This window comes from Solea solea, chromosome 6 (genome assembly GCF_958295425.1).
Source record: "Solea solea chromosome 6, fSolSol10.1, whole genome shotgun sequence".
Taxonomy (NCBI): Eukaryota; Metazoa; Chordata; class Actinopteri; order Pleuronectiformes; family Soleidae; genus Solea; species Solea solea.
In genome coordinates, this window is record NC_081139.1 from 24,267,776 (window position 1) to 24,776,970 (window position 509,195).

A 509,195-nucleotide genomic window follows, 5' to 3' on the forward strand; every position below is an offset into this window, starting at 1 on the left:
GGGTCCACCTCATGCTCACAGGTCTTGGTCCGGCTGGGAACAAAACCAGCGCCGTGGTCCTCCTCTCTGTCTGCCAGCCACCCCTCTCCCCCACTTCCACCCAACACTCCCACAGCACTATTATCCACCCAGAGTTTCTCACACCACCTCCTGAAGGAAGGATGACCTGTTGCTCCATTAGCCTTTTCTTATCCTCATTAAACAAACTCTCAAGATGCATTGGGTCACTACACAAGAGGATGAATGATATTCTAACCAACCCTTCTTGGTCAATATTCTAGTATAGTAAACTCCCTTTCTATATGGTGTACAACAAATCAGTCATTTGCCCACGCGGTCTACAACGTTAGAATGATCAGTGCTGACAGTTAAAGAACAGTTAATTAGTGCTAAACTGTTTTGCTTGGTGCCATCTAATAAATGTGTAATCTGTGATGATAAGCGAAACTGAAACTTCTGCCCAACACCAGACACTAAACCCACAAGTAAAATATACAGAATGACACTAATAAGTGCAAATTATATTTCGTGCATCGGCACAGTTGAAAGGTTCAGCCCAATGCACATTTATACTCCTGCCCATATTCGCGAGGATGAGCGCCGCATCGAGCGACAACAAACGCATCCTTGTGTACAGAAAATGTCAGTGTTGGAATGAATGGGCTTTAAATGTTATATCCTGCTGCAACAGTAGCACGAGCACAAGTGGAGAAGGAACTTTGAAGACATGCAGCAGTTTGTGTTATTTGTCCATTATTAATTATATTACATTACGCGTCATTTAGCAGACACTTTTATCCAGAGCAACTTACAATAAGTGCATTTCAACATTTGGGTAAAAACAAGAGGTAGAAGAAGGTAAGTGCTTCAAGTAAGCCAAACTATAAAGTGCTCGTCATAAGTGCGATTTAGTTAATTAGTTATAGTTAAGACCTTTACACGTTAACAGTGAGACCAAGTGCAAATTCAGATACAGTATGACGATGACTGGAGGATTTTTACAAAACACATCAACTCAGTGGACAATAACAAAGTTGGACAGGTGCATGTCAAACAACAAACGATGCAGTCCTTAATGATGTCGTGTGCCTGAAAAGGGGGGGTCGACACAGACCAGCCCATTCGCTCTGATTCCCACCATCTACTTGATAAATTAGGTGGATCTCAAACCGTGCACCGCCAAGCAGAAAGAGACATTTTCTCTAACTGCTGTCATGTGACAGCCGCGTGTGACCTCATCGATACGCCATGGGATGTCAACACACCACGAGAGGCGTCCACTGGTGACATCCCTGAGGCCTCAAAAACCTTGTTTTGTCTTTTGTTGGAGATAATTAGTCGGCATGTTTCCATAGATTTTATTTGAAGAACATTTTTGGTATTAAAACTACTGAAGACCAAAGACAGCTGCACTTTTAAAATGCAGGACAGCAGTCAAATCTCTTTGACTTGTCAGGGGGTCATAAAATGATGTGATTTGGTATTTAGAAGTAAATGGAACAACAAATGTGATTAGCGTTCTTGCGGAAAACAAAAAAAGGAAAGAGGTTTTTAATGTCCCCCCCCCCCCCACATTTGTCCTACTCTTTTGAAAATCAATAGTTTTCTAAATGACATAGGTATTACAGGATCAATACCTTTGATATTGATCTGTTTGTCACCACCTGCAAGCTCTCGCGCAAGCAGTTTGTGAGCTGTTTCTCGACCGCTTCAAAAGGGCAGGAGACAAAGTCAACACAATACTGAAGAAAGTAGAACATTTAGAAGTAAATATAGTGAGCAACTTTATTCATCACATATACATGTGCTGTCTGTGGATGTTAAAGATGAAGTGAGTCCATTTTAAATACAAATAAATGTCTTTTACATTTAAATAGGGAAGCACCGATCCGATATTTGTATCGGTCCCGATATTGAAGAAAATTCTAGATCGGGTATCAGTGACAATGATCAATTATCTGGAACTTTTTCACACGACCTCAGACAACTATATATATATATGTAGCTATTTTATAAATCATTTTTGTACTAAACTAAACCATTAGAAAGAACTGACTATGTTGAATGTCTATCAAGCTTGTGAAGCTATTGGTTTATTTAAGATTGCTGTACTGGTGCACAGTTATTAAATAAGTAATTTAGTATATTTATATCTGTTTATATGTTTTTAAAAATAGGAAATAAATGTTAAAGTCAAGTCTGAATGATCCCAGTCTTTTTCACACAATGGGAAATGCAGTTTGTTACCAAAATTGCGCGCTGTTTTTCTGTATCGGTATGGGATCGGGATCGGCCGATTCGAAACCTTTAGATATCAGTATCGGTATCGGAGGTGAAAAAAGCGGATTGGTGCATCCCTACATTTAAACCATTGTCAAATGAGTTCACACAAAGCTGATTAAAGATCCATGTTTTTCTGTTTTCATTTCTGTGATGTCACAGCAGAGTAAGAGCGGCAGGAGAAGCACAAGTAAAGCAAATTCCAATCATGTCTTCTAGCTAATGTGATATTGGAAATGCTGCTGTTATCTTCACCATGCAGCTCCAATTGAGTTTACTGGATGCAGCCAGGTTAAAGGTTAAAAGACAGATAAATAACCACCATATAACTCAGCAGAAGCAGAAAACTCCACCATTCCTTTCTCTTCTCTCTCTCTCTCTCACTTACTTACTTGTGTGAGAGAGATGGTGATAGTGGCATGGGAGAGAAAGCCAGGTCATTCACTGCATGGTCTCATGGCACTTTTCCACTATACAGTTCCAGCACGGCTCGACATGGGCGGAGTCATTGTAGCACGGCTTCAAAACACAACACACGCAAACTACTGACTACTTGGTGTACTGAATCATTACAATCAGTTCATTAAAAATAAAGGGCCCCATATCAAAATTAGCTTAGGGTCCCATGAAGGCTTGGGCCGGCCCTGATCATGGCACATGAGTTTGTTCATCCACTGCTGCCTCGATCAGTAAATTCAAATACATCATGACACAAACTTACCAAAACGAGGCGGCAGTGGATGAACAGCTGCCCCACAAGCTAAAAACAGGGATTAACTCTGTGGACTTGGTGCAGGAAAGTGAGCGATTTACAAACTACAGCTTCCTGCCAGAAAAAGACCTAATGTCTAATGATGAAGTAAATCAGGGAAGAGTATTCTTAAGATATTGTAGACTTGGTGTTAGTTCTATCACTTTTTTCTCTGCTGGCGGCCATGTTATCAGTGAAATAGTGTCATATCACAAAATGTCCTTTTAAATATATCATTTGCTGTGTTGTGTGGTCTAAAAATCATTAAAAATTCTGATTTCCAAACACATTCCAAAAATCCTTGCCCTGCATTTTGATTGCACGAGTGTGAAAAGGCCTCGCAGGAACTGTGACAGAGAGCCACAAACCATAAAAGGAACCATAAAAGGCAGAAAAGCTGCATTGAGCAGTGGGCCACAACAGTGTATGTCTCCTGGGTTACCCCTTCTTTGAGGAAATCAGAAGGGCCGCAGGGCAGGAAAAACAGGTCAATATCACAGTGTTTTTTTCAGGAAAGAATATTGTTGTATGTGTGTTTGAGTAACATCCTGAGGGGAATTATTGATCAACACTGCAGCATGGGAGAGAAAGGTCCCTCAATGGCTTCAAATTGTTCCTAAATTGCTGTCAAATGAATGCAACTCACACTGGGTTCGAGGCATTTTCAGGGAGAAAGGTTGGGCCTTGCATAAAAAAAAGAAAAATGTTTTCCAATTTTCAGAGTGCAGGCAAGTTTCAAACTATTAAATATTAAATCAAATGTTTTTCTTTTAACTACTTTCTACAATTCAATGTAAAGCCACGGAGAGCTGCTACCAAATACTGATGTTTAATCACAGTTAAGATTATAGCTCCTGACAAAAATAAAATAGTCCATTATTGTCTTGTTAGCCAGAAAATGTGCTTCTTTTTTTAATAAATATGACTCATATTTGTCATCATTACAATGAAAGGTGTCAACAGCGGCTCGATCTCATCTGCTCCCTGCAAGAAAAAATAACAAAGTAAAACACGGCTGTGATCACTCAAATTGAAGTTCAGAAGTAGCTTCACCCTGACACACACACACACACACAGGAGAAAGCAGACAGAGGGAAATTAGATCCTGTAAGTCGGATTCTTTTTCAGTGCACAGCCCCTAAATTAGAAATTTGGTCTATCATCCTTTCCTCATTAATATTTATTGGTACTTTTACTTTGTGGGAAAACGTTAAAAGTAGCACCATGACCCAGTTTGGCTCTGATTCATAGTTTAAGAATGCATTCCAGTAGGACAAAACTTATTTTATAAGCAATAAAAGCAATTAAGCAATAAAACTGTAGGAGGTGGTGATAAAATCTCTTGTAGTGGACACAAAAAGCAAAATATGGATATCAGAGAAGCAGAGTCTGATGATGGAAGAGGTTTTATCAAACTTGCCAGAAGGGGAATCAACTCTGCAGTCTCTTCCCATATGTTACTAAGGTGATGTTCCATGACATCCATCCTGACTCAGACGCCTGCCAGCCGGAGGTTCTAGCACTGTTCCCCTGCACATCCATCTGGACCAGCTGTAGCACCACAGCTGGAAAACAGGACAGAAAGATGAGCTCAAAAATAATAATAATAAAGGCTGCCAAATATGAAAAGAATAGCCTGTGCTGGGTAGGTAATTTTCCCTTTGAGAGCTCAAACGCTGTGATAATGCTATCATATAAGTTGCTACGTGGTTGTTCATCCACAGTGTTCTTCCTGCAATGAGGTTTAATGTGGTATTCATTTATCTCCGTTGGAATAGAGTGTTTGGCTGTACTCTAAGCAGCTTCCCTGTCTGTTAAAGGTAATTCAGCAGCCAACACAGGAGAGAAATAACGGTGGAAAAAGTGGGGAGAAAGAGAAAAGCCATTTTGTCCCTGTCGCCCTATTAATTTGAGGAGAACTAGGAAATGCCAGCAGGATTAAATGTGTTACTCCCACGGGTTTTTTCCTCCCTTCTTATTCTTTCTCTCTCCAAGTTCAAATTAAAGGATGGGGGGGGTGGTGGGTGGGGCAAGGAGGTGGGTGGAAAAAGAGAAGAAAGGTGTTAATTGCTTGCCAATCGATAATTCTATAATTACTTTGTGACAAATGGCTGGCTTGCAGTGCTAGGGTAGGTTCATAGGCGGGTGGGGAGGAGGGCGGTCAGTGGGTGGGGATGTTAAAAGGGATTGGCCATGATCAGGAACGGAAATATTTGCTTTTGTGCCTACAAGCCTGGCCACCCCGGGGGATTTGTGACAGGGAATTTATGTCGGGTTTAAATGTGAAGCCGTGCCTCACTGGGGAGGGAGAGCATGCACACACATGCATATAATGACACTCGTATTACAGAAAGTAGTTTTTTTTTTTTTTTTGCCTTACCATATCAAGCTTTACCTTATATTTCTTCTGAGGTTGAATGAGTTACAAAAGCTCTTCATTCTCCAGGACACGAGACAATAGCCACCCAGAAAATGAAAGCATATTAAAGGTGAGCTGGCAGATTATCCTTTTTTGCACCATTAAATTGTCAGGCCACATCAAGAGAAGAGTGGGCTGTAAAAGGAAACCTAGAGTGAGAGGTTTGAATTTGGCAAGAAGATTTTGAGTCTACTACTGCCTGTCACAGTCCACTTCTTCACATCTTCCAATCACAGTTTCATTATGCCAGCCAAGCGAGAAGTGATGGGAGTCTCTTCTTATCGGAGGGGGAGCTTTAGTCCGACAGCAGGTGGGCTTTCTGCAGACCTGTACAGGTCAGGGCACCATGACACCTGGTGCCCCCTAGATGCTTATGGCTGGGCGGAGGAGGGTCAGAGGGGCCCGACGGGGAGATTGATGGCCCACCCTCACTCATGTCAAATCACCTGTCAGCGCGCCCCTGGCACTGAATCCATTTTGTTTCAAGCCACCATTAACCTTGGACCACTTGGATATATTTCCCCCCCTCTCCATGGACCAGGCCCCCGCAACCTCTGTCTACTCCAGCTGCCAAACTAGTTGTGGCCCTCAACTTTTTTCATGATCACTGAGTGTCTGTCCATCAGCATGGTCTTCAAGTTTTAAACTTGAAATAGTAAGACACACGCTATTAGCAAGTGATCTCTTAAACCATTTTAGACTTGATTGATGTGGTTTTGCCCTGTGATGGACTGGTGACCTGTCCAGGGTGAACCACACCTCTGGCCCTATGTCAGCTGGGATTGGCTCCAGCCCACCCTCCACACTGCTCATGTGGGAGATAATGGAGGATAAAGGAAGTGCAATGGATAAGAAATGAATGATCCATTGCATTGTAATGCATGGTTGCTGTGTAGTTAAAAGTCTAAATTAAAATCAGATTTTAAAAAACATAATAATAAAGCCTAGAAGAGCCTAGGTCTCCAAAAAAAAAGGTTTAAAGACTTAAAATGTAACCTTCTAAAAGCCCCCATCAGTTTGTGTGATCACAGAGCCATGGCTCAGTTGTAGCCTTTGGGACTTTCAACCATGAGGACATGAACGGGCTTCTGATTTGACTCACAATTGTCACCTTTTGGCAAATACAACAGACTCCTCTGTTAAATGTTGAGATTTTAGACATTTCTGGAGATTAACGCATGTTTCAGGATTTTTAAGTTATTTTAAATGATCTATAGTATTGTTCTGATCTACTGCAGACGTCACATTTTAGTATCGGCTCGGCTCACTTGGAACCTCGCTAGAGCAGGTACTAAAAGAGCAGCAGGTACCAGGTTATCTCCAATGGAACAGCAAAAAAAATTGTGTTAAGTCGAGTAGTGCGAGAACTGTATAATGAAAAAGCACCATGTGATGCCGTCACCTTGCTTCACAGCACTGGCCTCTCATGTCCAATGACCACAGGAGACTCACACCTTTCCTGGGCAATAGCATCCCACTATCACCGAGGGTGCTGTTTTTTTGGCACTCTCTGGCTCTCATGTGTCGGTGGCATTTCCATGAGTACCACTGCTGCTGCTGTGCACTCTGTTTGCTCCTGGTCGTATGGTGCATCACGCCCCCTGTGACCACAGCCTCTGGCACCTCATATCACCTCACCTTACCTCATATCACGATCCACGTTCTCGTGGAGTCTTTTCTACGTTTCATCTCGTCTTCTGTGGCGGTAAACTCGCGCTTTGACTGAAGCCGACACAAAGTTAACACGCTGAATCAGCCATAAAGCCATCGATAGAGCTCCTGTTGACGCTGGCGACATGTGACGGAGCTGCTGTGCTGTGGACGGTCATTGACTGCCTGACAGCAGACCGTTCTGGGGGCGGTGTGTCCTGTGTGGTGGCCGATGCAGGATTTGATATTGCACATGTGATCTATCTATGGACGAAGCATGGTTATGAGCAGATGTTTGATCATTTCACAGGTCTATAAAAGGGCGATTGGGCTGCCAGTGGCCGCTGTAATATTGATGGATGGCGGGCAGGTGGGGGCAACGATGCTGCCCTCAGACAGACTTTGTTTATTTACAGAGTCTGCCGTCTGCCCACCATACTCACCACAGGGCTGCTGTGGTAATGGTACACTGCATTTACAGTCGGGAGAGAAATGCCACGTAGCTATCAGGAGAAATACTTTCAATTCAAACTTTCCCACAGTCATATTAGTTATATCTGGCTGCATCCTGTGCTTGTTCAACACCAATTTGGTGAATTCAGTATATGAGCTTACAACAGTACCAATCCATTATTTGCTGTACTCTGTCCCTCGGGGCAAACCTAAATTGGATCCAATAATGAGAGGCAGTAATGATTGTCTTTGCATATTCAGTCTTGATTTTCAATTATATATCGTTGATATTATTGTTGTAGATGCTGTACGCTGTGGTATTAAATTGAACGTCTCCAAAGAAATGGACTCTGTGTCTTATCGAACAAGCCATAGAGGCATTGTTTTATTATGGCCAGCCATCCGCTAGGCTTATTCAAATCAGGAGTCTGTGTAAGTGCAGCACACACACATTTGCATTGTTTACAAGGCACCTTTTCTTCAGCTGCTCTCCTTGGTCTGACACTGAACATCGCCGTAATATCGCGATGAAATCTAAAGTCACAAAGTCCGTAATATAAGGATCAGTGCATATATCTCACTGCAGTGGCGTAGGGTACAGAAAAGCGAGTGACAGAGAAATAGCTCTCTCCACACCATTAAGGATGCTGAATAGTGAAGTCCGCGTTCCATTCCAATTTTCTAAGCTTTGAAGAAGTCAGTGGTTGGATGTGAGCTGCCTCACGGAGCGTGTCCTCTGTTCCACTGAGCACACAGTAGCTTAGGGATCAGCCTCTGTCCCTGACAGGAATGTGTGCCACCGAGCGTTGGCCTGTCCACTGAACAGAGCTGCAAGCCTCAGATCAGTGGCATTGGCTGGCCCACGGGTTGTTCTTTATGGCTGTGTCGCTGAGTGGCTGGCTCTCCGCTGTGCACACGGCAGCCCTCCAGATGGATGCTGGGACAACGGAGGCCACGGGGCTGAAAATCCCATCAAGCAGCAGTTCCAGGCCCTTGCACTGAGAAGATGAAGCGCACCGGCACGCCAGGGGACACGGGCCAAACCCTTCTGCACCTCCATCATTCCCCAACCCCAATCCCTTCATGCCCCTCTTTCCTTCCTCCCTTCATCCCTTTCCTTCCCCCTTTCTTCCCCCTCCCTTTAACAGGGGGAAGACTACAAACCCAACCAGCCAGAATATGGAGTGTGGCCCTCAGGGTCCGTGGCCCTCGCTTGTTAAATAAAGGCGCTGACTGGCTGATTGATAGACCCTCAGCAGTCCCTGCACCTCACATGTTTCCCGGTTCACTGCCTCATATACGAAATCCTTTGTTGGCCAGGCCTGCCTTAGCGTTTGTTAAATGCAGTGTTTGATGGATGGCACCAATTTTCCTCTAAAACCCAGATGAGCCACCTAAGCACCTTTAACGCCCCCCTCCCCTGATTTTTTTTCCCAGGTAAACCCCATGAGCACGAGGGGACAGGAGTGCTCTAAAATGGTATCAATCAAACAAGCCGGTGCACGGCTGTAGCAGCAACGCAATGTTTCAATTATGCATCTGTTCCTCGGAGCCTGACATTTGGTTCAACAGCGTAGCCTCACTGAGGCCCAGAGGAAGAGCCCTGTGTGTTATTGTCACCTTAATTTGACTACTTATTTATTTTTTGCATAATCTGTTGCCATTTTGCTGAACTTTATAAAACTTGAAATATGTGTAACTAAATAACCCAAACCCTAAACGCTCATGACTATTTCAATTCAAATAACTTTATCAATCTGTCGTGTAAAAGCATCAGTACACATCATAAACCTCACATAACCTAACATATGGGATACAGTAATCCAGTCACATATCATTTTCACTAAGTATTCACTGTTCTTCATCTGTTACAGTGTTAAACAGAGTAATAAATGGTCCTAAAAAAGTAATTAGGATGTATATCAACCATTAATGTCAACCATTTGTTCAGTGTCAGATAGTAAATATTACCCATTTAAATTTTCCGTCCAGTCACAACATTTCATCACAGCTGATTTAAAATTACTTTAACTATTAACAGATTACCATAACAATAATAACTTCATTAACTGTGTAACCTTTTCAATAGCACATAAAATACTAATTAAAGAAATACTGGAGGTCAGTGTATGCATACATAAAAAAAAAAGATAAAACTGAACAATTATTTTAAAAGTCATAACATATATATATATATATATATATATATATATATATATATATATATACACATATATATTGTTATAGAAACACATATTTATGAGCACGTACTCACTGTCGTATTCTGTGACGCACAGTTTCAAAGTTACCAAACGTGAACAGTGACCATGTCTGTCCCTGTAATGCCAGAGGCATGCTCGGAAATCCACAAAGGCTGCAGAGGAGTGTCAGCCTGATGCAGTGCAGCCAGCAGACAGGTGAAAAAGATAAACAGATGTGAGACCAGTCTCTGGGGTGTTGGGTTCATTTGTTACCCAGCGAGGACAGACATATTCCTGTCAGACAAGCCGCGGCAGCACCAGATGTGAGGTCATTCTAGTTACGGAGTGAAAATCTTGGGTTAAGGACAAAGAGTCTCGCTTCACACAGGAGACGACCATGGGGTTTAATTTCCCCTGTGGTCATCTTCCCCAAAATGGTCATTTCATATTTAGTGGCAAAAGGCTGAAAATGTTGTTTTGGGTTTAGTTTTGTTTTGGGTTTTTTTCACTAAAGCAGAAGCTTAGTCATCGTTGTTTATCTCCTGCTGTGTGAGCAAACAGGTCACTGCTGATGAATTCATTTATTTTAATGTTTATCTATAATTATCTCAGACTGCCGGTCATTCTGGATGATACCATCTATCTATCTATCTATCTATCTATCTATATCTCCTCTCTTTCTCTCTCCATTTCTCTATATATCTATCTACTTCTCTCATCTCTCTTTATCTCTTTCTGTCTCTCTATATTTCCTTCTATCTTTCTGTATCTCCTTCTCTCTATCTATCTATATCTCTTTCTATATCTCCTCTTTCTTTATCTCTTTCTATCGTTCAATATCTCCATCTCTCTCTATATATATATCTCCTCTCTTTCTTTATCTCTTTCTATCTTTCAATATCTCCATCTCTCTCTATATATATATATCTCCTCTCTTTCTTTATCTCTTTCTATCTTTCTATATCTCCTCTCTATCTTTCTATATATCTTTCTGTCTTTCTTTATATCTTTCTATATTTCCTCTCTATCTTTCTTTATCTCTTTCTATATCTCCTCTCTATCTTTCTATATCTCCTCTCTATCTTTCTATATCTCCTTCCCTATCTAGGATGTATTGTTTTCCATCATTTTCTTTCCCTCTTTAATCCACAGTGTTTTTATGGGTGCTCTTCTCTCCGTCGTATATACTGAACGTGCCTTTCTGGGAAGGACAGAGAGCAGACAGACTCGTGGAAGGAGGATATGAGAAGGTACTTGAGACACGCTGGCTCCTAACCAGAACAACTGGTGTCTCTTTTTCTGCAGATGGACACACAGGTGGGCTCACAGGTGGGGAAGGAAGGGGGGGAGGAGGAGTGTCTCTGCCAGTTTTTATCCTGCTCGGCGCGCGTGTGTGTGTGTGTGCACATGTAACATCTGGAACGTGGTCCACTGACATGTCACTGGAGAGATTCATCAATGAAGCTACACTGCACCCTCCTGGACGCCGGCAGAACAACACGGCCCAAACGCCTATAGATTTTAAATATCTCATTATGTATTGGTCAATATCTGTGACCGTTTTAGTGTCAGCTGTTTGACAAATGCATGTGTGAGTCTTTTACTCTTGCATGTTTTAATAAAAACATGTCTCACAGTATCATTGTCATCTCAGTTCTTGCTGCTTTTACCAATGAGTAAATAGGAATTTTATTCTTTAAATAATAAAATAAATAACAGTACAGAGTTTTCTTTCACTCGCTGGAATATAATGAATTACATATTATTTTGATATAAAACGTTTTAACCCTCGTCCTAGAAATCGGCCCGAATAATTCCCCCCAACAGCTACGACATAAATTATTGGCCCAGTCTATGAAAAGATGTGCAGAACCAAACAATATGATTGCAGAAAGGCAAAGCAACAAATAATATTGATCCGAGCAACACAGAGACAGCTAATCAACGAATGTATGTCCACCCCACACAGGCTGCAAGTCCAGATCAATTCTGAAGAAAGATGAGGTATTGGCCAATAAATTGAACTAGTTCTGAAGCATATGCCGTTATTTGGAAAGCGAATTAATTCCCCAAACATATAAAAGATGGACTGCAGCTGTGAGAAATGGTCCAGCGACGGTTGTATGAAATGAGAGAAGTCATGTTTAATTCTGCTGTGTTCTCACAAATATTGTTGCTATTGTCTTTCTTAATCTCTGTGCCTGGTCATACACGTTTTATATCAGTTGCTCTCTGGCCTCACATCATGAACCACCAGATGATTTATTGATCCGTACACAGCCTCCAAATAACCTGCATCATCGTTTCATCAGCTTGTCATTATTGGCCCATGATGAGCCAGGCATCACAAAGTTAGAAAAGTCCTCCAAGGGCGCTTCTTTCAAAATGGCATTGATGGCCACATTAGTTTTCATGTATTGCAGACTCATATGAGGTTACAGGTTGCTATTGGCTACACTGATTGCACGGTCATCGCACTGACCTGAATTCATGTCCAGATTTTTGATTGGGTTTTATTTGTTTGCCAGTGCAAAAAAAATTAAATAGTTGGCCGCATATTGATCAACTTTACATCAAAGTTTTGCCATTTCAAAATGCAGTTCACACGTTACACTGCTCATTCACGTTCCTCTCAAAGCACATGTTCCCATATCCCATTTTCACATCATGAAAGTTTCGGGATAACATGATCCACTGACACCAGTTCACTACTGAGAGGCTTATATTCTCCATGTCTGAATTAATGTTCTGGACAAGACTCTGTAGTCGGTTGGTGTAGTGGTTAGCACTCTTGCCTTTACAGCAAGGACCTATCTGCATGGAGTTTGCATGTTCTGCCCGTGTGTGCTTGGGTTTTCTCCGGCTTCCACCCACAATCCAAAAACATGCAATAATGGGATTAGGTAAATTGGACACTCTAAATCAGGGGTGGGCACATGAGAAACAAAAAATATTGTTGAAGGCCAGGCCAAATTTTAATTAATTTTAATTTAATTGTATCCCTTTTATCTAAAAAAAAAAAAAAGCAGTAAATTGTATTGTTTTGGTGTAAATTGGGCAGCATACAAACACACAATAAACACAATTACTAACCAACACTATTGAAAATATCAAATTACTACACTATATAATGAATACTATTACACTATACTACTGTGGTGTAGTGCAGTGTCTAACAGCCCCGCGCCCCGCACAGAGCGCACCTGCACGCTTACACACACACACACACACACTAATGCTGCAATCACACCGGATGAGTTTACATACGTGTGACGGTGCTTCGCTGGTTAGATAATAAGATAATAAACATGGAGGGAGATAATGATAACTCCTGAACTTAAACCGAGACACTTGTAGAAGAAAAGTACCACGGACCTCGTTCTTAACGTTGTCTTCTTCTCCTTTGCGCGCTCTTCATCAGATAACTTCTTGTATTTCTCTTCGTGTTTGGTCACGTAGTAGCGATTCAGATTGTAATCTTATAATCTATGTAATTATAAACACAGCGACTTGTGGACCACAAACTAAGCACACGGCTTTACCGTTGACGTCTGTAAATAAATATTTAGCAGTCCATGTCTTGGTGAAAATGAGCCTTTCGGAATTAACTTTTCTTTTTTTAACGTGAGCCGACATTTTTAGGGGGACGCAGATACGTGCGTCCATACGTCAGGCTTTTCAAAATAAAAGCAACACAGTTGTATTGCATGCGCAGCATAAACACTTGTTCATCTGTGTTTATGACTGACATACCGGACAGGGATGCCGTATGTGGCCCGCGGGCCGTAAAATGCCCAGGTCTGCTCTAAATTGACCGTGAGAGTGAATGGTGAATCATATGTGGCCCTGTGATGGACTGGCGAACCGTCCAGGGTGTGACCCCGTCTATCGCCTACGTCAGCTGGGATTGGCACAGCGACCCCTCTGGTGGAGGATAAAGCAGCAGAAAATGGATGGATGGAGATTCTGTGGCCAAAATGTGCATGGCAGGGTTGATATAAATTAGTGAGAACTGTCACCCTTTGTTTTGCTATCTGAGAGGTGAGAAACTGGACATTTTTTTTCAAACTGGATGTTTTTGTTCTTACAGTATGTAATTGGTAATTGACTTCATGCACTGTCCCTTCCTAGTTCCTAGACAATGATGCAAAGATGTTCTACAGTCGGTGTCTGCAGAAGTAACCAAGAGTATTTAGCCCTTCACCTCACTGAAGATTTTTGATCGATATTGGAAATTTGAATTTCCAAATTTGCCTTAAATAGTTTCACCTTAACCACAACTGACTGGATGTAAAGCAGCGGGACACCTGGCTTCTAATTCTAGCTGATTATATATGATTCCAGTTCATTTACAGGATTTTATTTCTACACGTTGATTCCCTGTAGTACAAAATGAAACATGTATCACATACTCTGCACTACAACATCTAATAGTATTAACTAAACAGTGGAAATATTGGTATCTTATGGGTGAAAGATTTAAAGTAATGTACCTGTGAGCATAAGATTTCTTTAAATTCTTATATGAATGCAAATTGTAATGTTTGGAACACAGTCTGTGTTTATTTTTTGTATATTTGAGTTTTGGAAAATGACATCAAACTGTAAACAAACAACAAGCAGGACAAAATACAACACTAAAGTCAAACTTGAATGATTTTAATACATTCATGGGACATCCAAAAAACACTCTTTAAATATTAATGCTGCCCTTCTGTCACAGAACCTAAAGCAGGCAGGACACACTGGGTCAAAACAGCCACCAGCAAAAAATATTCAGTCCGAACCAGGCTCTCAGTCTTGTTGTTAAGTCACAGACAGATATAGCTACAGAGAGTGGCTTGACCAGATGCTGAGTGAGAACTGCTATAAATAGTTGGTGTTGTTATGATGACACTACGTCAAATAGCACAAACAAAATGGCATGGTTGCCCCATGTCCAAGCACTGAGGGAGCATGACTCTACATAAAGGTTGAAAGGCAGGGAGCATTAGAACAATACAAATATCTCAAAAACGTGAAAATTGCACCATATGAGGGAATGAGGACATTTCCTTTTGCTTATTTAAAAAAAACCAAACACACATTTTTTAGCTTAAAAACTCATCAGAATGAATCTCAACAAACGTGACAATTAGACATTATATACAGCACAATACTTTCCATTTAATTCTGGGATTAATAATCACAGTTTCAAATATCATTTAATGAGAGGATCATCAGTTTTGTATCTTCATGTAGCCATCTTCAAAAAAGAAAAGTTTAGGCAGTACAGCTCTGTGGTTTACTGTTGATTTCCATATGGGGACCCACTTTTTAAAGCTAATTATCATGATCCAAATGCCAATATTAATCATGACAAAAACGATCATTTCCAAGAGATGTTTAGTAAATGAACTGAAACATCTTTTTATGCAGGTTATTTAAAACGGTTAGGAAAAATTCTGCCAATTCTTTGGGGGGGGCCCCTAAAAAAGGTCTCAAATGGTCTCCTCCCACGACTCATCTGGCCGTCCAAACCGAGTCTCTGGGAATCACTGAACTAACCAATATACTAATAACTAAGAGAATATTACACAAAAAGTACAACATTTTACAATGCAATAATAAATGTTTAAGCAAACACAAATCACAGGTTAAGGCAGTCATTTTTAAACACATGACATTAAAGACCTCACTGCAATTACAAAATATTCACATTTTTAAAAACACGCTGAACCTTACAATTTGATAACACAATGTTGCTTAAATTCATTACAAAGTTGGACGCCAAGTCTAAAGAAACCAAACCATTTACAAGTCGTTGGGTTTCATGACAAAAACACTTGCTTGTTATCTTAAGTCATAGTATTACTATTAGTATTAGCATTACTAATCTGCATGCAGTGTAAACAAAGCATATTGAAGACGGTTGGCAGACACTTCAAACACACAACAGCCTGAGAAATCTGTTACCTGAGGAAGAGCATAAAATGTTTAGTGCCTAATAAACTGCTATGTCTTCTTCTGGGCAAGGAGAAGTTACATGACACTGTCTTGCACATGCAATTTGTAATGATTAACGTTCGAGCATTCATCTCCACAAGTGAAGCATGAGCGCTAACTTTGTGAGCGGTATCGTATCGTGCTACGAGAGTGGAAAAACCACTGGTTAAATGTTTAGTCAAACTGCCTTATTGCAATAATGGCTTCTCCTATGTCAAATGTTCTGTTTGGCTTACATTTCCTAAAAAGTCTCCATCTGTCTGTCTGTAAATGTGGTGCTAAAGACACAAGCAAGTGCAGAACAGACTGAAGTTTAAAATGGAGAACCTCTATTTTGATTTTCTCCCGTGCTTAAAAAATATATAAAATAAAATAAATAAAAAATAAACAGTTTTAGGGTCAATCACAGCAATTGCAACTTCCTCAAGTCACAGTTGCAGTTTTCACAAATATTTCCTATACATGGCTCATAAAGCCTTAAAATGAGACTTTTGAAAGATCATTTACACATTCGCCTTTAAATTTGACCTGACGTACAATGTGGTTTATCACTTTTACTTTTTTTTATTTATTTTGACATGGCCACTAGCTTATTGTGGCTGAAGAGATATTGAATGTATATCATTGAGCCTGTACATTAAAAAAAAATCATATAATCTCAGTTTATCTTTCTATTAAACAAAATGGACGTAAAAGAAAAAAGATATAAAAGAAAAACATATTGCATTCATTCAGTTTTGAGGGAAAGATAAAAAAAATTAAGCTAAGGAGGGCTTGCATAATTTGAGTGTGCGCATTAAAATTTTCATGTGATGTTAAACATTTAATTTATTCTAAAAAGTCTTTATATTTCCTCATGAAAGCATGAAACATAAAAAACAACTAGTGGCTCAAACATAAAAGCTAAATTCAACAAGCTTGTTTCACAAGCAAATGGGAGCATGGACAAATCATTCCGTTTTACATTCCCTCATTTTCCTACACCCAAACAAAGTAAGCAATTTCGTCCAGGTCCACAGGATAATCTGTGAGGTGCAGTGGCTCCTTGATATCAAATCTTTCCCCCTTGTAACTTTTCCAACGGCCAGCTGGAAGATAAATGTCCCGCTCTTGCTTTCCAGGCTCTAAAACCGGAGCAACCATGAGGTCATCTCCAATCAGGAACTGGGAGTCGATTTTATAGGCCGTCTCATCACCTGTGGCAATCCACCACAGTGGCCGTATGATTGGGTCTCCGGTGTCCAGCACCTCGCCGGCCAGCTCCAGGACCCGCGGTGCCACAATGCTCTCATGGAGAGCTGCGTATTTCAGGGCAATTTCAACCACCTCGTTGTCATATTCCCACGGTGGAACAGAAAACTGCATGGAGGGCATGAAGGCTGACAGCTCCAGCCAACGGATATAGAGTTCACGATTGGGTAATGCACGATCACCATCTGTGCGGTTCAGATAGGCATTCCCTCCGATCATGTCTGGGAGGATGAACTGGTAGCCAAGAATGCTAATGGTGAGCACAGTGGGGATAAGAGATTTGAGGCCCAACTCATAGCCCCACACCGAGTCTCTATCAATTGGTCTGAAGAAGCAGGATATGTTCTGGGACTGGTAGCCACTTCGCAACTCCGCTCTGTCATTGTAGGGAATCGCCATTTCCGTGTACCGCCTCGTGAAGAAACTTGGATCGCGAATGGGAGTTCTTGTGCTGAATTTCCACGGTAAGTAGTTTGTCTCCCCTGCATCGAATTTAAAAGATGCCACCCCATACCTTGAGCGTAGTGAACGTAGCTGCGAGGAAAACCAATCGCGTGCCTCTGGATTTGTAAAATCCAAAATGCCGCCAATGCCGTTCCACCAGCGCACCATTGCCGGTAGCCGTCCTGTAGGCTCCCTGACAAACAGACCCCTCTCTACACAAGTGTGGAAGTTTTCCGAATCATAGTTAACAAAAGGGTGAATCCAGAGTGAAACCAGAAACCCATCTGATTTCAGTTTTTGAAACATGGCTGACGCATTGGGGAACTTTTTGGTGTCAAACTCAAATTCGCCATAGCGACTGGTGTAGCGGTCGTCTAGTTCCAGGTGGCTGCAGTTGAAGTTATACTTGCGAATGTTGTCAGCATACGCCAAGAGTTTCTCTTGATCAATCTTAGTCTTATGTAACGCCCAGGTCGACCAAATTGGATGGCGAAACATGGCTTTTGCCGGCACTTTGTTTGGTTTGTTAAAGTATCTACGAACCATGTACTTGTGTATGGATGTCACGTCTAAGGCCACACAGACTCTGTAGCTTAGTTCGGCACATGGAGCTTCCCCTGGGTTTGGTTTGAAGGGACTGTCATTGTATCTGGCCTGGAAATACATGGTCTTCTCTGTGTCATTCCAGCCCAGGTGGAAGGGCACTGAATTATTGATCTTGATCGCTGTAGCATTAGACGAAAGCCAATAACTCTCCAATATTCCACCAAATTCATTACGGTTTGAGTAGATATCACCAGTGACAAAGGGTTTGGGAGCTTGTTGGCCAGAAATAGAAATAGGCCAGTGCTGAATAGCTGACACTGCACCACCATACCAATGTGCAAACTTGTACGTCATGGCATGTTCAACAGGAATGTCAGGAACCAGTTCCTCCCAGCGCACACGGTAGCATTGCACTGTGTCCTTAGGCCGCACTGTCTCGATGAAGAAGTTAAGTTTGCGATCAGTGGTTCGTCCACAGCTAAGAAACTCCCCCACCTTGGAGCAAGAATCCAAATCCAGAGTCCCTGACCTGCCAAGGTTTAAATAAGTGTTACATTCACATGTAATATGTATGTATGTATGTGAGTAAAAAAAATGTCTATACATTTTATTCATACATTAAAAAATGTACCATCGACATGCACAGTATACATATCGCAGAAGATATACACACACAAAAAATGCTTACACTGTAATCCTCCTGCTGGTAGGTACTTAGTTGGATTTAAATGTTCTAACTTATTTCAATAACAGTAGAAGTAGTAGTACAGAATGTTTTTTAGAGTAGTAGAGTGTGAAAATATTCATATTTTTTATCAATAAAATCATGTTAGGATGGAAATAATGTGTCCAGTGTCTGCGTAGGTTACTGACTGTCTGGGTCTATGTTTTGCTATTGCAATATTTAGCAAAGTTATCACATATCACATTTCATGGTATCGTACATGGTACCCACAATTTTAAACAATTTCCTGATATATTTGAATTATGTACATTATGACACTGCTTCAATACACCAACCTGAAATCCATTCTGAAAACAATGGCGCCTCCCTGGTTGCGGATAATGTAGCCATCTTTATTCAAATCCAGCAGCTGAGTCTTGAGCAGCTCAGCTTTGCGCAGAGAAGCTATGTAATAACACCACGCTGTCACTGCTGCAATTACCAGCACCAGGCCGATTACGCCAGCTCCGACTAAGGGTCGAGTGTCCTTACTGAGTTTCTGCTTGGGGATAACATCTGTAATTGTGCCCCCAGCTCCTCCTGGTACCACTTGGTACATGACTTGAGATGTTCAGTTGGCAAATCCGAGAGCTAATTTTCATGTAAATGTTTTCCAGGGAGCCTCGTCGGTTGCACTCTGGCCCCGCTGTTATGTCTGTAAGAGAGAGATAAAAAGATTATAAGAAGCCAGTGCTGGGGTGTAATCTATTATTATCTCCTCTCGCATCAAATATCGTGTTTATGTTGGAAAATGCGTTGAATATATAGTGATTACAAAAAGGCAGCATGTTCCTGTAGCCTGTGGTAACACTAATCCTTTTTTTTTATTAAAGATCCAGTATGCAACTTCTGTCAACAAAACACTGCTAGCTTGGTCCGAGGCTTGAAACTGCAACTTCCACACTTTTTAGAGCCACTCGTAGGGGGGCGGGACCTAATTTCCAGAATGTAAACAGTGTCCGCCATCTTTGCTAAGAGTTACACTAACAGGACCATGTGTAACTGGTGGGCACGTAACAAAGAAAAGAATGAAGATATTTCTGAAACTGAGGATTGGGAAACACAATTCTTAGGGATGTCCCGATACAACTTCTTTAGTTTTTATTTATCCTTGTAGGATTTTAACAGATTTAACAGAAGTGAAATAAAATAAAAACCTCGAAACGAGCATATAAACAACTTCCAGGTAGCCTAACCACAGGAGCCCAATGGGAGCAATGGAAGTGGAAGTTAAAAAAAAAAACAAATTTCATCACCAAAAATCCTTTTTAACTACAAATGCAAATTAATCCATAAAATGGATTTGTCGCCCAGTGACAGTACACCGTCTGTCTTGTATTAAAAATGTGTTGTTGTTTTTGTCGATTTCTGTACAGCACCTTCAATCTGCATTTGTGAATGGAGAGTGTCTTGCCTTGTGTTCTTACCAGTTGTGAAAACTCTGAATATATTGAATTAACAACAAGACACGTCCAGAAAGACAGACCCAGCTCGATCCACAACCATCCAACATGTCAACCTGTTTCTCAGTCTGTCTTGTTTCCCTGTCAGTTCAAAGCCCCCATGACATTTCTGCCGTTGTCTTACACATGCTGCGTTGCTGTATAGCACTTAGAGGTATTAACCTGTCAGAATATGAACTTCAAAGTTGTGTTTGAGATTTAACAAAACAAACTACTACTGCCAGTTACAGATAAAGTGTGCGTCCTCAGCAGTAATTCTAACATATGAGCCCTGAAAAGAGACTCATTTGTATGTAAGGAAGTGAGGAGGCAGAAAAGGGGATTTGGACTAAAAGTTCTGCCAATTGTGAGGAGAAGAGGAAAGCATACTAATGGCCCTGTTCCACTATGGTCCCGGCTCGCCTCGCCTCGCCTCACCTCGGCACGGTTAAGGTTGCAACTCCACTACAAAAAAGTACCTACTCAACGTGGGCGGAGTCATCACTGCACGGCTGCATTAATGCGACACACACAAACGAGTGACTAGTGACTTGTAAAGCAGTTGTTTTCAGTGTAACTGAATCATTAGAATCAGTTCATTAAAACTATTTGTTCAGTACTTCCTCCACGACCGGAGCACAGACTCTGTCTGACACAGTCACTGGACTGAAATACAGCGGCAGGGTTTGTGATGCTGCTCACGATCAGCAGTGCTGTCGCTAAATACTCCTCTGTTAAATATTGAGATTTTAGACATTTCCCTGGTAGTTGTTGGAGATTAACCCACGTTTTTAGGATTGTTAAGTCTTTTTAACTGATCTACAGTTCAGCATTGTTCAGCTTGATTCTTGTGCGACATCTCTTCCTGTGACGACACTATGACCAATCAGTGCATCTAATCCACGCAATTGGAACTTGGCCAGAGCAGGTACTAAAAGGTACTTTTAACCCAAAACTAAAACTTTTGAAAGAAAAGAGACAGGACAAGTGAAAAATCTGATCATTTTTAAATTGAAGGAAAAAAAACAATTTAATTTCCCTCAACATTGCAGGGGTAATTCTTACGGGTAATTACCTTGTTGATGTTTGTTATCGTGGCTTGAACTAATCAGAATAGATTAAATCAGAATGCAATGCAGACCGAGGGGACTCCCGTCCTCTGCAGCTTGGTTCTAGTCCTAACTGCAATTGACCTTCATGCTCCTCTCTGGCAGCAAGGGTCGATAATAAAAAATGTTTGCTATTAATGAGCAATCTAATTGACTAATTCTGTGTTCAACCAGCCCTTGTATGGATTTCCCCCAACAACAGGAGCGATAACATAAGCCCATCATTAATTAACAGAGAACTAACTGTTGGTTCTGCAGAGATCCACTGAGGCTGCTGGACTCTGGTAACTGGAAACTGACCAGACGTGTCAGCAGAGGATTAACTGTGTATCAGGCCTGTTGTATAAAAACTGTAGCTGAAATTCTCGATAACGGTGAGTGCAAGAGCGGAATAGGTAACCTATAACCACCAGCATCTCATCACTTTGTCTTTGTGCTATAACCTACATCCCCAGGAAAATCTCAGACCAAATCAGTCTTTAACTTTTGAGTTCAAAACAGACAGATGGACAAACTGACAAACGGCAGCAAACACATGACAACTGCTTTACTTTGTTTGTAGACAACTGAGATTTGGCAGGTCGTTACTCAATCGAGAAAATAGTCGACAGATTAATCAGTAATGACAATAATCACAAGCATAATTATTGTCATAAGAGTGTTATTTGTTAATTGTCAACACATCATTTTAGCAAAAAAAAAACACATGTAGATTTTTTAAAAACATATTTAGGTTTGCTCTTCACACGTGTGATGTCTTATCATCTTGTCATGTTCTCATCACTGAAAAAATCTGAAGAGGCAGATATTTTTTCCCCCAGAGTCAGACATTTCTTTGTTTATGGTGTTTGTTTGTGTGTGTGTGTGTGTGTGTGTGTGTGTGAGATCAGGGAGGTTTCATATCTGCTCTTTCAGGCAATTTGTTATCTATTCTGCCATGGAGGAGAATCAACACAGAAGTGCTGATAAGCATTTGAGAAGGTCTCACTATCTCATGTGACTGTTTGCATGCATGTGTGCGTGCGTGCGTGTGTGTTGGGGCTGAAATACATTATTTTTTTACATCAATTTATTGCTATAATTGCTAGAATTAATTTGTTATTACATCGATAAAATGTGGACAATAATAACAATCTCAAAATAACCATGTCCTTAAATGTGTGTTTGTTTGTTTGTCCACAAACCAAAGATATTATGTTTGCTGTCACAGAGCAACAAAGAACAAAGATAACAAGTATAATTTAAGATGCTAAAATCAGAGTTTTCTTTATTATTTGATCAAAAACACACTCAAACCATTTAATTACTGGTGGCTCATTTAGTGAATCTAATAATCGTTGAAGCCCGTGTATGTGTGTGCATTAAATATTGCAGACCACTTTGAACGCAACACCAACTAGCTCGACTAGCTTTAACAGCCAGTTTTACAGTTAAACTTTCTACTTTTAGTATTTATTTTTTTCGTGAATTAAATACATGCAACACACACACAACGCAATGGAATATATTTCCTAGACGATACATGAACAGACGTTAAGGCCTTTTTCTGTTGGTTGGTTTGTTTTTCTTCTTTTTCTTCAGCTTCGTGTACAGTAAGAACACAAAGTCCAATGTATAGAAAGCCGTTGTTGTGCGCCTCGGAGGGTTGGTGCAAGAAAGTTAACAGGGGGAAAATAGCACGGGATATAACCTGACATCAAACTATCTGTTACTTTTACTGCGTTTTCTTTTCAGCTGTTTATTAATAAGAGTTAGTTTACGTACCGTTCGGCAGCCGCGGCGCACGTAGCTGCTCCGCGCACAACTTGTTTGCTACAGTTCCCAGAAAAGGACCGAGAGAGAAAACCAGGCATGTTGTTGCGTATCCGCCTCGTCCGCGCCCGCTGCATCATGGGAAATGTAGTTCGGGTTAGAGTCAAGGATCCATTCTGAGCAGAGAAGCGCGACTCCTGCATTAACGGAACACAGGCTTGCAAGTGTTCTTTTATGACGTCATTGAGGACATTTTGACCGGGAAAATGTACGTTTGCAAAGAAAAATCTTGTGTTGTGTGACGTTTATTTTGTTGTTAACGCAAGTGCAACATTAGTTTTGTTTAATATTTTCACTGCCCAACATTTTGTATTTATTAAAGTTTTTTATGAAGTACTTGACTTGACGTTTGTACGTTTAAATTGGTTTCAGAAAAGGAAATAAAAGTGTTGCGGGTACTTATGAGTCCATTGTCCTTTGAAGAATTTGAAGCTGTTCAAACATCTTTTTTTGGCTTTAAGTAGCACATAAGGGGTTAAGACCCACACCCCGAGTTAAATGTTGTATATATGAAACTGCCCTTGGTAAAGTGTTATTGTTTGTTGCACTCTTTCTCTTTTGAGCCTGCATATAAAGAAAGTCATCTCACTATTAGCAGAATACAACTTTAATATCATATGCATATACACATTAGAGCCAAAGTCAAGCCCCTTATGCCAAGATCTCTGCTGATTAAGTACACAACTGCAAACACATCCACAAAGGGATAATAGCAGAGGGGGTGCATTCTATACACTTACATTATTCATTCTTACTCGCCGTCTCACTGGGTTAATTAGCGAGGAATTAAACAATTATGAAGTTAATGATTCTTCATTTAGGTGTGGAAGCCATCTCAAGGACCTCTCCACCCCCGCTGTAAGTGTCCCACTTTGTAAGCCGGTGGTGTAGTAGTCCTAAGGAAGGCATTCAGACACAAACTCAGGGTGGATGATGAAGTGTCCGGCTTGAAAGGGCTTCACCACATGGAAGCAGCTGTAGCACCTGCTACTAAAAGAAGAACAGGAGCATGGATTAGACCTCAATGGTTATGAGTTCACTGACTGTAGAGACAGGCATATTCCTGTTCAGTGAATGACGCTTTGTGTTATTAAATGCGAGTGAATATGCACCTATGATCCAGGGGGCTATTAGAGTGAGTCGTGTCATATTGTGCTCGTGGAAATTGGTGCTGAGTTCCTGAAGGATTGCTGGTTTGAGGTCTTGTCCGATGCTGAGCACCTGCACGTTGCCTGCCAGACAAATAAGCTAGCCTTAGATTTTCGAACGAAAATGACTAAAGTCTTCGCATTTTATTTAAGTTCTGTCAAAACATTTTGTTGGTACGTATCATTGTGCAAGTGGTTATAGGAAAATCCTGGCCCTTTTGTAGTGGGTACATGGCGTATACTTGCGTTTCACAAAGACTACACTACTAGATGCAGCACAGATATTGTTACAGAGGCACGATGACTAAGTAACATGTTACAGAATCAGGTCATATTCACTAGTCAAACTTAAATTAATATTTTACTCTGGTATCCCATGGGAATGGTGCCAAAAAATGAAAGGGTTTTGTTACTTTTCCTAATGGAAATGTAAAAAAAACATGTACCAAACTGCTCCAACCACTGGAAACTACTCTGCTTCCCAGGTGCACAAAGCATTTATCTCATCAAAGTGCTGAAAGTCCAGGGCTATTTGTAGCAGAAGAATCCACTTTCACTTGTGAATCTCTTCATGGAAGCTTCTTCACATTGTCAGCCAAACTCCAACTGTTTGCAGCCGTCTGGCTTCACTTGTGCTCGATTGCTGTTGTGCTTCTGCCTCACCTCTTTCAGTCCTCACATAAAACAAACCACTTCCTGTGCACAGCAGGCTAATGTTGCGCTCATTCAAAACACCACCAAACTGAGAAACAAAGTCACACTCGACAGCATGAAATCACACTGACGTGATACAATCCTGACTCTGTTCTCACACTGCAGTGTTCTCAGGGTTCAAAGTCTACAAGGAGACATCTTCTTACCTGAGTCGCTGTGCTGCTGAGAGTGGCTGCACATTTCTCAGATAGTCTGTTCTCCTGTAAAGAAAATCAGTATCTTAGTCAGTATTTGAGGTCAGTGGGACTTTTGCCTTATACTGCAGATGGAAAAGATCCATTGTAACCTTTGTGGCTCCTGCAGAGCTGAATGGAAGTGAACTCCAGTGGCAGCAGGAGGCTCGGTGAGCTGCAGTTTCTGCAGTTTGTCAGCAGAGGGCAGAGCTGCGTTGACAGGAGGCATGTGCTGGGGTTTTCCTGCCTCTGCACTTCTCAGATAGTTGCCAGGGCCAGCTGTAACTGGACTGTGAAATGAGAAATGTGTGACAGGAGGGAAGAGAGGACGGTCAAAGTCCACGGGAGGCGAGGGGTGTGGAAGCGAGCGTGTTGACTTGCAGCTGGGCTGTAGGCTCCTGGGAAACAGAAAGTCCTTCAGGGGAAACAGAGAGGGAATTAAAAGAACAGATTTTTGTGGGGAGAAACGTCAGAAGAAAAGGAATGTTTTTGTATTTGTCCGTGACACAGTATCTGGAATCAACCTCATTCATCTCCACAAGTCAAGCACTTTATTGTCAAAGTGGAGCACAAATTGACTTTCTGACAACAAAAGAGGAACATTAAAAACCCTAAAGGCACAATACAAACAAGTAATAAGAGTTTGAATCGTTAACAATACAACAAATAAATATAAAAATAACAACTCGAAACAGAATAATCACATAGAATATGTTAAAAAGATGAGTCTTCATAAAACTTATACAGATAATTATTGGATGTTCTGTCTTCCCTTTTCTCCTAATGAACTGAACATGTTTACTCCAAAGGGAAAGGCTAGTTGTCTTTTTTTCTTTTTTATTGTGATGATATTTTTGTTTTTCTTATTTTTAAATACATTTTATTGATTTTCAATTGAATTCTAGTTTTCTTTAATCCACTGAGGCTTGCTGAACACATCTTTTTAAAAAAAGCCTTGTATTAACATAAGCACACGGTCTTATTGCAAGCGTGATTTAATTGTTGTTATTATTTCATTGTACTCTTTTACATATGATTTGTATTTTAATTGCCGTGTAGAGCGCTTTGTAACTTTGTTTTGACAAGTGCTCTACAAATAAAGTTTGTGATTATTATTATTGAATATATTTGCTTGTGCAGTCGGTTTTTATTTAGAGTAGAGTGACTGCACCCTCCTATAAGTTCTGTTTACTCCATGTCTGGATAAATAAATAGACATGGAGGAAGTACTGAATAATAGATGAGCCACAGCTTTTACCAAGCACAGGGAAATGTAAACAAGCATCGACCAATTACTGTAAAGCACTGTAATATGCACGGTCAAATGAAAAACTATAGAGTGTCACTGATAAGTAATCCATTAGGAACCATAAATGCATTACTAGAAAATGTTGATTTATTTAAAAGTTGAATTATTTTTCAATCATTTCTCTGCACAGGTTTTTAATATTTACTTTAAACCTCACACGTCCACCACATGTGTGGCATCTTACCGGCCGAGGCTGAGGGTTGTTCCTACGGTGGGCAGAGGTGGGTCGCAGTGGTGCTCTCTTCGCTCCATGTGGGGAGCCGAACTGCTCTTTGTACGCACTGATGTAGAGCTGAGGAGCCATAGTCACTCACTGTCTTACTGATTTCCCCCAGCTTTACCCCCTATAGTCTGCCTGAAAGTCATGAACATCTCCTCCCCTGTCACCTGCTGGCTCCTCCCTTTCCCCTTCATACCTGTGTTTCTCTCCTTCTGCAGTATTTCTTCTGATAATGTCTGCAGGATTTTTATTTTGTTTTTAATAGTTGCTGCTGAGCTGTGTGTGCATCCTATTTTGCTGCTTTTTGTGTTTCAATCAATCAGTCATTGCATAGGTCTTTACAACACCCATAAGGTACCCAGAGTGCTTTACATAAAAGTATAATACAATACAAATGCAGAAATAAAACACAATATACAACATATTAAAAACAATAAAAGTAAAGTGTTACTGTGCTCCTAGGTTTTAAAAGTCAATTTAAATGAATACATTTTAAGTTTGGCTGTGGAAATTGTCAGATAAGTGATGGTGTGCAAATAAGGGGGTAACCTGTTCCAAAGCTTTGAGCCAGCAACAGCAAAGAAAGGGTCACCCCACTGTTTGTGTCACGCATCTGTGGCTGTAAATCTTACATGGATCTAAATCTCTGACCAAACACATGGTGAAAAGAATTTTGCCTAAACGTTGTCCAGTTGGGTAGAGTTTCCCCTTCCCCCTTCCTCTTCAGCAGAGAGCTGGTCAAAGCAGACAAGTGGCTTGAGATTGTAATTGTGTTTCTTGTAACTTGATGCTACAGTATTTAACCACATTTCCATTCATAGCAAAGTCTTTACTCAATAGTTGATGAGTTTTGTAACGGCACTGTGCAGCTCCTGCGATAAATACTGGAAGGTGAGGCAGGTTAAGAGCCTCCTTGCTGAACCACAACAACTCTTTTGTGCTACCTGAGCCACTAATCCCTCTAAGCCCCAGGCCCCCTGCTGAGACATACATACCTGGGGTCACTGTCCATGACCTACTTCCCTCCCAGGGTCGATCACAAACCTGCCACCACTGATCTCAGCTCAGCCTCCGGCGGTTTAACTGCAGGTTGTTAGAACCGACTCCATTTTATAGAAAGGGGACAAACTAGTGGAGGAGGAGGAGCAGGAGTGGGTTTTTTAAAGATTCTCCAACCAACATCCAGGGTCCCCCTCCACTTACTGTCAGCATGTCACATGAGCATCAATAATTCACCAAGTGCTGAAGGGGGGCCTTTGTGAGTCCATTGGTCTCACAGAGTTATCTGTGACAGGTACTGCCTGTCCATCTCGCCACAGTGGCTGGGCCTTGTTTGACAGCCATGTTAAGCTCACTCAAATCTATGCAAACAGATGCAGAGCAGAGGACATGAACAATCATGTTAATTATGTGGCAGGGACATGGACGTCAATGCAGAGTCCAATTAACCTCTGCATGTTTTGGGACTGTGGAAGGAAACCGGAGAACCTGGAGAAAACCCATGCACATACAGGGACAACATGCAAACACCACACTCCTTGTTGATGGATGATGTGGATGTCCTGCAGAGGAAGTTAAATCAGACCCGAGCTGTTCTGTGTGATACCTACCTCAGTAAAATGTAAGGTACGAAAAAGATTTCCATTCCTTTGTTTTTCATTTATTTTATTTTATTCTCTTCACATTCCTATAAAAATGATGCTCGTTGTTGTGGATTTATGTGCAACAAAGGGTATAAATAAAAATCTTTAAAACAATAAATATTTTAAAGCAAATGTACATTTCACACTTGTGCTGCATACATATGCATGTGATCAGTCCGAGGCTTGTCTTGCATTGTTTTTCTGACTGGAAGTGATGGGGGGAAATTCCAACATGTGCAGTGCGGACGTCAGAAAGCAGTTGTTATTCCCAGGATTCTTATTCTCAGCGGATTCACTGGTGCTTGGTTTTCACTGCAGCCTTCAGTTTTGTGTAGACCCATCCAAAATTCTGTAAGCCAGAGGAGACAGATCATCGAGCGGTGTCTAACAAAGTGATGCACGCCTGAGCTGTTTACAAGAAGTAAATGCTGCGTTATAATAAGAATCGACATCATAAACAAACCTGGATCGCATAGTAAACAATCCCCAAATAAGCGGCAATGCAGCCACCGAGGAAGAGATCAAAGGCTGCAGGTTTCACTCTGAGAGAAAACAAGAAAGTCATTACCCAAGTCATAAAGTAGCACATGCAAATAAACAGTAATAGCATGCATATTTTACCTGTACATCACTACCGGTTGCTCCATTTGGTCAAAAAAGGTTATATCAGGGTCCCTGCATGAAAATGATTAAATATAGTTAACCATTTATTGCAATTAGTGCAAATTGCAATAAATTAATACTTAAGTGGTTACATAATACCGTCTGTCCTGGCGGAAATCGTGTCTGTGGACTTGCTGTAGGTAGCGTTTAAATTCGTGCTCCAGTGAACTGACCAGCAGGATGTGACCGGGCTCCCTATCCAACAGCTGGGTTGCTCGGGGGACTGACATTAGGAAGGACATCAGGCTTGACATACGACTGTCCTGAAAGTCCTGCATTGAGGATTCGGATGTATAGTTATTAGGAAATTGGATTTAAATGATTTGCATGGTTATTGTATTTCAGAAACTGCTTTTCACAAACGGAGAAAGGTCAGAGAAAGAGAAAATGTCCATTCCCAACCCAATCCCAGCCCCATAAGGGAAATATCTGGGCTGACAATGTGGGTCCCAGGCCGTTTTTCTGCGGTTTTCGTGGTAGCCCCAGTCCTCTTGAGACCATTCAGTGGTTTTATTTGAAGTTCCTAATGTTTTAAAATCAAAGGACTCAAGCTGTTGCATGAGTCTGGGCCTGGGAAGGCACAAACACTTACACTTGTTATGCCTAAAAACAAACACCAGAGGTCAGTAGATCCCTTTGCGTAATAATGAGAAGTACAGTATCCAGGAACTTACCATCTGTCCCTTAAAAACCTGCACATCTTTTGGTGAACCCTGTCGGAAAAGAAGTAGATATCATCCACACATAAATATGTTATTAAAAAAATACTATAAATACTCGATAATGTATTCAAGTACTCATGATTGTGCCCACTTTGTCAGAGAGATTGTAGATAAACTGTGCCAGTGCTTCTGCTATGATGATGCCATTGCGCTTCATTTTCCTGAAATCCACTTGTGACCTGTGAGAAGATATTCCCGTGCTCAGTTAAGCGCTAACATCATATGTGTCTCAATGACATCTAGAGAGAAACGAGGCCTCTGAACTCAAATTGATCAGAAACGGAACACAGAACCTACACCGTGTCGAGTATCGACCCTCGCAGCTCAGATTTGGGGTCCTCCAGGTGAGAAAGAGTGAAACCCGGGATCCTGCGCAGACTGTAGCGCTCGTGCTCCCACGCTACCGTGGACTCCACAAGATTGATCTTTTTATGGACCAAACCCACCTTCACCCAGGGAAATCTGGAAGAAACTACCTGGAGGAGAAACCAGAGATGCTCATTAAGGTTGCTGACACGTGTCTGTATTTTGCAGCCAGCAGCAAAATATGTTACCTCCTCCAAATGTTGGATGAAAGAATGCATGGGGGTTGCATTTTTAGGAGGCCGGGACACATGCATATACAACTCATCAGCGTTGGCCAGTGTATCCAAACACACAACAAACGCCACATTGTCATGAAGCAGACTGGACTCTGCAGGGAACATGATTGGACGGAATGAATAAAATGGATCGCTTTATAGTGACATGACACGGTCCACATGGTCACAAAGCCACAAACTCACCTGCATGGTCCAGATTCTCCTCAATCCATCTCTTTGTGCCAAGAAAGTTGTATTTTCCACTTCCAGTCAAGGAGAACATTAAATTATACCTAAAACACCAGAAACAAATATGATAATACAAGCCAGAGATGTATAGTAACAAAGTAGAACTACTTCACTACTGTACTTAAGTACTAAAATGCTGTATCTTTACTTTAGTGGAGTTTTGTTTTTTTTAGTTCCTGTTGTTGAGGAAGGAGACCACCCCTGGCCCTAATTAGAGTCTGTGTTTTCATTTGTGGGCATAAAACACCATTCATATCGAATGAAATGTCTACTCTGCCTCCCTAAAGATTGTGGAATAATGGCCTTCAAAAATTCACCTTTGAATTTGAAGAAACATATCAAGGTAAGTTACAAATATAATACACAAATGACAACAAGCTACCAGAAAGTGCTAGCTAAGTAGCTAGCTACCCGCGGTTCCTAACATGCTGTTGTGTTTACTTATATCAGCTAGCTAACGTTAACTAGCTGGCTATAACACAACACTTCTACTTTTCTTTTTCTAGTAGTACATTTTAAAATAAACTACTTGCAATACTTAAGTACAAAAAAGTGTGGTGCTTAAAGAACACTTCAACGTCTACTGAAGTCACTACTTTTACTTTCACTCAAGTCGTGGTCTCTAGTACACTTTGAGGTAGGAAGGAGGAAGGTAAGTTAGCTTAAAGTATAAAAATTTAAAAGATATATATTAATAACAGATCAATGCATTATTTGTTATGTAATTATACTTAAATACCTATAAAGAAATGACTCACAAAAAAGTGCTCATTATGTAGTTGTAAACGTATTATTATTGTTTTGTAATGTTCATAAAGTTGCAATACTAATGTAAATGTACATCGTTACAGTGTACTACTGCATGTATTGACCAAACTGCGTCATGGTTTTGTGATGTTACCATGGTAACTTACTGTGGTCTGGTCCTGGGACTACTGTAAAGCTTCTGGAAGAGGCGCATCAACTCCAGCAGGATGGTAACTCCACTGCCATTAGAGTCGGCTCCGTACGATAACCACTGTGATGAGAAGAGCCGTCATCGTGAAGCATGAACACATTACTACACTGTAACTACATGAGTCTTCATAATGAAGTGTTTTATCATGAATATAAAACTCACTGGTGTCAGCCCATAGGAATCATAGTGGGCAGTGATGAGAATAGTGGGCACATCTTCTCCTGCTCCTGGAAGCACTCCCTGTAATACACATCCCCTCTTTACACAGTGGAGAACTGAGGACCAATCACAAACTGCATTCACCAGGTTACTTACTCACCTCCAGAGTGACTATAGAGATGTCAGTCGTGGCCTTGATTGGGGCGTTGTTGCTCACTAAGATCTGAAAAGCTGTCGCTGTGATCATACTTCGAAGAACTGCCGAAGAACGGTAAAACAAATAAAAAATAAAATAAAAACAATTTTGATTTAAAAAAAACAATGACTGCGATTGCGACTATGCACGCATTTCTGAAACCTTGAAGCTCACGTAAACTGTCTGTATTTAAAGAAGGAAGGAATATGTAACATGGTCCCATGAAGCCCAAACATACATGTGATGAATGTATCACATCAGTGTTTTTTTCATGCTCTATGCACACAAGAATATACATGCTGTATGTATTTTTTTTTTATTTGGTGGACAGAGTCAGTTTTAAATAGTGTTTCACCCACTCATCCACTTACACACTCACTCACTCACTCGTCCTCTACTGCTTTCTCCTCCACATGAGGGTCACGGGGGCACTGGTGCCAATCCCAGTTGACATAGGGTGAAAGGCGAGACATCACAACAGTCCAACACAAACAACCATCACACTCACACCTACAGTCAATTTAGAGGGTGATCCCAAATCTGCATGTTTTTGGACTGTGGGGGGAACCGGAGAACTTTGAATCTCAGTACATCTATATACTGTCTTGCACCGCTGTACCTCGGATGAATATAGATGAGGTTCGGGAGGCTGCAGCCTGCTTGACCTCCTCATACATGTAAAGCAGCTGCTCATCTTCAGGTACGACATACACAGGCATGAGCGTCTCCGTCTGCAGAGTCTCCCTCTCACTCACCATGAAGGACTGAGAGAGAGAAAAAAGCAGGGAGAAAAATGTCTGGTTTTCCTATTGCAAAATGTGTAACTTTCCATAAAAGCACCACTGAAAGCTGTATCATATGATCATATTCACAAGTTATAACCTCTTATTTTCTGCATTTGTTGCAGCACAAATAATGTTTAGGACCATGTTACCTGCACAGAGACCAGTGGGATACTGGAAGTATTTTTAGGCACCAGAATCAGGATAGCCGCTGCATTTTGCTTCTGGGCCTCCAGATATTTTTCGGTAGTGAAGTCCGGCACCTTCATGATGACACAACGGCGGGTCAGCACTGGTTCATCGGCCGACCGTGCCTCCGCCACCACGATGGCTCCATGGCAACCTGAGTGCACAAAAAGTGAGGAGAAAATTAAAATGAATATCAACTATTCCACCACAAAGAGAAAACTTTGATTTTAGCACTCAGTATACAAGTTTTAAATTTTAAAGTAAATCCTCTAGGGCACTGGTGTCAAACTCAAATGACCTGGGGGCCAATGAGCATCTAGTCTGGTCAAGCGGGGGTCGACATAGAGGGAAAAAAGTGGAAAAAAAAAACTATTTAGTAGCCGGTGGGCAATATAAGATATTCATTAAGATATTAGACAGAATTGCAAAGTAAAAGTGCTTGTTTTGATATAAAATGATTCACAATAAAAACATATTTATGATGCACAAAAACGGAGAATTAGATTGAAAATTTAGCAAATAATGACGAGGATAATTGTGATTAAAACAGCTTAAATATATGTTATTTCATGTTGAGTGTAATACATTTAATAAAGCAATGATTACAACCAAATGTCTTATTACTATTATAAAAATAATGCCGGCAATTACATTTAGTCTTATATTCTGTCTCTATTCCATCACCTCGCACAGTGGTGGGTGGGCCGCATGTAATCGATTGGAGGGCCACAGTTTGACACATGTGCTCTAGGGTATAAGAACAAGATACAAGATGTTTATTGTGATATGCAAAGTTAAAAAAAAAAACATTAAAAAATAACATTTGTATAAATGTTTTAAATTAATATGAATAATTACAATTTTTAATTTTTAAGTTCATATATGAGGGTGGAATTAAAAATGTTTAAAAGCAATTAAATTTGGCGTGCATCAAATTCAACCTTTCGTAAGACTGTGCATTGTTTCCTTAAGATTAACCGGGTTGACCTACTCAAAATAATATTGTGTTTTACAGAAATGGCAGTAAAAAATAGCCAGAGGCGTTGCAGTATGCAAAAATTTGCTCTTGTCACAATTTATATTGTAAATTGGGTCACGAAGGTTTGCCATTTAAAAAAAAAGTGGGTCCCCGTATAAACAAATGTTTGGGGAAACACTGCGGGAGAGTTTCACGTGCAAATAGTCCCAGGTCTGCTGTAAAACTGCTCCTGTCAGAGATGATTTATTTGGCAATTATACTGTGTATTTAATGCTGACACATCATTGTACAAATATAGCTTTTCGCTGTATGTAATTACTTTTTCTACCACTGTGGGTGAATCTCTGAACATACCATGCTTCCGTTGTGCCAGGTTGTACTGTTGCATCCTGTAGGCAGTGAACTCATAGGAGGATACAGCAGGAAGAGCAGAGCCATGCAGACACTGGGTGCAGAGCAGCAGCACCACAGCCACACCCACCGCCTTCAGCGACATGATGACACGTCCAGTTATTTTTGCAAGTCTGGGAAGGAAAGTTGATGTTGAAACAAAGTCAAACACTCACCTGCCACTTTATTAGGCACATCTGTCCTTCTGTCTCATCCATTCACTGTCCACTGCTTTAGCCTCCACTTGAGCCAATCCCAGTTGACATAGTGCCAGATGAAATCTATTCTCGCTCACATTCACACCTATGGTTAATTTAGAGTGTCCAATTAACCTCTGCATGTGTTTGGACTGTGGGACTACCTGGAGAAAATCCATGCAAACATGAGGAGAATGTACAAACTCGGTTCTGCCTTTTTGCTGTAAGGCAACGACCCCGTGGTGTGTAACACGTACGTACACCTGTTCTACTGCTTCTTAATGCAAACACCTTATCAGCCAATCAGCAGCAACACAACACATTGAAGCATGTTGACATAGTTTTTTGAGTAGGAAAGATGATTTAAGTGACTTTGAAAGTGGCAAGTGTCGTTTTAGTCAGGCTTCCTTCTTCTTATGAACGTGATGAGTTGATGGTGTAGAAAGAAACCCCTCTGGCACAGTACTCGTACCGAAGAAAGGGATTTTATTTGGTTAGAAGTCAGGCATCAGACCAAGCCGCTGCAGCAGCTCGGGAACAATTCTGCCCCAGAATATCAAAGCTAACCTGAGATTATCTAGCATTATCATTGTAGGCATCACATGTTCCTCTCTCCTGTTTCCATGGTGCAATGTGAAACTTGAAAAACAAGTCGGGTCCAGATAAACCATACTATCTCATGATCTATAATTTGGATGCAACAAGTTTGGACAATATCACTATTCAGTCAAACAAGAGACATTTATAGTTCCTTAACACACCATATCCAGGACAGACCCTCAAGCTTCCTGTCCTATACAGGATGCATATTGTAAAGCCTATGGTCTGACTGTCATGTGTCCAGAATACCCTCTTGTCTCATGTTTACTTATTAATGTCCATCATTAATGCATTTCAGGATTAAACATCGTGTTCTTCTAAGTTCATATACTTCACAAGTGACATAACCATCTCTATGGGTTACAGAGAATGATCAAAAATGTCCAAGGTCAGAGAAGAATGGCTCGACAGCAGCTCAGATGACCAGCCATCATAGCCAAGAAGACCATATCTGAATACACAACACGTCACACCTTTAAGATCACACCACAACAACTTTATCAGGTGTCCTGTGTACCTAATAAAGTGACTTTGAGGGTATAATGTTATAGGTAACATTATACACTCCCTTAACAAGTACACACTAGTAATGACCATTTTATGATCCCACAGAAACTCCCACAATATTTTTTTTATCCATGACACGATGAAATAGCAGGATTTTGGGGTGTTTGAATGCTCACCTGTCACCCTGGCCCGATGACCCGTCTCATGAGCCGTTCTCTCGACGTGCTCCTCGTAGCAATGCCCTGCAGCGTGGACTCACACTCCCTGCAGCTCCAGATCCAAGACATCTAGGTAAGCCACCACTCACCATCTGCTCCCAAAGGATCAGCTCAAGCTAATCACAAATACCCCCCCTACCCCCACTCACCCCCACCCCAACTACTCACTCTGTCTGAGTACACACTCATTCACTTCACTTCCGTGACTAACAACACATCACCACCAGATACTGTGTTAATGTAATGTGTGTGTGTGTGGGTGGCAGCCTCACTGTTTCACACAGCAGCAATTTGTTTCATCTCCCGCAGAGACAAGTGTTAGAAGTGTTGGACTGACTGAGGCTACAATCACATTACTGATTGTTAGTATCACAATGCAGAGATGATGCTACAGATACACCTGCCGTCCACAAGCTCTGAAAACAGATTAGTTTGAAAACGCTGCTTTTTAAGTGTTAAGACAACTCCAGGACTGCATTTGAGTCTGGAAGTACAAACTGAGACCGTTAGAACCAATGAAGCATGTAGCTGCATTAGCAGGAGAAGTATTTTAGTAATGAGTATTCTTGCCTACGTCACCAGCCCATAATCATTGTGTTTTATTAAAGGAACAGGTACAATTGAGTTACTGTTTTTTAATGGCTGCTTCATGGAATCAAGAAAAGCTACTCGACTACTTGTTTGGTCTGTAAAATGTCAGAAAATTTTGTAAAATGTTGATCAAAAAATTTCTTGTTTTGTCCACAAACCAAAAATATTCAGTTCTAATGATTTCTTTGTTGTATGGAATCCAGAAGAATCCAGAAAGTTTTAATTATGAATATACAACTTTAGAAGCTGAAAAATCGGAAAGCTTGTTTTACTGATTAAAAATAGTTGATTTAGTAATCAATTAATAATCGATTAATGTATGTTATTGAAGGCGTACTTCTTGTTGCCATTAGGTGGTGCAATGAAAAAATATGATGAGACAGATTAAAGGCAGGGCAGAAGTCCGGTGCTATTCCTGCCAAAAAATACTTTCAGCAACGACATACAGACGGATGGAAGCCTGCTGCTTGGCTAGTGGGAACACTCACTCACTCACTCACGCAACACAGTTTGAAAATGATGATGATGAAAAAGACTAAAAACGTACAATTGCAAATTACAGAAGCATGTGGCAACGTCAAAGTTCAGATATCTAATATTTATTTTTTTTCCATATGTTGCACTATACACAGAACTTCAACAGTTAAAATCTAAATGGAGCCAGTACACAATCCATGGTAATAAACATCTGACAAATAAAAAGCATCTGTTTTTTTATGAAGTATTTCCCATACATGAAAAATAAATTAAAACACACGCGACTGGAAATAAATAGCTTGTTACAAAGTGTTACTTTAGTTTCCTAAACTCAGGCGAAGCTACGGCCCACGTGACACAACACTGGGCAGGAGTAGTGCACAACCTATCTGTGTGAATGTGACAGGGTGAGGAAAAAATGAACTAAAAAGAAGCAGCACAGTCTTCATATACAGTCTTTCATTGTTAATATGGTGCTGTAGTGTACACAGCGTCTGGGCTAACACACATTTCAACAGATGCATTGTTGACATTAAACATGACCTACTGTGCCATTTGTTGCATTTCTATGTAATACACTATCTACACATTATGGCACCTTATTTGCAACAAATGTGTACTTTTGTAAATCCGACGTAGCGTCACTGACGTACCGACGGTTGTGTCGCGCATTTTCTTACAGATCGGATGTGACACACAGTCAGGTTTCCCAAAAACACTCGCAAAGAAAAGAAAAATCACACGGACTTTGTTTGCATTGTAGACGCGCACAGTATTTCATATCCCTTATAAACACTACATTAGTCAAGGCTCCGTTTTTGTTCCCGCTACAGACCTTTTGGCGCATGACATTTGTAGCCAGAACAGACTTTCAACTGGGATTCCAAGATGGCCATCAACAAACAAACACGGCTACATTTAGCGTTAAGCACTTCTGTCGTATTTGTTTCACAGTAAATCAGTCGTACACATAGTATTACTTCATTTTTAACCGCGCTTTGTGTGCACAAAACACCATGTAGAGCGTTTTCATGGGGTAACGACTCTCACAGTTCCAAGTTCCTGTCCCTGGTTTAAATTCCCTGTGTGCATTGCTCTGTTTCCTTGTTTTGGATTTTTTGCCTTGCCCTTGCCTGATCGGGACTGCTGTGCTTTGCTGTGCATGACTCTGTGCATGACTCTGCCTGCCCATCGGGTTAAAGCATTTGTCCACACTCTGTCTCTGTCTCCCAGAGTTAGTGTGACAAAAACAACCATGAAGTAAAGTGCACACATGCTTAGAAGTGTAGTCACATGAAAAGCTATCTTTCCTTCCCATAAGATGAATTCAACCTGATCCAAGTTGAAGTCATTTTAAAGAGAAAGAATATACATCGGGAAGCCACAATGTGTAAAATCGGCAATTATTTAGGTGTTTTTGGGAAACCCAGCCTAATCTTTCACCAAGCAGACTCACATGCAATCTGTTAAAAAGAAAACAGCTGATGTCTGCAGAGCTGTGGATATGTCTTTTGAATCATGTAAACATTAAAAAATGTATTCAGTAGCTAAACAAAAAAAAAAGAAAAGACTACTCCCTTTTAAACATCATGGTGCTACATGTCCACGTGTGGATCCGACCAATTTGATGTATTCAACCTCAGGTGGAGTGAGCGTGACTGTACAAACATACAAAACAAATACACTGCCAACAGAACATTTAAGGTTCAAACCACTGAAGTCCACTGATATTTCTTGAAAAAATAAAACATCCTTTTTCATTTCCATCCTGGCAAAATGGAACCACTTTGTAAACATTCTCCGAAGTTTTCAATGTATCTGCATTAGGGAAGCACAATATTGGGCTTGTTGATGTTCTCCCATATGCCAATGCAGAGGGAGGTAGCCGCCTATTAAGCCTCCTCTTTTAGTCACTAGTCATATCATATTTGCCGATAATATCGTGCGTCCCTAATCTGCACATACTCAAAGAGTTTTATCCACTGAATTATTTTCTGACCACATTCACCAGTGATCATAACATAAACACAAGAACACACACACTAACTCATGAGCTGTTCCTGACATTATTGTTCCTAAAGCACTACATCTACTGACGCTGCGGTGGGTCAGCCTACATGTGAAATTGTGTAAATGTGTATTTAATGTTCTAAAAAGTGCTCCTCACACAGTATCTCATTATTACAATGATGTGTTTGGGGTCAATAACAAAACAAAAAAAAGGTTGGTCAACAGACATTAGTGTTCACAGGCATCATGCTAAATTATTTTGTTGTAAGCACTGCAACCCTTGGGTGGGGGAGCACGGTGGTGCAGTGGTTAGGAATGACACCACACTTCACTCAGGACCTTGCAGTGAAGAGTTTGCATGTTCTCCCTCCCTGTGCTATGGGGTGTTGAAATAATAATCGCAATGTCAATGACATTTGCAATTCAGTAACAGCACGGATACATTTTTGGCAACGTAACATTGCTTGTTAAATTCCCATTACGTCAATAAGGAAAGGTTCTAATTCATATTTAAATGATTATAGATGAATGAAAAAGTAGCCATGTGCCACAAGGGATGAGACCAGTGAAGCTGCAGAGCTCTAGTCTGTCATGGGGTTTCCAGATTTTTCTAAAACATGCAATTTGGGTTAAAAGGTGATCACAAATGACCTGTAGGTGTGAAGGAAGGGTCGTTTGACCTGTGAAAGACTGGTAACCGGTCTTCTGTTAGAATTGGCAAACCCTAACCCTCAAATAATATGCGGTATGGCAACTGAGCGCATGTGATTGTGAGCATTTGTAACGTTATGGTTTAGCACGACTGCCCAGGACATAATCAGACACACATACGTGTCGTCATGTCAGACACACATGTACAGGCAGAAAGCAGATGCAGGGGAAAAAATAGAGAGTAAATTAAAGTAATGTACTTTGCGACCTCTTCTTATCCATTAAAGTTGACCATCAAGCAGGAATAGTTCTTCCCATCGGAGGCTCACTACCAATGATGGGACCTTGTCACCATAACATGCATTTGGTAGAGTTCCTGTCATCCGCTGCCATTTAACCTGTTCCTGTTCTTCCACATCCTTTATGGTCCTTGCAAACCGAAATATCCACACGCATGAGATGGAAGCCAAACGGAGGAGAAACAAGAGCGACACGTCGTCATTAGAGGTAAAGTTTCTGCCATCAGTCAAGTCCCCGCTGAACCAACATCGCAGAAGTAAGATGCACAGATCCTACCATAGGAGGAACGTGCACAGGTACTGTACACATTGACTCTTTTTTTCAAACTTTTTATAGCATTTATAAATCCTCGTTGTTTTTTTTTTCCTTTGTGCCGTCGTGAGCTGATAGTTTTTCCTCCTTGCGGCCACTCTGGTCAGTAGTCAGCCTCAGTGATGGCGGCAGGCAGAAGAGTTTTTGCGGGACATGATGGTGGCGCTACTGGATCTGACAGGCTGTGGAGGGAGCAGCCTGGCAGCACATGCAGGTGGAGTTAACTGCTTTAGGTGGGATCAGATCCAGGTCCTCATCATCGGGGATCTCATCGAGCCGGTAACCGTCCTTGAGGAGCTGGATGTTCAGGTCCTGGTTGATCTGCTATAGATGCCAAAGAAAGACAGATATTAGCAGCAAATAACGGAATGACATTTTCATGTAAAACATATTTATAAGAAATGCTAAAAACCATGACTCAAATGATCTGTGCAGAAAGTGAACGCAGTAACACAGGAAACAAACAGGTCTCAGGTAGTAATGGAAAAAGCCAAGAGGCTAAAACACACACAAGAAAATCCAAGTGGAAGACATGAACAGGAATCAACCTGTTTGAATGAGAAATGGGGACATATCGTTACAAACATCCGTCAAGAGTGTTCTAACAATGGGTGCACATACTGTACATGTACCTGCAGTGAGGATGGGAGTGGGTGATCAGGTGGTGACACTTGGTGGGGGTGAAAGTGTATAAACTACAATATAACGTGTGCATAGATACCTGGTCCCTCAGACATCTCACCTCGGCTGAGGAGTATCCTGATGAGGAGTATCTGGACATGTCAAAGTCATCGTCACTGGAAAAACAAGAGGCGTTAGCGTCGTTGGACTCAAACAATCAGGCTCTGATCAATAACACCACCACCTTGAAAGGACCGGGATCTAGTGGAATCTGACTGTGGTGATCATGTGGTCCTTCCTTTTTCAAAAAAAAAAAAATCTAATTCTAATCCTACATCATAAATCACTGACTGTGGGTGATTTTCCTAACCTTTCAGTTGAGATGTATGTGTATATGTTTGAAATAGCATGCATGCTGAAGTGCAACAGGACTTGTGTTAGCGTTCCTGCTTAGCTTATAGACCACAAAGCACAGGGGAGATCTTTCCTCCAGGGCAGAAGCTGTAGCTGCTTCGGGCTGACACTCTCACAACACGTGAAATGAAAATAACATTTCTGAGTTAAGCAAAACATTCTGAGACCGATTGTTCTTCTTTGTCAATGTTCTTTGGCCTAAATGCTCTGTTATATGTTGTTTTTCTGTTAGCGCTATGTGTTTACATAGCTTGAGTTAACTTCAAAAAAATCTATGTAAAAAGAAATCGTGACAAAATAGTGATGGTGATTTTATTCTGGAAAAACTGTGATGATATTTTTGCCATATAGGCCATCCCTGCTTTAGCTAATTGTAGATAGGGCCAATAGAAAACACACCGTGTTCACTGATTTCAGTGCTATTGATTTTACATTATAACCCGTGGAGACAATATGCTGCAGTGTTTCGATTTCCATGGAAATGAATGAACAGACATACTGCAGTACACACAACTTAAAGTGAACACACACATACACACAACTAAGTGGCTCTTTTACACAAAATAAATAACAGCATGTTAGTGCAGCTAATGGTGCTTTTCTGTCACATGAGTATAAACAAACAGAACACAGGGACACTGTGCATGTGAATGTGAACTGTGGACAATAGACAAATGGGTTTTTCTGCTTCACTCTGGGCCACAACACTCGTCAGTGGGTGTACGCTGTATGACGCAACACATGATGTAAGCTTGGTTTGCTTCCAGACCAGAGTGCGCATTTCACATGACAGCGTTTCCCTCGTGAAGCTGCACATGGAGGACACAAAGGGTGGGACTTATCTTGTCAAATGCAGACCTGCGAGTTTTCCCTCTGAGCCGCTTTTCCCCAGTTAAAATCCTCACCATGCTACCCTCTAATCCTGAGCCCTGGGAGAGGCTTTGCCCCTTTTTAAGGATCCCTATTCCCCATGTTGCTTTATGAATTAATGTACCATCATGACAGAGTCAGTCCAACTAAACAATCGAGCAAGTGTCTTCTTTTCTCTTATTTTAGGTCATCCCAAAAAGATGTTGTTCTTGTACTTTTAATGGAATCTTTATGTACTTATGCATCCCTTTAGTTATTGTATATTACTTTGAGTCTGCCTCTTATTAAAACTTACTTATTTATTATTATAACTAGGATTCTGTTAGTTATAAATGTTTTATCCATTTACTTTTATATGGATCTGCCTTTGGTGTTTCCTCATTTGCAAACTGGTGAGACAGGGTTTCCTCCACTTCTTTTTGCCTTTTTTTAATGATCAGTTCTGGCCGTTGTGTGCGCGTGTGTGTGTGTGTGTGTGTGTGTGTGTGTGTGTGTGTGTGTGTGTGTGTGTGTGTGTGTGTGTGTGTGTGTGTGTGTACTGAATGTTTGTTGTATAATTTGATGTACATGCATCTGTGAAGCATTGTGTATTTACAGTGGTTCTCAAACGTTTATACCAAGTAACACCTCGGAAAATACTGAGCTCTTGCAGTAACACCATTATTGCCAAATTAAAATATAGTGGTGTAAAAATAGGCCTTATTATTATTATTGTTATTATATAATAGTAATTATTTTAGTTATTTGTTTCAATTTCTATGCACTTCCTCTACTCACATTCCCTGGTATATACAGTAGAACAGTATTTCTGATTTTCCTCCAAGTACCACCAGAGGAAGCTTGCGTACCACCAGAGGAAGCTTGCGTACCACCGGTAGTACACGTACCACAGTTTGAGAACCATGGGTGTATTACATTTAATGTGCAAGAAAAGTGTAATACAAATAAAGTTTGATGGATTGATTGAGTGATTCACAAATATGACAGAAGTACCTGTCAGTGTCCAGTGCCACCAGGGGTTTCTCATCTGGGCTCTGGTCGAGAGAAGAGTATCCTTTGTTTGGCACCACCAACCTAAGAAAAAAAATGATGTATTCATGAAATATTCAACACAGAAAAAAACAGACAGAATGCCTTCAATACTTAAAACACCAACAAAGCACAAACACTTCATGTCAAAAAAAGAGCGAAACACAGCAGCAGTTTTACCCAAAACAGGATACCTGCACTGAGTTTAACACTGCTGTCTTTGAAGGCCACAGAAAGCCAGCAATGTGGGCTCGTGCGTAGCCTTCAAGCTACAGACATCCCAAGATTATCCTTCTGCTTCATGGGCTCAGGGTTCAGACCAGTTGGTAGCTTTCCTTATATTTCCGCTAATCCATTAAGAAGTGGGATTAGACAGATGAGTCAGTTGTCAATACAGTGGAGTTTGGATGGTTTAGGCATGGTGCTTCCACTCTTTCATTTTTTTTCCTTTAAGATTTTCCCACTCTCAAAAAATACAGTTTCAGGTCCCATAAAATGCCATTTCTGTGTGGACAGAACAGCTAATCGATGAACCGATTATTAATCGATTACTAAATTAATCGACAACTATTTTGATAATCGATTAATCAGTTTGAAGCTTTTTTCAAGATTAAACGATTTTCCAATCGTTTAAGCTTCTTAAATGTGAGTATTTTCTTAATTTCTTTGCTCTGGATAACAAAGAAATCATTAATAGTTAATCATTTTGGTTTGTGGACGAAAACAAAACATTTGAGAACATTTTTTAAGGTTTTCTGATATTTTATGGACCAAACTATTCATCGATTCATTGAGAAAATAATCGACAGATTATGAAAATAACCGATAGTTGCAGAGTCTCTTCAGAGTCTTTGCATTTGGTCATTTAAAAAAAGAAGCGTTGTTGCAGTAGAAAATGTGATGGTGTTCTCAGGTGCAGTCGACGTACATTTTGAACAGCAAATATGAAAACATATTATTTAAGATGGTGATTAATGTGTTTGAGTTAAACATTTTTTAAGAGGGAAAAAGAAGCTGTTACCTTGTCCTGGCATTCTTCTTTGGTTGCTGATTGACAGGACTTCCCACAGTGCCATTCTTCACTGATCCCTTCCTGGCAAGGTCCCTCTGTTTCTCTGAGCAACCACAGGATGTGAGTTCATTAATAAAAACATCAATGACACTCACTTAGTGACCACAAAACACAGATTTGTATGGTTTTGATGCTTGAATATGAGAGTGTGGGGGTCTATTCATTTTATAGCCAAGAACGCAATTCACTTTAAAGATGCTGAATTTAAAAATGTCTACAATTACAATTACATTTTCAAAAATATATATTTTTGACACAATGACTTTCACGATACAAGTTTCAGACAATTAAATGGTTTCAGTGAAAATAATTATCACAATGTAGCAAAAGTGTGAACAGTTTAAAAGCACAATTCACTGGTTTCTTCAACTTTTCTTTTCACTTAAATTGATGCAGAAAATCTAATCTAATAATAATACCAAACATTAATCATTTCTTCCTTGGCCCTTAACCTAGTATATCCCTAGGAAATTTCATTAAAAAGGCGATATAATCTAACGCACTAATTATTATCATCTGATTTCAAATTGTGTTACCATGATGACCTTGTTTGTACTGTATGTGTAGCTGAACTGTTGGTTGTGATACCTATTTGGACTTGCAGTGGGGAGGGTTTGTAGTTCATGGCCACAGTCTCTCCCTTGGTGTCCGGGTTTGTCTCTGAGGTGGAAGAAGCTTCTGGGTCCTGGGAAGAGAAACACAAAGATCAGAGCATGTTAGTATTTGATTCTGATGAAAATGATGATGCCATTAACGAATGCTAACATGTTATTATCCCATGGCCTTTCTTGATCGGCCCAAGCAGGCAAAAAACAAACTCTCTTTTATTTAGCACCGTGCTAAAGATACACATCCCATACCATTGACAAACAGACTGGCTAATAAAATATAGTATATACTTTCTGTTTAATCATTGTAACTGCAATTAGCAATCATATTATTTTTTTCATTAAACACAATATTAACACAAGAGTAATTCCCACACAGTTCACACAAAGCTGATTAAAGCTATCAGCACCACACAACTCTCTCTTTATATTAAGACAAAACTTAGTTTTATAAGTGAATTCTGCTGTGTACACACAAACACTCCCTCTGTCAGGTCTGATAGTTTTGCTTGTACGATGAATGATGCACTGCAGCTTATAAAAATAACTACCCTAAAACATTTTATACAGATAAAATCATTATTTATATAACTCCCCCTTTCCCACTTCCCCAGCTGGTGAAACCCTCCCAAAACTAATATTAGCTTCCCAGGTCCCTGAGGAATTATTTGGCACTCTAAAAGGAGACCAGCAGAAACAAGTTTTAAACTTACAGATCCTGTTTTTATTTTTGTTTTGCTCAAATTGTGTTGGGGGGACGGCGACTGGTATCTTTGCTGTAAACTGATGACTCGGTCTTTGCTGTAAACTGATGACTAAGTCCTTGCGATCAATAAGTCAATCAAACAGTTAATGTTAATACAACCTGTGCGTTTATGTCCCTTAAACAGTTAACGGTTTATGGTTTATGGTCAGCTAACGGCAAACTGTCATTACAATACTTCACTCTGGTCCAATCTCATGTCTAATCTATTATCTGTGTCTTCATAGACCTTTAAAGTCCAGGCTTTGTTACCGTTGCACCGTTTGCTAATTCAGTCACTGACTGAGATTAAACCTGAACTCGGGCTGCTTTATTGTAACACACTTGCAATTAACTTGTGCTATACTTCATTTGGGCATGGGAGATAGAATGTAGTCCTGAGGGCACAGTGAACTCAGTTCTTAGCACAGACCCTCACTTTATCACTGGGCCACCACTGGCTTACATTGCCAGGAAAACCTGTTTTTTTAAGAACCTGCTTGAGTCAAAACCCTGGCGAGATATCCCAAGGACTATGGGCTAGTATAGCTGCCTGGTTTGCAGCATCAATAGCCTCAAGTGTTCTGCTTATGTCTCTGGCTCTGTCCCTTTTATGTGTGAGCAGTGATGGCATAGGGAGCCGGCGTGGGAGAACAGAGGGGGTTGCTGTTGGAGACGTGGTTTCCCCTGAGTGAGAGAGGGGAGCTGGGCCGTGCTTGGCCTGTTATGTTGACAGAGCTCCACATTATGCTGTTCCTATACAGGCCTTCCCTTGTTGCACTCTGACAAACTCCACAGGCCACATAGACACAGACTACCAGGCATTTTGTTTCAAAAACTCTCTCTATAGGAATAGCTGCCACATCTAGAAGGATTATTTTAGAAAATGTAATGGCTGGAGCCAAAACTAATTAAGTACCATTGAAAATTCATATAGACTAGGGGTCGACCAATTACCAATTATTATTGGCCGATTATTGGGGGCTAAAATTAGGCACTTTGCCAAAGATCGGTATCAGTGCACCAATGATCATAGTAAGTAATTATATTATTATTGTGTATTCAAATTCAAAGTAAAAAATGCTTAACTAATGTTTAGTGTTGGCGTTTGTAAAATTAAAAATTTAGACAGATTTAAATTTATACCGTAACTGTAAATCAGTTCGGAATATCATACATCAGCATCACTAAGTAGCAATCAGCCCTGAACAGTTTAATCTGTTAACAAAACATTTGTACCACATCATTTACCACATATTCATAACCAGCCATGTTAAAAATATAATATGCCAGCTGTATAATAAGTATTCTGCTCCTAGAGTTAAACAAATTAAACAAATTACAGGCTTTCTTTTACAGTATGTGCATAGTGAAGCAGTTGTGTGAAATGTAGGGCTTTTGGATCATATCAGACTTTTTGCAGGTTTTAAATGTTTCCAATATCTGATGCAGTCATTTTGATATGAAGTATTAGACCAATACCAATACTCAGCTAAAATACTGTATATAATCATAGTGCTGAATAACAGGCTGAGATAAATAGCTGTCCTCAGGTTTGTGATATTTTTGTGAAATATTACAAATCTTCCAGACAATTTAATGAGACCATTGGATCCACTATGACGGTTCCTAATGAAAAATTCATGAGTGTTTAACATGGACGATGACGAGCTTGTGCTCCACATTGTTTTCATGTTGCATGTTGAAAAACAAGCCGCTAACAAGCTGCTGATTATAACACATTTACATATCTTATTTAACATTTATTAGAGCAAAGGGTTGGCAATTTTCGTATGTTCACAATCAGCTGCCAATCATTGCAATTTCTTTTATTTAAGTGTTACCTTCTAATTTGCCTCCTTTCAACAAGAATGAGTGATAAATGACAGGCGGGATTTTCACTGCAGTCCACAGTAGCCAAATATACCTTCAACGGCGCTCATCCTCATCTGGTGATGAAGCATTGTTCACTTGACTGAGATGAATTAATGAGAGCTGCTATGATGAGCAGTGTTACAGGAGCTGTGAAAGAACAGCATACAGAGTATTCCCACTCAACCAGCACAAACGTGAGCGCTCTCTCTCTGTTCTGAGACAGGTTTTCCCTCCGATCAGAGGACAGTAACGAGGGAGGGTCATACTGTCTGTCAGAGTAAAACCCTTTGATATGTTATCAGCCGAGCTTAATACGGTGAATAATTAAAGAGATTTCGTATAGGGAGCTGTGTGTCACAGGACTACCTGCCACATCGAGAACAGGCAGACCTCCAACTGAGGTGTAATAGCTTACATTTGGAGTCTGTGGTCAAATGTTTTGTCTAAATAAATGCTAAAAAGGTGAATTAAGTCAGAAATACATCCTTGCTGGCCTATGTCATACAGACAAATGTCTGCTGCTAGTGCTTACGCTGATAACGACAGCAGCATAGCGAATGAGATTAGTCAGTGGCCCTCATTGCAGCTTGACTTACATTATGTTGAAATAATGTATGTGATGCATGACATTGTGGACATGGACAGTCCTGCATTGATTCCCTGGCAGCACATAATCAATTCTAATCATGTAACACTGCTTGTTGTTTTCCCGGTTGCTGAGAGGCATTTGTATTGTTTTTGGGGGTGGTACTTCATAAAGAAATGTTTTAATTTATATTGAAGTTCATATTTATCTAACTGTTTATAGGGATGCATGATATTTTCCACATGATGTATAGATATCGGCCAACATTGGTTATTAAATGTATTATCACACACCAGCAAACATGCTAAGATGACTAATGAGTAATATAAAATGGGCTGCTACCTCCTTCATTTCTACGCTTGAATTATGTAAAGTGTGCATATATTATGTTACTTTCACTGCAGAAGAGACTAACTGACTTCTGCAGCAGAATTACACATATCAGTTATTGGCCTAAGCACTCCCGATATATAGCCATATCGGAAACAACTCCAATATCATGCATCCCTAACCGTTTATAATGATTGAGGAAAAGTAGTCATGTGCATTAATACAGAAAATTGCAATGCACCGTTACGCATCATGGAATGAAATCAAATAATTTATATTATTGAAACGAAAAAGAATCATGAGACGCAATGAAGATGCATAAGTCTAATTATGATTGCAGATCTTTAGATTATTCAATTTTAAATAATAGTTACACTGACACAACTGTAGTGATAGGAAATACAGAAAAGTCTGTTTTTTTTGTTCAAACCTGAAATGTATCACTACTGTTGAAGCAGCTGGAAATGGCAGAGATTCTTCCTGAGTTTGTAGACATCATTGTCAGAAAAGTAAAACCAAATTGTGCTTAATACAGAGACTTCTTCAAAAGACCATAATGTCAATGTTGTCATTTATGTTACCATTTAAGATGCCAGTGTGACTGGCACACCGTATACCGCCCAATAGGTGCCTGATTGCAGGTGATGCTCCAAAATTTGATTTGACATGGCGTCCGTCATTTGCTAATCTTTGGGCTATAAAATGGGAGTTCATTTTCCAACCCGGAAGACTACATCCATTTCTATATACAATCCATAACGGTCACTTACAAATAAATAATCATAAACATTAACTGTGACAACTGAAGTGACAAACGTTTGTATGTGTATTTAAGGTTAAACCTGTAGCCTTGACCTTCAAGATACAGTACATTCACATACAGTATCTATCTGCTCTCACTCAAGGTCACCCCACCCACACACACAAATACATAATGTGTACACAACACAACTGTGTATCATTTCCATCAGCTTGACCAGAGACTCCTTCGCTGCCTCTGGTGATAAAGAGCCACAAGGTTGCTGACACAGCACAAACACTGAGCCACTGGGGGGGGGGGGGGGGGTTATACATCATGGCCTCCGACTGACCAATGGCAGTGAAGACTGGTACATCAGATGATCACTAAAACAGTTGCCTGCTGTCCTTATGAATGATAATGTCAAAAGGACTGAACTGGAATCTCGATGTGTTGCAAGGCAAACTGTCAGACTGATTTAACCACGGTGATCACCCTCAAAACCTGGGGTGAATTATTAATTAAAGGATAATTATAAATAATTCACATGTTTACAGCTGACAAACACATTTCACTGCTAACAGACAATTATTACATAAATTTGATATATAGCTGTTTAATTTGTGTGACACGGGGCGTGACATTTTCAACAAGGAGCCAGGTGCCAAGTGCGTTGACGTGGATTAGAAATCACAATGAGGTTATTAGCATTAGAATGCTCAGTCATGTGTGCCACGGCGACTGCGATTGTAACACAATCAGATATAGTGCATAAGTAGAAGTGAGGGCCTGTGTTTTAGTGAACAAGCTGTCCAAGATGTAGGCACCATCCAAGTATCTCTGCAACAGGATTCAATTCCTAGCTGAAATGTGAGAGCAGACCATTTAAATCTTCAGGGGGAAAGAGCTATTACTGCTGCATTAAAAAGTAGACTGTCTGTGCTGGAGATTGAGAAAGCGTGTAGTGTGATTTCTGCTGGAGTTTGGGAGCTGGAGACTTACCCTCAGGGTCAGTTCTGCCTCTGCCTAAACCCCTGAGGCAAACATTTAAAAAGAGGCAGCTGGTGAAGAAATGGAGAGTGCCTTGTTTGAAGTGTGGAGAACAAGGATGGTGTATTGGGCTGGATTGCTGAAATAAAAGCTCAGCTCAGCCCTGAGTTATTTATAGGTGGCCATATCAACCCAGACCCTGTGCATGGTTGGGCTTACAGTTTTATATAACATAAATGCATTCAAACACGGAAATACATGCATTTATGTTTGAAATGAAATGAATTGTAATTTTGTAATTGACATGTGATAAATCGTGGAATGATGAGGCTTCTCTCTCTCTCTCTCTCTTACAAGGGGCCTCCTAGACCTGACCATCATCATCATCACCAGGGCTGCACTGTGCAGCATCGTCTGCACACAAAGCTCCCATTAATGCGACCACTTGGTCTCACAGATCCTGATCCAAAATCACACGTCACCACATGACGTAATAAAAACAGTGAGACACTGATGCTAACAAGCTAATTTTGTTTTTGTTTTTTAAGAATATGATTGTAGTCAGATGCATTTATTTAAGTTATTGCTGGTGTATTATTTAACTATTATAAGTGTTGTTTGGTTGCTCAGTCTGCAAGGAGAGGTAAAGCTTGTGTATGTAATTGCGTTTCACACCATTAGTGTCATCATTTCAAGATGTGTATACCTAAATGGGGGAGGGGCTTTTGTCCATATTGTTTATATACATGAGCTTTCAGTCTGTACTTGTGTCCATTTACTGGAAGTTTACAAATACAGAGGAAAAAGTGACTAATGTTACAAAAACATTTCTTATCTTATCAAAATAAAGTTTTAAATGTTGCTATGTTACAAAAACATGCAACATAATTGTACAATGTTGTAACACATTAACGTTACAGAAACATTTCTTATGTTACCAAAAAGGTGTGCAAAACTAATGTTATTAACGTAACAAAAACATTTCTTATGTTACCAACAAGGTGTGCAAAAACATTTCTTGGGTAACAAAAACTACATTTTACAAAATGTTATGATATTATAAAAAAATACTAAATGTTCATAAATATTAATTATAAAAACATTTTACCAAGGATATATTTTTAACTGGACATTATAGTGAAGTGAAAAACAAGAATCTTTAATAAAATGGTATTAAATTGTGACTTTGTGGAGTAACCCCCACGCTTTGTGGCACTTCAAAATAAATCACCAGGACTGTATGTTGACGAGCTAGGAATCATTTTCAAGTCAATCACATTAAATATTAATAATTGTTCCCTTATACAATGATCCCTATCTGACCAGTTCCTCCACGATTAACTTAACGTGAGTGCTTTATTTTATCGCGATGCTCCATCCTGAGCCGCCCTATCCTTTCTTGTGGATTATCAAACGTTACACCCATCCCACAGATAGAGCTCGTCCTGCGGCTCTCCGTTAGCTATCACACGCAGGCTCGGCGGTACAGCTGTCGCCGTATGTGTCACACAAGCAAAACATCAAATAAATGACGGTGCCGTTTGCATTCAACAGAGAATGACTTGCTTTGAACATGTATGTTATCTGTTTTTCGTCTCTTACCAATGGCTGTGTCTCCCCGTTGACTGGAGGCACTTGGAACCTGTCGATTTCTTCCATCATTTTGGCAAAAGTGTCAGAGAAACGACGCAGTGGTTGAAGATAAACGGCGACTTTGGATCTAATTATCCTGCTTGACGACGCTCGCTCGTCGGGAACCTTGGTTTTTCAGCATTATAGCGGTTCCTTTTCCCCCATCCTGACACAGAGGTGACTCGACAGCAAAACAGCAGAAACCGCCCCACTTCCGGGTCTGTGGAATATTCATGTCGAGTTCGACCAATCACAGAGGAGATAATATTAGAATGCGTAGCGGGGCAAAGTGATGTTTTTAATTCGAGAGATTAATGTTATTTTTCTCATCCGCTTTCATTTACACGATTCATATTTTGTTTTCCTTTGAAATGGAAATTTAGTGAATAGAAAGTGAACTATCTTGACCCCACTTGGATCCAGAGCTACCAAAATGGCTAGTTGTCTTGGCAACCAATACACATTACACGGCGGTTAGCTGCTACAGGGAGCTAGTCTGACGATTTAAAAACTTAGTTTTAAACTTGTATTCTTCGCCACACTTTAACACTTGGACTCTAAACCAGACTCTTGCCGCAATGTCTTTGCACAACAACAACGCTGCAGCCCACATAAGAAAGGTAAGAGGACGTTTGCTAAACTAGTCATACAGTACAGTATAAAAACATAGAGTCATGGCACAAAGACATGAAGTTATTAAATATAAAACCCTAGAGTATAGTTATTACACATACAAATATATAGTTGTTACACATAAAGACATTTAGTTACTATATTTAAGTCAATTACACATAAAGGCCTTTAGTTATGTAAAACCATATGTGTTAAATCATTTCATAAAAACATATCATACATATAACACATTAATTACAGATAAAACATATAATCACAATATGTCACAGAAAAAGTATAATTATTACACAGTCACAAAAGATGCAGTTCATACAAACACAAAGCACAAATAAAGCACATTCCCACTGCCTCAGGTGTGTTTGAATTGAATTGAATGTGAATATAGTGAACGTGTTTAAACATGTCTAGTTCTGCATCTTTTTGCTTCTTGTTCCAATTTTTGTGGTGCATATGGCCAGAGTACTGATCGGTTATTTTAATCCCTTTCTCAAAGTTTGACGGACACAAATAATTGTGTGATGTACCAAAATTAACCAAACTACTGTATAACCAAACTTATGAGTGTCAGAGTTGGTTCTTAATGTCTCGGTTCACCTTGTGTCATGTGAAATTGCTCTATAGTCAAGAGAGAGACAATTTAACATGCTAAATGTTAATATACTTGTTATGTTATGTACACACATTTAACCATATAGTTGGTGACTTTTATTTTCATACAGATGTCAACCGTTCAGAAGCTATCAGGCATGAAGCCTGGTGATGGATTGATTGAGTCTCATGGGAAAGGACTGATTAAACCCGCTGGTCAAGTGGAACTGTCTGAGACTGTGAGAGAACAACAGGGATCTGTATTGGGGCTTTGTGGAGAGATCTAGTCATGATTTGCTGTTGTTTTGTGTTTATTACCTTTTATCAAATTAGTTTGTCATCTATCACTAGGCACTACAAGAGGAAATCACAAGGATCCTTACCACAAACAACCCACACGCTCCCCAAAATATTGTACGCTACAGCTTCAAGGTAAGGAAGTTATAATAACGCCAGTCATAATATTGTGGAGCACGAATATCATATCTACTTCAATAATCATGTGCAATAATTTGGAGTCACTGCACTTTTCTTTTTCCTAGGCTTACAGTGTAATATATGTAAACATGATGATGACGCTTTTATTTAAAATGTAAACAAGCATCAACAAAAGACCAAACAATAACTTAACACACACGTAAAAACAAAACAAGGAACAAAACATTTTAATATTAGTATTTATTTATATTTAATAAACCACTATCTGTATACCTGTTTCAGTATTGCCATTCTATAAATATTTATGCATTTGTATATTGCCTTTTTTTTTTTTACATTATATTGTAATACTTGTAACTAGACGGTTGTCAGTTTGAATCCTGCCAGGTCAAGGTCTGGTTACCCCTGATCAAGGTACCCAATTCCCATTGCTCACTCTTAAATACTGTAAATTGACCCCACTTGACCCCACATCCAGTGGACTCCTAGTGCCAGTCCCAAGCCTGGATGAATGGTGAGGAGAATCATCTGTAACAAAGAAATCTCTGCCATATCAAATATGCGACTCATCAGCTGTGGTGAACCCTAAAAACGAATAAAAACACATAGTACTTGTCTGCTCCCAACACTGCTGTGCTGTAACTATAAAAGGTAAATTTCACCAGTGTAGGAAGTCTAATCTAATCTAATCTTTTAATGTCACATCAGTGTCAGTAGATGTCACTATCACACTGTTCAGTTAGAGAGGCAGTTCTTGCCTCCCTGTCAACTATTTACATTTTAAAGATGACAGTAAACTTGTTCCTTGTGTTCCTCAGGACCGTTCCTACAAGACCTGTATTGTAGATCAGATGGCCGTTCTCTTTGAGATGGAAGGCAGTCTCGTGCATGAAGATTCCGATGAGGGTCGGAGACTGAGGGCCAGGGGGGGTCTCTGTGAAGGTAATAACACGCTGTGTGGTTTTCTGTGTCTGTAGATCACCCAAGAACACTGTTGTCAGACATTTAAGAACATGTGATTTTGTTGAGTGTAGTGAATGCATCTTTTTAAATTCAAGTGTAGTCCATGCTTGCATCCACAAGGTGTCGCTTTCAGCATCCATCCATCTTTTATCCCATTTATCCTCCACATGAGGGTCGTGGGGGAGCTGCGTTTTCAGCATATGTCATGAAATGTTGTGAGTTAACCAGGAGAAGTCATTTTTTTGTCTTTCTGAACAGTCAAATTATGATTTTAACATTTTTCAGAGGCAGCATCAGTCGACACAGAGACAGAACCAGATGAAGAAAAACCGGAAACTCCAGTAAGTAGAAAGCTGTTGCTGTACTTAATGCTGCAATTCGTAACTTTTGGTGATTTCTATTGTTGATGATGTTATTGATCATATTTTGTTTGGTCTACTAGAACAGAAATGATGTACCATTATGTTTATATTGAGTTCTTCAACTTAAAATAGGCTCTGTGAAGCAATACTATCAGACCTGACGTTTGTGAGAGAGAGTTGGTTGTAATGTAACATGTTTGTTATATTGACAATTGTTGATATTGTTTTAAATCAAATCACAGCTTTTGCTTTGGGGTAATATTTCAGTTTATTTATTTATTATTGATTTCCTAAAGTCCAGATGTCGAGAGTGTGACAGGAGCTCCAAAACCTCCCTTTTGTCATTGTCCCCCAGGCTACACCTGCAGAAGATGGAGGAGAAGTGGAAGAAGTTGGAGAAGAGGACAGACCAGATAGTGTCGCCTCCAAAATCGACAGGAAGGAGCTGAAACAGACTAACCAGTTCAACTTTAGTGAGAGGGCCTCCCAGACCCTTAATAACCCACAAAGGGTACGACTGAGCAGTGCAGACAAGATATCTAAACATTATAATCTTATACTCATACACGTCATAGCTTGTTGTCTCCAGAGTTTCAGTGGAGTCATTTCTTTGTTTCTGTAGGACAGAAGCTGCCAGACTGAACCACCTCCACGCTGCACCTTCTCTGCCACTGCCAGTCAGGTAATGGATTTTAAATGAATATCATTTTAAAAATGATATTCATTCAGGGTTGTGTCTCAGTGAATAATATCTGTTCTCACAGACTGTAATAACTCGACTCCTCATTGCAGTGGGAGATCTATGATGCATATGTGGAGGAGCTGCAGCAACGAGAAAAGTCTCAGGTAAACTGGCCACTCACCAACCTTCCTTTTCAATACAATTCCATATCCATCACATACATATCCAACTTTATTTATAAAGCACTTTAAAAACAACTGCCGCTGAAACAAAGGGCTGTACATCAGAGATAAATAGAACAAATAAAAATAAAAACATAAGCCCTAATAAATTAGTTATAAAATAAAACAATTATTATTATTATTATTATTATAATAATAATAAAAATAATAATAAAAAAAGATAAAACCAATGTCTTATGCTGGGTTGAGTAAAAATGGGTATTGAATATATATATATATATACACACATATATACATATATATATATATATATATACATACATGCATTACATCCAAAATGTTTCCACTTATTTTCAAGACAACAAAAAACTACAAATTTTATACAGTTTTTTTGCTCAATTTGTCAAATCTGCTTTAACCTCCAGTCAGTAACAACCTGCCAGTCAGTTCGCCAGTTAGTTTTCATTCATTACTTGTTTTGAGTCATTCATATCGTGTTATAATTATTCACAGAGAGACAAAGAAAACATGAGTGAGTTGGCTACAGCTCACACAGCAGCTGGGCATCTAGTGGCAGATGAACATCTGAGTGCTGGCCTGTGTCTGGCATCCAGTGTTGCTGTGCTGTGTTACATCATTTTGCATCAATGATGTACTTTCTATTTAGTGTTTTGGATTATGTTTTCAGTATATTATATTAATGATCTAATGGACTTACAACTTCTGCTAAAATATAAGACAGCTCTTTAACTTCTAGTCAGTTGTCACTAAGGGTAGATTTGGACTTTGTAAAAGTCAATCATCACATTTTCACAATCATTACGCTTTTTATGAGCAAGAAAGAAAAGAGTGAGCAGGAGGAGAGGAGGAGAGACAGATCATATTTAGGGCTCCTAAGGTGAAGAAGAGGAGCGCGTCAGATAGAAAACAGATGAAGAGTTAATGCAGGTTGTCACAATACAAAAGGAACACATTGGCTCCCTGTTATATCAACTTTAATTTGAAAAAGAATGATGTGAGTCATTCTATGAGGCCAAATCATATAACATCACAGAGGGATAACAGTTATGATATCATGTGTTTTCTGCCACATAGCATGTTTTTTTTATTTTAATTGCGTGCCATTTTACAACACAACTACAGGTAGAGTTTAGTGACATTATGTCAGTGTAGCTTTTTACAAGTTACCTGTGGTAATAAACATACAGCGCACAATTGGCTAAACTGGTTGTTCACTGGTCGCTGTGTTTTGAAATATTTTGAGTTTATGTCTTTGTTGTAGAGCGATGACGCCACCAAACTCAAAAAAGCGGCCAAGATCCTTGAAAGAATGGTCCATCAGAACATATTTGATGACATAGCACAAGGTATGTTCTGTTCAGCCTGTCATGTGACACACTCATAAACCAAAGTCCCATAATCATATAACCAGGTTGCCTCACATTTCCTTTTCTCTCCTCTCAGATTTCAAATACTTTGAGGATCCGTCGGATGAGTTCAGGGATCCAGAGGGCACCCTTCTCCCTCTGTGGAAGTTCCACTATGACAAAGCAAAACGACTGTCTGTCACTGCCCTCTGCTGGTAAGTTTGCTCACTACACTCATCATTATAGAGTTTTCAGATTTGGACAAATAGTGATTGTACTCCTATCATTTTGTATCAACTCTGCTGGATAACCTTTTTTTTTTTAATGCATTTGTCTTTAATAGGAATAACAAATATCAGGACCTGTTTGCTGTGGGTATGGGGTCATGTAAGTACAAAGGTTAATGAGCTGTAATTAGCACAATTGCAAGTGTCGCTATGTTTGTGAAGAGTCATTGTTTTGAGAAAGGAAAAGTCACTGTTTTAAGTTAATAAGAATTATTTTAAGTGATTAAGTCATTGATTTGAGGTGGAAAGTAATTGTTTTGAGTTGATAGAGCATTATGTTGAATTAGAAGATGATTGTTTTGAATTAATGAGATAGAAAGTCATTGTTTTGAGATAGAAAGTCATTGCTTTTTAGATAATTACACATTTTGACATAGTATGTCATTATTTTGAGGGATGACGTTGTTATTTTTGAGTGATTATTACTATTTGGAGACAATAAATCATTATGAGTTGGCATTGTTTTGAGATAGAAAATCATTGTTTGACTTAATACAGTATTATTTTGAGATAGAAAATCATTTTTGATCTGGTATGTCGTTATTCTTGAGAGAGTAAGTCATTAATTTAAATTTTCCTTCTTTGGCAGACATTGTTTACATTTTAAATGTCCCTGTGTCCCTCTCCTGACCAGATGAGTTCAGTAAACAGGGGCACGGCATGCTTCTCATTTACACATTGAAGAACTCGTGGTTTCCTGAGCACGTCTACCCCACCACGTCGGGCGCCATGTGCCTCGACATCCATAAGGAGTGTTCCTACCTGGTGGCAGTGGGATTCCACAGCGGCTGCGTGGCCGTCTACAACTTGAAACAGGAGGGAACGGAGCCTGTGTTCAAGAGTACAGCTAAAACTGGGGAACACACTGATCCTGTCTGGCAGGTGAGAACAGACACAATTACTTTTGCCCCAATCACTCGTAAGTTGAACTGGTGCTCAAACCCAGGTCTTCTTGCTGCAAAGGCAAGAGTGCTAACCACTACACCACCCGTGTGGCCCTCAGCATAACATATTGTGAATGAAAAATAACCTCTATCCATTACACATAATATACTTTAAAGAATATCAGTAATATATAAGAGAACTTGCATTCCATTGTGCAGTTTGGTGCAATTATAATACAATAAAGCTTTCAATTAGATTCAGTTTGCTTTATTTCATTCAGGTACGCTGGCAGAAGGATGACATGGACAACAACCACAATTTCTATTCGGTGTCAGCTGATGGCCGGGTTGTGTCTTGGACGCTTGTTAAGGTTAGTGAGGAAATGATTTATCTACAGATATCTTTGGCAGGTCGAGTTGGACATGTTGGACGTACATATGCTCAAATTCACACTTGTTCCTTTTTGTTATTGCCTCTGTATACACTATATTAACATCTGCATCTCTGTGTGAACACATTTGCAGACTGAGCTGGTCTTTACCGACATTATCAGACTGTCAATGAAAGGAACTATATCTGAGGGGCTGGAACATGCCCCACAGTCCAGCATCGGTAAGACTTCCGTTCTCTCAGCACATCATTATCTGCATGTGTGTAATATGTCGCTACACAGTTTTAGCTGCGTTGTATAAATACACATTTATTCTATACCTGAGATCACTTTAAATTTTCCACTACATCAAACAGGTGTAATTAAAGTGTTGAATGCCTCTTGTCCACAGCTTGTGGCACAGCGTTTGATTTCCACCAACAGATCGACTATCTCTTCCTAGTTGGCACTGAGGATGGAAAAATACATAAGGTATGACAGATGTCATGTAATCAATTTGATGACAATGTAATCAAGAACAAAGCCCTGTTTAAATTAATATAGATACATTAAAGCAGTGATTTTCAACTACTGTGCCACCGTGGGAAATTTCAGCTCCAGTGGCAGCAATACACAGTGACTGTTATAATTTAATACTCTTCCATGACAGTGGGTGGCAGTAGGGAGCTTAGTAGTCTAAAATGTATTAAGACAACAGAATTTGTCAGCTTCGTGTACATCTGAACAGGTTTCACATTGAGTGAGTATGAATACATTTAAAAACTAAACTGTGGTTACATGAACTGGCTGTAATGTGTCATTTTGTAAAATTTTGGTTTTGTTTTTCTTAATCTAAAAATGTGACTTGACACAATAGTAATGTTTAATGTCAAGGATCACACACTCCAGGGTCAGACTGTAAAATCTTTGTTTGATTTGTGACAGAAAGTTGCATAAAACAAATGAAAACACGTGTCAGGCACATGTGGAGCTGCTAAACAAATGAACATTAAAAAAAAAAAGTTTACATAGAACAAGACAATGTAATGAAATATAGAGATAAGGAGCTGCAGCACAAAACATAAGGGATGAAGAAGTCACAGAACCATTGGAAAACACAGGTAAATCTGTCAGGTAAAACAAAGAACAACAACACATACAGTATTATAAAATAATAAGAGATTCACCGTTTGAAACATGTTGTTGGAGCTAATGGATGTGATCAAAGACAACACTCACCACTGACACACTCCTGAGCAATGACTGTACCCAGCAGATATATGACCAGACACTAACCCAGCATGTGTGATGGAATATGATGTGACATCTCAAGGTTCAGGGACAGATTAAGAATCTTTCACCTGGAGCTGCAGGTCAGCTATGAATCTGTTTGTGTTTGGAGACGCAACAGCGTTCCCCACGAGGCATGGACTAGACTGTCCAGTTAATTTATCCCTGCAATAATATAGCTCTGCTGCTGCTTTACTGCTGTTGTCAACTCTTCTGTGTCGGCGGCAAACAAACAGTGGAAATGTTAAAGGGTAATTCAAACTCAGCCACAATTGCATTTCCCTCTTTGGGTTAAAACTGTCAACCATATTTAAGCCTCCCTTCAGTTAGCAGTGCCCCAGCAGAAATGTGTTTATTTTGTCAATAAGATCATTCTTGTTTGTTATGCTGCTGCTGCTGCAGAGAAGAAAGAACGCATATCATCCCCAGTTTGGCCTCACTCCACTGGCTGCCCGTGTATTTTAGAGTTCATTATAAAAGTCTGTTAATTGTTTCTAAAGCCTTCAATGCTCTTGAACCTCCTTACATCTCTGAACTGCTATCTTAAAAGCCATTTTTACTCTTTTTTGAGCAAAGTTTTATTTATTTTTTATCACTTATCTTGTACATTTTCCCAATCAACAACTTGTATAATGTTTTCTATTATATAGGGACCTCTGTTAATTTATCAGAATCAGACATACTGAAGTAATCCCAGACAGGAAATTGCTTTCATCACAACTTCTCCAACCAAGAATACAAATAATGAACAACTTAGATTCACAACCTATAGAAATGAAGTATACTAAGAGTATTAAAGAGAAGAATACGAATCATATGCAATAGAAATACAAATATTTACATCTGTGTAGCAGAATGCAAGACTGAAAACATTAAATACAATATATAGATGCCTTGATGCATGGAGTGTGCTTGTTCTCCCTGTGTGTGCGTGGGTTTTCTCCGGGTTTCTCCAGTTTCCTCCCACAGTCCAAAGACAAATTTGAGGATTAGGCAAGTGGTCACTCTAAATTGACCAAAGGTGAGAGTGAATGGTTGTTTGTCATCATATATGTCCCTGTGATGGACTGGCAAACTGTCCAGGGTGTGACCCCTCCTGCGGAGGATATAGTGGTAGAAAATGGAGGGATGGATACAGCATAGAAACAGAAAGGCCAGGATATCAGTCTAAAAAACAGTGAATTAAAATAATTGGACTAGGTTTAACCTACTATATACATGATTATTTGTTGGAATATTATGGAATATTATTCCATAATATAATGTATTCTTATAATGTAATGTAATGAATATGCTACAACATAAATATAGAAAGTAAATGCAATAACAATAACCTTTATTGTCCACAAAATGTGCCTTTGGCTTCAGAACGTGGTTAAAAAAGACAGATTTATATAAAATAAAGATAGAAAAATTAAGGTAAATGCAACATGATTGTACAAGCATTGTGTAAATCTATATTTCACACTGTGTTAATGTTATGTCATGGACATTATAGACATGTTTTGATGATCACTGGAATATTCTTAATTCAATGCAAAACCATCCTGCTCAGTAAAAAGAAGAGTTCAGGTGACACTTAACTAAATAAAGCAGGAAGACACATTTTACAACCTAATCTAAAATAACATAACCGTGCCAGTAATTGAGCTGTTAGTTGGAGAAACAGGAATAATACATTTTGTCTCTCTTTGCTTTTTACTGCAGCCTCATTTATATCATGTTACTGCAATTTTTGCAAACCATTTGGAGGGTAATTGCAAAATGAGGGCGTTACATCTCCTCGGAGGCTGCAGTTATTTGATATGCACTCCAACTACCAGAACCACAGGACCTGTAATGTGCACCTGAGGAAGCATTCAGAATGTTAATGATCTGTTTTGGATGTTTTATAAAGCCCTTAACTTTTTAAAGTACAAGAGAACTCTTGTAAAAAAAAAAAAAGAAAAAAAACATAGATGTGTGCAAAAGTTACAGCTTTCACTATCAAGCGATGAATGTGTTCCACCTTCTCAAATGAATACTGTTCCACTATTCCATAGTGCTCCAAGACCTATTCCAGCCAGTTCCTGGAGACCTTTGACGCCCACAAAATGGCAGTGCATGCTGTGAAGTGGAACCACTTTCACCCAAAGGTCTTCATCTCCTGCAGTTCAGACTATACGGTCAAAATCTGGGACCATACCATCAAGTAAGTCGGCTGTTACGGTGAATAACTGCTTCTACTGTAGGTTTAAGATGATCATTCTGGGCTCTGAATATTACATCACAGGTTTTTGTTTTGTATCTCTTCCCATTTCTTTATCCAATGTAACATTATTTCCATTTCTTGAATGAGAATGTCTAAACTCAGTGCCCATGATAGAAACATTGTGCTCTACATCATTTTCCCACCATTGCAGTGAATCGAGTGCCATCTTAAATTAGCTTAGCTGGGCCCATCATGTTGCATCAAGTGCAGCTGCCACTAACAGAGAGTGGGAAGCTTTTGATGGATGGATGGATTCTGGCTGGAGCACATCTGCAGGAGAGGATTTACATCTCAGGGGAAAAGACAGAAATACTCAGTGTCACAGTCTTCCTTTGAAACATGAAGTTAAAGTGAGGATCTGAAGACTATTTGTGTCTGATTTGATCCATAGCCGTGTAGTCCATTGGCAGACACAGTAAAACATAAAGGATCGGAGTCAATTGTGATTGATTGCTATGGAGTTGAGAGTGCACATTGTTACAAAATAGAGGACTCCTCCAATCACACCTCCCCTTTTGTCGTCCATTTTATGTCTTCTAAATTGTTAATTTGAATAACCCATAGTGCTGCAGCGCAGGCAGTTGGAGTGAATAATGATAGTGATCACTCACCCATTGTTAGGAAGAGTTTTAAAGAATGATCCATAACCTCCTGTAGATAAAACGCCATATTGTTTCCAGTGGAGGCTCTGACTGGATCAAACAACTTTGTATCACACTGCTCAAAAAAAGAAACACTGACAACTGTCAATTTCAATTTGATATATGAGGCACAAACATCCCGTAAAACTGTCAGATGACACAAAAGCTTTGTAATAATACAAGAGTTTCATCAAGTCTATAAATGCAGAGTTTAACTTGACAAATTGACAGTGTCATTGTGCCATTACAGAAAAAACTGTGATGAAATTTGTTTTAACTAGATTTATGTCATATGTGTTTTATTTTAGACATATATTATATCTGCAGAGTGTTTGTTATTCCCTAAATTGTCACATCAGCAATTACTTCACAAACCTAAAGGGGAAGAGTTGCTATGAGTGTGGCTGATAGGACTTTCTGGTTTGTTCAGTGAGGTTTGTGTCTGTTTGGACCTGAAAATACTCTAAAATCATTTTATTTAATTTAAATTTTTAAATAAATTTTTAAAAAAAATTACATGTGAGTATATATATTTAAGAAATATTGTTACTCTCAAAAAAACTCCTGGTGATTTAAGGGTAAGAGCATACTGTGAAAAACATGAGCTGTACAAAAATAGTTCCAAATAAATAATAAATAAAAGCAGTCCTTTCCATCCCATTTAAAATTCACTGGTGAATCTATTCTTGTAAATATAGCTGTGAAGAAACATAGTTAACTATGTGCTTGTATTTTATTGTTGATATATTCAACTATAGCTGTGTGAATGAGGGCTGTTAGGGTCACCTGAGAGACAAACACTGTTTTTATTTCTGTACGTACTACACTGTGTCCGTCTGCTCTCTAAACCTTTTAAAACAGAATGTGATCCCTACTCTCAGCAAAAATATCGCAACATAAACTTCAGTAGTAAACAGACTTTGATATATAACACATATACTTGCTTAAAATGTTTTACCTCAGATTAGCACGTGTTTTCTGCCCATAAAAGCTTTAAAAGCCTAATTAACTGGTTTAAGTATCTGACATTTATTTGGTGTGTGTGTATTTTTCAGCAGTCCGATGTTCACCTTTGACCTGAACGCCGCTGTCGCAGACGTCTCCTGGTCTCCATATTCCTCCACTGTATTTGCCGCTGTCACAACAGACGGAAGGGTGAGTGTTATTTTCCATTTTGCGTTAAACAACGTCAGGAGAAGAGCCATGAGTCATTTCACTGTCGTATGGTGGCCGACACATGGAGGACAAATGAGCTGCATATTCAAAAACACAAACGAAAACAAAAAAAAACATGCAGAAGCGAAAACAGACACAAGTCCCAAAACACACGCAGGACAGAAAACACATGGAAGTCCCAAAACACAAGCAGAAACGGAAACACCAGCATATTCAATAATGGACGTGGGTCTGTGGGAGCGCTCGTTTTCATGCAGCTCTACGACCAGCTGTTATAATACATGGGGACTACTTAATTCTTATTAAAAGACCTTTATTAAGAGGTTACCCGCCTGCAGTCAAGCTATCCGACACTCATTTCTCTGTATTTTTCTCTTACTTTTAACTACTGAATTACAAAAGGGATTTACGGTTAAAAGCCTGCAGTCAAGCTGATTTTTAAGGACATCGACGTCTGGTTTTCAAAATAAAACACTCAGATCACCATATCTACATGTTTGAAAGCTCCTCGCAGCTATGTTTCAGAGACCTCTTAATCAGATATAAGCACCTGTACAACGTACTGTATACATTGATATATTATAGTGTACGGTAAACTAGTTGTACTGTTCAATGTTTGAAAAAAATTCAAATTAAAAGTCAGATTGGCTTTACAGAATTGGGATTGGTTGTAGAGCTGCACGAAAACGAGCGCTTGGTTTCTGCTTGTGTTTTGGGATTTGTGGGTGTTTTCGCTTCTGCATGCGTTTTTGTTTTCATTTGTGTTTTTGAATATGCAGCGTTTGTGAACATGCAGCACGTTTCTCCTCCTGCATGTGTTGTGGGTCGTTGCAGTGCGTTTGCTCCTGTCGGCCAACGTACTGCAGAACTCTGAGTGCATGATTTTGGTGGTCAAAGTTCAAGGTTGTTGGTGGTCTCACAATTTCCTTTGTTATCTTAACACTGCCTCCAGGGAATCACACAAAATTGGCACAAATGTTCACTTGAGCTCATGCACTCAACGATTTAGATTTGGGTTGTCAAGAGTCAGCATCACGGTCACCTCACAAATCATGCATTTGGCCTCTTCAACACTAAAGTCCTTTAAAGTCCACCTTGTGATGTGTTCTGGGAGTTCTGGGAGAAAAATAAGCAGAGATTACTGGTTCTCAAACTTTTTACACCAAGTAAACACCATTATCGCTAATGTTAAAATACAGTTGTGTAAAAATAGGCAGATTTATTCCAAATAATGCATTGCATTATTAGTTTTTATTTTATTTGTTTCATTTTCTACGCACTCCAGTCAGAACTCCTCAGTTCTGGTCACGTACCCCGGTATATACAGTAAAAGAGTATTTCTAATTTCCCTGCAAGTACCACCAGGGGAAGCTTGCTTACCACTGGTTGAGATCACTTACCTTGAACCTCTTTGCAAAAATACAAAAATATAAAAACTGAAATAATACCACTAAGCCTAACTCTGAGGTAGTGTTGTTAGGCCCTGACCCAACTGGCACCTCAGAACATCGTCAGACCATTAAAACATTACTAACTTAGTGCTCTGATCAAAAATGAAAAAGTTCTTCAAAGTGTGTGGATCTGCTTCATAATTTACAGTTTTATTGTTCCTTACATGTAAGAGGTGACTTACATGATGGTCTATAGCAGAGGTCTCATATGACCTCAAATGACCTGCGGGCCAATGAGAATCTAGTCTGGGAAGTGAAAAATTGTATCACAGTATTCCATCATATTGCAACAGATATTTCACAAGATTTCAAAATAAAAGTGTTTTGATATGGAGCAATGTATAGTTGAAAATGAAAGCATATTTGTTACGCAAAATCTGTATAGCAATAGCAAACTCTGCAGAGATGTAGAGAGCAACTAAGAGCAGCAGAGTGAATGGTAACTGTAACTGAATGGTAAACGCTCCACGCTGTCAATTATGGAATTCACTACCAAATCAAATCAATTTCAGACATAAAATATTTTACTTTGAAGATTAAATGTTCAAAAATCGAATTCAAATCGGAGCTGTACTCATTGTAGCTAAAGGTGTGAGGTGTGTACGTGTGCTTTGTGATACATCTGCTCTGATTCTTTGCAGCTTTTATTATGTATTTTACATACAAATGGCTTTGTCCTTATAAATAAATCAATCAATCAATAAATAAATATGGCCCACTGGCTGCAAGTTTGAGACCTCTGGTCCATAAGATGCTTTATATGAGATGCTTCTCTGATCAGGAATCACAACAACTTACCATTCGTCACCTCATATCCACCTCATTTATATCAGAGCGTTAACATACTGTACAGTAGTTTTAGTCTCAGCTGTCTGAAGCCTCAGATTAACCTCAGGCAATGAGAGTTTGTTCAAACACAGTTTCTTCCTGCTCCGCCGGCGGTTATTGATTCCATTCTGAAGTCATTTCACCGGATGCCATGGCACGCCGCTTATGTCCACATACTTTCTTATTATGGCTGCAGACCTTCGCCATCTGTTTGTCTTCACACCCTTCTGGGCCATTGCTGCAGAAGTCCAGTGTGTTGTGTCTAACACATTTCCTGAGTGACAGAGAGGAAATTAAATTTGAGCAGACCTTTGTTGTGTGCGTGTGTGTGTGTGTGCGCGCTGATGCTTAAAACTAGAATAAAACTATGTTGCTTTAATTCTTACCGTCTTACAAAAAACATTAGTAAGTATGATAGGAAAGCAAAAGCACTTTTGAAAAACTAATTTAAAAAAAACTCATTAAAAGAATCATCAGTGAGCATTTTTCTTCCAAGCCCAATATCCTCTTCTTTCTGAGCAGCGGGGAGGACAAGAATATGATATTGGAGTCAATAAAGGTCAATGTAGCTGGTCCATGTTATTCTCAGTTTGCTGAGCTCAAAAGTGAAAGGTAATTCCAGTCCGATTTAAGTATGTGCTCAAATGAAAATTGCTCGTATTTTTGTGACAGGATGGATCTGGTGATTATCTACAAGTATTCATGTAGTTAACAGGATTTTCACCTGTAACCCTCACCATCATGACTGTGTTACTGTTCCATTCAAGGCAAAGAGTTCATTCTTGTCATTTGGTTACCGTCAGAATGAGAAAAATATTGCAAGAAATTCACTGGTGTGGTCACTCTGCATGATGTTAATCAGTGTTCCCCATTTGTTGATTTCTGGAACAAGTGTCAGAGTGACTCAGCAGGAGGTGCGTGCTCCTTGATGAGTATTTACTGATACTGTTGACGACAACCTGGCAAACACAATGGTGTGTGTGTGTGTTCATAAGGATAATGACTTGCCTGGCAGACTATGGTGTACGAATGACACAGACTCCTGCAGTGCAAACAATCTCTTTGTACCCTCTGTCCTTGCGTCTCCATCTGAGCCGACTGCTGAGGAAATTAAAGTGTCAGGATGAAATGATGACAAGAGCATGCTTTGGCCACACTGAAATACTCTACTCTACATTCACTTGCTTTCTGTGTGGCTCTGTTTTATTTATTTTTTTAAGATAATATAACCCTGACAAGTTATAGACGTACGGGTTTAATAGCAGGAGCATTTCAAGGAAAATGTCATAGGTCAAATGGAACAGGGGGCCGTGCATTCTCCAGGTAGGACAGTATGTTGAAATATAATTAAATATGCATGGAACACCAGACAGATACAGAACCTTGTTTGAATACATTTTCTCATTTAAATCTAAATCAACACGTGTAAATGGTGTTGTTACAGTCTCCTGAACTTAACTAATCACAACATTTTACATGCTGTTCCCTGTAAATAAAGATTCAGTGTGTAACATTTAGTTGATGTTGAAGCACTATTTTGTTTGTAAGGTAAACATTTTAACCTGACTGAAATATTAGTGTTAACATTTAACTTTGAATTTTAGATTAATATTAACGCTGCACTGTCGATCGGTCAGGGTACTCAAGTATAATCCGTTTTTCAAACAAAAACATGAAAAAACGGAAACAGCGCCCCCTTTTCCTTTTTTCGTTTTAAAGCAATACGGAAAAACAGATTTTGCTCTCAGCATCAAAAAATTAAAAAAACAAAACCACATTTATTTTAGACAAGTGAAACTATAACAGCTGATTGTTTTGGGAGAACGTGATACATAATTATTATTTTAGCTGAGTGTGTGAATGCACATTGTGGAAAACTTTTACCCGAATTACATTCTGTGAAAAGGCTGTGAGGAATAGCGTTAACAATCAATTGTATTTGCATCAAATCTGATTGTTTTAGCCAAGATTGTGCTGCAATTTATTATTTACAAACAACATTTAAGTTCACCAGCTAATTGGTTTTATAATTAAAACAAGTTCTGATTATCAGGTTTTTTCCAATGTGTACATTTTCTGGTTTCTTTGCTCCGTATGACAAATTATTACAAAATGAATTTTGGTTTGTGGACAAAAGCATTTCTAAGTTTTGGAAACACTGAACATATTCTGGACTAAATGAACGGAGAAAAGAATGAATAGATTAGGGCAATAATCGTTAATTGCAACACTATTTCTGAAGAATGATAAACCGATGAAAAGGCACACTATTTGTTTTACATTTATTTTTAATATAGCTTTGTCATGTGTCATTTTTTTTTCTGATCAGGGTTGCAAGAATTACCAAATAATCAATAATCTATTTTGATAATCGGTATGAGTTGTTTTATATTCTGAGATTTTTTTAGCTTCTTAAATTTGATATTTTTTAAATTTCTTTGTTCGATATAACACAAATCATTAAAACCAAATCATTTTGTGGACAAAACAAGACATTTGAGAACTTCATTTCCATCTACCGCTCGGTTGTCCCAAGTCTGATCTCTAATTATATTCTATTATATTCTACAAAGTGCTTTCCATAGTAGAAAAATAAAACCTTTAAGCGTAAAATGGTAAAGACAGAATTAAATGATAAAATGAAAAGCCAGATGAAATAAAATAGTAAAAATACATCTGTAGTGAAAAGAAGTCATTTTATAGCAAAGCAGTCTAACGTTCAGTGGCATATTTTTATGCATTAGCCATATTTAGTGTTAGTGGATAGAAGTAAGGAAGTTGTGAGATGGGGGCAAGTAGCAGCATCACCATCCACTGTAGCATTCCCTGCTTTAGAGTCCAAGTTATTATATTCCCTTTAAAACCTTGTACAAATCCATATAGGGTTTGAGTTTTCTGGTAAAGATCAACCAAACACTTGGAGTTGTGAGGTCAAAAGGCGCCAAGTCTACAGTAACAGATCAGTGCAATTTGTTTTTAAAGAATTCCACATCTTTAAGTTCAAAGCACTAACTTATCAAAATAACACTCATCACAGAAAAAAATACAAGTCAACCATTAAATTAAGAACAAAAGTTTTACTTGATATCAAGAAGGCAATTAATACAAGTTTTCAATGTCAAACATTACAGGCTGAAAGTAGCAGTGTCTGTATTTTAGTCTGGTGATGCATCACATGTAAAGTGTTTTGTCATGTCTGGTTGTGAGTCGGGGGGGGTTAAAGTCCATTTAAAAAAAAAAAAAAAGAAAGAAAAACCTCGATGACCATGTCCTGTTGGGCAGAGTGACGTAGCAGCCATTGAGGCGTGTACAGTTTGGCAAGGTCCAACATCTAACAAAAAAAAAAAAATGAGAATCAGCAGACTTTAGTATTAAGTAAATATGGATTAAACATATTGAGTACCATCTAAAAGAACGTACCTGAAGACATCCCGTGGAAAAGAGGCAGAAAAGGCCGGTTCATCTTGGGGCGAAGTCCTCGTCGAGAATGGTCGGTTCATCTTGGGCTAGGTCATCACCGCAGCCATCCAGGACGAGACTTCTCCAGGTCGTGGTGTCCAACATGGAGTCCTCTGATCAGGAATGTGCTGCAGCCTTCATCTCTTCAAAACAAGGAAGAATTTGATAAGTCACAAAAAATAAAAAATAAATAAGTAAACAAAAGACAAATCTTCAGGTAGCTCACCTGGTCAATTGTGACAGGTCCTCACATCCAGTCAGAGCTCACCGATGGATGCCCTCCCTAACCTATACCTGCCTTTCCTGTCCTACACTGACAGTTACAAGCAATCTTTGCCAGCCATTTGGGATGATGCTAACCCCAATGTCTTGGTCGGCTGCATGAAAAACTGAAAATCTCCCAGTTGCCCAGACAAACGTTCCTTCTGATTCTGTAGCCTCGCCACAAAAAGGTCCTCTGCTGAAACCCTCATTTTGCTAAGCATGAAATCAATTCCACTTTCCTGTCCTCAGATCTCATTTTCTCTCCCTGCAGCCTTTCAACAGCCATTGCTGTTGTAACATCTGCAAGAGGCAGCAGTTTCACAATTCAGAGCTTCTCGTGTGTTTAGCAAGACGTGGCACCAGAGTATTGACAAAGCAGACACCTGAAAATGCTTGATTCCAATTTAAACAAATGCTTCACCATCTACGTGTGATGTGATTTACACTACAAACCTGTCCACTCCAATCCTTTGTTTAGGAGGAAGATAAATGCATATCACGATCAGGTGGAGTCACAAAATCAGATGGATCCTTGTCTGATTTTGGAAACTGCACAGCCATGGTATGCCACTCAGTCAGGATCCGTGGCCAGATTTCCTCACACACAGACAAGAAGGGGAAGGACGAAAAGCCTTACCATGTTACGAGTCGACTCAATTTACCTTGTTCTCTGTTGTGTGAAGAAGACCCAGTTCATAAAATCTTGACTGATTTAAAAATTGAGCAATTAAATAACTCAAACATGGATGCTGTTGGGTCATGCAGAGAGCTTGCGATCTTTTGCATGGTTTCCCAAACATTTAGAGGTCAGGTTACTGACCCCAACAATGTCAAACTCAATGATTTTTTTCTTTGTCCTAAACTGATGAACCATTTGGGTAAATTAGATCAAGCATTTAAAAGGTGTTTACATTGTTAGTAATCTAATGACACTTCTTACCCAACACATGAAGACGCAGTGAATCAGGATACGGCTACCTTTAGCAGATGCAACAGCAGCAGTGGGTGGTGGAAGGCTGCAGGGAGAAAAAAATTGATATGGAGACAAGTCGGAGGAATCATTTAATGCATAGCTCAACAAGAGTTAAAGCAGAGAGAAACTTTAGGGCAAGTCTACAAAAATCAGAGGAGGAACTTCGCCTACACATCTAAGAGATAGCAGTTTCTCATGCAACCAACCAAGACATTGGGATTAAGCATCTTCCTAAAGACTCTACAAGCTGCCTAAATTGTGAAATTTGAAAGAAAGTCATGGGTAATAACAGACTACAGACACTTGTTCGCTGAAATAGCTAGTGTATGGTGAGGTGTTAACCCTATGCTCTATCAAAAATCCCACTTTGGGCAAGCCATAAAGTCCTATCGTTTCAACCAGCTGCCAGCTTCACAAATAAGAGGCAAAAGACCACTCGTGTTTACACGTTTACATGATCACTGTTAACCACAAAGCTCCAGACACCAAGTCAATCCAAGAAACAAATCAAACAACGAAAAATAAATTAAAAAGCTGCAGCTGCTCACTCCTGCCACAAGAGGGTACTTGCACAACAGTCTTTAACATGAAGCCAAATTCTGTCTGATTTCTGTCTGAATTCAGCCCACAGAATAAAAGTTTTATTTCAAGTCGTATCGAAAGATAAAAAGCTCGAACATGTGGCGCAACTTTCACTTAAACAATCCGAGTTGTCTCTCTGCCAGGTTTGTGTCCTCCTAAAGAAAATTAACGCGCTCTAATCCTGAAACCTACAATCTAATTTATGAAAGAAACTATGCAGGATAGCCCTGCATCCCTAAGGCGAGTAACGCATAGTTTAGCAGGGGAAGATAAAGATCCCCTGCTGGGAGGCCTCCCAACATGACGCGCAAAGACTATGAACACAAAAAGGTTCAACTCCTTTAGAGGGAAATAAACTTGGCGAGTGAGACAAGTCAGCATTAACATTGAATGCGATTTCAGTTAGCGACTACAGAGGCTGATGGCAGTGTGTGAGTTTAAGACTTAAATGGATATTAAAAATGTGCCAACAAATGCCAGATTTAAAGTATATCATTACATTATCCATGGGCTGAATAACACCTACACCTAATGCGACTACACTTGCATATAAATCAAAAGTTTAGCTTCATAATCAAGTCAGGAACCAGTTCTTATCAAATCTTATCAAAGCAATTACCAGTTGAGAATAAAGACCTGGTCTAGCTCATCATAATCAATTACTACGTTTTTACAGCACTTTAAACAAGCTACAGTAAACTTTCACGCTTTTACTACATGATTCATCAGCTTCCACGTTTGTCAACAGTCCAAGTTGCAACTATGATTCAAGACCAAAATTACATTTTTAAATTAAAGCCATTTCAAAATAAAGTACCATCATTTCCTGCAGAAATCAGACGCCTCGAGACTAATCAACTTTAAAATCATCCATTTAAGTTGAGACTAAAAAAGTGACTAAATCCAACACAGGACAGACAGACGGATACCAGACACACAAGACAGACAGACAGCAAGACAGAGACACCAGACAAAGGACAGACAAGCGGACCAGACACGAGACAGACCAGACACAAGAGACCGACAAAGACACACAGAACATCAAGACAGACAGAGACAGTGACACATGCCTGACAACAGTCATGGCATGTGTCAGTGTGTAAATAAAGGCCTTTGCACTCAGTAAAGCTAAACAAAAAAATTAGATTATTGTAATGCCATTGTGTCAGGCATTGTAAATGTTTAGATGCAAACTAACTTTATAAATTAAGTGGACACGATTTACCCACAAAGATCATGCGGCAAAGGCCTTTAATACTTACCTGAAAGGTAAACATTTTACCTGTTTTTGAAACAATTTGAATGTTGTCTAATTGGCACACACACACACAGAGACAGAGAGAGACAGAGAGAGACTGAGACAGAGAGAGAGAGAGCGAGAGAGAGATCAGAGCAGGTATAGTATTGGCACAGCGGCCAAGCTAAAAAGAAAAACTGCACTTAACATTTGAAATTTTACCTGAACTAAAACGCGATCTAATTAAGTTGGACATGCAGGGATGTCGGTGCTCCTCTTGACTGATGCTAGAAGGAAAGTACAGGTTAGTTCACTTACTGTGCATGGACGCGGAAGGCACCCATGTTTGTCTATGTAAAATGACTATACGCGCAAGGCCAGACGTACAATGACACAAGTAGACCACGAAGGCGCGGGCACAGTTAGCGATCATGGCCTACTTGCATTAAAGGACGTATGGCCATAAAAAGGCAATGGCAAAGCTGCCATCCAAAGCCAGGTACTGTGTTAGTAGATCACCAGGATCCATTTTAACGTGCTAGGGCTAACGGTAAATTAATGGCCACGATGGAAAAGAGAAAAAGAAATAAAAATAAGGCACAGCGGCCAAGAAGTCTAAGCCTTGTGACAGAGTTCACAAGGCACAACATTAACTTTATTCCTACCATCTAACTTTAACTGTACACCAACATCCATTTAAACCTCATTAAAGATCTGGTCCTCCAACATCACTATATTTTAATGCTAAAGAAAACAGTTCAAGTTGATATTTTTTTTTACCTTTTAGAGACATGTTCTCATTAAAGTGAGGAAAGGCACGAGGAGGGCCAGGACAGATCGACACGGTGGCCGGAAGAGCGATGTGGCCCGCGGCCTGCGTGTCACTTACCGTCCTAAGAAACAGTTGGAAAGAAAAAGTGTTTAAGGGTACAGCGGCAAGGCAAGAAAGCGCCTCCATAGAGAGGCGTGTTCTTACCGTTGCATGTGAATTGTCAGTGTGATTCGTAGTTAGCTGTCGGCAGCTAGACTAGCAAGTCAGTTGCCGACACCTAAGTACCTTCACTTGCAAAAAATACAACGCACAAGTTTTCTTTTGTTTTATTCCCCTACTCTGCAAACCCTAGCACACATGGAGGCCAAGACAGTAGCCCCCAGAGAAGAAATGAAAAAATATGGACTCACCCTTTGTAGACGGACCTAAAAAGGAAATGTTAGTGCATTATAACTTATCAAGCATCTAAGCCCTTCAAGACACCATATCTACTTTAATGTGAACTGCTGAACATAATCATATTCTCAGACCATCTGAACTATTCAATCCAGGCATCTCAGTCACACACAACCCATTCATTCAGAGAGAGAATCTCAAACACTCCATCAGTCACCTCACTCTTTCAAATCACTCAGCAGTTCCACAAAAATATAACCAACGAGGACCAGATTTCAGACCACCCAATAAGGTGGACAGGAACATACAAAACCAACCTGTGGCAAATGCTCCATGTACAACCCTCAGCTATTTGACAGATGGAAAGCAGGAGAACAGAAAAAACGTGGCCATGTTGGACAATGCAGAGAGATGTAGGCACAGCGGCCAAGAAAGAGTGGGGACACGGCGGCCACCCACAATTAAATCATGACACCTTACTATTTGACGATCTTCATGAAGATCAATCTGGGGGGAAACAAACAAACAAAAACATGTTTGAGTCCAGTCTCCAGTCTTGACAATGTTCAAGTTCATATTGTTACAGGTGTAAAATAACTAGGTAAGGTGTTCTACAATGTGTTTGTATGGAGGTACAGACATGGTTCACCCAGCCTGAGATATAAAGACTCACTTTCAGTGAAAACATTCTATTCTAACAGTGAACAAAGAAATTAACATAATCACAAGTGATGTTGATTAAGATTTAAGGAATGCCTTTAAGTTCAAGTACAGAAATGTCAGAAGCCACACTCTTTAAAAACACAAAAAAACTTATATTATACATGTGTGTGATTAAATTAATATGATATATTGCCATCAGTTAAATACATTAGGAAAATTAGTCATAACATTCTCAATGCTGTAGTAAATGATCACCTTTTTTAAAACAGCCTCAGGCTTTTGTATATGGCGGTCCGACCAGGTCTCCGTGAGCAGGAAGCAGGTTGTTCCTTTAAAAATAAAAAAAAAGGTTTGTATTTTAATGATTACATTAAACGTTTTGAATTATAAAAGACAGGTATAACCCTGAATCTGGTTTTAAACATTTAACATGAAAAAACAAATAAGTCTTTCCAGTGAAACACTCAATAGTAATGACCATGAGTGGAACAGTGAGTTAACATAGCACAGCAGCCATTGTAACTTGTTTTTACTCTTGTTTTGTCTATTTTGATAATGGATTGGTTGAAATGTTGGAGTTTCAGATTTTTTTATTTTGTTAAATGTGAATATTTCCTCATTTCTTTGCTCTATTGAAGCAATCATTGAATCCAAATCATTTAAGAATATAACTCAGCAAAGTTTGATCATATAATTCAGCAAACAGAGTCTCCATTAAGATAACTTGACAACAGTTACTCACCATTCTGGACAGGCCACCAATCTGGACCAGGTCGAACACGCCATCCTGGAGCGTCTTGCTACGGTTTGATACAGGAGCTGATCCACGCGGTCACCTTTTCGGCGTCTGACGTCACGCCGCGGGAGTTTTCTTTTTTTTTCTCTTCTATTTTTAAACTTCCCTCGTTCTCTTTTGAGCTTTTATGGCGGTTGGTGAGTTACCGCCACAAGTTCCCTCCTCCCGGAACACTTTCAGTAGTTAAGCAGCGACACTTTTTTCGCGTCTTTTTTTTTTTCGTTCCACGGCTCGTGCAGCTTCTCTTCAAAGTGACATCACGGAACTCTTGGCTGGAAGAAGATTAAATAAGAAGAGGAGAAGGAGGAAGGAGGAGGAAGGAGGAGGAAGGAGGAAGAAGCAATCAGCGCTCATCAGCTGATTGAAAACCACCTGCGTGAAGGTGAGCAGGTGTGTTCTGTGTCACCAATCTCCGCTTTATGCTTCTTCTTCTTCATTTCTGAGGTTTTATGGCGGTTGGCAAACAACGATTTGGTGCATTACCGCCACCATCTGGTATGGAGTGTGGATCGAAACGTTGATCTAACTGAACTATTACTTAGAAGTAAAAATAATAAAATAAATAATAATTATATATATATATAGGCAAGGCAAGTTTATTTGTGTAGCGCCATTCTTACACAAGGCAATTCATAGTGCTTTACAGAAGCAAGTAAATACATTGGAAATTAAAACTAAATCAATTTTTAAAAAATAGTATAGAAATAAAAACAGTGTTAACCATATTTTTTTTTAAATCAAGCAGACAATAATTTTTCTGTTACAAGTGTTACTACAAAACACACAAAAACAACAACCTATAAATGCATACATTTACTGTACATACACCTATTCACACACAAACACACACACATCCTATATCCTTCCAATCAACTTTGTGGTTTTAAGAAACTGAAGTAATGTCTTGTAACACTCACTCCGGTTCTTCCGCAATACATCTACCAACTCCAATTCCTCATCAATGTCTCTCAACTTTTGAATCATTACTTCTCTCTGCCTTTGGTATTTCTGACTAGTATTATAACATGATGAATGGATTCCTCCTGCCCACAGTGATCACATCTGTCTGTATTGTGTTCCATAAATGTCATGATCCATAAACATATTACCGTGAGTCCCATCATCTGAATTCTATATAATGTTTGTTGTATTTCTATTATGAGGTCTTGTATACACAGATGTACGTATATTCGTGTCTGCTATCAGAATGGCTGGACTGTAGGCTTGTGAGTGATGCACTTGAGTCTGAACAAATGATTGTTTTCAGTGGTTGTATTTCTTTCACCCACTGGACTGCTAATAGAATATAGCAGTAAGTTCTCCTGTGTACACTGATACATTGTCACTTATTCGTTTCTGTTTTTTAATTTGAAATTCTGGTGTGACTCCTATTCCTGTTTTTTGATGCATCTGTGTATACAAGACCTCATAATAGAAATACAACAAACATTATATAGAATTCAGATGATGGGACTCACATGTTTATGGATCATGACATTTATGGAACACAATACATACAGATGTGATCACTGTGGGCAGGAGGACGCCATTCATCATGTTATAATACAATGTCAGAAATACCAAAGGCAGAGAGAAGTAATGATTCAAAAGTTGGGAGACATTGATGAGGAATTGGAGTTGGTAGATGTATTGCAGAAGAACCGGAGTGAGTGTTACAAGATATTAATTCAGTTTTTTAAAACCACAAAGTTGATTGGGAGGATATAGGATGTGTGTGTGTGTTTGTGTATGAATAGGTGTATGTACAGTATATGTATGCATTTATAGGTTGTTGTTTTTGTGTGTTTTGTAGTAACACTTGTAACAGAAAAATTATTGTCTGCTTGATTTAAAAAAAATGTTATGTTTAAAACTGTTTTTATTTCTATACTATTTTTTAAAAATTGATTTAGTTTTAATTTACAATGTATTTATTTGCTTCTGTAAAGCACTGTGAATTGCCTTGTGTAAGAATGGCGCTACACAAATAAACTTGCCTTGCCTATGTACATCTGTATATATATATATATATATATATATATATATATAATTATTATTTATTTTATTATTTTTACTTTTAAGTAATAGTTCAGTTAGATCAACGTTTCGATCCACACTCCATACCAGATGGTGGCGGTAATGCACCAAATCGTTGTTTGCCAACCGCCATAAAACCTCAGGAATGAAGAAGACGAAGAAGAAGAAGAAGCATAAAGCGGAGATTGGTGACACAGAACACACCTGCTCATCTTCACGCAGGTGGTTTTCAATCAGCTGATGAGCGCTGATTGCTTCCTCCTCCTTCCTCCTCCTTCTCCTCTTCTTATTTAATCTTCTTCCAGCCAAGAGTTCCGTGATGTCACTTTGAAGAGAAGCTGCACGAGCCGTGGAACGAAAAAAAAAAGACGCGAAAAAAGTGTCGCTGCTTAACTACTGAAAGTGTTCCGGGAGGAGGGAACTTGTGGCGGTAACTCACCAACCGCCATAAAAGCTCAAAAGAGAACGAGGGAAGTTTAAAAATAGAAGAGAAAAAAAAAGAAAACTCCCGCGGCGTGACGTCAGACGCCGAAAAGGTGACCGCGTGGATCAGCTCCTGTATCAAACCGTAGCAAGACGCTCCAGGATGGCGTGTTCGACCTGGTCCAGATTGGTGGCCTGTCCAGAATGGTGAGTAACTGTTGTCAAGTTATCTTAATGGAGACTCTGTTTGCTGAATTATATGATCAAACTTTGCTGAGAAATTCAGTTATATTCTTAAATGATTTGGATTCAATGATTGCTTCAATAGAGCAAAGAAATGAGGAAATATTCACATTTAACAAAATAAAAAAATCTGAAACTCCAACATTTCAACCAATCCATTATCAAAATAGACAAAACAAGAGTAAAAACAAGTTACAATGGCTGCTGTGCTATGTTAACTCACTGTTCCACTCATGGTCATTACTATTGAGTGTTTCACTGGAAAGACTTATTTGTTTTTTCATGTTAAATGTTTAAAACCAGATTCAGGGTTATACCTGTCTTTTATAATTCTAAACGTTTAATGTAGTCATTAAAATACAAACCTTTTTTTTTTATTTTTAAAGGAACAACCTGCTTCCTGCTCACGGAGACCTGGTCGGACCCGCCATATACAAAAGCCTGATGCTGTTTAAAAAAGGTGATCATTTACTACAGCATTGAAAATGTTATGGCTAATTTTCCTAATGTATTTAACTGATGGCAATATATCATATTAATTTAATCACACATGAATAATATAAGTTTTTTTTGTGTTATTAAAGAGTGTCTTCTGACATTTCTGTACTTGAACTTAAAGGCATTCCTTAAATCTTAATCAACTTTATTCTACATCACTTGTGATTATGTTAATTTCTTTGTTCACTGTTAGAATAGAATGTTTTCACTGAAAGTGAGTCTTTATATCTCAGGCTGGGTGAACCATGTCTGTACCTCCATACAAACACATTGTAGAACACCTTACCTAGTCATTTTACACCTGTAACAATATGAACTTGAACATTGTCAAGACTGGAGACTGGACTCAAACATGTTTTTGTTTGTTTTTTCCCCCCAGATTGATCTTCATGAAGATCGTCAAATAGTAAGGTGTCATGATTTAATTGTGGGTGCCCGCCGTGTCCCCACTCTCTCTTGGCCGCTGTGCCTACATCTCTCTGCATTGTCCAACATGGCCACGTTTTTTCTGTTCTCCTGCTTTCCATCTGTCAAATAGCTGAGGGTTGTACATGGAGCATTTGCCACAGGTTGGTTTTGTATGTTCCTGTCCACCTTATTGGGTGGTCTGAAATCTGGTCCTCGTTGGTTATATTTTTGTGGAACTGCTGAGTGATTTGAAAGAGTGAGGTGACTGATGGAGTGTTTGAGATTCTCTCTCTGAATGAATGGGTTGTGTGTGACTGAGATGCCTGGATTAAATAGTTCAGATGGTCTGAGAATATGATTATGTTCAGCAGTTCACATTAAAGTAGATATGGTGTCTTGAAGGGCTTAGATGCTTGTTAAGTTATAATGCACTAACATTTCCTTTTTAGGTCTGTCTACAAAGGGTGAGTCCATATTTTTTCATTTCTTCTCTGGGGGCTACTGTCTTGGCCTCCATGTGTGCTAGGGTTTGCAGAGTAGGGGAATAAAACAAAAGAAAACTTGTGCGTTGTGTTTTTTGAAAGTGAAGGTACTTAGGTGTCAGCAACTGACTTGCTAGTCTAGCTGCCGACAGCTAACTACGAATCACACTGACAATTTACATGCAACAGTAAGAACACGCCTCTCTATGGAGGCGCTTTCTTGCCTTGCCACTGTACCCTTAAACACTTTTTCTTTCCAACTGTTTCTTAGGACGGTAAGTGACACGCAGGCCGCGGGCCACATCGCTCTTCTGGCCACCGTGTCGATCTGTCCTGGCCCTCCTCGTGCCTTTCCTCACTTTAATGAGAACATGTCTCTATAAGGTAAAAAAAAAATATCAACTTGAACTGTTTTCTTTAGCATTAAAATATAGTGATGTTGGAGGACCAGATCTTTAATGAGGTTTAAATGGATGTTGGTGTACCTTTTTAAAGTTAGATGGTAGGAATAAAGTTAATGTTGTGCCTTGTGAACTCTGTCACAAGGCTTAGACTTCTTGGCCGCTGTGCCTTATTTTTATTTCTTTTTCTCTTTTCCATCGTGGCCATTAATTTACCGTTAGCCTTAGCACGTTAAAATGGATCCTGGTGATCTACTAACACAGTACCTGGCTTTGGATGGCAGCTGTGCCATTGCCTTTTTATGGCCATACGTCCTTTAATGCAAGTAGGCCATGATCGCTAACTGTGCCCGCGCCTTCGTGGTCTACTTGTGTCATTGTACGTCTGGCCTTGCGCGTATAGTCATTTTACATAGACAAACATGGGTGCCTTCCGCGTCCATGCACAGTAAGTGAACTAACCTGTACTTTCCTTCTAGCATCAGTCAAGAGGAGCACCGACATCCCTGCATGTCCAACTTAATTAGATCGCGTTTTAGGTCAGGTAAAATTTCAAATGTTAAGTGCAGTTTATCTTTTTAGCTTGGCCGCTGTGCCAATACTATACCTGCTCTGATCTCTCTCTCGCTCTCTCTCTCTCTCTCTCTCTCTCTCTCTGTCTCAGTCTCTCTCTGTCTCTGTGTGTGTGTGTGCCAATTAGACAACATTCAAATTGTTTCAAAAACAGGTAAAATGTTTACCTTTCAGGTAAGTATTAAAGGCCTTTGCCGCATGATCTTTGTGGGTAAATCGTGTCCACTTAATTTATAAAGTTAGTTTGCATCTAAACATTTACAATGCCTGACACAATGGCATTACAATAATCTAATTTTTTTGTTTAGCGTTACTGAGTGCAAAGGCCTTTATTTACACACTGACACATGCCATGACTGCTGTCAGGCATGTGTCTCTGTCTGTCTTGATGTTCTGTCTGTCTCTCACTGTTCTGTCGGTCCTGTGTGTCTTTGTCGGTCTCTTGTGTCTGGTCTGTCTCGTGTCTGGTCCGCTTGTCTGTCCTTTGTCTGGTGTCGCTGTCTTGCTGTCTGTCTGTCTTGTGTCTGGTATCCGTCTGTCTGTCCTGTGTTGGATTTAGTCACTTTTTTAGTCTCAACTTAAATGGATGATTTTAAAGTTGATTAGTCTCGAGGCGTCTGATTTCTGCAGGAAATGATGGTACTTTATTTTGAAATGGCTTTAATTTAAAAATGTAATTTTGGTCTTGAATCTCAGTTATCATAGTTGCAACTTGGACTGTTGACAAACGTGGAAGCTGATGAATCATGTAGTAAAAGTGTCAAAGTTTACTGTAGCTCGTTTAAAGTGCTGTAAAAACGTAGTAATTGATTATGATGAGCTAGACCAGGTCTTTATTCTCAACTGGTAATTGCTTTGATAAGATAACTGGTTCCTGACTTGATTATGAAGCTAAACTTTTGATTTATATGCAAGTGTAGTCGCATTAGGTGTAGGTGTTATTCAGCCCATGGATAATGTAATGATATACTTTAAATCTGGCATTTGTTGGCACATTTTTAATATCCATTTAAGTCTTAAACTCACACACTGCCATCAGCCTTTGTAGTCGCTAACTGAAATCGCATTCAATGTTAATGCTGACTTGTCTCACTCGCCAAGTTTATTTCCCTCTAAAGGAGTTGAACCTTTTTGTGTTCATAGTCTTTGCGCGTCATGTTGGGAGGCCTCCCAGCAGGGGATCTTTATCTTCCCCTGCTAAACTATGCGTTACTCGCCTTAGGGATGCAGGGCTATCCTGCATAGTTTCTTTCATAAATTAGATTGTAGGTTTCAGGATTAGAGCGCGTTAATTTTCTTTAGGAGGACACAAACCTGGCAGAGAGACAACTCGGATTGTTTAAGTGAAAGTTGCGCCAAATGTTCGAGCTTTTTATCTTTCGATACGACTTGAAATAAAACTTTTATTCTGTGGGCTGAATTCAGACAGAAATAAGACAGAATTTGGCTTCATGTTAAAGACTGTTGTGCAAGTACCCTCTTGTGGCAGGAGTGAGCAGCTGCAGCTTTTTAATTTATTTTTCGTTGTTTGATTTGTTTCTTGGATTGACTTGGTGTCTGGAGCTTTGTGGTTAACAGTGATCATGTAAACGTGTAAACACGAGTGGTCTTTTGCCTCTTATTTGTGAAGCTGGCAGCTGGTTGAAACGATAGGACTTTATGGCTTGCCCAAAGTGGGATTTTTGATAGAGCATAGGGTTAACACCTCACCATATACTAGCTATTTCAGCGAACAAGTGTCTGTAGTCTGTTATTACCCATGACTTTCTTTCAAATTTTACAATTTAGGCAGCTTGTAGAGTCTTTAGGAAGATGCTTAATCCCAATGTTTTGGTTGGTTGCATGAGAAACTGCTATCTCTTAGATGTGTAGGCGAAGTTCCTCCTCTGATTTTTGTAGACTTGCCCTAAAGTTTCTCTCCGCTTTAACTCTTGTTGAGCTATGCATTAAATGATTCCTCCAACTTGTCTCCATATCAATTTTTTTCTCCCTGCAGCCTTCCACCACCCACTGCTGCTGTTGCATCTGCTAAAGGTAGCCGTATCCTGATTCACTGCGTCTTCATGTGTTGGGTAAGAAGTGTCATTAGACTACTAACAATGTAAACACTTTTTAAATGCTTGATCTAATTTACCCAAATGGTTCATCAGTGTAGGACAAAGAAAAAAATCATTGAGTTTGACATTGTTGGGGTCAGTAACCTGACCTCTAAATGTTTGGGAAACCATGCAAAAGATCGCAAGCTCTCTGCATGACCCAACAGCACTGATGTTTGAGTTATTTAATTGCTCAATTTTTAAATCAGTCAAGATTTTATGAGCTGGGTCTTCTTCACACAACAGAGAACAAGGTAAATTGAGTCGACTCGTAACATGGTAAGGCTTTTCGTCCTTCCCCTTCTTGTCTGTGTGTGAGGAAATCTGGCCACGGATCCTGACTGAGTGGCATACCATGGCTGTGCAGTTTCCAAAATCAGATAAGGATCCATCTGATTTTGTGACTCCGCCTGTCGTGATATGCATTTATCTTCCACCGAAACAAAGGATTGGAATGGACAGGTTTGTAGTGTAAATCAAATCACACGTAGATGGTGAAGCATTTGTTTAAATTGGGATCAAGCATTTTCAGGTGTCTGCTTTGTCAATACTCTGGTGCCACGTCTTGCTAAACACACGAGAAGCTCTGAATTGTGAAACTGCTGCCTCTTGCAGATGTTACAACAGCAATGGCTGTTGAAAGGCTGCAGGGAGAGAAAATGAGATCTGAGGACAGGAAAGTGGAATTGATTTCATGCTTAGCAAAATGAGGGTTTCAGCAGAGGACCTTTTTGTGGCGAGGCTACAGAATCAGAAGGAACGTTTGTCTGGGCAACTGGGAGATTTACAGTTTTTCATGCAGCCGACAAAGACATTGGGGTTAGCATCATCCCAAATGGCTGGTGAAGATTGCTTGTAACTGTCAGTGTAGGACAGGAAAGGCAGGTATAGGTTAGGGAGGGCATCCATCGGTAAGCTCTGACTGGATGTGAGGACCTGTCACACTTGACCAGGTGAGCCACCTGAAGATTGGTCATTTGTTTACTAATTTTTTTTATTATTATTTCTTGTGACTTATCAAATTCTTCCTTTTGAAGAGATGAAGGCTGAAGCACATTCCTGGATCAGAGGACTTAATTTTGGACACCACGACCTGGAGAAGTCCCGTCCTGGATGGCTGCGGTGATGACTTGGCCCAAGATGAACCGACCTTTTCTGCTTTTCCATGGGATGTCTTCAGGTACGTTCTTTCAGATGGTACTCAATATGTGTAATCCATATTTACTTAATACTAAAGTCTGCTAATTCTTCTTTTTTGTTAGATGTTGGACCTTGCCAAACTGTACACATGCCTCAATGGCTGCTACGTCACTCTGCCCAACAGGACATGGTCACCAAGATTTTTTTATTTTTTTTTAAATGGACTTTAACCCCCCCCGACTCACAACCAGACATGACAAAACACTTTACATGTGATGCATCACCAGACTAAAATACAGACACTGCTACTTTCAGTCTGTAATGTTTGACATTGAAAACTTGTATTTATTGCCTTCTTGATATCAAGTAAAACTTTTGTTCTTAACTTAATGGTTGACTTGTATTTTTTCTGTGATGAGTGTTATTTTGATAAGTTAGTGCTTTGAACTTAAAGATGTGGAGTTCTTTTAAAACAAATTGCACTGATCTGTTACGGTAAACTTGGCACCTTTTGACACTGCTCCAAGTGTTTGGTTGATCTTAACCAGAAAACTCAATATCTATCTATCCATCTATTTATCTATCTATCTATCTATCTATACAAGGTTTTAAAGGAAATATAATAAATTGGAGTCTAAAGCAGGGAATGCTACAGTGGATGGTGATGCTGCTACTTGCCCCCATCTCACAACTTCCTTACTTCTAGTCACTAACACTAAATATGGCTAATGCATAAAAATATGCCACTGAACATTAGACTACTTTGCTTTAAAATGCCTTTTCACTACAGATGTATTTTTTCTATTTTATTTCATCTGGCTTTTCATTTTATCATTTAATTCTGTCTTTACCATTTTATGCTTAAAGCTTTTATTTTTATATATGTAAAGTACTTTGTAGAATATAATATAATAGAATATAATTAAAGATCAGACTTGGGACAACCGAGCGGTAGATGGAAATGATGTTCTCAAATGTCTTGTTTTGTCCACAAAATGAATTGGTTTTAATGATTTGTCGAACAAAGAAATTTAAAAAAATGTCAAATTTAAGAAGCTAAAAAATCTGAGACTATAAAACGTCTCACTACCGATTATCAAAATAGTTAATTATTGATTCATTTGGTCATTCTTGCAGCCCTGATGAGAAAATAACTGACATGACAAAGGTATGTTAAAATTAACAATTAAAAAATGTAAAACAAATATTGTGCCTTTTCACCGGTTTATCATTCTTCAGAAATAGTGTTGCAATTAACGATTATTGCCCTAATCTGTTCATTCTTTTCTCCGTTCATTTAGTCCAGAATATGTTGATCAGTGTTTCCAAAACTTAGAAATGCTGATCCTCAAATGTCTTTTGTCCACAAACCAAAATTCATTTTGTATTAATTTGTCATACGGAGCAAAGAAACCAGAAAATGTACACATTGGAAAAAAAACTGATAATCAGAACTTGTTTTAATTATAAAACCAATTAGGTGGTGAACTTAAATGTTGTTTGTAAATAATAAATTGGAGCATAATCTCGGCTAAAACAATCAGATTTGATGCAAATACAATTGATTATTAATGCTATTCCTCACAGCCTTTTCACAGGTGCTAATTTGTGCAACTGCATAAATTAGGAAGCGAGGCTGCAGTCCCTAAAAATCACAGAACTTTATTTTTTATATCACTTTCAAATCTCTGAAATTCGGCTAACTCAAACAAAAGTAAGCAAGTTGTCCTCTTGTAACTTGTAACTTTTGTTTCTTTTGAGATGCAAGTTTTTAATCTCAGATCCCTGACTTGTTTCTCTGAACTCTGACTTTAATCGCAACATAAAATAACCAGGTGGATTTAGAAAATGATTATGTATTTAATAAGGTAAAGTATAAGTTTAACAAAATATGCAGGGACAAAACTAAAACAATGGTAACAAAATAGACTAACTCTGAGGTAAGGAGTCTTGATAAGCAGAGGTGGTGTAATTGAGTAGGGTCTTTTATGGTAATTACTGTACTTCGCTACGTTTGAAGTCACATCTGTTACAAAGTAAAAAAATGTTGGCCTGACTTAAGAATAATATGAATAAAATAAAAATTCATACACAGTAAATGAGGACAGCTGAATTGGCGTTAATTAAGGTCCCTGTGTGAGTGAGAAAGTTAAAGCATTTGTGCTCAGGGTACTAAAGTATAATCGTTTTTTCTGTCAATTTGGTTGTCAAAGACGCAGGCCATATCATGAAGTGTTACCAAAAGGTCTTTGTCATTATACAGAGACAATATGATTTTGCTTTTCACTGTAGTCTATATTCATAGACTCACAGCTCTCCATTAAAACAACCTGCTCCTCTTGGCTGAAATAAGCAGCTCGCGATCGCAGCTCCTTTGATGTGAACACGCACAGAGCACAAAGCTCAGAGCCAGACAATAACCGGAAAATAACACCTGTGAACTCTGACCGGGGCTATAGGTTTTGTTGAGCCGGATCATGAACACAGAGCCAGGCTACGTTGAGCCTCCTTCGTACTAAAGCCCTCAGGTCTACTCTTCATGTAATAACTGCGCCACCATGTGGCTAAACATCAACATTTTGTTTTTTTTGTTTTTTTTCATTTTTTGATGCTGAGAGCAAAATCTGTTTTTCCCTATTTGGTTCAATAGAAAAAGGGTGTGCTGTTTCCGTATTTTGGTTTTGTCAGAAATACAGATTATACTTTACTACCCTGACCATTTATATGCCCATTCTTCTATTTTCGTAATATCCCCTTGTACCTTATGTTTCTTCCCCTCTTCCAAATTGCCCCATCATCTGCAAATACAGAACATCCAGAATCCATTTCCATTTCATTATAAATGTCATTTATCATGATGGAAAATAATAACAGACTTATTATGCTTCCCTGAGTTGTTCCATTTTCTGCCAAATACTTCCTTGAATGTTTTTCCCCTACTCTAACCTGTATTGTTCTTCCTCTCAAAAAGTCCATATTCCACTTATACATTCTTTCCTTGACCCCTAATTTAGAGAGTTTAATTAAAAGTCCCTCTCCCCACATCATATCTGTGCCTTCTCTATATCATATATATGTATATATATGTATATATATATATGTATATATATATATATATGTATATATATATATATGTATATATATATATATATATATGTATATATATATATGTATATATCTTTGTTTATTTGTGCTTTTCTGATTTCATGTTCTAAGCAGATTACTGGGTCCATAGAACATCTTCCTTTTCTAAAGCCACTCTGGTATTTCGTTATATATCCTTTACTTTCTATAGTCTTTCATTTATAATTTTTTCCATTATTTTACAGATGTTGGATGTTAGGGCGATTGGCCTATAGTTTTCCGGGTTTGTTTTATTCTTTCCTGGTTTAGGTATTGGTATTACAACAGCTTCCTTCCAGCTATGTGGCAATATCCCACTCTCTCAGACTTTATTATACAGTTCTAATAATTTCCTTTTTGGTGGCTCACTAAGATTACTTATCATTATATAACAAATTTGATCTTTGCCTGGTGCTGACATCTTGGTTTTCCTAAGGGATCTGTTTAATTATGTCATTGTAAAAGCCTTGTTTAATAAATGATTTATGTTTTCTTCCTGTTGTAACAATTGTATTTTCTGCTATTGTATTTTGTCTCCCTTTAAGCATGTAATACAGATCATAAACAGTAGATTTTGTTTTAGAGTGTATTTTTATTCTCCTTTGAGAAGCATAAGTATCTCCAAATAAAACTTTCCAAAAGCTCAGAGAAACAACCTGTGTGCAGCTTTAAATCCTGGTATTTTTCCTATTTCATGTATCATTTAATCAATTAAATCAGAGTGGCAGAACTAACACATTTTAAATAACATTTTTTTTTTTTTTTGTCTTTTAGGTCCATGTTTTCGACCTCAGTGTCAACAAATATGAGGCTATCTGCCAACAGGCAGTCGTAAGCAAAAAGACTCAGCTGACTCACGTGGAGTTTAACCCCATCTATCCCATCATCGTAGTGGGCGATAACCGAGGCTACATCAACAGCCTCAAACTCTCCCCTAACCTTCGCAAGAAACCTAAGGTAAGACTATTTCAGAGGTTGTAGATGTAATTAAATGTTAAGCCTGTCTTAATGGTGAGAAGCTCAAATGACCTTTCCAAATGCAGCTACTTTGCAATTCCATGTTATTTCTCTTGCTAATTTGCACATACAAATGGAGCCAATCCAAACTACTAATTAGTGAGTGTGAATTTGACCTCTGCATGCTTGTTTACACACCAGTAGAGAGCACTCACAAGCACCCTAGCTGTTGACTCATTCTTGGATTTGAGCTGGCAGCCCTCCAGTTACGAGCCCAATCCCTTTCCTCTTGGTCATGGGCTGTCCCCAAATCACAGTACAATCTTATCAATCAACATTTTGGACGTCACTTTTTCATATCAGTGAAAGCACATCAGATGTTTCGGCCTTAGCATCGTCCTCACCCGAGCTAATTCTGCTAAATCACAGTAGAACCATGCCATGGGTCCATTCACATTGATGAGTCACTGAATGGAGGCTCCATTGCCACTGATGCCAATGGTTAATGAGCTGTAGAGTAATTGTAGCAGCTCTATATAACATAGCAGGAAACCAAAAGGCACAACACTTTAATCAAGACTCATTCAGAGTCAGCTCTGCTGCCCTTCCGCCTTTCTTTTGTGTTCATGTAAAGTAGAAGAAATTTGAGCAGCTCGAGCATGTATTTATTTTTCCCACATTATTGTGCATTATGCATAGCAATTCCATGCCTGGGTGCAGACATATTAACAACACTCCCTCTGCCAGGCTCATAAACACTATTTATGGGTTTGTGGGTTCAGCTTAACAACACAGCTCATGCTACAGCCCTGGAGTGTACAATGGGGAAATACATTTTGGACCCCATTGTGGAGAATTAGCAATAGACACAAGCACCCACAGCACATAATACCAATAACAGCAACTCACCTAATGGGAATGGTAGCCCATTGTGGTTTTTCCTCAGTCGCTTTTGTACCATATGCTCTTTTAAAAAGCCATTTCTCAGTGTTTCTCAGTGTTTCTCAGACTATACACAATTGTTTCCCACGTAACCGTTTGCTTATGTTACGTTGACCAACATGTAGTGTACTTGTTCTTTATTTAATCACCTACTTCATGTGTGAGTGATTACATCGAAACAGATTGAACCCCCTTGGAAAATGATGTGCAGATGATGCATTTTGTGTCTTCTCATATAAAGTTTAAACTGAAATAAAAGGCCAGTGGAGAGAGAGACAGTAATAGAGAACAAACACATTGAGTATGTTAAATATCCACCACCAACAACAGCATCCAAACTGGGTTACAGTTATGTGGGAGCCAATGGGAGCTGAGCTATAAAGAGGGTTTGAACTCCCATGAAGGAGATAAAATTGTACGTCTGTGGGGGTCACTAAAATATAACCTATTATATGGTCTATGGGTGTGTACCATCAATTCATATTTCAATGAAATAATTGCTATTTTGCCTTATTTTGATGTAATTTATGAGGGACCCCCCACAAGTGTGGGTGGAGATGAGTATCAGGGTTGATGTGTGACAGAAGGACAGAAGGATAGCAGCAAAAGTTAAAGGGAAGGTCTACAAGGCTGTAGTGAGACCTGCTATGATATATGGCTTGGAGACACCATGTTTGTCTTCAATTTCCTCTCCACTTGCCATGTCTCTGGTCAAGACATTTTTGAGAGGGGTAGAGAGGTCCTTTTAGTTTTGGTCAAATTTGGTATTTCCATCACATAGCTTAACTTAAACATGAGTAGAGTTTGTGTGAATAAGGTGGTTCTACCATTACTGTATCACTGAAGCCCTTAATGGGTCCATATGGTGGTGCAGTGACCAGCATTGTTGCCTCACGCTGCATGTTCTCCCTGTGTGTGCATGCATTTTTTCTTCCTCCCACAGTCCAAAACATTCAGATTAGTTTAACTGGACACAAAAGTGTGAATGTGAGAGTGAGTGGTTGTTTGTCTCTGTACGTTTGCCCTGCGATGGACTGCCGACCTGTCCAGGGTGTGACCCCACCTTTTGCCCTATGTCAGCGCAGTGGAAAATTAATGAATGAATGAATGTTTCCTTAATCTCTGGTGGCACGGCATTGTCATTTTAGAGGCTCAAAGCAGCGTTTTTGCATATTTGATAATCCATTTATCATTTTCACTCTGCTCCAGCATCATTTACCATCATGGATCTTTGAAAAACATAGATAGACAGACAGACAGATGGTCTGTGCAGTCAGCCCTGCTGCTTCTCTGTGGAGGAAGCTTTATTTTTATTGAGCCATCCATCACTGCAGAGGTATTATGTTGCACTTGAGCCTTGAAGCTCATTCATTTGGGGGCGTGCAGCTGTCTGTCGGCCCCCTCACGGTGCCCATTTCAAACTTGAAAATAGCTACAGCAAGTATAAAGGTTCCAAAGCAGGTGTTCATAAGTTACCGCCTACACCTGTTTAACCTTGAGAATGAAACAATCACTCTCGAGCATAGCACAATGTGCAATTAAGTGTTATACTTCTTCTCAGGTTAATATTGTCTTGTTCTTGTTTGTCCAAAATAATGTAATTACCATTGATCATTGTTGTCAGGGTAGACACCTAATTCAGAATAAACCCAGTCTGTGTATATTGCATCATGAGACGAGTGAGGAGAGAAAGAAATGGACTTGAGGTGACTGATAGTTGGGAATTCAAATCAAACCCGTTAAAGTCTTTCATAAAAGACAAAAAGGTCTTCACACTGATTTCACTCAGGCTGACATTAACGTTTTACTTTACTTGTTCCTTATCTTGACGCATGGGTTGCAGCTGATCATCTGAGATTTTGCTTGAATAATAATTATGACTTTTTTCTCATAATATTACAACTTCATTTATTCTTCAGTTTGGCTTTAATACTCTGTCATACTTTACTATACAAACAAAATTTAATTGAATTGAATTGAAGTGAATAAAAAAAGTGGGAAACAACAATACAGAGGAATTATTGGTTTAATTTTTCCCATGCCCTCACCTGCCCTCCTCCCCCTCAAATCCTTAAAATATTCACTCATTTATTCATTCATTTATCGCTTTATCCTCCACATGAGAATAAAAACAATTTCTAACTGCAGAGATATTAGCAGGCTACTTTAATCAACGTGCATTTAATATAATAAAGGCTGCAGTATTCTGCTGCAGTAATACAGGAAAAATTAGCATTATTACATACACTTGCTCTTACTGTAAGTGGTTGTGTGCATCTGCACAAAGGAGATTCAAATTATTTATTTATTTAAATAAGATTGATTTTAATTTACCCTTTGCAATAGGTAGTAGTTTAAAAAGTAAATGTTTAAGTGTGATGTAATATAACAGGGGTCATACAAACACTTTGAAGTCAGTTTGAGTGTTTATTGGGTTTTATTGTTGGTAAAGATACGGTTCAGTGAATCTTGACTCCCCCCCTCTCTTTTTGTGTGTGTGTGTGTGTGTGTGTGTGTGTGCGTGTGTGTGTGTGTACAGGCTAAGAAGGGTCAGGAGCTGCCTGAAGGTCCAGAGGTGGAAGTTGCCAAAATGGAGAAGCTCCTCAGTCTGCTGCGGGAACCAGAGCAAAGCACATTCTGAGTGTAACCATCTGAGGCCACGTTCACAGGACCAGGCTGACGTGACTCACGTAGATTTTCCCCCTCGATAAGAGTTTTTTAGAGCTGCATCAACACAGAAATTCAATCGTCAATATCCAATTATTGAATGATTTCAATTAAATGTGGCCAAAATCAAAATCATTGACTGTATATTAAAAAATGGTTTGAAAGGTGAAGCCCAGGAAGTCCGAAGGTAGTAGCATTTATCCACCAGGGGGCGACGAGATTAGATTCTATTTCTCACTTTATTTATATCATCAGTAAACATTTTCCTGGTCTCTAGTTTCAGGTTGTGAGGTTGCCATTTAGAAGACAATAGATGACACCAGTGTGATTGACAGCTGGTAGTGTCCAATAGGAGCCTTTTTGCATCAGGTGTGAATTTGGAGGCTTCACACGAGGAGCTCGTTTTGCCACCGGACAACTACGTCCATTTTCAAATACAGTATATGATATTCATGATGATGAATAAGTATATGAGTGTTGACGTCTTCAACCTGCACTGCAGTTCCATGACAGATAGTTATGAATGTGAATGAATGGTCACTGCTATGCTACTGAAACATGACACATGCACGTACACACACAAGTGTGTCATTCACGTGTGTGTGTGTCTCTCTCACACACAGCATGTCACTCTCCTTCTCCTTCTCCTTCTGTCTTCATTGACAAATGTTTGGAAATTGGTATTTAATGACTAAATAAACACATACAGATTGTCACTATTGTTTATTATTATTACGTTATTTATTTCCTTGCATTTCATCGTACAGAAAATCAAAGTCTGTAACCTGTGGCGATGTCTCTCTCTCTCTCTCTCTTGTGTCATATTCAGGGGAGCTGAACAATAAATAACACTGACATGGCAGGAAAATCCTTTGTATATGTTTATTAAAATGTTTCATTCTGATCTTTAATATGTTCATGAAATCACTGATATCCAGTTGACATTGTCTTTATTGATACTGCAGTATGTTAAACAGGCAACACTGGAGTTCCTCTGTCTCTGGCTGACGTCTTTTACCAGGACCATGAAAGTCATTCTGTATGTGTTGTACAAGCTGATTAAGCTAAAAATAAATAGATATAAAACTATGTGAGTGGGGAGTGACGTACAGGGAGATAAATTAGGTTGTTGATGGTATAAGTCTTTATTTTGCCTTTTTACCTCCATTCCCCTCATGATCTTGTCCTACAGTAAAGTACCACCTCACCGATGCTCTTCTTGTGTCCTTCTGTTTGGGCCCCTGCTAATGTCCGTGTGGACACTGACCTCAAAGTCAGTAAAAAGGTTAACGTCAGCCCGGCTGAAATCTTCATTTATGATAATAGCAAACGGTGTGAAGACCTTTTTCTCTTTTATGAAAGACTTTATGGGGTTTGATTTAATTCCCAATTATCAGTCACCTCGTTATTATGAGCTGAAGTGAGAGAATAAAGGAGTAAAAGCATCAAACTGAATGTTTGTTGAGCTTAATCTCGTGTAATAGACTCAGAACTTTAACTCCTCTGTCCTGTAGACATGATTAAATTAATGTAATTGGTCAATAGTTGAGCTGATCATTTACCTCAGTAAGAGGTTAACACTGCAAATCCAGATGATCCTGCAGGCCTCAGGTCTATAGTTATCGGTTTTAACAGGTTTTACTGCATCCTTTTGTCCCCCAAACAAAATTGACTAAAAAATACAAGGAAAGCGATAGGAAGGTGACGCATTTTTTGTCTGTAACAGATAATGGCCAAATCAATTTGAGAATTGGTGCAGTGTGTGTGTGTCACTGCTTTTCAGACCTCTCTCGTCAGTTTTTCTAAATCAGATAGTTTTGGGGAAGATGCTGCAGTGAGGATCACCGTCACACTTCATGACAACTGGGATATAGAAAAGTTGGAAATGTTCCAGTTCTATAAATAGCAGCATCCATGTCGGCAAACACCGACATACTCTTCTTCATCTCATACTTCTTACATTGACATCTTTGAACTCCACATCACATTTTGCTTTGTACATACATGTTAAATGTTAAAGTACTGATCATGTGTGCAGGGACGTGCAGGAGCGTGGCTGCTTCCTCTTTGTGCCATCTGTCGCTCTGTAGAATGTTCAGTCCAGAGTGAGTGGGCCATCGTGCAAAGCCATGAGCAGATGTTCGTGTGAGGGGCTGTTTTTCGAAGAGGACGCAAATCTCAACTAAGCTTCTGTGGTCCTTATGTAATACCCTTAGCAAGGCGTTGCACCTCGCAGAGAAGTGACTACACCACATCTGCATACATGGGCTCAAGTCCCTGTTCTCAGCAATCAATTGTTTTGCCTTTTTTTTTTTTTTTTTTTCCAGGAGTATGAAAGAAGAGGAGGATATATTTAGAAACCTCCATGATCGGGCAAGCTGCTCTTTGTGTATCCCTTTCCTCTCCATCTGTGTGTAGTCTGCAGCCATTCTTGTGTGGCCTTGTCCGTCGGAGGCTGGATTAATACGTTCACATTCCTTCATGTACTCTGTCAAAGCCAAGGACAAGGTCTGACCAGTGATGGCTGCTTATAAACAGCTCACTCTTTTCTCCGAGCCATGTTGTCGTCGCCCTCCTCCTCCTCCTCCTCCTCCTCTCTCCTGAGTGCACTGACGCCATCACCTGTTGCCACATCTGCCTCGTCCGTCTGTAGTCAGGAAGTCAACAGGTACTTGTGCTCGTTCACCCGCTGGGTTTCTCCTTGAATGGGAGCCAGCACCGGCAGCCTCTCAGGGCTGGAGGGGATCCTGCAGGCTCGGTAGAGGATGAGACAGAGGAGAAGGAGGAGAACAGCGACAAAGGTGTTGCAGGCTATGGCCACCAGCGCAGCTGTGGACAGGCCTGTCGTGCTCTCCTCAGATTCCATAATGTCCCTATGTCGTGATTTAAATGTTAAAACTGTCGTGCGTAACCTTGAAATATAGTTAAATGTCGCACACTTGCATGAAGCCTATTCACATGACTCTCGCTGTATTGTTCGGTGTTTAGATCTCATGTCACTTGTCAACGTTCCCGTGCTGCACACAGGAAGTGCTTTGTTTCATGTCAAGAGTATGACTGAAAACACAAAGACGTGCCAATTTACTGCTCTGTGTGTTAAATGTGTCTGTGACGCGATGTGACAGTTCGATGTGTTAAATGCCACTGCTCTGCTGCTGTATACACACAGATGCTCCCTCGTGACAGAGCCTGTTTTCAGATGAAGGACGCAGCAAACATATCATGTGACATAGATCAAAGGCAGAAAAATAACAGCAACCACGACAGAAATAAATCACCAAAAGTTACGCACTGCAGCTTTAAGAGTAGGAGCTTATAGTGCGTTATTGTGGACACAGTCTTAATCACACTTTATGTCCATTGTGTGGTAAAATGCCTTGTGCATTTTGAAGCAAATGAATCAAATATTTGTTTGGATTTTGATATGTGGCAGTGTTCCATGGTGCACATTTGCCTTTGCTGGATGTTAAGGAGAATCTGAGAGTCTCTTCCACTGCAGCACTCAGTGTTTACTCCTTAAGGCTCTTGTTTCCTTCTTAGCATCTTAAGGGTGACACCGCCACCATGTCGCCATACAGATGAGCCTCTCGGCGCCTTCTGGCAATGTTGACTCCTCGGCAGTCTGCAGGATCAGAACACCGCCGCTGCTCCACACTCTAATCCTGCCAGCGTCTGAGAGAGGAGCAGAGAAACAATCAGGGAATAACCCGATACAAATAGAACATGAAGTGAGTCATCGCAGGTGAATGGTGTGAGTCAGTTGCACACAGTCATCTGTCTGTCATCAAGTGTCATCAGTCAAAGAAATGGTTTTTGGCCTTCAAATGAAATGCATAAACACACACACACGTATATATACAGTATATGTATATATGTTTATATACATATATACATATACTGTATATATGTATATATACATATATGTATATGTATATATATATATATATATATAAATATACGTATATATATATACGTATATATATACATACGCATATATATATATACATACGTATATATATATACGTATATATATATATGAATTGTAAAATTTTTAAATACACAGTTAAAAGTTCACTTGGCTCGTTTTTATGAACAAAAAGAAAAGAAAAAACGGTCTATTTTCTAACTTGTGCACAACTATTGCTACTTTATTTCAATAATATATTAATTTATATAAAATGAATCATAACTTAGACTCAACAACACATAAGATGACAAAAACTCCATATAAGGAGTTGTGTATTATTCCCACGGTAAATTACCATGGGTGCAGCTGTGGCACACAAGGGTGAAAAGGCGAGAGGCAGCATTCTGGACAAGCTGAAGGCTGGGAAAGGGAGGCCTGGCTAACGGCAACATAAAGGGCATTACAGTTACAACAGGTTGTAATGAAAGCATGAACTGAAAAAAGCAGTTTGAGTGATAGAAAAAACGAGCTGCACATAGACCCACTGTGTGAAAGTGTGAGTGAATGGGTGAAACTGTAATGTAAAGCAGCTTTGAGTAGTCATCAAGACTAGAAAAGTGCCACATACATGCAAACCTGTTTTTTTGTCATTGAAACTCAGGAAGAAAATGTCATCCATGCCTTAATGTCGCTAACACATTTTAACAGTGAGTGAGAGGCATTTCTTGTTAGAGGTAGCATGTACATTTCGTCAAATGCCATATTTCCTCAAAATACAACCTAAAGGAAGCAAGTACAATGAAAAAGGAGAGGTCCAAGAATGGAACCCTGTGGTACCCCACAGTGGCTGTACCCCAATTCAGGGTTGCTGCTTTAATGCCCACCCAGTGTTCAAGACAAGCGGCACAAGAATATAGAATCAGTGGCTAAAAATATGTAATCAAGACCCTTACTAATGCAGACCCTGTGCTGTGTAAGTTTTCAAACCCAGACTGAAAGACCTCATGAATACTAGAAATCAATGGAAGTTTGGAGATTGGCCTGTAATTAGCAAACACAGAGGGCTCAAGACCGCATGTTTTAAAGTCCTGGTTACCACAGGACAAGAGGTCCAATAGTTGGCAAAACCTCCTTGAAAAGGCAAGGGGGGAGAACATCTGTGCAGGAACCTGAAGGCTTTATATGATCAATAGTCTCCTTTAAAAAGGAGAGAGAGAGACACAGGCTCAGCGTGATTAAAGACAGCAGAGCAGGGGACAGAAATGAACGGATCATTAAGACGGAGGTGAGATAAATCCTCAGAAAGCTCACATGAAGTGGATTCTGGTACATTTAGAATTGAGTTAATGGTGCTGAAGAGGACACATGAATTGTGACTGTTGGATGAAATAATTCAAAAGAAATATTTTGTCTTTTCGGCCATTACAGTATACAGATCACGCTGTCAGCTGTTATTATTCAGATAACACTTCAACATGTCAAACCATACCTGCAGTCTATCTGCTCCTCACAGCACGAGAGACAGCACTTAGCCAGGGCTGAGCTGTAGGATGTTAACAGGGCCACCGAGTCCAGACTTAATGCACAGGTGGAAAGAAACCCACGGTCAACTCCTCAGTATTAGAATACAAGGAGGATCCCGGGAAGTAACATTTCCACAGCGAACACTTTGTGATGTGAGCCAAATAAAGCAGATAAATGTGATTATTTTCTGAGAAATAAGAAATTCTATTTTTTCATGAATATTAACTATGGCTTTGTTTAGTTAAGTGACAGACTGTGACAATGAGCTTGTGTGCAAAGTCTCAGGAGCAGCTAAACTGAATTCAGCCAGCACTTATCAGTAAACGTCTGCCATGAGTCAAAGTCTTACTCTGAAAAATGAAAGTGTAAAGCACATTTGCATTGTTCGTTAATTCTGTTGCTGTGTTTTGTGTCACAGTCTAATTTTAGAGGCTTCATTCCCGCCACTAAAAAGCCGATGTTTAAACTGCCGTTTGTTACTTAGTGTGTTTATAATTATACATAAACCACTGTAGTCATTTTTTTTTTTTATTGGTGAGCTGCTGGTTCAGAGCAGACTGATTTAAACAAATGTCATTTATTGACGTGAGATGTACATTTATCAATTACGATGAAATATTATGAAGAAAAACTATCAAATTCAGTGTAGATTCAAATCACTATCTTGATATAGAGTCAATGTTTCATTGAAGTCTTTGTTCCTGGTTCTCTTTGTTGTCCTTGTGTCTTTTTTTGTGTGTGTTCCCTGTTTTGTTTGGTAGTTCCTCTCATGGGGTTTCTAGTGTTTCATTTCACTTCCAGTGTTTTTCCTGTTCTCCCATTATCTGCTCTGATGCTATTCTCTGTCTCCCTGCTGAATACGTTCTCTCTTTGTTGGTTCATGGGTTCAGTCTTGCTCTTGCTTGTTCCCACTCCTCAAGTTCCTCATGATCATGTTCTTTACCTTTATCCCTTGGATATAATATGTGCAGTTCAAATGTCATTTGTAATTTGAGTCAAAGTGCCCAGTTTTGCATCCATTTAATATCCATTCAGCCATTAGTTCCGTCCTCTGAGAGTCATCACACACAGGATGCAATGAGAACCTTTTACTGACAACAGCGCTGTTGCTGTGCTTTGTAAAACAACATGATTTTTTTCTAAGATGCCGAATTTCCATATATAACGGAGAAGAAAAAACTTTCCTCTTCAGGTATAATTAAACTGTTGAATACGGTAGCTGGTGTTTGACCAGTTCAATTTCAATACATGTACACTGGTTTACACCTTTAAAAAAAAAAGTGGGTTTACTATACTTACACTTAAAAGATACCAAACTGTATGCTGCACTTTATTTCCACAACTATCACTGCTCTTTAATCCCTTCTAATCCTAGTAGTTTGACTGCTCCTCGCAACGTCATCGTAAATGTGCCATACAGATGCGTCATTAAGACAAAGCTAATTCAGACACACGGTTTCAAGAACTTGACTCCCCTGGTTTTCCCCATTTGGTAAATTAGCATATCCATGATACACTTGCATCGGAATAGTGTTTAGCACGTGGTGTGTGAAAAGTTACAGAAGGCAAATACATGCTACAGTGAGTAAACAGTGTTTGCCTGCAGTGTGTGTGTGCGTCCAGTATTTGAATTTAAACATGAGTTTCTATATTTGGGAGAATGTGTTCTAAGACTGGGTCAAAGACATTCTCTAAAGTTGTCTTTGTGCAAAGAAGACATTCGATTAGAAGATGATCAGCCTTTTGTTTCATTGTCATTCATATTAGTGTAGCTTGGTGACAGCGGCACTGTCTTCACCACAGGAGGTGGAGCTGAAGGTTCAAGGGACAGCTCAGAGTCAAGGTTGAGATGGTTTGGTCACGTGCAGACTGTGATTCTATTGGACAGAGGACGATGAAGATGACAAGAGGAAGACCACAGAGAAGGTTCATGGATGTTGTGAAGGAGGACATGAGGGCAGTTGGTGTCACAGAAGAGGGAGAGGACATGATGGAGGCAGACAATCGACTGTGGCAGTCCATCATGGGAGAAGCAGAAAGAAGAAGACGACCTTTCATTCCAGTGTTTGTATCAACATGATCAATCATGTCAGTCACGGCTGCAGTGAACATGGAATCATACATACACAGCACTGAGACGCTGCACTCACACGTACAGCATGTACTTTGAAAGGAGAAACCACATTGTGGATCCTTTGCTTTGCTTTGCTCTCGCCAACTGTGGCTTCAAAGTGCGAGCCACCCATGTCACATGATGCAAGCGTTCCAGCACAGACACCAGACAATCAAATCAGAGGTATAAGTTATAAGTATATATATATATATATATATATATATGTATATATATATATATATATATATATATATATATATATATATATATATAAATATATAGGAGCTTTAGGCTTTTGACAATTGTTTTTTTTTTATTGGCCCTTAATTGCAAATGAGAACATTATCCTTAAAGCTTTGAGTGAAAATTGTCTGTCTGTCTGTCTGTCTGTCTGTCTGTCTGTCTAATGTGTTGGCAGCAGCATAGTTTTTTGTTGCCAATAAAGTAACTTGATAAAAAAATTAAACAGAAAAGATGTAAATAGAGTCTGGAAAAGATTCTAGTTGCAGTGGTTGCCATTCATAATAATAATAATAATAATATTTTTATCATAATAATAATACACCGCTGAGGATTTAAATACATACTTCTTGTTTAAGTGTTTTGGTAAACTGATGGTAAATATCAAGAGTATAACCCTGTTCTCATTTCAGAAGTTGATGTTCATGTCCTATATTCACAATAAACCACAATAAACCCTTGTAGATCACATGGCATTGACACCAAGTGAAGTATTCATTAAAATCAAAAGAATCTTTTCCTTTGAGTCAACCTCAAATCCTCCCATCTCTTACACACACACACACACACACACACACACACACACACACACACACACACACACACACACACACAGCTATAAAAACCCTCCAAATATTTCCAAATATGCACCGCAGTGACAGCGTAACACATGCTCTGACATGACAGCAGACCTGTGATAACCTCTTACCTTTCAGTCTGATCCATCAATCACTCTGATCCATTTCCCCCTCTGGAGATTTGCCTTCACAGCTCCTGAAGCAGTGAGGTGAAGCCCCGACTGCACACACACACACACACACAGTGTGACAACCTGATCTGTGATAAAGTCACATTTCAGCATCTGATCTGGTTTTGGTGCAGCCGTCGACCCTCAGGTGCACAGAGACGCCGCTCTTTTGAGATTAAGGAGGGTTTTTATTATTCATGGCGAAAACTTCCCCCCCCCAAGAGTGTGTGAGGATGCTGCAGTCACACACACACACACACACACACACAGTCGTTGTTGTTTTTTGTTTGTTTTTCTCACATAATCTCACGTTTCCTGTGTGCACGCTTTCATATTGTGTCAACTTTTTGAATGTGATGTGCTGCCACATGCCAGAGACTAACGCTGCACACTTACCCCACACGCTCAGCAGCCCCCTCTGTTTATCCTCTCACTGCATATCCCGTCTTCCAATCTCCATCTCTTTCACAGAATAACATCCCCCTCTTCTGCTGCTTACCATGCGCTCTCTCCTTCCTCCACTACACACACAACTGAACATGAGCCAGGACTGCACACTGGTTTGTGAGGGAGAGAGAGAGGGAGGGAGGGAGAGAGAGAGAGAGAGGTGGGGCTGAGCTGGTGGATGTCAGCAGTGATATCAAGCGTAGGGCTTGGATGTAATTACACAGGGCTCCTGCTGCAGAGTGCAGGGATGGGGTGGTGGTGGTGGTGGGGGTTGTTACGGAGAACAACGAAGCCGCCTGTCAGACAAAACAATGACTTCCGCCGTGCATTGCAGAGCAGTGCAGAGTGTGGCCAAACAAATCGCTTCAGCTGTTCAACACCGGGGGAGGCGGAGACAGAGGCAGACAGGCCGAGCTGTGAGGGGAGGAGACTCGGATCAAGGCCTCAATGAAGGGAGCTGTGTTTCCTACAAGGCTAAGCCAGCACAATCAACTTTATTATCCTTGTCTTGTCGTAGAAGCATTTTATTTTTATGTCCTCATCATAGGCCGTATATAAAAAGAGGCACTGCAACAAGACCAGGGACTTCTCTAACAATGTTTCAGATTAAATTAAAGGAGAGGTTAATGGGGTTTTTTTTAAAGGCAGATTAGTAAACGCCATATAAATCATATTATATTTATTCATAGTCGTGGCTGAAGGTTGCCGGTACGCATCCCGATTTGACCGAGGGCTTGCAAGTTTGTTTCCCCCGTGTGTTCATGTGGTTTCTTCCCACAAGTCCAAAAACATGCAGAGATCGATTGGACACTGAACTGACCAGAGGCATGAATGTGAGAGTGAATGCGTGTTTATCTCTGTTTATACTGGCTCTGTTATTGTCTGGTGAATGTGGTTATATTTCTGAAAACTTACTGTGTGTGGGTTTTTTTTTTGTTTTTTTTAAATACAAACATAAGTGTTGTGTTCATGGTCTCGATAACAGAGATTTACTCGTTGTTTATTCACAGCCTAATCTGTTTACTCTACAACACTGTGCAAGGAAGGATCAGCACCAGGGACAACATGGACTGCTTTGCTTGAGGTCCCTCTACAGGACAGAAGTGATATTACATCACAGGCGTCAGAAGATGTACTAATAGTAATAATATAGAGTTATATCTCAGATTAATAAAAAAGCTGATATGTATCAAATACACCCACTTTACCTATTTTCAGGACAGAAAGAAAATGCTTATTTTTAGTCATAAATTCCAAAATTTCATTCACATTCACTGTGTTGAAAGGAGGATTAGTCTCGGCTCCGTAGGTTGATGATCACACAAAAGCACACTGATCTTCTACTGCCAAAATATGTGAGACTACTTTACTTTTTTTCCAATGCTTTGTTTATTTATTGATTTTTCAGCTAAACAAACATGTTACACACACACACACACACACACACACACACACACAGGGAACATGTGTAGTGAACATATGCATCCATACATGCATTTAAAATACACATACACTCATGATATACTCATCCTTATACAAGCATATAAACCACATATGTATGTATATATATATAGATATAGATATAGATATGTATACATATATAGATAGATATACACACACATGATTTTCATAAAACTTTTACTACAGTGCATATATAATTTAAACATTTTAGCAATTGTTTTGTTTTTTAGGTTTTAAAAGATGATGATGATGTATACGGTACAAACTCCCACTGACCACTTTATTAGGGACACTTCAAGGGCTCATAGCAGCAACTCGCCGTGGTCAGGATAATCACGTGTACATGTCTTAAAAATGTTGTTGTTGTGAGAATCTCAGAAGCCGCTGATCTCCCGGGATTCTCGTGTATAACCGTGTGTTTGCAGAGAAGTGAGGGGCAAAATGCATGCTCTACACTTTATTATGTCTCCTGTGTATCTAATGAAAAGGCTGGTGAGCTTAGACGGCATACATCTACACAGCACCGTTCATTATTTGTGTGATGACAATATGCACCACAAGACGGATGGTGTGGTTGTGCGCGAAGCCTCGGTCGTGACCCAGTTTGTGGCAATGATTCTGCAACCGCATGTGTTTTCAAAGGTTGTTCAGTCGTAAAGAGGACAAAGAGCAGCACTAATGGATACTTCACAGGTTTCTCCTCCAGAGAAGATTCTCGAGAGACTAACAAATATATTCCACAGCAACGGCGTGTGTGTAATTTCCTCATGAAGAGATTTCGTGAACAACACAGATTAATGGTGTAATTTCACATGCAAGGATCCAGTTTATAGTGTCTGTGCATAATAATCTATAGCGAGCACCAGTGAGGTCAACGTGAGAGGTGTCAGTGATGGTTCAGACCATAGGCTACAAATAGATGGTGACAGTTTTGTCACACGACACAGCAGTGGATGGAACTAAAGTGAGAGTGAATGAGACCTTTTCATTTTTGTGTGTTTGGTTTCATTTTTCTTACTTCCTGTGGTGTTTCTCGTTTGCTGATTACTTTCCCCTGCGTTCTATTAGTTACACCTGTTTCTTGTTGTCTCAGTTCACTTTATATTCTGCTCTCTCCTCTTCCACTTCCTGTCAGACTGTCCTTTTTGTCCTCTGTGTTGGGCTTTTTCTTTTTAGGGCACGTTTTGCTGCATTTGATGTCATCTTTGTCTTATCTTTATTTTTGGATTATTGTGTTTATGTTACTGCCTTTGAATTTGTTCACCAGCCACTTACCTGCGCTCTCCCATGACACATTATCCCATTAGGGATGTTACAAGGTGGTGACTCTGTTCTTGGACTGCAACAATGTCAATTCATGCTAAAAATGAAGCACCTACCTGCAGTATCAGATTAGATTCACACATTTTTAACATGATTTTAATGTTATACAATGAATGTTTTGCATCGTTTCAACACAGACGATGTTTATTTTGAAGAAGGAGTAACAATATACACGTTATTCTTACTGTAACTAAGACTTTCCTGCCAAAAGTGTTTGATTGATGATTTAATGACAGGAGCTATTTTACAAAGGCCAAAAAAAGAACTTCCACTGCCTGCAGTGGAGTGATAATCCACTGGAGGGCAGAATACAGGTATCAGATCGTATACAACAGGTATTAAAGGAGATAATTGATACTGTTGATGAGATATAAGTCTCAAAAACTTGTGTAGTAATACAAATGTTTTTTTAGGGTTAAGTTTGAGTAAAAACAGGCTGTTTTATTCTATTTGATGAAAAATGTGCAATTACACAACAGATGAAACAACTAGAGAAGGCAATTTCTAAAGAAATATTAGTGGTATTGATGGGTTGAATTTGTATGAAGACGATCAGACGAAGTCTCTAGTTCAGGATTTAAAGTTGTAGATGTCCATTTGTGTGTTGTTCTAGAAGCTGGATGCTTCTCCTCTCACTCAGAGTCACAATTCAAATGTATGCAAGTCACCGTGCGTGCTTTGGTCGTCACGTGACATGAAACGAGACAATTTTGTCTATGTTCTGGTAGAAAGTCATGGATGAAGAGTGACATTTGAGAAGTTTAAGAGAATCTCTTTTTAAAGAGTTGAACAACCTCTCTCCACTCCAGCCCAGCTCAGATCTTTAAAGTGCAATACACACAAATGTAATTGTAATCTCACTGTTGTTGTTGTGGAAGAATCTGTGAAGGTCATGAAAGCTTCTACATCGTTGAAGTATATGAAACTTGTGCGTAGTAGAATGTTAGTGTGTGTCTAAAGTGCATTTCAATTCATCTGAGAGAGAAATTGTCCTTGAATTTTTTGGAGTTTGAGTGTGTGGAGCTCATAAGAAGCTGAAAATTTGTTTGTACAAAAAAAACTGGACATTTTCAAGTTTGATCGTTTGATCGAAGTAGTTAACGAGCTAATGGCCAAACATGGTGGGATAAGAATTCTCAAATCTAACCTGTCGCCTTTCCTGTCTGCACTTTTACACATTTTATGTGTCATTGTGGCACTTGTCCGTGACATTTTCAATATTTATTTCATTACAAAGCATGGTTGTAAAAATACAAAATCATTAGCAATAGACTTAATTCTTCTTCTTATAAATTCTTACATATCTACAATGCCCCTAAAAGGACACGAGCAAAAAATAAACTTCAAGTTTCTGGTTCTTAGGCACAAGTTTTCCGTGCTCACTGGCCAGTAACTGTAAAGAGCAGAATATTGTTCAAAGTAAAACATTGATGACAACAATTATATGTGCTTTAACTGCAAACTAAGAAATATATTAGAAAATTTAGACAACACGTTAACCAATATCAGTACAATACAATTTGGTGTTCTCAGGTGAGCTGTAGATAAATTATAAGAGGGTAAAACATGTGCACAAAGGATCTATACTATACTGATCATGTAAAATAACCCCAGTTTCAACATGAGTGATGACAAGAGAAAGGCAGAGTGCCAAATCTGAGGGGCGAATTCTGCGGCACTTATTGCAGTTATCCATCACTTCTTGGGTCTAGTTCTTTAAGGACTTGTAATCCACTCCCCTTGCATTTTGTGTACATCCACTTACAGTACCTACAGTATATCCATGCAGTTGGCCAGATGTTTGTGACTGTTCTTAAATGAAAGTATATATCCCATCAATATCCCCATGGTTTATCAGACTACAAGACTATGGAAACACGCCATTTATATCATGAGCATGAGAAACTATTTCCTTTTGTAGCTTGACTGCTACTTTTTCCAACTTGATCGTTTTCTTTGTTTCATTGATCCACTTCTCATAAGAACCCCTTTTTAATCACACATCATGACAGACAAATCTTTATAAGTTTAAGTCAATGCACATTATTACTATTATATTATTAGTTTGCTCATTGATTCCTTTTCATAAATGCATGTTTGTGTTTCCCCCCGTCTGCTTTACCTCATTCCCACAGTTATTTCTTTATTCATTTATTCAAGCTGGATCAAACTGCTGCTCCCAGGGTGGAACGTGTCATGGGATATGTAGACATGGAGTCTCTATGTGGCGCTAATGGAAGCAGCAGGTTTGAGTGGCCTATTTATGAGCAGTCTGCGTGGGAGTCTCCAGACGACGTGCTGCAGCAAGAAAGCGACACGCAGCACAGCACTGCACAGCATCAGGTGAAAATAACAATCCACTGTCCTCATACGTGACAGTAAAATCAGCTGGGACTCACATTTGAAGCTTTAAAAGACAGATGAAAACTTTGTTGATTGAATTTGTTTGAGGGAAATGTTCATTACAAAGGAGTTTGATCATATTGTGTGTTAATCTCTTCCCCGTCACAAAGTCTACCTTCATCCCTCCATAATCCCTCCAAGTGCTTTCAAGTCGCTTCCACCCAGAGCTCATTTCATTTCTCATCTTCTTCACTTCGGTTTCCCTTTGGAGTCACATCAGAGCGGTGGCACTGCGAACACCAGGCCTTTCTTCTTCAAGTAATGCGACGTAATCGTACAAGATAGCCGCTCAAAACCAATTTGTCTGAGTGCATTAAAATAACGGCTGAAAGTTGGCAGACGGCCTTGAATGACACCTGCGCGCGGGAAATTGGTCTGACAGAAAAGGCTCAAAGTGCAACTGGAATATGAAGTACAGTTTATTTTGTTTGTGCTGCGCGAGAGTGAACTTTTGTACATTCTGAGGCTTCCATGAACTTTGTTTCCGAGCTGTGTGTGCGTGAAAGAAAAGTTGTGACATACACGATCAGGAACCTCCGGCTTGAATTCATCATCACTTCCTCGTGAAACTTTCAGTGTCTCACTTTCCTCACAACAGGATCGGTTTTGCTTGACCCTATGACAGGCCGGACCACCTGCAGCACGCAGGAGGGGGGAAATCTGCTATATTTAGTCAGGGAGATACTGTGACATATTGAACTACAAGAAAATGTCCCTGGCAGATCAGTTTGTACACAAGTGCTTCCAAAAGAGTTCTCACGCAGTTTAACTGTAAGTTTAACTGTAAGTGTCACTCACAAGTACATCCAGTCCTAAATCTTTACAGTTTACAGTACTTTACAAACGGAACATAGAAAACTTCATAATTACAGTTAAAAAAAGACAATAAAAAAAAAAAAAATAGTGTATTGTTAAAAAGACACTGGGATGTGATGGCAATCTCAGTTCTTAGTTTACATTTATACAGTTTAATGTGGTAAGTGGCACATGGTGCTGCAGTGGCTACAATTGTTGCCTCTCATCACCGCCGGTCCAACACATGAGCAAACAAAGCGGCTGCTTGAGGAGAAAAAAAAAAAGATTTTAACATATTAAAGAAATCTAGACATATTTCGATATCTAAATAGTGTTGAGCTTAAGTGATTTGTTTTTGTTTGGTAGTTTTAAAAACCAAAATTAAAACACATTAATTAGATCATGAAACATCAATCAATCTGCCGTTTGAACGCCAGTTCGACTGAGGGCCTTTCTGTGTGGAGTTTTTGCATTTTCTCCCTGTGTGTGTGTGTGTGGGTTTTCTCCAGGTTCCTCTCATTGTCCAAAAATATGCAGATTAATAATTAGACGTCCTAAACTGACGTGAGAGGGAATGGTTATTTGTCTCAGTATGTTTGCCCTGTGATGGACTGGTTTGTTGAAGTGTGTCTGTGTGATGTGTTGACACGTCATTGACTCTCTCTCACTGATAACATGGCGGCCAGCAGGGGCAGAGGGAAAAACAATATTTTAGCCTCTTAACAATAAAATCTGCATCTGGTTAAGTCTGCAGTGCCTTGAGAATACATTTTGCCACTCTATCTCACATTAGACAGCCCCTTTTGGCTGGAAACTAACGTTTGTACACCACTTCCAGTCAGAAACAGGCTGTTTAATGGCAAGAAAAAGTGGTAAACAAGTTGCACAGATATCATAGATTTCAGCAGACATAGCACTATTAAGCTATTAATATTTTTAGCTTTCGTTAAGTGGCTAATTTTCTGTCTTCTGTCCCTGCTGGCAGCCGTGTTGTCAGTTAGAGCCAATGTCTTAAATCGAGGCACATAAACCAAAGATAAGTTTGTTTTCTTACAAGCAAAATTATTATTACATTAATTAATGCAGTGAAAAGAAATTCCCAAGTCAGACACGTTAGATACAAAGTTATATTATTTATTTATTTCCTTCCACAAAGAAAAATCATCACGGTATCATAATAAAAAAAGCACAAAATATCAATATTACTTACTACAATGACACTCAGTAAGCATATACCTCCACGAAGGACCCTTTAAATTCAGCCAAGCTACATCTACCTACAAATGTAATGTGTTCTACTTTAGCTTAAACTCCTTTCCTCCACATATCATTGAAATCTGTTGGTGACAAAGTATCCACAGTGGAGGCAAATATTCCGTCGTGTTGTTTTTGCCGCTGTGGTTCCCCACACACACACACACACACACACACACATATGGAAAGCTGATATAAATGACTCAACAGTTGTATACATTTGTCACATTTGGGGGGAAAGAAGAGAGGAGGTGAAGTAAACATGAGTCGAGTCTTTTCATTGGCCGATGTATGATCCAACCACCGGACTTCATCCAGAGATCAACAGAGGTTCGATGTGTCCTCTTTGCACAGTGCTTAAAAATCCATCTGGAAAATAAAGAGAAACGTGTTCAACTGTGCAGAGACTTGAAAGACAGAATTAATAATTAATTAATTAGATTGAATTAGTATGCTGTATGTGTTTTTCTGCCTCAGTTTGGTCTTTGTCAACAGAAATTGTGAAATATTATATTTACCTGCATCCTTCATCTGAAACTGGGCTCTGTCAAGCAGTACTATCAGACCTGACTGAGGGAGTGTGTGTGTGTGTGTGTATACAGCAGTAGCGCAGGGGTGGGCGGGAACAAGGAGCATTTATGAATTCACTCGTGATACTTTTCAAGGATGTTATCTTTGTATTTTCAATCATACTTCAACCCGTCTGTCGTACTTTCACTTTACTAGCACTGCACAGCATTGCTGCTGTTGTTTTGATATTAAATTGATCACTTCCTGTGTGCTGCACGGGAATGCCACCGGTAACACAAGAGAGAGTCGTGCAGCTGATAGACTTTATCAACTTTGTGTGAATTAACAGGCATTTGTTTATATTGAAAAGTTGCTCACTATTGGTTTCTGACACTTATTTTTATCGTATTTGTTAAAATCCTCTATATTTCCTGGGAGCCATTCATTAAAAAAAAAAGCTGGAAGAAAAAGGAAGTAACCCACCATCTATGGCCATCACAATACAAGATGGCCAATCATTGGTTTGTTCCACACAGAACAACTGAATGACTGCACACCTGTCACTCACTGACCTTCCTACCTGTGCACTTCATTGTAGCCGTGTTTCCACCAAGTGGAATGGCTCGGTATGGTAAAGTATGGTGGATATTTGTTTTCATTTCCATTAGGAATAAGCCCAAAATGACCATCTCCAACCATTCCCTTTTTCACACCCTTCCCTTGGGGTACCAGAGTAAAGTGGTACGGTCTGGGTGGAGCTAGACCGGCTCCAAAAAACAGTCACAAAAAGCAAAAAAGGGCTGCTGGATGTCCTGGACCTTGTTGATCTGCTGTTGTGTCACACCCCACCTACCAAGTAAAGGTACTGTTCTCAGTCCAAACGCAATCCTGACCCAGGATTTTACCATTCCAAACCATACTGTACTGTAGGAAACCCAACCACACCAAGCTGGATACACACATGCATATGTTTGCATATGCCGTGTGTGTGCCTCAGTGTTTTCCAGTGTTAGTATTCTAGTGTATGATTTGTTTTTGTGTGTTTTTTTACGTTTCCCTCTGGTCGAGTGATTTTTGTTGGTTCTCTGCTTGTGAGCCAAACTTTAGTCCGGTAAATAATGATGTTTGCCTGTGTTGTGTCCTGTATTCGAGTGCACTTGCACACAGTTGTTACAGAGATGTGTTTTATTTGTATAGTTTTTTTTGGACTCCCACTGCATCTGACTTTTGGTTTTTTGGTTCCCCCCCATACAACTTATTTTTTTGATAGTTTTTTGAACAGCTGTGAACAGCAAATTACAGACTGGAGCTTTAATAAAAAACAGAACTGTTGTGGTTTATGTTTTATCATCATCATCATCTTTCATTCAGAGTCTAAAACCTAGATATATTGTAGGAACTGTTCTCAAAACAAGGACTGTAGGTGAAAGAGTTTTGCCTCTTTACAAAAGTTTACCAAAGAAAAAACGTGAATCAAAAGGACACAAGAGTCAAGTAAAATGGCGTGACCTCAGTGGTTGTGTGAGTGAGTGAGCACCGACTGTGGTGTTCAAGCAAATGGAGGACTCACTGTGGTAAAATGAACAATGCAGAAGATGGCGATGATGAGGAGGCCGATGATCATGGAGGCTATGGCAACATAGAGAGCGTTCCTGCCCAGCCGCCAGGACCCATCGTAGTCACCGTCATAATAACTGTTTCTGGACTGAGGATAAGAAATCACTGTTACACACGTAATAAAAACCCTGTCAGTGGCTCTGAGAATTTTACTTTGAAGAAAATGATTATTTGCTCACACCTAGGAAGTTTTTATTTAAAGGTACAGTAGGCAGGATTTCTCTCAGTGTAATGTAAATCAAGTGATCTGAGACAGAGCGGCAGGATTTGACCAATCACACAGCACTTCACACAGGAAGTGGGCGCTGGCTGATTTACTACACTTTCACATACGGTACATACAGATCCAGCAATAACTTTGAATGCTGCAAAAAAAACCTTTATAATGTCTGCAGAGAGCAAGTCTTTATGTGGCCCGGAGCAAAATTTGATTTGGGGCTCTACTACCTCTCTACAGTGCTTTACGATTATTGATACAAATGTAACACTATACACTTCATTAATTATAGTTGTGTTATTTACACCAAACCAGTGTAACATTTGTTTTTTTGTTTTTTTACGAACAGTAAAATCACAAAACTGGCCTAGCATTCATTTGCACTCTCATATTCAAAGTGAAGCAAAGTGTGTTCATGCTGAAGTTTAATTAAACATCCTGCGATGGGTTGGCTGTGGTTGAGCATGTCAGGGATGGAGAGACGTCTGTGTCTTAAAAACATGAGTATTTCAGTGGCCTTCACATGCAAGAAAGAATGTCATTGTTTCATCGTTTGTGTCGTCAAATTCTGCTTCAAAACCTGAAGCGCATGATCTGGCTGCTTTGCCTCGCCTCGCTTCAGCGTGGCACGTTTAATCTGCGTTTCCACTGGTACCAGATACTTTTTTTTAGTACCTGCTCTGGTGAGGTTCCAAGCGCGCTGAGCAGGTATGCGTGACGTCACCAGAGTGCCGTCACAGGAAGAGACGTCCGACACAAGAATCAAGCCGAACAATGCCGATCTGTAGATCATTTAAAAAGACTTAACAATCCTAAAAACGTGAGTTAATCTCCAACAATTACCAGGGAAATGTCTAAAATCTCAATATTTATAGGAGGAGTCTGGTGTGTTTAGTGACAGCAGATTGCTGATTGCGAGCTGCATCACAAACCCTGCCGCTGTATTTCAGTCCAGTGACTGAACAACTGCTCGTTTGTATGTGTGTCGCGTGTAAATGAAAGTCACTGCAGTTTCAGGAGGTAACGTTGAGTAGGTAATATTTTGCCGTGCTGTGCCAAAGCGAGGCGAGGCGAGCCAGGACCATAGTGGAAAAGGGCCATTATACAAACACACTGGTTCTACAATATCGGCCAATAAACATTACACACACACTAAACCTATAAATATCACACACTGAACCTTTAAAATATCATCTAAAACAGTGATTCCCAAACACTGGGTCAGGACCCATAGACCCTTAAAGATGCATGTGTATATGTTTTAAATACAAATGTTTTATTACTTTACTAAAAGATCTCTGGGAAACGATTTGTCGACCAGTTCACAGTGACGTCAGGTGTTGCAGATATGCTCACTAATCTTTAAAAAGTGGGTCACCATATACAAAATAAAGGAAACACTGATCTAAAATACTGTTTGGCAAGAATTGATCAAATGCTGTGCCAGATATTTACTTTTTAATGTACTTCAGATTGACAGATTAGCACAGACAGATCGGCAGTGTGAGAACACAAGCGTCTGTTTGTACATCGTCACTCTACTGAAATGTTCCACTTCTTAAAGTTGAAATTGAAAGAGGATCTGTGATCAGATGATGTCATCTTAGCCAAGTTAAATCACACAGTTCATGCTCACCATGATGGAGAAAACCAGAGCCACAATGTTGACGGGGTACGCAGGACAAAAGCAGGTGAAAATAGTCAAAAACAGGTAGCTGCGGAGTGGAGGCGGAGGTTCCTGCTCCTCTATCGAACCATGGTCCAAAGACCCGCTCCCACTTATGGAACCTTTGTCTTGTGAATTTATAACTCCAACAGCCATCGTAACACAGTGACACAGTCTGGAGGTTAAATTAAAATAAAATAAAAAAAAGGACCTGAAAGAACAAAAAAAATCCAAGTTGAGAAGTTTAAATATCGCCTGTGTTGCGCACGGATTAATCCACTCCTCCTCCTTCAAAGCTGGGAAACATATTAAGTTGAGGTTGGGGAGAGAGGGGAGAACGGGTGAGGTGTGAGAGGGGGACAGGATCCCTGACTCTGCTGGCCCCTGTCCAGGTCCCTGCCCTGAGGAGACGACGAGTGAGAGATCAGACTCTGTTTACTGCTGCTGGCAAATGCACAGGAATATGGGACTAATGTTCCTCAGTTCCGAGCAGTGTCACATGTATGAATGCTGCTAACCGAACACCCAGTGTGCGAGGATTAGGTTCTGCCAACATTTGCACCTATGAACTGTGTGGAGCCTTTGCAGTCAAAAACACAGAAGAAAAACAAAGTGAAAACTATTACAAATGGTAATGCTGGTTGTGATTTTGTGTGATTTTTCCTCTGTACACTTGGCTGGTGAAGTCAGGCATTTCGCAGGTTTGCTTTAAATGGTGCAGGTAAGTCATCACAATTCTTAAATTCTGTAACAAATTTGACTTAAAGGCTCAGTGTGTAATATCTACTGCCCTCTAATGGTGAGACTGTAAAGTGCAGCAAACAGACATCTCTCCTGCTCATTTCAGGGAGCAACAGTGGCCCTCACAGGATGCTAGGCTAGATGTATGAAGCTAGCCTACATACACACTACATACAATATAAAAAACTAAATAACAAATAATGTGCACCCATTAAGTCTGCCAGCAAGATACGTATCTGTATCTCTGTTTGCAGAGTCAGTAACTCAAAACACTCTGATTTGTCCATTCGGCTTCCTGTAGAAACATGGCGGCACAAGATGATGGCCTATGTAAATGTATCTCCAGGCTAAATTACATTTAAAAGGCTTGTTCTCAAGAATGAAGAATCTGCCATGTACGACAAATGTAGGGTTTCTGTCGTTTATTTATTATTATTGGAGAAATACAGACACTGTTGCGTCATATTGTTGTGATACTTATACTCAGGAAAGTAGTGTAGCATTGTTAAAGGAATACTTCACCGATTAGCATTTAGCTTTGTATTACTAGAATAGGGGTAGTATTTTTGAAAAACTGTGCTTCACAACCTCAGTTTCCCCTGAGTTGTGAAATATCTTCATTCTTTTCTTTGTTAAGTGTCTACCAGTGACACTTGGTCCTGTTAGCGTAACTATTAGCAAAGATGGCTGACACTGTTTACATTCTGGGAATGAGGTCCCGCCCACCTACGAGTGGGTCTAAAAAGCGCGGGATTAGCGTTGCAGTTTCAAGACTCGCACCAAGTGTCACTGGTGGACACGTAACAAAGAAAAGAATGAAGATATTTCTCAACTCAGGGGAAACTGAGGTTAGGAAGCACAGTTTTTCAAAAATACTCCCCCTGTTCAAGTAAAACAACCTAAATGCTAATCAGTGAAGTATTCCTTTAAAGTAACAGTAAATGAGTATTTTATAGTTAACCCTTAGTGGTATGTTAACACTAATAGAGTTCAATTGAACACAAATACCAATTATAACGATATGTCCTTATCAGATTTGGTGTTACTTATAGTGTGCAAAAATTACTGTGTAGAAGAAGGCAGAGGAATTACCGCATCATTCATTTTGAGGTATAGCAGGTGATTATCCCACATGTTCAATTTCACAATCGCTCTCTGTGATTAGCATCTGGTTACCATGAAAATGCTGGTTCAGCTTCAGCGACAGGATGCCCCGGAAGCACCCATAATTCATGCAAGGAATCATGGGTCATAGGAATAAAGTAGACAGTGCCACAAGATTACAGGAAATATGTCATCACGACCAGGTCTAAAGATGTCCATATAATGAGATTTTAGCCCACTAATCATATCTTAAACTCTAAAATATTATCCAGGTCAGTACTGTAGCAAAAATAAAAACAAAAACAACTTGGTACTGGAAATCAAGGATTAAGAAACTTAATTTAAGAAAAAAAGGAAACGTTTTTTAAGGAATAATCTATGATTACATATGTGATCTACCACTGTTAGATTCTTGTGATTGACAGACTTGCTTTTTTGGAATCGTTACTGCAGGATTTTTTATTGAATCTGAATAAGTATGTATTGTATGTGCACATGTGTACAGTATACATAAAGTAAATGCAAGTTATATGCTTTATATGTACAATATGTATATACTGTATGCATGTATATATATATATGATATGTATATATAATACACATTTTACATCACTGTAAAAGAATGAATTATCTTTGGATGACCATATGGGCAGGGAGAAGGGATTATTTTGATAATCCCTTTGCTCTGTTTTGTTCCATCTTAATCTGGGTTTACTTAACTATGTGGTAGAAAAAAAGGAAAAGGAAAAATAATATCCTGGTAAATTGGAATAATAGTGTTTAAAATGTCATCACATTTGCATTTATTTGCAGTAATAGTAGGAGTAGCAAATTAATCGCAGGTACGTGTGTGTCACCTGTTTGCACTATTATGGTGCAATGATTCTATTTAATTCTATTCTCAAAATTCTAAAGTTTAGGTGATTTAATATGCAGAATTATGAGCAAAACATGACTAACTTGAAATCTACAGGTCACATGATGATGAAAACAAACACTCACTGATATTTTACCCCACGTTTGACAGTTTTCTCCTCAAGTCTTGGTAAAAACCAGAGAGCAGTTTTCAGTTTAGAGAGATATATATATATATAGTATATACACACACAATAAAATGTATAGGAAAAGGGGAAAAAAAAAACAGTTGTGGTCAAATGCTTTAGAATAATTTATTAGGATTTTAAAATTGAAACTGTCAGAAAAAAAAAACAGGAGAAAAGATAAGCGTTGCTGTAAAGCTTGGCAGAGGACAGCCCCAATCTTCAACTTTAACTGAGCTCACGTCGAGCAACAAGCTTCATTCAAAGCATTGGCCCTTTTACTTACATCAACACAAGATAAAAGACATCATTAAAATCAATATACAAGGGGAACAAGATCTTAAAACAGAAAAATATAGTTTCTTTTTTTTTCTGAAAATAAGTCTTAATGCCGCAGAATTATCCACACGTCGTCTGCTATTACCAATAATAGTACTATTTTCATTTGTAAGGTAAAAAATAACTTATTGCTTTATTGTAAGTTAAAAAGTTACAGTGTTGGTGTCCAGCAGTAGTTTTATGTCGTGTCCCAGGAGGTCTGACAGAGGAACCACTGGCTGCTCAGGAAGTTTTCCAATGTGGGGAAAAGTCCCAACAAAGAAGCTGCTTGTTTTTGCAAATGTTTCATTCATTTTTTGTTTGTTTGTTTATTTGTTTTGTTTAGGTTTTTTTGTGGGGGGGGCCTCTTCCTGCCAGCCAGTGTCGTCTGTACTGAAGTCAGTCCTGTGTCAGAGCCGACTGGGAGCGAGACCCTGTTCGATTTGTGGTTCCCTGCCCAGACCCCCTCTTTTCACCACCACATGGAGCAGCAACTGTATATGAACAATATGTCAGTTCCAGAGGACCACAATTTTATCAAAACTAAAACAAAAACATTGGGAGAGAGAGGCAGGGGAGAGGAGCAGATGAGCCAAAATGGAACAGGGCGATTTTTTTTTTTCAGTACCAAAAACAAAGGCAATCGAAATGCTCAAATCGTTGCCAAAAAGTAGTTCCATATTACACCTTTGATGTTTGCGCACAACACTCACTTACTCACACACACTCAGACGCAACCACATGCACCTTCAATAGTGAAACGAGGACAGAACATGACCGTGATGTTTTCTACAATTGCTTCTCTGAGAATGTCCTTCATTTGTTTTCATTAGAAAAAAAAAAAAAAAACACAAAACAAAAACATTAAGAAGTGAATCGCACAAAAAAATATATAATATTTTCAAAAAAGAGGAAGTCAAGTCAACCCCTGACCACAACCCTCCCCCCCAGTAAACCCCTGATTTCTCCTGTTTAAGGTTATGGTTCCTCCATCATTATCACCATCATCATCATCATCATCATCTGTAATCAAGGTGTAGTTTTCATGAAGATACAAGAAATCTGGGTGTTTCAACTTAAAAGACAATGATGCTTCTTTTTTTTGGAAAAAAAAACAAAAAAGAAAGAAAGAAGTAAAGCAAACAAAGTGATGACGTCATAACAAAAGCATTTTTTTTTTTCCTTTTTTTAACTGAGCAAACATGGCAGGCAGGCGAGCTCCTGGAAGCTGTCGACAGTTTTAGTCTCTCAGGCGACGCTGGAGCGGACTGGCCAACGACGTACACATATACCATTATGCATACTGATAAAAGTAGTGAGATGACCACACAAAGTAGTAGATGACATCCTGCACGTAATAAACCCTTTCCAAACCAACCAATGGCATGCCAGCCGGTTCAGTAACCCCTACACCCCCACCCCCAACGTCTATGTACAATATCTTACAGGAAGACATAAAAACATTGCTTTAAAACCAATTACAGAATAAAATACCTTACAGATTATCATTATTATGTCATTATTAATAACAATATTACAAAGGTTTTGTTTTTAAAGACTACCAAAATATACATTTTAGTTGTTTTTTTTCCATGTTTGTGTGACGCTTGCGTTAAAAACAAACAAAAAAAGTGACCATTGAATTTGTTCTTCGTTGTTAAAAATGTTTTTCCAGACAGACTTTTTGTTTTTTTGCCCCCTCCCTCCCTCGAGCCACTTCAGTAACAGCTTTCAATGATTTCATGATGAAATGACATTGACAATAACATTGAAATAAAATAACAATAATAATAGCAACAACAACAATAACAATAATAATAATAACAATAATAATAATAATAATAAAGATAAAAACTCAATAGTCCTCTGTGTATTTGTCAAAGACGACAAATGTTTCCTCAGAGATTTTTCTTTTCTTTTCTCAGCTTCAAAAATAAATGGATAACAGTGGGTGGAGTCTACTTGTTCGACTATATGAGGACAAAGGAGGAGAGAGAGAGATAGAGAGAGATGGGGACGTTATGTTGAAGTGAGATTAGTACAGCAAAACAAGAGTTCAGGATTTAAAAAGATATTCAGTCGGTGGGTGGAGCCACAGGGAGCCCAGTGAGAGCGTGTGGCCAGCCAATCGGGTTGTGCCATCAGTGGGCAGCCAGTATTGTGATTGGCTCATCAGCAGAAGAGAAGCCCCTCCCATCTTCAGTGACCTGAGTCTTCTCAGTGGTAGCCATTAGTGAACGCAGTAGCAATCAGAGGGCCCTGAGGAGACACACACACACACAGAGGCTGAGTACACCGCCTATAAATACATCAGTGCATCCATGTGTATGTGTGTGTGCACGAGGGAGAGAGAGAGACTTACCCCTAGACCGTGGCCGAACCCTGTGCTGGGGGCGGGGCTAGCGGCGCTGATGTAGCTGCCGATACCTGAGTCCTGATTGGCTGCAGCATACAGATCAGCCATTGGTCCAGGGCTGCTGGTGCCCAGGAAACCAGCTGTGCGTGAAGGGGTGGAGCCTAGAGGAGATAAGAAGTCAAGCTTCAAGGTTTTTGTACACACACACACACTCACAGTGTCTAAAAATATTCTTTTATTGGTCCAAGCAGTCACTACCTGAGGCAAACATACAAATATGCACAAATAGACACGTAGTGTGTCTCTGTTTCTCACACACACACACACATGCACGTACCTCTAACTACTGCTGCAGCTGCAGCTGCCGCCATTGGTCCATACGCAGTCAGGGGAATGGCTGAGGGATTAAAAGACACAAACTGAATCATGACACACTCTAGATGACGCGCATGTGAAGTCGTTAAGTAACAATCTACAGCTCTGTGTCGACATCTGCTCACACATCTGCTGCCATCAGAGGAGAGAAAAAACAACAACTGCACCAATGTCATGGCAACGAATTCCAGGCTCTTTAAGTGACACACAAAATAATCTTGGTGAGGAAAAATAAGGACGGCAAGATGCCACTTAGAGCCACTGGGTGGCAGCATCAACACAGAGCTGAAGAAGCTGCTTTGTAGGACAACATCCTGTAGCTACATGTGAAAAGACATAAAACAAGTCTGAACTTCAGGACGCCTGACACTAAAACCTGTGCTTTTAAACTCAAACACCTCACATGATCACAGTCTATCATGAAACATGTGAAATAAAAGGTTAATGTGATTTCCTGAGTTAAATAATAAATGTATTTCCTTTTGTTTTCTCAAGAGAGCAGAGGGGGCTGTACTGTACATTGTGTGAGCACACGTGTCCACTGAAGTCGCTCCAGGTAATCATTTGGTCCATAACATGTCAGAAAATGTTGATCAGTGTTTTTCAAACCTGGAAATGATGATATTCTCAAATGTCTTGTTTAGTTTAAATGATTTCTTTGTTATATGGATCAAAGAAACCACCAAATATTCACATTTAAGAAGCTGAAACATCTAAAGACTTCTTTAAATAATGAAAAAAAACAACATCAAACTGATTAATCGATGATCAAAATAGGTGATTATTTAGAAATTGATTAATAATTGATAATGCTCGTCCAGTGGAGCTTTAGCTCTACAGTACATATGTGATGATTCTTAGTCGTCATGGTTTTAATGCACTGCACATAATTTGACTTTCTCACACTACACCATATTTTATTTGACTGAAATGTTTCATCATGAAAGACAGATCAGGCTTAATTTAGCTTGGTTTTGTGTCCACAGGTCGACTATAGTCTGTGAATATTCTTTGATGTTGTATTTCTCTTTTGTCTCTTTCCTTGTGACAACAGCTGTAACCTGCGACGGCTGCTGTCACCTTGTCCTGATCTAATCTTCTTCTTCTTTTAGGGGTCGCCACAGCGGATCATCTGCCTGCATCTTGTCCTATCACTTGTGTCATCTTCTGTTACACCAGCTGTCCTCATGTCCTCCTTCACAACATCCATGAACCTTCTCTGCGGTCTTCCTCTTTACCTCCTGCCCGGCAGCTCCATCGTCAACATCCTTTGTCCAATATAATCACTGTCCCTCCTCCGTACGTGACCAAACCATCTCAACCTCGACTCTCACCGTTCAACCTGAGCAGTCCCTCGAATATTCTCATTTCTAATCCTGTCCATCCTGGTCACTCCCAACAGAGATCTCAGCATCTTCAGCTCTGCCACCTCCTGTGCCACTGTCTCCAAGCCATACATCATCTTGTCAAATGAAAATCAGATTTCTAGCATGTTGGAAAATGACAGAGGGTCTGTGGCACAGGAGGAAGACATCGGTGGATCTTTATAAATGTTACACTTAGTGATGTCTGACCAAGTGCCAGTGAAAATGAGCAGGTCTACCCATGATTATCTCATTGCCAGTGGTTCTCCTTATGTCAACAGTGCATGATTGATGGTGTTCTACATATTACAAATTGATTAATGACATAAAAAAAATGTACATTCATGGCTCATAGTTGTGCTTATGGCAGCAACGATGAACGTGTGTTAGAGCGTTGCTCGGGAAACCACGCAGGGATTTGCATCACCGCCTGAAATGAGGCAGACGAAGAAAACAATTTGCATGTTCACTTGTGTTCCCACTGACAACCTGGGTGCACCGCAGAGCCTTTGTCAGAGTAAATGCTGATTAAAAAAAACATTCCCACTGGTCAAAAACATGTTTAAACCTGTGTTTAAATTGGCTTTTTCATGTAGTGTGAATTTGGCTTTAGTGCAGGAGTAAGGAGCCACTAACCTGCCAGCTCAGGGGGGTGGGTTGATGCCAAGAGGGGGGTCCTCTCTAAATGGAATTCTGGAGACAGAAGAGAGAGAGAGAGAGGTTAGTCAATAGTCACTGTCAACCACAAAGCTGCACACACACTCAGAGACACGTAGCCACGGAATTTGATTTCTAATGTGGAAACACAGGCTCAAAAAGTTTAAAATCCAGGGGACAGGAAGGAGGGAGCAAAGGAAAAGGAGGGGGCGAGGAGAGAGCAAAATGAAAGGGTCTTACATCAGTGCATAAATAAACACAGAAGAATAAAAGCGGAAAGCAGGCAAAGCACAAACATTTCAGAGGACGAGGAGAGTTTGAGACGTGACGCAAGCAGCCACGTGTCCGTCCGCGGGAGGGCTCGTAGTCGTACTGTAAACATGTGATTTCCTCACAGCTGAATCAACGACATGACACAGAGAGCGTCCTTCAGCCCGACTCTGTCCGCAAAGACGCACAGAGTGGATAGAAAGTGTGAGATGATCACAGACGTACCTGGGAATTGATAAGTGTATCCAGGCGCGATCCCAGAGTAACTGCGGCTGGTGTAGGTAGTAGTCTGAAAACCTGGGTAGCCTTTAAAAAGACACAAAATCATAAATTATTTCCTTTAACGTCACACAAAGGGACGTTTTTGAGGAGACTGATCTGCTGGAAAACCTAAAAATGAGTCCAGAGTAGCTTTTATGCTTAAATACTCTGATTAGTGATTAAAGAAAATCACTTTTGCCTATAAAATACTCATATTAGTCTGATCAATATAGTCGTTCATATTTAAATTTTAACAATTTATACAAAGATTTAAAGAAACAGCATGGCTTTTAAGAAAAGGTTTATTGTATTCATCTCTTTTCTTGTTGCCGTTTCTTCCTGGAGAACTATTATGAAATAGTGAATGTGCATATTGCCAGATGTTATGTGGTCATCTTTGCATGTTGGTGTTATCAAAACCAGTCTCCTATCATGCATTTCCATCTGCTCTGGTGCAGCAAGTAAATCCACACAAATTATAACATCATATATACAGGTCCAGTACACCAGGAAACACATATTATCTATGTAAATGCAGTGCAGCAGTTGCATTTGAGTATAGTGAGAAACCCCGAGGCCATGAATGTAAATGTAAACTGAGGTCAACTGAGGTCATCTGTTCACGAGACAAGGAGATTCAAATATTCTACCATTGTGTTCAAGAACGGTTGAATTCAAGATCAGGATGTCCCGTAAACAATGTGTATGTCCTGATTACAAGATCACGAGTTGACCGCAGCAGTAGGTGAGCTTCAAGCTAAACGAGACTCTCTGGATTCACTTCCTAAGAAAAGTCTCTTCTTCAGGTGAAGAAAACAATAAGACCTTAATTAATATTAGTTTGGCGTTTCCACATGGACACAAAAAGGTTCCTCGTACCTCTCCTCCTGCACCTGTATATAATATAATTCTCACATTATATCACATATGCTAGAATATGCTAATAATGCAATATATCTACATTAACATCTATATCGTGACATGATACAAGATATTGTCTTAGATTTTGGATATCGTCATATCATATTAAATGACATGTAAATGACATGACATGTAATACCGTGATAATGTATCTGTGATGACTGTTCCTTTAACAGGCTGTTGCATTGATAATCATCACAATCATAGTATTGAATACATTAACCCTAATACAGATAACATTATAAATGAATCCTCTGATCCTCTGACATTAATGATGAAACTATGGGGGACAACAGTGCAGTGCAGTGTTAAAATGCCCAGCAGAGGGAGCCAAACAGCAACAAATGATATGAGCACCGTTTTTTTCCTTCTTAATTCCTCGTTTCAAGTGATTTTGCTCCATTGAGCAGGGCTGAATCGTCCTTCAGACTGTGACCTCTAAATTTCACATGCACTGTGGTTTTGTTCATCAGCTCAGAGAATAATATTCACCAAATCAAGGCTTTTCAACATGAAGTCAACTGGATTCTGTGTAAGGAATACTACACAGAAGGAGATGCAGAGGATATTTTTAACATGAGGCGACTATGTTTAGGTTTATTATTGCACAAAGACACAGAGCACTGGAGTGATTGGAAAACCATAAATAAATATGTTATTACTGTCTCCTTTTCAAATGGACAGTAGATTTAATTATTGGAATTATTTCAAATAATTATAGTGTTTAATTTATATAGTTTAACACATTATAATATTATATTAAACAAAATGACACTGATCTGCTAAAATCAGATCTTACCCAGCATGCCAATGCCCAGCATGAAGGCATCCATCCCATAAGGCATCACTCTGGAGCGGCCTCTGGCCGAGCCTGTCGGCGTCATCACCTCCTTGGGCTGCGCTTTCTTACATTCCACCTGAAACATAAGAAACAAATGTTACCCACAACTGACAAATATATAAAGTAATACCATACAATTTATATCTAAATGAAATAACAAAATGACATAAACTAAAATGCATAAGAGATTGCATCACTTTCTAACTGAAATCTCAAAGCTGAGGAGAATATGTCGTTTACCATTTTGCTGTTGATCTCGTGGAAGTGGATCTCGCACACTTTCTCCACCACGTCCTCGTTTTCAAAGGTAACAAAGCCAAAACCTGGAGGACACACACAGATATAAACTCTTATTACAACACTGCACTGGAGACGAAAACAAGGGTCAACTGAGTGCATGCGAAAAAAGGCCTTCATTAACCTGATTCATGCTCCAGCCTTCATTAAGTCTCACACAGGCAGCTGCTCACCTCAGGCTCCATCCACATTAAACTATTTTTCAATTTTAGTTTCACCTTCTTCACGGTCTTATAACCCTTATAATCCTTGTTCTTCATTTCCCCATTGTTGTTCTGTGTTCATAGTACTTTCTGAAACTTAGCAAACAGAATCTGCTTCCTGTTGACCTGCACTTGATATACACGTCTGTGTGTTAGTGTGGATGCACACTGTGTCAGATACTGAGCTGAAACTTGTATCAGAAAACTTTTCAAATGGAAAAGAAGTAAGATGGATGTGGCCTTAGACATTTCCCAATATGAATTTTCTTTTAATTTGACATTTTTAATTCTTCTATCCAAAACAAAGCACCCAAAACAACACTAATCACTGCGCTGTAGCGCTGTAGCGCTGCAACACAAATACATCGAGAACCAGCGAAAGAGGACGTTGAGCATGTGATTACCGCCTTGTGTGCTGTGCACAAACCTTCTATTTTAAATAAACCTTCAATCAAAAAAACATACCAAAACAACCTCCAAACATGAGACGAGAAAGGCGACGACAGCGGAAATAAGCGGCAGCGGATGCAAGCGCAAGAGAGGTGGAGCTATGATCTAATTTTCCCAAAGTAACATGTTTAGTTGTGTACACAAAAACAGAGCTGTTTTCATGTGTGCAGCCCCTTAGCATGGTTCAGTTGATATCATGGAGGAGTCTCTACTCCACCCTCCTGTTTTTCCTTCTCCTCACTTTCCTCACTTGTCTCATTAAGTCACATCTTTCGCCCGTGAGGGCCCTGACCCTGCGCTGCGACCCTCAGTGGGCGCCGCACTTCTGACTCACTGAGAGACGACGGAGATGAATGAAACGAAGGGGACGCCAGAGAGGACGAAAGACGAGAGAGAAAGTCTCTCGAGAGACACAATCGAGTGCCACTGTGCCACAGAGTTCCTCCTCTTATTCACGGGGGACAGGTGTGCGTGTCTCACTAACTGTGCTAGCGCGACGTTAACGCCCCATACGCACCTCTGTGTCTGTTGGTCGTTTTGTCGAACATGAGCATGGCGTCGTCGACCTGCGAGAACAAAGCAAAAGAAACAGACATGAGCAACAGTAGCAGCATTAACACACACACACACACACACACACCATTACACAGCATGGGGTGCCATTGTCCCCTTTTTAGCATTAGAGTAAGAGGGGAAAGCAGATGGAGGACAGAGAGGGAGGGGTGACAGGTGACAAAAGAGAAACACAAAAAAAAATAAAATATACTATCTATCATCATGAAAAAAAGAAGTGAATGTTCGCTGGAGGACATTCTTTCCCCACTCTTTGCTCTGTCCCTGTCTTCCTGCTTCTTTTTTCCCCACTCTCTTTTCATTCTTTTTTTTTTTACCCCCTCTGCAAAGTTTACTATTCCCATGGAGACCATGTAAAGAATTTCAATTAGGAGAAACTTGCCCCCTTCCAATCCAAACTTGCTTCAGTGAATAGAACGGAGTGAAAAGAGGGCAAAAGAAGTGAACGCATGTGACAGACAGAAAAAGAGAAAAGGAGGACATGTTGATGAATAATGCAGTGATTAGAAAAAAAAATAGGTAAAGTTTTAAAATATAGCGGAGAAAATCCCTCTGTGAACATTTTGGATCAGAGAGGAGAGAACAAAGTGAACCGGGGTCTTTGTCAACACACTCTCCTTTTATTCTCCCTCCACTTTCCTTTCTGCACTCACTCCACTTGCTGCCCTATTCATATTCCTCCCCCTCCTCCTCCTCCTCCTCCTCCTCCCCCTCTTCACCCTGTTTCCTCCCTCCCTCTCCCATGTCCTTCACTGGCAGGAAAGTTAGCAGCTTCTGCTCTCCAGCTCTGATGGCATGAGGTGGTGAGACAGTGAAGCCAAGGCCTGGGAGGCCTGTCAAAACAACTTTTCAATTTCTCTTTGCTGTCGGCCTCATTCATTAAAAACCTTCCTTCCTATGTCACATAGGGACACGTGGAGTATCTGACCACATGGCTATTTTGATTAGGGCAGCAAGTACTGAAACTCAAACCAGCGTAACCTGAGTGGCAGAGGCCTCTGGATGAACCAAGTGGATATTGGTCTTAATGTCACCCATAAGAATTTCAACTACCATTTTGAATAGAGATGAGTCAATACAATACTGGTCACAGTCACTGGATTGGACAGGTACAGTTGTGAAACCCCACACAATCCAAAAATCATATATATATATTACATGCTTCACTATGCACAGACTGTAAAAATGTCAATAAAAATTGGTCACAGCATTTTAGCTGAGTCATGTTGTGGGCGGTTTATTTCTTCTTTATGGGAGAAGATTATTTGTTATACAAATGGAGAATTATGTCTCTGAAATAGCTTGAAAAGGCTACAGCACAAATGTGTCGCTTCATAGTATAAAAGGTCTAAAATGACCCCGTTGGACCGATTGAGATATTGGTATCGGACATAGCCTTCAACCAGGCTCCGATTGGACGATAGTACCTGTCAATCATGCTGGTGTCCAACATGGGACCAACATTTTGAAACAAGCTCGACTAAGGAAACTAACATATGTTAATTGATATAAGGGTAAATCAAGTAAAAAAAGAAAGGATCATTTTCCAAAAGATTTACATTCAAATAGACCAACAGAGCCAACTGATGGCTCCAAAATATATCGTTATTTTGGGTTGGCTTCAGAGAATAAACCAGAAAATAATGTACATTTTTTTCATATACAGTCTTTGGGATGACCAGGGCCCTAATTGTATTGCTCATCATGCTAAGTTGTTCGACCACAGAAATATAGCTGCTTGAATAAAAGTGTCTGTTTAATTATCACGCCATATAAACATTGCAGTATTCAACATAATCGCATGTTTTCATTACATCATGCAGCCCTAACACACACACACACACACACACACACACTTGTCTCTCTATAGTTGTGAGGACACAGGCTTTATGCATTTCCCAACCACTTACCATAACTTTAAACATCTCAAGACTGTTGCCTAACCACAACCCTTACATTTTCACTTCATCCTAACCCAACCCTTAACCCTCAAAAACCCTAATCCCTGCCTTGCTGCAATATGACACTTTATTTTGTTAGCAGTCTCTTTGTTAACCAGAACACAACTATATTTGAACTTTAACCTTTGCTCTTGTATTTTGTTACTTTTTAGTGAATGTACTTGAGTATTTTGTCTTATTCCATCAACCAGCCAAAGGGGAATTATGATGTAAATTAGCTAATGGCTGTAATCTGGCATATTAGCATGTTGATGTTTCCTTAATGTGCAACGTCCCTGCTGAATTAAATCAATAAATTTCCTTCTAAATATGTGGCCACAATGTCAACATGTCCTCACAAGAACCATTTTCAACCAATGCGCGCACGCACACACACACACACACACACACACACACATCCTCAAGCCTGATTGTGATTGTGTCTGTGTATGTGTACACACCTGTGCAAGTAAAAAAAAAAGTTCATTTATTTTTCTTTGCCAAATGATGAACATGGAGAGAAGATCAAAGTAGCTCCAGCACGGCCTCGCTGACCCTTTTAACTCCTCAACAATGTACAGCTTGGACACACACACACACACACAGCTCCCCCTCCTCTCTCTGTCCTTCATTCAGTTTTAAACCCCCTCCCTCCCTCTCCTCTCTTCTCCTTTCCTTCCCTTCCTCTCCTCTCCTCTCCTCTCCTCTCCTCTCCTCTGCCTTCCGACCTTCCGGTCGTCCAAACTCAATGACACAGCAGAGAGCCAGGGAACAGGACAGTAAGTAGACAGCTGCGAGCCAACGTGCTATCATGAGACTAGAGTTACACGCATAGCTAGCTTGCCTGTTAGCACTAGCAGCATCTATTCTGGGGGTTTAGCTAGCACAAAGTAGTCACTGGAGTTTTAAATGGCGCTGCTGTGCCTATATATATATATATATATGTATACACAGACATAGATATATATATATATATATATATATATCTGTGTGTGTGTATGATAAAATAATTAACAGTCAAGCTAATATGGTTAGCCTAATTGTCTTCCATGAGAATACAAGCGTGTTCTGACTTGCAAACGTGTTAGAGCTTATGCTGTGGTCGCACACCAGTCCCTTGCCCTTGCCAGAACCAATAAGAGGACAATCTCCAGTGTCCACTGCCCAGGGTGCTGTAAGACAATCTGATTGGATAGCTGCGGGGGTCTGAGATTGGCTTAGCAGCGGCTCAGTCCCTAACCGCTCAGCATGCAAGCAGAGAGTGAGGGAAAAGTTAAGGTCATATCCTTGTGAAGTTTCTCAGATGCAGCGACACCAGAGTGAGTGAACGGTGCCGCATTTAAAAATACCCAGGTTTTTAGCTCAGAACCATACAGCCGCGTGTTAGCTGGCGAGTCCATCACACTTTATCCCAACATTATGAAAAGTGGCATTCACATGTTTTCCCCCTGCTGTCTCCTTACATCTCCCTCTCTCTCTCTTTCTCACTCTGTCTCTCTTTCTCTCTAAACAGGCCAGCAGACAAAGTGTTCAGTCAAGCCTCCAAATCGCCAGCTCACATGGGTGAGTGGAGTCCTTACTTTTCCCGTCTGCCCTGTCCACATGCTGCACTTTTCATTTTATCCACTTCTTCCTTCACTTTAGTGCTGCAACTCATTCTCTTGATTCCAGTTTAAAGGACAGACGCAGGATAAACAGCAAAAACAAGTATGTCCTTTGGTTTGAACATACAGTAACTGCCAGTGTGACTGAAATGCTAAAACTTGAATTGCCAAATCATGATTTCCAGTTAAAAACACATTTCTTGACACTACTTTCAATTATGGGAGGGAGAGGGGCAGTGTTGTCTTAGCTCTTCACCAGGTTGAGGGAGATCACAAGACCTACACTTCAGGATTCAGACTCAGTTGTCACACAAACACAGCTCCTGTGATCTCACTGGTCCAGAGACGAGCGAAATCAGCTCAGATTTGTTCAGTTAGGAAAAAAACAAACACGAGCATATGCCTCTGACTCGGGCCAAAACACCTGACGTGTCCACTGAGACACCGTTTCTGTCTAATTACGTTTGCGCAAGTGTGTCTTCAGAAGTACACTTCAAAACAAAATAAACTTCGGCACGTATCAAAGAGTTGCAGAAATTGCATAGTGCATTCTGTGTTTTCCTTCTGCGAGGCGGTGCCAGAGTTTGAAAATAAACAGGGCATTGAGTCCTACTCCGTCCAAACTTGCCCCTTGTAACCGGGCTCAGATAATAAACAAGAACTACCTCCTGCCGAGCAGGAATGCACAGTGGGATCGGCACTGTCCATAATAGAGCTTTGGTCTCACGTGTGCAAACAGTCTAAATATCCCCTCATCCTGTGGGGAGAACGTTGTCTTAGATCGGAGTGTGTGTACTCAAAGCTGCAGTCGCTTAGATTGAATGCGCTCAGGAACACTGACACAAGTCACAACCTCCTCCACCTTGAAATAAACCATGATCCACGACCCCAAACTACAAACACATTATGTAAGAAATGTATTAAGTCACCAGGATGTGTCATCAAAGATGAACGTGTTCAGATGAAAGACTGCTCACAACGGCAGTTTTATCCCATTAAAACCTTCATTTACAACAGCTTTGAAATGTATTATTGGATATCAGCAAATGTGCTACCTACACCTGCCACGACGTGAGTATGCAAAACATTACGTTGATTTCCCTAGAGAAGAAACTCAATGACCTCTGCAGTTGGGCGCAGGGAAAAATTATATACAATACAAACAAAAAAATATTATATACAATCACTACCAATGTATCAGCATATCGGATATGGGCAAAATGTTCAATATCGCGCATCCATACTTTTGAGTTTATGTAAGCTAACTCTTACACATACTAACTAATTATATTGTTGCCTCATCGTGTGATATTTCTCTGCAGCTGTTGCTGCTCCGAGCAGAAACACTTACACTTTCAATCTCCGCCTGTTGCTAACCAGCAAAGATTCAATCCTTTAAAATGAAACAGACGGTGGTGAGACAATTATGTATGTGTATGAGTATGTGTATAAACACAGTGTAACACCAGGTCTGAGGGCAGATCCTTCTGGTAACCCATGACAGCCTCAAGTCTGGGAAGCAAGGTGGCAACACTGTTTAATATTTAGACTTTAAGACTTCAGCACCTGTTTTAAAAACTAACGTTGGCAGTTTTTCATACAGTATTTAACATATTTGAACTAGTACCTGAAATATGGCAACACCCCAAACACGAGACAGGGGCCAGCTGAGAGACAAACAGAGCCAGACACGAGGCAGCAGGAGCTCCGAGCTGTTAATTTCTTCCAAACCATTAGGCCCACATCCTGAAGCAACGCTCATTTTCAAACACTCCTGCTCGCCAACAGCAGCGAAACCGCACACTTAATGTTTGCGACAAGTGGACCACTGGCTGTGAGCCGGACTGTCTGTCTGTATCTGGACAAATGTGCGCGGGCCACTGTCACACTGTTTCATGCACACGCACACACACACGCACACACACACGCCCTTCTTTCCATTCATGCAAATACACACTTCTCACGCATTTTTTAAAGGAAAGGGGAAAAAAAACACCACTGGGTTACAGCGGGACAATGGGCAAAAGCAGGTCACCACGGCAACAAGCTGAGAGGGAAAGGCGCCGGGTTTGTGGCTGTATGGGGTGGGGGGGTGTATGAGGTAGTCATTTTGGATAAAGTTGGTGGGGGCAAGCTGTTACAGGAGCAGCTGTTGCATTTGATTAGTAGATTGTGAAGACTCTGAACCTTATTACCCCCCCCCCCCCCCAAGTGTAGTTGGCTAAAAAAGTGACCCAAAGCAGCATTTCATGCATGATGGTGACTTCCATACACTCACGCCCCATCAGATTGGTGTTTTTTCCCCTTCACAGCCACTTTTATTCCTCACTATCTCAACATTCCTCCTTTTCTCTGCCCTTCAACCCTTTCAGAGTTCCCCTCCCTCTGTCTCCATGGGGGGCTGCTTCTTCCCTTTCAGTCCCCCGCCACCTTCCTCTTCTCTTCCCCTCCTCTCGCTGCTATTTCTCTTCCTCCCTCTGCCCGGGCCCACTCATCTGTCTCCACAGCATGGGTTTGCCTTTTCACCAAATTTCATTCAAAGGAGCTTGAGCAGGACAAATGTGGAAGCTAAAAACACTGAAGATCTGACTGAAAACAGGGCAAAAAAAAAAGGACTAACAAAAGAGACAAACTAACAAACTAATGCTGTAGATGGCAGAGCAGGCTATTGATGGACACACAGGTTTTTCTCTAGCTCAGTCCTGTCTTTCACTTTCAACATCTGGACTTTTTCTCACCGCTTTCTGACTCTGGCCCATTCCAAACCTTTTGTCATGCACTGACTGAAACCAACAATGACTGAATTAAAGGGTGTAAAACAATCACGTCTCTGTGGATTTGCTAATGAAAAATGTCAGAGGCATACAGCCACAGCCAAGCGACGGGGACAATTTATCAAAGGTCCATTAGAGCAGCGATTTCCCAACAAGAGTTGCCTGCTCTCCAGTGGTAGCATCTGCGGTTGCTCATGGGTGGGTGGGTGGAAAGACCATGTAGTAGCACGACTAATTTGATGAAACTTGATTAAAATGAGTCCACACACTGAGTCAGCGGTAACACCAACATCAATACCACAGAGGGAACACGTTAGTAAGTTTAGGGATGGTGAGCTAATTGTGCACGACGCAAACAGCTAATCAACGTGGAAACATCACTGAAATGAACAACTTGTATTAATGTGTAATGAATAATCCTTACAGTTTCAAGAGGGTTCTTGCAACCTTGTTGCTCGAACCCTAATAATATGTAATGGCTTTTCACAGAACAGATTCACAGTCTACACTGAGTGACTGTAAAATCACAGTTACACTGTAACTTTGACTGATGTGTTGTTGTTTTAATCGAGTGTGGGGGTACGAGGGAGTCAAAGTACAAATCAGGTGCGTTATATGTGTGAAATGCTTCACTGCATTCTGTCCTCGTATCCTCACTCGTCCTTTCAAAACAACCTCAATCAGAATCGAACCAAAAAAATCAATCAATAAGTTGATTTTTGATTTATTTATCTAACTATGCACATCGTTTCTTATGTGTATTATTGTGTTTCGACATTTTGTCTCATGAAGAACACTGAGCATTATTATCATTATTGTTATTATTAGTCAGTAGACTACATCCTTGCTCCAAAGTTTCTGTTTTAAAAGTGCAGGTGAAGGTTAATGCTGCAGCTGAACGTCTCTCATCTCACTCTCGTTCCTTTCAAGTGTGTTGGAGAACCTATGTAGCCTTCAGTTAGCATCAAAACTCAAAAGATGTTAAGTGAATCCCTTGTGGGCTTCTGTAACAACATAGTGGTCCAAGACGGCAGCCACCGTGGAGCTGAACCAGTGCTGAATATAAGCATAAAAGGCTCATTCTGGGGTAAAGAAAAACAGCGATCCATACAATCAGGTGCCTGAACATTAAGAAAAGGTTAGCATAATTATTTTTATTCGGAATGCACACTATTGGACTTCTTGTCAATATCTGATATCTGTATATGTACACAAGATAATACCATAATATTGTGCCAATAATATCATGCATCGCTAAATCCAGATGTATCCCTGACGCCTGCTCCACCTCAGCATTTTAGATCCAAAATCACGGAGACGTTTAAAAACGCTACTGGTTCCATTTTAGTTGTAAAACTGTGTGGTTGTGGTTTTAAAATTAAAACAGTCGCCAAATGTTAGGGATATGTAGTTGAAATAGTTAGATGACTGAAACAGGTAACGTGACAAGGGTTTTTCATCTAAAACAGATACAATTTGGCAAAAGTAATTCTTCAACCAACAAACAATTCGGTCACTTTATAATGGATGCAGCAAACTAAATCACCAATCTATTCAAAAGATCACACTTGTAACAAAAGAGGTTTTTATCTGTGAAAAGAAAACCAGAGAAGGTCGCAAACCGCTGCTTAGGAAAAATCTGCGAGACAGAAACCTGTGATTGCTACAAAACAGATGCCAGATTTGTGTTGGGCTTACCTTTCCAAACTGGTCAAAGTATTGCTTCACATCTTCAATGGTGGTATTGACTGACAGCCCGCCGACAAAGATCTTCTTTGTCCTGGTCACCAACTAGAAACAGAAGAAGAAGAAGGCATCGTTTACCACTAATCACATTAGGCCAGAGGGGAAGATGCCAGTGATAAAGAAATGTAGTGTTTGGTTGTGTTTATCTAATCTGTGGGCTTCCGTCAAGCGCTTCTGGCCATTTGAACTGGTTCAGTTTAGGTCTGTTGCTTTGATTGATAGAGGACTGCAGGTATGTATTCTTTCTTTTTAGAGCTGCAACAAATGATTATTATCTATAATCAACTAATCTATCCATTAATTGTTTTAATTGTTTTTTATTAGTTTGATCCAAAAATGCTCAAATAAAATGTGTCTCCCAAACCTGGAATTGATGAGGTTTCTCAAATGTCTAGTTTTCATTGTCATATGGTGCAAAGAAACCAGACGAAAATCAAATTTAAAAAGGTTTGGGGAAAAAACACATCGATGAACAAAGTAGATGACAATTAATATAGTACTCAATGAATAATCGATTACTCGTTGCTGCCCCACTTCTTTTATTCAAGTGCGTGTCTGTGGGGGAGATGTTGGCTGCTGGCGGTCGGAGTGCACGAGTGGGGGGATTTGGGTAAGGTCAGGGTTCAGCGTGAGGGCTGGACAAGTGGATTGGCGCTCTACTTCTGGTCATGTCTGCGACTAATCCCAAGGACTGATTAGTAAAGACACATGACACATTAACCCCCTCCGTGGTGCACTCACCTTAGGCTGGGCCCGGCGTGGAAACGCCACTTTTGGGTCGATCTGTAGGAGAAAGATGAGAAGAAACTGGGTTAAAAATCACGTTTAAAAAAAAACATTTTTACTGTGCGTGATGAACTGTGATGATTGCAGAATTACTGCATTACAGATTAAAGATTTTGTTTTTTTATCCGTTTTATTTATTGGCATTTACTATGTCGTCCGTTGAACTTCAGCCGTGTATGAATACAAAGTCTAACTTTTTTCGATCATAAGTAACAATTTCCAATTTCCTTTTCCCTTCCAACTTCCCTCCGACACAATCTGGGCTTGGCCTGCACATTTTATGTGGTAATAAAATACAGAGATGACCATAAAGTATTGAAACAACAGCATCTACATTACTTATATAAGCCATGCATTAAAATATGTTGTGTACATATATATATCTATATATTTAGTTTGCCAAAAAGTCATTTAGATACATATTTTATCTACATGGCATCAGCCAGACATTTTACTTATGCTTGGGGGTCACTAAGATACCAATAGATTCCATAATAAGTGGCGTACTTCCTCCAAAAACAGTAGGGTTGCAATGATTCATTGATTATTAATCAATTAGTAAATTAATCATCAACCTTTTGATAAGTAATTAATCAGTTTGCTTGTTTTTTTAATAATAAAAACAAGCACTCTGGTTGTTCTTTGCTCCAACTCCAATTAAAACTGAATACATTTGGTATGTGGGCAAAACACAACATTTGAGAGCTTCATCATTAATCAACAATGTTCAACATCTTCTGGACCAAACAACTAATTGGCAGATTAATCGAAAAGAATCTGTTTGCTGCAGCTAGAGATGACATGATACCACTTCTTTCAGGCCTTTAAAACCACAAATTTGTTTTAACAACACATCTGTGCTGAAGCTATTTCAATTTTGACTGTGTGTGCATAGTAAATCATGCCATATACGGGATTTTTTGGATTGTATTGGATGGTAAATTTGTATCTGTCCGATATCTGATCCAGTGATTTTCACCAGTATCGTATCGCTCATCCCTAGTTGCAGCCCTAAAGAACAGAAAGTAAAGATCTATTGTACTTAATCATGCGTCCTTTACAACTAGGGATCTCTGACATCACACACATTAGAAATAATGTCAGATAAAGATGTTCTTTTATGCTAATAAATCAGGGCAGGATGATCCAAAAGGGTCTGAAAACTGAAATCAAGTCCTTTTCTAATGTGTCCTCCGAGACTTGGAAGTTCACCCTGCTTAACTTTCTTTAAAAAACGACACTCAATCTCTGTCTGCTCTGGGTATGCGAGTAGCTGATCCTGTGCTAGTGCAAAGTGAGTTCCCCCCTCTGGGCATCAATGAATTATCACACTGTTAACAAACCAGAATTAGTTACTACACTGAGCCTTTAAGTCTGAACTTGAATTCGAAGGCCTGCAGCTCCAGAAATAGAGTGAGTATGCAAATCTGCCAGGATGTATAGTAGCCCCTTGTTTACGCAAGCCTCAAAAAATCCACACGCACCAGCCAAACAAACAGGCATAGGCACCATACACACACGCATACACTCTCTGAGTTCAGACACAACTAGACAGTGTGGACTCAAAACTGAACATTTATTATTCTGAAGATAATTCAGGTGGATAAGTATGGTTTTCTTAAATCTCACACATCCACACAACCCCCCCATTTTTGGATTAGCTAGATTTGTCTGTATCCATATTTCTCCTTAGTGGAATGTCGCAGCAGTGGTCAAGGTTACAGTTAAAATTAGAAGCAAATGAGTTTTGAATGAGCTGGCCTTTAATAACGCTAAACATGCAAAGCCCGGCCTGGCATTTTAAATTTGTGTGGAATCTCGTGTTATTCTCACCCGCGCCGACGCGAGAGATGATTTAAGGTCATAGGACCTTGTGGTGTATTATGGTCTTAGACTTCCATCTTTGCTCTAATAATTGGATGTGTGAAGAAAAACCCCTTGTGTCCCACACGGCCGCTATCAGAGGTGTTGAACTGATATTGGCAACTAAAAGGAGCCTATGAAACCGCCAGGAATAAGCACTCACAATGTGATCAACATACACAAATCAAGGGAGGGCATTGACTCCATATCCTGTCGATCCTTTCATCCCTTTTCGATTATGATTCCCCGCCTCTGACGACAAAGCCTACAGATAGCCTATGAGGACCTTTAAGTGGCACTGATTTACCGTCGCTCCGAGAGGGTAACTAAGACGCAGCTGCGGCGTCCTTGGGAAGGATGGCAGAAGGACTTTGCACCTTGAAGTGGGACACAAAGACATGAAGAGTCATGTCACCTCCAGCTGGTCCCAGCACAAAGACGTGAGTGACAGGGACACGTCGAGACAAAGCCAGTGACTATCAGCAACTCACAAACAGCAGCAGCGCGGCACTGGATCAGTGTTTAATGGGCCAGAGGTAACATAATATATGGATGTGTAGCTTCACGCTGTAAGTAATCAACACAGTGACGTACTTAGTCTCCAGCCTTCAGCAGAAAAACCAAGCAGAAGAGGGGGGAAAAGACACAGTGGCTGTCAATGACACGTGCAGCTCCTTCAATCTACTCTGTACGATTCCGTCAAACCCTGGCATTGTTTCTGCATTGTACCTTTATCTTAAGACATGGATAAATAGAGAAAGAAAAAAAAAAAGCTGTAGTACGTCAGAAGCTGCAGTGACCTCTGTGGCATAACACAATGACAGAATCACAGTGGAACACTGCTCCACATCATCCCCCCTTATTATTGTATTGTGCTACTTTCATATTTATGCTCACATAAGCAACATACATTCTAACAGGACGGCCGAAAAATTAGGAAAACGCGCAATATCCGATAATTGTACTGGTGATAAATAAACATTTAATATTTAACTATGTGGTGTTGCTGTTTTTTCTGGTTTGGGTTCAATGCTAACATAGATCCAGACAGTAAGTAGCTTATGCACTCACCGAAAAACAAGAAATGTGGGTTTTTCCATTCCAACAACATGGTTTTATTCCAAAAAATATAAGAAATAAAAATCTTAATGCCCTCCTTTAAACATTTTCAGGAATGTCAACCTCCTTTACCACCTGGATTGTCCGAATAAATAATAAAAATGTCAAAACAAGGTAAAAAAAAGAAAAGAAAAATTCTCATACTTACAGACAATTGACAATTTTCCAATTATCACGATAAAATGTTAGCTAATTAACTTTTTCTCCTGTGTGAACAGAAGGGAAAAAACACTGGGGCAATATCATCGGCACGATATTGATATCGGCTGATATTGGCTATAAGGTGTGTTACCGAATAGCAGCCAACACACCAAGATCCCCTCCATATGACTACAGACTAAAACAGTGGGCTGATTAGGCTGCTACCTCCCTATCTTTTAACTGACTTGACTTTTCTTACATTGACAGTGAAGAAAACTATATTTCAATACATTATTTTCATTGAATTATTGCTCAGCTCTAATTCTAACTCCAACCGCTACGTCTCACATTCATCCTCACTTAACAAATCCGTCTTGTTGGGGAAACAGAGGCAACCCGACGGTTACATTTCCTCCGAGCCAAAGAGGAAACGGCCTCTCGTGTTCAGGTTGGCCCACCTGCCTTTGACTGCTTTAACAAGACGAGCGCACGGGAGCTGCCCTGAGGTGATTATGTGGCAAAGACACAGGCCGTGATTTGAAGGCGACAGTGGTCGGAGACCAACTCAAACATCTGACACAAGGCTGCAGTCATATAGCAATCACCACCACTAAATACACCAATATATTCACAACAGAAATATATGTGTTCACAAACTGAAACATGCAAGAGCCTTTCACCAATTTAACATGGGAGGGGGGGGCTTTTTCTTTTTTGAAAAACTGCCTCTTGAAAGATCCATTTCCTCTTCACCTATGCTTGGAAACACAAATATTTTTCCTTGAGAACTTGGTTTTTGGGTTTTTTCACCCAGAGAGCAGCACAATATGGTCCAATAACCATATTATTGCAGTCAATTTAACTGTGATAAATACCAAATTGGTATTTTCTTACACTTAACTGTCATTTTAGATTTTTGGGCCAGTGAGTTTGCACTGCAGAGTGTCATAATGCTCATCATCATACAAAATGTACCACGATTAAACAAGACTCTGCCAAGGCTTAAACCAGGGGTGTCAAACTCATTTTTGTTTAGGTGCCACATACAGTACAATTTGATCTCAAGTGGGCCGGACCCATAAAATAATAGCATGATAACCTATGAACAACAAGAACTCTGAATTTTTCTCCTTTGCTTTACATTTAATGAAGGATGTTTTTTTTTACAAAACATGGAATTTCTTGATAAATATAAGTGCAATTTCAACAATATAATGCCTAAATTTACCATTTACACATCACATTGGATCTATAAAGGCACACACATTTAGTCACAGGTATATGGAAGTGAAAAATATTGTATTTGACATTACGTTTAGATTGTAATCGTAATGTGAAATTTCGACAAATTCATCCTGTGGGCCGGATCGGATCCTCTGGCGGGCCATTTCTGCCCCCGGGCCGTAAGTTTGACACCCCTGGTTTAAACACTCCTCCTCGCCTGCATTTTACATAGCAGCACCTGAACTTTTTATACTCTGATCTAGTGGATCCAAAAGACTTTATAGAACTGTACCTACTTACATCTATTACCATCTGACATCAGCACGACAAAATTCATCCTGATCTTGTGGAGGTGTCGCTGAGATCAATCTGGATCTGGATCACGTCCGGATTTTGGGTCTGGCTGGTTTTTGAATTTTTTGTGACACAATGACAACATGTAATGGGAACATACTTGGGTGATCACCTGCCCTTCACACAAAAAATCCAATTGATGTGCCAAAAACTGTCGAGCAGAAATTGCTCACAGTAAGACAAACATCCTTGGTGGAGGTAAATATTGCACCGTCCTTCCATTTGGATCACTTGGTGATTTTACTTTTAACTGTGCAGCCCTGTATAATAAAGAGTGTTATTGAAACTAGACAGTAGTAGTAGTATAAGAATTTTCTTGCCTAGTTAAAGGAATACTTCACCGATTAGCATTTAGCTTTGTATTACTAGAATAGGGGTAGTATTCTTGATAAATTGTGCTTCCCAACCAAATATCTTAACTTTTTTCTTTGTTTACGTGCCCACCAGTGAAACTCGGTCCTGTTAGCTTAACTGCTAGCAAAGATGGCGGACACTGTTTACATTGTGGGAATGAGGTCCCGTCCCCCTACGAGTGGGTCTAAAAAGTTTGGGATTAGCGTTGCAGTTTCAAGCCTCGGACCAAGTGTCACTGGTGGGCACGTAACAAAGAAAAGAATGACGATATTTCTCCACTCAGGGAAAACTGAGGTTGGGTAGCACAATTTTTAAAAAATACTACCCCTGTTCTGGTAAAACAAAGCTAAATGCTAATTGGAGAAGTATTCCTTTAAGTAAACGCCTACACATTCATATGTAGAAACAATAATTGTTTTATTACATCATAAAATAAGAAATATTATACAAACCTAACAGAAATGATCTCATACTACACATGTTGAGAAAGCACTTTAATGTCATAGCTCTCAGGATCATCTCCACTAGGTTAGGCCTAATGCAATACCTGTAGTACTGCTACTACAGCTACGGTCATGCCATGCGGTTAAAAAAAAATCATTCTACTTCAGCGAAGAAACAGAATATATATCTAACGTGACTTCTACATCTGGCTGTACTCACAGGAAGGCAGAATCAATGAAAACTAAAGCATCTATCAGACTGACAGATTAGCCTCGAGGAAGACTGACGGGCCACAAAGCAAAAAAAAAAGTTAAAAGGACTTAGTCAGATCACTGTTTGAAACACTCAGAAATAGCTCATCAAAGGTTTGACGGTACAGAGGAAACTCTGCGATGTAACAATCCCAGTCAGGCTGGACAAAACTATGACTAACTCCTCAAGAACATGAAGCAAGGAAGACAAAGGTACAGTAGCTCCTCTCAGGTGGAGTTATGACTGAGTGTTCACGAAAGTGGTCTGATTAACATCCGGCTCCGTGACGTCCGACCTCGGCTCAGACTAAGCAGCAAAGTGACAGCACAGGCTACAGTATGATTTTTTTTTTTTAGTGGTTTCACTTTCAAGACTAATCTACGACCAATAGTCACCTCACGTGGCCCAGCGCGTCCACCAGTGTTACAGACTGGAAAACAAACATCAAAACAAGAATGAAATCAATGGATGGAGACAGACAGATAAAGATCAGATAGATCGATCGATCGATGGATAGATGGATAGATGGATAGATGGATAGATAGATAGAAGCACAGCGGGAAAGAGAAGGCACTCATTTGTAAAACAGAGTCAGCCCATGAGAAAGTGGGCCTGTCCAGTGTAGCGGTGCAGTGGGGCCGTCCCAGCAGGCAGCCCCTCTGATTCCATTAATTAACAGGACAAAGAGTACAAAACAGATGGGCCCGTAGAGGAACTGGGGCTACCATGCTACTACCCCCACAGGCTTTCATACATATACATTATATACACTCAGCAGCAGCCACATAATGTATGTGGAGTACAAAAATGAGCCCCCCCACACGACATATATATACTGTATGTAATTATATCAGCAGAAAGAGGGGATGATTATTAGTCACAGTATCTATATCACTGGATCTGATATGGGGGGGGGGGAACGTTAATATGACCTAAATGAATGTGTCTTTGAAATTGCTGGTCATAGCTAGGTGGTAATTAACAGCTAAGTCACTATGGTTAAGGTACAAGATTATATCAGACCGATGTCTATGTTGTGGTTGTCGTAATTAGGGCGGAACGATTTTGGGACGATACCTTATTGTGATTTTTCTGACAGATACTGTGATTGCAATTTGATTTGCAATATTATCTTTAAAGTCAAACCTCAGCTCACAATTCACATAAAAGAAGAAACATTACCAAAAGACACACTTTTAAAATGCAAACTACTCTCAAGTATAAACTAAAGCTGCAACTAATGACTATTTCCATTATTGATAATGTCCATTATTTGTGTGGATTAATCGATTAGTCGTCTTGTCCATAAAAACATTGAAAAATGATGAAGTTCTCAGATGTCTTGTCCAAAAACCAATATTACTCAGTTTAAATAATTTCTTTTGTATATGGCACAAAGATGGCACTAATGTAGTAATCGAGTAATAATAATCGATGAGTTGTTGCAGCCCTAGTTGACGATTAATTGAGTAATCAATTACTCGCCGCAGCCCTAGTATAAACCCTGAGTCAGATACGTATAACATATGTATAACATATTGCAGCCGGTGCAATATGCAAATTAAGTTGTTTCATATTGCGATTTTTGATTTGAAAGCTACTTATTGTTCAACGTTCAACACACCTCTGCCAAATACATCGCTATATAATGCCTGGAATCCCACAGACAGCCAGCCTGGGACACTTTGGCCAACATGCCAGGACATTTTTACAACAAAATGGCACGCACGATTAAAAAAAAGCACCACGGGCTGCTCCATTATGGCAATATAATCAATATGAGTTAAACAAAAAGCTATAAACACAAGAGGAGACAAAAGGGGTTGGCATGTCAATGCGAGCGCACACAGTGAGAGAGAGACTTGGTTTGGGCTCGGGCCAGCGGGGTCAATCTGCACAGCTGAACAATGGCACAGTAATTAGTTAACGAAGCTCACTAATGAGGAACCCCCTCTACGCCAAACCCCAACCCACCGCTACCCCCTGTAACCCTGCTGGAGTGTGACGATGACGCTGGCGTGGGACGAGTTTGTGCACATGTAGCATGGAACGAGAGAGAGAGAGAGAGAGAGAGAGAGAGAGGGAGAGAGAGAGAGAGAGAGAACAACCTGCCTGGATCCACCTTCAGAGCAGGTCCGGCTTTATCCCGGATCTGCGGCCACGCATGGACCTCGGAAGCCCAATCCAGTTTGTTTCCTCAAATCCGATTAGTTGCTTTTTCAGATCCATACTAATTACAGCACAGGAGCTAGGCCTCTCTCTCTCTCTCTCTCTCTCTACCTCCTCCTCCTGCTTCTCTACCTTTTCCATCCCCCCCGCTCCAGTTTTGTCTATGTCAGCATTAACAGCTAATCTCCAGTCAGGACTGAAGGAGCTCCTGCAACTAGCAACTTAACTCTCCACTAACCAGGTGTTAGACCAGTGGAGACGGTGACAGTAAACACTGGCAAACTGTGGTGCCAATGGTCCACAGAAGCTGCTGCTAACATATGTTCTTACAGTGTGGGGCTGTGGATGAAAGCAGCTATATTTGCACCATATTGCCTTTTCACAAACCTTCATTATGCCAAACACACAGCCGTTACCACCTGCCACAACACGTCCCAATCACGAACAGAAACAACAAAAAGTACCACTTTCCAATTTGCCTAAAAAAAGTAATTGGAGTTGTGTTTATCTGTGTTATTTGGAATTGAAAAGGCATTTTCTTTACTTTCACAACCAACGTATGAGTCGTGTAGAGAGGTTCTATTCATTCATTCTTTTTGGGCCAGCATTTTACTTTATTTTTTTATTTTAGTAGCTCAGCGAACATTAGGCAAAGCTAAATAGCACTTTTTTTTTACTTGGACTGAGGGTATTTATTTATCCTATTATCACCAGGGACAGCAGTTACCTTTAAATAAAACATTATATTGTAAACATTATGTAACAGTGTCCCATTCAATTTACACAAATGTCAGACTGACTGGCATGTGATGTGCATTGATTTTTGGAAATATGACTAGTGGGTGACTCAATTTGGAGGAAAAGAAAATTGCAACTTATCTATACTGGCACATCACAATATTTGTAGAACCACAAATAAATTGAATTGGGAAAAAATTCCTCATTAAAAGTCCTGAAAACAAACGAAAATCAAAATTGTTTTTGTTTTTTCTCTTTTTTAAATATATCCGTAACTTCTAAATTGTGTTATTTTTATGGCAGAATCTGTTAACTGAAACACGCTCTCTATATTTTTCAGCTTCTTTAATGTGAATATTTTCTGGTTTCTTTGTTCCATATAACAAATAAATCATTAAAACTGATTTATTTTAGTTTGGGGAGTTTGGAAAACACTGGTCAACATCTTTGAACATTTTCTGACATTTCATGGACCACAACACTAGTTAACAGATGAATCGACTATGAAGCTAAACGTTAGTTGCAGCCCTTTTTATTCTTTTTTTATTCTATCATTAAAACGTAATATTTGCAAACACAGCCCTTTAAAATGACACAAATCATCAGTTAATAAAGAAGTTAAAAGTCCCGCCTGCTACAATAATAATCCATCACTTATAAACATGCCACACTAACCCATGTCCATAATCACTGATTCGAGGGGAATGAAGTGGCAACATTTCAGAGAATACCTGTGGGCTTTTTTTTTTCAACCCGTAACTGGTCCTAGTAAAGTGTTTCTCAGAGCAAACAAATACCAGTTGTGCCCTTCTTCTCTTTCCATAGAAATCTAACAGCACACAACTGCCCTAAGGCCATACTCTGTCCTAACAGGAAATCTGACCTCCTACCAAAACAACAACCTCTACAGAGCTCACCCGAAAAACAAAAGACAGCCTTGCATGTGCTGTATTTATATTTATAAGCACATAGGTATAGGCAGGAATTGTGATGCTAAATCAGCATTTAAGCCCAACAGATTTGGTTTTCTATGGGTGGATAAAAAACAGTCCTGGTTGCAACAGGACTGTAAATGTTTAATAACACACGAAACCCGTAAAATGGACCTTGCACCAGTTAATGTACTTCTCACCCCTGTCGCTCTGTAACATACGTTTAATACACTATTCTTGTTTCTCTTCTTCCTGCTTCTTCTTTATTTATTATACTACACTCGGTCGGGATTTTATTTGACCTTCATTTTATTAGGGAACTCACATTGAGATTATAATGTCTCTGACAAGTGAGGTCTAGTCAATGCACGTTTCTGGACTAATGTAACACCACATTTTTGGCAAAAAAAGAAAAAGAAAAAAGGCTTCTTCCTCATTCCGGAAATCAACGTCTTACTCAAATATCACGCTGATCAAACAACACAGGTGTTACACCGACACAAAGTGCTCTATGTGTTAGGAAATAACAATAATAATAATAATAATAATAATAATAATAATTATAATTATTATAATAATTATTATTATTATTATTATACAGCGAGGGTGACACTAATATTCATTCAAACACATAATTTGACCCACATTTGACACATTTTTAGAAAAAAATAATTAACCCCTCTGTCAGACTTAACTTATAATAATTTTCTAACACAACAAATGGAAATCTTGTTGCCCAACACAGAGGCCGCAGCTGAGAATAAGCCGCTTTTTGCTACAGCACATCATTTAATCATTTTGCATCAGTCATAATTCTTACTTTATTAGTGACTTTGATTGAATTTAGGCAATAAAAAAAACACATTACTGACTTTATCGACATAGCATTTGCAAAAAATCTCAGTTTAGCAATCACGTGTGAAATCCAAGCAGGATCTTGCTGCCAGACAACAAAATGGCAATCCGTACCTTTGTTTTTAAAATGCCTGGTTTGATAAATGTCACGGTGTGGCACGCTCACCCATCTCACTGCTACCACAACAACCTGAGCAACCAAAGCTGTGTTTGAGTTGTTACCCTTATTATTGTTTAGCCTAACACTGTATTTTGGTTTATAATAGGGCAACGCCCAACCCCACCAGTGGCCTGCCAAGCTGAGCATGTGCCTCCAAAACCAGCGTTCACATCACACACACGCACACGGTGTGTCTTTCCAAGTCTCTGGCAGTACCTGGTTTTAATAGGTAATATGACTCACTATGTAACACTTTACAGTTGCAAAGAATTGCTTCCAAGATAACATGAAACAATGAGCAGCAATCACAGCAACGTCCTAATAAAAATCACTGCAACTGTGTAAAAAGATGACAACTACTTTAGCTAAGAACTTTGTAAATATCAATCCACACACTCACATACACAGATAATGGCGGATTTATGTACAGAAACAAGTGTGAAGGTCAGTGTCATGACACAGCATTATAATTGTGTGTGCGTGTGTGTGTCACAGCACAGCTGACCAACCAAACCCAGCGTCTTAAGTTCATGCAAACCAGTGGAGAAGTTGTTATGGAGACATAAATCCCATCAGGCTGTGCATTCGCTGGCAGCACTGTCTCCTGTGGCTGGCATCACCCCGGGCAACGGGCTGGCTTCGTCAACGAAACACCTCTACCTCTCTCCACCCCCTGGGGCTTGTGCTGTCTTTCCGTGCAACCGAATTACACTCTCAAATAATTCTAGTCAGTGTGTTTCCATGATGTTAGGGAAAATAACACGATGACTGACTTAGTCTGACTAAAACCAGACTTTTTAAAAAACAAGTTAGTCCTACTGAAATTATACTAAATTAAATATCTATATTGAAGTTGCACTAACACACCCACATAATGTGGCTGGGAGTTGAATTACTATTGCATGTATTTATTCATCTGGACCCAAACTGGCCATGCTGCTCTGCTTTGATGTGGAAATAACAAGAGCTCGTCTACAGTTAAACTGAGCTACAAATGTAGCTTGTCTACAGTTAAGTTGAGCCACAAATGTAGCTTGTCTACAGTTAAGTTGAGCTACACATGTGGCTTTTCTACAGTTAAGTAGAGCTACAAATGTAGCTTGTCGACAGTTAAGTTGAGCCACAAATGTAGCTTGTCTACAGTTAAGTAGAGTGTCAAACCTAGCTGCTCTACAGTTAAGTTGAGCCACAAATGTAGCTTGTCCACAGTTAAGTAGAGCTACAAACCTAGCTTCTCTAGAGTTAAGTTGAGCTACAAATGTAGCTTGTCCACAGTTAAGTTGAGCTACAATTGTAGTGTGTCTACAGTTAAGTTGAGCTACAAATGTAGCTTGTCCACAGTTAAGTTGAGCTACAATTGTAGTGTGTCTACAATTAAGTTGAGCTACAAATGTAGGGTGTCTACAGTTAAATTGAGCTACAAATGTGGCTTGTCTACAGTTAAGTAGAGCTACAAACCTAGCTTGTCTACAGTTAAGTTGAGCTACAAACGTAGCTTGTCTACAGTTAAGTTAAGCTACAACGTAGCTTGTCTACAGTTAGGTAGAGCTACAAACCTAGCTTGTCCACAGTTAAGTTGAGCTACTCTGATGTGTCCTAAGAAGAGTAGCTGCACAAACCTGGGTGTGTTTGTGTGAGTATAGAAAAGGTTACGACCTGACCCCCGATCCCTACAACCAATCTACATGACCAAGACAACGGCGTCCACACATTTATAGACATTTAAATTGGAGGCAGCAGCTTTGACTCTGACTACACTACAAACCACAGGGATTCATGCATTTGTTTCAAGCCATCAAGCTGTAAAGGTTGATGAACCACAAGTGGAGCTAGGCAACGATTCAACAACAAAGCATATTGTGATATATGTAAAGACAGGAAGACATAGTTGATCGCACATTTGAGATGTGTTTCTCTGATTTAACGTGTTTGTCATTGTTTTCTGTTTACTTTGTCAACAAGTTTCACTCAGGGGCAAAACTCAATCTTAATAAATGTGCTGATTATGTTTAGGCCATATTGCCCAGTGTAAACAACAACAAACTAGTTAAAGGAGAGGAAATCACAGATAAACTTCCAACTATACAAGTTTTCTTTCCTCTGCAGCAGACATTCTAATCAAATTCAACTAAAACAAAACTTATCTGGCTTTCCCTGACATCAGTTAATGAGCCACTGTTTCCTTTACTAAAACATTATTATAAACTAACAGTAATTTGCAAAACTGCGGCTGCTATTTCTTTATTACAATAACAAAAACAAAAAAAACCCTGTGAGCTCTGTACATAAACCCTGTGAGGGTTTTGCAAGGGGCTCCAACCCCATTCAGGTCCCCCAGGTAACCATGGCAATGAAGACCCAAGAAAGAACGCTTTCATGTTGGCACCCTGAACCAGGATTTGGAGAGGGGGAGAAAGAGGAGGAGGAGGGGAGAGGGGCTGCACTCCTCAACTTTACAAGCCGAAACACTACACACAGAATCCGGCGTGGAAAAAGTTATCCATGACAAGTTTAGGAGCAACAACAACATCCAGCTCTTCAATTAAAAGTCTCAACTCACCGTTTTTGAGTCCAACTCGTGTCTGTTTTGCGCCAAAACCTGTTCCACACCAGCCTGTTCTGCGTACGTTACAAACCCGAAGCCCCTGCACAGGAATAAATAAAACACAGAGAGACAATTGAAGCAGTGGAATAGGGATGCAAGCTCCCACAGTCTCGAGTGGGAGCGAGAGAGAAAAAAAGGGCTATGGAACAGCATGAGGGATCCAGTGATAGGACGGCGGGGCGCACACGCCTCCTTCTTCTTACCTCGACCGCTTGGTAACGGGATCTCGCATCACCATGCACTCCTTCACCTCGCCGAATTTACAGAAGTACTCCTTTAAGCCCTCTGCAAAGACAAGCTGAGGGTTACAGGGGGTTAAACAGCACACACGAGGGGGAGACACGCGTGTCCCGCGGGCCCTGGTGAGGTGATGGGAGACACACACACACACACAGAGAAAAGACAATGGGGTCGAGGCTGCAGGACCACGTTGTGTTTGTGTCCATCCTGCACAAAATGCACATGAAGGCCCTTGCGTGACGACAGCACGCTGCGGGGATAACACACTGTATCCACGCGCGAGCCTCTGAACAGAAGTGAATGGATGCAGCGGAGTGTAGCAAGACTGAGGCAAACAAACAAACAAGGCAGGAGCGTGCATGCACGAGCCCCTGCAACTTCTGCCTATATATATAATCGATCGCTTCTCTTATCATTAACAACGATTCCGTGTATGTGTGTGTGTGTGCATGCATGTCCAGGCAGCGACTGAATCCCACAAGATTCTTATAATGGATAAAAAATAAATAAATATGGCTTTGATTTAATTATATTCACTTCAGGAAGGATACAGCTATAATTACACCTAACTTACACACACACACACACACACACAGGCAGGCAGGCAGGCAGGGAGCAGTAAACAGTAGTCTTTCATTCAGTAGTTGTTAAAGTAGCGTGCGGGACAAGCAGCTCACCTTGTGTTGTCTGCCAACTCAGACCGCCGATGAACATTTTGCTGAATGAATGAGAGAAACAGAAGCTGGTGAGTCAAACAGTCGCATAACATCGAGAGGACACACCGGGACATGTGTATCTTAATAATATAGCATCAATAAAGTACAGAAGAAAGCATCGGCCATGTTGCGGAGTCACCAATCGGCCAGTTGGGCCGTTATAATAATCCCCCAGAGGAGGGAAACGAGAGAGAGAGGCAGAGAGAGGGAGAGGATTTTCCAGAGAGGATGGAGAAGTTACAATGTGGCCTTGTGGAGGAAACGCGAGGTAAATAAACAGTCGCGGAGAAGACGGGGGGAAACAGGCGGAAAGCAGCGGTGCGTCTCTGTCTCCTGCGCGCAGTGGATCCATCCCACACACACACACACACTCACTCACACATACACACGCAACGTGCTTGTCTTTTGTCTCGGCGCGGCTCCGCTCTCCGCACTCAACTCAACTAAAGTCCAAGGTGAACTCAAACCGGGGCCGAGCGAGGGAAAAAAAGGGGGCAGGCGAGCGGGCGCGCGGCGGCTGTTTACCAGGGGTCGTGGGGGGAGTTGTCCGTGCCGGAGGACAGGCTGCTCTGGCTCCCTTCCGTGTCCATTCCGCTCTCCGCTGCTGTATTCCCGCACTGTGAAGGCGAGGAGAGGCAGTGAAGCTCCACTGCTGCTGCTGCTGCTGCTGTTGCCGCTGCTGCTGCTCCAGACTCAGGGGCGGGCAGCAGAGCGAGGGAGGGAGGGGAGGGGAGAGGAGGGTGGGGGGGGGGAGGGGGGCAGAGATGGGGGTGGGGTGGATAAAAGGAGGAGGGGTGAGTGAGGATACGCACGCACACACGCATGCATACACGCTCAGAGAGAGAGAGAGAGACTCCGCCTCTACTTCGTTTTCCCGTAGCCTACCCGAGCCTCGGACCTCCTCCCCTCCCTCCATCCAGCACGTTGCCTGCCTTTATTCATTCTCTCTCTCTCTATCTCTCCTTCTCTCTCTCTCTGTAGTGTTTCCCCGCCGCTCGCGTCATTGGTTGATCACAACAGCGTGGCCAATTACAGCGTTTTGAATGGTTCGAGGCAGCGTTTGTTTTATTATTTCTGTACTTGCTGCAATAATAACACGATAATGAGCCAGAAACAGACCGAGAAGCAGGAGCAAATGGACAGAATTAAAGGTCCAGTATGTGACACACACAGGAGGGCTTCATAGAAAGAAAGTGAATGCACTGCAATTCAAATAAAAATGTTTTTGTTGATTTAGAACGCAGTTGGCAAACTGGGATTATTTGCGGCCCACCACTTAATATCATGTTATAATTATAATAAAAACATGGCCCATGTGTGGCTGCCAGTGACGGGATAGAATATAGACAAATAATATAATAGTAATAATAACATTCTGTATTTATTACATTCAACATTAAACCATCTACATAAGTTTGTTTAGTGTTTTAATTACAGTTGTCCACATTGTTATTTAGATAAATGTGTTTTTATTATAAAGTATACATCGTTCCACACCAAAAAAAAGTACCTACTCAACGTGGCGGAGTCATCACTGCACTGCATGAAACTGACGTGACTTCGTTTTACACACACAAACCAGTGACTAGTGACTTGTAAAGCAGTTGTTTTCAGTGTAACCATTAGAATCAGTTAATTAAAACTATTAGTTCAGTACTTCCTCCACGACCGGAGCACAGACTCCGTCTGACACAGTCACTGGCAGGGTTTGTGATGTGCCGCTCACGATCAGCAGTGCTGTCACTAAATGCACCACACTCCTCTGTTAAATACTGAGATTTGAGAAATTTCCTTGCTAAATGTTGGCGATTAATGCATGTTTTGGCAGTTTTAAGTCTTTTTTAATCATCTAAAGTCCAGCAATCGGTCACATTTTCGTACCGGCTCAGCTCACTTGGAACTTCACCAGAGCAGGTACTAAAGAAAAGCACCAGGTTCCAGATACTATCCAAGCAAAAAAAAAACGAGTAGAGTCGAGTTGAGCCAAGTAGTGCTAGAGCTGTTTAATGGAAAAGTGCCATATAATTCAGTGAAGCATTTGTTTGTCTTTCTTTATACAATGTTAAAATAGCAGGATAATGAAACAGAGGAAGACACAGAAGCAAAGCACTCATTTTAAAGGTCCAGTGTGTAAAAAGTAGGTTTTTTTTGGCAATAGAATAAGCCTTGGCCTTTGCTTCTCAGAATTGTATCAGCTGATAACTATCGTACCAGCTAAGGCTGCCACACTGAGTCACAGTAGCTATTTTGACAGGTCACAGTTGGAAAATCACAGGTGTAAATTATCAAATTAATTATAGCTGAGCTCCATTGTGCTTCCTCAGTTTCAGGGTGAATGCTGGTTCACTGTCACACTGTCCTGACTAACAGGAGTTAAACAGAGTCATCATTGAGGTGATGATGAGTAACACCTGTGCTTTTCACACCAAAACATGTCAAAATGGCTGTTGTGCAAAGATCCAATTTGTAACGCATCACTTAATTAATTGTAGTTTTGAGACTTCAGATTCTTAAAGGTTATGTGTGTAAGAGTTAGTTAAAGGTGAGACTGCAAGTTGTGGTGGCCTTGGATGTCATTTTTCTTCATTTGAATAGCAAGCCTCAGCTTCAACATGCAAAACCATGCTCTTGCTGCTGGTTTGTCTGTTTGGGCTGCAGTACAAACATGACGGCGCAAGATGCTAAGCACTGTCCTTGCCCAGTGAAATGTTTCACGCTTGACCTTAAAATGTGAATACTTTCTGGGTTTCTTGCTCCTCTATGACAGTAAGCTGAGTACATTTGGCCTTGTGTATAAAGAGGCATCGGTAACCAGGGAACCTGCTCCAAACCCATGAAGTCACTACTCATTTGATGACATATCCATCTCATCAGTAATGGAGTCACTGCTCTGGTGTCAGATTGCTCATAGGTCAGTGACGACTTATGATGTGATATTATAGGCTACTATATCATGTGTGTTTATCATTGATGTAATATGCAATTTGTTCTTGCAATGTTGTAACATGACGTGGACTTCTAAAATGCTGTCAGGAGATGTGGACCTGTTTAATGTAGTGTGATTACATGTATTATGATGTCTGTGAACATATGTAATGTAATGTCATGTGATATACTGTGATTATAAAATGACATTTACTTTAGTGTATGATGTATATGAATGATGTTATGTGATGTATTGTGGTGTGATCATATCTGAGGTAATGTGATGTGATTAAAAATGATGAAATGTTATTATAAAAGATATAATGTGTGTGAACCAATGTAATGGGATGTAATTATGTTTTGGTGGGAATGCATGAGATGTGATTATGTATGATGTGATATGATCATATGACACTACAGTGATTGATGTCATGTCATTTAATTATGAATGATTATGTATGTTCTGATGACATGATGTATATGAATTATATGTAAGGTTATGTTTTATGATGTTATTATGTAATACAATGTAATTGTAATGTGGTGTGCTTTACTGTAATGAGATGTGATTATATATGATTGTGTATGTTTTCACATGTGATAAAATAACATGATGTAATATTATTATATATATTTGATGAAGGTGTAAGGTGCAATGTAATTTGATCTTACATGATGTAATGTGATATGATGTGGCTGTAATGTCATGTTATTCTACAGTATAATGTGATATGATGTGGCTGTAATATCATGTTATTCTATAATGTCATGTTATTCTGTAATGCCATGTTATTCTGTAATATCATGTTATATAATGTCATGTTATTCTATAATGTCATGTTATTCTGTAATGCCATGCCTTGTAAAAGGGTCTGTATCTCCCATGATGCAATGTGATTTGACCTTAAATGATATCATATCATACTATGAGTCCCTGTCATCAACAACGTTGAAATCGATTTTGACCCACTTGCTGATTTTGACCCACTTATGTCATTTATGTCAGCAGCAGCAGCAGCAGCAGCAGCAGCAGCAGCATTACCCTCATATCCACAAAATCTTTCAAAACCTCATGCAAACACTATTTGAGGTCAACACCATTCATCACTCATTCTTTCCTGGTCCAAACCCCGGCCCACCTGTTCCTGCTGCCCAGCTCCCATCCTCATCCATCATAGTCAAAGCAGCTGTGATCACCACTCATCTTTCATCTTGTTCTTACCCAATTACAGTTCACCCTTCATCTAAACCTGATCTTACCCACTTCCCCTCTCTCTCTCTCGCTCTCTCTCTCTCTCTCTCTCTCCTCCCATGTGACATGCTGTCCTGGCCAGCTAAGTGGTAGATTAGCAGTATTACCTCTCTGTCCGCCACTCTCTGTCACTTTACTGGTCGAGCCTGGTCAGCTGGGAGGGTTTCGTCATGTGCTTCAGCTGCTCTGACAAAAGTAAAACAAGCAAAGCATCAGGTGAAATGCAGTGACCTTGATGCAAAGGCAAAACCAAAGGCTCTACACAAACCCTCACGCAACAAGAACAAATGCAGTGGGGTGGCTCAACATGTCACATGTCGTTTCTTACAACTCAAAAGTGTGTGAATGTGTGTGGGTGTGTGTGTGTGAGAGCAACAGAGACAGAGATGTAAGTATAAAACTAAAAATCTCATCCTCTTTGCACCTGACTGGAAGTTTTTCAGTAGGGATGAGTTAACATTCCCAGTACCATGTGATGATATGTGCATGTGTCTGAGACAGGCTGCAGGGTGTTCCTATGTGTGTGTGTGTGTGTGTGTGGAGGCAGACCAGGGGGAGGGTGTCACTGTGGCCTGCTGGACCATAGCGAGAAAACAGTATGTAGGACAGAGCCTTGCACTAGTGAACCTATCCTGGCTGCAGCCATGGTTGGGCGTGCTGAATTTCTGCGTGCATGATCAATGGCACTGAATACAAAGAGAGAGAGAGGGAGGGAGGAGGAGAAAGACAGTGGTGAGGGGGGAGGGGGAGGGGGTGCGGAACAAGTTGGAACCATGTGAATGAATGTAGAGTAGATGAAAAAAAAAATACATGTGGCTTCACTTTTAAAAATGTTTTTATGTAGTTATTGCAGAACTGAAAGTGATTTGAGTCATTTGAAACACAATGGATTTGAGATGACCCATTAACTTGTGGAAATCTGGTTGAGTATGCATTCAAAGCAACATTCACACACTCACATCTGTGTGAGTGTGTGAATGGTGAAATCAGTGTGACAGAGGTTTATACAGTGTGTTCTCATTGTTGTTTTTTTGGTGCCTGCTTTTGCTTCCCCCCAGTGATTCTCACAGTGTGAGCAGTGGAGAACTAGTGGGCAGTGAAGGTACTACCATAGTTTATAAAATACCCAAATATACAGTAAAGGTTTTCAATTTTCAGTTTTGCAATTACAAAAAATGAAACCTTTACAAAAACATAATGAGCTGAACTCAACAAGTAAATGTAAACAATGCTGTCAATTAATTTTCAAGGCAAACAGTTCAATAGATTATTTTTTTCTGAAGTAAAGCAAACTCATAATCTTACAGTTAGAAACCTGATTTAAAATCCAAATATTATTTTCTGCCTATTGGTGGAATAAATACAATGTACAATTTCAGGTCTGGGTGGGCCAAAATTGATTGAATTGAATTTAAAATGTGAAGTTTAGTAACGGCTGCTCTGTCCCATCTCTCTTCTTCTATCTTGCTGTCACTCTGTCGCCTTAAAGGACTGTGATAGTTTGCACAAACCAGGTCTTTAATGCTTTTGTTTTCTTGACCACAGCTGACCCAGAGTGGGACACTATTGTCCATGAGTAACCTTTGACCTCCCAGGGCCTGGGACCTGCTCTCCACCACCCTCGAGGCAGTTTGAAAGAGAAGGGCACTGGCCTTTTTTTTTTAAAGGCCGTTTCTGATTCTTCTGTGAACCTGCAGCCACAGCTCTCAGAGGCAGTCGCCACTATTTGCATGCGATGCAAAAACACGAGTGTGCAACAAACACTTCCAGCAAGACCTCACGGAACTGACTTCAGTTATTGGATAATAAAAGGGGATTAAAATGAAATGTTTGTCAATTGACAGAAGGCAAACAGAGCAAAGGAAATAACACATGCTTTTAAGCTGAAGCCAGCAGAGGCCATTTTAAAGAACTCCATTTGCTGTGGGTGGTTTTTCCACCTGGCAGGTGGCGAGCCAAAGAAATCATTACACGAGGCAGGGGAAGGGAGGAAACAGGCACACCTGTGGCTGTGCCGAGAGCCCCGCCTCCATTCTGCGATCACAATCCCTCAATCCCGTAGGGGAAGGTGTGGCAAAGGGAGAGAGAGACAAAAGGAGGAGAGAAAGGGAGAGGAAGGAAGAGATTGTGGGGGAGATTTACCCAGGCAGTCGACTGAGGGTTGAGTTAACCCTTTATTAATCATACGCACACAAAACAAAGTGGACTGACGGTGCTGGAAGTCTTTGAGAGGCTTCCAAACACAGCTGTGGACTTCCTGTGCACACACTCACGCCACAGCTCCTTCAACCAGGACTATTCCTGTCTGTCTTTCTGTATGTTTGTCCATCTGTCTGCATGTCTGAATACACACTGACAACTAGTCAGTTGATCAAATTGTAATATACTGTATGTAAACATGTGAAAAAAAAAACAATTGGTAAAACTTTCTATGAAGGTCTAGTTTATAACGCATTAGGATCCCATGCATAAGACATTATAATGCATTTGCAATGCTCATCATAATGGTTTATAGTAATGTATAACAACTAATAACAAGGTTTATAAAGTATTCTCAGTGTAGAACTGCTCTAACATGACGGTTATATATATCCTTCAAACACTGGTGTCACAAAGTAAAGCATTATAAATAGTGACTTTATAATACATTATGTTCACACTTAAAATACTTAATAAACCTTGTTATTAGTTGCCATACATTACTATAAACCATTATGTATGCATTATAGTGTCTTATGCATGTGCTCCTAATACATTAGAAACTAGACCTTCATAGAAAGTGTTACCAAATAGATAGATAAATAAATAAATTACATCATATTGTAGTATTTGTCTGCTCCCAACCCTGCAGCTGTAAGAAGTGAATCTCCCCAGTGTGGGATCAATGAAGTCAAATACAATGTAATGTAATGTAATGTAATGTAATGTAATGTAATATAATGTAATATAACACTTAAATAAATGAAGTTCAGTTAAACTAAATTTAGCAAGAATAAACTCACATACTTACTCTTGTTTACAGTGCAGTTTTTTTTAGTGCACAGATGGTTGGGGCGGACAAACACACGCAAACACACAAAAACACAGGCGCCACCGAAAGGCTTCTGGTTACATATCAGCTGAGACCTAACACTTAAAGACAGATTGTCAATACTGCTCCTCAGCCTCCATGGAAATTGGTTTGGGACTCACAGTTAGTTAACGGGCCCTCTATCCATCACTGCTGTGACTGAGTGCATTATTAACTCCTATTAACTCCCCCTAACTAATTATGTGTTGTCTCCTGTCACATCGACAAAAAGCTCTGCCTGGCACAACTTTAAATGACGTCGCGTGTGCTGAGGTGTTCATTCAAAAGCGTATTTTCACTTTGTAACGACGATATGATCGAATTGTTTTATTTACAGACGCCGTCCTCTTAACCTCTTCACTCTCTCCTCTCATGGTGGGGGGGTGGTGGTGGGGAGGGGTTGCTGGAAATGACATCATGTCAGATACAGATGGAGTCACTAGCATCTATGAGGCCATCGCCGTGCCGACCTGAAAAGAAAGGCTGTGTGGTGACTCATCATCTCTTTGTCGGAAGACATGCTGCGGGTAATGTTTAATGTTAACGCGTGATGGATTTCACACCAGGGCCTCGGAGCGGGAGGGAGGGAGGGAGGGGGGAGAAAGTGAGGTGGTGGTGGGGGGGTAGTGAGAATGAGACAGAAAGGGGAGAGACTGAGGAAGTGTGAGTATGTAGGACAGAGAGAGAGAAAGAGAGAGAGATGGCCAATGATTTGTTTTCTTTCTTTTTTTGGTAATCCATACCACCTCTCTCTCTTCGTAGTACCGCTCACACACACACACACATGCACGCACATAAACACACACAGGAACAAGTGGAGTTACAGTGCATCCCTGTATCTCTTTTAAGCCTTTTTCCACTCCCCCCCCCCTCCATTTCTTTTCACAGGACCTATCAACGCCATTCCTTACTGCTATTTATAGGAGATCACTGTCCCCCTGTCCCCCTGCCTGAGACTGGACCTGTGTGTGTGTGTCTGGAGTGGACTGTGCGTTTTGATTCAGACTGTTCTTTGTGGGGACATTTTGGCGGATCCTTAAAACTTTAACTTTTATGTGTGTGTGTGTTTTCCAGGTATTACTCGTACTGTGAGGACCTAAATGTGTTTACACAGTCACATTAGGCCAATAGTAGTCATGATAAGTCAAGGTTAGGGTAAGTCGCCAGGATGTAGTAATGTAAGTCAGTGTAAGGTCCTCTGTCATCATGGAAACCAGATTGTGTGTGTGTGTGTATATATATATATACATGTGTTTATATCTTTGTGTGGTACAAAAAAAGACGTCCAAACTTATCTTTGTGAGGACATTTTGATCTTTGATCCACGGCTTTAATCCTTAAAAGTTCCTATAGGGACATTTCCTGCCATTCTGGATGTGTTGAATGAATATAGCTCTGATTTTCCAGAGGATATTCTTTTTATGTAAACTTTAGAACTGTCATCTCAGTTTCTTAAATTAGCCTAAAATGGCTAAGCTACACAAGAATTTACTAATTTGTTCCTAGCGGCCAAAAACAGCACCTTAACAGAAGCAGCTGTAAAAACACTGCAAAAAAATAACAATGCATCAAAAGTTTTCTGCCAATCATTGACCCATACAGGGCATAATAATTATTATTATCAAATTCTACTTGAAATGTATTTTATGGAAATTATTATAGTTATAGTTTTTTTTTTCAGTGGAGTTGTGTAAACATACTGGCCCTTTAAGGGGTTAACATTTCAAAAATATTATTAAAATTTGATATGTATATTTCAGGCTGAACTAGATTTAAAAGATTCAGTAATTTAAAGTGGAAATAAATATTAATATATAATGTTTTTATAGCAGTTTTTGGGGAGGTGGCATTTTCTGTCACTGGGAACAAATTAGGAAGTCTTAAAGGTTAAAGGACTTTTCAGGGTGAAGATCAGCTTTTAGGGTTAGAGTTGGGATTATGTTAGGTTAAGGGTTAGGCTAAGTAGTAGTAGTCAAGGTTAAGGTAGAATAAGTCTCTCGGAAATGAATGAATGTCAATGTAATGTCCTCTGAAGTCATGGAAACCAGACTGCGTGTGTGTGGGGGGAACCTCAGTAAACCAGTGCTTCTAACTCCTAATCTCAATGAGGTGTAAATCACTCTACAGGATATATGGGAAATCCAGTCACAAAGATAGGTGTGTGGGCATGTGTGTGTGTGTGTGTGTGTGTGTGTGTGTGTGTGTGTGTGCGCAGTGGGTGGAGGTGGGGGTGGGGGGATGAAACATCTGATTCATCCCACCTGTCCATTTATTTCCATGTGTTTCGATCCACAACTGATTGCTGAAATATATTCCACGAAGGCCTGGGAACACATACAAGTCATCCCTGGAAAGTTGGAAAGTGTGTGTGTGTGTGTGTGTATGCGTATGAATGAATGAATGTGTGTGTGGGTGCACATGCTAATTGTAGACACTAAAACCTGGATGTACTGAGGAGATTCCTGTTCTGACCATGTGTTACCGACACGTGGTCGCGTGCCTACAGTGAGCAGCAGACACCACAGCCGGATGGAAGGTTCACGATTATTGATTTATGATTGTACAATTTAATTACATCCTGCTCTGTGGTCCAATCAGAAACAGAGTAGGTGTTTGGAACTTTAAAGGCCGTTATTTTTAATACATTTTAAAGGCACACTTTGCCCTTTGTGGAGATGTGAGGGTTTATTGCTAAAAGTTGGAATCAGGTGATGCTAAAGGCAAAATATGATTACTTTGTCACAAAGTTGTTGCTGTGACCTGTCAGTATCTGTCATAACTTCATCAGGCAAAACCTCTTTTTCTAAACTATTTAGATGAGAAAAAAAACGAGATGTCTTGGTTTAAAAAGGTTACTTGAATTTGTCACAGACTGTTACTGGTGTCTTTGGTATTATCTGATTTTTTACTCCATCTATCTGGCTGGATATTAAAGGAATACGTCACCAATTAGCATTTAGCTTTGTATTACTAGAACAGGGGTAGTATTTATGAAAAATTGTGCTTCACAACCTCAGTTTCCCCTGAGTTGTGAAATATCTTCATTCTTTTCTTTGTTACGTGTCCACCAGTGACACTTGGTCCTGTTAGCGTAACTGTTAGCAAAGATAGCGGACACTGTTTACATTCTGGGAATGAGGTCCCGCCCCCCTACGAGTGTGGGTCTAAAAAGTGCGGAATTAGCGTTGCAGTTTCAAGCCTCGGACCAAGTGTCACTGGTGGACACGTAACAAAGAAAAGAATGAAGATATTTCTCACCTCAGGGGAAACTGAGGTTGTGAAGCACAATCTTTCAAAAAATACTCCCCCTGTTCTAGTAATACAAAGCTAAATGCTAATCGGTGACGTATTCTTTTAATGCTGGTTGACCAGTTTTGGCCAGTTGCTGACCACTGATCTACATGAAAGATGACAAACCTGTCATATTACAAATGAAACATTCGATAAATTCACTCACTGACCACTTTATTAGGTACAGCTGTTCTGCTGCTTGTGAATGCACGTCATGTGGCAGCACCTCAGTGCAGTCAGGCATGTAGACATGGTTGATAGGACCTGCTGAAAAACAAACCGAGCATCAAAAATGTGGAAGAGATGTTAGGCTTTTCACGGGAGTTTCCCCCCAATTCTTTTTTTTTTTTTTTTTTTTTTTTTTGATCGAAAAAGGAGAAACTATCCAGTGAACAGCAGCGTTTGTTTACGCAGAAACACCTTCCGTGAGGAACGGACAGGACAGACCGTTTTGAAATGATAGAGTAGTGGCGGTAATTCACAACAGCAACTCAAATGAACACTTTTTACAACTAATGCGTGCAGGAGGCCATCTGATCTCTGAACACACAAAGAATTCAAGCAGCCATCTTGTTGGGTGCCACAAAAAAGTGGTTTTGTGGATTTGCAGCTGTAAAAATTGTCTTGCCATGAACCAAACATTACTTTTCACCTGTCATGCTCATGCAGGTATATGACAATGGCACCTCTGCTTTCCACACAATTATTCTGATTAAACAATTATTCCTGCTTTTTGTCTACAGCTGAGTTCATCAGATTCAAAATGGTATTTCATGATTTACTGGAGTTTATGGATAGATACAACAAGTTTAGAGTGATTAAATGAACACTTTACATGGTTAAATTTCAGCTTTATAAATGAAGAGAAGAATCTGACTTGACAAATGTATCGTATTGGTAAAAACCTAATACATAAGGAGCAAAAATCAAGTGAATCAGTGGGTAAACAGGACAGGGTGAATAACAAGTAGAGTCTGGGCTGTATTCTTATGTAGTTCAGTGAACTGTATTTTTCTGTGCATGTGTGTTCAGCTGTGCAGCAACAGAGCGCAGGGAGGAGAGAGCAGAGGGGATCCATTGTAGGTCTTTGTGTGCCTCAGATTGTCCTCTTCTCTGGGAAAGTGGAAACTCAACACTCCTCTCCAGAGGTCTGGTTACCAGGTGAGAGAGGAGGAAAGAAAAGGAAAAAAAAAAAACAGTGTGGGAGAGCGGGCTGCATAGGTGTGGAGAGAGAAACAGGGAGGGAGAGGCAGGAGAGAAAAGAGCACAAGTGTTTGGGCATGAGAGCTGGAGAGAGAGATGGAAATTGAGAGAGAGAGATCAAGAGATGAACACAGAGATAGGAGGAAACAGCCTGAGAAAGAATAAACACAGAGAGTCTCACATTTGAGACAGAAAAAAAAAAAAAAACTTTTCAAAATGTGCGACATGCGACTGTCACTCACCACATGTCGTTAAAGTAGAGACATGGAACTGAAGTGATATTATCAGCGTCACTTTGTGTAGGACAAAAAACATTTCTAGTAAAAATGGAAATCACTGCTGTGCTCTTTACCTCAAACAAACATGAACCTGAGTGGAAACCACTGGGATTCTCCTGCAACTCAGTTATAACGTAATAGCCCCTCCTAGTGGACATTTTTGGCACTTTGTGTTTCGTCCTCTGAAAGAAAACAGGCATCAAACACTTTTTTATCTCAAAATGTACATTTATTTCTTCACTTTTTACATGTATATATATGTATATATACATATATTATTTTTTCATACAAACACCGTCTTTGACCCTGAACACCGAAGTTGCCAAAGTACAAATTGATGTGAGCAGTTAGGAACAAGTTCAAAATACAGGTCATTAAACTAAGATGAAAGGGGACGAACAAAACTTTCTTTCCACACTGAATACCAAATAATTGATTTGAAAATGTGATTTTTTTTTCTATCATCTCATGCACCATGATATGAAAATTCCACCTGCCCTTTTACAGCTTCAATTATAATTTTTTTTAATTAAATGTAAACTTACATAAAGTTAAACCATCATTCAAGATTTAGTTATTTATTTGGTCACGGTTACTATTAAATAAACTGATCCCTGATCTATTTCCATGTGGCTACCAAAAAACAAACAAAAAAAAAACATCCCAGAGACGTTTAATCAAAGTCATATACAGTACTATATCGATGTGTGTGTGTGTGTGTGTGTGAGAGAGAGCATCACAGGAGTGACCATGTGTGTTTGACAGGAATGTTTCTCTCTTTCTCCTCCGATATTGTCTGGAGTGGATTGTGGAGGCGGTCGCTCTGAGAGCAGCTGCTTTTGACAAACAAAGCGTAAACACTATGTGTGTCACTTAGGGATTGCGTGTGTGTGTGTCTGTGTGTGTGTATTCTGAGTGGGTGGTAGGACACTTTTGAAAATTGCTAAGAGGATAATAAGCATTCATCTAATAACCATTTTGTTCAGTTTTGGAGACAAACGTCACACACGGCCACTGGAATGACGAGTCCTTCAAATCATTCTGTCCACGATTAAAAAGCTATTAATCAGCTATTTTTATGGTACCAATCTAACAGCAGCCTTCTGTTTGGATGTCAGATTGATGTTGACCTTGCTTAAAGGCCCAGTGTGCATTGTGTGTGGGGTTTATTAGCAGAAATTGAATACACTACCCATTTAAAGCTGCAGTGCGTAACTTTAGGTGATTTTTTTTTGTCTTCATGAAACAAAACACTCAACTAGTGCTTTACCCTCCACACGAGGGTCGCAGGCGAGTAGATTTAATGTCAGTTTAATGAAAAAGCCTCAATACAGAGGAGTGCGGGACCACACGGTTGGTGTAGTGGTTAGCACTCTTGCCTTTGCAGCAAGAAGACCCGGGTTTGAGCCCTGTGTGCATGGGTTTTCTCCAGGTTCTCCAGTTTCCTCCCACAGTCCAAAAACATGCAATATGGGGATTAGGTAAATTGGACACTCTAAATTGACCATATTTGAGATGTGAATGTTTCTTTCTCTCTATATGTGGCCCCGTGATGGACTGGCGATCTGTCCAGGGTGTGACCCCGCCTATCACCCTATGTCATCTGAGATTGGCACAGCACGCCCCTGCGACCCTCCTGTGGAGGATAAAGTGGTAGATAATGGATGGATGGATAGACAGGTACAACCATTCACAGCCACGGTCAATTCAGAGTGTCCCATTGAACTAATCTGCACGTTTTTTGGATTGTGGGAGGAAACGGGATCACACAGAGAAAAGCCACATGCACACGGGGAGAAACATGCTAAGTCCGTCATCTGTAAACAGGCTCTGTCAAGCAAAACTATCAGACCTGACTGAGAGAGTGTTTGCGTACAGCAGCAGCACAGGAGGCGAGAGGGGACAAGAAGCATTGATCCCATCAAACTGCTGAAAAACAGGGTTTTCTGAGCTTTTCATGGGCATTACTTTGTGTCTTCAGTGAAACTCAAGCCTGTTTGTGGTCGTCAACAAATCACTTCCAGGGAATACGCCAAGCAACACAAGATCTAAACACGGCTATAATGAGAAACAAAAGAGAGGACCCTGTGGAGCTGATTGGCTTAATCAGCACTGGGAGAACTCAATAGTTTGGATGTAACAGACATTTGCTCATATTAAAAAGTTACCCAGAGCAATCTTAAAAATAAAAATAGTTTGGCGTAACCTCAGAATATTCAGAATAATGAGTTTCTCCATCAATCTGAACTAACAAACCAGAGCGTGCGTGTTGTAGTGGAAGTTTGGAAGTCGGAGCTTAGGAATCTCCTCAGAGTTTACTGCGTTACAGATTGCAAAGCTATCCCAGGCTAGCCATTGTTAGCAATTCTAGTTAATAACAACCTCGACACTGTAGCAACATGTCTCCGGGTACCAAATGAAACTGAATTACTGTGAAACAAATGCAGTTTCATGAACTTCAGGGGCTGTTCCTCTGTGACCTCAGAAATTCGGAGTTCCAACTACAAATGGGACACAGGCAGCATTACTATGCACAAACAAAGAAGAAAGACGTCCTTTCTAGTTCTCTGATGCACTTGGTGAAGTTATAGAGTGAGTGAAGGACACCTGTGTTTCTTACAATCTCCAGTCTCATTATTAGATTTAACACATTTTGACAACATACTATGAAAACACAACCCCTGAAAATGACAGTGATGCAAAATGGCAATTCATCTTTACGGACATAAATAACTCAACCGTGTCTCTATGGGTGCATTTGTATGTATGCATGTGTGTTTGTATGTATATCCATGTTTATGTATATGTCTCGGGTGAGTGTTTGTCTGGCAGCAAACATCACTGTCCTCCGTTATAAGCATAGTCTGCCTTGTTGTGCATGACCAGTCTGTTGTCGACGAAGTAGAAGCTGTCTGACCGGGTCTCGTAAGGACACTGCACCATCTGACGGACTGCAAGACACACAGCATGCACAAGTCAGTCACTGAAACAAAGGCTTTCTTTAGTGTCGGTTTAAATGCACAGTATGTAAATTGTTGGAAAACGTAAGAAAAAAAAATCACTTCAAATAGAGTTCATTCAAACTCAAGTCAGCATGCTCATCATATAATTCATGTAGGTGTTACCAAATGAAGTATTTCTATTTTCTTGAAATGAAAATGAAGTGTTGACCTGAAATGATTTACACTGCAGAGGTGTCAAACTGGCGGCCCGCGGGCCACATGTAACAATCAGTTATATGTTGCCCACCACTCAACATCATGTTATAATATAAAACATGGACAGCGTGAATATAATACTAAATACGTTACATTTGCTAACAATATTTTATAATAGTAGTAATAAGAATATTCAGTTTTAATTTTCACATTTTTAAATGTATTACATTCAACATTAAATTACATATATGTACTGTATATATACAGTATATATATATATATATATACATATATATATATATATATGCTTGTTTGGTGGATTTATTTCTCTGTTTTTGGCATTGAAATATTCATTTATTTTTATAAATATGTTATTATTGTGAACAATATGTCCTTCCATATCAAAACAAACACTTTTACTTTGAAATTCTGTGAATATCTTTATTACGATATCATTATGAAATATTGTGTTGTAATTTTAAGCTCATATTGCCCACTCTTTGCCCAGGTTTTTTCTCCTCTATCCTTTTCTCCTCTATCCTCCTCTACACCTAAGTATTTTAGGTGTTCTTATCTATTTAATATATTGAATTAAACTTGTTTTAAAATATTTGACACATTGTACATTGTAGCTGTACTGTATGACTTGATTGTCCTTTGGTAAGTAACAAAGTTTGCTGTATTTATCTGTATCTGTACACTTTAACTGATTCCCAGTTAACAAATAAGCTCAGCAAGAACATGCTTGCTAAAAATCTATCTAGTGTTTATTTAGTCAACTGCTGAACCGACCCAGGATGAGGAAGAAGACAAAGAACCATGTTATGGAAATATCCTGAGAAAGATTAGCAGTTACCAAACACTGGGTCGGACCCACCGATGGGATGTGGGATGATTTTTTTGGGTCCTAAAACAAACTTTTTATGTATACGTGTATATTTATGTGTATATGTTTCAAATAACACACATAAAGTGTAGTTTCATTGACCAAGCATTCATTGGAAATGCATCTACTAATTCAAAATTAACAAGAAAAATATCTACATTAAAGAAAACTCACAGAACATATTTTAATAATTAAAAACAGTTAATCAGTAATCTGGGATGTTTTCTTTTAAAAAAGACCTTAGACGAGTGACTGAGACCATTAACGCCTCAGGAAAATGTTTACCAACGTAATAAATCAAATATGAATCAAATAGACTTATTTTTCCATATAATTCAATTCAATGTTTTGGTTTTCTTTGCAACCAGTGAAATCGCTGCTAAATACCTGCACTGACATCAAATTCAAGGACTTTTCAAGTACCTTTCCAGTACCAATTCCCCCAAATTCAATGGCCAAATGTGTTGACTCAGCTTAGGGTGGGAGGGCAACTTGTAAGAGCTGCTTCACCCATGACGTCCACTTTTATTGATTTTTGACACGCTGTGCATCTGTCCATGGGATCTTGGTCAAAATCAGTCTTTGTAAATTTTCTTTAGTGAGCCAGGGATCTTAGAATTTCCATTTCCCAGACATCACGTAATCACGACGCTCTCTTGCTTAACTTTACTCGCTCATTGTTCTGCATGGACAATACACTTTTTATTTAAACGGTCTATGATAATACTTATATTCAAGGCATTTGACTTACATAAATGAAAACATGACTCACCGAGGCTGTCAGACAGCTGAGGGAACTCGTAGATGTGCTCACAGGTGTTACGGCTGTTTGGAATGCAGAAGCCAAAGTCAAAGTCAAAGCTCTTTAGCAGGTGATCGCGAAAGTAGTGTCTCTCAATCATGCGGAAATTGTTCAGAGGCCTGTTCCCCACTGTGAATTCCACCCTGATGGAGCAACACGGAGAGAAACCACAACAAGTCTTTGGTGAATATTAATGTCATTACACAGAGTGTGGGCACACAGGTGAAACACAATGTTCTGTCAGTGTGTGTGAGAAGCCGGCTGAGGACAATGCTGCGATTGTCTTCATTGTTTGTTTATGGAACAGGTGAGTGTGTCAGCTGTGTGTTGGTGTTTAGGCGTGAGTCACTCACGTTGCTCCCACGGTCCTCAGGCGCAGGAAGGCTGGGGTGAACTGGTAGCGTACGAAGCGGCCTGTGCTGGAGTCAGCCTCTCTGTTCTCCTCATCATCATCTGAGAGACGGAACAGAGGAACAAGATACGTCACAGCATTCGTGTTTCACGTCAAGATAAGATAAGATAAGATAAGATAAGATAAGATAAGATAAGATAAGATAAGTTAAGATAAGATAGGATAATACTTGTAATAAACATTGAAGACGCTCTTACCTGAGTGAAAAAAGACATTCAGACTGAAACGGATCTGTAATAATCCGATCAGAATCACATTAAAACCACCTCTGTATGTGGTTTGTATCAGCTTTGGAAAAATCGGATCTTGTGTGTTTTAAAAACCAAAGTGCTGTATAGAATCAGCAAAAATAGAAAAGCCTTTTTTAAATGAACTATCTGGATATGCTTAAAAATCCGATTTGGACTGCAGTCTAAACAAGGCCGGCCTGAGGGCCACATGTGGCCCCCCATGAATTCCATGAGGCCCAGCACGAGGCCCAAATGTTGTAATAAAAACATGTCCTTCAAACACAGTGGCACAGCTGCCAGCGATGTGATAGAATATAAACAAATAATATAATACTAAATATATTTGCTAGCAATATTTTGATATTAATAATAAGACGTTCGGTTGTAGGGCCGCTCATAAGAGCCGCTTCGCCCATGGCGTCCACTTTTAATGACAAGTGATTGTTGTTGGGATCTTGGTCAGATTCAGTCTTTATCATTTTCTTTGTTGCGACAGAGATCCTGGAATTAGCATTTCCCAGGCATCACAACATTTTGCTCTCTCTTGCTTAACGTCACTCGCTTATTGTTCTGCATGGAATCTAGCAGATTTCAAGAGGGAACCCTGTCTAATGCAAAGGTGAGAACTTTTATAGACTGTGTGCTGTATATATTACTGAGGAGAGAGAAACCACAGGTGCTCTTGGAGGGGACACCATTCAAGAAAAATGTACATATTTACACACACACATACAGAAATAGAGAGATCTTCTTCTGTTACAACTGTACATTGGTACGTTGTGTGTTGTAAATCTGTATTTTAGTGTATGTTAGGGTTGTTAGTGTCCAGGCTGAATCAAGGTAACTCAATTTGAGCTGCATGGCGAAGGAACCAGCAGCAGCAGCTGTGACTGGCACATGCAGGCATGCAGTCCGGCAGGTGTTAGGGGAGTGGTTGATTGCTGTTGGCAGAGCACGCATTTTCAGTATTGCACAATCAAGTCTTTTTGCTTCTTGCAAAAAAGACTTGATTGTGATTCAAATATGAAAATAAAAAAATCCGGTTCACTTTCCAGAATAAAACATCCCGTGTTGACACCACATGGTATTTCACTTATACATCGCAGAAAGAAGCTCCTGTTTCTTCGGTCAGTAGAAATACTACTCCGTTTTCAGCCACGGTGCTGCTGCTGTAATATCGCTTTACTCGCGCCGTGTGCTTCTTCTGTTTTGCCTACTCACATGTGCACCATGGAAATGTCACCACAGACACGAGATCTAAACACTGAGAAACACAGAGAGAGTGTCGTGTGGAGCTAATCGGCTAAAATCAGTAGATGCAGAAGAAAGAAGAAGAAACTTTGCGCCACAGCTCCACATATTTGGGACAGAAACAGGGGCAGATTTCTGTCATCCGTTTTGTTTATTTCGTTCCGACTACTTGTTTTTCCTGTTACTATAGAAATCTATGTAGAAGTCTAGAGTAGACAATATCAATTTGGATCTGATCACTTATATGATGTGGACAGTTGGTCAGGAAGACCAGATTACCATCAGTTATGCTTACAAATCTGATTTGTATTATATTTATTAATATTTAAACTGCATCTGCAATGCATTAAAAACACATTTTGAGTGTTACTTTTGCAAATATAAATTGTGGTTTTCCATTTCAAAGTCATTCATTGTTGATTAATGCTGAAATGTTACCTGCGTGTGGGGGTTTGGCGATCTCAAAGAGGACAGTTCCAGTCTCCAGGTCTCTGATCTTAAAGCGCACAAAGTCGACGTTGTAAATGTTGGCCTCTGGCTTACAGAGGTAACCTGCAACCATGACAGAGAGAGCAGTCAGAGGATAATGTGTAGTTCATGTGTACACTGTTAAAAACACAAACAAGCAGAGCTCCACTTTTATGACGCAGCCACCAGCTTGTATTTACAGAATAAGATAAAGCTTTAATGATCAGTGTGCTCTGTGTGGTACTGGAACAGTGAAGCTGACAACAAGGTCCTGTTTGAATGTAAACAAAGGTCAATGGTATGTTTTTGTTTTGTTTTTTAAAGCGCATACACAGTGTAAATAAATAGTGTAAATCTCTCATAGGAAAATGAAGATAATTGGCTCTTTATTTCCTTTCTCTAACTTATTTTGCAACTATATACTGTATATATATATATTTACATATATATATACATACACACATATATGTGTAATTTATGTTTTGTATTTGCTCTCTGAGAGGTTGACAAAACATGAATTCAAATAAAAACAATAAAATGTAAATCCATGAAGACATTAATGGTGTCCTCCATTTGTTTGTTTCTGTCCTATACTGTATATTTAGCACTAAATGTAAATGCACTCACAGGCCACTTTATTAGGTACACACTGTTCAGTGTATATCTGGACAAATGCTTAACAATAATCGAAAATAAGTTGTCAAATGAGTCGACTAATCATAAAGCAATTGCTAGATTCATCTTTCTTTCTTTTTTTTAAATGGTACAGTCCAAATACAGTCAACTATACACATGTACACTACATGTGTCATTTATACTATTTATGGCCCACAACATGATTATCTCTGTCTTAAACCATATATAACCGGAAGTCATTTGCTGTGATGTTACGTCATATGAAGAGATGATGTATTCTGCAGTTACACATTTAGGACAGATGTTTAATTTTAGCCTGAGCAGATGAGCACATGATCAGCATCCGTGGGTTAAGAAGCGTCACTCAAACCTCGCGTGGCCACCCGCAGTCCTAACACGTCCTCCGGTGTGATGTCTCCACTCTGTGTCCGCAGGTCCTCCTCCGTCACGGGCCTGCTGTCCACCTGGCTCCTCCGGGACTTGAGCCTCTTCAGAACCCCTCCGCCGGGCTTGCGGTCCCGCGGAGGAGCCGCAGTGCCGGAGACATCCTCGGCAACAGGCGCGTCGCTGCGGGCTTTGGCTCCGCTCATCTTCGACCGTGGCGCGGATCCCGCTCTCGCTTCAGGTCGGAGGATCTGCCCGCCCTCCGTGTCCCCGCTCCCCGTCGAAAGCGCCGAGAATAGAACCGAAGATGGCGTCGTAGATGTCGAGTGTCGGAGAGTCGAGATAAGTGAACGGTCAAGCTCGAGTTTTTGTAAACACATGCTGTACAGTTGCCATGGCAACTCGTCCTGCGAGTCACAGGAGAAGGTGCGAGGAGGTTCTTCGAGTTGTCCACCAGGGGGAGACAGACACACAGCAGTGGAAAAGCACATTTCATAGTTTGTTTGTTTATTTGAATTTTCTCTCAGTTTTACACATAAACAAAAATGAAAACTATATGTATGAATGGCCCTAGGAATAAATAATTATGTTTTGATTTTAAAATATACTTGGCTTTATTCTTTCTATTCTTATTTTCTAAGCTCTTGTCCACATAATAGATAATAAAGTTACACTTATTTACACAATTTAACCTAATCTATCTATACATACATACATACATACATACATACATACATACATATATACACACTATACTTGATTTTATTCTTATTCTCCAAACTTTATTCTTCCAAACAGTTTAAATGTCCTTTTTCTAAAATGATTCGTTTGAGTTATGTTGTGTTTTCATAATATTATGATACAACAAAGTTAACTTAATCTAAAACCTTGAAATCCCATTATATTACTTTACCAATATGTAAAACATAAACACACACACACACACACAGAGATCTTTAACTGACGTGTTGCTCTTCTGCGCGGGCTAAACAAATGGGCTGAACACTGAGACGCAGGTGTTATGTAAATGAGTTTTTTTTCCACATTGTAAAAGCTGCAGAACTCTTCCTCCTGAGAAGATGACGCCTCAGGTCGAGTCAGTTTTCCACAATACAGGGAGAGCCGCACGGATTTAATTCCTTTTCACTGTGGGTAAAGTGTCTCAGTCAGAACCTGTTTATCCGGTCAACACAACAGCGTACTGCCATCAAGATACAATGTGTTCACAGACCGCATCCGGTCAAAATCTTCAAAACAAAAGCCCTCTGTGACGCTGATTTAAAGCTATAATGTGTCATTTGTTGGTTTGTGACAGCACATTTAATGGCGGACTCAACACTTGACAGTGGGCAGCAGGCCTGACACTTTGTGGCCATTAAAGTTTTTTTTTTATTAATCCCCTTAGGGAAAGTATTCCTCTGCATTTTGAGCCATCCTAGAATTAGGAGCAGTGGGCTGCCACACTGAGTAGCATTGGGAGTTGGGTACCTTGCTCAGGGGTACCCCAGCCCTTTTTGGCAGGGTGGGGATTTGAACTGGCGACCTTCCGGTTACAAGTCAAGTTCCCTTTCCACTTGGCCACGGGCTGCCTTAAACGCTAACATAGCAGTGTCTATGTAGCAACAGTTGCTAATATTGTTAAAGTGATGGTATAGGGTGACATCCACGTTGTCCGTCAAAAAACATCAGCAAACACGGGAACAACCTTCCCTGAGGGCTCATTTGTAGGTCTGAATTTGCCAATCAATGCTGCTGCTGCTGTTTCCTTCACCAGGCAGCTCCAATTGAGTTTCCTTGATCCAGCCTGGACACTAACAACCCTAACACAACTTTTTAGGTCAACAAATTGTTAATGGGGAAATCAACCTTGTCCATTAGCTCTGTTTGAGCTGTGTCTGAGCCCCTGAGCAAGGTAAACAACCCATATTGTGTCTTGACCACAGATCAGATCAGATAACACAAGATATTCCTTAGTCCTGCAATGGGGAAATTTGTGGTGCTTTTCCACTACACAGTTCCGGCACATCTGTTTGTGGACGGAGATATTTCCTGAAACGATGCTGTCTTTACGGGGAACTTTTTGAAAGCGGTAAAGCAAAAGATCGTGTTTGTGTCGTTTACGTCTGGACATTGCCTGAGATACTGAAAAGAACCACTTTACAACAAACAGCAGTGTCACGCTGTGACTTCATTGAGGAGGTACTATAGTATGGAAAAGGATACCGAACCGCCGTGCCATGCCGGAATATTAAAGTGTCTGATTAAATAATAAACATGTACAATTTAGAAAAATATCGACAATAAGACGATAAAAAGGTCAGATAGAATATACATTATAGACATAGATGTAGTATAAGCCTGAGATTTACAGTAAAAACAGGATTGCACATGAGATATTGTACAAATGTGTGAAAGTGCAATACACAGTGCTGCCCACTGCTCCTGTGCCTGGTTTGTGTAAAACGGATGGCTTAAATGTCAAGTTCTCTATCACTAATTTGTTTGTGCAAAGATAACTAATGAAGCAGCTCATACAGCTCTCCATCGAGAGCTCTGTTTTATTTACTATAATATAAAAAGTGTGCGCTTCACAGTGGTTTTGTTTGTTTTATTGTGAACTAAGCACTGCGCACTTCCGGTGTCATCATGTGTGTGTGTGTGTGGGGGTAACTTGATTTCGTGACAGTGGAGCAGCAGACCTGAGGCGGCGGGTACAGCGGAGCCGCAGAGGGAGTGTGCTCCTGTTGCCGCTGTTGCCGCTGCTGCTTCTCTGTGCTGGGTGGAGGAGTGGGAGCGGCCTGACGTCTTGTTGTGTGTGAATGAGTTTGAAGAAGAAAAAAAGAGAGAGACTGTGTGACAACAGCTCAGCAGTCGAGACCACCGCGGACAAACCCGGAGAAAGTGTTTTCTTTTGGAACTTCTTCCCGCTTCCTTCAACCTGTATGACTGCGCGAGGACAACAGGTAACAACAAACAGCAATGATGATACAAACAAAACAAACACTGTTGCACTGATAACATATGGTGGGGAATGTTTGTGAAGCTGAATTTCAGAGCAGGTGCACCCAGCCGTCTCCAGGAAATGTGTTACGTATGATGACATGAATCCACTTACATGTCAAGTGTAAACTTTAAGTTACATTCATCTGTGTGTGGACACAGCACTGCTGCTGCTACTGCTGCTGCTGCTGCTGGTTCAACGACTGCGAGTTCATTGTTGACGCGTTTATTAGTTACTTATTAACAACAACTAGTAGTGGTAGTAGTGAAACAGTTAAAAGAGTTACAGTGTAACTGTAATAAGGTCATTTGATTTTGTGTCTATGTATTTTGTATTTAACTTTTACTTATTAGTATGTTTTCTTTGAAGTATTGTACTTAGCTACATTTTTTATTAGCTAAGGTTTTCATTGACAGAATATACGAATATGAAAGGTCTGGGAAACATTTTCTGGACCAAAAAACTAATAATGGACAGATGAATTGCTTATGAAATCGAAAGTTAATTCAGTCTTACTTGAATCTGATCCTATTAAATAGCAGGCTCCTGTAGCTGTGGTTTATTTATTCACTATCAGTTGAGTATGTGTCTTTTCTCTCTATGCTTGGGATCTTGATTTAATTTTAAGTCAATATTCAATAGTTCATGTTAATAACTATTAGTTACTAAGTCAGTATCGACATTTGAAGAGAACATCCATTTCGAGGTTTGTGAACGCCAGTCAACATGAACCAAACAACTCATCGCTAAATCGAGACATGTATTAATCGAGTTTTTAATACAGCGACCCACTTTTTAAATATTGTGACAGAATATTGTTCAAAATATAAATCTTAAAAATAGCAAACCAGCAACTACCTAGAGATGGAGGCTCCTTTATGTTTGATTAATGAATCACAGTGTCTTTTAAATTTGATAAATCCCCTGTAACCTGATCCAATCTCTGGGAATATCTGGTCTACACAATTGTATGTTGCTCCTGATGAGTGAAAGGAAAATACACTGCATAAATGGGCTGTGAATGTGTGAGTGAATAGGGGAAAGGTTAAAACTAGTGTAGTATAAAGCAGCTTTATAAGCACTATAGAGAAGCACTATATAAATACAGACAATTGACTATAATCTGTACAAAAATGATGTAAATCTTTTGAGATTTAGTCACAGAGTTAATACTAAAGTGCATTCAAAATTAGGTTTTTTTTTTACTTTCACTTGAATAGATATTTAGAGTGTTTCATTGATACACTGATTGCTGCCAGGGCTGCAAAAGTTATTCCTTCATTGATTATTAATTGATTACATAATTAATCACCAACGTTTAGATTTTTGATTTTCAGGTTTTTTCAAATTTGAAATGTTTTCTGGCCACTTTGCTCCTCTATGACAGTAAAATATCTAAACATAAATAAATATCTATGTTTACAATTTGTGATTTTTAACTAATGGATTAATTGAGACAAAAACAACATTGCTGTGTATTTAGCTCTTTTCAAAACAAGGTTTGCAAAGGACAAAGCAAAAAAACAAAAGCAGGATACTCAGGGCCAAAACAAAATCAACTGAGTAATTGATTATGAAAAAGATCATTAGTTATAACATTAAGTTGTTTCTCTACCTCACGACTGAAGTGATCAGACTTTATCTTCACAGCATCAACTCAAAGGAGAAAATAAATAATAGCAGACATCAAGAACCGAAGGTTGACAGCAAACACAGATAAAAAGAAGCTGCTGCTAAGCTGTGAATGTGGCCCAAATGTATTAGCAACAGAAGGCATCAATCAGCTGATGCCTTTTCTGCGAGACACTGTTTATTTCAAAGGAATTCAGCTGTGAGGAAAAGGAGAGGCGAGCAGACATAAAAACAAAGCACTTTATTTAACTTCCACAGGCGTTTCAAGGGAGTTTGCAGGCCCCCCAGGCAAAAGTCAGCCAAAAGTAGGTTGCTGTTCCAAATTGAGTGGGCTGCAGATTTGTGCAATAAATAAAATAGTAATAGTAAAATTTAGGGGGAGAAGTCACATTTTTAAATGATTTTATTGTGATTTAATTTCATGTCATTGCTCTGGAGAACTGAGTGGCTCACAAGATATTTTGTTCCCTCTGCTATTCAGTGTTACAATCACCACTGTGCCTGTGTGTCTGGGCTGTGTGATATCACTACATGGATCATTTAATGTGTGTTTTGGGGATTTTTTTAATGCTTTATTGCAGGGGGTCTCAACCTCAGATAACCTAACCTCAGATAAGTCTGGTCAGGTTAACTGTGTGGGGAAACAAACAGCTGTTCAGTATGAGCTTAAAACTAAATATAGTAATACATTTGTGACGATATGTCTCATAATTTCAAAAGAAAAGTGCTTGTTTTGATACCAAACAGTGTATAGTGTAATGAAAATGTATCTAAAAATACCAAAAACATTGATTAACGGCATGGGTTTGCATGAAATCGATTGGGGGTAACAAGTTTGAGACCTCTGCTTTAAAGTTTATTTTTTTTTAACCTTTATTATTGGTGCGAGTTGTGTGGGTGTTTCTGTGATCTGCCTTGTGCTTGAATTTTGAATCTATTTATGAAGAATATGTACTTTCCCATGTGGGAGTACAGTATGTGTACAGTATGTTGTTTGTTTCTGTTGTAAATCAGTTACACATACAGGTACAATACGGTTATTTTTTTAACCGTAGCTATTTGTGTGTGCAAAATACCATATAGTGCGTTGTTATCGACTGTTATTGTTAACAACATCCATTTGCGTTTACAACTTCTCAACTGGATTGGGTGACTGACAAAGGCTAGCTGTTGTTAGCACTTAAAGGAATACTTCGCCGATTTGCCTTTAGCTTTGTATTACTAGAATAGGGGTAGCATTTTTGAAAAATGGTGAATTTAAATATCTTCATTCTTTTCTTTGTTACGTGCCCACCAGTGACACTTGGTGCGAGGCTTGAAACTACAACGCTAATTCCGCACTTTTTAGACCCACTCGTAGGGGGACGGGACCTCATTCCCAGAATGTAAACGTGTCCGCCATCTTTGCTAACAGTTACGCTAACGGGCTAACTAAGTGTCACTGGTGGGCACGTAACAAAGAAAAGAATGAAGATATTTCTCAACTCAGGGGAAACTGAGGTTGGGAAGCAAACATTTTTAAAAAGACTACCCCTATTTTAGTAATACAAAGCTAAATGCTAATTGGTGAAGTATTCCTTTAACTTTAAATTTGGATATAGAGCTATCCGTAGAAGTCCAGAGCAGCTTTTTTCTGACATTTGCGTTCTCACATACAGCCACTTGGGACAATGTCAGTAAAATATCAGGGCTTCAAAGTTGGTCTGGAAGCAGCCTATAGTGTTTCAGGGCACCCGCTCTCAGCTTGGGGGCTCGAGGAAATTGCCCACCTCACCTTCCTTGTTGCAACACCTGTGTTGGCCTCACTGGGTGGTGTTGCACAGCTTCAGGAGCCTAATTTAATCCCATTACACAATATCACACAAAACCTGAGGTGTTGTATGATTGAAGCTAAGAAAAAGGAGCCAGTAACAACACATGTCACATGCAAGGGCATCATCGATTAATCTGTCAATTATTTTCTCGATTAATCGTTTGGTCCATAAAACCGTAAAAAATGTGGATCGGTGTTCGCCAAACCTGGAAATGATGACGTTCTCAAATGTCTTGTTTTGTCCACAAACCGAAATGATTCACTTCTAATGATTTCTTTGTTATCCAGAGCAAAGAAATGAAGAAAATATTCACATTAAACAATGTTAATATTTACAATCGTAAATCTTGTTTTAATCATGAAAAAAGCTTCTATCCGATTAATCGATTATCAAAATAGTTGTTGATTAATTTAGTAATCGATTAATAAATAATGAATCGATTCAGCTCTACTTAATACACACACACTCTTGACTGTACATCCGACATGTTTATGTGCACCAGCTACACCAGCTGTGCAGTGAGCACATTACTGACACATTGCTCAGTATTACATGGTGGGGCGTGGAGTGACTGGTTTGTGGGAAAGTCTTACAGGTCAAACCAGATGACTTGTGACTGCCATGCCTGTGGCATTCAGTGGAGCAGTGTGGTTTTCTTTTTTTCCCAGCATTAAATTAGAGCCTTCTGCAGTGAAAGTTGCTCTTAAGGTGGCTGAACGTGGTCATCCAACTGTTGATTCAGTTCAGTCAGGGTTAGGGTCGTGTTGTCGTGACGTGCTTGATGACTCATAATGTCCTCAGCACTCTCGCTCTATAAATGGTATCACTTAGCAATGTGGCTTTTTCTCAGGCTATCCATTTTAGTATCAGCATTATATGAGTGGTGTCGATCAGCTTGTAGACTAGCCAGTTTGTAGAGTGAACTGATGAGTCATGCTTCCTAAAAGTACAATTGGTTCAAGCTTGTCATTCATGAGTATTGTGTCCATAAATAATGTACTCATGGGTAAACTATAAGGCAATGGAGACATTGATTTAAGACTAATAACCTGTTATTAGTTTTTGTATGACATGTTGTTAGAGTCTATAACTAAATGTGCATTATTTTGGACATATTCAAGTGCAGAGATGGATAGAAAACAATGACAGTTAAGAAATGCATGGAGACATGGTTTCAACTGTGTGTTCAGTGTATTTGATTGGTTTCTCTTTGCACCTGCAGGAATAATGCTCTTTTTAAAAATCCAGACAGACCAGACGTATTTGCACGTCATTGTAACTACGTGACCAGCTGTGTCTCAGCTGTGTCTCAGCTGCGAGAGCTAATGTTATTTTTCTATGTAAATATGTATTCTGCTGTATGTAAACCTATCCCCCTCTTCTCCTCTCTCTTTCTTTCAGCAACCCAGTTATGGAGCCCGCCATTGAGACTGGACACGCCTCAAACCCCAAGCCGCCTCTGGCCCCTAAACCCCGGCTCACTCCCAAGCCCTTCTCCCTGCAGAAGAACACTGCCTTTCGCTCCATCCACGCTCCAAAGACGATAGGCACATCTTCAAAGCCAACAACAAACCAGACTGTAAAATCTGAAGCCACTGGTGTGCCCAAACCAACTCCAACAGCTCGTGTTCAACAAACCACCATTGCTGATTCCAAACCCAGCTCTGTGAGAAAGCCTGTCAAAGATAAACTAAAGACTACCCAGGAAAGTAAAGCAAGTCCACATGAAGTAGTTGTAGGCTCTAGTGGTGGAGCTCCAGGAAAATCTGACCCTCCCTTAAAAACCGCTCCACCTGAAGAGACACCCAAATCCGTGTCAATCCAGAAAGACGATGTCACCCAAACAAACCACAAAGCAGCCACGGATGATTTGATTTCCAACTCTGAACAGAAAGATGGAAAAAAGAAAGAAGATGAAACTCAGAGTTCTGTCACCCAAAAGCCAGAAGAACCAGGAAGTGATAATGGCTCTTCTACAACTGGTCCAACATATCAGTGGGGTGGCACCAGGAAGAGTCTGTCCACAGAGCTCACCTCGATGTTTGAGTCAGGTGGTCCGGCCCTGCCAGTGCAGCCCATTACAACCGTATCTACAAACAATACCAACGGTGATTCAACCAATTCTGTGTCAACTAATCCAGAGCAGAGCCAGACAACAACAGAGCCGTCAAACAGAGAGAGTGATGTCACTGGTTATGAAGATGATTATATCGGAGGAGGGAGCATAAAACGCAGAATCAGTCTTCTGTTCGACTCCTCATCGAGGCCAGAGGTCATGGCAAAAAAAGAGGAGCCAGAGATTGTAACTAGTGAAGGAGGTGTGAAGGAGCGAATAAAACACTGGGCAATGGAAACTAGTTCTGAGGGTCCAAAGACTGAGAGGAAGCCTCAGGCTGCAACGCGATCTCGCTCCAAGAGGTGAGTGAGCTTCTTTTCGTTTGTGCCGTTTGTGTTTACGGACACGACCAGACATGAATAAAAGGAAAAGAAAATTCTTCTGAAAGTGAGAAAAAAAAAAAGCCGTTTATTTTATGGTTAGTGGCTCATGTTATGTCTGGCTTACACTGTTTGCATTCATTCCATTTTTCCCTCCACATTATAACTCTTTTATTTGCAAATCTGGAGTTTGATGTATAAATATAACAGAGTGGGCAGTGCACGTCCAGAACCTTAGCTGGAAAGTTTGGATGTGACTGCTTTCTAGTGTGGATAGTATTAGGGGTTTAGGGTGAGGTAAATGAATAATGTAACTTTTTTTAATGAAATATTGACTGTGGTCTTTATCTTGTCTTCAGCTTTGAGCCTGTGCTTGCTCCAGCAGCAGAGAAAACATCCAAAACGCCACAAGTGAAACCCCCTGCTACCGAAACATCATCCACGCACACTGTGGATCCTCATCCAAAGATGTCTTCACCTGAGCCCCCCTCAGAATCCCCAATGGAAACATCCAAAGACTCTTCTCCCGAAATGATGTCTCTGTCCAAGGAGGATAAGACGACCAATCCAACCAAGGATGAGGCTCGACTACACAGTCGCAGCCTTCCTGCAACCCAGGCCGCTACAAATGAGGGAGACTCAAGTAAAAGTGGCCAGCGCAGTCTAAGGAGAGACAATGTCAAGCGCCGCTCGGTTCGTTTTGGTATCGTGGAGAGAGATGATGGTGGGCCTCCACTGATCCTGGGCTCAGCTTCTGAATCTAGTTCAGAAGAAGAAGAAGAAGCTCCTCATGATAAATCTGAGGAGGACACCCCTGTTTCTTTTCCCGTCTATAGGCGAGCTGGAGATCGTCAGAACAAGGATGACGAGACCCAAAAGCTAGAAGAGGAACAACTGAAACACCTGGAATTTGAGCAAAGACGGAGAGCAGAGGAGCACGAACAGGCAAGACTCAAGTTGGAGGAGGAGGAGGAGGAGCGAAAACGAGAAGAGGAAGAAAGAGAGAAGGAACATCTTAGGCTTAGGGAAGAGGAAAAACATAGAGAGGAGGAAAGGGAAATAGAGAGGTTGGCAGAGGAGGAAATGGAGAGACTCCGGAAAGAGGAATTGGAGAGGGAAAGGTTGAAACTGGAGGAAAGTGAAATGAGAAGACAAAGAGAGGAAGAGATGGAGAGGGAAAGACAGTTGGAGCTGATGTTGCAGAGACAGAGAGAAGACGAACGAGAGAGGACAAGGCAGAGAGAGGAAAAACTAAAACAAGAGCAGATTGAGAGAGAAAAAGAGAGACTGGAGGAGGAGAGGAGGAGAGAGGAGAGACTGATGGTGGAAAGAGAAAGACAAAGGCTAAGAGAGGAAGAAGAGAGATCTATGAATGAACACAAGGAACACATAGAAAGACTACGAGAGGAAGAAATGAATTTGAGAGCAGAAGAGGAAGTGAGGGATAGAGAAAGGGAGTTTGAGAGAGTCAGGCAGAAAGAGGAAAGACTCAAACAAGAGGAGATGGAGAAAGAAAGATTAAGAGAGGAGGCTGAGGAACAGCAGAGAAGGAAGAAGGTTGAAGAGATGATGAGAGAAAGACTGAGACAGGAAGAGGAGGAAGAAAGAAAAAGAAGGGCATATGAGAGGGAAATGCAGCAGGAAGAAGAGGAAGAGAGGGAGAGATTGAGGCAAATAGAAAAACAGAGAGAGGAGGAAAGGGTGAGACATACGGAGAGAGAAAGGTTGTTGGAAGTGGAGAGAAAAATGCAAGCAGAGCTGGAAATACAGCGAGTGAAAGAACTGGAAGAAAAGCTTAGGAGAGATCAAGAAAAAGAAAAGGAAATTCTCGGGTTAAGCGACAGGGGACAAAAGAGTAAATCAGATGAAAGTAGTTTAATCAGCTTTGACTCTGAAGACATGCCTCAGACGTCCGAAACTCCACATTCACCCTTTCCAAAGCTCAGCAAACCCACAGAGAATCCAATCGAAGTCGTTTATGATGACTTCTCGGTCAAAAAGTCTCTGATTGAGGTGGATTTTGATGACTTTTCAGTCAAACCAAAGAAATGGGGCTCACAGGCTAAAGCTGAGACGCCTCCAGTCATTGACAGCTGGGCGACCAGTCCTTGGGACGGAGGGAAGGTGGATGTTCTGGTACCTCTGGATGTATCCCCTCAACAAAACAGGGCACCACGGTATGTGGCAGAACCAGATGATCCAGAGCCTACACGAGCTGTGGAGAGCCCTGAGGAAAGGCAAGAGGATGAAGAGGAGGAGGAGGAGAAGGAGGATGTAGGGGAGGAGGAGGAGGAGGAGAAACCAGAGGAGAAGACTGAGGAGCGTCAGCTTATCTCTTTGGAGTACGAGGAGGCAGAGAACAAGGAAGACATAGAGATGGAGGAAGAGATGGATGAAGTAGAAGAAGAAGAAGAAGATGACGACAACGACAAGCAGGAGGTCAGTCACAATCACTTGAAATGTTGCAACAGCTGCTTAAAGGGTCAGATTGAGGACAAGGGGGCTGCTTTTAAAGCAGAGAGAGAGAGAAAATGAACTTGAAAATGCAGTTATGTCAGCACCAAATGAGCCGCACATGCTTGCTCCAGCCTGATTAAGTAACAGTGTACAAAAGTGTGTGGTTCTGTGTGTGTGTGGGTGTGACACTGAGTGAAACAAGCAAGCCAATGCAAATCTATGTGACCTGTGTCAGTACTACAATTTACTGAGGCCTTGGGTTATTATTATTATCTTCTGATGCCATTTCCATGTGGAGTTTTTTGAAAGGTCAGGGTTTGTTCTAAAATTTGAAATCCCTTCAGTTTCAGTTCTTAAAGGTCCAGTGTCTAACAATTACTGACATATAATGGTGAGACGGCAGACTGTGCTCACCCCCACCCTTTCCCAAGTACGTCAAGGAACTATGGTGGACTTCAATGACCCGAAAATATGTTATTGTTCTATGTTGGTGTTGTAACCTTTCCGCACAAAAAAAAGGCATGAGCTGGATGGTTTGCCCATTCAGGAAGTTGTAAATAAGATGGCGGCCTGTGTAAAATAAGGCCCTTGACTAAACTACTTATAACAGGCTTATTCCAAAGCTACGAAAAAAAAATGATTTATAATTTCAAGGTAATATATCAAACGTTCCTAAATGTTACACACTGGACCTTTACTGGATTATCTAAAGCTTTCAGTGTGTGGTTTTTAGATTGCTTGTAACGTTGAGGTCACAGAAAGCAAGGTTGTTCTCATTTTTGCATAAAGAGTAAAATCTTTGTATCAGCAGGAAAGGTTAAAAGAGAAAATAGGAGTATGTAAAAGAGGGTGTGATCGTTTCATAGGTCCATCCTGAATGTTACATCTACATCAGGGATTTTTTGAGTCTTTGCGAGCAATTTGCAGCAGAGGTTTATACTCACACCTTATGCTGTATGTCAAAAGATTTGTTTTTGGTGTTTTGTATTAAGACACTGTAATAAATAGTCATAATAGTATGGGTTGACTACTTTCTAAACTACTCAGTGAGTCATTGAACACTCTTCATGTTGATTATGTAGCCTAGTGCATAGTTTGATGAGAAGATATGAAGAAGAGCAAAGATATTGACCTGGATTTAACTTGTTAGCTTAGCTTGACTTTAAGAGACGTGAACATGGGAACCATGGGAAAAGCTAACCTGTATCTAGCTAAAGCTAAAGAGTTGTGTGCCGTGTTACAGACTGAACAAACAGCAGTATGTCGTGTCAGCGAGTCCATTGGCTTTTTGTTTTTCCTCTGCTTACTCTCTTAAAGTTAAGCAAAGCTAAGTAAAGATAACAAGGAGCTTGCTGAAGCTTCAGATTTGGTCCCCAAACCTCTGAGAGGGTCACTGATCTTACACAATCCTAAACTGTTTATGGGACAATAGTAAACACTTTTATTTGAGTAATAAAAATTGTTTAGAGTTGTGAGTTCCGTAGTTTATCTTTTATCTAACAAATTAAAGAAGTCACTTTATATTAGAGCTAATTTGTGGCATAAAAGCTAGTGGATTTGTGGATATTTTCTCATATGATATAGTGAATAGCACACAAGGCACTTTCTTACACAAGTTCTATTTCCTCACTCATACAATTCCCATTCAAAAGGCCCCAGCTGCAGTCAACAAACCATCTGATCAAACTCTTGGGTGGATCCACAAATAAACGTCACCACGACGCAGCTCTAAAGAAGTGGGACTAGTCAGCAGGGAGTATAATACTCAGCTAGTGTTACTGTGAAAATTAGCCATGTAGCAACGTTAGCCTCCTCAGGTGTAACAGAGTAAAATGGACAAAAGACTTTGAGGTATAATGTAGGGCATACATGAGCATTAAAACTGTTTAGAAGACAGGGATTTATCATCACACTTAAATATGAAAAGAGATGCAGTGAACTAAGTGGAGACCAGTCAAGACAGATCAGTTTAGCACCTGTTTGAACACGCAACATTTTTGCAGCAGCACTGAATCATGAAGCCTTCAACTATGTGAATGTTGAGCGTGTGTTTGTGTTATCGTTTTCTCTATTTACAGTGTGCCCGCACGCACACACACACACACACACACACACACACAGTAAAGTAAACTAATCATAACCCACATAACCAATGAGATGCTGCAAGGGGGCATTGTACATAACCACTTCATGGCCATTTGCTTTGAGGCTTTGTTGGTCATGCCTGTGTGAGTACATCCTCGTTTTAACCACTAAGTGGTGCTGCTGCTCTTACAAATGACTAAGCTTACTTCCTGGAGTTTAAATCTCATGCAGAGCACCTTGCACTAACTACATAGCCGCCGCAGCACTAAACATGTAAAAGTCTGGTTTGTGTCCTTTCTCATGCTGCAAGAACAGCTTCTGAGCAAATGCACTTTTTTGCGGCAGAGAAAAGCAATTTGACAGAGCAGAATGAGGTAAATGTTTACCGGGCAAACACGAGCTGTGCAGCCTACCGTAGACAACACAGACAGATGGCTGGATGATGGATGGATGGATGGGTGTATCTCAAAGTGAGTTAGGACCTCAGTGCTATGTGGTCACATGTCCTCATTTGGATCTGTCCAACAGGGAAGTGTGTCAGAGTGACCATACATGGTGCCACTGCCTGCTCTCTGTCTCTGTCTCTTTACTTAAGCCCGTCACACTTGGGGCTAAACCTCTGGCAAGAAAGTGCATGTCCACCGTCCATCTTTGTATCCGTTGAGGACTCATTTTGTGCTAAAACTTTCTCTACAACTTTTCAAAGGGCTTCCTGTTCTCTGCCGTCCTCTCCACTCACAAAAACCTTGGTCATTCATTACCTGCCACAGATACTGGAAGGCAGGTACAGAAAACTTGGCTTCACTTGCCACACCTTCCTTCCTCTCCTTCTCTAGAGGAGATAAAGGAGGGGATCTACAGTACCTCTCTATCTGTCTTTGGCAGATAACTCCTTTTTTTCTCTGAATGGAAAATGGAATTACAATGTCAACTGGCACATAAGTGCAGAGGCAAACAGGCTTGACTGTGGCAGAAGGAGAGAAGAGAAAAGAGGTAACACTTAAAATAGTTTTGTAAGCGACTGAAAGGAAGTTTTTGATGGACACTTCTGTCAGTGACTTTTAAGTAGATAATTATGTGAATTGGTAATTAATGGAAAGATGGACACTTCTGTTTTGAATGGCACATCCATCACAGTGAATGCTGCAGCTGATTTGTTTCGTCACAGTGCAAACACATTGCTGGTCAGGACTGTTTACTTCCTTAACTGACTGTTCCAGGAAGTTTGTGTGACCTGAATTTTATAACTATGGACAGAGACGATGGACCGTCTCAAATGAAAGGTCTATTCTTGCTTTTTTCTGACGTCAGAATCCATTTTTTGCAAAAGACAATTGGAGATACTTTATGTTTTTGGGAAAAAATGACAACATAAAGCCAGGTCACACTTCTATTTCTTCTTTTCTAACAAAGCTGAAATTCAGTTCCTCTGGTTGCCCAGTTTCCATGGTGACCCTACAGCTAGGGCGACCAGCTCTGTGAGCTGAACAGAGATGCAGTACTTAGGAGGGAAAGTGTCCGCTGCCCAGCTGCAGGTGGTGGGCTGGGTGGGCAGCGTACGACGGTCCTTGCAAGAGGCTCTGGAACTGGTGTGGGGCACAGCAGAGGAGGAGCAGGAGGAAGAAGAGCGGGGTAAAGAAGAAGACAGAGCAGATGGAGGAGGAAGGTTTCAGAGAGTTGTGTCCCCACTTTGTGGTTTTGCCAGACGTAGAAGGAGCTCCCTGCGCCACTTCTCCATCCGAAGTCGCCAAACTCAGCAAAAGAGAAGTGCTGAGACCTGCTCTGTAAGAGCTGATGCATTAACCATGTAGTAGATGGATGTTCTGAAATGTTTTGCACTTATCATTTCAAGGTCAAGTCTAAACATAATCTTATTTAATGGCTCGCTCATTTTCATTACAATTAAAGTGTAAAGAATTGGTGACTTCTAATGGAGAGACTGCAGATAGCCTGCGTGGACCCTGCCGAATACGATAGAACTTATTTTCCTCTGGTGTGCTTGAGCCTGTGCTTAACATGATGACAACAGAGAAGCGACGTCTAACAGCTTTTGTATTCTTCCAACATGGCTCTGAATACATAATCATTGGTCTAATTTGATTGTTGGTCTATCCATACAGAGGCTTTTTGATCTATGTCCGTTGGTCATGCCTCTTGGAAGTGGGAGGTGACTTCACCCTTTCCAAAATCATTTCCAATTGCGTAGTAAGCTTCTGCTTCAGAATGAAAAATGCTCTCTCTGTAGAAACACATGATGGCAGCCTCTGTAAAGCAAGGCCCTTGCCTAAAAGTTCACATAAATGCCTTATTCTAAAGCTGTGAAAATTATTTTTTTTAAATTAAATAGTTTTATTTTAAAGCAATTATACAGCTATAGAAACTTAAAGGAATACTTCGCCAATTTGCATTTAGCTTTGTATTACTAGAATAGGGGTAATATTTTTGAAAAACTGTGCTTCCCAACCTCAGTTTCCCCTGAGTCGAGAAATATCTTCATTCTTTTTTTTTGTTACGTTCACAAAGTGGTGAAGTATTCCTTTAATTATGGTTAGAATATTTAGCATTGAGCAATTAACCCTCCTCCCACAGCCCTTTTTAAAGCTAAAGTCACTGATACAATTTGGCACAAATCTTCCATACATCACAAGTAACTCATTCCCTGGTGGAATATTTCCACACCCATGTATCAACAAACAAACACATGCAAATGTGAAGAGGGAGAGCAGAGCGCAGTGGCAGTGGCTGTTTCAGGAAGCACGTCATGCAAAAAAGTTGTCTGGTCGTTTTATCAGCGCTCATGCTCTACATGCTCCCTCCCTCTTTGTCTGTGTGGTGTGAGATTAAGCAGAGGACCGTAACACATTTAGACATGGTTTATAATGATACTATATCTGTTTTTGTCGGTGCACACTTTGTCTGAATCGGCCTTTTGTTCACACTTTATTTACGTTTATTAGTAATAGCTGTGAGCATTTGAGGCACTTTGTTATGGTAGTTCCCAGTCATATACTGACACTAAGGCTCATTATGTTAAATCCCAAAACACAGGTAGGCCTGAATATATCTTATCAGTCAATCACATGACAGCAAGATGTTGACATGGTTGACACAAGCTGCTGTTCAAGTGAAAATGAACCATCGCAATAGGAAAGAGAAGTTTATTTAAGTGTACTTTGAACATGGTATTGTTGTATTTCAGAAACCGCTGAACTACAACATGTCACACCTGAATATTTAAGAAGAATGAGGCAACAGTGTATGTTAGGGGTAGACATTTTGAGCAAAAATACTATTCAAATATTCAACGGTATTAATATTTGAATATTCTAAACTCCAGTGCATGAGAGCGAGTTAAAGTAATGCAAGGTTCACTGAGTGTTGAGCTAACAAGATGCATTTAAAGACCCTGGTAAATCTCATCACGTTTGTGGGACCTATGACCTTAGAGGAGCAGCTTCAAGATGCACACAAACACTTGTTTTTCTAAATGCAGTTTAAATAAATATGTTATAAATAGTCAGACTAATGACTTTTTATAACCAAGTGAATAGTCTAGTATATATTTCTACCTCAGCATCGTAGTGTTATAAAAAACTTTAGTACGAAAACTCTGATGGATCTCATGATGAAACTGCCTTTACTGCTGCTCTTTGATTTGTTGGTGCATATACAGATATCCACGGTTTAGTTCCACAGCCTTTTACTTGTCTTAGTATTTGTATCAAGTGTCACGTACTGCATGTGACTGTCTGTTACTTTGTTTATAAGTGGGTGTGTATTCACAGGAAACCTGCAGATTATCCCTTCTTTGAATTAGATAGCCCAGGCGATGTTCAGTTGATGCAGGTTTGTCAGTGCTTGTGACATCGCTCTGCTGCTGCTGCACAACAGGCGCTCACATTCCTCTCACCGTGACAAATATGGGTTGCAGGTAAACTGTAATGAAGCCAACTCTGTCTTGACTTGTACATCTATGCACAACATGTACAGGTTTATTGCAGTTTACAGGTGTACAGTGTTCTTTCAGGAAAAAAAACACACCCCTTTTACACTTACATGTTTGTTTTTTTTACATTTTGGCAATATCACTGTTAAAATGTCAATGTTGCTTTGAGAAAAAAAAATAATAGTATTAGGGCTGCAACTAAGAATAATCTCTTGATTATTTTCTCAATTAATTGATTAGTTGTTTGGTCCAAAAAATTACAAAAAAAATTATAATCTGTGTTAAAATCTAGTTTGTGATTCATTTAGTAAGCGATAAGTTGTTGCTGTTTTATACAGAGAGCACTTCATACACAAAGGCACATTTAAAATACAACACATAGATGGAATAAAGAAGTCCATACAAAGTTCAGTCAAAATTACATCCATCCATCCATTGTCTACTGCTTTATCCTCTACATGAGGATTATCATCTGTAAACAATGGAAATAGTTCTGAATCTTCCTTGTGCATGATATCCTCTCCGACATTCATTGTATGAAGCAAACGTCATGGTTTGGTTTAGTCTCAGCTTTGGTTTGTCTCCAGCCACAGACAGGTTGGCTGTTTCATTTGAATCTGCATATCTGAAGCTGAGATACACATTCACCGCTGCACACTGCATGGTTGTACCTCTGCCTAACGTAGTTTTCCATTGAGTCTCAGCAATTTACAGAATTAACAGGAATAGTAAACTTTGTGTTGCTGCTGTGTGTTTTGTTTTGTGTGTGTGTGTTGACGGTAATAGCAGAATTGTTTAACGGCCGTGTGTCTCTGTGAGAGCAGCTCTGCAGCAGAACACAAACTGTGGTTATAGGAAAATCTCTAGAAGCCCATTCACTCAGCTGCCAGATAACAGGCGCTGTGCAAATGAAGCTACTCCGCAATGTTCTGCGTAATAACTGGTGGACTCGGGAAGGACATGAGATAGGAAAGAAAGCATATGTAGGGCGAGGGGTTGGCGGGGTGTTGACTGGAGTGTTGTTTTGTATCCAGGTGACAAACAAACAAACGCCACTGGGATGTGCTCCCCTGCCAAAACCAGGTTAAAGGAATGTTAGTGAGGAGGTGCACACTAGTTGCGTTAGTGTGGAAGTTGTGTATGTGTATGTGCATAATAACAGCATGAGTGTGTTTGTCTTTTTATACACCAGTAGGTGTGAGTGGAAGTGTGTGTGTGTGTGTGTGTGGTGTTTATTGAGGACAGCCCAGCCTCTGTGACCAGCTCATTAAAAGATGCATGCTTGGCTGGTCCTTAGTCTTCTCTCCCTCTGTAGTTACTGAGTTAGTGTTAGCACACAGTCCATTTTCTTCCTGCCATTGGCTCCACAATGTCAAGCTCCAATATGCACACTTACACAACAACGAGATGCATATTATGTTGGATTTTGTCATGCGAAGCAGGAGATAAGCCAGGCATAATCAAAGTTTAGCATATTACATCCACCAATATCAAATTCTTCCTTTTCTTCCTAACCCTAGCATAGTACCTGGTACCAAGTACTTTTTTTTAGTACCTGCACTAGTGAGGTTTCAAGCGAGCTGAGGCGATACTATGCCGCACTGTAGATGTAGTTAAATAGACTTAACAATCCTAAAAACGTGGGTTAATCTCCATCAATTACCAGGAAATCTCAGTATTTAACAGAGGAGTCTGGTGTATTTAGGGACAGCACTGCTGATCCCGACCGGCATCACAGACCCTGCCGAGTCATGGAGGAAGTACTGAACACATATTTTTAATAAACTGATTCTAATGATTCAGTTACATTGAAAACAACTGTGTTACAAGTCACTAGTCAATCGTTTGTGTGTGTGTGTCTGTGTGTCGCGTTGTAAAAGAAGGCACCGCATTTTCACGTAGCTGTGCAGTGATGACTCCGCCCACATTAAGTAAGTACTTTTTTGGAGTGGAAAACCAACCTAAACCATGCCGTGCCCTGCCGTGCCAAGGCGAGGCAAGCCGGGACCATAGTGAAAAAGTTTTCTTACGCTAGTTTGACTAAAATTTAACTAAATTGAATTTTAAAGTCAGAATAACCCACCCAGATAATGCAAATGGGAAACTCTTCAGGAAACTGTACAACAGTGGTGAAACATAAGAACAAAGATGTCTTTGATTAGTCTGACAACAAGGTGAAACTGAGAGTGCTTACAAAGCTTTTGACCACAGCTGATAAGAACCTGTCAGGAAGTGAATGTGGGTAACTGTTACATCGTTTACAAAGGTCTCCATTTTTGCCCACCCAGACTAAAATATAGCCCTATACAAAAATAAATCCAGCAGCATTTTGAATCTTCTTATTTTTATAAAATGGAAAGTAAGCTAACAAAAGAAATGTCTAAATCAAGTCATTATTTGGTGTGACCAGTCTTTGCCTTTAAACCAGCATCAATTCTTAGCTAACACTTGCTCAAAATAAGGGAATTTGTAGGATTATAGTCAGGTGTACGTTGAACAAATTACAGCAGACAGGTGCTAATGATTATAATTTTCATATGTAGGTTGAAGCACAGTCATTACCTGTAACAGAACCAGCTGTGTCGGAGGCTTAAAGCCGGCGGAGTGTGCTTAAAAAAACACAAAGAAGGACGTAGTGGTTGGCTGAGGAAACTTAGTGCATATACTGTCGAGAGAAGTCTGGCTAAAAGTGGTCTTCATGGCAGATTTGCGGCTAAAAAGCCAAAACTCTTGACGTGGTTTCATAAACCGGTTTCAGTGGAAACTACGGTGCAGAAAATGGCAGCAAGTGCTCTGGATTGATCTGTCAAAATATATGGCTGTAAAATATTTGTGTTAACAGTAACACTTCAGTATATTCTGTCAATAAACCCTTGTTAATATGAAGTAGTGGACCTTTAATGTTCAGTTTAACTTGAGCGGTCTTTCTGTCTCTCAGACACTGGTTGACTATCATCATTCAAACGGAGAAGACAGAGACGTGGACACGTTGGTGGACAGTGAGCCAGACGAGCAGACACCTGAACCTGACAGGTATGACACCACGGAGACGCCGCACAACAACACACTTACATACAGCACTGACTGGACAGTTTTCAGTGTCAGTCTTTGTGTCTTGTGATGAAGGTGTGGTTTCACATTGAAGTGATTTATTTTCGTATGAAAAACACAAGCCCTATAGCTGTCTGCAGCCTTTAGTGTCATATAGATTCATTCATATATATAAAACTTTTATATGATCAGTGTATGTTAAAAAAAAAAACAAAAAAACTAATTTTGAAACCACATTTATTTTTTTCCCACTTTTTGACTCTTGAAAGCATAAACCAATTATTTTTAAGAATTGAGCTCATTGCGCCCCCTTGTGGTTAAAGGAGCACAACACTAACACCACCCCAGACCAGTGAAACTGCTGGGAAATTTACAGAAAGTGGAGAAAAAAATTAAATATAAAAGTAAAAAGAAAGCTTCACAACAGCGATTCATTTGTAATGTTATGGTTTTTTTTTTTTTGTGTGGACGGGAATGAAAAATGCTCCCAGAAACTTGAATTATCAAACTAACGTTTCAATCTGACTCATCTTCATCAAGCAGTTTCAATTGATTGTCATTGATCACATCATTGATTTGTTTGCTTTGGTAATAAAGGTTTCTGTGAGCTTTTAATACAGTGTGTACTACACCCTGTTGGTTTATAGTGACAGCTAATGGATAATAAAACTATAAAACTTAAACAACATCTCTCTCCAGCCCACCTCTCATCTATGACCAAGTTCCCGAAGTCTCCCCTCGAGATGTGAATACAACTAATTTCCACAGAGAGCCAGAGTTCGCTCCATTCCCTGAGGTTTGTGGGTTGCTTTTTTTTTTTTAAACTTCCTGCTCTATGAAAGGTGACAGTTAATTTCCAGAATTATACATATAATCTGAGAAAAATGTGTTGTTTTCACAGAGCTCCACTCCACTCCTCGACACCAGCGCGCAGAGATCCAAGGCGACCTTGAGTAAGAGGCGGGGTCGATCGCGTCCGTCGCGCTCACTCCGTGCAGGGTTTGCTCAGAGGGAAATCTTGGACTGGAGGTCACGTGACTCCACAGGTCATTACAGCATTCATAATGTTATCTCATCTCCATTAGGACTGGAGCTGCCTCTTGTGTGAGCGTGAGGGCGAATGGTTGTTGTGACCTGTCCAGTGTGTACCCCGCTTTTCGCCCTATCTCAGCTGGGATTGGCACCAGCGTGCCCCCACAACCCTATATACAGAAGACTACACAGAATTTCTTTCCTCTTGTGATTTCAGATGAAAATGAATCATCTTCCAAGCAAAGGGAGTCAGATTCTGAGGAGGAGCAGCCCAAACCTAAGAATATCTATCCTCCTTCTTCCTCCTCTCAAAGAGTCCCCATATTCCCTGGTCTGAGTCCAACAGCCCTGATTGTAAGCGTGAACATAATTTTCCCCCTTTTTGTTCATGAACGTATTTTTGACGTCACATTTCCATTATCAGTGTAAGAATTCTTGACTTTCTCCCAAGGCTCAGCTAAAAAAGAGAACAGCCGGAGGAGGAGAGGAAACAGAAGACAAAGGAAGTCGTCTGGAGGAGAAAGCACCATCGCCCTCGCTACTCTCCCGCTCGCCTCGCTCTGCCGCTCACCTTGCGGGGGCTGCGCGGGTGCTGCCGCCCCTCGGTGGCACAGACGGAGGGTAAGAACGGAGCATTCCTGGGCAGAAATAATCACAGGAATTATGAGACGATTGTGTAAATGATTCAATTATTGCACTTGGCTGGACTTTGTCTCGTTCAGTGCCAGCTCTTCTCCTGCATGGCTGAAAGAACTGAAGTCTAAAAAGCGCCTGGGTCTGCACGACAGTGAGGCTTAAGCACAGAAACAGGTGAGTGATACAGATGAGATAAGGTGACCACACACACACACATACGGCGTGAGCGCAAACCCATTTAAATGGCGTCCGTTTTTTTTATCGCGAGATTAACGTTCTTTTTGGCCGAGCAAACTTTGTAGTTTTTTCACATGCTGTTGCAACAACTAGTCACGTTACAAAAACTTGAACACCACACCGTATGTAGCTAGACCGGAAACTATGTAACGTTCTGTACCAAAACGAAGACTTTTCTTTTGAAATAATTTCAAAATAAGAGTGTTCGGGTTAGGTTTATGACAGAATGTCGTGATATAACGAACAGCTGTTGTTTATCCTCACACAGTTGCACTTTATTTTCACTTGGACCAAACTAGAAGCTTGTGTGGCTCCCAGATCATTTGTGAGCGAAAAGCCCTGGTCTACGCAATTGCTCACTTTTTCTTTAGCTTTTATTCCAACTGCTAAGTGACTATGGTTTTCCAGCAGCATAGTCCACTTATGTGACGTTGTGTGGCAACTTCTTGGCTCATTCTGCTTGTACTTCCTCCTTTCCTTCGACAGTCACAGTGGGAAAGAAATAACTTCCTGCAAATCACTGGGATTTGACACAGGATCTAAACACAGATGGCCAATAGTAAGACACTTAAGCAGCTTTAAATCATAATGTCTTTTCCTGGTACCAGGTACTTTTTTTAGTACCTGCTCTTGCAATCACACTGAGCCGATACTACACCTGACGTCTTCAGACTGCCGTCCACTGATTAGTCAGAGTGTCGTCATGAGCGCGACGTCCGACACGAGAATCAAACCGAACATTGCCGAATTGTAGATCAGTTTAAAAGACTTAACAATCCTGAAAATGGGCGTTCTCATCTCCAACATTTAGCAAGAATGTTGGAGGTTGGACGTCATGCAGCCGTGCTATAATGACTCCGCCCACGATGCTGAGGAGGTACTATAGTGATGGAAAAGCATACCAAACCCTGTAGAGCCGTGCCGTGTCGAGCCAAGGCGAGGTGAGCCGTGCCGGGCTGTGTAGTGGAAAAGCGCCATGTCTTTCTCTCTTTCTTATTAACAGACTTATAATCCTAGTGTTTGTGATAATTAGAGTTTCACAGTCACTGACTTTCCTGCAGTGTGGCTGACTTAACAGGATCACTGAGAATGAAGGGTTTGACATACGGCTTATACAATGTAATACTGTAGGAGTGAAGGCATTATTTGAAAGGACTCATTTTTACCTCTGAGTCATAATCCGAGACAGCTGAATGGCTTTGCAATAATAGTGAGTCGTTTAAACCTTTCTGTACTGCTGTCAGGAACACGTTATTTAATGCAGACTGTGACTAATGAGGGCAGAGACAAAAGCAGAAAATGCTTTATGGGACTTCTCCTATCACATCTGCACAATGATAAAACGTCCTCATTATGCCTGAGTGCAGTTTGACTGCAGAGTGTGCTGTGATAAAAAAAAAAGGGTGTCTGTGTGGATTTGAGCACCATTTGGGCCATTCATGCCAAAACTGATGTTTAGTGATTATTAACTGATTATAGATAACTTAAAACAATTGTTATCCCGTCTTAATACCTCGGTTTCATTCAACAGGCCCCAGGAAGTCTATATAGTTTAAAATAGAATCATATATACAATGTAAACAGTGTGAAACCTGACCATGTACAACAATATAAACTGTGTGAGTGACATTTGACAGTTGTATGGATTATTATAATAATAATAATAATAATAGTAATAATACATTTTATTCAAAAGTGCCTTTCTGTTACTCAAGGTCACTTTACAGTAAAATACACATAGTTAAAAATGGACACATACACTTATACAGTTAAAACAGATATATGCAGTTATTCTGGTAAAAAAAACAAAAAAAAACTACAATTACAAACTAAAAGCCAGTTTAAAAAAGTAGTTTTTTTTGTGATGATTTGAACTGGTGATGCTACGGATGTCAGGTGGGAGAGAGGATTTAAATAAGGTGTGGCTGCATGTGGTTTACTGAGAGCAATGGTTGACACGCTGTGTAATATTTGTATCTGACACTGTTGTGTCTTCTGCTGCCTTTAGGAGACACTGTGTCATTTCCTTTCAGCAAGAAGTCGTCCATCTGCTGCTGTTGCTGCTGCTGATTGACAGCTACTCTGCACTTTGAGTGCCTTATTCTGGACATTTACTGGTCAATTCAGAGGGACAGAGCGCTGAATGTCACGGAAAACTTTACATCTTGTAAATGAAAGTAATGGTGCCAAGTCTATAATGTGGTAATACCAAGTCCATGTTTTATTGACTGTTGTACAGAGGTTCAGTGGAGGTGTGTGTGGGGGGGGGGGGACACACCTCAATATAATTTAGAGCAAAAAGCCTTAGACTGTGTTTTGTGGTGACAGGTTCTGATTCCGCTAGTCCTCCTGCAGCGTAATGTACCATCACACACATCGACACTAGATAGTGAACATAAATAATGGCTTGCACCTTGTGTGTGTTTAGTGGTAAAATGTGTGAAACATTACTTTATCAATCACACGTGTAAACCTCCTTGCAAGCACTTTAAGGAACAGGACCTTGGAAGTGGCCTTCCATAAGTGATAGAATCGTCACGTTTATGACAGGGTGAAGGGATTTTCTTTGCTTTTTTTGTAACAATGTGAATGCCTGACATCTCTCTTTAAAGCAAGTTTCCACAAAGTGTAAAGAGACTTTTATATATATATAGGATAAACATATATATATATATATATATATATATATATGTGTGAAATGTTCAGAAGTTGAACAGAATGTGTGGGAACTATAGGCTGTCACAGATCAGGAAAGAGTGTTTTTTAAAAAAAAATTCTTTATACTTTTGTGAGTGTGTTTTTAATTCGGACGATGGACTGTCATCACTGCTGTAATCATTCATGACCAACATACTGTATGATAAGAGGAAATTGAGGGAACTTTATTAAAAGAATTTCTATGAAATGCAACAATGAGTGTTTTCTCTTTCTTTTTTTTATCATTTATTTATTTTCACAATATCAAAAATCTTTACATATGTGTCGCCGCAGATAGCAAGTGGACATGGACTGGTCATTCACAAAAAACATGCACAAATAGAGAGAACAAAACCACCAAGTACAGCTGTTTGACGGTGTCTTCATACAAATTTGAAACCAGCCCATTACCTGGCAGTGTTCTGTTGTGTTTGGGCATGTAGACACGGTCATGGTGACCTTGGTCTGAGTGTTCCAGGAACTGCAGATCTACTGAGATCTTCATCCACATTCTTCTCTAGTGTTGTTGAAAAGAGAGAAAACGCATATTCAATGCAGGAGGTCAGAGGTGAGTGGTTATAGAAAGGCAACAATAACTTCCAACAGTAGCTCAAATAACAACCGACGTGTGCATGAAGATCATCTCTGAATTCTTAACATGTCTCCTTAAAGCAGACCGTCAGATTATCCCATGTACCGAATAATGTGGCAGATGAGTGCAAGTGAAATGAAAACCCGTCAGCAGTGCATGTCATGTCAACCACTCTATAGAAAAGTGTCAAACGTGTAGCTCAGTTGAGAATTGTTCATTTTAATGATAGTTAAGTACTTCATTATTTCAAAGGCTAAGTGACAGCGAATAGTGTGTCACAAACATGGTGCTGGTGCACCATCTGTGAGCAGAAGCTTCCAGATCAACATAAGGGTAACATGACATAGTATTAAGTCAGATAAAGGTCCAGTATGTGACATTTATTTGCAGAAATTAAATCAACTAAACCATAAGGATGTTTGTATATTATGTGTCTGGTCACTTAAAAATTGTTTGTTTTTTGTTGCCTTGGAATTAGCCTTTTATATGTACTTAAAGTAAGGGCCTTGCTTTACACAGGCTGCCATTTTGTGTCACCGTGTTTCCCCAGCTCCACAACTGGAAGATTACAACTCAAACAAGGCAATCAGAGATGGCAGACTTCACCCCATTCACCCGCCAGCCTCTGTCGGCCTGAAATGTGTAACAGACTCTGTGGCGCAACGGTGGAGCGTCAGGGTCAAAATCCTTGGACAACGTGTGCGTCTGTCACAAATTCTAACAAGCCTAACAAGTGTGGAAGCACAGACAGAGCCACCAAAAACAATACTTCTCACTCTGTGGGGTGAAATAACAAGGAAGAGTGGCTCTGTTCACTGAAACCCTGTGCATTAACCCAGTGTTTCCCATCCCTGGTCCTCAGGGAACACTGCCCTGCATGTTGTTACCAGGCTTCTGCAGAGCTTGTTGATGATCTGAATCAGGTGTGTTGGAGCAGGGTGTGTCTTAACATACTATTAGACCATACCAGGATTTGAGCCAGCAACCTTACAGTTACAAGCTTATTTCCTTTCCTGTTACCCATGAGCTGTCTAAGGTTAAGCTGAGCGGTGCTGATTGTGCTGAGTGAGACTGATCTCTGTTCATTCTCTGGGCTGGCACTCAGTGTGTGTGTGCGCGCGTGTGTGTGAGTGTGTGTGTGTGTGTGTGTGTGCCCACTCTAGCATCATGGCAGGGTGGACAGAGCTGGGCAGTGTGTGCCAGGGACAGAGGGGGCAAGCCTATTGAGATGCAGTGTGACGGACACAATGGGTGAGACAGACTTGCTGCATCAACATGCTTTTTGCTGCTGTGGCCAGAAATAAAGCATAAATACGCCCCGACTGTCCTCCACTGACCTGCACACCAGGCCTGCACCACCGTACACGCTCAACCTGAGACAGACACAAAAGAAAGTGGAAAGAAGGAGAGCAGGGCTTGCACGAGGTGCAGTGAAGTACAAGCCAACCAGGTAAAAGGAAACCCTTCCTCTCCGTGTCTGGCCTTCTGCGTTGATGCTCTCCGTACCATTTATATTGAGTGTGCACGGGTAATGTCGTGAGTAAGATAAATATGCAAATACAATTTTGTTTACTAAAAAAAAAGAAGCTTTCCTCTGTCGCAGGAAACACATGTGACATGTGCTTATTATTTGATTTTATATTGTTTTCTATTCTATTTTCTCTGTAGGCTATATTATATTGTATTATGTGTATGTTCTGTGTTTGTGTCTTAACCTATATTGTCTTTGTCAGGACACTCTTGTAAAAGAGATTTTTAATCTAAATGAGTTTTTAAAAAAAAGAAAAGAAAAAAGAAATCAAGGTTAAATAAAAAAAAACAACAACTATATGATGGTTGTGCTTTTAGAGGGAAAATGACAGACCAGCAGGGAACACCAGAGCAGCTGCCTGCAGAAAAGGATCAGGGAGGTGCAGGATTCACATATAAGGTAAAAAAAAAAATCTGTTTACACTCTAAATTGACTGTATGTGTGAGTGTGAGAGTGGATGGTTGTTTGTCTTTATGTCGGCCCTGTGATGGACTGGTGATCTGTCCAGGGTGTGACCCCCACAATCCTCATGTGCAGGATAAAGCGGTAGAAGATGGCTGATGGATGATGGATGATGAATAATGGATGATTGATGATGGATGATGGACGAGACTTGTGCTCAAAACAACTCGCCACTTCCTTTGTTGCAGTTGGTGGTTTTTGAGTTTGAGAACTTCCGTGGAAAGAAGCTGGAGTTGTCTGGTGAATGTGAACAGGTGTGGGAGAAGATGCAGCGAGTTGGCTCGATAATCGTGGAGTCGGGACCGTGAGTGATTCAGTTTTACCTTTCATCTGCATCCTTTGTTTCTAGAGGTAGACGTTAATTGGGCTGATTTGATATTGATATTAATTAATGCAAGTTCACACATGTTTTGTTCTCAAACACTTCATAAAGACCACTAAAGTGCACTAAAACTATTGTTTATTGGACAAAGTTAGGTTCATTCATTACCCATGTCTATTTAATATTTGCTTTACACATCACTGTTATGTAAAATAAATATGTACACCCTGGTTCAGACACAAAATGCAGATGTTTATTTCAGTGAAGCAATTATGTGTTTGGTTTGTTATAATTAAACTGTTAAATTATAACCAGTGAAGGAAATATATCAGGGTGGGCTGAAAAGTTCATAGGCTGATCATTATGCAGTGGTCGACTTTGACCAAAAATGGTTTATTTTCCAATATAGTCTCCCCTGCGCTCTAATACTTCTTTTATTGGTGCACTTGGATGTCCTTGGTATAGAAGCTCTCATCCTAATGATGAAAAAAGTCCTCAACAGCAGATATTTCGACTTCAGGGACTGCCTTTTTGACCCAACACTCATCCTGTGTTAGGAAACATTTAGGAAAACCAGCTGGATGGATCTGCTTCGAAACGTGTCAGGGTCTTCTGCGACATGAGCAGCCAGGAGTACCACACCACACCGTGCCAAGATCCCTGTGCACAATGTTCTCCACTCCTTCATGGGAGATGCTTACAGCTTTGGCCATCTGATTGACAGTCAAACATCTGTCATCTATCACCATGTTTTGAACACCATCAATGTTTTCTTTGGTGGTGGCTGTGGCGGGATGTCCGGACCTTGGGTCATCTTCAAGGCCAGTTGATGAAGCCAGTGCATCATCCCCTAATGGTAGCAACCATGTCAGCATGAAGGTGCCAAGTTTTGTCCACGTTCAAAAAATGTCTCTCGAGTCCTCAGTTAGTAATGTTGGGTTATCTGTAAGGAAACAATACAGTTAGTATCACAAAAGGTTGAATTGAAGTCAGCACATTAACTTTTCAATCCACCCTCACTAATGTTCAGCATCAGCATTAAGCATATAAAAACTGAGACTGTCAACCTTCCTCTGAATGAGTGCATGCCCTTACCCATGATGCATTTGTACCATGTCCTCAGGTGGGTGGCGTGTGAGTGTCCAGACTTTGCAGGACAGCAGTTTGTGCTGGAGAAAGGAGAGTATCCTCGCTGGAGCACTTGGACCAGCTGCCCGAGTGGCTATGGCCTCAGCTCATTCAGGCCCCTGAAAGTGGTCAGTATTGTGGGTGTCAGTGGTAGCGGACGTGACCTGTGCAACACGCCTGTACAACCTGTTGAATTGTTCTCCAGGAGAGTCCAGATCACAAGCTGCACTTGTTTGAGAATGCAGGCTTTGAGGGCAGGAAGATGGAGATCACTGATGATGATGTGCCCAGTGTGTGGGCTCATGGTTTCCAGGACCGTGTGGCCAGCGCTAAGGCTATCAGTGGAACGTAAGCTCAAACATCCCACTCACAATATCACTAAGGGTCCATTCATTAACGTATGTAATAAGCATTTACTAACTGTTAATTAATGTTTTAATTGAATGTTTTTCTACATCTAAGGGTTTATAAAGCTACTGTTAATGTCACTTGACACATTAATAACTGTTTAGAGGGTTACTGAATGAGCGTTGTTTAAATATAACTAAGTATTTATTAACCATTTGTTAACGCTCCTTGTGACTCTTATTGTACAGTGGGTCACACATCGCTTAAAAATACTGAAAAAGACTCTAAATAACCCTCACATGAACACAATTTACCGCATATTAACCCTTGTTAATCTTTATAAATGTTCCTTGTGAGCCTCAAACAACCACACAGATACTAAACATTTGTTTCCCACTTTACAATAATGGTCACAAGGTGCATTAATAAAGGAAAAGTGTGCTTAAATGCTCAGTTATAGTAATTATATGTGTGTGTATTATATGTGAATTAAGAAAGAAATGTTAAACTCTACAGAAAGCTTTATAGACAACTTGATTAATCAAGTAATTAATAACTTCATTAATCCTAATAACATTAATAATGTGTTAGTTAAAACATTAATTAACTGTAATTATTACAAGTATAAGTAAATGCTTCTAACAGCATTAGGTGATGTTAATGAATGTGCCCTTATTGTAGAGTGTTACCCTGTATTCTTTATAAACATCCTGTGGTTCAGTTTGAATTCCCATTAACGTGATATTCCACCATTCTCTTCCTTCTAAAGATGGGTGGGATACATGTATCCAGGTTACAGGGGGAGACAGTTTGTGTTTGAGCATGGAGACTTCAACCATTGGAATGACTGGGGAGCCACTGAACCACAAATCCAGTCCTTACGGCGTGTGCGGGACATGCAGTGGCACAAGAAAGGGTGTTTTATTGCCCCCACCCCTACGCCTCCTAATCCCAATACTAAATCTAACCCAAAACCCAAACCCAGCCCTACTCCTACTCCCAAAGCACAAACTCATCCCAAACCTTAATGCCTCACCTCCAGCACCGCCTTCAGCAACTGCTGACCATGTAGCCCTGGGAAAGTGAAACAGACAACGCTGAAACATTTATATTGGAAATAAAATAATGTTGGCCCTAATGTTTTGGTAATCTGCACTTTATTGCATCTCATTACGCATAAGGTGCATCGTTTTATGTGTACACATGAGAATGAGTGTAAGAATGTGAGTGCATATTGGTGTGTTCTATTTGTAGTCAAAATTTGTAGTCAATTTCCAACTCGTTGGAACCAGTTGTAGGATTCCAGGATGGCTGCCACCACACAAACACCGCTACTTTTACTGTTCGTAACACTTCTGTCTCATTTGTTTGACAGTAAATCTGTTCTATTTCTATCTGTGGACATGTTGCTCTGCTGTTTGTGTGAGCAAAAATAACATGGAGGTCACAGGCTTTCCTGAAGAGGGAACTTTGAACTCAAAAACAGAGCAACCTCATGTACCCCAAGTTCAGAAATCCAAGGTGGCTGACACCATACTTCTGGCATTTTTACAGTGAATAGCACTTCTGTTCTATTTGTTTCACAGTAAATCAGTCACACACATAGTGTGTAGAGCAGGGGTCTCAAAGTGGTGGCCCGGGGGCCACATGTGGCCCTCCAATCGATTTCATGTGGCCCTCCAAACAATATCAAGTTTTTTTAAAAACCACTTATATTTTGAAATTATCCAATCCAATCCAACTTTATTTGTAAAGCACTTTAAAACAAACACAGTGGAGCAAAGTGCTGTACAGAATAATGGATAAAAGACAGAAGAAGAAGTAAAAGACAGAAAAGCTCAAAAGAGGCAATAGAGTACATATACAAAAAAGGAATTAATATGGCATATTGATGATATGAGCTCATAACGTCCACTCATAACGTTGCTTTTCCCAAAAAAGTTGGGCTTTTTTTTTACTTGACTGGCCCCCGACTGACCAGACGAGACCGTCAGTGGCCCACGGGTCATTTGAGTTTGAGACCCCTGGTGTAGAGTGTGGGGGTAATGTAGCAAAGTACAGGTAGATGGGGGGGAGGCAGGTGCAATGTTCCTAGTTCCTTATTTTATCATCAGAAAGTTGGCAACCCTAACGTCTGCATTTCCGACTTCTTAACTGGAACACTGTGAGCTCAGGAGTGACGCCACTCCCGGTCCTGCCTTCCGTTCTGATGTAAATGGAACGCAGAATTTTTTCCGACTTCTCTCTGGAACATCATGAAATCTGAGGTGACGTCACTCCCAGCTCTGACTTCCGATGAAAGTGAAACACGGCAAACAAAACAAACAAGGAAAAGCTAGACTTAAACAAAATGACATATGACAATGAATAAAGGGCAGGACATTTCTGTCTCTGCTGCTTTGTATTTAGTTCTCAAACTACCTCAAACATTCAACACTAAATAAAAATGGGGTAGAAAAACAAAGGAGAGTTCTGCATTGGGTCATACAATGTTTGTGCATATTAAGCAACCACTGATATTCAATATTCAATATTCATAGTAATGAGAACGTTCATGATAAAGTCCATGAAGTGTAAATAGATATAAAAGAAAAGGAACATGAGGCTCTCTGATGTACAAAATGTGTCACTTCATGGATGTCATTAATCTGCTCTGATTTTAAAAGGTTTTTATTAGAAAAGATAAGATAATAAAAATACCATATAATACACAATATAAAGTTTATAAAGGTGACAGTATGTGTAGTTTAGTCATGTGCAAAAGCTGTCAATTGGGATTTAGGTTGGGTCAGTATGTAGACTGTTATGATTTGTTGTCCTGAAAAAAGATTTTCCTGTGTTCCTGTGCTTGAACGGAAACAGTGACACGTCTGTCATTGGTTAAAAACAACTCATAGTCCCGCCCCCAAATAATCTAAACGTCCAATCACTCGCCACCTCCATTCAGCACGCTCGACATGTGGGCGGGCAACGCGCAAAATTTGAAAGTTGACAGGAAGCAACGTTGACGGAGAGGGAAACATTATGCAGACACACAATACTAAGTTGTATTTTGTGTAGAAGTAAAATTTCCTCTCATGGCTCAAGGTGAGTACTGACACATCGCTCCGTTAGGGACATGTAAAAGCTTGGACTGACGCTACTTTCTTTGCATCCGCGAGCGACGTTAGCAAAAAGACGTTAGCCATGTTTAGCATGCTAAAGAGACGCATTGTTGATAAATGACGCACCACTGTCGTCGTTACGTTGGTCCCGCACAGACTTATTCTCACCTCAACTGAATGTTGTCACTCCTTTTCAGGTAAATGTTAGTTAAAAAGCCATGTTGAAGTTTAAATATATGAGTCAGGGAAGCCTGAAAACGCTGCTGCCTTCCTCCTCATCCACTGACCCCATCGCCAGCCGCAGCTCGCGACTCAACCAGCTTTTTCAGGTAAAGTGTCAAAAATAAACAATTATCCTGATGTCATTAATGTATTGGCTAGAATGTGAAACATTTAATAGCTAGTGTGGGAATGTTTTGGAGGAATCTTTTCATCAATTCTTCTTGAACATTTCGTATAACCGCAATTACATGATTGTGGTATGTATTTATATGTTTGTGGCTATCTGCAACTGAATTATGACTCCGTCATTCCAGGGTAAATGGCAACAGTTGAACTCTTACTAGTTACATTTCCAGGATAAATGAAGATATCTTAAACTGGAATTATGTACAGTCTAGTTGTAATTCATAATAATAATAATAATAATAATACTTTTGTTTATATAGCACAATCTATAAATCTATATACATTTTCATCTATAAAAGTATATAAAACTGCTTGACAAAACAGCCATTGACAGCATAATAAATCACACACGTTTTAAGCTGTTCATTTATAATGTATTATAATTATTTGGCATGGGCAGCGCAGTTTATAGGCCCTTTGATGACCTGTCTAGGGTGAACACCACCTTTTGTCCTATGTCAGCTGGGATTGGCTCCAGCTGCTTAAGGCTAGTTTTGGTATGCAGTCCATGACCAGGTGTTATAATGGTCTCCCTGAAAAGCAAAATAAGAACCAGTAAAATTACTAGACTCAAGTTGCAACTAGTTACTTTGTTAAAACACTGAATAATAACAAATAATAAAAATTTGCCATGTCAACACAGGTGCTATAAGCTAAAATGGCACATCTTAAAAGCTCTAAAACAAAAGCAAATACACGATACAAGTGACAGCACAACAATACACGAGAACTTGCTGTATTAGTGTGAGCATGCAGGTGGTAGCACACAAAAAGCATATAACAATCATGCAACAGGATTTAGTTGCAATTCAGCTGCAGATATTCACAATTAACAATGTTGTAGTTACCTTTAATAACCAGCCTCATACACATGAATGGAAAAAGTGATGTAATTTTGTCCTAGAAAGAGTGAAGTTGGGGATATATGAATGACTTTATATGTAACACATATCCAGTTTTAATTGGGTCAAAATTGCCAATAGTACTTGTTCAGTATCTGACTTCCTGTTTTTGTTCATGTGCTGGTCTGCAGGGTCGAGCGAGCCTGCGTGGGCAGCTGGGAGGATGCACTTTGGGTCGGGAAGAGTTCCTGGAGGCTCTGCTGCTCCTCTACCAGGAGTGCACCTCCCCAGAGCTCATGAGGATAAGTTATGTGGCAAACTTTGTCAACAAGTGTAAGTATCCATTTTACATTTGTTTGTTGTTTATTCATATTAATCTTGCATTTGTTTGTATTTATTCCAGATTTTTGCATTATTGTGTTTTAGTCCTATTTTATATTAATCCTATATTATGTAGTAGGTTATGGTCCAGAAATAACTGGAAAATGGAATAAATCATTAGATTTGAGCAAGTGGCAAGAGTTCTTTTTGCAACCAGCACCCTAATGATGATAATAATAATAATAACTTCAATTTCTATAGCGCCTTTCACAAAACCCAAGGTCGCTGCAGTGGCTAGTGGCTATTCAGTATATTTTAATTTCCTATTTTGCATCCCATTAACATACATTCTACATCCCATTTTTTTAATATATGGATGTTAGTGTTGAGTCGTTAAAGTACTCAACTTTAATGACTGTAGTGTCTCATCCTCACTCCCTTTCCCTAGTGTAATATCCATCCATCTTCTACCGCTTTATCCTCCACAGGAGGGTCACGAGTCCATGGCAGGGCCACATATAGACAAACAATAATTCACTCTCACACCTACAGTCAATTAAGAGTGTCCAATTTACCTAATCCCCATATTGCATGTTTTTGGACTGGGAGGAAACCCCACACACACATGGGTAGAACATGCAAACTCCATGCAGAACCCGGCTCTTAGGCAAGAGCGCTAACTACACCGACCATGTGGCCTTTTGAAATATCAGCCTCAGTATTTGCCAGATAGTTTTTAAATATTTGTAGATATATTCATAGTATAGCCTCATATTTCTGATGTGTTTAAAAACGTTCTAAAACCTCTGTCTTGTGTCTTTTTGTGTGTGAAACAGTTTCTGACGTGGTGTCGGAGCTGCGGGACCTACAGCCTGGGGTTCATGACTTTGAACTCTGTGCGGTGGTGGGACGTGGACGCTTTGCTGAAGTCCAAGTAGTTCGAGAGAAAGCCACTGGAGACGTTTGTGCACTGAAAGTCATGGACAAGACAATTTTGCGCGCTCAAGAAAATGTAAGATTAACCATACTTTTATTTTGAGAAAATATTGTGACAGGTTGTTTGGCCATAACGTGCATCTGTTTATGTGACTATTGAGCTTATGTCATAATAATACATTTTATTTACATAGTTCTTTTAAATGGTGCTCAAAGTCCCATTTACATACTGTACAAGGTCCTAAAATATGCATAGCGGAAGTGTCCAATATAAGCCCAATTAAAAATACACACAATAAAAATGTGTTGAAAAGTCCAATATGCAATGCGTGCCACTAGTTGCTAGCCACTACAAACTGTCATGTATCACCAAGTAAACATGAATATTAAAAAAAAGAAGTAATATTTAAACTGTAGTGCGTAACATTTAAATATAAACAAATGTCTGTTGGAATCAAACCATTGTCAAATGACTTCACATAATATGATTGGCTCCAGGACTGTATTAAACTGTGCCCTGACGAGGTGATTAGAGCCGATGGAAATACGCCATAAGTAGCAGTGTCATTCGGCAACATTCCCACGCTGCACACAGGAAGGGATTTCTCTAATGTCAAGACAGAGGGAAGCACCAGCAACATTGTTGTAGTAAAGCAAGACAACTGTAAACAGGTGACTGAAATAGAGACTGAAACAAGAACAACAACAACAAAAATCGCCAAAGGTTTCACAGTGCAGCTTTCACAAGAGAAAGTGTGTACAAAGCCTTACTTTTGTGAATGTGTCATGTTTTGACATTTATATCCATGATGTTATACACTGCCTGGCCAAAAAAAAACGTTGCCACCTAAAAAAAGGGTCACATCGTTGGACCGCCTTTAGCTTTGATTACGTCACTCATTCACTGTGGCCTTGTTTCCATAAGCTACTGCAATGTCACAAGATTTATTTCCGTCCAGTGTTGCATTCATTTTTCACCAAGATCTTGTATTGAAGCAAAGCCTTCTCCAGCACATCCCAAAGATTCTCAATGGGGTTAAGGTCTGGACTCTGTGGTGGCCAATCCATGTGTGAAAATTATGTCTCATGCTCCCTGAACCACTCTTTCAAAATTTGAGCCTGATGAATCCTAACATTGTCATCTTAGAATATGCCCATGTCATCAGGGAAGAAAAAAATGCATTGATGGAATAATCTGGTTTCCTTATATTCAGGTAGTCAGCTGACCTCATTCTTTGGGCACATAATGTTGCTGAACCTAGACCTGACCAACTGCAGCAACCCCTTACCTATTTGCTTAGTTAAATCCAGGTGGGCCAGGCAGTGTATCTCTGTTGGACACTTGTGTGCATCTATTTTGGGTCCCTAAACTGCAGTCTGAAAAGGTCCCACTGGGGGGTGCTGTGTGGTTGAATGTACTGTATGTGGGGGGGGCTACTGCTGTTGGTGACAATTCCAGCTGACATAGGGCGAAAGGCGGGGAACAACCTGGACAGGTTGCCAGTCCATCACAGGGCCACTTGGAGACGAACAACCATCCACTCTCATACCTATGGTCAATTTAGAGTGTCCAATTTGCATAATCCCCAAATCTGGAGACAGGAAGTCATCTGAAATTAGCAATATAATGAAATGCCTAACATGCCTGGACAAGACATCATTTGCTAATGTCACTTGCATGCATTATGTGTGTGTGTGAAATGTGGATTAAGTTTTCATATGAATTAAATGAATAAAACCCAGAAAGTTTAGAATTTATTCAAGCACAATTGAAGCCCTAAAGGTGTTCACTTCTTATGCGTAGATTGATTTTTATATATATCTGTCACACTCCTTACAACAAAGTTAGTCCTCAACTAAGCTGGTATTAGTTTAATGCCTGCTGCTTGACTTTCTTTTCTATTTTCTTTCTCGTCAGGAGGTTTCTCATGAAGAAGAGCGAAAGATCTTGGCTCTGAGCAACAGTCCCTGGATCCCACAGCTTCGCTATGCCTTCCAGGATAAAGAACATGTCTACCTGGTGAGAAATCATAGTTTTTGCCTCAACTTGTCATCGGATGTAAATTATTTAGTTTTTTACAATAATGATTTTATTACAAAAGATACTACTGTGACTTTGCCAAACAAGGCTATTTCAGTCCACATTAAATATCTTAAACCATTTACCAATAATTTCTGTAGCAAATGAATAGTTTTGTAATAAAGTCAATGTAATAAAGTTCAGTCTTTATGTATTCAAAAGCTGTACACTTACAGACGCATAGCAATCGTGAAATATCACATCATCTACAATATAAGTGTGAAAGGAATGTTTCATCAGCGTTAGAGTTTGTGTAGAGCTGAAACAATTAATCGATTACTAAATAAATCGAAAACTATTTTCATAATCGATTCATCGCTTCAAAGCTTTTTTCATGATTACAGCAAGATTTCTGATTGTTTAAGCTTGTGAATGTGAATATTTTCTTAATTTCTTTGCTCTGGATAACAAAGAAATCATTAAAAGTTAATCATTTTGGTTTGTGGACAAAACAAAACATTTGAGAACATCATCATTTCCAGGTTTGACGAACACCGTCAACATTAAACGATTAATTGAGAAAATAATCTACAGATTAGTCGATTATTAAAATAATCGTTAGTTGCAGCTCTCGTCTAAAGCTTTGGACTAACAACAGATGGATGAAGCCACAGTGTGTCACATTAGAGTGTATGTGATCACTGTCAGTGTGTGTCGATTGACGACTGATCACAAGAGTTGGTAAACATCTGAATTAATGAAGAGAAGAAGTATTCAACCGAGGTTGTAATCTCCTTCCAACCCTAAACTTTTTCTTTCCTCTGACGTGCTTTGAAATCAACTGTAGGATTGTGAGAATGTATGCGTTGGAGCTTCTTCAGGCTCAGCAGGAGACACAGGGAGATAAATTTGCCTGCAAGCAGATTAGCTTCAAAAAGTTATGATGGAACTGACTTCAAATTTCAGATTTGAAACTGCAAAAAGTTCTAATGCGTCCAAGTTGTCCTGATCCTAGGACGTCAATGTTGTGTGTGTATCTCTGGGTGTGTCATGCACATAGGATAACATGGCTTTTGTCTTGCATAACGCTGGTGCAATAAGGGTGATGATGTTAATCCTTTTTTATTTCTTTCACAGCTGTGGTTGCCATAATGTGACTAATAAAACAGTGGGATCAGTCAGAATAGTACATGAGCTGCTTCAGGACAGGATATAAAGCAAGCGATGAGAGGAACAAGTTTGTCGATGAAGAGATGCTTTGAAGTGGGGACACAACAAAATTCACCTTACAGTAATGAGTCGAGAGGATTTAGTTAATATCAATGACATGATTTGATGCTGATGCATCCATTGATGGTAATATCTGAGGTGCTGTGTGTTGGCTTTTATGAGCGAGATGAGCCAATACGATACTCGGTCAAAATCACCAGATCAGATATCGGGCGGATGAAAATGTCCAATCCAATCCAAAAAGCCTATATAGCACATGCATCACTATGCACACACTGTAAAATTGTATATAAAAATCAGTAACGGCATTTTCGCTGAGTCATGTTGTGGTCTGTTAATTTTGTTCTTTATGGGAGAAGAATATTTGTATCGCGCCATCCCTATTTACAGTTTTCCCAACCAGCTTAAAATAAACATGGGTCTTTGTATCCGTAATTAATGCATTTAAGTATGGTTGAATAGACTCAATCACCAAAATGTAGGTGTCTGTCTAATAGGGCTGAACAATGAATCGACATTTTATGGAAATTGCAATACAGCCTACTCCAATTATCAAATTGCAGGAAGTGCAATAAATGTTTAAGCCAAAATGTGTGTCAAAATATCGTTTTAGATGAATTATTGTCTTGATCTATACACATCTTATTCTACAGACTGAAGAGGACATCTTTGTTTCTCACAGCGCTGCACAAATCCCACAGTAATGATTTTAAATCGTTTTTTTGAAATGGAAATGAGAATAATGATGGAAAGATTAGCATTCCCTCTGATATGGCGAATCATATCGCAATTCTTGTCAAAATAATCCCAATTAGATATTTATTCAAAATCGTTCAGTCCTACCAGTGTCTTATGACTCATGAAGTCAAGTGTCATTTTAAACTTCACCTGACTGGCAGAAGGTGTCAGAACAAGCCTTTCCCCCTCTATCTATACTGTATACTCTGTATACTTTCTGCCATTACACCTGCATGTCCATCTCCTTTCTTCTTCTACCTCCTCCTCCTCTTCTCACGCTACCCCTGTCTCACCCTGCTCCCTAACTGAGCATGGAGGAAAATACAAAGCATCCATCTTTATCCGTGTGTCAGAGAGGCTCCAGTCTCCCTGTTGCTAGGTAACACTGGAGAATGCTCCTGTTCATTCAGACTCGCCGACCATTCATGCACCAGGGGTTCTCGCCTGTTATGGCTGTACGACCGCCTCCATATAGCTCAAATCAGCCTGACCACTGGCTTTCATCTCGGGGTGCAGACAGCACAAAAAGAGAGAACTGAAGTCAAACATGACCAAGGTTATTTTGTTTAAGTAAAAAAAAAAAATAGATATCTGAACATGAGGTGTGTTGTCTGTCCTGGCATGTTTCCTGAAAACATGTCTGCTTGTAGCCTGAGATCACAAACACCAAGCACCACAGGGATTTTTTCAGTTATTAGTGTTGTGTTTTTAGCTGTGGGGGAATTGTCTTTATACTGCAGTATCACAGATCTGCAGTAGTGCCTGATGTTACATAACTGAATCTGTAATGAAGAGAACCCCCCTTTAAGCTTTAGCTAGATAGAGCTTTGATGGAAGCTCAAACACATGTGTGGTCCGTCGTTGGAATGCATAAAAAGAGGACATAGTCTTCCGGTTTGATGGAGGCGGCCAACGTGGAAGTACAAAATTTATGAGATAGCCACCAGGGGGCGATTCAGCTGGTTGCCAAAAAAACTCTGTTTTCTTGAGGAGGTAATGAACTCAATTGCTAGTTTTGGGTCTTCTTCAATAGCACGGCAATTTTGTCAATGACATTTCACAAAATGTTAATTTAGAGGATAAAATGTGGCACATATGAGTGTTATTGCTGGTGATAAGCTGTTGATAACTTTCACGATTAATCGAGTAAACGTTTGGTCCATAAGATATGAGAAAACGTTAAAAAATAATAATAATAAGGCTCTCAAATGAAGAAAATAATCACATTTAAGAAGCTGAAACAATCAGAAATCTTGTTTTAATCATGAAAAAACCAATTAATTGATTATCAAAATAGTTGTCGATTAATTTAGGAATCAAAATGACACATTTCAGATGTGGCTCGAAAGAGAGCGAGAGAGACCACTGTGGATGTGGACTAAGATATTCCATTCCATGTTACATTTTTGCTACAAAGCCTGCGATAGGGCTAGCACGATTTGTCAATAGCACTGATTCAAACTGGGATTTTGATTTGAAAATGACAAATTTTTTTTAACACTTTAAGTCTAGTGCTGGTCATAGTTTTAATGCTGTCACTTATTCATTGCTCACTGTGATATATATCCCATTATAAATGTGTCTTCAGGCAATGGAGTACTTGCCAGGTGGTGACCTGATGTCCCTGCTAAACCGATACGAGGATCAGTTCGACGAATCCATGGCTCAGTTCTATTTGGCCGAGCTGGTGGAGGCCATTCATGCTGTCCACCAGCTGGGCTACGTCCACAGGTGAGACACAAGAGGACTGAATCAAGCAAAATGTCTTTCTTGTTGCTTTTGTGTGAAACACGTCAAGGAGGTTTGTACAATCCAAAAGAACTCGTCCTGATTTTCCTTTACTTATGCATTTCATAATTAAAGCATTCTTAATTTAATAATCTTTGTGATTTTTCATATAGGTATTTTAAGCCTCACCAGGTGATTATTTTCACTGGATTTGATAATGGATACTGAAAGTCAATTTGAAACGTGTTTAGCAGTTATTGCTTTATATGATTTCCCCTAGCTGGTTCTTGGATCATACTTAAAAACTTCTAGGGCTGAAAAATCCACTTTATTTTGACTATATTGGTATTTTTGAGGGTCGTATGGTAGAGCAGTGGCCACTGTTGCCTCACAGCAAAAATGTCACCGGTTAGAATCCTAGCCTTTCACTCTATGTCAACTGGTTACTGGTACTAGTAGTAGTAGTAGTAGTAGTATTCTAGGTGGGTTGGCATGTTCCTTTATGATGTGGGACCAAAGATTATAATTTGGTAGTCTTCTTGGATCATCAACAAATCATCATCATCTTACTGTCCACTTGCAGAGACGTCAAACCGGAAAACGTTCTCATTGATCGGACCGGTCACATTAAGCTGGCAGACTTTGGATCAGCTGCCAGACTGACTGCTAACAGAACAGTAAGTAGATTACAGAGTTTGCTCTCTGTATTAAGTACAGTATTATTGAGTGGTGACATTATTGTTGCGTTTCCAGGTAGCAGCTTCCACAGTGCCTGTTGGCTCCCACGACGTCCTTGCTCCTGAGGTCCTGACAGCAATGAACGGCAACTCTCATAGCACTTATGGAGTGGAGTGTGACTGGTGGTCTCTTGGGGTCATAGCTTATGAGATGATCTATTCCAGGTCACCTTTTTCTGATGGCACTTCTACAAAGACCGTTCACAACATCCTCAACTTTCAGGTACAACAACGTCATCTGAAGAGGCTTCACACGGGTCGTTATTTACCAAACCTGATGGCAATGCACACAAAATTGCTTAGCTTAATTATAGTTTATTGAACAACACTTACGATTGGTCTTTAAAGCTCCAGTGTGTAAGATTTAGGAAGGTTTACGAGCAAAAATTAAATGTACTGCTTATACAAAGTATGTTTGTAAAGTATACTTTGATACAAACTTGTCTGCTTTAATTGACGGACACTACTCACTGTGCTCCCAGCACTTTTATACACAATTATTTAGAATCTAAACCATTGGTCTATCACTGCTTTTGGGTTTCTGTTGTTAGGCTCTCTAATGTCTGTTGTTGTCTTTGTTTGAATTAATTGTCTTTGTTGATGTGTGTGTTTGCTGCTGCTGCCTCTTTGCCAAGAAGAGATTGGCAATCCAATGGGATTATCCTGGTAAATTAAAGGTTAAATAAAAACAAGAATTATAATTGTTTTGAAATTAAAATCCTCACCACCTTAGTATATGCCTTTTTATATTTACTTTAGACAAGGGCCTTTATATATTGAACAAAAAATACAACATGACCCACAAAACAGGACAAATAGGCTCAACCCCTCTTAAATCAAAACATAAATGAAGCATTAATTAAAAGTCCAACCACATGGCGACCAAAAAACCTGCTGTATAAAATAAAGAAAAAAAACAACAGCGAAGCAAATTTTAAGTACATTTGAATCTGTGAATTAGTTTGTTTTTTTTAGTGTTACAGGGTACAGTGAGATGCCCAAGGAGTTGCATTATAATATTTCTATGACTTGTACTCAAGAAGTCAATACTTAAATACTGGAAATATATGCACCCTCACTGTTGCACTGGAAAAAAGAAATGCATTATTATTATTTGAAAATTTTTTTGCGGTCTCTCTTGACTGATTATTAATGAAATTGCCAATCTGTTTTATGAATTGATAACTTAATAACTAAACTGCCTATTTAGCATTTCCAGTCCAGTCACGCGAAGGTATGCCATCTGTTTTCCTTGATGTAACTAATTCTTGATCATATTTATCATTTCATGAATACTTGTGTCTGTGTCCTTTGCCCACAGCGTTTTCTAAAATTTCCAGAGGAGCCGCGGGCCACTAGGAAGCTTGTAGACCTGGTGCAGAGCTTGCTGTGTGGAGCCAAAGAGCGACTGGGTTTCCAGGGCCTCCGCTGTCACACTTTCTTCTCCAGTGTTGACTGGAACAACTTAAGACACAGTGAGGAGATTCCCTTTCCCCTGAGACGGTCTGTCTTGTAAAACTGCTCAAATTGGCTAGAATTGATAATCTAGTGATATATAGACATTATTGGACAAATGACGTACAACCTGTTGTCAGACACCAGCCTTGTTTAGAATATAGGTAAGTGTGTGGTTGGAACAGACACCACACAGTGCTTGCGTAGCCAGCCGTGTTGTCAGTAGTAAAATAATGAGATTCTATGCGCCGTTGGCAGTGGGCCAGCTCTTTATCGGGGGAGGAGAAATGGAGAGGGGGCCGCGACACAGCAACACAGCCTGAGTTAAGAACTGCAACTCATCTGCTTATCAACAGACGCAGCACAAATAATTCTACGCTAGTGACACCAGACATGCTCTCTGGGGCGGAAATGCGTGTGCTTTTGTTGGACGTCATTGCCATTAAATCTAAGGCTGCACTGATTTGAATGAGTTTTTTTTTTTTTTTTTTTTCACTTGACCAGCTGTGGGGAAACACACATTCACATTCATGGACTTCAGTAGTGAAGAACCGCAGCTTACTGTGGTTCTGTCAATCTCATATGTTGCTCAGGGGTGATGAGTGTTTGCTTTTCCCTACAGAATACCTTGTTTCCAAATGGACAAACCTTTTTGGTTATAATGAAGCAATTATGAAACATAATCAGTCCACTGCATCACCTGATGTGTTTCCCATTTATAATATCCCTATCATTGCTGAATTTTAATGAATCTAATTGTTGTTGTTGTGAAACGACATGCTTGTTGTTTGACTATAGGCTTATTTGTGTATGTGTAAACAAACTGTTTCTGGATTTTATCTATTGACTGATTTATGTTGTTTGAGTAATAAATATCAACATAAATCAGAGAATGCAGCCGTGGTTTATTGATTTGAATTTGAATTGACCACAGAAAGCGCTTTATGCTTCAGCATTTGCTCTTGCTGATTAGCTAGCTCTGCTGCAGTGAGGGAGAGGGAGTGAGCATGTGTGTATGAGAGAGGGAGATGGAGGGAGGGAGGGAGGGAGGGAAGGAGGGACTGAGAGGCAGCATGTGCATAAACGCGCGACTTACCGCACTCTAGGCTCACACTGCTGTGCTCCTCTCCTCCTCCCCTTCTTTCTCTCCCCTTTCTCCTTGTATGTCTTTTTTTTTTATCTTTTACCATTTTTTTTACTACCTTGTTTGTCGCTGCTTCCTCTTTTCCTTGCCCCCCCTCTTACTCCCTCCTCTCATCCTTTTCTCCTGCAGTTCTCCCGCCTTTTGTTCCTGCATTGCACGCTGAAGATGACACCTCCAATTTTGAGGAGCCAGAGCAGGCAGCCCCCTGGCCAGCCTCAGCAGCCCAACGAGGAGCTCAGCCAGTGGGCTTCCAGGGCCAGGATCTGCCCTTTCTAGGCTGGTTCTTTAGCGGAGCATTGACAGCATTGGCCAAAACTGAGTAAGTACTACCTGTTTAATTAGCTTTCTCTTTCTTCTTCTTCCCTGTTTTTAAACCCAAACCCTATTTGTCCTGTAGTCAAAGCAGAGCCCCCTCTCTTAAGACACCTTTGTTAGTTAAAGACCCTGTGATATTCCTTGCTACTGCTCATTACCACGGCAACAAATTCTTGATTGCCATGTTTCAGGTGACCTACTGTGGAGCCCTGGGCAGGTGGTGTTGTGTCCGTGTCATTAGAGTGTTGCCTGTCGGGGCTGAAAAGGGTTTGGTCATATGCTGTGTCAGACAAGAAATGAGCGTGAGGAGGGATCCCCCTCTTCTCTGATGCTCTCTAATGATTCTTGTTTTTGTTGCTTTGGCATCACGCGTAAACGCATCAAATGAGTGGACTGGAGGATACGAAGTGGCGTTATTGTGCCATAGGCACTGATTGGTATGCGGCTGAGTGTGTCAATGAGGTTGGCTGAGAGGTGGAACCTCACACGTAGACATACTCCCCGATACTGTGCAGCTTGCTAAGCTCCTGACTATTATAGCAAATGTTTTTGGGGGCTGTAATCATCCCTAATGGTGTTTGGCTTCTTAACCCCTGATAATAATCCAAGAGAATAGGTTTAATATCATTGCCCCATGGCAGTGCTTCAGCAGGTTAATGGTGCCGGAGACTGCGGATCATGACAGCAGCAGCAACAGAAAGGAAAGAAAAAATCGAGAGAAGATTAGACGGGGAAAAGGATGAGAGCTCAGATTGGGGAAAGAGAATCTATTTCTATGGTTACTACTGTGATGGTTTTTTTTTCCCCAGTCCCCACCCCCATCTTTACCCATCTCATCTCTTCCTCGCATTTTCTCCCTCTTCTAATGTCTCTGTCCCTTGCTGCTGTTACACCGTCGGTCATCTGTTCATGGTTTTTATCAGATGCAAGGCTGCATTTATGTGATTATGAAAAGCTTGGAGCTCATAGAATGTGTCAGATTTGTGTTGGAGGTGCATGCATGCATGTGTGTACATATTCTCCATTACAATGCCAAAAAGGAAAGAGAATTGAATGCAGAGTCAGGCGCAATGAAATGCTACTAATTTGTTTTGGGGGGTTCCTGCTTTACTTCTGCTTCATTTTTTTTTTCTTCTCTCCATTCTCTGTGAACTTGCCTGTCTGAGTCCTCATTAGTAAAATGCAACAACAAAATCCCTCTAACAGCTTGCCTTCAGTTTTGAACAGCCGACTGTGGTTTCCTGTCAGAAAATCATCTTTGCATGGTGGCTCACAGACTTCCAGGAAAATCTGCCTTTTTTTGAGTAATTCAAGGTTTCTGAGGTAGAGGGCTTCAACGATTAACCAATTAATCGATTATTAAATGAATCACCAATGGATTTTATAATTGATTGATCAGTTTGAATGTTTTTTTTATAGTTAAAACAAGATTTCTTTATTTTTCAGCTTCTTAAATGTGAATATGACAAAGAAATCATTAAAACTGATTAATTTTGGTGAGAACATCATCGTTTTGAGGTTAGGAAAACAATGGTCAACATTTTTCAACATTTAATTTGTAAAGGTTACTCGATTAATTGAGATAATTCAACAGATTCATTGATTATGAAAATAATTGTTAGTGGCTGCCCCACTGAGGTATAATTTAACACAGTAATAGAGATGGATAGACAAACGTGACAATAGTTGACAATAGAATGTTTTGATAGCTACTGAACTCATTGACAGTCATGGTTGCTGCCAGATGGCTATGATATTTGTATTTATTGTCCCCTAAGGACAATTCCTAATGATTTTAATAATCAGCTGACCTTTCATCTAGCACCCTCATTAGGACAGTTTTGCCTTGACTTGGTATCTCAGCAGTTAACCATTTTTAAGAAATTGTTATAATGTATTATTTACTAATATTAGTCATCATTGATTTGCAAATTTGAATAAATAACATTTATTTTTCAGTTCCTTTAGAATGGCTCAGTGTTTCCTATCTTTGCAGACTTGCTTGTGTGTGTATCTTGATCTCTTATGTTTGTTTGCACTGTGCATGCTTGTATGGGAGTAAAGTATTGTTTTTAGTGGCTCTGTGTGTCCGTCTGTTTGTGTTTCTGCACTTGCACTTGCCAGTATGACCAACAGAGGCCGACAGAGACTTGTTGCGTGAATGGGGTGAAGTCTGCCATAGCCTTGTTGCATAAGGGTCTATTCCTTTTGTGTACCTGATTAGGTACACAAGTTTAAGGTGCTGCTACACCTTAAACTTGCATACTTTCCCTCAGTCTGTGTCTCTCTTTGATTCTCTTCAGTAATGCAGTCTGCACTGGCTACTCATTTATTCCCCCTTCACATCACAGACATGACAATTCCCATATTCCACAGTGAGAAAAAGGGTGGCCAAATATTTTAGAGCTGCAACTAACCATTATTTTCATAGTCGATTCATTTGTCGATTGTATTCACTTTGAATCGAGTAATCGTCTGGTCCATAAAATGTCAGAAAACATTAAAGAATCAGGATCAGAATACTTTATTAATCCCTGAGGGGAAATTGTTTTCGTTCCAGATGCTCCGTGCAAAGTGATATAGAAATACAGCATGAGTGAAAACAAGGGCTTAAGATATAGATTTAAATAAAACAGTAAAATAGGCAATAACATATAAAATAAAATAATACAATAATAAAGTAGACAATCTGGAAATATATATAATATACAAATAGTTAACAATGAAATGATGATGAGTAAATGTTGATCAGCATTTGTCAAACCTGGAAACGATGATGTTCTCAAATGTCTGGTTTTGTCCACAAAGCAAATTCAGTTTTTAATGATTTCTTTGTTTTATGGAGCAAAGAAACCAGAAAATACTCTCATTTAAGAAACTGAAACATTCAGAAATCTTGTTTTAATAATGAAAAAAGCTGATAACCAATTAATCGATTATCAAAATAGTTTATTTAGTAAACGGTAATAATAATAATGATAATCGATGAATCGAGTAAATGTTTCAGCTCTATAGAGCAGTGAAAATAAGTACAACCTTCTCTCCTCAAACATTGTTGATGTTTCCTACAAATTATTGCTTATAGAGATTGAAAGAAGTGAATAAAGTTGTTTGATTAAGTAGAAGAATAAATCATTAAACATTAAGAGTTGAATTAAACCACATGTTTTTTAATGTGTAGAGGAGACACTTGTTGATGCAAATGTGAGAACATGAGATTTATTTTTTAGACTTTAAATTGACATATTTTCAGTTGCATTCACAAGTTGACTCTTCATCTAGACACCAGAGAATATTGTGACATTTTTAATTGGCAACTGTTTCACTTGGAATTATGTTTTAGTTTTCTTCTTTTGAAAATGACTTTCAAGAGTGAAGATATAGGAAACTGGACTGGCTTGAGTCCAGTTTCCAGTGATCGACTCTTATTTCCCTGGTTGATTAGTCTTCATAGACATGTGAAAAAACAAAAAAACTGTTTGGGTTGTTACTGTCTTTGTTAGTGACAAGAGCCAAGTGTGTTTTTGTGAATGCTCTCACTCCCTGCCTACGCTCTGTATCTCTGTATACATAGTATATTTGTAGAAAAGGCAATATTATATTTTCTCTCTCTCTGTGTGTATGTGTGTTCCAGGGGGTGTTTCTGCAGAGAGGCAAAGGGAGCAGCACTTGCTTTTGTGATTATTTTTAACACTGTGACTCAGTCTGAGTCAACTTTATTAAAGGTCCCTCTGCAGTATTTGTGAAGTCATTCATTCAGACCCATTAATGTGTTTCGTCTTATATTCAGAATCGCCCTTTCCTTTGGGCAAAGATGAGAAAATTTGACTTTGTGATCTAAATTATTCCCAAAGAATGGAAACAAAATGGGACTTTGTCTACACAAGAAAAAAATAGATGCACTGGGCATAGCCTAAATTCATATTGAGCATTATTTTGTCAGGCAAACAGCTCATATTCCCAGGTCTTTTTAATTTAATCTGTCTCACCCTGAATAAACCACAGTGAATAAAATATACTCTGTTCTTTCTCCCTTCTAAAAGGCTTTGCCGAATGCCTTATTGTTATGTCTAAATGCACTTCAACATACTGTTCTTAAAGTAGACAGTCTCTATTTTGATGCTCTCAGTGTTGCTCATTTCTGATGTGTGGGTGTTGTCTGTCTTCATTTCAGCCATCTTAATCACAGCTATTATACTGTCAAGGCTTGCTGTTAAATCATGTGGGTTTATGCCATGATATGACACTGTCTGTCAATCGTGTTCTGGTTAGCTGATATGATTTGAGAAATGTAGCTGATACGATTTCACAAATTGTTTCACTGATTGAGATAAGAGTTGACATTCCAGTCTGACTTAGTAAAATGAAGGTTAAATAAATAGGATTTCAAAAAGTTTTGTATTTCCTTCGTTTTTGAAAAAGGTCAATATTATAATATAGCATCATTCTCTAATAATGAGGTTTGAATGTGGCTCTTGATTATAATAAATCAACTATTATTATTGAAGTGCACACTTAGAGAACATGGACACTATTTTAGGGCTGTAGCTAATATTTTTCATAATCGATTAATCCGTCCATTATTTTCCTGATTAATCAATTAGTTGTTTGGTCCATAAAATGTTGAATAATGTTGATCAGTGTTTCCCAAACCTCAAAATGATTGTGTATTTAAAATGCCTCATTTTGTCCACAAACCAAAATGATTGAGTTTGATGACTTCTTTATGTGGAATGAATACACCAGGAAATATATACACAGGAAGCAGAAAAATCAGAGATCATGAGTTGATTAATCAAAAAACTATCAAAGCAGTTGGTGATTAAGTTTGTAATTAATCCAATCGGTTACAGCAGGGGTCTCAATCTCAAATAACCTGGGGGCCAGTGAGTGCCCACTCTGGTCAGTAGGGGGCCGGTCAAGTGAAATAAGCTCAACTTTTTGGGAGTTGAAAATTACATCACAATATTCTTTAATAAGTTCGCCATAGCAATATTTTGTAGAATGTCACAATAAAAGTGTCTTGTTGACATGGAACAATGTTCAAAAACGTAGAAGTTACTCATTTGAAACCTCTGGGTTACAGAGACTGGAGCAGACTCTTGGGATCTCAAGTACTGCCCTTTGCTGGTTTGAATCATACTTATCTGATAGTCCAGTTTGTTCATGATTATACCTCATTACACACAATGGCGTTCCACAGGGCTCACTGCTTGGGCCTATACTGTTTACCCAGTGCATGCTTCCTTTGGGGAATATTATTAGAAAGCACCACACGCGTCATTGTTATGCAGATGACGCATAGCTATATTGAACAAACAAATCAGGTTGTTTAACTCCAGGAATGTCTCTGAGACATTAAGTCCTGGATGACCTGCAACGTTCTACTTTTAAACTCAGTCAAAACTGAGGTTGTTGTAGTCAGACCTAAACACCTTAGAGAAACTCTTTCTGACCACATTGTCACTTTAGATTACATCACCATGGCTTCCAGTTCCACTGCAAGGAACCTTGGATTTATTTTTGACCATGACATGTCATTTGACTCCCACATAAAACTATTTTCCAGAACAGCCTTCTTCTCACCGGTGGAACATTAAGAAAATTAAAAACATTTTGTCCTTAGGATGCTGAAAAACTAGCTATATATCTTGATTGGTCACTGCAACTCCTTACTATCAGGATGTTCCAATAAGTCTGTTAAAACTGGGGATGCACCGAAATGAAAATTGTTGGCCAAACCGAAAATCAGGAAACACATGGACCAAAACCGAAACACCGTAAGAAATTACGGAGAAGTGTGCAGCCTGGATCATTTCTCGACACGCTGCTTTATCCCCATATCCAAGTAATGATTTTTATGACGAGGATCGAGTACAGATCTGAGTCAATGTCGTGGGGAGTTCATAATCTGCACTGTATGTGCCAAGTTTTGCTTTTTTGCAAAGAGACTTTCCAGCATTTAATAGGTGCTGTTCCACCGCATACTCACATCTTGTTGGAACGGTTTTATCGTTGTTCCAAACTGATCTTGGGCAGACTCTAAGCGGGAATAGACAGGCGCGTAGTCGCCACAGTTTTTGCATGTGTCATCACAACTTCCTTTTTCGGTCGTTTTGTTTCGGTGTATCAGCCGATATGTTTTTGTTGGCCACATTTTGGTTCATCTCTAGTTAAAACCCTCCAGTTAATTCCAGAGACCATATCACTCCAATGTTGGCATCTCTACACTGGCTCCCCGTACAGTTTAGAATTTAATTTTAAAATCCTCCTTATGTAATACCTTAAAGAACATTTTTTCCCATGTCATCCGAACAGATTGCTTTGGTTCCAAAATGCAGTTACTTGTGGTTCCCAAAGTCTATAAGAGTAGAATGGATGGCAGAGCCTTCACTTACCAGGCTCCTCTCCTGTGGAACCAGCTCCCAGTGTCGATTTGAGAGGTGGACACTGAGACTTAAAACCTTCCTTTTTGATGAAGTTTATACTGTAGTTGGTGCTGGTTTAGGGAAACCTGAAAGACATCTGGGGGAACTCCTGTGGTGCACTCACACTCACTCCCTCACACTCTCTCTGGGCTGCAGGATCCCGATCCAGTTGTATTAGCACTAGTAGTATTGTCATCATAGTTATGCTATGATTAAAATCGATAGCAGTATAATATCTTTTCAACATTCTATGCTACTGTGTGGATAAATTACAACTGGATACTTCTGTATATCTGCTCCTGGTCTCTCTCGTCATCTGTCTCTACCCCCGCCTTCCTCTTTCATCTTTGATTCTGGTTCTGTCAGATTTATTTTCTTCCTTTTTAAAGGCGAGGTTTTCTTTCCAATGATGCTTAGTGCTTGCTCATTATGTGAACTGTTGGGTTTTCTCTTCTATTTTGTAACAGTTTCATTATTTACACTTTTTCTTGTGACTTAAATGATACAAAAGATTGTTATGTTTATGTGCTCAGGTCAGTGTCTGCTGGCCTCAATTCTCCTGCAAAGGCGAATTCTATGGAAAAGAAGCTGCACCTTAAAAGCAGGGAACTACAGGAAACTCAAGACAAATGTCACAAGGTGAAGGAAAACTTTCTTTTACTGCTATTCATGCAATGATTTGCTGTTTTTTGTTGCTCCTTGGTGCCAAACTATCCATTAAAATGTTTAAATATGTCTGAAGTAGTTATGATGCAATTTTCTCTGGTGGATTCAGATGGAGCAGGAGATCTCCAGGTTCCAGCGTAAAATGACTGACCTGGAATCAGTACTCCAACAGAAGGATGTGGAGCTGAAGGCTTCAGAGACTCAGAGGAGCATCCTGGAGCAAGACCTCGCCACCTACATCACTGAGTGCAGCGTGAGTCAAAATAAAGATGACATAGTATAATAATTTTTTACAAAAGCTTATATGTTTGTTAGAGGTACATTTTAAGTGGTTGATATTAAAGCAGAACTATGCAGTTTTACCCTGATTTGACAGCTTTGGAGACACATACAACACGTGAAAATATGAAACTGTAGGGGGAGCTCTGTTTAGTACATAAGGATGTTTAAGTGCATAATTGCTAGGGATACACTGAAATTAAAATTGTTGGCCGAAACCGAAAATCAGGAAACACTTGGCTGAAAACCGAAACACCAAAAGAAATTATTATACCAATGCTGTACCATGTTTTTTTTTTTTTATCTAATTTTGTTGATATGGCTGGAACTGTGTTTACTTACCTCACTAAAGTCAAGGCATTGCAATTATATAGATTAATATTCATGCTTCAAGAATAAATCAATTAAAAATCTATGAAAATATTTAGGAAAATCTCATCGAACGCATCAGACAACGAGGGTGCAGAGCTTCTCCTTATCCTATTGGACTCTCCGTATCCAACGCAGACTGGATCATTTCTCTATGCACAGCTTTATCCCCACATCCATGTAATGATCTTTATGACGAGGATAGAGTACAGTCGCGGTGAAGTGCAGGGGAGTGAATGTCACGGGGAGTTCATAATGTCTGCCAAGTTTCACTTTTGTGCAAAGAGACTTTCTACCGTGTACTCACATCTTGTTGGAACCGTTTTATCGGTGTTCCAAACTGATCTTGGACAGACTGTAAGCGGGAGTAGACAGGTGCGTGCTGGCCGTAGTTTTTGCATGCCTCATCACAACATCCTGTTTCACTCATTTTGTTGCAGTGATAAAAGTCTTTCGGCCTAAAGCACAGAAATGTTTCAGTGGCTGAATTTTCCGTGCATCTCTAATAATCACTTTCATCTCCTTAGAATAATGCTACATTCCATTTACCTCAGAAGTCGGAACTGGGAGTGCCTCTGAGACGTCTGTCACTAATTCTTACACACTGGACCTTTTAACACATTGGTCTTGTGTTGTGTTGTAATGCTGTCTTCACCACATATCTGTATCGATTTAAACCAACAGCAGCCTTGAATTTGTGTGTGTGTGATTGTGTGCTTGCAGAGCCTGAAGCGAAGCTTGGAGGAGGCTCGTGTGGAAGTCTCCCGAGAGGATGACAAGGCCATGCAGCTGCTGCATGACATACGTGAACAGAGCAACAAGCTGCAGGAAATTAAAGAGCAAGTATGGAAATCATCTCACTCAGCTGCTCCTCTGCCTACTCGTCTTCATCACGATAACTATGTGTTGCATTTCACATTTTTACAAATTGCTTTGACTTACTTACTAACTGAAGCAGCCATGAGATAATTCGGTGTGTCACTGTTACACAGATGAGGGTGTTCCCCTCTGAGGACTCCCTTGTCCTCAACACTCATAAAGGTCATCTCCACAGATGGTATCCCTGCGAGCTACAGTAGTGCAGGAGACTGAACATTACTCAAGTGATTCACTCAGGCTCCTCCCAATATTTTACTGCCTCATTTAAAGCTCTAGTGCGTAACTTTTAATAATAAACAAATGTCAGTAACATTCAAACTGGGGCTGCCACACGCGATTATTTCGATAATCGACTAGTCACAGATTATTTTTGCGATTAGTCGACTAATCAGATCATATGTAAATTGCAGCTTATCGCACCAGCTTGCAGCTGCATTTATATAACCATCATTAGCTTCCAGCTTGAAGTGTTTAAGGTATGTGCTCACTAAAAATAAAGACAATTAAGATGATAGTTCATTCAACTTTTAATGAACTTTGCAGCTTGTAGCAGCATTTCTGACAATTTTTAATGTGATAAATAAAATAAAATGAAGGCACAACTCTGGCCTTTAACATTTTTTTGCTGTAAATGTTTAGTGCATTGTAAAATGGAACCAAAAACTATGCACTATGAATATATATTATAAAACATTAGCACTTATATTATAAAACATTAGCGCTATCACATTTCCTAATCAAACATGACATCAGTGTTATAACATTACAGCAAACACATAACATATGTGTGCTTAAGCTAATGAACTCGTCATCGTTAATATTAACGTTTACAGCTATAAGTATAAGTAGCTCACTGTTGACGTTAATTTTACCAGCTAACTAGCCAATTTGCTTACTGTTCTTCAGAAATGTAATCAGCCACAACGTGCTTACTTTTCAGATGCTCGTGCACTGCATATGCAGTGAACAAATAACGGTACATTGTGTCTGTACATGAACACCAAACAGAGTCAGAGTTAGCAGCTTTAAATCCGTCTGATATACATGTCAGTCCTCATGAGGACAGGATTTTTTTGTAACTATTTTTGTACCATTTTATTACCACGCCAACATCAGAGTGTAACATGTTATATCAGCAAAAAAAATTACAGACTTAACGCAGCGCTGCAGAGTTGCCACAACCACAGCCTTGAAGTTGTATTCCTTGAGTTGTTATCTTTGATTTTGGCATTTTAGTGATAAATGGTCAGTGCAGTAGTGCTCTGCAGTTTCTATAGATCACTGCACAGTGAAATGGTGTCAGCACATCTCTGAATTACATCTTTATCTGTAAAGCAGTGGCAGAAACTGCTGCCTGTATTAACACCTCAATCCCTTTGTTCAGACGGCTCCAAACACCCGCTTGCTACTGTTGCTATTGTACTTAGAAAATCAAAAGATAAAAATGTGATTTTCTTTTTCATTCATATTTCTCCTGAACACAGTAGTATGCTTATTCAAAGGAAACAGCTCTGTGTTAAATATATCTTTTGTCTTGTGACTTGAAGACCTGTACCAGTCAATCAATGTTTTATAAGCAGGTGAAAAATATATATTGAAGCCTGTCTTTCCAGTGTTTCTTTGGACAGGTTTTATTGTAGAAATGATTGGAAATTAAATGCAGAAATGAATGATTACTGTGGGTTCATGAAAGGCAGTTTAGTATTTCTGATAGTGATCACTCCTGTGTGCATCTTGTGTCCTCAGGAGTACCATGCCCAGCTGGAGGAGATGCAGGTTACCATCAGGCAGCTGGAGGAGGACCTGTCAGCTGCCCGCCGCCGCAGTGACCTCTATGAAGCCGAACTAAGAGACTCCAGACAAACGAGTGAAGAGCTGAAAAGGAAAGCTGTGGAATACCAGCAGAGAATCCAGAAGGTATGTTGTTGCTTACAGGTTATTGCTTGTTGCTTCTAAATTGCAGTCCTACTTTGTACTGAGAGAGATGGCTGTTGTCACAGTCTTGCGACCAAAGATGAGCTGAAATCTCAGTCTATTGGAAGCATAAGGATGGAACTTCAGTGTTTTTTTCTTACCTGTGTTGCTTATGTTTTAGGCCAAAGAACAAGGAAAGGCTGAGGTGGAGGAAGTTCTCTCCAAACTTGAGAAGGTACCTGTTTTTCTGTTTGACCCTTGTCAGGTAGATCGTCGTAATTTAATCCGCGCTAACACCAAAGTACTGTGCTTTTTCTCTCTCCCTCTCTCTCTCTAAAGACCAACTCTGAGCAGCAGGTGAAAATCCAAGAGCTCCAAGAGAAACTGACCAAGGTAAGTAAATCATATGCATTTTTTTATTTAATTGAATTTTTCATGATCATGATATCCATCAATAAATAAAGTTATATGGGGAAATTATTAAAAAAAAAGTGGACTAAACCTGACCACGAGGATGTGGGCTGTTCGATTGAAAGGTTTGTTCTATGGAGAGGCCATAGGAGATAGGAATTGCTCCAGCACATTGAGAGGTTTGTCTTGTGATGCACCAACAGCCATTGAGCTCTTGACCTCCCCCTAGGCAGTGAAAGCAAGCACAGAAGCAACTGAACTGCTGCAGAATGTCCGACAGGCCAAAGAGCGATTGGAACGTGACCTGGAGCGTATGCGGGGCAAAAGTGACTCGAGTGACACTTTGAAACGTCGTCTCAGAGAGACAGAGGTACCACACTAAACCTATAATGCTCAACGGTGCAAATGTGTTTATCTATAGGAGAGAAATATTCTTAATGGTTAGTTTAATGTTATTCTCTTCTCGCTGTGTAAGCAGGAGGGCAGGAAGACCCTGGAGAATCAGGTGAAAAGGCTGGAGATGGTTGAGCGGCGGGAGAATAAGCTGAAAGATGACATTCAGACCAAATCCCAGCAGATCCAGCAGATGGCTGAAAAGATCCTGGTGAGTGAGCTGCAGATAAGGCTCCAATCCACCCTTAATTTCACCCCCTCTGCCCACCTCACCCAGTCATTCAACTCTCTCTCAGTCTGTCCTCCTCCATCATCGAGCTCTCACATGTACACACACTTCTCTTTGGAAAGCACCCTTCTAGCCAAAGTCTAAAAAAAAAGGCCTCTCATTAACACAACTGTGCATAAATAGATTTTTAGCACACATGTAACTTTACCAGTGTCCACATGAGCAGACACTGCTCAAACCAGTGTGGATTTCCAGCTGGAAAGTTTTTCTGTATATGGTTTGAGAGAAGACAGTTTGTATTTGTATTTTTGTATTGTATTTGTATTCTCTTACTGTGTAGAATACAAACAAGGCTACACTGATTTACATTAACATGCCACTGCATTGTATAGTGTTTCAATTCCTTCTGAACTTGACTTGTGACTTCACTTCCTTCAGGAACTGGAGGACAACCTACGAGATGCCCAGTCAACAGCCCAGCGGATGGAAACACAGCTTGTTCAGAAAGAGAGGCTGTATGAGGACAAGATCAAGGTGGGAATGTTGGATATTGTCCAAATGTATTATAGTCCTGTAATAAATCCTACATTTATGCGGGTTAGGTTCAACTGTTGCTATTATCAGAGTGGTGTGTTTATAAATATATAAATATGTATGTATATGTATGTATGTTTAGAGATATGTGTGTATATATATATATATATATATATATATATATATATATATATATGGACTGTAATGATATAAACATATCTCTAAACTATATATATATATATGGTTTAGAGATATGTTAATATATACATGCATAATAGAATGTAGTAACTCCTAGTCATAACTGCCATTTTATATCACTGCATGTTGTGCATGTTGGTCAGAGCTGACACCACACTAATAACTGCTTCTACACCAGGTCGTACATTAACTGTACAACTATGTCCAAACCCAAAGATGCTTTTTTTCTTTTTTTTAAGCCAGTGCCTTTTAATATAGTGGACTGTAATCTGTCACTTATTCACTGGTTTGTCTGATCAAGGTTCTGGAGGCCCAGATGAAGGAAGACCTGGCAGACAAGGAGAGTCTTGAGACCAGAAGAGCGCAGCAAGAGGAGGAGTCGAGGGAGAACTGCAAACTTATCAGTGAACAGAAAGCAGTAAGGAAACATCACAAAGTTTTCAAAACCTGTGTCCCTTCGGGTCTTTGCCTAGCTGTTTTTAAACTTAATAAAATGAACACTGAATATTTTCAGATATCAATTTTGTTTTATGAAATGCTTTTCTTTTTACAGACTTAGCATTATCAGTTTATGTTAAAGTGGTTTTAAAAACACTAAGCGAGTCCACTTTACTGTACAAGTCTCACAGTGTTTAAGTTTATGTGAACATATCATACCTTTTTTATTCTTTTTATACTTTTATACCTCTGAAGTTCTTGAAATTGGACAACTAGAATCAATGTGTTTTTTTTCTGCCGAGTGGTGCAGAAAAAAACAAAAAATGTACAAGGGGCTAAAAATAAAATGTAATAAATATATAATAAAATCTAGAATTGGATTAAATTGTAGTATACTTCATGTTACCCTACAAAACCCATGGGCCTCATCCTAATCTGGCTAATGTGGTAAAGTTGAAGCAGTTAAGAAGCTTTTAGAGGTAGTCATCTGACAATGCCAGCAGTCGATTTCAGGCAACATCTCTAATAGGATTTTACTGGAGTGCAAAATTCTGTTTCTTATAAAATAAATGTCCTGCTGCAACATTCTTAGTAGGATTTGCCTTTCAATCAAAGTGTAACATATAAGCCTTGTATCTGAGCCTTTTTTTTGGGGGGGTGATGCACAGTAACTCTATTATTGTGTCTCCCTGTTCCTGCAGACCATTAACGCAATGGATTCCAAGATGAAGAACTTGGAGCAGCGCATCGGTGAGCTGTCAGAGGCTAACAAGCTGGCCGCTAACAGCAGCATCTACACCCAGAAGAATATGTGAGTTCACCAGACCATCTGCCCACACTGTGCTTTCATGAGCGCTCCCACCCACACTGGCTCTGTCTCCTCCAGCCTCCAATTGCTTCATTAGTGTGCACTTAGGTCTTTGTTTAGCATGGCTGTTCCGTCTCCCCCGGTGTGTAAACTGTGTATCACCTCTTAGGTTAAATACTGAAAATAAATGTTAAATAAAAATGTAACGGAATGTTATCGTTTTGCTTACATTATTTACCGTCTTTGCTACTTAAAGGTCCAGATTGTTACATTGAGAAGGATTTATTGTTAGAAATTGAATATACTACCCATAAGTATCTTTGTAAGTGTATAATAGCCTTTAAATAAACATTTTTTGTTTTTTGTAGCGCTATAATAAGCCTTTTTCATTCACTTTAGGAAACGTCCATGCGTTATGGAGGCTGTAGATAATGTTTCTACATCCAACGTTGACAGAACAAGCGTTTTGAATTTGAAGTGGTAGCTTTCTATGTAAACAAAGAGGAATTACACTTTTTCTGGCCACTGTAGTTTCCTTATGTACTTGAGAGTCGTCCATTTGTTATAATCTGCAGTCTTGCCATTAGATTTCACAAATCTTGACACATAAGACCTTTAAAGTTCTATTTTTTGAATGACGATGAGCATAGTAATAGCCGTGTTTCTTTCCTTTTCTTTTCTTTTCTTTCTTGGGGTGGTCAGGAAAGCCCAGGAGGAGATGATCTCAGAGCTGCGGCAGCAGAAGTTCTACCTGGAATCTCAAGCCGGCAAGTTAGAGGCTCAAAATGCCAAACTGGAGGAGCACCTGGAGAAGATGAGTCAGCAGGAGCAGACCAAGAGGACCCGGCTACAGGAGCTGGAGAGCAGGCTACGGGAGGTGAGTCAACAGAAAATGGCAAGCTAAAAATGCCCGTCTTTAAGGAACAACCAGTGGAGCCTCATTACAGTCCACAAAAGGGATAAAAGCAGCTACCACGCTCAGATCCCTTTCAGATAAAGAGCTATTTACTACAGCAGGGCTTCTATGGTACCTCCACAAAATGCCATTAGGCCTGTACACAAGCTTTGTCTTCTGGATTAGTGGCACACATATACACTTATGTATATATATATATATATATATATATATATATATATATATATATGTATATATATATGTATATATATATGTATATATATATGTATATATATATGTATATATATGTATATATATATATGTATATATATATGTATATATATATGTATATATATATATATATATATATATGTATGTATTTGTGTGTGTGTGTGTATGTGGGTGTGGGTCTGGGATGGTGCGACAGAATTTGCTGATCAGTTGAGAGAGAATTCATTTAACCAAATGAAAATGCAGCAGGACAAGTAAAATGTTGTCTATGAGCTGTGCTTGTGAAAAACTGACAACACTGATAACCAGAAACAAAAGTCCACCCATGCATCCGTCAATTTTCTACTGTTTATCTGGCATTGGGTTGAAATGACATCACTTCTAGACCAAGCATCTTTCTTGTTTTCTCGCTCTTGCTGGGAGATTCTGACAGTTTTCCTGGACCACATTCACTATATAATTGCTCCATCATTTAGTGGGTTTACCGCAGGACCATCTATCCACCCAAACCACCTCAACTCGCTCCCTTTTGATGCATGCAGCAGTGACGCAACACAAAGAATAGCTTGACTTGATGTGAAACGGTTAAAGTCAAGGTTTTAAAAGTACAAAGCGCCTATTCCATAAAAAAGGCATTTTGAAGTAAGTAAGGAGCACAGTCAGAGCCCCCTTTCTCCTGTTTGAGAGCTCCTATCCCCTGACGTGAAGTCTGACCACCTTGCTGATGAACAACCTGCTAATTGTATGTCATAGCTAACATAACATAGTAACATCAGCTGATAAGGCACGTCACCACCTAACATCAGGTGACAGTTCTGAGGAAGGCGGAAGATACATGCTGAAACTGGTTAACAAAGGTAAAGGTAAACAAAAAAATTAACCAATCAATCAGAAGACATAATGAACTTTCACAATAGTTTATCAAAATAGTTGACGAATCATCATCAGTTGAGATTTGATGCCCAGTGACACCGACTATCTGATCCTCCTCTGAAAATTCAATACTGTTCAATAGTAACACATTTCCATTTACACAAAGCAACACTCATGAGTACTGTCACCTTGTAGATGGGCCTCCAACATGAAGAGGAGAAGATGGAGATCAAGAGGCAGGTGTCGGAGTTGACCCTGTCACTGCAGGAGCGCGAGTCTCAGATTAGCAGCCTGCAGGCTGCGCGTCTTGCCCTGGAGAGCCAGCTGCAGCAAGCAAAGACCGAGCTGGAGGAGACCACTGCTGAGGCTGAGGAGGAGATCACTGCCCTCAGGGTGAGACAATCAAGTGCACCAACACATGTGTGCAATTAATGTTAGTCATCTAAATACAGGTGCTTGTACTGTGAGTGGATTCAAACGTAGCCTGTTAGTATTTGGCACGCACTTCATGTAAATTAATGTTATAAATCATTCCTTATCATTTGTGTCCGATTCATTGTTGCTCTTCATCTTGTTTCTCACAGAATCACAGAGATGAGATTCAACGCAAGTTTGATGCCTTGAGAGACAGCTGCTCAGTAAGTGTAGTCACAGCCCTTTGTCTTGTTTCTCAGCAGAAAAAAACAATTTGTGGAGGTTTTCATGCAACCTTTTACAAATATGCAAATTCATGTGCAATTACAAAGTTGGAGTAATGTAGGAAATGTAGTCTACTGAAGGAAGTTTTTGACTGGAAACGCGGCCTCCTTTCATGGAGCCTTTTCCTTTTTTCATTCACTTGGTAATTGTTTGTCATTTCGTTTGTTTTCAGGCAGATTTTGTAAACACAGAGAGGCGTTGCGCTGTTTTTCAATCATGTATTTGGCTGCTGCTGATGACATTTTTCCTTGCAAAACCATTGGAGTAAATCCAGTCACGTCCAGTTCTAGTCTGTACTTCCTCAGGTGATCACTGACCTGGAGGAGCAGCTTACCCAGCTGAGTCAGGAGAATGCTGAGTTGAACCGGCAGAACTTTTACCTGTCCAAGCAACTTGATGAAGCATCGGATGAGAGGGAGGACCAGCTGCAGCTCAGCCAGGAGGTGGACAGGCTGAGGAGGGAGGTGGCTGACCGTGAGATGCACCTCAACAACCAGAAACAGGTAATACACACACACACTGAAATACTAGTGGCCAGTTAAAGGTCCAGTGTGTAAAAATGTGTGTCATCTAATAGGGAAACTGCAGAGAGACGTCTTTGTTTGTGTTGTAAGCTTCTGCCCTGGCTGGTGTGACCTCTTAGGCTCCTATAGAAACATAAAGAATAAAAATTCTGAGCAATTATACACTTAAGGGCCATTCACATGCAGTGTAAATACACATGGAAGAAGCCATTTTTTCCAAGGTATTGTGAGGTTGCACCATTCTTTCGCCTATTGTTACTAAGAACTCAAAACCAGGGAGCTGTCTCTGAGTGAATCAATTAATGCAAAGCAAGGAAGAAGAAAAAAAAAATCATTACCAGTGCTCACCTCAGCTTTGCTCCTCGATATCTGTGTGGAGAAAGAAAGGAAGAACTCACCATGTCTTGGTATACCTGATCTTTCACCAACTGATTCAGGAGCTTTGTCAGGATGATGAAGTTTTAAAAACTTATTTCAGAGTTGACGAAGACTTCTTTTTGCCCAAGTATCAAAAGATGCCCTGGTTGTGTTCCATAAAGTTGATATTTAAATCTCAATTTGACACGCCCAGAAAGACGAATATACAAACTTACTTATTGGTAGTATATTTAGAATTTGTTATATTTCCCCACTTGGCCACAGGCTGAACCCTCCTAAAAGTTACACTCACTAAAAAACTGTTTAAATGTTATATTGATAATTTCCAGACCAGAGAAATTATGCATTATATGATGTAACATAACAAATGGCCTCACCAAAAGCTGAAAGATGGCCTTCCCTGTCTGGTCTTGTGTTCATTTATTCCAGAACATTGAGACACTGAAGACAACATGTAGCATGTTGGAGGAGCAGGTGGTCGAGCTGGAGTCTCTAAATGATGAGCTGCTGGAGAAAGAGAGGCAGTGGGAGGCTTGGAGAGGGGCCCTGGAGGACGAAAAAAGCCAAGCTGAAAGACGCACCAGAGACCTCCAGAGGCTGCTAGACAATGAGAAGCAGAATAGGTAAGATTCAATCATAAATGCTTTCAACAAGATTGTTTCTCTCTGCTATTTACTTGCATATAAAAACCCACTGTCACACTATAGATTCATTAAGATATATTGCTGTGCTGCTCTCAGGTTGCGTGCCGACCAACGCAGCAGCGAGTCTCGGCAGGCAGTAGAACTGGCAGTCAAAGAGCACAAAGCTGAGATCATGGCCCTACAGCAGGCGTTGAAGGAGCAGAGACTAAAAGCCGAAAGTCTGTCAGATACTGTGAGTCACAGTATCATGAATGAACCTCATCCCCAAATGTCCGTTTTAATGACTTTGATTTTAACATGCATTTGTATGTTCTCACAGCTCAATGATCTGGAGAAGAAGCACGCCATGCTGGAGATGAATGCCCGCAGCTTGCAGCAGAAACTGGAGACTGAGAGAGAACTGAAACAGAGGCTCATGGAAGAGGTGCGATGGGAAATACTTCTCTTTGTTGACTCTCTATGACTCTCTATTACTTAGATCACTAAGTATGATCAATTCTTCATTGCCTTTTACTGAGCAAGCTTTACTGAGAAATTTCTGCTTGTATCACACCTTTTAGTCTTGTGTTGATTAATAGTAGAGTCAACAATAAGTCAGATTTACATTGCCACAATATTACTCACTTACAATGTAAAACCAGCTTAAATTCACTTAAATACTGATTTTATATATAATATACATATGTATGTGTTTCTACAGCAAGGTAAGCTGCAGCAGCAGATGGACCTCCAAAAGAGCCACATTTTCCGCCTTACCCAAGGCCTGCAGGATGCCCTGGACCAGACTGACATGCTCAAGACTGAGAGGACTGACTTGGAGTACCAGCTGGAGAATATACAGGTGCCCAATACAACTTTGCATTTTAATTAAAAGCAGCGGTCTCTGAGGAGAAAAGGAGCCTTAGTCAGATATTAGAACAACTGAAGTAACAATTACCCCAGCGAGACTGCTAAAGTTAGTACTTCATCGATGTGCTTTCAGAGGAAATTCTTATCAAGTTTTCTTCAGAGGTGTTTCTTTATCTTTATCTTTTTTTCACGTACTGCAGGCTGTGTACTCTCATGAGAAGGTGAAGATGGAAGGCACTATCTCCCAGCAGACCAAACTCATTGACTTCCTCCAGGCGAAAATGGATCAGCCCACCAAGAAAAAGAAGGTCCGTTAAAATATTTAGTGCTTCTTATAATCCATGGTAGATTCACAGATTTACTTGTTGCTTTTGAATTCATGTACGTTAGTAATGACATCTGTGCGTTTTTATGTATGAATTCAGTACCATTCCCCTCTGGAACAGGGTATATTTGGTCGGCGTCGGGAAGACGTAGGCACCACCACGAATGGGGCGCTGATTCCGCAGGCCCAGGCCCCAGCCGTTCCCATGCAGTACAGTGACATGAAACTTGCTCTGGAGAAGGAACGTTCGAGGTGTGGAGAGCTAGAGGAGGCTCTGCAGAAGATGAAAATAGAGCTACGGTCCCTCAGGGAAGAGGGTACGGTCGGATCTCTTTTGTGAACAGATGTAGCACAGTCTCTTGTGCCTTATATCTTAATTAATGGCATCTCTTCGCGAGCTGATTCCTGGAGCTAGTGGATAAATCTTTGATGCTCCAGGGGTATTGTTCTGCAGTCATCATCCTCCTATAGTTTACCTACAGTCTGGGACACTGACTTTGTAATGGCTGTTGACAGTGTCACATAGGTGATTTGAATTTGGTGATCACATTTTTCTATTATAACCCCAAGCCCTAAACACCCCAAATTGAGACGAGAATTGACAGACTAAGGGTTTGGTCTTTTGCCAGGTACATTTAGTGGAGTCATACTGTATGTCAGACTCAGACACTTTGATCATAGAAGTAACTCTTGAATCAGTTGGTGAAAGATAGAATTAATCCAGACACATTTTTTATACACACACATATTGAACAACAACGCTGTCTTGAAGGAAAAGTGGGATTGGTAATCCATTGTTTTTAGTTTAAGTAAGGCTGCAACAACTTCAGTCATCTCAGCAGCTCCCAGGTTTTTGTTTTTTTGCTTAGTAATGACGGACATGACTGAGGTTTTTTCTTTTTTTTTTTTTAATAGAGTCATCAAGACAGCATCCTACCTCCACTACCTACACCTGTCATGACCTATTAGATACATTTAAGAATCCATCAGTGTTTTTGGTAATTGAACCAAATGTGATATCACTGATCTGATATTGAGTTGTTGTGTTTTTTGCTTGCGGTCACACAGCGGCTCATTTCAAAGCCCAGGAACACGGGGCTTCTTCCACTCCAGCCCAGGCTCGCCATCAAATCCTCATGTCTGCCATCGTCAAATCCCCAGAACATCAACCCAACCCCAGCAGCCTGCTCAACCCCTCCACGCGCTGCAAGGAGACCTCCACACCAGAAGGTCACTCACACACAGATACACACACTAGAAAACAAACACCCAAGCAGAATAAATGCTGCCTTCAGCTCATCTGACTCGGTATGAACTCTGGTGTGTCCTCCACTCCACAGGAGTGTTCACCCTTAGGCAATCAGTGTCAACACAAGGGACTCCTTGTTCACATATTTTGTTTATGTAGTGTGTTTATATGTGTGTTTCTTTTTCTTTGGGTTGTCTGTTCAAGCATGATTATGAAGCTGAATAAAATGGGATAACTTTTTCTGGCATGTTAGGCCAGAAAAAGCAGTTTTCGGGTTAATTCACTGTGCCTTTATTCAGCTAATTATAATCCTGTTTGGTCCTGTCTCACAAAGTAAGAATTGTGGATTAGCCAGGTGGGATTGGATTTTATCCAGGCCTTCCTCGGCCCATCTTTTAAACTGTTCTGTGGGAACATTACATGACAAAGCACTCCAACAGTATAATCGTCTGCCAAGGAAACTCACGTTCCCTCAGTGTCGCACTCAAAATGGTGATACCTGTCACCACCACCCAAATCTAATGACTTCTTCTTAAAGCCACAGCCTACATGTTGTGCATGTACATCCCCAGAAGCTTCCGTCCAAATCTGTCATTTACACACAGACAAATGCTGCCAAAAACAATCTCTGAATACCATGATGCCAGTAGTTATGGTACCAGAATGCCTCCATGTGTATTGTCAGGGAGACAAATGTTTGGATAACCGCTGCCTGACTAAATCAAACTTGCTTTGTGATTGAGACACATGATTGTCTGTCTTCCTTTATTGTCACTTAGCTATTGTTAGACTGCTCTCTCCTCTCTGTCTCTTCCCTCTTGCTCCTCACAGAAAAGAGGAGGGTCACCTTTGAAAGTAAGTTAGCAGTCACCACCACAGAGTGTCTCCTCACATGCATGAGCTCATCAACATGCATTATACTGTACACTCGAGACACATTTCCATTTTCAAACTGTGAAACTGTCCTGTCCTGTCTCAGTAATGTGTGACTTGACCAAAGTCTCTTAAAGTCTGTTGTGCTCTCTCTTTACCCTCAGCCTCATTTCCCAGAGTCATGATTTAGATGGCTTATGGCAGGATAGGTTGCTTTTCACCAAAGAGCATGTTAATGCATTCCATGCTCATTGGCATTCATAATCTGATTCTGATTGACTATTTTACAGTACGTTCATAGCTTAATATCTGCAAGTAAAACAATTCATTCATTATTCAAATTGCCCCATGCTGCTTGATAAAACTGGAACTCGTTCTGATTTCAGGTTGTTGTTGTTATTATTGTTTTTCCTCGCGGTGACTCCTGTCCTTACTAACGTCTTCCTCCCCCTTTATTTTGCAGAGTTCGGTCGCCGTGTGAAGGAGAGAATGCACCACAACATCCCTCATCGTTTCACTGTGGGTCTCAACATGAGGGCTGCAAAGTGTGCCGTCTGCTTGGACACGGTGCATTTTGGACGACAGGCTGCCACTTGTCTGGGTCTGTATCCTGCACTGTAGCTGTGAAAGCCAAATGTGAAGACATTTCGGTGAACATAATTGTTGGCCGGCTCTCCACAAATATGCCAGAAATAGCTCTTGTTGTGTGGCCATCAAAAAAGTCTGACTCACAAGAAGAAGATGTGAGCAATCTTATTAAAAGAAATGTGCGATTTCCCAAACTAAAAGTGAGTCTAAAACACAGTCATTGTCAGATGTGATGACTGCAATAAAAAATGATAAAAGCTACAATTTGTATAAGCAATTAAAAGTATAACAATTTTCACCAAACATGATTTGAATATCAATATGAACGGTTTTGTTATTTACTAATGATGTAAAACTCAATTACTTTCTTCAATGTTTACTCAAGAGAAGAAAACTGAAAAAAAATGTGTTTACCGTCTGGTGTTTAAAAAGAGTGACATCTAATGGTGAGATTGCTGATTGTTATAAATGGTGGACTCCTCTGCTCACCCCCCTCCCTTTCCTGAGTACTTTGAAGAGCTACGGTGGCCTTCATATACCGGAAAAGATATTGTTCTTATCATTTGTGTAGTATTCTACCACTGTACGCTCTGGCTGGTTTTCTTCATGGACTGCCGTACCAAAATGGTGGCACGACATGGCAGCCTCGATAATTGAGGCCATTGCGTAAAATACGTATAAGAGGTTTATTCTTGGGGCCATGAAAAACCAAACTATTTTTTATTGTAAAGCATCTGTTACTGACTTAAACAATCATTTCTCGATTACGGTCGATAACCATCCTCAATGTTACACACTGGACCTTTAATTTTCTGACTATAGTATTTGTTGATTTCAACTTATTTATTTATGTTTAGATTTAACTACTAAAGTCTCAAAACATTTCAGAATTGCTAATAATCAAGCAATCATAATTAAATACTTGAAAGTAATTCCATGTAAGCGTTTTATTCATCCACACTCTGTGTCTCATTGTAGAGTGCCACACCCTGTGTCACCCCAAATGCTCACCTTGTCTTCCGGCCACCTGCGGTCTGCCAGCCGAGTATGCCACTCATTTTTCAGAGGCTCTGTGCCGAGAAAAGGCAAACTCGCCTGCGCTGCAGGTCAAAGAGGCCAGTGGGCATGTGCGCTTGGAAGGATGGATGAAGCAGCCCAGGTAAATGTTTCAGGCCTTCACTGACATTTTAACATCACACAGTATGTTACACACACAAGTGTTAAAAGTGTCCATGTGTGTTTGTTCACATAGAAATGCAAAGCGTGGTCAGCAAGGCTGGGAGAGGAAGTATGTGGTGCTGGATGGAACCAAAGTGTCCGTCTATGACAATGAACCAAGAGAGGGTGAGGATTTATATTTATTACCATTGATGATTTAGTTATTTATTTTTTTAATATGGGGACCCACTTTTTAAAGATGACAAACTATTGCAACCCATTTCACAACTGAAAAAGTTTTTTCTGGCTAATTTATATCAATCTAAAGGGTAAATCTTTTGATGAATAAATCACAACACCCAAACAAATCTGCCTGTGTCCCATATCAAGAACATTTTAATAAACTGTTTTATGTTTCCATGACTATTGGTACAACAGAATTTAACAAGAAATTGTGTGTGCCTTGTTTATTTTCAGATTGTGTAAAGGCTGAGGAGGAGTTTGAACTCTGTATGCCTGATGGAGATGTGACTGTTCACGGAGCTGTTGGAGCCTCTGAGCTCATCAACACTGCCAAGTCAGGTAACAGATCAATACCACCCTATCCTGCAAAACACAGACTATTGCAAGCGTATCATCCTATCTCTGCATTTTAATATTGATCCACATATACAGTAACATCACTGTGATACCACAACACGACAAAATGTTGAACACTCTGTGAAATTAAGCTGTTAACAAGCAAGCAATGCAGTCAATGGATCTTTGTATGTGCACAGACATCCCATATGTGTTGAAGTTGGAGTCACATCCCCACACCACCTGCTGGCCAGGCCAGTCTCTCTATTTCATGGCCCCCAGCTTCCCTGACAAACAGCGCTGGGTGGCCGTGCTAGAGTCTGTGGTGGCCGGTGGCCGTGGATCTAAAGACAAAGTGGATTCTGATGCTGTAAGTATTGTGGGAATATTATAAGTTTGGTTCTGGAGGTTTTCTTTCAAACATATAAGATGTTAAACATGTGTCAAATAGTAACTTAATCCCAGAGTGGCTGTAGCATTTGGTGTGAAAATATATTGGATGCCTCCATTAAACATCAGCCAGAGCCTTCACTTCTTTTTCTCCCCCTCCCTCTTCTTTCTCTCTCTGCATGTTCTCAACATGGTCTTTTATTTGTGTGTTGTCATCGTCTCTGTGGATGTGATCTCCACACTGTGCGTGTGTATCTCCATTCAACTGGGTTGTGTGGATCATACTTTAGGCAGGTGTCTCTAAAAGACAGAAGAACCTATCCCCACTGGTTCAGGTACAGTAAGTAGCTGCACGAACGCTCGGGCATCAGTCCAGCGACCGGCTGAGCATGCAGTAGCTGTGCACATCTGCGCTTATGACAAACGATGCTGTTTCAGTACAGGTCAACACAGTCTCAGAGCTCAGATACTGAATATGATCCATGGGAGTAGCTCACACATAAAACATACAGCAACAGTGCATGGATGTGAGTAGACATTGCTGCGCACCTTTGGCCTGGTATCATACAGTGTGTTGTGTTGTGTTGTGCATGCTTCTGCAAGAGCCATGCTCTGCTTAGCCCCTGTCACTGAATATCTATGCTCCCCTTGCAACTTGAGCTCATGTCAAACTGCAGATTTCTGTTAAAGTCCCTGTAAAGCCAACACAGTTTCTCCTTTTCACACAATATAAATGTTAGAAAATAGTGAAGTAAAGATTTATGGAGTATGAAAAAAACAGTTTCTCTCAGTCTTCTGTCCAATATCACAGCCATTTAACCCCTTTGAAACCACTATTACACTGTGAAAACCGTCCTACTAGAAATAAGCCAAATATTCTTAAATTGATGATAAAGCTGAATTTAAGTATGTATACCTTTTAGATTTTCTTATATTTGCACACATACCAATCCGTGATGGTGAATTCTATTTCTGTATTCAACATATCCTTAATACTTAGCAGTAGTAAACAGTTGGGATTTCATGCTTTCATTGTTTTAGCTTGTTACTGGTAATTAAAGCTGAACGTAAGCTGTAATATCTTAGCAAGACGATTTCTTTTTTCGCCCAAAAAATACAAACCATTTCCCAGAAATTAGGCTTATTTTACTCTCTGGAGAATCAATTTTTGCGTTGTAGAAACACATTGTGTTTTTTTTTTTGTTTGTTTTTTAAAGGCTAAATGTGGCACCAGCATAATGCTCCAATTGTGTAACAAATATTACAGAATTAGACTCTCTTGTTCTGCTTTATTCTCATTTTAGCATAAAATAATTCCAATTCGAGTTTACAAATTCTTTCTTTGATTGATAGTATTAGTTGAACTAGTTCATCATCCTTGGTATTTAATTTAATCCACTTGAGGATCTTCTTTTTCTGCTCCCACAACGCTTATTGAATAGTTTATCTAAATACATGGGATCAAAACCAAACTGCTTCATAACAAGCTATAACAAAGGTTTTAGATAAAATAGATTAGTCTCCACATTGTTTGGCCATAGCTGATCTGATAAATCCTTCTTTCGCTTAGTTACGCAAGTTCACAACACAGCACCTGTCGGTAGTGACTTCTGTATAATTCCTCCTCATGATAAAAAGCACTTACAATAAATTGATTGTGGTGAATGTCTATTATCGTGATCGTCATCAATGCAGAGGAACATTAATATTTCACGTCAGTGACTTGAAAATCCAGTTATTTTGTAGTGTGTCACAATGTGGAGCTGCAGACAGAAGACGACGCCTCTTTAAGTTTAAGATTCTAAAAAAAATATCTTTAAACATTCCCAATAATATCGTGAATCACAATTATTTTGGTCAGGATAATCTTCATCCCAATCCCAGTGTGTATAACCTGCAAGGAAGAGCAAAGGGACAGTAAAAATGTAATAGTCTAAAATTATTTTTTTTAATTGATTCATTTCTATTATTGCTTTTGCCGGTGTGAAGTGGCTGTTGCTGTGGAGAGGGAATATACAGCTGAGCATCCAACTTTCCAAGATTAGCATCAAATGCTTGCTCAATCCCTGGTCATCCCTGTGAAATTATCCTCCCGAAATCTTTTGTGCATTCATTTTACATGTACGTGTCTCTGTTTGTTTCTTGTCTGAATAGAAACTTCTTGGCAACTCGCTGCTGAAACTGGAGGGTGACGACCGTCTGGACATCAACTGCACGCTGCCTCTCACTGACCAGGTACGAGGACAAAGAGATGGGAGCTGGATTAGGAGCTGATCACATGCAGTGCCCAAAAGTGCATTAAAAAAAAGTGGAAGAAGCCAAAGCTGGTTTTAACTGAAGTGCTTGGGGGTCATGCTCCTGTTGTTACTAAGCAACCAAAAACCTGGGAGCTTTCTGAGACGACCAGCCTCGTTGAATAGAATCAACACATTCATCTAAGAAACATAATCAAAACAAAGATAATAGATTATCAGCACAGCTGCTTTGCTGCAGGATGTGTGTGGAGAAGATTCAGGAGCTCTGTCTGAATTATAGAGATTCACAGGTAATGTCAGAGTGGACAAAGACCAGTTTGACTTCATTCCTTGGCCTGAGTATTAAAAGATGCATTCCAAAAAGTTGAACTGATATCTTTTGATGAAATCCGGACGCCCCCGGAAAAACTAGTGCGTCACATCCAACCTCCCCTTATTTAGCTTTCCTGTTAGATACTTCATCTGAAGGCGACACAATTCTGTTGCGTATTCACTTGTTGAGTCTTTGTCTTCCTTGTGCTTTCCCTCAGGTTGTGTTGGTTGGCTCAGAGGAGGGTTTGTATGCTCTGAATGTCATAAAGAACTCTCTGACCCATATACCTGGGCTGACCTCCGTCTTCCAGATCCAGATCCTGAAGGAGCTTGATAAGCTGCTAATGATCACTGGTTAGTACATGACATTAGATGAGGTCTTTATTTGTCATTTTAATTGCTCTATTTCAATGGAAGATGTTTTTTTACATGCAGTATTTGTGCAGTTGCATTCAGTGCAGATTGTTGGGAACATTAACTGCGAGTGATATCTACTGAGTTCCAATTGAGATGTTGGCCATTGTTGGCAATATCAGTCGATGACAACACTTCTTTGCACACACAATTAGCTTAGCAATATGTCTACGGTTAAAAGAATACTTCACTAATTAGCATTTAGCTTTGTATTACTATAATAGGGGTAGTATTTTTAAAAAACTGTGCTCCCCAACCTCAGTATCCCCTGAGTCGAGAAATATCTTCATTCTTTTCTTTTTTACTTTTAGAGCCACTCGTAGGGGGATGGGACCTCATTTCCAGAATGTAAACAGTGTCCGCCATCTTTGCTAACAGCTACGCTAATTTTCAAAGTTGGAAATCTGAGTTCAGGGGACATTTCCGTGTAAGGGAAACCCCATGAACTTGGAAATGATGACTTCTGACTACAAATAGAACGCACCAGGGCTGCCACACAGTTGGAGCATTATGTTTTGAAATGGCTGGTTTATGGCTTGGTAAATGTATCAGTACAAATATCTCTAAGTTGTTTTAAAAGGGTCACTGATAGCCGTATCGGTTACAATTCAAGGTTGTGGTATTTTTATGGCTGTTTTGAGCTATCCCTAATAAGAGTAATCACATTTTGATCACTATGTGAACTGAACCAAACGTTGTGTCTTCCCTATTATGCATTTTTTCCGTTCCCATTGTCAAACAGGAGAGGACAGGGCGCTGTGTCTAGTGGAGATCAAGAAAGTGAAACAGTCTTTGTCACAGTCCCATCTCCCAGCTCAGCCGGACCTCAACCCCTTCATCTTTGAGACAGTGAAGGGATGCCACCTCTTCTCCTCTGGAAAGGTGAGTCAGGCTGTGTTGTTACTTACGCAGAGCAAAGTCTTTCTAGTTAGTTAGGCTATCATGTAGTCAGAGTTAATGATCAGAGTAATGGCGTTGTGCTGTCTGATCAGCAGGATATTTACTGCTGTCCTGATTGTTTCCCTCTTTGCAGATTGATAATGGGACTTGTATCTGTGCTGCTATGCCCAATAAGATTACAATCCTGCGACACAACGAAAGCCTCAATAAGTTCTGCATCAGAAAGGTGAGTTGGCCTTAAAGGGGTAAACGTAAGCTCCTAATACAGTTTTCTATCATGGCTATGCTTGCGGTTGAGAGCGGCCAAAACAGTGACAGAGGAGACTGCAGTATTTTACTCACTGACTGCAGGCACACTTATGATCAGCCACGTCCTTGAAGATAATAAGATGCTTGTTGGGAGTGACCAGGTTGGACAGGATTAGAACTGAGCATATACGAAGGACAGCTCAGGTTAAACAGTTTGGATATGAAGTCACCTGCAGAGGAGGGATAGTGTTTATGTTGGAGAGATGGAGCTGGAAGACCACAGAGAAGGTTCATGTATGTTGTGAAGGAAGACATGAGGACAGTTGGGATAGGACGAGATGGTCAGATGATCTGCTGCAGCGACCCCTAAAGAGAGAAGCCAGAAGAAGATAATCTAATGCTTGAAAAATCATATACATGCCCTTTAAAGATGAACAAGAACATGTTTCATGATGGAGAGGAAACTGTCCCATTAAAGGCAGCGATGAGTTTGATTAAATGTCACTGTATAACATTAGTTTATGTTTACAGGAGATTGAGACGTCAGAGCCCTGCAGCTGTATCCACTTCACCGGCTACAGTATTATTATTGGCACCAACAAGTTCTATGAAATTGAGATGAAGCAATATGTTTTGGAAGGTAGAGTAAAAATCTTATACAAAAATCTTATATAAAAATTATATACTGTTATAAAATATTGCTTCTGATCAACCAGAAAATGTTCTACTGAGGATTGAACACGCTCACCTGAACCACGTTTTTCTTTCTCTGCAGAGTTCCTGGATAAAAATGATGTAACGTTAGCTTCAGCTGTCTTTGCTGCGTCCTCCCACAGCTTCCCCATCTCCATCATCCAGGTCACCACTGCTCCACAGAAGGATGAATACCTGCTCTGTTTCCATGGTGAGATGTTTCCTCTCGCATCGTGTGCTCCGTATGATGTGGATTCTGTTCAGCATGTCCACCAAAATGTAACCCTTGTTGGGAGAAAGCAAGGTCCCTGTGTAAACGTGGCTTCTGCTTAGTCTCAGGTGGTTTTATTTCATTTATTTTTTCCTCACAGAGTTTGGCGTTTTTGTGGATGCATATGGTCGCAGGAGTAGAAGTGATGATATCAAATGGAGCCGTTTGCCACTCTCCTTTGGTGAGTGTCCTGGAGAATTTTTTTCTTTCAAATATCATTATTTAATTTCAAAAAACATACATGATTGTGTGTTTGTTTTTGGGTTTTTTTTTAGCCTACAGAGAACCTTACCTGTTTGTGACCTACTTCAACTCTTTGGACGTAATTGAGATTCAGGGACATGCTGCTCTTGGGTAAGATTATCTTCTGGCAGCTTTACCAGTGCCTCAATTGGGTTTTACACCAATAAACAAGTTTATTTATTTTTTAAAGATTTATTGCCACTTTCCTGTTTTGAGAGACTCTATTTATTTTTGGCCCAGTATTTTTAATGCATTGTCTCACAGCATTAGCTCAGTAAACTTTATTATTATCAGGGTTAGCTGAATAAAAAACATTCTTTTGTTCATGTTGTATAACACGGTCCGATTCAATTTAGATACTTTTCACACTGACTGAGAAGTGGTGGGGATTGCAATTATGAATACTGCACCTAAGCATCGTGATACAAAGGAATCCTGACAAAAGGATATTTCTCAGCCCTATTTTTATCAGTGCTCAAATAAATAAAAGTTCAGTAGAGTAAAACAGCAAATCATCCATTTAATTCACTGCTGTTTTATGATACAAGACAATATGATGCTTTTTTCTCTTTCCAGACCTCACTCATATGCACACCTGGATATCCCAAACCCACGCTACCTTGGCCCAGCTATCTCCTCTGGTGCCATCTACCTGGCCTCATCCTACCAGAACAAACTGAGGGTCATCTGCTGCAAGGGTAACCTGGTGCAGAGCCAGGAGGGCGGAGGAGACCTGCAGCGCAGCAGCTCCGGACGCAGGTGACATCACAATTCAGCTCCGCTCACATCGGCATGCTCACATTCTGTTGTCGTGGCTGATGAAATATTTAATTTCATGTTGACGTTGTGAAACCTCCACCACTACATCTACTTCTGTCATTACGTGTGCAAAGCTCAGATAAGTTCTATGCTGAAGGGATGAGTAAACTAATGAAACGGGACAAAGCTTTATATCAATCTGTAGTATCTTTTATTGCTTACGCAGAATGATTGCATACTTTAAGGTGCTGTATGCAAGAAATGAATTATATTACAGGGTTCTAGCCAGGATTTTATTGTAGCGGAATGGCGAGGGAGCACAGTAACCAACTTGGAGCAGAATTATTCAAACCAATAAAAAGGAATAGGTGAGGTATAATCTGCCAAATATTAGCCTCATGATTGAAATCAAGACATTATAGGGCAGAGCAAATGTTTAGGTTACAAGGTAGGAACTGAGTGCCTTTCAAAAAGTTCGGTTTTTGGAGTCGGATTCCTTTGGCCCTTCAGTTGCATTGGCCTTTCATTTATAAGAAGCAACCGCATCACCTTTGACCCGGTGTGTGCCAGGCCCGCCGGTGTCCTCTTGACTAGGCAAACGAGCTTGCTTGCCGGCAGATTAATTCAGAGTGGGATTGTCCGATTTTCCTCTGAGAAACTGGTCTGAAAAACGATGCGATACGACACGTGCGTTTGTTATTTCCACAAACACGATGCGTTACAACAAGGGAATTGACACGACACTGACACTGACGCACAAAAATTGCATGTCGGCCTCAAGTCGTAGCATAACAGATCGGCACGTTACCATGCGCTAGCTAGAACCCTGAATATTAAAACATAAAAAGACCATGATGAATCATCAGAAATTGAGGAAATAATGGCTTCACCAATAATTGGTGCTGTTGGTCACTGTTGTACACATTTTACACATGTCATTGCCTTTCAAGAGAAATTAAATCATCCCACACAATATCATAATCAGGATTACTCAAACTTTTATGAAAAGTGCTTTTATGCTTTACATAAAAAGCTATGATTTAGTTTTTGCATTTGAGGCACACGCTCAGTTGTCTGATCTGCAACAACTCATTATAGTGTGACAGCTAATACCTTTATTTCTCTATTGAAGGGAAAGAAAATCTAACTCTCTGTAAATAATTTTGCTGTAGAAATAATAAATCATGCTGACAGAAAAGAAACATCTTCATTTTATGTCTCATCCTGCAAGTTATATGATCATCTCATTTAATCATGCATTATTTTTAGTGAGAGATTCCCTGCACTGTTTTTGCTCCGTGGTGGTGGTGGTGAAGGGTCACTGGGACGAGCTGGCACTGAGGGGCACAGGTTGACATGTGGTGGTGATTGTTGAATGGTAAATCAGAAGTGTAACTCCTGAATTTCATTCTTTGCAGGAGGAGGAGTTTATTTTTTATCTGTAACAAATCATAATTTGTCTCGAAAAAAGACCTTTTAAATTGTCTCTTGTTAAATAAAGACTCACTTCCTCCGTTTATGTCCTGAGACTGGTCTATAACAAACAAATTGCTCAGTGTTGAAAAAGTTTTTTTCCGCTCCACATTTGTCGACTGACCTGATTCCCACAGTGCCGAGCAGAGTCCACATCCCAAGCCCCAAATTTCATTTTGCTTAAACCGATGCTCCGTGCCCGTCTTCATGCCTCGGTTCCTCCCTCACAGCCCTAACAAACGTGGGCCTCCATCGTACAATGAGCACATCTCTAAAAGGCTGGCGGCCAACCCCTTGGTCCACGGAGACCCCGGCACACCTCACCGCTACCGAGAAGCTCGCACCGAGTTCCGTCGCGATAAGTCCCCCAGCCGTCCCCTGGAGAGGGAGAAGTCTCCTGGCAGGATGCTGGAGAGCCGGATAGTGGGGTCTCCAGGCAGGGCCATGGCCGATCCCCGGTTAGAGCGCTCCCCGGGCCGGGCCATGGGTGACCCTCGCATGGACCGCTCCCCTGGCAGGATGATGGACGTGCGTAGGGAGAGGTCCCCTGGAAGATTCGAAGAGCGCCAAAGGCTCCATACTGGCTCTGGACGGACGCCCATAAACTCTGTTAACAAGGTCAGTCGCACGTTTCTCTTGATTCTTAGAGTTTGTTCAAGGTTCAGTGTGAAGGAATTAGTGACATCCTATTGGTGACACTCATCCCTCCCTGTCCAACACATATCAGAAGGTGGTTCTTCTTTGTTTGTGTAGTGAGCTTCCACATGGTGACTTATTCTAAAACTACAAAACCATACATTTACACAAACATACCTACAGGTACCACATTCAGTCTCTTCCCTCCTGCTGAGCTTGGCTTTAAGAAGAAATACAAAAATGCATGTTGTATTTTTTTATGTCTTGACTGGGTCACTTGAGTTATGAGGGGGAAATACTCCTCATATTACATGTTTAGAGGTGCTGGCAGCCACATGTTTATACCTTTGTACACAGTCAGACTACAGATATTCTTACTGCTATGTGAAGTTACCTGGCTGCTTGTGTTAGCTTCATATGTAACAGACAGATATGAGAGTGTTGTTGATTTTCTCACCTAAATTGGCAGGTTCTCCAAACTGTCGGCACAATATTTTATCAGCCCATGTTGGCATTAAAGTGTATTATTGGATATTGGCAAACATGCCATGATATGACTACTGAATACAGTATACATATTCCTATTTTTGTTTGCACTTCATTTGATGATCCAAAGTTCTTGCATACGAAGTTAACTGAACTGTGTTGACTGTGTTTCTCCAGGTTTGGGACCAATCGTCTGTTTGAGCTGCAGCAGAGCGACGTACCCAGCGAGCGTGTACAGAGAAAACCCGTCTTTGGAAAAAGGGAAAGGAAGAACCAGTGAGACTGTCGCCACCTCATGATGAAAAACACTGCCAAACTTCTGTTTTTCTAAGCTGAAAAACCCCCGCAGAGGAAGACACCAGTAGCTCTAAGAACAGCGAGAGAGAGAAAATGACAGAAATAAAGAGATGTCATTATAATCAGGTTATTTTTCCTTAAAGTCAACAAAGTTCAACAAAATGCCATATTTAAAAATCTGAGCAGGGTTTTTTGTGCTTTATTCTCTGAGAAGGTAGTCATATGATTTCACCCACGACAAAAAAAAAAGAGGTATGGGTTCTCAAATGAAGACTTTTGACTGGTAGGTTTCTCTCACTCTAAGATAAGCACAGCCGTAGCAACTTTATCTCACAGGTCAACAACTAACAAACAAACACTAACTCCTCTCCACTGTAGCTGCAGATGAGGTCAGGAGAGTAGCGGACATCCAATAGCATTTTCTGGCTCCAGTCCTGCGCCGATGTGTCAACACACAATCATTAATAGCTAATAACAATCATGTTTTTTAGCTAACCTCAGTCTTCTGACTCAGACTTTGGCTAGTGAAAGAAATCAGGACTTGGATGCAGCACAAAACAAACGTGACTAAAAATGTAAGTAAATGAAAAAAACCTTCCTTCCTCCCTTCCTTCCTCCCTTCCTTCCTTCCCTGTACAACCACACACTTGGATGATTGTCTGCCCCACATGTTACAGGTAGGTTGACACAAACGCTGCACTACCCACAATCCCACACAGCGATGATGAAACAGGACCTTTGTAACCCCTCAGAACGCTATCCGACTGTAAATAAACCAGACATAATTTTATATATATTGAGAAGGAATTTCAAGGCTGGATTAAGCCGTGTCTATTTTTGTTAAAGAAAAAAAAAAAAAAAGTTATTACGTGTCCTTATGAATGTTCAATGAGTATTCTTTTAATCTGTCCAAACGTCTTTTAATCAAGTGAGTGATTGTATCTGGACCCAACTCATGTATGCACTTCATCTGTCAAAGGCAAAACCTCAGTGCTGAGTTATACGACAGAAAAAAACAAAACAGATCATGTTTGAAGCTTACAACATCGTACTTGAGCATTTCTTTTTTGTACAACTTCCCTTGATATTGTATATAACCCGACAATGTTCAAAGTGAAGATGAGAATAATATTTGTTTTTATTTTTCCCTTTTATTCGTAAATGGCATGGATATGTATATCTGAAATGAAAACGGAGTGTTGTCCTCTTCGTTTTGCCTCTGCCTCATTTGGATTATATTTTTATTCCACACACTCAAGAATGAAGCACGTGAATAATATCTAACCTGTTTGAACAGTTCTAATTAGTAAATGTTTGTTTTCTTTTAACACGACACTCATAAAGCTAAATACTCCAGACTAAACGTGAACAGCACTAAAATCTGTCCACACTGCACTTAAAAATCTCTATTTCTACAGATCTCATGTGGATCTCTGGAAAGAGGAAGTGGGTCCTTTGCAACCGCAGCCATTTTGACATGTTTGACCAGAAAAAGCTCGTCTTTTACTGATCACACGCCGTTCAAAAGGCCCATTGTGTGATTTTTAATCATGTTTTAAGAATACAAAGGCTGTCCTTTTAACCTGCCTGGTGTGTCCGCCAACAGCAGAGCTCTCTATATTAAGACGCATCGTCAATTATTCCAATCTACTCTTGTTCTTTATTTAAGATATACAGCAAACATATCTTCCTGAATGTATTCAAAGTCTAAGAGCATAGAACAGATTCAGTGGTCACAACAGAAAGCACCCACTGTGAAATATTGCACAAGTTTTCTACTGGTTTCTGTCGGACTCTCTGCCCCGAAAAAGCTTTCCCGTTCTCTATGATTTCACTGTTCTATTCTTTATTTTGGTCATTTGCATTTCTTTTCTTTTGCATTTCAATGAGTTTTTCCACACGATTCTGAGTCACAACGCCGTAACAATGGATATGATATTGATGTCTGCTAACAAAAGTTTTATTAGCGTTCCCTGTAGAGATTTTGTCACAGAATATTAAATATTATAAGCATTGTCTTTCCCTTCTAATTTGCCTCCTCATGTTGTGCTTGTGTGTGAACACATACTGTACATGTACACTATACATTTTCATCACAATATAAATACAAACACTCTGGTGTCAAACCTAGGGTTCCCATGAAATCCTTAAAGGGTCAGGGTCAGGGTCCTTAAATAGACAAGGGTCATTGAAAGTGCTTGAATGGATATGGACGCCATTGGACGAAGCCACCGTCACAAATTGCTCTCCCATCTCAAGCTGTGTCGGCACATTTTGGCCCTTGAATCTGAGGGAACTGGTCCTGGAAAGTCCTTGAATTTGATGTCAACCTAGTTGTGGGAACCCTGATCAAACCACTTGTTTAACAACACAGTTTATTCTGTACACAAACACAGAGCTGCTTCAGGCCGTATCCACAAGGAACGTAAACAATCTTTTCCTTTGTCATTGTAAAAAACATTTTCTGTAAACAAGAAGTGTCTCCATCCACACGAAACCCAGCCGCACAACAAACACTGAGTTCCTACATGAGATAGTAGTAATTATCCAGTGATTGTAGGATCCTAAATGCAGCATCTCATAGCACAGAGCCATGAACTCACCACAGCTGATCTCGCAGGGACATCTCTTCAATAACTGTATGCAGCCTCACACCCTACAGCGATGATTTCTACTGGCCATAAACTTACGTATGTCATTCTATAACAGGGGTCTCAAAGTCAAATGACCTGAGGGCCAGCTGAGAATTATATCATGATATCGCAATAATAATGATTGAGACAGACTTATAATGCAAAATGAATCTGAATTTTAAAAAAAAGTACAAAAGTACTTAATTATAACTTGATATTGAGTGACAGGCAGCATGAGGTTGAATGAGGGCCGCGAGTTTGAAACCCCTGTTCAATATTCAATAATATGTAACAATATTAATCATTCATTTCACAAAGCGTCCAATTGTGTTACAGTTCTCTCGTGTGTGATCGGTCTCTGGAGTGGAGTGACTGGTGCAGTCGAGACTTCCATGTCTGACCTGCGAGTGGCAGCACTGAGCCACCATGGAAGGTTTGACGGCAGCCTTTGGCACAGAAGCAGCACATGTTTGTGTCGGCCACAGGGTTAAGACCCACCCAACAACTGTTTTGTATTTGTGTGTGGTGAAGAGAACACTTGATTATTTGATGTTTGTAAGTGTGTATAGTTTTAAGTTATTATTATTATTATTATTATTATATGTTTGAAGGTGATGAGGGCAGGGATGGATGGTGAAGGCCCCGCAGAGTCTAGGATCGCCTCTGCTGAAGAGGAGAATCTCTTCATTTGCTTTAAAGCCTTTTTACTTCACCCTCTTACTTCTGTATTAACCCTGTGAGGCAGAAGGAACATGAACAGTCACCTTTGAAACACTTTCTACTGTTTTCCTGAGCTTCGACTCAGCCGCTCACTCTCAAGGCCACTTAGTGAAACAGCCATTTGTCCATGTCCATTGTGTAAGGAGATATTTGTCTATTTATAGTCTGATCCTAGTGTTCCACTAATGCGACAGAGGCCCGCCATTCCTGTCTCAGTAGCCGCGGCGGCCGCTCGTGCTGAGGTTTTCAACAATAGCTGCCGCTGCTAATGCTGCTGTCGATTAACAAGAGCTCGTCTGACTCTAACCTTGTCGTTCAGACGCTGGAGACATCTGCTGTTGTGGTGTCAGACAGACAGCAGAGAGGCCTTCAGCTCCTTCTCTTTATATAGATCACATAACAGCACATACGTGAACACGCGCGCTGTCACCTGCTCACCTCGGCACAGGCGTCTCATTCTCACACACTCACTTTTCTTGACCTGAGGAGCGACAAGTGATACTTGACGACTTGTTAATGGGGCAGAGGGACGTCGCACGTTGTAAGGACGTGTTCGGGGTCTGCACTTAAGCATGTCACACTTACTGGTGTTGACATCACTGAGCTTAGCTCTTTAACACCAACACCAGTGTCCAGTAAGAAGGAGATCACGTGGTATCTTTGCACTAGAAATGTATCTTTGGCCTTTTTCTAGTTTTCTTTATACTCGGCTTAAACTGGTTTTAGTTTAAGCTCAGTTTTGTGTCCATTAATGCCAGTTTAATAACTTATAAAATAGTGAATAGGTGTTTAGAATACTTGAATGCGACCCATCTGTGGGTCCCAACCCCAGTGATTGGGAACCACTGAAATAAACTATTTGCTGTAGTAGAGGCAGCTGGTATGAGATTATATTATTTTCTTTATATTGAAGAGATTGACAGTATAATGTGTTTCTTTGTCATTTTTAATCATGAGATTGTCTCACATATGTGATATTCAAAAGTAAAATATTTAAATATTGTTTAATATTTATAGAAAAGTGAATGTTCCACTTTCTGAAAATCAGTTTAAAACTAAAGAAAAGGGAAAAAGGAGACTGTGGTCCAGAGAAACAAATCAGTCCACAGTGATATTATTTATTTATATCACTTTCATAGCGTTAATACCATTGTTGACTATAGATCGGACACTGATCCTTAAGAGTTTAGACAGAGGGCAGTTTAAAGTGATTAAGTGCTTCAACCTTCAGTCTGCTCTTGATATTTTAAACCAGTTATTCCACTCTCTTTGTCATGAAGGAGATCTATACAAAGGCGTGTGTGTGTGTGTATGTAATAGGGTATGGTCTGTATGGAGCATCATTTACCTGTCACTTCCTAAACAGGACATAGTTTATAAATATCATCCAGTGGAGCTGAGGGTTGGAGCTACAAAAGCCTCCCACCATCTGCCCATTGTTCACTGGCATCATTGTTGGTCTGACCATCCAGCTGCTCAGCCATGGTAAGTGTGTGTGTGTGTGTGTGTGTGCAGTTTGATGATGAAGGGATGGAGTGTGTGTGTTTCGTATTTCGGGCAGATGAGTGTAGTTGGTCAGTCCTCCCATCTGTAGAGTGAATCCCTTAAAACTCTTTTTTATTTTAGTTGCTGACAAATATTCCACATGTTGCTGTGGAGGTCAGAGAAAAGAAAAGGATAAAAAAGCATCTTTCGATGGAGAGAAACTTATAAGTGAAAAGGTTTCAGGTTTTCCGTTTTATTTTGGCTCCTCCCTCTCCAGGCGTCGCCACAGCACATCAACCACATATTTTCTTTTTACGCTGGATTTTGCTCGTCCTGATGCAACCCTCCCATTTATTTGGGACCGGCACTGGTAGTACACTCGATGTGCCCCCCCATAGCCAGGGTCAATTTAGGGTGTCCAATTAACAATGAGCAATGGGGATTGGGTACCTTTCTCAGGACTATCCCTCTGGTTACAAGCCATATTCCCATTCCAGTTGACCATTGGCTGCCTGATTGCAGTCTATATTAAAAAAGCCCTTAATTACAAGCAACATGCTGTATTTTAATGTGGTTGCCAAGGAAACATTGTTGTTCCATTTGGTTTCACCTGCTTATTGGAGGCTTGAATTGTTTCCTCCTGTGACTTCGGGTCGGGGAGATTTTAATTCAGTTGTTATTGCCCAAAAAGCAATTTTCCACTCATGAGGTCACACAGTTCCCTTGTATTTATTTGTCTGTCATCTAAGTTTGAATTTATCTGGCACGTCGTCGCAGTGTCTGCCTCATGTTCTGTCTCTGTGCCAAAAGGCCCCCAAGAAAGCCAAGAGGAGGACGGCAGAGGGAGCCAACTCCAACGTGTTCTCCATGTTCGAGCAGGCCCAGATCCAGGAATTCAAAGAGGTGAGAACTCCTGAAACAATTTCAAACTCACTTATCGTCCATTTGGCAGAGAATTTGTTCAAAGTGCTATCTGCAGTATATACTGCATCACTGGTGCCTGGTATGCCAACGGCTCAGTGGGACAGGGGAAAACCTGCAGAGGGTCATAAAAAAACTGTCCCTCTCTGGAAGACATCGTGATGACCCCTCACACCCAGGACAACACAGCTTCTGTGGATCCTGAAAGGCATTTGTGTGTATATACTGTATGTCTAAGTGTATATATTACTTTATTTATTCTATTTTATTCTTATTTTACCACATCTATACTTCCTCCTGCACTGGCCCGAGGAGAAGCACAGCAAACGCATTGTATAACTGATGTGCAATGACAATAAAAGGTTGTGTTCTGTGCTCATATGAATCTGCATGTTTGTGATCCAGCGTCTTCACGTCCTCGCACGGACGCGCCTCTTTGTCTTCCGCCCTCTGTGTCTTTTTCTTCTTCAGCGTTCATCGCTGTAGTATGTCCACCTGTCTGTTTTCCCTCCGTCCCTGGTTTGAGGGCAGCATGTGTGTGTGTGGCATGTCGGTATGAGGCTCAGTGACTGCACAGACATCCAGACGGTGTCATCAGTGATTAGGCTTGAGATGAACTGCTGGACGTGGTCAGGATGCCACACTAAAGCCCGGGGGGCTCACAGGTTATAAATACTTAGTGAAAAAGCAGCTGAAAGAATGTGTCTAATGTAATATATTAGACACGTTCTTTCAGCATATTATGAGTCACAGATGATTCACACATGTTTCCCAAACTAAAGAAAACAAAACCACTGTGATACAATTCACATGATGGCCTTAAAAGCAAATATGAGGACAAAATAAAGTTTTTTTTCAAACTGCCATTTCTATAACACCAGTATGTGTTTGATTGGGTGACCAGAGATTGATTTGGATAAAATAGAGAGAAAGATATTGATAGATTTATTCATTTATATTAAGATAGATAGATGGATTTAGATATATTTGAATGTGGATTAGACTTGAATTAGATCGTTTTATTTGGAATGAGCTGATAGATAAATTTGGATTAGATTGAAATTTAGATTACATTTGGATGAGATAGATATTTGGATAGATTTGGATTAGATAGCTGGGGGTGGATTAGATAGCATTGGATTAGATAGAAAGATTTGGATCAGCTGAATAGATTTGTTTTTAATAGATAGATTTTGGATTGATTGTATTAGATGGATGAATTTGTATTATAATGTTAGATTCTGATTAGATTTGGTTGCGATCGATAGATGTGGATTGATTTGGAATAGATGGATAGATTTTGGTTTATTTGAGCTGCTCTCCGTCATGAACCACAACTCCATGATGAATAATGACATGATGTGCACTTCCTCCTGTGCTCTGACCTCAGGCCTTCACCATCATGGACCAGAACAGAGACGGCTTCATCGACAAGAACGACCTGAGAGACACTTTTGCTGCTCTAGGTGAGCTGGCGTCATATTGGCATATTGAGTTGATCTTGGACGGACAACAGAGAAAGGCATCGTGCACTGAATCTGTTCCCTCTGCTTTGGCCACAGGTCGTCTCAATGTGAAACAGGAGGAGATCGATGAGATGCTCAAAGAGGCTCCAGGCCCCATCAACTTCACCGTCTTTCTCACCATGTTTGGTGAGAAACTCAAAGGTAACTATGGAAACAAACACTTCACATTACTCTCAGTAACAATATGGTGATAGTATTATTTTAACAGTAATCACCAAGTAATAGCCTGGTGATAACAATGAAAAATGCATTTGGGAAATAAGTGAGGAAACATTTTCACTTAAAGTCTAACTAAACTGGGTGAAAACCCATGTATATGGTTATATAGTAATGTTATTTACTCGTCCCACTTGGGAAGTGTAAAGTGTTGAAATTAGACGTTGATTAAAATCACTGTATCTAACACTGAATTCACTTTTGCTTCACTGGTAAAAGCTTTCATCTCCCTCTTGTCCAACCAGCACAAGGTTTATCGTCCCAGACTCCTCCCCCTTTTTAATATGCGCAGGAGCTGTGGCTTTGTCGTCTTTCTCTCTCTGCTCCCCACTCTCCTTCCCTCTACTCTCAGTCCACTTCTTGGCATTTTTCAAAATGTTATATTGGCATGAGTTAGTCTCAGAATAGAGGGTGTGGTTACCCTTTACTATCAAGTATCAATTTTGTTTGTATATGTACTCTCATGTGAAGTCGTCACACTGATTGTAGCCTATAGTAATTCTCGTTAACAAGCTGTTATCTGTCTACTATAACGTGGTATTACTGTAACATTATCTCCTTACTAACACAGTAAAATACTTAAAACACACAAACGGCTGTTTTGATGTATGTAGGTGCCGATCCAGAGGAGACCATCCTCAACGCATTTAAAGTCTTTGACCCTGAAGCGAAGGGTGTGCTGAGGAAGGATTAGTAAGTGGATTAACACATTTGGCACTACCTCACTTTGTAATTCATTGCATTTATTCTCAATTTATGCCTTTTTATTATGCGTCTGAGTGTGACATCATCACACACACACAAATCCAACCCGAGTAAAGACCATGAGGACCTGCACATTTCCTCCTGTGTGAACACAGACCTTGTCATCTCTCTCTCCGTCTCTTTTATTTTTCCAGTGTGACAGAGATGCTGACGACACAAGCCGACCGATTCTCTGCTGAAGAGGTACAATGTGCTCTTCTCTAGCTAATTATCGTTATTATTGCAGATTGTTGTGCGTGTGTGAGTCCAAACAAGCAGAGGGATAAACGTCATCATGACGATCAGCTCTCCTCCCTCCCATCACCGAATCATCAGTGAATCATCACAACACTTTCACACAGGCTCTGTACACTCACTCACCGGCCACTTTATTAGGTACAGAGTGCATTCAGATATGATCTTTTGCATCATTTCGTTAAAATGACTTATTATATGAATTATATGAGTTACTGTTTACTCATTTACTTATATTGTGTTGAAATAGCATCAACAAAGCATTTTCACTGGCACTCACTGTTTTCTTTTTCAGACTCATTCTCTCTAAACCCTAAAGATGGTTGTGTGTGAAAACCATGCCATGTCAAAATCCCTTAAATCATCTTTAAGTCAATCAAAAATAATCAAATATTAAAGAAATAAAGACAGATTAGGAATTGTGCAGTGCAATGTGAGTGTGCACTGCATGTTGTAATGTTTCCATTTTATTCAAGGTTATGATAGACATCTTCCGTTCAGTAAAAGGTTTTTAGTTGACTAAATAATCCAGACATGGAGACCAGATCTTAATGAACAGTTTGTGCCACAGCCTGCAATCTTTCATGGGGTAAGGGTATTAAATATCTCTCTATACCACACATGAATACTTGGGGGAGACTCTTTAGTCCAATTTAGTATCATTATCTTCTCAACTTTACATTTTGTTGCCGTTCACCTCAGTACATCGCATTTTATTTTGTCAGTTGTCTACGTACTTATTCTAATTCCATCAATACCACAGATGTAAATTAGCCCCTGACTATAATCTGGCATATTTACATGTACAGCTGTTTTAATATATGCTCTTTGTTGTTTAGATGGAGCAGATGTTCACCGCCTTCCCTCCAGATGTGGCAGGAAACCTGGATTACAAGAACCTGGTCCACATCATTACCCACGGAGAGGAAAAGGACCAGGAGTGACCAATGTGACTTCAAACAGACCCACTGAAGGAGATACAGTACCAGCTACTGGCCCCCCTCCTCCCCACACTGTTTCTGTACAGCACTCACTCAAGAGCGCAAGAGGATTTAAGGGAAACTTTTCCCTTAATGGCGCCCAAAATGGACAGTTGATGATGTCAACATACTGAACACTCTCCCTCCCTTTCTGCGTTGTGTTCCCACATTCATGTGAGGCAAATTATGTTTCCATATCTATTTTTTTTTTTTTACAGATGCCAAAACCAATCACCTGTCTCTGCTTTATTGAAAAACAATCTGTTTCATCCATCTGTGTGTGTTCGTCTAATAAAGGTTTTCAAAGACAGTGAGACAGCGAGTGAGTTTTATGAAGTGTTTTAAATGGAGTGACCCCCAAAGACAGTACTCTACATTCTCATATGTTCACAGGATCATTGGATTAGCACTTGAACGCCAGCTCCTCTTAAATTCCATGTTAGGTAGTGAATGTGTGCACTGGAGAATAGCAAGCAGGTGTGTGTGGAGCCCTAAAATCCTCAAGACATCAATCAAAAACATTGGTATTGCATTGTTTGTGAGTGTGACTCTGTATATCCACATGTATATATGTATATATATATATATATATATATATTTATTTATAATGTTGGGCCACTGAAACAGAGGGCTTTAGTGAGACAAAGCCGTGTTGCTATTTTGGACTGTAATGCTATACTCAGGGGTTTGGGTGGCAGAAGCACAATAGGATGCCAACAAGTGACTCTTCCCACTCTCCCCTTCTCCACCTGCTAGACCCTGGTGGGTTGATGATGGTGAAAAGCCCTGCTTATTCCAGGGCAGGGAGACGGAGCCAGCATTTCAGGGCCAGACCATACTTGTTCATTTCAACATGTACATACTTAAGTGTTGTGTTCACATCATGTGTAATACTGTGAGACTGTGTAATAATTAGTCTAAAAATATCAAAAAACACACTTAAAGGGTACAGTGTGTTGGATTTAGCAACATCTAGTGTTGAAGTTGCATGTTGCAGCTGCATATCGCTCACCTCACCCTTCCCTTTCAAGCATGCAGGGGAACCTATGGTAGCCTACAGTTATTATTAAAACTCAAAAAGTTTTTAGTCTCTCCATAGACGAGACCCCGCCCCTGACGTAAATATAAATGGCTCATTCTGTGGTCATGAAAAAAGAATTCATACATTGAGGTACGTCCAAAAAACATCAGTATGATTTGTATTCAATTTCTGACAAACGGAAATAACTTCACCTAAATCTTAGTTACTTAGTTACCTGAGACTCTGCTCTAACCTCCGTCAGACTTATACCAACAAGCACTAATTAAAGGAGATATGTAAAACGTGTACAACAGCGACCTTCAGTGTTTAAAATGGGAACTACAAATCAAATTCTTGCCAGACTGACTATTTCCTGTAAGCTGACAGTCATGAATGCAGAGCCGTGCTAGAATCTGTGTCTGTACCAAGAGTATTTAGAGATGAACAGAGATGTATAAAGTACTAGAGACCAAGACTTGGGTAAAAGTACAAGTAAAAAGTGACGTCCGTGTTCTTTAAGCTCCACACTGAAGTGGAAATACTAAAGTATTTAACATTTTTTGTACTTCAGTATCGCAAGTAGTTTATTTTAAAATGTACTACTCAAATGCTGAAAGTAAAAGTAGAATAATTGTGTTATGTCGTTATTAAAGACAGCAGTTAAAAGTTTGAATATTGGGTCAAAAACATTCAGCGAGACATTGGCGTTATGATAGCCAGCTAGTTAATGTTTGCTAGCTACTTAGTAAGCACTTAGCGATAGCTCAAGCTGGTGTACCATTTGTGTATTATGTTTGTAACTTACCTTAATGTGTTTCTTCAAATTCAAAGGTGAATTTTTGAAGGCCATTATTTCACAATCCTTCGGGAGGCAGAGTAGGTTTGGTTTCATTCTATATGAATGGTCTTTTTTACGCCCACAAATGAAAACATAGACTCTAAGTAACGATCACTCGAAGAAGTTGAAGGTGTTGAAGGAGGCGTTTCTGGTTCTTCTTCCATCTCGAAACAAGCAGGCAACTGAAGTGTTCTCCATGCAGGTGAGAACTGAGAAAGCACTTCCCTGAGGCACCTGGGCAATCTGCTGTCCCACCATTAGATGTCAATTTATTTATTTATTTATTCATTTTTTTTACACACTGGACCTTTAAAATGACATTCACGGACAATTATTAGCCTATAAAGCCTACTGATGTTGTCCGGTCTAAAGAGTTGGGGACCCTGAAAAAGAGAATTCAGTAGTGAGTCACTGAATCACCCTCTAGTGGCCATGGAAAGACTGAAAGATGAATTAAGCCATATTATAATATTGTTGTAAAATTCCTCATGCAGCAAGATAATAAAAGAGAGTTTAATCATATATCACTGTAATCTCACTGAGCCAACACACTGGAAATCTCTGTGGGAATATTAAATCAATATTACAGCAATTATTGATGAGGGGCAGCATTTTACAGTGTGTCGAGAGTGCAATTACTGCTCTCTTACAGAGTTTTTTATTGAGATGTAATACAGGGCTTAAGTGACGTTTCATCTCTATCCACCATTGAGGAATAATGGATGATATTTTTTGTGTGGGTGGTACATCTCTACAAAGAGAGCTGTCTTTAGCTGTGAGGTCAAAGGTTAAAGTGTCCCACATGTAACATCATCAAGAACAAGTGCAGTTTAAAATAAGTGGGAGTTTAAGGTCTTTCATAACACATTGTTGTTGACTCTGCATGACTGACTGTAAATATAAAAAGTGCAGAACTCCCGAAACTGAATGGGAATGAACAAAAGCTTTTCCTCAGTTTAAAACAGGAGTAAATAATCAAATGAATAATGGTTGAGTTCCACTCGGCTTATATTATAGTTATATTATATTATATTATAGTGTCAGTGTGCATGCTGGTTCATTGTCACACTGTCCTAACTTAAATGAATTGAATAAATCCATTAAAAAAAAGAAAATCAAGTAAAAAAAATATTTCAATTGAACGTGTTTCCTCAGTATCTGATCACATCATGGTAATTGTATGCCTTAATATAATACATTTCTTACATAGCACCTTTAAAATAACAGATATTCAATATTTTAAGTTTTTAAAACGACATACTAACTAGAATGTGTCCAGATAATGACACCAAATAATATTTTAAATGCAAATTGTGATTCCACAACATCTTTCCACGTTCTTTGACAGGACATTGACCTGACGTCATAATATATGAACATTTATGTCAGGCAAACGGGGGTCAACAACTTTGGAAAAAAGTTACCAAGCGAACAAACCGTTTCTGAAGCAGCAAGAGTTTGTGAAGAGTCCACGTCTCCGCTAGATGGCGCCAGTGTCCATATCTTCGGGTCGGTAAAAGAGAGGGGCTGGGGGGGCGGCTGGATGTTGTAGACTTGGGAGGGGGAGGAGGTGGGGGAGCAGGGTATGAGTGTGTGTATTTGGGAGTGTTTTTGAGGCTCGTGGAGCTGCGGGGGGAACTTGAAAACTTCGTCGCTTAACGCCGAACGCGACGTGTGAGCGGACAGTCCGCTATCTGAAGCCTGAATTGGCTGCCCTCAGTCCAGCTGTGGTCGACAGCGGAGGACCCGGTCCGGTTCTCAGCATTGGAACGATTTCCGGCACAACATGGATGATTTAGGTGAGTTCTCTTACCGTGAACGCAACACTCAACACTGGCAGCAGCGCGTGGGGCGTGTGTGTGCATGTGTGCGTGTTGTTAGCACAAACAATTGTTGTTTAGTCTGAGCGTTGGCTAATGGCAGCGGCTGTGTGTTTTTTGGGTCAACGGTGAATTGACTGGATATAAATATTTGGGCTTTGTAGGTGAAGTTAACCAGGCTCCGCTGAGGCAACGTGTCCAGAAAGGCCTGACACAAACGCAGCTGGCATGATAATGAACCTAATTAACGTGTCTCGCAGCCGTGGCGAACGGACGCGTGTCAGTGACCGCGGTTTTCTGTCAAACGTGTTCCTCTACACCCGTGGACCAGCTATGACGTGTACGGTGTACTGCAGAACTAGTCCAGGAACTTTTTAATCGTCAGAAGTATCAGAAACTTGACCACTGTCCACTCTCTGACACACGAACCCTTTGTGCCCCTGCTGACTGCCAGGATTACATAACTGCCTCTCACTGCAGGTGATGTTGAAACCCCTGATGAGCAGGGCCGGCCCTAGCCATTTTGCTGTCCTTGGGAAGGGTGGGATTTGGTGGCCACTCCCCTCACCCCTAATGCTTTGGGCCATGTCCAGATGTAAATGGCACGAAATGTAAACAATCTTTTTCCTTGCCCTTTTCAAAAAGTTCTGCGTAAACACAGCATCGTTAGAGGAAATGTCTCCGTCCACATGGAACCAGGACAGGAAAGTTGTTGAACAGGACTGTAGGTTGTGCTCTACTGTTACACCAAAAACAAGAAGATGTTGTAAACATTAGATATAATAACAGAAACGGAGAGACAGAATCAACCGAGCCAGAGGAAAGAAAGGGAATAATGTCTAAATACTTTCCGTGAAGGATATGCATAATTGTACAATTCTGAGTTAAATCCATGTAACTGTATTTACTGCAGATGGAGAGTCAGACACACACTCACACACACAGCGCTGTGCTCATACACCGTGTGCTTCAGTCACAGACAAGAACAAGCTGTGGATGTTCAGTGCAACTGACTAAGTGTGGAACAATCACTGATCTGTTTTGCTTTTTCAAATGAAAATAGGTTTCCTCCTCTCTTTATTTTACAATTCAACACTTTTTTCACTCCTGTGTGTGAAATCTCTAAAGACAGCACATGTGCTATTGATATCTAGAGTCTTTTCAGACTGACTTCAGTTACTTTTCATTGACAGTAGTTGGTAACACTGACAAACAAGCTCCAAATACATGACAATGAATGACAGCACAAGATAGAGGTGGGAATATGACCTGACAAAAAAGTATGCATATTCACCTAAACCTGTTTCTATGTGGACGGCCCCTTGGTCAGAACGGAGAGTTTACAAACAGAGCCAATGCACAGGCTTGAGTAGACGCACATTCCACATTGGCCAGTCCAGGTGGCGCAAGTAGCGCTCTGCATTCTTTGGGTTGTTGCATCATTTGTTGAAAAATGTTAACTTTGGTGAAAACGTTGCCTCATGCAATGTCGCGAAAACCAAACAGCGTTTAGATTCTCAGAATGAGGTCGCGAGTATGATGGCCAGCCAGACTCGGTTGCTTCATGATGTTCACACCTGGAACTTTGACATGTTTCTTGGAGCGCTACTAGCTTTCACATATTAATTTATTTTTGGTGAAAACGAGCTGCAATGACCTGTCCCATGATCCTTGTTTGAAGGATAAAGTGGTAGACAGTGAGTGAGTGAGTGAGCTGCAAGAAAGGGTTTTGTCGCAATATTGATTGGGATTTGTTGTGGACGACTCCCCCTCACTTCTGTCACCTATGTCAAAATTGTTGTGTAAAGTAGCTTTGAGGGGTCATCAACATTAGAAAAGCACTATATAAATACAGACCATTTACCATTTAAATCTCCTCACTTCTGCATGATCTACAGCATGTTGAGCTTAGAAGAGCAGATGCATTCAAGAAACCTCATAAATTTGATCCCTTCTGCAAACACATATGCAGTAGTAGATGCACATCAAATTAGGTAGTCATTGGCGTAGAAAGGTTTTTTGAAAATCATTGCTAAACCCCCCCAAAACCATCCTGGACTAGTTCTCACTTAATTAGTAAACATTTTTCTATGGGGTTAGTGGTCTCAGTCACTAGTTTCAGATCTTCTTCAATAGAACATGATGTCAATTTTATAAATTATGCTCCCATTTAAAGGAAATTGGACATAAATAAATCATGGCACATATGAGTGGACACAAGTGTAATTGACATCTGGTATGATCCAATAGGTGCTTCGGCAGAGGTGACATCTGTGAACTTCTGGTTGCAAATAATGGGAGATTGTTTTGCGACATCTATTTCTTACGATTGCAAAACGTCTTTCTGTCGTTCTGCATTTATTAATTTTGCTTAGAATCTGAATTCCATGGGAAAGGAAACCCTATTTGACCTATTCTTTTTGTGTATGTCTGGCACCCATCTGAAAGTGCCACCCTTGGTTTCAGCCTATTGTCACTAGTTTTTGTGTGTTGCATGTAAAATGAAGTCATGGCATTTTCATGTAGCCGTGCTATGATGACTCCACCCACGTTGAGGAGCCGTTACGCTAAATGTTTTTTCAGATTTCCTTGCTGTAACATATCGTGTTCGTGACTACTGTGATCTAATCATGCCAGTGTAACCGATTGTCTGGGGGTCGCCTGAAGTGTTCATAAAATGAATAACAAAAAATGGATAAAAGGGACGAGACGCGGGTTAGCTGGTTCAGGTAGCCACCGCTTCCCGCTTAACACTTTTATTATTAGCGTAGAACAAGAACAGTGGAAGTTTGCCAACCACAACATGACGTCATCTCAGAGAGATAAGCTAACAGTCTGTTACACGTTAAACAAACGCATGCGCAGTATTGCATCGTATTTCATGCCACACATGACATCTCTCACGCTGAGAAGTGATAACGCTTACCACACATGGATTAGTAATCTATGAATCAATGATGCAAAGGCTGATTGCTCTGCGTAGTTCAGTCCTACAGCTGTCTTGAATTAGCAACCAATCAGCCAATCAGAAAATAGCGTTTCTTGTTGTTGAAAATAGCATTTCCACTGCACTACTCGATCCACGAAGGTGCAGGAAAGCACATGAATGCTGTGAATGCGTGCACAGGTTTCGAGTAGATAGATAGATAGATAGATACTTTATTCATCTCACAGAGAAATTCACATTGTACACATGTAAAACAGCACAGTCAGGTAATCACTTCAATTACGTTTAAAGTGTAAGTTTTTGAAGTGCACCATTCATAAGCTAAAATGCATGCATGCGCACACACACACACACACACAGACACAGACAATGATCAATGCTGTTTAAGGGTAAAATGTGGGTCCAAAAAAGGCAAAAATACTAGGTTTAGTGGAATTTGTTCTTTATTATATTAACATATTATCGTCAAATCCTTCTGTCTCATCATGTTAGCCCCGTGGCTTTGAGTTTACCTTGGTAACTGAAAGGTTGATGGTGACATAGACCGGAAGCTCCAATTAACGCTGCGTTTGTGTGTGTATCTGCGTCATTACCTCGTTTATGAAACCCTAAAGTTTCAGAACAAACAGTTCAGCCACTGCTGAGAAAATAGTGTTGTATTGTTTTCCTGGGCTCTGTGAAGCGGATCGACACTTCCTTAATTTGATGTCGTCATCAGAAATCCTCACCACCGTAGCGCCTCCCGGTGCGGGCACTAGTCCGGGCACATCCGGTTGCGTACATTCAACCGCAGAAGAAGAAGAAGAACTAGTCTCGTTGTAGCTGCTGAAATGCAGAGCATCCACCGTGCCAGAGGGGGAGCTGTGTATCTGAGAGCTGGCCTATCTATTACGTCACTTCCAGGTACCTGGCCAATCACAGGACAGTAGGAAAGCTCTCGTTGGCTGGCCAATCACAGCAACTGTTTGGTCTGAAACAGCGCGGCTGACGAGAGTGTCAGTGAGGAGATATTTTGATCGGCTCGTTTGCAGCGATTAGGAGGTTTTTAATCATGAAAACAAGTTAATATATGTAAGTAGACCTCCATAACTAACATATATGTGTGATACAAGCATTCTATGTCGCCTTTAAGTTTCGCACGACATGCTGAAAATGCATTGAAGCATAGTCACACTCACTGGGTGCTTAAAAACCAAGTGAGTGTGCCCTACCCCACTATGCAGCCATTACATCAAAGATGATAAACAAACTTCTTGCGAAATCCATTCGTAATGTTTCACCACTCTCTATGAACTCTTGGGTCAGGCAAAGTGTTCTCCCTGTTGTTGTGTCATGGAGCACCTGTTGGTATCCAGTTTGGGATACCAAAACCAGCCACCTTGAATGAGACCGCACCAAAAATATTGGTCACTGTATCCAGTGAACATTTTTGCAGACCTTCTCAGCTTACATGGGTGAAGGGCTTTCCTTATAGTTGCAGCTTATAAAAGGAGTGTTACACAACCCAGTGTAATTACCATGTCACAAGGTTGTAAATTCTGTCATCGTTTTAGCACAGACCTGTAAAAATGTGGCACATGAGATGCCCCCCTCCCCATTGTCGTAAACATAGTATTGGAGTTAGAGTGACAGAGAGATGTGTTTTTCCCCTCCATTTTTAAAAAAAATTTGAATTAAATTTTTTTAATTTTTAAGTGATGGTTCTGATATGGCTTGGATGCAGTGGGGGATCTGAAGAAGGGACCCAGCATGTATTTATAGCAGAGGAGAGTCCCTTTTCTCAAGAGCTCAGGCATCACATGCATATTAACCTTCCACCACATTCCATTCCCAATTCTTCACACCTGAATTTTTCAATTATAGCAGTTTTTCACTATTCCTACATTGCCCCCAACAAAGCAGTGATTCTTGCAAGCGGGTCTCCTCTCCTTTCTGTGCATCTTCCCTGTGATATGGGCACACATTCATTTTGACATATGCTAATGCTTCCACCAGCATCACCTGTGGGTGCAGACTGAACACAGCTCTCAGGCAACCACGGTGTCATGGTGGATCAGGCCCTCGTGCAGGGATTGGGCCTCTATCCTGCACTGCCCCACCCTCTCCCATCCCACTCCTCACCATTCCTGTGGTCAACCACATAGGAAGCTGCAGGCTGCAATCTATTGACAGTTAAAAGCAGCCTGATTTTGCCAGAGAGCCGATTTTAGGAAGATCAGAATGAGCAAAGATTGATTTGCTTGATAGCTCAGTTATCAGGTGTTTACACTGTCTCCTGTTGATAATGAAAGTGTGTAGTACAAATAGTAATAGTTGCACTGAAGTATGTTCGGCTGTGCTAAAATGTATTTATATAGTTTATGGTTCCTTTTTGCAGTTTAGATACCGTGGCATGTTTTCATGCAAACTTTCATTGACCTCCCCTCCGCAGCTATCAGTGCTACCAGGCTTTGCTCTGTGCATCACTGCTCTGGACCTGCACCAACAGGACATGAATATCAAATAGCCTCCAAAGTTAACTTCCATTTTACCGACTTTGATGTGCTTTGATTTTGTGTTTAAGTCTGCAAATGCAGTTATTATACTATATTTTTACTAACACCAATTGAGATCTGATGTTGCCTAGTTTCAGAAAACAAAACCCAGTGTTGCCTCAGTGTTTACACACCCCATGAAACATCACATTTGTCTTTGCTCTGTTCATATCTAAAGCTGGGGGGACACTACAAGATTTTTTGCCCGATTTAGCTTCAGCACAATAGAAGAGTTATTCTAAAAAGCACTCTTTGAGTGTGAATCCAGTTGGCTTTCTTTTTTCTTCAGCAATAACAAAACCCCCGATCAACTTAAGTCGCCATCTCCATCCACCCTCAGCTTAATGTAACAAGGGGGCCTTGCTACACTGAATGCTAAGTCCCTTGTGTCTGACACATGCACATAAATCACACACAGAATCGATGTAGCATTTAGAGGTTTGGGACAATCCTCTGTGTCTCTTCTAGTCCATCTGGTTAATTTTTAAAATGAAAACGCCGTAGGGCTTTGAAATGTACAGAGCACATATTGGTGTGTTGGTGCAGACAGACAGCTCTGAAGGGGAAGCTGACTAAGCAGCGACAGCTCTACACTCAGCCAACCGTCATGTCATCTCTCATGGACCAAATGCACTGCTACAACAGCCTGCAGGGTCGATATCCGAACAACTACTGTAGGTCTTTGCTTTTGGAACCAGAAAGTAAGAGTATGTTTTACTCTTACTTTGTAAGCCAAACATAGGGTCTGGAGCAAAATGTGACTAAGTCATGGATCTGTGCCTTTTTAACTGTAGACGAGCTGTTTTACGGTTGCATTACAGTACAGAAAAAAGAACCGTCATGTTCTTTTTTCTGATGTTTGTCAGCTGAGTTTAATGGGCCCTTTTTATTTGGTGTTCTCTCATCTAGCTCGACATGGTGGGAAGTGGCCTTAATGACCTCTCTTGTTGTGGCAGTCATGAGGTTTCTTTGTTCTTGATCAGAATAGTCCATTTAAGGTGACAGACATTATGCTAGTCACACAGCTTGTGGACATGCTTCATCCTGTACTATTTTTGTGGACTTCCTTAATGTGAGCAGAAGGAACACTGGCCTAATGTACGTAGTTGTCAGTGCTGTAGTGCAGAATTTTACATTAGTCATTTGTCGCTCTGTGTTTCTCGGCAAGACAGACAGAAGCAACAGTGGCATTGCTTTTGTAAAGTGTATTAGTATATTACATGTATAATATGGTCAAAGCTGTAATAATCATTCCACTAGGAAAACAGCTGGTGTCACAGTTTTCCTTCACTGAAGAAAAAAAAACTGTAGTGAACAATATGATACTGTAATTGTGTGACAATAAAAACATTTTTTTTGTATAAAAGTAGTATGAAATGTTAATTTTGTGCTATTTATTGCTATTGTTTGCCGTGTCACAATCACAGGGCACGGTATTAGCAAATAGATGTTAAGGCATTTCCTCAATGTGTCCTTGACGGACAGGAAAGACATTGAAGCAACACAAAGAAACAAAAGACACAGAACAAACGGGGTAATTTTACAAACTGGAGAAGAACTTTGTCCAGTACCTTTTATGTGGATATGAATTGACTTGAATACAGGATATGAAATTAAGCTCATAGAGCAGAGCCTTAAGCCATGTTTGAAAAAGAAACCACTGTTATGATATCAGCTCGTAGCTCCAGCGTAATAATACGGTTGTCATTTTAATGTGGGGCTCCTTAGAGGTGCGGTGGCCTTTGAAACACACCTGCGTGGGTTTTCATGCTTTCCTCTAATCGGCTGTAAAATGTCATTTTCTGCTGAGGTTGTATAGTTGGCGTGGCTTCAGGCTCAAATGACACGTCACAGTTTTATTAGCAAATGGGTTTTTGCCGAGCAGGTTTCCTCTGGTCTTGGCACAGGTTTAAATACTTGCAGCACGCTGCTGCTGCTGCTGGCCTTTTTGTGATATTAAGCCATCACAATAAAAGCCTTAGTGAATTGGGATGTTTGGAGGGGGCGGAGTCCCACTGAGTGTGCACATGTGAGTGAAAATGTGTGTGTGTTTTCTAGATTGCTGATGTTTCGGCTGGATTTACAGTCAGGATCTGGCCTGTTAAAGAGAATAAATATGTAGGACTGATCTAGCATCAGTGATGCTGGGTCAGGATTACTATTAACCTACAGTAAACCTGTAGGTTAATAGGGTAGGCAGTATAGTCCACAAGGGTGTGGACTTAATAAAACACATGCAGGGACCCACAGATCAGATAGGGCTGATTCCCCCCCAGTGGAATTATTTGTCCTGTTTTGCAGACCTTCCATCCTTTTCCCTCTGTCCTTGTCCTGCCTGAGGGAGACAAAGAGCATCTTGTCTCTGGTGCTGTGACCTACTTTAGCCCAGAAAAGACAGAATCAACAGAACCCATCATTCTTGACTTTTGAAATAGTAGCCGGACATTTGTATCTTAACTCGCGGCCTTTAATCAATGTCACCAAGCAATGCTTGTTAGGTTTTTTTTTTTTTTTTCAATTGTGCAATTCTCAGAATAAATGTGACCACAGCATTGTTTCTTGTATCTTAACACATTGTGCTTTCTCATGACCAGATGAAGCATTTTAAAGCCACTGCTGCATGCGAACACATATATACCACAGAGAAGCAGTTTTCACCCACAGCAGTTACTATCTGACTCAGAGGAGGGAGGGGAGTAACAGGAGTCTTTGACTGGTGTTTCAGTTCCTGATCATCTCTCTCTTTTCTTTTCTCTTTGGCTGTTGTAGTCACATGTGGCGTTTGATATGAGATGATGTTTTAATTTGTCCTTTAACTCATGGTTTTATCAATGAAATGATTCTGGTCATGAGGGATTGAAAAAGGAAAATAAAAGTACAACTCTGTTACAGCTGTAACTGTGACTGTATGTTAGGAGAAGTTGTATGTTGAAAGGTAAACCGATAAAAAAGGGAACTGAAAGAGATGAACTGGTCAATGCCTCATAATGAATAACAAGCAGAAATACAGCAACATATTAAGTTTCCATGCTTGTTTTCAGTGTGGTGTTTCTGGTTCCTTATTTGAGATTTATTGAAGAACCAAGACAGTGTGTGTGAACTGTTCTGACACATTTTTGGGCTGGAGCTTTTATATGTATTTACTGAAGTTAAAAAAGGGTGAGGTGTCAAACTGGTGGCAACTATCGCTTGTGTTGCACCCTTGTCGGACCATTTAAGTTACTTGGCCATCAGTTTATTAAAAGACGAGAAAAAGCACTCCTAAAAGTGAAAACCTCTTCCAGTTTCCAGGCAGTTTCTCACAGTGTCAATACACTCTATATTCCTTTAAACATGAGCATAAATGGCAAAATTTATGCCATTTTCTAGTTGAGGAAGATTGAGACCATTAACTACGGGGGGATGTTTTAAAGATGTAAATAAAGTGAAGTAGAAGCTTCTTTTCCCATAGACTTTCATAACTTTCGTTATTTTGCAACCAGCAGAGTTGTACTCATTCTTTTTTCCTGATTTAGCTTCATTGGCAAACGGAAAAATTACCAAAACTTACAATTATGTCCTAATGTGTCCTTTATTTTGTGTTATGCTGCTCATAAACAGACACGTGTGGGTAAAAAATAAATGTTTAAAGGGGGCATGGTGGAATTTATGTGAATACATAACGTGATTTTAGACTTTTAGGCCTACTCTGAACCTGGTTTTCAGGCGGGATCATACTGATTGTTTCCCCTGGCTTCCAATTCGTATGGTAGGCTACAAGCCAGCTTTATATTTTCAGCTCATAAAAAGCATTGTAAGCATTTGTCATTTCAATTGAACAGAATATAGGGCAGCAATTAAGAAAACTTCAACCAAGCTTCTTTTTTTTTTTTAACTTATTTTTAATGTAACAGATAGTAACAGACCGCTTGGGTGGTCTGTAATGTCCTGCTGTTGCTTTGACCATCATGGTCATCCATCATCTACTGTACATCTACTCACACAGGTCTGTGTTAAACAGCGAGGTATTTATAGCAAGCCTAGATGCCTCAGCGTGTCTCTGGTTGGAGTGGGCAGCCTGGCTGAGAGTCACCTGCATGCTGTTTGTTGTTGTATTGTTGTAATGTGTGTTTGTGTGCATCTAATGTCATTTTCATTTTGCAGTAGTGCCTCTGCTGAAGCACTCCAAATAAATCCAGGCATAGGCCTCCTGCTGCGTGACACAAGCCCAGAGGGGAGTGAAGCATAATTCTGTGTGTGTGCGCCCATCTCTTTCTTTTTTTCTTCTCCCTTCAAGTGGAGGCAAAGAGGGGGATTTGTCATTTCTGTGATGGTCTGTCCGTCTGAGTCTCAAGGCCTCTTTCCGCCAAATAGAACATGGAAGCATGTTACATCGTGTACAATGTCTGACCAACACTGCGAGCAGGGGTTATTTTTTACTTGGCACTGTTGGTATAAATATGACAGACAATTGTATGCAGATGTCTTTGTAACAGCTGACATTTTGTTTTCTTTCATCCGTCTTATCTTGCTTCTACTTCTCCATTTTCTGTGTTGTGACAGCGAGTCTGCACGTCTCTCGACTCTTTCTCTTCATATTCGCAAAGCGAGCTGTGGCATGTCAGGAATTCTCGTATCAGCCGCCCCGCACATTACAACACATCAGATGCACAGGGAAGACATAAAAGGACAGAGAGCAGGAGGATGTAGAGAAAGGGGGTCGGAGAACACAGGAAAACTTGCAGCACAGGCTGAATCTTGCATGTTCACCGCTGATATTCACTCTGTGACTTTTACTTTAATGTCAGCACATTTTTCAACCTCTCTGAAAGAGCTTGTTCTCTCTGTGCAGGGGGGGCATAAGCAGAAGCTTTACCAAGCTCTTATGCACAACTCAATATCACCCCCTAGAGGTTGTTGTAGGAGCTATAGAACCATTTTCCCTGACATGAACGGGCAGGGCTAAATAAACATGATGATGTGTTGAGTAGTGGACAGCAATGATTGACTCTTTGCAGTGGTCAGCAATGATAGGAGCTCCGGCTGTGTGAAGCGAGCAGGATGTCCTGTCAAGGATAATAGAGGCTCGTCTCTGTTCACGTCCACGAGTTTTATTGATTAAACCTCACTGAGTGAAAGTAGTGCTCCAAGATTGCTTTGTCTAATTACATCCCATTTATATTTGATGTTACTTTTCTCTGTCAAAGGTTGTGATTTAAGTGCTTATCCAACATCTGTCCTGGCATCTGCTGTCAGCATAGTTGACTCCTCAAATTGTTTCCTCTCTATAGTAAGTTTCCTGTTGTTGTTTTTTTCATCTTTCCTTCTATCACCCCAGTTTTCCCAGCCCCCTTTCACTCGCTCGCCCTCTCTCTCTTCCTCTGTTTCTTGTGTAATGAGCTCCATGCGGAGCAGTGTTCATGTAATTAAAATACACACCATTCATCTGGGAGGAAGGGAGTCTCCTTAATCTGTGTCAACCCACATTTTAGCCTCTGGGGATTTGCGTGCTGCGCTCCATGCACACACTCGTCGCAGTTTCACTCACTATCTCTCAGTGTTTGAGCCCAGATGTGTCCTGCCATGTCCCACTGAGTGGTGTGGGTATGGAGGCTTATAGAACGCAGAGGTGTTGTGCTCATTAGACACTGTGGCTACATCCATGCTACTGTGTTTGAAGTGGAAACACAGTAAGGTTAGTACTAACCCTAAGAACATGTGTCACAAGTGTAAACAGGAAGTTTACACTTTTCTGCACAGTGCTACTAACCAGACACAAGTGGTTTGTTATGAGGCAGTGTGAAACTGGGGCTGGAAGATATGACCAAAAAGGTATAATGATTAAATACTTTCAAATGAGTTTATAGTTTTCATGATAAATGATTATGTCAGTTAATTAATAACTTTTAATAAAATCAATAGAAATTGATTTTTGCTCCTGAGTGAAAGTTGATGAAACAAGTTGGGGTTTTAAACTTGTACTGTACTTTTTTAAAAGAGAACTTTCACATATGTACTGTATGTAAAACCTTGCATTGTATGCAGTGTGTGTACAAATGCATCAACATTGCTTTAATATAATTAAATTATATTGCAATAGTATGTTCTTGAGTTATTCTCCAGCCCTATAGGTGAAACCTGTGGTTGAGAAGAGCTAATCAGGAAGTGAGTGTGGTTAATGGTATTATTGTTAAAATACAGTGGGCACGGCATGTGCACTGCATCAACCCAAAACACATGCAGGAGGAGAAACACCTTGCAAAAACGAACCGATACAAAATCGAAAACACACGCAGAAGAGAAAACACACACAAACCCCAAAACACACGCAGGAGGAGAAACACGCTGCAAAAACAAACCGACACAAAACGTTGTTTTGTTTTTGCAGTGTGTTTCTGTTGATGCATGTGTTCTGTTTCTTTCTGCAGATAATTTTTCTTTTGCAGCTCGTTTCTCACATTGTACTTGTTTTTGTTTTGGTTTGAATCTGCAGCATTTGTGAATATGCAGCTTGTTTCTCCTCCTGCATGTGTTTTAGGTTGTTGCAGTGCGTTTGCCCCTGTCGGCCACCATAGTATTTGGAGCACAATCAATGACTTTTAAATGAAAACAGAATTGTGTGGCTGTAGTAGGGCTGTCCAACCATGGAATAAAAAATAATAATAATAATCGAGATTATTTGGGTGAAATTTAAATCATGATTACTCATTGACTTGAACTTGAAACAAATGGATTTGATTGCCCATTTAAAGAAAAGTCACTTTGAACATAACATTTTGAATAAACCTTTTTAATGAACCTTAAAATTACTATAAATGATTGTATATTGTATACACCTTTTACTCACATTGCATGATTAACCCTGGGAGTCCACTGAATACATGTTCTCATAATAATGTAAATCAAAGAGAGCCACACTTGATCCCAATCAAGTTGACATACTTGTCTTTCTCTCAAATAATATCAGAAATGAAGCTGTTTGTATTGAGAAACGGCTACTGGATGTAACGTTATTACATTTTAGATAAAGAGCGGAACGGAATACTCGGAGCGGGGTGTTTATTTCATCCCACTATACTGACACGCTATACTGTGTGTGTGTGTGGGGTGGGGGGCTTGTTTTCATTATTTTGTTTGGGGACTTTTATATCTGTTCTTATAAAACTTTTTTCCCCACATAAAATGACTGATGCTCTTTGCAATAATGTATATTTAAACATAGTCATATAAAGTTATCTCTCTTTGCATAGCATACAAATCATGTCGTCACTTTTTTACAATGTGTGCTCATTTTTACTGTAGTTCCATTTTTGTTCACTGGGGAACAAGTCTGTGCCTTGCACTAGGGTCTGCATGTGTCATGGTATGTTTCCTTGGCAAAGGAGGCTGACACACCTCTGTGTGTTAGTGTAGTGCTGTGGATGGGCCAGAGCTTGTCTTGCGTGCAGCACTGAGTGAAGAAAAGCAAATCCTGAAACTACTAGTTTAACCCATCAACTCTGAATTACAGGAGTAAACGAGCTGCTGATATTACGATAACTTGCTTCAGTAATATAAGACATAGACATTAAAGTAGGTGTACAGATCTCAGGGAGTGTGTTTCATGTCGCCTGGAGGCACATGTTTGAGCAGTGACTCCATTTTGGAGCAGCAGATTCTTTATAAGCAAGGTTAAAGCCGGTTCAGCCAGAGAGAACTAAGTTGATTAACATCTCTTGTGTAAACCATCTGGACTAACATCTGTTGACTGAGGTCTCCATCAGCTGCAATATAGCATTGTTCTTACAGTAACAACAGATGTTATATGCAAGTTCTGAGTTCTCCAGATACAGACTCTGATGTAATTGTTGTTTTTGGCCCTGTTTGTCTACGCTTGAGCAGCGTAACTCAAAATAATAAAGGATGGATTGGGATAAAAACCAAGAAAGGCTTGGATTTTGGTGGGTATCTGTAAACAGATTAGGATTACATTTTTTATTTAATCAATTCTTAATCTACAGGATAGGGGACTGTACATGGTTTTGCAGTGGAACCAACAGAGGTTACATGGCCAACAAGTGCTTTCTCTAGTTTTTACTTTGGTTTTATTTGGTAGTGTATGTAAAGTGGACTGTGTGGAGCTACTTGAAAGGTAGAGATAAAATGGAAGGCATTATCGAATGTCTGTTAGTTTAGTTGACAGCAGCATAAACATTTCTCTCTCTCCATATCTCTCACACACCTGTCTATCAGGTCAAATCAGTGTCGGCCATTAAATCATCCAAAATGTTTTTAGCGTCTCAAACAGGTAGCATAATTTTTTCTCTCAGACGGCCTACGAAAAAGGCACGGAGGCATTAATAGTCAGTTTTACAGTAAAATGAAGTGCATTGTGGGAAAAGTTGTCAAGAGCTCTTCAAATAAATCCACACTCTACCTTCATTGCCTCTTTATCTTGACTAGATGACGTGCTTAGACACTCATGTGTTAACTGACTTGAAACATCTTTTAAATGTAGCTTTTTATCACACGTTACACTTGCCAAGCACAATAAAGCCTGGCTGTTGCTTCTGTCTCTGTCTATCTCTGGGTGTGTGCGCTGCCTCCATAGAGGATACTGACTGAGACACTTGCAGGTCTGCGTGCAATCGTGTAAACACTGGGCTGTGCCGTATCCATAATGAAACTGTGTGGAATGTGCTCAGGCTTCTGTGTCTAGAGAGGAGCCTCTGCTCTGTAACCCAGTCAACTGGCATGCAAGCCATGATAATCATGATCACCATGCAAATGCTCGTTGGGTCCAAGTAGAGCCGTTATTAATCTGCGCTTCTGCCGTCTCCTGTCTGTCTGCGAAACACAGCAGTCTGTTACCACTGCCCTGATGATACGATGATGTTCCTCGCTGTCATGCTCTGGATAATATTTACGTATTTATAAATGTGCTGTGTCCGGAGCACTGATGATCATATGCTTGTTGGAACTAAGATGAACGTCACACAGGTAACATTACCTTATCTTAAAAGTGAGTGTGAGTCATGTGTCGTGCTGACAGTGTGAAGGAGGGGCTGATTACACTGTGTATATACCTTTTTTGTGATACCACTCCCTGAGTTGGGCATGCCTCTGTTGATAAGAGCTGCGCTCTGTTTAAGCACTGCTCATTTCTCAATAGCGCACGCTCCTGCTGTCAGAGTCGGACACCTCTGTCCTCGGAGATTGTTTTCAGTGATTCGTCATTTGCGTGAGTAGTGTCTCTCGACCTTAGCCTCCTCCAGGCAGCTCAGTTGGACTTGGCATAGCAGTGAGGGAGACTAAGGAGGACAAACTTAACTCCCTGCTATTCATTTTAACCTCTTTAACCCCTCTCTGCCCTCACCCTCTGCTCTCAGTGGCAACCACCCCCACCACCCCTCTCCCCCTCTCATCTCTTGTTCACTTATGTAGATGGTAGAGTTAAGAAAGGCAGTTCCTGCCTGGCTTGATAGTGTTTGGGTTGCACTCTTCCTCCACTTCTACTTCTCCCTTTCCTTTATGTTATGTCCTCTTCATTTCTCTGGGTATAAGTGTTTTTTGTCTTTTTGAAAAGGTACGTCACATCTTCTACATGTTATTTTTGCTTTGGTTTTGTCTTTCCTGACCCAGTGGTTTATTTTTGGATGGAGAGTGAGTGTAATAGTTGCTGTTGAGCATAAAGTGAGAAGTTTAACAATGTATCAGTCTTATCAGAGTTTTTTTTATATAGAATATTATAAAGAGTCATGTGGTGTTTTATGTTGTAATAACAAGGAATACTACATAATTGAAGCAGTGCTGCGCTAACTGTGGGTATTTAACTGTGTTTTTACTGTTGTGGTGAATGGGTAGTTGTGTAAATGCATACAAATAATTGTTTTCAATGCAAGACATTTGATCACATTTGGTATTAAATTCAGGGTTTCGTTTTTTCGGTGAATTTCTTGTGCAGAAACTAAACCCTGCCGTGGTGAGTGAGCATGCTAAAATAAGCATAAGTATTCAGTAATACAGTCTGTGCTCTTCATTAAATCCCATATAATGTGATGTGTTCTTTTTTAACTTCTGGCTGATTAATACTTGTTTTCATTCTTAAAAGACCAAAGTGCCACAGAGGTGGTGGCTGTGTGGTGTGAGGATGGTAAATATCAGCATGTTTACCTGGTTACAGACATGACGAGCAGCTCTTGTAGTTAAGCCGTGTCGGCAGACGAGGGTCAATGAGTAACCGAAGGAGCGGCTTAGACAGTCGGCATGATTCACATGATTATACAACTCTACCTCCCCTGATATCAGTGCACATGGGGTTTTGAGCGATTGCGAAAGATGTTGTAATTATCTGGTTCTGTGTGTAATTCAAAATGGTCTGCTAGAAGTTTTGCAACGTAAAATGTATGTAATGGAGTAACGATGTGTAAATACAGTTAAAATATCAGTTTACATATGTAGCAATCACGAGTATCGCCGTGACCTACCTTATTAATAGTGTTGTTTTTATTACAGTGTATTGTCCCTCACCATCTTTTATTATAATCGTATAACCCGTAACAATGGCTCTTGTTTTTCCATAGATGCTTTGCTGGCGGACCTTGAGTCCACGACATCCCACATTTCCAAGCGTCCACTCTTCCTGTCTGACGAGAACGCCTACTCCATCCCTGCTGGGGGTCAGACCCAGCAAGACCTCTGCTCTCCACCCACTCCCACTGAACAAACCCTGAACGGACTTGAAGAAACTGAAGTAAATCCATAGTGGTTCTATATTTGCTCTATTTATGTAGTGTGTTGTACATTAAATGATGGATTTGTGGATTAAAGACAGTCCTCTGCATACTCTGCTCAGTCTTTCAGCTCAGCTCACAGGGGTCCCTGGTCTGGAGAAAACAACAGTCCAACACAATCCACTGGTGAAGAGGACCACGTATACAGGCAAGACAGTGGGAACACAGTGTTTTTCATTCACTAGTGCAGTGGAAATCTTCACTTTGGTTGACTGACTCATGTCAAGTTTAAAATCATAGCAACATGGTCACAGCAGTGGTTTTGGTTCTTCTTACTGCTCCGTACAGTTTCCCTAATAAGCAGAAGACGAGTGAATCATCAGCTGTTGCAATGAACTCAGGTTTGGGCAGCAACCTGTCTGAGCTGGACCGCCTTCTCCTGGAACTCAATGCTGTCCAGCAAAGCACCCCTGCCTTCCCCACAGAAGGTACAAACAAAGATTAATTTTCACTTTTTAAAATGCCCTGTGCTCATGCTTATGATTTTTTTATTCCCTTTACTAGAAGATGCAGCGCCACCACTGCCTGCCAGCAGTACCATCCACCATATTCATGAGAACGGTGTCTCAGCTACTGGCAAGGCCGCACCACCTGTGATGGAGAAGCCCAAACGTGGTGCGACAGCGCATGGGATAGATGATGTACGACCAAGTGTAGAGAGCCTTCTAGATGAGCTGGAAAGCTCTGTGCCCTCGCCCATGTAAGACAGATATGCTTATTCCTAATTTGTTAGGATGTTAAGATTGCTATTTAAGTTTGTTCAAATGTCACCTCTGTTATTTTTTTCTTTTTTTTCCTCCTTCAGTCCCATATCTCTGGTGTTGTCAGAAGAACGAACAGATGGACAAGGGGAAACGCCAGCACAGCAGCAAGCACGGATGTCTGCCTCCTCTGCCACACGAGAGCTGGATGAGCTCATGGCTTCCCTGTCTGACTTTAAAGTCCAAAGCAATGTGAGTAGGCTTCCCAAGTGCGCAGATTTCAGGCCACACCAGATTGCACACCTGATTGAGGTTGTTTTTCGGCGTTGTGTGCTTATTCAGGACTAGGTTTCTGCTGCACTTGTTCAGAGGTTTGCACAACTGTTATATTAATTGTATAAATTAAGTGGATCAGGTTAATTTTGTTTGGTGGCTTTGTGGTCTTCCCCCACAACAGACACTCTGGTGTTCTACTGCTTCACAACAATCTGTCTCTTCATCAGCAGTTTCTTCCACATATTTCCCTGACAAATAGAAACTTGCATTGTTGAAGAGGCGTGACTATATTGGATGTTTGTCCTTGTCAGACTCTAAGTTAAATTTAACCAAATATGTATCGTTATTATTTAATTTGGATGATTATAATCCAATGAAATACTGATAGCCCTAACTGATAACTTATTTTTATTTTTATCAGAGTGGGCATTTTGATATTCTATTGACTCCCCAACAAGCATGACTTTATCCAGTATAGTGAAATAGTTTGGTTTTTTTAAAAAAAAAAAAGGATTACTTAAGAGGAAATAGGATTGAGGATCCTCTTTGTATCTCTTCTCTTGTCATTCCCTTCATTCTCAATCTTTTTTTCTGCTTTCTCTCTCTCCCTTCTCTCTACCACTGTGTATGTCTTGTGTCTGTTTGTACATTGCAATCATTCCACTTTGTACTTGATTCAGTCCGGCTCTCAGTTGTCTGTAAATCAGGAGGACACGCACCCTTCACTGGTAGCTGGTTCATCAGTTGTTGAAGCAGTATACGCCCCATCTATAAACCCTCACACTGGTGCACTGGATAGTCCTATACCTTCAAGTTACACTACTCCCTCCTGTACACCTCTTCCACTAGAACTACATATAGATGAAGACGGTTGCTCAGGCCATGTAACTTCAGCCAGTTCCATCGTAGTAACTACATCATCCAAATACTCCCAGGTCCAGCAGAAAGATGATGGTGTCAGTGTCACATCTGAGTCGTCACACGTGGAGCGTCTCAGTGTCTTCAGTAAATCTCTCAAACAACCTGAAGTAAACAACATTACACTGGTGTCAACTGCTGATGCACTTAGAAGTAAAGTCTCCAATTCAGACGGAAAGAGTCCGGACACTTTTGGCAAAATATCTAGTTCAGCTTCTGCAGTGCAGAGCTCCACTAAAGTTGTTGTTTCCACAAATTCTAGTGCTATTCCTGAGCCTAAAAACTCCAGTCCACTCCTGAGAGCCAAGAGTCCTAGTCCACCTGATCTTAAATGCTCCAGTCTAAATGAGTCTTACAAGAATCCAAGTCCAGGTCCCATTAGTCATAGTCCAGAAATAGCTGTAAAACGCTCAAGTCCAGTGACAGTCCTAGCAACTACAGAGGCAGCGCCGAAGACTGCAAGTCCAGTCACAGTTCCAAGGCTTTCGAGTCCAGTACCAGAGAGTGCGAGTCCTGTGACCGTCCCAAAGTGTGCTAGTCCAGTTTCTCTTCAAAGAATTTCCAGTCCCGTGACAGTCCCTAATATCTCGTGTTTGTCAGCTAGTCCTGAGAAAAGCCCAAAGAATGCCAGTCCAATGATAATGGCCAGACTTTCAAGTCCAGTAATTGAACCAAAGAGTGAATCTGCAGCTCATAATAGTCCTGCTTCTGTCATTAGAAAAGCATACACAGTTGCAGCCACCAGCAGTCCCAGAGCCTCGCCTGTTTCACCTGCTATGGTCCGGTCTCATACCCTCTCTCCCCCAAACATAAAAAAACAGGCGCGTGAAGTACCATATTCAACGTGGCCGTGCCGGGAGCCTTTATTGGACGATGCTTTAGACAAACTCCTAGCCTCCGACTCTCTCCTCTTGGGTGAGAACCAGCCACCTACCTCCCCCATGTATGGAGACGAAGACCGATTTTGGGAGGAAGAAGACGGACTTTACCCTGACATGAGCCTAGAGGGAACCCTCACACCCATGACTGAGTCCAGCTGGATGGACGAGTGTTTCACCCCCTCCTCCTGCCCCGGGACACCAGATGCTACGATGGACCTGCCAGTACAGCAGCCCTCTGCTGTAGAGCGGTTATCTGCTTCTGGTCAAGTAGGATGCCCAGCTTTACTCTTCCAAAATAAGCTGCTCACAGAAAGCTAGAGAGATGTTTTTCTTTCAGTAATTTTGACTTTCGTGTAGCCAAAGATATCAATTGTATCTGATGATAATTGCAACAAACCAGCCAGTGGATTATGTCACTGGATTGTTTCTAGCAGAATTTATCTCGAGTTGCTAAAAAAAGCTTATTTTGGGAGAGCAGCTTCAGTTAATACTCCAGGGACTGTACAGTTGTTCAAAAATATCTGGATTATGAAACATTTCTCTTGTATCTGTGCTGTGGTGTGATGCATGTGGTGTCATTGCATAGCAATTGAGAGAAGGTTAGAGCTTGAGAGGAAAAGTCTTCCTTTAGAGACTATTTGCCGCAGATGCTGAAAGCTTTGCTGAAAGGATGCTTACGCACGTCCATACTTGCTTCAGTTGACATTGCTGTGTGAGTCATTGGACTTGATCTATCATGTTTACACTACCAGCCAATGATGCAAAGGTGTGTAATGTAATCATCGACTGCAAGATGTTAAAGAGAAAGAGGATGTTTTTGGTTTTAGTGATTGCGTATGTCGTCCTTGAACAATCGTCTCTTATTGGCTTACAAGATCTTTTCTTTCTTGGTATTTGGCATGTGCTGGCCTTGTTGAAAGCATTTTGTGTTGTCCGAAACATCAGCTGCTTAGCATGCCATGCTGCAGATTATTGAATGGTTTAAATAGTTGAGAATGACCATGAATGGGAAGCAGTCAAAAAAACTGCACAGCATTTGACACACCCGCGGCTTGAGTATTTTTTTTTACCACACGATTGAGACATCCTGTGCTGGGCCTGTCCTGTTTGTGTGTGCAACCTAACATGGACCTTTTTGGTGAATGGCAACCCCAGCTTCCTACAACCTCCTAATTATCTGCTCTTCAGCTCAAGTCAGTTATCCGCCGCACCAAAGAGACGTCCAATGTGCATCCGATGTACAGGGATGGGCTTCTGCGGCGTAAAATGGGACCAATCATTGTGAATAAAAGCAACTCACAAGACAAACTCATTGAGGAGCTGCAGGGGAAACTGGGGATAGGGCGAGTGGAGCGTCGGCGCAAACAGCAGCCAGATGATTGGTTAACGGAGGGAGTCATTGTCATGTCTAACCCACAGCGAACACGTGAAGAAGGGGTCCGTCCAGCTGTGGATAAGGTAGACATTAGAAAAACATAACAGGAGTTTTGGCCATGTTTTTCTTTTATTTCTTTTTTACCTGAAGTATATTCAAGGACTTCACTGGCAAATATTAATGTTTCCTGATGTATTTCTTTAAGATCATTGTGTAAATTTAGTTTCATCACCATCCTTTGCTTCATCCTAACCTTGTTTTTGTATCGTCTGTGTGCTTTCCTCTTTTTGTCCTTTCCTTTTTCCTTCTTCCTTCTTCCTCCCAGATCATCCTCTCTCCTGAATATCCTGCCCCACAGAGAAAAGTCCTGCCCCCTCAGCAACCTCCCCCAGCACCAAAAAAGCCTCCCCCAGTTAAGCAGACTCCTCCTCCACTACCTCCTCCCCCGCCGACTCCTCCTCCTCCTCCTCCTCCTCCACGAGAGCCCACCCCTCAACCCCCCAGAGAGCCAACTCCTCCCCCCAGGGAGCCCACACCTCCCCCTGTCCAGCCCCTTCCAACACCTAGCCCCCCTCCCAAGCCTGTTACGCCTCCACCGCCCCCCAAAGTCTTTGTATCAGTGGGGTGTCAGACTGAGTACGACCCCGTCTTCCCACCATTGCAGGCATGGATCACACTCCTTTCTTCTCCTTTTCTCTTCTCTGACCTCATACTTTTCACTGTTACGCTATTTAGCCCCATTTCCACTGCAGGAACTTTTCTCATTTACGCAGAATTTTGAAAAACCTGCGCTTTTACACCGAGATAACCAGGAACTCTAGAGGGGCTGGGCTGTGTACTGAAGAACACTGATTGGTGGAACACATTTTGCAGCTGTGTTGCCAACTTGTCGCTATATTTAGCGAGTATTCAGACCCCTCTAAGACTCTTTTTCAAAAAAGCAACTAGCGAAAAATCCAGTGACCTTTTTTTGGTGTTGTTAGTGACTTTTGGAGACACTGATGCAAAAGCACATATCGTTCTAAAGGTCTTTGCAAACCAGACAGTACAAATGTGCGATTTATTTATAACCATGTACTATGACACACCCTCCCATGCATATCCAATGAGATGCAAATAAACTCATAAATTATGACGGCGAGGGGGAACACTCAGCCCCGCTCTCTCCGAAAACAATTTTGAAGCTTGATTTACATGCACCGTCCCACATTTATATTTATTTATGTTTTCTGTTTATTAAAATGAAACAATCTAGTGATCTGCCACACACAAAAAAACAAGAACTTTGAGTTGTGGTGGAAAGTTCCTGGAAATCTTGGTGGAAAAGGGAGCTTTTGTTATGACTTGTGGTCATTTTTGTCTTCAGTGTTTTTGGCAGATTATTTATTAATTTGGTCCATACCCAAGCAGCTGCACCTTAGTGTTTGTGTGAATTACAGACTTTGTCTGGTCACTGGCTCTGTTTTTATCCATTCATACCAGGACGCAACGGATACCCTCTATAAAGCTTTGTCACAAATCCAGTCAGTCCAGGTTATGAGGGGTGCTGAGACTGAGGTCAGTGAGACTCGAACCCCCTTTTCTAATTCTGACATCTGATGGCGCCAGGAGTCGTGTGCTCAGAGAGGAGTGCAAAGTTTAAGGGCTTAGAGGCAAACTCCCCCGCCCATGTTCCCATCACACTAACTGTCCTGCCATGTGAAGGAATGGTAAACTCGCAGTGCTACTGAAATCTAATCTGCCCCATGACAGCACAGTTACCACCACAATTATAGCATCCCCCCACAGGATTTCCGTCAACTGGTCTCACTAGGTTAGACACCAGTGTGTCCTTGTAGAATGCCATAGTATCTTCTTGACCTCGTCCTTTTTTTTAAATCATTTTTGCACTTGTGGACAGGTAGATTGACATGCATACTACTATACATATATATATGTTATATATATATATATATATATATATATATATATATATATATATATATATATATATATATATATATATATACACACATGTACTATATATATAATGTACTGTATATGTGGTCAAAGGAAAAGGTGAGTATGTGTGCGTGTGTGAGCAGAGATGCTATTTTCTGTCTCAGAGGAATGTAGGAGTCATGAAGCTCCAATGACTGCATCATCTGAGAAGGTCCGTTTGCCTCGGGTGAACATTCAAAATCAAGCATATATACTCTTAACAGTTAACATGTCCACTATACTTGGTTTAAGCAGCATAAAGTTTGAATTCTCTGTCATTGATAGATTTTAATTTCTACCATGATTGAAAAATCTGAAGGCTGTCCATCATTTTGGCAGATTGAACCCTGAGGGCAATCGACCATAACTTCAAATGAGTCACATAAAGCAACATCAGTAACCTCTTGTTGACCCCCCCCCCCCCCCCGTGCAGGTAGTCGCACAGGCCTTCTCCACTCTGCACACAGACTACATCACAGAGATAAAACTACATCTATCAAAATAAGATTCCACTCTGAGAAGAGTGAGGGCTTTATCTGTGACCTGGACAACCATACTCAATGCCTCACTCTGTCTAGCTGCTGACAGCACATTGAACCCTTTTACAACAACAGACAGGCTAAACTGGCCCATGCTACTGCATTTCCAGATAAAAATGATCTGCAGTATAAACAGGGAGGTCTTTCTTCTGACGTTGTTTGCGTAGAAAATAATAAACTAACAAACAGTTGAAATTAACAACAAGGGTTTCTGTTGTAAGATAAGGTAAAAGTGTAAGTAAGTGTCGGCAAAGCTTTTTGTTCGCAGCTGATTAGTTCAAGTTGTGTTCGATAAGAGCCAATCAGAAAGTGAATGCCATTGTTTCCAAAGGTCAAAGTGAAATGGAAACAGCAGCATTTCTGAAACATGAAGATAATGAGGACATTACTGTTCATCTGAGGTATGATGGCATGTTGAAATCAGTATGGACCTTTCATCTCTGCCAGATCCAGTCCCAGGGAAAGACGTCTCCCACTGCGCCCCCTAAACCAGCCAACAAGCTGGACAACATGCTGGGCAGCCTGCAGTCAGACCTCAACAGACTGGGTGTCCAGACTGTGGCCAAGGGCGTCTGTGGAGCCTGCAAGAAACCCATCGTTGGACAGGTGATGAAAATACTCAATCTAACAAACTTCAGTTGGGGTGTGTGTGTATATATATACACAGTATATTAAATGAAAGCAGGCATGTTTTTTATATGAAGGTATGGTAATGTCATGGCATCATTTAGAATAAACAGCAGTGTATGAAGTCACAGTTGATCATGATGAAAGGAAGATTCCCCCCCTGCAGTGTGCATGTGTTTGGGTTGTGCAGTGTTCATCTTGTGCTGCACTCAGTGTGTAAATTTAAGCTGCTCAACCTTTTATTTAAATGGTAAGCATAGGTTGGAGAAACAAAAAATGCAACTTCGTAGAAGCATTTGTGTCCCATGAACCCAGATGTTTCATCCTCACTTATCTCACATAATTCCTTCAGGATTTTGAAACATGGATTCTTATTCTGCTAAATACATTTCCCTTGGGATTAACAGGGATTGTAATAAATATGGATGGATTTTGAAAAATTTAGAGCTGTGAGATTTACATGTGGTACTGTTCCCTTTCCTTCTCGTGTGCAAAGCTGCAGGGATTTTCTCTGCTTTAACGTTAATGGATAATTTCATTTCCATGTGCTGTCTCTCTGCACCAGGTGGTGACTGCCATGGGGAGAACATGGCACCCCGAGCACTTTGTGTGCACACACTGCCAGGACGAAATTGGCTCCAGGAACTTCTTTGAGCGAGATGGACAGCCTTACTGTGAGAAAGACTACCACAGCCTGTTCTCACCAAGATGCCACTACTGCAATGGACCCATACTGGATGTTAGTAATGCATGTTCCAGCTCACATGCACATACACGCACACTCACGCTACACCAGTACCATGTTGTTTTTCAAAAATGTTCTTTTAGTAGAGGTGGGTGATCTATATCGTGTTTTAACAATGTGCAAATTGATAATATCGTATGTAAATAAAGATGAAACATGCACGTAAACTCACACATTCAGTGAAAAGTCCTCCCTACTGCAGGATTCAGTGTCACATGACCACAAGTAGCCACACTCCATCCCAATCAAGTTGACAGTCTTGTGTTTCTATCAAATAATAATATCAGAAATGTATCTTATACACTTTTTACAGTATATAAGATCATGTGGAGCACACTAATTTAGTCTGTGTACCTAGTTTTTTTGTCTTTGAATATTTGCTTGAATCCTAACATTTAAAGACAATAAATGACAGTGGTTTTCTTTTAATATTGCATCCATTGATATTATCTGTAAGCACCAATTAATGAGTTAATACTCATTAAAATCACATTTTCCTGCTTAATATTGAGATAGAGGTTTTTGCCAATATCACCCACCCTGACTTAATGATGTAGATGAGCATTTTCCTCATTGTATTAGAAGTAATCTGCATCCTCACTAACATATCCAAAAATGTACATCAGGTGATGGTTTAGGATCTGAGGTGATTCTGTACTCTGCACATTGTTTTCTTAGTTTCAGAGAGTCCTATTTAAGAGAAACGGGAATGATGACAAGAGCAAGGTTTTATTCAGGGGTTTTTCCTTTCACAGCTGTGGCCAATAAGAGTATATGCATTAAATGAAACAGTGTAATGTCAATGAAGCCTCAATCTCACACACACACACAGTAACATTAATACTACACATGGGCAGATAATAATATTCATTTAACACAATCTAGTGGATTAAGGCCAATGTAGAAACTGTGGTGTTGGCAGTGGAAGGGAAGTGAGTTGTTGAGCTCCAAACGCAGACAGACTAACACACACATGCTACTCTCATCCCTCACGTCATCATCTGGACATACTCCCGTTTTGCTCATAAACACACACTCACACGCCCATTCACAGACACATGCACACACATACAGTGACAGACGTAAGTCTGGGTAAAGGCCAATATGACTCACTGCCAAGGCCCCCAGATTCATAACGGCAAGCACACTCACACATACACAAAGGTTTATGCAGCCATCCTTTTAAGGACTCTCTTTGACTTTGTATCCATAACCTTGACCTAACAAATCTAATCCTCAAATCTAAGCCCTTAACCTCAGTTCCTCAGAAATGAGGCTCTGGTCCTGACAATGTCAGTGTTTATAGATTATACAAATATTCAAATCAATCAGTTGATAGCTGTGCTTTAGTCTTTGGTTGTTTTATGATTCATTTTGGTGACACCCATTTGTGTCCCTTTGTAATGTTTTCAAAACAACACTCTTTTTGACATTGCACCCCCTGGTGGCAACATTAGGAAGTGCAGGAACCTGTGTGATTGTGGATGATTACATGGACAATGTGAGTTTGTGTTCGTCCGAAGCTGCTGATAAAGCATGAGCTAACGGTCAGAGTATTCCAGCACCTCCCGTCCTGCATCTGTGGACTTGGTCTGCCCCCTCCTGGCCTCCCATTCAGTGATGTGTTATTTTCTTACAGTGTCAGACGTGCAGTCAAAGAACTCATGTTAAATTCTGCTTTGCTTCACAGAAAGTTGTGACTGCTTTGGACAAAACCTGGCATCCAGATCACTTTTTCTGTGCCCAGTGTGGAGCCTTTTTTGGACCTGAAGGTATCAGCCTCTACCTAAACCTGGCTTGCATGGTCTTTAAGTGCTAAAAGGTGCATTTGGAAAGATGTGACTGTCTCTTTGCTGCCCTCCAGGTTTCCATGAGAAGGACGGCAAGGCCTTCTGCAGAAAGGACTACTTTGATATGTTTGCCCCAAAGTGCGGTGGCTGTGCCCGTGCCATCCTGGAGAATTACATCTCTGCTCTCAACTCTCTCTGGCACCCGGAATGCTTCGTCTGTAGGGTGAGTCTCTCGTCTGCTGCTAACACTGGCTAAAGCGCAATATGTCCAGAACAGAATTATTCACATTGGCATGTCTTCAAACTCCTTTCTGCTCTTAGTCATCTACATTTTTATTTATTTATTTATTCATTTTTTAAACACATCTTCTGTGCAGACCTGTGTTTTAGCTTCTCCTAAAAGACGTTTTAGGAGAAGAATTAAGCCAGAAGACGAGACGTTTTTGAGTGTGGTAGCAAAGGCCTTTTAGGTTGGATAACGTTAGGCATTATTGACCCAGAGCTGTAGCACGAGTGTGCTGCCCCTGCTTGAGCATCTTCCCAGTGATCTTGTTCATAAATTGCAGAAAGAACACCCAGCACCTTGTCTTTACAATAATCATAAGCCCCTTTAACACTTAATTTAGTGAGGGTATACCCGGGATTTGTAAACCAGGGTGCTACTAAAAAGGATTAATAACATCACTCTCATTGCCAATGGTTTTTCTGCTCTGTGTTGGCCCTGTGTGATAAGATAACATATAATAAATGATATTGAGCACCGTCCCATTTTCTCAAAAGTAATAATCCCTATGAACATTAATGATAACGCACTGGAAATGGTAAAGATAGAGCAGACTAAGAAGACATTGGCATGTTCATCTGGGTCGTAGTAAACCTACATCTCCCTTTACACCTGGTATTAACATGCGTCTCCGCTCCGGTTTACACATCAAGATCCGATCACTATAAGATCACAGTCACCCTTCCCTTAAGTCACCTTCCCCCCCGTGCATGTCAACAACGTTGGCCGTACGTGAAGTCTCACTATTGTATGGAGTCCTCTTTGCTTTTCAAAGCAGAGTACGAAGTCTTTGACGAGCAGAAATCCGACAAAAGCAGACGAGAATGTGCAGTTTTGTCGCCGCTGGAGCCACCAAGCACCTCAGAGACGCATCGGAGACACTTTACACTTCTGCTCAAACTGCTCACAAGCGTCTCGGACCACCTCCGGAGGTGGTTTGGCAGATCAGATAACAATCCGTCCTCGGTGGGATTTACAAGTGGTCAGATTGCAATCCAATAACAGAAAACGAATTTGTAAAGTGGGCCTTTGATGCCAATTGGAGCTGAAGTAAGCCAAAAAAAAACAAAACCCATGTTGATTTGACCTGATTTGTCATTGACCTGGGTGTGAAAGCGGATTAAACACATTCCCATGGAGGATGACCCCATTTAAACCTGGTATTAAACAGTTATTTGACCAGTGGGAATGACATGAAACGATAATGTATATGATGTGATCCGTATACTGTTAAAACTGTTTTGTGCCAGTGTTTCTTTTTTCCTTTTGTCTGTTGAAAGTGGAGAGTTGTTGCTTTCAGAATATGAACTATTGTTATGAATTAAGCCAGTGTTTCAGTTTCAATGTTTCCCTCATCTCTGATGATATATAAAGGTACCTTTTTTAAGTTGTTCCTCCTCTGATCCTGCAGGAGTGCTTCACACCGTTCATAAATGGCAGCTTCTTCGACCACGACGGCCAGCCATACTGTGAGGCGCACTACCACGAGAGGCGCGGCTCGCTGTGCTCCGGCTGCCAGAAGCCCATCACCGGCCGCTGCATCACAGCCATGGGCAAGAAGTTCCACCCGGAGCACTTTGTGTGCGCGTTCTGTCTCAAGCAGCTCAACAAAGGCACCTTCAAGGAGCAGAACGACAAGCCCTACTGCCACGGCTGCTTTGTCAAACTCTTCAGTTAGACTGTGTGTCTGCGTCTGTGTCGTCGCATGCACATCACGTGGTTGTGTATCTGAGTCGGTGCAGAGGTTTTTAAGGCAGAGGGGTGATGATGCACTGGTGGGTAACATCAACTTGACAGTGAGTGTCCAACCTCTCAGGTTTGACATTTCACACTTTTGCTAAATATTTCTAAGAGAGCCCAAAGAGATTTTTATTTAGAGGTTAATTCCTGTGTGCAGCAAAGTAAAGATGCTAATTTCTCCCACACGTGTGTGCGTTACGTATACGATACAAAAAATATGAAAGGAGTTGTGAGACTTCCTCTTACCTGTGATTTGTAACTGATTTTATTCCCTCATCTGCAGGGCGAGACCTTGCACCCACTGGTGGTTTTTACAACGTGCAGGTATGAGCTGCTTGTTTTGCATGGACCACAGAGAGTTGACTGAATTTAAACATTTAAAATAGGAGTATCCAGTGCTTGGCTTGTGAGTGTTAATGATCTATGAAAAAAAAGTGTATTTTTCTACCTTTGGAGACTGATGACGTGCCATTAAAAAGTAAAGAGCCGTGTCACCACTCCACATGTACAGTACATGCACACAGAGACGCACTGAAGTCAGTCCTCACGTCTTTCACAAACCAGTTGAAACTCTGCACACTCCAGCCACACATCTTTTGATGGAACTGTCTTAAAGGTGTGTGTTTTACAAGTGTGTGTCATCAGGATATCAGTTTTTATTTTTCTACTGTTCTAACAATCATGCTGATAGAAAACCGTGCATTCATACACACACACACCTGTGCTAGTGTGACTTTCTCGTTCCACGTTAGGAAAATAACCACCGTGAAATCATTCATGTAGGAACTGTTTTTATTTTACTACTGCAAAAGTGTGTGTTGCCATTGAGTTTGACGTTGATCCAATAAAATCAAACCATTAAAGCTTTTGATGACAAAATAAGGACAATATACAGTACAGTATGTACTGTGATTTTTAAATGCTCAATATTTTGTGTTTTTACTTTAAAAATAGAAAAAAAAGCCAAAAACAGATGTTGAAAGTGGAGAGCTGTTGCTTTCAGATTATTAATTTGAATAAATGTGTGCTTCAGTTCAACCTTTTTGTTCAGATTTGACCTTTGCTATCCTTGTGAATTATTACATTATAAAATTAAGAGGCTTAAAGATTTGGCTTTGCATTTGGATTACAAGCATGCCACTTAACTATCAGCACTCGCTGCCAGTTGCTGTTACAATCAGAAGCTACGTTTCTATACAGTATGCTAGACATTGTGACAAAGCTGAGTTTTGTCGCCGTTTCTATTGAAAAACATGTATTTTTGAGACGTTAAGTTTCACACCAATATGCAAAGAGCTGGCTCTACTGGCAATGGAGGAAAAAGATACTGTTCCCTTCACACACACACACACACAGCTTTAAATCTGGTGCATCAAACTTTGAATGAGAGCCCTCAGTATTTCTACTTGGAGTCATGAACGATGACCCTGTTGTCGGACGTTATGTGTTGGTCAGGAATCAGAGTGCAGCACCAAGCCAGGGCCAAACCTTCAGCCAAATTCATGTTAGGACTCATTTATTTTACTTGTCTCTTTTGTGTTTTCTTCATGAGGCATGTTATATTATATATATGTTTTTTTGACACTCATGGCTGCCTTGTCTTTCATTTTGATCACTGGGTGTGCGAGGAGTTTATATGCACAGTCTCCACTTACAGATTGTTTTGAAATATGACTCATGTTCTTGTGCCAAATGTGTCGATGCAATAAGGTCTTACACACTGGAGCTGTTCTTCTCTCCTGTGCTTTGACTCTCTGTGGCTGAACTCTGGGAGAGGCTTCATCTGCTGTGGTGCATCTCAACTCTTTAAAACGTTAACACTGTAACAGACAAGTTCATGGGAGGCGCCGTGTACTGAGCTGTTGGGCAGACAGTGAAGCATTCATTTGTAGCAGACTGAAGCAGGCGTGCACCTTCAGTTCAACTCTGTACACCCAAGAAAGTGAACAGGAAATAGTGTTGATTTAACCACCATGTATACTTATCTTCTTGCAGTATATTGCCTTTATAGTTTTTTGTTTTTTTGCTTCTGTCAAAGATTAAAATGAGACAAAACTCAAAAGCATTTAAAGTGAACATTGCTTTGTAAATGGAGTCATTTCTGTGATCTTTTATCATTTGAATTTTATCATGAGCCAAAAAAATGTGTTGGCTCTTTGTGTGGTTGGGTCCTGATAACTCAGTGACTAATGCAAAAATAAAACAAGTTCTATTTCTGGCATTGTTCTGTACAAGACGTGTGTTGTGGTGTTTACTTTTTTAGTATTTGCATTGATTCAGATTTTGATCCCATGTTTTCACACGAAAATGGCAACTCATCCATTTTTTAATGACCAGTAGACATTGTAACAAATATAAACAGAGTCTGCTCAGCCTGTCACTTTAAATTCAGGTGTATACAGCAGAAGATGTGAACCTTGATTATCCAGATCTAGGACTATAATATATATGTGTATATGTATGTATATATATATATATATATATATACATACATACATATACATATATACACACATATATATATTTACACATATATATACACACATATAGATATATTACAGTCCTTGTGATCTGGATAATCAAGGTTGTATAAGGTATATGTATGTATGTTTGTATATATGTATGTATGTATATGTATATGTATATATACATATACACATACCTATACACATGTATACATATATATATATACATACATATATATATATATATATATACATACATACATATATATACATACATATATATTGAAGGTTTTGATGGGTTTAATAGGTTTAAGACATTTCCCAGACTTGACTTGGGCCACAAGTCAAACAAATTATTTTAAAGCCCAGACATTTTTATCGGGTCTATATTCTTTGCAGATCAAACTGCCATCTGTAAATAGTCCAAGTGACTGGTCATGGCCTTATTCACCCGGATAGAGAATTTTATCTAAACAATCCTTTTTTTTTCCGTCCATTAAAAGTTTACAGAAACATGTGATAATTTCAAGTGCCATCACCCACACAAAAGCCACCAAAACAACTCTAAACGCTGCAGTATATATATATATATTTATATATTTATATTTATATGGCAGGCCTGTATGTGGTGCTATAATGCTGCCATAGAAATACACCAAAAACAGAAGACATAAAAATGATGTTAGAGGTGGAGGTATGACATCATCTTCACAAAGTTATGTTGTATACACAAAAACGCAAGCGTGGTGTTTTGAGATTTTTTAATTCTGGGATGTGTTTTCCAAAAATAGTCTTTCACAGCTAAACTTGTTCTTGTATTTTACTGATGAGTTTGGGAGCCAACACAGGAACAAGACAACACATCTCTCCTGTGAGGTGAGGTCGTCACCTGAAGCCTGTAGTTTGTCAGTGCTTGAAGTTTCTTAGTGAGCTCAGAGAGATGAGGCCGGTTGTCCAGAATCTCCATGTACTCCAGATCCTGCAGTCGGTGAAGGTCCAAGAACATGCTCTCTGGTACGTGTTCATGGCGAAGTTTGAGACGTCTGAGCTTTGGAAAAAGCTGCAGGATCTGAGCCGTGTGAGCTCCCAGGTATGAGGGCCAGGGGTCGACGTGGAAGTGGAGCAGACCTGGCACCTGCTCCGCTGTGTCCACCAGGTCCTTTGAGGAAAACCCTGCCACACAGAGGGTGAGGCTGGTCACTGTGGATGGAATGGAGGCGACATATTGCTTGACTGGTGGGCCCTTGACTATGACCAGTGTGGACAGCTTAGGGAGGTCGCTCAGCCATGTTTTCAAATGACACACAGGGGACGGCTGCCAGTCTTGCTGGTTTGAGTGCCTGTAGAAAACAGTCAAACTCTTCAGGCCGGGCATCAGCTTCATCACATCTTCTGACAGAGAATGATCCATGCAGTCAATGAGCTCCAAGCTGGACAAGGATGGTGCGTTAGCTGGTTCATGTGAGCGGTCAGGGTTTGGTCCAAGGACGCTGTGATAGGTGCACAGTTTATGTACAACTGACAATGACAGGTGCTTGAGCTTAGGCAGGCAATGCAGGATGGAGCGAACCATTAAACTAGTCTCCTCAAAGACTCCAGTGTGATGGCAGACAAGAGAGGTGAGGTTTGTGAAGTGGGAGAGAGCGGAGATGACGCCCCCTATCGCTGCTGTGGGAAACGTGACTTCACACAGGCTCAGGTGTGTGAGCTGCTGGGGCTCAGACACTGTGGAGGCATCGAGCGTCAGAGAAGAGCAGCCGCTTCTGAAAGCCAGGCGCTTCAAGTGCACAAAGTGCTTCAAGTATTCGAGGCTCCTCTGGCAGCTCTGCTCCATGACCAGTGTCCTGAGAGTCGGCAGGGAGTGAGCGAGCTGCCTCCAGTCCTTAGCTCTGCTGCTCCTCACCACCGCGCTGCTCACGTTCCTACGACGAAGAGTGAGCCAGAAGTGACTGTTGTAAGAGCCGCTTTGTGGAAACCTCAGCACCACGCACCAGCCTTTCCACAGAGACGCGTGGTCCACAAGTTGCCTGAAGTACTTGCAGGACGCCCGGGCGTTAAACTTGTCCGCCGCTGACAGGTATCCAAAAACATGGTTCCACACCTCCGACGGTAGCACGAACAGCGGCTGTGGCATCGTCTTCTTCCGTCACTAGTATAGCTGGTTATCAGCTAAAGAAGTAGCATTCCACTGGATTTAGCTTCACTTGTTTTCTTTTCCGGTGTGGAAAGCGTGCCATTATTTTTCTTCTTCTTTGATTTCTGGCAAACCTCGTACGTTCTGTGCACTGATGCCCCCTAGAGGCGTGGCCGCGGCACACTGTTGCGCCAGTGTGATTGACAGCCGGTATCGTCCAATAGGAGAGCTTGGTCGCATGTGACGTCTGTAAATATCCGGTTGCAAAAACCTGCCAAATCCTTAATCTCGAGGCTTCAAAGCTTTTTTAGAGATTTTTTTTTAAAAAATAAATTACAAGTGTATGTCCCAAATGTGCGCTTTCTTTTGTTTAGAAGACGTATTAAAACTGTTAAAAATAGGAAAACATTCCACACGTGATTGACATTCAATTCAACCAATAGTTGTAAAGTTACCGCCCACTACTCCACTGTGATTGGTCAGATCGAGTATATATACGTCTTCGGCGTCGTAACGCTTCCTCTTTCTTTCACGAGACCCTCGCTCTCGGTAAGTGTGCCTGTCATGCTCATAAGAAATAACAGCGTTCACTGGAATTTCAGTATTTGAGGTGTTGGGATTATTTCGATTAACAAGAACATTGTCTATATACCTAGACTATATGCCTAGTTGCGTTTAATGTCCCACAAAAATGCGATGTAAGCGTTTCAGTCAACTGCGGCCTGGTAGTTACGTCGCTAGCTAAATGTTAGCCGGCTAAAATTAGCTATCGAGCACATGTCGAGTACTAGACACATTGAATATTTAAAACAGTACAATTAATGATTGTTTTGTTCTTTGTAGATATCACCTTGTCTTTAAACCAGCTGCTTAGCGATCCTTGGAAGCACTGCAAAGATGCCCAGGGAAGACAGGGCCACGTGGAAGTCCAACTATTTTATGAAAATCATCGTAAGTATTTAACACGGAAGTCTGTCATCTTTATTCTTTTCAGTTATACATATACTGAAATTGTACTTAATCCTCAATCTGTAGCAACTTCTGGATGATTATCCAAAATGCTTCATCGTTGGGGCAGACAACGTCGGCTCCAAGCAGATGCAGACCATCCGTCTGTCCCTGCGAGGAAAGGCTGTGGTGCTGATGGGTAAAAACACCATGATGCGCAAAGCCATCCGTGGCCACCTGGAGAACAATCCTGCCCTGGAGAAGTGAGTCTACTGTATGTCAAGCCTGTTACCCTGAGCTGTTGGTAGAACTGGGAAATTTGAGTAAACATAATTTATATAAAGCTAATCAGTTAATGCAACAGTATCACATTTACATTAAGTGGTATGTTGTACAACTAATAATAGTCCAGGCCAATACGTCAATGTGTTGCAGGATAAGTTACAGTACAGCTGGTTTGGTGCTGTTTTGTCGTTCCCCCTGCAAAAAATAACATGTTTCCAGCTATCCCTGTCTGTCTAAATCACTTCTGACAACCAGGGACGCATGGTTTCAAACACAATGCATCTGCCCTTTTAAATTATTTTATTAAAAATGATCTGTTTCTAAAATGAACAGGTGATCTCATTGACAGGCTCCTGCCCCACATTAAAGGAAATGTGGGTTTTGTCTTCACCAAGGAGGATTTGGCTGAAGTCAGGGATTTGCTGCTGCAGAACAAGGTAAGAATCTGTACTAGCCTTAGATCTAAGTCTCAGGTGCACCTAAGGTTACAAATTAAAGTTATTCTTCAAATTTAAAAGGGACTTGAATAAATTTTCAGATGTAGGATTCATTTGAGAGCATTAAAGCATATTCAAATTGTTTGTTAAAATTTAGAAATGAAGATGTAATAACAACACTGGGAGTAATATTGATTGGTACCATGAACAATGATGACCACTATTTACGTGCAGGATAAGTTACAATGCAGCCAGTTCAGTACTGTATTGTCGTTCCCCCTGCAAACAGCAAATTGTTTCCTCGCTATCCCTGTCTGTCATCACCCCTTGACTGCTAGGGACGTAAGGTTTCAGATATTAGGCTTGTAAAAATGCTATTAATCTTCATGTGGCTGTAGTGAAGTCCTAAACTTGCTGTCATTAACACCAGGTCCCAGCAGCTGCCCGTGCTGGAGCTATTGCCCCCTGTGATGTGACTGTGCCTGCACAGAACACTGGGCTGGGTCCAGAGAAGACCTCTTTCTTCCAGGCTTTGGGAATCACCACCAAGATCTCAAGAGGAACCATTGAAATCTTGGTAAGTTGAAATTTGAATCTTTTGTCAGCATGGTGTATAAAAGCCCACGGTCCAGACTTGCTGAAGCTGTATGGACATTGAGGCTGAAACTTCATGTATGAATGTTGAATCATTAAACATGTGTTTCTCTCTCCCAGAGTGACGTCAGTCTGATCAGGACTAGTGACAAGGTTGGTGCCAGCGAGGCCACGCTGCTCAACATGCTGAACATCTCACCCTTCTCCTACGGACTCAACATCCAACAGGTGTATGACAATGGCAGTGTCTACAGTCCTGAGGTTCTTGACATCACAGAGGATTGTCTACACGCCCGATTCCTGGAGGTGAGGAACAGTGCTTGATGAAAGAAATTGGTTATTGGCGACACACTAGAAAATGTTAATCTGCAATATTAACTTCCTTTTTTTTTTTTAGGGTGTGAGGAACATTGCAAGTGTGTGCCTGGAGATTGGCTACCCAACCTTGGCCTCTATCCCCCACTCCATTATCAATGGCTACAAGAGAGTTCTGGCTGTTGCTGTGGAGACTGACTATTCCTTCCCCATGGCAGACAAGGTATGATGTGGTTCACATGACATGACTTTCTTCCTAATTATCATGCTTGGGTTGAACTCCAACAGATCTTCTTGACCATGTCTAAAAGTGTGAATGCATAGAATTGCTGCTGTGATTTGCTGTATAGATATTTGCGTTAACATACAGTTTAACAGGAAATATTAGTAAACATAATTTCTATATAGCAAATAATTCCAACAGTATTATATCTACATTAAAGAAAGTGGTTTGTGTGAATTATAGTCCAGCCCTATCATCAATGTGTTGCAGGATAAGTTACAGTACAGCTGATTTGGTGCTGTGTTGTCGTTCCCCCTGCAAACAATAACTTGTTTCCAGCTATCCCTGTCTGTCTAAATCACTTCTGGCAACCAGGGACGCAAGGTTTCAAACACAATGCTTCTGCCTTTTTAAATCCTATTAAAATGATCTACTTTTAAAATGTGATGTGTGGTTCATCAATTATGCCCTAGAATGAGGCTTTTTTTTTTTTTTTTTTTTTTTTTTTTTGTGCCAACAAATCACATTGTCACTGAATTTTAAACTATTTGTTCCCCACAGGTCAAGGCCTTCCTTGCTGACCCATCTGCTTTTGCTGCTGTTGCTGCACCTGCAGCAGCTACAGAGTCTGCTGCTGCTCCAGCTGCCGCTAAGGAGGAGGTCAAGGAAGAGTCTGAGGAATCAGACGATGACATGGGCTTTGGTCTGTTTGACTAGACAACATACAGCAAACAACCAGAATTGAGTCGAACACGATCATGATTCAATAAAAAAATATCTCCAACTTTGTCTTTTGAAGTGTGTTCTCTAATGTAATTGCACATGTTAAAGCTTCACTTGTCTTAAACATGTTACTTGGTACACAATTGCATAAATTTGATTTCATATGTAAAGATGCTAAACTGCGATATTTTTCTTCCAAAACCTCAGCAGAGGGGATCACTGACCGGTCATTGAAAATGTATACGATCAACATGGTTATGTCACGATTTCAATCATATGTAGATTTCGTTTGTCTCTTTGCATTTTGGCATTGAGTGTAGGACATGACTTGCAGCATTTAGATATAAATGCTGTCATATACACATGCAACACAAATGGCTACACAGGTCTAGGCCCTGTATGCAAGAGGTTTCCTGCAGCATTTTTAGTTGGTTCAAAGGCAGGATTGGGGAGACCTTGACTTTGGCATGACTTCCCATGTATCTTGTATGAGTTGGAATACTCCCTTTTTTTTTTTTTTTTTTGGCATTGTATGCATTACATGGGTTCTGAATCTATATACATATTTGAAGGAAGTTCAACATGCATTTTTAATGTCAACATCAAAGTAAATTTTTAATAGGTTTTTGATTTCTCTGTATGAGCTCTACTTTTTAATGTTTGCTGTTGAGGGCGCATGTCTGTCTCAATTTCAAAAATGGTCACTTTTATTTTGAAATTCACCCATCGGAAACACCCTTGGCCTTAAGCTAGGTAGAGCTGTTTGCTCCCCGCGGAGGAAGTTTTCACTATGGCTGAGGTATTTTCAGATGTTTTTGTTTTTAACCTATCTATTATGAATGACATGTATCTGAATGCACCGAACGGTAACTTATTTATGGAATTATGTTGGTTTGGGTCGAGAAAAGCTAACACTGCCCTGCTCCAAAGCGGCGCTGGTTGCTCAACATACGTAAAGCTAATGGTAGCTGACATTACTCCATGATGTAGTAGACGAATCGTAGCTTTAGTATTTAATAAACCCCCAGTTCACCCCATATATCTCTGTCGATTAGACTGATATGGTGAGTTAATAAGTTAACTGTCGTTTAACAGTTAGTTTGCTAGTTGGTTAGTCGTTGAATGAACGATAACATGAGCTAATATGCTGAAATGGTTGTTAGCATAGTCCTTATTTTCCCCAGAGCAGGGCTTCCCTAACTTCAGAGGGTCAAGGCCTTTGCCCACACTGGACACTGTCTTACAGTAACAGTATAGTCATTATTTTGTACTTGAAAGTAACTACAATATGTATGTTGTAATCACGTAGTTATAACAGTGAAACAGGGTTAAACAATTAATCTTAATGATTACAGAACAAATCCTAGTAGAGCACCAGTTTCTGCAATACTCAGACCAGCCTGTCCAACAACACCAACAACCATGCCATTTGGCATTATTGACTTATTTGACAAATAAACAATTCAAACTGAATAATGACATCTGAGAACATTATCATTTTGAGGTGTGGTAAACACCAGTCAACATTTTATCGACCGAACAAATACTCTAATCAAGAACACAATTGACAGATGAATTGATTATGAAAATAATCATTAGTTGCAGCTCTACATTTCTTAATTTCCTCTTGTACACAGATAGTGACACCAAAGAATCTACTAAATGCAATTGTTCCACATTATTTAATGGAATGCTGACTTCTAGATGGTTTATATAATGGAGGATGAAGATTAATGGCTTGTCTGGTTGAATAATTTTGAACATGTGAATTAGCAATACCTACTAAAGTGGTTGGTGACTGTATATTTCAATGAATTTGATTATTGGGAGAATTTGTGTAGCGCACTCTGAGGCCCATTTTCAATAATTGAGTGGCCTAGCTTTACAATAAATGCCAGCCTTTCTCACACATACTTAACACACACTGTGCTTCTTTGTCCAGACTCACAGCTTACAGGACCTCCAGCAACCAGCTGTCTCCTCCAAGGTGTTTATCCAGAGGGACTACGGTTCAGGAACCATCTGCAGGTTTCAGTCCAAGTTCCCCTCTGAGCTCGAGTCAAGGGTATAGTGCACTCTACATGATTGTGGTCATTCTTGACCGAGTATTCATCGAATTGGCCTTTAAACTGTGTCTTTGTTTTCAGCTTGATAAGCAGCAGTTTGAGGAGACCATCCAGACTCTGAATAACCTGTATGCTGAGGCAGAGAAACTAGGGGGGAAGTCATACTTAGAGGGCTGCCTGGCTTGTCTAACTGCATACACCATCTTCATCTGTATGGAGACACACTATGAGAAGGTAAAACTGACCAAGGATGCTGAAGCAGTTTGGAACATGCAAGAGCATTTTTCTGGATCACCAGGGGCAGGATTGTCGTTAGTTAGTCTTAAGTTTCCCCTTAACTGCTGACCGTGAAGCAGTGAGTCTGGATGCCAACTTCAGCATCGGTACAGACTCCAACGCTAATTGACTTCTTAACATCTTGTATAATGTCTGCTCCGGGTGTTTCTATTCTCATGAAAAGCACCTGGGGATACAGTAAGGATCAAATATATTCAGTCTGTCGGGTTCTGTGGTATATTGCTCAATCTTCATGGATTCTTAAGTGAACTCAAAAAAAGCTTGAAACCAACACTGATGTTGTTCATTATTATTAACACTTTTCCTAACAGTATGGCGATGTAAGCAAACTGAGTCAGATGATGTCTGGAGCTCTATTAACACCATGGGAAACTGAGTGGTCTTGGCAGACTTTGCACCATCTGAGTGCTTTTTTTAGTTGTGTATTTTATAGTGTGTGTGTGTCTCTCTCTCTCGCTCTCTCTCTCTCTGCACAGGTGTTAAGGAAGATTGCCAGGTACATTAAGGACCAGAATGAGAAGATATATGCTCCAAGGGGTTTGCTGCTGACTGACCCCATAGAGAGAGGACTCAGAGTTGTATCCTTTGCCTGGCTGATGTTCATTTATTTTAATTTATACTTCATGTTTTCACATATCAGCACATCACCCTGTGACCCTGTTACACAGGTTAAATTAGGGTTATTGTTATTAGGTTATAAATATTTCCATCTTCATGCCTTGTGAGGGTGTTTTTGGAGAGTTGTGTGCATTATTAGAATTTAGAAAACGTGTATAGTACCGAGGGTTTGTTTCCTGAACACCTTCCAGATTGAAGTCACCATCTTTGAAGACAGAAGTGTTGGCTCCGGAAGATAAAGAACCTTGATGGTATGTTGTCACTCATATTTGCTTTTTTTAAAAATACTCAACTTCAGTGGGAGAATCTTGAAAGCTGAAATGTTACATTCTTGTTCTGAGACCCTGTTCACGCCTGGTTTATTACGCGTGTCACCTTAAATACCATGTCAACTGGCCTAAGAAAAGTCAAAATATTAGAATGTGATTTTTCCAAAAAGTCAGGTTTAAAGCTGTTTTCTTGATCTATAGTCACCGAGGCTGAATAGTAATCATTTTAAAATTAATGTAGCACTTTGAAACAGTGCTATAAGCACATTACAAAGGCTGCTTTTAGATTGCTGTATTTAAAATGTAAAATTTATTACAAATATGATATAGCACTGAATGTATTGGTGGTATCATGTATTAATGCTCCGTCAAATCCATTACACAATGAATATTGAACTGAAGCATCACTTTAAAAAATCTCATCTAATTGCAATAACTATCAGGAAAATTGCAAGTCGATATTCTCCCCAAATCTTTTAGGTCCACTGATTGCTAACCATATAAGGATTCCATCGTGTAATAATGACTGCAATTTACATTCTTGGATGTATTAACACCTGACTGGCTTTAACCTCATGTTCATTTCTTCCATCTTTTTACTCTTGTATAGATGACCATATACTCTTCATCTGTCTGGGAGCAAATATCCAGATATACAGTATGCTTCATGCCAATGAATGTATATAATATTGATTTTATTTCTATTCCTGTTATTTATAAGTACTCCACTGTCTACATGCCCTTATGTTTGTAAATGTGTTTTTTGTTTATACACGAGACAGTACAGTCCAGACTGCAAGTCTTTGTGCAGTTTCTTTCTTATTATTTTTTGCATTATTGTTTCACGCTTCCATTTTGACCAAGATGTTAATGAGTGAGTTGACTTGTGTATTGACAAATGTCTATCGTAGCCATGTCATAGCTCAACTGCACTAGATCTGCCATACCACGTGAAGTGTCCTCCTTTGTGTATTTCAAATGTTACTGTCCCTTTCTCTCAATTGCGCCACAGGAATTTTAAACACTATGACTTCCACAGACTATTGCTGTAGTTGAAACAACAAGTCTACTTTTTTTTAACAGTTATTTTTGTCTTTTGTCAAAATAAATTCTGAAATCCTGACAGCTCCTCATGTTTGATCTTATTTCGAAAACCATAACACATTTATATGGTGAAAAGTAACAAACAAATTCTGAGGTGTTTTACTTGATAATTTATATAATCTGCTAATTAAAATTATTACAAAAAATAATAACCGGATGTAATGTATATGTCGTCACACGTTTGTTTACAGGTATTTTGCAATATTATATTATTTGTGACACCTGGTGGGCATTGCATTGCAATAAGGAGAGTGTGTGTGTGCATATATATACGTATAAATACAATTGGATTGGAGAAATGGCACACGTTTTTCACCAGAGCTGGAACAAAGGAATAAGCTGCTATGACAGAAAAGGGGGGAATGGGGAGAGAGTAAGTATCAGTAAGTATAAATAAACCATTCCTCCTTGTGTATTGATGGCAAATATAACTAAATGTGAAAATGTTTAAAACTGCCACAACTATTAAAAAAACATGCAACTGAGTCATGAAAGCACTCGTCAAAAACATTTAATAAAGAGTCATTTTACTTAATACTCTAATTATGACCACATGACTGTTGAAAAGCGTTTCTTTTACTCTCCGTGAAATTAGGAATTTTATTGTGAAAATATAAACCGGAGGTCGAGCTCTGTAAAAAGGAAAACAACATCTGCTTCCGGAAGCTAAACAATGCTAGCTAGCTCCTGTGTTGTTACTGGGCAGCTTGTGCATCTCTGTCACCAATAGTCCAAATTATTAACAACCCCAGGTTATAAATTCACGCTCCATCTTAACAGGGGTAAGCACGGTCAAATAACAAGTATTTATTAAGGTCGCGTTTACTCACGGACTTTAACCAATGTTGGCAGTATCTTTTCAGTATTGAAAATTAAAACAACATAACTTTTAACTGTGTTGTTCAACTAAACTAATACATCTACTGTTACTTTACAACCGTGGCTGCTAGCTCAAGTTATTCAAGTCACTGTAACGTGCACATGCGCCTTAATTGTGCTTTATTTTAACGCTAAAGCTAAGTTTGGTAGCTAAAACTTTGCACACAGTATCCCAGTCGGCAAGCAGGAACCGTTTTCTTCTTTCCACCCTGGCGTTTCCCTGTTTCGACGGCACTTATCTCCCAAAGCAAGAACTCGAGTTTGTGCATCATGTCATGGATGAGCTGGAGACATACCAACAGAAGAGCCAAAGAGAGAGGTGAGGCTGCCTTCCTTAACAGAAGAACACTTTAACTGTCCAGCTGCCTTATTTCTACCAGTTCATTGGGTTTCTGAGTGTTTTCACTTGACTTTTCTTGTCCCAGCTCACAGTCACTAAAACATTTGAATTTCATTCACAATACCCAGTAAAACAATACTGGGTTACTTTTACAGGTGGACCAGTTCATTTAGTTTGTGTACAAAACAAGACATTTGAGAAATCAATATTTCCAGGTTTGAAAAAAAAAAATGTCTCTTTTGTCCTCTTCCAGCGTGCTTCTGTTCCCGATTCTACCAAGCAGACTGCGGTACCTGATTCACAGGATCATTGAAGACCTGCCAGAGCTCACCACTTTCTCAGTAGGAGAAAGCTGGTGTCGCAGACTGGTGGTCTGCCATTCTGAGCTCAGGTAAAGAACACAGTAGACATATACATGGTGGTGGTCATCTTCTAATCAGTTATGATGTTAAATATTTCAGAGTTGTTTTAATCGCAATGTCTGATAAGATTTACTTCTTATTTCTCTATGGCAGTGTACATTATAGCCAAAAATTGGCCTTACAGGTTATACATGCATGTTTTTGACATACATTTACAGAGAAACCTTGTGACTTCAGTCTAGTCTTCTCTCAGTCCAACATGAGAAGGTGGAGAAGTAGAGCTTCATAGTTGCAAAATCTTGCATGAAGAAGTACCTTTAAAATGAAACTGATACAAGTCATTAGTGGCTAATTCAAGCTATTGTATTATTAAACATGTTGCTTTTGTTTGTGCAGGGCTGAGCTAGATGAAGATGCCAACTTGGAGAGCCACAACAGCTTATGTGAAGAGCCCGGAAGAGGTAGGGAGGAGGTGGAAGGGGTTGCTAAGCCTAAATCATCAACCCCGTCACGGAGCAGAGGACCGAAGAGGCCAGACAAACCCCTTTACGTTCCCAGAGCTGCTCGGGAAAGACTGTCCCAGCATCCATCACAACAATCCGCAGTGTGTAAAGAGTTACCAAGTCCTGCATCTAGTAGCTGTAGCTGCATGGGCAGTTCATCTGATTCTTGCTCCTGCTGTGAAACTCCAGAGTACACTGAGCTATCCAGAGAGGAGTCCCTCCCCATAGCAAATCATACTGAAGACAGTTCAGCGTATTGTCCTCTGGAAGAGAAACAAAAATTTGCACTGAAGCCACATGAAGACGAACCCCATGAGTGGGACCAGACTGTGTCTCGCTTCACTGACATGACTTTGGAGGAGGCTGTGAAAGATGAAGATGACCTTGATTGTGTGTCGTATAGCACCCAGGCAGAAGAAGACAAAGGCACAGAAACAGATGATGTAATTGCAGAGGTAAGTTAGCATACACTTCATTTTCACCATGTTTATTAATGGCATTGAAAATTAAAGGCAAGATCCCCCCAAAAAAAGTCACTCACTCAAACAATTTGTTGTGCCACCATAAGCTTGATCACAGCATGCATTGGCTCATCCCAAATAATGATAACTGAAAGCTATCATCATTTCTCCTACATGCTGGAAAGGGAAGTAAAGTGAGAGAGTTTCAGCTGCAACGTCCAAATTCACCAGTAGATGTTGCTATAATCCTACACACTTCAAGCCTTCTCCATTACATCTCAAATATTGTTAATAGGATTAACGTCTGGACTGAAAAGGGTGTCTCATGCTCCCTGAATCATTCATTCATAATTAGAAACTCAATGAATCCTGGTATTATAATCCTAAAATATGCCTGAAAAATCTGATCATTCAGTATATTTAGGTAGCCAGCTGACCACATTTAGACCTGACCAACTAAAGCAACCCCTGATCTTCACACTGACCCCACAGTCTTGTACAGTAGGCACTAAATGAAATATAAGAATATGTGACATTTTTTTGGCTAGGCAGTGCATACTCAGTGCATAGTGGAGTTTGTATGTTCTCCTCACATGTGGGTGGGTTCTTTCCTGGTACTCCGGTTTTCTCCCACAGCCAAAAATCATGCAGATTAGGTTAACTGGACACTCTAAACTTGACCATAGGTGTGAATGTGAGCGTGAATAGTAGTTCTGTCTCTGTATGTTGGCCCTGCGATCACTGGTAGTCCTGGCTTGTATGACGCCCCGTAATTTGCATTGAAAATACAATATATTAATTACACAATGAAGACTCGATTCTCGAAGAATTTTATTTTATCACGCCCATTCCATAATGTGCTATATAAACATTTAAATACATGTATTAACCTTGCCTTACTGAGCGGCCATGGCAGTTGTTTGTAATTTTTGGATATTTCCATTTGCTTTGAACCAAATTTGCATCTAATTATTTTGTGTTTGTCTCATCAGATCAAGGCCCATCTGAAAGAGGCTGTGTCCTTTTTCATTGAGCACGTCCACAATGACTTCTCTGTTTATGAGACCGTGGCCGTTACCCCAAATGAGTTTCGCCATGTGATTGAGATATATGACTTCCCGTCCATGTTCAAAACAGACGACCTCCTGGATGCTTTCAACGACTTCAGGTGTGATCACAGAGTTCAGATCCTCATACTCTCAGTTAGCCGTCTTCACAGTGACTCTGTCTTATCTTTTCAATTCCCTGAATTTACGTTTACTCAGTCTTTAGCAAGGAGAAACGTTTTCTTAAAGATTTGTAAAACATTATATAAATTAATTAATAATTAAATAAAATGACCTCAAAAATTGTTCCAGGCAATAAAAATGTAACCATGATTCAATTTTAACAAGTGTACTACTGTTTGTCTCAGTGATGGTGGAATGAAGATCAAGTGGGTGGACAACACACACGCCCTGGGTATCTTTTCCAGCGAGTCAGCAGGTATGAGCTCCCTACAATGGGTTTGAGGTGAACAGAGAATGTATGTGACTGAAAATGTACTAATATCTTAATTCTTCACCGGGTCACATGCAGCACTCCATGCCCTCTCCATATGCCATCCACTGCTGAAGACACGAGCTCTGGCTGAAGGGAGTAAGAAATCCAAAGGCAAGGCCCTGAGACGAGCAGGTACGAGACTCAAGTTGTTCAATTGTTGTTGTCGTATGTTTCAGAATAGAATGTCCAACATGCACAGTTCTGGAAACAAATATTTGCTATGTAAGGCCACAGTTAGAGAACTGACGTCTTAAAGGTGATATATGTAAGAACGTAAAATAAAGTGACCCCAGGGAGTGAGGAAAACGTGTTCAATTGAAATACTGGCTTAGTTGATAATGGTGCAGCTAGTATATTTACAAATTTGCAGGCTGCAAACCCACCGCCAACCACACAATCATGCAGTTCATAGCACTTTAACACGTGGGGTGTCAGTAGAGTGAGCCGAGAGCAGCTAGCTGACCAATAGCCACCTAAAAACCCTCAGAACCATTTAAAAAATGTCTTGACTGGAGGAAAAGAAAAATGAGGGTCTGTGTTAATACCATGGTTCTCAAACTGTGTTGTGTGTACCACCAGTGGTATGCAAGCTTCCTATGGTGGTACTCTACATGCCAGTGTCTCCTTGGGAAAGACACTTAAGCCCACATTTCAGTGTGTGAAAGGGTGAATGGCATAACTGTATTGTAAAGCAGCTTTGAGCAATTATCAAGATTAGAAAAGTGTTTGAACACTCCATCATTTTCTTGACTGTTAACTGTTGTGTTTTCTGGAACCTCAGGAGTGTCAGGATGTCCTGTATACAACGACTACGTTGTAATTACAAGTTCATGGGTTTTACTTGCGAGTAGCTGTTAAAACAGCTTGCTGCTGTGTAGTGGGAGGAAGTTGGTCAAAATGTGCAGCTGCAGGGGAAACAAACAAAATCCTTCTTTGGATAAAACGGCTTCAGACCAGTAACATGACTTGCATTTGCGTTGATGGCAAAACAGAATCAACAAGCTCATTAAAAAGGCTCTAAGATCGGCATGAAGCCAGATTCACTTGAAGTAATTCTAGGACAGAGGATGAAGACCAACTCATAATCAGTTCTGCTCCTTGAAGTCATCCCTTAAATAATGTTGTCACTGCACTGATGTACTTAACGTTTTAGGTCTTATTTTTAATTTATTTGATTGTATTGTACAAATCCTTTTCCATCACCTGGGGATTAATAAAGTTCCTCTTATGTGATCTAATGTCTCACTGGCATTAGCTTCATTTTGGTCTGGCATGTGTGCTGAACTGTCATACGTTTTGCATTCTAGAGCTTAAAGCAAAAATGATTTTCCCTTTTTACTTTCTTTTGTAGCTAATATTTACTTTGGAAAACGTTGCAACTTATTAGATATTTTGTTTCCGTGCCTGCGTCATCCAGAGTTTATCCAGCCAGTAAAAGAGCGTCCCAGGACAGACTGCGCTGTTGCCAGGCGGATGGTGACCAGAGCTCTGGGGCTGCAGGGACAAGGCAGAGTGATGCGATACTGAAGACTGGTGCTTATGCTGCTGGGATGTCCAGGTAAATGGACTAATGCAAGATATTAACACATTACAGCCACCACAGTGTAGCCAGCTGAGGAGCTGCTGAACATACAGTATCTCATGAAAGTCAGCTGGCTGTGATTTCTTCTGTTAAAAGTTTAAATTGTAAAGTGAAGGTGTGTTTCTAATGATGTAACTGTTAATTACTGCTGTCTCTCCACTTTAACTTTGCATTTATTTTGAACATTCTTCATATAAATTGAAAATTCACCCATGCATACAAAATAAAAACAGCCAACAAATGACAAGTACCCTTTAAAAAAGAAAAGAAAAAAGAGGGAGTCGGCGACATCAAAAAAGTAATTTACAATACATGTTCACACCCATGTGTGGCTCTGACAGTACACACCCACATTGTTAACATATTCCCTGATGGTAATAATTTATCAAAAGTAAAAGAATAAAGCTAAGGAGATGTCATATGAAGATGAAAATGTGTGTCTACCGTAACAATCAAGAACAAAATCAATAAATAAAACATTTTCATCGGTGAACTCAAGTACGTGGAGCGCCAAATTAAAGAAGCAAGAAGCACTGTCCCTCTCAGCTTAATAATGATGGGAATTTAAGACTGAAAATCCATCACAGGTCGTCAAAACTACTAAAGGAACCAGATACAAGCAAGTGTTGGCATAAATAAATCAACTGTATTCAGTAGATAGTGAATTCAACACCAGGGTGACCCTGACAGAAAATGAAAAAATACATCCAGCTTTCATTTATGTATATTAGAGTTGTGTTTACAATTTGTAGAAAGTTAAATACAGATGATCTTTGATTTATTTGTTGTATTGTTGCCTTAGATTGTGTTCTTGGCTTCTAGTGAAGTCCAGAACTATGAGATTCGTTTAAAAAAAACATACAGTGCAAGATTCTTGCAGCACCAGTTTCAGCACCATACTGTTTTCATCCTTCCCAAATAAGCTCCACTAATAGGTAAATAAAAAGCAGGTTTTTCATTGAAGACTAGAAAGGGACTTTTTTTTTAACTTGGTTAATTGAATAAATAAGATCTCTAAAAAAGCACCAGGTCAAAACCTTGAATTCACTAAAAAGACGAGTGAGTCTGAGACATAACGTCTTGTACAGCTGAATGTGGTTTAATACACTTAGAAAGCAAGCAATAATTGTCCTTTGTTCAAGTGGAGCTCAACATCAGTCCAGCACAGCTCCAAGGGAGTGAAGCTGCACACCCCCTCTAGTGGTTGTCAGATATTCTTAATGCCATTCCTATTGTTCGTCTGTCCGCCTGTGTTGTCCATCTCTGGTCTACCTGTGTGAAAGCTGGTTGGTCAGGAGTCCAGGGAACATGTCGTCTGTTTCCGAACTCATTGAGCCACCTGTGAGGTCAGAGAGAATGAGAACATTTAAAGTCTAACACATCTAAGCTTGAGATTGGGGTTTACACAAACGTTTGGAAAGCAACCTTTTACAACATCATCTTACATTCGGTTTGTTTTTTACAGAAAGGCCCAGCATCACACGTCCAGTTAGCAATGGCCACAGAGGGTTCACCATCAACAATAACACTACCATCCTACCACCACGTCTGCCTCATCGCCGCATGTCATCTGCCCTGCTCAAGGGACCTTCACCAACAGACTAGAGCTGCAGCTAACGATTATATTCATAATCGATTCATCTGTCGAGTATTTTCTCAAACCTGGAAATCTTTCGCAAATGTCTTGTTTTGTCTACAAATGAAAATCATTCAGAAAATATTGACATTTAAGACGCTAAAACGATAAGAATTCTTGTTTTAATAATGAAAAAAACCCTCATACGGATACATCGATTATCAAAATAGTTGACGTTTCAACTCTGATCCCTGACTTTTGGACATTAGTGTTGATGTTCCTGTTTTTCCTTGTGTTACACATAAATAATAAGACAAATATACTTCAGTATTGACAAGGCAATGCAGTATGAAACACTCAAACTAGAGACGCTCATATTCTTGCTTTGATTTAATTGCATGTCGCCTTAAAAGTGAAATGTGTTTCATAGTTTGCTAATTTTCGGGCAGGTTTATTTTTGTTTCCTCCTGACCCATAATTCTATCATTGCATTATTCTGTCTACGAAGCAAATGATCTCTGATAAACTGATTATTAACAGCCCTACGGACAAATGTAGTGTAGATGCATTAGCACATGAACAAGTAACTAACTCCTTTCAACAGCCAGCATTTCCACCACATTATACTGGGCTTTATATATATATTTTTATGTTTATCTTCATTTAAAAAAATGTTTTATTATTTAAAACAAATTGCGAGATTGTTCAGGTCTTCATATTTATTTGAATAATCTAAATAGACAGTAGCTCAGGATTGTTACGTTATGCTACTGAAAATAATAGAAGATTTCAGAAGTAACCAGTTTAAATTTGCCACTGGAAGTTTGAATGTCGATGTTACTGTAATTCCGTACTTTTTAAACTGGTATAAACTGATGTTTAAAAATGTCGGTGTGTGATTAAAGAAGCATGTGGAAAAGAAACAGTGGTTTCAGTGTAATGCAGCGGCATGGTGGGGCAGTGGTTAGTAGTGGTAAGCTACTAACTGTTGCCTCACAGCAAGAAGGTGCTGGGTTCAATTCCTGGTCTGGGACCTTTCTGTGTGGAGTTTGCATTGTTGTCCTTATCAGAGAGAGCCATTATGTGAGGCTCATGTGGAGGATAAAGCACTAGAAGATGGATAGATGGGTAATTTCTCGTGGCAAATTCCACAGTAGGGGTGGGCTTTTCTAGCAAAAAAAAGCTATCTCAATATTCAACTGTGTTCATCGAATATTGGAATATTCTAAACTTCAGTGCATGAGAGCTAGTGATCGTACTGCAGGGTTCCCTGTGTGTTAAGCTAACAAGTTGCATTCAAAGACCCTGGTAAATGTAATCACTTCTGCCTAATCTCCGCCATTTTGGACTTAGAGCTTGATCTTAATACAAATGGAGTAACTGAATAATCAAATAGTCCAAAACTCTTCTCTCTAACTCCCTGTCACTCTCACTCAGGTTTAAACCCTCATCTTCCAACAGGTCAATATTATGACTACTGTCAAAAAACACTATCAACCAACCCATATTTGTAAGAGACTCTGGGGGGGGGGGGGGGGGTTGTGGAACGTTGCAGTTTCCCTCTAAGATTACGCTGTAGCCACTGCAGCTGTGTTGCAGCTGTAGACCGGGCGATCCTCTGGTCCATCTCCCAAAGTTTTAACCATTTCCAAGTCATTTATTTGTCAAGATGTGTTTCCCCAGATCTTAACTTGGGTTTGATGTTATTCTAACCCTAGCCACAAAGGGATGTTGGAAATTCAACTGATTTGTTTGCCTACAACTGATCTTCAGCGCCTTGATTTGATTTGTTCATTACCACAATGGCCGTCACCTCATCTACAGTATTATATTGTAAAATTCTTGAGAAAATTAGACTTGATTGTACCATTGAATGCAGCAGAAATGACATTGTTTCTAAACGTGTTATAGAAGAAGTCTCAGTATTGTAAAATAAAGCTCCATTTCCCCAGCACTTTAGCCGCCATTCCAATTCCTGTACACCTGCTCATTAATGCAATTCAGGAGCTTCAGCGAATGCTCACATCAAACATCACGTCTGAGAAACAAAAGAGTCAGAAAGTCTACAGATAACCACTCTTTGCAACTGTGGTGAGTGGGAAATACATCCCAGAATGCATGGCACAGTGGACATGCTCCCACATCAGGTTCTTCCACTGGTATCAGCCAAGACCATAAATGTGAGACTGCAGTGAGCAGAGACTGAGAAAACAGCCTGGTCTGATGTGTGTGGATTTGTGCTGAGGTGGCAGATTGTGTGGTCGCAGTGGACAAGCATGAATCCATGGACCCAGTCTGGCCTTGACTGTGTCAACTGTCAAGGCTGCTGGCCGTGGTTTAATAGTGTGGGAAATGTTCTCCTGACACACTTGGGCCTAGTTGTGTGGTAAAAGTAATGTCACTCAACGTGTTCATCCCTTTATGGCCACAGTTTACTACAGTAGAACTTTTTTCATAGTGTAACAAAGCTTTTATTATTGTAAGCTTTATTTAACCAGGAATAAAAACTCATTGAAATTAAGAAATCTCTTTTGCAAGAGTGTTCTGGCCAAGACGGGCAGCAGTTAATAGGCCAGGGCACACATACAAACACTCAAGTGTACACAAACAAAATAAAGCAAATTAGTAGTGCAATAATAGTGGGATGTAAAAGCATATCATCTAAAAATATTTAATAGTCTCCAGATATGAAGCAGACCCAAGATGGATTTACGCTGTAAAAAATGAAAATATGTACTGGTGTAACACCATTTTCTGGATTTTTTCTTGTTTCAAGAAAACTTAACTTAAGTGCCATTTTCTTGCTGCACTGGCAGATAATTTTGCTTGAAACAAGTAATTTTCCCCTACAAGTGGTTATATTTTCTTGTTTGTTTTTTTTTTGCAGTGTGTATAAATTAAGATGTGCCAATGTTTGGAAGTCAGACAAGTCAGACCACCCAACACTAACATACAATAACCAGCGATGTAGTTATTAGCACTTGAAACTCCACGATAAACTGTTTCCAGCTTTGAGAAGACCCATACATGAACAAGCTTCTTTTTGGCCTCAAAGGACAGACGGACAGAGTTTAAACAAGTTTTAAATCATTCAAATTAGACTGAATAGTGTTAAAAAGCAAGCTGGGAGAGACATTAATTAAATTAAATTAAATTATAAAAGACATTATTGTTCACATTTTTGATATCTAGAATGAAAGGAAGCGGTCCTAGGACCAACCCCTGGGGGACACCATTAGTTACTGTAGACCAATTGGAAGTAGAGCCATTCGTCTATTAGAGAGGTCATTATCAAAACAGCCAACTGTTTTCTGAAAGACCAATCAATACTCATGAGTCTCTGCTTCAGTATTTTGTGAAGCTTTTTTAATAAGTTATAATGCAAACTAATTAAATATTCAGGTTTATTTGAAGTGTGGTTGTACAAGTATTAAAACATTATCGACACCGACTTTGCCAAGTGCACCCGGGCACTCGTTCTCAATATGTCTGGAGGAACGGATTTCAGCCTCTTTATAAAATACTCACCTCATAAAATCAACGGTCTCGTAAGTCTTTGGGTACGTTTGTGTCACTAAGGTAAACCAGAATGAAGGATTCCAAACACAGAAGTCACAAGATAACACGTTTGAACTTACCAATAGAGGCAGCAGTGTTGCCTGTGTCTGCTGTGAGCGTGTTTGTGAAGTCTGTGTTGATAATGTGCTAATACCTATGACCTATGGCTTTAATTCATTTAAACAGGAGATCAGGATGCTTGAAGGATGACTAAGTCTCACCTATACGACAGTTGTATGTCCATATCCTTTGTCCGTCGTACCGAGAGCGACACTTCATTATGTTGTTGGTATAATCTGACTCTGCAACTTCATAGTTGGGGTTTATCACAATCTGGGAGAGACAGAGAGAGAAAAACAGATAATGCAGGTTTAGTGATTAACATAACGCTGCCACAGATGATTTTTAGTGTAGGAGTTAAGAGATTCAATAGCTTCAGTCTCCATCAGACACTTCTGTGTATTGCTCACACTGAAGCACGCCAAACCGAAGCACACGCAGAGACATGGAAAGTGGTTGTTTGGTCTATAAAACCACACTGGCTGGAGATGAGATGATCTTTCCTGCAGCAGCAGACTCACCTGCAGGATGTAGTCGCCGGGCTTCACGTCTGTGATGTCAATCCACTGACAGTCGATGTCGTGTCTGTAGGTGTCCCAGCAGCCAACTGTGATTCCTTGTGCCCCAAAGTTTGCACACTCATACCTTTTCTGGATACCTGTTGTAATATCAAAATGAAATGGTATTTATTTTCTGAATATAGATGTAGTACAGAAGCACAACTCTACACAGAACTACAATGTGTCGTCAAATCGGGGGGAAAAAAAGAAGAAAGGAGTTTGTATTCACCCTCATCACAATAGGTGTCTTCCAGGCAGAAGCTGGCTTTGTGTCCCTCCGCCACTTTAGTTCCGTTTAAACTCATGAGGTCATAGTGGGTGAAAACCTCCATACTATGGTAATGTCTATGCAGGACAAAGAAAAAGAACAACTCAAAAGTTTATTTACAGCACCAGTGCAGAGGGGAGGACCTGAGTTTCTAAACAGATGCACACACATACCATGTTATGTTACGAAAAAGAAAACATCAGGTTTAAAGGTGTAGTGTGTGACTTTGAAATATAAACAAATGTGAATCTCTATCGCTCTGTATCGCAGGGTTTGGTTTCCCTGTCTCTTGTGACATTTCCATGTCACAACTGATGGAGGGAAGGCAGAAGCACAACAGCCACGTAGCACCAGTAACGGGTGACGCAAAGAAATGCCCATGAAAAGTTTCAGAAGTAGATTCTCCTGCCAAATATAATATATACCATACTATATATATTTTATTCACAATCACCATTTTGGCTTCTCACAATCATCTGATATTGGAAATCCATGCTCAACCAATAGAACACAAAATAGTGTTCCTTAAACAACTGCCGGTCCAACTGCCAGAACTGTATGTTCAACCAGAGCTGCTGCTGTTCTTGCACCATGCAGCTCCAACGTGACGAGTAACACTACGTTAAAAGACAGGCATACAACACGTATCAATCAAAGTATCATGGAAACAAAGGCCAAAGCATAGAGCTCTCTGTGGATGTGTGTGATATGGTGCTTTTCCACTACATAGTCCCGGCACGCCTCGCCTTGACTCTACAGGGTTTGGTGTGGTTTTCCCATTACTATAGTACCTCCTCAACGTCCTCATAGCACAGCTGCATGAAACTGCAGCTGAGAGAGAGACTGTGGAAGAACGGGGGTACAGATAGGTATGTCATGATGCTGCACTGTTTTGGAAATTACTCAAGTCCCTCAGAAACCACTTTTATAAAAAAGCAGCATTGAACAAACACTGAAGTCTCACCTGTGACATTCATGCCAAACCCAGGAATGGTGTGCTGCCCGTGGCCTGAAGTCTGACAGGCCATTGTTGTGGATCTGGGAGGAGAAGCGCAGTAGACGGCGGTAGGAGCTGGGGTCAGCTTTGTCTGCGGTTTTGGAAAGACAGCTCTCCTCATGGGCACACTGCAGCGCGTACATGGGCCTGTCCTCCAGGTATGTGGTCTGCTCTACGACCGGAGCATTGAGGACCAAGTCTGGGGCAGCTGAGAGAGACAGACCATGGTTTATAAGTTTATATCAGAGACTGTATTAGGGAGGGGAAAAGCTTGATGAACAGAAACTGGGAAAAGAATCAGTTAGCATTGACCTCAGATTTCACATTTGTGCTGTGTCATGTTTTGAGAGGCTCTATTCATTTTGGCGCAGCATATTATTTTATTTCCTTAGAGCAGTGGTTCCCAAACCTCCCCTCCCGACAATTGACCTCCAGCCACGTAACCACACACTTATAAAGAAAGTTGTGTCATTTGTTTCTTGAGTATAAAAGTATAAAAGAATATTGTCAGAGCACTAAGTTGTTTTCTGGTTTGGTAGTTGAGGCCAACCATGAAGTAAGGATACAGTAAGTAGCCACCAGGGGTCTATATGAAAATTAACCTATTTCTTAATTGACATACATAACATCAGTAAGCATCTTCCTGAGGAGTTAATCACTAGTTTAAGGTCTTCTTCAATAGAACATGATTCAGTTGTTGTTTGTTTTGGGGGTTTACTCCCTTCAGTCTCCTCTTTAGCAGGTCAAATGCAGCTCTATATTGGGGTTAAGTGTGGGGATGGACTTGGCCAGTCTTGCTGCATGATGAAGGATCTCCCCATCGTCTTCAAATTGGCAGACAAAATGTTTCTGTAGACTTCTGATTTCATGGTGCTGCTGCCATCATGTGTTACATCATCAATGAAGATTAATGAGCCCATGCCAGAAGAAGCCATGACATGACCTCCACCGTGTTTCACGGATGGTATTGTATGTTTGGGATTATGAGCAGATCATTTCTTTCTCCAAACTTTAGTCTTTCCATCACTTTGGTAAGAGTTCATCTTTGTCTCATTAGTCCATAAAACTTTTTGAGGCTTGTCTTTGTACTTTTAGGCAAATTCCAGCCTGGCCTTTTTATTCTTCTTGCTAATGAGTGGTTTTCCATCTTCTGGTGCAGCCTCAGTACGTTTGTTCATGAAGTCTTCTGTGATACCTTCACTCCTGCTCTCTGGAGGTTGTTGCTGATGTCACTAACAGTTGTTTTAGGCTCTTTCTTTACAGCTCTCGCAATGTTTCTGTCATCAACTGCTGATGTTTTCCTTGGTCTACCTGTTGGACATGTGTTGCTGAGTACACCAGTGGTTTCATTCTTCTTTAGGACATTCCAAATGCTTGTACTGGCTATGACCAATGTTTGTGCAATGGCTCTGATTGATTTCCCATCTTCTCTCAAATTCACAATAGCTTGTTTTTCACCCATGGACAGCTCTCTGGTTTCATGTTGGTTCCACTTCTAAATGCAGTCTGCACATGCAAAACCTATCCTGCCCAATCTGAAACTGAGCGTAGACATTCAGTGCTATTTATTGTTTGAATAAACAATGTAATAGGACACACCACACCTGTCAGTCAATTGTTCCAATATTTTTGCTCTCATATTCATCTTTTGATGTCAAACCCAAATGTGTTCAGACTATGGCAAAAATAAAGGGATTGGCCTCACTGTTCTAATACTATAGGAGGACACTGTAGCTCTTTAACCATTCAACAGTATATACTTGTTTGCTACTTGTATCCTGAATGTTCTTACCCTGAGTGCATGAGACGCCAGCAGCGAAGCGTCCACCTCCTTTGGGACAGATTGTGTGTTTCCCGTGATGTAGGCACTGATCCAGGGTCAGCTCTGTTCCTGAACACCTCACACCACTCATCACCACTGCATCAGAGGAGGAATCTCCCTGCCAGTACCACGTCTCCTACAGAGAGAGTTAATCAACAATTAAAATCAGTGTATAGAGGTGGAATGAGAAGCTGGTTATGTGAGACACCGCGATGTGCCACCCAGAGATTAAGGAAACATGTTACATTTAAATACTTGCTTCACTGATAACAAAAGTTCAGCCAAAATATTTACAAAATACATTTTTATTTGTGGGCCACAGACTTTGTTTGTTCGTTGAGTGTTACGGGCTGTTACATGGCACTTTAACACATGGGATGCCAGCAGAGCAAGCAGAGAGTGTCGGAAATACTGAAAGATGTCAAACCTAAAAAGCCTCACTACTCCTCTCAAAAACGTCTCACCCAGAGGAGAAGAAAGACTTTCTCTCCCACTCCCTCATACACTTTGTTGGTGGATATTTAACACGTATAACATCTTTAGTCCATTACTGTCATTGTGTCGTCTCCTCTCATCAGGTGATAATCGTCTGCTGCTGCTCTAAAGCAGACACACTTGTGTTAGCGTCTGTGCATGAACAAAGAGCAGGATCTTGTATCGATATTTTGGCCAATCTGGCAACTTCCCTGAATCCCAATCCTGCTTTGCTTTAAAGTATGATTGCAGTAACCATTTAAAAAACTTGCATATTTTACATAGATCACCTTTGACCTAGAGAAAACGGACCTAGAGACCTAGAGAACCCTAACCCTATGTGAACCCTGGTTTTGTGCTTCTTGTGTGCGAAGGCAAATACATGGAAAGGATTGTGTTACATTAGACTGATTGATGCTCTTCCCTGTTTCTAGTCTTTGTGAAGTCTCAGCCATGTTTACTGTCTGTAGCTTCATATTTAGTACACAGATGGGAGTAAAAAAAAAGGGGGAATTTACCATGTCAAACTATGTCTTCAAATGTGAGGTGAGTCAGTCTCAAGTTACATGATGACATCTATTTATGCTCAAAGCAGCCGTTTGAAGATGTTGCTCACAGTGTTTGGGAAAAGAAGATTTGCGTGTGACACAATCTTAATTTCCACCTGTATTTCATTTGCCGACACGTGATTGTAGTCATACCAAGAGGCAAATCTAATCAGAGTGTAAATGACTGTTATCCTCACAATCCTGACTCAGACTTGCTGCAAACCAAGGGGGGAACTGTAAACTGTGAGAGAAACTCATACTTTCCATCTTCTTGGAATTAAGTGGAGGGCTCAAAAGAGAGAAACCAAGCTGAGGGATATGGATGTGGGGGGGTTTGCTGGTGGGTTGAGGACGGACAGACAGACAGACAGACAGACAGACATACAGTACAACAGTATAGTTTAAGCTCTGTGTCACTTGTTCCATCTGGTGGTGGGATTTGCCTGCAGAAACGTTTAAAAGTCAGACAGGAAAGAGTCTGTAGGGAACCGGTTTCCTCGCTGAGCTATGATAACAGGGAGCAGACTTTTATGACTCCTAAGCCTGTTGTTACCATGGAAACTACTACACAATGGCAACCTACTGCATGTGGCGATGAAGAGATATGATGATAGATTCCTACTGACCTGACTGATCTTTTTTGTCCACAGATGTGAACATTTGTCTTGGACTTTTTTTATTTTTATTTTTTACAAATGTCTGACACTGGAAAAAGACACTGTTTACTGTCTGTAGCTTCATATTTAGTACACAGATGGGAGTAAAAAAAACACTGTTGATAAAGTCTATCAGATCCACATGACTCTCTCTGTGTCTTGGGCCACCCAGCGATATTCCTGTGCTGCACACAGGAAGTGATTAGTCGTATATGAAGGCAGACGGAGTAGGACTGAAAACACAAAAAAGTGCCCATGAAAATATTCACAAGTGAATAATGTAATGTAATGAATTGCAGAAAAAAATCCCAGTTGAAGATGCAATGAAGACACAGCAAACAAATAACGTTACATTGCTTCACGATAAGATACGATAAGATACAAAAGGTTACACACTGCAGCTTTAAAAATGTTGCTTTGCTTTTTTAAAGATTGATTCTGTGTTGAATGTTTTTACTGATTTGATTTAGCTCAGAATCACTCTCAAATAATGGCCTGTTATTTATGTTGTTATGTTTATGTAGTCTGTTGGCTATATTTGTTACCTTTCACATTAACTACATCCAACCTCAGCACTATGACGCATATTTTCATATTTTCTAGCCTCTTATTATTTAATAGTTGTTTCAGGGACGGTTGTTCATTTGTCCAAATACATTTTTAAAATGGCATCTTTGGCTGGGTTTATATGACATAATACTTATTATGACATTTTTGAATCTTGTGCCTGGCAAACTAAAACTAATTATTTACAAAAAAATAAAAATGAATAAAAAACTAGCAAACCTGCGCTAAAAACAAATTAAAACTCTCTTGTTTCAAAAACAAAACTATTATAACCTCGGTAATGACAAGAAAACAAAGACATGATGACATGATGACATGTTTACATGCTGCTCCATCACTTACTGTATTTGTCCCAAACAAAGCTCATGTGATAAACACAGGCCAAGTCACATTTAATAAACATAAAGCTAGCTTTAGGGCACGTTTGCATGATTCACACATACTTTCCACAGTAATAAAATCTTAAACCACAAATGCCGGACTGGTGTTTGCCTTAAAGGGACAGTTCAGGCTTTTTGAAGTGTGGTTAGATGATGGTTACGACACAGCGAGCACACCGCACCATGTGTGGACTTGCCTGGGAGCCAGACACGTGCACTCACTGACACACGCTGCTGTCAGCAGCTCATTTCATCCACTTAATAAAGTGGCTAAAATCTGTTGTATCCATGATAAACTGTAAAAATGTTGCTTCTAAGCTGGACTCACATGTACTGTATACGTTGAGTCAACACTCAATGGTGGGCTGGTCTGACACGTGGTAGCTTACAGATGAGAGCAGAGCAGTTTCTGTCATGGCTAACTATGCAGCAAATGTTGGTAATGTTGCAAAAGTGATGAACAAACTTGACACGCTACATGTGATTTGGGCTGCAGCTCGCACTGATGCTTGGAAGGTTGAAGATGGCTAAACCTCTGCAACGACCCTACAAAGCAGTTTGTCAACACTTGATGTTGCACCATTAACACATTTACTCACACACGTCCTGTCACTGCTTGACAGTGTGTGGGTCTGACACTTGGTACTGGAGGTTAACTGAACACTGTCTTTTGTCTAGCAAAATTTGCTAATGTTACATTCTCTTAATAAGATATATAGGTTAAATGACCACTAACAAGCTAAAGTATAGGAAATTCTAAGGTATAAATGTTAATGAAATTAAAAACATTTCATTAGTAAACATTTCTTATAAGACTTAAGTACAACTTTCTTAATGTAGTTTGTTTCCCTTGTTATAAGGCACATTTCAGTCTGAAGGTGGCTGTATATTTACAAGTTAGTATTCTAGCCAAGCAACATTTGCTTACCCCATTGACAGATTATTTGTCTTAAAACAAGGAAATTCTAATCATTTTAACAATATTTGGACTATTTCCAGTTGGGCTGTTTTTGCTGCTTTATTTTGTCTTCACACAGCCTTTGGAAACTGCTCATTCTCCCACACCAAAGTCCTGCAGTGACACAGGAACCTCTGGTCTACTGCTGCCTCCTTTGGTGTCGTTTAGGTAAATCTGAACGAGGGATTTCAAACACTGAAGCCAGAAGAACTTACTAATGGAGCCAGTAGTGCTGTGATGTAAACCATCTCATATTAAATAGACAAAAATACTTCCATAAAGCCTGAAAGTTGACTGCAAACATTTGCCTGTATACTGAAAGCATGTGCAGTAAAGAGAAGCAGAACTGCCCCCCCCCCCCCACCCCCAAAAAAAACTGAAAAATGAAGAAGATTTTTACCTGGAAGGCGTTGCTGGCAAAGCCCAACCCCAGCTGCCTGCACACGACCATGGCCTCCATGGTCCCCCAGCTGTCACTGCACACTGTGCCCCACTGCAGAGTGCCATTCTTCTCCGCCAGGACCTCCACGCGACCCTCATAGGGGTTACGACCACCGGCTAACCTCAGCTGAGGGCAGAGGCAGACACATGCGTCTTACGGTGCTATAAACAAAACGTGTTTGATATCCATGCAGTCGATTGAGTAACTCACTCTGTTTTGGAAACCCATGGCAGGAACATGACACCTGACAGCTGCATCCTCCTCGTGGCTGCAGCCCACAGACTCACGATTGAAGAGGCACTCAGTCAGCGACTTCTCAAACCCAGAGCATTCCACCTCATTCATGTGGACCGGCCCAATCCCTGCAGGAAGATAATCCCAACAGGCACATTCAGTGTTTTCATTTTTGTTGAATTTACAATGTATATGTTTAAATAAAACAGGCTGGATACAGAAAATAGTCATCTATTTCTATTACTGCAAAGAACAAATCTAAATGAGTTGGTTTTCTCAGTAGTTGTAGAAAAACACAGGCTGATGATTCCTAAGTGAAACACCAGCATCCTCGGTCTGCCAGAACAAATCTGTCCAAAGACAGATGTAAGATTTCCCCATGTTTCCTAGAATTTAATAGCAAAGGGAACAAGCAGTCATCAATGTCACATTAAGAAGAGACACTTGAGGCTTGTCTTCAGAGTTTCCACACTAACATTTGTGGATACTCCGGCCCTGCTACTTTTCATCCCATGGGACTGAGCAGGAGTGAGCTCAGAGACTTCAGTCAGGTGGCAGCGACTGAACAAGAATACATTTATGACAGCAAGAATGATTTCCAGGTTGACAGACGAATGTATGTGTCGGTATGTAATACATTATATGATGTAAAACAATCTGTAGGCCAAGAGCAATGAACCCAGTATTCTTAGAACTACATGAATATTATGCAAAGTGGTACATATTCATTATCTACCATACAAATCTGGGAACCACCGCCTAGTATGCATGTTAAAAAAACCTTGTGGACTGTCCAACAAAGAATTCCTCCTCTGAAACTCATAAAGTGTATTTTTCTTTCCTGGAACAGTTTGTGCACTTCTGCGTTTTGATGTGAGAACAAAGCAGAGGCGAAAAAATGAACATATTCCAATGAACATATGCTTCTTATAAATGCAGAGCTATATCACATTTCGCAGAATCAGACTCCTAAGTCAAGGTGTGAACATTAGCACAGTAATCCATACTCCCGCTGCATAGATTAGTGCTGACCGAAGGTCTGGACTGATTAAAGTGTGGCACAGACAGGTGGTGATGCAGAGGTCATTTCACATCTTTAGCTGGGAATGAATTTTTCACTGGATAAATAAGAAATGACATGAAAGTGAAAAATCTGTCAGAGTTAATCTGGGACTAATTCATTTATCATCAACATGACTAATACATTGCTATCTGTCATGATGACCAAGACAGCTGGTGGTGTTTAGTTGTGTTGTGTCAATGTTGTCTTGTGGTTTTATTTTGAAATTTCTCTCTCCTCTCGTTTGAGGTAACTTGTGTTTTCCTGCCAGTCTGATTGTCTGCCCCGCCCTGATTGTTTCCACCTGGTCCCCATTACCGTGTGTATTATGGTCTGTCTCCCTTTGTCTGTTGCCAGTTCGTCTTGTCTTGTGAACCAGAGTAACTCCTAGTGCCTTCGTCTTGTCATGCTTTATCAGTATTTGCTCCATGCCACTGTCTCGTCAGGTTTTTGTACTTTTGTTTGCTACTTTGTCAAGCTCTTATTTTTCTAGTAGTTTTTCCCCTAGAAATAGTGGTTTTGCTTCTTAGCTTTAGCTGTAGTTTTTCACTCTTAGGATTTTTTTTTTTATGCACTTTAAAAATTTTGTTTATTTATTTTTAACTTCCGTCTCCCGAATCGGCAATTGGGTCCAACTCCTTGTAAGAGTTTCTGAAATACTCAGATGAGACTGTGCCCAAATTCCCTGAGTTGCTACCATATGATTGGCAGATCAGATATTTGTGTTGATGGAATACTTCACTGATTAGCATTTAGCTTTGTATTACTAGAATAGAATAGAAAATTGTGCTTCCCAACCTCAGTTTCTCCTGAGTCGAGAAATACCTTCATTCTTTTCTTTGTTACGTGCCCACCAGTGACACTTGGTCCGAGGTTTGAAACTGCAACGCTAATTCCGCACTTTTTAGACGCCCTCGTAGGGGGAAGGGACCTCATTCTCAGAATGTAAACAGGGTCCGCCATCTTTGCTTACAGTTACGCTAACAGGACCAAGTATTACTGGTGGGCACGTAAAGTGCCTTAAGATAATGTATATTATGAATTGGTGCTACACAAATTGTAATTGAATTGATTGAAGTGACTAAATTTTACCTTGTCCCATTCGGCCTCCACTCAGAGCCTCTTTGGCGCTGCCAAATCCCAGCTCTCGACACACCACAGTTGCAGCCCTTATGTTCCAGTTGTCGTCGCACACTGTTCCCCACACGCCGTTCTTCAGCACCTCCACTCGGCCCTCGCCTATCATAGCCCCGCCTCTTAGACGCACCAGGGGTTGCTAGGGAAACAGTTCACAAGTCAGTGAAAATAACACAAAAAAGGAACAATCATGTAGATTATTATTCGGGGCCCTGGTTTATGTTTTAGTGGTGTTTTTATTTGAAGTTTCTACTTCTAATTAGTTTTAAGAACTGAAAACCACAAACCAACCTCAGTTAACAGGACTGCAGACACTGCAGACACTGCGCCTTCACAAGAGCAAATCTGTGCATTATGTAGCAACTCATTTAAAGCCAAATCTGTAACAACAATTTTAAAATGGCAAAGGAATAATTTCCAAGAGATGTTCAGTATATTAATTGAATACTGTTATGACCCTCAGTCTGTTTAGCACTTTAAGTTCCGTTTCTCTCCTTTAAAAGTGTCTGTGTGAGTGTGGTTTTTCATTCAGGACTCTGTATGGGTTTTGAAGTTCAGTACCCAGCTCGAAGTGTGGTAAGTACCATAAAAATATTGAAGTTCAGTACCCAACCCAAAGTTTAGTAGGTACCACAAAGGTCCTGAAATGTGATAACAATGTCATTCAAGCGTCTTTGAGTGTCCAGAAAAGCGCTATATAAGTATGATGTATTATTATTATTATTATTATTATTATTATAACGAGCCTGAAGTCCAGTAGATACCATTTAAGTATTGAAGTTCAATACCCAGCCCTACCCACTGTGCCACTAAGTAGGTTAGATCTGAGGACCAGTACCTCCACTCTGTAGGCCTTCCTAAAGCCCACGCTGACACTGGGAGCAAAGGCACGACCAGGCACGCAGCTGACCACGACAGGCATGCCCCGTCCGCAGGTGCTGTTTCCCTTCAGCTCGAGCTCCCTGCCCAGTTTACAGTCGGACAAGTTGGCCTCGTTGCCGGTGCAGTTGACGGAGAAACCCCAGTAGTTCTTCTTACGACGGTTGGCCAACAATCTAAAAAACACATAGAAAGACATTTAAAGCAACACATGCTGGAGTTCCCACCTTACATTGCTATTATTTGTGTAACATCAGACTATGTATTTAATGTACGGTGTTGGTCTCACAGATAATTAGCAGTCATGTGTATGTGCGTAGGAACCTTTCTCTGATGAGTCAGGTGTTTCACAATGAAGGGAGTTTTTTTTTACAGCTGATGCCACAAAGTGTTGGAAGTTACATGCCTGGATGTTGTTGAAAACTATACCCAATTAATGGACACCAAGGAGTTTTGTGAAATTAAATAAATAGACTTAAAGGTTTGACTGCAAGCCTGACTCAGACTTTGATTCATCAGACACTTATCAAGTCATTGTTGTTCATGTGCATACCTGCTAACCATTCTCTTTCAACCATGTCGGACTTGACAGAATGATCAAATGAAGAAAGACATTCTTCCATTCTGTCATAGGTATCAGTTCAGACTTGCTTAAGTCTTAAGAGACTGAGATTTACTCAGTCTTTTTTATGCTGAGTTTCAGCTAAGTAGAGCTGAAACAATTACTCGATTAATCGATTATTAAATGAATCAGTCTGATTGTTTTAGCTTCATAAAAGTGAATATATTCTTTGTTTATTTGCTCCATAATAACAAAGAAATCATTAAAACTGAATCATTTTGGTTTATGGACAAAACAGGACATTTATGGACCAAAGGATTACACGATTAATCGTGAAAATAATCGACAGATGAATTGATGATAAAAAACAATCGTTAGTTGCAGCTCTAATCTCAATGATGGACGGTAATGTGCTGCTGCAAAGACTGTTTTCTGACATTGAACACATCATCCCTTATTTAATGAGCTGACTCAAGTCAGACAAACAAGTGTTAATTATAACAATGATATAATATCCTCTATGAGGATTTTTTACATTAAAGGTCCAGTGTGTAACATTTAGGAGGATTAATGGGCAGAAATCAAATTTAATCTCTATAATTTTGTGTGTATAATCACTTTAAAATAACAAAAAACATTTGTTTTTTGTAGCTGCACAATAATGTGTTCTTTAGTGTGTGTTTAGCAAGTTTACTTAGAAAACTAAAAATGACACCTTTTCTGGCATGTGAGGGCCACTGTAGTCTGCAATCTACATTTCTAAAATTCAAAGGAATGAAAAGCACAGTTTTGTAAGGCTACATCGCATCTGTCAGATATTTTATTGCTCTTTCTCACACTTCACTAAAATATTTCGGAGCTGTTTCATGTGATTTATTTGTGTGAGGAATTCGACGAAGTCCCTTCTTTACCGAGAAGCACAATGGGCATATTGTTGAGGAATACCTTTCAATTCCCATGCCCCAACCTCACGGTCAGTAACAATGGACCTTGAAACAATCCTGAGCCTTGGAAGAGACACACTATGTAATGAAACCAGCATGAGCGACATTTACAGCCCTTAAATTTCCTTCAGCTTATCCAGATGCTGAGAACAGAATGAAGCTCCATGTCCGTCTGAACACAAGGATATTTTGTGGTCTGGGAAATTTAAGGAGATGACAAATTTGACTGAGAGTTTTTAATTGTAACGCACTGTTTTGGGCATTGCTCTGTGAAAACACCGAATAAGAGACTGAATCTATGAGAACAAAGCAGCATCGCACACATGAAAACCACACGCGCTTTTTGATCCTGAGTGATAAAAACAAAAGTAAAGGGTTTGCTTTGATGCGTAAGATTAACATAGAATCACATGAGGTTTTGTCTGCCAGAGATTTGAAAAAAAAAAAACACACAAAAAACTATAAAGAAATATTTAAAGTCTCCTTTTTTTCTTTGATCTTATGTGAACATCTGCATGATCTGGAGTTGACAATGGTCCAACCACTGGACCGACTGGATGCTCAAAATGAGCACATTAGGCTAAATTAATATGAATATGTTGCCACATTTATTATAATAATAATAATAGTAATAAACTTTATTTTCATAATACAGTTACAAAGTGCTTCACAAAATAATCAAAAATACTAAACATACATAATAAATAATAATTCCTTCAGTTTCAATAGGGTTATTGTGCACCTTGTGCACTTGGACCTTAATAATGACTAGAATTAGGTAAGATCTGGAAAACTTTTAAGTTTAATTTAAAGGATGCTAGAGGAGTTCCAGAGTTTCTTACTTCAAAACTTTCTGTCCCCACTTACTTCCAGGTAAGAATTTGAAACAGTTAAAGGTAGGGTTGGATATCCTGGAAAAACTGTTTAATACATTTTGAATTTCTTGAGACTTCCCTCTGAAGCCACGCCTCCAGAGCCCGGGAACACACAACCAACAGGATTGCTAGCCTGAGATAGTTTTTGCAATCACTCACAGTTCCGACTTCCAAGTTCCGATGAAAATGGAATGCAACATTATACTGGGATAAAATATTTCTCATATACCGAGAAGCCAGACCATTTACTGCTTTATAAGTAATTATACGAACCTTACAATCAAATTGTAAAACAAACTTTCAAACCATTATAAAGAGGCTATTATTTCTAAAACCTATTTTCTTTTCATTTAACTCAGCCTGAGCAAGCCAAGTCATAAACGCGTTATCCTCCACCACACAGTCAGCAGACAGAGATCATTTCATGTCATTATTTTCTCATGTGTTTGGAGCATCTGCTTTGTTTTGAACCTCTGTTCCCGTGTTGGCAGATAAAAAAGTATTACACACAAATTGTTCTCGGAAGTCGCTGGCTTTATTAAGCCACATACTGGCCATGGTATTTACGCACAGTAGCAGATGATCACTCAGATGAAATAAATTCAGACATTCAGAGGCTAGTTGATATTCATCCAAGACAGTGTTACTGTTTGTCTCCATGAAAACCAATCAAAGGAGCAAAAGTAGATGATACAAAACTTGTGAGACAATTTATCTAAGCACATCCAAAACAGCTTAGGGGGAAGTGATCTGATGACTCCACATAGTGTCTGGGGGAAAAAAAGTACCATGATACTCAGTGATATATTATTTTGTCTTTTAGAGGCTACTGTATCTTATGATGACCTGTATGCACATGGCAGGTCACATCAGAAGGAATATACAGGACACTTTTGAGAGGAGGCCATGTTTGTAGTTCTGTCTTTTTTGCTTGTATTTAATCTGAAAAGTGAGGTCTGTCAATGTCTGTCAAGCAATACTATCAGACCTGCCAGGTGGCCGAGCTCCTGATGCAGATGGCTCCCTGTGACAGTGTTCCCTGTATAATTCTTCCATGCCCAGTCATATTAACCATTTTATTATTACCTGTTATATGTGATCACATGTTGTTTGAATTTGAATTTTTAGAAGTGAAACTGATTAGAGAGAATGAATCAAATGAAATAAAGCTTCAAATGTATTGCAATACACGTTCAAACCAATACATTCAGTTTCAATTGACGTTTTTGAAGCAATTATTCAAATTGTTCAATTCAGTTTCAAATAGAATGGTTCACATTCTGATTTAAAGAACTCAAATTCAGTTCCTGATGGCACAGATTGTGTCCCACAGAATCTGAACGGCCCTTTGAACTAAGATTCTCCCTCTTTTGGATTCTTCTATGCCAGTATAGGTCACTTGTAGTCTATTTTCCTTTGAATGGCAACATAATTTACAAAACTGACATCATGCTCTATTGAAGAAGACCTGAAACTAATGATTGAGACCATTAACTGCTCACGAAAATGTTTATTGATGTTATAAATCAAGTGAAAAGTAGAAGCAAATTTTCCTGTATAATTTTTGCAAACAGCGAAGTTTCGCCCTGGTGGTGATTCAATATATTCTTATTTCCCCATTAGCGCCACCTAGCGAACCAGAGGACTATATCCACGTGTCATATACAGTCTTTGGTCCTGCCCCAAATATCATGATGGGAAAACCTTATTAGATGCAGTCAAAAGAGTCTGTGTTTCACAGAGTATTGCACTCAGTGGTTTCCCAGCAGAGCCCAGCCGTTGTCAAAGACTTCCTTTTCCTAAAGCTGTGTTTGGCCTTTTGTCAAGAATCTCCAGGCCCAAGTCTGTTTATCCTCAGTGTGGAAAATGCATGAAGGGTTGTGTGATGACCACTGTAAACAACTGGCTTATGCAACATTTCCTAACATGGCTCTAGTGTGGTGCAATACTCCTAAATACACCTACGAGAAATGCAGTATTTTTAACATTTGAAAATGTTTGTTTTATAAAGGTATGTGTGGTGTACCTCAAAAAGGGATTCATGATGTAAGATGACTATTGTCTGAGCATAACCTTAGCTGCAATTAACGCAACTAAAAAAAGTGAATGTTTATGTCGGGGGTTTACCTCATGTTAAGACTTTCCTTAACTTTAATTGACCTTACTCAGACTCTGCTGTCAGCTCCAGAACCATTACTCACTTGTAGGCTCGGGTATTGAAGCGTTTATCCCCAGGGAAGCCGTACATGCCACAGATGACCTTGCTGTTCATCCCCGTCCACTCTTCGTCACATATCTGCCTCCACTTGCCTCCATCTTTCACCTCCAAAAAGCCCTCTGTGATGGGAATCCTTTTCCTGTGAGAGTATGTGGCCCTGATCCTCACGTCCTCCACCTGCACTGTCACACCCTGAGTCACAGAAGAGAGGGAACATGTCATCACACGGGCTGAGTACTGATCCAAATGAATGAAAACCCATATCAAGAGGAAAGGAATGGGACTTGGAACTGGAGGGGCGCCGGTTCAAATCCTGGGACTGGGGTGCCAGCAAAACACCCAATCCCCGACTGCTCCTGTGCCCAGCTTGTGTTCATATTATTGACAGGATGTAACTACTCTGGACACATTTACTCGTCCACTTGATATATTGTAAATACCATACAGCCTTATGACGTAAAAAGGGTTGATGATGCGATCTTTGTTTAAACATGTTAAGTGTTGTGCAGAGGCCCTCGCAGGTCTGGAATTTTCCCTCCATCTTTACTGCATATTCAGTTTCAGAGTGGCGATTTCAGCTGAAGCGGATCAGTGAAGCACAACAGGACAAATACAAGTCTGTTTCTTACAGAAGAGGAAGATTTACTGATTTACTGAGGAAACTGAATTTTAATACATTTTAGTCCCTGGTGTCTTATTTTTCCACGTACTGGCTTCTTCTAATATTTCCCGATTAATGCAACATTCCATTTACATCAGAAGTACAGTATTTGTGTGATGATGCAACCTGCTCTGAGGTTTCAGTATCTCATGCAGCCAAACCTGAACTAGCCCTTTAAATAAGTAAGCCATGAGACGAGAGGCTGACAGGGCTCTGACAGGGCTCTGGCTGGGTTGAATGTCTGCGGGTGGTCCACAGATGACTATAGGGGGCTGTAAAGCCAGTTGGTCAGACAGAGGGTTACCAAACACGGTTAGCATCGTGTGTCCTAAAGAAACCCTAAATCAGGAAGGAATGGTAACCTTTGACCTCTGGGACTTTACGGGGAAACAACTACCCAATAGCGGAATGATTGTTGATTTCCCTCCTGGAGCCAAGTGCTGCAGTTTGTTCCTGGCTGGGTGTAAGGTCACACTAAAGGTGCAAAAGAGAGTGAAAACTCTGTGGTATGCAGATGCTGATCTCAGTCAGTTCGTAACAGGGGCTTCTTTAAGTCTGAGGGGGAAAAAAATACAAATATTAATGCTTGCCCAGAATGTGGTTTCCTGAGATGGTGTCAGCCTAAAGGAATGTTCAGGCTCTGCAAACGCTAAAGACTGCAATGGAGGAGGAGTCATGACTAAGTGAGACTGTTTCTACAGTGACCCCCAGTACTCCCACTGACCGCAGCAGCTAAAATCACTCTTTCATGAGGAGATTACAGCATGACGGGGTGTTTTCCATTAGGTTAGCAGGACGTGACAGTGAGGAGACGTGATCATGATCACGGCTCCTGTATTCTCAGTCTTATGTCGTGATACACACTCACTGGACACTTTATATTTCAGCTTGTTAATACAAATGTGTATGCATCCAATCGCATGACATTAACTCAATGGACTTAGGGATGTACAGTATGACCTAAACGACCTCCTACAGTTCAAACAAAGCATAAGAATGGGAGAGAAAGGTGATTAGAGTGACTTTAAACGTTGCATGATTGTTGGTGCCAGATGGGCTCGTCTGAGTATTTCAGAATCTGTTGATCTGACGGTTGGTTTAGATTAGAATAGACTGGAAGCAGGAGGAAACATACCCCAGCTCCATCCACCCAACAGCACCATGATGCTCTCTAATCATCATGTTTAATCCTGTTTGATAAACAACAGAGAACTCTAGTGACAGCGAGTTTCATTTACATCCACAACCAAAGGGTTTTGAGAGAGAATCATCTGGAAAAAAAAGCAAATCCATCCAAAATGCCTTGTTAATGCCAGAGGTCAGAGATAAATGGACAGACTGGATCAAGATGATAGACGGGCACAATTCTCACAAACAGTAACTCAAATAACCACCTGTTACAACCAAGGTATGCAGAAAACCATATGTGAAAGCACAATGTGTAATTTGTGTCTATATAAAACCAAGACAAGGATGCTGTACAGATTCACTATGGGTAACGAGACAGTATAGTGAAGACATGCATTAACTATAAGAAGTAAATGAAAAACATACTCAGAGTTCACCTGATACAGAACATGTGATCATTCAAAGACGTCACATTATCAAGCCAAGCAAGGTGAGGATAAAACAGGAAGGGTTTACCACTTGCATTTGGCTCAGAGAGTGGAATCTGAACATGTGAGACTAAAAAGGAGAGACACCCACAGCTGTGATCGGTCAAAGTGTTTCGCCCTCAAAACTCAAACCGCCAGACGTAAACTCAGCGAATCCTGTTTGGCTAAATCCCAAAGCAATCCAGGAAAACTATCACTTCTACAGAACAAAAAAATGTACAATAAATGACTCTGAGGTGAATCTGGAGGTCTATACTTTTGAATAAGTGAAAGTTAAAACCCGAAATTGTTTGACATTTCACTAAATATTCCTTTTTTGCTTTCTTGTTGAGTGCTACATGAGAAGATTGGGTGCCTTGCTCAGGGGCAGCCCAGCCTTTGACCTGGTGGGAATTTAAATGGGCAATCCTCCAGTTACAAGCCCATTACCCTTTCATTTGGCAATGGGCAACAAAACCAAAGATGATATACAATTAACTTTTAATTAGCAGGATTTAAAGATGCTGGTAGGTGTTGGTTTTGCTATTTTATACAAAGCTGTTTCCAGTCTTTCTATTAAACTAAACGGCTGCTCAGATAAGCTTAATGAGTAAGACAGGAACATATACCCATGAGTAGACTTCCCATACTGCAGGTCATACTGAGGTTCATTTCCCACCTGAACATTCTCATACAGTTTCCTCATCATGCAAACTGTCATACTGTAGTGATTCATTCCTTCTGGGGATTTTTTTCTTCTAAATACCTTTCCTGTTCAAATACAGGCCCACAATCTTGTTCTTGTTTGTAAAACGAGCTACGAAAAAAGAAAACAGTCTGTATTTAGGCAGCTTTGACCATTAGTGAAATCTTTCCAAATGAAAGCAGACGTGTTTTCCTCAGCAGGCGCAGGACCCCCTCAGAATATACTGTAGATCTGTGAACATGAGACTGTGGTCTCGCCCGCGACTGACTAATGCTCCCACTTCTGTGCATTTCTTCCATTTTACTCAGCTGTCTCGCCCTGCTGCACGTTCATCAAACACGTGCCCTCAGACCCCCTCACTCCCCCCGCCCCCGCCTCACAATCTGGCAAGTATGAATGATAACCACGCCACAGTTAAGATGAAAAGAGAACAACAAGGCTCTTTGAAAGGACTTTGACATGGACCCCACCCCAGACTCTCTGCCTCACTGGCCCCCAGTCTGTTTGACTGACGACTGGATTTTCTTGTCTTAAGAAGTGAGTAGGCAAACTTGGCTCAGCTTAAAACTAGCGCGTAAATCTAGCCCAGTTACAGACTCTAATACAAACTCCTTAAAAACAAACCAAACCAGTTGGGATTTCATTCAAACCACTGTTTTTACTTGTTACTGGTAATTACTGTAGTGTCTGACAATGTTAGATATTTTATGCAATTTTTTATCCAAGATTATTTTTCTTTACGCACCAATAATTTGGCTTATTTTACTTTCTTGCGAATCTATTTTTGCAGTGCACATACTTCCTCATCCTGTGCAACTGTGTGCTACTTCCTGAAACACACAAATCTCAAAGTAATTCATAAATGACTACTATCACGTTGGGGATTTCTTTTAAATGCATTTCTCGTTTTAAAACTTGCTCATTTTAATGTGGAACATTGAAATTGCGCCCCATGTAGTTAAAGTAAAATTCTCATGTTCCTTTAAATATATCAGCCTCTTGGTCAACATACATACAGAACATACTAGACTGGAAGCAAGAGTACAGAGATACCCTTAACTCTGTCCCACTAACAGCAAAACAAAAGCTCTATAATCATTATATTTCACCCCTGTTTGTTTAATATGCACAAATAGACAAGTGTGTAGTTTCACCTTCTTTTTCTCTTTTTGGAAAGATTCACTTGCTGGAGTTATTTTGAGTTTTATCTTCGCCAGATCCGCTGACGTCCCATTAAAGTTGCAATTTCTGCGCTCCAGTATTTAGATATTCTTTTCCAATTTTGGGGAAAACATTCTCTCCCTGGACTCTAGTTATTGTACGGTGCACTGCTCACAGCCAAAAAATAGTCCAACACCCATTAAAGCTGTCATTTTTATGAGACAATATTTAGATATAAAGCCCAAAATATAATGTATTAACTTGAACTTTACAGGGGCTAATGGGAGGATATTTTTGCAGCTGGAAAGAGCTGGCCTATCTCTTTTTCTGTTCCAATTATTATGCCACGCTAACATAAGATAAGGTAAGCTAAGCTAAACTAAGATTATGCTAAACTAAGGGAGTGAGAGACAATAACAATAATAATTCAAAATCTTGTGTTCCTTGTAAAATATTGTTAGTTTATGTAGTTTACTATACAGTTCCAGCACAACTTGGCTCGGCATGGCTCGACTCCATGTCATTTTAGATGCAACACACACACACAAATGAGTGACTAGTGACTGTTAGTAAAGTAGTTGTTTTCAGTGTAACTATTGTGCAGTTTCACAATAGTGTTACCTATTTCTTTCTCTCTTCAGGAAAACCTTCCCTCCCTGGACTAGTTAAGGTGAGATTGCACTGTGCCTGTGCACTGTTCATACACAAAGATACTCCAACACATAACCTCCCACTAAAGCTGTCATCATCATGAATATTGTTAATGCAATATTGTGATTTTAAACTCCTATTGCTCACCCATACTGAGCAGTTCAGACGTTCCTTTTCACTTAAGTGACTCCCTCCTGACCAGACACTCAGTGGCCCTCATTTGAGTTTGAGAGCCTGGCTCATGGTACAGGTAAACAAAGATGATATACAATGAAATTTGAATTCATTTTAATTTTAGGAAGCCTAGTCATTAAATGTGGATGGATACCATCAGAATCTGTGTGGCTGCTACGCTAAGGTATCTTGTTTGAAACAACAAAAAACGAGAGTGATGATCATCTTATCTCACTCCATAAGTCACACACAGACAATAATTCACATCTACTGATAATAATAATAATAATGTCCTGGGCGCTGTGCAGCTAAGAGCAGCGCTGAGGCAACAGTGGGATCCAGCTGTTGAACATGTGCTGTCTGCTGATTTATCCACAAGAGCGCGAGAAAGTCTCAGGCCTCCTGTCCTGACATGAGTCAACCTTTTCTCCCTTCGTTCATTCTCCTCCCAAGCCTCCTGCATACATCATGTTGGACGCCAATCCAACTTTGTCTCGGGTTTCCTTCAGCTGTGTAGCATAGAATGTGAGGAAGTGAAATTCCTGAAAGGGGACACCATCGCGCTTCACGGAGAAAGAAGTCCGGCCTTTGGCCTGCGAAGAATCAAAAGACTTTTAACCGATGCATTGTATTATTACAACTGGTTTCTGGAGTCTTTGTGTTGATTCAACATCTAAAGTGTTTGGGTGAAGCAAACACACAGTGAATGGGCTGGTGGTCGACTGCAGCTGCAGATGTTTTCTCATCCCTTCAGAAATCTGTTTATAATGATGCGCGAGTCTCTGCATGCAGCAGTGGGTGATCTCTTGGTCACACTTTGTACACAGCAATTTTGTGTTTTTGGAAAACACACAGTAAATAACACTGAGGAGTTACTTCTAACAAACTTAACCAGGGACTTATAATTATCCTTGAATGACACAACTGTTCATAAACATTTAATTTATATAGAGCAGACTAGAAAGCAAGCATTCTATGGACATTTACATATAAACAGTCGAACACAGAACTAACCCATTGGCAGAAATGTATCCATAAATATGTTTGTATAAGTCTAAAATTGCTTTAAAACAAAAGCCTTTGTGGTTTTTGGTAGATGTTTCTACAGTAGCCTGAATGGACAAACCAGCCAGAGTGTGTGTTTTATGTTCTGAAGAGGGAGCTTACTCCACTAATGAAGATGAATGACGTACGTTTTTGGCATGCGACTGTCACCGTAGTTTGCTGACACACTTGGATAAGGGAAGGGTGAGCGGGGGAATCCTTCATTTGTTACAATCCAGATTACAATCCACCGTTAGATGTGACTAATTCTTACAAACGGACCCTTTCAAATAATGACCATTATTCCTGCTAATTATACAATCACACTTGCCACACAGTGGGCTGAGGGCCTTTCTTTGTGGACTTGTGCATGTTTTGTGTTGATGTGGGTTTTCTCCAGGCACTGGTTTTAGTTAGTTCAGTGTTAGGTTAATTGTAGACTTCAAACTGTTTGTAGGTGTGAATGGTTGTTTATCTCTCACCCAATGTCAACTGTAATTGGCTCCAGAACCACTGGGTTAAATTAGGTATCTGAGGGGAACTAGGACTGTGTGAGAAAAGTAGTTTTCAGCACTGAAAGCTTTGTTTTTCTTATATGATAACACGTCTTTGATTGACTGGTAAAAAATCTAGACATACCACATGTGGAAGAGGAAGCTGCAGTTTTCATTAATGACAGACTGATGTTCCCACTGCACTATCATTTGTGGTCAAAGCCAAACTTGCCAGTGTGAGCTGCTATGGTGTTATCGTCACATTCCCATACACTGTCAAGCAGTGTCATGATGTATACCTCACAAAAAACAAAATAATTACTGTTTGAGCAATTTCCTGCTCTGCACATTTATCCAGAAAATAACTATGCAGTACCTATACAAGTGAAAAGCTAAAGCTAAAGCTGTCATGCTGCTAAAAAAACTCTTTTTTCCACCTTATAAAGGTTAAAGAAACATTCATATGGATAATACTGATTGCTTCAGTCCCTTTACTTGGATACATGTGGTTTGGGTGTTACCTTTCCAGGTTGAGCACAGAATGTCAATTCATGCATTGAGTAAATAGGTAGAAGGAACAGTGCTGCCCATTGCTGACGTCAGCTCAAGTAGAGGTGTATGGGCTCGGCCAGACTGAGGGAATATTTACAGGGTGGGGGGACTGGACTGCAGCAACACCCCAAAGACCCTTAACACACAAGATAAACAAGGAAGCAGAGGGTGCCACTTGTGAACATGAACAGTCATCCATAAATAAATATTTCACTTTCGTCCGTTACTTCATCCACGTGACTCGGCGAGGCATGAGAAAGAAAAACAGGTATTTATAAAACTGCAAACTGTACATTACATTCTAACCATGAGTTCATGTGGCATTGAGGCCCGTTTTAATCCAGCTCTAGTTCGGTTGCTCGGAAAGCGAACTCTTGTCCGCCTAAAAACAAATGCAGGAAGCAGAATACAACGCAGGGCATTGTGAGTATACACAACAGAAACGATAGCCTGGAGAAATGGCCGAGCGTATGCGTGTCGTATGTTGGCATAAAACTAAATAAAAAACCCAAGACTGATGGGTTTGTAAGTCGCTTTGGATAAAAGCGTCTGCTAAATGCTTAAATGTTAAATGTAAAGGTGTATCATAAAGTGAAGTACACAAATTCTTGCGAGACCTCACATATGAATGTATACATATACAAAATGGGGAAAATGTGTATTGTAGGTTGAGAGAAAAGTACAAATGTGTCATTCCAGGCACACAAATCACACACAATTTACTGGCACGACTACACAGGAGTTTTGCCACCAAAATGCTGTTACGACCCCAGGGTCGTGACTGCTTTTTCCCTGTGTGTATGTGTCTGCACATGAGTGAGATGGGTTGCAGGTGTGCATGTTTGAGTGAATGACCTGTGTGAGTGAGTCTAGGGTGGATCCTGGGAGCTGATTGGTCCTGCACGGAAGGAATCCGAATAAGAGGCCTGAACATCCCAGCTGCAGTGGACTTCCTCAAACGACTCACAGCCAGACTGCCAGCAAACATTTTGTGCTTGATTTTAATAAACCTTTAAAATGGTTTGTTTGACTTGTTGCTGTTGAAGAGGGAGTCTCATTATTCATGTTGTGATCAGGTTTTCCCCTAGGCCTGGTCGTAACAATGCCTTCATACCACAGCAGCAGCCATGAGGCCTGCAGTGAAGCCCTGGCAGCCCCTCCCTCCCTTCCCGTGTTAATGGGTACGTGGTCTTTGGCCGGTGGACACATTTACACAGCAACTCTGTTAAACTGCACAGGGTAAGGAATTGAACCGACATTCAACCTGTTTTTTACTGATGGGGTGGGGAGGAGGAGGAGGAGGGAGTGTACGTGCAGTGTGAAACCGCTTATGTAGGCACGTCTAACTACCATTTAAATAACCATGACAATACTGTGCCATTGATCTTAGACAACGTTTTGTTGGTGAATGGTGCTGTGGCTTTCTGCTGCCTCAAGATAGCAACAATGCATCAGACCACACCTCAATTCAATTCAATTCAATTTATTTGTACAACCTCATTTTAAGACCAACACACCCACGAGTGAACTGGTGAGTCTGCTATCTGCACAACGTTCTCAGCCGAAGTATTTCTGGTAAACAGATTCAAAGATGGTCTACAGTCGATGTCTGCAGAAGTTACCAAGAGTGATTAGTAACTCTTACTAACTAAAATTAAGTGGAAGCTGTGCACAGAGGGACACGGCAGTGCTCCACTTTTGTCCCATCACAATGCTAAAATTTAAACGCAGTGTTATTCTTTTCCATCTATTCTATTTTTCGCTGGCACTACCCTAAGACCAAGTCTCCATTTAATGACAACTGACTGTAAAGCTGGCTTATATTTTAGCAGAAGTTGTAGGTGACGCTCTGTGCATATCAAGTGTGCAAGCCAGGTGTAAGACAGGGATACGCTTGTTGTCCCCACTCGCCCCTGCACTGCTGGTGCATACACACAAACACTCCCTCAGTCAGGTCTTATAGCTTTGCTTCACATTTTCAGATGAAGAGTGCAGCATACATCGTTTCAGGTCACAAAGACTAAACAGAGGCAGAATAATGAAAGTTACAAACTGCAGCTTTAAGTGATCTAATCAGGCTTAACATCTGAAATACACCAAACCACAGTAGAGAGTGTATACTTGATGCTACCCAACATCAAGTATGAATGGATAAAAACAATAAAGCAATCTGGACATCGACTGTTTTCTAAGTTGCCAATGAAACACTGTCTCATCTGTATCAGTCTGGTTTTAATAAGGAAACAGTGTTTGTAATATCTTGTCCCCAGACAAACAGAAGGAATGCCTTTATCTCTCTCTCTCACTCTCTCGTTCTCACAGTCACATACATAATCCTACACTGACTTTCCATCCGGTGCAGAGGCGTTCTGTGCAGCTAGACAGGATGGTCGTCCCCCTCTCTGAGTCATCTCCAAAATCTCCCGGGCTGCAGAGAGGGGGGTCTGGTGAGGGCAGGGAGAGACTCACAGCAGCCTGGCAGAGTCATTAGTGCTTATAATGGTGGAGTGGACAGCTCAAGTATCATATGTAATTATTTGCTGACTAATGGATTACTTCCTTGGCCTGATGTCATTGCAGATGTGACTACCTGCAGGGAAAAAGACTGCTGGCTCGTTTTGACACTTTTTTTTTTTTCACTGACCCATTTAATCGTATAGATTAGGGGATTCTGGATCCAGTTTCACTAACTAATAACTTACTTAGGTTCCTAAGAAATTGATACGTAAGTCTACACCTTTTTTTGCATGAAGATATTTTGGCTTTTATTTTTTATTTTCTAAAAGTTTTGCTTCCAACGGGCACACATTTAATCAATCAGAATCCCTGTCATTGATGATGTGACATTAATAATATTGAAACAGCTGGGACTCTTTACAAACAAATGAGACCTTCTTCAAATCTTCAAACTGCCTAATGGACATCAAAGTCCTTCCTGGTGCAGCAAAGTAGTAAAGTTATCTTTACAACTTTAAATGATCAAATGAGGAAGTGAAAAACTGGTCTGGTGTGAATCGGCGTACAGTATATTGTGTATCTCGTAATGTTATTCATTGACCCTGATGCAAGTACTTACAGTTTAGTGTAAAGTATTGAAATGATACATGTTGTGATAAAAATCAGCCCATCTACTACCTCTCAAATGCCAGCTCCTGCATTCAAATTGTGTGAGCACACTCACATAATGCATTCCATAGCATCTTAGCCTAATCTTAACCACCATAACACAATGCCTAACCCCAACCCTAAAATAAAACCAATTCTAACCCTAAAACTAAGCCTTAACCCTCAAACAGAATGTGAGCAACAGCAAAACACAGCACAATATACCTGAAATTCATTTTCAATAATGTCAAAGTAGAACTATGGATGAATTCCATCTTAAACTGCATGAAAATGACTAACAGTGATGAAAGTTTCTTTGTGTATACATACAGTACGATTGAAACATTGAAACATGAGACATAGATAACTGTGTAAGCTACATTGTTTGAATTGGTCAGTGTTACCTACTATAACGTGCTCATCTTGACATCTCTTAGTGGTGCAATAACTAATATGATATGAACTTGTAGTTACGAGGAACATAAAAATGTAGATTCGTGAACAGTTGATGGAACAATCCTCACCTGCAAACAGGTTTTCAAGTTTTCTGGTTGGATCCAGGGTGTGAAAGTTCCTCAGCATAGCAGACAAATGGATGATAAATACTGCAGTACATAACAGGTTTTTGACATTGAGTTTAGCTCATGTTGTGTCATTTGATGACTATGTTTTGATGCAGCAGAAGAGTGTTCCTTTTATTGTGACAGACAAATAATCAGTCTGGAAAGATGGCAGCATTTGGAGGGATGATTAGGTTTTTCCCTTCATCCTCAGTCTGTTCTCGGTTTTATTGTGAACATCTGTCACATATGTGCACGGGAACCATGTGTGGATGTGACTTGAGTGCTGTCAATTATACGATCACGTGATCCCTGTCTGTGCTCACATTAGTTAGTGTGTGTTGCTCCATGCTGCACCAACCTCGATGCTATTGGCCTGGTTCCGGATGAACTTGAAGCCTGGAATGCGCTTCTGGTTACACACCACGCCGACGTCTTCTGAGTGTTTGCAGTCAGACACGCCGAAACCGTTGGACTCACACTGAGCCAGGCTCTTTTCTCCCCCGGTGCAGTGCACATTGTCTAGCCAGATACGGCCTGGAGCAGACAGAAGCAGAGTCATGTGTGAGTGAGTGGACATGTGTTCTGATGTAGTAAAAGTTTTTACGGTGGTAGATTCAACAGGATTTGAAATAGGAACTTGTAGCTACTAGGAACTTCAGATTGATTTAATTAGATTCATGAACAGTTGCTGCAACAATCCTGACCTGTGAAGGTAAAGGATCAACTTATAGATATCATCTTAGGATATACAGTATGAAACAGTTGAGTTTGTGAAGAATACGGTGACTGTGTAACATGGTGGAGCAGTGGCTAATACTGTTTCCTCACAGTAATAAGGTCTGGATTTGTGACCTGGGGTTTCATGAATACTGCAGATTCCTCCCACAGTCCCAAAAATATAAGGTGAATTGTAGGTGTGAATTTGAGAGTGAATAGTTGTTTGTCTCTGTGTCTTTTGTCCTCGATGGACTGGCGACCTGTCCAGGATGTACCACCTTTCACCCCATGTCACCTAGTTTGGTATAAATGAACAATGACAACATGTATTCGGTATTCTGGGGGTGGAGTGGCTCAGTGGTTAAGACTGCCTGTGGTTAAGACCCTGTGTGCGAAGACTTCATGGTCGCAAGTTCAACTCCACCCCTGGCAGGTTGTACTCAATTCCCTTGTAAGTCGCTTTGGATAAATGACATGTAATGTAATGTATTCTATAGAACCACAAGTGTTATCAGAATGAAACTCTATGCAGTGACAGGGCTGGTACCACACTCGTCCAGCTGAGCAAACTGTAGCCACAATCTTGATCTAGTGCGTACTGTTAAATATAAATACTGTTAAATATAAATAAATGTCCACTAGATTAAAACCATTGTCAAATGAATGAATACAATGCTGATTAAGTCTGTCAGCTCCACACACCTCTCTGTGTTCTAGATTTATTTAAAGGAATACTTCACTGATTTGCATTTAGCTTTGTATTACTTAAATAGTGGTAGTATTATTGAAAAATTGTCCTTCCAAACCTCAGTTTCCAGAAATATCTTCATTCTTTCTTTGTTACGTGCCCACCAGTGACACTTGGTCCGAGGCTTGAAACTGCAACGCTAATTACGCACTTTTTAGACCCTCTCGTAGGGGGACGGGACCTCATTCCCAGAATGTAAACAGTGTCCGCCATCTTTGCTAACAGTTATGCTAACGGGACCAATTGTCACTGGTGGGCACGTAACAAAGAAAATAATGAAGATATTTCTCAACTCTGAGGTTGGGAAGCACAATTTCTCAAAAATACTACCCCTATTCTAGAAATACAAAGCTAAATGTATTCCTTTAATATCAAGGCCGACAGAATCAACAGCAATATTGCGCTACCAAAGTGAGACATCAGCAAAGCGGTTGGTTTATGACTAAAAAGACAAACAAATCCTCTCAAAAAGTTTCAGCTGTTAATTCTACACGTGAAAAACCAATGTTGTTCAGTAGATTGATGGTATAAATTCTTCTTGGTCAGGTCTGATACTACTATTGCTTGACAGAGCCCATTTTCAGATGAAGGTATGCAGCGTATAAATAAAGTTCCATTATTTCTGTTAATGCAAATCAAACAGAAGTTATGCACTAGAGCTTTAACTTTTAAGTTTCAAATGAGAGAGTGGTTTCAGCATTGTACCTTGACAGCCTAAGCCGCGTGTCTCACCCTGTTGACTTCTACTTGAGCATTTCCATTGAAGTCTAGTCACAGAGACGGTGCACAAACCTACTCACGTGGAGATGTTTGGTCTCTACCTTAACCTGACACATATTTTCTGCCAAAGGACGTCCAATAAATGTCGTCATGGCTAAAGTGTATCATGTGCTGTCCAGCTGTCTGCACTGAATCAGGCAGTGACCATGGCAACCTCCAAAGGACTGCTCATCTGACAGTCTGAAAACACTGCTGAGGAACATCCTGATCATTCCAAGAAAGTAAGAGCATGTTATATGGTCACGTAGCATCCTCCTGGCAGCAGATGATCACCCTTTGGAACATTTTGTTTTTCAAAATTATAGCCATGTTTTCCTGGTGCTAAACTACAGCAGCTATTCCCAGTGAGAAGCAGCTTGGTCTCAGTCCACTTTAAGCTCGATAGATTTTTTAGCATTGCCAGCTGTGATTAATTCACATTGTTGTGTTTACACCATTGTTTGCAAGCTGAAGAAAGGGCAGGGAATGTGATGCACTGAGGGCCATTCATTTTCAAATTGAGCTTTTACTGGCACTTAGTAATGCATATAACAAACACTCTAAACCATAAAAAATACCCAGAGGAAAGTTTTAAATGAAATGGATTCTGTGATTTAGAGATTGGAAAGGACATCTGGGGACCTGATAGAACAAACTCTTTATTGAGGTTCATGTGCTTGTTATATAGTCTTATATGTCTTCAATTAAAAAAAAAACATTTGGTGTTCTCTCTCATCAGACATCATGGTGAAATGGAAAATGGAAAATGCTCTCGATCATTTTTATAGCCTTGTGTCTCCACCAACAACAGAAACACATGCACATGGCCTCACACACTGTTTTTTCCCCCTTTAACTCACCAGGAATAAATGACACAAACAATACATTTTTCTGCACATTATGTCAACAATGACAATTTAACATGATATTTTAAAATGTAGAATGTTTAACATTGGACTCTCTGAGCATGCAGTTGCCTGGTTCTCAAATTATCTAAGACTTTAAGTGTTATATTTGATGGTTTATCCTATGATACTGTATCCTATTCATCCAATGTTAGACACTGCTGTGCAGCAACTTAGAAGGCTACAGAAGGCTTTTAACGTTGTCATGCCAAATATTGACTAATATCTGGGCATTTGTATTGAGGACTTGCCCGTTTTCAAGCCGCACGCACAGTATCAGTAACAAGTTGTGTCTTCGACTTTTTTATCTGTATTTTTAGGAGATGTATAGTACCTGCATACCCCAGCTTAGCCCTTTGCGTAAGCTTGACAGTTTATCATGCTTCCCTGAGGGTTATCAGTCATTGCAAAGCTCTGCCTCGTCACTATGAGTTATCCTCTAGGGTAGGTTGCTCTGCTCTGGCCACCCAAGTCCCTGGTATATTTTCATTTATAAGGCAATTACTGGCCTGCCCCAATATTATGTCCCTGCCCCTTTATGGCTCTGTTGTAAAGAAAAGTACGGCTATATCATTGTTTTATGATGTCTTCAATGTGATGTTTTATTTGTGCTCCTGCCTGTATTGGTAAGTTAGAAGAAAAGGGGACCTTTTCCTGGTTAAATAAATTAATAAAAATTAATAAATTGGTTGTGCCCAAACACTGTTTCTTTTAATTTTAAAAGAAACAGTGTTCGGGAACTAACGTCCCAACATCATCAAGCTAAAACTAAGTGCAAACAGTGGACTCCCTGTGAAGCCATGCATCAAACTGGCTGTTAATTGCGTCTCATAAAACACTATCTGCATGCATATGATTCTCGAAATTGCTATAATGACTGTGGCTTTTTGGGCAGAAAATAACGGCGGTAATTACTTGTACTTATTGAAACGGGTGGCTGGAAACAGTGGGAAAACATGAGCCTTTAACAAGGGATTCTGTTTTAATGAACAGCTACCAACATACAGTACATACAGTACAGCCAGCAGCTATTAACCTACCAAAAGTGAGATTATGTCTGTGTTTGGTTTACACACTGAGGGTTTCCAATCACACACACACACACACACATTGAACTGACTGGGTCACTCATGCCTCCTCTGATGGAGAAACCAGGGCCTGACAATCATAGCAGTCAGACAGGAGGAAACGTGTACCTCATTCAAGCATTTCCGTGGAACATAAGGAAGTGTATGAAGAGATATACTGCATTTGAATGAATGGTTGTCCAAATCACAGCTGAGATTAACAATCCTGAAAATAGCATAGTTTTTAGTAAGTGTGTGTAAAGCGATAAAGAATATTACTTCAGTCACCCCAAAGGAAAATGTCTTCCTAACCACCTTGCTGAATTTGAATGATTAAGAGTGCTTAAGATAAGGTTGCGTAATTCAGCAACATTCTCTGCTCTGAAATGCTAGGACTGCATGCACTGGAGGAGCTCTGTCCTCTCTGCCTAGTTTACTGTATGCATATACACTTTAGTGGGGACTAAAGCTGGTGAATGCTGTTATTTTTTCTCTTCTCTCTATAATATTTTAAGGTTTCTGCCAGTGGCAGCCTGTCCATAGAGGCGCTAGGGTGCCGCCCCACCAGTCTCACAAGAAAAAGATAGTAATCATTTAAAATAATTTATATAAATATGGAACATTTAAATAAACAAGCTACACATTATACAGTTCATGACTATCGTGTGTAATCTGCATTCAAGTGTAGTTTAAAAATGTTCCCTTGTCGTTTACAGTGAGTGCCGGTCACGTGACGTATTTCCGGTTCCTTCAGGGCGCACACGTCTTTACCATAGACTCTCTCGCTATAGTGACGCATGCACACAGGAACGCCCTTCCAATAAAAAAGATATGAAAACTCTTGGGTGCACAATTTAGTGTCTCACTGGTGGGCACGTAACAAAGAAAAGAATGAAGATATTTCTCGACTCAGGGAAAACTGAGGTTGGGAAGCACAATTTTTCAAAAATACTACCCCTATTCTAGTAATACAAAGCTAAATGCTAATCGGTGAAGTATTCCTTTAACTTTTAAACCACATTTTCTTACCTTCTCCTTTACCATACTTGGCAGAGGGCGACCAGGAATCAGCATTCAGGAAGCCAAGCTCTCTGCACACCACTTGGGCGGCATATATGGTGAAGTCATCATCACACACTGTCCCCCACTCTCCATTGTAGAAAACCTCCACCCGACCCTCGTAGTGTTTCCTCTTCTCCCCAGCCAGACGCAGCTGGATTCCAGCAGTGCTAGAGTCTGACTGGGCGCTGCACTGAGTCCACATGAGCAGCAAAGCAAACGAGACACAGTGAATGGAAACTAGGTGCAGCATGATGCAGGAGGATGGAGGAAAACCCAGAGACCTGAAGAAGAGATAATAGGACAAAAGACAGTTGGCATTACATTATGCTGATGTTGTTTATCCAGCTGCGTCCGAAACAATTCTTAGTCTACTCAACAGTCAATGATTTGTTCTTAAATGTCCTTTCATGTCAAACCATTGTAAAAATAAGGAAACACAGTCTAACCCTACCATTAGAGGACAGCTTTGTCTCCACCTCAAATTTCAATGTATTCACTTTATTTACTCACTTTCTATCAAACAATCAATGGTTAAATGTCCCTCTAATATTTACCATTTGAAACATCATACGTGTGCCATTGTTTCTAAAGACACAGCTAACAGACCTTTAGCTTTAAAGCTCTTTAAATATTGGATCAATATAACATATAAGACTCTGTATCTATGACACTATGATATAGATAATATCTATAATTTACTATATTATTACTATATTATCGTTGTTGTAAATGCATTGATATATACTATTTATAAGTGTCAGATCCTTTATTGTGCACATTATTAAGTACACCTATTCAACTGCTTGTTAACGCAAATATCTATTCAGCCAAGAGTCTACATGCCAACCTACTGAAATTCAAACTGGGCCTCAAAATGGGAAAGAAAAATTTAGTTTAACTGCCTTTGGACATAGCATGGTTGTTGGTGCCAGACGGGCTGGTCTGAGTATTTCAGAAACTGCTGATATACTGGGATTTTCACACACAGCACAATGTATAGGGTTTACAGAGAATGGGCCAGAAGAAATATCCAGTAGTGCAGCAGCAGTTCCCTGGGTGAAAATGCCTTTTTTTGATGTCTGGGAAAGCAGACTGGTTCAAGATGATAGAGAGGCAACAGTAACGTGCAGCAGTGACTCAAATAACCATCGCTGAATGCAAAACACATCAAACCTTGAAGCAGATAGACTCCAGCAGCAGAAGACCACACCTGGTGTCACTTAATGAGATCAGGCACATCTCAAATGGTATTTCCTGATCAAAAATGTCCATATCAGCATCACAGCCTGTTTTAAGTTGTTAGGTTTCATATGTTTTGACCTTCTAAGATGACTTTAGTAACATTTTCCAAATCCTAATTTGTGAGCTGAATGTTCAGAGAGATGCAGACAGTTATTAGTGGTACTCTGCAGTTTGCCTTATACAATCCTGCAGTTTGATTTGGCCATCATCAGACTTCCAGAGGCCCCTCACAGGCCTCTCTGAAACCACAAGTAGCATTTTGGGAATGTCTTAACGAATAGTGATCATACATTTGACTGCCAACAAGGCAGAGAAGGAGCAGGATCTGGAGAGGGCTGGAGGACGAGTGAAGGTTTCTATGTGTCTGCTGAGACAAGGATTCCTCTCTCTGTCTTTCTGACAGCTTAATGTGGAGCAAATGAGGGCTTCTTCAGGGTGGGTGCTGCCCCTCTCGTTTATCTCCTCATCTGTGCCTGGAGGCTGCATGACATGAGGGAAAGTTAAAGCAAACCATCAAAGTGTCAAAAAATGTTTCGAAGCCCCCAGGGAGGAATGTGACTGGAGTTAAAAGGAGAGGAGAAGGACAGTGAAAGTAAGGAGACCTCCATGTGTGTAGTTTGTGGAAGGTGGTGGGTGGGTGTGGGCGCGGGTGTGCTTCCCGAGTTGACGTCATAGTAACAGCCAACAAACTGCAAAGTGAGCAGGCTTTAAAAAAAAGCCATTGTAGCGCACACTCAATAAACTGTTAGACATCACTTCACCCTGAGAGTGAAATATGTGGTTTATCTTCCTGTGAGAAGGGCACAAGTCAGAGGAAGCTGCTTTGATTTGGTCTCCTGACGTCACACGGAACGCTGAGAGTCCACCACAATTCACCAGTGAGTGAGCAAACATCTGTCCAATCACTCATGTCAACGCCACAGAAATGTATGGGAAGCATTCAAAGTTCTCTGGTGCTGTGTATGGTCTATACATAGTTCTTACAAAACCAGTGGAGACACGCCCACTTATTACATATACATGCAAGGCTTGCATAAGAAGAAGAAAAAAAAGTCTCAACAATGAAAGGTAGCCCAGGACTTTGTCAGTCAAATGTAATGCGTTTGTCTTGTGTACTGTTCAAACGCAAAAAGCACAAATCGTGCATCAAGTATCAACTCTAGCCCTTCAAATATCCTCAGAGAGAGGCACAAGAAAGACCTCAGGGATGACTGCACACCACAGACTGAGGCTCACATAAAGGAACACACAAGTAGCTCATGTTACAAAGGGCTCCAACTAATCAACTCGTAATTTATTACTTAACCACTTAGTTTTGTTTTTTTTATAATTAAAACAAAAACTTCACTACATTTTGAACATGTTCTGGTTTCTTAAAGCAAAGAAAGTAAAACACTTGAATATCTGTGGTGATCATTCTGAGGCTTGGAACAAATCAATTAATCGAAAATTAATCAACAGATGAATCTGTTGATAATAATCACTGAAATTAAAATGCAAATTGAGATTAAATCTTAACTGAAGGAACAACCACAGGATGTCAAATCAAAGCAAATGACTTGTGGAACAATGCACATTATGTTTATGTGCAACATCAAAGTCATAAAGAAACACAATATTACATATATATAATATCAGACAGACTTCAGATCATCTCCAGTCTCAAAATACTCCACTGCATTCCTGCACGTGCGAATGGATTAATCGTGAAAACAACCTACAGATTAATCGACCATGAAAATGTCAGAAGAGTGTCCAGTCTGTTTATGTTCCATGTTAAACTGGGGAGACTGAGATAAATACTATTTTATATTTAAAATAATATAATATCATTTAAAAAATAATAAATCCAGACCGTATGCAAATCATCTCCAAACTTTCACACATTCATGCACGTGCGAAGCGTCCACCAATGAGTGTTGAACTTTGACCTGAGCTATGATGAAGATGAGCAGAAGCACTTACTTTGACAGGAGACGCAGTGAAGCCTCAAAAGTCTCTGTCCTGCACGCACAACTGTATAATAGATGATGATATGAGTCTTTGTCCCTTCACTTCTCTCCTTCTCTCTGCTCCCCTCACAGCTGGCAACGCGCTCCCGTCCCACTCCTCACCACAGAGAGGAGCCAATGAGCGGCCGCCTCAGCATCCTGGTCCCGCCCCTCCGGCCCATGCAGTGTTGAAAGTGGTTGTGAAACTGAGGAAACAGTTTCTTCTTCTTCTTCTTTCGGCTCCCTGGACTCCGAACAGTCAGCCACTGCGGTCAAAGCAGCCGTCGCTTGTCTTTCCGTGGTCAAATCGGCCGCTTCTAAAAGTGAAGTGCGCCGAAATTCTCTGCTTTACGTCAAATTCTTCTCAAACGGTCCAGACCAAGCAGTCATATTTCTGGTTTTCAAAATAAAGTCCTACCGAAAGCGAACTGAGAAGAAAAAAATTGAAATTATTAAAATATATAAAAAATTATATCTTATCATTGTGATTATATCAAATATAACGTTAGCAAATTGTATTGTAGCTATAGATTGTATATAGTGGAGTTATAGTCATTCATCTTGTTTTTATATTGACTGTCTTGCACATTTCTTTGCAGGTATTTATTAATACTCATATTTTCTTACATATTTATCTATCTTGTTATGATGTTTTTTATAATTATTAATATTGACATTTTTCCTTCAGTAAGTTGTGTTCGCGTTCTATACAATTTTATTCTGAAAACCGGAAATAGGACTGCTTGGTCTGGATTTTTTGAGTAGAATTTAACGTAAAGGAGAGAATATCGGCGCACTTCACATTTAGGAGCGGCTGATTTGACCGCAGTTTCAGAGGCAGGAGCGGCACCTGGTGAGCTTTTGTTTGACGTACTGTGTTTTCACAGGTGATCGTCTTCATACCTTGGTTGTAACAAGTGGTTATTTGAGTTCCCACTGAATTTGTCATTGCTCTTCTCTGATATATGGATTCAATGAAGGCATTTATGTCCAGTAGATCAGCAGTTTCTACGAAAGGAACAGGGTGTAAACTGTCATTTTCGGGGTCCCCCAAGGTTCCATCTTGGATGGGGTCTATTTTTAAGAAACGCAAAATCGCCTGCACTGTTTTGATCTACTTGTCTTTGAAACCAACCTGTAATGATTCTGTTCAGGCTCTGCTCGATTGTTTACAAAGTTGTCAAATCCTGGATGATTTTTGGACACAAGGCCCCCTCTGGTCTTCTTGGCCCCTCTTTTCTTAACATCCACTCATCTGTTAAAAACCCTGGTGTGACTTTTGATAGTGCTTCTAAATTCTATACACAAGTGAATTATGTGATTTGGAAAAGTTTTTATCAACATTGACTTTTAGGTCAAAGGCTACCTGCCACCTAGAGATCTGGAGAGGGTAATCCATGTTTTTATCATTGATGTATCGTCTGCAACCTGTGCAGAACGCTGCAGCACGCCTTCTGACTGGTGAGTGCAATATCATGACCATGTAATGCCAATATTGACCTGACTCCACTGGCTATCAGCACGTTTTAGGATTGATTTTAAAATTCTCTTATTTGTTTTAACTGCTGCACCGAAACAGTCCAGTCAGAACGCTTAGGTGGGCTAACCAGCTGCTACTGGAAGAACCAAAAACAAAGCTAAAGACCAAAGCTGACTGAGCCTTTGCAGTGGCAGCTCCTCGGCTTTGGAATACCCTGCTCTAGCACATCAGATGTGCCCAGTTTTTAAAAACCTATTTTTTCCCCCTCCATGACGTTTGACTCAGGTTGAGCTGGACTCCCATTTTTTTGTTTCTTTGTTTGCTTTTATGTGCTTTTATTATGCTCTGTATCATTTTATAAAGCTTTATAAATGCAATTGAGTTGAGTTGGGTAAAACTCAGCAACATTTATGAAGTTGCATGTTGCAGCTGAATAACCCTCACCCTCACTCTTCCCTCCCAAGTGTGTTGGAGAAGCTATGTAGTCTTCAGTTAGCATCAAAGTGCTTAGTTTGTCCACTGTGGGCTCTAGTGAAAACATGATAATGGTCTCAGTAGAGCTGATATAAATATAAAAGATTAAATCAGGTGGATTATATGCACAAATAAGTGATCATTAACAATCATTTTATCTTTTTTTATTTATCTATTTTATTTTACATGCTGGGCCTTTAAATCACTTGACTTCTCTTTTGTGTTGCTTGGTTTGAACTTCAGCATGTCCATGTCTACAGGAGTTGGTGCCATGTGATTGGCTGATTAGATATTTACATTATGGCCAATGGTTTGAATTTATGTAGCGCAACAGTTTTGCCCTTGTTTTACACCCATTCACTCACACTTTCATACAGTGCACAGCCCTCATGTGGGTTTAAGTGTCTTGCCCAAGGACACATCGGCATGTAGACTAGCAGAGCAAGGAATTAAACCCACCCCTTCAAGTTGAAAGACGACTCGCTCTACCACTGAGCTACCGTCGCCCACTAAAAAGCAGTTGAACTGTGGTACCTAATTAAGTGGCCAGTGAGTGTATGTTGTATGAATGTATCTTCTTTTTAAAATTTGTGGATACAATTTTTATCCCAAATAAATACCGAACTGAATGGGATAGTTCTTAGATTAGAGCGCAGTCTGTTTTCTTTCGATTTTGTATTTGTTGAATCTGTCTGCTGGAGGAAACAATGTCTGTACAACAGTACACTGACAAACTAGTGATGAAACTTGGCCCTCAGCTCCTCTGCAAGAATAAACAAAGGCCAAACTTGACTCGAGTTCATCGCTGCAACCTCACGTGTTAAAAGACATTCTTGTTTGGCGTGCACAGCTTCAGTTCAGGCATTAAAGACGATGGTGGCATGATATTAAATTTATTCAGGAATGCACAAAATAATCTGGGTATATACTTCAATCTTCAGTTTATACAAATATTAAGAATGAACTTCAGAATACTCTTTCCATAACGTATAAAATTCACACGTAACGGTGTGTAACGATGGGTTTGCACTGAAAAGCACCTCACTGTAACACCACTGCACCTGGACACAGTCACACTGAAACCCACTTCACTTTACACTGACATTTGGCAAATGATTGTGCTGATGGAAACTGTCATTTCTATATACATATATATGATTTATATCTGAGCAATATCAGATCAGAAAATGTTTTATGGATCCATTACGTCCTAATAATGATTTGCTCCCAAAACACAAGCCTTTACTATAAAAGTTCCAACATATTAGCACATGCCTTATTGGTCTGTAACTGCAGGTGAAGCATTCAAACTGTATATGTACACAGTGTGGAGGAGGTGTAAAAAAACAAAACAACAAAAAAAAGCCTTAACATAGTAGATAGTCGTTAAAGATTTTAAATGTAGTAAACAAAACAAAGCAGCAAAAGATTTACTCACAAGTGAAATACCTGAAAATATCTTCATGGCAGCGACAGAATGTGCTTGTTTGACTTTTCCACACTCAGAGTGAGAGAATAAGAAATATGGCACGTGATTTAATTTCGTGATTGTGACCATTACATAACCTGGGGTACGGTCTGATTATTAATTAACGCAGCATAATGTGCAAGATGTCAAAACTTTGTGTTTTAACTTCAAAGTATTTGAAACAACAAAGGCAAAATGTAAAGGCAGCTTTAGAAGCTCATGTGCTAATGCGAGGAGAAATAATCAGAAGAGCTGAAATACCTGTGTTATAAAGGAAATGCCAACAATCTCACTACTAATTTTCATTGTCAATGGAGTGATTTAGCTTTCCTGGAAACTGTACCTTATTGTATGACACTGTTCTGTCCTTAAATGTCTTCTTTTTCCCACGGTTTCCACATTATTTAAAATGATTCTGGGAATTCTCTGCTATAACAGGTTGAATTAATCATTTAACCCCATTCTTTAAATCTTTAACAAAATAATCAATAATAAAGTCAATAAAGTCAAGTCAATAATTAATAGGTGGAATATTACCATTACCTTCTCTCCTTCACAATATTTAAAATACCCATTATGATAACGTTGTGCTTGTTCATTTACATATTTTTTCCCCTGGTTTCATATTTCAGCCTGATAATAATTTGAGCGAGTGCAACATTCTTGTATTTCAATAATATCTCTTTTGTTTAAACTGGTGTGCTGACAGAAAGATGTGCTGACGTGTGCTCATGTACAGAAGTTACACCGCATGCTGCAGTCAGAGTCTTAGTGTGTTCCCAATTTGGCAATCAGTTCATCGCAGATCTTTGTGAGCTCCTCGATCTCTTGATTCTGGAAGAGACAGAGACACTTTTGTTATAAATCACAGTTAAAGACTCGCAATCTCTAAGCAGAGAAAGTGTTTTCATGTAGCTGTAGAGAAGTCAATGTACACTCTCACTTTCATCTCACTTCAACTGCAAAGCCGTTTTGGTAAATTAACCACTGCCCCCTAGTGTTCAAATCCATGTTGGCAAGTGTGTAAATCTGCTCTCAGCTGGCATATACACATGTTAAACAACTAAATAAATACATTTATATGAACTTTGAAACAAAGAGTTTTGAATCAGATGGGGTGCACCTCTGCTGGTAGGGTCATAAATGAAAAGTGTAAATAAACCCCTAAAGCACTTTTTCTGATGTAAACCTGTGTATATATATATAGTGATACCTCATACCTCATACGCATACATTGGTCCTGGAAATATTTCACAATTAAAATCTTGTTAATAAAAACTAGCAAACCTGCTCTAAAAGGTAATTAAAACTAACTCATTCGATAAACAAAGAGGTCAATACATTCTAAAACTAATGAAAAATCCCAAACTATTATAACCTAGTTTTATAACCTCTGTGTACTTCACTTCAAACAGAAAAAGAAGACAGGACATGGACAACAGACAACTGAGTGACAATAACTTAACTAAACTGACAAATAAATAAGAGATTTACAAATGTAACATAAGAATAAGAGATGGAGCAGGAAGTCATTAAATGAAACCCTGGGCTAAAAACTTAAGCCCAAATTTGACCCTTTTTTTTTGCCCACTCTTCCTCTGACAGTTAATGGTTATAACGATGTTTTCATTGAGTCACCTCACCTTTTGATGCACTGAACTTTCAAGTGACTCCACCTTCATCTGCTCTTTCCTCAAGCTGGCGCTCAGTGCGACACCCTCAGAGTCGGCCTTAGCACGCACATGGGCTATCTCTTCATAAGCCCTGTGCGCAGGAAAGACAGACAGACAGACATCGGAGGACATTGTTGGAATAAGCTTGAAACTCTGCTTTTTCTTTAGTAATCAAACACTCAACACTTACTTGTTCAGTTTCTCCTCAGCGTGCACCTTGAGCGTTTGGTACCTTTGCTCCTCCTGCTTGAGCCTCATCAGGTTGTCGTGTGCACACTTCTTCAGCACCTCCTCATTCTGAAGAGATGTATGTACAGTCATTAATATGTAATGTGCTGTTATAATAATAATAATGATGGGAGTTAGTAGCTCCACTGACCTTCTTGAAGCCTTCAAGGACTCCCTTCAAGTTCTCATACCTCCTGAAGAGGTCAGCCAAGGAGCGCTCCACTGAGTTGAGGTCATCAACGGCCTGATCTCGCTCTAAGGTCAGCTGCCTCACTGACTTACTGCACGACAGGCTCTTCTGCTGCTGCTCATCCTCTGCAGGAGTCACAGTATGAGCTCAGCCTCAAGCATGAACACACTAACATTTTTAACTTCATCAAAAAGAAAAATAAGACAATTTTTTTTGCAAAAATAATGTTGCCAAGCAAGTTTTGCACTGGAAAAATAATATTATTAATATTATATTAATAATCTCAATATTTAAGGAGGCATCTGGTGCAATTAGCACTGCTGATTGCAAGTGGCATCACAGACACTGCCGCTGTATTTCAGTGACTGTGTCAGACGGAGTCTGTGCTCCGGTCATAGAGGAAGTACTGAACTAATAGTTTTAATTAACTGATTCTAATGATTCAGTTACACTGAAAACAACTGCTTTACAAGTCACTAGTCAGTCATATGTATGTCACGTGTAAAGCAGTTTCAGTCACAGTTTTCAAGCAGCCGTGCAGTCAGTGATGACAGGTAGAAAAGGGGCTTATGTTGTATTCTATGAGTCTGGCACTTGTTTAAAGAATGTAGCTATGTCAAAACGATCTGAAGCGCACGGAATAAATATAAGATCAGAAAGTTGCTCTGTGTTTGACTGCAAGAAGACGATCACGCCAAAATAAAACAAGTTGACCTTAATGAATGTGTAATGTTATTTTAGGCTTAAAATAGATGCAAGATGCAAATAGATGCCCTAATAGATGCAAGGTGAAATACAAGCAAGACCATGTAAAAACGAACACCACCAGGTGGCAGCATATTACCAATCATCTGTGCGACTGTCTTCTCATATTCTCCAACAATTGTCCTGTCAAGATAGGAGAGAAAAGCAAGTCTTCTGTCAGGACATTCTTATATGTTTCTACATTTGTGCATTTGAAGTAAAGTATACTGGTGAAGCTTTATACCTCATCTCAAAAACCTCAGCTCGGCTCTCCTCGTACTTTCTCTTCCACTCGCTGACCTCAATCTCTTTGGTGATGATCTTCACAGAAGACACAGAGAGGACAAGAAATAAACCTTTTTTTAAATCAATATATTATGTGCATTTTTTGACTTTCTCTGCTAGTAATCAACAGGTATTCACTATCATTGTCAACACATCATCGGTTAACTTATTTATATTGAAGATTCAAAAGATTTATTTGTCACATGCATTGCACAAGTCCAGCAGCAGTGAAGTGAAATTATGACTAAATTATATAAAATATAAGAAGATAACATTTTCGTGTTCTCAACTGTATTTCACCTTAATTAGATGCTCCTGAGACACATTTACAGATGCAAGTGTAGTTTCCCTTAATTGTCTGTTGATTGTCAATGACTGTCAACAAATAAGCAATTAATTGTCACCCAATAGATGATTTGATGTTTACTTGACAGCAAACATTATTGTCAACAGATAATCAACTAAGAATCCCTCATACGTGATCATATGCTGATCGGCAGTAATAAGTCAACTAATAAGATGCTGATAAGATGATGGTTAATAACACTGCAAAAACAGTACTGTCAACAGACACTTTTGTATAGGGTTAGAATCTGACACAATTTATACAATTACCTAACTGCCAGTGTCAACTCATTGTCTGTTGACATGATACTGGATTACCCTATTTTAAATATAGATTTCTCCCCATGTTGTGATATTTCTATTAGCTTGATGAGCAGAAACTGCAGAAAGTACAATTGCCACTTTACCTCAAAACGTATGGGAAGTCAGTTTTATTTATACAGCCCAACATCCCAAACACAATTTGCCTCAAAGGGCTTTACAGTCTGTACAGCAAGAGACCCTCTGTCCTTTAGACCCTCTGTCTTTAGTCCCTCACATCGAGTGAGGAAAAAGCCACAGAGGAGTAGATTTTCTACTTGGACTGATTGCATTTATTTTACTGCTAAGTGTAGCAGTTACCTTAATAATAATAATAATAATAATTTTGTTGTACATTAGTTATAGTCATTTTCTCCAGCTCAATCAGTTTTGGCCAAAGGAGGAAAAGAAAATCACGTATCAAGTATCAAGCATAATCAAGTATTATCCAATCACAAACACAGACCAAAAGTATCAACATTCGAATTGCGACAGAAGCATACTGTCCAAGCCCTGCTAATTAGATAGTGTATGTTCACATTTAAGATAAAAACAGTGATCACCATCACATTCACTTCACTTAGTTAGTAGGAGTGAGTGACACACACCTCTTCTCTGATCAGAGTGAGAACAGCTGCCTTGTCCATCTCACTCAGAGGTTCGGTGTCCTGGCTCAGTGCTCCTGCGTCTCCTGCGTCACTGCTGGTCACTTTTGTTGTTGGCTTCATGGATATCTCGCTCTGCAAAACACGTAGAATAACACACAGTTGTGACTCAGTCATTTTGTTAGTTTTATTTTTCATTGTTAAAAGAACACTACAAAAATGACAGACCTTGCCCAGCAAAGAACAATTACCAGAGATGTAAGATAATTAAAAAAAAGTACCTAAAAGTGCTCCAGTAAGTTGTATAAAATAATTGAACACTAAACAAAAAAATGTATTGTATAAACATATTGCAAGTATTGCAATGAGTGCAAAATATTGCACATTAATCTAGAAGTATAAGGCACATGGCTCAGTTTTTGTATGGGTGGCAGCACCAGTGTTTGAGCACATTAGGGCTGGGCGATATGTGGAAAATCTTATCACGATATACTTTATTTTACTTCCCCAAGGACACATCGGCATGTAGACAAGTGGCGCTGGGAATCGAACACACAACCTGTGAGTTGAAAGACAACTCCCTCTACCACTGATCTACCGTTATTACCTTTAATTTCAGATAATACCTGCTTTATTTCTTTGGGTTTAAATGTGGTTAGTGTGTGGTTAGAAACAATGAAATTGCCTATAAATATGGTCAAATTTTGCTATAACACAAATAATTAGGCTCAGAATTCAAGAAGTGTTTACACTGTTCCCACTATGTGTTGTATACATCCAGTATGTTTACGCAGGTAAGCAGCTAGCCCAACTCGGTTTTCACGAGCCAGGAAGCAAGCACCTTGCTCCTTTTATTTACAATTTCCAGCATGAAAGGCGAAAGACTTTGAGTAAAACTGTAATATACAGAAACACAAGAGAGAAATAATATAACTTATTAGCATGAAAAAACTGTTACTGAGAGACCAAACAAAGGTAGCAATGAGTGCTAACGTTAGGAGCCAATATTATATACAAATATAAACGTCATTGATATGTTAATATGATAACACAAACCTTGAAACGCTATTAGCATGCTAATGCAGTTAATCGTTAGCCTAAACGCTATTAGCATGCTAATGGAATCAATTGTTAGCCTAAGATTTGTGTTACCATATTAACATATCAATGACGTTTATATTTGTTAATTGTTTTAATCAATTTATAACATTCAATTTATAATATTTATTGTAATAAAATAAAAAAGTCTCACGACTCCACTCACAGCTCAACTGTCCTTATTACCCACTGAGATGTGCAGTTGGTGCAAAACAAGCTGGTAATGTTGAAATATTGATGTACTCACTATATCATCTTTCAGGCTGCAGGTCTCCTTCTCCTCCTGGTGTCTGGAAAGCTTGGGCTCAGGATCTTTAAGAAAAAAACACATAATTCATAATTCCCTGATATATTTACTGTACTATATATTTAAGTCGTATTTAAAAGACATTATCGTTGAGATTCACTGAAACTGTCTGTAAGGCAGTGATTCCCAATGACTGGGTCGGGACCCACAGGAGAGATTTTCTGGGTCCCCAAACAAATTTAAATAATTTTTACAAGATTAAGATGTATTTTCCAATCCCAGTGGGAACACCCTGGTCAGGTCAGATTTATGGACTGAGGGAGCAAAACCAGAGAATCTGGAGGGAACCCATGCACACACAGGGAGGACAGGCAAACTCCACACAGAAACAAGGATCCGAAACAGTGACCTTCTTGCTTTGAGGAAACAATGATAGCCACTGCACCACCAAAAGTAATAAGCAAATAAACCAAAATCTTATCATAGGAGCAGTGTGCAGCACTTATCATCCCTTGGGTAGCAACCGGGGACTGGGTGCCTTGCTAAGGGGCACCACAGCCCTTGGCCCTGCCCAAGATTGAACCAGCAAACCTTCCAGTTACAATCAAAATTATTTAGCTCTTGACCATGGGCAACCCACTCCTTTCCATCACAAAAATAAGCAAAAAAAATGTTCCTGGATTTCAGCATTAAGAATTTTTTAATTTTTAATATAAATATAGTGTCCTGATTTCATAATGAAAAAATGGTGTGATACCTATATTACACTGATACAGGCAGTTTTTAATGTACCACTGTAGGAAGCAGTTGTTCCCCAGTGCAACATTTATAACTTCCTTATATCGAGGACAGGGCTTATGCTGAGCATGCACACTCCATTTTGCTTATCACACGTTTTGACACAACACTGGGGCTTTGCACTCTCTCAAACTCACTCTTACTCTCTTACTATCTCATTCTCCTACAATTCAACAACTAAACAATTCAACTTTCAGCATGCACAAGGAAAACTGATCTCAAACAATCTTTTATACTGTTTCTCCTAAAATCAGAACTACCTTCCTACATCACATGCTCGGGTTACATAACAGAAGCCAGATACTGTGAATGTAGATAAAAAATAATCGGTAGTGCTGTTTAACAGACACATGCATTTCTTCAAGTCAATTTAAAGGTGAGACAGAAGTCTCTCCTTAATTTCCAGTAATTAATTGCTGTTAAAAATTAAACAGAATGTATTAATACATTAGCATCTTGAAGCATCCTGAAGCATGTAATTAGCAGGGGAAGAAGTCATAATGACTTTTATTTTGCGTACCTGCATCTTGTGAGAAGCGCAAATTAAAAAGTGCTCTGTTTAGGTTATCTGTCCAAGTCATTATTATGGCTTGGAAAAATAATTTTTAAGGGTGCATCACATGACATGTTTGCTTTCTAGTTGTTAGAGTTTTAATTTGTTTTTTATTGTTAAAGAAGAACAATATCTATCAGGCAGATGATCGGCTGTGGCAACCCCTAATGGGAGAAGCCGAAAGAGGAACAAGGAGAAGAAGAACAATATATATTAAAAGTGTTTAAAAAAAAATCACTAAAACAGGACACCAAACAAAATGGACTGTGCTTGAAGCTTAAATAATTGTTGGAAATGCTGAAATTGGAAATTGAAAGATTATCTAAATATACAAGTGCAGTTTTTAGTTATTTTAATATAGACAGAATATTCATCAGCACAGTGGTGAGTAGGCTGAATTATGACTTTAAATATAAAACAATATGGACAGACTGAACCTGAATGAGAGACATACCATCACTGATTGGCTGTTTTTGTACTGGTGCTTTTTTGTATTCAGGTTCTCCTCTCTCGTCTGGGGGGTCTGTGATTTGGCCCGTGATGCCGGTGGAGGCTAACTTCTCCTCATCTGTGGCGTGATGAACCCGCTGTGTGATCTCTGGAGTCTGAACTACCACCTCGTCTTCCTCCTACAGACATGACAGCAAGATAAGACTCACATGGAACTGCTGCTATACAACATACAGTACTTAGGATATCTTCGGAGGGAGGAGGAGGAGGAGGAGGAGGTGATGTTTAAGCCATGTGGATGCCAAAGACTAACACTTGACCCAATATTTGATAAGTCACAGGTGTGTCACTGTGCCAAGCTAGAGCCAGATACTGCCGACACTGTGTGTTGTGTCAGCTGAAATGTTTCACTTTACTGCTGCAGTGACACCGCAATGTCTATTATTCAGCAGCTGTCCAACCTCTTGGCCTCTCTCTCTCTCTCTCTCTCTCTCGCTCTCTCGCACACACACACACACACACAGCCAAAAACACACAGTACCTGATTGCACACGTCAAGCACCAAAGACTGGCTTTCATCATATTTCTGTACTTTGCAGGAATTCCTACAAAAAAGCACATGAACACAGAAACAGAGGAGTTAGAGTATAGAACTTTATGCATTGTAATTAGTGGTCGACCGATATTGGTTTTTCAGGGCCGATATCGATACCAATTATTAGCAGGTAATGAGGCTGATAACCAATATTTAGATATGCACTTATGGTAAAAACTTAGAAATTGGAATTTTACAAACTCCAACAAACTTTATTTTCATGTTTATCAATAGTTTTAACGTGAACTTTAGTGCTGCCCTCTAATGGGCTAAGAGCAAAAAATAATAGCATATCCTTTCATTCTTTTTTTTCCGTATTTGGTGCCTTTGTTGCCATTTATATGGATGTTTGACAATGAATTCTAATTTCCCTTAATAATTGGCCAGGCTGATAATTGGATGACTCCTAATTTTAACTCATAACAGATTTTAATTTGCAGTAAGATCACTTTGTAATTACTTAATAATATCATCATCGATAAAATAAAATGGCCATACCGATAATCAGCAAAATGTCAGTTCCACAATAAGGTTGTAGCTTCTACAACCATAGAGCTACAAACAATTCTGTACTTTGCTGCATGGCCCTGTGAGGTGCGGCAACTAACCACACTGTTTGGGCCCGATTTCCACAGGGACGCATTAAACTGGGAGGGAACGGCCTTGCTGATTGAGGTGAAACTGAGGAAGATGCATACTCCTTCAAAAGTCAGTCATGACACAGCACATGCCAAAGTGAGAGAATAAAATGGGAAGAGAGCATGCATGAAAGTCAGCATCAATAGTGAGAGAGTACTTACAACAGAAAACAGAGAAACTTGACGTGTTCAGATTTCCTGAGGCAAAGAGAGATGGACGAAAGCAGAAATCGAAGGATGCGCAACATACAAGGAAAGGAAGGACGGAAGATGAAGGGGAATACGGCGAGGGATGAGGAGGGTTTTCATAAGGGAATGAGGAACGGGGGGAAAAGACCACGGAGAGTGAGTGATTGACTACATGTGTTCAGCTCAGCATGTTAGACACTTGGTATAGTTAAAGATTTGAGCATAAACACAAGAGGCCGACAGCCCTTGGAAAGTTGAAAGCAATTCTTACAGCCTAAATATAACCTATTTTGCAATAGCATGAATGGTCAGTATGTAGTGTGAAGTGTTTGCCATATTTCACAGCATTGCTTGGTTTGCCTCCATACTCCCTCAACCAAACATAGAGAATTAAATCTTTTTTTAACCTCAGAGGCGAAAAGCAAGATTGCAAACATAAGAAAGGAAATTAAATCTCAGGTAACATCTCTCTTGACTTACGTAATTGTCTTCTCTTTGCCTTTTTTGGGAATCTGCCTCACTTTCTTCTCACTGGACAAGTGCCCAGCTTTCTGTTTGCCTCCATCTTTCACCATCTTCTCAGGCTGAGCAGCACTGCTAGATGAATCCTCTGTGCTCAGGCTCTTGGAGGGTTTAAAAGGGTCCACAGAGTCATCAAAAGTGTCTGGGTCAAAGCTGTAGGAGCCCTTAGGAAGCACCGGAGAGCTGCTAACCTTGCTATTACTACCAAACGGATTGAAGTCTGGATCGTCCCACTGAGTGGGATCAAAGTTATATGCTCCTGATTTAGTGGGAATATCGTCAAGGTTCAGAGTTTCTAAATTTTCTGAAACTGGCAAAGCAGTTTCTGGAAGAGGATCTGAAACTGGTTCTGATATTGACTGGGACACTGGTTCTGGTATTGGTTGAGATGCTGGTTCTGACACTGTAGGTTCTTGTGCAGGTTTGCATGAAGCCTCTGATCCTTTGGGCCTCTGCTTCTTAGCTCCGAATTTGCTGGTTGTCTTTTTTCCACCCAGTTTCCTCGGAGGTGGCTTGCTGACCTTCCCCTCATCCAGGCTAAACTCCAACATCACAGGTTTTGTCTCGGATGAAGGCTCCATCACCTCTGCTTCTGCTGCTGTGCTGCGCTCACAGACAGGTAATGAGCTACCAAGTGGCTCAAGCCGTGTTAGAGAGTTTGAACCACATGGTGGAGGAGAGTTCTGAATTTTTGATCCACCACTGGTAAAAGGGTTAAAGCTGTTATCTAGCTGGTCAGGGTCAAAGTTGTATGTGGCCTTGGGAACTGGAAGTTCTTGTTCCTCATTTGCCTGAGCAATCTCATTCAAAGTAGTCTCCATTTTCAGACATGGGGGCTTAGATTTTATGGTTTTAGTCTTTTTAATAGGCTCTGTCTGTTCGGGGAAGCCATTGGACTCTGGTTCTGAAACAACATGAGGTTTATCCTCACAAGGAGAGTTATGGATTTCCGATCCACCCCTGGTCAAGGGGTTAAAGCTGTCATCCTGCTGGTCAGGCTCAAAGTTGTATGTAGCCTTGGAAAAAGAATGTTCTTGGTCCTGAGCAATCTCATTCAATGTAGCATCCGTTTTCAGAGATTGAGGCATAGATTTGCTGGTTTTAGTTTTTTGAGTAGGCTTTGACTGTTTGGGGGAGTCATTGGATGCTGGTTCTGAAATAGCAGGAGGTATTTCCTCTGAAGGAGAGTTAGGGATTTTGGATCCACCCTTGGTAAAAGGGTTGAAGCTGTTATCCAGCTGGTCAAGGTCAACGTTGTATGTAGCCTTGGAAACAGGATGGTCTTGTTCATCACTTGCCTGAACAATCTCATTCAATGTAGCATCCATTTTCAAAGATGGAGGCTTAGATTTGCCGGTATTAGTTTTTTGAGTAGGCTTTGACTGTTTAGGGGAGTCATTGGATGCTGGTTCTGAAATAGCAGGAGGTTTTTCCTCTGAAGGAGAGTTAGGGATTTTGGATCCACCCTTGGTAAAGGGGTTAAAGCTACTATCCAGCTGGTCAAGGTCAAGGTTGTATGTAGCCTTGGGAACTGGAAGTTCTTGTTCCTCATTTGCCTGAACAATCTCATTCAATATAGCATCCATTTTCAAAGACGGAGGCTTAGATTTGCTGGTTTTAGTTTTTTGAGTTGGTTTTGACTGTTTGGGGGAGTCATTGGACGCTGGTTCTGAAATAGCAGGAGGCTTTTCCTCTGAAGGAGAGTTAGGGATTTTGGATCCACCCTTGGTCAAGGGGTTAATGCTGCTATCCAGTTGGTCAGGGTCAAAGTTGTATGTGGCCTTGGGATACATAATTTCTTTTCCATCATTTGCCTGAGTTGGTTTTGACTGTTTGGGGGAGTCATTGGACGCTGGTTCTGAAATAGCAGGAGGCTTTTCCTCTGAAGGAGAGTTAGGGATTTTGGATCCACCCTTGGTCAAGGGGTTAATGCTGCTATCCAGTTGGTCAGGGTCAAAGTTGTATGTGGCCTTGGGATACATAATTTCTTTTCCATCATTTGCCTGAGAGAGCTCACTCAATGTAGCATCAGTTTCCAGGGACTGAGATTTCGATTTGCTGGTTTTAGTCTTTTGAGTAGGCTGTGACTCTTTGGGGGAGCTATTGGACTCTAGTTCTGAAATAGCAGGAGGCTTTTCCTCTGAAGGAGAGTTAGGGATTTTGGATCCACCCATGGTAAAAGGGTTGAAGCTGTTATCCAGCTGGTCAGGCTCAAAGTTATATGTAGCCTTGGAAACAGGATGTTCTTGTTCATCACTTGCCTGAACAATCTCATTCAATGTAGCATCCATTTTCAAAGATGGAGGCTTAGATTTGCTGGTTTTAGTTTTTTTTAGAGTAGGCTTTGACTGTTTGGGGGAGTCATTGGACGCTGGTTCTGAAATAGCAGGAGGCTTTTCCTCTGAAGGAGAGTTAGGGATTTTGGATCCACCCATGGTAAAAGGGTTGAAGCTGTTATCCAGCTGGTCAGTCTCAAAGTTATATGTAGCCTTGGAAACAGGATGTTCTTGTTCATCACTTGCCTGAACAATCTCATTCAATGTAGCATCCATTTTCAAAGATGGAGGCTTAGATTTGCTGGTTTTAGTTTTTTTTAGAGTAGGCTTTGACTGTTTGGGGGAGTCATTGGACGCTGGTTCTGAAATAGCAGGAGGCTTTTCCTCTGAAGGAGAGTTAGGGATTTTGGATCCACCCATGGTAAAAGGGTTGAAGCTGTTATCCAGCTGGTCAGGCTCAAAGTTATATGTAGCCTTGGAAACAGGATATTCTTGTTCATCACTTGCCTGAACAATCTCATTCAATGTAGCATCCATTTTCAAAGATGGAGGCTTAGATTGGCTGGTTTTAGTTTTTTTTAGAGTAGGCTTTGACTGTTTGGGGGAGTCATTGGACGCTGGTTCTGAAATAGCAGGAGGCTTTTCCTCTGAAGGAGAGTTAGGGATTTTGGATCCACCCCTGGTAAAAGGGTTAGAGATGTTATCTAGCTGGTCAGGGTCAAAGTTGTACGTGGCCTTTGGAATCGGATGTTCATGTTCCTCATTTGTCTGAGTGTCCTCACTCATTGTATCCTCCATTTTCAGAGAAGCAGGCTTGGTTTCTGTGGTTTTAGTCTTTTCAGTAGGCTCTGTGTGTTTGTGGGAGCCACTGGACTCTGGTCCTGAAACAGCATGAGGTTTCTCCTCTAAAGGAGAGTTAGGGATTTTGGATCCACCCCTGGTAAAAGGGTTAGAGATGTTATCTAGCTGGTCGTGGTCACAGTTGTACGTGTCCTTTGGAACCGGACGTTCTTGTTCCTCATTTGTCTGAGTGATCTCGTTCAATGTAGCATCTGTTTTCAGAGATGGACACTTAGATTTGTTGGTTTTAGTCTTTTGAGGCTTTGACTGGGAGCCATTGGACTCTGATTCTGAAACAGCATGACGTTTTTCCTCTGGGGGCTCCAGAGATCGGTAGGGTGCAGGTTCACTGCTCAGTTCTGAGTGTGGTACTTGGGTTGGTTCTGGAGTTGAAGCTGGTACTGCAACAGAATAAGAAGCAGTAGCTGAAGCAGGTGCTTGTGCTGGAGCTGGAGCTAAGAATGGAGCAGGGGCAGGGGCAGGGGCAAGGGCAGGTACTTGAGTTGGTGCTGTTTCAGCAGCCAGATCCAGTATAGGATCAGTGACTAGGATAGTGGCTGGGGCTTGGGTTAGCTCAGAGGGTAGTGCTGTGCATTTAGAGAGCTGAGGAGTCGCCTTCATTAATGGTGAATCAAAGACAGGAACAGAGCCTGAAGCTTCTGGATGATCATCTGCTTGTTCTGCTTCTAGCGTCTGCATGTTTATCTCCAGAGGGCCACCCATGGGCACTGCAGGCTCATCTTGACCCATGCTGTGGCTGGGGAAACTATCCTGATCCTCGACAGGAGCAGTCACTATCAGGTGTTCTTCCTCATCCAAGTCTGAATAAGAAATGAGAGGAAAAGAAGAACATCAGAATGTACAATAAACATCTACACAAAAATAAAAAAATACAAACAAGCAAAAGAAAAAACATCACACGCACATACATTCACAATCTCTCCAATCAAATCGAACTCAGATGAAGCAGGTGATATCTGATTGGCTATCTGAAAGCAGGTTACTACCCAACCAACTGCTCCACAGGCTGCAGTTGCCATGGTGATGTCTTACGATGAAGCCCATCACATTTAAACTGAGATGTAGGCCCACATTAGAAAATACAAATACAAAGCCTTATGGTTTGCTGTGTGTTATACATTCAGCACAACGGCAACAGCAGCAGCTGCGATGTTGCAATTATAACCTCCACCTCCTATTGAGACATCCACAACATATTTCAGTGAGTCTGTCATCCTCGTCATATTCATGTATTTATTGCGTTGCTAGGAGACTGGCACTGTCTGCTGTGTTTCTACTGTACCTCAGTTCACATTAGCATGTCACCTGAGTGTCATTTTCGTATGTATTAAACATGCCCATGCAAACATATCCATACACATATTCAGCACAATGTTTTGTTAAAAGCTCTTTTTGTTCCCTGACTTTGTTTGTACAGATGCAGAACACATCACACAGCACCTATAATGTGTATTTTATGCAAATTATTTTCAATTTGTTTTATTGTTTTAAGTGCTAAATATGATTTGTTGTTCTCTGAAAACAAATGAGAAATGTCGAGCATGCAGCGCAATAAAGTTCAAAGTTAGTTAAAGTTGCTGGGGAATTTTGGTAAAATTTTGAGAAAAAACTATTTGAATGAGCACAGACAAAATCGCAGAAAACCAGAGTGAGTCAGAGAGGTTTGAAAAGGAACTTCAGCTCCCTTCTCCCAGGGATCAAACATCCTCCTCCAGCAGCTGCAGGGAAGCATGTTTGTGGTTGAAACAAAGGTGAACTCCCTCCTCTCGACATTCTGCCTGACCTGCAGGAGCTGTTCTACCAGTAATCCTTTCCGTAACAGCAGCTGCTTTATCTACTGTAAATACCAAAGAATTCCAGAATAAAACTACATACATAACAGAGCCGCTTGATGTTGTCAGTCTGACAACAATTTTATAGGTCACTACCCTTAGTGTGACCTCAATCAATGACACGCAGAACCAAAGCTTTTGTTGAACTTGTTGAATTCCAGAGCAAAGGTCATTCCCACACTCTGCTACAGGCTCCTCCCCTCAGTATTTAAATAATGATAATGTCAGTGCATCTGCCATCATCACACACCCATAACCCACCCAAAATCCCTACTCTGTGTGTACACACAGAGTACACAAGTTTAAATACCAAGTATGTGGTACTTCTTAAGTATTAAGTAACCTTAGGAAGTCTTGTTTTAATAAAGCAATGCACTGAGCGTTTGGAACATGTGGTAAATTCTTATTAAAAGAAGAAAAGCAGTAGACAGGTAAGTTCCTGAAACAGCCGAGTACATGTGTATCCAATCACTCAAAGCCTGGTGAACTTGATACACCACAAAATTCCCACATGCACAAATGTGCTGCTTAAAGTAATTATTATAACATATGGAATATATAAAGGTCCAGTGTGTAACATTAGGAGGGCTACCTTATATGTGTTTGTATAAATGTGTAATTGCATTAAAAACTAAAATAATTTTCATTTCCCAGCCTTTAAATAAGAATTTTATACGTACTTGAGGCAAAGGCCTCCCAGTGAGAAAATGTACGTTGCTTTACAGATGCCACTATTTTGCACTGCCATATTTCAACAGTAAAAATTTGTAATGCTAATGAGAAACTTCAGTTCCCCTGAGGTGCTACTGTGGTGTGGTTCCATTGTCTGTCTGTCTGTCCTGCAGTCTCACCTGGTCTGTCTGCATCAGTGTTGTTGTTCTCCAGCTCTCCCTGGATGGTCGAAAGGGTGCGGACAGGAGTTACTGCTTCAGGGGTGCCAAAATTACCCTCTGAGTCAGAGCTGTGGTAGTCAGAGAGAAAAGGAGACAGGGAGAGAGAGCGAGAGAGACAACATTAACTTTCCAAACCACAACATGGATCAGCAACTGTTAATCTCCAAAAGCCAAAATAGTGAATTGGCAACAAACGACCTCAACAAACCCAACAGAGCTGTACTAACGGCATCGATGCAGCTATTTCCATCACAAACTTAAGAAATCATACGGTTGTCTTACATTGTTTGACTTGAGGCAGAAAGAGGTAAAACTATCCAATGTTTCATCTCAAATGATAAAAAACTATGTAGTGTGACAGAATTATCTTGCCACCCTCTGTAGACTGGACAACATTGATCTAAGATGTGATGCCACAAAACTGTTGACAAGTTTTGATGAAACAAACTGAATATAAACAGTCAATCACAGCGGCAGCAGCAGCAAAGTGAGATTACAACACTGATAAAGTACAAAGACACATAGAGGAAGAGAAAATAGGGCAGCTCGCTATTTCCTGTGCCGTGAGCACCATACGCCATGAATTATGAGGCAGTAATGTTTAAGATATAAATGATATATTCAGTTGAAATGAATAAATGAAGCATTTCACTTGAATACAGTTTGTTGTTTCCAAACCAACTGCTGGTTTTAGTCTGGTGTGTAATGGCATAAAATGTGATCTAACCCTTTCAGGAAGCTACTACATGATATTGACATCACTCTGGGTAAATAACTACTGAAACAATAAACAATAAAACCAAAACAAACTCTCATGGATTCTGGCATTTGACCTAAAACATTCAGGGTGGTGATTATTAGTATACGTGAGCACAAAGCTGTTAATCACAAGGCAATGACAGTGTCGTAAAGCTCAGACACGAATGCTTGTTTTAGAGCATGTGTCATCGCTGTGTGTTTCATTGTGATGTCACAATGACATCATTAATGTCCAGTGCTGGGGTGTGTGATGTTTCTCTCAAACAACAGAAATGAGGGTGCATAGCCAGACGAGGCGGAGACAAAACATTTTGAGTCTTAATCAGAGCCACACCATGTGTCAACAACACTGTGCAGTAAACACATGTGTTTCCTCTCCTCTCTTCTTCCTCTTTCCTTTCCATCTCACCAGACAGAAACACTGTACTAACACGCATGTGCTCTGGTCCAGACAGTGGTGGTGGTCTCTGAGCTCCAGCACAACACTTGCCTGCAGCCCTGTGATCTGTCCTCCTCCTCCTCCTCCTCCTGTCTTCGCTCCCTCTCCTCACTGGCCTCCTGCCCCTCTTCATCCTCCGCTTCTCCCTCTCCCCCTCGCACTGTTGTCCACGTCCATTTGGCCCATGACACCGGTGACAGCCAAGACATCACTCCTCTTTCCTTAGGATTCCTCGACCCTCTGTTGAATCAACGATGGCCAAGGACTGCCGTTGTTGTTTTTCCCCAGATCCTCTTTTCAAGTGTTTCTTCCTCAGATTTTTACCCATGCAGCAGCTCTCACATCTTTCCACAGAGCTCCTCTCTTCACACGAGTACCTGGTTGTCCATGAAATGAAGAAGACATTTCTTTTCCATTCTTCTTTTTTTGTATTCTATCAATCTTTCTCTCACTTCGCTCTTTTTTCTAACCCCAGTCAAGGTCTCTCCTCCTCCTCTTCCTCTGTGGCAGAATACCACAGCACTGATCAGCTGGTTTCCAATATGCTGCTGTTTCTTTGCCTCTCCTCTTCTGCACCCCCTCCACACCAGGCCAGTCCACTGACAGAGAAAGCAGAGGGGGGAAGCTAAGATCACGCACACAGCTTCTCTGCACTCAGTTAAACTAAGTCCCCCTGTGGTTGGAAAGTGGTATTTCCCTGTCAGACTGCTCTTCTTCCACTCTGAGGTGGGGGGGAGTCAGAAAACAAACACAGGAGGAGGTAGAGGAGGAGGTGGAGTCTGGGTCTCAACACTTTACAGCCAGCCCAAAGAGAAGTGAGGAATGTGGGACTGGGTTTTTAAGCCTGAGGGTTTTTTTTAACAGTTACAGTAACAGTTTCTTCTATCCAGTGGCAGGCGTCCACACATGACCACGGGAACCTGTTCTGTTGCACAGCCTCAGGTTTTGTGCCTGGCTGAGGTCGTAACACTAACTTAGCCTTCAGTGCACTCAGTAGACAGTGCTATATTATAAATGTTGTCAAGTGAAATTATACTGAGATAGTGGACAGACACATGGAGAGACATAGTTGACCAAATATCAGTTGCTTAGACAGTAAAATTGAATACCTACAATGTTTTTTGATACTTGTACCATACATTATGTGAACGGTGTTAACCAGTTAGTTAACCAAAATAAATTTGGGTTGTATTGATATATATATATATACATATAGATATATATACATATATGCCTGTGTATGCAAATTATTCTTCATGTTTACATAATACAATAACTTTTCATCCAAAAAATAAGCCCTCATGAAAAATATAGCATCATGTTACAATTGTAAACACTGCTTTAGGTCGCTTCTATATGTGTAGGTAAACATGAGCAGCAGTTTTTACATCCCACTTTTTTAGACTGGTCTGTATTGGGAAAATCTTTATTGTCTGTGACTTCTATGCATTTCACTCAAGTCTATCCCATATGCACACCACCACATTTATACAATTTTTTATTACAGTCTTCTTTTAAAAATGAATTTCAGATTCTCTACCACTGCTGTTCACACTATTTATTGGATCATAACAAATGCAATAGAACTGCAGTACTTAATATTAACAGTGTATTCTGTACAGTATTCAGTATTCTGTATTCTGTACAGTATTCTGTTGTATTTTATAGTATTCTATTGTTGAAACAGATTGGACATTCGCGTTTACTTACTTCCTTATATTGCTGACTCTTCAAGCCTGCACACAGATTCCTAGACACTCATGCTGTGACTGTGTCAAATAAAACCTTGGTCTCTAATCTATTTCAAAGATTAACCAAACAAAGCAAACACAACTCTGAGCAAAAACACTGAGCAGCAGAGACACACGTGGCTCAGTCAGCCTCACAGTTTCCACATTTTGACCAACACTGGGAGGAGTTTGCGCTCTGTGGCTCTTGTGGAACATATGGAGTTGGGGCTGATCTCTCGCTGCACTGGTTTTGTGCAGGTATAGCTGTTAGAGGGGAGTTAAAATGATCAACACCAGAGCATGAGGATCAGTCTGTGTCTTAATGCTGAGAAGTTACCAAGCCACAGTAGAGATCATTTATAGATCAAGCTAAAGAGACCCAGGCCTTCTTTTGTGTTTTGACACTTTAGAAATTTAAAAGAGAAGGTGTGATGGTGTGTTTCTGTACATCTGTGTACGGTTTTATTAATAATAGCATCATGTCTGAAAGTAGAAAAAAACATGGGTCTTTGTTTCCATGGAGTCACTTTTCATTGTGAGTGCCTCTGCGGTCAGCGTAAACTCACAGTAGCCAAAGAAAACTAAGTTACATAAGGCAGGATTCCTACTACCGTCCCTACATAAGTTAATGCTCAAAATCCAAATCAAAACACTGAACTAAAAACCACAGCTTTTTATTTTCCTGTGCCAGACACACTCAAAGAGGAGACCTTCAGAGCTGGTGCTTTTCTCGTCTAAAATTAAACAACATCATTAAACATCAGAAGGTAGCGTGAGGCAGCTGTGCATGTCGCCAGATAAAAGACCAACCAAGACTGACCAAAAAAGGGCTGCTTTTAACTACCACCACCACCACCATCACTGTCTCAGCTACTGTGGATCCTGCCAAGAAGTTTCTCGCTCCACCAAAACCCAAACACATCTCAGCAGAGCTCAGATTTCATACACAGTGGGAGGAACCTGAGAGACATTTTTGAGAAAGTCTTTTAAAAGTGGAAGGAAAAACAAACCAATTTCCTTGGTCTATTGTAGAGTTTTCCCCCAGTTCACACAGTTTTTGTCTGTCATATCTTACAATGTGACTAATGGCCTGTTTGAGTCATAAATTTGAGTCATAAATAGAAAGGTGTTTCAATTTTAGACAACAATACTGGAGCCATGCCGTTACGGTGTTACATAACAGCCCCTCCTCTGTAGCCTGAAATAAGTTCAGACTCAGACTGTGTGTATGTTTGTGTGTGTGTGTGTGTGTGTGTGTGTGTATGTGTACCAGGTATCCCCTGGTTATTTATTTAATGGAAATTAAAACAACTGAAAAATGTGAAGACAGAAGAGGAGAAGGAAGGAAGTGAGTCAAACATGTGACCAAAAGAGCTGTGTGTGTGTATGTGGGTCCAGGTATTACTAATGTTGTGGGGACCTAAACCTGTTTACACAGTCACATTATGGGGACTTGTCTTCCTTGTGGGGACAAAAAGTACCCACAATGTAAATGACTACAATTTAAGGTGAAGATATGTTTTAAGGTTAGGTTGAGATTAGGGTTAGGGTATGGTTAGGGTCAGGGTTAGGATTAGGCCAGTAGTAATTGTGGTTAAGGTTAGAGTAGGTCTCCAGGAAATGAATGTAAGTCAGTGCAATGTCGCCTCAAGTCATGACTGTTGAACGTGTGTGTGTGTTGGGCAACAGCAGAGGGACGGGAAGGACAAGTAGAACAACAGGCCTGTAATGAAGCATGTGTAGTCCTTACTACAGTATAACAATCTTAACAGCCGACATGAACAGCTGGAAAAGACAAAGAAAATAATATGAGATGAACATTTACGAGTGAGCGCAAAATCTAACAGCTTACAGATATTGTTGACTTGAAGTTATGACACCATGCCCCACATTTTTCTGAAGCCCCTCCACAGTCTCAAAGGTGCTGTTAAACTGCTAAATCAGTCTCAATTTGACTGCAGCTGTCAAATGACAGGATCAGTGTCTTGCACTGACATCTAGTGACCAAAGAGCATCATCACAATGAGAGTTGCACCCTAATAACTGCTGCAAAGCCGTAAAACATGAGCAGTGTTCACATGTAAAACTAAAATAAGCAAATGCATATATAAAATACACACTGCACAAACTCTATTAATATTCAACAAGTTCACAATTACACCTGTACTTGAATGTACAAATCAGAATCAGAAATACTTTTGTTACAGCTACAGAAGAGAAAATAGCTGATTCACAGCCTATACTAACATACATATATCAAGACATAAACTAAGGTACGATATACTAAGAAGTTTTTTTTTTCATAAAAAAGTTTCCTCTACACATTTAACTGTTACTGTAATTAAGTAGGTTTTTTCTGTACTTAGTAGTAGGAGGTTTTTATATTTGTAATTACACTGTTACGTCTTGTATGTCTTTAGAAGTGCTGTATGGTATTTTTTTTAATAATTATATTTCAATGTGAGATTGGCACAGCACCTGACCCCCTGCGACCCCTCGGTGGAGAATAAAGCAGTAGATAATGGATGGATGGATGGATTTTTCATTTATTTGATTAAAGATAAAGTTTTTTTTTTTATGACAGAAGCCAGGCACCTCACTTCAATTCAATTCAATTCCATTCAATTCAGAACACAGATTCAGAAAAATAAAATAAAACCACAAAAATTCTAAATTGCTTAAAATTAAATTTGAAACATTTAAAATACAGATATCAAGGCGGTGTAAAGTTAAAGAACAAGAACAGGAACAGGTGTGACGGCTCCTGGTTTGTTTCACATGATGAAAGGAGTTTAAACCGAACAGCTGGAATCATTTATGATATTAAATAGCTCTCTAAGGACTTAATGAATCATTATGTCCACAAAAAACATGAATTCATCTGAAATAGGACATATTATTTAGGAAAGAGATGCGAGGCAAACTGATGGAAGAGGTTTTTTCAGAAAAATGATGTTCGCCGCTGGGGGGCAGCAAAGCTTTTCGTCATGTGTCCCTTGACATGGGGGAATAAGTCCGCCAAACCCGAAGAAGAATTACTTCCGCTGTGACGCAATTGACGCTTTAGTAAATGGCGGTCAGGAACAGGGTGGACTGTAAACATTTCCACGGTTATAACTCTAAACTGTCTACTTTTCTTTACAGAATGTCCTCGACTGTATTGCAAAAACAGCCTGGTGACGAGATGTTTATTTTCAACTTACAGGTTGTTTCATGTGCCGCGAAGACACGAGAGTTACTGCTAAGGAGAAGTCGACGAAACGAACGGTGAGCAGCAGTTACAGTCAGTCACACCAGATACTCCGCATTTGTCGTATTACAAACGTTTAATGTCATGCCATGAAATAATGTAATCGAACCCGTTACTGATGTTCAACGGACATTCAGCAGGTACATTTACGCAGGTTTTCTTTGGAAAGATAGACAGATATTCCGGAAGACAAACGTACGTTATTGGTCCCAAAACTACACAATAAAAGGGGAAAAAAGTAACTTACTACAAACTACTTAAAGCAACAACAGACCGATATAATGCAAAGTGAGCTACAGCTGTATTATGCCTACATACAGCATAGTTACATAGAATTACGGATGAGGTCGCTTTATAGTTTTAGCATCTAATCCCACATTAACCAAAATATGAATCTAAAAGGAGTTAAACGTATTCCACGTTACACAGCGTGAACATATATTTCAGACTGTAAATTAACTTTTAAATTGTGATTAGACTATTATGTTCTTGTTTGAGGCCAGGATTTCAGTTCAACATGTTTCCCTAATCTCCAATGACGTGTCATTGTCATTGTATGACTTAATGAAATCCATTTTCGACATACAGCTCCTGTAAATATTAGAATGTATTTGAATGAACTGATCATTAACAATGAATATGCACATTGTTAGCACAGTCTGTCTCCTGTCATATCGGTGCATAGGTGTAATTTTAAACAATGCATTTCACACATGCTGCAAAGGAATCTTTTTAATTTTTTGGAGTTTCACGTTCTGTTCCTATTATAGTGTTATACATACATCTCAACAGTTCTTATCCTTGTTTTAGAGATAGTAGTTAATATTTTGTTGTATGTGGCAATAAGTTTGACTTGATAAAATAATATTTACCCTGCAAATAAAATTGCATTTGTAATATACTATGTCAAAAAATCACTATAGATATTTCACCCAAGTCATTCAGGTCTTCTGTCTGTCTTCTGGCATGTGGCTGAACAGTGTTTTTGTACCATGGCTTAAGCTGTTTTAGAAAAGGTGGCCAGTGTGTGGTGGAGCTCATGGTTGGTGTTATACATGACAGATAATTATTCATATCAACTTTTTCAGCTGAACTAATGGAGACCGAGAACGGAGAAAAGGACGCAGACTGTGACGTGGCAGAGCTGCTTCTGAAAGTGGACTCATTGAAGCAGGAGCTCAAAGAGTGTAGAACTGAGCTGTCCAAGCTGCAGAAGCAGCTGCACCAGTCTGAGAGACTTCAGAGGAACACAGATAGCTACAATGAAGACCTGAGGAAACAGGTCAGTGTTAAAATCATGTTTTTATAATGTCTTTACCTCTGGTTTGTTTTTTTGTTAATTTGTTTGATTTCCCAATCCTTGAAATTATGACGATCTGAAATGTCTTGTTTTGAACACAAACCAAAATTAGTCAAGTCAAAGATTGAGTTTTACTCTTGAGTGAAAGTTGAATAAAGCTGTTAACTGCATTTTTAAAATTCTTTATGGACACAAAACAACACACACTTGCATAGGCAACATAATTAGGTGTTTTCAAAGTGTGTTTGTGCATTGCATAAACCTATCAATGCACAGTATGTTTAATCTTTGTTATATTGAAATTAAAGGTGATTATATCACAATAACAAATATATTGTTATTGAACTATTGACCTGCCTTAGTGATCTTGAGTCAGTTTACACTCAAACTTCCTATTGTGAAAAGAACCGGCCTAAATTGATCTGGTTTTTACCGATTTCAGGTTGATCAGCTGAGTGCAGAGATTCATGAACGGAAGAAGAAGGACAAAGACCGAGTCAACAGTGAAACTCAGACAGATGACTGCGTGTGGACAGAAACTGGTGTGTGTAACTTTGCTCTGCTTACGTCTGTCATTTGTTTCTGAAACACCTTTTCATCATGTTATTTGTTGAAATCGTCTACATGTCTGGATATACATTAGTAAATAAAGTTGTCTGGGTAAAAATAAAAGGCTACACTGCATCTGATGTAACTGATGCATCCCACCCTGTCTGCACTCTTACCAAATTCCTGCCCTCAATATACAAAGTATACACATTGTTTGAAGAAGAGTGGAGGAGAGAGTGCTGTGAGGACACATTTTTTGATAATGACATCATGTCTGAAATGTAGAAAACACTTAACATCATAATGAACTGCACTGGTTGATGGCTATCGGGACACAAAAATAATTCAGTACAGAGGTTTAAAAAAGTGTTTTTAGAAACTGTAATAATTGTTGCAAATTGTTTAATATTCCCTTCCAGATTATTACAATTACTACTATGGAAGCTACTACCAGAACCCTGAAGCAACAGAAAGCCAGGAAGGCCTGAACACGACAGCAGCAACAACAGCAAAAGCAGCAGTGGATGTAGCTGATGTAGCTGATGGCAGCCATGCTACAGACAACACATCAACACATTACGAAGCAGCATCTGCAGATGCCCAGCCTGACGAAAGTGGCATTGTCACAACCGAGGTTAGCTTTAGTTGCAAGTTTTATTATTATTTGGTTTTTGTGTAAGAGGGCTGTCAAAATAACACCTTGATGCTTTTGATTAATTACTCACAGTAACATTTCTTTTAACACAATTATGTGTTAAAAGAAAATGAATGCTAATTATGCACGCTGGTACCCCGTCTCATCTGCTGACACAATGCACGCTCTTCTTCGCGCTCTTCTTATAATTCTTCTTCTTTCAGCTTCTCCCATGAGGGGTTGCCACAGTGGGTCATCTGCCTACATCTTGTCCTCTACCTTGTGTCCTCCTCTGTTACACCAACTGTCCTCATGTCCTCCTACACAACATCCATGAACCTTCTCTGTTGTCTTCCTCTTTTCCTCCTGCCTGGCAGCTCCATCTTCAACATTCTTTGTCCAATATAATCACTATCCCTCCTCTGCACGTGACCAAACCACATCAACTGCCTCTCTTACTTTTTTCAAAAGTGTTCAACCGGAGCTTTCCCTTGAATATGCTCCGCCTCCTGTCTTTTAGACAGTGCCAATGTCTCCAAGCCTTACACCACAGCAGGTCTCACTATCATGCTGTCACACCTCCACCACACTTTCTCCACCCTGACATGCTGCACACTCATATTTTTAAAGACATTTCCAGCAGCCTCCCTACATAATATGAGTAAAAATGTAAGCATGTGGGTTAATTAAACACCTGAGCTGATCAGACCCCTCCTCTCCTCTTCCCTTCCCCTGAAGCACACGTTCGCCTGTCTCAACATCAACTTCCAGTGCTTGTTCTTTAGCTACAAAACAGTCTTGTACAAGTTGCAAGATATTAATTTTCTTAGTATCTTGTTTCTCCTCTTTCTCACGCCATTTGCCCACAGGACTAGCCCCTCCCCTTCAAAAAACAACTGTATGAAGAACAGTAAAACAATGTTAAAGTTAGTTGAACTGTTAGTCTGTCATGTTGATTGAGTCTCTCTTAATTCATTGGATTTTTAAATATTTTTCAATTTTTTGACAGAAATTAATCATGTTATTAATTAGATTTATGTTTTTAATTGTTGCGACAGCCCTTCTTTATAGTATTGGCAAAAAAATTGACTATGACATTTTAGTTTTGGACGACATAGTTTTCAGAATAAATTTTTTTGATTTGTCAGTACTATTCCAAGGTACTATACTAAGGTGATGTTAACTTTACATTGTGTTTGTATAATTCAGTTTACAGTATGAAATTAATGAATATAACTTCCAGCAGCAGGATGATCCTGGATCCATAGCGGATATTCTGCGGGCCACAGCTGAAGAGGCAATGACACAGACTGGGTTTGTCTTTGACGAGAACACAGGAATGTACTATGATCACAGCACAGGCTTCTACTATGACTCGGTTTGTCAAATACTTCTGTGTACATTTCAGCTTCTATAACGGTCATAATTTCAGCTGTGTTTCAAGCCTTGTCTTTCTTCCTCAGGCCAGTCAGTTGTACTATGACGCCAACACCGGCATGTACTACTACTATGACGCAGAGAGCGGTCGATACCAGTTTCATTCCAGGATTGAGGTTCCTGCTGCGCAGACTGCTGCTGAGCTTTGTCCAGACAAGGACACTGTTGAAAAGAAAGTCAGGAAGTTCAAGAAAGGTGTCAAGAAAACATCACGTCCGGGTGATAAGGTATGTAAAAACATCAACTTTCACCCATGTATGACTGGTAGCTGACAGCTGGCTTTTGACTTTATGTAGTTCCTCATAAAAATCCACTTAGCCTTGTTGGTCTCAGTTATTAAACATTTGCTTCATGTATAAATTTAAGGGTAGTCGACTAAAACACTATTCCTCTGACCTAGGTGCAAGAGGTGACTTACTCATTGGCTAAAATGAAGATTTCCTCTTACTGGAATTCTGCTTCCCACCAAGGTACATTTTCAATACAACCATGCAAAATCATTTAGACATATGTATAATTATGTTTGACCTGGGACTTAATTGAACATCTGCTACTATCAGATAAGGTCCTTTTTATACAGTTTGTTATAAAATGGCATCACTTTTGCAGATTCATTGAAAGCACCAGCTCATGCCATTAATACAAACTACACATTTAATCCAATGTACATGCTACCATCTAGAGTTGCAACTAACGATTATTTTCATAATCGATCAATTATTTTCTCGATTAATCGATTAATCGTTTGGTCCATAAAATATCAGAAAACCTTAAAAAATGTTGATTGGTGTTCGTCAAACCTGGAAATGATGATGTTCTCAAATGTCTTGTTTTGTCCACAAACCGAAATGATTGACTTTTAATCATTTCTTTGTTATCCAGAGCAAAAAAACTGAGAAAATATTCACATTTAAGAAGCTTAAACAATCAGAAAGCTTCTTTTAATCATGAAAAAAGCTTCAAACCGATTAATCGATTATCAAAATAGTTGTCGATTAATTTAGTAATCGATTAATAATCGATTCATCGATTAATCGTTTCAGCTCTACTACCATCATTGCATCATATTAAATATTAAATTTGAGTAGGTGTTTTGTTGTTGCAGTGAGTTGGGACTTTATATCTCTTCTGTAATTAATTAACTTATCCTCACAGTAACCAATAGGCACTAAAGCTCAAGATGTAGTTTAAGCAGCTGTTAGGTGTAACACGTATACACTTTTTATGACTTCGTCACCTCCTGTGTTCAAACTATCGTTTTGACGTGATCTTACGTAAAAAAAAACAACCTGAAGTTATTTGGTTAAGGTAAATGGTGGACTATCTTTGAAGACTGAGACTGACTGGTTAATATGGCAAAAAAAATGAGGAACTACACCACAAATCCAGCTGACCTGCTGTCACCTGTGAACCTCACACGAAGAGGTAACCACACTGTTCTGATTCTCTGGCGCCAGGAGCAAACGGACATTAAGTCTGAACAAGAAGAAACTGACTGGGTCGAAAAGAAGACCACCGATTCACGAAAACCCAAGCGGAGGTCTCGTAGTGCAGACGTGGCTCCACGTCGTGAGGAGAGCAACAGATCTTCATCAAAAAAGAGGAAGCACAGAAGTGGTTCACGCCACGACGATGAGCGAAGTTCAAAGAAGAAAAAGAAGAAATCAAAATCAGTGAAGCGGAAGAAGAAAAGAAGCCTTTCTCGCAGTGATGACTCCGAGGGTGACAGTGAACCTGAGGAGGGTGAGATCACAGAGTCTGAGAGAGACAAGTGGGAGTCTACTCCATCGGTCTCGTCGTCCTCTGGCTCCCCCTACAGGGAGAGTCCAGAATCTGAGGTGGAGACTCAGAGTCAGGAAGGTGAGAGGAAAAGATGAGCTGTATTTGCCACTTGTTCTTAACCCATAAGCTCACTCTTTGTTTTTTTTGTGAGAGTTTTATAGCTGGTAGTAACTATATGATTTTATTTAGATCTAACACTCTCTCTGAGGTCATCATACTTTGGTCTTACTAAATTTGTGGTGTATTTATCTTTTAGTGAAAGACATTTGGCCGCCCTGTGTAAGAGTGACGGTGGTGAGGTCTCCAGTGCTGCAGGTGGGCTCTCTGTTCATCCTCACAGCTGACTCTTCAGCCACCATCGGCAGGTTTGTGTTCAATTTATCTCTTGTCTCAGTTTGACTGATGAACAGCTGTATACACACAAACACTCCCTCCGTCAGGTCTGATGGTATTGCTGGACCTGGCTAGCTTTCAGGGACCCATCATATAAATAATGTTACATGTTTATGTTCACAAAGATAAAACGGAGGCAGAATAATAGTGATAATAATGGTCCCTGCAGCTTTAACAACAAATTGAAAAAAGAAATGTCTATTTCAAGCTCTACAAGTAGTTTTACTCGGAGTAAATATGAATAATTGATGCCACAATGTGTCATTCTGTTGCAGAGAGAAAGATATGGATCATGCGATACGAATACCAGAGATGGGAGTCAGCAAGGTAACAATCCACACTTAAATATTTCTTTGGTAGGAATTGCAATATAGCACTTTTTCATGTCGGACACTGGTACACAGCCTCAAGCGTCTACCAATATCAGTTGAGTTTGATACAGTAGTTTTACATCTTTTAATCTATTGCGCTGTTAATAACACAACTGAGTAACAAATATTCTGCTACCATAAAGAAAGGAGAAGAAGCTCACAACATGAGTTAAATACTGCTCCTGCTTTTTATTTACATTTCTTCACAAACAAAATTACACTGCTGTTTGCTTTTTTCTAGTCAATGGTGCATTTCTCTCTATGTTTTTCTGTTTCCAATATCCTAAGTCACTGGTTTGTGTTATATGTGTAAACTGGTTTCAGTTCCACGCAGAGGTGTACTTTGATCAGGAGCAGCAAAGCTATGTGCTTGTGGACCAGGGAAGCCAGAACGGAACCGTCATCAATGGCAACCGGATCTTACAGGTCAGCTTGTTGCCTCTAACTAAGGCAAGTTAGCATTGACATAAAAACAAAAAAATCATTATTATTTCTCCTATAGCCCAAAGTCAAATGTGAGCCACATGCACTGATGCATGGTGACGAGGTGAAGATGGGAGAGACTGTGCTGTCCTTCCACATCCACTCAGGCACTGACACCTGTGACGGATGTGAGCCTGGTCAGGTGATGGCTCACCTCAGCAAGCACAAGCGTGAGGAGCAGACAGGTGAGCAACTTCCAAAGACAATGTAGAGTCATGGAACACTTCACTACATTTAAGCATTTAGCAGACGCTTTTATCCACTTGATAGGAACAGTGGACTGATGGAGGGTGAGAGTGCCAATGTGGATGCAAGTGCAGAAGAAGATAGTGCGGGGGGGGGTTAAGTGCTAGGACAGAAGATGCTCTTGGAAGAGCTGGGTTTTCAAGAGCTTCTTGAAGATAGACAGGGACTTGTCTGCCCCAGTCCAGAAGCTCTGCTCCGTTATGTTAAAAAAGACCGTTAGAACAGGCCATTATAACTGAGAGGGGATTTAAGGCCATCTGTATTTGTTTTTGTGTGTGTTTGTGTAATGTCAGCGTGCAGCGTTGTTTACTGTGTCACATGCTTCTTATTGGCGGGCTGCAGTGTATCATGCTGTTGTACATGTAACTGATGCAGCTATAATCACCTGACCTACACGTCCCTGTAGTGGAAACATAAGCCAGATCAGTGTGTGACGTTCCAAACTGTACCATAGCGAGCTGAACTGCACTGTACTACTTGGTGCAAATGAGGCCAAAGTGTTGAGCGACTTGGTATAAATCAGGCTTTACTGTTTATTCCCAAAAGGCCCTGCTCTAACCAAAGAGGATAAAGAGGCACTAAGACAGAAGGAGCTGAAGCAGATGAAGGCCAAATATGGCCTGCAGGTGAGTGTTGTTAGAATGTAGCAGCAATTTTATTCAACAACCTCTTCTTTTCATTATGTAGTCACGTATGTGTGTTTCTGTAAAAACAGAGCAATGAGTATGAAGAGGCCAAAGCCCTGAGGAATCCCAAATACAAGGACCGAGCAGAGTCTCGTCGACAGGTTGTGGGCAGCGAGGGGGCTTTCCAACGAGATGATGCGCCTGCGTCTGTTCACACGTACGCTTATTGTCTCCTGCTGCTGTGAAATCGTTTAAATAATGGACGCAAATAAGGCTGCGCAATATATCGATATATTTATGTCGTGTGTTGTGTCACAAGACAAGATAGTCTCAGTTTTTAGAGATAGATATCATGATAAGGTATCTTTTATGACTTTTCCTGGTTTTATAGGCTCATAAAAATCTGCATATTTATTATATCAATAAATGTGAGAAATACAATACATATTATAAATTAAATATAATATATATATTTATTCAAAGCAGAGTTTGTCCATATTTATAGACAATTTCATTGTTAATATTTAAATTTAACATTAAAAAGCCAAATAAGTAAACCAGGTATTAACTTAAATAAAAGGTAATGTGTATTTCATGCATCTAATACAGACCATAAAAGTAAAATATAAAGTAGATCTTTTATTTTAGCGTGTATTGAAAATAAAACTTTTACTGAGCCCAGAGAAACAACCAGTGTGCAGCTTTATGTCCCCGTTCGTCTCATATATCAGGATATATCCTAACTATATTGATATTATTATTATTTATAAAGCATATCACCCAGCCTTACAGAAGTATTGATTCGATTTGATGCAAATGGTAATAACGTGCATATTCTGTTATTTCCTCTCAAAGGGAGATCAGTGAAGTGAATAAAGGACGGAAGATGTTGGAAAAGATGGGCTGGAAGAAAGGAGAGGGACTCGGCAAAGAGGGAACTGGAATGACGAACCCAGTAAGACTATTCTACAATCTAAAGATGTCACAACACACATGTGCTTTTCCACAGATGAACAACCAGACACTTAATTTGTTCTTTTTCCACAGATTGAACTGAAGATCAGAAAGTCCCAGTCAGGTTTGGGGGCAGGTGCCACCCTCTCTATAGACACCGTCTCTGTGACCAGATCAAAGTCTCAGAAGAACTGGGAGAAAGCCAGAGAGAGATTTGCTGACTCATGCCAGCCTGACACGCCTGCAAACAAAGCACAGAACAAGTCACCCAAAGCCTGGGTAAGAGCAGAGGAGGCGGACGCTAATAACACACAGACGGAATAAGTGTGGACACATTTGTTCTCCAGTGCAATCTAAACAGGTTTTCTCTCGGCACCACTTTGTTCTGAAGGAAACAGAATGTGATTATGATTTGTTTTAGACCGTATGCCATGTAACCATGATGGTATATTTGTTATCTGTGTGTACAGTTACCATGGTTACAGGAGGCCTTAATTTTCATTGCCAGTAAAGAAATGAAATAAGTGGTTTAATTGTCGTCTTTAATTGTTTCTCTTCTCATCTCCGTTATGTTTCTGTTGCGTTTGCGGTAAAAGTCAGTTAGCTACTGTCGTTAGAATGTTTCTCTAAGCTATGAGTGAGTCATGTCAGATGTTTACAGCCCTGGACAAAGTTACTGACTGATAAAAGCACGTGTTTCATAAGAACCTACAGATGGCAGATCTGCCTCCGTGCCTCCCAGAGCAAAGACGACACGCATCGCCTCGAGCAAATATTGACACGGAGAAGCTATATTTCTCACAATGAGATCGTACTGTGATGTAACAACTGTGGATGTGTTCAGACAACCCTGGTCACTGATCGTGTAGAACCAGTCTTGATTGCTCTGTGTGACACTGCCCAAACTCCTGATCCCAGTTTTGAAGATGTTACACATTAAATGTTGAACATGATCAACACTCCAGTTTCTTTGGTTCTCTGTTTTCTAGTTAGATCAGGATCATTCTCAATGCGTTCTTTTCTCCACAACACACTCTCAGCCAAATATTTGTCAAAAGCCATTGAGCAAACTCACTGTGTTCATGCCGTCACAACTGGATTCATGTGTGAATATTTGCTTCATGTGTACAGTTTACTGAACAGAGGCCATTATTCTGTTTCACATTACAGCTCCATGAATGAATATAATAGAACTATACAAGTTCAGAAATGTCGTTACTGGTTCAAACTAAATGCGGTTGATTTATATCTAAATTTAGTTTATTGCTCAACATGACTCACAAGGTGCTGCTGGTGCGACTCCTAGAGCTGCCTCGCTTGCTGCTCTTCTTCGGACTTGTGCTATTCGTGCCGCCCATCTCGATCCTCCCCGCTCTCCTGTCGATGTATCAGTGCCTCCAAATGTACCAGTGTATTTTCCCCTCTGCTTGTCGGCATACTCCACTTTGACTGCTGTCAGATTTCCCCCCTCTCCCTCTCTCTCTCACTCTCTTTCTCTCAACAGGTAGTGCAGGTCCCTCCCTCTTCAAGTCTCCTCCCTCAACCTTCTGTCATTTACTGCGAGTAAACATTCAACAGCTGATCCTTGAGTGTAATAAAATGGGGAGGGATCGGCTTGTGTCCTGTGCGCTCCTGTAGAAAGTCTCGACCATAAAGAGATTTGAGTCATAAGATAAAGTGAGGATTCATTCATGTGTGACAACGTGAGCTAAGAGGATTTAAAAACATCGAGCTTGACTAGTTTCCCCCTCGAGAGCAGTTGGAGGATTCATTCATAGTAAATTTTCTTAGTAAAATAAAAACTGCTGTCGGACAGAATCACCTGATATTTTCATTCCCCAATGTGAGTGATAATGACAATAAGCCATGTTCGGCCATGTTGAAGTGCATAATAAATGAGTGAGCACTGGAGAGAGCAGAGGTTTCTCCACTCACTGAGAGAATGTGTCTTTTCCTGAGGTTGAACTCTCACACTGTCCTGACAAGTGGCAACAAGTTCTTCATAGGTCTTGGGTTCAACTCTGAAACAGTTGTGCTTATTCACAATAGAACTCTGCTGAAGTTGTATCCTTGTGCATTTTAAAAATCATATCCGTACATATTTAGATTCCAGTTCTCGTTTCTTCTCCTGCATTTGTCTTTCCTGGTTTTCTTTTTCTGCTGCTTCATGCTCACAGGGAGTTTTATGTCTAGACAGATTGTTGCAACAGGAACATTGTGCTAGGGATGCGAGTTGTCTGCAAACAGGTATAATATATACAAAGACGCGTCCATGAAAGGTTTCAAAAGTGAATTCAACGGCTAAATCTAAATCTAAATCACCAAAGGTTATGCACTGAAGCTTTAAGTATTTCATTTTTTTCACTAAAAAAAAGAGGAAAATAATATAATCTCAAATGTGCATGTATTAATCGGTACAGCCACAAGAAACCAGATGTCTCCAATCCCACCCATCCTGGTCCTTTATAAAAGTTTTTAAAGTCACAACCAACTTATACATTTTGGAAACTGTCAAAGTAAAATTTGCTGTTGCCGTGTCTAACTCTTTTGAAGACGCCTTGTTTTCCGGCATTGAGCTGAACACGGAGGTCAAAAAGGTCAAATAGCGGGAAAAGGTCAACCCCTCTTTCATACCACACATACATAAACACAGTCACACACTCACACACAAACCAAAGAACAAAACACTGTTGTGAGCCGCATGTTTAAATCAAAGCCAGACAAAAGAAGCATCTTTTATCTGCAGATAACGGAGGTGTGTCTTCACAATGAAGTGCTGCCGGTGTCACAGATAAAGTCTTAGTCTCAGTTGAAGCCTTTGCTCTTTGTTGCAGTTACTGTAATTCTCAACAATATACAGTAAAGCTTACAATCTCATTTTTACATTAATTTTTAAAGGCCTTTATTAGTGAGTTGGCACTGTCAGATACAAGCATTGGTCTGTTATTTTGATGGATGTGGGAACTCATGATGCATGACAGTTCTGCCTCAGGGCAGTCACATGATAAGCAGAGGAATAAAAACAGACAGAGAAAACGAAAATATCCTTCTCATTTTTTATCCATGTAAGTGATATACTGACTAATGTTGAAAATAAAATACAAACAGGAAGATGTGTTGACACAATAAAGCATTTTCTCAGTGTGTTTAATGGTTAACAGAATGACGGTGAAGTGAAATAATCAGGAACCAAAATGAGGTCATTTGGACTCGATTTTATTTAGATTAGAAGGAAAAAAACTGATTTGTTTAACTTGATCTAAATAATGAATTTATGGCATATTGAATTAAGTTAAAATAAGATGAAATAAACACTATTAACTACATAAAATTAATTTATTGTCAAGTTTGGTTGACTTCATTCAATTATGTTATAACTGTTGTCAACATCAAGTAAATGACTTGAACTTAGTTACGTCAATTGCATTATGTCTCTAAAGTCAAATGTACAAATACATACATTAATGAATACATTTAATTAATAGTGACTTACAGAAGTGGAATTTTATTGTGGCGTATTTTAAATATGTTGCATAAACTATATTCATTTTGCAAAACAAGTAAATTATAAATAATATCATGAATAATCAAACATTTAATTTAATCCCAGCCGTTATATGGATCTTACAGTAGTGACTCCATAGGAAAAGTAAAATGAAATGTTCAGTTGGCTGAGTCCAGTATGACATCACCACGATCTGTGTACTGCTGTGTGGTCTACTGCTCTCCCTGTTGTGTGGTCTACTGCTCTCCCTGCTGTGTGTAACCATGCAATATCATAGTAACCATGCAATATAATATCAACCTCATCATCATTATCCCTAATTTCCCTACATAGAGCAGGTCATCATTCATTTCACTGACCATCCATTGTGGTCAAGGGCTGGGCTGCGGCTGCAAGACTCGCTCAGTCAGTGGAGTCTTTCATTTTGGAAAATATGGCTCAGAAATAGTCTGCTGAGAAAGACTTCACATCCTGAAACACTGACATCTATAATTTTACAATAGCCCACAATGGACAAACTAAACATCCTTTGAGTTCTGATAGTAACTGAGGGCCATGGATTTTTCAACACACTACAAAGGGAAGGTTGAAGCTAGGGATATTCAGCAACTTCACCAATAAATGTGAAGAGCCACTGGGAAGGAAAATGAAGAAAGATGCTGTAGATGGGAGATGTATGTTACACTACGGCCTATAAGTAGTGTTCAGACAACTTTATTGTTCCCAGTTCATCTGCAGCTTACTCCATCCAAGACAACACAAACAACAATCAGCAACAAACCAAAACCTAAAAACAACAACAAAAACAAACTACAATAAATAATAACAAATAGAGATTTATCTGTTACATAGTGTTCACAATCATTAGCAAATGTAATTTAATATTGCAAATTAAACTTGCCACAAGCATGTTTTTGAGCACAGGAAGCCAGTGTGTTTTGAACAGAAATGTGATGTTTTTGTGCTATTTAAAGCTCCAGTATGTATGTAACCCCCCCCCATACTACTTTTTTGTCACATTTTGGACGACATACTAAAGAATGACTTTTGTCACATTTGGACAACATAGTAAACTATGTTTAACATCAGTGTGTATTATGTGGATTATATACCATGCAACTTAATTATGTTCTTTCGGTTTGGCAGAGTGGTCTAACATGTTCCCTTTCGGACCACCTTCCCTCAGGGAGAGCCAGTTCGAATCCCACTCCCAACAGAAACAATGGACGTTTTGTCACATTTTGTCCAAAATGTGACAAAAAAGTCATAGGTTAGTATGTCGTCCAAAATGTGACAAAAAAGTCATAGGTTAGTATGTCGTCCAAAATGTGACAAAAAAGTCATAGGTTAGTAGGCTATGTCGTCCAAAATGTGACAAAAAAGTCATAGGTTAGTAGGCTATGTCGTCCAAAATGTGACAAAAAAGTCATAGGTTAGTATGTCGTCCAAAATGTGACAAAAAAGTCATAGGTTAGTATGTCGTCCAAAATGTGACAAAAAAGTCATAGGTCAAATTTTGAACGACATACTAACCTCTGACTTTTATGTCCCATTTTGGACGACATACTAACCTATGACTTTTTTGTCACATTTTGGACGACATACTAACCTATGACTTTTTTGTCAAATTTTGGACGACATACTAACCTATGACTTTTTTGTCAAATTTTGGACGACATACTAACCTCTGACTTTTATGTCCCATTTTGGACGACATACTAACCTATGACTTTTTTGTCAAATTTTGGACGACATACTAACCTCTGACTTTTATGTCCCATTTTGGACGACATGCTAACCTATGACTTTTATGTCCCATTTTGGACGACATACTAACCTATGACTTTTTTGTCACATTTTGGACGACATACTAACCTATGACTTTTTTGTCAAATTTTGGACGACATACTAACCTATGACTTTTTTGTCAAATTTTGGACGACATACTAACCTCTGACTTTTATGTCCCATTTTGGACGACATACTAACCTATGACTTTTATGTCCCATTTTGGACGACATACTAACCTATGACTTTTTTGTCACATTTTGGACGACATACTAACCTATGACTTTTTTGTCAAATTTTGAGCGACATACTAACCTATGACTTTTTTGTCACATTTTGGACGACATACTAAACTATGACATTTTTGTCACATTTTGGACGACATACTGAAGTATAATTTTTTTGTCACATTTTGGACGCCATACTAACCTATGACTTTTTTGTGAGTTTTTGGACGACATACTAACCTATGACTTTTATGTCACATTTTGGACGCCATACTAACCTATGACTTTTTTGTAAAATTTTGGACAGTGTATTATGTTTTATTATGTATTATGTATTATCAGTGTGTATTATGTGGATTATATAGCATGTATATCTCTATTTATGTATACACACATATATATGTATATATATAGTATTATTTAATACTCATATTTTTTGGTCCAGAATTAATGTTGGCGTAGAAGGCCCTGAAGGTTCCCCACTGCTAAATACACCAGACTCCTCTGTTAAATATTGAGGGTTGAGACATTTCCTTGCTAAATGTTGGAGATTAACACAAGTTTTTAGGATTTTTAAGTCTTTTTAAGTGATCTACAATTTGGCATTGTTCGGTTTGATTCTTGTGTCGGACGTTCCAGTGACGACACTCTGACCAGTGGATGGCAGTTTGACAACATCACACATAGTATCAGCTCAGCTCACCTGGAACCGGGAGAGAGCAGGTATTCAAAAAAACTACCAGGTACCATCGCTAATGGAACAGCAAAAAAAACATGCAGAGTTGAGCTGTGCCAGGACTGTGTAGTGGAAAAGTGCCACAAATTACCACGTTTTACACCAACACAATCACCACACACACACACACACACACACACACACACACACACTCACACTCACACTCTTCACTCTTCTGGCTCAGGCAGCCCTCAAACCTTAGCCACGTCAGTCTCAGTGTTTTCAGACCTGACATCCAGTCAAAATAGATCCAAAAGAGCTCAGCGCTTGTGCGGGTGTGTGTTAATGTGAGGTGGAAAAAAAGAGCAGGAAGTGGAGGTTTAAGTGCTTCCAGAAAGTTCACAGGTCTTCCAACTTGATATTTTTGTCTGAGAGGAAATGCTTCTTGTTCCAACCACATTCCAACAGAAATATGAATTGAAGGTGGCTTTTTTTAAGTTGCTTTAGGTATTCTATCTTTTGGAGAAATAAGTCTCTTGGAAGCTGTTCTCATGCTTATTTTTGTGTATTTGAAACTTCCCATGTAATTCATTCATCTGAAAATATCACAAACAAACTAAAATTCCTCTCCTCCTTACTGAATGGAAATAAAGCAGCTTCCTCTTGATGAGTGACTCATTCATAGCCACTGTTGAGTGTCTCCCACCCATGTCCTTTCCTGCTCGGGGCCCCTGAACCTCTGGGTGTGTCTCCCTCTGACCTCATCTTCCCAGAAAATCCTCCAGAAATGTCAGCCACACCGTGCGAGCTGTCCACAATAACAAACCATTCAGATTGTGGAGAAACATGGAACTTGGTTTGTTACATCAACACCAGAGATGGCGCCGGTTCCCCAGCCTGTTCATTGTGTGTGTGTGTGTGTGTGTGTGTGTGTGTGTGTGTGTGTGCAGACAACAGCATCCTGTTTATGCTGCCTGGTCACTGCAGGCCGCTGTGACAACTTTGATACTCAGCTCATTCTGGGGCTTAACAAGATTTTAAATTTTATTAAAAGTCGTCTTAACCTCATTGTTGTTGCCAACTTTGCAGTTTTTCTGACAGATTCTCCCTCATGTGTAATTCTCCCACAGTAACCTGCCTGGAAAAGCTGTTAAGTCTTCACATGAAGAACTTGGTCTTTACAGCTCTGGATGCAAACTGCTGGGTCATACGGATTCATGAAAAGAGGCTTTGTGTTTATGCGAAAGACAAAAGCGCCAGCATGGCAGCAGAACATAAGCACACCAGACACAGCACATTTCAGTGAGTCAGCTGACCTACTGTCCAAAAATCAGCAGATCAATACTAAACACAGTTGATCAAAGCAACCACAGTGTGTGGATTCCTCAGTAGAGATGTAAGTCAAGTAACGGTGTACTTGACTTACACATACTTTAAATGTCAAATCATACCTCGATGGTGATGAGCTGTGGCTGCTCTGCTGTTGTCCTTCACACACAGAGGATGGAAAAGTCCTGGCTCAGTGATACGGGTCCTGAGTGGAACCGGTGCTGGGTCTGCTCTCTGAGTGAAAAGGCTTGTTGCCTCTGTGTGGTGGTGCTCAGCCCATGTGGCTGAGAGGGAAATGGGAAATGAACCCTGTGGGAAAAGAGCCAAGAGAGAGGCAGAGTAGGTTTTTAAAGACACAGCAGTTTCAGTCACTCTTTACAAATGTAGCCTATTTATAGATCATTTACTGGTGAATGAAACCAGTTATTAACGTCAGCGATTCCACTGTTACTTACTGTTTCCTTGCACCACAGAATGTCTCTTCACTGGTGGTGAAAGGTACACTTTAGCATTCTCTGCTTTTTTACACTCCCATTCCACCTCTATCTCATTTAAGAGAAGGCTTCAGCCACCCGTTACTCAACATGTTCATAATAATAATAATAATAAACAATAATATGATGACAATTATATGTTATAAGACTTTATTGATCAAATGTACTGAACATCTACTATACCCAGGTGCATAAGTCATAAGTCGGGGGACCGAGCCTTTGCTGCAGCCGCCCCCACTCTCTGGAACTCACTCCCACAACTCATCAGGAACTCAGATTCATTACAGACATTCAAATCATCACTCAAAACCCACCTGTTCAAAACTGCATACACTTAACTGTCTATTTCCCATTGTTTTATCCCAGTCCTGTCCTTTGTTTTTGTTTTTGTTTTGTCGTTTTGTGTTTGTACAGCGTCTTTGTGTGTAGAAAAGCACTATAAAAATACGATGTATTATTGTTATTATAAATATGAACTCATCTCTTACCCACTGTAATATTAAAGTGATGTTATCACCAAATATATATATAATACTGTACATGATACTAAAATGGGCCATTTGCATTAACAAATGAAATATATTTTGATGTGTATTTTTTAGTTTTACAGCATTTTAATCATATAAATATATACTAAATCTACCCCTGCTCAAAAAACCCAGACAACAAACAGACAAATGCAGACATTATCTCTTTGTTAGAGTTAATTATAGTGTAGATATGATTTAAATTACAACTCATGAATATGATTCTATTATGAATAAAATACATAGCTCAACCCAAGCTGTCATGAGTACGTAGGTCTGCTGTCTCCCTCTAGTGTTCCTTGCTGAGAAGGCAGCTGCAGCAGAAACCCCTGCTTTAACTCCATGCATCCCACAGTGCACACGTACAATAACAAAACACAAGCTACATTGCAAACCACTGTCAAGCAACTTAGTGTATATTTAGTAGCTACAATTATTTGATTTCTTTGAAAGCTATTTAGATTTTTTTAAGCAGATTTACAAATGAAATGCCAAATTTTTTGCCAGATTTGATAATGTGAAGATGTGCAGAGGCCAATGGTCACTTCAGACATTTTTAACAGTAACTTTTACATACAAATGCACTGTCACAATTATCATTTTCAAATGGCAATGTAACCACATGCACATGCAGGAGCAAAAAAATTAAATAAAAAAAAAACTGTACAGGTGGGTTTCAAGCCTGGGTCTCTCCAAAGCGCAACTTCTTACCAGCTGAGCTAATGGAGACAACATTTTTTTTGTCCAAGTCCCTCCCTGGCCATAAACAATACATTATAAAACCGAAGCTACAGGCCATACAAAATCTCAATGAGGGCTGTGATTGGACCGCGGGCCAGGGTTGCCTGATTTAGAGTGTCCAATTTGCCTATTCCCCAAATCTTCATGTTTTTGGACTGTGGGAGGAAACCGGAGAACCACACACACAACCACGAACATGCAAACTCCATGCAGATAGACCCTTGTTCCAACTGGGTATCAAAGTAGGGGTGCTAACCAACACCAGCTATGTGGCCCCACACATAACATCCATCCATCCATCCATCATCTACCGCTTTATCCTCCACCAGAGGGTCGCGGGGGGTGCTGTGCCAATCTCAGCTGACATAGGGTGATAGGTGGGGTACACCCTGGACAGTTAGCCAGTCCATCGCAGGGCCACACACACACACACACACACACACACAGGGGCTCGAACGTGGGTCTTCTTGCTGCAAAGCCCCACACATAACATCAGTCAGTCAGTCATCATCTACCGCTTTATCCTCCACCAGAGGGTCGCGGGGGGTGCTGTGCCAATCTCAGCTACATCGGGCGATAGGCGGGGTACACCCTGGACAGTTCGCCAGTCCATCGCAGGGCCACACACAGATAGAGACAAACAACCATTCACTCTCACACTCACTCCTATGGTCAATTTAGAGTGTCCAATTTACCTATCCCCACATTGCATGTTTTTGGACTGTGGGAGGAAGCCGGAGAACCCGGAGAGAACCCACGCACACACGGGGAGAACATGCAAACTCCATGCAGAAAGGCCCTTGTTCCAACCGGGGCTCGAACCCGGGTCTTCTCGCTGCAAAGCCCCACACATAACATATACATTAAAAATATTATCAATAAAACAGAGTGAAACAGAAAAAAACAATGACTTGCTTATCACATTTATAGCGTTAAATGTGGAATTCCTAAAACAAAAACAAAGGTGGACAGCAACACTCGATGGTATTTTGCACATACGTACAAACAGGGTAGCAACATGTCTACAGTAAAAAATAAAAGTACTATGAGTGCAACTGATTTAAAATGAAACAAATATGACAGAAGTGCTGTTAACGGTGAAATGACCAGTGTTTGTATGGTGACAGCAGAGTTCAGGGGGCATTCCTGTACAACCGTTAACTTGTTTTCTTTTAGGATTTTATGATGATTGTTTACCTATTTCATGAATCATTTTAGTTCGTATTTGTTGCTTTTGAACTCTTTTGCCACTTTTGCACTTAACTACGTTTTTTTTTTAAATGCTTCAGTTTCTGCTTCCGTGTAGTAGGAGTATCTTTGTTGTCTTCTTGTTTTTTCTGCTGCAGATTCAATTTCCTTCAGGTTAATTATAAAGTTGAAGTTGAAGTTGAAAGCAGGGTTCTGGTTTATCCTGTATGAATGAAGTACATGATTTGATCCAGCTCAGGTATTATTTCACATCTCAGAGAATAAAGGTTTGAGGTATCAAGTGCTCGGTCATTTCCTCAAAAAGCTGTATTTACTTTCAGGAAATCCATGACTTCACCTCTTATAGGCCTCAGGGAGCAGAAATGTGATCACTGATGACTTTGTACCATGAAGACTCATCACAAATTTTCAGTTAGCATCATCACCCGTAGGCTCTGCAGCTGTCGTAGCCTCCAGACCAAGTCAACAATCCATGAAAGAGCTGTGGTTTCTGTCTCAGTGTGAGATGAGAGCACTGTCCTTCTCTTTGCTGCTGCTGCTGTCTTGTCATTAAACAGGAGTGGAACAGGCTCAACTTGATCATTTATGCATCCTCTCCTGCCCCCCTTTCATTCGCACCGTAGCCTGGCAACAGGCCACTGGATGATACGCAGAGACGCAGCATTAATGTCATCATGACAATGAAGCATAAAGAGCTGAGTTACCAAAAGGAACTATCGCAGCAGGATTGGTGTGAAATGTGAAATCGACACCACTCATCCACAAGCTCAGGGAAGTGGAGAAAAGTCTCGAGGAAAATTTTATCAGTTTTGTGTAGTAACAGTTCAGTAATAACATGGCAATTATATGGTAATAAGGTGGAGATATTATGATACATCTTATTTTAATGTAATCCAGCTTGGTAATAACAAATTGATAGTGCAGTAAAACTGAACCCATTCTGAACTGAAACCTAGTATTCAGTTATTTGCTTTATTATCAAAAGTCGATCAGTTACTCTGACTATTTGTAATATATTAAAACGATAAAACACCTAATATATAATCAATGCTTGCATTTATTGAAACACATATTTCTTATTCAAGCACTGTCTAATTTGTGGTGCATCTATTATCACAAGGTGGCAGCAACAGCAAGCATTTAGTGAGTGGACCAATGACAATTGAGATGTATTGATTGCATCTTGAAGCTGCTCCTCTAACCAGGGTCGTTGAATGCATCTCGTATTGAATAATATCATATAATGTTCGAATACAATTTTTGCTAGAAATGCCCATCCCTAGAATGTACCACAGTTGTGTCCATGTATCAAGTTGAAACTAATTAACTATGGTTATTAATTATTATGGATTACACTGGTGGTAGTCTATTGCAATTCTCATTACCAAGTTATTACATAATAAATAGTCTGTATTTATATAGTGCTTTTCTAGTCTTAATGACCACTCAAAGCTGTTTTACGCTACAGTTTTTGCCATTCAACCTTTCATGCCCTTTCACTCACACAGCATACCTATGTGCAGCACATTTTCTATCACTCATCTTTCATATCCATTCATACACTGCCAACACAGGTGGGGTTAAATGTCTTCCCAAGGACACATCGGCATTGAATTGAACCCACAAACCCACAACCTTCAAAACTCGCTCTACCACTGAGCTACTAGACTCTGGGAACCAGTGGATTACACGATAGCTCACACTGTTGAAGTGAAGTCTTTTGTGTTTTAAAGATGATGTGATTATTAAAACATAGTAGAATATTTGTAAAATACAGTTACTATTATTATTAGCCTGTACAAAATCAAACACTGTAGTAAAAAATTGTGACATTTGTGATGCAGAGAAATGGGGAAAATACTTTGTTTTGTTTTGCTTTTTCCAATGAGAGGAAAAAAAGTGAACATTTCTTTTTTAGGGTTAGGGTTAGAATTAGGTTTAAGTCAAGGTTAGGTTAAGGGTTAGGGCAGGGGTCTGCAACCTGTGGATCAAGGTGATAAATAAAAGTGGTTTCATATTTTGTCCACTAAAATATGCGTCAAAAAAGTGTGTCCAAGCTAAGGTAGCAATGAGTGCTAATGTTAGCCATTTAAGAAAACAATTGGCACTAATATTGTATGCAAATATAAACATAATTGATATGTTAATATGGTAACACAAAGCTTGAAACGCTATTAGCATGTTAATGTGGTCAATCGTTAGCCTAAAGGCTATTAGCATACTAACAAAATCAATTGTTAGCCTAAAACGTCTCTAGATTAGCATGAATGCTAGCTAAGTCCGTTAGCTGCTATCAATGTTGGTATACACAAAAGGAACTTTTAAATTTTACAGAAAATAAATCTAAGACACAAACTTGTGCTTTTAGAATTATTATCTGTACAAGTTTAAAAGTTTGTTTTTAAGGAGCTCGCTTCGAGTTCGGCTGGCTGTTTACCTGCGTTAACATACTGGATGTATACAACATGTAGTGGGAACAGTACAACATAGAACTTTATACATGATGATCTTAATTTTATGGCTCCATATTAAATCTATTTGGGTGGAGAAGGGACACAAATGGCTCTTTCAATACTGAAGGTTGCAGACTCCAGAGTTAGTGTAAGGCATTTATTTCTGATGGTTCAGGTTAGAGTAAGGGGCAAGGGGAATGCATGGAGCCAAAAACCTGGTCCTAATAAGGCTCAACCTCATTTCTGTTTAGTGCTAAGTTTGCTAAATTGTGGTTAGATTAAGGTCAGCGTTCAGTATTGACTGGTTATGTTCCGGTTAAGGATAGGGCCTCCCAAATGTATAGGCTAAAAAATATAGCTGTGTTTGCGTGTGTGTTCCAGGTATTTCTCATGTTATGGGGACCTAAATCTGTTTACACAGTCACTTTATGGAGACTTGTCTTCCTTAGTAGTAGTAGTAGGCTAATGGTTAAGTCTCCATGAAATAAATTGAAGTCAATGCAATGTCCTCTGAGGTGATGGAAACAAAACTCTGTGTGTGTGTGTGTGAGAGAGAGAGGGAGAGAGAGAGAGAGGGAGGTTGAGATTGGGCTGTTACATCACTTGCAGTGTATCCAACAGCAGCAGCAGCAGCAGCATCAGCATCAGCATCATCCAGCTTCAGCTCAGAGGAGGAAACCCATCTGGCCATATTGTGCACCAGTTCTCCGCAAATCGGCTGCGTCACACCTACAAAACACACGCACGGACACGCACGCAGCAGCGCTGGAACAATAAAGGCAGCACATCATTAAAACCTACGGACAAATAAAGGAGACTCGGCTGAGCTGGTGAGTAATGCGGTAAATGCTGTTTTCTCTCTCTCTCTCTGTGTGTGTGTGTGTGTGTGTGATGCATCGGTGTCATCATGTCGAAGGCTCCTGCGCTTCTGTGGAGACCAGGCTCTGTCATGGCCCACAAAGCGCCTCACGTCGTCTGTGTTGGCTTTGTGCTGCTCACATGCGTGTGATGAGAGGATTGGAAACAGATTCCCTTGAAGGATTTGTGAAATCACACAAGAGCACGAGGACAATGGGGAATTGCTCTCATTAGACGTAATAAGCGCTTGTTTTTTTTCTTCTTCCCTCTCTCAGGTTGTGGTGTCTTGTGTTGGGGAAAAATGGTTAAACTGGGGAATAATTTCAGCGAGAAGAATAACGGGAAGGCGGTTTCTGAAGACGGATTTGACACCATTCCTCTGATAACACCGTTAGATGCCAGTCAGCTGCAGTTTCCTGCACCAGATAAGGTAAGATTTCTGATTTTCACATTGATTTAGGTTAGAGATGGGACAGTGTAAAACGGTATGTGCATTATGATAAAAAAAGGCTCTTACAATAAGGCCATCAAGGTGACTTTCCATTATTAGGATAATTGTAATTGGGGAAAAATCATTAAAATGAATCAAGACACAGTCCTGGTGATTTATTTTCAAAAATGGAAAGATCTTAACGGCTGATCTTCCAAACACAACTCTCCCATTTTATCCAAGCTTGCTGCTACATTTGACACATTGATCCTTTAAATTCTCTCTCTATAATATTGTAAGTGTAGGATAGTCGCTATAGTAAGGTTTCTGTCTTATTATGTAAATGTAAAAACTATATCCCTCACACCAGCCAGAATCTATGTAGCCTTCAGTTAGCATCAAAACTCAAAAGATGTTTGGTTTGTCCATTGTGGGCACCTGTTCAAACATGGTGGTCCAAAATGGTGGCCTTCTGGCTCCTGATATAAATATAAAAGGCTCATTCTGGGCTAATGAAACACTAAGATAATTATGTTATTGTAAATCTTGGCTGAAGATAAAGCCACCTACATTTTACACATTGGACCCTGAAGATTTTCACCTTACAATGTTTAAAATCCCTAGTTTTTTTGGTAACATGAGTTTCATGAGAAAACTTTCAGAAAATAAAATAGTGTCTGCAAATGAAGTTTTTTGCAAATGTATGTATAAAGCACATTACATCACAAAGAAACCCAATGTGTTTTAAATTATAAAAAAAGAGATATTAAACTAACACCCAATCACTGCCACACAGTGGCTAAATCTAACAATATTTATTTATACAGAGTTTTACAATGATCACAATAACCTGAATCATAATTATTGAACCATGACTGGGAAATTTCATATAGTCCCATGTGTGCGAGCCATTTCTTTTGGTTATTATTTTGGTATTTGGACCCTGCTATTACTACTCAGGTTAAATAGTTTTCTTTATTAAAATTTAGAATGGCAAATGGGTCATCAATGTATTCCTGAAAAGAGATTGTTGATCTCTTTATGAAGCTATTATTGCAAGCTAACTGGATCTTCTCTCATGCATGTGTGTGTGTGTGTGACGTGTTTGTTTCAGGTGGTAGTGAAAACAAAGGCGGACTATGATGGCGAGAGCAAGAAAGGGAAGCTACGGTCTCCTAAAATTGCAGAGTTCTCCATCAGCATCATTGAAGGTGTATCTGAGCGACTCAAAGTAAGGATAACGTTGCAGTTGCACTGCAAAAACAACCCTGTTAGAAATTGATTTACAATTTCTAGTTTTAATAAAAATGGAGAAAGCAAATTTTGCTTGGCTATTATTTAAAACCAGCGTGTAAATCGAGCCACTTTCAGATTGTTATGTGCCTTAAAATGAGGAAAAACTGGCTTAAATTTAAGAAAGTTGTACTTGAATGTAAGAAATTCTGTCTTTTAACAAATGTTTACTTAAAATGTTTGCACATACCCCATCTGTGATGGTGAATTTAACACAAACTTAATACACACCAGTAGAGAACAAATGAGTAGTGGGAGTTATGAAAACAATGTTACATATTTTTTTTCTTAAAATGAGATTTTTCTAGTGCGAAAAAATAAGAACAATTTTCCAGAAATGAGGCTTATTTTACTTTATTGAAAACCCAGCAGTGCAGTGTGGTGTCAGTGCTTCTCCTGCATCACCTCTCACACCCTGTTGTCGTCCTGTTGCCTCTCCTGTCCACTTACACTACACTAATACTCTTCCTTTCACCTTCACGTCTCATGTACAGTCCTGCTACAGGGAGACAACGTCTCAATGATTCACTTAACCCCACCCTGAGACTCTCATTAATTCAGCTGTTGCCAGGGCGATGGCCTCGAAATGGCAGCATCTCTCCTCCTCCTCCTCCTCCTTTAACGCCCCTCTGACCGGCTTAATAAACACATTGTTTTCTGTTTTATTTGTGTGCATGGTCTTAGACTGGGCAATATATTGATTTTATATCAATATCAGGTGTTATCTATCTATCTATCTGTCTGTCTGTCTGTCTGTATGTCCATCTGTAATTTAAATTTTGTGAATTTGCATCCTTTGTTGTTCCCATCTTATTGTGTAGTGCTCTGCTGCTGTTGTAGCCCTTTTTGCTTTAGAAAAACATAGATTTGATTTTTATTTCATTTTATTTGATTTGATTTGATGGTTAAAACATGTAATTATGTCAAAGTAAAAACGGCAGTTTATGTGTGTACAATATGTGCAAAGAGACGAGAGTAGAGAAACTACAAACTAGTAAAATCAACAGATGAAACTGACAGGCTTCCCTTCAATTCCCAAATATCTAAAGGAGCACACTGCTGTCTTAGAGAACACAGCTTGTACACTCATAATGGAGCTTTGAAATGCTGCATGCAGCCCTTTCATTGCAGAACATCTCTTTCATAAGCTCCCTTTGTGCCTCTTTATTAGTTTTGTAGTGTCACCTCTGCTGTGCAAGGGCAGGATCCACAAAGACACATGAGAATACTGTCTTTTTATTCACATTGACATGCGCTGTAAGTCATCCAATTTGTGTCAAACATGCTGGGGAACACTACAGAAAGTACTTTTATGTGCAGTGTCTCACTCCCTCTAAGAAATGATCAAAATATTCTGACATTCAATGGAAGTTTATATCTGGATTTTTCCATCACACAATTATAGAAGATTTTCACTGATATTGTTATTCTATCTAAGAGACGAGGACAGGGAGAACATTATTTTGCTGAAACCCACTACAGTACTTCTGTTCCATTCTACATAAGACTGATTTTTTGTACATTGTCCCTGGTCAAACAAAGAAAACATTGTTGTTGTTTTTTATCACTGTGTCATGCATAGAAACAAGATACCATTATTTATAAAGACAGACTAGTTAGCCAGAGTAGAACATAAATGAGAAATAATCAAAAAATCCAGGGTTTAATGTTGCGTTCCATTTGTAGCTGCAACTTGGGATTTAGAAGGTTACGCCCCGTGACCTCTGATTTATAACTGGGAAACTTGGAGCAACCTTACATACCCTGAGTACTGTTTACTGTTTAACTATAGACATGTTGCTAAGCTGTTGCAAAATACCAGCGTTATTATGGACTGGTAGGGCTAACAATGGCTAACCTACGATATCTTTGTACTTCTGACTTCTGATGAAAATAGCATTATAAGAACTGGATGTAGCTCCGCCCCCTCTGCCTTGAAGATTTTGTCATGGTGGCCAATCGTGGTACTGCAACCAAAAATACTCATACGGCCCAAAAAGCAATTTTCCCATTGACCACAATAGTAAAAGAGACGCCTATAAAACTGTTCACAGGACACCTCGAGACATGGACATAGGCATGTATAGATCTTTATATTCTATATTTTTAATTCATGGAGTTTTATATTTGTGTGACGTCTCAGCTGTGTACGAGCAAAGTGCTACTGTCAGGGAACCGTATGATGTGAAAACTTTATGACAAATGTAAATAAATGAAGGCGATGGGGGGGTTATTTATTCGTCGCTCATTAGCATTTATTTCAAAACTTATTATCGACGTATTAACGAGCTGCACCAGTGATTCCCAGGGAGGCTGCTTGTCTTATCGTCACTTTCTGTTCAAAAAGTTACTGATAAATGAGATGAACATGTTAATTAGAGTTGTGTGATCTGCAGGTGACTTTGCTGGTGATCTGTGCCCTGGCCTTCCTGGTGTGTGTGGTGTTCCTGGTGGTCTACAAGGTCTACCAGTACGAGCAGCCTTGCCCCGACAGCTTCGTTTTCACGGTAAAGACTTAGAGGGCATTGTCATTAGTGACAATTATCATTTTATTGTTATCCCAAGTATGTCAAATAAATGAGCTGATGTTAGAACTGACCCAGACATGTATCTTTTTCATGAGCACTGCACCAAGGTTATAATAGTTTTGGATTATTCATTAGTTTTTTATTTATTTAATTCTTAGTTTTAGTTAATTGTAATATGGCGTATTTGGCAGGTACAAGATTCAAAAAGATCATAATAAGTATGAGTAATAAGTATTAGCAACCATCCCTGAAACAAAGACCCTGTAAGTGTCCTGTAATTATACATTTATACAAACATACTTATGGGTTATGCCAATAAATCCTCCTAAATGTCATTTTAAAGTGAATATTACTGTAGAACCAATGTCACAGAATCTTCTTACTTTATAACAGTTTTCCATTGACGTCACTGTTGTAGTGGCTGGCACTGTTACCTCACAGCTTCATGTACAGGCTACGTTCTTAGCAGTAGCACTTGTATTAATGTGTCCATGGTGCAGACTAATTCATCACCTCTTGGTATTTTTTAATCTTGTTCCATTTCACATTGGAGCAGCAAGGACGCTGCATGCCTGCTGGGATGTACGGCAACTACCCGCCTCAGGGCCCTGGGGGCCGCGGGCGCCTCTTTACCCTCATCAACCACTACAACATGGCCAAGCAGACCATCACTCGCTCAGTATCACCATGGATGACCATCATGTCTGAGGAGAAGGTCACCCAGCAGGAGACGGAGACTGCTCAGAAGCTGGCTTAATCAACCCCGGGGGTCAGGAGGTGGCCTCACCTGCTGCAGAGTAAAGAAAATAAATAATATGGTTGTGCCATTCAAGCAAACCTCAGAGTCCCATTGCTTTTTACGGGTGGTGAAAAAAACAACAACTTCTATTTCCTGAGGTGCTACGCGGCCTTTGATGTAGTTTGGTCAGCTGACGTGTGCTGTAGCAGGAAATCTGGGAGAAATTTGAACTTGTTCTTCGGCGACGTGAGGCTTTGCGTCTGGTGGATTCGTGGTTTGTTTGAATAGCATTATGTTGTTGTTTATTTACACTTGAAAAAAGAGTGGCAAACGTGTAGAAATGGCCACAGAAACAAACACCAACTGACACACACACACGCACACACACACACTCGCTGTCTTTGTACATACACATATGTAAGAGAACTCACTTTAGTACTCAAGATTGTGAAATGACTGTGAACCATTTTTGTGTCTGCGTCGCTTGTTTTCACGCACATGCACGCACGACTTTAATAATAATAATAATAATTATAATGATGATAATAATAATAATGATGATCAAACAGTTTGCTTTGAGCCTTTCAAATACATTGAGTACTGATCGCGCATGTCAGACTGCTTCAGGTCCAGCATATTTGCTACTGAGGTCACAACGTTTTCTGTCCTGATATTGTGAATAAAGAGGGTTGAACTGTAACATTTTAACCAGCAAAAAAAAGAAAGAAAAGAAAGTATTTTAATCATGTTAATTTGATGCTATCTGCGTATAGTGCTGCTGTTAAAGAGTTTATAGTATTTGAGTCTTTAAAACCAGCATTAATGAATGTCTCCATTCATTGGAACTCTTTGTGAACACCATGTGATTTTCTTTGCTGGCTTCAATTTAAAAAAGAAAAAAAGAACAGTTGCTTTTCATAGCAGAAATCCAATGCTACTCTACTGAATGTTTTTTGCTAGTGAAGACACTGTATTGTGCACTGATTCATGTCTCCACCTCGCACATGTTAGACTTAGGTTGATGTAGTGGAACAAACTGACGGTAGTTGCTTGTCCTGTTGCTTTTTTCTTGTATTTGTCATTTGACCGACACCGTCACAGATTACGCACTGTTTTATTTTCCGCAGACAGTGTAATGATTACCATTGAAGTGCATTTGCTACATAAAAATGTGACATGAGAAACTGAAATAAAGTGCCCACATTTCACACCAATTGTTTAGTTGGAATTCATGAGTGTGTGTGTGTGTGTGTAATAATAATAAATATAATAAAAAAAATACTTTAAAAATTAAACACATTTTTTTTTCAGCTCTAGGGGATGATCCGCATTTTTGATTTGGCAGAAATGCAACCCTGCCATTTTTCAGTGCTTGGAACCAGCACTAGGAGTACACTGGATATGGTCAATTAAGAATGTTCAATGAACAATGAGCTATGGGGATTGGGTTCCTTGTTCAGGGGTCAGCCAGCCCTCAACCTGGTGGGGATTCAAACAGGCACTAAAATGCCCACAGTGCTAAAAATAAAAATACAAAAACAGTTGACAGCTCATGTTTCCTTGAGTTACGGTCAAATAAACACTCTTAACTCGTGTGTCGAACATCGCCTTCATGACTCTAATGAATCGTTGAACCAGCTCAGCTCGCTTGGAACCTCACCAGAGCAGGTGCTATAAAAGTACCAGGTACTTATAGTTTATTATTATTATTATTATTATTTTTATTATAGTTTAATCCCAGTAAAATGGATTATCTACGACGGAGTATTAGGGCCACATTGAGAATATATATATTTTTTTCAGACCTTGAGAATAAAGTCGCAAATATACGAGAATAAAGTCGCAATATTCTAACCTATTGTTTTAGAAGAGGAGAGTTGCGGACTTGGATGAAATCACTGCTTTTGTGGAAGGGGAAACAGCTGGAACTGGTCGACTGCAGGGTTATCGGGGGATGCATCAGTGGGTAAATTTACGACTTTATTCTCGAAGTCTGTGAATTTATTTTTTCTCAATGTGGCCTTAATACTCCTAATATGTCGTAATTATCTGAAGCATCACTGGCTGTTTGAATCCCAAAAACTGGGACAGGCTATATTTTCCTGCTGTTACCTGAAATCTTGACATAAATGTGAGATAAATAATAACTCATAAGTAAAGAGAGACAGAACTGAAGTTAGGATATTACTTCTTGTTTTACTAGAATGTGAGTGGTGTCAGTACAGTTGTGTTGTGACAGATTAAAAAAAAAAAAAAAAGAGGCCTGGATAACAAAACATTATTCAGTGGTTTGACAGCGAGGTTTAAGTTGAATGACTACAAACAGAAGATGAACATTCACACAGAATCCTGCAGTAAATCTGGCTCCAAACGAGGTCAACAGAAAGCAAAAGCTGTGTTTTTCAGTCATTATCAACCATGATCATTCCTCTTGAGAAAAAGACAGACATTCACACTAATAATGGAAAAGTGGATACAGTGCTCCCTATGCAGCTCGCCTTCAAACAAGTGCTTCTCAGCAAACTGCAGCTTCACTAAAAGCACTGGACAAAGACAAAGTGATGCTTCAGCTCGGGGAATAACAAACAGCCACGTCTACCGGAATCCAGAACTTCTCTGAAGAACAACTGTGTTCATCACGATACAAACTGAACATTGAGTCTCAGCGCTGTCATCACTCGTTACTGTTTTCTCCAGTTATGTGGCAGAGCCAGAGCAGTTTGCGGTCACGTACACAGAGTGCGTGCTGGCAGCTGTGTTAGCTGTCGTACCAGTCCAGGAAGAGCAGAGAGAAAGAGCACATGACGAGGAAGAAGAGGATCCACACCCGGAAGCCAGCGTTGTTTTTTATTGCCTTGAAACAGAAGGGAACGACAAAGAAAACAGATTAGATTATTTTTATAATCCACTACAGATGATAAAGTGATCTAGTGTTACCTCTCGTATATCTTCGTTGCCTTCTTTCACGTTCTCCGTGGCCCCCACGACCAGTTGATGAATATTGTCTATCTCTGATTCCTGTCAAGGAAATTGAGAAAGACAAAACTTGTCATCAAAACACTGTGCATAATATAAGTAACTGAGTGAGTGAGAGGAAAGGAACTCAGCTCACCTGTTGCAGGACTTTCTCAGCGAAGATCTCCTGAAGTCGAGAGATCTCCACCACCTTCCCCTCGATTTGCCTGACGGGCACAAAGAGGAAGCAGGAAACAGTGTGAATATCATATTTAACCTTGTCCAGGTGGCGTCAGTGTTATGGATGTTAGGAACAAACGTCAGGGATTTTTGTTCTAGCAGCAGTGATGATAATTGAATCTGTCCTTGGGTTGATGAAATCCCGTCTGGTCAAATAAGTGTGGTGATGCTCACCTGGTATTTCATGTCATTTAGAGGGAGGGGAAGTCATGTGATGTTACATCTATGTCTGACTGCAGTATCCAGCAGTTAGTTTAATATTAAGTCCATTTCCACGCACAGTTCAACAGAAAAATAACACAATGAGCACCGCAGCTAACAATTATTTTCATAACCTGTGGATTATTTTTGTTGCACAACTTCCATACTGCACAGATTTTTGTTTACATTTATTTTCATATACCTAGTATTCTTTTTGAAATCATTTGTAAAAAAAAAAAATGATTTTGTTCTAATATAAATGTGTTTTTTGCTCCTGTTTTGCACCAATGACCAGAACAAAGTACTCTTCCCAAACCTTGAATTCATTCAATTTGAATGATTTCTTTGTTACATGGAGCAAAGTAACCAGAAAATATTCATATTTAAGAAGCTGAGAAAATGAGACCTTGTGTTAGTTGTAAAACACTCAAACTGATTGAACAAATATGATTAATGCAAAATAGATAGGATTCATTTAGCAATCAATGAATCACTGCAGGCCTAAACACTATCATCACTTTTATTTCTAATGTCACATAAATGCACTGATTTCAGAATACTGAAACAGAGTGACCTCTCCTGGTAATATTCATGATGTATATGCAGGGATGGGAATAACGGCGTTAGAAATAAATGGCGTTACTTTTTTCAGTAACGAGTAATCTAATAAATTACTGTTTCAATCATGATGACGTTGTTACTGTTACTGAAACGCAGTGTGTTACATTATTATCTCATTGAGGCTGTTTTCAACTAAATCTCTAAAACAAGAGGCAAAGTTTTTTTGTTTTTTTTTACTCTTCTTTCTCATGAGACAACCACAAAACCGCCTAATGCTTTAGGATTAACCGAGCCCGGTTAATCCTAAAGCAGCCTTCTTCAACTGGAAGTATAGCCATTACTTTTTTCCGTAAATGAAATGAAAGGAAAAAATTTATACATTAAAGTCACATTATGCCCTGGACAAAAGTGCTTCTCCATGTTAGACTCACTTCATCCCACAGCAACATTAAACTAACACTGTTTCTGTTAGTAATTTATTACATTAATTGTACATTTCATTATAATATTCAGATTTATCATAAATAATTGAACATGCATATGAAATGTAAGTTCTGTTAGAGAGGCGGTGGAGGCGGGCTCCAAATTCTTTGAGCAAATAAAATGTACTTAAAAGTAACGCATTAGTTACTTTCCCTAGTAACTAGTTACTTTTATTATTTGTAACTCAGTAACAGTACTTTTTGGGAGAAGTAACTAGTAACTGTAACTAAATACACTGTGTATATGACACACTTATTAAAAAGGAGACTCACCTCACTTCATCCACCAGGTTGTTCATCTCACTCACGAGCCTCTGGTTCTCCTGCTCAAACTGGACACACACACACTTTGTGTCATTTGTGTAATGACAAATAAATGAAAAGATATTTGGACCTCTATTCAAATCATTCTACTGAACACACGAATCATACACATCACCATATACGGTACAACATGAATCATAAATGATGACGCCCGAGGCGCTGAGTACCATCTGGATCTCCTCAGGAGAGAGCTCGTCTTCCACTCTGACCTCCTCCCACAGGTGTTCCACAGTGTTGTCCAGAACCTCAGACACACTCTTCTCTGAAGGACGACAAACAGAGTGAAAATCACAACATGTCCGAGGCCATTCTCTGCATTCACTGGTTGCTAATTCTCTCTGTATTTCCTTGTAGTTATCTTCATTGTCTAGTGCCTTGGTTCTCAAACTGTGGTACGTGCCCCACAAACTACTATACTTATATACCAGGGTATGTGATCACATTGAATTTTGACAGGAACAAAGTAATAATACTACATTAAGTAATAATAATTAGTCACCTATCTGTGATGTGAATGATGGTAAATGGTATAAATGATGAAAAATGGTTTCTCTGGTTTCTTTGATGTAGAAGAGTAGGGAAATATTTGAATTTAAGAAGCTTAACAAATCTGATTCAAAATAATAAAGTAATATAATGATAACATAATAAAAAACAACAACAAACAAACTAGTTATTGGGCTGTGATGTTGATCATTTGAGTTCATTTGTCGAAGCAACATTTGCATCCAACTACAGACTAAAATACAATGCAGTGAGTTTGCTAAACTATTGTCTATTTGATGCATTGATTTTGATTGTGTTGTTTTAGTGGGTGACTTTAACATTCATGCTGATAATTGCAAAGATGGAAGTGCTAAAGAACTTTTTATGATATTTTATGATTTAATGGATAACTTTGGGTTTTCTCAACATGTAACAGTTTCAACACATAACACGGGACATTATACTAGATCTAATTATTTCCAAAGGTCTTAATATCTATGAGGTTGTGGGGACTGATGTCGCACTCTCTGATCATTGCTGCGTTTCATTTAAAATGACCACCCCTGCTAATCCTATCAAAGGCGAAGGACGTTACATTCATGATAACACCTGTGCATTATTCACGCAGGCTTTTGCAGCATCACCAAACCCTGCGCTCAGCTCTTGTTGATGACCTTGTGAATAGTTTTAGTACCAAAGTTACGACTGTAGTTGATTCCATCGACGAAATCAGGACCAAAGTTTCATCAGGAAGGAAAAAGTCACCTTGGAGAAATGCCACACTGATAAAGCTCAAAAGAGTCTGGAGCCAAAGTAGAACGCAGGTGGCAAAAAAACTAACTCCAGGTTTACTATGACATCTATAACGAGAGCCTCCAAATCTATAACCACGAATTGATCACTCTTCTCAGAGATTATTAATAGAAACAGTAAGAATGCCTGAATATTGTTCTCTGAACCCAGAAGCTCCAGTCCCAGCTGAACTGCTGTCCAAAAAGTCAACGACTTTGCAGCCTTTATCATCAGATAAAATACAGATAAAACAAACAATCTGCAGTGCCGGCTCAAGCAAAATCATGATGTCACGTTTGCCTTCTTGTTCTCCAGCTAATCTGGCACAACAGAAACTGTTAAACAGTTAAAAGCCACAAAATGCTGCCTTGATATTCTGCCAACAAATTTCTTTAAAACTATTTTTAACTGCACAGCTTCAGATGTTTTGCAGAGAGTAAACACTTCTCTTCAGTCAGGGCAGTTTCCCCAGGCTATGAAAACTGCAATAATTAAACTTCTAAAAAAGAAAATCTAATCTGGATGTAACTATAGGCCCATATCCAACAGATCAATCAGCGTTGTTTATCAACAAATTCATGCCTTTTTGGTGCAAATCAATCTCTTCACTGACTTTCAGGCTGGATTGGGAGCACACCACAGCACTGAGACCACACTTATTTAAGTCTTAAATGACATACATCTGAATTATGATGCATCTCAAACCACTGTCCTGTTATTATTGGACCTTAGTGTCGCATTTGACATAGTTGTTTACAACATACTGATTGACAGACTGGAAAAAGGGGTGGGACTTACTGGTGCTGTGCTAAACTGGTTCATCATACTTACAAGATAGGGAATACTTTGTCTCAGTTGGTAATGATGACTCTGACATGTGGGGTTCCTCAAGGGTCCATTCTCGGGCCACTTCTATTCAACATCTACACGCTGCCTCTAGCTCTATCTCTTATCACACCTATGCAGATGACACCCAACTTTATATTCCAGTGTCATCACATGACTAGAGTACCTTACTCTCACTGAGTAAGTGAATCCATCAAATCTGTGAGCCGACGTGCCAGAACTTTCTCCAGCTCAATGCAGACAAGACTAAAGTGACTGTTTTTGGCCTCAAAAATGAAAGGTCAAAGGTCAGTGCTCTCCTTGACACCATGTCATTGAAAGCTACAAATCAAGGCATATATCTTGGTGTAATTATTGAGTCAGACCTGAATTTTAACAACCACCTAAAAGCTATCATTAAGTCTGGCTATTACCACCTGAAGAACATTGCAAAGATCAAGGGTTTTCTGTCCAAACAAGACACAGAAACTTGTTCATGCTTTCATTTTCAGCAGACTAGATTATTGCAATGGTGTCTTTAAGGGTCTTAACAATAATCAATCAGGCAGCTGCAGCTGGTCCAGAAGGCTGCTGCCAGAGTCCTGACTAATACCAGGAAATTGGACCACATCACACCACTCCTCAGATCACAACACTGGCTTCCCGTGAGTCAAAGGATAGATTTCAAATTCAAAAGCACTGAATGGTCTTGGACCAAAATATATCCCAGACTTATTAGTTCCCTATGAAGCATCCAGAGCTCTAAGATCATCAGGAACAGGTTTACTGTGTGTTTCCCAGATGTAGAACCAAAGAAAGTGAAGCAGCATTCAGTTCTTCTGCTCCTCCCCTGTGGAACACCTGAGGTCTGCTCATTTAAATCAGGCCTGAAAACATTATTATTTACTATATATAATATATATTATTTAATTTTTCTTAAATTCTTAAATAATCATCTTAATTATCAATTAATTCTTGTCTTTTATATGCACTTTGTATTGGTAAATCACACCTTTATCTCTCATGATTTGAATGACTATTTTAATTTTAATGTTGATTTAAATATCTTAGTTTTAGTCTTGGATTTTCTATATTTCTATGCCCATGTAAAGCACTTTGAGTTGCCCTGTGTATGAATAGTGGATTGCATACATGAAGACAGCTCATGATAATGTGTACAATAGTACTCACCTGCATAAATTAAAATTGAGTGATATGTTTGCTGATTGTATGACACGGATCTGTTGTGTACTCCTACTCTGTTAGTCTATATATGTGCTTTAAGTGTTTGTGTGTGTGTGTGTGTGTTGGTCATTCCATCTAACCTTACCAGAACCTTCCTCCTTGACAGTTTTCCCCTCCACAGGCTCCACCTCTCGTGGTTTCTCCACCCGACTGTGGTGTTCTGGTGCCAGTCTGGATCTAAAACCATGTGAATCAATTACGGTATCAGTCCGACACGGTCACTTTACATCTGTGAAACTATGAAGCTGTTAACACATTTGTAGCAGCCATTACTATGTAACAATAGCTATGTTTACATGTGCCAAATTTCTTCATTTCAATTGGATTTTACAATTGTGTGCACATGCATTAACTGCTCAGTCAGACTATTTTGACGTCCGGAAGCAGAAGCAGGTTCACTTCTGCTTCAGTAGTAAACAAGCGCTGCATGTCCCTCTCTCTCTCTCTCCCCCATTTTTCCTTTCACCCCAACTGGCCAAGGTCGACGCTGCACATCTCTGAGTCTGGTTCTGTCACAGATTCCTGTTAAAAGGGAGTTTGTTTCTCTCCACTGATGCCTAGTGTTTGCTCATTGTGTGAACTATTGGGTTTCTCTTCTCTCTAAAATATTGTAACTACTACTTAATATATACAGTGCCTTGAGATCATGTATCTTGTGATTTGGCGCTATAAATACAATTTAATTGTTTTGGAATGGAAAACAGCAGTAACTAAATGGAAATATGTCACATTTACATAAATAAGAAACATGTTAGCACCAGGAAGTCATGATCAAATCAACTTTTGATATGAACTCTGCTGTGAATGACGATCGGCATATACCAGTCCTCTCATTGTGCATTACATTTCTTACCGAATGGGCGGTATGGAATCAGGGTTTTTGGATATACATGTTTCCATGACATATTTTTATTCTGATCAGGGTTTTACTCCGATTACTTGCGTCCATGTAAACAATGCTAGTGACTCTGCTCCAATAAAGCGGTGTTCCAAAAAATGATTCAGCTAAAACACCATTGCTGATTTCTTCCCCATATCTGATCCAGTGATTTTGAGTATAGTTTTGGCTCGTCCCTAGAATCAATTTTAGAAATTGTGTGAATGAGGTTTGCGTTGAGTTGAGTATTGCTGAACACTCACAGTCTCTTCTTGTCCACCATTCTCTTGACTCTAATTGCTCTCTGTTCAGAATACAGCTTGCACACTCCTTTAAGACAGAAGAAATACATACATACAGCTAATTCATCAATTTCTTAAATAGTAGATGTCTTTAAGAAAGAGATAATGAACTGCAAATCGTCATACACTTGTATACCAAAGCCTCTGTGGACTGTTTGGTACAAGACAAGTTTCATCAAAGCTGAATGAGCTGCATAAACTCACCTCTCAGATACTTTTCAATGAGGTCCAGCACTGCTCCTCTGTGCTCCTTTAGTTGGGTTGATGTTATCTTCTTCTCTGCTGCATCAACAATAACAAAATCAGTTCAAATACATTTGTATATGTATAATATTCCTTTTAGAGGGTAACTAAACCCCATCTTCTGAGGATAACATTTTGAAAAATGCCAGTAAGTGGGCTGAGAGCTGTATAAGGTGCTCAGTGAAAGGAGTGTATTAATCGCTCAGACCACACTTCAAGCAGTGGAGAGAGAAAATTTGGGACAACAACCCTTGCACTGGTTGGAAAGGAGGGTGACAAAAGAATGCATTAGCAGTGGCATTAGCATGGACAAAGAAAGCAGAATTTGTGTATAATGTAGAATTTCAATACTTTGCACTAGTGCTGTAGTACTCGAGAACGGTCTTGGTCGAGACCAGTCTCGAGACCACTTTTTGAATCGTCTGCATTTTTACTCGGTCTTGTCTCGGTCTCGGACAAAGCGGACCCAGATTTTATTTCAAGACCGGTCAAGACCACAACTGTGGGGATATCAATAAATTGCCTGTGCATTTTTGGATTAACTTGTTAACATCATTACTGTGATTTTGCGTAAATCGTATTGCTTCGGGTACAACCAATAACTTGACTCATTTGAAATTTCACCCTTCCCGCCCCCTTTCACACGCCCCCACAAAAGTGCAAGCGACGCTAACAATCTTGGTCTTGTCTCGGTCTCGACCCCTCAAAGTCTTGATCTTGTCTTGGTCTCCATACACTGTGGTCTTGGTCTCGACTTGGTCTCGGTTTAGGTGGTCTTGTCTACAACACTACTTTGCACTAAAAGTGTGAAGATCTGCACCTGGATAAGCAAAAGCATTAATAGATATCCTTATACACTGGTTTACACCAGAAGAAAAGGGAGTTGAGTTACACTTTACAATAAAATGTGTTGTTTATTGTACAATATACCCTTGCCTTGCTTTACAGAGTCTGTCATTTTGATGTTTCTTAAGCAGCCCCAACAGACAAACAGCCAGTGTGTGAGTTTTGTATTTTTAATCAGAAGCTTAATATACAAACTAATAAAATCAACATCCTTCTTGGTACGCCACCATAGTTTCTTGATGTGCTTGAAGTAGGGAATGGTGAGTAAATCAGTCTTCTGTTTGCAGTCTCACCATTAGATGTCACTAACTCAAACAACAACAATACGATGTCCCACCTTCATTGCGTAGCTGCTTGATGGCTTCAGAACAGGTCCTCATGAAGATCTGAGCGTCCTGGTCGATCTGATCTCGCTCATTGTCCGTCATACGAGTAAGATCTGACAAAATTAGACTGCAAGAGCACATGAGATCAATGACACTCAGAGTTTAAACTCTCCAAACACCAAAATACTGACACATGCCCATCTGCTTTCCCCAATTCTGAATCAGGGTCATGCGGGAAGAGACCTGATGGCAGAGAAATTCACCCATCTATTTGACATTATCCTCTGTGAGGTTTTTACTTTAATTAGCCATTCTTGGCCTGAACCAGCTACACAAATACACTAATAATCCACAGTCTGCAATTATTGGTCTGGCAAAGGCAATGGAGACGAGCTGTGACGAGGCTAAATGTAGAGGAGGCCAGTGCTGGCATCTTGACGTACTTTCCCACCAGTTAATGCTGATGAACTCCACACCCATCAACATATCTAATGTTTAGTTCACGCGTTCTTGCCTTTATCAACAAACCTAAGAAAACATAGGCTACTCCACAAAATCACACCTACAAAACAGAGGGGGCCTTGAAGGGAGGAAAGCCTGGATTAGTCCCAGGGCGTGATTTGTTCTCCACTTGGTTGCAGCTCAATTATTCCAGACAATTAAACTGGAGCCTGCCGCTACAGACCACCCTACTCGCTGCTGACCTCCTGCCAGCAGCAAGCCCCTGCAGCAAACACACACACACATAGACAGAAATATTTGAAAGTCCTATTAAATAAAACCAGACTTCTGACCCCTTCAATTTTTGTCAGAATGAAAAGCTACATTCAGATTACCAGGCTGAAGTGACGTCAGGTAAGGTGACTCAGTTCAAATTTTGTGTGGACACACATGCAACTGCCAATTCCGACTTTCCACTTCAGTATGTGGTCCTATATCAGATATATGTATATTATATATGTGGCCACGGGTGCATGGCAAAATCAAACAATCTTACCCACAAATTCACTGCGATAACTTATTTTTCTGAATTTCCTAGCCTGGGTGAACACATCTGAATATGGCAGGGATTTGATTTTGCTCTTCAAACACATCTGGCTAAGTTTTGGCCAAGTACAAAATCTCAGAAAAAAAGGAAACAATTTCCCCCTGGCGGGCTTAACACAATGAGAACAGAGCCAACGGCAAGAAGCTTCTGTATACATCCAACATGATAGCCACTGAAGAGCAGCTGTCTTTCAAGTTGGCTGTTGCTTCCACTTTAAGCAACTTGCTCAATGGAACTCCACCGTGCAAAAGTCGCCATTACTAGACAGCCATCGCTGCTAGAAAACGACAACAAGCATGTTTGTTGTTATGTTTTTCGTCGCTCTGCATACATCATCCAAATCATTGATCCAATTGGTCGTAGGTCTATCTAATTGCGTACAGAGGCATTTTGATCTATGTCTGTTGGTCAAACCTCTTGAAAGTGGGAGGTGACTATACCCTTTCCAGACATGAATTTCCCCAATGGGGATTCAATAAAGGTACATTCTATCTTATCTTTCTTACATATCTTCAATATTGAGTGGTCCCATAAATATTACGTTTTCTGTTGTTGTTGATGTCGCATGCAAAAAGGAATTAGTTCTGAGAGATCAGTCACGTTCAGATGCAACACTCATGTATTTAAGAATAAACTGTCAAATCTGATCTGTAATGACTCAGATTTGAATCTGATTCGAACAATGGGGCTGCTAATCTGAACGTAGGAGCCATAATGTCCGCCCCCTGCCTTTAGCCTTGGTAGGTTTCCCCTGCTGCTGTTGTTGATTGCGGTGAATGAGTGTGATGTGGTTTTGGGAGAAGCTTACCTTCCGGCGCTCACATAATCCTTCCTGTGTTGTAGCAGAAAGTCTTTGAGCTTTGTAATATTCGAGATCTGCCAAGATAAAGAGAGAAAAAGCTTTAGTTAACTTCATTAACTTCTTGTCAATGAGTCTCTTTAAATGTAATGCCTCACTTACACCTCCACATGTAAACCATGTCAACACAGCTCAAGAGAGTTTTTAGACATGTACCAGGAAACCATTTTCTCTAAACTACATTTAGAGAGAGCCAGAGTAAATGTATCATTTTGTATTTATTGGAAGTGACAGACGACCACTGTTGAAGTCTGCAAAGTCTCAATATTTGCTTTTGACAGTTCATCAAGTCTGTGACATACAAAAATTAAACCTGCCATTTCCTCCACAAACAGCTCTCATAAACAAAAGTGCACACAGAGAAGTGACACAGCGATCTCTAATAAGTTCTAAATTCACGATCGGCTACTATTTATCGCTGAGTGTGTGCACAGGAAAACCAGAGGAAATTTGGTTCAATCCAATATTTGCTCCTGTAATTCGGTCAAATATTAAAAAAAGAACAAATTGCTTCCCTGTCCACAGAGCTCCGCTGGCAGAGCACAAGGTGCAAATATTCACACAACACGCTCTGTGAGATGCACAAGAAGACAGAACTGAGACAAGCCCGGGACTGAAAAGTGACACAATGAGTTTGATTGTGACAAGCAACCCAAGAGCGTGGGAGATTATTTTCATAGCATAATAACGCTGTCTTCGGCCTTCAGCCTTTTCACTCTAACAACCTCAATTATCAAATTGCCTTGGCTGTAAGGAGCAACCTGGCACCAGCCGTCTAATAATGTCTCTAAACATTCACTCCCAGCGTCACGGTGACCTGAAGCAGTGGTCTATTCGAGCTGACGTTTGAAAAATTACAATTTCTTCAACACAGAACCAAAGGTGTCAAGATAAACAGAGCCGAGTAATTTGTTAGAAACCAAGCTCTCCTTCTCTGGTTTAGACAGTAGCTCAGTGACGCAGGACAGCGCTGTGGGGGACATGCTAACTTGCGCAAGCCGACCCTTAATTATTAGAGGTCAAGAGTTAATTGTTGTTCAGAGCAGTTGAGATGGGTTGGGTTCAGAGGAGAAGAGAACCTTTCTTATGGTTCAAATACTTTCAAAACATTGTACCTTATGTTGTGTCGCAGTGAATGAGAGCAACTATGACGCAAGCTCATGGGAGACTTTCCAAACGTACTACAGCTGATGAATAAATAATATTTTTTTTTATTATTATTGTTGTTTGCTTGATTGTCTTAGATTGGACAGAATGGGTTATTCAGCAGCCTGAAATGATGATGATGACAAATATTGCATTATACATTATTATAAAGTTATTGCTGGAACATCTAAATGTGGTTATTGATTATCAGTTAGATAGCTGACCGAAAGTTAATATGATATTATTTTTATGAGTGAATAATACCTGGATTATTTTCAGACAATTTGGTTAATAAAAACCAAAAATATCAATCAATTCTATCAATTCATAAGTTTGACTATTTTTTATTTTTTTTTAAACAATTAAAACTACTTTTTTTGTTTTTGCATCATATAACAAATAAATCATTAACGCTGAATAATTTTGGTTTTAAGATTAATTTCATGGTTTGGGAAACACTGATCAACACTTTGATATTTTCTGACAGTGCATGGACCAATCTGGATTAATCGAAAATAATCTGTAGTTGCAACCCTAATGCAAGATTGTAGCCAAACAATGGTTTATTTACATGTTTTGTCCCTATAAAATCAATTTAATCTCATGTAAAATCAGTTATAACTGATAGTTTTTTTTTGTGAAAGTGGAAACATTTTACAAGGCATGGGACATAAGAATACATAATATTGACATAATATATTCATCCAAAAATAAAAACAAAAGTGTAAAAAAGTGCAGTATTATAAAATATCAAACTATACACTATAAAATGTTCAGCATTTACCTGAATGACTATATCAGTGCCACTACACCTTTTTGACCAGCAGGCAGGGCTAAATACACAGAATTAGAGACTCAGTCAGTGGTGGAGGGGCTGGAGAGCATCAGGACTGCTGCTCTGAGGGTTGAGCTGTCTCCTGAGTGTATACATTGGGGCTCAGATTCCCAGCACAACCTCAAGGGTTTGCAGGGGGTCAGAGGGATCAATTGCTCTTGTAACTTAAGACCCTAAAGAGCAAGTAATTCCTCAACAATGAGGAAGAGGGTGGCCTTGTGCAGCCCGCTCACCCTACCAGTGTATGGTGTATATAGGTGTGTGTGTGTGTGTGAGAGAGAGAGAGGGAGAGAGGCAGGGCTCTTGTAGCGAAGGCAGGAGGAGACAGTCTGCCGGGCTACATCTAATCTCGTCATCATCAAAGACCCCCACTTTACCTCCTCACTTTCTCCTTCCCCCTGCTTCCCTCCAGCCCCGACTGAGCCCAAACAAACCATCAGGGGGGATTATTATGAGGAAGAAAAGAGAAAGGGCTTAGCTAGCAGATTTCTTTAAGAGCTTGGATGACTCTTTGTTTTGTTAAATCCAGGTAACTGACAGAACTCAATGATGGCTGCCCTGCTTTAGTTTTAAGTCCCTGCATGTCCTGACCGAGGGCTATCCATACTGACGCCATGCTATGTTGTGTTTAGGTATGTAGGCCTGATACATAAAGGATGTTTCAGTGGAGAAGACAGAGCCACATGTTGAGTTTATTATCATGTTTATGTCTAACTCTCTAATGGGCTCAGTTTTGTCTTCTTGTGTCTATTTGCAGTTAGAAGGCTTTACTCAGATCTATAAACAAAAAACATCATCAAACAAAGCCTTTAAGTTTATTCATGAACAGAATCTTTGACTTTTTTTGATATGTGCAAAGTTTCATTCATGCATTTCTGAATTTTCACTTAAATTTATAGCTATGGCCATCAGCTCTTGTATGCATATCTTGGTGTTACATTTTAATTGATGCAAAAGGTAAACTTATAAGAGAGATTGACATTTTATATCAATTTGATTCAATTGAGACTTTATTATGAACTTGTAGTCCATTATTTTGACAATCTAGAAGAAGACAACAATCAGACTTTTGTGTCATACTCATCTCAAATCAAATAAAAGTCATTGCTCTCAATTAAAATCAGTTTCCATTTCCACGTGGGTCCATGCAGACCTAACCACCAGTTTGATAACACATGGATGCACAACACTTTCCAGTCAAGTTGGTGGCACGATCTTGTAAAGAAGATGGTAACCATTGAGCCTTCCTTAAGATTATATAAGGAAGTTCATCAGTACCCACATATGTACAACTCATTGCGCATAGAATTCAAGGAAACACAAACAAGGGCGATTTCCTGAAGAAATTGCCACTACTGTAATGGAACATGAGAGTGAGTGTGGACTGACACGGACCCTCATTTGAGTATGAATGGAAATGTAGCCTTGTGTGCGCGCATACGGAAATCCAAAATGGCTCTCTGTGGACACAGAACATGGCAAGCATGAGCCAGTCCTAAATGTCCTGCTGCTGAAGCTCAGAGAGATGAATGGTGTTGTGACATCACCACTGAGGCCCTATCCACGCGGACATGGAACAAAGCGTAAACAATCTTTTCTTTTTCCATAAACACAGCAGAATTTCAAGAAAGGTCTTCATCCACACAAAACCCCACAAAACTACTACAAACGTTGTAGTACATATGCCAGGCCTGTACGTGGCACTGCACAGACCACCGTACAAAAGTGAATAAGACGACGTTGATCATGCCCTTACGGCATGCTCAACATTCTCTAGCAGCGATGTTTACAAACCTTTTGAAATAAAACTTTACTCAAGTAATGTACAATGTACACAATGACAGTGACAGAGACAGAGTGAATAAAGCCAGACTACGGAAAAAGATTAACCAACCAATCTCCAATCACAAGGCGACAATGAAGAAAAGATGAGCAACCTCAAGACAGAGGGCGGATTATGACATCATTGCTTTACCAAAGTAACGTATTGGTTGAAAATGCAAGGGTTGCACTTTGAGATTTTTTTTGAGACTCGTTTTCAAAAAAAATTGTGTGTCAGTGCTCCCAAAACACTGTGAATGAAACGGCGGTATGATAAAAAAAAAAAAACCTTAGTGGAGTCACCTAGACTAGTATTTCACTGGAAACCATGTTGCTACATTTTGAAGCAATCACATCACATTTCAGCATTCACTTTCATGTGAAACACATGTTGGCTGGGGGTTGTCACGTTTGATAAAATAGCCTGGACACCACAGTGGAACGAAAATGAAATGATAAAATGAATAGTCACAAAAGCAAGGTGGCCTATGTGAGGAACGAGGCAGGATCAGATACTGTAGGTTTAGAAAAGAAAAAACCTGCATCACAGGTAAACTGCTATTAACAATTACAGTTTTGTAAATGTAAATTAAACTTCAGTAATAGTTTCCTTTTGTTAAATAGAAGGAGCAGAATCTACAGCTATCTTCCAGTTGTGTTAGTGTCATTCTTAAAGGAACATACTTGTACTGTTTTGTATATCTGCATAATTGGAACACGTTTTACAGTCAAGCTTTTGTTCACGTTAGGTCCCTTACTCTTGGAAAGTATTCAGGTGTCTGGATGTTGGCTGGATCGCCACCACAGCACCATAACCTACATTCCAATACATATCAAGCATAATTTATTTTTCTTAAGTGTGAAATCCAAAGTTACACCTTAATGTGGGAAGGTTTTTCCAAAAAGCTTCACCAGTGTGTCATCACACACCTTTTTTTTTTTTTAATGCTTTCTTCCTGGTCATTTAACCTGTGTGGATACTCAGTATTGTTTTTAGATTTTATTCAGTATAGTCAAGATTTAAAAATCAATAAATGTAAGATATACCTAATATCCTTACAAGTGAGTATCAACTGCTATTATTAATTAAAAAAGTTAAAAAATAAGGCACTTGAATTGGATTAAATCTAAATTTAACAGATTTGATAGATAAGATAGAATAGAGATTTTCTTACAGTTACTATACATTCAATTGTTGTCTTAATTGTTGTATGACTGTGTATTGCACTTGAGGAGTGAAATTAATCCATTATTACTCATTTACTAAACTAATCATCAACTAACTTCATAATCAACTAATTGAAACAAGGAAAAAATGTTGGTACGTGGACAAAATAAGACATTTGAGAACATCATCATTTTGAGGACATTTTATGGACCAAACAATTGAAATAATTGACAGATGAGTCAATTGCAAAAATAATTGTTAGTTGCAGCCATATTGTATTGCACTAGTTCGTCATGTGTGTAAACATGTTGTTAAGATTTGATTATTTTGAAACCAAACGAGCGAATGAGAACTTTCCAAATTTGTAAGGGGAAATGTTATAAGCAACTAGTTTCTTTCTCTTGAAAGCAAATTTCTAATTTATTGTTAAGACAGCAAATCCTCATGTAAACGGAATTACGTGAGGACTGAAACCAGAATCACGGAACATGGAAAAATGAGTCACATAAGCGTAGACAACAGCATGATTAAGATGAAAAAAACGCATGTAGAGAATTTGAAAAATGAACAAAGCAACAATAATCACAGTTTGTACATGTGGAAACAACAGAGTCTGTACAATATTGCAGTCCTTGTTTAAAACAAGGGAATTAATCTCTGGACAGTTTTCACCTCCGAGGCAACAATCAAACTCGTTTTCTGTCGCCGTTCGCCTGGAACACTGCTTTTGATCTACTCTAGATGAATGATGAGCAATGAAGTGAGAAGCAAATACAATACAGCGCATTTGCTGTTATTAGTTAGTTATTCAAACCACAGCATCACTTGACATATTCAATATCAATGTAAAATGACAATACATATATAGTACTCTTCTAATGTCTTCTTCCAATTACATTTTTATAAGGAAAGCCACACTAGTGTCTTTTAGAAATGTCATCTGTTTTGAATGAGAACACATCTGTTGTAGTTTCATGGTTCAGCCTCTCCGTGTTTAGGAGTGTCAGGGTCAAGTATGCAGCCTGCTGTCATCTGCACTGGTAGTATTTCAGCCATTGTAAATCACAATAACTAAGATTTGTCTAACAACAGAGTCTTACAGCATTCTTTAAAAAAAAAGCCCCCACAGCTGCTTCTATCGTCTTGCTACATATTTAAATGTTTAAATTCATCTATTGTGTTCAGCATTACTTTTGTTCCGCTCAAAGAATTTCATCTGCCAAGTATCTGGCGTCCATCTCGCCATGTAGACTTTGACATACATCTGTAGATCTGCCTTTCAGCTGCTTTCTTCAACCGTTATTTTTCAATTTCATGAATTGTACAGGAAAAGCGCTGTTGCACGCAGTGAAACGAAATCAAGACTGTGCTTGGGCCCGAGAGCAGATGCCTCAAAATTCAATTAGGCTGGCTTTCGTGGGAAAACAGTGCAGAGATTAGGCAAACTGGTAAAGAGAGCATTTAGCAGCATGTTTATCTCCGGGTGATCCCCACAGATCACTCCCCCTTGGCTAAAGTGTCGACTCAATAAAGACTCGGTTTAGACAGCTGTGTGTGAGCATGTTTTTGCCCGTGTGCCAACGCAGTTTGACTTGAGACAGTAAAGAAGAAACTTTATACATTACAAAGATTATATCAAAATGTTCCTATTCAGAGCCGTTATTAAAAATAATAATAATATCATTCTATACAGTCTTCATAGTTAAAGTTGACATATAATAGTCAGGATTTAGGTAATAAATTACTACATGAATGATTGTTTTCTATTCTTTAAAACAGTGTTTCCAAAACTTTTTATACAGAGACCGATTTTTTTAAAGTGAGACTATCTGACATAGAAAAAACATATGGCATTTGGGCATAATACAACATTTGTGATTATTTTTACTACCACCTTATATTTAGAATGGATAAACCAGACATTTTCAAGAGATCTATGCTTGATACCTTAATCGAAATTCCATTGTATTCATCTCTTTTACTGAATCTTAATTAAAATGGTGAAAAAACTGCGACCCATCAGTGGGTTCTGACTCAGTATCTGGGAATGACTGTTTTAATTAAAATATTTGTTGGACCTGTGTGTACAATTATTCTGTCAATACTTATGTATAGCTAAATTGTAATGTATCACAATGTAGCTTTTCATCCCGTAACAACAAACATAGGCAAAGTAATATAAACTGACTCAAAGAAACATAAGGAATGAACAGGAAACGCATTAAAAATCTTTACCGATCTAAATTATGTAATTCTTTGACAACAAAATATTATAACATCAAAAAACCAAACCAAGATCACAAACAAATTTTAAGTGTGCCCTTAATTTTCTTGAGCAGTGCATTTCCACACACATCATTCCATAAATGCTTGAAATGAATGAATGTTATAATGTTAACCTCTTTAATGCAAAGGATCTTCAAATATCCCACAGTTAAATCTAACAGAGTCATAAACAAATATTCTACAAATCAGTCCTACGTTGGGCCTCAAATGTACCCACTAATGATTCAACATACAGTATCATAGAAAAGAAAAGAGTAAAATCCTTTACTGTCATTGACTTGTTAACAATATGACATTTCTTGGCTCTCATAAAAGAACTGTTATCATTCACTCCTTCACAAAAACACACTCACACATTGGCGTGTATATCATTGGGTTTGTGATAGACCAACTACTAACTACAGTCAATTTAAATGTGAAAGTGTAGCCATGAATTTTATGGATATTAAGGTATACATGCACTGATGGCACAACACAGAGATACTTTTTATTTAATTGTATTGTTTTATTATTACTTTGTTTTTATATGTATTGTTCTTAATCGTGTTTACCTGCTGGGTCAAATTTCCCTGCTGGACAATACAATTCTCTTCCATTCTGAGGTATGTACATTTTTGTTCAATTTCAGAATGTTTGAAATCCATTATCACAAGCAAAAATATAGTATCTTGAACTCAAACTGTTGTTTAGAGAGTCAGTGGGCATATTATTTCAGTGTGGACACTTGAGAGCAACACAAGAAAACGTTCAAGAGTCTGTCTGACCCTTTTTATTACCCAGAAGAAAACACTGCAACACAGAGCCAATTTTGAAATACCAATAGCAGAGGTATGCATGGTGGGGATGCAAATGCTATTTTTGATCCACAATTTAACAATTTTTTTTATACATTTAAACTTGAGGGGGGCAGCAGGCTACGGGAGACAGATGAGGTGATGCGGTGAAATGGAGATCACAGTTCCACCAACAGACCCCAGACCAAACCCCACCCTGCAAACACTGGCCCTCTTATTAGTCAATCAAGCCTCTTTTTTTTTGCATTGCCTTGAGAGAAGCTACATTTCCTTTCTCATGGAGCTGCCTTTTGAGTGGAAAAAGCCTCACAGGACCACTGAGTATTTGTCAACTTTGATGTTTTCTTTCTAAATTTGTGAAGCTTCAGTGGGAACTGGGAGAGTTATATATATGTAAAAGGGCACTCACATCTGTTGCGCATTAGCTGACGGCCGTCAACATTGTTACTGGGGACCTAATTTAATATTTTCTTTGTTTTGATCTTCCACCTTTAATCACTGGCTCTTGGGAAGATCGGCTTTCCCCAAGAAATTGCTCCAGAGCCAAAAGAAAATGTTATTGCAGCATGTTTATGGAATCATACATGTGAAGAGGCAAAAAAAATGTTGCCTATGTCAGGCTGTTCAGAGAGGATAGTTGAGCTGGGGGAGATGTGGGTGAAAACCGCGACATAACTGTAAGCAGCCAGGACATTCCAAACTTGCATTTTCAATTTCTGCAAAAGCTGCTTTACCGGGACGGTTTGAGATGATATCTGCAGAGAGAGGGAGACAGCGGTGGGGGGATGAGGAGAAGTAGAGGGCAGGCACCACAGGATAGGTTTTGGTTTCTTTTGAATCAGCAACAGTGCTTTTATTAAACCACCAGTTCTAATATCAATGTACCGGAATGAAACAAAAAGCTGGTTGTGCAGAGCTTGTGTAAAGCTTGGCCTCAGACTGGAGGTTGGAGACAGCAGGTAAAACTTAAATGACTCCCGTAAAGTGGTTCTTCAAGGTGCCTTTGAAGAGTTTTGTGTTCCATGATATTCATGTTAAAGCCAAGTACTTGTGGCTGTATAAGCAAAACTCATGACATATAGAGGAAAGCCTTTCGTTGCCAATGATCCATCTCCTACTGCCAACCACTGATGATGCTTTACAGTTTCCTAGTTGCCTGACCTAATTAAATGCCAACTTTGTCTTTCCTGCCAAGTTTATAAGGTCAATATCCCATGACAGGAGCTTCAGCACGACTTATTTTCACAAATATATTTATGCTTATTTGAAATTTCCAACAATTAAAGATTAGTTAAAACAGGCACTGTAATCAAAATGTTATTTGTGTAGCTGAACATCTGTCCAATATTGAAACAGCCGATTTAATTAGTTCAAGTTATTATCAGAAAAGCTTGTTGCATTTACTTTGTTGTTTTTCTTATTGCTTACTTCAGATGAGGTCTGGACTTGTTTGTTGAAATGTGCTATAGTGTCAGACATGATTTTGGATATTGTCATATCATGATATGGCATGTTTCATATCTTTGATATCTTTTTCTTGTTTAAAAGCTGTTGCATTGATAATCATCATATTTATTATATTGAATATGTGAAATACACTAAATATCATGAATGAAACATTGATTATACAAATACGTGGAATCGACAATAATATATATTAGGACTGTCAATAGATAAAAAAACAACTAATTAATCTCACATTTCGAAATTTGTTGATCTAGATTATAACTGCGATTAAAGGATTGCTTTTCTTCTAATGACGTAATTAATGAGTAATCAGAATGTGTATTTCAGACGCCATTGTTTAAATGTATCTTCCTGTTTAAACACATAACTACACAAAGAAAATCAGACCTATCAAGTGCCAACCAGGTCATTTTAAAATAAAGGCCAACACGGATGACCGCTATCCTGTATAACATCACGACAAAAAACTCCACCTGAGAATGTCCTTAGAAACTCACACATTAACATTTGTCATGATAAAGTGTGAGAGAGAGAACTAAAGCAGTCAGCCACGCAGGGTAGGTGTCCAAATGGAAGTCACTGGGCAGCTGCAAGCATATTACAGGCATCGGTGCCCAGAGTGGTTAATTTACCACTTACTTTCCACTCTTGGTGATGTTGCGCAGGTCTCAGCAGATAGTTGCGCATCTATTTTTTTAGACAGTCAAGGCAAAGGATCGCAACAGTGCACACCAGACGTAAACAAACCTGCGTTAACTGCGTTAAATAATTGTATCGCTTTAATCTTGGCTGTATAAATCGCAAAGACGAATGCATTAACTTTGGCAGCCCTAATATACATATATATATACATATATATATACATACATACATATATATATATATATATATATATATATACACACATACACATACAGTTGAGGCCAAAATTATTAGCCCCCCAGGAATTATGGAACATTTTCCTAAAATTCTTCCCAATGTTTGCAGCATTGATAAAACTTGATATAATCAAACATCACCAGTGCCATTTAGTAGCTTTTGGTAAATTTTGGATATAAAATAAATGTTTTGGCTTGCTTTATATCAAATATAGTGAAAAATGGGGTGGTCAAAAATATTAGCCCCCATATGAATTTTTATTTTCAAAACAAACCTAATTAACCAATCAGGTTTCAAACCACACCTGTGCAGTCAATTGGCTTCCTGACAACACCTGAGCATTCAATCAGCATAAAAGGAATCCAAGGAACATGGCACATGTGCACATTGAGAGGGATTACTTTTACTCATCATGCCAAAGACAAAGGAAATCAGTTTTGAGCTCACAAAGAAGATAGTGGAGGCTCAGGAGAAGGGGTATAGGTTATACTGCCATTTCCAAGCATTTCACAGTGTCTAGAACCGCTGTACGTTGCATCTTTGCCAAGTACAAGGAGTCAAATTCAGTAAGAAACAAACCTGGGCATGGTCGTAAGCGCAATATTTCAAGAACTCTGGAGAGAAAAACTCTGGAAAATCGTCAGAGATGTCAGCAAGAACCCCCGGACATCTGCCAAGATGATTGTTGCTGACCTGGCCTCTTCTGGAGTTGATGTTTCAAGGAACACAGTTGTGAGCGCTCTTCATCGAGCTGGGCTTCACGGCCATCACCCGAGAAGAACCCCTTTACTCAAAGAGCGGCACATCACAGCAAGACTGAAGTTTCCCCGTGAACATTTGAAAGGTTAAGATGAGTTTTGGAAGTCTGTGCTTTGGTCTGAGGAGACAAAATTGGAACTGTTTGGGCACATGGATGTGGCGTATGTTTGGCAAAGAAAGGGAGAGACCTTCAACCCAAAGAACACAGTTCCCACAGTTAAACATGGTGGTGGGAGCATCATGCTGTGGGGCTGTTTTGCAGCCTTGGGCACAGGGAGCCTTGTTCGGGTGCATGGCATCATGAAAAAAGAAAATTATGTTGAAATTTTGAGGAATAATATGCAGAAATCTGCTCGTAGTCTATCCATAGGTCGTCACTGGGTCTTCCAACAAGACAATGACCCGAAGCACACATTTGAAATTGGTTCAACCGTTCATTAAGGATACCAAAACCAAGGTCCTGGAGTGGCCTGCACAGAGCCCAGACCTCAATCCTATTGAGAATCTGTCTCAGGTGCTCAAGCTGAATGTCCATGCTCGGAAACCACGCAATTTGGACCAGCTGGAACAATTTGCAATGGAAGAATGGGCCAAAATCCCTCAGGAGACCTGTGCCAACCTAGTAAAGAACTACTTTAAGAGGTTGTTTTCAGTTGTGGCTCAGAAAGGGTACTCTATTGACTATTAATGGCCAGGGGGCTAATAATTTTGGACGTCTCATTTTTGCCCTTTTTTGTTTCAATTCAGTGTATCGATAAAATATTCTCATCAAACTTAGTGGACATTTTGTCTTTGTTATTTTGGAAACAAATGCAATACAAACACTTGTTGTTAATGGTAATTTCCAGAGAGAAATAAAGAGTTTTGTCTAATTTCACAAGGGGGGCTAATAATTTTGGCCTCAACTGTATATATATATATATATACACATACACATATATATATATATCTACACATACACACATATATATATATATATATATATACATACACACTGTATATATATTTAGAAAAGGCACTTTGTGTTATTGCAAGATTTTTGACCATATTTATGAGCAATTTCCTTGTTTCCAAAGAAGGTACTAGGGCATTAAGAGAAAAGCCGATGTGTCGACGCGTCAACGTCAGTGGCAAAAGTCGACAAGTCGTGTGAGGAGTCACGTGATTTTTTCCCCTCTCTGTGTTTGCACTTGGGTAAACAATGCAATCTCTCTCTGCAATCTCTCTGATTGAATTGAGAGTTGGGTACCCGGTCGGCGCGTAGTTCAGGACATCAAAAGAAGAAACTCAGCTCCTGAAAAGCAGTACTGTGTCTATAAAGAGACTGTTGATGTTCATGAAGAGCTATAATAAGTCTGACATTTTTCTTTTTTGAATTAAAAATTCAAATTCATGTTGGTTGTGGTTTATTTTCTAGCCCTTAGTGTTGCTTCATTAGAGTATTATTAGAGGAAAAAGTGATTTAATTTGGAGAAAAAGGTTGATAAACACTGCAGAAGCAGCGCTACTGAGCTACTCTGTTGACTGATGACAACAGAACGATGGTCAAAACTGAACTTCTGAAGAGTGCAGGGTAAGGTGATAAAAACGCTTTATTATTCACAAAGTAAAGTATTTTGACATCATATTCAAGGGTACAAATAAAAATAAACAAGGAGACAAATCTAAAAGAATGTCTCGCACAATATACAAACAAAATATAAATAATGAAATATATAGAGCAGTGGCAGAATCTGATTTGGCTAAGCTGGAGGAGTCTGGAAGAGGAGCACACACTCTGGATGGTGCAAAGACTTGATTAAACCATGCTTCTCCTAAAAGGAAAATGGAAAATTATAGATAAAATTAAAAAGAGAAATGGAGAAAGAATGAGAAATTAAAGCATGGTCATTAGGATTTGGTGAACAATCAAGTGTACAAGGGCAAATATTCTCACCAGTATGTTTGTGTAGTAATGTGAATTGTTCATTCATGAATTAATGAACAATTCACACTATATAATACACTGGCTGAATGTTTTAAGAAATTGTTTCTGATGATTTTTTGGATAGACGTGGAGCGGGGTGACACTCACCTCCACGTCAAGGCCCTGGTCTTTAATCTCATGTCACAGTCATGTTCCTTCTGAAAGCCACTGGTTCCATGGTTACAGATCTGGTGGCCTCTGTAGCCTAAACGTTTTTAATAAAAAAATGTTTGATAATTACTTATTACAATTATCAACATAGCAAATGTAATTTCCATTATTATTTTGCTGTTTTTTATATTTATTTTCCCCAGTTCTGTGTGGAGTATCTCCATTGTGACATCTACCATAAAGACGTAATGGCAGTATTTTTCACTGAAAACTGGTGTGTCACAACGATCATCACCTGTCTATATACAGTAGGCTATGAATAACATTAGATTTTAGCGCACTCTGAAAATGACCGTCATGTGAAAATATTGTCTGTGACATCTTGAACAAACATGAATAACATTGAAAACATTTGAATAACACTTAAATAAATCTCAAGCAAAAACAAAGTGACTTTACTTTGCTAACAGCTTACTTAGATGTAACTGTCTATCAAACATTACTTTGATACAGTAACTTTGCTGCTTTACTGCTGACAACTATATCACACTGTGAGCCGAAATAGAGTGGAATATTAGCAACAGTCTTACCTCTCAGCGACGTCTTCCTGCTTGAAATGGAGACAGCAAACCCTCTGAGTTTCCAGCTTTTCAATTTCAGTGTCTTCTCCAAACTCTGGGTGGTTGATAGCTGATAGCATTAGCCTGCAGTGTTAGCCTGCAATGCAGCCACTCTTTGCACCACTCTGAATCTCTGACTGGCAAATTACGGGAAACTTATTGCTTGTCCTTTCCTTAACTGCACATCCCGGGTACTATTTAGCACTATAGAAAAAAAACACAATTCCTCGCAGGGCAGCAAGCAAAGTTGTCGTTGTTCATCCACATGAGCCAAAAATAAATGATCTACCTTTCTCAGCCAAGTCAGCACCTACTTCAAATATTATTTCACATGTCTACTATATAGATGACCCAGTTTTAATAAACATTCATATTTCCAGCGGTGAAATATTCCTTTAAGCTTGACAGAAATATTGATTTGATTCATATAGACATATATTTCAATATCAAAAGAATCATATCCCCAACCCTAGTCCCAATTACCCAATACCTTATTTTTTGTTTCAAATAAAAATTGCCTCATTTATGCCGACTTAAAAATGTTATGTTCGAAACTGTGATTTCCTGAAAATGACTTAAAGGTGACATCGAATGCGTATCGCACATATATGTTAGTTATGGAGGTCTACTTATATATATTAACTTGTTTTCATGGTTAAAAAACCTCCCAGTCGCTGCAAACGAGCCGATCAAAATATCTCCTCACTGATGCTCTTGTCAGCCGCGCTGTTTCAGACCAAAATCGCACCCCCAGAACGTGGACTGTGTTGTGATTGGCCAGGTACCTGGAAATGACGTAATTGGTACGCCAGCTCTCAGATACACAGCTCCCCCTCTGGCACGGTGGATGCTCTGCATCTCAGCAGCTACAACAAGAGTAGTTCTTCTTCTTCTGCGGTTGAATGTACGCAACCGGATGTGCCCGGACTAGTGCCCGCACCAGGAGGCGCTACGGTGGTGAGAGGAGTGGTGAGGATTTCTGATGACATCATCAGCATAGGGAAGTGCCGATCCGCTTCGCAGAGCCCAGGAAAACAATACAACACTATTTTCTCAGCAGTGGCTGAACTGTTTGTTCTGAAACTTTAGGGTTTTATAAACGAGGTAATGACGCAGATACACACACAAATGCAGCGTTAATTGGAGCTTCCAGTCTATGTCGCCTTTAAATGGAAGGCTCTGTTGTGAACTGTTGCAAAATTTCCAGTAAAGATAAATAGACACCTAGCAAAAGGGTAGACTTGATGGACAGTGATGGTGTCACCTATCATCACCCATCATTGTTAACTGACATAACCACAGGCTCACAGACAACTAACAAAGAGGCCTGAATGTGTGACAACTCAGACTTTCTGAAGTTTACAGTGATGCCATATTGTGCATGTGAACTCAAGCACACATGCAGACAGCAGCATATAGATTTTTACTTATATTAAATGAACAAACATACTGTCAAAAAAGATTAAACTTTATTCTATTACTCAATGGGTAATCATTATTTATTATATTAAGTTTGAGTGCTACGCAAAGCTATAATGTATTATCAGATACTGGCAGTATTTAGCATAGCATAGGCTGACTGGAGGCAGAATAAGCTGCTACCTCCTTGAGTTCTATGCTGGTACCCTCTAAAACTATTATTTTTAGTGTTTATTTATTTTGTACAAAAAGTTAAATTTATATCCACATCTGTTGTGACATGTGTATGCAAAATAATACATGTATTCCACTACAGAGTAGACTAAATTACCCCTGCAGTTGGGTTCAGGGAAAGATTTATATATATCAGTATCAGTATCAGTTATCAGACCATGCACCCCTAATATTTCAGCATATCGGATATTGGCAAAAAGTCCAATATTGTGCCTCCCCACTATAAAGTTAATATTTCTACAGAGTTAAGCTGTGAAACTGTTTTCACATAAAACATCACCTAATTTATATAACATGTCTTTCATTTTAATATGTTTGAGTGCTTTGGGCAGTGCTTGCTATTGATATGCATGGTTGATTTTAGGCACAACAAGATAATGTATATCAGAACCCTGTATTTTGAAAATCAGTACATCACAAAAACGGAGCATTGTCTCGGAATATTGTGCTTTAAATATCTTTCACTCTGGTGTGTGAAGGTCAGGACATAGTGTTGTGCAAATGAAGGAAGACTTGCACAAAAAGATGAAGAATCTTTGGACACTAAACTTAAATAGGTCTGTGCAGACAGTGAGAAATGTCCAAAGCACAAAAATGCTGTGTTGCTACACAAAGTGTGTGATGCTACACAATTGCCCATCAAAATTAAGAGATGCCTTTAAATGAATTGCAAAGATTAATGCATTAACTTTGGCAGCCCTAATATACATATACATATACATATATATATATATATATAATGAATCTTTAAATGGAGTTGCTCATCTAAATTTGACTGAGGAAAGTCTGATATGGACTTTTTTCACTGTCTGAGCAGCTTCCATCTGGGCACTGTCTACCATAAATAAAGTTAGAACTTAAAATACAAGGCGCGAGTCAGATATTTGTTTATTCTCTCTATGTGAGCCCTACTTCTGTTGCATAACTGGGATTCACAGTATATTCGTTCCAGTAGTCAGCTGTCAAAGTCACAGTAGATCCTAATGCTGTTAGCTAAAGCTAGCTCTGGGAAACACTCACCACTTCCTTTGCCCTTGGAGAGAAGCCGCTCTTGGGTCTGCTCCGCTTGAAAATGTCATCTTTGGTGGAGTCGAAGCCGATTCCTATCGCCTTGTTTCTGGTTTTCACTGTCTTGACACTGGCTTTGAACAGAAGAGTTATATCCACAGCCATGTTCGCGCTGCTGCAGGCTGCAGCCCTGTAAACAAACTGACACGTCACCAAGAGACGACGTCATTTTCCTGCGACGCAGCGGAATTTTCCCTGAGCAAAGAGAGGAAATCCTTAACGTTTCACCTTAAGGGTTTATTTGGGACGTATTTGTTCCTGTGGCTTTTGTGCCTCGTATTACTTACATCCCACAAGAGTCCGATCTGGCACCAAACCACTGTTCGCCTCCATTCATTTCACAGGTATGTAAAATATGAAAAATTCCAAAATCTCTTAAATATAAAAACTTAATTGTAAAAACACTTAAGTGGAAGGGTTTGCTTTAAACACGTGATCATATGTTGAATGATTAAATTATTACAAAGTCTATTTCACACTCATTCACCAAATGATGTGTGTTCCAGCACATTAAAAAAAGAGTGAGGGAAAATGAGGTGGGCAAATTAGCAAAACAAGCAACACAGAGAAACCATGGAGTTATCAGAGCTCAAACTAGAAGATATGTGTTTTCTCACTCAGTGCAGTTGGTGATGCTAAATCCTCATGTTGCTGTTTATTTTCAATGGGTGGAAAATTGCAGAAAATGTTCAGCATAAAAAAGTGTAAATAGCACACACACACAGAAATGTGAGCAAGTGTGTCTGAGTTGGACATTTTGACATAATGAATTGTTGAAATTTGCTGAACATTTTAAATGGTGGAAGATGATGACATAATAAAATAAACATGAAAACAATACTTGGGAATCGATGACTCATCATTCTCAAATAATAATCAGGGAAACAGGTAAACAGATGGGGCCACACAGTGGAACACGTAAGAAGCTTTGCTTCCTGGTCTGGGTCTTTCTGTGTGTAATTTGCATGTTTTCTCTGGGTTCTCTGGTTTCCTTACAGAGGTTAATTGGACACTCAAAATTGATCATAGGTGTGGATGTGAAAGCAAATGGTCGTTTCTATATTTTGGTCTTGCAATGGACTGGCAACCTGTTCTCTACCTTTCGTCAGCTGGGATTGGCACCAGCAGCCCTACTGGCGGAGGATCAAGTGGAAAGTGATGGATTCCTAACCCATAGGGAAACCTTTGGAAATTTGGGAATTGCTGACTCATCCCATCTCATCATGTGTGGCTAAAAAGTGGAAAAAAGCCACACGGGGCAGATTCCTATACGGTCAAGAAATAAACCCCTAAATTAGGTACAACTGTTCAACTGCTTGTTCATGCAAATATCCAGTTCATCTTGTCCAATCACAAGGCAGTAATTCATTGCAGACATGACAATGTCTAAATGTGTAAAAGGAAAAAAAGGAGCACTGTGTAACATATAGGGAAGGGGTCTATTGGTGGAAAATATACATACTACCCATAATTGTATTTTCATAAGTACATAATTGATTATGAAAAGTGTATGGTTTTCAAGGCAATGCAAATAAATGGTTTCACACATAAATAAATTATAAGGTCAAGGGAAAGATTGCCTCAGAGGAACACAAAAGGTTTAATCAGTGTCTAGTGGTGATGAATTGGTGCTCATCATCAGTTATTATCAGTTATTTACCGGATAAAAAGAAAAAGAAAATAAAAACCTGAGCACAGGAGAGGAGAGGGTTGGTTGAGGAGCTTAAACTTACTCACTTCGATGCATCAAAGCAGTCTTTAGAACGTCTGTTTGACAGTTTGAAGATTGTCTGGTTTGTTGTAAATAGTCTCAGCTAGGCTTGTTATTATATATATCTATATATATTATTATATATATATTATATTTTTTACATCATCAACAACACACATTCTGATCGGGTTAGATGTGTACCACTTGGAAGCAAATCTTCAAAGCAAAAGCTACTATAGTTTGTTAACGTGACATTCATGAGTAAGGGAGGGGTTAGATGAAGCTTCTTGAACTCTCCAGCCAAAATGGTTTACAAGGTTAATTTCTCGAGGCTTCATGTCCCCCCACCGCTAGTCAAAGACTGTCAAACCGCCAGATATATTATAGGTCATGTTTATCAATTTATAATACAACAAACTGCAACAGTGCAGCCATGGGAATGACTGCCAAGTTAAATAAATAAATTCATCTTAATGAATTCATATGACTAAAATCTCTATTTTTGATTTATGATGGGTATGCAACATGACAATACAATGGAATCTAAAATTACTTGATGTTTATCAATGAATAATTTTTTATTAACATTTTAATAACTCATGACAGGGGAACAATTGTTTTTAAACTGTTGCAGTGTTTTTGACAACGTAAGAGGTATTGAATGTTCGTGGGAACATGAAGCGGGCAGTGGATTCTCAAAATGTTCACAGCAGTATAAAAAAAATGTTCCTCCAACAAATCGCCAACACTAACCCACAAAGTGTGAGTTGATCCATTGTGGTAAGAGACTGAAATGTACCTGTGGGTCGTATGCTGGAATTACAAACCATAGGACAGTTTGAGTCAAGGTTTTATCTACTGGCAGTTTGCTTAGTGGTTAAAGCTTTGTATTTGGTGTAGTTGACATGCGTTCAACTCCCATGTTACATTTTTACACACGCTCATTTTTATTTTGAATTTTCACTGCCTAACCATGACTTTGTTTTTGCCCTAACCCTAACCTCACTCCTTCTGTGAGCCATAACCTTAACCTCTGTAACATTGTGCCTAGTTGAGTAGAAATACCTATGAGTTGTATTAAAGATTCATGTTTTTATTAATCCCCTTGGGGTAAGTATTCCTCTGCATTTGACCCATCCTAGAATTAGGAGCAGTGGGCTGCCACACTGAGTAGCACCCAGGGAGCATTGGGGGTTGGGTTGGGTACCCTTTTTTGGCCAGGTGGGGATTTGAGCCGGCGACCCTCCGGTTACAAGCCAAGTTCCCTTTCCACATGGCCACAGGCTGACCTGCTATTCAGGGATTGACCAAAACAACCCGTAGGTATGTTTCAGTTGGAGGACTTGTTGAATTATGTTCATAAAGCACATTAAAACTCAAACAACTTCCTAAACCAGTGAGGCTTCAGACGCCATTAGTGATGTCACTGGCCCTTAAAGAAGCAAGCCTTGATACGCTCCTCTGCACACTACATCCCATCACTGGTGAGTTTAGGATGTAGGGTTGTAGGGTAGGTTTGTCATTAGACAACACAAGGTTTCACACATTGGACCTTTAAGTGACTTTAAGTGTGGCAGGATTCTTGGTGCCAGATGGGCTGGGCTGCTGATATTGTTTATCCACTGGGATTTTCACGTACAACCATTTCTAAGATTTCCGGAGAAAATATCCAGTAAGCAACAGTTTTCTCAGCAAAAATGCCAGAGGTCAGAGGAGAATGAGTAGACTCTTTTTGAAATGACATTACAACATTGCACCTCTTGGTACACAGCCTGCCGGAAAGTATTGGTAGTAGAAGAAGAAGAGGAAGGATTTCAAGTGACAACCACACATCAGGGAGCTGCGATGGGGAGCTTTGGACTGTGTTGACGAGCTGTGGTAAAGAAATACAAACTGTGATTGAGAACTTTGTGCTGTGGGGGGCAGCTGTTCACTTCTCGGTATACAGCCTGCCAGAAATGATCATTAGAAGAAGAAGAACTTTGAACTGTGAACTTGTCAGAAGAAGAATAGGACTACTGTATCTCTGAAAACATTGAACAGATTGTCTACAGCAGCATACTGTACATTATATATATATGTATATACATATTGTAGGAGCCAGAGATAAGTTAGTTTAGTTCAGGGTTAGGGCGGGTGGTTGATGCAAGATTTGACACCTGTTACAATGTCATTTATTAACAGTTGGAGTTAACTGTTGGCCTTAAGCCTTTGATTAAATAGCAAGGAAAGGAACGTGGCTTTGTGGCCTTTCTGATGTTAATTTGTTCTTTAGATAAAAGCTACCATGGACACTTTGATATCTTTGACGGTATGTACTGAAAACTATCTAGCAGTTGGATGGGTGTGTCCATTTGATAAGCTTTACTAAGTTTTGGTGTAACAAGGTGTAACAAGGTTTTCACTATGTGACATTAGGTCTTGTCTTACTGTTGGAATCTATAGATAGTCATTCACAAACTGAACATCAAGGGAATATTTCTATGTGTTGTTGATCCTCGAGTAGCTTGGATACATGTGGATAGAAATGTAACTTGAATGTACGGCAAGTGGAAATAAATGTGCAAACCTTAACATTTTAAATAGTCAAGTTTTCAAATTGTCTATGTGTAATTCTGTTTTGTTTTGTTTTTAGAAAAATGCCTCTCCAGCTTCTTGAAGGAATGTCCAGCAGGAAGCGAAGACCTAACTGGACAGATCAGGAGTGTCTCCTCCTGGCCCAGTTAATGCAGGAAAAGAAAGACATAATCAGAGGAAAATGTAGCACTGGAGTATCGATACAAGATAAAAGACAGGCGTGGGAGGAAATAACCCAAGCCATAAATACCACCTTTCCCCAGATTCAGCGCACAGTTTCTGACTGCAACAAAAAGTGGGAAAATCTGCTGTCAAAGTCGAGGGAGGAGATCAAACGACAGAAAAGGCAATCAGGTACATGATTGGTGTAAAAACTCATAATATGTATCATTAAATCTGTTAAGTAAGAATTTTTATCCAGACATGACATCATTCTTTTATTTACAGATGGAGGTGTGTCCCTTGACGAGTTAAGTGCTGTGACCCAATTAGTGATTTCAGTGATGAACCTCTCAGATATGCTGCACCAAGATGGAGAAGACTGCTCATTGTCAGACTTGGTGGAAACACAACAAAACCGGTAGTTTATTTATTTATTTATTCATTTGTTGCATTCATACCTGTACTTAACGTACTACAAATGGAATGTACCATTAACATGAAATCTGAATATATTGTATGTCTGAAGCTTGGATTCACTTTGAATGGAAGTCTTTGGGAAAATGAGCTTCTTCTTCTCAACATCTGTAATCTTTTTCCTGAGCAGTTAATGGTATGCATCGCTAGTTTCAGGTCTTCTTCAACAACACATGATGCCAATTTTGTAAATTATGATCTCATTTAGAGGTAAAATAGATGATAAAGCACAACACATATGTGTTGTGCACATAGATGATGTGCTTTATCATCTATTTTACCTCTAAATGAGATCATAATTTACAAAATTGGCATCATGTGTTGTTGAAGAAGACCTGAAACTAGCGAACACACTGGTGTCCACTCATGGACACCAGTGTGACTGACAGCTGCTATCGTACAACAGGGGCATAACTGCTGGTGACATGAATTTCCATTTGCAAATCATCAACATGACGCCAAACAAAGACAAACCCATGCACAAGTTTAGGTGAATCAGTTCCATTTTTAAGCTTTCTACTCACAACGAAACCTGCATCATTTTGGGCATTTCGTGTTGATGAAGATATTTCTTTACACAATGCTGTGTTCAGTGTCCTTGGGGATAAGGTATAATAAATAGGTTGTTTATTGGTATTTGAATGTGCTGGCCCTGTATGTGAAACAGCTTATTAAACACATTCATTGATTATTTTTATTTCCAGTTTCAGATGTGAAAAAGATTTGAACAGTCACACAGATGATGACAGTTTCACAAACAAATGTCCACTGACAGGACACGAGTTCTCTACATACCCACAACCGCCCAGCTCTCCAGGAGAACAGAAAATGACTGCTTTTACCAGTCTCCCGAGATCACATGTAGTACAGTTTGGTGCTGCCCATGCCTCCTTCTTAATGGCCTCTGGAGAACACCCAGATACTCCCTGCTCTACTTCTCCAACCACAGCCCACTGCACCTCTTTGCAAGAGCGAATGGATTTGGAAATGTCTGTGTTGAGAAGACAAGAGGCCGTCCTCAAGCTGCAAGAGGAATATTACACGCTAAAAATCAAGTTGATGCGAAAGCAAATGGAAGAGCCACCGCAAAAGGACTAAAAAACAAACTTGTACAAAACAGAGCTGTAGCTGAATGTGACAGTGAATGTTATGATTTGTCAGTGGTACTCTTGAAATCTGTGAAGTGTTTTGGCTAATGTGAAACACCAAAACATATTTAATCTAGGTCAGGATTTACTCCATATCACAAAATGAAACTTTCAGCAGGTTTGTTCCATTATCCTTATGTGACCCAGTCCCTTGCTGCCTGACATTTTGGGTTTAAATAAAAAATAAATACAATACAATCTGTGAGAGTAGTATATGGACCATGTTAATGTATTGTATTGTTTCTGTCTGCCATGTTTTGTTGTGGAGGACAGTTAAATTGAACTTATCCTTTGCCTGTTGGCTCACATACTGGAAAAATAAATTACTGCAGAACCATATTAAAATACATTAAAGCATTTATTTCCAAATTCATTTGACCATATCCGGTGGAAATTTGTTCATGTGTAAATCATTTGTTGCTTGAAACAGCATCAGGCCCTATACAGTAACTGTGGAATTTCAATACACTACATTCTTGACATGGATGTATATTTTGAAGAAACTGTAATTTGTGATTTTCTGGCAGGAAATACCAATCTGTGTAGTCTTACACTGAGTTTATTTGCTGAATGCTGCCATTGACTCCTAAGTGCAAATTTGCAAGCTGTAAATGTCTGACATGTACCAATAAAAGTATTTGTTAAAATTGAACTTGCCAGTGTAAGTAAATCAAAAATAATGTCCCGTCTAGACAAATGCAGTTATTTGTGTGTAATATTCCTCATAAATCCATTTATTTGTAAGTGACTAGAGTTGGCACCCAGATGTAAGCTGCGGGGCCCACAGTGTTGAATAAAAGCCTGTTATTTGCTGTGTGGTTTGCTCATTTCCTTTGTTAGTGTTGTGCCAGAGTGCGTTACAGCTGAGTGCTGTGACCGTCTCCCCTTTTCTGCCGCCTCAGCATTAACTGCTCATCATTCATTTTTTTTTTCCTTCACTCGTTTCGCTTTGACTGCAGCAGGAGAGCAGCTTTTCAAGATTTCAGGCACAAACCAAGCCATGATTACTGTTTTGATTCGTAATGTCCTCCAGACTGTAACTTACCACTGGATGAATCACAACAACTTGTACTGATCTAGAATGGTTAGCTGGCTAAAGAGTTGTTATTACAACAACAGATCTTTGACTGGTGTAGGGTCTTGAGCTGGATTTTGTAGAAGAACCAGTGACAGGACTGGCAGGCAAGAGTAAACCTGAGGTTATCATTGGAGAAGGTGTGACTGGCCATTGTTGCTACAGTTGAGGGTGGGGCGTCTTGTCTGGGCAGAGGCCTGTTTCGTGGCTAGTGGGAACAAACAATGTGAAAATGCATTTTTAACCAGAATTCCAGCAAGAGCCATTGGATCTCCATAAAACTGGATGAGATCCCAATGTTTGCAGGTCCTGATGTGCTCATCAAGATTAGTGAGTTTTTGTACATACATACATACATTTGAACAGGTGTGCTCAACTTGATCAAAAAACAAGTGAATGAAAAGGGAAAAGATGATGATCATGAAAAAAAGAAGGAGAACCAGAGTGGCAGCATAGCCATATCGTTTCAAACGGGCTGTTTGGGCAACTGTGGCCATGTAGGCTTTACATGTCCTTGCTCAACTTCTAATTTACTGTTTAACTTCTACTTCTTAACTTCTACTTTACTGCTTAAAAGTAGTGATAAAATAAACTAACAGATGGTAACATAAACAATGGACACACTACACCTTAAGCAAACCCATGCAAACAGACATAGCAAAGTGAGAAAACGTGTTCAAACAGTTTGACAAGACATGTGCTACAAATACGCCACACCAACAAATATGCAACCACACACAACAATATGTGCAAGCTCTCTGTACAATCAAAATAGAGCAAGATGGGACACTTGTTGTTACATTGTTGCTCACTTTCCAGCACAACTGATGAGCAGCTGGAACATCAAAAATCAAAAAATGATGTAAATACTTTGCACTGATGACAAATGAGCTCCCCGCTTACACACTCCACTGAAATCATCATAGTTGCAATTTAAACAGTTACCTCGCAGTTTGATTAAAGAAAAAGAAAAGTTCACTCTAAAGTGTAAAATCTCCTTCATGTTTGCCCTGGAGGACATTTGATGTGGATTTGTGTTCAGTCACGTGATCGATCACACGACAGAAGACTGTAACACAGCATGAGTTTTCCTACTGCGACTGTAAGCGAATGTGATTTGTGAAATTACCAATTAATATTCTTATAGAGTGACTTGTTTGCCATACCAGTTTATGGCTGATAGAAGGCGCTAAAGGGTGTTCTGAAGAGACGTTACCCGCATTAAAACCAGCTGATTGAAAGATAAAGTTTCTGTGCCAGTGTATTGATATTCAGAGGTCACAAATACATAGTCACTGACTTTATCACATACCGTTCTGATGCGGTAAATCATGCCTTTATTTAGATTTTCCACTTTTCCATGTGAATATGTGACACAAACACAGATGAATGAATGAGTATTTTATATAATTGCTCTCGTCACTGACTTGATTGAAACCACCTTTACAAACCTCAGCTGTTTCTAATCACAATAAAAACATTTTAATCAAATACAAACATCAGTTTATCATGCAGTCATTCAAGACTAATGTCATCACTGTACCACATGAACCACATGTCATCACTGTAATGTTTAATGCAGGGTAATAAAACGAAGGTAAAAAAAAACTGCGTTGGTGTGAGCAAAGATTAAGCAAAGAGCAAAGAATAAATAGCCACGGTAACTTTTGTGCCACTGCTTTCGTGCAACCGATTCGAGGGTAAGTTTAGGATAAGTAACATACATTAGGGTGGGGCACACAATCAACAGGGAACATGGGACAGAAAGCAAAACTCGACAAAGTACACACACTAGGATGAAGTACAATACAACACAGGAAACCAGAGACAGAACTAAAGCAAACAGAACAACAAATAGTCCCAACTGAATACATTTTCAATTTGCACAATTTTTCCCCAACCTTTTAGTTTTACAATTGTATGTGTATACAGTATATCCAACAAACACATGTATGCAGTGGCTATTCAGAACTATGTAAAACATGATGTGCAATAAACTGACACTTCGAGCCCAGCCTACTTTGGACAGTCTTAAGATTTTGATTGAGCAAACAACAATTGTGGGTGCAAGGTCCCAAATTTAAATGGGTGATGTATGTAAATCTAATCTAAACTCCTGCTACCTGTACACAGATACCCAAATACATGTCACCTAATATCACCCTTATAAATTGTTATGCAACTATGTAGTTCCATTTTCTATATTTATTGTATGCCATTATGTCAGTATCAGTTTTTGCTTTCTACCATACACAAATAAAAATGTCAGTAATAGTGTAATATGTGTAATAGTAACAGTGAGCACTCAAACACACCAACAATTACTAAAAAAACACACAAAAACAGAGTTTGCACGGGCACTGCACTAGTTTTAAATAACATGCAAAATCAAGCTGTAATTTATTTGCCAAACATCTCTTGGAAATGTGTTCACGAATTCAAATTTGTATTACATGTTGTGGATATGGCTTTATATTTAGCTGCTACATTATGCACAAATTGAAAAGAATTATCAAATTTATAGTGCGATTGAGTCACAAATGTTTGTCGTCTGCTTTGCATTACAGCACAGTAACAATATTAATTTTGTAATAAGGAGGTAATACTATGGTAATACCATCTTATTTCATAGCAAAGTAATAATGGCGCGTTTCCAGTTTTAGACCCTCCAAGGTGTTGTTTTACATGAAGTCAGTGGCACACAAAGTACTATTCCATTTTTATCCATGAACATGCTACATTATTTTTGTGTGCACAATATTGTGTACAGTGTTGTTGCTGACAGTGACTAACAAAGGCTAGCCTGAGATACGCTTGCGTTGTTTTTTTCTTGAATGCACCACAACAATGGAAAAAGTGTGAGGGACATAAAGGAGGGCAAATTTCAAGATTTCAATTCTGATACCCAAATATTTTAATCTGAAGGTATAAAACTAATAGTAGCCTGAAGTAATTCTCGTTACCAGGCTATGTGGATATTACCTTGCATTAGAAATAATAAATAATTAGTACCATACTATTAGTTTAATGTAAAGTGTTACCAACCTTCCAGCCCACGTGCCTTCCAAATAAAAATGAGTTATTTATTTGCATGCATTTGTGTGTGTGTGTGTGTGCGCGTGTGTTTTCACATGCTTTCCTTGCCAGTTTGATTAGCTTCCATAGTCGACGTACATTCTTAGATGCTATCTTTACCTATACAAAGCGCCAGTGATGGTATCCATTCCTCCTGTCTGTGACAGATGAGCCATGTTTTGGAGTATCCTCTGGGCAGTCCACTTAACTCTCTGAAAAGGAACCCCTTAATCTCCACTTTCTCTTTGTTTGGACTATTATCAGACCTGTCAGTCCTGGCTGCTTTATCTCCATAGGACTCATCTACTGGCTGTTTGACGTTGGCTTAATTCTATCAAAGGCCCTTATCTCTGCTTTGCCTGAGGATGCGTCCTTCCTCTGACTCACTAGAACTCACTGGTCCTGGCACTGATAAAGAGTATCACTTATTAGGGAGAATACGACTATTTGGTTTGGTTGCTGGCTTATTGGGCTTGAGTATTCTTCACATATCCTGATTGGCTGTGTGCTTTTTGCCTGTATGCATTTATTAACAGGGTGTAGTCTGAAACCTGAGCTAATGACACAATGACATCCCATCAGCCACTGCTGATCTAGACTGGAGATAGTCCCCTTTGATGCCAGTTAGTTCTGTGTCTTTTGGCGGTAGACACTTGAAACAGTCTAAAGGAATGTTATGCATCTTGATCTGATGAAGAGCAATTACATGGGAGGGAGCTGTTGCCTTTGAGGTGGAGGCTTACTGTACCTGCCACACCCTGCAGGCTTACAAATAAGCCTCTGGACACATCCCACCTCCTTGTCGCAAAATGTTTGTAAACGATCTGGGATGTTGGGGCAGAGAGGCAGAAGTATTTGCCAAGGGACAAAAATAATGAGGGCCCAAGCACGAATGTGCCAGGGCTAACGGCTCCTGGCACCAAGTGCGAGGAACCTATTGTTCTTGTCGAGATAATTATTTTTCTCCCACGTCACGCTCTGGGAGTTAACGTGCATAAAAACTTTTGAAATTTGGCATGGAGGTTGGGTCAGCGAAAAATGCGATTGTGGCACAGGGCACAAACCCGTTTGTAGCCCCAGGGCTCTATAGCGCCCCCAGGAGTTGGGTCATGGTCAGACAAATGTCGTTGGATCAGGGCGGACTTTGGTGAGTGTGTTGGGCTTACTGCAAAGTTCATTGGCCAAACTTGATGCACCTGTTGGACCTCTCTACTTTACATGTTCTCTGTCCAATCACATGCAATATGGGGATTAGGCAAATTGGATGCCCTTATCTCACTTTGAACAAATGTTGGAAACTCTAAAGTGAGCGTGAGGTTGGATGCATGTTTGTGACCCTGTGATGGACTGGAAAGTCACATTTTCACAAAACTTGACACACAAATGAATTCATGGAAGTCTGCACAAATGTCCCTGAATGAAAAAAAAGCAAGATGATGAGGTCAGCGGTCCTAGATCACCTCATTTTTCTTTTGTGTGGATGTTATTATATAATGAGACAAGTAAATATTTGGAGTTGGCGCCAAAATAAATGCTTCTTTGTTTCTGTCCTTGACTTGTGATGTCATATTAATTGAATTAATAATGGCCTACCAATTCCAGTGGGTTATTGAAATCCATTATCCAATGCCAATTATGTTATTATTTTTAATGTAGATTGGATGATAAGAGTGTATACGAATGAGTATTTGCAGATGGGCGTCATAGCGTGTTAAAATGTGAGAAAATGAACAGGTGCTGGTGTGCATTCACACGCAATATGTGAACTTTGTGTGTCTGAGAATACTTACATGTTCATTCTTATAATCAAGGATAATACATGTAGCTTAGCTGGTTGAACCAACAAAGACAGTAGAAATGTTGCAATCATGAATTGGATTTTCCATAATTCAGTTGCTGTTACAGCTTACAGCAGATTTTTTTATTTTGCTGGCAAGAAAAAACCACACAGCTAGAATGCAAATGACCATTTACCCACTTACAAGCATAAACAACAGTAATTAAAGAAGGTAGGTTTTGGACATTGAATGATTGGACAATGACCATCGCTGTTTGAGTTTAGCACAACAAACTCTCTTTGTTTGACGGTAGCTCAGTGGTAGAGCGAGTCGTCGTTCAACTGGAGGTTTGTGGGTCTGATTCCCGGCTCAGCCAGTCAACATGCCGATGTGTCCTTTGGCAAGACACTTAACCCCCTATGTGTGTAAGTGTGTGAATGGGTATGAGAGATGACTGAATGCACTGCACTAAGATGAACTGTGAGTGAATGGATGAATGGCGAAAGCAGCTTTGAGTGGTCGTCAAGAATAGAAAAGCACTATAAAAATACAGACCATTTACATTGCCATCTCTTTGAAGGTTGTTTTACTGCATCTGTGGATATATATCAAATATGATATAATCATGCCATGGACACTCGACTGCAGTCCAACTTTAATGGTTCTTGATATGCTTGACTTGATCATTTTCCATAACGGTCTTCACAAATGGACAACAATTGCCCCACCAATGAAAGGGGATCCTCTTTGTAATTAAAGCTAGCTGAAAATTGGATAATTTTTTGCCTGGACAGCTTTCACATTCCAGACTAATATGACACTGGGAGCTTTTGAAGTTGCTGTTTTGGCAGTCCCAAATTATACCTTTCATCAGCCAATCATTTGAAAATGGCAACCTGACATTCCCACTCGTAACTTGCTCTTGAGCTGGAATCCATGTAATCAAAGAGGAGTCAAACCCAGTTACAAATTGACGATGAATACTAGAACTACAATTTCCCCATCATAACTCAATATGTGTTTTGTTTTGTTTTTAAAAGTCTTTAAAAGTGACATTTTTACATCATCTACCACAAATCAGAATCACTATATATAAGTATCTTTTTTTTTTACTTGTACTTGTTTAAAAGATCCATTTCAGTAATGTTACTTATCGTTTTCCAAATGTCAAGACGTACAGTATATGATGCAAACTACCAAATCTTCCACTATAATACTTTATATAACTACAGTTAGCTGAAGTATGTTTGGTATGTCACGTTAACATTGACCTTGGTTGGTTAATTAAATAAATAAATAAATAGTTGAGACTGTTTAACCTTTGTGAAATGTAATGAATACAAGTCTTCTTGCTTTTTGTTGTGATTCCTTTAAATATTATGCACCTCATCAATGGAAAAACTAGGTTAATCCAATTCACTCAATTAAAAAAAAAACTTTTAACTTTGCTGTTTCATTAAAGGGGAGATAAGTAAGAAATGTCATTTATTAAAGATACAGTGTGTAACATTTAGCAACATTTATTGATGAAGTTGCATGTTCCATCTGAATATCCCTCACCATACCATGTACCCTTCAGTTTGTTTGTCTGTTGTAAGTTACTGGCTCCGTAAAGTTGACTCCTGATATAACTATGTGATTGTACACATTAAGTACGTATTAAGTGTAATTATTTTATCTTCAATTTTGTACCAAATGAAAACAATTTCTCCTAAATTTCAAACACTGGACCTTTAGGACATTAAATGACTATGATGTGTCACCAGAGGCTGAGGAACATGTTGAACATTTTCAATGGTAACTTCATCCTCTGCATTTTACCATCACAGGGTTCCCGCGGATCCTTAAAAAGTCTTAGAGGGCATTGAATTAATCTAAAACATATTTTGTGAACACAAAGGAAGTAGGCTTTTATGATTATTTTTTGTAAGTGAAAATCTCCAATTCTTAACAGTTATTTTAAAAAAAAAAATAATAATAATTATTGATAATATGCCTCATGCAGTTACATCCAGCAGATTGGGACAGCGGAACCAAAAAAAACTGTTTTCGGCCAGGACGTCACGATACCAACACTGGGAAGTAGATATTCTAACTTTTGCACTGGACCAAGGAACCCTGCATCATCTACGAGCGTCCAAATGTAAGTGTCATGTGTCCACTGACAGGACCATTACCCCATGTTTTATATGTATACTTATGTATATACATACTATTTATATATATGTATATACAATATGGGTCCCAAGGTTTGACTGTGGTTTCATGGTGGCCCCACCCATGTTTGCCCACTTCAAGCCCATGCCCATACTCAGGTAGCCTGGAAATGGTGCTAAGTGGGCAAATTATTTAGGTCCCATATGATATCAGCAACACTGAATGGTGGTCCCACTCGTGTTTCCTCACATGGGGAAACACGAGTGGGACCGCCATGGAAACCACGCTCAGGACCCATATTGTCAGCCCGAATATAACCCCTATGGGGCCTACATGGACATGCTTGCTGGGTGCTTTCCACTGTTCCACCGTGCCGTCCATAAAAGCACTTCTTTAAAAGTGGGAAGGGAATGGAAGTGCTGCTCACAGCTTCCACGTTGTCATCCAATTTCGACTTGACAGATGTAACACAGAGTAGCATATTCATACGGACACCATGGGGGGTGAAAAGCTCCGTCCTCGCTGGACAGCTGCGATTATGAAAATGCAGTGCTGAGTTCGAAATGACTCATAGGCGTTAGCTCGTGTCAACAGGTTCGCAGAGGGAAAAAAAACATACCTTGTTATGGAAGGTTCTGTGGTGACAAAGCTAACACACGGCAATTTTCTGCTCTCCCAGTGTAACAGACGCCAAGAGACGTGACAGAGTGGCAGTATGTGACGCTCTCGGCATGCAACAAAGCCACTTCTTCAAAGACACTAAAGAGAAACATGAAGTAATTTGTGTATTGGTGGTTTCTTCCATTCTTATCCCCAGATTCTGGTCAAGAACAGAACGTTGCAAATGACTTTATATATTTATAAATAGACAAAGGGAAGGGAAAGAAGCCCAACAGATGACTAAAGCCATATGGAAGTGGTACAGAGCAACTCATCTTGTGACAACATAGCACACAGCCCCCCCCCCCCCCCCCCAAACGCCCCACTGTCTCATGTCACCACTATTCACGGAAAGGCTGCAATTGGAGAAGGTCAATCGGTGGCCGGGGCAAGAACAAAGTGATCGTGATTTTCCCAAAAAACAAAAGTATATGCAGGATCTGAGGAGGAAATGGTTTTGCTGCCATACATTAAATTACACTTAATTACAAGAATTCAACCTTGGAGGATGGTTTATTCAATTTTATCATGAGGTTTGTTCTTTCATTTCTCAGCAGGGCTGGGGGGGAAGATGTGGATGGGACTAATTGAAACAGATATTCTGTCCATCATATGAGTGCATTTTTATTTTTACTTTTTCTAAGCCACAAATTGATTTTGGATGAATCCATAATAATAATAATAAAAGATTTAATCCAGAAATGTTGGTATATTGCAGTTAAACATTTATATGGCAATAGTCAGTTCACTTAATCTAATAAATGAATGTGAATTGATTTAAATTATTATCTAATAAATAATAATTGTTGAATTAATGTGAAATTAATTAATCAACTTTTTTTAAAATTTAAATGGATCCTGTATTCTGTTACACCTTGATCACACTACACACTGTACAGCTTTTTTTCACAGGTTGTGAAAGTCCACACTGACAATTTAGATAAAAATGGAAATTTAAAAGTTGTATTATAATAATTTTTCTTAATTTTAAAGGAGCGATATGTAAGAAATGCGTTGCATTAACTCATTAAATGACCTTGACATTCCATTAAAGTTTAAGGTAGAGGTATGATGACTCTACTCAAGTAAAAGTACCACTGTATTGATATCATTTTACTTTGAAGTATTTACATTTTAAGTATAAGTAAGGACAAGGGGACACATGATCGCACAACAAATTGTTTTTAATGAAAGGCAAAACCTTTACGAATGAAAGTGCTGACAAAATAAAACATGTAAACACATGATGTCATCATCAGTCATTGCCAAAGTTTCCGGTACATGATTGTTTTTGTATCTTTATTTTCTTTCAAATTCAGGCCAACATTTTGTGATTGTAAAATACAGTAGTTACAAAACAAAATCGTAAAAGTAAAATTACAAGTACACAAAAAACCTACTCAGTTACAGTAACGCAAGTAAATGTAATTCATTACTTTCCACCTCTGGTTTAAGGTAAATATAGGAGCTATTTGTTTGTATTTAGGTATTTAGTTATTGGTTTGACAGTGTTTTTAATCATTTGAATATGGATTCTTTTTTATTTTCATCACAATGACATTTTTGTTTATCAGCATTTAGTAGTGCTGTTTGTACTTACATTTTGGTAAATTAAATTGCTAGTTTTGTCAAGCATATTTTCAAGATGTTGTTATTTAATATGATTGGTTTGGGCATAGAGTTTATGTATGATGAATGTATTATTCAGGTCAGATGACTGAAGGGACCAGAATAAAAGAGACAAACACTGTGAAGGCCACTGCAGGTTATTGACTTTTCTGTGGTTTATTTTGTGGTTTATTGTCCAAAAGCACAGAAACAAACACAAGAACAAAGGAATACTCTCTGCTTCTGATTATCTGATCTAAATAATGTGTGATGCCCACTCTATGGCCAAAATGATGCTAAACATGCTACTTAAATGACTAAAAACACTATTAAACTAATATCTAAATAACAAACAAATAGCTTCTACAGTAATGTTACATCAAAATACAGGCTTCACTGTCAACAGTGGTGCAGCCAGTTGATTTTAAAATTCATTCTGCATATACTGTTTATGTTGTGGTTTAGCTCCTCATAGATTTGTCTTACTTGATTGTTCCAACAGCCTGATCAAATCTGTGGGGACGAGGGCCGTGGGGACAGGACCAGTTTTGTACTTTGATTGCATATATCTTACGTACATCCGCTTTAACTTAATTTACAGTGGCCCCCACTCGTCTGCTCATGTCCAGGCCCCCCAATTAGCCACATCCCAAATGAAGCACAGATAGAGGTAACTTTTAAAAGTGAGGGAAAGCTGTGTGAGTATACATTTGACCACTTTCACGTGTCATCATACGGGAAACAACGCAAAACACATCCGTTTACAAAAGTAGCTGAGCTGTATACAGATCACAGTAAAATTGGCAGTGTTAATCCAACACTTAAAGAGTTCATTTTAACACTGAGTCAGTGAACATATGGTCCTAATCTACACAGTGTAAAAGTAACACTGAACATAAATAGAATTACTTTTTATACTTTACCATATCCTTTAGTTACCTCCACCATGGAGGTTATTTTTTCATTGTGTTGGTTTATCTGTAAATTATCTGATTTTTCTGTGATGGGTCGGCAATTGAAATGAATCATGGTGCATGTGCAGATGTGTATATCACATGTGACATCTTAACATATCAGGATGAATTTTGCCATGCTCATGTTGCGACGGTCGTCTATGCTATAAGCAGGTACAGTTCTGGTTCCAGTGGATTCAAATGTAAAAATTTCTGGTGCATGTGTGTAAAAAGCAGGTGATTTAATCCTCGTTGGAAAGCCTGCGCTCTTCGACTGCTCTTGTTTTCATTGTGCAGAAATAAATAAATAAAACAACAGCATAGTGAGTGTATACTACACATGCACAAACATGAAATATCCACTGCAGGCTGGTTTCATTACACTTGCTCTTCCTGTTTACTTTTTTTTTTACATTTTTAAACAAACAAACAAACAAACATAACAGAAGTGGCACTCCTCAGTAGTATCCCTTTAAAAACCCCACTGTGCACTTACAACGGCAATTAGTGTATAATAGATACCAGCTAAAGAAGAGTGCCTCAAAATAAATAAACATCTCTATTTAAGACTAGGAAAAAAAACATCAAGAGACTCATGTAGTCATTGTCCCTCATTGTCATGCGTGTCTTGATCACTTTCAGCTTGAACGTAAAAGCGCCCTCTTCAGTGAAAAAGCTCTGACTTGCATGTTGTTCAGCTGATTGACTTGTTTCCCGTTTTGACAGTGGACGATTGTACATTTCCACTGAAGCATCTTCTCAGAGGACAAAGGCCCAGTCACTGCTCAAGCCGTGGTTCTTGGCTTTTGGGAGTTTATAGAATTAGAATGATAGAATTTGGTAACAGAACCTCCTATTACAAAAAAAACACACTCAAATATCAGCTCACTCAGTGTCGCTTACAGGCTTGGACTTACGAGCATCTGTCGGTCCACCCCAAAGACTGAGTCCTCTTTGTGTGATTGACAGTCACTTTTAATTTGGCTTCAGGTTTTCTGTGCTGAAATAAAGGCCCCTCGACGAGACCAGAATCACAGACATGGGCAGAGCGGAGGCTTTGAAATGCGGCAGCCCCCTAAAACAGAAAATAATCAAGAGGACTTAGGCATGGCACTGTGGCCGGAAATTCACTGTGAATACTGGTTTCAACCATGACCATTTGGGAGCCCACCTTTTTGGCTGTTGCATTGATTTCAAACCCACCTCCCCCCTTGGCTGCATGTCACACACTCAATTTGGACTCCCTCTGACCCAAAAGTTGATGAGTAGCGTCTCTGTTTTTGAAGCAGCTCTTGTCAGCAAAAAAAAAGAACTGTTGCATGCCTTTGGTCCATTTGTGACCCACACACACACTTACAGTGTGTCCCTTCTTCACAACACATCGCAGGGATGGCTACTTTTCTGCTCGTCCAGCAAAAAAGTTCACTCACCGTTTCCCCTTCTGTTATTCCTTCGTCGTCTCCCAATCTGGAGGAAGAAATTGTGGTCGGGTGTTTGGGCCAAGTCTTCCCACAGCTTGTCCTGATTACTAAGTAGACAAGTACCCATTGGTTTGACGGAACCAGGTCTCTCTGGTCCTCGTTTCCTCTCCTCCCCATTTCACAGTGACTGTCTCTGAGGTTTGGGTGAAGGACAGACGGGGAGACCCTGTTGTATTTAGCGGAGGGTCCAAAAATAAAATTGCGTTTAATCAGTATGTGTTATGTACCCATCGTAATTGTACACAATTGATAAAGTGGGTCATGACCTCATTGAGTGTATATGGGAATACACACAGTACAATTTAGTTTTGAATAAACAAGTTCAACCACATGTCACAGTCTGGCATGTCCTTGCAATCTTAATTTTCTCATCCGTCCTCAGAACCTCAACCAACCGTGTTTTTTCTTTTTTCTTCTTTTTTTTTTATCTGCAGTTTCCACTAACCCCCACCCCTGTCTACTCCCCCCACCTCACCCCTGCTTACTCCCCCTCTGATCACTGTTTTCCCTCTGAATTGTAACGGCAGCTTACTGCCTTCCAGCCAATTAGTAAAGGCAAACACAACAACAATCAGTCTCCATGTTTAATACACTCCAACTCTCCAGCAGTAAATACCAAGTGATTCCTCAAGGCATTGTCATTCAGACAGCAGGGCCCTGCTGGATCTGGTCTTTGTCGAGGGAAGAAGGCCGGCTTCCTTTGAAATGGCAGGCCTCAATCCAAACACAAGTCAGTGGAGAGGCACACAAAGGCCAAAGAGAGTATCACAACGGCTGATGGAGCCTGATAAAGGCAGATTACAGTGATTTGGCAGCGTCCTCAGTCAGACAGGTTGTGTTTTGTTGACGGGTCACATCACACACTGCTGGATCTCTCTGGTGCCAATGAGTTCAAAGAGAAGATTTTGAACTTTGAGATGGTTTATTTAAACCTGTACCACATACAGTTTAAATATAAACAAATGTCCCTTCGGTTGACAATCAACAGATTGTCAAATTAGATCACACAATGCTAACTACTCTTTGAGGACCTGTATATACAGTAGTTTTTCACACTATAGTCGTGATTAGATCTCGTGTTGCCTGGCAAGATTCCTGTGATGCACATAGGAAGTGATTCATTTCATGTCAAGACAGATGGAGGCAACAACAACAACAACAACAACAACAACAACAACAAGACGACTGCAAACAAGTTAAAGGTTGACTAAAAACACAAAGAATCACCCAGGAAATGTTCAGGAGTTTGATGAGAAGGCCCTGCTGTTGTATATATATATATATATATATATATATAAACACTCCCTCAGGTCAGGTCTGATAGTTTTGTTTGACAGAGCCTATTTTCAGATTAAGGATGCAACATAAAAGTTTTTCGTAACAGAATTTTTGTGTATGAAAATAAAACATATGATAGGCACAACAAATGAAAATAGGAATGAATTGTGTTAGGAGAAAGTTGTGTTTTTCCTGCTCTATGATGGGACTGGAAGATAGCATCAATTACAGATTCCTATATTATGGAAATTTAAATATTTGTACAAACAATAATGAAAGTATTGGTCTTTAGATGACAAATGGAAAAACAAAGATTGTTCTTTCTACATGTTTTTCTACAAATGTATTTTCTGCAAATGTATATTTGGTTACCTTTAAATCCCACAATGTTAAATACTACAATAAAAAAACTACAATACACAAATTTACAATATGTAATTATTTGTTCTAACATTTTAAATGTCAATTTGTAATTTTGGAGGTTTTCTTGGAGAATTATCTGTCTTCTTGCTCTTTTTACTTCCTCAAAATGGTATATTATGATGACGATGCTTATTATTGTTAATAAAAATAATAATAAAAAAGTGTAAACGGACTCAAGACTAATCTGAAAATACCATACATAAACCACCGTCTGTATTATACAAAATGTGCACATAATGTAATTTTAAATTAAATCAGATCATGTGATCAGCAGTAGGTGATATAAGGAGCTCAGGAAAACAATCGGCCTTCCAAAGGAATGTAAATGTACTTCTACAGGCAGCCTCTACATCTAATCTTTTAGGTTAGAAATTCATCATTAAATAATGATTTGCCCAACTGTCTTTGTCTGTGCAGTTCTTATATGTTGGGGTCTCAGGGTCTGTGGGCCTCCACAGTTTATAGCCTGCTGATTAGGTCATAGGTAAAGGATGAAAGCTCTCCATTACAATAACAAAGAAAAGGTAAGAGAAAGTACCAACATGCATGACAAAAGGAGCATGCAGTAAAAGGAAAGGGCTTTGTATGTAAATAATTTGGGTCTCCATGGCGGCGTGATTAAGTATGCGACAGTGCAAAGAATCCCTGGCATGCTGCTCATTATAGTGAAGGCCCTGACACCAGACTGAGTGGTGCTGCTGTCTGTTTGTCCATCACAGATACAAACTTACAGAGACAGACAACAACAAAAGGACAGAGGATGGGTAGATTTTGGAAAGAGAATAAGGCGAGGGAAGATGGAGAGAGGAGCCAAGTATGAGGGGGGCGGGGGGAGGACAGGTGCCTGCCTGTAGGTTAAGCTGGAGGTAGAGGGGTGAGGAAGAGGAGAGGACAGAAGATGGATGATGAAGCAGCCCCCTGCTGAGCGTCCGTCTCAGGCTCTAGTCTCGGACTCATCTTTGTTCCTCTGAGCACAGTGGGAGAGAAAGAAGAGGACAGGAAGTCCACAATACACTTCCTCCCTGACACTTTTTCTTGTATTTTATCTCCTCCTTCATATCAACAAGCTAATATCCAGTCTTCACACACGCACACACACATATACACACATCCTAAATATCCCTCGTTCTCCACTGGCTTTCTCTTCTTTCCCTCTCTCTCTCTCTCTCGCTCTCTCCCTCTCTCTCTCTGTTTCTCTCTCTCTCTCTCGCTCATTAGGGGCCATTTTCACTTCAAAGCTCCTCCATTATCTGCCATCTCTGAGGGCAATTAGGAATGGGGTGACTTTGAGCGGCAGGCACGGCCGCGGCATTATAACTACCCCCCCTTTGTTGGGGCTGCCGACATTGATGGAGAGGATACTGGGGCCCCCGAACCTCCAGCCCGGCCCCTCACCCCCTCCTTTTGACTGGTAAACTGTGGAGTAAAACGGTGTGTAATTAAGTGGCAGTCAAAGCAGGTCCTGTTTGGGTGTGTGATGGTCTTGGCAGGGGAGAGCCGGGGTGGAGGTGGCAGTCTCGGGTGGAGGGAGGCGCTCGGAGACACAAGGTTTGTGTAGCAATGGGAGTTTGGAATGAATGAGAAAGGAGAGGACACAATAGCGAGGCAAAGGGGAAAAACCCACTTTGGATGAAATGAAGTCAGTGTTTACTGACCTACTGTTCGTTTCTGTTAAAGATGAAAGGGAGTGTTGTAAAAAAAACAAAAAAAAACTTACAAGTAATGTACAGACCTTAAAGGTCTGGTGTTTACATTCTGATTGAAAGTATTTTCATTTGGCAGAAATTTAAGTTTAAGTAAAGTAAGTTTAATTATTTATAAGTGAACAACACTTTTTATTAATGAATTGATGTTTTTTTTCTGATAAAAATGGTCTTTTTTCAAAAGTGTGTTATCTTCCAACTGGAAGATTGAGGGTTCAATTCCTCACCGTCCCTGGGCAAGACAGTTAAAACGATTTGGATGGAAAAAGTGCTGCACATGCAGTAGATGAACAGAGAGAATGGGTGTACATGGCAAAACGGTGGTGTAAAGCAGCTTTGAGTGGTCATGAAGACAATGAAAAGCACTTTATAAATCACTTACAAAGGACAAACTAAACACCTTTTGACCTCTGATGCTAACTGAAAGCTATAGGTTCTCCAACACAGGGGCGATGTGAGATGAGGGATATTCAGCTGCAACTTCACCAGTAAATTTAGCTAAATTTGACACTGTGCCTTTAAGCATGTCCGCCCTACAGAAGGCCCATTCTCAGAATTATTGCCTCTAAAATTAAAGTACTGTCTGTGTTCACAACTTCCATTTTGTCATTTATGGCATCTCCTCATACGAGCGTCAAACAGAGGCACAGTGAGTGAAGCTGTCACCAAATAAATGTCTCATTATATTCCTTTTCCTCTCCGCAACAATATTTTACCACAGCACTTTGCTGGAAGTTTGCACACATTGCCCCTTAGTGTATGTGCTGAGTGGTATATGAGGGTTTTTTTTAAGGATGGTGGTTTACTGTGTCGCTGCTGCCAAAGTCATGAAAAGAGCCAATAGTAAAGTACAAAGTGAAGACAGCTGTACTGTTAGACACAGCATGGTTAAATGGAGCTACATGAATGCTTTTAGGAAGTCTGTCGAGGGGGAAAGACAATGAGAAAGTTTGAGGTGGACATTTGGGAATAAAACTGGAATAATGCAGAATATAAACTCCTTTTTATATAATTCTTTGCAATTAGAATCTACAAAGATACATTTCTGCACCTTGGAGGAATGTGGTGACTCTGCTGTGGTGGAAGCCAATCTTTGATGCTCCCACTAGTGAGCCGTCTCCCACTGAGCACTGACATCCTGTCAGCATGAGACCTCTGCTTATTCCCTGGGTTAGTCACTACATGACCACAGGACGTGTGTGTGTGTGTGTGTGTGTGTGTGCATATTAGAGTCGGACATAATTGGAGTTCTTATTAAGTAGAAATACAAAAAGAAAACAAAGCGGAATAACCTAACTAATTCTGGTTTCATAGTTGTACCAATATTTGTAGCATGATTAAATTATATTTTGTCGTTGCATTTCTTTTTTCTTTTTTTTTTACAGTGTGTGGAAGTTGTCTTTGTTTGTATTGTGAATACACACACACTGGAAACGATTGAAAAAGCCATAATGACTTAAATGGCTTCAGCTGCACCAGCTTGATAGAAGAGGCTAGGCTAAAGTTATTTAAAGTTCATGCATGTAAGATTTTAGAGGACGTATTGGCATAAATTGAATATACTAGCCATATATTTAAGTGTATAAGTTTATAATTGTTCTGATGTAAATGGAATGCAGTACTTGAATAATCCTTTTACTTTAGGACACTAAGGGCCTGGCTTTTTGAAGGCCACCATCTTGTGCTGCCATTTTTCTTGTTTATTTTATATAATATATTAAAGGTTTGCCTTTAGGAGAGAGTTTTTGGATCAATAATTTTCAGCGTGTATTAGGAAGATTTGTAGTTGTTTTTCATAAAATTTCATCTTTCAGGAAAAAGTCCTAAAAATGCACTGGCAGGGATGTGATATCAGGATTTTGGATGTTTTGGTCAAGATATCCTATTTTCCAAACTTCAGTCTGGAAATTGGCAGCATCCCTTTAAATATGACAAACAGAGCCCGAAACACGAGCACTTAAACAATCAGACGACCTGCAAACAAAGTCTCTTTAGAAGAGAAAACAGAGTGTAATGTGTGATAAAGCAAAAAACAAACAAACCCAAAACTACATTATCTAATTCATTTAGATTGTTCACAGCTTTTTTACAGGCACTCTGCTTTCAACTAAATAGGTAACTCAGGAATTCTGCGGGCTGTGGTGGAATTAGTGACAATTACACTTTCAGGTAATTATTAATCCTCAGCTACCCAATAAAGCCATTCACACAAACCTCAAGGGCCTTCAACAGTATGTGGTGTGGAATCAGAATGACGCAGAGCAGGGTCTCACGCCACCTTAATTGCCCGGTGTCAGGAGCCTGTGGGTGGATTAGGTTTCAAATTGCTTTAATTGATGTTGAGGTAACAAACAGGTAACAGAATCGTTGGGATAGTACACTGCCAGAGGGTTAACTGAGACAAACGGTGAGAGAGTCAGTAGCTGCTACTGCCCGTGTCCCTGTATACAGGCAGGTGTAGAGAACTGTTTTAGTGACTGAATTATGTCTGCTCTGACAAAAGCTTGTGTTGCTGTTGTCTTATTCAGTTGTGTACAGTTGTGCAGTAGTAGCTTGGCTCCCAATCATGTTATCTGGGTGTGTTTGAGAAAAACATGTTTTCATGTATTTTAAAAGCTGGTTTAAGTCAGACTAACACTAACCTTTTAGAGTGTCAGTGTGCAGAAAATTCAACTTTACAGTAAAGACAGTGAAGATAAAGATAATAAATAATAAACATGCATTAGCAAAAAATGTATTAATATATAAAGATATTATCACTAAGACTATAAAAAATGAGTTAAAATAGAATGTACATTATAGACAGTTATACAGTATAAATAAACAAAAGTTGAACATGGGAAATTATATAAGTATAATAAGGTTGTGGTTTTTACTGTTGTTTGTTACCAGTAAAAGTTACATACAAATGCACTGAGTGAAAAAATGAAAAATATCTGATAACATGATATGAGGTAAATATCTGTCTGTCATGGCTGGGTTGGTTGCAAACTTTGGACATACCAGCGCTTCATGGTATTCTGCACACAAACGTCACAGCAGCATCTCCACAGATATAAACAAAAAACAGTACTGCATATCAGTATGACATATCAAGAAATATGATTGGAGTACTAATAATGGTTAAAGAAGCACTGTTTGTATGGGTTCAACAGTAGATACACGCTGTAGCTTATGTACCATTTATGTAACCCCCCCCCCCCCACACACACACACACACACAAATCCAAACCTCAGTGAGGTCCTATAATGAAGAATAATCTCTTTTATCGCCCCAGTTACAAAGAGAGAGTGGAGCAGTGTCACTGACTCAGTTTCTCAACAGCATGTCTCACAGATTAAGCAAACGCTGGTAATTGCCCCTGAGATCAGGTTCTGTTTTGACTGTTTGTCGTCCTCGCTGCCACCTGACGTGCATTTGATCTGCAGTTGGATGGCAGCAGGGATCCCCGTTCACTCCTCACATCTCAGCTCCATGCAGAGTGACAGAGAACCCCTCGAGAAGCACTGACCAACTCATTATAATATCATGTGTTTCTTTTCAAAATGACTGAAAGTCCTGCACAAACAAACACACACAATAGCTGTAAAACACACTGGATCAAAGTGAAACACTGACCCTAACAGTGAAACACTGAAATTCACTTTCATTATCTCACCTTGAGGTGATGTTGGATGTCTCAATGGAAAAAAGATATAAAATTTCATGCATCCACAGGGGAATAACATGGTCATTAAAGCAAACAATTACTGCACACTTTTATTAGTGCAAACAAATTATGCCCAGACTGCACCAATAAGTGTTAAAAACACAAATGCAAACGCCCGATCCAAGTGAAATGTTTGTTTCAGTCAAAGTAAAAACCTTTCTTCATGAGTATAGCACAGATGGAATGTCTGTTTCAATGTTTCTCTTTGCCATTCTGGAACACTTACAGAGTGAACTGATAATGATTTTGAGTAACATGACATGCTGACAAATGATTGCAGAGATGAGTCACGAGCGCTCTGCAGTCAGTCATGGTAACCTCTCCCCCGGTTACAGCTGACCTTGTCAACAGGCTGGGATCAAACTGAAGTCAGGCGCGCGACCGTTTCAGTAGCCCGGTCCTGACCTGAGGAGGTCTAAGCAGAGGCGGGGTTAATACCTGCTGCAGCAATCAATCTGCTTCTCATTTTCAACCTGCCGGATCATCTGAGCCTGTTTAAAAGGCAGGAGGGGGGGAAAAAAGAGGGTTTTTTGACATGTCAATTATCATGGATTTACTGTTATTAGGATGATTGCCTCAGTGAATCTGCGCAGTGAGCTGCTGGGATTAAAGAGCCATTTGGCATTTTGTCTGGGAAGTTTGACATGAAAACCTGCAAAGATTTCTGTGACTCAATATCTGTAAAAGATCTTAAGAGAATATAAGTCGGGTTTTAAATCCTTACTTGTTATTCTTCAGAATGTGAGAGTCGTTCACACTAAAATTAGCAGCTATGCCTGATATCTTTGAACCCAGGTGAAAAAAAATAGTTTTTTTCTTCTTTTTTATGCCTGTGAGAAGAAAACAACAACAGCACAATACAGTCCCTCATTCGAACGCATCAGCAAGTGAACAATTCTTAAAATTATAGTGAAGAAATCTGAAATAAAATGTTGAAAAAGTAGATGAATGCACTGAAGATGATGCCGGAATTTGCTGCGCAGATGAAGAAGAAATGACCGCGATAAACCCTGGTCTTCTGTTTCCCATGTGCACTGCAGACTAAGATGAGTAAGAAGTTTAAAAACTATTACCTGAGTTTAATGTATCTTTTTAATTGTTTAGTTACAAGTATGGTTGATTCTATTCTAAACTGGCTTTATTGACTTGATGACAGGGTTGTTAGTGGTTAAACAATATTCTCAAACAATTCTGACCTGACAGCAGTGGGAGAGGTTTGGGCTCTAAATGAGGAATAATTACAGCCTGAAGGCAAAGCTAATACTAATAAAACCGCCTGACAATGCTACAGGAATGTTGCCACAATTAATGAAACCTACCGGCCTCTCTTCTGTCTGGTGCCAAGGCACATGTGGAACCTCTAAAAGCCTGTGTTTCTGGTGGAGTGAATTACCCCCTCAAACCAGTCACACCAGGATATCAGGATGCAGCGCTGAATGAAGTTAAAAGGCCCAACGCAGGGCACAATCCCCTAAAAGCATTATTGTATACACGCAAGCTCACGGGGAACGACTTGTGTATGCTTAGACACAAATACACAGACGGGAATCTGGTTTACTGGCAGATCAATGACGGAGTAAACAGCGACTTAAGAGCGAGATGGTTGAAAAGGCCGACGGTGGATTGAGGGTGAACAGTTCTCGCTCAAATCTCCTGTGGAGCTACAATGTTTGGATATGTAGTGAATAGGATTTGGTGTGGAATATTATCTCATTCTTCGTGTTTCATGTCACATACGCTTTATTCTGAAGTCAAATGTGACGGGGAAACAGAAAACAAAATGAAAGGAGAGGAATGTGAGAGGCCACAGACAGCATGGGCAGCAGCATGTGGAGGACCAGAGGGAGGGTATAGGAAGAGGGTACGGGGGGATTCTCCTGTAATTGCTGCAGCAGCATGGGGCCTGATTCAAGGCCTTGGGCTGATATTAAAGTGACCTGAGAGACTCCAGACACAACAGGCATTTAAACAGTCCTGGCTCCACTGTGGAATGAGCCTCCCACACGCGGACATTCCCACTTTCCAAACACCACTGTCTTGTCAAATATTGCCAGGTTGTCTGCCCAGCATTTTCAGCATTCAGTCGTGTGACCTCACAGCAGAGCAGGTGAGCCTGGTGCAGAGAAAAACACCACAGATGTGGACTTTACAGTCAGTTAAAAAAAGCAGAAAAACAACTATAGCTCCATGTAATGAGAAATGAATCAACTTGCTGGCATATTTATTGTGATGAGCCACCAGTAATTAAACTATAATGAATTGCTGCAGGTTATTTAAGAGAATTATAATCAAGCAGTTTGGCTGTGGCCTGGAAAAGCAGTGGGAGCTTTTATTTGATCTATTTTAACATGCATTTCAGCAAATCCATGTTGAGGAATTAATTAATAACTGTAAGCAACAAACACACACAGTTTCACTGAACAATGCAGTGGTGACAATGAGGCAAGGAAGTACACAAAAACCATTACAAGGAATGTCTCTGACTAACAAGTGTAACTAAAAACCCTAATGGCCCTGTCATTGTTCTGTATTATTATGGTTGTGTTATTTGTATCTTCAATCACAGAAAATGGATCATTAATGAGAATCCACTGGAGATGCATTGTTATTATTATTGAAGCAGTCGTTTAGAAGCAGCAGCTGTGGCTCTTGTGATTGGTTGTGGTTTGTCTGTAATTCATTACATCTTTTATTTTTCTAAAGCAGGATGTGTAAACTATTGAAAAATGGAGTCGAATGGTAAATGTTTTCTTCTAAAGTGTTAGTAACATTATTACCTCAATCATTGTTCTTTGGACATTTACATTTACATGTACATGTACAATCCCAAACCTCTGGTTAAAGTCATAGGGAGCACGTGTGCTGTAACAATAATAAACACACTGTGAAGATAGTGGCTTAGACATGGTTTAGTAACATTAAATTCAAACTTTTGTCAGGTCAGGTCCACACGTGTCTTTGTTTCTCATGTTGTCCAGCCAAAGTCCCGCACTGCACACAGGAAGTGATTTGTTTGATGTCAAAACAGAAGGAGGCAACAGCAACTTTGTGGTGGCGGGCTGGAGCATGACTGAAAACACAAAGAAGTGCCCACAAAACGTTTCAGAGGTGAGACAACTGTTCAGCACTTTCCCCCGCCTGCATACACACAAATGAAGACCACGTCAATTCATCCAGACAGAGGCAGTAACACCGCCATCAAAAGTTACGTACTGCAGCTTTAAGCTTCCACGTTTTCTCGGCCAACCCATCCACATAGTATGGAAGTCTGTTTCCACCAGAAAAAAAAAAGTATAAAAAGTTGAAATTATGAGATAAAAAGTCAAAGTTATGAGATAAAAAAAAAGTGCACACACTATTACTAAAGTGAGTGCGTACTGTAGGTCATCATTACCTGTTTGCTCTTTACAGGATAATGTTGTGTTTGGATGATCCGATATAGCAGGTGTGTACTATTTACAATATATATAAAAATATTGTCTTTGTATCATGCTTGTCATTGTTTAAGGCATAAAACATACACTATAGGCAAGGAGCCTCTGACATGTGTATTTTCATCTTTCAACCAAAGTCCACAACTGAGTTAAAAATGGAGCGATATCACTCAAAACAGGAAGTGGTTCATTACACTGTCACACATTCAAAGGGCAGTTAAGTGGGTTAAGACCTATAGCTCTAGTGTTAAGAGTATGTCAGGGTTAGGGTTGGGATTAGGCATTTTATTGTAATGTTAGGGTTTGTCAGGGGCTAGGATTGGGATCTGTGTGTGTGTGTGTGTGTGTGTGTGTGTGTGCGATTGAACGTGTATTTGTTAGGACATTTTCTGGCATAAACACTAACCTTGTAAGGACTAGTCCTTATGGAGACCTAATGAGGCCAAATCACATTTCTGAGTTAGGTTTGGGGCTCAGATTTTAATTGCGATTGGGTTAATCATTGGGATTACCTGGACATGGTTAAGGTCAGGCTGTCCAGATGAAGAATGGCTTTGCACGACTGGGTATTTGTGCACGTGTGTTTACAGCTCTGAGGTCCAGCAGTGGCTGAGTGACTCTTACCTTTGCTCTAACACCATAGTTAACACAGTCGCTCTGGCTCCACAATGGGTGGAGTCGCCAGACAGCATAACTTGGCCCTGCAGCCCACTGTAATTAGCCTTATTGAATCTGTCACTCAGTCAGCCACCCCAATCTGGTCCCAGAGCGCCCCGGTGCTAACATCAAGGAGAAGGCGCTGAGAGTGAGGGCAGGAAGCTGCTGGCCATGCGATGCTAAGAGCTATCAGCTATGTGTTACTGTTTTAATCATCTTCCACTGTGTGCAGCCACTCTTCCCCTCTCCAGGCTCGACTCGAGATGTGTTTTGACAATCTGATTGTCCGTTGGCATGACGTGATGTAACGAGGGACACATGTTGCTGGGGAGGAGGCAGAATATGAACGTTACATCAAAGAGAGGAAAATCAGATCTTAGGCTGGACGCGAGTGTAGAGCTAGATAGTACTTTTAAATCTGTTTATGTTTCTCAATGAAGATGTTTTCAATTGAGGGAAATGTAGAGCTCAGATATAAGGGCACGCTCGAGTGTGGGTTTGATAGGATAACAAAGGCCACATGAAACATGCTGTGTCTAATAGGCTTATAGCTTTACTCACAAGTGGTTTTACTCGCCGTTTCCGTGGCTCTGACAACTGCTTATTAACACTCCGTGTCAGACAAATACAGAATGAGCAGTGATGTTCACCAACAGACACAGATGCACACGCCGAACAAAAGACACACATGGGTGTTTGAGATTTTCACTCACTTGTTTTGTAAATTCAATTGCGTTGCTGTTTTCACACGGGTGCCGAAACCTAAACAGCAGCTCGATCCCTGTCCAAATATCCTGAGGCTGATATGAAAGGTGCAGTAGCACCTTGTTTTCACTGTAACCACCTGAGATCTGCCAAACATAACAAACTGTGTTTGAACCGCACTGTAAGTTCAGGAAGTTTGTTGATTGCTGACAACAGCTCACTCATTTTTAGCTGCCATGTTTTATCTCAGTGTATATATATATATCTATATATATATATATATATATGTATATATATATATATATATATATATATATATATATATGTATATACATGTCTCCTTTACTACAGTAAAATTTCATCAAGGCTGGCAGCATATTTTAAAGTTCAAGATGTATTTTCCCTGAGGGCATCTTGATTCACAGCCAGGTATATATACAGTATAAGATACTTTCCATATATATATTCAGACTTTTCTTATATATTCAGACTTTTATATATATATATATAAATATATACACCTATGTATGTACAATTTCAGATATTATTAAAATATTAGCAGAGTCCAGTGATTTGAAGATAAAAATAATGCTACTTTATTTTTCATGATCATCTAATTGTATGAATTTTTCATCAGTCCAGAATGAGCTGTTTGGATTTATAGCAGGAGGCGGGTCAGCTCTACAGAGGCTGCCATGTTTTTACAGTAGCCCAAAATGGACAAACTAAACATTTTTGGAGTTTTGATGTTACCTGAAGGCTACAATTTTTTCTACAACATACTTGGAATGGAAGGATGAGGGTAAGAGTGAGGGATAGTCATCTGCAACAGGCAAGTTCACCAATAAATAATAAATGCTACTGTGCCTTTCTTATTTATCAGAGGTTGTTAAAACCGTCCTAATATTGTGTTGACAGACAAGGCGACAACAGCCTGCAGTGTCAAACAAAAACTCCACAACCACAAATCTTTCAGTTACAGAGACTTAAATTCATTATGGTCGCTAAATTAGCAATACTGCGCGACTGACAAACAGATGACACACTGACGTGTTGAGTTGTACATGAATGACTGCAGAGCCATTCCCAGCCAAAGCTCCAACTCTGACAACTAAGTAAGTGCTCACACACTGTTTAAGGCAGTAAAACAGCTTTGTTACAAAGGCTGCAGGTATTTGTGGGTTTAATTACACTCATTTTTCCCTTGGCATTTTGATGGTAAAACACTTAGCTAAGGAATTTTCATTCCCTTTGTACACCATTGTAATGAACACAAACCCATAATTGTTTCTAACCCATAGGCACTAGCTGAGCTTTTTTAATTTTCCATCGCTTGCTCAGTAGCTGTGCCAAGTTTTCTGCAGGTAATGTTGAAACTGTGACTCACAAAGGGTGCAGGTTAAGAGACTTGGGCCACTTCTGAATGGAGCTAAATATATACTGTTTATAAATGCTTCCTGGAATATGCTGCACAACCTGAATCTAGCTATTGTCCTTAGGTATATTGAGCTTTGTAGTAATTAGAATAGCCTTTTAATTATTTCTTCTGAACAGCATCATCATGATTTATTTATGTTTTTTAATGAGAGTAATTACTCAAATGTGATTAAAGACTAAACTAACCCATCACACACCATATTCTTATAATTATTACCTTAGTATTATCACAAAGTATTTTATATACGGTGGAACTCAGGTAACTGTCACAGGCAGAGAAAGTGACCTGATGGAAGGTTGATTTATTTGTCACTTCCTGACAATGCAGCGTAATTAAATGCATGAACAACAGAAACTATCATTGTTGCATGATTGAAATCAGCCCTTGTGCCAGTAGTTAAAAGCAAACATTTATGTATTTGGGTACATACTTGGCTTTGGTATATCCGGCCCTGGCACATGGGATTTTTAAATCGTCTTTAAAAATCATCTTTCTCTCCTTAGGCTTTAATTCAGTTTGAGCTAGACTCCTGTTGTGTAAAGCAAGTGGTGCAATATGTAGTATCCCTATTGTTTGTTGCTATTACACACTGTTTCATTTTATGTTTTGTTGTTTTATTGATGTGGTTCAACACTTGTTGTTTTAAACATGCTCTATAAATCAAATTTGACTTGAGATGAGTCCAAGTTATCCTATTACAGAAATGAAAAGTGTATCTTTCTTTCTTTTTTTTTTCCTCTTTTTACACCTCAGTTATATATAAAAGCATTTCTGTGCTGAATTCGGCTCACTCCCAGAAGTGTAAAGAAATCCAACTAATTGTAGTTTTTACGAGCTGTGTTGCTTAACATCTTCTCTGGAAGTTGCTACAATGTTTGACAGCTATTGAAATGATTCATGTGAACTATTATTTACAGGCGTGGCTGCTCTCATTAAGTCAAGCAGCAGTTTAAACAACTAAAACTGTGCCGTGACTGAGGAGAAACTGACATTTGACTGCAGTTCTGTGAGTGAACATTGGGGAGAGCCCCTCTGCACACTGTGAACCGGGCTGTCTGCACACTCTCCCTCTGAGGTGCAACGGCAATTACTCTGATCCACACTGTGGTTGCATGTGTTTGTTTTGATGAAGGTATTAACTTACAGAAAGCACACCTTAAAAGTGTGGGATCACGCAGATATGGCACCATGAGAAATGAACACAGCAGCAGCACCAGCGACAGACAAAGATGAAGTCTTGTAACGAAGAGAAAAACAACGACTTTCCCCACATCGTGAGACAAATCAGATGCCACACTCTAACCTTTTACTCCTTTACTACATTATATGCAATCATTCTTTAGAAGTAGCGTGGCAAACAAAGACAAAGAGTCTGCCACATAATGAGCATCCCTTCTCTTATTTTACATGTGTGATTGCTCTGTTTGGGTGGTCCTGGCATCATCCTCTCTTATTTAGGTGAACAAACATGAGAGAGGTCGGAAAATGTGATCAAGATGCAAAGATAATGACGTGCCATGTACATAAACAAACGCTTTGTACAGTAGATGCTCCCCAAACAAAATATCAAGTCTGCTTAAATCACGAAGGGTTTGCGAGACCCCGCGGGTATCATCATCATCATCGTCTTCGTCATCATAATCATGGTGTTCAGATTGTGTCTAAGAAAACTCAAAAGCAGACGGACGAACAACGTGAAAGACTCACACACGCGCACACACACACACACACACACACACACACACACCAACAGGACGTGTGAACCTGAGTTTGTGAGTCATCAGCATGTGAACAGTGTGACAGAGTGCTCAGAGAGAGGGTGGTGCAAATTATAACACTAATGACAATATAATGGCTCATTAGCTGAAGATGTGGCTTCGCATTGTGTGTATGCCTGTCTCCTGTGTGTGTGAGCAGCATGTGTATGTGGGTGTGTGTGTGAGTGTGTGTGTGTGAGTGAAGGGAAAGCCTGTAGTTCAAGCATGTTCCCAGGCTAACCTGACTAGGTGAGACTCTCTGGCACCAGCGTCTCAGTGCAGCCCTGGGGGAGCAGTACAGTGCTGCAGCCTGCAAACAGAGGTATGCACACACACAGACACACACACACACACACACACACGCACACACACACACACTCTCGTATTTCTATTCATTTTAAGACTCGCATTGACTTCGATTCATTATGACAGCCAAACCAAAGCCATGTCCCGGACCTTAACAATAACCAGTTAATGCCTAATCCTAACCTTAATCTGACCACAATAATAATTTAAATCCTAAAATGTATCTGACCACAATAACAATTTCAATCCTAAACTTAATCCGTTCCTTGTAAATGAGTTTCTGCCTCATAAGGACCAGGTTTGGTCTCCATGAAGATACTGGTCCTGACAAGGTCAGTCCTTATACCAGAAAAGCTTTGTGTGGACACTCATAATAGATTCCTTACTCTCACCTTAACCATCACACCTTGCATGCCTAATTCCAACCCTAACCCAAAAACCAAGTCTTAATCCTTAAAAAAACCCTTTAAAGTTGCGAGGACCAGGCAAAAATGTCCTCACAGAGACAGGTTCGCATGAATATGTGTCCTTGCAGCCAAATGGAGACACGAACAACCACAGAGTTTACAGAGGCAGTGTTTTCCACTCTTATGTTGTCTCTGTTTTACAGGCTGCTTCAAAGCCTGCAACTGTCAATAAACATTATGACAAAATTGTGTATTTACACTATATATGTGTTTTAATACTGTACTTAACATACGATCACTGCATTATAGTTTTTTTCTGGTTAACAATCTGTGTCCCCATGACCACCGCGTGTTACACTTTACACTCAGGTAAAAAAGTAACCTGCTGTGGTGATGGGTGAGTTTCAGGGTCAGGTCTCTTCATGTGTTTGACATTATTAGCCGAGCTACCATGTAATCCAGACTCAATCCTCAGGCCAGTGAGACTTTATTGGGGGTAAAGGGTGATGGTTATGGAAGCTATTAGACAATAATGGAATAAACTCCCCTCCTTTGACTTTCTGCATAGGTCCCTAGAGGACTGTCTTATTTCCACTGCGATTCCTTATCACTTTGCATTCAGCCAGAGGTAACCCTTGTTTAAAGGCTATAATCTCACCGTTTTATAATCCCTGTTTTGAGTTATGATTTAAAGTTTGGCCAGCTCAGAGACCCACGCTTTCCCAGCATCAGAGCAGAGGAGTGAGGGATACGTTGAAAAGACATGATCAGCGACTACAGTATGAGGACGGTGGACATTAACTTTTTCATTTTCTCTTCTGTTTACCTGTGTCTTGCTTTCATGGAACCATAGTCGCTATAGTTCGTGTGTGTTAAACGCTGTGGAGATTTAAAAGAAGACGTTTAAAGTCGGCACTGAAGACTGTTAGAAATTACCAAGATGGAAAAAAGAAAAGCTCCCCGCTGAGTGTAAAGTCACATCACACATGCTAAAAAGACATGATTATGACGAGTCTCCCTCTCTCCATAAAACTGGCATTATTATCCGTCATTAGCGTCTATTACACACTAAGTTGTTGCACTGATCATCGTCTTTGAAGCAGCCATAATTACAGGGGAGGCTGCCAGGAAAGGTTTCCAAACGTCTGAGACAATATGGTCTGATGAAGACAAATTCGCTGCAGGTTGAGTCCACTCAATGGAGCCTGTCACTGGAAATTTTTGTTTTGTTTTGTTTTTTAAAAAAAAGGGAGAATGGGGGCTTCATAGTGCATAGACTGTAAAGTTTACCCCGTCACAACTCTTTTTCATTTCTTTGTTGTTGTTGAACAGCTCTAAATGTTGCACCTACATGAAATGACTTGTTCTGTAAGAGGCCGGTAATGATCATACACTTTATATTCTACAATCTTCCATCGTCGACCTCCACATGAGGGTCATGGGTCACTGGAGCCAATCCCAGCTGACATAGGGTGAAAGGCAGGGTGCACCAGTCCATCCCAGGGCCAACATACAACACTTTTATTACTTACTATTACATGTTTTATTATCACATTTTTAGCATGGGGTTGTTGACTTAGTCTGTTCCTTTTTGTGTTCTTTCACAAATGGCAAATAAAGTGACTCTTACTCTGTCTCTTACTCGTGGGAAAACGGGCTCTATAAGGGCCGGTTCACACAAAAGCCTTATCATTAGCACTTTGTTTTGATGGTCCATTGTTTCACTGTATTCACCTTCATGTCATAATCTATAGAGAAGTAGTTAATTGATGGTTATTAACACTGCAAAGTTAAGTTTTTATAGTTTTTATATTCAACAGGTACTTTTGTATAGGGTTAGGGTTGGAATCTGTAGAGGCCAATTTATACTTTACTGGCAGTTAGAAAATTGTCAGTTGAATAAGTGTCAACTGATTATCTGTTGACACGAAGAATACCTGTCGAGTCAACAGAGGACTATCAAAATAAAGTGTTAGCACATTATTTTCTGTGGAGCCACGGGTAAGAAACACAATGCTTCTGTTTGTCTGGGCCTTTTTAGAATGCGACGGTCAAACTGGTCTTTGAATATGTTTTGAACATCCGGATGAAGATGTCCACAGACACGGTCAATTGTGTGTATACAGCAGCAGTGCAGGGTGGGTGGGGCCAAGAAGCATTAATCCCATCAAACTGCTGAACAACCAGGTTTTTAAGTAAATTTCACCTCTGAAAAATTTTATTTTGACACTTTTTTGTGTTTTCACTCAAACTACGGCCCGTCTTAATCCGTCTCACTGTAATAACACGTTATTGCTGCTGCTGCCGCCTTCTGTCTTAACATGAAGCAAGTGTGGGAATGTTGCTAGGCGACACGAGGTCTAAACACTGCTGATTGTCCGGGGAATGTTGAAAATGTTCACACCTTCATTTAGTTTAGTTTAGTTTACTTCAGTTTAGTTTAGCCCTTTTGTCAGCAGACCAACCCGCCTGAACAATGTCACGCACTAACAACAAATGACGCTTCTAGGAATTCAGCCAAGCACCTCTGATTGGCTGATTTCCAAAATTGCAGGAAAAGACAACCTGTTGTCGGATCCGTACACAGAACATGATTGGATATTAACAACAGTGTAGAAGGAAAGGATAGAGTTTCTGGTACGGGTCGGGTAGTGACACGCACCACGCGGACGTTCATTATTACAACATACTGCTTCTTTTGCGCCTTTTATTCTCTTTCTAATCTGCAGTCGAAAACACGTCATGTTCTTTGTTTTGCCTCTGTGTACTGTAAGGCCTAATTAATAATACATAAAGCATATTTTATGAAGCATTAATGAGTGCTTACAACTCATTATAGTGTTATAAATAGATTAGAATGGATTATAAGCTTGGGGTGCATAAAATATTACTATAAATAAATATACTGGGTGTGTGGTGGTAACCTCGACGGGGCCAGCCATACATTTGCCCCACACGCCACCAGGTCTCACTCCAAGGTTTCCTCACAAGCTGGCAGCCCTGTTGCCCTGCTGTGATTTCATTCCTCTCCTTAGTTTGCTGGATAGACCGTTGGCCTCTCCCACTGTAAGTGGACCGCACCAGTGAACGGAGACGCTCGTTTTCAGGTGGACCAGCAGTGGGATGAGCTTTCACACCTGTCCAAACAAAGCCGACTATCCGAGGAAATGAACTCTGGTCTGTTTTAAAGCTGGCGTGAGTGCGTTTATTGTGAACTCAGACACTGACCTGAATTTAAAAGTTACATACTGCAGTTTTAATGGAACAAAGCAGCAGAAAAAGCCCCTCGCAGGTTATGAAGAAAAAGAGTCACAAAACAATTCAACACACCCTCTCACTTCAGAATGGTGCCGTTGTTACTGTCACTCACTCTTCCACAGTCCTCAGTCAAACCCGAGTGGGTCCCTGGGAGCCTGTGGTGGGGCGCTGGGCTCTGTGAGAACGTTGTGTGGAGGCTAAACCCCCAGTTTCACTGGAACATGTTTTCCTTTCTCCATGTTTGGACACACAGCAGACAAGTGGAGGTTAGGAAAACACTCCGCTAGGAGCCAAAGGACTTATCCGACAAGTAATTAGGAGCGGGGTCAAGTTGAGAGAACTAAGCTCTGTAATTCCCCCTCCAATGCCACGGGTGAGGTAAGGCCCGACTGCAGAGCCTTTCCCTCCTGAAAAAGGCCCTTTAAGCTGAAGCAAGAGAGAGCGAGAGAGAGAGAGAGAGGTAAGAGGGAGAGGTGGCTGAGCAAGTGAAACAGATGCAGTTAAAGTGGAGAGAAGTGCACATGGTAAGAAATGTTTTATATAAAATCTACTGTTGGATTTTGCAAAAGAGGAAGAAAATAACTGTCGTCTTGAGTGAATCAGAATCAGTTTTATTGGCAAAGGATGAGTGCACCAAAACTAAAAAAGACAAAAAGTGAACAAATAAGTTAAACAATTAAGGTTTAAATAAGAATAGTGTCAAATGTAATGTCCATTTATATTTTTCTCTTATTTCCTTTCCTGTAGTATCTTTTATGTTAAGCACAGAAAATCAACTCGATGAACAGGCAGCATCTTTCTTAAATATACAGTTATTAACCATCAAAGATTACTTCTAGTATTGACACTGTTTGAGCTATTTTTTACAAATGTATTAAACAGTATTTGTGGCAGCATTTGTCGTCTTGAATTATTTAAAGTAGGAATCACTGCCTAAGAATGTGATTTCAATTTGTTTTCCCTAAAAATAAAAATGTATTTATTTTTTTCCTGTTTTTATTTGAGCTATAAATTAATAATAATAATTTTAATAAAATGTAATCTGTGTTTAAACATTTCCACTGATTAAAATTCTTATTCCACTAAATGTGAGCTGGGGAAACAATGTGTGGGTATAATATAACAAATATGAATCCTTCAGCGCTGCTATTCAGTCATTTACAATCATTTACAATAAACAGATAAAAACAATGAACGTGATGTATTGTTTTTTGTTGTATTTCTGCTTTAAGGTGCTGACAAAAAATCCTATTTCCATTTTTGAGTGAGTTCTGCTTTTGATGGCAGCTCTGCAGAAAACCAGAAAACGACGTCTGTCCTTGAGCCCAGCGGTGTTTTCATGTGAGCCCTGGCAAGAAAACAGCGGCTTGTTCAGCGGGCCCACGCTATTGACCTTCACCTCGGCTTTCATGTGGCTCAAATCCTAACACAAACCTCAGAACCCGCAACATGCTCATAAATCAGTGGCTCAGGACAGACACGGCAATACCCACTCAGTTCTGAAGCCACAGAAATAACAAAATATGGCAAAGAAAAGATTTGATTTGCAAATTAAATCAGTTGTGCTATAAACGGTTACTCTGGTGCCAGTATTTGGTCTTGTGTCTGCCCAGAGGTTGCTCTTTGTAAATATTGTTTTGTTGAATTATGCATTTCAATATCACTTTCATGAGTGTGTTCACCTTTCCAAGTTATCTATTATGCTCCTCTGGCATTGTTACAAAAGCCCTTTTATCCACTTAAAACAAATGCAGTTACAAAACCTAACAAAGCAGTGTCATGTCAGCAGATATGAGGTAATTTGGTCTTTTGTTCGCGTATCAAATTATAACCAGAGGATTATTGCGATGGAAAATATGGAATGCAAAAACGTCACTTTTCCCGGGGGGGAAGAGAAGCTAATTTTTTTCTGTATTTTATGCAAGTTGACAAATGAAAATCTGAACTCATGGTGTGAGGCGGAAGGGAAATGGCTGCACATTAGCGAGCGCCGGCCTGCGTCGTGTTTGTTGTCTTCATTTTGTGGTGGTTGCAGAGAATGTTATGGAAGGGCAGATCTCAGCGATGGATTAGTGCAGACTTGGAGGCTCTGCAGGGAAATACGGCCTTCATTACAAAAATGGGAAATAGGCCTCTGGTTCATAAAGAGCCATTAGCGTTTATTGATGAGACTAATGTGTGTGTTTATAGTAAATTAGAAGGAGAGAGGCCATGCTTTAGGGGAGCTGGTGATGAAAGGCTTGCATTAACGTACATGGTGGAGCGACTGCTGTTTTCCATTTGAACTAACCGCTTCCCCTCCAACGCATGCACACATACACTACCTGCTTAAATACACTGTTACACTGTACATACTCTCACACACACACACACACACATACTGCTCCTCCCTCTCAGCAGCCGACACATGTAAGTCATATACTAAGCAGAGTAGCCCTGGCGCCTGGGGAGAGCAGCCAGGAATTGCCCCTCAGAAACCAAATCCACTTTATCAAACTGCCAGATGTCACTAACAATCCTCTTCCACTGGACGCTGCTTTCACCAGGCAGCAGCACGGAGACATGCAGCCTGCTGCAGCCAGCCCGGTGACACAGACGCAGTGCCAAAATGGCGGGGAAAGACACGACCCGGCACGCTTTATACACGTTTGTTACGTTCTAATATATATAACGCACAGCATTTCACAATAAAAGAGCCGTGCGTAGCCCCAGCGTGCACCGGTAAACACACTTTTCCGCCTCCTCGTCTAAGCATACACAGTCATGCACAATGCACACACACATAAACACAGGGACGTGCACATGCACATTGTTTGGTTTGTTTTTAAACCTGTATTTGTTTTATTCATTTGTTTTTGTTTTTTCACCGTATTTAAAAGCCAAATGGAGGCTGGGAATTAACAGTAACCATATTTAATATGTGTTGCATTATTTTATTTTATTTTTTTTGTATCTGTGGAAAAGTTTTTGGAGGTTTCAAGAAAACGCAAGCAAGTCCCGCTGCCTGTATCTACACAGACAATCTGTGAATATATGTATTATAAGATTTTCTTCTTCTTCTAAATTAAAAGGCAGTTTGACAGATGTAGTATACTTTTAATGTAAAGCAAGGACCAGTTCACTTTCTCAGACATTTTTCTCCTCTCCTGTCAAATCAAAAAGATCATTTCCTTCACTAAATCTCTAATGTGCCATTTCAATTTACCCGTTTACAGTACTGGGTCGTTTCCATGCACCACTGGGATGTTGCCGTTGTAAATAAGGCATGCACGAAAACGAACTTTCCAAAATGGTAAATTATTCTTCATTACAACGGGGTCACGGTTACCGGAGATGCCAAGCTAAGCAAACACTTTTCAAAGTCCAACAGCTCCCTCGACGGCGCAAGTGCCTACTTAGATTGAACAGGAAGTGAGCGGTAATTTGCCATGAGTTCTGTCCAGCCTCACAACTCCCAGACATTGTGTCTTCCAATTAGAGTGGAGTCGCGTGGTTTCATGGACACAGAGCCGACGGGTCACAAAGTTGAAACGGATTTCTACCGTCCCCGGACAGTTGCCGATGAAAAAGAACAATCAAATGTATGCTGAAATCACACTCTCCCCGTAGTCCGTTTTAAGTCATGAGCTTTGTGTGCATGAATTTGAAAAATCAGCTGCAAACGGGACGGCCAGAGAGAAGGGTAAATATCTTTTGAAAACAAAATAGTGTATTATTGCGGCTGCTTTGAGGAATGGGACATGGGAACGTGCAGTGTGCACAATATGGTTTGAATCAAGTCAACCTTATTTTGCCGTGATTATGCAACTAATTACATTTCAGGCTTTTCCATTCTGAAAATGGATGTTGTCTCCAGTGGGAGAGAGACATTTTAACGCATTTCCATGCCATAATTAATTAGTTCCACTTAATAGCTTGGAAAAAGGCCCTGATTATAGCAACAGCATGCTATCTTTCCCCCATCATATCCAGACACAATCAAATATTGATGGGTCTCTACAGGAGAATCTGTGCTCTGTTTAGAGTTACATATTTGTTTTAAAATGCTGATTTAGTCATTTGACTATAGTTTTTTTATATATATCTATTTCCCTAATGTAACTTTGATCTACTATTACAACAGATCACATGAATGTTTGCTTGTTATTGAGCTATGTTATTGAATATATTTTTCTGATTGAATTCTCATAGGGAGGAAACACAGACAAATGTAAGGAAAGAAAGTTAAATGGAAGAGGCAGCAATGCAACATTACCAACGCCAAAAAACAACAAGAAGAACACAGCTCAGAGTTTATTGCCATTTTGTTTTGATCAAATGAGGTCATGTTTAAAAACCAGTTGAATGGTTTTGTTAGCATTGGAACTGAACTGTCCTTAAACATGGCAAACATCTGACACCTGTGTAATCTTCACGAGATGACAAAAGATAATCCAGCAGGCAACCCTGCGTACAACCACAGTGTGTCACTTCATCACACACACACACACACTGACTTTTAGATATAACATTAACATGTGTTCATCCTAAAATGTTAGACTATTCCTTTAAGACAAACAACTTGCATTGTTTACACACACACATGCACACACTTTCCCATCGTACACAGGAAGTGGTTTCTCCGCCATCGCCATGGGTAACCTGGTGTTTCCGTACCACCTCTTCTGTCTCCCTCTTCATCCCCTCTCTCTCTGCCTTGTTTGTTTGTTTCCCTGATGTTTTTATTTAAGGCATCAAAAGACGCCTCCCCCCCCCGCCTCCCCCCCCCTGCCTGCTCCCTCACGACGTCTCCCTCGGGCCCCAGACCAGTCAGGATGATTTGTAAACTTCAAACGACTAAGAGCCCCAGCCTGGTCTCCTCTGCTCATTTAGGTAATTCAATAAGCCGGGGGGGGACGAGCGCAGCGGCACACTCCCCCCCCCCGCTGCCCTCTGTGCCCTCTCTCTCCCAACTGAAGCCTCTGTGGACGCTCTGCAGCGACGTCAGTCTGTCGTCCACAGTGCTGGATCCACGGCTCAGAAATGCTTCCATTTTCATTTCTTAAATAATAATAATAATATGTCACATTTCACACGGTTATATTTAGCAGTATTCAGTGTTGGAGAAGCTACGTAGTCCATTGTGGGCTATTGTCAAAAACATGATGGTCCAAAATAAATATGAATATAATTATAATATATATATAGAATATATATAACTACGAGACTGTATTTTGTTGAGTAGCCTACTTGTAGGAGGCAAATGTTTCCCACACTCTTGAAAGCAGGGGCGTCAAACTCAAATGACCTGGGGGCCAACGAGAGTCCAGTCTGGTCAAGAGGGGCCGGTTTAGAGGGGAAAAAAGGGGGCAAAAAACACATTATGAGCTTAAAATTATAACACAGTGATATCAATTAAGATATTCATGTGCATATTCCACAGAATTTCAAACTTAAAGTGTTTTGTTTTGATATGGATTTGATTCTACTCATTTTTTTTGCTTTTTCATCACGGATAGTACCTGTTACTTTTTCTTTAGGTCTAAAATCTCAATATTAATCAGAGGAGTCTGGATTTGGCTTGATTGTGAGCCAAATCACAAGCCATTCAGCCATATTTCAGTTCAGTGACCGTGTCAGACAGAGTCTGTGCTCTGGCCATGCAACGATTCTGTAATTTGGATTGTGATGTTTGTCTGTTTGTGCAGCCGTGCTACGACGACCCGCCCACGTCGAGGAGATATTATGAAGAAATGAAAAACCACACACTGATTGTGAGACTTCTAGTGAGAGAAATTGCATACGGTATGTTAAACAACTAGTATATGTTATTCTTTAAAAAGAAAAGGTTTCATGATAATGGGTGTCCCTCAGCTGACCTTTATAATGAAAAATCATTTTTATCTTTTTCCCTCTGGATGCAGTGCTTATATCATTACATATCGTGAAGGTGAATGAAGGCCTCGTGATTTGAGCCTGATATTGACGTCTGTGTTTAATCTGATAACCTTGTACAAGACTCAAAGAGACACCCTAGGGAAATCCTCAGTCAATGTATGCATGTGACACTTCATCGGGGCAACTCTTGTTCTCTGTGTGTGTGTGTGTGTGTGTGTGTGTGTGTGTGTGTGTGTGTGTGTGTGTTCGGTGTTGGGGGGGGGGTCAGAGGAAAGGGAGTAGTTAATGATATCCGCCTCCCTCCCTTGTCGAGACAGAAGTGGCGGCGGGTCTAAGTAGGCACTGCCACAATGTCCCAGACTCATAAATGCTGGAAGAGCATAAATCTCTATCTTTATCAAAACCACACAGAGACACCGGCGGCCACGCCCCCATCACGGCTGCCTGTACACACCAAACCTGCATCTGATAAACTCCCGGCTCTTGACGCCACTGCACCACATCAGATGCAGCTAATAATGCCACACAAAAACCTGCTTGGAGAGAGTTCCACCGGCACCACAATCCTCAGATAAAGACCTGTTAAGACATAAATCACAGCGTCTTTATATTCTCATGATCCAGTTTTAATACAAAAAGCAATTAAGTACAACACCAAAGAAATGTGGTGCAGTTTTACTGGCATTGCTCTGACTGCTTTTTTTTTTTTTTAGATACATGTAAATGTATATAAGACACTTTTCAATGCTCAGGATGAAAAGTTGCATTTCGGCCTTTAGGCCGTATCCACATGGAACTGTAACAAAGTGTAAAACAAGCGCTTTCTTTGTTCTTTTGACATTAACATTTTCTGAAATGGCATTGTTTCAGGAAATGTCTTGAAACAACAAAGTGTGAACATGTGACGCCATAATTCCTGCAAAATTCCTCAGATCACCCTCAAACTCACTCTTGCAAGTCTAAATCCATCCAGGATGACAACATGTGAACCCACTTACTACGCCACCTACTGGCAACAGGAAGTGCACCTTCAGTGACAAACATCGTTCCATGCACATAAAGCTTTCAGTTATATGGTTTACATTTGGTGAACTCCAACTCTAACTAATGATAAGTGCCTCTCTCTAGTGCCATGCAGTGGATATCACGGTTGCTCCACACCCCGTCATGCGTGGCTGTGTGTGAGGGCCTCTCTAGTGTAGCTTGCAGCCCCAGTTTTAAATAAAGCTTAATTCAAACTATTCAATTAATTAAAAGTATACATTACAATGTGTACAATCACAGAAACAAAGAGATGGAATGAACCAAGCCAGGCCAGCTAAGGAAATAAAATATAAGTTATAGAAAGCAAATAGACGAAACACAAGAAAATTTCTAAACACAGGACGACGAGTGAAGAGATCAGTGAAGATAAGTGACAGTGAACGCATTAAGTAGCACATTGGTAGTACACGAAAATGCAAAGGGTGGCATTTTGAGATTTTCACACTCTGAGGCCCACTTTCAAAAAACAGTGTTTCAGTCGTCCCAAAACACATATGCTGAAAAACCCCCGATGGGTTCACCGAGAAGGGTTTTTGTGTCGGCAGCCACCGAATAACACTGCAAAAAGGGAAGCAGAGCATCCTGTTCCTCAAGCCTGCAGCGTGTCTGTCTGTCTCTCTCCCTCGGGCTGAGCCCACCCCCAAAGGGCACAGTAAATGGTCCATTTTATCTCTTTTCTGTCAACCATGACTGCAAGAGCACCAGATAGTCATCTGCAAGAAAAAGAGTAAAAACAACTTAAGTGCCCTCACAATTTTTTCCTTTTTTTTTCTAGCTACAGTCATCCAAAAACCTTTTCAAAGCAAACTATGATTGGGATGAAATTGCAGAGCCTCTTCCGCAGGAAGGAAAAGCTGACTAATCGCCTCATCGTTAATGTTGAAGCTCATCGGGGCTCCTTCCGCCTGCTGGCATTGCCCACACGGCCACGCCGACTGCTGCTGCTGCTGCTGCTGCGTCAGAGCGAGGCCAACAGATGATTTACTGCAAAGCAAAAAAACAGCTCACGGAGAATATTTGGTTTGTGCTGTTCAAATATTTGGAGCACCCTGACGCAGATGCTGCCATCCACGGCTGGCAAGGCAGAGACTGCCTGTAATTGATTTAATTACCAGTAATTACCCAACTGTGTGTGGGTGTATACACTCTGTAGTCATGGGTCCAGGAAGAGAGCGGTTGTAATGAGGTGTTTCCATCTTAATTAATACTGTGGTCCAGTCTGGTTAAAACACAGCCAAACAGACACATGTCGATGTAATTTTGTGGAGACTGACACAGATCGACACTGAGGGTGGCAGTCTGACATGAGCTGAAAGGAGAATTCATTTGCTGAGTTGTGCATTTTGTGTGTGTGTGTGTGTGTGAGCTCCTGCAGTATGAGTCTGGGGGGTGGGGGGGTGTCGGGGGGGAAGGAGCTGTTAAAAGTCTTGAGCTCTAGCCTGTAAATGTCATGTTTGGTTGAAGATTTCCGTTTTTGCCTTCTAATTGGTGTCGGGGGATTTTGGTTTTTAAAAGGGAGGGTGAAAAAAAAAGTGGGTGAGGAAAGCAAGCGGTTGAGGGGGAGGAGGGGGCGTTCACAACAGAGTTCCACTGAACCCAAACTGGGTTTTAATGGTTCCGACTCCAGGGGAGCATAGTCTGGGTCATAGCGATGGCAAAATGGGGTTGTGCTAGAAAAATAATCTCTGCTTTTATTTGACAGCACAAGAAAAATATTGTTTCAACACATAGAAAAGAGGTTTTTAGTGATCATAAACTACACTGCTCAAATAAAAAAGTAATGGCAGGTTTGCAGAAGGTGTGATCTTGAAGCAAATTCATATTGAGTTGGAAGATCCTTCTTTCCTGGAACTTTTTTTTGACTGTCAATGATTCCTGCTCATCACTGCTTATAAATCTGAAGGCACACTCTTGTGTTTCACTCTCCAGCACCACCGCGGCTCCTCTCCCCTCCCGTCTTGCTCTCGACAGTGAGTGGGTTACTCTACTGTTTACAATATTTCAAATTCCCTCTCAAGTGTTTGGCTTGGCAGGTTGTTCGGCCTTTTCCCCAGCAATTACAGGCTTGCAGGGCTTCTCAAATGGGGCTTTTGAAGAAATAACACTTTTCTGCCTGAGCTCAGGGGAAAAATGGAGACATTTTGCCAGCAGCTCATAGAGTCAATCAAACAAACAGAGCTCAAGTACCGTCTAACGCACTTGGCTACTAAAATGTCCTCATACCTTTTTTGTGTGTGTGGAACACTCACACACAAATGCAGCGTTTTTTTAATGCTCAAATAAAAAATCGACAACTAATGATTGGCGATAATTGGCGGCTAATGATTTGTCATGATTGAAAATAGTGATCGGAACTGACTTTCCTTTTAATTTAGCAATTTAGAGCATGTCCTGTTCATTCATTCATTCATTCATTTTCTACTGCTTTATTCTCAACATGAGGTTGTAGAGCCAATCCCAGATGACAGGGTGAAAGGCGAGGCACACCCTGGACAGGTCACTCGTCCATCACAGAGACCAACAATCATTCAGTTTCACATTCACAACCTATGATGAATTTAGAGTCTCTAAAGTCAACCTCTGCATGTGTTTGGACTGTAGGGGGAACGGACACACCATCGGTCCAACCGGGATCCGAACCGGTGACCTTCTTGCTGTGAGGCAACAATGCTAGCCGCTGCATCACCATGTGGTCCATGACGGGGACAAGAATGTACAGAGAGAGGCTGGTTTGCAGAAGCATAAGACGCATTGACATATTGCTACCTAGCGTAGTGGAGGAAGACACCCTAAATATATACCACTAAACATTTTGGATGGATTACAAACGGCTAAATCACTAGAATGCCTAACAAAAGCTCACTTTTTAGAGAAAATTAACAACAGTATTTCCCATATCACAGTTTTGAAACTACAAATGACTGAACATGGAGCAGGGGAGGAGGAGGAGGAGGAGAAGAAGATGAGGGCTCAGAGATAGCTGTCGATTGTTTACTTGTCCATAATTGGCTAAGAGCAGGTTCTGCCTTATCTTCCCCCCGGAGCACAACTAAATTATATATAATGTGTGGGGCTTTCAATGAGAGCGAAAGAAGGCAGCAGAGAGGCAGATTAAGAGGAAGAAAAAAAACAGACAGAGAATGTGTTTGTCTGTGTGTGTGTGTGTGTGTGTGTGTGTGTGTGTGTGTGTGTGTGTGTGTGTGTGAGCGCGCACATACAAATGCAAGCACGACAGACAAGATTTTCGGGGACATAAGTCATCGCCGCTTCTCATTCTGGTATTTACAATACAAGTAATTGCTCTAATAAACTTTTTCTGTGAAGATTACGATGCCGAGTTCAGATGAAAGGCCGAGTAACATCAACATAGTTGGCCTTGCATTGTCAGAGGGCGGAGAGAGGGACTGAAGGGGGGAAGGAGCAGGAGTCGATGTGGAGAGGAGGGCAGGAGGGGGTCTTGAGTTCCTTACCCTGAGGCTAAAAATCTCCCCTCCCCTCTGCTCCCCCCCCCCTCTCTTCCACCCACACAAGGGAGTTAAAAATCCCATTTACTCTGACTGGAGCCAGGAGTTGGCTTGAAAAGGCCGCGGACAAAAAGCGATTTTCCACGGAACAAAACCATTACAATGGTCCGGCTTTGATCCGGCCCCCCCTCCTCCTCCAGTCCTACCAGTGCCAATTGAACTTTGTCACCATACAACTGTCATCCGCGAAGGGAAGGCCCTCATACTCTGAATGAAGCGGTCCACAGCAATTTACTCCAGACAGTGCTTTGAAGTGTCAGGGGAGAAGTCCAGCTCCTGCACCGCACTTTTGGACTCACACTCGCTCCTCTCCTTCCCTCAGTTTATTTCTTTCTCTTGCCAATTTTAAATAGCCAGCAGGACATCGAGGACAGTCCAGTGGGGCAGCAACAGAAGAGAGGGAACATTGAATGTCCAACATTTTTGCTTTCTCGCTCTTCCCCTCCCTCCTCTCCTTCTAAGTAACAGAGGCATGCAGCGCTGGCATGTGGATAATCAGCCATGGGGCCCCGCAACATCAAAAGCTTGGAGAGCCCCTAAGAATACAAATGTGAGGCCTAATGGTACACTTCATTAATGTCCTCCCCATCAAAGGCCACTTTACTGACTTGGGAGATTGACTAATTTACACATTGTGGGAAATTGCTCCCAGCCATGCGTAAAACTGCCAAGCATTTATATGGAGAGAGCTGGAGAGAGAGCTGGGGGGAGGTAAGTGGAAGGGACAGGCTCTGTTCCATTCTCGAGTGCTTTCTTTAACTGTTGGAAGTGGCTGAAGGCCAAGCCACATTATCACACATATGAACACTGAGGAGTGCACGGCTTTGTGTCTCATACGGATTATTACTTTTGGCATGTTGATGTGCTCTGTCTTATTCCTCCCCCTTCCTCTCTTTCGTGTCCTCCCTCTGAGCTCGGTCCACTTCTTTCCTTTGACAAACCCTTCCTCGAGCATGATGAGGCGGTCGATATCAATCTCGTCTGTGTCTCAAGTACAGAGTCTGAAGTTTAGCATGGGGGGGGGGGGGTGTTTTGCTCCACATATGACCAAAAGTGTGAGCGTGTCAACAATTCTGTGCTGCAGCATACGATACTTCACATATGACCTCACAAGCAACAGGTCATCTGTACGTGCAGCCAATCCCAGCTGACTTGTTGTGAAAGGCCAGGTACAGTGAGCACAAACAAGCACGTTTTTGGACTGTGGGACAAAGGCATGCATTTAATCCAGGATTAGGACCAGCGACCTTCTTGCTGTGAGGCAACAGTGCTAGCCACTACTCCACCTTGTGGCCCTGAAATCAGATCAGATCATGATGTAATCTGATTTTATGTTGCACATGTGTAGGTACCAGCAGACTTACCATCTTCTCCTGTGTCTCGTTTGACCAAAAGCACATGCCACCAAATGGAATTTAAAGTAGTCTGCTACGGACAGCGTGCGCAGTCACACTGGAGGTATTCTCAGGTGTGTAGGAACGTCCCAGAGGCTGCAGAGACGATGTAGAGGGATGGTGAGGGTGTATGATGATTAACCTAAATATAATGTCCAAGTCATACCAAGGTGTTTCAAATTAAATACATAAAATAAAAATAAAAACAATGTGGTCATGTCATGATGTGTAAAAAAAAAGTGTATGGAAACATAATGGAAAGTAATCTGTCGTGTAAAAGAAGCTCAGGAAAGAGAGACGTATTTTAAAGACCTGTGGCTAAAAGTCAACAATTACAATTCACTTCCTTTTTTAGACGTCGGTGTTTGTTTGGTGTCACACAAACAGCATATTATGGTTATTATAAAATGTCGTAAAGATCCCGTTAAACATTATTCAACTTTTCCTGAACAACCCATGTCTTTATCTTTGAGACTGTTATACAAATATTTCCCATTCACTCACTCTCACACACACACACACACACAAACTCATATTGCTGTCATCACTGGTTATTAAAAGCTGGAGCCGGTCTTAGGCCCGGCATGTTTTACAACCACGTTAACCATGCTACGGGGACTCGAGTGACTGCTTCAGATATTTTCTGTCGCTGTCTTTACATACATGTTAGTCTGAGCGTGTGTGTGTGTGTGTGTGTGTGTGTGTGTATGTGTGTGTGTTTGGGAGCGGCTGGAGAGAGTTAACGCCTGCGTTGGGCCCTGACACCTGTGATACAGAGCAAGTCATTCAGCAGGCAAATTATATGGCTTTAATTTGTCTTCTTGAAACAGTGGAGCGGAGTCACAGATGCTGCGGCCAAGCGTCGCTCCGCTGTAGCCCCGAGGAGAATGTTAAAAGTGTGTTGAGTGTCTGTACATGTAAGCACAGTCTTGACATAAGTAAATACACTGGCCTGGGTGGACCACCTGTTTATGTTGGAGAGCGGCGGAGCTGACAGATATTATAAAGGAGTTACCAATGTTTTCCATGTAGCCAGAAAGTAGCAAACCTTTTCAAGGAGCTGCACAGGAAAAAGTGCTGTGCCACTGGCAAACTGGGGTTTTCTGGCAGGAAGGGAAAAACCTAATGTGTCTTGTTTGCAATCTGGACAAAGTTGTGTGGTTGGCCCGGCCTGCTGCAGTGCACACTTCAGTCATTGGCTGGTCAACAGAGGCCATTTGAATATCATGACTAATTCCACCAATTAAACTGTCACAGACGTTTTTTTCACAGGCTGCTCATCCATAATGCTCTCCTCTGTTTCTCCAGGCTTTGACTTTCACTCTCTCCATTCACAGTGAAGAGGTGCAGTGAGCTAGATCACAGTATGTAAAAGCATAGCCAGAGGCACCTTTGGGCCAAGCCACAGACAAAAGGGGGGGGGGGGGGGGGGGGGGGGGAGATGAGGTCAGTACAAACAGTTTGAGACACTGTTATTTGGCTGCTTTTAAATCACACATGATCACGGTGGTCAAAACAAAATTTACTGGGATTATATGGAAGTCATAAAACACAATTTACTGCTCATGGATAACTCATAGCATCTCTAATGTGATAGCTGTAGTTTCTACAAGTCCCCAGTGTGCCTGTATGCAACGGTGTGCCTCTCAATTCAGCGAAATGAAAACAATTTGATTTGGAATCAGTTAGACACAGAGTATAGATAAGCAGAAAGATAGAAATAGTGGATTTTGCTCAGCGACAGACACACTCCACAAAACCTCACTCCACTGTTGTTGCAAACCAAAGTCACTATCCCACCCATCCAACATCTGGCTTTTATTTAAAAAAAGAATAAATACAATTGACATTCAATTGTAAGCCGATAAAACCCCACAATTCTGCAATAGTCATTTTGTCAGTTTCATGTTGTCTGCAGTAACGACACCAGGTGAATGCAGTGATTTATACCACCTGCTTTATTATGAAAGACACAGATGTGTCAGATCCATCGCAAAACAACTGTCATTCCCTCACTCAACTTACACAATATAAAGGTGAAGTCCAATTGTTTACTAATATGTGCAGAATTGATCTATGCTGCTCGACCCATGTGCAATAAGAAGCATTCAAAACTATATGGGGCAACAGTAGGTCAACTTTCAACTTGTGGGTTCAATTCCTGGCTCTGCTAGTCCACATGCTGATGTGTCCTTGGGCAAGACACTTAACCCCAGGGCAGTGTGTGAATGGGTATGAAAGTGTGAGTGTGTGTCAAGCAGCTTTGAGTGGTCATCATCAAGACTAGAAAAAAACATCCTTGCCAACATTTTTGAAAATTCGATCATGGTGCGGCCACACGGGATCGTGACCCGGTTGGAACAAGGGTCTTTCTGCATGTGGTTTGCATGTTCTCCCCGTGTGTGGGATTTTCTACGGGTTCTCCAGTTTCCTCCCACAGTCCAGCAACATGCAATATGGGGATTAGGTCAATTGGACACTCTAAATTGACCGTAGGTGTGAGAGTTGATGGTTGTTTGTCTCAGACCACTGCCTTTCGCCCTGTCGGCTGAAATTGGCACAGCGTTGCGACCCACGTGTGGAGGATAAAGCGGTAGAAGATGGACGGGTGATCGTGGTGCTTTCCGTTTGTCGTTGCATTTCCGACCTCTCAACTGGAACACGAGAGGGTGAGAACTCAGTGGTGACGACACTCCCAGTTCTGAGTTCCAAGTTTCCAATGTACAATGGAACACAGTATTATAACAACCATATACTTTATGCTTTATGGAGGTCACCATCGTGTGCTAACATGTTTCTACAGCAGCCAGAATGGACAAACCAGCCAAAATGTACTTTGAAGTGGAAGCTTCAGTCTCTGCAAATGAAGAGGAACGACACCCTCTCTGGTATGCCAAGGCCGCCATAGTTAGTGACACTAATTCCTAAACAAGGGACCTTGGATTCATCATGGATTATTTCTTATATATTTTAATTTTCATGCCTTTGGGATTTTAAATGCATTTTAGCGGGATATTGTACAGGACTCACTGAAGAAAGAAAACCTCTGCTGACAATAACCAACCATCTCTTTAGCAGATTTCACTTTGAAGTCAAGTTTAATTTGTGACCCAAAACCACAGTTTAAAATTCAGCCATTTAAAGCTAACCCATGTCTAAGTGCACAAGTGTTTATACCTGTTCCTAATGGTTTGGTGAGGGTGGAGTTTCAGGCACTGATAAATGATCAGACATGCAGCTTAAATGAGGCGTAAAGATGACCGGAGGCTGTGTTCAAACAGGCACCAGCACTTGTACTTATTAATTTCACTGAGGCTGTAAAAAGGCTCTGTGTCATCCAGCAACAAATTTGAACCTGGCTTACAGCTTCATCCAGCCCTGTGCTGCAGTGACTAATCAGAACAGGGCAGGACATTCCTGGCAGATTACATTGTCATGTGAATGCTGCAGTTACGAGTGCTGTTTAAATGTTGGTGAGGATGATGAGGACGTGTCTTTCTGCATGTATGCTCTCATTTGTGCCCGATACTCTGAACATCAACATGTATAGAAACAGTTGCCTTCAGAGAGAGAAGCTGACTCACTCAGTCATTCCAGAAGTTTGGACAAGAATTGTCATTGTTCATGTCAAAAGTTACAAATTGCCATTTGCAGAGCTGCTGTATTTAAAGGCACAGTATGTCATTTCTGACATCAGGAGTCTCTTACTGAAAACACAAAGACCAAGAGGCAATGGGTCGTGATTTGTCGCTCATAGAAACTCCTGTTCTGAAGCCTTGAGATTTGGCCATGTTGACGTTTTGCAGACAGAAGTTCACGGATTTCACCTGTTGGATGATGTTTATTGACGTTTTAAAACAAGAGGGAAGTAGAAGTAGAAGAACACCATAGTGTTCCATTCAAGTTAATTTTGCAACCAGTAGAGTTGCACTCTTGTGGCTTTTCAATATATTCTTATTTCCTGCTTGGCTTCAGGAGGAAAGTGGAAGACTATGTCCATTTTTTATATATAATGTATACAAAAGACCCAATTTGATGATGCTCGGAAGCTGTGTCACAACTATGAGATGTAGCAACAAAAGATATAACATTTTCTTATTGTTTAGATAATTTAATGCAGAAATGTTACATATTATATCTTGAAAATATTGTATTGCACCAACAAACACAGGCTATGAGCAGTCCAGAATAACAATTAAGCTTTTGATGACTATGATTAAATGACCAAATAATGTTATATGTGTATTCTTGTATGTTTCTATATGCATGTATGTGTGCTGACATGTGTTTTACCTCATACTGTTGCACGTCTATTTCAGCCTTGGAAAACACTTTGTGTTCATTTACTAGTAAATAACAGAAATAAATTCAACTTAATTGAATTGAATGGCCAAACTGCAGAGTGAAGCAGGTTTGAGTGGTCGTCAAGACTAAACAAGTGCTACATAAATACATTTACCATAGATTGATCTTGGCATTGTCTAAATCATGTGAGTTCTATGATTGTGTTTGTTCTAGATGACTGAGGTACAACCACACTGGTGCACAGGTTGTCCTGAGACACAGCGGCAGCGCCTTACCAATGGAGACATTTTGAGAGACTGAGGGGAGACTTGGCATCAATGGAGTAGAGTCAGGTCTCGTGAACCTCAAAGTGAGCGCTTGAATTCACCTTTTGTCTGTCACTAAACGAGACGCTGGGGAGACCATGGCAATCTAGTCCGCAGATCTCAAAGAGAGGGAGAGCCACGCTTGGATTTAAGTAATGCGGTGCTCCTTGTTGAACAAATTCACCATTGTGACTCTTTAGCCTGATACTATCCACATACCTGCTTTTGGGGAATGCATGTGAAAAGGCAGGCTAGAGTCTCTGCCAAGAGGAGGGATGGAGCGGTGTGGAAAGAGGAGGGGCTCCACTTAATGGGTCACAAATTCACATTGAGAGGAGCCACATCTGCATTTTATCAGCAAGGCCCAGATAGTGTTACAGGGGACGATTGTCTGCAGATTGGCCATTGGGCCTTTTAAAGTGGTAAATTGTTGAGCAAAAGCAGAACTGCACACAGGATGACGTCGCACGGTGCTGCCTACCACTCACAGAAGCTGTCAGGCTTGAAAAGAGCCTGATGAGTTTGGAGAAACCAACTGACTTTTCCTCTCTATAATACTGTAATTCACTCTATGCTGTGATTTACTCAACATACAGGTATGAGAGCCACTGATGCCTCTTTCAGTGTGTTAGTGTGTATATTTAAGTTATTTCAACATGAGTTGGAGGAAGAAAAAAAACAACAACAGCAGCAGCAGCAGCGACGTCAGACCTGTTTTTTGGGGTTTTCCCCATACTTTACTAATCCCTTTTTAGGGAAGTTATTTCTCTGCATTAAATCCATCCTAGAAGTTACACTGAGTGGTGCCCGGTGAGTAATGGGTGGTCACCAACCACTTTTTGACCAATAGTCAGATATTCCAATTTCCGACTACAAATGGAATTCAGCATATTTTGTCTTTTATGCCACTGCCTCTTTTAATCGGTCCTTGAACCGGCATCCACTCAGAATGAGCTTTGATCCAAAAATGTGATGAAATAAAAGCTTTTGACTGCACAAGCTGAATAAAGTAAAGTTTGCTACAATGGCTAGGCTAACGGCTACTTTAATGCAAAGAGAATGAATGTGGGTCACAGCATAGCACTGGAAATGAAGCAGATAAAGAGGAACATAGCATGCTCATCTAGGTTATGTTGTCACTAATGCCAACCAGAGCCAAAGCCAAGAAAAACACATTCATCACAGAGTCGCCTGCTGTCCTCTCAAATAATAAAGGCCTTAAAATGCCTTAAAAACATCTTTCAAAAATAGTTTGAACTCACGTTGAAATGGGTTTTTTGACCAGTGGGAATGGTACTACATTCAGACAACCTCATTAGCTCCTAGTCCTTGGTCAAAGCTAAATATCTTCTTATTTACACACCCTGACATAAAAAGCACAAGTGGTAATTTATCTACTCAGACATGGTCTCTTCCCATGGCTGACCCACATCCCCTGACACATCTTCTCCACTGGGAGCTTTGGACGTGGGGGTCAGCGTGGTCTGACAGTGAAACAAGTCCCCTGAGTCATCAGAGTCCCCACAGGGACTTCTTGTCTCTTCTCTCTGCTTCATTACCATCTTCCCCTTCATTCTAGCCTTTCATCTGCAGTCGATCTGAATGGTCTGGCTCCAGACCATTGCATACGGGAATAGGATGAATACAGTGGGAGGCTGCAAACAGAACAGCAGCGGATATGGGAAAATGCAAAATAAACATTAGACAGAAAGGGGATTTTTATTTCAGATTTAAAGCCCCCGTTTTTAACAATGGCTATGAACACAAAATAGAAAAGAGGCAAACATGGGATACAGAGATTTCTGTGTTGCAGCTCAGGTGGTTTGACGCAACAGAGTGATTTGTTTTCCTGGTCATATTAAATTGGGCCAGCGACAGGGTCGACTGGAGACTGGACTTCATCGCATCAACAACATGTAGTTAAACTCGACAGGGTAATTGCATGTAATGGAGTAAATGAAGTGCACAAATAAGAAAAATATGAACAGGGATAAAAACATAAAAGGCAAATGTTTCTGGGTTTGGGCTGATGATTATTTATTGCTCATTTTAAATCCATATTTGCAGTAAATTGTTGCCATGTATCTCTTCCTGAAATGTCCCTGTATGAGCTCAGTAGAATCAGCATCACAACACACCAGGGGAAAGTTGTTCCGTTCGTCTTCAAAGTGGCCAATAAAGATGTTCAGCTCTATCTCTTTTTTATCTCTTTATCTTAATTGTCTGAGTTAATAGGAGGGAGAAGCCACTCTAGTTTATGATCACCTATTTGCCCTCTAATGGTGTTTATGAAAAGGACTAGAACAAACAAATTAGAGCAGATGGATGGGATAACACACACACACACACACACACACATACACACACACAGACTTCAGCGGTAACATTACTCACATTGGGATCATAATGCACTCAGAGCTCTAAATGTCTACCGAGGCTTACACACTTTGTCATCTGTGTTTTACACATCCAGAAGACTGGATATGTGTAGGACTTTACCTGCTTATGGCTATTACCATCTTAAATAAGCGTGACAAAATTCATCCTGATCTGTTGAGATGTCGCTGAGATATATACATTTCTGGATTAAAATAGGACTTCCCATGTTTTAAATGAAAATGAAAACGATCTGATTTCTTTCCCCCCTGTTAATGCACCACTTGTACAAAGCGTCCATATCATATAGATCTAGCATCTCAGCTCCTGGCTGAAAATGAAAAAAGCAATATTAAAGATTTAATACCATTACCATTTTCCATTAGAAAATAATTTCAAAATGCTAATATAATAATAACAATAATAATAATAATGATAAAAAAACAAAGTACAGATTTAGGCAAATACTTAATTTAAAGCTACTGCTATCAACTTCCTGTCCATTGTGCATGAATATGTGGCATGTGGCTTGATTCTGTTGCCAGCCCCTAAAACCAGTTCCACATAAGGTTTGTTGTCCTTTCAGTCAGAGACACGAATGACTTACAAATAACTCCAAGGCTGGATGTTCTCATCTCACAGGCAGCTTTTAAAGCTTTTATCATGGAAGGGATGAATGCTGCAGATGATTATACACTTATACAAACATACTTGTGTTAGTCTAAATCATCAAAATAGTAAATTAATTAGAATAAGAATGAAAAGTGCTGTGCAGTTCACTCTTACTACCAGATTTTAGTTTGGTAGTTTAATATTTGAAAATAAGTATAAACATTTTCTTGCATTAAAGCTGCAATGTGTAACTTTTGGTGATGGTTTTTGTTAATGATGGTATTATTCTGCCTGTTTGGTCTGTTTGGAGCAGAAACAATGTCATTTTGGTGGTGCTTATCCTGTCAAACCATTGGTGTTTAGAGCTGGTGAATTCACTTGTGAAACTCCTTTGTGTTTTCAGTCATACTCATATACGCAACATGAGATCTAAACACAGAGCTGCTGAGAAAAACACAGATAATTGTATGTAGTTGACGGGCTTCATCAGCATTTGCGTGAACTCATTTGGTTTGAATGTAACAGACATTTGTTTATATTTAAACGTTTTGAGTCTCCGTCATATAATCCAACGTTCAGATATGTTTTAAAATCAATAAAAGGAGAACATTCCATGATTTACTGGATAGAGAAATGCTTCCTCATTTATTTCGGCAGCTGTGAAACACATTTACTTCCCTTTGATTTCTCTGACCTCTCTCTCTCTCACACACACACACACACACACACACACAGTTCTAGCAGCCTTATCGCCAGACTCTCATGCACACCCAGACTCCACTAATCAAGACAGAATCCAGCCATGCCCCTCTCACCCCAAAGCCCACCCTATCATATCCTCCTCCTCTCATTCCTGACCCAAGCCCCTCCTCCATTATCTCCTCCCACTGGGCTGCACAGGGTCCCACTGTTATTGGTTTAGACATAATTTACTGCCCAGTTGGTAATGCAGCATTTTGGCATATGATAAAAATCATATCAAGTCACAGCAATCGGCACGTTTGCTTTGAAAGGGACTCGTTGTAATCGTTTATAGGAGAGGAAGTTCCTGCTCTCGCTCGCTCTTTCTCTCAATCAGCTTTGTTCTCTTTTCTCTCTCAGTGTCACTCATGCATTTTGTCCGTAGACAGATTAAAACACAAACTGATACTGTCACGTGTGTGTGTGTGTGTGTGTGTGTGTGTGTGCGTTTGTGTGCGCATGTAAAACTCTCTTCTCTTCCGCGTCACTTCTTTACCGCAGGCCATTTTCACAGGTCAAACCAAAGCACTGTACCCATTATTTTTATATATGTATATATGCATATATATATCTATATATATGTGTGTGTACATACATATATACATATACATGTATGTATGTATATATATATATATATATAGTCTACATATATAAAAATCTTGAATCTATGAAATGTGTAACAGTTCTGTTACACTTTTCATAGCCAAATAAATGACAAATAAAGATTATTATTTGTCATTTCCTCATAAAAGCAAATGAAAGTACTTGATTCTCACAGCCCCACCAGCTCGCTATGAAGATGTGCAAAAAGAACAACAAAAGGGACAAAGTAGTGCAGAAAATGAATCTAATTAATTGATAACTGCTATCTGCTAGTGCTGTTTTTAGCATCATACCGAGCTGAACTGCACGTGGGTATGTCGGAAATTACATGCGTCCAGTTTTAGCCAATCACAAGAAAGTGGGAACGCTCTCAAGGAGCTGACCAATCACAAGACAGCAACTGCTCGGTTGAGAAGAGGCAGACTGAGAGGAGACGTAGACTGGCTTGTTCTGCACAAACTATGAGGTTTTTGACCATAAAAAAGCTAATGTCTGTGAGTAGACCTCCATAACTCAAATGTTTAGTTTCTATCCCTGATTCTGTATGACTGGACATTGAGATAATTGGTGTGATGCACAAGGATGTGAACTTTGGGTTCAACTGCGTGTGAAAGGACTTTTCTTCCAGACCTATGAGAGCAGAAAGGCAGCTCATGAACCAGCTAATCCAATGATAACACTTATTACACCTTAGAAAGATGTGGTGTAAATATAGTTTAGACATGATTTACTGCCCAGTTGGCAATGTAGCATTTTTGCATATGATTAAAATCATTTCAAGTCCCAGCAATCGGCACATTGGTTTGAATGGGACTCATTGTAATCATTTATATATTACACTATGCACATCATTTTTTTTTAAAACGTTGAACCTATTTGGTACATTTTTGCGTTAATTTGTGGTTGTTTTCACTTTTATTAATTAAAAAAAGATCCATCCACCTACAAATGTAAAGAAAGCTGAGCTGGAACAAACATGAGATGGAGTGGGCCCCATTACCAGGCTCTGAAGTAGATAGCTATAAGCGCACAATTCTTTTATGAGTGGCTCTAAATCTGGGTTTTATCAGCGTGAGGGAAAATCCTGATGTGCTCTTCAGGTTTCAGGACATTCAGTGCACTCGCAGCTGAAGTCCAGCCATTCTTTCTCTCTCTCTCTCTCTCTCTCTCTTCAAAGCTCATCTATTCCATGCTTGACCACACAAAGGAAGAAGCCACAAGGATAAGAAAAAGATGCTATCTAAACACTAAACAGAGGCTGTGAGTGTAGGAGAGTGCAGATAAGTAGACAGGTGATTAGGCAGTGATCAAAGACGCATAATTACTTGAAAGAAGTTTCTTACCTTTCAAACAACAATTTGCTAATTATTGACTATCATCTCCCATTCAGCAACAAAAAAGCTTCTGTATATCATTTTTTTATAGTGTTGCAACGTTGTCATGTTTTACCAACTTAAAGCAATACCTCAGTGGGCAGAATCATTCAGGAATCTTTTTAATTCTCAGTAATTTGCAAAGAAAAAATGAACAGTCGACAACCATGGTCATAGATCATAAATACTGTTAATGTGTACTGTTATAATTGTTTGTTGTTATATCTTTTTGACCCCATTCAGACATTAAAGGGATACTTCAGGAATGCTCACCTTCAGTGACAGCAAGGCTGCCAGCAGTGTCATGAGGAAAACCACTTAAGAAAGGGCTTCTTAAGTTCATGATATCTTAAAAGAATATTGGTAACTTTCTTACTCTGTTAGTTAGCATTTGTGAGCTCAATTAATCTTTTCTAAGGGCAATGGGTAACGTCCTCTGGCAGGAAACAATGCTGTTCACCTCTATAGATTTATACAAGACAACACATAAATCAGGCAATATGTCAGAACACTTGTTTCTTTGCTGGCAGTTTTCATCATAAATGCATATGGTGGATAGATGCATGAGAGCAATTTACATGGTGAAGGTGAATTGCTGCTATGAAACATGCTTCACAGTGAGCAGAAGGAGATGGAGCAATGGGAACACACAAGCAACATATTCCATAGTTAGCTCTTGGTGAATCTAGTCTGAGTCCATGATTTACTAAGAGCTCATATCATAATAATGTTAATGCTTTATGCTATGTTATTGACCAGTTAAATGTTTGTCCTAAAGCCAAGATTGCATCCATTTGTTTCCCTTCAAAATCTTGGAACATTTCAGTGACTCTCAGGCTGGCTGGCACGATGGCGTGACACCCGGAGCTCTATACCCAATAATTTTGGTGTAAAAGTGGTGCAACTGTGACTGAAATTGTACTAAATCAATATTCTCAAAGTCAGACTAACACAACCAGATGATACTACTGCATGTATATCTTCAGTCAGACCAGAGCTGGACTCAAGCTGACCTGGGGGCTTTGCGCATGTGCCACAGTTCACTGTCAGTAAGTCAGCAGAAGGGTGGAACAAGTGAGGGCCTTTGTGCAGAGGACCAAACTCAGTGCCTTTTGAGGTTAACTGACTTCTCTGTGTGTCAATTGCTTGCAGCAAAGGAAGCTGTCACTGTGCTGCAAATCTCACACACTGCAGGGCCGCTATCCAAGGGAGAATCATTAGTAGTCATTGTTAAGCGAGTCGCAGAAGTGCTCACCAAATTAAAGGCAGACTTAGACTTTTAAGAAGTAAATAGGTGGTTTTCCTGATAGTTCCAAAGTAAGTAAGTTAGAAAACTGTTTCCATCCACTCCTGGCTCAATCGTCTGGGTCCTATTTACACCACCAGCTATTTAGCCATCTTGCACACCCATGACCATATGCACAGCTGAAAGGTATTGTACACTTAAAGAGAAACCTTGAGAGAGGCCAAATATGTCGAGCTGAAATAACAGTGAGAGGATTAACAATGCGTGTGGCTATGCGGTTAAATACCCAACTTCTGACTTGATAGTTTTAACAACTTAATAATATGTACAAAAGGGCAAAAGCGAGGCTCGAGTTATGGTGGGACAGAAAAAAATACAATCCGCACACAGGGTTGTAAAGCATTTCAGAAACCTAACAGCACATTAAGTGTTTCATATAGCATCGGTTCGTTTAACAAAACCCTTAGAAATCGGTTCAGGTGTCACTGGAGGACAGAGTAATTGCATGTTAATCCCTTCTAAAATGTCTCGAAACGGTGCAATGAAACAATTAATTCAAACACCTCCCATGCCTGCAGTCACTGAATCCCTGTCAAACTTTCCTAATCCCGTCAGCCAGAATGAGGAACTGAAACCTTATATCACTCTGCACTGTGGTCCAAACATCATCAACATTGCCTTGGTGTGTGGACTCTAACAGGGTGTGCTCTTTATACATGAGTGTGCACTTGATAAGACTTATGGACCACTTAAGAAGCTCTTTTAGTGGTTTTCAGGCATTGTCAGGAGTCAAGTGCAACCCCTCGGCTTTGTCCCACTGAAACGCTTCTCAATAAGTTGACTGTGAACAACCTCAAAACCAAGACGTACGCCTCACCCCCCACCAAATCTCGCTCTAGTGTCAAGCCATGGAGGATTAACTTCAGACCAATAACATGCAATTAGATTTATTTTCCTCTCTTAAGCCTATTAGACTGCAGCCCGTGAAGTCAATGGTCTGCTTTAGCTGAATTTAATTGTGTTCCTTATGCCCAATGAGCTGTGTGCTGCAGGGGGTGGAGGAGTGGTTGAGGCCCCATGGGTCAGCCTCAAAAGAGGAAAATCTGTGGGGTTCAGAGAACGGCCGTGCTTCTTCGCCTGGAAGGGGAGAGCCGAAGTCTTCAGACTGCAAAGTGAAACTGACACCACCCACAATCATGTCACTTTGCATGGTGTCCCCTTTAATCCTGTTACGCTAGAATTAAGACATGACTGCGTCTCCCACTCTGTGGCCATACATTACTCATTTGCAGGCCTTGTTTTGCTTTTTTTTACATTTAGTTTATTCATCGTTGTTGAAAGAGCACAAAAATAAAAGCAGGCAGGGGAAGGCGCGAGTGCACTTCCCCAGTTTTTCACCCCTACATTATATGCATCAACCATGTCTGAACTGTGATGCCACAGACATGCTGAAAAGAAAATAAGCTGGGTGAAGAAAATAATAAAAGAATATAATAACATTATGGTGGTTACAATGTTGCATCTTTTACTTCAGTCCTTCTTTAAATCAATCAGTGAGACGATCAGTCATGAAATAAATGATATTGAGTGCTGTCTTGAGTTTTAAAAAGTAAGGATAGTTACAAACATATGATAACGGCAATACTAACAGCCCAAACTGCCGAAATATAGAGCCGAAGAAAAAGGAAATGAGCATGTTCACCCAGGTCTCAAGTTGCCAGTGATGTCGACTGGATAAGATAAAAACCTGCATAAAAACTGTGCCTTGCAGAGTCATTTGATAATTGAACTCATTGCTGAGGGAAAAACAAAGATCACTTAAACATGGGATTAAACCGTTTTTGTTTTTTTTAATTGTGGGAATGACATAGATTTGAATGCACATCATGTAAAAGACCACCGTGGGTGCCAGTCCTGCCACTTCATCTGTACCTAATAAAGTGGCGAGTGAGTGTATGTGCAACTATGTTTATTTTGTGTTTTATTTATTATTTATATGTTTGTGCAGCATTATTTATTCTTTACTGTAAGTGCAAGTACAGTGCATTTGAGGTTAATCATCGCAGGTATGTGGAAGTCTGGCTGACAAAGAGAAGGATCTTTACTCTGGCAGACAATAACCCAGTTGCTAAATCACCTTCAAAGCATTGCTCTGAAGGTGTACTGCTGTCTTGTCTATTCCCCTGACTCTTGCTCTCTCTGTTCACTAACATATATGATATCTAACACAATGCACCATTGAAGATTCTGACAAATGAAGAATCAATCCCTTCTTGTCAGATGACTGGAATACCTATGCCAGGAAAATGAGTGAATCCATGAAAAAGTCCTCAATCACATCCTCAGTCATGTGGAAAGTGCCGCAGAGGCGCCTCAGTAGAGACAATCAAGTCTGTGGCTGCAGTGTGAGCAGAGACACAGAAGGATGTTCACAGGTTCCTGCAAACATGTTCCACTGTTTATCACCAAGTCAAAAACATCATGGTACCAGGTACTATGCTAGTGGAAACGCAGCTTAACCGTGCTGTGCTGAGGCGAGGCGAGTATAGCCGGTTGAAACACGCCATAAATGATGTCTCATAAATGTTGTCATCCACCTATTTCCAACATGGTCCACATGTACATGCTTCCTGTGGGTCAACACTTCCCAGTCCAGTTAATGGCATGCCCTTTTATAGGTCAATAAAGACAACAGAGAAGATAGTAACCATGGAAATTGGACAAAGGTGTACGCATCGGTGTCACCCGGCTGAAAGGGTGAAGTCACCTTCCACTTCAAAGAGGTTTGACCAAATAACATAGATCAAAATGCCTCTGTACGCAACTGGACAGACCTACAACCAGTGTACACCATAGTTACTCCATTCACCCATTCCCATAAGCACGATCAACTCAGCACTCAAAGAATACAAGGATATACAAAATAGGGCAAACTCCCGGTGAGAAATCACAGCTCCTGGAATGGAATGTAAGCTTGAGTCTGTAAAATGCTAGACTGGCACAGACCCTCATTTAGTATGAAGGCACAAAACGGGGGAAAGTATGACCGGGCTCTTACTTTACATGGGTCCAGATTCAGAACCAAGTGTGCCTTTGTAATCTAGTATATCCAGTCCATGACACCAATCCTGGTATACCCAACAAATTGCTGCAATTAAAAGTAGATTGCTACACCCATAATGAGGCCAGTGGGCTCTCTGAGACCCATCAAGCCTCACGCAAACACAATCAGAACAAAAACAAACATCTGAAGCAGCAAACTCTCATTACACCATCATCCCCCCTCAGACCCACACTTCGGTTTGTAACACTTGATGACTGAACAAACAAATCCCAACATTTTTAGTGTTTAGCTTTTGGGGGCAGATTAGTAATCATATCTCTGTCCTGTTATTCTATGTCTGAGCAGGGAAGGGGGGTGTGGAGATGAGGGAGGGAGCGGGGTTTGTGGGCTTTTGCTGAAAGCATAATTGGCATGACCCCGGTGACACTGTCCATCAGATTGTGCCGTGCCTCTCTCTGTGTGTACTTGCAGGCAGGGCCCCTGCAATGTTTCATTATACAAGGAGCTGGGGCCTCTGAGGAGATGTTTGTGCAGCCTCTGTGGCTCCACCACACAGTGAGGAGCGCGCTTCGCCATCCGAGCTTGACACAACAGTAATTAGCTATGCAACCCCTCATATACCTTTGCTCCAGTCTGTGTGTGTTTTTGATGGAATCCTACTACGTCCAAAACGATTTAGGATCATATTTATTTCAGTAATACTCATTCACTGTATTTATATTTTATATATTTCACTATTTGGTTTGTTTTATATATTTTTACTTTGCTTGGTGTTTATAATGTATACTGTAAGATCTGTGATCTTATCTTATCTCTGAACAAAACTTTTATTTGTTCATGGTGGAGTGTTCCATTCCCATGCTGGATTCTAGTTGCTTTTACATGCACTATAAGATTCATAGGAAACGTGCATTTAATCCAGTATTACAGTTTGTAAATGAATCACACTGAGACCTGTACCACACTTTAAGGGTTTAAACATCCTCATCCACACGAAAACACAAAAGTCAACAGGTGGCAATATAACTGTGAAGGTAAAGTCTCTTTAGCCATGGTGAACAGTGGAACCCTTAACCCTCCCTTAGTTCTTAACCCTACCAAAATGTGATTTTATGTCACGCAAAAGGATTCAAAAAACACAACAACACACAAAATGTCGTGAAAGTGGCATCACGACTATGAAATCATGCCATTGGAACCCGTTAAACTGCTAGAGAAATTCTATTTAGTACAATATTTTAGTCAGACCTTATCCAAACGGAAAGAGAAATTTCCTAATATGATGTTTTTCTTTGTTGTTTTGAAAAACTTTTCCATAAACAGGGCATAATGCTGCTATAGAAAAAACAGTAGAGGAAGATGTTGAGCATGCGCATATGAAACGTGTGCTATGTATAAACTGAATTTTTACAATATATTACAATGTATACACTCACAGAAACAGAGGCAGAATGAAGAAAGCCAAGACCAATAAGGAAAGAAAATAAAAGTTAGCATGAACATACTGTGTCAGAGATTGTAAGAGTTCACAATAAGAGTGGACAACCACCTGCTGGAAACCAAACCAATGACACAACTGTTACGCTGTGACACAGAAATCCATTTGTGCATAAAAGGACAGAGGCTGGTGGTTATGGCCCGCAACTTCAACAAAGATATTCATCTGAGATACTGAATAAGGGGGATGTGAAGATAATTCCATGCATACAGGCCAGAGGAATCCACGCTGCCTTATAAGGTCTGATGTGGTGAAATGAGGGCAAGGGAGTTTGTGAGGGCACAAAATGGTGGACGGAGCCAAGCAGCTCACCCACGGGGCAAACTCTCATTCATAGATGTGCACAGAACAAAAAAACCAATAGAGATTCCACGGTGAGTAGATCACTGATATCCTGTTGTCTGGAATTAACATTCCAAGGCAAAGCCAAGGTTTTTTTGTTTTTTTTTTTAAATTCCACCTTTAAAAGAGTAGATTTCCTTTGCTCGGTTACCATTCATTCGTATTTTCCATAAAACCGTCCGCTGCAGTCAAACGGCCAGATCCAACACTAAATGGCACACTTGTACTCCTCACTATGCTCATATGTCCATCACGTGGAATTTAATAATCATATTTGTGTAACTCACCCACATGGAGCTAAATATAGGCCACTTCAGCTGGCTCCACACATCCAGTTGTGTCTGCTAACCATTAGTATATAAGGTTTGTGCGAGTCCATTGTTTGGACTGCCGGCCTCTCAAACAGATAATGAGACATAATCATTGAGTGACGCCGTAATTGCAGAGGTGTATGGTGACACGACCGTCGACATAATAACCCTACTTTGGACATTAATGCTCTCATTAAATGATGTCATGGAAACACGATGCGATATATATATATATATATATACACACACATATATACCCGGCCTGGCTTTGTTTTTTTAAATCACATTCAGAGGAGTTTATGAAAAAAATACATTGATAATTTCTTCTTAGGTTATTAATATAGAGTGTGTTTAGATTATTAATATTAAAGGAACTGTGGCAAAACGTCCACTTAAAGTTGTTGGCATTCTTATTCGTATTAAAATTAGGATTATTTCCTCCAAAGCTTTTTGTGATCATAGAAACGTGCTTTCTTCATCTTCTTCTCAGGTATTTTGGGGCAGTTATCACCTGAAATGTCAAATGACTGCCTTTGGTCACAGGACGTGCTATGCTCAAGCAGTTAATGGATTGGGCCTGTACTCCAACAATCTGCCTCACTCCTTAATTCAACTCCGTGAACCTTCAGCCCATTTAAATCGACTGCAATACTCTGCAATTTCTGCTTTCACTTAAACCTGGCTTAGAACTACATTTACAAGGTGCCTGTGCAAAGCATACAGACGTATGACTTTATTAAGTGTTAGAGGCTACCAGGGCTTTAGTCACCACTTCAAAAACATTTGCTGTAAAAAAGTGTCAAGCAAATGACTGGTTATGGTTTTATTGTCACACCTTACACAAATCATCAGTCACTTTTTTCCTCCACTGAAACGAGTGTGAGAGGCAGAACATACAGTGTATACAATTTCTCATATGGTATATTAACACACTACATTATTCCTATTGCACACACACACTCATACCTCTCTCATTCACTCACCTTCTTGAAATAGACTTGACTTTAACCTGTTTCTTCCACACACACACACACACACACACAGCACTGACCATGGACCACTGACAAACACAACACAAGCAAAAGGCCATGGCCATAAATAAACAGGAGAATTTGTAAGGCCGACTTTTGCAATTAGGACTGCAAGGGAAAATATATCGCTGAGAAACATTTTAATGAGCTTCAGCTAAGCCGCCCCGCTTTCTAAAAAGAGCACCCCAATAACGGTTCATCACTCAAAAACTGATGTCGGGGAAATTCTTAAGGGTGTGAGATATTTCACTGTGGCCAGTGATGGCTCACTAAAGAGCCCCAGGCGTCATAAAACCTGAAGGCAATTAAAAGTGGCTATTTTTCACCGTAGTATCTAAATTCTGTAGCAATTAATCTGCCCAATTTGATTATGAGCGGCACAAATTAAACAATAAAGACCTGTCTAATGAGGGATTAATTATGGGTAGCAGGAGGGGAGAGGGAGCGAGGCAGCGGCCATATGTCAGGCTCTCTCGCAGACACCAGAGAGCCATAAGGAAGACAAAGAGGCTCCTCATCCATGTGGTGCCTCACTGATAGGGCCACCCTCATCACAGATCAGTAGATCCACAGCCCATGGAGCCCATAAACGGCTCAGCCATAATTGAAAGTGCCAAAATCAATAGCGTTGACAGGCCTTAATTAAATTAAATATGTCTCCCACAGGAGAGGGAGGTGGGCACCAGTCAGTGCTGCTGCCCCAGTGAGCTCATTCACTCTGTGAGGACCTGTGACTACAGTAGCATCTCTGGTGTCAGTGCATTGTGGGTATTTGACAAGCTCATTTTAACATTTCCTTAGATTCACCGGCTCTTTCCTTTGCTTCAGGACATCCTCACTTCATCCTACCCACGTTCCAACAATGAATGTTGTTATTTTTTGTATTTCTATGTTGCTATGTCCCTGCTTCAATATCAAGTCAAATGATTTAGCGCTGTCTTTTTTTGTATTTCAGCTGATGGGTCTGTTCTTACTGTGATGTTGGTTTTTTTCAGATACTATATCCAGATTTAAATGTCATTTCAATTCTTGTTTATAAAATTGATTGAAAACTAAATGAACAGGACGTTTCCACAGCCAAAGCTTCAGACCTGTCAGACTGCAGAGAACATGATGCAATTGAACAAGTTAATACTCACACTGTACATTATAACTGTATACATTTACAACGCTGTGCTGTGTTTGAACTCATTCAGCCATATACAGTACAGGTTGCACTTTATTAACCAACACATTATACAGAAAGTGTACACATCCCCTGTATTCATTTATACCAAGGTTCTACGGCAACATTCCTGGCACTCCCGGCAGCCCCCGGTACTGGGGGCAAAAAAACTCACTGCAACACACACAAAGGCACGTTTACCTTTGATCAATATTGACATGCTGCATACCCACAGAAAGCTCAGAAACTCGGCTAAAAGCTCATAAAAACGATTCCTATGTTCATCAAACACAGACTAAACGCCAAGTAATCTAACCAACATGAGCCGAAAACACCATAACAGCGTAAACATTTAAAAGCAGCACCGGAGAATCAGCGTCATCATGTTGAAAAAACAGTAACATGTCTGCTCGACCATTTATATCACTCTACGACCAAAACTCACGGATCCAGCCGCAAAATTAGAGCAAAAGAACAACTCACTTTCAAGAAATACAACCAGAAATGTTGTCTTACCTTTGTTGTTGAGCAAAACAAGCTGTTTTCACCACAACAAAACCGCTTCTAACTGAGAATTAGACTTCCCAGCATGCTTTGGGGCCTCTTCCTGGTCTGATTGGTCATTCCAGGCGGCCATTAGCTTGTTTTGATTGGAGAAGGGTGAATGTCTGTCAAACTAGCCTGATCCTATTGACTTTGATGATTAAAATGAGCTGTCAATCATCCAGATTGGCCAATCACAGCCGGAGCTATGGCCCTGAACATGCTGAGGCTGAGAGTTGTCTCTGACACTGCAGAGAAAAGTACCCAAATATATTGATTTTTTTTAATTTAAAACAAGTTTTTATTCGAACAATAGTGACATGTAAATAAAATTAAATGGGTTCAATCATTTTTTACCCATAGTAATCTTAAATGACATAGATAGTGTTATAGATAGAGTCGCCTAGGCATCTCTTCACTAAACCCTCTGTAATTTCACTCTGCTTCACTTCAGCATCATCAGACTTTGCACAGCTAATGTTCACATGTTGTTACATGACTTCCATGAGTTCTTAAGCTCCTAATGCACATTTTAAAAGGTGATATTTATTTTAAAATGCAATATTTCTTTGGACGAGGGAAAAAATCCTTCATTTATTGTGGGTCCCATCTGCATTAACTCTGGCACAGGGGTATCTACAGTTAAACTTACGTTAAGAGGAAGTAAAGAAAAATGGATTTAATCATTCAAGAATATTGCATTTTAGTGTTTGAAAATGCAGTTTTTTGTTTGTGGGCGGGTCTTAGGAAGCTGCCTGCTGATTGGCTATTGTGTTTTGGGGTGACAGCTCAATGGACCGGAAGTCACCACAGGCTTGGAGTCTCTCTCACCTCACCTTTCCATTTCGAGTGTGTTGGAGAATTTGTGTAGCTTCCATGTTTACATTGTGTATTGTTGTCTATTGTAGAAACATGGTGGAGACCAATTAGAGGCGGGGCTTAACGTAATGACGACAGAGAAGTGACATCTAGCAGCTTTTGTACACATCCAACATGGAGGCCAGCGAAGAGCAACTGTCTTTGGATTCGGCCGCTGAAGAAAATTTGCTATACCATTACTGGACAGAAGCCATCGCTCCTAGAAAACTACAACAAGCAAGTTTGTTTGTACGATTTCTATCGCAGAGCGACTGGTCTGATTGGTCGTAGGTCTATCCAGTTGCGTGCAAAGGTATTTTGATCTACGCCTTTTGGTCAAACCTCTTGAAGGTGGGAAGTGACTCCACTCTTTCCAGACTGAAAGAGCCAAATGAAAATAATTTCACCCACATTTTACACCCTGGACCTTTAATGACTATTCCCAAACATGTTTATTGACTCGTCAAATGTCTCTGTGGCCTCTTTGATCGCAGGGTTTCTCACAGTTTCTTACAGTTGTGACCTGCGTGGATGAATCTCACACAAATCCTCCTGCATTCCTGCTGCAAACATGCTCAGAGTGGTGTTTTCTGCCTGTGCCCATTACAACCAGAGGATCTGTGGCGTCTTAATGCTGATCCTGCTGGAAACACAGGAACACGGAGAGGTAAAAGGACATCACCTGCATAGAAAACACAGCTCCTCATCATTTCAGGCTTTACCCACATTTAAAGGATTAGGCAGCCCGAGTCAGCAAAGGGTCACAAAGAGAGTGTTCCGCTGCATGGGCGGAGGCAGGCGGAGGCAGGGGGTTAGATTGAGTGGTGATGGGGGCTACGAGAGGCTGAACCCCCTCTGGATAAACTTGAGTTGCAGACTTGTGAGATTAGGATGGAGCCAAGTCTGCTTCGGAGTGATCTGAGGGACAGGGACACGCAACAGCTTCACTGTCCACACACAGGATGTTTTTAAAATGGCTAACCCACACACACTACTTTTAAAATGTCATATTGTTTCAAAATGTGATTGGAATATTTGGCTCATTTAATATTATTGTTGCAATAATAATAGATTAATAACAACATGAAGAACTCACTTTTTTGTTACAGTGCTTAACCTTTTGTCTTCCGTTCTGCAAGTGTTTATGTTTTTAAATAAATTCATTAGAATGAATTAATGATTGTACAGCAATTTGTAACAGTGTTTTGAAAAGTGGCATAAAAGCAGTAGTAATAAGAAGAAGAATAAGAATAATGATGATAATAATAAATTGTATCAATTATTCCCAGAAGCAAAATAAGACAGAGCACATTTTGAGGTTTTTTTTATTCCTGCAATTTGCTGTAACTAAGCCCTGGTAAATATGATGCTCATCATCATCATCATCATCATTAACTCTACATCATCATTTTTTAATCATTCTTACACACGCGATAATAGAAATGATTTGTTGTTGGAAACTATTGCTTGTTAAGCGCTTATTACACAATTTAAATCAATTTAGGAAATCTATTTAGAGTCTAATCAGCGCGCGCGCAGTGTTTAAATATGACACACAACCAAAATGATCGACTTATCGACAATAAATAAATTCCGTGATTTGTCACGACGTAATCAGTCCGTGTGAATGCTCTGTATCATATTACACACACCAGTGATTTGCAGATGTGTGTTTTTTCCCTGTTTAATGGCGCGAAAGAAATAAAGGGGCGATAATTCAATTTCACACCAATATACCCGCGGGTAATTGAGATGTCTTTGATTGAACGATGGAATGTAGTCCATTTAAAAAGCCGCAGTTTTATCTAAGTTCCGCAGCGGAGTGAGACGCTGATAACCGTGCACGTGATGCCCGAATTATTTTGATTTTAAAGTCACGCAGAGGTCACGACGGTGTGGGACTGATGCTATCTGTGTGTGCGCGTGTAAATCACAGGGGAGAGAGGGGTCCCGTGCATAAGGTATTATTATTATTATTATTATTGTTATTATTATTATTATCATATAGACGTAATATGTCTTATATAAATGTACATTTATTTCAGAACCAGAGTAAGGACAAACAATGAAGATTAGCTTTGTTTCAACTAATGTAATTTCTTGTTTAATTCAGATACTGATAATTCATGACGTAACATCTCATGTTCGACTAAATTAAACGAATAAGTTATAGTGACGTACTGCTCAATGTATATATATTTTATTGAACAAGAACCAGTAAAAGCATTAATTTAAGCCATTTCTCGCCAATGCTTTGTGTGTGTGTGTGTGTGTGTGTGTAAATACATTGTTTATTGGTTTATTGATAAACAAATAAGTATATAAATAAAATATATAAATAAATATACATATAAATATAAAAATAAACAATATATATATATATATATATAGTTATATTTCTATGATAATAATATTCATCAGAACCATTATTAAAGATATATTAATTATAAGGTATATTCGTTGAAAGTATTTCATTTCAAATACCAAGTATAGGTCACGAGGAGGTTCACCGCAGAGACCGGAAGTGCTGCTGCAGTCACAGGTGAGTGTGTGCTTTGAAGGTAACACAGCCAATCAGGAGACAGCTATGTTAAAAAAGAGAAGAGGCATTGAAAATAATTTTCTTTTTCTTTTTTCTTCTTCTTTTTTCTTTTTTCTTTTTTACACACTCAGGCGTCTGCGTTAAATCCGAGGCAGGACGTGGAGTTTATGATGCATCATCATTCCAGTCATGTGGTGATAAACACATTGTTTCTTCTTTACAATTTACGGATCTCCCGTTGAGTTGGCGACAAATGAGCTGAGGAGCTTCTTCTTCTTCTTCTGAATCATCACCGTGAGACACATTCATCCTCGTGTGTCAGCGCGCGCGGGAGAGATGAAGGAGAGGAAGAAAGTCCACAAAGCAAGTGCTGCAGTCTGAAAAACATCCATGTCTTCTTTTTCGCCTCCTCCTCCTCCTCCTCCTTCTCCTCTTTTTCAGTCCGAGCAGCGAGTCGTTGAAGTCCTGAAATGTCTATGTATTTATCGTCGTCAGACGCGGCGCGTGCACGTGCTGCGTCTGCGTCTGTCTGAGTCTGGAGAGGTTTCATTTACTAAACTTGTTCTGAAACCCATCGATTATTAGTGATGTGTATTTTTGAATTCGGCCTATTACATTCACTCGTGTTGCAAATCAGCTGCTAAATTATGGCAAGTTGACCAAATGTGAGAAAATGTCCAGGGGTGCATTACAATAATTAAAAAAAAATGGTACAGGATGTTGATTAGAACAAGGTAACCGGGATGTACAGTTAACTCAGAGTTAGAGATCCAGTGTGTTCAATTTTGGTAATATTTTGTATTTGGCAGAATTTGAAAGTGAATGATTCTTCTTCTTTTTTAAGGATACAATCACCTGATTGGTATGAACAGTTCTTTTTTATTAGCCATTAATATGGGTCAGCTCTACCAAGGTGGCCATGTTGGACCACCATGGATGAACTACATATCTTTTGAGTTGTGATGATAAGAGAAGGCTCCATGGGTTCTTCAGTACACGAGGAGGAGAGGCGTGAGGTGAGGGAAACTTCACACACTACACCTTTAACATAAGACTGACATTTTACTGTTGCTTTACCATTGCTAGACTTTTACTGTGTGTGTGTGTGTGTGTGTGTGTGTGTGTATATCGCATCATATTAGAACAATGCAACGCAATGTGTCTGTATTTCCTAAACAAGAATAATTATTATAATTATAATAATAATAATAATAATAATACGATTAAACGTGTTAATTTAACTGTGTTAATGTTCATCATGAAACATTTCCTACACATTTTGATTACAAAAAGAAATGTAATCAAATATCTTTCAAAATGGGCCTTTATCTGGTCAGAGGGCAAAGGGACAGGGGGTGGAGCATCATCTGTGCACATCCTTGATCATGTCACAGTCTTTGAATGATGTTACCTTGAGTAAAAAAAAAGAAAAACGCGCGGTGATCGTGGTGAAATTTCAACAGCCGCAGAATAATTGTGAATGGACAAAATCTATCATGTGCGCTGACACGAGGGGGACAAAAGGCGAGCGCGCATCTCTCCACTCATAGGAACTCTAGCTTTATAATAATCTTGTTTTTCTTTTAAAACACTTCATCATTACCGTCATTAGTGTTTTTGTAACATTAATAAAGTTAGTTGCAGAAGAACATTTATGAAACTGAGGACACGTCCACGTGTGAGCTGCGTCCGCTGCAGGCTGTGTCAGGGCCTAGAGAGTGAAAGGCATGTTGAAGCTTAAATAACCCACGAGCCATTGTTGTGAGTGAGTGGCAGCAAAGTGATCCCTATCCGCCCTATTGCGCTAATTGCGCTGAAACTGGATACATTATGTGTAATTAAGCAGAGCCGCTGTTGGACGGTGTTTGTCATCGCGATCAAAAACAAAAAACAACTCAAATGCTGCTGCTCCGTCTTTCACCTCTGACGATAACTTCACTCCATGTTGAGACGCACGTGAATCCAAAAATAAAATGTATATGAAGACAGTGAGTCACGTGAGTCCCTGCAAACAAAGGCCATTTTTTCAACACCCGTAATGCAAATATTGGAGTGTCTTTATGTTGTCCGCGCTGCCTCTTTCATGTCTTTACACTCTATAATGGACAGAGCTCGCATGAACGGGGTTAAGACAACTCTGAGAGGAGGTAACAATGAACCTTTGTGTGGAGTCCCTGCCTCCTGACTGCAAATCAAAGGGAGTTTATAAAGTTAAATAAAGCCTTACAGTTGTTTTGTATCTCATTTGTTGGCCCTCGGGGATTTAAATAAAACGCTCTGATAATCGTCTTCTCCACGGCATAGTGGCGTTTCCTAAAGGGACAGTGTTTGGGATGCTAATTGTGTCCCTGTGTTTTCACCAGGCAAACAGACGTGGAGACAAACCGAGGCTCACATTCAGGTTTAACTGCAGTCTCATGTGTGCTCCAGTCCACGGTCATGGTATATGAGAGGCGCGAGGCAACGCAGAGCATCATTCAAATACCTATCAAATCATTTTTCACTCACAGTAATTTAAAAGGTGGACTTTTTTTATCACCAAGTTCAACTTTCAGGTGAACAGTGTCTTACAGAGCTGCACAAATGTGATTTACAGAGAATTTGAGCGTGCTATGATTGTTGGTGTTAGTAATTCACACATCAACTCTGCGGTTTACAGAGAGTGGAGACATTTATGTCTTTATTTGAATGTCTTGTTTGACGTGATTAAAGAAAGGCAACAGTAACGAGCTTCTTATAAGCAGGCCGTTTCTGAAACAGATGGTCTGCTTGATAATGACAACAACTATTACATGTTCCTTTTCTTATGGCAATACTTAACAGATTACGCTCTAATTACATAATATTATATATATATATATATATATATACATATATATATATATACATTAAAATAAACCTCTGGTGTGTACAGAAGCAATAACAGTAATCACAGCGCTGCAGTGTTTGAGTTAAACCTCAGTCTGATTTATGACTTTGTCCCAAAACGAGCTGCTCTGCTGAGAGTGGAGCTGCTCCGCTCTGTCGTCTGCTCTCCGCCGCAGAGAGAGCGCCACGCACCCTGCGCACTGGCTGCTGAATGCGTGTTGTCAGGATGCACACTTGAGCAAACAGCGCGCGCACTAATGCGTCTCGTGTGTGTGCGCCCGCGTTTGTGTTTACGCATGCGAGCACGCACGCTCGTTAAACGATCGGTGTTGGAGAGACGGGTTAAGTGTTTGAGCCCCCGAGCGGAGACGGACTTCAGACGGACGTGGGAGCCCCGGAGACTCCCGGTGACTTCAAAGCTTGCGGAGAAATGCCACTGGTTCCAGGTTAGAGACTTTAAGTGTTTCCAAACTCGCTGCAGCTGCGCGCATGCATGCAGGGAGAATGATTTACCTGCACACACACACACACACACTTCTCTTCTCAGGACACTGCATTGACTTCCATTCATTTGGATCATCCCTAAATTTAACATCACCACAATTCAAATATAAGCCCTCCATTTTAACAGCTCCACGAGGACTATAGTGCTCGTGACAAGGCCAGTGTTTATGCCAGAGCAGGTCCTAAAGAGGCAACAAATACACCAACACACACAAACACGCGCGCGCGCACACATACTCAGCTTCAGAGGAAATGATAAATTAAGGCTTGCGTTAGAGAGCGTTGTGGATTAACCAGGTTATCTGGTTATCTGGTTATGTGGGTCACTGGCTCACATTTGAATACGAGTGTCAACCGGAAATCACAAGTTTGTTCAAACCTATATTTAATGAAGTGGTTCATATTGATGTTCATACTCAATAATTCTAATTATGGAGTTCATTTATTTTAATTATAGACTCTTCATTGTTTGAGTACCTTCCCTATAGAAATATATATTTAAATAATAATAGATAAATAAATGAATACAGTTTAGCCTGTGAATTTACTCATGCATGTAAAACAGTCATGTCCTAAAACACTGTCACCTTGAATATTAATCACCGTGTTCCAATATGGGCTACTAACATTTCAATCAATCAATCATACTGTGTTTTAACAAGCACATGGCTCTAAATGTACACTGTGACAACACTGTGGTCCCTGCATGGAATAACTTTAATAGGACTTTTATCAGCCAAAAGCCCCTTTATTATTGGATTATTTGAGTATATAGTAACTAAAAGTAGTTTATAATGTAATTGTAAATTTGATTATTATGTAATTTTATAGAGATTTTTTTTTCTTTGTCTAGATTTTGAGGAGGACTTGATTTTAACCTCTGTTGAATAAAGTTCATATACAGTATGCGGTCCAACATTTGTGGTGTGTTGGAATGAATCATAACACCATTGTATTGATGTAAGAATTTAAAAAAAAGACAGTAATCTGCAAACTCTTTACCCTAACCCTAACCCATTTAAGATTGTATATGATTATAACTTACTATATGGGGGCAATTTGCTGTGTTATATATAATCGTGAGAATGCAATTTAAGCACTGGGGAACACAAAATATAGAGACATTTGACTATGATTAAAAAACAACATTGTACACAGCATGTTTTCAGAGTATATACAACATGGGTATCTTACAAGCAGTGTGTGTTTGTCTTTAGCTATCATGAGAGATAGATGTGGTCCATGTACACTATACTGTGATCAAGGAAGATTGTGGACATGTGCAGTCACATGTACAACACATGCACACATGTTTGTGCAGCATTCTTTGTGAGGCAACAATTGATATACTGTATATGCATACAGTATATATACTATAGCCCCTTACCCTATAACCTTAACCATCACAAGTAAAAGCCTAACCCTAAACTTTAACCAAAACCTAATACCAACCCTAAGAGCAGCCGTTTTACGCAGTGACGGAAATTGTCCTCACTTTCATTAAATGTCCTAATTTTTTTTGTTTATGTTTGGTCATCACACATATGTATACACACACACACACACACACACACTGATCACGTGTCTCATGTGTATCTGGGGAATCACTTGCAACAAAGGAGACGCATTCTCAGTGCAGGACTCTCTGAAGGTAAAGTAGCGGGCGCTGACCTTTTCCTCTGACTATAGCGCTCATTTGAATAGATGGAAATGCCGTGCGATCGTCGGAGAAAAGGCTAATTTTTCAGGCTGAATGGCTCAGTGTCCCTGGGCTAGGGCGGGTATAGAGGAGGAGGCGGCGCTGCTGCTGCTGCTGCTGCTGCTTCAATAGTCTCCCCGAAAAAAAGTGGAGCGCTTTGATCGGGCCGCGGCTGGCGCCTAAAAACAACATCACTTGTCTGGCCATTAAAGAGGGACTGACAAATCTTGACAGATTGTTTACGCTTGACAATTAGCGACGCGGACTCTTGTCTGTGAGAACTGACTGCACCGCGAGAGAAGAGAAGAGAACAGAGAAATACAAGGGCGACCTCATTTCACGTATTTTTAAGATTCCTAAAGTCATCTCTAAAGATTTATTACCTTGTGCTTTTTGTCCGATATGTCTGTCTTTTAGCAGCATAACTCAAAACGTTAATGGGGACACACTTTTCAGGATTTGTATTTTTTTTTTATTCCATGGATTTCAAAGATTTGGTGGATGTTTGCACTTCTCTGGTTGCTGCATTCATACGGTTTGCTGCCTGTTTCTGTCTCATTTATTGATCTTATTTATTTCACCTTTATATCACTCGGAGGTCACATTAAGCAACAAGCTGCATGTCTTTGGTCTGTGGGAGGAAGCTGGAGAACCAGGAGACAATCCCCAACTCCAAACAGATAGAAAACTTCGATTTAGTGGTTAATGTAATAATGACACTGACGCTTCAGTCAGGTAAATCCCTGACAGTCCCGGGTTAAACCCCTCCCTGACTCCACGCTGTCTCCTCCCACTTTGCCATCACTGGCTGCACATAATTGTGACATGAATGGATGTCAGTCAAAGAGGGCTGTAAAGGGAGAAAAAAATCCTTGTGTGCCCCTAAGCCCAATAATTACCCTCTAAATGACTCCTGAGGCCTGAGTGTTTCAATCTGATTCGAGCCCTGCAGCCACCAATAAACATGTGTTCATCTCACGTCGTTAACTGTTGTGCAATGTTCACAGCTTCACTGCACAGGAGTCATCAGGTGCGCGCTCCGGCTAAAGAAAGCTTAGTCCAGGTGTTTGGCACAGACAAGTGATCAGGTTTGGTTCAGTTTCACTCAATTCATTGTATTTAAACTGTTAGGGAGTTTATTTGTGTCATAGAATCAGTGCGTGTCATCCACGTCACTGAAAGGTTACAAATGCTTTTCGCTGTAGTTGGTGCAGCCCGTGGACCAAGGGAAAGGAATTGTGTACCTTATCACAACATTATATCACAGCAGAGATCTGTGTCTCAAAGATTATAATTGCACTACTATTCCCCAAACGTTCCTGTTTTTGAGTGTGTAAAGCAATCCAATCACATCAACACATGACATATAAATGATACATAGAGAAAACAATAACTAGTTAGTCTGGTTTTATGGCTCTTAGTCACAGAGCAATAATTAATGTGAGTAAAGATGATTCCATTTGTACTTTGTTGTGTTGATGGTCTTCTGAAGTTGCTTGTGTTTAGACGGAGTTACAATTGTTAACTTTCCCACTTTGTTTTTCTTTTTTCTTTTTTTTTACTTGCGTCTCACATGGACACGCCCCCTCGCTCATGATTGGCTGCCTCCGCCTCCACGCCTGCCTTATTACAGCCCTTCGCTCCAATTTGGTCACATAAACATGAGGATACCGTCATCTTAGGACATTACGCCGCACTTAGGTTTTTCTAAACTCTTCGCACGATACCCGCCCGCGAAAGAGTCCGCCACCCACCAGTGCCAGTGGGACCTGTATGGCCCCATCGACCGCCATGTCAGCTTTGACCGCTGGTTTAAAAACTGAAGACCTTCCGTCCCGCTCCTCGGCTCTCCTCAGCAGAGGCGAGATGCAGACCAGCCTGAGTCCCGCGGAGGAGACCGGGAAGCCCAAAGTGGCGATCCTGCCCTTCAGCGTCGAGGCGCTGATGGCTGACAGGAAGCCCAGCAGGGAGGTGCCATCCCCGGACTCACTGCAGTCCCTGGCCGGGACGTCCCATGTGCTGCACGGGAAGAGCGCACGGGTGAGCTCGTTCGGGAGTCTGGATACTTCACTTCCTGCTTTACCCATGAGCTCCTCGTATTCAATGGGTGAGATCATGAACATGCCTGAAGACGTGATGATTAAACCCGAGAGTCCGGACAGTAAAGAGAGAAGTGCGTGGATACAGAATCCTCGGTTTTCTCCCACACCTACAAGTAAGTTGAACAGTGATGTCAGTGCATGAGTTTAGGATGAACCCATAAAACCCAAATAGTTCCTTAATTATATGCTAGAATTTATGGAGAAATAATTCACCTATATTTATTATGTGTTATAAAACAATGTTTTGAATAAAAGCGTTGCGTCTTCTCACAGAGAGATTTATTTCTCTGTGGAGAATTGATTTAGTTTTTACACTCACTCAGGTTTAAACAGGATTATTTGTCTTGTCATGACGCGCCACATTACGCGCTGTGGTCCATGTTTTTTTTTCTTTCACATACTGAGTGGAATCGTTTTGTCCTCCCCCAGGAAGAATGAGTCCTCCCGCGTGCCCTCTGCGAAAACACAAGACCAACAGAAAACCCCGGACCCCGTTCACTACGTCCCAGCTGCTGGCGCTGGAGAGGAAGTTCCGTCAGAAGCAGTACCTCTCCATCGCAGAGCGCGCAGAGTTCTCCAGCTCCCTAAACCTGACGGAGACCCAGGTTAAGATCTGGTTTCAGAACAGACGAGCCAAAGCCAAGCGGCTGCAGGAGGCAGAGCTTGAGAAACTGAAAATGGCAGCAAAGCCAATGCTGCCGCCAGCTTTCGGGATTTCCTTTCCCCTCGGTGCGCACGTCCCCGGGTCCTACGCAGGGTCGCACCCGTTCCAGAGGCACTCGCTGCCGGTTTCCCCAGTAGGACTGTACGCCGCGCACGTCGGATACAGCATGTACCACCTGGCCTGATATGGACGCAGGACACGAACACTGTACGCTCTGGTTGGACAGGTGAGATGACACTGCAGAGGCGTCACGCGTGGCCGTGGACTCAGTGTGGTCACCAGGAAACCTCCACGCCCTTCTGAGGACCTTGAAGTTTTATCCACTTCTTGTGACCTCGCCAGTAAGTTCACACTCTGCATTTAAAAAAATAATAATAATAATAAAAAAAATCCAGCTTTAGCAGTCATTTATTCTTACATTTAAAGACATGTTTTTGTAAAAACAGGAGTTTTGGAATACATTTTAGTGAAAAAAGACGAGAATAAATGACTTTAAGGTGGATATTTTTGCGGTGCAGAGGTGGAAAAACAAACTTAAATGATGTGATGTGTCATGGACAGTGAAGTATGGATAGCGGGCTGTGAGCTGTCAAATAAAGGCCACTCCTCGCCTCTGTTGCTGCTTACAGTCAGGTAAAGGGCTATTTCACCAACTTTTTGCACAAACACCAAACAGCAACTGCAAAAAGCATACTTTTCTACATGATTCGGTGCATTCATATCAGCGCGTGTCTGAATCCATTGTCTCATGAATGCTCTTTGTGAATCTGGAGAACCACAGCATTTGTTTTATTTTTTTTATTTTTTATTTTTTTTTAAATAACAGCACTGTCTGTTGTCATAATGATTCCCTTTGGAAGGGATATGTGTACTGTAAAATAATGTATATTTGAAGAATATCCTCATTTATATTATGAATATATTTGTGACATAACTTAATAAATTGTTTATTCTTTTTTCATGAAGCAGTTGTTCTCCGTGACTATTTCATATATAAGTCTACAACATGTTTTGGAAAATATATTTTCTATTTTTTTATTACAACAAAAATAGAAAATAATTCAGCATTTCATGATTTATGAAGTTTATGTCCGTTGTCATTATGTGAAAAAAACATCAGGTCTGTAAAAAATGAATGAGTAATTCAGCTGTATTATTATTAATATTACTATTATTACTATTACTATTATTATTATTATTATTATCATTACTACAACAATGGGCTCACGTCACTCACCATCACAACTCTGCGTCACTTTGTCGCAGCATTTTTTTTAATCCACACCTTTCGCAACAATTTTCACTCTTGCAAAATGTAAAGTCACACTCGTGACATGTCGTGATTGCGGTGGAATGTGTTGCCACAGCTGTTGCCCATTGCTGTCAAACAACTAACCTAGAATATGTTGGCGCCAGAAGACTCTTCTTCTTCTTCTTCTTTTTTTTTCCTCTTCTTTTTGGGTGGGGAGGGAGGGAGGGAGGGAGAGAAGGGGGGCTGATTGTGACAACCAGTTGTGCTGACTTGGAGAACATATACTGATAAATAGTGGTGATTTCTTCTCAGGACTAAAATGGCTTGTAAACAATCCAGCAGAGTATCATTATGGGGGCGTTTTTTTTTTTTAGAGCCAGGTGACACCCTGCCATCACAGGGTGCTGGGACCCACGTGTCCAATCCACATTTAAACATAGTGTATAGATTATTGGAGCACATTTGATTTTGTAATGACCTTATATATGGATAAATGACAATGTTTGGTCTTGATTATACAGGCCGGTTTAAAAAAAAACAAACAAACAAAAAACAGCAAAACAAAGGCGTTCTCTTAACTTCGTTGACATTCAGGCAGGGGTTAAATTGGAGTAAAATAATTGCTGTAATGAGCGAAGGCAATCTGCCGCAGACTGAAGTCGGCTCCAGCGAGGCTATAGCTCCAGGCAAGGCGGAACTTTTATCATTCCTAAAATGTCAACGGGGGACTGGGACGGGCAACAGCTCCTCTCTCTCTCTCTCTCTCTACGCTGAGATTTCCTCCTCGTTCCACACACGCGCACACACGCGCACACACACACACAGCTGTCCTCAACAAGATTTATGCAGTCATTTTATTTTTCTCCCTATACACACGCACACACACACACACACACAGACATATATATATATATATATATACGTGTGTGTATGATGGGTGTATGGCAATTCGTTGAAATCACACGGATGAACGCTTCATCTGAAGAGAAAGAAAGAAAAAGAAACCTGACACAAAAGAGCCAAAGGGGATCCCGTCCTTTCTTTAAAAAAAAAAAAAAAAAAAACTGTCATTGTTCTTCACCCCACACCCATCTATCCCTGTGCGCGCTCTATCTTTCTTGCCAGGAGTCAGGCAGAAAACAAAAGTCACTTGTTTATATCATCCAAAAAAGATCACAGGAGGCCAGTTTGACTCTTTGGCTTCAAACGGCCTTTGATCTTCAGGACAAAGCTTACTTGAGACGTTTGCTTTATAGATAAATAATTATTGACAACGATTTAACCAATTTAACAATCAATCTGGGGGGTTTCTTGCGTTATTGGACTTTATATATAATTATGAATTAATTAAAAAAAATAGCGAATGAGTAAAGTTGACAACTTCATCTCTTTGAATTCCTGTGTATTTCTCAGTAATGTTCATGGTGTTGGAGAGAAAAACATCACATTAAAAGTGTGTTTGGTGAATGAACAGAATTGATTTTCTGTTTTATAAGCGCAGGAGAAAATTTCCACCAAAAAACACCAATTACTTTTTGAATGGATTATTCCATCCATCCATGGGTTAGGGTTAGGGGTCTACCGTTTTATCTTCTAAATTAATTTGACGCACTGATTTTAAAAATGAAAAAAAAAAGTTCTATAAAGACTCTATAAATCTTGTTTTTATTAGACTTGTAATGTACATTTTATTTTAAAGTCACTAAATGAATGAGCTGATATATACGTGATATAAAATAATGTTAGACAATGTGTTACCAGGGTAAATATAATCCATTTGAAAGGAAAAGACATATTTATGTAACCTACGGAGAGCTCATCAAACACCACACCACCACCTTCTGTTCACAGTCGGTGTAACAGTGACTAAAGTCAGCACCTGAGGTCAAAGTTCTTGTAATCTTAAACTATAATAATTATTATATCATTTGTGTAAAAGAACGCTTTTTTTTCAGCGCTATATTCGGGGAAAGTTTCCATTGAAATATACTTGTGTCATCTGATTTCCAGGGCATGATAACTTTGAGTTCACGAGCCTCGATACAATGCTGTGAATGAAGTTCATGTCAAACCTGAACGCACCACCGTGCGTGTCCTCGCTGTGAGTCCAGCCAGCCACGAGCATGTGTTGGGAATATTATTAATAACGCAGCGTGGATGTAGTCGCAGCAGTGATAGACATCAACACCAATTTACCGCGGCTGCCTTTGGCAAAAAAAAAAAAAAACACTATAACGCTGCAGGATAGCATGTGTTCTTATCTGCGTGATTTAAACAAATACCACGTTTGAGGAAATTAAATGCAATAAACACACGAGGGAAAACAGTACACGTGTCGGTGTTGTAACAAAGTACAAATACTTTGTGACTGTACTTATGTACACCATTCTTTACTTTGTTATTTATATTTCCAGCAACTTTTACTTTTACTCCACTCGTTATAAAATCAGAAGAGTTGGTATTATGGTCTGTATTTATGGAGAGCTTTTCTAGGCTTGATGAGCTGCTTTACGCTACAGTTTTCACACATTCACGCACTCACGCAACAAGGGGTTAGAGCCAGGAATTGAACCCACAACCTTCCAGTTGAAAGACAACTCGCCCTACCACTGAGCAACCATTGTAGCTCTTCACTTTACTTTTAATTCTAAAACTTAAGTACATTATATATCAGAAAATGGCTTTTGATACTTAAGTACAGTACATTTCATAAACTTAAAGACTTTAACTTAAGTAATTTTATAAAAAAAAGTGACTTCAACTTCTACCAAAGTAATTTTCCGGTAAGGTACTTGTACTTTTACTCAAGTATCCCTTTTAGGTATACTTTATAGAAGACTGCACAGTGTACATTATATTGTTACTAAAGTTTTTTTTCCCCCAAAAAAAGAACAATAATAAT

At 40.1% G+C, this 509,195-nt stretch overlaps 23 protein-coding genes, 4 long non-coding RNA genes and 1 other non-coding gene across 51 annotated transcripts; 16 read left to right on the plus strand and 12 right to left on the minus strand.

The window, feature by feature from the left end:
* Positions 1–15,386: 15,386 nt before the first annotated feature.
* On the minus strand, positions 15,387–23,134 carry myorg (myogenesis regulating glycosidase (putative)). The gene is made up of 3 exons (XM_058632194.1): positions 23,020–23,134; positions 19,001–19,359; positions 15,387–18,509 (listed from the first exon to the last, which is right to left on the minus strand). The coding sequence occupies exons 2-3, from the start codon at positions 19,261–19,263 to the stop codon at positions 16,718–16,720; spliced, it is 2,055 nt and encodes a 684-aa protein (XP_058488177.1). The 5' UTR covers positions 19,264–19,359; positions 23,020–23,134; the 3' UTR covers positions 15,387–16,717.
* A 522-nt stretch (positions 23,135–23,656) lies between these two features.
* On the minus strand, positions 23,657–26,778 carry LOC131461155 (uncharacterized). 4 transcript variants are annotated; one of them, XM_058632190.1, is made up of 5 exons: positions 26,596–26,776; positions 25,216–25,517; positions 25,076–25,129; positions 24,180–24,299; positions 23,657–24,054 (listed from the first exon to the last, which is right to left on the minus strand). In XM_058632190.1, the coding sequence occupies exons 1-5, from the start codon at positions 26,713–26,715 to the stop codon at positions 23,964–23,966; spliced, it is 687 nt and encodes a 228-aa protein (XP_058488173.1). In that variant the 5' UTR covers positions 26,716–26,776; the 3' UTR covers positions 23,657–23,963. The 4 variants fall into 4 exon arrangements, with proteins under 4 accessions (XP_058488173.1, XP_058488172.1, XP_058488175.1 ...); XM_058632189.1 differs by having other exon boundaries at positions 23,657–24,057; positions 26,596–26,774; XM_058632192.1 differs by lacking the exon at positions 24,180–24,299 and having other exon boundaries at positions 26,596–26,778.
* Positions 26,779–28,309: 1,531 nt separating this feature from the next.
* zgc:109965 (Nicalin-1-like) lies at positions 28,310–35,702 on the minus strand. Its single transcript, XM_058632004.1, has 16 exons — positions 35,623–35,702; positions 34,107–34,276; positions 32,737–32,927; positions 32,422–32,566; positions 31,767–31,864; positions 31,610–31,687; positions 31,404–31,507; positions 30,445–30,533; positions 30,214–30,353; positions 29,957–30,135; positions 29,751–29,838; positions 29,612–29,650; positions 29,037–29,209; positions 28,896–28,949; positions 28,738–28,816; positions 28,310–28,623 (listed from the first exon to the last, which is right to left on the minus strand). Exons 2-16 carry the CDS (start codon positions 34,246–34,248, stop codon positions 28,567–28,569), a joined length of 1,656 nt encoding a protein of 551 aa, XP_058487987.1. The 5' UTR covers positions 34,249–34,276; positions 35,623–35,702; the 3' UTR covers positions 28,310–28,566.
* Positions 35,703–36,838: 1,136 nt separating this feature from the next.
* On the minus strand, positions 36,839–51,719 carry fam219aa (family with sequence similarity 219 member Aa). 2 transcript variants are annotated; one of them, XM_058632271.1, is made up of 6 exons: positions 51,484–51,719; positions 44,600–44,696; positions 43,961–44,054; positions 42,904–42,984; positions 40,748–40,802; positions 36,839–40,329 (listed from the first exon to the last, which is right to left on the minus strand). In XM_058632271.1, exons 1-6 carry the CDS (start codon positions 51,541–51,543, stop codon positions 40,171–40,173), a joined length of 546 nt encoding a protein of 181 aa, XP_058488254.1. In that variant the 5' UTR covers positions 51,544–51,719; the 3' UTR covers positions 36,839–40,170. The 2 variants fall into 2 exon arrangements, with proteins under 2 accessions (XP_058488254.1, XP_058488253.1); XM_058632270.1 differs by having other exon boundaries at positions 40,727–40,802.
* Positions 51,720–51,804: 85 nt separating this feature from the next.
* On the plus strand, positions 51,805–91,895 carry dnai1.2 (dynein, axonemal, intermediate chain 1, paralog 2). The gene is made up of 19 exons (XM_058631490.1): positions 51,805–52,133; positions 52,866–52,973; positions 53,086–53,166; positions 53,991–54,114; positions 54,421–54,476; positions 54,853–55,008; positions 55,120–55,179; positions 55,290–55,343; positions 56,644–56,728; positions 56,826–56,943; positions 57,072–57,115; positions 57,650–57,897; positions 58,181–58,270; positions 58,425–58,512; positions 58,683–58,762; positions 61,603–61,751; positions 63,508–63,607; positions 87,248–87,430; positions 90,912–91,895. The coding sequence occupies exons 1-19, from the start codon at positions 52,092–52,094 to the stop codon at positions 91,011–91,013; spliced, it is 1,968 nt and encodes a 655-aa protein (XP_058487473.1). The 5' UTR covers positions 51,805–52,091; the 3' UTR covers positions 91,014–91,895.
* LOC131460740 (uncharacterized) lies at positions 69,154–74,210 on the minus strand. Its single transcript, XR_009240409.1, has 3 exons — positions 69,593–74,210; positions 69,328–69,509; positions 69,154–69,238 (listed from the first exon to the last, which is right to left on the minus strand). It is a non-coding gene; the product is annotated as an uncharacterized LOC131460740 (long non-coding RNA).
* On the plus strand, positions 77,289–80,213 carry LOC131460739 (uncharacterized). Its single transcript, XR_009240408.1, has 3 exons — positions 77,289–77,716; positions 78,139–78,212; positions 78,630–80,213. It is a non-coding gene; the product is annotated as an uncharacterized LOC131460739 (long non-coding RNA).
* A 2,428-nt stretch (positions 91,896–94,323) lies between the features above and the next one.
* LOC131460738 (uncharacterized) lies at positions 94,324–100,144 on the minus strand. Its single transcript, XR_009240407.1, has 2 exons — positions 99,968–100,144; positions 94,324–94,711 (listed from the first exon to the last, which is right to left on the minus strand). It is a non-coding gene; the product is annotated as an uncharacterized LOC131460738 (long non-coding RNA).
* A 6,974-nt stretch (positions 100,145–107,118) lies between these two features.
* LOC131460737 (transmembrane protein 233) lies at positions 107,119–111,669 on the minus strand. Its single transcript, XM_058631491.1, has 3 exons — positions 111,235–111,669; positions 109,335–109,469; positions 107,119–107,623 (listed from the first exon to the last, which is right to left on the minus strand). The coding sequence occupies exons 1-3, from the start codon at positions 111,418–111,420 to the stop codon at positions 107,612–107,614; spliced, it is 333 nt and encodes a 110-aa protein (XP_058487474.1). The 5' UTR covers positions 111,421–111,669; the 3' UTR covers positions 107,119–107,611.
* A 2,595-nt stretch (positions 111,670–114,264) lies between these two features.
* Positions 114,265–146,752, minus strand: LOC131460776 (RNA-binding protein Musashi homolog 1-like). Of its 2 annotated transcripts, none has more exons than XM_058631557.1 (14): positions 146,577–146,752; positions 146,013–146,053; positions 145,299–145,380; positions 145,051–145,135; positions 131,841–131,882; positions 131,052–131,144; positions 122,980–123,028; positions 121,753–121,835; positions 121,471–121,588; positions 119,715–119,795; positions 119,199–119,255; positions 117,161–117,220; positions 116,830–116,984; positions 114,265–116,726 (listed from the first exon to the last, which is right to left on the minus strand). In XM_058631557.1, the coding sequence occupies exons 1-14, from the start codon at positions 146,639–146,641 to the stop codon at positions 116,685–116,687; spliced, it is 1,053 nt and encodes a 350-aa protein (XP_058487540.1). In that variant the 5' UTR covers positions 146,642–146,752; the 3' UTR covers positions 114,265–116,684. The 2 variants fall into 2 exon arrangements, with proteins under 2 accessions (XP_058487540.1, XP_058487539.1); XM_058631556.1 differs by having other exon boundaries at positions 114,265–116,753.
* LOC131460778 (uncharacterized) lies at positions 116,925–118,400 on the plus strand. Its single transcript, XR_009240410.1, has 3 exons — positions 116,925–117,013; positions 117,694–117,754; positions 118,311–118,400. It is a non-coding gene; the product is annotated as an uncharacterized LOC131460778 (long non-coding RNA).
* An 11,540-nt stretch (positions 146,753–158,292) lies between the features above and the next one.
* Positions 158,293–166,858, minus strand: LOC131461506 (protein unc-119 homolog B-like). The gene is made up of 5 exons (XM_058632810.1): positions 166,284–166,858; positions 165,248–165,361; positions 163,270–163,369; positions 162,887–163,059; positions 158,293–161,021 (listed from the first exon to the last, which is right to left on the minus strand). Exons 1-5 carry the CDS (start codon positions 166,786–166,788, stop codon positions 160,909–160,911), a joined length of 1,005 nt encoding a protein of 334 aa, XP_058488793.1. The 5' UTR covers positions 166,789–166,858; the 3' UTR covers positions 158,293–160,908.
* A 2,135-nt stretch (positions 166,859–168,993) lies between these two features.
* LOC131460949 (trichohyalin-like) lies at positions 168,994–191,537 on the plus strand. The gene is made up of 10 exons (XM_058631881.1): positions 168,994–169,260; positions 174,146–175,162; positions 175,540–177,619; positions 186,607–186,701; positions 187,419–187,515; positions 187,621–187,765; positions 187,969–188,105; positions 188,203–188,372; positions 188,474–188,561; positions 190,633–191,537. The coding sequence occupies exons 2-9, from the start codon at positions 174,156–174,158 to the stop codon at positions 188,547–188,549; spliced, it is 3,807 nt and encodes a 1,268-aa protein (XP_058487864.1). The 5' UTR covers positions 168,994–169,260; positions 174,146–174,155; the 3' UTR covers positions 188,550–188,561; positions 190,633–191,537.
* Positions 191,538–193,135: 1,598 nt separating this feature from the next.
* On the plus strand, positions 193,136–196,791 carry LOC131460402 (beta-crystallin B3-like). Its single transcript, XM_058630874.1, has 6 exons — positions 193,136–193,363; positions 193,762–193,843; positions 194,095–194,210; positions 195,352–195,484; positions 195,562–195,704; positions 196,474–196,791. The coding sequence occupies exons 2-6, from the start codon at positions 193,769–193,771 to the stop codon at positions 196,730–196,732; spliced, it is 726 nt and encodes a 241-aa protein (XP_058486857.1). The 5' UTR covers positions 193,136–193,363; positions 193,762–193,768; the 3' UTR covers positions 196,733–196,791.
* Positions 196,792–198,676: 1,885 nt separating this feature from the next.
* cita (citron rho-interacting serine/threonine kinase a) lies at positions 198,677–245,501 on the plus strand. 11 transcript variants are annotated; one of them, XM_058630863.1, is made up of 50 exons: positions 198,677–198,791; positions 199,006–199,137; positions 200,250–200,391; positions 201,216–201,391; positions 203,234–203,335; positions 206,892–207,034; positions 207,615–207,708; positions 207,785–207,991; positions 209,090–209,243; positions 210,497–210,686; positions 217,644–217,749; positions 217,886–218,029; positions 219,148–219,267; positions 221,050–221,220; positions 221,399–221,452; positions 221,557–221,610; positions 221,858–221,998; positions 222,104–222,232; positions 222,689–222,784; positions 223,284–223,400; positions 224,122–224,231; positions 224,931–225,105; positions 226,423–226,620; positions 226,812–226,865; positions 227,232–227,429; positions 228,258–228,451; positions 228,569–228,704; positions 228,792–228,896; positions 229,173–229,313; positions 229,522–229,629; positions 229,747–229,963; positions 230,715–230,876; positions 231,727–231,750; positions 232,232–232,369; positions 233,335–233,515; positions 233,609–233,700; positions 233,992–234,096; positions 234,294–234,463; positions 234,774–234,818; positions 236,638–236,718; positions 237,269–237,404; positions 238,207–238,346; positions 238,498–238,590; positions 239,145–239,253; positions 239,389–239,517; positions 239,678–239,758; positions 239,853–239,931; positions 240,397–240,579; positions 242,283–242,670; positions 243,352–245,501. In XM_058630863.1, exons 2-50 carry the CDS (start codon positions 199,027–199,029, stop codon positions 243,373–243,375), a joined length of 6,447 nt encoding a protein of 2,148 aa, XP_058486846.1. In that variant the 5' UTR covers positions 198,677–198,791; positions 199,006–199,026; the 3' UTR covers positions 243,376–245,501. The 11 variants fall into 11 exon arrangements, with proteins under 11 accessions (XP_058486846.1, XP_058486848.1, XP_058486847.1 ...); XM_058630865.1 differs by having other exon boundaries at positions 229,768–229,963; XM_058630864.1 differs by having other exon boundaries at positions 222,107–222,232.
* A 2,719-nt stretch (positions 245,502–248,220) lies between these two features.
* myl2a (myosin, light chain 2a, regulatory, cardiac, slow) lies at positions 248,221–253,265 on the plus strand. The gene is made up of 7 exons (XM_058630875.1): positions 248,221–248,309; positions 249,120–249,212; positions 250,621–250,696; positions 250,793–250,897; positions 251,587–251,665; positions 251,872–251,920; positions 252,811–253,265. The coding sequence occupies exons 1-7, from the start codon at positions 248,307–248,309 to the stop codon at positions 252,913–252,915; spliced, it is 510 nt and encodes a 169-aa protein (XP_058486858.1). The 5' UTR covers positions 248,221–248,306; the 3' UTR covers positions 252,916–253,265.
* Positions 253,266–256,390: 3,125 nt separating this feature from the next.
* On the plus strand, positions 256,391–286,951 carry LOC131460609 (paxillin-like). Of its 3 annotated transcripts, none has more exons than XM_058631232.1 (14): positions 256,391–256,609; positions 272,653–272,822; positions 272,925–273,010; positions 273,151–273,290; positions 273,367–273,562; positions 273,668–273,815; positions 274,520–275,905; positions 276,827–277,096; positions 277,339–277,677; positions 279,980–280,138; positions 280,725–280,898; positions 282,595–282,676; positions 282,769–282,917; positions 284,389–286,951. In XM_058631232.1, the coding sequence occupies exons 1-14, from the start codon at positions 256,597–256,599 to the stop codon at positions 284,653–284,655; spliced, it is 3,579 nt and encodes a 1,192-aa protein (XP_058487215.1). In that variant the 5' UTR covers positions 256,391–256,596; the 3' UTR covers positions 284,656–286,951. The 3 variants fall into 3 exon arrangements, with proteins under 3 accessions (XP_058487215.1, XP_058487217.1, XP_058487216.1); XM_058631233.1 differs by lacking the exon at positions 256,391–256,609 and adding an exon at positions 271,219–271,310; XM_058631234.1 differs by lacking the exons at positions 274,520–275,905; positions 276,827–277,096; positions 277,339–277,677 and having other exon boundaries at positions 256,400–256,609.
* Positions 286,952–289,770: 2,819 nt separating this feature from the next.
* Positions 289,771–292,908, plus strand: rplp0 (ribosomal protein, large, P0). The gene is made up of 8 exons (XM_058632653.1): positions 289,771–289,865; positions 290,160–290,267; positions 290,352–290,527; positions 290,899–290,986; positions 291,417–291,563; positions 291,701–291,886; positions 291,978–292,118; positions 292,680–292,908. The coding sequence occupies exons 2-8, from the start codon at positions 290,214–290,216 to the stop codon at positions 292,833–292,835; spliced, it is 948 nt and encodes a 315-aa protein (XP_058488636.1). The 5' UTR covers positions 289,771–289,865; positions 290,160–290,213; the 3' UTR covers positions 292,836–292,908.
* LOC131461919 (small nucleolar RNA SNORA63) lies at positions 291,215–291,344 on the plus strand. Its single transcript, XR_009240824.1, has one exon. It is a non-coding gene; the product is annotated as a small nucleolar RNA SNORA63 (small nucleolar RNA).
* A 586-nt stretch (positions 292,909–293,494) lies between the features above and the next one.
* Positions 293,495–297,214, plus strand: LOC131460892 (golgin subfamily A member 7-like). The gene is made up of 6 exons (XM_058631769.1): positions 293,495–293,640; positions 294,784–294,906; positions 294,989–295,141; positions 295,681–295,782; positions 296,014–296,073; positions 296,702–297,214. The coding sequence occupies exons 1-5, from the start codon at positions 293,632–293,634 to the stop codon at positions 296,059–296,061; spliced, it is 435 nt and encodes a 144-aa protein (XP_058487752.1). The 5' UTR covers positions 293,495–293,631; the 3' UTR covers positions 296,062–296,073; positions 296,702–297,214.
* Positions 297,215–297,860: 646 nt separating this feature from the next.
* r3hcc1 (R3H domain and coiled-coil containing 1) lies at positions 297,861–304,734 on the plus strand. Its single transcript, XM_058631489.1, has 8 exons — positions 297,861–298,393; positions 298,668–298,805; positions 299,173–299,734; positions 300,733–300,908; positions 301,155–301,225; positions 301,319–301,414; positions 302,700–302,840; positions 304,330–304,734. Exons 1-7 carry the CDS (start codon positions 298,350–298,352, stop codon positions 302,807–302,809), a joined length of 1,197 nt encoding a protein of 398 aa, XP_058487472.1. The 5' UTR covers positions 297,861–298,349; the 3' UTR covers positions 302,810–302,840; positions 304,330–304,734.
* loxl2a (lysyl oxidase-like 2a) lies at positions 303,020–343,106 on the minus strand. Its single transcript, XM_058631488.1, has 14 exons — positions 342,811–343,106; positions 339,571–339,884; positions 334,704–334,879; positions 323,623–323,831; positions 319,000–319,216; positions 318,117–318,300; positions 315,941–316,092; positions 315,689–315,856; positions 311,676–311,841; positions 309,851–310,091; positions 308,848–308,963; positions 308,580–308,716; positions 308,220–308,331; positions 303,020–304,203 (listed from the first exon to the last, which is right to left on the minus strand). The coding sequence occupies exons 2-14, from the start codon at positions 339,851–339,853 to the stop codon at positions 304,133–304,135; spliced, it is 2,232 nt and encodes a 743-aa protein (XP_058487471.1). The 5' UTR covers positions 339,854–339,884; positions 342,811–343,106; the 3' UTR covers positions 303,020–304,132.
* A 2,561-nt stretch (positions 343,107–345,667) lies between these two features.
* On the minus strand, positions 345,668–384,304 carry LOC131460267 (transforming acidic coiled-coil-containing protein 2-like). 3 transcript variants are annotated; one of them, XM_058630596.1, is made up of 13 exons: positions 384,181–384,304; positions 361,539–361,648; positions 355,677–359,655; positions 354,316–354,379; positions 353,779–353,953; positions 351,974–352,038; positions 350,632–350,763; positions 349,338–349,414; positions 349,194–349,237; positions 348,311–348,474; positions 348,122–348,228; positions 347,902–348,022; positions 345,668–347,092 (listed from the first exon to the last, which is right to left on the minus strand). In XM_058630596.1, exons 3-13 carry the CDS (start codon positions 359,582–359,584, stop codon positions 347,027–347,029), a joined length of 4,923 nt encoding a protein of 1,640 aa, XP_058486579.1. In that variant the 5' UTR covers positions 359,585–359,655; positions 361,539–361,648; positions 384,181–384,304; the 3' UTR covers positions 345,668–347,026. The 3 variants fall into 3 exon arrangements, with proteins under 3 accessions (XP_058486579.1, XP_058486578.1, XP_058486577.1); XM_058630595.1 differs by lacking the exon at positions 384,181–384,304 and adding an exon at positions 377,815–377,990; XM_058630594.1 differs by lacking the exon at positions 384,181–384,304 and adding an exon at positions 362,830–363,308.
* aggf1 (angiogenic factor with G patch and FHA domains 1) lies at positions 367,529–377,492 on the plus strand. Of its 2 annotated transcripts, none has more exons than XM_058630597.1 (16): positions 367,529–367,618; positions 367,714–367,775; positions 368,847–369,040; positions 369,501–369,600; positions 370,027–370,241; positions 371,485–371,619; positions 371,705–371,905; positions 373,136–373,538; positions 373,717–373,825; positions 374,129–374,180; positions 374,549–374,650; positions 374,727–374,892; positions 375,500–375,579; positions 375,669–375,796; positions 376,435–376,534; positions 376,627–377,492. In XM_058630597.1, exons 3-16 carry the CDS (start codon positions 368,855–368,857, stop codon positions 376,855–376,857), a joined length of 2,208 nt encoding a protein of 735 aa, XP_058486580.1. In that variant the 5' UTR covers positions 367,529–367,618; positions 367,714–367,775; positions 368,847–368,854; the 3' UTR covers positions 376,858–377,492. The 2 variants fall into 2 exon arrangements, with proteins under 2 accessions (XP_058486580.1, XP_058486581.1); XM_058630598.1 differs by having other exon boundaries at positions 371,488–371,619.
* Positions 384,305–390,092: 5,788 nt separating the features above from the next.
* On the plus strand, positions 390,093–396,544 carry LOC131460538 (neuronal vesicle trafficking-associated protein 1-like). The gene is made up of 5 exons (XM_058631133.1): positions 390,093–390,312; positions 390,616–390,770; positions 391,885–392,001; positions 394,460–394,570; positions 395,148–396,544. Exons 2-5 carry the CDS (start codon positions 390,642–390,644, stop codon positions 395,346–395,348), a joined length of 558 nt encoding a protein of 185 aa, XP_058487116.1. The 5' UTR covers positions 390,093–390,312; positions 390,616–390,641; the 3' UTR covers positions 395,349–396,544.
* Positions 396,545–397,506: 962 nt separating this feature from the next.
* stx18 (syntaxin 18) lies at positions 397,507–424,866 on the minus strand. 2 transcript variants are annotated; one of them, XM_058631130.1, is made up of 11 exons: positions 424,468–424,866; positions 407,892–407,959; positions 406,047–406,162; positions 404,825–404,899; positions 404,582–404,648; positions 403,527–403,618; positions 400,261–400,355; positions 400,043–400,101; positions 398,443–398,512; positions 398,268–398,348; positions 397,507–398,184 (listed from the first exon to the last, which is right to left on the minus strand). In XM_058631130.1, exons 1-11 carry the CDS (start codon positions 424,618–424,620, stop codon positions 398,089–398,091), a joined length of 972 nt encoding a protein of 323 aa, XP_058487113.1. In that variant the 5' UTR covers positions 424,621–424,866; the 3' UTR covers positions 397,507–398,088. The 2 variants fall into 2 exon arrangements, with proteins under 2 accessions (XP_058487113.1, XP_058487112.1); XM_058631129.1 differs by having other exon boundaries at positions 404,825–404,902; positions 424,468–424,864.
* A 3,694-nt stretch (positions 424,867–428,560) lies between these two features.
* On the plus strand, positions 428,561–431,239 carry LOC131460536 (uncharacterized). Of its 2 annotated transcripts, XM_058631131.1 has the most exons (4): positions 428,561–428,766; positions 428,862–429,157; positions 429,251–429,383; positions 430,144–431,239. In XM_058631131.1, exons 2-4 carry the CDS (start codon positions 428,866–428,868, stop codon positions 430,535–430,537), a joined length of 819 nt encoding a protein of 272 aa, XP_058487114.1. In that variant the 5' UTR covers positions 428,561–428,766; positions 428,862–428,865; the 3' UTR covers positions 430,538–431,239. The 2 variants fall into 2 exon arrangements, with proteins under 2 accessions (XP_058487114.1, XP_058487115.1); XM_058631132.1 differs by lacking the exon at positions 428,561–428,766 and having other exon boundaries at positions 428,773–429,157.
* Positions 431,240–500,332: 69,093 nt separating this feature from the next.
* On the plus strand, positions 500,333–506,006 carry msx1a (muscle segment homeobox 1a). 2 transcript variants are annotated; one of them, XM_058630502.1, is made up of 3 exons: positions 500,333–500,518; positions 503,909–504,490; positions 504,807–506,006. In XM_058630502.1, exons 2-3 carry the CDS (start codon positions 504,049–504,051, stop codon positions 505,223–505,225), a joined length of 861 nt encoding a protein of 286 aa, XP_058486485.1. In that variant the 5' UTR covers positions 500,333–500,518; positions 503,909–504,048; the 3' UTR covers positions 505,226–506,006. The 2 variants fall into 2 exon arrangements, with proteins under 2 accessions (XP_058486485.1, XP_058486486.1); XM_058630503.1 differs by lacking the exon at positions 500,333–500,518 and having other exon boundaries at positions 503,746–504,490.
* The last annotated feature ends 3,189 nt before the right edge of the window (positions 506,007–509,195 follow it).

Bases quoted from the DNA above. Each gene is read 5' to 3' on its own strand.
- myorg (XM_058632194.1), bottom strand. From the start codon at position 19,263: ATGTACCAAGTGGTACCAGGAGGAGCTGGGGGCACAATTACAGATGTT. The intron at 18,510-19,000 runs GTTGGTGTATTG...AAACCTTGGCAG, and splicing joins GTTTTCAGAATGGATTTCAG to GTCAGGGACTCTGGATTTGG.
- LOC131461155 (XM_058632189.1), bottom strand. From the start codon at position 26,715: ATGGCTCCTCAGCTCTACATCAGTGCGTACAAAGAGCAGTTCGGCTCC. The intron at 25,518-26,595 runs GTAAGATGCCAC...TTTCCCCTGAAG, and splicing joins ACAACCCTCAGCCTCGGCCG to GACTTTCTGTTTCCCAGGAG. The intron at 25,130-25,215 runs GTTACAATGGAT...TTTTCTTTACAG, and splicing joins GCTCTGCAGGAGCCACAAAG to GAGAACAGACTATCTGAGAA.
- zgc:109965 (XM_058632004.1), bottom strand. From the start codon at position 34,248: ATGTCGCTGAAGGCGGTGGGTGTGGCTGTGGTGCTGCTGCTCTGCACC. The intron at 30,534-31,403 runs GTAAGTTACCAT...CTGGTGTTTTAG, and splicing joins AGTCCCAGGACCAGACCACA to GTATAATTTAATGTTCTCCT. The intron at 30,136-30,213 runs GTAACATATTTT...TTTCTCCTCCAG, and splicing joins TCATCCAACATTTGGAGGAG to GTAGTTTCTTCCAGATTTCC.
- fam219aa (XM_058632270.1), bottom strand. From the start codon at position 51,543: ATGATGGAAGAAATCGACAGGTTCCAAGTGCCTCCAGTCAACGGGGAG. The intron at 44,697-51,483 runs GTAAGAGACGAA...TTCTCTTCCCAG, and splicing joins ACGGGGAGACACAGCCATTG to GACCCAGAAGCTTCTTCCAC. The intron at 40,803-42,903 runs GTACTTCTGTCA...TTGTTTTTCCAG, and splicing joins GTGGCACTGGACACTGACAG to TGACGATGACTTTGACATGT.
- dnai1.2 (XM_058631490.1), top strand. From the start codon at position 52,092: ATGTCTTTGCACAACAACAACGCTGCAGCCCACATAAGAAAG. The intron at 55,344-56,643 runs GTAAACTGGCCA...TCTTTGTTGTAG, and splicing joins AGCAACGAGAAAAGTCTCAG to AGCGATGACGCCACCAAACT. The intron at 56,729-56,825 runs GTATGTTCTGTT...CTCTCCTCTCAG, and splicing joins ATTTGATGACATAGCACAAG to ATTTCAAATACTTTGAGGAT.
- LOC131460737 (XM_058631491.1), bottom strand. From the start codon at position 111,420: ATGGCTGTTGGAGTTATAAATTCACAAGACAAAGGTTCCATAAGTGGG. The intron at 109,470-111,234 runs GTGAGCATGAAC...TCTTATCCTCAG, and splicing joins CTCTGGTTTTCTCCATCATG to TCCAGAAACAGTTATTATGA.
- LOC131460776 (XM_058631556.1), bottom strand. From the start codon at position 146,641: ATGGACACGGAAGGGAGCCAGAGCAGCCTGTCCTCCGGCACGGACAAC. The intron at 145,381-146,012 runs GTGAGCTGCTTG...TTGTCTTTGCAG, and splicing joins GAGTTGGCAGACAACACAAG to AGGGCTTAAAGGAGTACTTC. The intron at 121,589-121,752 runs GTAAACGACATA...CTTATGTTTCAG, and splicing joins ACGAGATCAACAGCAAAATG to GTGGAATGTAAGAAAGCGCA.
- LOC131461506 (XM_058632810.1), bottom strand. From the start codon at position 166,788: ATGTGCTTTTCCACTGCTGTGTGTCTGTCTCCCCCTGGTGGACAACTC. The intron at 165,362-166,283 runs GTTTGAGTGACG...TCATGGTTGCAG, and splicing joins ACTGCGGGTGGCCACGCGAG to GTTACCTCTGTAAGCCAGAG. The intron at 161,022-162,886 runs GTGAGTCATGTT...TGTGTCTTGCAG, and splicing joins TCAGCTGTCTGACAGCCTCG to TCCGTCAGATGGTGCAGTGT.
- LOC131460949 (XM_058631881.1), top strand. From the start codon at position 174,156: ATGGAGCCCGCCATTGAGACTGGACACGCCTCAAACCCCAAGCCGCCT. The intron at 175,163-175,539 runs GTGAGTGAGCTT...TCTTGTCTTCAG, and splicing joins ACGCGATCTCGCTCCAAGAG to CTTTGAGCCTGTGCTTGCTC. The intron at 188,373-188,473 runs GTAAGAACGGAG...TGTCTCGTTCAG, and splicing joins CTCGGTGGCACAGACGGAGG to TGCCAGCTCTTCTCCTGCAT.
- LOC131460402 (XM_058630874.1), top strand. From the start codon at position 193,769: ATGACAGACCAGCAGGGAACACCAGAGCAGCTGCCTGCAGAAAAGGAT. The intron at 193,844-194,094 runs GTAAAAAAAAAA...CCTTTGTTGCAG, and splicing joins GTGCAGGATTCACATATAAG to TTGGTGGTTTTTGAGTTTGA. The intron at 195,705-196,473 runs GTAAGCTCAAAC...TTCCTTCTAAAG, and splicing joins GCTAAGGCTATCAGTGGAAC to ATGGGTGGGATACATGTATC.
- cita (XM_058630863.1), top strand. From the start codon at position 199,027: ATGTTGAAGTTTAAATATATGAGTCAGGGAAGCCTGAAAACGCTGCTG. The intron at 201,392-203,233 runs GTAAGATTAACC...CTTTCTCGTCAG, and splicing joins TTTTGCGCGCTCAAGAAAAT to GAGGTTTCTCATGAAGAAGA. The intron at 234,097-234,293 runs GTAACAGATCAA...GTATGTGCACAG, and splicing joins CATCAACACTGCCAAGTCAG to ACATCCCATATGTGTTGAAG.
- myl2a (XM_058630875.1), top strand. The intron at 250,697-250,792 runs GTGAGCTGGCGT...CTTTGGCCACAG, and splicing joins AGACACTTTTGCTGCTCTAG to GTCGTCTCAATGTGAAACAG. The intron at 251,666-251,871 runs GTAAGTGGATTA...TTATTTTTCCAG, and splicing joins GGTGTGCTGAGGAAGGATTA to TGTGACAGAGATGCTGACGA.
- LOC131460609 (XM_058631232.1), top strand. The intron at 272,823-272,924 runs GTAAATCCATAG...TACTCTGCTCAG, and splicing joins ACGGACTTGAAGAAACTGAA to TCTTTCAGCTCAGCTCACAG. The intron at 280,899-282,594 runs GTTAGTAATGCA...TTTGCTTCACAG, and splicing joins GCAATGGACCCATACTGGAT to AAAGTTGTGACTGCTTTGGA.
- rplp0 (XM_058632653.1), top strand. From the start codon at position 290,214: ATGCCCAGGGAAGACAGGGCCACGTGGAAGTCCAACTATTTTATGAAA. The intron at 290,528-290,898 runs GTGAGTCTACTG...TCTCATTGACAG, and splicing joins AACAATCCTGCCCTGGAGAA to GCTCCTGCCCCACATTAAAG. The intron at 291,564-291,700 runs GTAAGTTGAAAT...TCTCTCTCCCAG, and splicing joins GAGGAACCATTGAAATCTTG to AGTGACGTCAGTCTGATCAG.
- LOC131460892 (XM_058631769.1), top strand. The intron at 294,907-294,988 runs GTATAGTGCACT...CTTTGTTTTCAG, and splicing joins CCTCTGAGCTCGAGTCAAGG to CTTGATAAGCAGCAGTTTGA. The intron at 295,783-296,013 runs GTATCCTTTGCC...AACACCTTCCAG, and splicing joins TAGAGAGAGGACTCAGAGTT to ATTGAAGTCACCATCTTTGA.
- r3hcc1 (XM_058631489.1), top strand. From the start codon at position 298,350: ATGGATGAGCTGGAGACATACCAACAGAAGAGCCAAAGAGAGAG. The intron at 301,226-301,318 runs GTATGAGCTCCC...GGTCACATGCAG, and splicing joins CTTTTCCAGCGAGTCAGCAG to CACTCCATGCCCTCTCCATA. The intron at 301,415-302,699 runs GTACGAGACTCA...TGCGTCATCCAG, and splicing joins CAAGGCCCTGAGACGAGCAG to AGTTTATCCAGCCAGTAAAA.
- loxl2a (XM_058631488.1), bottom strand. From the start codon at position 339,853: ATGCTGCACCTAGTTTCCATTCACTGTGTCTCGTTTGCTTTGCTGCTC. The intron at 316,093-318,116 runs GTAAAATTTAGT...ATCTTCCTGCAG, and splicing joins TGGAGGCCGAATGGGACAAG to GGATTGGGCCGGTCCACATG. The intron at 308,717-308,847 runs GTGAATACAAAC...ATATTACAACAG, and splicing joins AGACACCTATTGTGATGAGG to GTATCCAGAAAAGGTATGAG.
- LOC131460267 (XM_058630594.1), bottom strand. From the start codon at position 362,987: ATGTCTTGGCTGTCACCGGTGTCATGGGCCAAATGGACGTGGACAACA. The intron at 361,649-362,829 runs GCAAGTGTTGTG...TGACTACCACAG, and splicing joins GACAGATCACAGGGCTGCAG to CTCTGACTCAGAGGGTAATT. The intron at 347,093-347,901 runs GTGAGGTGACTC...TGTCTCTTCCAG, and splicing joins AAAGTTCAGTGCATCAAAAG to AATCAAGAGATCGAGGAGCT.
- aggf1 (XM_058630597.1), top strand. From the start codon at position 368,855: ATGGAGACCGAGAACGGAGAAAAGGACGCAGACTGTGACGTGGCAGAG. The intron at 369,041-369,500 runs GTCAGTGTTAAA...TACCGATTTCAG, and splicing joins ATGAAGACCTGAGGAAACAG to GTTGATCAGCTGAGTGCAGA. The intron at 376,535-376,626 runs GTAAGACTATTC...CTTTTTCCACAG, and splicing joins GAACTGGAATGACGAACCCA to ATTGAACTGAAGATCAGAAA.
- LOC131460538 (XM_058631133.1), top strand. From the start codon at position 390,642: ATGGTTAAACTGGGGAATAATTTCAGCGAGAAGAATAACGGGAAGGCG. The intron at 392,002-394,459 runs GTAAGGATAACG...TGTGATCTGCAG, and splicing joins GTGTATCTGAGCGACTCAAA to GTGACTTTGCTGGTGATCTG. The intron at 394,571-395,147 runs GTAAAGACTTAG...ACATTGGAGCAG, and splicing joins CCGACAGCTTCGTTTTCACG to CAAGGACGCTGCATGCCTGC.
- stx18 (XM_058631129.1), bottom strand. From the start codon at position 424,620: ATGGCTGTGGATATAACTCTTCTGTTCAAAGCCAGTGTCAAGACAGTG. The intron at 404,649-404,824 runs GTGAGTTTATGC...TCTGTCTTAAAG, and splicing joins CATTGAAAAGTATCTGAGAG to GAGTGTGCAAGCTGTATTCT. The intron at 398,185-398,267 runs GTAACACTAGAT...TTCTGTTTCAAG, and splicing joins GCAACGAAGATATACGAGAG to GCAATAAAAAACAACGCTGG.
- LOC131460536 (XM_058631131.1), top strand. From the start codon at position 428,866: ATGCCTCTCCAGCTTCTTGAAGGAATGTCCAGCAGGAAGCGAAGACCT. The intron at 429,158-429,250 runs GTACATGATTGG...TTTTATTTACAG, and splicing joins ACGACAGAAAAGGCAATCAG to ATGGAGGTGTGTCCCTTGAC. The intron at 429,384-430,143 runs GTAGTTTATTTA...TTTTATTTCCAG, and splicing joins GTGGAAACACAACAAAACCG to TTTCAGATGTGAAAAAGATT.
- msx1a (XM_058630502.1), top strand. From the start codon at position 504,049: ATGGCCCCATCGACCGCCATGTCAGCTTTGACCGCTGGTTTAAAAACT. The intron at 504,491-504,806 runs GTAAGTTGAACA...GTCCTCCCCCAG, and splicing joins GTTTTCTCCCACACCTACAA to GAAGAATGAGTCCTCCCGCG.